This window comes from Sinohyriopsis cumingii, chromosome 4, assembly GCF_028554795.1.
Source record: "Sinohyriopsis cumingii isolate HCF-2022 chromosome 4, ASM2855479v2, whole genome shotgun sequence".
Classification (NCBI taxonomy): domain Eukaryota; kingdom Metazoa; phylum Mollusca; class Bivalvia; order Unionida; family Unionidae; genus Sinohyriopsis; species Sinohyriopsis cumingii.
In genome coordinates this window covers 95,355,607-95,815,001 of record NC_142964.1, presented here as the reverse complement: position 1 = coordinate 95,815,001, position 459,395 = coordinate 95,355,607, and the positions used below count along the sequence as shown (strand labels likewise).

The window sequence follows — 459,395 nt, the reverse complement described above, 5'->3', positions numbered from 1 at the left end:
TCTTAAGAGTCTAAAAACACATATACTTCTATACTTCTTGATAAGTCAAGCCGTATTGTAAATGACATAGACCCTGATCTACCATTGCATAATGCACTAGCACATCAGGGTCTGTGTCTTTTGTTCTACTGATTACTCCTAACAAACTGCACAGACTCAGATCTGCCAGCACTTTATGTGATGGTAGATCTAGGTCTTTGTAGTTTGCAGTTGGACTAAACTTATAAGCAAGTGTACACAGTATTAATAGAAACTGTAGTATTTTATCTTTCAGTGTGTAATCTTATAGTAAACAGAAATTATAATATTTCCAGTATATACTCAAAAATCTATGATATTATTAGTGACATTTTTATATTTGAATGTTTCTAAACTGTACATGTATTGTGTCACTCTTTTTCAGGGTTACCAAATTTACAGATATAACAAATCTTTCTTGACATGCCAGCAAGTGAACCTGAAATGGCAGGGTTTTTTTTTTTTGTAACAGGTTCTTTGTCTTAATTTTGTTTCCCTTCTTTTCCTACCATTATTTCTTTCACAGGGGATAAAGCAACCACACTGTGGTAAAGTTATTTACTCTTTATTTTAATTTTCAAGCTTGTGTCAATGTACAGATTGAAAAAATAATGTGATGCAGTTGAATACGAGGTAGATTTTCAATGCCCTTGTTGTTTTTTTCTTCATTTAGTTATTTTTAAAATGTACTTTTTTCTTTCTTGCTAACATTTTAACTCCACTCTGCAAGTTAGCTTATATTTGATCTGCTTTGCAGATAATTAGGCACATCAATATATAACAACTGTTTTGGAGTGATTTTAATAAGCACTTTAGCAAAAGAACCAGTGTTTTTTTTAATTTGAAATGTATGTTAGAAATATAAATGTTATAGACAATGACTTCAATGTTTCTTGACTCTGCTGGCTGTAGACTTAAAAGAGCTTTATGTGATATCCTGTTATCCATTATTCATCCATCCATCTACAGAACAAGCTTGTTGTTGATACTCCTCCTAAACCACTTAAAGGGTTGCCATGAAACTTTACACACACATTCATCCCATGGTCATGTTAGACCTAAATGATAACATTGCTGCTTAGATATCCAATATGGCCACCAAAGTGACCATCTTGAAAATCACATTAACACTACTCCAGAATGGATGATCTTATCTACATGTAGCTTTCACCATCTCATTGTTTTAATTGAAAATGGTGCCAAACTAGAAAATCGTATTATTCCTCCTGCACAAAAGACCATGTTGATATAGGGTTTTCACTAAAAGACATCCTATGATGTCTATTTGGTCCATAAGGAAAATGGGGGCCCAGGGGTAGCCAAGTGGTCTAAGACATTTGCCGTAACAAAGCATGGACATCCCATCTCAGTCTGAGTGTGTTTGAGTCTTGCACTCGGCCAGCGTGGGTAAATGAGAAAGCTTCCCATGGGTTGTGGTTCTACCAGGGTTTTTCCTGTACCAAATATACTGGCTGTCATCAATATCATGTGTTGAAAAACCATAACAACAAGAACAACTAAATGAAGATGGTACCAGTATTACATCCGAGCAAAAGTTACATTGGTGCAAAACAGGAAGTGTATTATCCAGTCATAGTATCTACACACTGGCAGTTCTTTTGGTCTTTGACAAACACACATGCACAGTTGTTTTTGCAGCTGTTGAGAGATTAATATAAACCACTCTGGTGGTCTAGTGGTTAGAGCATCTGACTCGGATGCGGGAGGTCATGGGTTCAATACCCAGCCAAGTCATACCAAAGACCCATTAAGAAAATGGTACTAACATATGCCTCATTAGGCGCTCAGCATTAAGGTTAGTATTAGGACTGGTCGGACTGGTGTCAGGGGAATGTGGCTGGGTGGGACATCATGCTACATGTCTGTTCATGATGCCCTAGTGCTAGACATCACTATAAACTGCCTCACTGCAGACATCGTAGTGATATGGCTGACAAATTGTTAAAGCTAGATTAAAATTCCATATAACACATACACAGAGATTAAAATAAGGAATAAATGTTTCCTTATATCAGGCATTTGTTGTTTCCATGGCATTTGAACTTTTGATTTATAAAACTTGAGGTTTACATGATGGGCAGATATTTAATGTTAGAATATAGTGTAAAGACTAAGATGCTGCCAATTACCATGTATAATTGCTTCTTAGTTGAATCTAACAGTAAACTGCACAGCTCCAACCTGCATTTGCATAATGTGCCAGACTGTCTGGGTCTGTACAGTTTGTTAGGAGCATTCCATAGAACAAACAGCATTAACCCTGATCTACCTGTACATTATTTGATGGCAGATCAGGGTCTGTGTAGGTTACTGTCGGGCTTGACATACGAGTGAGTATACAGATATGGTAATTTTGGCCAAAGGGATAGGGAGTGTTTGAGATATTTTGGGGCTAGAAATTTATTTGCCTGCAGGGAATTTTTTCCAAATGATATCTGGTACAAAATGAAGAGACAGCCATAGCACAGTCTTTTTAGGCACAAAGGAGAGTCAATAATTTATCTGTTTCTAAAGAAAACTCACTTCTCACCACTACAATGAATGGTGTTCGCCTAGGTGCTTGCTTTTCTTATGTTGACATGTAAAGTTTTGTTTAAAGATATCGTTACCTTGCCAATAAGCTATAGTGATTCTGTTGAGACATTAACTTCGGTGGTTTGAATTATGGAAAAATATTTTGCTAAACTCAAGGCAAGACATGAGCATCACTTTTCAGATGATGATATGTTAAGAAATGGCGAGCATGCATTTTAGTTCAGTAACGTATTTCTTGTCAAAGGTAGCCAAGCTAGGTTCGTATTACATCAATCAAGACACTCTGTATCACAGAATATTTGTTGTAAACAGAATTTTTGTGAATTTACAATCATCTCAATGTTAATTAGTGTGAGATTGTAGTCTGTGATTGTCAATTTGGAAATAAAGTTTTCCAGAAATGATCATATTTTTCTTATCCATGTAACTGAGAAATCTTAGACAAATTAATTGAGGATAAATAAATTGTTATATTTGATCATACTTGTCTCACTATGTGTACAGTAGTTGTCTATTTTCTAATCATTAGTAATACCTTTGTCATCTTATGTCACGTGTTTAGGCTTGAATAAACAGTAACACAAGAAAGCGTGAAAACAACAAGCTTTGAAAAATACAATAATTTTCTTCCCTGGAAAAATTCTGTAAAAATGAAAAAATATGAACTTAGTTTTATAGAATCAAATCAAGAAAAATCCAAGAATAAAATTTTTGAAGTCCTAATAACAAACAGTTCTAATGATTTCAAGTTTGAATCCCGACAAAGAATCCAAGATGGAAGACAATGACGTATTCTGCAATCTGTAGTGTTGAAGTCTACAGTTCCTTGTAGAAACAAAAATTATCACTCTGGTTTTGGAAATCAAAATAAATTTCTTATAAGAACTGCCTTTGATTAAGAATCTCACATGAGCACACATATTTTCCAAAAAAATAACAGAATTAATCCTTTTGAATCCAAGCAATTTGAAATAACTCCAAACAGCACAACATACAGCTTCCAGTTTAACAGCCCAGCTTCTACTGAGAATAATTTCCAAAATACGGGTTATATGGTCTTCAAAAACATAAACAAGGGGTAACGTGATCATCTTCTCAAAGCTTATAGAAAATAAGTACTTGTTAAAGATCACGTCTACCCAGTGTGACCCTGACATTTTACTCTAAGAAATAAAAAATAAAAAATTGTTTACATCTTAAAGATGAAGTCCCATCATGACCTTGACAACAACCAATCATTTTAAACTACGATAGAACTTGTTTACGCAGTTGCCACATCAGGATTTAGATCAACACCGGTTGTTTATAAACTAACAGTCAAGGTCAAATTATTTTCTGAAAAAAGTATCATCTCTAAAGAATAAATTTACATTAAAATAGCCTGTAATAAAAAATAAAAAATTAAAACTGACTAACAATTAAATTGAAATAAATATATATTAAATCAGATACAAGTAAATCAAATATACATAACAGTTAATTTAGTCAATTTATTGTGTTTATATACCTTTAGTAACATGTTTGTAAAACTCCTTACTATTATCCAAGCATTAGTGCTGCTTTAATCTAAAAACAATTATAATCATTTTCCAAGTATCATAAATGTTTTAAAAATTAAAGAAGAGGCACAGGAGCGATTGATATTGCTCATCTGTCTTACATAACTGAATAGTTGATAATGTCACAAAGTTGGTTTTTGTGGTGTCATAAGAATAGAACCCTACAGAAACTATCTCCCATCCTTCTATTATCATGTTGGTTCTCCATTTAATCAATTCCCAGATCACATTGATGTTAGGAAGATGCTCCACTACCTCTTGAATCCAGCAGTCACAGAAAGAGGACAAAATTTGTCTTTCCCATCTATATTCCATATAGATCAAAGGAAGAAACTCTTCCGAAACCTCCTTACCACTGCTAGGTAGACGTGGTTGTTTACCAGTTTTTTGTTTTCACAGATAGGAGTCACATTGTATGTACAAAAAGTTTAAATCAGTCTTGCGGATTGTACACCATCTGTTGACAAATTTGGTTGAATATTGACAGTAGCAAATGTTGAAATCATTAAAAAAATTAATTTACGGATATTTATGTGAATTTATCACAGTTGTGGACTTTTAAAATAAAGACATCATGCTCCAACACAGTATAGTTAGCACCTGTTGTTGGTAGTTTTATATTTATTTGCTTATTTAATAATAAACTTTGCTTCTTTATGTAAGTAACAAAATTTGGGTTCTTATTTCTCATATTTTTTTTTGTTCTTGTCTTTCAGAAAATTTACCAAGATCTTGACAAAATGTTCAGTTTGCAACAAGGTCAATGAAGACATGCATGTAACTGGTCTTGCATGTCTAAATATTTTTCCATGACTACATGCAGTGTCTGCAAGGTATGGTTAGAAAACGAGCTATGGTATTAATATGAAATCTTAAGATTAAAGAGAGATTAAGACCTGCAAAACCATCCAAAAACATCATTACTAGCCAGCATTGTAGGGGATACATTGATGGTACCACCCCTCCCAAAATATTGTGTACAATAGCTACTGTGACATCGGGGAAACTGGAAGAACAAGTTGTTTTGGTCTTATCTCTGCAGGCTTTGTTGGAGTTGCAGATGAGGTGACTAATACAAGAGACAATGACATAGTTGCTGACCACAAATGAATTAGTTCCATCTCACTCTTATATTTCCAACTCTGAGTTGTAATTTATGGAGATTGTCCTCCCTTTTCTAACCTTCCCATTGGGCGTAAGTCCTCCTACATATCAGAGCCTGGCCCTAGGGCCTCTGAGTCATGGCATGTAGGATATTTGCTGGATGTGGATGAGCTGTATGGCCACCAGTCTGTATAAGGAGATTCTGGCTGCTATTCAGCCAGTCCAGCAGCCATGCCGGCCTGCTTCAACAATCAGTGAGCAAAAATCAATCAACACAGGGATTAGTCAATCCATTTCACCAAATGAATCAACAAGGCATTTACTCAACTGGCTGTCCAGGCAAATACCAAACCGACCATCCAGCAAAGAGCCATGTCAACTGCCCAGCTGATAACATGGCCAGCCATCTAGCTTTACTAACTGGTCATCATGATAACCAGCATTTCATACTGGCAAGACAAATCCTGGCACTTGCCCCATTGCCAATGCATCCCCCAAATGAATTTTTATAGTTTGTCTTGGGAAGAGATGAAACTGTACAAGGATGTTGGTAAAGCCATGGCCTTGCACCCTGGAATGTTTTATTCTGATACTGTTCAAATACCTGATAAGGACCACCCCACAGTGAGTGCTGGGATAACCTTGAAGAGTCAAAAGTATGATGATGCTACAATGGAGTGTGCAGAATACAGCCAATTTCCAAGTGTCCAGCCCCATCAGTTGTAAGTCAAGCCTAAAGGTCAAGACTTCAGTCTATCTGGAAGATGAGGAGGAGCAGTCAACCTTCTGTCTTCTTCCACAGTCAGCAAGTGTGAAAGATATTTCAAACTACCTCACTGATAAAATACAAGACCCAGGCAATTCAAAGGCTTTCATTAGAGAAAGTCAACTATCAGCATCATTCTCACTATGCTGGTATCACATTCACTGACATTCAACACTGAGCTGCCATACTTGGATATATAAAAAAATGCTGAGGTTCATATGACCAACTCTTTGTTTTTAAAAGATGGATAAAAATTACTGCATGCTACCTCCAAGGTGATGAGAAGCATGATCACTACCTCTTCTGTGCTAGAGTTGTCCAATCTTGCTTTTTTCAACTGGTATCAAAAATGGGGAGCAATCATGTGTGGGAAACCATGTCCACATTGCCAAGGTAATTAATACAGCTGCAGATCACACAGTGGCAAATGCCATGACAGAGTCAGCTAATCTCAGTTTTGTGCCTTAAGCCACATCACACTTTTGGCATTTGTGTTTGGTACCTTTTTGCATGCTGTTTCTGTTTACTAGTAAAACTGAGGAAGTATGGAAGCAACCATCTTAAGAATGGCTGTTTCAACTCACCTTGCCCCTGCTCCTGTGTTTAGACAGAATCAGTTTCAGCCACAGTATAAATATGATTGATGGCTCTAGGATAAGAGATTGAATAACTCTCAAAGGCAACAGTTTTGTCCTTAATCCAATTTCAGGTAGCAATAAAATCCTCAATTCAAACAGTAGTGTGGCAGAGGGGGAAGGAAACAAAGTTTATCCTTACCCAGGCCTCCAAACAGATGATGTTCCCTCAGAGAGCATTCCTGTGAGTGCCAGACGTCTTCGTTTGTGAACCAAACAGATCAATCTGTTAGGTGAATGGGTGATCCAAGTTGTTTTGGAGGGGCTTTGGATGTTGTTTATCCAACCTCTTCCCTTTCCATGATGGATTTGCTATCTGATCGAGAGATGGCAGCATTGTTATATGAGATCTGGTCACCACTTGAAAGTAGTTCCCAAAAGAAAATCACTGGGGTTTTACTACAAGCTGTTTCTAGTGCCCATGACCAACAGTAATCTCAAACCAGTCATAGATCTCAGCCATCTCAGCACATACATAGCCACACAAAGGTTCAAGATGGGGACAGCAATCAGATTTTCCTTGAAAAAAGACAAGTTTGTGGTCAGTTTAGGCCTGACTAACACATACTTTCACATGACTATGAATGTATCCTTGCACAAGTTTCTTCAGTTTAGTTTCCAAGGAACCATTTATCAATTCTGTGCTTGCCCATTTAGCCAAATTTCTACATTTCAGTTTCCAAGGAACCATTTATCAATTTCATGCTCTCCCATTTGGCCGCAAGGGCTTTCTCCAAGATCCTAACTGTGTCATCTCCTCTTCTGGTCAGTCTTGTCAGTATTAACAGCAGCTTATCTCAGTGATATCCTCCTCTGTCTGCGTAGGTTCGAGTCTCGGATTCGGCCAATGTGGGTATGTGAGAAAGCTTGCCAGTAGCTTCTCGAGGGTCGGTGGTTCTTTCCATGGATTTCTCGGGTTCTTCCTCCACCATTAATACTGGCCGCCATGTATAGCCTATCGTGTGCTGAAAAATGGCGTTAAACCCTACAACAACAACAACAACAGTGATATCCTCCAAAAACACAAGGCAAGTTTATTTCTTGTCAAGGACAGAAATGATCTTTCCCTTTCGAGTCAGAGGGTCTCTGATTAATTAGTACAAATCAAATCTTATTCCATCCTAGCATTTCGTCCACCTAGGCAAGGAATTCTTTACAAGCTTAAATTGTTTTTGCCTTCATCAATTGCACATGACACTGGTCATTGAGCTTACAATGGAGTGGATCATGGTCTCCTCAGACTACTCATAAATAGTGGCAGACTTGACTCTCCTTGGCATTGATTTTAATGTTCCCTCTGCAAATGGCCCAGCTAGCCCAATCATACATCTTTTCAGAGCATCTGGTTTACAAAATCTTGAGCTCCAACAAAGTAGCATTTCCTGCTTGTTCAGCTTGGACAGTGGCAAATGGGACTGCAAGAGTTTTCTCCCCACATCAACATCCCAGAAATTGAGGTCATAATAAGTGTATTTCATTTCTGGAAAAACCAAATATATTGAAGGGTAGTCCTCGATATGTCAGACAATTCTGTGATGGTGGCCTACATCCTCAAAATAAAGGGGGTGTTAAATCATCAAATCTGTGCATACTGGTTTTGGAATTTATCCACTTGTGCACCTAGAAGAATTTAACTGTCCAAATTATTTGTATTCCAAGTAGGATTAGTGTCCTGTCTAATTCATTGTCAAGAAATGGCCAGACAGTTCAATGCAATGGTCCTACCACACAGAAACTTTAAACATATTTTTCAACTTTGGGACCACCCAATGAAAGAAATCTTTTTGATGAGGTGGAATCACAAACTGCCCAACTTTGTCTGAGCAGTCTAAGACCCCAAGGCATGGACTGTGATTTGCACTATCAACCAACTGGGGGTGGGGTGGGACTATGCCTACCCCCCTACCCATGGTCATGGTACTGAAAAGTAAAGGGTAAAAAATACAGCAATCCTGGAAGCCACTCTAAGGTTGGACAAGTCTTAGATGAATGATCTGCTCAATCTAGCAATTGTTTCAGAAAAATAACCCTGAGACTCAAACTGCTCATGGTTGCAAGTTCTTCATCCATGCCCAGATGGACTATTCCTTCACACATGGCTCTTGTCAGCAGAGCCTTGCAAAACAAACTGTTTCAATCTTCTGTTGTGGAGAGAATCTCACAAGGTAGAAGGCCCTCTGCTTTGAAGGTGTATGAGAGGAAATATGGCAGGTTTTCAGGAACTAGTGCAGTAGCAAGTGTTGTCCCTTTGAGTGCCTTAGTCCAGGAATTGGCAAATTTTTCCTCTGGCTCTTATGATTAAAGGCTGCTGCCCCAGTCTCTCATACATATTCCGACAGTGTCTATAGGTCATGATAAGGTTTTTTCATATCTGCTAATTTTGAATTTAATAGACCAAAATATCTTGGTCAAAGTATCTTGTCCTGTTCCCAAGAGAAATTTATCTTAGGTAGTGACATGGCTCAATTCAAATCAGTCTGAGTCCATAGCCAATACCTCCTTGAAGCTGCTATCATATAAAACATGTTTGCTAGTCCTAGCTTCATTGTGCAGGGTCATTGAGTTGCATGTCCTTTCATTGGACCTGAACTATCTATGCTGCAGACCAGCTTCACAGCAATGAACAGGCTGCCACCAATGGGCAGTCAGACACTAGCCATCTGCTCCCTAAGTAGGCAGTGAGATAGGACCTGGTCTGTGCTCATAAACACTAAGATAAGCACACAGATAAGTGCTGGGAGGGGGAAGCAACAACACCTTTTTCTTCTGGTCAAGACATGGAAAGAATATATTCACCAGAGCATTTTGGCTGAAGTGGGTAATATGCTTGGCATACTCTGTGATCTCAAGAGATCAAGTACACCATGAAAATTACAACTCATGAAATAGGAGCTATCTCTTCAAGCCTCACGTTTAAATGGAATGTGGCTATCTGAGACACAATATAGGCTGACAGTTTTGCAGGTACACACAGTCAACCTTGTCAAACTTCCATCTGTGTGATCTGGCTTTAGAGAGGCAAGAACTGAATCTGGTAGGTCTGGTAGCTGCAGACTGGTCTAAAGTAAGCAGTTTTATCATGGGCATGAAAGGGTGCTTTCACTGGATTTGCTTGGTGATTTACTTGGTAAGAAAAAAGTCCATGCTTTCCTCCTTACTAGACCATCAGTCATTTTTGGAGTGTAGTTTACCCTCATACAGGGTAGATTTCCTCCAGGGTAACCATAGTAGAGCTCAGCACTGCCACGTCCTCTTATATGTTTTCCTAATTTCAATGTGATTGGGGAATGTATTCAAAGGAGAATAATAGTAAATTGTTTCTCCAAATATACTGAGCCAATCACATTACTAATAAACCCTCCCACCGCTCCCTGCAAATGTCAGCATTTTCATCCAAGTTTCATTTAAGTAAAACTGGTGAATAACTAAAGCCAATTAGCGGTGGTATGTGGAAGGATTGGGAACAGTTTCTTCTCTTTGATTGGAATATAGATGGCAAGTCAAATTTTATCTTTGTCATTGGTGGATTTGAGAGGTAGCAGAATACCTTTCTAATGTTAATGTGATAGGGAAATATTCTGACAGAGAAACAATTCACTCTAAAAGTTTTTTTAAAATACCTATTTTACTATAGTCCAGTAAAATTTATTTCCAAAAATAAATGTATAATGTACAGCACTTGCTCACAGAGTTGTCCTTGATCTTGGTGATATAAATCTATTTACCACATTTTAACAAAACTGAATGAGAATATAGTCTCTAAAGAAGTAACAAGCTCAGCCAATCGGATGCAAGATCAGTTCATTAGAATGGGCAGATCTCTCTTGTTATGGAATCTTTTTAAAACCACGATTGTATAGGGTTATTTACTCATATTGAGCAGAGTCCAATTCAAATTTGGTCTTCAGAGAGGTAACACGCTCAGGCTATCATATACAAGATTAACTCAAATATGAATTTGCTCATAATCAGATTTATACCATGTCTTGATTATAGGTGATTTTTTAACTTGTACGAATATCTTGATAAAAAAATTGAGTTACTAGAGTTTTGACAAGTTCAATTAGCTGTAAGATCATGTCAGTAATATGCATGGATCTGGTGCATAATTGTGATTATTTTAAACCATGACGATATATGCCCATTTACCAGGTTTGTCCCAGCAGGTTTGGGGATGCAGAATAGGCTTGATGTGCCCTTCAGCATGTCGCAAGAGATGATTACTGTAAGCAACCTCTTTGCCCTGTGATGTGTCCTGTGTTGATATTCCAGCTAAGAACATTTGAACTTTTTAAAAGAGTGCAGTTTTTATGAAAGATTTGCAATGGATTCAGGTTCATACCATAAGCTCAAAGTTTGGTCCAGGTTTGCGATGTAGGAATAATGTCATTTAGCTGAAGCCTTTTTTTTTTCTTCAGTCAGTGACATTCACCTTTGAATTGTTAATGACAAAATCAATAAGCTTCTTCCTTACCCTAGTATAAGCCATCAACAAAGTTTGATAAAGGGAGATCAAGTAAAACTTAGTTACTGTGCTACTGAGAAAAGTAACAGCCGGATGGACAATGTCGTAACAATATATACTGCTGTTTTGACTCAAAGCTGTTAGGTCACAGTTCAAGGTCAAACAACACATTTTTCACAGTTAAGAAAAAAATCCACATTTACCAAATAATTTTATTCAAAGAACTTGTTCCAGGTTTCCCTAATAAATATAAATCTGGCATAATGAAAATAGATAATACATTGTTCCCATCCTCAATGTGCTTGGTCAAATTTGGATCAAAGATATTACCATAAAAACAGTCTTTGGGCCAAATGACCAATTATTTCTGAGGAAATATAAAACCAGAGTGTATACTTGAAAATATTGTTTTATTAGTATGGAACTGACTCTTGGACTCGTTTATCATAATCAGAATTAAAAATCAGAATTTATTTTTCGGCTTTCATTACAATTTTTCTTGTAGAAACGTTTACCATATTTTACTATATCTGTGTTAAAATAACATGCTATTATAAAACTTCAGTCATGTCAATTTTGTGAAAAGCAATTTTCAGTATTGTTTTTAGTTAACAGCTGAGTGACTCCTGTATAAGCATGAACCACAATGTAGAATACACCTACAAAAACTAAAAGAATTGCATAAATGAAATCTATTTTTTGATGTTGCTCTTAATTCTCAAATTCCAGTGAAAACAGAATGACCTTATTTTTCCCAGTACAATTGGTAAATTTTATCTGACGAGTCATGAATTCTATTTTTTTTTTACTCAAGCTTTTATGGTAGTGCATAAAGTACAGAAGGTTCTGTATGCGGTTAAAATAACAAACTTCAAACTGCTAATAAAATGAATGTTTTGTCCCTGTTGTGAGACAGAATGATAAATTACATAATGAAATTAGTGTGAACTGCACATTATATGCCCGCCCACTGTTTAACAGTCCTTATTATCATGTCTCAATGACCATGACATCTGAACCAATAATCTACAGGTTTCTTCATCTACCCAAAATGCAATCCATCCACAAACATTGGTCAAAGTACAGAGCTAAGAACTGAAGTTATTATGCAAAATCTCTAATAAAGATGGTCAATAACTTAAATTCTTGTGCAGAAAGCATTTTTCTTCTTTTAATTGCAGTAACCTTCACCATTGACTCCAATATTAACAGACTTCTTCCTTTCCCCAAGTGCAAGCTATCCTGTGTTTGTTCCAGGTCTATGATGCAGAACTGATGTTACAGTACAGAAACCATATTCTTCTTTCAATCACACTAATCCTGACCTTTGACCTTTTGGGTCTAAAAATCATTAGGTTCCTTTCTTATCACATGTACGAGCCATCCACATGATCTGGTAACAATACTGCAGAACAAGTTATTGTGCAGAAACCATTTTTTCTTTCAGTCAGAAACCTAGACCTTTTTCATCGTAAAATTGACAGGTTTCTTCTTTACTTTGTGCACAAGCCATCCACAAAGTTTGGTATGTTTAGACAGTGGAAAACTAGAGTTGTTCAGAAACAAAATAAAGGACTGCTTGACAGACAGGATCATAACATAATACACTATGCCTTAAGGCTGGCACATATGAATTATTCACCACGGAGCAGATTGTGTGTTATCTTTGATCCCTTAAACTAGAATTTAAATTTATATTTTTGTTGAATATATTGTTATACATGAAATATGAAATTAATATTCTCACACACATCTATTTCATTGCAGTCTGGGTCCATTATAAACTAAATCGGTACATCAGCAGGAAAGTAATCAAAGACGCACTACATTGAAAACAATTACTACATGTATGTCATGTTTAAATACATTAAGCTGGTGCAATTTGGAATTATATGTGTATAAACCAACCTGCATTTATATATCGTTATATATACCCATCCCAGTAAATAGGCTGCAACCCTATGGTGTGGATTTAAGTGTTCCATATATTTACATGATACTAAAACAAAAACTGTTCATACATAACTATTTGGACATTTTATTCATCCAGATTTCTGGAGTTTCTTCTGAACCCACCATTTCTTTGGTAAATGAAAGTCATGAATTGCAATAATTGTCATTAATTGCATTATTGTAATAATCAAATATCTGAATAAGGTTCACCTCTTTTAAAAAGTGCACATAAAGAACATTTTACTGTGTCAAGAACAACCAATATGTATGTTATACAATATTCATTAGTGTACTGGTAATTCACTTGTATTCACTGTGTAGAATTTCAAGGACTGCTTGGTTGCTTCAAAGAACAAATTTTGTGACCCAATAAAACGGTTTTAGGTCTTTAAAGAATTCATATGTCCAGACTAGGCAGATCCACAGGAATGAGGTTCCAATAAGTTGTTTGATTGGAATTTTGACCTACAATGCCACCTCTCCACCCTCCACACTTGTGGGCTTTCCTATGCCACTGGTGCCTTTGCAAAAATTATAGATCTTGAAAAAGACATCTGTATATTTTACTGAATGAAAATTAAGAAGAAATTTTAATGTACAAGCAGTAATATTTCCACTGGTAAATGATGAAAACTATGTGTCTCTTCCCAAAAGTGTTGGCTATGCCTAGCTGGAGAATTGAGTTCAATTCAAATACCATGATATATGAAAACAAAGAATTTTTATACTGCCTACTCCATTCCTCACAGAAAGCTGCTCTAAACTAAGTGGTCAAATCCTGAAAAACTGTAAATTATCAGTTAAAAATTAAAAAATATGCCAAATAAAAATAAATATCCCCATTTCCTGACAGGAAATTATTAAATAAAAATGTGTAAAGAAGAATGGACTTTTTTGTTAAAATATTTATTGTACATTTCATGATGTGCTTTACAATATATATATATATATATATATATATATATATATATATATATATATATATATATATATATATATATACATACATAAGGTGTGCAAGCTAATGTCATGGCTGATGAAGTGATCCCTCAAAAATAAAATAATTGTTGCTTTATGCTGATGAAGATATGCTGCCGAAATCTTTTAAAACTTTCAAGGTTTCTAAGACAAGTGTAAAGCCTAAAAATAAAATTTGATATTCTGAGCATTAGTTTTCCAGCAGAAAAAAATGAATGAATACAAAAATGTATAATATGATTATCAATGCCAGTATGATTACATCAAGGCCTTATTTATCCCAACTCTACTTGAGTTCACCGGAAACATTATTACATATAATAATAAAAATAATTCTATTTAACATGGCTATTTGTTTCAACCAAAAACATTAATTTTTATTGGCTACACTTTTGCCACAAAGCTGAAGAAAGATACTATGCTTAATGATACTAGAAACAACCAACTGGCACAGATTTGAACCTGCATCCCACTGGCTGCAAGTCAAATGCTTTACTGATTCAGCCATCTATTCCCTGAAAGTTCAGTTGTACCAGTTCAGGTCAAATCTGTACATACTGGTACACAAGCATGTGGCCTGGATAAGACAATAATGTAAATAATTGGTCTGGATTAGCTGATAATCCAGGTGAAAAATGGATTTAGATAAGCCAATAATCTGAGTAAAGAAGCAAGTAATCTGGTTAGGCCAATATTAATCCATGTATGCAAATTTTGCAAACACAATTCTACTGTAGTTTAAATCATTTATTTATTATGAAAACAACAATGAAGAGAGATGAATCTGAGCATAATATCAAGACGTCTTATTAAATACAAATCAAATGATATGTTGTATCAAATTAGGACTAAATTTATCATGATATTTGAAGCCAATGTGTGAGGCTTCATTTACTATTCTATATAACTTTTCTTCCTTTAATGCCTGGAAGCAAATACATGTTTAAGATTAAAAGAAAAACAAACTTATTAAATATCCAACAAACAAAAAGTTGTAAACTCCAAGGGTTTATATACAAATAGCTTTCTGAAATCTCTGAGAAAACCCAGTATAAACCCCAACATTTTTAATTTGCCAAAAGTCAAAGTATTAAAAATGTAATACTTCACAAGAAATGCCTTGAGAAGTTTTAAAATATATACATACATGTGACAGAAAAGGCAAATCAGGTCAGGACATATCAGGAGATTCCCAAATTTGGTCATGAATTTTGACCTCAAATGATGGAGGAATTTTGTTGGCCCACTTGTTAGCATAAACATGGACAAAAATTACAACCATTACATTTTTTAAACATTAAAATATGCAATCATCTCATCAAGTCAATCCTTTCACAGAAATTTTTTGCCATTCATCCTCTTCTTATATATACCACAATTTTTTTAAAAAGTATTTCTTAGATCATTGATGGATTATACTTGTGGCCGTCCTCATGAATGTTGATCTTAACATTTACATGATGTACTGTTACTGGATTCAGTTTCCTCTAGTCAGTCTGAATTTTGCTCAGAAGGCAACGTCAATACAACTTTACAGATTTCACCAACCAAGAAGTTAAAATGATTTCCTGCCTGTGGGTAGAATCGGGTTGCTTTTGTGCAACTTTTGAGTCAGGGAACATTATTTTGACTACACCTGAAAAATGACATGCTACCAGAAATGGGAGATTACGCTCAGCTATAAAGTTGGTAGATAGTGTCTTAGCATGTGTAACTTGATCCACATTTGGTACCGATTCCATAAACATGGATTTCAGTGGTGGTGTATCTGTTGTCGCATTTAATATATTTTTATGAGATGGAATTTTTGCATGACATGTGATGCCAGTCTTGCACTTTAGCAGACTTTAAAATCACCATTACTGCAAGAGCAGAATACAAATTCATGTCCTTCTGAACTTTACTGCATCCTCTGAAATTCCTGTTCCCAACAATCATTGAATTTCATGTGATATTTCTTTCAGTTGCTTGGAATTTTATATTTTGGCACTGGCATGCATGCTTAGACACCTTGACAAACTTTAAACACCAATGTCAAACTGACCCAGTTTCAAGCCACCTCAGCTCTTGTGTAATCCAACCATAATTAACATCTTTGTTTCTGTGCAAATTACTATCCATCATACTTAGTAGAGACTCTAATCCAACTTGAAAATTTTAAGCACTAAAACAACATACCTTGCGGGGAGAATCATAGTAAAGTTTATTGTTTTGTGCTGATTGAGCTCTTTATTAATCCAACCATATTCCATCAACATCTTTAATCCTGAAATTAGCAAATACATTGCCTTGCCCTGTTCAAGCCAGTTCAGTCAGATGGTCATGGGCAGTATTAACGTAAATACACTATACTGAAGCCAAAATATCATGGAAAAAAAGAAAAAAAGAAATTTTTCATAATAATTTTGTGTAAGGAGATTTCAGTGAGTGACCAGAGGGACAGTGAACACCCCTAACTTCCATGGGGGAGGTGCACATGTATATGGATGAAAAGTTTGCAATCAATACAGTACCTCAGCTGGATTTAACCTTGGCTTAAAATTTGTAACCATTTGCATTGTGAGGCATTGACTGGTCCATGCTTTACTACATCTTACATGAAAACAAAAGCTCATAAAAATATTTCACATTAACATTTGATGCCCTACATACCATTCTTCTTAGATGTTGCTGCTGCAGGGTTGACTATAAGCTGTGGAAATTCATAGTAATGTTACTGTAAATATAGACAATAACAGATCTGTTGTTTATTTTAAGGTTGCTGATACCGCTGGTTCCTTCAGTATCACTTCACCTTGCTGCATCGACATTTTAAGAAAGTTGGTATGCAAGGTGTGATATTTGTACAAGACATGGTCATTTAATATATACTTCATAATTAAAACTTTAGTGCCAATGTCAGCTACTTACAGAAACATACAGGTGCAGAAACCATAACAGAACTGTAACAAAAATCTGAATTCAGCATGATGTATGGTACATGTAGGTGACAATGACCTCAGTTTGAGAATTTAACCATATGCTTTAATTCCTGTTCTTATTCCTGCTGTTATGGGTTAAATACCATTTTTCAGCAAACGACAGCAATACACTGCAAACTAAGGACTCATGGGACTCTACTGGCAAGCTTTCTCACATACCCATGGACAAACCCATGACTCAAACCCACATGGACAGAGATGAGATGTCAGTGATCTGTAAAGATGAGTGCCTTAGACCACTCAGCCACCCAGGGCCTCCATTAATTCCAGTAGTATATTTGATCACCAAGCATCACTGATTTTGACAAGCATATGTTTCAAATGAAATATTAACCTTCAAACAAAAGGAAATCATGCAACCCTACATCTTAAACATAAGTAAATTCAACTCCTAAGGCTGTCTTCATTTAATTTTAAAGTCAGATTAATAACTTCTGTATATACAATACAATCCTGAAATTATATAATTATCCTTGCCAATATCTAAAAATAGCTGCATTTATAAAATAAAAACTACAAGTATTTCAGTGAAAAGCCTTGACAACAACAAACATGTTAATGGACTTCTTCACTGCTGAGCCATGAACATCAAAGTTACAAAAACAGACTGCGATCAATAATGATTAAATTTTGTTCAATATATACACGAATAAAGTATCACATACAGCTACAAGATAAGTAATTACAGCTGTCCTTTTAAAATAACAATGATGCAACAGAATTTTAAATTAATAGTGACAAATCCAACACTGCATTGTCAGGACAGATCAGTCTGCCATTTTGCACCAGGAATCATACAAAAACCAATACATTTTTAAAAATCTATCAGGAAGGAAAAACTAAATCTGGATGATTAATGAAATGATTTCCACAAGATTTTGTTAATACCCTGCATACTTCATAAATAAATGAAATTTAATATCAATGAAGATCACTGAAGCTTAACAAATAATTATCATCATCTTTCACTTCTGGAAAAGATATGGTTATCTGATAAATATTACCAATGGACTTCTTTTATTTCATATCCTGTTTTGTTTCAGATTATAACTGGCCCCAATTTTACAGACATGTGATTCTATCAGTGGCAAGACAATAATGCCATTCTAAACGCTGTCTACTGCACATTTCATAGTTAAAATCTACTGATTTTAAAAATAAAAAGACTATTTATTACATAAAAAAACATGTTTAAACAAAAAGCTATTTTTACATGTTTTATCCACACAGAAGTTAAACCAGCAGGAACCAGTCCACTGGGGACTGACACTGTTATAACCATACAATGACTAGTTCAATGCTAAGCTGTTGGGCAATTAGTTTAAGAAGGCAAACATGTGTACACAACAAGTTAATTGATTGCCTTATTGTTGTGATCTGGAGCGTTTGAAGCCAAATACATATTTTTTTACTTGTTTTTCAAAGTCATAAAGTGATCAAAGGTGGTCCATGATAACTCTGGAGTCCGTGATTAAAAATCAGCTGACCTTGAGTGGAGATGATAAAAAGGGGTAACAGACCAAAAATTATTTCAGCAAAAACCTATTAGTAAGAATTTTCCTTATTATTTTGGTCATGTTTAGTTGTTACTGTGTTCAAGATGTTCAAGGGCAGCTCTTATATTTCTTGTTAAATCCATGTAAAAATGCATAACATGGTGTTTTCACCCAATACTAAAAAAAACCTACTGGCTAAGAAAGACAAGTCTCAGGAATACATCCTAAATCCAACTCAGGAACTTCCTCCTCTGAGTGAATGTATCTTGGAGGAGTACTGGAGAGCAGTCATCAGCCTTAAAACACCCATTATAGGAAAATGTATGTATAAACTTCTTTGCTGCCTGAGTGTGGTTGTTTTGTCATTACAACATTCTAATGCTTATCCAGAAGTGACATTTTCCATTCTTTGCAAATACAAAGTTATTCAAGATGAAATCAGGACCAGAAAACAGGGTGAAACTTATTAATTACAATGAATGTGTTCAGTGGTCACCAGTCATTGACCTTGTGACAGAAATAAAAAATGCTTTTGATTTTATCAAAAACATATCTGCAGTGAATAATGATGAGATCTAAAACTAGTCTTTTTCCCTTTAGCTGACAATAAACTGACTTGTATTAATTATTATTGTAACATTCTTTTATCATAATTATATTCATGTTCAAGTCTGCTAATTATTATAACCTGGACAAAATACACGTCAAAAAATGTGTTTGTTTTGTTTACAATCCACTTAAAACACATGAATATGTAAATAAAAAAAGCTACTGGTTTAGAAGCCAATCTACCTCTCAAAATGGGTAAATCTACTGGTTTGATGTCCTGATTCTGCAATATGACATAATTGTTTAATAACCACGTACAAGGCTGCAATATCCAGCCGGACTCCAATGAATTCTAAACTCTTAATATTCATATGCAGACATCTGAGAAGGCATTTATTACTCATTTTCTAAATACATTCCAGGGTGGGGGAAAATGTCTTGATCAGTGCAGTTTCATGAAACTCGTTCTCAGGGTTTATTACAACTATGCGAGTACTTTTAAGTACATAGGTAGGTATATAGGAAGATAGCATCTTCACTATAAGAGGTTCTGATGTGTTTAACCCTATCTACACCTCGGTACATAGTACATAGGAAGGTATACAGGAAGATAGCATCTTCACTGTAAGAGGTTCTGATGTGTTTAACCCTATCTACACCTCAGTACATCAATCAGATAATTCAGTGCTTCGGATCTGTGAATTTTTCTGTATGCGGCAGAAAGCCAACACATCCAAACAAAATTAAAAGGGGAGCACACAACTGGAATGGACTGATAAATGAGCAATTTTCCAATGCTGGTCTGTGTTTGTACAAATACACCCTTTCAACTTGGCTCCTCTCTGGTACTTAATCCTACTTTTGATGTTAAACTTACAAAGTATTCTGCTGAAGTCAATTGCCCCCACCATTTTCAGCATATTACAAGGTAAGAATGCACTGCTGTAACATGCTATTGGTTATGTGGCATTGCATACTAAGGGAGACAACTCATGGAATCCAATAGATGTGGCTATAACAAAGCGCTGAAATATCTGATCAATCTCTCAAGGTGTACATAGGGTTAATACATCAGAACCTTGACTAGTGGAGATGGGAAGTTAGGTACACAAGAAAGCAAGCATATTTTTTTGTTAAGCCCAAGATAGACTGCTTTGACACAACAGACCATTCATTTCCACAAATTAGCAAATTCAGCAATATGTTTTGGGCAATTAATACAGTGCCTAACAGCCATCTTTGTAATAACTATGATTAACATATATGCTCACTTATAAGTCGAGTTCAATGGCAAACTGCATAGATCCAGATCTGCCACTGCATAATGCACCAGCAGATCTGGGTCTATGCAGTTTGTTAGGAGTAATCTGAAAGAACAACATAGGCCCTAATCTGCAAGCCCATTATGCAATGACAGATCAGGAGTCTACATTGTTTGTAGTTGGTCTTGATTTATAAGCAAGTATATATGGTAAATCAAAGTGTATTGACTATTTAGATAAATGTGCAACATCAAACAGTCAAGGCAACAATTTCAGCTTGCCTGAAAGATAAGGATTTGGATGGCTTTTAATTCTTCGGAAATTGTGTCTCAATTTTAAAATAGATTTCTTCCAATGGTACACTGATGATGTTATATTCTTATAAAATATTTAAAGAAGTAATGTTTTAGCAAATCTCTGAAGACTAATACGATTATCTGAGGTTAAATTTTCTGACATAAATTGGTTATAATTTTTGGTTGTCAGACCCACAAAGTTATTTTTACAAGTGAATACTCTTTGGCAGATAGGCAGGTAGTTGGACACGTTAGTAAACCAATAGGAAGGATTTTTATTTATGTTTTTGCCCCAGAAGAACACATTTTTACATAATCAAGATGGCATAAAGTTTTTCCAATCTTCCACAGGAATGTGATATAGTTTAACATGAGGAATGGAGTAATAATGAACTTTAATAATTGTCCTGTGTAAATATGTGGCCCGTTTCATAATATCTATTATGTCATATCTGCATCAGAAGGGTATTGTATTAAATGCACTTATAGCCCTTTTACAAATATCTTTGTGGCTTTGGTCAATTTAATGTTTTGAATACACAATACAGGATGTTTTAATAACATCCATATCTTTAAAAAAAATTATTTACAAAGATCAGCATTAAAACATGTATATTTAAATAGGAAAATAATATCTCAGTTGTGTAATGGAAAGTATACTGGTGTATATGTAATTTGTTTGGCCTACAAAGTAATCCAGTGCATGAAAAAGCTCTAACATTTCAACCTCAAGATTGTTTCTTCAAGTTTTATATGCAAAAAAATAATTTTTGCTATGTAAACTAATCCCAGTCATCAAGCTGTACACAAATGCTGCAACACAGAACCTGACAAGTGACCTAAATACCATACACGCTCGCTTACTAGTTGAATCCAACTGCAAACTACACTTTGAACCAGATAGGTTGCTACATAATGTTCAGGCAGATCTGGGTCTATGCAAGTTTGTTAAGTGTAATTGGCAGAACGAACAACACAGGCCCTGATCTACTAGCATATTATGCAATGGCAGATCTTGGTCTGAAGTGTTTGCAGTTAGATTAAACTTACAAACAATTATATATGTCATTAATCTAAACCTAAGACATTGCTGTATACTGCATTATAAAGCCATGAATTTGACTAGACTGAACTGTATGAAACTCATAACATTATGCCTAAAAAAAACCAACACATAATATTAGGTAGGCCAACTAAAAACACAATTACTGAGAGAACGAGCCAGCAATCTGTCTCTTTCAATCGATCAAAATTATCAAATCATTCATAACAAAAACAATAAAACAACAAAAGAATACCAAAAGAAATAATCATCAATGTAATGGTTTCAGTCATACTAGAATATAAGGACTATAACACTGTACCAACAGAACATGTTAATACGTTTTTGTTTCTTAGCTCTTCATGGTGAATATAAATATATATAACATTAAAAGACTAATTACAAAAATACACTTTACATAAATACATACATACATACATACATATACATAGATACATAGTTTAAATTTTTTTAAATAAATATCAAATCTTATGTTTTTTTAAATAAAAAGAACACTGTGAAAATGGTATTGCTTGCTAGTTACAAAATGTGAATATGGTAAAACCTGTGAAAGATGTAACAATTAAAAATTATTGTTCCACTAAAATTTGCAGAACTAAACTTTTAGGATACTTTTGATGTTCTGTTTTTTTATTTTGGGAAATGAGCACACTGCAATCATTGAAGAAATGAATTGTTCCCAATAGCAGGAGTAAAAAATTACAATAACAGTGGTAATGAGTGTCATCGGCTTACTGCTCATTTTGATGTTCCGAAGTATGCTTGCTTTTTTCCAACCTAGTATAGTTGAAATAAAGGATTATCCCAGCTTTATATGAGGAATAATTTAGATTGTTGTGTTCTCTACTAAACATTGTTCAAGACACTGAAATTTAATAAAATACAAAGTGCTGTAACAGAAGGCACATGTAAGTCAAGTTTTCCTGGACAAAATAATGGTTAGTACTACCAAGCTACCATATCTGACAAAATGAAGTCTGCTATCCCCCTTTAGTTTTTACCCACATTTTAGTTAAACAGGCATTGTCATGTAGTTATGTTTTAACCAATCATACATATAGACACTCCATCACATCTCTCCCCTTACCCCCTTGTGTTTTGAGCTGAAACTATGGATTTTATAGTAAAATAACTATATATATAGTTGTAGCCATTATAGTTGCAGCATTTAAAATTAGGACATCAATTTGTTGATGCACTGATATAGTGATATACTTGTGAAGAGAACTATGCAATACTGATAGGTTTCATTTTTTTTCTTTTTTTCTGTGTGGCTGCTCACGAAACATCCTCATCTAACAACCTGTACGGTTTTTGTATAGTTTTGGGGAAACCAAATTATTGCACTAGAAGATTTGTCGTTTAGCCTACACAAATAGATGTACTTCACTGCAATCTCTCTCTCTCTCATGAATTATATTTCAAAGTTTTATCTGGCCATAAGTTGCTAGTAAAGGTTTAAGTTCATGATATTCTGTTTTCAGGATAATGATACCAGCCATAATTTTGAATACTTATAATTCATTTTTTCTTCCTCTCTGCTGTTGAAGAGATTGAACTTTTCTATTTTTGTTCACAGATAATTTAAACTATCGAACATTATATTGATTTTTGATGTATCTCAGTGTCCTACAATGCAGTTATCAAGGACTGCTTACACGTTCTTTTTCTCTGGCAATTAAATAACAAACTTATAACTATATGTGTTGTACAATAAACAATGTTTCCATCCGATGCCATTCTCAGCAATGCCACATTCAATATGACATCCTTTAAAATTTAATATTTGTAATAAACTTAGTTTTATTATCTAAAACATAAAAAATTCTGAATACTGTGGCAAATATTAAAATGTTTTTAAATTCCGACTCATGAGAAACAGCATTAGTTTTAATACTGCAGGAAAAACAATTTTGCGGGCCAAGAACTGTAAGTTTTAATTTTTACATAAAATATCAATTTTCTTTTAGGTTTTACCATATTGTTCTTTAACTCAAGGTAAAATTAATGGAGAAGAAGATATTCTAGGAGTCATGGGTTGAATATATTATGTCATGAGGTAATGGGATATTCTGTGGAGATTATATAAATATCACGTGAGCAACCTTCAATAGTAAGAAACGGATCTTCAGAAAGATGAAATCACAGAAATTTAGCAGCCAAATTTATATACCAGTAAAAAAAAATCCAGTAAATCACAATTTTTCTGAATATATGATTTGTTCTTCACTTGGCAATTTGCTTTTTAATGGTGTTGGGGAAACAGCCCTTTTCTTACCACTAGAAGCACCGTCCAACTTCTTAACTTTGGTTAGTATGACTGGAGTTTTCATATCGTTTGAACGTGCCCTTTCTCTCATATTTATTCCACTAGTAATAAGCTCACCAAAACCAGACTGGTGAGAAAATGCATATCCTGAGCGCAATGATCGAGTGCTTCTGCGAAGAGTTGATTGTCTACGAACAGGCAGATCAGCTTTGGACCTAGATTTAGTCAACCTCTGCTTCATTCTTATTCTGTCTGATAAGGATGTTCTGATGTTGGTTATGTAAAACTTGTATGCAACAATAGGAAGGATAAGAATGACATTGGTGACAAGCAAACAAAGCCAGTAGTTGGCTGAGGCAAACACAGCATATGCAACACCAATGTATTGGTAATACCAGATAACACCTGTGGCATACATCAGGAGGAAGAAACAGAAGTAGTAGATAATGCTTCCCCATATCACAACATGGTTGAATGGAGTCCAGTATGCAGTCTCCAATGCACACTGAAAAGAGGGAGACAGAAATGAGGTACTTCAAAGAGTTTATACACATTTTAACTAAATAATGTTAAAAATGTAATGAAACACAAAATAACATAAGAATATATCCAATATAATACTGAAATTTTTTTGCTAAACCTGACACTGTTGGGACCAAAATATTTGGCTATTTTATAGAACTGAACGGTATCAACAACTTTAATTAGTATCAGAAACACCTTAAAGGGACCAAAATATCTGTCCAAACTTGGAAGGAAGACAGTTATAAAAAGGTCTGGTTTTGTAAAAAGTTTGAGCCAACGTTACAGCACACGGGGGAGTAAAGAGTTGACCATTTAAAGTCAGAAGTTTTATCTTGCCAAGTCAATAGATTACAACACACAAGTCATCAAGACTCAGCCATGTTAAGTTGTTACAACACCCAAGACATCAAGACTTAGTCATGTTAAGTTGTTACACACCTGAGGCATGAAGACTAAGCCATGTTAAGCTGTAACAACATCCAAGTCATCAGACTGAGCCATGTTAAGTTGTTACAACGTTTAAGGCATCAATATTGAGTGATGTTAAATTGATACAACACCAAAGTCATGAAGACTAAGCCATGTTAAGTTGTTACAACATCCAAGTCATCAAGATTAAGCCTTGTTAAGTTGTTACAACACCCAATTCATCAAGACTAAGCCATGTTAAGCTGTTACAACACCCAAACTATCAAGACTGAGCCATGTTACAACACCCAAGTCATCAAGACTGAGCCATGTTAAGTTGTTACAACACCCAAGTCATCAAGATTAAGCCATAAGTTGTTACAACATCCAAGTCATCAAGACTGAGCCATGTTAAGCTGTTACAACACCCAAGTCATCAAGACTAAGCCATGTTAAGTTGTTACAACACCCAAGTCATCAAGACTAAGCCATGTTAAGTTGTTACACACCTCAGGCATGAAGACTAAGCCATGTTAAGTTGTAACAACATCCAAGTCATCAGACTGAGCCATGTTAAGTTGTTACAATGTTTAAGGCATCAATACTGAGTGATGTTAAATTGTTACAACACCCAAATCATGAAGACTAAGCCATGTTAAGTTGTTATGTCCAAGTCATCAAGATTAAGCCATGTTAAGTTGTTACAACATCCAAGTCATCAAGATTAAGCCATATTAAGTTGTTACAACACCCAAGTCATCAAGACTGAGCCATATTAAGTTGTTACAACACCCAAGTCATCAAGACTAAGCCATGTTAAACTGTTACAACACCCAAGTCATCAAGACTGAGCCATGTTAAGTTGTTACAACACCAAACCATCAAGATTAAGCCATGCTAAGTTGTTACAACACCCAAGTCATCAAGACTGAGCCATGTTAAGTTGTTACAACACCCAAATCAAGATTAAGCCATGTTAAGCTGTTACAACACCCAAGTCATCAAGACTAAGCCATGTTAAGTTGTTACAAACCTGAGGCATGAAGACTAAGCCATGTTAAGTTGTAACAACATCCAAGTCCTTAAGACTGAGCCATGTTAAGTTGTTACAACGTTTAAGGAATCAATACTGAGTGATGTTAAATTGTTACAACACCCAAGTCATGAAGACTAAGCCATGTTAAGTTGTTACAACACCCAAGTCATGAAGACTGAGCCATGTTAAGTTGTTACAACACCCAAGTCATCAAGATTAAGCCATGTTAAGTTGTTACAACACCCAAGTCATCAAGACTAAGCCATGATAAGTTGTTACAACACCCAAGTCATCAAGACTAAGCCATGTTAAGCTGTTACAACTTGCTGAGCAATCAGCATAAATCAAGTTTAAAATTAAGATAAGCGTGACTTAATGCACAATATTCACTTTTAAGTCAAGTCCAACTGCAAAATGCACAGACCCAGATCTGCCTTTGCATACTATGCCAGCTGATCTGGGTATATGTAGTTTGTTAGCAGTTATCCAAAGAACAAACAACAAAGACCCTGACCTGCTGGCACTTTATGTGACAGCTCATCAAAGTCTATGTTGCTTGCAGTTGGACTCCACTTATAAGCAAGTATATAATGTAAGCACGTAAAATCTGCATTTTGTAAAGTACAGAGGAATGTTTACAAGCATTCCAATACAGAGGATGGTAACAGAAGCTCTCATCACATCAGTGAGATCATGGGTTCAGTTCTTCATATCAAGTGGTGCAAAAGGATTATAAATGCTCATCCATGGCCACTGTTTCCTGTGCAGGTAGCAATTTTTCCTAAAATACAATCTGGCCCAGTGATTTTCACTCTGAATCCAGATTGGGAGTGTGAAAGTTGCTCTGGTCCAACACAGTTATTGCTGTTGTTGGGTCAATCAATCAGAAAATTAACCTACATGCAACTGCCCCTGTCAATCCAGCTGCAAACAGGTACTAGAGATGCAAATACCTGCATCCCCGTCCACCCACCACCACTTTTTTGCCCTGTTTAGTAGAATCTCAGTTACTGGAATACCCAAGAAACTAGTAGTCCAAGTCCATGAGGTTCAATATATATATGGGCATAAGGCCCAAACTGAAACACATTTGATCCAATGTGTTTGATCCAGCCATGTTAGAGAGAATGAGATCTTACTATATTTGTGCAATCTACCTCAGTAAACCACCATTACAGAACATTTTCCAACCTTCCTGATACTCACCCTCAAGTTCACAGCAACAACAAGACAGCTTGAAACAACAGTTGCAAAGGACTGTTGGTCGGCAAGATCTGCTCCCCATGGACTGACTGCCCAGTAAAAGGCCCCATATGGTATGAAGAACAAAACAATGGACGTAAGAATCCCCTCTACTGCGCTAAAAATAAACACCCACTTGTTGAACAGGAGATTCACCAAACCAGGATGGTACAACTTGGGATAGCGTAACGAATAGTACTCGTCAACATCCTGAAATGACAATGACATTGGTAAGCTGTTAGAAATCACAAAAGTTTTAACAAGCATCAATTCTTTTAAAACTCTGAATGACAACTAAATTAATGAAATTTGTAGGTTTAGTATTTGGTTTATGTCTGGTGAGAAAATGACAAAATATGCCAGTGGTGCTAAATTTGCAGAGAATTAATTACAGTAGGCCTAAGAATTATGATGCTTTACAGTTACTGGCTGTAACTGAGTTTCCATTTATACAAACCCAACAGACTGTAATTGTATTTTTACAGGTTTTAATATATTTACTACCATATACTGTATTTCTTATATGTCAAGGTATCTGCTGTTTCAAATTGTACTCAACATATAAGCAGATATATATGGTATATCACAGTGCAATTTAAATAAATGCATTCTTAGTTGACACAAAATAAAATAATTTTTTTTAAAAACAAGAGTCCCCCAAAGGGACTGGTATTCTACTGGGAAAAAAGAATTTCCAGGAACCCATGACATGTCCACTTATTTCCTTTTACCATATATACTCGCTTATATGTAAACATTTTTTACAAACAATTTTATAATGCAGAGCAGGAGTTGTCTTACAAGTACAACATTAAAATGTTTTTTTTTAAAATTCTGACCTTAATCCCTTAGCTTGTAAAGGTTTTGTTTTCCTCGTTCACAATGCCTTGATTGAGCAGCTAATGTGATAAATCAGACCTTAATCCCTCAGCATGTAAAAGCAGCACTGTTACGTTTTGCCACTGGACAATCCCTTGATTGTGCCTTGAACCTGATACTTGTTCAATCCCATGATGAGTCCCTTTGATCATGCCACACAACTGACACCTGTTCAGTTGCGATGTTCCTTTGACGTGATTTTAAAGAATGGTCTAAATTTATGAAATGTCAGTGTTCTGTCAGTTACTGCATACTTTGTGACTTAGTTTACATACATCATGAATTGCTAAACTTCGTTACATTCACCAACATGGGGGCAAAAAACATAATGCCTACACAAGCCATTCAGGGCAATATAAAAGGCTTGATGTACTCATTATAGTAATATTTCTTTTAATTTCCATACTTTCCAAAAAAACTTTGATCAAATTATTAAAAGCAGTATACAGATAAAACACTATGAGTCCCATCTTAACCCAAATGCATAAGACAATAATGTAAGACTGTTGTTATTTATTGCATTCCTCCTATAAATAAATCAGATTTGAGACAAGTTTTTATCAAGTTGACAGGATATTTAAAATTAAACTTAATGACAGCTCTTTCAGAGTCATGTGGAAATAATAATTTTTGAGAACTGAAAGTGACAGTTAAGATTACAAATTAAAACTATAGGAGATTATAAATGAATGCCATATTATTTATAATGGACACGTATGACCAAATTACACACATGAATCATACACCAAAATAAAGGGAATTACAAGTTATATACACAAGGTATTTTTTAAATAGTCAGGATAGCCAGTAAGGAAAACATGGGAAATTCATTTTCTTTAAAAATAAACCCTTATGCAAATTATGAAGCTGTAAAATAGAACCTAACAAATATGTTTATGGCAAGCACCCAAATGATCTATATTGTAAGTGTACCTCAACTGACCCAAGAGATGTCCATCCTCTGAAAATTCTGGAAAGAACTCAATAAATATAACTCACAATCACTTCAATTAAAAACCAATTAACATATTTGTCTGTCATCAAGTGGTGGCTGAAAATTCCTGAAAATTCTTCGTTTTTACCAGACTCTGATCAATATTTGCAAAATTAAAGGGCTTTTCCTGGTCGGGAATAAACCATTCTTTCACCTGCTGCTAGATTTCCGGCAGCATGAGGACCTGACCTGATACATGGTTCATACAATTTCCTGATTATCAGTAGCATGAGGACCCTGGTTAATACACGGTTTATACAAAAATCTCAGAACCATACCAAGCGCTTTTTCAAAGGCTTGTTATAATATTTTCAAGGGCTTGCATAAATTAACTTATCACTTTAAAAGTAATTCTGAAAACTCTTATACTGTATTTGTGTGGAGTCCATTTTCCAAATTTTAAAATAAAGTGTAAAAAGTGTAAAAAGCTTTTGTCTTAAAACATCGACATATATATAATAATGGCATTATCAACTAAAGTGACTTCTATCTGCCATATGCACTTTTGTCAACTCGTATTCTAAGTTGTGCCCAATCTGTACAAGTATATACCTGAGCAATGCATGTAACCAACATTTAACTCTGGTGTGGTTATTATGTTGTGATTCAGTGACCCATAGCAATAAAAAAATCTCTAATGCAGCAGCCAGGAGCTTATTACAAGTTTTCCTGGGATGCTAAAATTTTAACTTTGCATCCTTATTACTCATCATAAAATATGAAGTGAAAACATGGATATTTGTACAAAGTTATTAAAATAAATATAAATCCAGGAGATTTTTTTGCTTATTTTTATAAACTTGTTACCTTATTTTTATAGACTTGTTTCCTTTACTAAAATACCAACACTAATCAAAATATTTGTATTGCCATCTAAGTCTTACCTGATCGAAGATCCCCAATGCTAGGATAGGTAATGAGGAGAAGAACAGGTTGTAAAATGATATGAAGTATGGGTCAAACAATGTCTGAAATGAGAAAAAAAATATGAATTTGCTGTGACTACATTTGAACTTTTTTTTTTACTTACTTCACTGGAATATATCAAACTAAAATGGTGCACATAAAACTGGCATGGTAATAAATACTGGTAAAACTAAAATATTACTTATCTCAACACAGCAAAGAAGGACAATTCTTGATAGTGATGAACTATGTCTGACAAGGAAGGATAAAAATATGCAAATGGTCTGTCATGATAGACTACTTGGTGTTCTGGAAGATAATAACCTATCATGGACTGAACATATCAAACATATCAGTAAAAAAGTCAATTCAAGTTTATGGCTTCTCAGTAGGATAAGACATTTTATCCCTGAAAGGCACATAAAACTATTTTATAACAGTTACATACAACCCTATTTAGACTACTGTAATACAGCATGGGGTAATTCAAATGATAAAAACATAGCAAAGCTGGAACATCTTCAAAAAAGAGCATTTGGGCTAATATCAATCCAGAAAGAAAGCAAGGAAAATTTGCTGGTAGGTTAAAAATATTACCTATTAAAGACCAAATCTGATTGAGAAAAGTCAAATTAATGTACAGGATATCTCATAACAGTGCCCCTGAATATTTACAATCACTATTCCAGTATAGGCTACCTGGTAATACTCCCCACCTGCGATCCATGTCTACCAAACAGTATAAAATTCCCAAACCAAATAAGGAGTTATTTAAAAAAATGTTTCCAATACTCTGGAACTCTGCTCTGGAATAGTATGCCAGTTGAGATTAGAAATGCCCACTCTATTTCCTTCTTCCAAACCCAATATATCCAGTGGCTTCAGAGATGCAGCTAAAATAAATAAATTCCTTTCTATGAGGGCTTCAAGGTAGATTAGTTTTTAGCTAATTGTGTTACCATCTTTAAATAAGGTCATTATTATTATTATTATTATTATTATTATTATTATCATTATAACAACAAGCACTTGTGATTGCTCACATACTGTGTAATTGGGCCTTGGAAACATAGAAGCCAGAGAACCTTCAGGAAAGTAATTTTGTTATACTAACGCATGTTTCTGAGAGTATACTTACTGAATAACAATAACGTTAAGGAAACAGACTTCAATATCTCTTGATTACAAAAAAATTACATCATTCTTATCTAAATAACATACAGACAATGGGAAGAAACCCTTCCAGATTACCTCCCCTTTCCATTGATAGGTGGCTATTCATATACTCAATATTCATCAGTTTAAGCTTGAGTGAAACATTAATGAAAATACTCATATTGTGGAGAGGTGTGGGAGTGATTATTAGTAATGTGATCAAGAAAGTATTTTTGAAGAAATGTAATTTTCATAACAATTTCTCCACTGAATATGCTGACCAATCAAATTATTGTTATGTGAATAGGTATAGGAGGAAGCATGACATGAGCATCCAACATCTTCTGCTGGCAATGTCTAGATTAGAACCAATGATCTAGCTATTCCACTTGATGGTGCTGATCTTTCACCTGACAGTCTTAGCCTAACACCCTGTTAACATTTACCTTCACTACCTGACACTCTGAATTTAACTTTGGTCTGACTTGATGATAGCATGGAATTAGTATTTTTAATGAAAATTTCCATTGGCATATTAAAGAATTTGTTCAAGTCCACTATTGTCACATACTACTTTATGTTAAAATGCTTCAAATGAAGTAAACCTTTCTTTATCTGATGTGATGTGATGTGATATGATGTGATGTGATGTGATGTGATTTGGATTTTTAACGTAGCTTTAACAATTTTTCAGTCATATCGCTACGATGTCTGCAATGCGGCAGCTTATAGTGATATCTAGCACTGAGGCATCATGCCGCAGACATGTAGCATGATGTCCCACCCAGTCACATTATTCTGACACCAGGCCAACCAGTCCTAACACTAACCTCTTAATGCTGAGCGCCAAGCGAGGCAGCTGTTAGTACCATTTTTGTAAGTCTTTGGTTTGACTCGGGCAGGGATCGGACACTCTAACCACTAGGCCACCAGAACGGTTTCTTTGTTGGAAACAACTGATGCAAAAAACTTTGATGGAAAGTTATAATATTCACAAGGTTCTAAAATATTCCAACATGTAGATCAATGTGACTTTTACTGGCAAGTTTTCAAAGGTGTTATACAGTTCTAAACAAAATATGTACTGATACAGCTTATGTTGTTATATGTTATTATGGCTATTTCCTTTTAGTAGTGGTATCCAAGCACATTCTTAATTTTAATTTATGAAATATCCGACAACATGAGCTTTCAAGTGGCCTGGTTGGGTTGGGGTGCCACACCAGAAAGTTAAGACATGAAGATAAGTGCAAGCAAACTAAAGAACATATCATTATTAGCTTTGAAAACACACAAATATTCTACTTCTCTTGCATTTTTCTTTCCAGTTTTGTATTCTTTGCTCAGCAATATCTTGTGAAGTACAGGAAAATTTAGAAATGTTGGAAAAAATATAGGAAGATGTAGTGTTGCCATAAAAATATATGAGAATGTAGGAAGATACAGGACACTTGTTGCAAGACCTTTTAATATTGAGACTAATGGAATATGAAAAATGTTCCTTGATATGCATATCAAAGGAACTCAAGTCAAGTTGGATGGATAGGGATATGAAAGTATGCATATGTCTGATCAAGAGAGCTCAATAATTTAACCCTTTTGATGGAAAATCATAATGACCATGATGGTTTCATCTTGAACTTTGATGTGGCTATATAACTGTGGAGCCTGCTGAGATCTATCAATGGTCCAAGTTAGCTGTTGCTTTTAGCATTAAAAATAGGCCTTGAATAAAATCCTGGAGAGTTTGTTTTGTAATTTGTTTTGACCACCTGCTTCAAGACTTGTTTTGTAAACTCTATAACCGTTTCCTTTGAGAATTTGTTTTGTAAACTCTCTTGACAGCCTGCCCTGAGTTCACTTTGTAAACTCTCTTGACCACCAGCACTGAGAGTTTGTTTTGTAATCTCTCTTGACCAACTGCTTCGAGAGCTTGTTTTGTAAACTCTCTTGGCCATCGGCTTCAGGAATTTGTTTTATAAACTCTCTTGACCAACTGCTTCAAGAGTTTGTCTTGCAAACTCTCTTGACCACAGCTTCAGGAGTGTGTTTTGTAAACTCTCTTGACCACCAGCTTCAAGAGTTTGTTTTATAAACTCTCTTGACCACCTGTTTCAACAGCAGTGCTAAAAAAATCTGATACCCTGATGCCCAGGGCCATTCTAATTTTAAATCAGGTCCATCATGTATTCTAAATCAGGTGCTCAATGGTCTTGTCAAAAAAAAAATTAATTTGCTTGACAAAACTTTGATCAAGCTGAAGAAATGTGTAAACGTATTTTCAAGATGCTGACATACCTGCCATAATACGGAGCAATCTAAATCAGATCGCCACTGTCCTATGTGAAACTGAAATCTGATTTTAATCAAATTTAATCTTGGCGTGTCATGCTAAAAATATGATTTTGTACTCCAAAACCCCCTGACACAGTTTGTTTTGAGAAAACAATTTTCAGTAATCTCCACCAAAAAAAAGCACCATTTTCAGTATATGCACATTACATATTGCATGAATAAATGATAAACAGTTGTGATTGGAGCTGATGTAAACTATCCCCTGTGCAGTTTAAATAGCAGCAATTAAAAGCAATTAAAGGCAACGAGGTCAGGTATAAACCACTATTTTACATATTAATGAATTGACTGACAACAGCTAGTGAGATGTGTTTGAAGGCTGCAGTGGGTGAGCCCATTGTGCTAATCTGCAATAACAAGATTTGCAATATATTTTGTTTAGGATCAACTGGACATCAGAGAAACCCCACAAAATATGACCAGTAATACAGAACAAGTAGCATCAATAGTAGCCATCTTGGATGCCAGATCAGCATCATTTTTCATTTAGGACCAACCAGATTCTCAAGATGGCCTCTGTGTGGCCATATTGTATTTCAGAGTGAAATCATTTTCATTGAGGACCAACTAGACATCATAAGAAGACTGGTAAAAAGCTCATGTACAAGATTTTCTGTTCAGATCAAAGAGTGACAACAAGATTGGCAAGATTGCCTGCTCTGGTGGCCATACCAGATGTCTGATCAGCACCAATTTAATTCAGTGTCTACTAGATATCACAAAAAGTCTTTCTGTGAAAACACCATGTTGATGTGACCATCCATTCAGAAGGAGTGGTGATAAGATTTTCAAGATGACTATTGTGGAATCTTGGGATGAATGTGCGTGTAAAGTTTCATGGCAATCCTCTAAATTAGTTTAGGAGTGGCGATAACAAACTTGTGCAAATGGAAAGATGAATGATAGATGATAGACAATGGACAACAGGCCATCCCATAAGCTCTTGTGGTCTACAACCAGTAGAGCTATATAAAAATGCTTAACAATAAAATTCTTACCTGTGCTGAAAATCCACAGAAAAAGGCAAACCAAAAATGACACAGTGTGAATGCAAAGTTCTTGTAGAAAAAGTACTTGAGAAATTTACACATCCTGAGATAGGACCAGCGACCATGAACAAGAAGAAGCTTCTCCAAATATCGAAATTGACTGATGGAGAAGTCACTTGCTAGAACTGCTTGCATCCCCTCCTGGCCACTGATGCCAACACCAATGTGAGCAGCTAATAAAAAAGCAAAACATGCAAGATAAACAATCATAACAATTCATCTCAATCTTGCCTAGATGTATGTTCAATGACTTTCATAAATTTTACACAATATCTTCACCATGCTGATAATGAGGCTGCTGATGCCTACATCGTCAGAAAAGAGACAAGACATGCCCATTATGTGTCAAACCTGGTAAGACAATTAAATCAATAATTAAAATTTAATCGAACATTAACTCATATTGTCATCATTTATAATACACTGAGAACAAAATAAGAACTCTAAAAGAGATTCTTATTTCAACAGAAAAATACCTGTTTTCAATCTTGCAAATTTTTCAATATTTCTCTTACCTTGGAATACTAGAGCATTATTTTAAATTACAACATTGAAAAAAAGTACATAATATCTATGTAAATAGATACATCCTTTCAAGTCAATATATCTTAAATACAAATGGTTGGCAGAATAATCATGCACTGTCTCAGATGTTGACTTCATCATGCAATGGAATAAAAAAAATGTCTTCCTTTCGTACAAAATAGGTCACATGTAACATTAAGTCTAAAAATCCTAATCTTCCCCTGAACATATTACTGAAAGCTTTTTTTTTAAAACAACTGTTATAAGCTTATCAATCAAAAAAGGGTTAAACAGAAAGCAGTGTCTAACCTGCAACCATGGATGTACCTGAATCTTACGTTCAACAAGTTCAGTTGATGCAGCTGACATTGGCATCTTAAAAGTGATACTTGCCATGCCATGACATTGGCTAATGCAAATGACAGAAATAAGTTTTGGCATACAATTCAGGAGTTAGTTTTAGCTTGGGCATGCTATATTTTAAGAGATTTATTTATTATTGCAAAATCAACTGAATATCTTCTTAATAAAAAAACACTGCAATTTCATCTTAGATTAGAATCTTAAAAACGGATCGGTTTTATTAAAAAGTAAGCATGGAATTTAAATCTTGTACTGTCAGATTAAACCATTTACCCAAAATATGCAAGTGTCACTTGCAGTAAATGTCTTTAGATTGTCCTATTCAGTGTTTTAAAAAAATACTCAAATAATTTACATGCTTAAATTTCTCACATTAACGTATGTTAATATTGAATCTAAGTAAATAAGTAAAAATTAGAAGAAAAAATGTGCTCATCAAACATGGATGCCCCACCACAGTACCTGAAATGTCCTAAATGCAATAAATTCACCAACATGTAAAGTATGGACATACCACCGGACATGAGTAACAATGAATATATGTACTCCTTCCACTAATATGATATGGCATAAAGAACAACTGGTGATTTGTGTATGGAACTAATGTGATGGTAGGGCATTTTTAAAAAAACAGAGGATGGGGGTGTGGGATGCAGAGAGAGAGATGATCAAACTAGTTTTATTACATGTACTATGGGTTTTACATAGGTTTTACCCTGAATCAGACATTTTCAAAATCTGAGCTACTTCCTACATCCTGAGTTTTTAAACTCTTTACTGAGAAAACAGAATTGTAGCAGGTATTCAAACACATACTGTATATACTTGCTTATTATTTGACTCCAACTGCAAACAACAGAGACAATGATCTGCCATTGCATAAGGCACAGGCAAATCTGATCTTATTAGTTTGTTCAACTGATTCCTCCTAACAAACTGCAGATACCCAGATCTGCCAGCAAACTGTGTGATGGCAGATCTGACTGAACTTGACTTATAAGCAAGTACATATGATAAGAAAAGGTGACTGAGTTTACATTAAACCTACAGGAACAATACACTGGACACATTACAAGTATATTTGAATTAGCAGAGCTACCCTGATGTAGGTCAGAATATTCTCACAAGTGTCATGTGACCCTGGATGTCACTTTATTGCTGAGGCCCATATGGACCCTAACGCTATTATTTTTTTTATTATTGCCTATTATGTCATTTGCAAAGTTACTGCTAGGCAGTCTAATGCCTTTTTACATTGTTTTAGAACCTTCAAATAATAAAGACCAATAACTGTATTGGAAAAATATTTTTAGGTCATCTCCCTGCAAGCCTTTTGCATTTCTGAACATAAACCAGCAAAAGCAACTTGCATCAATCGCATTACATACAGGTAGCAACATTTTTTTGTGTTTGTTGACAAGCTTAGCTTGGTTTATTAAGGCCATTTCATGTTCTGACTTTACTTATTTACCTTACAATCAAGCTAAAGGACATGTAAATATTTAATGCATTCATGTGCTCCTGTATTTCATTATTTAAGTGAAAAAAAGTGTTTTCCATTTTATTCATAGTTATTTACGAGTATTCTTCTACCTTCTATTCACTGCTAAAATAAGACTAAACTCTGAAATAGGACTTTTCTTATTGCTGTCAAGCAATTTAATGTTTATCAAGCTTTACTTACTCTTTATCATGCTAACATCATTGGCACCATCACCAATTGCAAGTGTAATGGACTTCTTGTTTCTTTTTATTAAATCAACGACAAGTGCCTTTTGGAGGGGAGTTACCCGACAACAAATAACAGCTTTACATGAGCAACCCAACTCCAGCAAAAGAAACTCCAAGTCTGGTGTCAGACAATGAACCTGAAAAAAATCACAAAAAATAAAAGTCAACATCCAAATACAACATAACATAAAGGATGAGATATCAAAATGGAAAAGATCACCTTATAGTGTGGTCAAGAGTTTTCTGTACTGCTTAACACAATTAACCATCCCTGATTAGTGTTTTATTTGCTAAACATGCACATCAATTTGTCTTTGATATTTACTATGTTTCAACAAGATTCTAATTGTATATTAACTTGTTACTGGAGTATGATTTTGATATTTAATTACATCAATGCCTTCTCAAAGCAAATGTTGTCTTCCACCCAAGCTTACCATATCCATGAAGGATGCCTAAAGCTTGCAAGGACAGTATTAAACCTGGTGAGGCTCATTTCTTAGACTAGTTAAAAATGACCTAACTTAATGTGCAGAATATTAAAACAAGAGTCCCTTGAAGGAACTAATGCTCTACTGCACAAAAAGAATTTCCCTGAATTCAAGATAAGTCTATTTCTTTCTTTTCACTGCTGAGTGCTGAAATCATAACTGATATTCTTCAGTGATAACAAGATTTTCATTAACTGGAAAGGTGAACATATATGATCCATGTTGGCACCAGTTTTATTTAGGAGAAAGTATACATTATTAGAAGTTTGGGATTTGGATTTTTTAAAACTTAGATTTAATGAATTTCTGGCATAAAAACTCCAGTATTAGCTGACAAGATGAAGCTGTGTATGAGTGTGTGAGTGTGATTTGGATTTTTAATGTAGCTTTAACAATTTTTCAGTCATATCCCTATAGTGTCTGCAGTGTGACAGTTTTAAAGTGATGTCTAGGACTGGGGCATCATGCCACATACATGTAGCATCATGTCCCACCCAGTCACATGATCCTGACATCAGGTCGACCAGTCCTAGCACTAACCTCTTAATGCTGAATGCCAAGTGAGGCAGCTGTGAGTACCATTTTTATATGCCTTTGGTATGACTAAACCAGGGTTAGAACCTGCACCCTCCTGCATCTGAGGTGGATGCTCTAACCACTAGGCCACCAGATCGGTCTGCATCATGAGAAGTCTTTTGGTCAAAAACCCATGTCATAATGATTATGCAGAGACAACAAGATTTTCACAATGGCCATCATGGCAGCCATATTGGATGTACAACTGGCCCCATTGTCATTTAGGACCAACTAGGTATCATAAGAAGTGTACTGGTGAAAATCCCATGACGATATAGCCACCCATTTTGGGGTAGAGATAACAATATTTTCAAGATGGCCACCATCGTGGCCATATTGCAGGTTAGTCGTTTTCATTTAGGACCAAGTAAACTTCACAAGAACTCTTCTGATGACAACCCCATGATGATATGATCATTCATTCTGAAGTAATAATAAGATTTTCAAGTTGGCCACTGTGGCAGCCATATCAGACCCAGATCAGCACCATCTTCATTTCGGACCAAGCAGATACGATAAAAAGTCTTCTGGTAAAAACCCATGTCAATTTTTTATATGGATTTCCGTTTAGGAGAAGTAGTGATGAAAAGATTTTCTAGATGGCTGCTGTGGCATATTGGATGTCAGATCAGCAACATTATATTTAGGATCAAGTGTTAATCTTACTGAAGTATTTTACACAAAACCTCATGCTGATCCATTAAGGAGGAGTAGCTATAAACAAGATTTTCCATAATGGATGTACGATTGGCCCCATTATCATTAGGACCAAGCAGATGATCACAAGTCATTTAGTCAACACCACATGCTGATACATTAATCCATTAAGGAGAAGCCGTAATAACAAGATTTTCAAGATGGCCACTGTGTGGCGGCCAACATCAATGTCTTTTGGTAAAACTCACGTCAATGTAACTTTCTGTTTAGAAGTTGCAATAAAAAGAATTTCAGATCGGCACTATGGTAATATTACTATCCATGTTGTATGTTATTTATGAGACCAAAAATGTCTGCCCATTTTTATAAGTGAAGATAAAATAATACAAAACAGAGTGAGAGATGTCGGAAGAGAAGAAAGAGGGAAAGAACAAGAGACCCCGTAATTCTAGATACTAACCAAACTGTGTCCATTGATGACTAGTGCAAAAGTTTCCTGACCTCCTTCAAGGCTGACATTATCATTCTCTTTGGAGAATGTGACTGACCCATTAGCGACATGGACCCCTGCCTCTTGATGATTCACTGTCTTCTTGGACTCGTTGATCTGCTTTACAGCATTCTTCATCTGGATCTCAACATCCTTAAATTCCTCTGCATCAATGATAAACACTTCCTCCATATCATCTGTCAGAAGCTGGCAAGAGTAGCCAATGTTGACGGCCGTCTCTGAATGGAGAGAACATTTGTTTTCAATAAATCTTCCTTGGTTGAAATTTATTGTACAACAAAAAGTTCTAGGAACATACAGTAAGCGCTCCTGAAGGCACAGGTTACAAGGAGGTACCTGAAGTAGTCAACTAAAGTACCCAAAGAAAACCACTGCCCTTGGATGAGTAGTCATGTGACCACAAAGCTGTATTGGAAATTGAAACTGAACTGCATAGGTGCAAAGCAAGTGTATTAGCAATGCTCTATCCATGTCCAAAATTTCTGCTTCTTCTTTTATTTGCTTCATTTTTTTAACTTTTATTCTTAATATTTACCTTGCCTAGGCACTTTTGGACACCACTATGGCATTTCAATATTAGTGCATATACAGGCCACAATACATTCTGCATATGTGTGCATTTGGAAGCTTGTGCACATTCTTTATAGACTAACGTTTCAATGCCTACAGTGAAGATTGGCCATTTTGAACTATTTTTCACAGCACCACCTTCAGGAAATAGCACCTAATAAAAACTATAGGCATTGAAGAAAATGACCATAATGTCACATCATATGATTGCTATTCAAGATAAAGTTGCAATCTGTCTGAAAATAGTAACAGTATCAGGTTTTCCTGTATCAAAAATAAAGGCCATAAGAAGACAGAAGCATGCTGCAGCTAGCAACATAAAGCTTCCCCAATTCCATAAATTGGATAACTATAATTTATAATTATATCATACTCAAGTAATTCATCAAATTATTTTATAATGAATGGTCACATGATGCTTAGATCAGCAGCTGAATATTATTTCTTAAAATCAGGAAATATCAAAGTTTTTGTAAACAGAGATATATTCGACAGAGATTGAATATTTGATGTTTGTTTTGGTACTTGCCTATCATGAAGTGCTGTTGTTGTCATTGTTGTTTTACGTTTAATGATATTTTTCCATGTATGATAGCCTATACATGGTCACCAATGTAACTGGTTGATGAAGAGTCAGGTAAATATCTGTAAGAACCACTGACACACGGGAAACTACCTTTAAGCTTTCTCATATACCCACACTGACTGAGCCCGAGACTTGAAACCCACAAAGACACAGGTCAGATGGCAGTGATTGGTAAAGGCAAGCAGTTTAGATCACTTGGCCACCCAGTTGTAATGATAATATAATGCCATACTCCTGTTTTCTATATGTAAATGGAATTTGCAATATTCTTTTTGTAATTTAAGTGTTTGTTAACTGTTGCTTATCTGTTTAGCCTTTGTATATTCTTTCTTTTTTCCACATGAGAGTGTAATATTTAATCTTTACAGGATGGAACACTGCGATTTAATTAGTATTCAAAAAATTAGGGTACTAAATATTCAGTCTATTATTAAAATTTCAGGGTTAAATTTAAATTCAAATAAAACATCAAACACTCTAAAACTATGTGTTTAGCATTTCCTTATACCTGTGAAAATTCCTGCTCCAAAACTAGGCAGTGTAGGCCACATTCTGTTACACAGACATAAACAACAAACAGGTAGATGTAGCAGCTGAAGAAGGTTACTATTGGTCACACAACTTAAGTGACATCACTGTGAACAAATTCTCTCCAGAAGTTAAAGTATAACAAAAATTCTTCTGGGTCTAAACTTTTTGTAGGCTAGTGAACATTCAATAGGAATCAAATACATAGTAAATTGTGATTTTCCTACTAATAATTACCCTGCTTGTCTCCAGTAAGAACCCATATTTTGATCCCAGCCAGAGCCAAGTTGGCAATAGTTTCTGGGACCCCATCTTGAAGCTTGTCCTCAATGGCAGTGGCTCCTATCAGATTCAAGTTCTTTTCTATCTCCTCATATAAAGCGCTTAATTTCTCATCTCGATTCTCCAGAGAGATGCTGAAATACAGTATATACTGCTAAATAGACAAAACTGCATGTGTGTTGTATTCTACATGGGGAAAAAACAAATTTGATATGGCATAGGAATGACCAGGCCATCAGGCTGAATTCTTTCCCCGGCTTGGAACTTACATGGTTTTATATTTATTACATATTGTCTTTTTATTCACATTCTTTTAAATTGCGTTAATGTATACTTTTAGAAAAATGAATTAGGCATTTGACATTTTATGAAAGATATTTTTCAACCCTCTGAAAAGCCCACGTAAGTATCTGCGGCTAGGCTAGATATATACTATGCAGTTGTGTCATTGGTCTGTCTATTGGAGATACGGTTATTTTCTCTTGAATTTTTAGAAATGTGGTTTGGGACATATTAATGGATTTAAACTGCAGTTATTTCTCAAATGGATTTTTTCCTTATTTCACAAATGGAAGACAGGTTTTGGACCAGTATGTGACCCTTGTTCTTACTTTGTTATGGAATACACACATGCTGCTTCCAGTGAATTTCTGGGCAAATTTCAAAGACTAACAGTAATTAAATACATTCAATTTTAAACAGAAAGCTGATTTATTTACAATACTTTCAAACGCTCTATTTCTTCATTTCCATTTAACACAAGAAATTATTGATGCATTCAACCTAAAGGTCATAATTTAGGCATATATTTTTAAGAAAACAAAGATTCTATCTTTTTGTAACATGTGGACTAGATTTTTAATATTCATTTGATATTTTTTGACAAGAAAATTCTAAACAATATTATTCTTTTTTCTTCTCTTCATTTTCTACTTTTGAACAGTTGCAAGAATGTAAAATGTAAGGAAATATACATTTCCTTGTTTATGCCTCAGTAATGTAAGGAAAGATACATTTCCCTGTGTATGCCCCAGCAATGTAAAGAAACACATTTCCCTGCGTATGCCCCAGTAATGTAACGAAACATACACTTCCCTGTGTATGCCCCAGTAATGTAAGGAAACATACTTTTCCCTGTGTATGCCCCAGTAATGTAAGGAAACATACATTTCCCTGTGTATGCCCCAGTAATGTAAGGAAACATAACTTCCCTGTGTATGCCCTGGTAATGTAAGGAAACATACTTTTCCCTGTGTATGTCCCAGTAATGTAAGGAAACATACATTTCCTGTGTATGCCCCAGTAATGAAAAAGTCTCAACAACACTGTAACAAGATGTAATTCTTCTAAATCTGCATCAATGTCAAAACAGCTGCTGCTCTGTGTGATATGTCTACCTTTAAGTTGCAATTGTTTGTCAGTTTTATTGTCAGAATACTAAACAAATTTAATTCCTCAGTAATATTAATAGACAACTTGAAAGTTCTTCCACTTAAACTTGCTCCTTAAAAAATATTTAGTATTCTGCAGACATTATTTTTGAAACTCTAAAGCTGAAATGGATTTTAGTTAAGTTTGGAATTTTAGATCATTTACATTCTGGAATGTCTCCTCTGTGTCATCTTTGCTGTTGCTAGGAATGAGATCCATGGGTTCACTACATTTTGTTCTATGATTTCTTATAACTTTTTGTTTAAGGTTATTGCACCCAGAATTCAAAACTTTATGACAATTAGCAAATTCATTTCAAATTCAAATGCTGCAGCTGCAATAAATGTCCCTTAATTATGTTTATCTTGACATGATTTCCTGCATCTTTCCAACTTTTTCTAGATTTTGAAAAATTCAATACAATACTTCACTAACAAAGTTTTCACCCTCTCTCTTATATTTGGTGTCACCATGTACACTATCTTCATCTCAAAACTTAACTGTCAAACATTCTTTCCAAACAAGTGTTGTTAGCTCAACTAACTCTAATTTCTTGGCGCTAGATTCCATAAAATGGCTCAAAACTGATCGCTACTATTTATACTACCATATTTGCTGCCCTATAAAACAATACATTTTTACCAGAAAATCTTAGCTTCGTCTTATGCTCCGAATCAACATGTATATGGATTTTGTCATCCAAATCACTTTATCATATGTCACGTAATTTTTTGTATAGAAAATATTCTCCAAAAGTACGAAAAATAATGTGTAAAAACATATTTCATTTTGGGGAAGAGATCATGTATGAAAAAATTTAGGTCCCCACAATGAGAAGGATTTTAAACAATTACATGACCATCAGTATTATAAATTAACTTCCATCGGATGTAATTGTGCTAAAGCAGCATGCATTAGTAATATACGTTGTTTGTAATATACATTGTTTAAATTTTATAAAGGTGTATTAGAATTGATGTCAGAAGACGAATAACCATGACAAAGACAGATATTCCATCACAATTTTCTTATTGCACCTCATGATCAAATAAAAATTATGCCCCATTATATGAGAGAGAGAGAGAGAGAGAGAGAGAGAGAGAGAGTCTTGACAATTGATAATTGTATGGTAATCTGTATTGTTCACTTACATGATGACTGTGATCATACTCATATACAAAAGTACCATATTCCATTATCAATTAATACCACTAGGTAAGCAATTTCTTCTAGTTTTAGTTATCACTTCCATTGTCCAAGAATAACCTGGCTTTGTAGAAATATTTACATGCTAATTAAATACTGTTACATATTCAGCTCTCATAAACAGTAACAAGAAAAATGTAAAGACAACAGGCTTTGTAAAATTTAACAAATAATGTCTTTCCCTAGAAAAACAAGTTAAAAATGAAGAAAAGAACTTACATTTTGAAGAATAAAATCCAAAAGTAATCCAAGAATAATACAAAAATTCAAAATTAGAAGTCCTAGTAATAAAATGTTCTAATAAATTTTAGTTCTAGTCCCAATGAAAATCCGAAATGGAAGGCAATGACATCTACTGTAGTCAGTATAGCACTGAAATGTCAACAGTTCTTTATTGAACCACAGAAAATAACGTTCTGGTGTTTGAATTCAGAATAAAATTTCAATAAATGTCTTTGTCCAAGAATTCTGTATGAGCACTTAAATATTCCCTGGGAAAAGAATTAATAATTCCATGAATTAGAATTTCAACTCAATCTGATCACAACAAAAGATACACCTTGATGTCTAAGTGTTAAAAGCCAGACTGACTTAATTCTCAATAGAAAAAGGTTATACACTAATTTAAGATGCAAAACAGATTCCCGTATGAGGGTCACGTGATCAATTTCCAGAACAAGATATAAGTTTTACTTGCTTAACACCATGTACTCCAAGTACAGCCTCGATTTCACTAATAAATCCAACACTAAAAATGAATATAAAAAAAAGACAAAAAAAAGTTGTTTACTGATTCTGAAGCAAGGTCAGGAAATAGGTCAGCATTAAGATACAGAGTTCTAATATTAGGTGTATATAAAAAAACAGTCAGGTCAAACTAATTTCTGGAAAATGTCAAATTCCAGTAAATCAAATTACATGTAATATAATAAATAAATAAAAATTAAAACAAACAAACAATTAAATTAAATCAAATATACATAAAAATATGCTACAGTTGTAGTCAGGTTTTCAAAAGCTAACACATTTTTAAGGTCAAGTTTAGGCAGACGAGATCGGATTAGTGCGGCAACCAATAGGGAAATGTGGCTAACCATAACTCAATAAATTTTCAGGTCAATGTAGCTAAAAGTACATAATACATTTAAAATACTTCATGTGAAACAAATTAGGTACTTTTAGTTTTAATGATCCAGACCTGAAAGGTTATTGAGTTACAGATAAGACAAAATTTGCGATGATGTGTGGAACAAAGTGAAAAAGACAAAGCCGAGGTATTGATCTGGTCTCATCTTATACTCAGCATCGACTTATATATGGATGAAGGTTGGAAAATGTACCAAATTTGCTCATTTAACTTATCCTCTGCAGTGATTTATAGGCCGCCAAATACAGTACTCCCCATTATCCCTAAAAGCAAAAGCAGCCATTTTTGGATTACTAGAGACACCGAAATACACTGAAAAACTGAAATACATCTGTATTTACATGTTCTTGGCATATATATTGATTTACACACATGAATTATGATTTGTTTTTGTTTGAATGATAATATAAAGCAAAAAAATTTTGATTTATTTGATATGGATATGAATTATTTACTTTTTTCCTAGCTAAATTTACGTAATGTCATCACTCGGTCGACATATACGATAAACATCAAATCGTAGTAATACATATACAGAATGAAAGTAAAAAGTATTCACCGACATCATATTATACATTTACTTTAACTTTTAATGATACAGTTTTTGACAATTAATGAGCATTTAATTCAACTGTTGTTTAAAAGGTTTCCTAATATTTGGCAATAGTGAAACATGTCCTTCTGTACTGCTTTTGTTGTTATGACAGTTGATTGTGTGGGTGTTAAAAAAGTCTTCTTGGAAATATGTGAACGGGAATATTCATAAAGGATTTGGAGTATACGAGTTCATTTAATAGCCAAAGAGACAAAATAAAGTAAACTGGTTTGAAGCTGAATGTTGGATTCATTAGACCAAATGTAAGATTCCCAAAAGACTATGATGCAGGCATTCTAATGAGAAAGGACAACACATTTTGTTTTGCATTTTAATAAGGAAAAAGTTTGCATGTTAAATAATAAGTCAACAGTTGTTCTGGAACGATCAGTCTTTATCATACTACCCCTGTTCCAGAATGGAATGATCAGCCATTTATGATACCTGTCCAATAAAGTATGACTGACTGATGAGTACTATAGCTAGGAAAGGAGTAAATAATTTAGTAACCTGCCATTTTCACCCAATATGATTGGATTACTTAAAATCACAAACAAGTCTTGGCATTTTTTAACAATTTAAAATGACTGGCAATAAATATTCCCAGTATATTATAAGTGGACTATTACTGAATATTTCAGATCCTAAAAGTAGTTCCAAGCTGGGCATGTGATAAAGAATCAGAGAACTGAACATCTGTATCATATGCCAGATCAGCCATGTATGTAATAAAATAAAGATCCAAATATATGTATGGCCATAAGTGTTGCTTTTATATGAATGGTTCTCCAACTCTTTGCAACTACATCCCACTTCCAAGTATTATATGTCTGGCTAATACATCACAAACAGCAAGACCACTAACTCGTGGTTTGAGAACCTATGCTTTACACTATGGTCATTTTCATTAAGAATATAATTTTAATTTGGTTTTTTTCCCATCTCTTTTAATAAGGATTTTCATTCAATGTGTTCATGTTCTCCTGCTCAATGTTTTCAACTAAATGCAACTTAATTTATAAAAAAAAATCTGAATATTAATCCAGGGAAAAATAACCTTTTCAGTGCCCAGAAAGCACAAGTGGTTAGAAAAAAACAAACTCTTCAGTGTCCAGAAAGCAAAAGTGGTTAGAAAATCAATCTTACTAATCACCACCAAGCAGGAAGCATGGAAACGGAAAATGTAAACCCATGCAAATTAAATATGTACAATTATTTAAGATGTGATGAAGCCAAAGCATATCTTCCAATAGCAGAAATATGAGTGACTATAAAAAAAACACTGATTCTGAGAAATGGTTTTCTCTAACTCTGTGATTTTGATTCATATCCTGACAATTAATACATCTCATTGCCTCTGCATTCATTAAAAGTCATAAGACACATACTTCCTCTGCATTCCTTAAAAAGCAATAGACCCATACTTCCATTTATATTTTATGGGAGAGAAAAATTATGGAATATACCTAGCCTCGTGGTGCTTAACCTGCCAAGCTTCCCATTCATTTTCAGCTATATCCTTAAAAGCAAGATTTAGGGTTCTCAATCCTTCCTGAGCAAACTCCTGAAAGAAATTTATCAAGAAATATTTTTGTCCTCATTTTCTGCTCCAACAGCATGAATTTACTGTTCAGATAATAGGTGATATAATGGAAATTCAAATGTAATCTATTAACTATATATATATATATATATATATATATATATATATATATATATATATATATATATATATATATATATATATATATATATATGCATACATGTTACTGCATTTGTTAGGGAAATATGAATGCATTTTTCTGAGTAATACTGCACGACCTTCAGATGCATATTAGTAAAAAAAAGAGTTCACATTTTCCCATATAAATGGAGTAACCTTTTATTATATACTAATTTTGTTTCTCTACCTAAGGCTTGATAATAAAGAGATCACACTACAAGAAACAAAGTAACTGAATTTATGCCATATTCCAAAATAAACACACAACCACAGATTAATCAATACACAATAACATAAATGTGCTGATAGCATTGCCCAGTGACCCTTGAACTTCATCACATAGATGACATTAGGTACAATTCTTGTTTTGGTCTATTTAAAATTCAAATTTTGAGTTATGTTGTGAACGAATACACACAAAACAAATTTTCTAGTTGGTCTGGAATGGATGGATTTTGTTTTACTTTTGATCCATCTCAATTTTACTTGTATGCTTGTGATGGATTGGATTTTTTTTTACAGCCGAGTTAGTTCTGTAGTAAATACATGTGATTTGAGCAGTGGACTTGCACTGAATCAAAAGCACATCTGTTTCTATTCTGTCACTGATGGTTTTGAATCATAATGTGTAAAACACATTAATCCTTTTAATTGAAACTTTAAAAAAGATGCTATGGAATAATGCATTCATTTCATTTTAAATGCAGTAAGGAGAATGTGATTTCAGTTGGAAATATATTCAAAATTACAGTACAACTCTGCAGTGTCTAAGTTCAAGATGCATACATTTAAGTATATTTGATTGCCATTCTTATTACCAGTTAAAGAAAACATATGTTTATGCCCTGTCATTTGCATGTCCTCCATTGGAGAAACCCCAGCTTAGTACATGACCTGTATGGCTTCTATTGCTAGCTTATTGGCTCTGATGCTCTTAGTTTCCTACCTAAAATTTTAGTTACATTTGTTCTTCAAATTTAGTGTTTTAACCGACTTGTAAAATGGCACATCTCTGATACAAATGTGACAGCCCTTGGCTTCAATATGCTTTCTACACCATTTTTAAAGACCCAAGAGAGCAATGGTTATAGTGTGAACCATTCTATTTGCAAAAAGTTATCTTTCTCCTAAATAACTGTATGAATGATCAGAATGGTATTTTCAATTACTGTGTCTCTCACGTTTGTTGATGACATTGCAAATATTACATTCATTCTTTGAACATTTTGTTTGTGACTCAGTGAACTCATCCACGTCATTAACTTCATCATCTTGTTTAATTCATTCACAAATCTAATCAACCAAAAGCTAAACGTCTACTACATGAGCGTACATGGTTTGTTTACAAAGTAGTTTGTAACACATGACACTATTTTTAGATGTGTGTCATGCAGTATGAATGTGTGTACTATGGAAAAATACTGCACAATTCTAACAATGTTAACTTAACAAAGTATATATATATATATATATATATATATATATATATATATATATATATATATATATATATATATATATATACTTAGTATATAATAATATATATATAACTGAATATATAGATAAGCAATAAAAGACTCCATGAAACTGATGGTGCAATTCATGTTAATGAATTATGTATGTCAATTTTCCAATTTAAAATTGAACAGTCACACATTCAGCATTTAGTCAACCTGTCAATAGCAGCCACCCATGGGAAAAGAAAACTGGCATTTTAACACAAGTGATCTCTGTATACAGGTTCACCTTTCAAAATTAGTTTATGTTCAATTACCATGCATCAAATAACATTAATAAGCTATTATTATTATTATTATTATTATTATTATTATATCAACAGCTCGTCATGTGTACTATTCAACAAAATCATTATATATATATATATATATATATATATATATATATATATATATATATATATATATATATATATATATATATATATATATATATATACATATATATATATGCTATTCTCTACCAAATTCATGATCCACACAAAAGTGCTTACTTTAATCCATTCTGTAAATTAAACTGTCAGAGTCTTAAAAAAAAATTACTGATCTCTTGAGCACCTTAACAAAACATTAATTTTCACTAACTGTCACCTTACACAGGACAATGAAAATGAGGGTGGACTTTTGTATACATCTGGCTTAGAAACAACTGTTCACACTTCAAGCAGTATCTGGATTAACCAGATGCTCAACTCACTCAGATCAAAAGCCTATTGGCTTGTGTGACAGTCCAGTGATGAATGGGACTTGAAAAAAGCTTTGTATGTCTACATATAAATCAAAACTTCAAGTGATTTTACAGAGAAGTATTTAAATACTGAATATGACTGTAATGAAAAGGATGTGACCTCTCCCTTGATACCTCCTGCACATCAGGGTAAAAACAAAAACAAACTGCAGTTACCTCTGAAAAATTAAGATGGGGATGCCATGCTGACTGGACAACGACAATGAAAAGTTTTTAACTTTTCTGGATAAATTATCTTTTTTATTCAAGATAACCAGCTTTTGAAAGAACATTCAAAACATTACTCCAAGCAGTTCCAACACCATTTATTACATCACTGCTTTTTGCATGTGAATCTTTAGATATTAAAGTTTTATTCTTGATTCAGAACAAAATAAGATTTCCTTTTTTTTAAATTGGGACACATTTAATTCTTGAAACAAGAATCATCAACAACAAAACCTTTGTAAAAACTGTTCTATACTGCAAAATACTGATGCTATGATTAAACTGCAAGTAATAGAGAAATTTCTGCTCATCACTGAGCAAATCTCAGATTGCCAATTCAGAAATTTTACGTTCACTACAAACTTTGGAACTCGTATCTCCTATGTTAACTGTCTCTGCAAAACAAAGCTTTTCATACACAGTTCTCCATTTGCTTACCTTGCTATTATTGATGATATTTGTGAAAAAGTAGGATAAACCACTTATTAATCTTAGACAATTTAATAACATTACATACACAGTAACATTTAAAGCAGTGTGGAATTAGTCACTTGAAATGAGTTGACCTGACAAACGACCATGCCTGCTAACTATAAAAAAAATGATCTAAATCAGAAACTACTCAAGGACATATCTGTGACAGTAGACTGACACTTTACATGTCTGAATACAAGAAGGCACAAATGCATTTATGATGATTACACTTAAACCAAATTAAAAGACAGAACTAAAACATGAATTTCACCTGATAAAACTTATCTAATTGGTATTTATTTCTTGAAGTGCTGCTATCAGAAGGTATTAATGATAATCTTATAAATGGAAACATTCTTGAATGCTGTTATTTACAGTTTGCTGGAAAAAATTTGTAAAGAAAACTTAACATAATATTTGACTTCTTAATACAAGTTTTGAATGTTTTTTGTTGAATTCAAATTTACTGGGCACTCACTGCGATTTTTGTTACATCCAAGTTTCATTTACAGTTTTTATGAAATTTTGTTCATGTTGAATAAATAAGGTCCAATTCTTTCTATTTTCTAGAAGAAGAAAAAAAGGTATACAAGTCCTACATTATAAGGAGATATGCGCAAGTTATCTAGGTACAAGTTATCGAGGGATAGGTGTAACTTGTATCTCTCCTCAAAGATGAACTTTCTCATCAGATATCTTTAAGGCAAACAGATAAAGCTATCAAACATGATCTGTCACACAAAAGGCAAGTTCTATTTCTGCTGCAGTAACATTATTTTCCCCACCAACCAGCAAATGAATTACTAAAAAAAAATGATCAGAAATGCCTCGCATTTTTTAAATCTGATATACTAACACCTTTGAATTACACTGACAATCAGACTGGAACATGGAAAGTAGAAGCAAGAGAAGAAAGTTTATTACTTCTGAACTTTCAAGACCCCATTTATGCAAGAGGTTCTTGTTCTTACATTCAGATGGTGATTGGTCAGTTCCTTGAGGTCAGCGCTGGAAGGGTGCAGCCTCTCATTGATAACAGTGTCAGCGCCTTTACACAGAAGCTGGATCTTACCATTTGGATCCCTTACAATTACCTGAATAACAGTGCAGGAATCAGGTCAGTTTTTTACATCAGTGCTATCCTAAAATTTATTTATACAATTCTTCATATTTACATTTCTAAAACTTGACTTTAATTGGCACCACATAGCCTTTATTGTACTGACATGCCATCAGATGCATGTCCATCCATCCATATCCATCCATCCATCCATCCACCCATACATATTTACATACACCAGTCCTCAACAATTAAAAACAATTAACAATGCCTTAAATACATATGGTTTATTAAATGAGTACTTATTAAAAATACACAAGAGGACAATGGAAATCATGCTCTAACAATTATGAATATTATACAGATCAATTTAAAATATTCCTTGCATAAGATTTATTGTCTGTACATTACGTATCAGAGTTCATTTTTACCATTCAAGCCTGGTGGAAAGTTTGACCCATTCTACAACAAAATTTCATGTACACCACAACAGAAATAAAGAATTTGTACAGAACTTACAGACATCCTTTTTCTGACATTGTCGAAGTCCAAAATACACAGCAATTCATACACCTGTGTATTTCCATGTATTTCTACAGTGATGGTTTTCGGCGTTCTGGACTAAAATGGAAAGCAATGCTGTTCTCACTAATAAGTCAGTACTCTTTTCTAACTTAGCTTGTCTACTCAATATTACTGATACTTCTTGTGACATATTAAGGGCAAGTGAAGCTACAACAGTTAGGTACTTAATAATATATATCTGTCATTAAAACACAGAAGTTTGGTTCCATAACCACTAACTGCATTAACACATTAACCCCTAGTGACAAGTTTAAGTGGCAGGACGTAGTAGCCTACTGCCGAGCTATCTAGCATCAAGGTCATGTATGATACTAAAATGGGTGGTATTACAGAAAGGTAGACAGATGTAGCTCTATAATGATGCCAAAAAGCCTGGAATTTTGAGTTGCACTAAGAAATACAGATGGAAAAACCTAATTTTTTGGACCCGATTTTTTTCTACCCAAAATTCGCCCATGGTCGGAATGAAATTTTGTGTCTGGATTTTAGACTTTTTGGTCTCAGATCTAAGGCAGACCAGTATGAACTACTAACAGACAGGTGAACTTTTGCAAAAAGTAGGATAAGATGGACATCTGGAAAAAAAGAGTGGTCTTGATATGAAAATAAGAGGTCTGTTAAGCGCACACCCAAAAAAAAAGAGAAAAAAAAGAACTCCAACTTTTACCCTTCTGCTCAGGTGCAAGCCAAATAGCCAATGAAAAACAACGTTTCTAACCCAACTAGGTAGTATGTTATTAGACGATCCAGGAAGTTGGTGTTTTAGGATTTATTCTGAAATAGCTTTCAAAATGTGCTTCCTACTTGAATTTCAGACGAAAACAACAAAAACCTTGAGGGGTTACACAGTATAGCAAGAATAAACAAAATTTGTCAAACAAAAATGTTCTGTTAAAAAAGGTACAATTTTATTTTTTATTCTTTCAATCCATATTGTCAAAAATGTGATAAACCAATTCAAAATTATTTATATTTGGTCAATAGATCAACAATGGTACAATGTTATATCCAGAACCATGTTATAGTGAAACATGGTTAAACTAGAGAGGGGTCTATTTGCTTTCTTTCTGTAACCAAGAACTAAATAATATAGGGAATGGAAACAACCAAAGAGCAAAAGTAATACACCCGTCTCAGGCAAGGTGCAAATTTTCACACCCGAGTTTCAAGGACAGCCACACACCTGTTGGGAAGAGCAGAACACCTGCCAGGTGGCATATACTCATGAGTAGGTGGTCATCTCCCTACTTACACCTCTCTTATCTGTACATTTTACTTTCACTCAATACAGATTTATGGTATTATATATTGTAATAACTTCAAAATGAGTAAAAAGAAATGTTAGTCTTCAATAAAAAATCATGCTAAAACAACACAAGTCAGAGATCCATCCTCCTGTTGTCTAAATACATTTTTACAAACTTGTCACACCTGTCAATATCAATTATTACAAACAAGTCACAGCTGTCTAAATCAATTTTTACAAAAACATCACGCCTGCCAAAATAATGTTTTTTTTACAAACATGTCAAAGCTGTCTAAATCAATTTTTTTCACACAGGTCTAAATAATTTTTTTTACATAAATGTCATACATGTCTAAACCAAATTCTTACAAACATGTCACACAAAAAACATCCTCAAGCCTTTTTCATAATACTCTGGCCAATGTATAATCTGAGACATATTCAATATAAAGATTCACCCACTTCTTTCCTATCAATGTGTGTGATTTGCATGTCTAACATAGCTTTACATTTTTTTAGTGATATCACTACAATGCCTACAGTGTGGCAGTTTATAGCGATGTCCAGCACTGGGGCATCATGTTGCAGACATGTAGGATCCTGTCCCACCCAGTCACATTATCCTGACCAGTCCTAACACTAACTTCTTAATGATGAGCAAAAAATAAGGCAACTGCAAGCATCATTTTTGTGAGTTTTTGGTATGGAGTTCGAACCCGCCACCTCCCACGACCAAGGTAGATGCTCTAACCACTTAGGCCACCAGAGCATCCCCTCCCCAGAAAAAGTAAGAAATGCAATACTAACAGATAATGTATTATTGCTATTAAATCACAAACTCAGTATGAAGGTATTCTGGCAATTATGTAAAGCCAGTTGATAAAGACATGGAGTATAGATTGTGGAAATGTTCTAACATCTGTATATAAAGTATTTTGTTATCATCAGACAGAGAAGTGATGATCATAAATTTCATGCTATGCATTTAAACTAAAATCTCTGTAAGGAATATGATAAACGTTTAACTGAGGTGGGTGATGAAAAGAAGAAAGTGATATATTCATCCAGGGTTTGCTTGAAGAAGAAGAAAAAATTCTGTACAGCAACAATCAGCACATAAGGATACAACTCTATCCGAGAATGATCTAACAAATTTATTTTAAATCGTTGAAATTTTTTAAACAGTCTTTAAACAAGTGCATCAAACTTTTTCATTTGAATTAATGAGTTTACACTATGGAGTTTTATAGTTGACCAAATAGTGAAGACAATTAAGCAACATCATCCTTACCAATATCTGTTTGGTGTAGTTGTCACCACAATGTGGTAAGATTTCCTGACAATTCAAATTTGTCTGTCAGTCCTTGACTTATAAACAGACTGATAGTTTACGAAATCTTTAACACTTAATTTGGTGCAAATCAAATTTGGATCAAATTAATGCTGCTGAAGATCAATGTAAACAGCTATCAATCATCAAGATGATGATGATAATAATAATAATACAAATATTAATAATATAATAATATTAATAATAATTTATTTATTTTAGAGGTTTTCTCATATAGTGAAAGACAATTCTTCCTTGAGGTCTTTATATGAAGAATAATAGTACAACTCTCCTACATTATATCACACCTCATTATAATGTGATTCCAGATATAATGCTGTACTATTTGTACCCCACACCAAAATCATACCAATGTATAACAACAAGAAAACAACGTGAAACAGTTTTATATTTTCATTTCTTTATGGTACCTGCTATATCATGGTTCTGTATATTACCCTGTTCTCAATATGTGGCAACTGCATATATATCATGGTTCCCATTATAATGCATTTCACAACAGAACATGGTCAGCGGTAATGGACCCAGCTACCATGTATAAACATGGAAGAGATGTAATTACTATTTATTTTTAAATGTTTTTAGTATTATAGATGCTAAGATGGTTGTGGTGGTGTTAAAATAAAGCACTGCCCTGCTTCTGATTGAGTGAGGGAGATCCTAGGGCTGTCTACCATAAAAAAATTGACTGTTGACTAATGCTTAATTTAAATATAATAAAACCTATGATTTTTAACGATTTTAAAAGCAAGTAAAATGGGAATTTAAAAGGTGTTTTTGGATTGTCTCTAAATGTGAGAATATTTTTGCCATGGGGACATTGGTCAGTTACTTCCCCATGATATTAAAGGTGGTGCTTTAGTCAAGTAGGTCCTTTGCAATTCTGGTTAACTTCGTCTATGTTCAACCAATACGCATGTCTTGAAAAGTGCTTGTTGTGCTTCAATAACAAAGGGAGTTACCTATATTATAGACATTTCCATTAAAAAGGGTGGTCAAATTAATCAGTTACAGTGCGACTGTAGTGCTTAAATTTGTTGAAATGACAATAGATGTCAATATAACAGCTTGCCTAGAGTTAATGTTCTTGTGTTCTAGGCTATGAATATTAAATAAAGTTTCTTGTACGTGCATTTTGGAATTTCAATGCACTTTGTATGCAAAGGGTTATACATAACAGAACTGTCAATTTATTTTCCTGTCAGCAACATGTTTCATGTATACATGCATCATATTAACCAGAATCACTTTAAATTAAAGATAATTACATGGGTAATTTGTAAATGTATTAATGTTTGTAGCAAAATACCTACCATCATGTTGACACTGAAAGTTACACCTAATAATTATTATTATTTTTATTATTATTATTATTATTGTTCTTGATGTGGTGGTGGTGGTTGTTGCTGATATTGTTGTTCCAGTACTTTTATTATCTTTTCAAATAATAATAATAATAATAATTACAATAATAATATTGTTACAAGCCAGGGGTCTTTGCTTGACTGAGTGGAGTCAAACCCTGACACGATTCCTGCTAGAAATTTACCCCAAATTTCCAAAAACTTCCATACAACTTCAGTTGTAAATTAGAAAGCCCAACGTGTCCATTCTATACATAAATTTTACTCTAATCAATGCAAGACCACAGATCTCACAACCAACCAAATATCTATCAACCGCATAACTGCATGGTTTCTCTTTGTTAGGGTTCCATACTGCCAGCAGTTCACGCCATAGAAACTATACAACTATCCTTTAACACAGGAAACTATTTTAACTATGCCACCTTAGGCCAGTCAATTCATGGTTTCCAGGCATATTTCGCCAGTACATCTGTATCACCTTTGCCACCATGGCGACATAAACTGTATCTGCAGAGTCCCTTCTTATTGATTTCGTTGTGTAATTTACCAGTTTCCTACCGTAAATACTGCCACTTCAGTCACACCACCAACGTACACCACTATATTTTAGTAGGGACTTTGTTATTCCAGGGATACTCATTCAGTTTGGACCTGAATTCACTACTAGTGAACCAAGGCATCATGGAAACTCACTTACACTTTACTCTGTTATGTTTGCTCCTAATAACTGGCTAATTATTTTGGGCAAAGGAATATTTCTATTGCACTGAATTCCAATAATCAGACAAGTAAGTAATCACAAAAATCTAAGAATTCCTTAAAATGGGGCACTATAACCAAATGTGCATGCTTCAAATTTATTACAATATTATTATTATTATCCTGGTATATTCTGTCAAAACTGCACAACGTTTATTTCTGCTATTGTTCTTCTTATTATTATTATTTATGGTCACTACTTCACGTTCATGATGATAACTGTTGTCAGAATGCAAATACCATGATTTAAAATAAATTATCATTAAAAATAAATAAAAAACTACCATGATAGGTTACAGTTTTACAGCTGTCTTTGGTAAAACGATGCTTGGAAACATAGCTAAATTTGTTTGGTATGACCAAGTTTTAAATCCTGCTCTGCCAGGCATTATGTTTGTATCCACCCATTCTGATGTTCATTTTTTTTGTAGGAAAGATATGCTCACCCTTCTGCAAACAGTTTGGCATGACACATGTTGTTTCAGGCATTAATTAATACTTTTCGTTATTAAAATGTCCTATGCTTACTGCACAATAACAGATCTATGATGTGAGCTCAAGTCAAAATTATTCTGGACAAGGGAACTACCTACCTGCAGCGCCATCTAAAAATATTGGAAGGGATGACAACTGGCCAATACCTCTCATTGGAAAAGTGAAAATATTTTAGATAAATGAGGTAGTAATAATATTCAGGTTCTTTCCAATATAGCTTTTGTTAAAGTTAAGTTTTATCCTGGATTCTGCCCTTAAATTTTAAATTAGCTCTTCAAAAATTCTGCAGTTGACAGAAACATTTATTCAGGGTTCAAATGATATAAACATGACTTAATTGCATAGCAAATAAAGAAATGCATAAACCAAAGCAACTGATTCAATAGCCATGTCAGGAAATGCATAAACCAAAGCAACTGCTTCAATAGTTTCAATAGCCATGTCAGAAAGTAGATTGGAGTTATTTCAACGATAGAATTTTTGTTTATGTTTAGACCCTAATAACTGTTCTTAAATCCGAAATGGACTTTTTCAAATGACATCTATTGAAAATTTATTTCGCTCTTAAAATGACAACAAATATGATAGGATTCAACAGAACATGAATGCATAAGATGGCAAATGATTTGTATATGACAGATGTGTTATGAAAGCAGTACAAGTTATTACAAAAGGCAGAACTATACACTCATGTTAAAGTTAAAATTTTATAACAGCTGTTAACAAAACATTTACCAAATACACCTTGATTTAAAAGAAGATGAAGAAATCCATTAAATTGAGCTACTGTATGAGTTGGACAGTTGTGAGCATCAGAAGTCTTGAAATAGTGGCTGTATACAACAGGTAATTTGTTACCAGGTCACCTGTTATACAGGTCTGACTCAATGTTTTCAGTATAACATTTTTAAGTCATCTTTTCTAACTATGATACACCATATCCAACATTTCAGGACTCAAGGTACTAATTTAGTTCCCATAGTAAACCTATGCAAACACCATGATATTAAAAATTCAATAACTTAAATTTCTGAGTGCTCATGATCAAACCTATATTTATCAGTTTCGAAGAACCCTGGATGACACCTTCTGTATACAGAGAAGGATATGAACCATGGCATTTTATGGATCTATGTGTGTTTGAAACAAGTGTTTTCAATTCCGCACCAAAGAGTCAGGTGTTAATTTCAGTAAAGAGTGTACCAAACTCAAGACTGTTAAAGAACTGAAATTCCATCAAGAAAACAATATCTCTATTTTTGTCAGTTACAACAAGGATAAGCTCTCAAAAGATTCTTTCTCCTACCAAATAACTTTCATTATTATCCAATCCTGGCCAGCCAAATCCATATATACTCTATTTTATGTTCACCCATTTCCAGACCATTCCCGTTTTTCCATAAAATTAGTACAGTGTCCTTCATCATCCACTCAACAGGATCAATCAACCATCAAAATACCTTAAAAACAAAACCAAAATTTCTTGTGGCAGACACAAGGGCACCCTCATCTGGAGACTGAGCTTGATACTCAAGGCCACCTAAAATAAAAAAAAATACATATTTTAGGTACTGTTTTCCTATTCTATTATTATATTTATAAAAAAAGGTTGAACAAGAGTCCAGGATTAACAATTACCAGATTATCAAGTTGGCTGCTGTGGCAGCTATACTGGATGTCTGAGCAGCAACGTTTTCATTTATGACTAACAAGACATTATAAGAAGTCTTTTAATGAAATTCTCATGATGGTATGACCATCAATTCAGGAGGAGAAGCATTAACAGGGTTTTCAAGAAGGTCACTGGTAACCATAAAGGAGACCAGATCGGCACCATTTTTATTTACAACCAAACATACATCATAAGAAGTCATTCAGTGAAAATCCTGTGTGAATATGACCATCCATTCAGGGGGAACAATAACCAATTATTGAAGATAGCTGCTGGATGTCTTAGCAGCACCATTTTCATTTAGGACCAACTAGACTTTGAGATGAATGTATACGGAAAGTTTCATGGCAATCCTTCATGTTGTTTAGGAGGAACAATCATAAACTTGTGCTAATGGATGTATGAATGATGGACAATAGGCCATCAAATACACTCTCCTGGTATTGGAAATAAATGCAATCAACAGTCTTTATTATTATGCATAGCCCTAAATGAGATATATTATACATTTCTGAACAAATTAATATAAATCATGGCAAAGCTACTTCTTCTGAACCAAAGGATATACTGACATTGGGTTTTCATTCAAACTTTTTATTATACCTAAATAACAGTAGCAGTGTCATAGATTGGTGCAAAGAATGTCACATGTCAGGGAACACTTCCCTTGTGTGATTTTGTCTCCCTCAACAAAGGCAAGACATTTGGAGGTTTGATCATCACCATTTTCAATTTTGACCAACTTTTGATATCATGGCAAGTCTTTTGGTGAAAACCCCCAGGACTAAATCATGATTTGAAAAGCAACAGCAGCTATAAATATGATTTCAAGATGAGTACCATGGTGGCTATAAATATGATTTCAAGATGAGTACCATGGTGGCTATATTGGATAATGAATCATCACCAATTTCATTTAGAATCAACTATGTATCATAAAAAGTCTTTCAATGAAAACCCCATGTTAATAAAATCATCAATTCAATGGCACCTATACTGAAAGTTTAAATGGCACCAATTTTATTATAGGATGTTAGTTTGGCACCACTGTCATTTAGGCAACCTGACACCATATGTAATCATTTTGTGAAAATTCCATGTTTCTACAGCCATCGGTTAAGAAGAATTAGCATCAACATGATTTTCAAGATGGCCACTCTATACTGGATGTCAATATGCATATATAGAATTTATCAGGATAATTTGGGTTATATGGTGCTGTTCCATGGCTGCCATGGTGCCCATAGTGATGTTAGATTGGCACAATTTTTATTTAGGAGAAATCAGACGTAAGAAGACCTTTGGTGAAAAAGCCATGTTGATACAACAATCCATTTAGTTGGAGTAGTGATGAAATGATTTTCAAGCTGGACCCTGTGAGGTACCATTTCATTTACAACCATCTAGACAGCTAAAAAGTCTTTTAGTGAAAACCCCATGTTGTCAAGATCAGTCATTCAGAAGGAGTTGCAGTAACAAGATTCTCCAGTTGGCCACTATTACAATCCATTCAAAAGATGAAGAAAAATAAATTTTCGAAAAGGTGGATATAATATGACCATTTTTGTTCAGGAATCAAACCTGTAACAAGACTTTTAAGATGGTCAACATAGTGGCCGTGTTAGGTATAAGTGGGGTATCATTTTCAATTAGGACCAACCAGACACTGGAATGAATGTGTGTGTAAACTTGTATTTATTTACTATCAGACAGAGGGACCACAACCTTAGATCTCTTGTGCCTGAAACTCAACAGGGTCACTCCTTGTTCCAAGAGCAAGCCAACCACAAAGTTTGGTAACCGTAGATGGTGGATAAGTACAATTATTTTGCAGAAACCAAACTGGAAACAGACTGACAATTGGTAGGTATAGTGGAAAATTTAATAAATGTAGAAGTGATATAATGGCATAGAGATCTAATCAAGTCATCTATATATTTCTATAAACATGCGGGCCAAATTTTAGTTCTCTATCTTAGATGGTGTTTGCAAAGAAGACAAGTACAGAAAGAGTACAGTGAACACCTGGCCAATGTTTAATAGGTGCCAGTTGGGCATGGTTGACTTTGAAGATTACTGACCAATGAATGCTGGTCAAGGTATGCAGTCTCAACTAAACTTACCATGCAGAAACAATTATTTTCTTATCAGAATGACTATGACTTTGATCTCTGACCTCTTTGACCTCAGGATCTATAAGTTTCTTTATTACTCTAAATGCAAACCACACAGAGTGCTTGGCCAAGGAACTAACTCCAAAATAGAAGTTATTCTGCAAAACCCATTTTTCTCTCAGCCACAATGATCCTGACTTCTGACTTTTGACTACTAAATCAACAGAACCCTTTCATACCCCAAGTGCAAACTCTTAAAAGAAACTCTGGTCATTATGCATGATGCAGAGCTAAAGTCAGTAAGCACAAGCAATTTTTCTTCTTTAAGTCACAATACCTTTGACTTTTGGCATTTTGACCTTAAAAACAACAAGCTCCTTTCCTACTAAATGTGTAATTCATCCATAAACTTTGGGGAGAATATAATTTGGCAAAAACTGCCCATAAAGTATTTTGTTTTTAATAAATTACAAAATGTTAAAAAATGTGCAAACAATGGAACAGACTACTGTAATGGTTTGAGAAATGAATAGTCATCTATATATGAAAACATATATACCTACAAAATTTCATTTGTCTACTTCAAGTGGATTTTGCTTAATCACACCAAACTAGTTTGGTGAAAAAGTCCAAATGTTCAAAACTGTGTTTAAAAAGATCTGAACAACTGCTATAATGGCCTGAAAATTGTATCACATCATATACCTATGACCATGATAAAGTGTGTACAATTTCTTGGCCTCATGTATAATGTATTTTGTGCTTCAAGCTAAAATGGATTATAGACAAATGAACAGACTTAAACATGTACATCACCAAAGCAATATGCCCCCTCATGCAATTTCCATAACATAAATATAAAATTCTTAACTTACTGGGTCAAACGTTATGTAAACTGCATTCTTAAAGATAAACCCTTAGCTTTTTACTAGTGGCTATCATAAAAAAGCTTATAAACTGATTTTAAATTTTTTTAACACTTGTCACAATGGGTAGAAGTCAATACAATCCGCCGGAATGTTTCTATTGTCAGCAGACAATAGCAGGGTATGTATTCTGGCTCCTTCTTCAGAAGGTATGCATGGATTTTGTATTTATGTATACTTCATGAGTGGCACAATACCACATCATCTCCAGGATATGTTCTATGTTTAATTTTCTGATTAGAGATCAAGTCAAATATGTTTTCCCACAGGTTGGTAAGGAAGTATCAATGCTTAAGAACAACCACCCCAATCCTGATTTAGATCAACCATATTCTAAGAAATATTCAAAACAAAGTTTGATTGAAACTGACTCAGCCATTCTAAAGAAGTCAAAAAAGAGTTTCCCCCGATTTCCAAGAAAACACACCATTTGATACAGACCAAGGAGAAGCTTACAGAGTCCAATGTCTGCAATATCATTGTTGACAGTTGGGAATTCAGGGCAACAGGTTGTTAGCATGTATGTTTTGCAGCACACTGTCAAAACTGAAGACAGTGGTGGATAAAGAATAGCTGTAGAAACCTGGGTGTTCAAATGGCATTTCAAAGCAACAAGCATATCATTAACTCAGTCAGACTGTGGTACAAGCCTGTCTGATGTCTGGGCTTTCTTTACTAGAGATCAACTCATGCCAGAACTGGTAAGAGGCCATAGTTAGCTTAAAATGTGTAGGCAGGAAGAATTCTTGAGGCAGAAGCATGAAAACCTTGTCAATTGATAAGCATAAGGCAGAGAATTTTCTGGGCATCATGAGATTAATAAGGGCAGATGGCTCTTAAATCTTCACAATGGAAGAGTGGGGTGATAGAAAAGCCTCATGTGAGAGTGCAATGACTGAGCATACAAAACAGGCCATGTGGGATGTTGGAATAAGTTTATCTCCTGCTGTTTGATGTATCAAAACCAATACCAAGCATCCAGGAATAGGGTGTTGCAAATCGGACCATATATTCAGAAGGAGTAACAATAACAAGATTTTCAAAATAACCTCATGGCTGCCATTTGGCTTTGAGACTGGCACAATTTTAATTTAGGAAATATTAGATATCACAATACATATTTTGGTAAAAGTCCATGTCAATATGGCCATCCATTTCTGAAAGTCTTAGAGTTGTGATAACATGATTGTCAAGATGGCCACCATGGTGGAAATGCTAGTTGTTATACTGACATTATTTTCATTTAGAATGAATCAGAAACCATAATAAGTCTTTTGGTGAAAACTCCATGCCAACAAGACTTTCCATCTAGAAGGAGAGGCAATATAAACTTAATATTGACTCATCTGAATTTTCATTTTGGATCAATTAGACATCATAAGTCATACTGAAAACCGAAAGTCAATATGATCATCGTTCTAAGAATAGTAATAATAGGATTTCATGATCTTTACCATGGTAGCCTTATTGGAGGTCAGATCAGTAATAAGTTCATTTAGGACCAACTAGACATCATAAGAAATCATCTGGAGAAGACACCGTATCAATGGGACTTTCTGTTTTGCATAAGTAGTGATAGCATTTCAAGAAATAAGGACGAAAAAGACATAATCAGAAGTCTTTTAGTGAAAACTGCATGTTGATATGACCATACTTTCACTAGTAGAAGTTATAATGAATCTTTAAAAGATGTCTGAGTTATGCCATTTTTGTTTAGTACCATCCAGAACTTAGAATGAATGTATGTACACTTTTATGCCAATCCAAGTAGCAGTAACATACTTGTGACCACAACAGTCTATCCCATGATGACCAATAAACCATGCACATGTTGACAAAATTCTAATAAATATTTTCTGGATAGTTTACAATTATCATGAATATCTTTCATATTAAAATCAGAGGAATTTAAAAGTGCTTTTGTTGTCACTAATTTCTTTTTGACAGCCCTAAAACATGCAAAAGTGTGACATCACAACCACAAATAATAATGTGATAACAAAATTATCAAATGTTGGATTGTTCTTCCCTAATTCAGCAATAAAGAAACTTTTTTCTTCCTCACCATCTTCCTTCTCTTCTGGCATAACTGTGTGGCATAGTGCCAACAATAAAAAGAACTGGTGCACTTTGGGATTTCCTCGTCTGACTTCATCCAGCAGTGTGTGATCAAAAAATTCAAAATTATTCTCAGAATAGGGATTTTCAGAGAAATCAACTTTCAAAGCCCCCTGAAAAAGAATAACATGAAATTGCACTTTTTTATTATCAAAAAAATAAATAAATTAGAACTACCAAGGAACAAAGATACCACATCAGCCTTCTTTTGTAACTTGAGTGCTGTACTTACCATGTCATATCAATGCATACAGTTAGATGACCCAGTATATGAAAGTACATGGGAAACTAAACTGAATGCAAAATGTAACCAGCATCACTTAAGAATGAAATGTATAGCACATTTATCAACTTCCAATAGGCTTGTTAAACCTCACCATGACACATCCACATATAAAGTTGTATGATCCTAAAATCTAAATTGCATGAGAAATTAACCAAAAGGAGTAAAACATCATTACCCGTACTTTATGTTCTTGCTATAAGTCAGGCTAAACTACAAACTACACAGACCATGATCTACCATCATATAATGCACATGTTTTTGTTGTTTGTTCTACTCCTAACAAACTGCATAGACCCATATCTCAGTCTATGCAGTCTGCGGTTGAATCTGATTTTTAAGCAAATATATATAGGAGGATGTGTTGGATGGATGAACAGATGAAAGATGGATGGAAGGAAGGACAAACAGAATAACAGATAGAAAAAAATGGGTAATGCCATATGTCTCTCCCATGTTCTTGACCAGGCAGAATAAATTCCATTTTAAAGATACTTTCATGCTATTATTTCAAACTTTAAATAAAATTATCATCTTGTTAATCTCATAACAACAAATATGATTTTAACAACCTGAGATAAACTTAAAATTCTGAATTAAAAAGGCCAAATCTTTAGAATTACTAATGACACATCTTTGGTTTTGGAGACATCAATATTTTAGAGATTGTGGTAGACAGAGTGAACAGTTTATCCTTTGTCCAATGATAGGAATTAATGTTTTGCTTTATCCTAACTAAATCTGTGTCCCAAAAACACACATGTTCGTATAACCAGAATAGAAATCACATTGAAAGTTTAAATAAAATGTTTTTTTGGGGGATTCAAAATATATTTACCTCATCTGGGACTGCAATAGGGTTTCCAAACTTATCTATAGGAGTCCCATATGACTTGCCATTAATTGAGCACTTCCTGAATTCCATTATGTTCTGTAATAAAATGCAAGAGGAAAAAATAAAACTATGAGGCAAGTGATAAATAAAAAGTTACATGAGTTCATCATAAATAAATTAAATCAAATAAGTTGAATAATTTTTATCTCTTGGATGTCTTGGCTAGATAAGGATTGCAATTATTCAACAAGCTTCAATAATTTCATTTAAAATTAGTAAAAACTGGGTTGCCATCAAAATTACATTAATTCTCTCAAATCATATCCATAATCAAACTAAAGATTGAGAGACCAATTAATTTGGTTCGTTTTCTCATTTCATATCGTTACTTACTAAGACCATGGGCAATCAAGATGTAAAACTCCTGTCAATGGAAATCAATTTTACATAGTAAAATATGTTTCTTCAAGAATACTTACTTTTGCTGGACTTGCAAGGTAGTAGTAGTTCCCCTAAGATATTATGAATGTATTTGAAGAAGAATCATGAAATTCTTGAAACCAAACTCTGTTAAGGTCTCATCAATATAAACCAGTATTCCAAATCTGGTTGAAATAAAGCAGTCTTTGGTAAAGTAAGATCGAGAAACAACATTAGGAGGACAAGCAATCAGGTAATAACCCTCTAGGTGATTAACTGGACGACTGAAAAACACATTATGTTGATGTCTGATCTGTATAGAGCTACTAAGCAGATCTAGTTAAAATCTAACTATTCCCAACAAAGTTATCTTGTGGAAACCAAATTTTGTTGAGCTGATAACTCTAATAAATAGACCTTTAAAATTTTCACTTTATGCAACCAACATTATATTAAAGCAGCAATTTTTGAGAAACTCTGACAAGAACTATAGCTATTATATTGACAAGAACTATAGCTATTAGCTACAGGAGCAGTGAAAAGAACTCTGCTTGCTACAATTTGCTCTCAGGACCTTAAACACAAGAATTTTGGGGGTACAAAAATACACCAATAACAAGAGTCCTTCAAAAGGACTAATGCTCTATTGGCAGAAAAGAATTTTCAGGAATTCAAGAAAAGACCACTTCTTCCTTTCAACTGCAAAGTGCTGAAACTATTTTTGATATTCTTGAGTCATAACAAGATTTTCAAACTAGGTGCTGTGGTGGACATACTGAATGTCAACTTGGCACCATTTTCATTTAGGACCATTAAGGCATCATAAGAAGTCTTCTGGTGGAAACTCCATGTTGAAATGACCAATGTTGGAGAAGAAACAATAAAAAAATATTTTCAAGATGAATGCCATGGTGGCCATATTCAATATCAAATTGGCATCATTTCTATTTACCACCAAGCAGACATCATAACATTTTTTTGGGTGAAAGCAAAATGCTGAAGTAGGGATGACAAAATTTTAAAGATAGCCATTGTGGCAGTCATATTATAAGTCAGGTTGGCACCATTTTCATTTATGACCAACTAGACTTAAGAAGTCCTTCAATGAAACTCCCATGCAAATATGACCATTCATACAGGTTTGCTATTCTGAAAAAATGCCAAGAACAGCATGGTTATTGCTATACACGGAACATACTGTACAAGTTCAACAATAAGGTCAATGTAACCTAGATAAAAATCAAATACAAATTTAATGAAAAGAGATAGGCCTAAGTATCTATATAAATTTCATCTGGATCTGCTTTTCATCAGGATCTGCATTATTCTTCATCTAAGTCACCATATCATGTCTTTACTATCATGGCTCTCAAGAGTATTTCAACCAAGCTGTCAGTTGAAAATATCCGAGTACAATAAAGGTTACAATAAGCTGTCAGCTTCAACTCATAAAAAACTTATTAGTCAACAGAGGTAATGAAGCTTCTGTATCGTGAAGTAGTATTTTTGTAAGCAATGTTGATTAAGCCCTGGACAACAGACATGGGCAAAAGTTTTGGTGCTTGATACATATTCATCCCAAGACTGAAGACCACTTTGTAACCTTGACAGCAAGAAATAAAAAAGTTACTGAACTGTAGCAAAGACAAATATGCTGAAGAAACCCTGGACAGTAGGTCATAGTGACACACTTTGGAAGTGTGACACTCCTTCATTCAAAGATGCACTCAAATTACAAGTTTGGTCCTAATAGCTGAATAAAAATAAAAGTTACAGACAGAACAAGGAGAATGGAGGCAATATCGATGGATGCCAAGATGCACAGACAGATGAATAAAGTGAACCATGTATAACACTTGCTCCTCAAAGCAGGCATACCATTATGTAAAGTTGGATTGTAATATTCGTTCCGGGTACCTTGTACTTGTTGGCTGGGTGAGACTGTAATATTCATTCAAGATATATTGTCCTCCTTACCTGGGTGAGAGTTCCAGTTTTATCTGAGAAGATATACTCTATTTGTCCCAGCTCCTCATTTAATGTTGTAGTCCGAGCTCTGGCAGGTGTGTCTTTCTTTTTGTAGTACATTTTATTGTCCCAATTTATCCACAGACTGTTGAAAAGACGGATTATCTCTACACTGTAAAGGAAAGGAAAATGTTGAGTTCATAACTGTTACCACCATTCACGTTACTGGTAAATCAATACAATTCATACTGTAAAGCAAATATCTTTAGCACTATTATATTGCTTTAATGTAGCTTTATAAAGTTTTAAATTTTTTTAGGGAGATCTAATTGTGACAGATTGTAAGATATTATTTTATATTTTGATAGGTTGTCCAGTTCACTTTTCAAGATTTCAATTTTAAATTTTATGTCATTTTAAAAATTCTTCCCTCAAAAAATACAGCCATTTATGATAACCTAGCATGCTCCTATTTAACTTAAATGTTCATTATAACTTGTTTTTGTCTTTAATAATTCTCCTCTATGTAATTCATCAGTTCCAACTGACAAGGCCAAAGGCCTGCATGTTGAGTCCACTATCAAAGCATTGCTGTAAAACATGGTAGACTGGCCCAAGGTCTAAAGGTTGAGAGCATGTCACAGAATGAATTGTCTTTGCTTCGAAATGCAGCTTCCCAAGTATGAAGAAAACCAATTAATGGAAACTGAAAAAGCTTAAACAAAAACCTTCATGTAAATTTTCTTTTACTGTAACCTTGACCCCAGAGTCCAAGGGGCAAGCACACATCACAGAATGAACTGTCAAAACATCATTATGATTCAGACCAAAGTATGAAGAAAATCCATGAAGTGGTTTGAAAATATAAGCCAGTAAAATAGAAATCAACCAAAACCGTAACACAAATTGTCTAAAACTACAACCTTGACTCCAAGGTCATAGAGGCAAGTAATCATGTCACATAATGAATCATCTTAGCATCATAAAGATTCAAACCAAGTATAATGAGAAACTAACATGGGATTTAGAGACACATGCAAATGAAAAACTTTAACCAAAACCTCAGCTGTTGATGATGATTAAAATAGCTCACAATGGGTTGACCCTAGTTGGTACAGATACAACTGAAGACTGAGGGGCAAAAGCACCATGCAGTATGGAATGGATAAATTCCATTGGGACAATGAATCCATTAGGACCAAAAGCCTGCCTAAAATGTGGCAGACCTGAATATGAATTTACAGACAAACACACCTCTTAAGAAAATCCAAAATGAAAGGCAGAGGTATGAGGACTTGCCTACTAAAGTAAATACTACCAGTCAAGGTGTATGAAACAATGAAAGTGCCCTATCAAGATAACATCTCCCACAGCAATTTAAAGGCATTTGCTATGGCCTTCAATTTCAGTTGAAAATACATGAAGCACTCCTATTGAGGCCAAACCCATTACAATTGAAAGGTGATCAGGAGCTAGACACTGCAGCCATCTCACTTGAAAAGAGCAGGAGGTGGGCCCTGTGGCCAGATCATGATTTCAACAGTTGTTCCTTCAGTCCGATACCCACTGAGTGCTGGGACAGATTCACCATTTTCATTTCCAACAGTTTTTCCTTCGATGAGATACCATCTATGTACTGGGGGAGGTCCACTATTTTGCTTAGACTAAACTTCATATAGTTTCAAACTCTGATCACTGGGTCAGGAAGGCAGGATATCAGTCATCAGTGATAAAAGAGGGTAATTCACGGGGGGGTGGGGGGGTGTCTCATCAATCAGCAGCATACATTGAAAAAGTTTGCAGCTACCATTATGAAGAGGCAAATAGATTACCAAGTCATGATTCAACCATCTAAGCTGAGGATGGACACCAATGAGAAGATCAAGGGGAAGTACTTTGGACGACTCAAGGAACTAATTAAACTATTCTGTTAAACATTTTGAAACACCATCTGAATTGGTGTGTGAGACATCCACAGTGGCAAAGATAACCAGATTTCCTCTAAATGGGAGAGGTGTTTGCCTGCAAAGATTCAGTCATTTGAAACTTGGCAAAAGAGGCAGTGTCGGTAGTGATACTAATGATGTCTACATCTTTAGGACTACATTTCTTGGCTCTCATAAGCTAGTGTCAATTAAATGGCTGTGACAGTCACCCATTTTTCCTTAGATCTTTGTGAGCACACATCACATGTTTGGTTGAACTGCACAACTAAAACAGCTGGATAATTATCCCAACTAAATGTAATGCTTGCACACTACACACTTAATCCTGCCTATTGTTGTTATTACCCATAAATTCGAGAACAATGACATATACAAGTGAAATTAAATCAAACATTATGCTTAAATATAATGTGGATACAATCAATCAAGATACATATCTGAGAAAATTAAGAAATTATCATATTACATTGAATAAATGGTCATTTATCTGACATTTATTTATGTAATTTACATGAAGCACAGAGTTTAATTGTTAGTGCTAAGACCATTTTACGATGAAGTCAGATAACTGAGTGCAAAATATTCATCTTGGATGAAGACAGAGTAACATTTGAAAAGAAAACAGAGTAAACTTTCCTGAGGTGAAAAAACTCCATGAAATGCATGAAAAGGCACAAAGCTGATTTATTAGATGTCATAAAGAGTATGATCAAGGAGCACAAACTGATATAGTCACAAACAACTGATGGGATTTGGCACCATAACCCTTAACCCATGTGGAGACAACTCTAATCCAACTTCTTCTTAGGCGAGCAGATGACCTTTCAGTACATCTGTTACTAAAACAGGGAACATCTTTAACTTTGGATGGTTGACTTCTTAAGTACTGGATGTACTACCATATTTGATGAAGACATTTTATCTCTTATATCATTCATACAACCCTGAAAATATGTTATGCTAGCTAAGTGAAAACCTGCATACAAAGCACATGTTCCTAAACTTTAAAAATGATATGTATTCTTAGACTTCTGATCATCATTGGCAATTCTGGTGACGTGCCAACCCCATGATTAACAGTCATCTACTCTGGCACGTGGTTAACTCAGAGATTACTGACCAATGTGCCCCAGTGACCTGGACCATTGGTCAAGGTATGCAGTCTTCAAGTAAATTTACTACATAGAAACCATTATTTTCTTACCAGCCATAAAAGATTTTCGATTTTGAATGTTTTTATATAGCATTAAGTACATATTGCAAGAAAGAAGCAGTGTATTTTTTATTTTTGTTTTTAAATGTTTGCATAGTTATCTGTTTAGGAGAAGCTACTGTTAGAAGATTTTTCAAATTTTGGGAGGACAAATTGCCATCATTTTCGCTTAGCATATAGTGAAAAGTGTTCTAAGTAAAATAAAGCATAAATGTGAATATCCCTTCAAGGAAAGTAGTAATAACAAGATTTCAAGATGGTCACCACTGATCAGTATTTTTATTCAGGATCAACAAGATATCATAAAATGTCTTTCTGTAAAAACCCAATGCTTAAAAAGCGTCTGTTCAGGATCTATTACAATAATGTAAATATGATTACCATGGCAGCCAAACTGTTGTTATGATCAGCGACCAACATTTAGAACCTTGTAGAAATTCATTAGAAGTCTTTTAGTGAAACCCCGAGTTGGTAAGGTCATCCATTCAAGCAAAAAGCAGTAATAATATTATTTTAAAGATGGCCACCATGGCCATGGAAATTGCCGTCTGATTATCACCGTCTGCTTAGGACTATGACCAACTAGACATCATAAAAAAATCTTACAGGATGACCCAGGGATAATATTTAGCATAAACTAAAGATCATAGAAAGTCTTTTTGTGAAAGCATCATTTCAGCAAGATTATCCATCCAGGAGGAGCAGCAATAACAACATTTTCAAGATGGCCACCATGTTGAGGTTATAAAGAATGTCAGATCAGCACCATTTTCATTTATGACCTACCATACATAAGAAATCCTGTCTGGGAAACCCTGGTATGACCAGCTGCTCTTTTGGAGTAGTAATAACAGGATTTTCAAGATGGTCACCCCAGTGGCTCACGCTGGCTCTTGAAGGGCACGGTTGTTCACAACTTCTAAACATCCTGGTAAGAACTCAATAAATTTAACTCAACATCTGTTCAGTTATGACTCAATTATGTATTGTTCCCCCGTCATCAAGTGGAGGCTGCAAATTTCCAGTTCTTCTCCGACTTTAATCAATATTTGCAAAATCAAAGGGCTTTTCATGGTTGGGAAGAAACCTATTCTTTCTTGAAACTTTTTCCAGGTTTTCAAAGTAGCACAGGAACCTGCATAATTGGGCATCTTATCAAGAATAAGAATCAAGTACATACTGCAAGAAAGAAGCAGTGTATGTATATTTCCATGGCCATATTCCAAGCTGTATAACAGGAGTAGTGATAACAATCTTGTGCTAGTGGAGAGATGACAGAATGATGACAGGCAACAGGCTTCACATCGGCTCTTCTAATCTATGACCAGTAGTGCTAAAAAACCTTTTTCCTCTATCAGACAAAGTGACACTGACTTTTGCCCCTTTGATAAAAAAAATCAAAAGCTTCTTTCTTCATTCTCACCCAAACTTGTATTCAAACTCTGGTGAAGGTAAATGGTTGAAAACTGAAATTCTGCAGAAACCATTTTTCTTCATTCATTCAATTAAACCCCAAATCAAAAGGCTTCTTTCTTACCCCAAGTGCAAGCCATCCAATAAAGTCTAGGTTTGTGATGCAAAACTAACGTTAGAGTGCAGAAACCATTCTTCATCTGTCAGTCAGTGACTCTGATCCTTAACCCCAAAACCCACTTTTTCCAGACCCCAAAGTACAAGCCTTCCACAAAATCTGGTAACTTTAGATATTGGAGAACTTAAAATTAGTGTGTGGAATTGCAAAAGGGAACTAACAGACAAATGGGCACCATAACATAATAAGCTCTGCCTTATGTTATACAAATAATATCAATCTAGAGATATTTTCCTTGGAATACACACCTGACATACAGTGAAATAGGCACTACAGTGTTCAGGATGATGATATATGAGAAAAACACCAGAAGTGAAATCACAGTGGCACCCTCTGCCATGGTTCCAGGTTTTGTTCCCTGACTGGTGTTAGGAACAAAGGATTCCCATGGGAGATAAACCTGGAATCTGTATCCTAGCAATGTCTCCCATATTCCACATGCAATTGTACACCCTAGGCCCATGGATAAAAGGAATATAAAAATCTGAAAGAGAGGACAAAAAATCATTTCAAGTACAGTTCTCATTTTCACCTAATGCTCTTTCACAAATGAATCTTTCTGCCAATAATATTTTCTACACAAATTATTTTGTTCCTCATCATTCCCCATTAATCTTGTTTCCACCTTACAATCTTTCATAAAATCCTCTTCATGAATCCTGTTAATTTGTTGGCTAGCAAAATCTGCATACAGTGGATAGATGAATATATTTTTTAAACCTTACAAATTATAAATAGATAACTAATGTAATAAACTAGATGATACATCATGTAAATCTCTTCAATAAGAAGGATACAAAAGTGGAAAACAGACGAAGAAAAACTCAAAAAATTTTAAAGTCTTAATGTTCATTCATTTAACAACAGGCAAGAAACTTTCTGTCCATCCAAGTAATGTAACAGACAACTCAATGATAATCAGGGGTTATGTGGATGCTTATATTGTCTGTGACTGACATTTTTAATAGCTTTCAGTTTACATATGCGTGACAGAAAGTATCAGCATATTTGGATATAAGCTTTATATTAGTATAATACACAAGTTATAGTTGAATACACTAATGTAGTACATTTAAGGCTTTCAAAACCTTAGACACAGACATTACTGCAAATGATAATGGAAAAACTGATACCTAGGTCTCAACATTTAGAGACAAAAAAGCAAACAAGAATTATTATCATGTGTAATTTTCATAGTGACTAATTTTGTTCAAAGACATTAAAGCACATGATATTAAATGAATCCAGGCCCTGTGTTCTTGAATCATTTGAATAAGAACCTCAAGCAAGCTCAAAATATCAAAATTGTATAGGATATATCTAGTAAGTTTACATAATCGAAATACTGTATACAAACAGAAGAACAAAGTTGAGAAGATTCTATAAGTTCCATGATTCTAAATTCATTCTAATCCCAGTGACAAAAAGGTAAGTTTCTCAACTCAAGCTGAATCATGTTTAAAAAGTTTCAAAACTGTAAGGCTGGAATGCCTGTCATACTAACCCCGATAATAAGTACATTCATCAATCTATCAATATTGGTCCTTTTAAAAACAGTCTTGCCACTGTTCATCATCAGCTTTGTGTCTTTGCCAGCAAATATCACAAGGCCATAGCACCATTTTGTGTTGCGAAGCACACAACCACGAAGTAATAATTTATCATTGTCCAGGGAGTACTGGTTATCCTTCCATTTCATCCTTCCCTCAAACTTGCTGAGACGGTTGTTTGGAGGCTCACACACAAGCTCAGCTGGAAATATAGATAGAATTTTTTTATCCTATTACAATGTATGTATTTTTGCAACAAAATAATGTGAATTCACTACTTTGGTGGGGTACTAATTTTCATGGATTTTATATTTGCATCAAATCATGAAGTTAATCCGGTGCAAACAAAAGAATCTCATCCCCATTCACTAATTTAATTACAGATAAAAATATCTTTTTTTCTCACCCCCCCCCCAATTAATAACTACAAAGATAAAGGAAGGACAGTATTTTACTTTATCCATGTCAAATTATCATCCAACTCCAGACATATTACACCAAAACCTGACCTCAAATTCAAACAACTTCCCATTTTGAGATTTTGTGTCAGAAATAAAAATGTCTTTATATTATGAATGACTTTTCTGAGTGGTTCTCAGTAAAAAATGCAAATCTCAAACTCAAGGTATGAGTTTTCTAATCTAAAGGTCAGCAGTGGTGATTTGTATATCATAAATAAAATGAATAATACAGACCCTGATATGACAACACACTATGCCACTGGAGATTCAAGCTAGGCTCTTTGCTGCTAAGTGTAACTTACAGTATATTCATATAAATGCAACATAAAAGTAATCGAAACTGACTTTAACTACTGCTTTTTTGTATAATACTGTATTTTCTTAAAACCTATTCATTTTTGTAGAATTGGTACCCTTAATACACCTCTCCCTTCATAACTTGTACACAGGGTCCAACAACACAGACCATGGCATAAGGGAAGAAATTACAGAGGGACCTCTGAAAAATTAAGGGAATGGACATCAGCAGAGTGAAGGGGTTAATACAGAAAATATGATTTTTACTAAAGGTTGCAAATTTCATATTGATGATGAAAATGTCTAGGGACTAAATGCCATTTTCAACTACAAAATGAACAACATATCAAAGTTTCATTAACTACTATTCACTTATAAGTCAAGTCAAACTAAGCGGTTGCTGTCAGATCTTCACGTAGGAAAGTGGAGATCTGATTTTAATCAGATTGAGATGCACAAGTAGGTCTGAGATCATTCACCTGGCTGATAAATGCCTAATAACCTAATGCAAAAGCCACATCTCGGTCAGTAAGATGCTTTCTGCAGAAATTTCTTCCAATGCTTATGCCTACGTAAGTTATGAAAACAACAATTTTTTCAAGATTTCTCTAGTTCTCACTTCATCCATACTTGATGGAAGACCAACATCATTTGTCCAATACTGAAAGGTCCCTATGCTTGGATGCTATGCCTGGATGCTTGATGACAAAACTGGACAAATCCTGTTCAGCTTTATTTTAAAGCTAAAGTTGTGCAAATGTGTTTCTACTTTCAGTGATGGATTGGTATCATATGTACAAACTTGAAAGTCAATGCCACAATGCTTTCTGTCATATATTTTTGGTCAAATTCAATTGAGTGGTTTTGAGAAATCATTTAAATATTTTTCTACTTTTAGTAATGTCTGAAGCCTCATTTCCCTACTGACAGCCTCACTCTGTGGGCCTCTTGCACTCCATTACAGTCATGACTAGAATTAACTGGAAAGTGGTTTCAGCAAAATTTCTAAGTCTATTAACTAGCATATAACTACTCTGCTTTTGGAATGTTGTGATGGTAGTCTTCATAATTAAAACAGGATTTAATTCTTTATATACACACTTGTACACAATGAATATAACTGTGATAAAAATTAATTAAGATTACAACTGCCATGAAACTTTCCCCTCTCTATCTTGCTCTCCACTGCTAACATAACAACTCACAAAAGCTACACAAAAATACCACTCGGAATGCACACAATCTTATGCACCAAGATATTATTATTTCATCCAAGGCATATATGCAGGCAAACATACATGTGCACACATACACATACTCAAACACAAAAGCATGCATGCATTTGCATATACACACATGTATATTCACATACATAAATTAATTTATAACAACAGAAGTCATTCTAAGTTCTTTTAATGCATTAATGTAAGCATCTGAATTTCTTTAATTGCACTGTCAACTCAGCAATGAAAATAATAGTGCAGACTCAGCAATGAAATAATAGTGCGGCATCTAAATTTGAATACTTATAGTTTCATGAGTCTTAAGGGCACTTTTAAGACATTACTGGCTATACCCTGCAGAGAAAATGGAAGCCAAGCGCCCTTCCCCAAGGACACAATGAGGCAGCAGAACCAGGCTGACCTGGACAGGTATTAAACTCATGACCACTAGAAATACGAGTCAAAACACTCTACCAACTGAAATAACATGGCTATGGTATCTAGACAGATGTTTTCATGCTTCTCAAACCAACCTTTGAATTTTCCAATGAGATCTTCATTATCGCCCATTGCAGCTGTGTCCATTAAGGCTTGGCGTACTTTGAGATTTGTTTCCCTGGAAAGAAAAAAATGAAGACATTTTTTTCATGCTGTTCATTAGCTTGATTTGCATAAGAAATAACTACAACCATCATGATTACTTGTATTGGTATAACAATTTCATTAAGTATATAATTTTTTGCTTTGTAATGGTTTTTTTGGGGAGGTGGTAAACTATTTTTATTATCTAATACTTTCCTACTTACTTGCATTGCTATATATTTTCCTGGCATAAGTCCTCAGTTTTAGGAGATTATTCCTTCCTACAATTAGTAACTGGAGGTCTAGCATAAAAAACATTATCACAGTCTGATACCTTAGTCAAGGTGGCATTTATAATATCAGCCAAATTAGAATTATTAAAAAACGTCAAAGATGTAGCAATAACCCTGACCTCATGGGTTTTAAATTTCATGAAAGAAATGTCTCCAATGGTGAAAGCTTGATAAGTTCTTTTAATAATCCAAACAATCCACCTTGAAACAGTGGCTGCAGAAATATCTGAGGTACCTTTGAGAAAGAAAAAGATGCTTACAACCTTTTCTTTTCTGATTTAAATAGATAGAAACATAAAGCTCTAACTGAACAAAGGAGTCTCTCTTGACCATTCCCTGCATAGATACCTCTGAGAATCCGATTTAAAAAAGAACAGGAGATACTGAAGACAGCTGATAAGAGCTTGGTACCACAACAAAAATTTTTGTATCTCAATATCTCTGAATGTTTAGTGATATACAGTAGTCCCCCTCTTGAATGGCCCCCCCCCCCGACCAGCGGCCACCCACTCCTTATGGCCAGAATCCGTTGGCACCGACGAGTTTGTGTTCAAAAGTACCCCTTGCGAAAGGCCACCCGGCTAACGCAACCAGCATATTAGTGCAATAATATAAAATTTACCCCTCACAAGTGGCCGCATTTTATTTGAATAAGTATCCAGAACCAGTATTTTATTCATAACGTGTGTTAAGTAACCCGATTTCTGTTTCCCGATGTCAGGTTTTCATTACTGAAAGAAGTGTTTTGTAAAGAACATGTACCACTAAGGCTAATATTATATCATTTACGCCTCACGAGAAGCCAAATTTATTCCATAAAAACTGAGAAAGACTCAAATTTTAATCCATACAAAAGGGCAAGTACATGTAATCCAATTAGCCTAATTGCTGTGTTATCATAAGATGTCCAGTTTAGTCACTCTGCTAATTGTTAAGATTACAATTATTGAACAGTAGTAACAGCTGAGAAGTGGCAGTATCGATGTACAATACCCAATTCTGCAGGAAAATGGTTTGATAGCCTTTATAGCTTCCCTTAGTAAGATGTTGAGCTTGTTCACTTTGATAATTAGTGGCTATTACTACTGACAATAATTGTCAAAATTACGAATCCTAGCGGCCGCGAGGTCAAATCTGCGTGATGTTAATGGTACATATCGAAGCCGTTTTGGCTTCTCTCACTTAGTGTAAAGAAATGTATAAAAACAATAGGGTACCAGACTGCGACTAATGAATCATGTGACAAGATCACTTCCTTTAAAAACACACGGCAATTTGTTTAGATGCATACAAAATTGTTTATCAGTATTGTAGTTGGCAACACGAATTACTTACTGTAAAAAGATCAACATGTCATCGAGGAAAAGAAAAATTCTCAGTTTAGAAGAGAAAGTGAAAGTAATTCAACTGAATGGGGGGGGGGTTTGAGGATCCTTGCAGAAAACTAATGTCGGAAAGACTCAGATAAACAATATCATGAAAGATAATGAAACAATTCCTGATTTGAATGACAAGAAGAAGCAACAATTTTGTCAGTTGAATTGGGATATGACGACTTTACCGCAAGTAACAGATGGTTGCACAGATTTCAAGTGCAACACAATATTAAGTGTTCTGTCCTTAGTGGAGAATCAGCTGATGTTAATAATGAAGTTGTTGAAAACTGGAACAAAAGACTAAACAATATATGCAGGGGATATGACAGCAAGGATATTTTTAATTGTGACGAGTGGTTTGTTTTTTAGACTGTTACCAACAAAGTGACAGATGATGTGATCTGTAACATAATTATAAAGACAGTTTTAAAACTATATCAATGGTTATTCATAGCATTCTTTTGAAAATGATTACAGTTTGTTTTACATTTATTTCACAACATGCATGTGATTTTTTAATGAAAATATTAAATGTTTTAAAATTAAATGTACTTGTGACTTTCTTTATATGTATTTACTATTCGGATTTGTCATCCCCCTCTAGAAAGGCCACCCTCATTATAAGGCCACTTCCAAGCTGCATTAGGGGTGGCCTTATAAGAGGGGGACTACTGTACTGCATTTATATTATAGACCAACAATTCAATGTTTTGGGACAGGGGTCTGACATGTTTGTGTTTTAATTTCCATCTGTTAATAGCTAAAAAATACCATGCCCAGATTTACAGCAAAAACAAAACTATATTATATACTGTGTTATATCTACGATTGTTGACATGAAGAGAAGATTCTTCCTTAGACCACAGGCCCTGCAGGACTACTACCTCAGGCTCTAGGTGAGTTCTTTGGCCTAAATCTAGGAAGGAGTGAGGTAACTCGGAATCACTGATCTATCCTGATTTTTGGATCAGGGAGATCTGAATAGAGTGAGTGGGTATCGTTGTGAAAAGTCACTAGTTTGACAGAAACATGAACTGGGGAGGCCACATAGAAGCCATCCTAGGGGAAATCTGTCTGCTGCCACATTAAGAATCCAAATTAGGGATGGGTGAAGACATACAGACAACCAAGTCTTCTCATCCAGTCTTGCTTTGAGAACAAGTATTTGTGAGAGTCTGTTGGGAAGAACATGGATTAATTTGCATTTAAATTCTGAGAAGCATAAAAGTTTCATGCTTTAATCTCAAATGGCTCAAAAATTACACAGCAGTAAGAAAAGTGCAATGAAAGTAGGAAAATATCAAGACATGACCTTCAGCTTACAGACATTACCCCAAATGTGGCATGCAACACACCTTCTAGTCATGCAAAAGTATAAAAAACTTCATCCTTTGTCATGCATAATTAATTTATATTATGTACCTGACTTTTATCATGTCTGTGACTGGTGATTGTGAAAATGGATTTTTGCTTACCTGATTTTTGTTATGATTCTAAGAAGTAAAGAAGTGATTTACATAAATTTGAATTTAAGGTCTAACCTTGTTTATGAGCTTAGAAGGTTCTGGAAGCAAACTTGTTTATAGTTTGGTGTAATTTTCCATTATGATGACTGGATTTTTCCAGACCACTCTATTGCTACAAGGGCCAAACTAAATATGTATATAAAGGATTTGGTAAAGAAAATAATTAATGTTTTATGATCAGTCTGTGGACTCACTTATAGTTGTGTTTAGATTTAATCTGAGAGGAATTATTCAAATTATTCATTGGAATTACAAAGTGCTCATTGACCTTTTGGACCAAATCACTACTTTGTGATTATTGAGAAGTCATTCAAAGACATTCTGGATTACATCATTGTGGTACATCAAGATATTCAAGGTAATTGGAATTCATTCAGAATATTATATATTTTAGCACTCTATATCTCAAACTTCTTAAAAAGTTAGAGCAGAAGGGAAAGAGTGATAGAAAACATTTCAGCTGTGACCTTGACCGTGAAAATAGTACCTCATTATGGTACTCAATATAAATCTGCTGATGAATATTAATACCAAGTCTCAAACAGCTTTAAAGTTAAAGAACAGAGGGGAAAGTGTGACTGAAAGCAAACAACTTAGCTGTGAAGTGGGACCTGAATACTCACCCCAATATTGTACATGACACACCTACTAATTATGATTTAAATGTATAGAGCAGAAGGGAGTATAGAGCAGAAGGGAAAGTGATAGACACATTAAATAATGAGCCATGACCATGACAACACACCATCTAGTCATGGTGTATTGGTTATTCAAGTTTCATCCCTTGATCTCAAATGGCTACAAAGTAAAACAACAGAAGGGAAAATGTGACTGACAGAGGGATCGGCAGATGGAAGCATGTTCACCACTTTTCTTTAAAAAGGCATTTGACAAAAGATAATGATATACAAATTCTGAAGTATTATTTCCATCCACTATATCACCATCCCTTAATAAAATCTCAAAAGTAAACAGCATTATAAGAAATTAGTTATGTCTAAATTTAAAGTTAGAAGTTTCAAAGAGTTCTTTGTTATACCTGGGCCAGTTATAAATGCACTGTGTGTGTATGCGTGTGTGTTTCTTACAGAGTTGATTTTTTCAAGGACTTCAAGCAGTATCCAAGGATTTCCAATGTTTTCAAGATGTAATTTTTCTTATGGAAACTAAATTTATTCTTATGTAACTTTATGACTGGATACTGTATAAAAACATACAAAAAGTAAAAAAAAACACATCTTATAAGCATGATACTATAGCCAAGGGACACTACTCATTTGTCAATTAAACCTTTCAATTTTATCTAATCTTATTTATTTATTCATTGATTATTTATGGAAAATATATATTAAAGGAAATTCTACATTTTAACAATGATATTTTCAGTCTTAATAGTTTGCACTTCCCCAGATAAATTCAAGCAGTTTTAGGAAAAAAGTTCAAGGATATTTTCAACAAATTCAAGGCCTTTTCAAGGATGGGGTAACCATGTGCGTTTTTCATGTCCAATACCTACCCATCTAGCTCAGCCGTCTCTATGTAACACAAGCTGTTTGGTTCACTGGTGGAGAGAAGTAGCAAGTCAGCCTGAAATTAAATGATACACTAATGAGAACTTCAAAGCTGACAGAGAGAGGACTGAACATTTAATGTATTCAATGCAGTAATAAACAATCACTAAAATACTTGTGACCAGAAAAATTAAAATCTTGCAACAGAATGCTAACAACCAAAGCAGATTTTAATATTTTTGTAATTTTATTCTTCTGAACTAGCATTATATCAGTTGTAAGGGGCAAACATATTTCATTTTCTCACATGGGTGACACTGACCTAACAGCTAAATTCAATAGCAGTTGGCCAAGTAATGTGGATTAGTTTCCTGCCTTCTTTTCGGTTGTCATATTTTCTTCGGCACTCTTTCAGAACAAGTTTTTTTTAAACAGATTATAGTGTATGTAATAACAGCCTTACTGTATCCATATCATTTACATACTTTCTATCATGTACTGAAGAAATTCTGTTAAGGCCTTGAAGTAACAGCAGACATAGTCAATGACAAGAAAATTCTGTCAAGTGTATTTTAGAAAGAAGTCATGTAAACATTTTTCTACTGTTAGTAACAATGGCCATTTCATGTCATTTATACAAACTTGAACAGCCTTGATGCAATGATCTTCTCCAACAAATTAAGTCAGTACTTTGAAATGGTATTTGAGAAGTTATTTACTGATTTTTAATTATTCTGGTCCTAAAAAAAATTGGTACAAATCTTACATCAAATATGTCAACCACAGCAGCTAATTTAATCAATTGCAGAAGAATATCCAAAGTGGTTTAAACACTCAGCAGTTAAAAGGAAGAATGGTCTTATCTTGAATTCCTGGAAATCCTTTTTGCCCAGTGAAGTTTCAGTCCCTTTTGGGAATCCAGTTATATTTTTATAACTGCTCCGGTGGCCTAAGAGGTTAGAGCATCTTCCTCAGATGTGAAAGACTGCAGGTTTGAACCCTGGCTGAGTTATACCAAAGACTTATAAAAATGGTACCAGCAGATGCTTCACTTGGCACTCAGCATTAAGAGGTTAGTGTTAGACCTGGTTGGCCTGGTGTCAGGATAGTGTGACTGGGTGGAGCATCATGCTACATATCTGCAGCATGATGCCCACAGTGCTAGACATCACTATAAACTGACACACTGCAGACATCGTAGCGATATGACAAAACTTGTTAAAAATCCAAAAGCACATACACTTATATTTTTATAACAATGGTCATATTTGATGAAAGATTAGCATTTTTATTCCATAATGCTTTCTGTCATGATGTAAGAATGTTTCTTGTTAAACCTGGTTTCAATTGGTCAAGCTGTTTTAGAAAGGCATTTCAAAATAATAAATGCTGATACCACACCAAGTTCAATATCAATATGCAATGGTTTTGTTTAACTCTTTATCTTGCCTGCACAAAGTACAATTTGTGATTGCAATGATGCATCAGATCTTTGCAAAATGGTTTAACGCTAAATTTTGAACATATTGAATCATAATATGCTACCACCAGTGGAAAGTAAAAATCGCCCCATTTGTTAATAAAGGCAATTAAATAAAAGAACAAGTCCTTCATTAATAATAATAATAATAATAATAATAATAATAATAATATTAATAATAATAAAGACTTTATTTAATTATGGTAACTCAATCAATTAGAAAACAGAACTAATCTACCCCGAGGCCCTCCAAAATGATGTACAGATATATACAGAGTGCAATCAATCACTATCCATCTCACACATATATGCTCACATACATTAGTGTTATAAATAGATATTAGAGACTCAGACTAGTTAACTATAAACACACTGACACATGAAGTTACTATCAGCATTCACTAGTCAAAGTAAATTCTTGCATAACACATACCAACATATACACAAAAATGTAGCTGTGAAGGTGGTTAATCGATGTTGTATCAATTAAGATTTAGATTTCATCCATTCAATATACCTGTGGTGAAAAGCTGATGTGGTAAAAGATTTTTTGATTTCTTTTGGGATATTATTAGAGTCGAGTCTTCTAAATTCCACATTCGTTTATATACCGCTTTCCCCTGCCACGATGTTGTGATTGAGGACTATAACTGCCAACCACGTAATCACAGCAAACCAAGAATGACCAATTTGATCAATATGTTCACGTGAGTCGGGGGGATTGTCAAACTTTTGACAATAATTTTAGTTGGGTAAATTAATTATATTTTTACTTCATGGTATTTGTGTATTTAATTCCACCAAATAATAATTTTGTAAAAAGAAATAAACATACAGTACTAAGCTTCATACATCAGTTAAGTTTGATATATTTACTATCAGAAAATAATTTTAAAAAAGTAAATTCTTGTCATCAGACTACTGACCAAATTGGACGGTTTAGTTTCAGTCAAGTAATGGGGCTAATGATTATTTTGAAACACATGGGTCAAGTGGAGTGGAAACCATTTCTAATGACTTCTAAAAATTATTTTAAAAATATTATGAAGTATTGAAATAAGTCCAAATATATATATATATATATATATATATATATATATATATATATATATATATATATATATATATATATATATATATATATATATATATATATATATATATTGCACAGTGAAGCAATCTTGATTGCTAGATCATGTCAAGTTGTCAGCATCAGAACATCTGGATCACAATGAGATGCAAAACATCGAGCCATGAACCAGATTTCTTATGTTGACAAGACCTGATGTAGCAATCAAGACAGAATTGTTATGATTATATACCTATCAATAATCTGATGATTTTTAAAAAAAATCACTATACTTAACTAAAAAACAAAATAAAAAGCTTAATATTTATAATTTTTACCACAAACTTTGTTCTAAATCATAAACCAAATTACACACTGATCAGATGATATGCACATTAATACTGCAGTTTATGAATGAAGCATGTGAAACAACAGTCACTCATATTCACTACAATGGCTCTTAATAACTTAAATAAAAACTTGATAATAAACTATATTGGGGGGCGCGAGAGACCAAGTGGTTCACAGCACTCACCTTTACAGTTGTTGTTGTTGTTGTTGTTGTTGTAGGGTTTAATGCCGTTTTTCAGCACACGAAAGGCTGTACATGGTGGCCAGTATTAATGGTGGAGAAAAAACCCAGGAAAACCCTGGAAAGAACCACCGACCCACAAGAAGCTACTGGCAAGCTTTCTCATATACCCACATTGGCTGAATCCGAGACTCGAACCCACGCAGACAGAGGTGAGATGGCAGTGATCCGTAATGGAGAGCGCTTTAGACCACTCAGCCACTTGGGGCCCCCACCTTTACAGAACAATGCCATCTCACCTCAGTACATGTGGGTTTGAGTCTCTGAATTGGCCAACATGGGTATGTGAGAAAGCTTACCAATAGCTTCTAGTGGGTCAGTGATTCTTCCCAGGGTTCTCCCAGGTTCTTACTGCACCAAATATACTGGCCACCATGTATAGTCTACTGTGTACTGTGTACTAAAAACTGATGTTAAACCCAAAACAGTAACAATAACAATAATACTGTTTTAGAGAGTTGTAAAAGTGTTCTGTGCAAGTTAGGTCACCCTACACCAAGGTACAGGTCTCTCACTGAGAGCTGGGGGCTAGGGATTTCACCTGACAACTTAACACTCAACTACTGGCTGCTCTAGCTATGGGTGTTCCATCTCAAATGCAATTTTAAAATATTCAACAGGAAAATGAAACAAAAGACACATGTGGGTACAATTGTTATGTATAAGAATGAAAATTCTTTGTTTATATTTGGCAATCGATGGAATATTTTGCAGTCCTGGTATTTGTGAAAAAGCAAATATTTTGAGTTAATTATGTTTTTTCTAGAATACTTACCCAATCACATCAACGTTCAGAATATAAGCTGTACTTTGTCCTGAATCCAGCCCTCCTAAAGACAAAATCAGTCTGTCTATAATAAATAAAGGGCAATAATTCTTGCCCATTATATCCCCTTGCCACCTACAGTTGGTACTAGTTTAAGCTAGGCAGAATATTGTGTAGTGGGATGCCCACATTTTGGGGAGGATGGGATGGTAGTAATGTGATTTGGTAAATATTCTAGAGAAACATAATTTACTAAAATATTTGATTTCTCCTTCAAATATTTTGACCAATCACATTAACATTAGGAGAATCGGTAATTGGCAAAAGAAATGTTGAGCATCCAATCGAGACTGCAGGTAACTTAAGAGGGGAGAATACTAGATTCCCGATACAAAGGTTAACCCACTTTCCTAACTGTGAGCAGCACAAATGGAGACAATGTGGTTTAGGTCTGGAAAGAAGAAATAATGAGATCTTCTTACCACATAAAATCTAAATCCAGCAAAAGCTTTTGTGCTGGTGTCAACTGGGTCTTGTAGCCATTTGTGCAACTGAGTCTACTACATCCAGAGTTTGTCACTGTGGAGCCAAATGTCATTGATAAAACTCAAGAAGGTTGACTATGCATGCCAACCAATGACCTCAATGATATTTTTGACAGATACATGTACATAATAGTCAAGACAAGACTCACAGGGATTACTATTATCTCATGACCAAAGATCTTCATGAGGTGATTCTATTCTAGTGACAAGCCATTATACCATGCTTCTAGTGACAAGCCATTATGCCATGCATATTGCACACTTCAACCTCTGTAAGAGGGCTTGAGGGGCTATGTCCTCTTTCCCAGGTTTAACTAGGGAAAAACAGGCATCTTTGAGCTCCAGAAACTGGTTCAGACTGCTTCAGATATAGTCTGAGTAAATATATCAAGAAACAGGCATCTTTGAGCTCCACAAACTGGTTCAGACTGCTTCAGATATAGTCTGAGTAAATATATCAGGTCCTGCTTGATAGTCTCTTGGGTTGTGTCAGTACAGGAGGTCATATGATTAACTTTTTGAACGACCACAGATGGCAACTGATTCCTGGCAATTAACCCAGTGCATCATAAGGACCACTGAGCCATCTGATCAAAACTAAAGGTATGCTGGGTCAACAGAGAGGGCATGTAACTCACTGATTCTTCAAGTTGAAGCAAGCACCATCACAAAACAGGTTTTGTATGAAAGAAGCTTCAGCAAGGTCCCCAATATAGGTATATTTGTTTGAATTCAGCCAAGTCAGAACCCAGGAAAGATGCCAATTCAGAAAACAATTTGAGTAATTTAGGCCTTATGAATTCCAAGTTGAACAACAAGTCTGAGAGGTCTTTATTGTGACTGAGATCCTTCCTACCATAATGAGTGGATGTGCCCTTAATAGTAATCGAGCCAAAATTTTCTCCTTGAACAGGCAAAGAAGAAAGATATCTACCATATTTAATGTATTTTTCATACCCTTTAATTTTTAGTACACAAACCAGTTATCAAAATACTTACTTAAATATATCATATTTTTTCGCACATATCACTTTGTATATTTTGAAAAATAAATTATTTACGCTTGCAAAAGAGATTGAAAATACCATGTTGCCATTTTGTTTTTACAAAAACTAATAATTATTTGTTGGTGATAAAATAAAATGATTGATGCATAAGCTTACTGTCATTACAATATCTACTGGTGTTTTTAAACAAATGTTCAAAGGCATTCACGGAATGTATCTTTAAATATTATCGTTCATTAGTTCTCTTTATTAAATCCATCACCGTAACAAAACACCAAGTGCATTTTAAAATGAGTCTGGAAGCCCTTTGATGTTTTCTTATCCAACAAAAATTATATCTTGGTACATGCTAAAGTGAAGACCACAGACAACAAATCTTATTGTTTCATTACAGTCATAGAAAAATAAATATAAAAAATAAATATAAAAACCTTATCATTTTCTATAGTAAATTTGAAAGTCAGGGACTCCATTAAATCAATTTGTATATATATATACATATACTATCTTCTAAGTGCTTGCACTGTTTTTACTTGGATATAATTAACATTTTATTGCAAATCTCTTCTTCGATATAGCCCTTTATTGTTATCTTTATTGGTGAGTTCAAATAGCAAGTAATGCATATGATCGCTTGTCCTTATAACATCTGCTTATGGACAATGGTTTCAATAGCACATCGACAAATTTTCATTTCCCTAAAGAGAGTCTCATTTCCCTACTGGCAGCCTTGCTGATTTCACCTCTTTTGTCAATTATAGCATTCTATCTGGTTTCAACTTGAATAATCAAAGCACTAAGCATGTTTAATTACCATGTAAATAACACTGCACAGCCATGTGGTTGTTGCGACAATGTACATGTATATCGTAATTAAAACAAGAATGAATACTTGATTTCGAGGTGTTAATTGATAATGGAATATAGTAGGGTCCTAATACATGAGGATTATCACAATCGTCAGGTAACTGAAAATAGTCTCTTTTTTTTTCTCTTTACAAAAGCTAGAAATAAAAACCGCCCTGAATAAATACAGTCTTGTACATTGACTGCAGCATAATCTTGTATAAGACATCAAAATGGATCTTTTACCAGCAAGAATGCTAAAGAATGCTGGGGGTTGACTCTTAAATATTAGGCTTTGGAACTGCCTGGGTCTCAGAGTTTTTACTGACTATGGGGAAAGATGGAAGGGAGATATGTCTTCCTGATTGTCAAAACTAACTGAGGTCTTGTCCTGTATGCCGGTATAAAAGGGGTGGTGGTAGACAAATTGAGTTTGGCAACACCCTGTAAATTCCTCTAATGCAGCCTTAAAGCTATACTCAGTGAACTCTATAGTGGGATCTGAGCAGGAACTATCACAAGGTTTGTCCCCACACTAAGCATGCAAGCCATCCTGGATGGGAACAAGGTCAATATCCTGATAGTGCATTCCCGATGGCATAAAAGAGGCATGGCTTTTGTCTCTAGAACTGTCACAGTATTGTCCATGAGGGAAAACCTCAAATAAATGGCTAGCCATAACCACAAGATGTAGTCATCAAATCTGTACAGATGACTTCTCAAAATCAAAACATCTGGTATGGGTTTACAGACAGCAATGTACATGGCTCTACTGCCAAAGTAATGGTGATGTTAGATGAATGGATCTATCAATCTCATCCCAGGCAATGTGACTGTTCCATGGCTCTACTTGACAAGGCACAGGACAAAATGTGACAGAAATCATGTGATCAATGAACCAATGAACAATATGGATCAAGAGCCATACAGTCGAATGGTAGGGTCAGCAGCCAATATGGCATCAAAACTAAAGTGCAGCTAGACAGTATGGATCAAGATATGGTTGGCAGCAGAAACAGTATCAAAACTGAGATGCAGCTAGGCTGTTGTTGTTGTTGTTGTTGTGGGGTTTAACGCCATTTTTCAGCACACGATAGGCTATACATGGCGGCCAGTATTAATGGTGGAGGAAGAACCCGGAAAACCCCAGAAAGAACCACTGACCCACGAGAAGCTACTGGCAAGCTTTCTCACATGCCCACATTAGCTGAATCTTAGACTCGAACCGCTGCAGACAGAGGTGAGATGGCAGTGATCCGTAACGAAGAGCTAGGCTGTATGAACTGAGAGTCAGACAACAGGATGGTATGGTCGGCAGCAGAGATGGCATCAAAACTGAGGTGCAGCTAGATGGCATGGCTCATTCATGTCAGTATAAACCCCATAAACCCAGAGTTACAGGCCCAATGGCCATGCCTGGACATGTGCGGGTCATTTATGCCATCTGGGCTGCCTAGAACTGGATGGAAACTACCTCAAAGTACAAAAATTCTCAGTATGAAACAGTGTCCCCAAAAAGTGTGGCAAAATACATCAGTAGTCTCAGTTCTTTGAATTTGCATGTTCAAAACATCAGTACTCTCTTGATCCATTGATTTCCACATCATTCCTTGTTTCTTGCAGTTTTCCTATGCACTGTCAACTATGTCTTCTCCAACCAACTTGCACTTATGCTGCATGTAGCCAATGATGTACACTTTGTATATGTCAAACACAAGTCATGAAATTTCTCACTGGCTTGCATTCTTCATTTAATATACTTAGTTGCCATGGTTGATTCTGAAACGATAAAGAAAGAAAGAGAAAACAAAAAAGAAATGCATACATTCATCTGTCATAAATACCTTCAAAATTAAAATCCCAAAATCAGATTTAGTTGGGGTTTTTATTTCTTCTTTTAATACAATGGTAAAAAGCTCAGTAGAGCTTATGTTGAATTGCTGTTCTAAATCATGCCAATGTTAACAAATCTTATAGTTAACTGGGTTAAAAATGTCAGAGACACCTGCTTTACTAGGACTGATAAATAAATAGTGTGCACAAACATGAACTTCAACATGTTTTAATACAATGAAGCCATATAGAGCCATGTCAGAGAATGCAGAAACTAATCCTGCATAAGGGAAATGATTCATATAACTGTGGTCAAAATCTTTAAAAATAATGTATACTACATGTAGACTAATCCTTAACACATCCAAAAGTAACAAAATTCTCAAAGGATCTTAAGATAATAGCGCAAATATCCATTTGGTTTCGGGAGGCCAAGTGAATGATGTTTGTCAGTTCATACACTGAAAGTTTCAATGGATAACACCTGTAGGTGGCAAGGGAGGTAATGATCAAGAGTTCTTGCACTCTATATATTACATGTACTGAATAAAGACTAATTTTGTCTTTGGGAGGGATGAGTTCAGGAGGAAGTAGTGCTTATATTCCTAAAGTTAATCTGATGGGGAAATGTATTCGAAGGAGAAAAGTGTTAACTGGCAAATCAAGAACTTTTGTGACTGCTTAAATGACATTGACCATATTATGTCATTTGGAAGCTATACAGGGAAATTTATAATACAAGCAGAATGTAAATACTTCATTGACATGGACTCCAAGATGTATTTTGCATCCTCCAACATGCAGAAATCATGTGAATAAAGACATTTTGAAAGAAACAGGGTAAATAGGACATTTTACAACAAAATCTGGATTGCTTTTCTGAGTAACTTACAGGTTAGAATTGACAGTTCTGAGTAAATTACTGGTAAGGATGGATAGTTCTGAGTAAATTAAAGGTAAGGAATGCACGTTCAGAGTTCATTACAGGAAAGGATTGACAGTTATGAGTTCATTATGGGTAAGGATTGATAAAGAGCTTAAAATACTGCCTGCATTTAATTATACAGTAATGCTCTGCACTTGACCTATACCTTATGTATGCATGTGGCTAGTGTATGTGATAATGAAGTCTTTATTTTTTTTTTCATATTGTGGGATCAAAAGAGAAAGATTAGATATTATCTTAAATCATTTAGTGATAATAAATTGGGGATTATAGGGGCAGATATTTTATTTCTGTAGAAATGCAAGGAATTTAAGTTAGGCAGCAAATACAATATAAAACTGAATTCAGAGTGAACTTGGAGGAAACTTGATTGATTGATATATATCAGCTCCAAATTATCTTCATGATATATGGGACAATTCAGACATTATTCAATGGTATTCACCAACATGTCTATTAATAATATATGGGACAATTCAGACATTATCCAATGGTATTCACCAACATGTCTATTAATAATATATGGGACAATTCATACATTATTCAATGGTATTCACCAACATGTCTATTAATAATATATGGGACAATTCAGACATTATTAAATGGTATTCACCAACATGTCTATTAATAATATATGGGACAATTCATACATTATTCAATGGTATTCACCAACATGTCTATTAATAATATATGGGACAACTCAGACATTATCCAATGGTATTCACCAACATGTCTATTAATAATATATGGGACAATTCATACATTATCCAATGGTATTCACCAACATGTCTATTAATAATATATGGGACAATTCAGACATTAATAAATGGTATTCACCAACATGTCTATTAATAATATATGGGACAATTCATACATTATTCAATGGTATTCACCAACATGTCTATTAATAATATATGGGACAATTCATACATTATTAAATGGTATTCACCAAGATGTCTATTAATGATATATGGGACAATTCTGACATTAATAAATGAGATTATTAAATGGTATTCTGTCTATTAATGATACATGGGACACTTTGGAAATTACTAAATGGTATTCACCCAGATGTCTATTAATGATATATAGGACAATGAAGACATTACTAAATGACATTACGAAATAGTATTCACCAAGATGACTATTAATGACAACTGGGACAATTCAGACATTATTAAAAGGATGTTCATGATATATGGGACAATTCTGACATTATTAACTGCTATTCACCAGGTTATCCAATGAAGATATATGGGACAATTCTCATGTTATTAAATAGTATTCACCAAGATGTCTATTAATGACAATTGGGACAATTCAGACATTATTAAAAGGATGTTCATGATATATGGGACAATTCAGACATTATTAAATGCTATTCACCAGGTTACCCAATGAAGATATATGGGACAATTCTGATGTTATTAAATAGTATTCACCAAGATGTCTATTAATGACAATTGGGACAATTCAGACATTATTAAAAGGATGTTCATGATATATGGGACAATTCAGACATTATTAAATGCTATTCACCAGGTTATCCAATGAAGATATATGGGACAATTCTGATGTTATTAAATGGTATTCAGCAAGATGTTTATTAAGGGAAAAAATAATTACTGTTTAAACTCCTGTTTCAATTTTTGTCTGAAAATATAACAATTTAGTCTAACATTTTTTTAAAAAGACCTAAATATAATGTCATATTCAGAGAAGTAAATCAATATCTGAACATTTTACTTGAGTATGGAATTAATGTTAATACCTTGCCCTATGTTCATGAAACTCGCCTTGTGTACAAAAACTTAAATTTTGATAATACAGATCACAAAAATGAAATTAAAATCTATACTTGCACATAAGTCAGGAACTACAAACTGCATAGACCCAAATATATCATCAGATGCACTAGCAGATCAGCATCTATACAGCTTGTTAAAAGTAATCAGTAGAACAAACAACACAGACCCTGATCTGCTGATACATTATGACATGGCAGATCAGGGTCTATGTTGTTTGTAGTTAAACTTGACCTATAAGTGTGCATATACAATACTTGCAACTTCAAAATGTCAAAATATTCATAAATATTTGTTAAATGTGTAGAGTTTGTTTGATGACAATGTCACAAATATATTACATATGACAAAAGAAATTGGAGTTTGAGTGTTGTTATGACTCTATGGTCTTAAAATAAGTAACAAGAATGAGCAAAACCAAGTTTTGTAGAACTGGAAATATAATTTACTTCCCTAAAATACAAAGTAAAAGAATTAAAAATAACTTACATTATGGTAACCAAATTCCTAAAGTCCTAAATGTTTTATCAATTCCAAATGTTTCAAGCAATCACAAACAAGTACCAAAGGTATTCCACAACACAGTCTGTATTATAATGATCTATTAACAATACAGAAGATTCATTATGTTATAATCCAAAAATGTCTTTAAATGAATTCACAGTAATTCTGTACAACTTATATCGAAATAGCCTTTAAATAATCATTAGAGCACTGTAATTCCAACAAATGATTAAAATAAATAAATGAATCAATCCTCTCAATGTAACTCTTCCAAGACTGACAGTACTAATAAGAATTCCTAATTCTATGAATTTCTATTATATAGAATGCTAATATACAAGTCTTTGAACGAATCATTTTGGCACTTTGAAATCACTTTACAAGTAGACAAGGTCACATGGTTTACACTAGCTAATTAAAAATTTGGTTAGTCTGCCCTTTCAGAACTCATGTCCTGAAATTAGATCATGTGATGTTTACCTGAACTATAGTATATCTCAACCTTGGAACTTTATGAATTAATTGATGAACTTGATATATGATTAATCTTACAGTGCAAACCTCCTATTGATAAGAAATTTAGTATTTGAAATATTGTTAACCAAATAACCCTTACAAACTATCATTATGAGTGATAATGTACATAATATAGGTATACATAATAGTGTGCATTCAAGCCGAGATGCTTTGTGAATTTGGGGCCTCAAAATATAGTCTAGGATTGACCATGTCCTATAACTGCTCTTGTATTATGCAAGTGGCAGTGCATGTTCTAGGAAGGCACTTTCTTTGTGGGGGCTGTCACAAAATTATAAATTGCATCAATGTGTATCATTGTCATATAAACTATCTGAGTATTCCAAGTACACTGTCATATAATTTTTAAAAACTGTCATCATTAGGTTTTAAATGGAACAGCACTGATACAACTGTGACCATAAGAACAATTACGATCTTTCTGGCATCCTGAAGGTCAAACAAAATGACTGAGAAGTGACTGATAAGAATTAAAGAAATGCAAACACTTTCTACTAGCCTTTATTTAATATACAATCAAATAATGAAAACACGAAGCTTTTAATTGGGGAAAACTTGCCAAAAATAATCTTCATCAAGTCCCCCTCAGTCCCCCAACAGGGATGCTGCCCAGTGCCGGATTACCAAATAAGCAGAATAGGCAACAGCCTATGGGCCCCATGCCTTTTAGGGGCCCAGCAACAATGGATCAAAATAATACTGATTTTATCTTAAGAGAAAATTACAATCAAGCTTTCTTAAACTGTTTCCAAAAGATAGAAAAAAAGAAATATTGTTTAATAATATTTAATAATTTTTGTCTAATAACATAAAATGTTAATTTGTTTAATAACATTAAAAATTGTTAATATTTGTTTTTGTGATAAAATCGGTTTATTAAAATTGTTGGTTGGTAAAATTAAAAACATATTAGGAGATAATTTGCGAGGGGGGTCCCAAGACTTTGACTGCCTAAGGGCCTCCACAGGGTTTAATCTGGCACTGATGCTGCCCCCTGTACCTGTGCTAAGAAAGTACACCCAGATACCCCTTTCTAATTTTCATTGTAACTAAGTACCTCAAACCTTGTCGTGGAGGTTAGTTCAATATTAAAACAATTATAATCCAGAAAATTGAACAAATCACGATCTGTGTTATATGAGGGACTACACAATGCTGAAGTATGTTATAGAGTGAAGCCACTATAGTTTCTTCTGCTTGTAGTGGAATGTTTGTGACATCTTTTCCATGCTCCCTAGTGATTCATGATAAACATGCAAACGAAAATACCTCACTGTCCTAAGCAAATACTTTACCTTCATGTTCTAAAATTTAAGATAAAGTTCAACATACAGCAACAAATTGATTGTTCTCCATCTTGATAATATCTCCAACGATAACCTTGTGCCACCTCTCTTGCACCAGCTTTCCATTGCGTAGTACACTTGACTCCCGATTATTGACCTGAGCATCACTAACGTGTCGTCTCTAAGAAAAAAAATATGTAAAAAATAAACAATTTAATCCATTTATTACATTTTTAACTGTGTAAATACTTCTTATTTCAAATACAACAGTTAGGAGAGATTTTACACTGATATTTTTTAGTCTTAATTTGACTTAACAATTTCCATTTTATAAAGATGGTTTTAATGTTAAATGATACATCTCATAACTTATTGAAAATTGCAAGCTTGATATAGATGGTATGGGTCACCTGCAGGCAAGTTTTAAACAAAGTCATCTTGCCAAACTGGAACACCAAAAACTGGCCACAATATAAATAGTGCAAAATGTATATTTTTCTACACATTATGGGGATATATTAATATTAGACTGAATTAACAGTAACAAAAATATATGTAACATTTTGTTTGCATTTTTGTGTTTGTTTTCCAGTGGTGTCATCATCCTTGACAGAATGACCAGACTCTTTAAATTGCTACATAATAAATGCTTTGTCATGTTTATTTCCTACATAATTTTTCTTTGACAAAAATGACCCAATGCATTTCCAAAAATTTTATACATGTTTGATGTGTGGAAGAAGAGTGTGTGTGTGTGTTATATATATATATATATATATATATATATATATATATATATATATATATATATATATATATATATATATATATATATATATATATATTTTCCAAGTGCACTGGGTCATTTCAGGTGGGTTTATTTCAAATGCTCCTGCTGCAAACACAATTTAACAAACAATATGACTCGGTAGAGCATTTTGGGGATGTTCTTATTTTTTAAGTAGAAGAGTACTTACTTTGCTGGACTGTCTTCCTAATCCTTACACAAAATGATACAATGTCATAACTAATACCATACCCATCATACACCTGTAACTTGAATAGAACAGCCTACAGATATAGAATAACTCATCCCCAGAGTGTAAAACAACTGGATTCCCTTCAGCTTTCATTGCCAAATACGAACTGCTGAGCAAGCACAGCAATGCATCAAGTGAACTGAGGTTGGCAATGGATGCAGTTTAGATAGATACAAGTTCTTCTTAATCTTTCCCTTTAAATATGTATAAATTATTCAATATTATCAATTTAACAATAAAAATATTAAATAATCTTATACTCAGAACTTTTCATACATACCTGACAGCATCCTAATGGTAAATTCAATTTTTCCTTCAACAGATGCTCCATTTGAAACCTATTTTGAATTATGCCCCTTTGTACAATTATTGTACCAAGTTTTTAACATTGTAAAATTTTATGTCAAATTTCAAAATTAGGAATTATTTTAATAAATAAAATAGTTCAAAACCAGGAAAATTATCAGGATCATACATTTTTACATTTTTATATCACACAATACTTTTGTATCAATATTTTTGTCAGTCTTCAACAAATAATAAATATAATTTAAAACTTTCAGTTCCATTGGTCAAGAAATTTATATATATATATATATATATATATATATATATATATATATATATATATATATATATATATATATATATATATTGTGGATACAGATTTGTATCTTTTATCTATCATACTCCTCTTTCAGTGATTATAAAACTTTTCTGTCCTATACCAAACAGTGCCATGACTTCATAGACAAAATAATATATTTAAAATGTATACAAAAATACCTTTGAAAACAAACTATGTAACAAAAAATTCTATGCAAGAAACAAAGTTCCTTCTTTTTCTCACATTTCATGCACATTAACTTCAGTTATAACTTTATTACATCACTCTTGCATCCTCTCTAGGTACTTTTCCCAATTACCAATCTTATTTTTGTACACTGTCTGTACTTGACATTTGAAGACTTTATTGAACTTAACAAAGAAACTTATAAATAACTCTCCACAATATATTCTCACTCAAACTTCAATATTCTCATAATTGATTTTTTTAAAAATACCATTAGCGATTTTATTGAGGAGAAAGTAAAACTACTTCTGCTTAGAAAATGAACAATTATGACCATAAAGTTCAATATTTTGTGGCATCTAAAAAGGTAAAATGCTTGTAAAACTGATTCAGTAATTGGTATTAGTCTGACAACGGCCATAAAACAGTGATTTAAATAATTGGCACTTTTCTGAAAATACCTACAAAACAGTGATTTCAATAATAGATATTAGTCAGACACTGCCCATAAAACAGTAATTCCAGTAATAGATAAAAGTCTGACAATAACTATAAAACAGTAATTCCAGTAATAGACACTAGTCTGACAATACCTATAAAATAGTTATTTTAGTAATATGCACTAGTCTGACCTATATAACAGTGATTTCAACAACAGGTACAAATCTGAAAATACCTGTAAAAGTGATTTCAATAACAGGCACTAATCTGACAATACCTATAAAACAGTGATTTCAGTAAGAAGCACTAGTCTGACAATACCTAAATAACTATATAAGAAGCACTAGTCTGACAATACCTATATAACAGTGATTTCAATAACAGGTCCTAGTCTGACAATACCTATAAAAATGATTTCAATAACAGGCACTAGTCTGAAAATACCTATATAACAGTGATTTCAGTAAGAAGCACTAGTCTGACAATACCTATATAACTGATATAAGAAGCACTAGTCTGAAAATACCTATATAACAGTGATTTCAATAACAGGCACTAGTCTGAAAATACCCATATAACAGTGATTTCAATAACAGGCACTAGTCTGACAATACCTATAAAACAGTGATTTCAGTAAGAAGCACTAGTCTGAAAATACCTATATAACAGTGATTTCAATAACAGGCACTAGTCTGAAAATACCCATATAACAGTGATTTCAGTAAGAAGCACTAGTCTGACAATACCTATATAACTGATATAAGAAGCACTAGTCTGACAATACCTATATAACAGTGATTTCAATAACAGGCACTAGTCTGACAATACCTATAAAACAGTGATTTCAGTAAGAAGCACAAGTCTGACAATACCTATATAACAGTGATTTCAATAACAGGTACTAGTCTGGCATTGCCCATAAAAACACTGATTTTAGTGATTTTGGAAATTTCTTAGAAATTGTCAAGGAATGGCTATTTTTGTAATTTATGTGCAATACTGATGCACAAATGATGAAATAAATAAGATCAAACAGATAAGAAATATCAGATTTGGTGATGTCACCAAAATTCACCTACTAACAATGTTTTTGGAAATTTCTTGTAAATTGTCAAGGAATGGCTATTTTTGTAATTTATGTGCAATATTGAGGCACAAATGATCAAATAGATAAGGAATATCAGGTTTGGTTTGTCACCAAAATTCACCTATTAACAATGTTTCAGGAAATTTCTTAGAAATTGTAAAGGAATGGCTATTTTTGTGATTTATATGCAATACTGATGCACAAATGATCAAATAGATAAGGAATATTTAGATTTGGTGATGTCACCAAAATCCACCCATTAAATCACAGCTCAAGACCAAGTGCAAACTGCAAAGATTTAGATCTGCCACTGCAAAATGCACTGACAGACCTGGGTCTATGCAGTTTGTATATAATAATTAGTTGAACAAACAACACAGACCCTCATCATCTGCCACCAAATTATGTGAAAGCAGCGCAGGGTCTATACTGTTTGCCAATGGATTTGACTTATAAGCAAGTATATACATTCTATTGTGTGTTCACTAGCAGACTGCCATGTGTATTAAAACAGTAAGTGTCTTTATGACCAATTGATTTTGTCTAACATTTCTCAGTCCTTGAAAACTCATTAATTCTCATAGTTGTGTCATATGGGATTATATATTCTACAGCAGCACTGTCCTCAGAAAATATTAAGTTTCAATTCATGTATGCACAATCTCCGACTACATCTGCATCTATACTCAATACCAAATGAAATATCTTCAACAGAAGATTGGAGTTTTCCTCAAAACCACCTTTGGCCTGAAAAGTGTCATAGTGGTTATCAAGTGTCCACACTAACAGGGTCAAAATGACATGTGAACAATTATTGAACCTTCCCTACATATTAGCCACTGTCACAACAAATCTATGGAGAAAATGTACAAGTAGCACTCCATCAACAAGCTCTGAATATGCTATTCCAATGGATACATGTTGTTGTTGTTCTTGTTGTAGGGTTTAACGCCATTTTTCAGCACAAGATAGGCTATACATGGCGGCCAGTATAATTGGTGGAGGAAGAACCCTGGAAAACCCCAGGAAGAACCACCAACCCACAAGAAGCTACTGGCAGGCTTTCTCACATACCAACATTAGCCAAGCCTGAGACTCGAACTCACGCAGACAGAGGTGAGATGGCAGTGATCTGTAATGGTGAACGCTTTAGACCACTCTGCCACTCGTGGCCCCAGGATACATGTTGTACCATTACAAGCCTTCTTCTCATCTGGATTAAATTAAGACCACAAGATCTCAAATTTCCATTAAAACAAAATAAAAGAATTTATGTGTGTAAAACACATGTGCCCTACTGCCCACTGCTGAACAAAAATACCGTCTTAAGAGTTCATATTTTTTATGAATGGGACAAATTACTTTAGTGACATGAAAATTCAATTTTCACCCCTATATTATAAATTGAAGCATGCCTACTAAATTGCTTTGTTTATCTCAAGTACCACTTGTTTAATCATGATTTTTTTGGATATAATAAAAGTAAACAATTTTAACATGTGTAACATGAGAATCTAATTAGATTTATCTACATATGAATACAAATATTCCTCTAAATTTTATTTGTCAATGTTGAGTGATGTCTTGCTAACATGCCTCTTGGCATGGACTGATGGGTGGGTGGGTGGATGGACAGACTGATGAATGAATAGCATCAGCAGGGGCATCAAAAGAAACAATAAGCTGGGATAAAAGTTAATCATAAAGTGATATTTTGATTTGTTTGCAGAATGACATCAGTCTCGATGATCATAAGAAAGAGCTTCTGGATTACGTCTGCCAGTCAAGAAGGGATGAACATTTGAAATGTGGCTTTTGATTGACTGGGATTGAAAACTAGTTCAACGTCAAAATGAAACTCCAAGTTGTACAATATCCTGGGCAGAATATATAAATTACATGTATTTCTCATATACTGCAGCTATGTCATAAAATAACATCACTGAGCAATGCAAAAGGCATGCAGTTAAAAGACAAACCAATAACAAATATAAACAAATGCATGCAGTTGTATGATAAACTAATAACAAATATCATACTCAAGTCCATTAGATGTCAAGAAAAAAAAGCTTGCTGAATACAAAAATGCATCATAAAATTCTTCAACTCTTTCCAAGATTTTCAAATCCTCTATTTTTTCAATATCTGTTTCAAATCTAAGTTGTATGGATCTTCATGATCATAATATAAGAAGAGTATCTCAAATTGGGAGTTTGAGTTAATGTCAGAATTACCCCCAAAAATGCACACACCCCTCTTATCTATGTATCTATTCCGTTAAAATTAGTGTCTTTTCAATGTGGGAGTCTGATTTAATCCCCAATTTATAAAAAAAAATTTAACTAGTTTATCTATTCTTTTAAAATCAGTGTTTTTCTTTTTGAAAAATATTTCAAATGAACCACATGCAAAATGCAATAAAGCTGTAAAAGTCTCATAAATATGAGACCAAAACGTATAAACTTATTAAGATTTAAATTGCATATTTCATGTATATATGGGAAAACACTTGTCTTACTCACTCTTGTCTTACTGAGACAACACATCTAGTAAGAAGTGTTTACAGACTGATTCACACCTAGCTTGCAAACAGATAACTGGTATATAAAATCAATCTGTGGGTTGATCAATGGTGGTCATTTTATCTTAAAAAGGTAATTCCATGATAGGGTGGTGCCATTTTCTGTGTTGACATGCAATTTGTATTTCCAGTATGCAGATTACAAACACAATGACTTACAATATGATCTATTCATAAGCCATTCTCATTCTTGACAAGATAAAAAAGATACAGACTACCTGTTATGTGTCAATGATTTTTTTCAACCTTTTGGGCTATATCGTTTGGCTCCGCTTGCTGATTCTGTGTTAATGTTGTTTTAATCCCATCTGCACTTTCAGTTGCTGATACATATATCAGCAAAAAACGAGACATCAAAAACTTGTTCCTTATGTATGATTTAAGTACTTTAAAGATCATTTAACAGCCACTTTTTATGTAAAGTTTGTCTGTTGCTTTGTATCTATTTGGATTGAGTTTAGATGCCAATACTTCTGGTGTCATGCAGTGAATATGCTACAGTTGGTTCTGATTGGTGGTTATTGCTTTACCTTGGACATGAACAAACTATCAATCAGAACTGAAAGTAACATATTTCACTGCATGACACACTGGAAGTATAGCCTTCACTGGAAGTATAGCCTTCAAATTCAACTCAAGAATACAAGATGCTAAAAGCTCAAGAAACTTCACGTAAAAGTGGTTATTAAAATAATCACTTAAGTACTTAAATCATACTCTGGGAACAAATCTGGAATGTCTTCCTTAAGATGTATGTTATCAGTGATGGTTTACAAGTTAAAGTAATTAGTATGGAATTGGGGGGTTAGATTTTAAACCACATGAATTAATCACCTTGTGTCAATTTGTAAACAGAAATGACAGCATGTGCCTGCTACAGCTGTCTGAGATGAATTCTCAATTTAAAGAATATGAAGGTATACAACTAGTAATTTTCCACAACTGCTGAAAATTAAGTAACGTGTTAAGGTATCATTTTGTATCAATTCGTCGTCTCTTCAATCAATGTGGGTATTGATATGGAAAATGTATAGATATACTAATCAATAATTTCACCCCTACAAGGAGAATCTCCTAATAGCACACTGTAAGCAAGGACTACTTAAGATGGAAAATAGTTTGACAATTTTTCTCAATGGATTTACTGAAGTTGATAAATAAACATTTCATGTCTACCTTCGGACATATTTTATCGAAACTTAATGTTGAAACTATATGCAATTCATATACTGAATAACAGCTATAACTGGTGGTAAGTTTGTGGAACAAAACAAAGATTTAATCTCTTGTTACCTGTTTAACAATAACTATTTTCCAACTGCTTCAAAGCATTTTTGTTGAAATTTTTCATGTCACACTTTCAATGTATGAATGCATCCCCTAAAAATGCTTTTTCTTTTCATTGTCCCCAAGAATATTCTTATAATGGGGGAGAACTGTACCATTATTATTTGGCTAAACGTTAAATTACAATCTGATGCAAATAAAGAGACACAATCATTAAATACAATTAAGATACAAAATAGATGACATATGACAAGAAAAATTAGACTATAATCTCTTTTCACAATAAAATTATGTTCTAGTACAAAATGTTTTAATGATTAAAACTTTATGAACTTTAATGCAAAAGTACATGCAAGAATTCACACTACCATATATACTAATTTTAAAGTTGTGCCAAACTGCAATCAACATAGACCCTTTTCTGCAATTGCATAATACACCAGAAGATCAGGGTCTATGTTGCTTTATTCAACTTATTAATCCTAACAAACAGCACTGACCCAGATGTGCCAGCACAACATGTTACATTAAATATGGAATTAAGAAGTTTGTAGTTGGACTCAATTTACACACCAGTATATACAGCAACATGTCCTTTATTTAACAGTAATGGGAAATCACAATTATTCTGAATATTTACCTGTCCAAAAACTAAATGCACACAGTATTATTTGACCAGAAAGAAAGGGTCACAGACACTTCTGAATATATTTGACCTTACATCCATTCTGGTCATGATATAATGACAAGCCTGCAATTTACCTTTTCAATACTTGCTCCCAGATCCGACTGATATTCCTTGATATTTAGAACACAGGAGATTTATACCATGCATTTTTTAAAGCCAAAACAGTGACAATCATTATCTTGTGCATCTCTTTCTTTGTTGGCTATATTAACTTCTACATCAAAATCCAAGAGCTCTGTTACCATGAACAAATTCACACAAAGTAGCATCTACAGGTATTTGTATCTTTCTGTTTAGCGCTAGACTGTAAAGTAGTACTAGCAACAAGCAAGCAAGCAAGCAAACAACAAATACAGAAGAAAAAAACAATCCAAGATATACCACATGGAAAAAAAACAAGAAAGGTGAGTTAACACATAATTTCACAGATGGACTTGAATACAGTATTTATCCAATGATAAGACCAGTGGTAAGCCTAGTAACTGTTAAAAAGACAGAGGTGGATGTATTATCAGGTAAGGGCTTTACACCATGATACCTAAATCCATCTCTATGTGATGATGTCCATCACCAATTTTTGTATGCTGAAGACTTCTAATATGATAATGATACTGGAGGAATTGAAGGGTCTGGATTTGGGGATTCTGCAAGCTTTGCAACATTGGGATAGACAATAATAAGATATGTGGAATCATAGTGCCAGCAGAACGGATGTGTAAAATTGTTGCTGGGTGATGAAGAGCATAGAAAACTCATAAAAGATTAACATTTTATTTCAAGGAAATCAAAACTGTACAATTAAATATTTTACAGATACTGTATCATTTACACAAGTCCACTGAGTTGGCAGTTTTATACCCTGTGGAACTGCAGTAACTTTTCAGGGGATAGGCTTATATTTGAGCATGGTCTTATAATTAGAGAAATATGGGTAAAAGTATGCATATGGACATTCTGAGCTTATCAACATCCAAGAAAACATTCAAATGCAATAAAATTAAAATGATGGGACACTCACAACATCATCTACAAGATCCTTGATTGATGACACAGCGAGCACTACCACCAGAGGAATGATTGTTGATAATGGAGTCAGCGAAGAAATGGGTGGTATCAACTATGAAGTATGACAGAAAGGGGTGGATAAATAAGATAAAAGCATTTTTTTTGCTGGAAATTAAACTAATGTAGCTTCCACCTGCAAACAGGCCAGAACCTTGTGATGTCCACTGTACCAAAATGCTATATAGGCAATGTTCTCCAGTCTTCAAATATCACACAACTGGTTTAAATTTGTAATCTTCTAGTAGCATTAACAAGAAAACCAGATCTTTTTTTTATAAATCTTTATCTTTATTTTCATGAGTTGATGCCATTAGTATATACTGGTTTGTTCCTGAAAAAGGACACAAAGAATTTTCACATTTAAAGATTGGTAACTGAACTAAGCACATTTCTCAGTTCATCTTGAGTAGGTCAAGTCCGTGGAAGGGAAACAATCTTACTAAGCCTGCAGAGGAAAATTATTAGAACATGAAAAATGAGCGGGACGAAAAGTAGAAGAAAAACAATGTCAAGCTAACTGAAATAAAAGGAATACATTGACAAATAATTCAAACAATAGTACTATGTATGTTCCCTTAAAAATCAAGTCCAACTGCAAACTGCACAGACCAAGGTCTGCCATCACATAATCTGCCTGTACATTTGTGTCAATGCAGTTTGTTAGTGGTGATCAGTAGAAGAAACAACACAGACCCTGATCTGCTAGCACATTATGTAGTCATTGTTGTTTACAGTTGGTCTCAACTTATAAGCATATATGTCAGAGGTTTCTAATGTACAATTAATTATTAAGTACTGTGAGCTTTAAACCCAAGTCAAAAGAAAAACAACCAAGATATCAGTTTTACAGAGCATGAATGCCTCACCAGTGCCTGAACAAAGCCAAACCTGGACATACAGACATGCCTCTGTTGTGGCTCCGCAAAAATAAAAACAACTAAAATAGTTATCAAAATCTCCCTGCACATTGGAAGTGGGTTAAACAAAGAAAAGATATAAAAAGCATCACTGCAAGGATTGTCAGTGGTCTGTAGCAACCACAAAATGCACAAAACATCAGTACCTGATGACAAATTTTGGAATTTAAGCTACATACTAGATTATGAATAAATGTTGCAAATACCAAAGGCTAGTTGAACATATGAAAATATTATCTTTCTTGTATTTGATAAACATGCATTATACCTTATGCATCATGTACACTACCCTGAGGATGAGTGTAGATTAATTAGTCATTGTTCAAATATTCTCACATACAGACACTAGCAGCTCATTTTTTTCATTAAACAGTAACATCATACTACACTGCTTCACACTGCACAAAACATCTAAAAATAGATTAACACATTAGAACTATTTTTTATTGTAAACAAACAATGTACGCTCATGTAGTAGACCCTCCAAATTTAATACTCTTTTATGAAGTTTATTTAAATTCTTGTGCAAAAAATACCATTTTTTTGTTTCAGTCAGTGACCTTCATGCTTATTCTTTGACTTCAAAATTAAAAGGGTCCTTATCAAACGTGTAAGTTGCCCACAAACTCTGGCAGCAGTAGATTGTGGAAGATTTGTTATGCTTGTGTCACTCACAATGACATTGATCTTCGACCTTTTAACCCAAAATCAATAAGGTTCTCACCACAACTGCAATCTATCCATAAAGTCTGGTACTGTGGATGATGGACAACTAGAGTTATTGTGTGGAAACCTTTTTTTCTCTCCATCACAGCAACACTGATCTTTGAGATTCTGACTGCAAACATGATAGAGGTCTTCCTTACCCCAAGTGCAAGCCATCCAAAAAAAGTCTTGTAATTAGATGGTAGACAACTATTGTGCAGAAAAATGAAATTCTAACAAATGGATGGATGGACAACATAACATAATGCACACAGCATTATGCAAGCATATCAAAACAGCAGGCATGAGCAGCAGACTTTTCAATGACTGAAATTGGTAACTGTGATAAGGAATCCTACTTGACAATGATGATCACTCACTTGCTCTTGCAACATCAGGGGATGAATTTTAAGGCCTCATTGTAGAAAGTAATGCAAGTGAAATTACTGAAGGCTCTTCAGCAGATTTTGTGGCAGAACTGTTCAGGTCTATGAACTCCATGAGCATATGGGACATGCAATTTCTGATGAACTGGCAAGTGTAATGAATTTTTGGCATACAAACGCCAGTATTAGCTGACAAGATGAAGCTGTGTATGAGTGTGAGTGTGATTTAGGTTTTTAATGTAGCTTTAACAATTTTTCAGTCATATCGTAACGATATTTGCAGTGTGGCAGTTTATAGTGATGTCTAGCAGTGGGGCATCATGCCTCAGACATGTAGCATGATGTCCCACCCAGTCACATTATCCTGACACCAAACCGACCAGTCCTAACACTAACCTCTTAATGCTGAGGACCAAGCGAGGCAGCTGTTAGTACCTATTTTGTAAGACTTTGGTATGACTCGGCAAGGAATCGAACCCACGACCTTCCACATCTGAGGCGGACGCTCTAACCACTAGGCCACTGGATGAAGCTGTTATCAGAGCAGTACTTACAGCCAAAGAAGTGAAAGAATTTAGCAGTGATGAAGGTAAATCTGGATATTCGGTTGTCTGATTATAAATGGCATGCTGATATCTCTCATGCACAAAAAGGACAAGATGCCCCCAGAGAGTCAAAATCTGATACATTAGCATGTGACTTTCAGCTTTCTCATTAAAAGTTCCTGCACAGTTAGTTCAGGAAAGATTTTATAAAGACTGAACTGAACATAAGTTATCTCAAAACTTCATTCAAGTAACAGTCCAGTGACAAAATAAATGTATTCAGAGATGACCAAGTAACACAGCTAAGTTATTAATATGGCCTAAATACTTGGCTAAAATGTGTCAGAAAGTCTTATTCAAAGAGATTTTTCCAGAACTCTATATACATCACGCTGTGATAACAAGCCTTTTAAAGGCGGATCAGTTCAGTTTGGCTCCAATAATCATGGCAACCACTACAACATAAAAGTACCACGATGAAGAAAAAGCAGACCGAATAGGGCCATTCATCTTGACAATGAGAAAATGCCACCATGTGTGGTACCTCCATTCTTATGCCTCCCAGCAAAATGAGGACTTTCTAGTGTGATTACCATTCCTGGCAATTTCAATACAGGCAAAACATTTTCTAGAACTGGACAAAACTGACTTCAAACACCTGGATTTTAAAGACTTTACAAGCAACTTAAATTTAACTCATTTCAGGCTTAAACATTTCAACCAAAAAATAATTTTATTGGCAATTAAAACCAGTTAAAAAAACTGATCTGCTGCTTTTACAAAAGTTATCAAATAAGTATCCAAACTGACATAAAAATTTCTCTCTGGTTTATTTTCAAGACTCAAGACACACAGACCAACATTGTTCAAAAATGAAAACTTCACATTTTGCCATCAATCTAATGAAGAACAACTGATGGCATAGCTATGTTTATTTATACTACTGTTTTTCCCATTCATGGGCCCTAGGTGGCACAGTGGAATAAGGCACTCACCTTAATGGATGACTCACACATCTACCTCATCTATGTCTGGGTGAGTGTGAGTCTTGGATTGACCAGTATGGGTTATGGGTATGTGAGAAAGCCTGTCAGCAGCTTTCCATGGGTTGGTGGTTCTTCCTGCATTCTATCTCTACCATGTATTCTAGTTGTCATGTGTTGAAAATGGTGATAATTAAACCCCACAAAACTAAACCAAACTATTCCCATTAATGCTTTGCACAGACCATAGTTAAGACTTTGCTGGAATAACAGTCTGCGAACTTCACCTTACTAGAATGGATTGTCCTCTCACCCCTTATGTATTCATGAAGTTATTTAAGCCAAGTTTTATATATCTACAATGTTGTGAACTTTGATGGTAGCATATTAAAAGCATAAAATTATAGTGCCAGAAATGTACAAGACTGTAATTTTTGAAGACACCTAAGATTCACTATTAACCCAGAAAATCTGTAGGTTTTTTCCCCAACATGTTATATAGGCTTCTTCCCTAATTCTGTTGACGTGACCGTGAAAAAAGACTAACAGACTGCATAGTGACAACCGACTGTTGCAAAGGTGACTTTCATTTTGCATTTGGGATTTGCCAGGTTAATTGGGAAAATGGTAGCCACTGAACCTGAAGTGCCATATATGCACGCTTATACACCAAAACCATTAAGACTGAGAAAGACTACTGACTGAAATTATAAAGAGGTGATTCTGCCAGTCAGAGTGGCAATGGATGCACATTTGTTTAATGGCGGATTCAAAACATGCATTTGCCATTTTGCCCTGCTTCACAACATAACACAGTTCTTAGTAGTAACAGCACTAATAAGGGTGGGGTGGATATTTTGGCACAATTCTAACTTATTAGCAAAGGGCACCATTGGTGGAGCTCTACAGTTTTGTATCTTGCACAGGGTTAGAATTTTAAAGAGAAAGCATTTTCCTGGCTTTCCTCACTGGTTATACTGGCTATTTAAAAAAGATCTTGTATATCTTAGGTATAATTCAAAGAACCTTTAATTCCCCTTATTTTGATGTATGACTGATTGATGGGTGTAATATGGGTTTTAGAGTATACAGCTTGGCCTTACTCCAGATGTGCACCTTTCAAAAAAGTGCTAGCTCTACTTGGTCATTTTCACTTCCTGAACTTCAAAGGTAAATTGCATAAAAAAGAGCCGATAACATTTTTTACATTTTATATATGTTTGGTAATTCATTCATTGCATTTTCAGAAGCTGGTATTGTCTAGTCTGGCAAAATTCATTTTCCCTATTTTAATAGCTGATATGGATAGTGTACTTTAGACTAATTCAGGCTGATTTTTTAGCACAAGGGAGCAGTCATTTTAGTTAGCAGTGTGCTTAAATCATGTGCAATTTCCAAAAGCACAATATCCAAAGAAATATCATCCACATTACATTAATGTATCATAGAGGTATGCCAACATCCTCTTCATCATGCATGTTTTAAATGCGAAGAACTTCACCTTATATACGTCAGTCTCTCAAAAGTACATAACTGGTGAGCACCCCAATTAGGGATCACATACCCACTCAACTTATCCCCATCTCTCTCATCTTGTATACTCTAATTTAGCTAAAGACTGACTAGTGATGTGACCTATGCATCATCTACTGGCAATACACATTCAGTGAATCATCATTTAATCTTCAACTCAGTATGTACTGTTTAATGTTCCCAATTCAAAGAAAAAACAACTGAGATTGATTAACTGCTGGCTTAAGCACACATGATGTAAAACATTAGTAACTGCTTCTATTACTGCATTATATAGAATAATATTCCACCAAAAATCAAAGAATCTTCAAGCATATCTTTTTACCATAAGTATATTAAGCTGATAAAATTTAAGTCTTAATTAATACCACAAGGCCTATCCACCTCCTCTAGCTACTTCAATGCATATAAATATATGCTGGTATGTGTTATGCGCAAGTTTAACTTTAACTTAAGCATACCTGTCATAACACGACATCACACCAGAAACACAATTTTTCATTCCCAAAACCACTCGAAACACAGTCGTGTTTAGAAAACACAATCTTCAGTTTGAAAAATGAAGAAAAGAGCCCACTTGAACAAAATGCCTCTGGCATGTATAAAAAGGTAGACGGCCCTGCTTTTAGCTCATGTAAAACTATCCTTATGGCAGCTTACACAGCAAACTGTCATAAAGGAAATTAAAAGGCAAACAGGTCAGGTATAAACAACCACCATTTCACATATTACTTAACTGGATGACAATTGCTAAGGTGATGTGTTAAGTCTTTTAAAGACGACTGTGTGGTAGCCCATTGTGCTAACTTGCATTAATATATTTAACGAAGTAGAATAATCCAATTAGTTTAAGTAAATCAATGAGATGTATTGAAGAACAATTTTTTTTACACATCAATGCCTTAAATGAGAATGTTTAACCCATTTTTTGTATTCATATTGGCAAGTTTGTGAATAGCAGCATTTCATTGAAGCCAGATTTTACTCTATATATAAAATGCAAAGCATTATTATTTTGGCTGTCAGAATAATGTTCAAGCGTGATTACTATTTTAAAGGTGATTCAGGAAGTAATAAGCTATCAGCACAGCAAGCAAAGCCCAGCAAAAATAAAATTTCAGAGCTCCTGGATGACAGAGTTTTGCTTTGTGAGGCACAGCAGTAATCGAGAGCATATGATTCTTCGCACATACTGCAAACAACCAAACAACATACTGATGTTAAGTCAATATGGAGCATCACCTGAAACATATTTGACACACTGAATTTTACATTAAGATTAATTCACTTTTATTATTATTTGTTATCTTAATCTTTTTAAATACTATTAATTGACCCTTATTTTTCAGGTCATTTTAGCCATTAACTCATTAACCCCTAGAGGTTTTCGCCATTTTCGCCTGAAATGTGAGTAGGAAACAAATTTTGGGGGCTATTTCTGAATACATCCTAATACATCGACTCCCAAGAGATTTCCTGTTAACCTAATGCCTAGTTGTGTTAAAAACATCGTTTTTCATTATCGTTTTCACTTGTGCATGAGCAGAAGGGTAAAAGTTGGAGTTCTTTTCTCCTTTTTAAGGCTAAATGGACCAATCATTTTCAAATTGAGACCACACTTTATTCTGATTTGCCGATCTTACCTACTTATTGCAAAGGTTCACCTGTCTGTATGCAGTTCAGACTGGTCTACCTTAGATCTGAGGCCTAAAAGTCTAAAATCCAGACATAAAATGAAATTCTGACCATAGGCAAATTTTTAGTGGAAAAAAATTGGGTAAAATTTTTTAGGTTTTTCCCTCTGTATTTTGTAGTGCAACTAGAACGTCCAAATTATTGGGTATCATTGTAGAGCTACATCTATCTATCTTTCTATACTACCACCCACTTTAGTGTATCATACATGACCTTGATGCTACAGAGCTTGGCTGTAGGCTACTACCTCCTGACACGTAAACACGGCGCCAGGGGTTAATGAGTTAAATAGATTGACTGAAAGACAATAATAAGCACATGCTTGTGTTTGCACAGTTGATTTGTGCTGATAAAGTCTTAATACCTATACTGGACAGAGATATTTTTTCCTGTTGCATTACCAGTAAAGCCACCATCAAACTTGAAATATCATCACACCCTTCCCCCAATGCAATGGTCAGCCCCAACTGTGCTGTATGTTCATTTTTCTATAGAGAGAAGCATCAGTGGTCAAACTGTATCAGATACAATTCTGACAATCCTAACATTATGGTCATTAAGAATAGACCAGTACTGATCAGGCTTCACTCTCAAAATTCAGCAGGGAATATTGAACAACCATACCATCTAGTCTCTAGTGAGTACAAAGATGAGCACTAATGACACTTGCATTACCCTCAAAACTTCTACTGAGCTTTTATGAGCTGCAAAGACTGCATCTACTGGTAATTAAGCATATATTATGCCATCTAATGTATTTCAAAAACGGAAACTTAATGTTTTTATTTATTGTCAGTATAGTTGTGATAATATGATTGTCTACACACGTGTATATGTATGGCGATGATGCAATGTTTTATGCAGCTGATACACTTATTTAATGGCAGAGAGATCCTGTTGGGAGGAACCTGAACTATCCCTTGGCAGGTGAGAAAATTTAATGACATGTAAACAAAGTTATGAGAAAGGATCTGATCCAACTTCACCTCGTTGGGGGTTAAGTCCAGAGTCACTCTCTTCCAAAGGAGGACATTTACATCAGCCTGCCATTGAAATAATGAATGATATGGACCCCTAAAGACCTCAGTTGAGCAGCTAGTACAACCACCACCCAGGTAATGGATCTATACATGGATATGTGGGCCAATGGAAGAGCCCAAAACTGAAAGATCTCCAAAGAAAACTGCAGTATTTCATGTGGGACAGGAATATCAGAATGCCAAGGCAGGAATCCAGAAGATCTAGAGAGACTCTCCAATCAATCAACCTTATGGCATTTCTGACTGCGATGGATGTCTTCATCTTGAAATGCTCTTACAGAAGAAACTTGTTTCATGGTGAAAGACTGATAATGAGTCAAAACTTTCCCCCATTTTTAAAACCAGGAAATCCCAGAATAAAATCCTAGACTCTGCATATATGTAACCCTCTCTACTGCAATCTTCCTTTAGATGGGTGTACACCTCTTCCTTTTGGAATACCTGCTAAAAATAGTGGAACCAAATGGGGATCCTTGAAAGAAGTGGTGGGTCCTGGAAGTGAAACCAGTAACCCTCCTTTGCTATGGAAAGGACCAGATCCAACTTCATCTCCATGATGTCTGATCAAAACTGGACCTCCTGGAAGAGGATAACTTGGCAGGAGAAGGTGCGACTCCCTAGGGTCAACTACCTACATTTTTTAATTGTAACTTCCATACTCAACATCATGTGTTTTACCAGCAATCTGACAAGGAATCAAATTTTGGCAACCATGATCATACAATATTTTACTTGTTCACTTAAATACACCTTTTACAGAACTTTAACATCTTTGACTCCTATCTTTTGTCTTGCCGTCTAGGGCCCTGAGGTTACTGAGTGTTCTAAGGTACTCATTTCTCAGTGCAAAATAGGCTATATATGGCGGCCAGTATAACTGGTGAAAGAAGAACCCGAGAAAAGTGCATTAAGAATCACTGAGCAATAGGAAGCTACCAGCAGCTTTCTCACATACCCACATTGGCTGAGCCTAACACTCAGACTCACTCAGACTGAGATGAAATGGCAATGACCAGTAAAGACATGCCCTTTAGACCACTCAACCACCTGGGCCCCTACCTAGATTTTGAAGCATGGGGATATGAGCGTGACTACTTGAGACACTGTCAAATCAGGATATATAAAATGATAAAGTTTTTACTAAATATCTTCATTTCTTAAAAAGTTATACATGGCCAGAGCTCACAGATTTCTATTTTCCCTTTCCAGAATGCGACCTTGAAGCAGGGAAAGTGGCTAAAGTATGTGACAAATTGTCTAGTCATGATATATAACTGATTCATGTTTCATTAAAGCATCTCATGTTCTCTGAAGTGCTTATACTCAATACTAGGATACAAGTCACAAAATTCCATTTTTCCATGCCATGACCTTGACCTGTGGCACTGGACATGGCTATGGTATGTAACACACCATCTATACATGATATATAATTGGCTAAAGGATTAAAATGTCTTCAGCTGTTCCAAAGTAATGTTCTTGGCAAGGATAAAAGTCTTAGAATTACATTTTCACTTGTTGTGCTGTGACCTTGATCATGAGAAAGGGTGTCTGGATATGGCTGTCAACACGTCATTTAGTTATGAGATAAACTTGGTCAAAGTTTCATGAAAATCTCTCCAACCACTGCAACGTCATGGGTTAGACAAGAAAAAGTGTTAACAGATGAAGGTACAAATAAATGCATGGACTACAACACAGCATAATACAACTGACTTATGACTGGTGTATAAAGGGAAAAATAATGCATTAATCATTAGAGCAAAAATGTTATATGCGTATATATGATAATTAAGTCAAGCAATCAAACGCTTAGTGATTTCTGCTGATAATTAATACTTCTCAAAATTGCATGTGAGAAAAAGTGTATTTGGTCAATGTCACCCAAGGCAAAATTTGCAAAAGAAATTTGATCTGTGGCAAATTGATAACTCTTTTTATAAAATACAAACATTCTAAATTTTAAATTTTATCAAAGAGAGGTATACTGATATCATAATTATTAATATGCTATAAAAACGACCATAATATTCATTATAGTAACAAAGTGTCTTTTCAAAAATGAAAATATCATTGGTGGATTTTTAAAATCTCATTCACCTGTCTTAAATCTTTTTTTTTTCAATGATCCAAATATTAAATTAAATATATGAATAAATAATGAATAGCTCCACTTATAACACTATTAAAAAAATATAAATAATCGATACACTCTACAGGAGATGTACTTGCCATCACTGAAATTTACTACACCCATTTCACTGCCAAATATTACAGTTACTGACATTGATCAGGAGAAATAATGTTTGTATGGCAAAAACAATTACAAATTCTGCCTTTATGTGACATCTCACAAAGAAAAACAGAAATATGCAGAAATACAAAACAGTAGTGTGGTAAGAGACAGGACTGGAATCTATATAAAGACTGAAAGTTAAAGGTCATTAAAGCCACAGGTGTCCCCATATATGATGACATCATCAATCGACAGGTGATTCACTTACAACATCATCAATAGCATCCTTGGTGGCACTCATCGTCAGCACAATCACAAGGGGGACTACAGTTGAATAATATGGAAGGGAGCTAATCTGTGGAATAAGCTATATAAAACAAAAGTAGGTTTTAAATGATCAACATTCAATACATTTTATAATGTGATACTGAAATAATAAAGAATATGGAATATGAAGAACTTCATGCATATTAATCATGTAAACAATTATGCAAAAAAAGGTGAACATTATACATCATAATATTTCGTGTTGTGTCACATATATGATTATATATAATAATTATATTCTGAAAAGAATACTAAAGTGAGAAGTGAACACCACTGGTCTAAATAATCCTATATCATCTGCTTTGTATACTGGTAGGTCATTAACTGTAAACCAACTAACTTCTGCAACCAAAACATTTTCATGAATCTCAAGTCAAAACAGGTTCACTTCGATCAACATTAAAATTTATAGGAACCAGCCATTTTTTGATGGCCACATGAAAAGTTCAAACAAATTCAAAGAATATTTTCTTTTTGACAAGACAATTGGTTTACAGCATTCTTACCTAACAATCCCTTTAACTGAATAAAAAATAAATATAGTATAAGTTTAATAATTTCCATATGAAATAAGTACAGTATAAGTTTAATAATTTCATTATGAGATAAGTACAGTATAAGTTTAATAATTTCATTATGAGATAAGCACAGTATAAGTTTAATAATTTCATTATGAGATAAGTACAGTATAAGTTTAATAATTTCATTATGAGATAAGTACAGTATAAGTTTAATAATTTCAATATGAAATAAATAAAGTATAAGTTTAATAATTTCAATATGAAATAATACAGTATAAGTTTAATAATTTCAATATGAGATAAGTACAGTATAATTTTAATAATTTCATTATGAGATAAGTACAGTATAAGTTTAATAATTTCATTATGAGGTAAGTACAGTATAAGTTTAATAATTTCATTATGAAATAAATAAAGTATAAGTTTCATAATTTCAATATGAAATAAATACAGTATAAGTTTAATAATTTCAATATGAAATAAGTACAGTATAAGTTTAATAATTTCATTATGAGATAAACTGGCTCAAAACCTTGAGCAGAATCTGAATTTAGATATTAATAATCTTTGCTCCTTTTTGTTTTCTACATGAGCTGGAAACGTGTTCATGGACAACAGAATCCACAAAATAATTCAGACATACAGACAAGGGTAACAGTATAGGATCTGCACCTGCTGACACATGGAAACAGTTCCTACACAACCCATAATGAATGGTATATTCTGTGTCTGCAACTAAAAAAAGTACCTTATAGAATTTAGAATAATTAAGAACTGTGCAATAGCTGGTCCCTTGTGGCAACACTGTGTGCCACTACCACTCCTCTGGTGGAGAATAAAATGCACTGATTGGATTTAGGAATATTTTATTGCTATTCGCTTTATATCAATTACAATGAAAGTGGTATTTTATCACTCTGAATTTAAAGATTGGAATAAAGTGCCTTGTTGAACAATACTTGATGGTAGCCACCTGGGTTGATCTGATGGCAGGATTCAAAGCTGCACTTGTTTGGTTATGAGTCTGGAACATTAACCAATGTGTTACCATAGCTTTTATGTTCTTTAGTGGTCTCTTGTAACAGATTACATATCTGATACACCACTGGGAGAATTTATTCTATATTTACCCATGCATGTACACCCAAACGTATACAGCACAGATGTGGGAGCCAAAATAGCTTTGTTCATAGAGTGTTGGGCTCATATTCCAAAGTTTGTGGGTTCAACACCTACCCAAAAAAGCATGAGTTGGCAGCTTTGGTGAATCCTAGGGAAAAATACTTAGTGCACATATTTTCTACATGGTATCGACAAGAACTGTCAAAATAGCCATTGAAACCAACAAAAGATACAACACAGACCCAGATCTGTCATCAAATTATGTGCCAACAGATCTAGTCCTGCCCAGATTGCTTGAAATGGTAAGCAGAACAAAAAGTATAGACCCTAATATGCAGGAACATAACTGAATGAGATACAAGAAGGAAGTTCCCCAAAACACAACACCGTAACCAATATCATGCTTTTGTATTATGTAATGTGCAGGGTTGAGAATGACTTTTACGTATAACAAATTGAAACTACATGTATCATTAAGTCATTAAACAAAATGGTCGGGGCCTATATATGAGGCACACGATCAAAGCATGATGAAAAACATTAACTAAACCATGAAAAAGTATTGATGATGTTGGTGACAGCATCAAAAAAGTGATAGCTATGTCTCTCTCCACAAAAAGGTGGGAGTTGTGATGGCTCTGATTAAGGCATTTGACTCAAGACCAGAAGGACCAACCTACCATGGTGTTTCCTTGGGCAAGTCACTTTACTTACCATAGCATGATATAACTCAAAATTATCATAAAAACCAAACCAAATCAATCCATCCCAAAATCAGAAATTGGTCAAAAACAACTGGAAATTCTCAACCCTGGTCCAAAAGCAAATGGAGCAGACCCAATTCCATTTCCACTATTGAATAATAAGCTGTCATATTAGGATTTGTCTGCACTCTTTGCCTGAATAAGAACAGGAATGAACAACAGCAATGATCCTGATGACCTGACCAGTATACAACAGCAGGTTAAGGTCTATTTTGTTTGTAGTTGGGTGCCAATGACATATGTAAAAAAATAAATTACAGGTTCTGTATTCTAGTTCTTGTTTCTTATTCATGTGCTCACTCCACTTGCTAAAATAGGTTCCTTTAAAGGGAAAGTCCATGTTGTCATTTATTAGTCACAAACAGTATGTTGGACTCGTATAATATTCACACCTAAATTTTATATATATATAGATAGATATATATACACACACACACATATATATGTGATTACATTACTTTCATGCCAAACATAAGAAACTATTCAAGTCAGACATTCCTTGGTGTTGATGCTAAAAGAAGAAGCCAAGTTTTTAATATCTGGCCCTGATAAAGATTGAGTTTTCTTTTTCAGCTGTGGTTCAATTATCACAAAATTGATTTTCTACTGTCATTTGGGTTGAAAATCATCACAAACCTTAAGTCCTTGTTGGCAAAACCAAAGCCATATTGAATTATAAGGAAAAATAACTTGAGGTAAAGCACGGTTAAATTTCTGATTGCATGAAAATATTTCACTTGAGCAATATTCTTTGCTAAAGTATAACCTAGCATTAATTGCATTTAACACATACCTGCCTCATAATGAAAGAACACAGAGGGTATCCTCTAATGTTTCATATCATTCACTCATTTATCCTTTGTAATATGGCAGTACTGAACATGCAGCAGTGTGTTTTCTCTAGAACATGCAAATGTGCAATTACCTGCTAACCTGAATGAAACACCCTTAAAAATGAACAAGCATTCAAAAATCATATTCATTTTGTCTGGAGTTATTAAACCATTAATATTTTTTTAAAAATTCATATAAAACTTTATTAATATTTTTTAAAAAAACCTCTCAATCACATCATGTAAGTGCTTTCTTTTATATTTACAACACTCAATCACATCATATAAATTCTTCCATTAATATTAACAACACTCAATCACATCATATAAATGCTTTCATTAATATTAACAAAACTCAATCACATCATATAAACGCTTTCATTAATATTAACAAAACTCAATTACATGATATAAATGCTTTCATTAATATTAACGAAACTCAATCACATCATATAAATGCTTTCATTAATATTAACAAAACTCAATCACATCATGTAAGTGCTTAACTTTAAGATCCACAGTCATAATCCAGAGCATACTAACTGACCTTTTGCAAATGAGCAATGAAGCTGCTATCCAGTTATTCAAAGTGTTTAATAAACTGCACTTGGCAAGGTTGCACACTGGATGACAAGTATCTGCTATTACATGCCATTTTTAGTATTTGGCAGTAAGGTCTCTGCAGTTACAGTTATAATGTATATGACAGTGCAATTGTCACAACACACAACTGATGCTACTTTACCAAAAAAGAAGACAAACTGCAACTTTTGAATTTATTTAGGTTATTTATCACTCACATGCTTGTTGAAACATACAATATACATGTGTGTGTGTGTGTGTGTGTGTGTGTGTGTATATATATATATATATATATATATATATATATATATATATATATATATATATATATATATATATATATATATATGATTTAATTTATATTTGGTTTAATTTAATTGCTTGTTTGTTAGTTTAAAATTTTTATTATTCCATTACATGTTATAGTAATGTAATTTTGTTTACTGGAATTTGACATTTTCCAGAAATTAGTTTGACCTGACTTTTTTCGTAAAAACCTACTTTTAGAACTTTGCATCTTAATGCTGACCCAGTTCCTGACCTTGAAACAGAATTAGTAAGAGTTGAAGTAAACAACTCTTTTTAATTTTTTTATTCATTCTTAGTGTGGATTTATAGGGTGAAATCAAGGCTGTACTCGGTGTATGTGACTTTACACATGTGAATAGCCTCTATTTTGAAATTCTGGTTTTAACAGAATTGCACAGTAGTCAGATATAATAGTGATGTTTTGAGAAATAATTTTAGCTGGGCTTTTAAACAATTCGACGTCAAGGTGGTGTTTTTTTTGTGTTGTGACCAGTTGGAGTAAAATTTTAATTTTTCTTCAAATCAGTTGTATTCTAAGAGATTAATTCTTTTCCCTGTGAATATTTAAGTGCTCATACAGAATTCTTAAACAAAGACATTTATTGAAATTTTATTCGGAATTAACACACCTGAATATTATTTTCTACGGTACAACAAAGAACTGTTGACTTGTCAATACTATACTGACTACAGTATACATCATCATTTTTCATTTTGGATTTTCATCGGGACTTGAACTCGAATTCATTAGATCATTTTATTACTAGGACTTCTAATTTTTAATTCTTGGATTATTCTTGGATTGTTTTTTGGATTTGATTCTTAAAACAGTACTTTCTTTTCCTCATTTTTACCTTGTTTTTCAAGCGAAAAAAATTATTTGTAAAATTTACAAAGCTTGATGACTTCACTTTTTCTTGTTGCTGCTTGAGAGCCTAAACATGGTATATGTATGTGTGTGTGTGTATATATATATATATATATATATATATATATATATATATATATATATATATATATATATATATATATATATATATATATATATATATATATATATACACACACTGTTCACACATAAGAACTGCATACACCCATTCCTCCTAAGAAATATGAAAGTCTCTGCAAACAAATATATGAAAACAAGAAAGTGTTGGCAGATACATCATTTTTTCTGAAGTTAAAATAAAATATTTCCATAATAAAGTATTAAACTTTTCATGGACTTTCCCTTAATAAAAATGATTTGATGAAATCATACATGCCATAATTTCATATCATAAATAATTCCAGTATAACCCCACAAACAGTTTGATTAGGGTTCCATATATGCGCACTTATAAACTGAGTCAACTGAAAACTTCACAGACCTAGATCTGCTATTGAATACTGTCCCAGCAGATCAGGGTCTGTGCAGTCTGTCAGAAGTAATCAGAAGAATAACACAGACTGTAACCTGCAGGCGCATTATGCTAAGTCAATCTGGATCACTGCTGTTTGCAGTCTGACTGGACTTTAAGCAAGTATATGATGTATAATGATACATATGTTACAGAATGAATATATATTTGTCATCATGACTAGCAATGAGGAATCATAGTCAGAAGCATCCCTTTATTTGAAAAGGCAACAGCACAGGAAAAAGCTATCCAATAATAAATCTTGTTTACAAACAAGCAAAGAATTGATAGCATCTTCATCTCAATGGTTATTTTCAATGTTGCATTTTTTTAAAAAAAATTTGCACGGTCAGATTTTATATTGTGACTAGTTGTATTTGATCCCAATAACATTTTTGCTTCCTGTTCAAATACAAGTTATTTATACAATTTTGACATGAGAATTTTATCAGGACCCCTGATAATAAAAGCAGATATTTTATATTGCACAGAGAATTTTTACTTATTGATTAATGATTTTTTAAATTGTAATAAATGGCACAATTTTTACCAAGATTTCAAAACTATTTTTGGGTTAAGACTATCCTAGTATAATTATCTTCATTATGAATTATTTAAATGGGTTTACTGTTTAGATATTATGTTCATACATGTCCAAAATTATTAAGATAATTTGTATACATGTACTGTTTTTCTTAGCATAGAATATATTTTGATTCAACTCTGAATAAAAAAGACATTGTTTTCATTGATACATGCACTATGAGTCATAAAAAAAAATTTAAAATTTGTTCTGGCAAACAATAAACTCAGGAAGCAAATATTGAGACCAGGTTTTTCCTATGCTCCACCCATCAGAAAGATAACTATGATCCCTCATTAGATGAACTGAAAGATCGACTACAAAATTCAATTAGAAATAATTTTATGCATATATAGATTGAATTATTAACTATTGTTAAGTAGAGTTTAAAATTGAATGCCAAGAGCTATGGACCCCACAAACTATAATTTGCATAAACAAAGGAATTTGTGATGGGGAAGTAAGTTAGGAGAATGAGCATTCAGGGGAAATAACTTCTCCAAATGATGTCAAATGCTGTAAATCCACCTCATTCAAAGCTTCATCAGGATAAAGCATGCAAAATGGATAAATCCATCAATCTTTAGTGCAGCGGAACTGCAGAAACCAATGTCAGAATGACCAGATATCAGAGCCATAACTCTCCTAAATGATACCTGTGGAATGCTGGAAATGTAAGTTTTTTTTCAAGATCTCATCAAAATAAATCTACATGCCAAAAGCAATGCTATAGACACCAAAAGTCATGAGTACTGACAATGGAAATCATAACTCCTGCATATTTCTTAGAATTGCTATAAATAAAAAGCATTTAAGGCCTCACCGATATAAAGACACATGTAATATTTGGTTTATGCTGCAGAAACCAAAATTAGGATAGAAAATCTGGGATCAGAAATCCTCTAAATGATGTTGTGGAATGCTGAAAATGAAACCCATTCAAGATCTCATTAATATAAAGGTACATGCCAAATTTGGTTTAAATGATACGATTCATGCTAAATGTAATGCTGCAGAAAGCAAATTCAGGGGAAAATGCAATCTGATGCTAAACTTGTTCAAGGTCTTGTCAACATAAAGTCACAAACCATATTTCATTGAAATCCAACAATCCTTAGTAAAATCATGCTGTGGAAACCAGAAGTCAGAAGAATGGGCGATCAGAGGGTATAACGACTGTAAATGATGGAATACTGAAAATCTAACACGTTCAAGATCTCATTTATATATAGCTGCATGGAAAATTTGGTTGAAATCCAACAAACTTTGGTAAAGATTCAATGTGGAAATCAAAGTCAGAAGTTTGACAACCAGGGGCATAACTCTTGTACATAATTGTCTAGAATGCTAGAAATTAAACTAATTCAAGGTTTCATCAACATAAGAGTTCCATAATATGTTTGGTTGAAATTAAATCATCCCTGATAAAGTTACATTATGGAAAAAGTAGTTAGGAGAATGTGCTATAAAGGACTATAGCATACCTCAATAATGATGACATAGTTGGAAATCGAACTCTTTGTGGTCTCATTAATATAAAGCTACATACAAAATTTGGTAAAAATCTAATAATTCCAAATAAAGCTATCTTGGAGTGACCAAATTCTTGACTGATGGATGCCTGGGGATTGATGGATCAAGTGATTACCATAAGCTTCTGCTGGTTTCATTTAGCAGTGCCCAGATCATCCAAGCTCATTGATGACAATACCCTTCATTATAACACAGTTCCTGTTATACAGCAGCATTATTCTGTTGTTGAATTTTAGCTATTAGGAACTATATTATAAGGCTGTCTTGCTTTAAGGCAGCATACTTTATGTTACCTGGCTCAGTGTTATGATGAAGGAGTACTGCATTCATGATGGTGGAAGATTAATATAACTCAAAGAAATTTACTTCTCTTTTCCATCCAAAACAACAGTCTATACAAAAACAACTCATAAATAGATATAAGTAAAATTAATAGGAGACATTACCTGTAAAATCAATAAACATAAAAAATAGGCATTGGCGATCCTCTGGAATTGTTCAAACAGGTTCTTTGGTAAGAATGTGGCGATGTTGTACTTTGATGTACAAATATAATTGTCCTGAAAAAAGAGGATGAGTAATATAAATGTGTATAGTCATTAATGAGCAACCAAAAATTTATTTAACTTAAGTATCACCATAAAATCTATCTAATTTCTTTAAATGACTTTTATTCATGGTTGACCTAAGTCAAAAAGGGGGATCATGGAACATGGTGTCTCACCTGCAACCCATGCACTGATGTATCCCACTGTTATCTTCTTGTAAAATCTTTATAATTACTTTAACATAAATCAAAATAATGAAGCTGATGCTGCTATGAACACTGAAACAAGATGCCCTCGAAATTCAAAATGGCTAAAGGACATAGGGTTGTTTTATTCCATGTGGAATTTCAAGTCAACAAAGATAAAATCGGAGCCAGAAATATTCTATATGTACTGCTAAATAGACCCTTCACCTTTTGGTAGTTAATAGATACTAGAAATATTAATAAGTGTCTAAAATGTACATCAGTGTGTTGTGGACAGGTCAGTCTGCACAAATTCCTTGATTTTATGAATAGGTGTCATCAACCATCAAACTGTCCATCAGTATCAACGCAGGTTTGGAGATTGATTTATCAGAGTAATGACAGAGGTGATATTGTAAGTCATTGCCTCTGCTGATTTATCTGACTAGTGTTTTACAAGCATAGATCCCATACATTATTAAACAAAAGATCTTGATCAGATAAGCCCACAATCAAAGTTTGATCAATATCAGATTAAAATATATGGCTTCCATAATGGTAACAAGCTCCGACCATCAGATCAGAATAATATGAATAGAACTTGCTCATTACATCAATAACCTCTCCAAGATACTGGATAAAAGGCCAAATTCTGAGTTTGATCAAAATTATAGCTTCCAAATGACAAGAATCCAATGCAAGCTCACCTCATTAATGTTTGTATCATGCTCATTACTGAGTTTGTTCAAGATCTTGATGATGTATGTCCAAGTCAGATCAAAATCAGATCAGATTACCTTATTAGTATGCAAGGAATGTAACTGGTTGATGAATTTGTCCAACATCTTAATGACACAAGCTTAAATTCCAAATCTGATCAAAAGTGAGTCTGAAATATAATCTCCAAAATGGTATCATGGTCAGCCAATCAGATACAACATCATTTTGTTAATATGCTAGGAGCATTCTCTTTTACTGAACTCATTTGAGAATCTGATGATAAAAACAGGATGCTTATATCCCATGTTTGATCAAAATCGGATCAAATCTATCCATTTCAGAGTCAGGGTACTGAATACATGTAAACTGTAAATAATGATTACAAACCCTACGTTTGATTTGTTCGATTCGGTAAATAATCTGATGGACATTATTTGGTCCATCTTGGTGTGCTTAAAAATCATGAGAATTTGATGTATAAACTAATACTCATCTCCACTCATGAGAAAATGTCACACTGACTATTAAGTACAGCTAGTGACTCAGGATAAGGTATTTGGCTATATTCAGATGAACATGTTTGATGTCTAACTGGCAAATACATCAACTGCTGCATTTAATTTCTGGCAATGTAACATACCATGAACTAGCATCAGCTTAATTCTGGCAATGTAACATACCATGAACTAGCATCAGCTTAATTCTGGCAATGTAACATACCATGAACTAGCATCAGCTTAATTCTGGCAATGTAACACACCATGAACTAGCATCAGCTTAATTCTGGCAATGTAACACACCATGAACTAGCATCAGCTTAATTCTGGCAATGTAACATACCATGAACTAGCATCAGCTTAATTCTGGCAATGTAACACACCATGAACTAGCATCAGCTTAATTCTGGCAATGTAACACACCATGAACTAGCATCAGCTTAACGGTGCACACAAGGATTAAGGCAGATATCTTGAATTAACCTCAACATAAGCAATCAAAAAACATGCTCCTAAAAGAAAAATTACATGTTTTTCAAGCTTTTTCTGGGGCCATAGGTGGCGAGTAACCAATCATTCTCATTTCACTGTTCTTAAGATCTTCCCCCATTGGTTTATATGCCATGTATGCTTATGTGCTTAAAAATTGCATTACGCCCACATCAACATTATCAAATGAGGTATCTAACAATTGACCCAGTAGGTCAAGAAGCAGGAACTTCTTCCAAACTACAGGTATTCTGCCCAATTCCCAATGGCATGTACTGTCCAGTTAAATTTCAGATTTAACTAAGACTCATAAGCTTTGGCTTGAACTAATTCCCATTCAATAATAGGTCTATACATTTATGATGTTTTACAGCTTAACTTTCTGCTGAATCCCTCCTTATTTAAAAAATCGTCTATATTTTCAATGGGGGCAGGGACTTTCCATAAATTTTCAGTTCTAGAGTAGACCTTACTAACAAGTTAACAACTGTTCATGAATGGACAGATGACAGATGATGCACAACAGACAGATGGTCACATTATAACCTAAAGATGGAATCTAAAAATGGTACAGATCACGCACTGCATTTTTTGGAAAATCCACATTCCCACAGCGGACCTTAATACTCTTCATGATGTGTCCATCACGGACATGACATCACGGTCATCTGGATTGCCCAGTGGACAGATTGTATTATTGCCCCAGCTATAAGCCACAGCAATTGTAATTATGTAATCATGGACATCCACTATAGCACATGAAACTTACCTATTGGCTCAGCTGCTTTACATAGTGCAGGTTGCTCTTTTTAAGTTGTACACAAGGCCGTTTAATATTCAAAGACTCACCCATTAAAATGCCTTTCCATGTGTGTATTGCAAGAGATCAAAGATTTCTGAGCAAAAACTGCTGAGACAATTTAGGTGTTTCACAAAATATACAAGCTTTAATTATAGTAATTTTAATATTAAAACGGAGGGGATTCTGCTTGTAAACAAAAAAAAAGCGAAAAGAAATCACATGTAAGTATTAGGTTTTATTATTCTGCCAGTCACTTTTAAATTGTTCGCTTAACATGTTCCCACACAATAAAATATACACAGCACTATCCAATATGCAACTACTGCTAGGCCAGCCTGTTTATAATTTGCACACCAAAAACATGTCCATGCAACACATTTCTCAGGACTAGACACATGTTTGCTTTTACCATTAGCCTACTATTTTTATGCAGGCTCTACCACCCACGTGAAGCTGCATTCCATACCCAACAGCTTAATGCATATATTTAGAATTGCTGGTAGGGACATCTGATGAGTTTACATGTAATATTACAGTATGGATGTGTGAAAGTGATGAATAAGTGAAATAATTATTATTTTTAGGTAATGCAGATGAAAATCTGACACATTACATTCTTTCAATCTACATAACAATTACTCCAGTGCATACATGTACATTGTATCATCATCTTTTGCAATTCAACGGCAATGAATAGTATTATGCAAACTTAGCTGTGAAATGGATATCTATGAGAGATACAACTGTATTTACAGTACAACAAATATCATCCAGATTTTGTAAGGGTTTTTTAAAACCTTTTTCAGGTTGAAATTTCTTCTTGTTCATACCTCTTTTCCCCTTTCTTTAACTTGTAGAGCTGAACAAATATCTATCAATAATGCCTTGTAAATTGCCCAAAATGGCAAAATCACATGTTTGCTAAGGCTATAAAATCTATCACTAATTGTTATTAATATGGCTTCTTACTTTTCACTGCTTTAAACATGTATCCTTTGTAAAACTTTGTTCACTCTGTACTGGAGGTGAAAGAGGTTTTGGCTTCCAAGGTTGTAAATCCCTGTTATTTCCTGTCTATCTTAAACCATTCAGAGGTCATTGCAAATGTTATTGCAGTAATGTTTACTCATTCAACTTTCTGTCTATTAAAATTCAGAAACACTAAAATCCTACAGGTTAATTATAGATTCAAGAATACATAAAAAGAAAATAAGAAAAGGACACTAATACATGCAAATATCACCACTGAACCAAATTGTGTGTCACATGAACAACATCTGGACTAGTACAACTAAAAAAAAGCAATAATAAACAAAGGTAAAAAGGGTGGGGCCAGTTATTATGTGCTTAAGTGGAAAACAAGAATTGTTGCAGCAACAGTTAATTTCTCCATACATCCTTTATATCATCATCTTTTTCAATTCAGCAGAAATGCCCACTATTATGAAAATTTAGTTGTGAAATGGGTATCTGTGGTAGATATGACTCTATCTGATGTACAATTAAAAATAATGCCCATTTTTGTATGTCTGTTTTGGTTTGTCTAAGTGGAATTTCTTTTTCTCCTCCATACTTCTTGCCCCGCCACCTTCCACCCCAATGTTTAACTTGTATGGTAATAGGCATTAGCTGAACACATATCCATCACCAATGTCCAGTAGGCTGTAGATTGCCTGAATGGCAAAGCAATGTGTTTGCCAAGGCATTAAAATCTATCTCTAATTGCACTGATTGCTATTAAAATGAGGCTTATTTTTCATGGCTTTTTAATTAAACAGATATCCCTGGTAGAACTTTGTTAACTACAAGTACTCCAAACTGGAGAAGGATGAGGTTTGGCTTAAAAGGCTGTAACTCTCCATCATTTCCTGTTTATCTTTAACAAGTTCATATGTATTCTAAGGTAGTTGTGTCAATGTATTTGCTTTAAGTAGTGTACTAATGATCATTCATCTTTCAATCTATTCTGGAGCTCAAAGTCTGAACATGTATATTATTACCAGATCTGACAATAGATAAAAAGAAAATAAGAATAGGACACTAAAATCACAAATGAATCACACTGCATTTCTCAGTCCATATTATAAGTTCAAAATTCGTTTTTACACAGTCAACATATAACATCTGCATTCCGAAGTTAATGTTTATTTTGAAATATCAGTGCTGAAAAAAACAACATCGAGGCTCAACACCTTCTTTATTAGCCATTGTTAACAAGTGTAGCGGCAAACTTCAGAGTAAAAATGTAGCTTCTTGGCTGGTGCTTGGAGATAGATTAATGAAAAAGTGACAAAGACAGTTACCTTTTTCATAAAAAATCACTTCATTTATTGCATGAATGACCACTGATAGAGAGCATACTTCAATACTGTGAGGATGAATTGGACGCATTTAAAAATGACCTTACTCTCAAATAATCAGCCATTTTCTAAATCGACTGATAAAGGTATTTGTATTGGGTGTTCATCAAGGCTATTAGACCTTTCTTTCTAAATTTAATTTAAGGCTAGTCTCTAATTGGGAAAATTAACAACCATTATATTCAGGAAAAGGGCTCTGACTCTCTTCAAAAAGGCAACAAAGCAAAAGTGTACGTGTCTATTTACTCAAAGTATGCATAATACCCAAGAAACATGTGCAAGAATAAAATGAGGGTCAAGTTTCAAGTGACAATGCATTTGTGTGTGTGTGCTTTTTTTATAGTTGGAGAGGGGTGTGTGTACACACACACGCACACATGCAAGGATGTGTGCATTCCAGCCCTGATATTTAGTTTTTTATATATCACAAGAGACCAGTTTTATGCGATAATATGAGAACTTAATATCAAATGCATTCCTCAATCCAAATACTTTTTTACAAACTAACATCTGCTTAGTTTTAAGGTGTGTGGTTTTGTGATATTTTATTTCAACAGTTAAATTACATCTTTAAACTTCGAAGCGCGACATTAAACAGTAACTTGTACATGTGCAAACTGTCCTGACTGACTGCTGTTGACTGGATGCAGGTAGCCACAGTAATAAGTATAAAAGAAAAAAGTTAAAACAGAAATAACTTGTTATTCTTCAATGAAATCACTTTGTTTTATAATATGAATGGCCACTGACAGCCAATACAGTGTACACAATTTCCTGCCTTTGAAATAAATGCCATGCTCTCTCATAATCAATGTTATCTGCAAAGTTTAAGGGTAACAGTGCAGTGCAGCTCTTGTTTCTCTTTTATTTTATTATACAATGTCATGACATTCCTGTAGAACAAACTTTGAAAAGAATTATGATATGCATGGTATAATGTCCCAGTGTTCTTGTTCATACATGTCAAATATAAACAGTTTGTAATCTCTTATTGAATTTTATATGTATTAGTGCATTCATTAATTTCTTCAGAGGGTACTGGAAATATTATGAAGAAAAAGGGAAATTATGATAAATTATTAACCAGCACAAAAAGTACATTTATGAAATAATAATAATAATAATAATAATAATAATGATGATGATGATGATAATAATAATAATAATAGTAGTAATAATAATAATAATAATAATAATAATAATAATAATATCACTTTTTGAACATGACCATTGAAGTTACCACTTGATGCAGAACAGCATTTAAATTTAAACCATAGCTAAGAAAATTCTTGTGATATATGCTGCATAATGGACAGGGTTGGAAGATATCAATGAAATTTAAAACATTGTTTTCTATGTTATGCGCATTCCTCTTTATGTATTGCTAGCTAGGCCACTGATAGATATCACAAGAAATGTTACCACTGCAGAGTTTTTGTACAAGTAAAGGTATAAAAAAGACATCTGCCATGGTTGAGTTGTGCTGTCAGGGTTTCTCCCATCTGCTGAGTGTGGATAGCAGAGAGAATACAACAGAATTAGTGCAGGGTGCCATAAAATCTCACAACAGCTGTAAAAAATAAAATCCATGATGGACTTCTTCCACTAGATTGAGTAGATTTCCACTAGCATGGGTGGCAAATCCACCAGACTGAGTGGACTTCCACTACTCATAGTGGGTACTTAATCCTCCACCTCTCTGTCCATGTCCACTGGACAGAGTGGGCGATCCATTAAACATGTTGTGTACTGTACCTATATCTGTCACAGTTGAGACAAAATGTGTTTTCTTGCCATAGACTTTTTCTTGGTATATCAGATGCTTCCATATCTGACTACACATGTCCCCAGATAGTGTGTGTGTTACAATTATTTTTAAGTCAGATAATTAAAATCTTAATATCTGACATTTTCCAAGACCTTTTTCTACAAATTAAATTTTCACCAATATGTGACTTGTTTATCACTGTGTAAAGGGGTACAAAAGTAGAAGAAAAAACAAAAATAATTTGTGAACCACTAAAGCAAACAAATGCTACTCCTTCTGGTAACTACTTTTGTCATGTGTTATTTCATTCACCCAATTTTATCCCATTTTACATGTACTATACATTAAAAACATTCTAAATGTGATGAATTTATTCCTTTTTAATATCTGGCATTCCCTAAAATAAAGTCAAGGAGTTTGTCAAGAAATTCAAGAACTTTTCAAGAATAAAACCAACTTTTACAAAATTCAAAGAATTTTCAAGGTAAATCTTCAAATTCAAGGATTTTTCAAGGTTAAACAAGACACAAAATTTGTCATCATCATAATAATAATCATGCTTGCAATCATAATTAGCTTCAGCAGTTGATATTATGCTATTATTATTATTATTATACATACCGCATATTCAAACTGTGCATTGTATTCATGGTCATTAGCCTTGATCCTTCTCTCTAATTCTGAAAACAGAATAAAACAATAAACAAAATTAGCTTACTTTTATTTATGGCCAACATTTTAAACAGTCAATATGACTGTTTCCAAAAATGCTTGTCAGTCATCCATACTAAAACTTGCGATAATAATATGTGGACAAGTGTTCTGCAGAACCTACTGTCTTGATAATGACAAAAGTAATGTGGACATGTTCTCTGCAGAACATACTGTCTTGATAAGAAAAGTACTGTGGACAAGTGTTCTGCACAACCCAATGTCTTGATAATGACAAGCACTGTGGACAAGTTTTCTGCACAACGGACTGTCACACCTGCATCTGTGCATTAATGTATCACCTCATGCTTCCTGCATATGAGACTTATAAAAATTTCAACAAGTGACAAGAGTTACATGGTATTTTAGCAGGGTGGATGGGAATTGCAACCTGTCCAATTCTGTTTCAATCTCACTTCCAGCTCAGTCTGAGCACATTATAATGATTTTATCCCCATTCAAAAAAACAAAAACAAATTGACACAAACAATACACATTAAAAGACATTAATGATATTGTTGGAGATGCAAGCCTCAAGATGTAAAATCGATACATGCAAACAAAAACAGAAATCAGTTACAACAGCAAGGTTTCGCTAATGAGTGCAGATGCTGATTTAAGCACTTCTCAATTAAAAACAATTTATGGTTTGAAAGTCATTTTATATTTATGAAGTGTGCATGTGACTGAAACCACAGAGTCATTCATTGCCACTTATTTCAGGAATGCTAGCTACTGGCAAGAGAAATTGTGCAGCTGCCAGTGGCTGCTGGACTGGCTGACACACTGAAATTCATGATTCGGGATTCTGGGAGAGTCCTAAGCACCAAAATTAATCATATAAACTGAGCTTTGTATCCAGACAGAAAAATTAATCCCTCTTCGATCAACAGATTGCATCATATTTTCTAAATAAGAGAACCTTGAACAGACTGATGCTCTACTGTCCAAAACAAATTTCTATTAAGTCAAGATAAGACCATTTCTTCTACAATATTTACAAGCAACTGTTTAGTGTTGAAACCATCTCTGATATTCTTATAAGATTTTTAAATTAACCACTGTGGCAGCCAAATTGAATGAAAGAATGGCACCGTTTCATTTATGGCAAACCAGATGCCAATGTAAGACTTCTGGTGAAAATTCCACTTAGGAGAATTAATGGCAATCCTTTCAATACAAAAATTGTCATCTGAAGACAGATCACTATTTCTAGTCAGGACCATAATTAGACTTCTTGTGGAATCCCCTGTTCATATGATATTTAGAGGGAGTAGTAATTTAAAAAATCTCAATATAACTGCCATGGTGACAACATGGGATGTCAGATAAACATCATTTTTATTTAGTACCAACTTACCAGCATATGAAGCCTTCTGATGAATTTAAGTGTTGATATGACCCTATCAAGGAGGAATATTTTTAAGATGACCTCTGTGGTGGAAATAAAGGATGTCTTTTGTTAAGACCAATCAGACACCAAGTCATCCCATTAAAACCCCACGTTAATATGACTTTTCCATTCAGAAGGAGAAGCCATAACAAGAGAGAATTAACATTAGATCAGAACCATTTTTATTCAGGACCAACTAATCATCATTACAAGTCTTTTAATGAAACCCCATGTTGATATCATCATCCATTCAAAAGCTGTAGCAATAGCAAGATTTTCAAGATCACTGTCACCGTCATATTGGATGTCCAAGAAGAACCATTTTCATTTAGGACCAGCTATACATCATAAGGAATCTTCTGTGAAAAATCGATGCTGATACAACTTTCCCTCATTGAGGAGTAGTAATATGATTTTGAGATGGCCACTATTGCTGCCATATTGGAAATGAATATCAGATCAGCACCGTTTTTATTTAAAACCAACTAGACAACATAAGAAGTCTTCTCATGCAAACCCCATGCTGATATATGGCTCTCCATTCAGGAGGAGTATCTGCTGAATTAGTGATGAGAATCTGTCAAAATTTCATAACTGATAATTGGTTCTGCTTAATTAACTAATAATCAATTATAATCAGTTACTAAGAGCAAATTTTAAAATTTTGTTTGTTCTACAGTTATATCTTTGCTCAAGGGTTCAAAATGTTAATAAATCTACAGGAGAAATCTCTTTAAATGACATTTATACTTAAACATGATAAAGATACTACAATTATTTCAACTGTGTTATATTTGTTGTACAACTTTGTTGAATAAAAGCAATATTTTATGGCTTATCAGTCTTATGTAACTGAAATACTGTTGCAATCCCCCAAAACCCTTTTATTCATATGTGATGTATCTACAGTTTAAAGAATAGAAAGGCATTGTTTTCTTCTTTGTCATTATTTACAAATACTACAAAGGATTGTACATTTAAATTGAAACCACTCATCAAATTTTCTTCAAATTTATTAACTCAACAATTTAACAGCTTAATCATGTAATCATGACTATGTTCCTAATTATGAAATTTTACACCTATGGAATATATTTTGTTTTATTTTTGTTTACTAAGTTGTGAGGGAAATAAATAATTCAGATCAACTTTAGTGGATTGGAAGCCCTATTCAGCTTACGATTTACACAGGAGTTTTACCAACCTTTGTGTTCTGCATGCAACTAAAAAGTAGTAGTCTCCCTTTACACACAATCACTTATGGAGTTTCACAATGATTATCTTATTGATTCACTCAACCAACTAATGATTGATTATAATTGATAAAAGGCGCAACACTAGTAGCAATAACAAGATTTTGAAGATGGTTGATGTGATAGCCATATTGGAGGACAGATCAGCACCATTTTCATTGTAGACCAACTAGATATATCCTAAGAAGTCTTTTAGGTGTAGCAGTAACAACAAATATTTTAAGATGGCCACTGTAGTAAACATACAGGGTGTCCAGATGGCACAGTGTCTATTCAGGACCAACTAAACATCATAGGAAGTCTTTTGGTGAAAACCCCATGTGATACGACTATCTATTCAGATAAATTAGTGTAAAGTGTCGAATTTTGAATAAATAGTGAACCTTGAAGTTGAATGCATTGAGCATTAAAACTGTATCACATTTATGCCACAAAAGTCTTTGTGAATGGTTACTTTGGCCTTTCATTTCTCCCCCTCCCCCAATGTCAGTGTTAAACTTGAAAGGTTAGCATCTATGACTCACTGAGATTTGACCAGGGCATTGCAACACTTTTCTGAGTAAGTAAACATTTGAGCTACCAACTATAACCACTTGATAGGAACTCATGTCAAATTATCATTTTCAAAGGGAAATTGACATGCAATGTAGTTCAGAGATTCTAGGCTGTCCAAAATCTGACAAAAGAAATGATTATCTTGGGATAATTTAGGAACCGCTGCTTATGATTAGTCAGAGTAAATTAAGGCATACACTTTGGAAATAATGTGAATTCAAAGTGACGACCTTGGTCAAAATTACTTAGTCCAAAATTCCTGAGAAAGGAGAAGTTTGGCAGCGAGGAAACCTAAAAAGAATAGTGCTTTCCTCGTTAAACAAGAAAAGGGACCAGGTGGCTGTCTTGTAAGAAAAGACAGGATGCACAATTTCTGAAAGAGAACAGCATTAAGGTACGCAATTTTAATTTTTCACATAATTTTCTATTTTTGATTGTTTTGTGCAAATATGTTTGACATGACTAGGATCCATATTATGTATCATTTATTCAATTTCATTGAAATCTGTTGATGCTACAGTTGTTATGCAATTTATCTCTTTAAGTTTATAGTTACTAGTTCATTGATAGAATTGACAATTGCATCTGTTGAAAGCCGATGTATTACGATGTATTCAGAAATAGCCAAATGTCTTTCCTATGTGCATTTCAGGCAAAAACAACAAAAACCTCTGGGGCCGAATGAGTTAAGGAAACAGCTTTCTGGGAGAGACAGGACAGTCCAAAGACATAAGTCGGAAGACTGGAAATAGATGACTAGAAGGTCCAGGAACACATGAAGCGTTCAGAATAGGAATAATAGAGAATACGAAGACGTGATACATGAGTCACGAGAGGAAGGTGATGCAATCGTTCATGGACACTGTGCTCTTTTCACCACTTGTTATTATGATGAAATAAATCCAAATTAGACACTGCTATTAAATTCTGCTGACATAACTTAGAACGAATTGGAGTTACAGCTGTTAATTGTTACTGATTAAATTTTGTTATTTTTCTTGTCTACGGGGGTTCGAGTTGCATTATTTCTTCCCAATAGTCTTGCTCAGTTCTATGTTGATATTCCATCCATCCACTCCCACCGGGCTATAAAATCGAGGAAGGTCATCCCCTAGATAATGCCAGCCAAATCCAAATAACCACCCCTCTTACTAAGAGGGTGACGTTACTTGTAGCAATAATGAGATTTTTCATTTAGGACCAACAAGATATCAAAAGAAGTCATCTGATGAAAACCCCATGTTGATATTATGTTCCATTCAGGTGGAGTAGTGATGATTTTCAAGATGGCTGCTGTAGTGGCACTGTAGGTCATCAAACCAGCACCATTTTCATTCAGAACCAACTAGATACCATAAGAAATCGTTTTGTGAAAACTACATGTAGCCATATAAAATGTTTAAAGATGGCTGATATTGCAGCCATATTAGATGTTTGAGCAGCACCGTTTTCATTTAGGACCAAATTGGGATGAATGTGTCTTTAATTACAGTTGTCTAAGTAGTTTAGGAGGATTAGCGATGACAAACCTGTGCTAACAGACAACAAACAAATGGCAACAGATGATAGAAAATATGCAATCAGATGCATGACCAATAGAGCTAAAACTACTGAGACTGATGACTTTACATTTGACTTTGCATTTTACAAAATGAAAAGTTATATTCCCATGTAACTAGGATGAATGCTATATTCCTCTTATGTGCTTAATATGAGATTACTAAATGTGATCAAATATGTAACATTTATGGCTTCCTTTATCTTGTTTAGAATTGTTGCCTTTGGCTTCACAAGAACATTATGACACAAAATGGTCCAGTATTATATGTCTAGTTTTTCATTTCTGATACTTTGTTAATAATTTTATAGTCAAAAGATGTAAACATTTGACTTTGTTCTCATTATATGTACATGTTACGTGCTCCAAGCCTATTTAAGAAACAAACTCAAACAACAAAAGATGCATGTTATCACTTATTATTTACAACATCTAATGCTGTTCATTAAAGTAGGACAATGGCTTTACTGTTGTGCATGGACATATTTTCATTTCCCTAAGGATAGTCTCCTTTTCCAACTGACAGATTCAGTAATTTTATCTGTGGGAATCTGGCCTCATCAAGTTTTGACTAGACTGTAATCTGCCATTTAATAACTCTGCATAGCCATGTCTTCTTGACATATTCAGAGGTGTAAATTGACAATGAAAAATTAGTGGTGTCCTTGTATACAAGAAAGATCGCAATCATTAGGTAAATGAACAATGAAGATTACAAAAGATACAAAGAAATACTGCTTTAACTCTATTTAAGAAATGCACATACCAAATCTATTTTCTATCTCTGATTTTAAACATGTTTTTTATTGTACACGTGGATACCATCTCTGTTTCAATCACTGGTAGGGTTCAATTTGTAACACTCAATTACTCACAAAGTGCAAGTTAACTTGGAAAAATTTAAGCTGAGATTTGAAGATGTTACATCTTTCTGCAAGTGCTAAATTTTCCACTGAATGATATCCAGCAAGTCATTAGCAAACCTCCTTAAAAGATGTAAATTCAGCAAAATACACAACATAATTCCTAAACATAGAATGTGGTTTGCTTTGACATTGTTTCCTTAACCATGAGATGAACTTTTTAGCATACTGCATAATAATGAGGCTACCCATTACCCCACTGATGATGTTCCATGGACTAGACAGAACTAGAGGTGTGCAGTATTACAAGCATTCTGGTTTACCACTTTTTCCAGTGGCACATGCAATGGTACATTTCACTGTCCAAGTACTATGGTGGTTTTCATCAGTAAAAAAATGTGTGAAAATTCCTAAGGAATCTTGTTATGAATTTTATGATTTTCAAAGCATGTTTTCATATTTCAAAACTAAATAATTTGCAAAAAGTATTACATTTATATATAAAAAAAAACAGTTGTATTACAAATATTTTCAAGAGTGCAGTTGTTTTGTTTGAATTTTATGGAATTTCTATAGCAAATAATTTATTGTTTCTTGAGTCTGTTTATTTTATGTTTACTGGCCTTCTCTGATAAATATCTTGCCTGGATATCAGCATTCCACCTAAAGTCTCTCTTGCCAATTATATCAATAGTGTAGCTAGTAAACTGTAAACTTTAGCATCAATACTTCTTTTTATCAACAGTGTCTCTAATGGCACAATGTCTTTCACAGTTATAGTACAAGCTTAATCACCCTGGGGTTTTTTGAGGACAACTTTTAACAACAATTTAACATACATGTAGCATATTTATCTACTACAAGGTACTGATCATTTTTTTCGAGGGCAGCTGCAATTTTCTTTCAAGCCGAGATATTTTATTTTAACTCAATTAATTCATCTTAAATAATATAATGGATATATTACGATTTGGTTTTATAATGAATCAGAGTGAGATGTTTTGTCAGCTATTTGCGAGCCAGAATTTTTTTTTACAAAAATATCTCAGCTTCTGTCCCAAAAATTAAATCATTAGTCCCTGCTATAATCGTGGTATATCAAGGTATGTTCAGAAATAGTGCAGAACTAAACTTTTCATGATACTCAGCTACAGACATAACAATATAATTTTGATGGGAAGCAGGATTTTTCATGGCCAACCATTTCTCTCACAAAAATGAAAATATTTCTCTAATATTATCTTCATTTACATAAAATCTGTTACATAGTCTCTTGTTAAGATTTATGCTGCTAGTATTTGTTTATAGGATGACCAATTGCAGATGATTTGCGTTAAATATTATCCTGTCTATCCCCTAAAAGTGAGTTGCTTGTCCCTAATTAGTTATATGTTTTTATTTAGTCTAGAGAGGCTGACTGACCACCTCCCATGGTACGAAATAAAAATTTATACAAGTATGATCTTAAATAGTTTGGTGCTGCATCATAATGACATTAATAAACTACATAGCATTAAAGAAATGTTTCAGCCAAATTTTCCATTTTTAACAAAATGTATCAATTGGTTTTACAAAGATTCTACAGCTGTGAAAAGAAAAAATAATATCATTAAACATAGGGTTTTGCAATTTGATATTTTCACCAAGCATGACAGAAAGCAGGTAGTAATAAATCTGATATTCTAGCCCTGACTAGAGTCCAATGAAAGAATGTCAAATTTGCTCTTTACATGTATCTTCAGACAAAAGTAACTGAGAAATATTATTCATATGGATAATACATCATGCCAGTGGATGTATTTCTTAAAATAAGTTCTTGAAAGATGCATGACCTACACAATTAATTGTTTAACTTTATTAAGCTTGTTTTAGTATTTAAAGATGATTTTTACATTTTGTTATCATGTTTAATTAACTAGTGGTAGTAGTCTTTAAATGGCTGTATATGTCCTTGGGAACTTTTCAAAATTGCGTTGCTGGGTCCTACTATTTTTAAATTTTTAGCACAAACTATTTGTGTATTTTATGTTGTAAATAAGTGTTAGTTCTTAATACTAATTTACCTTTATTATATACATGTAACAGTAAATATATACATCAAGATGTGGTAGCCCTAGAGTAATCACTTTTTCTATCTGCCTCACCATCAATACATCTGTCTGTCCATTCAGGCTTCCTATAACCATTTTGGATAGAGTTATGGCCCTTGAACATTAACTTATTATCACTGCATAAGATGTTGCTTGTAGCCAGCACACTCAACATATACTGATGTAATTTGCAGAGCTCAATAGATAAGAATTTAATCAATCTGCTATTACACTTTCAGGTTCGAATAAACTGTTTTTAAAATCTGATGGGAACACTGAAAAAAAAAAAACAAATTAACAAACCTAGACTAAATTTTAATCATCCAGACATTAATCATGCCTTTCAGAATATATCAGGAAACCTACTGACAAGTACAATTCAATATTCATTTGATATAGAGGATCTAATTCAGTGGGTGTTCTCATATCTATCAAGTACTATAATTTGAAATGAGTGCAACAGATCCAACTTGATTAGAGAGCACAGTTTATACTTTTTTAATGAGCCATCATAAAGCATGAACTGCAATAATGGTAGGAGCAACACACTAACAACTGTGAATTAAATTTTAAATAACATGCTGCTAGTATAGAACTCTGAATTTGGTATGAACTTTGTTTCAGAGACTTACACTATCTTACATGGGTTAAATTTCAGTTAGAAGAGTTATGACCCCTTGATTGATTGTTGTCCTGACACTGGTTTCTGCAAGATCACTTTGCCAAAATTGGCATGTGGCTACATTGCCCTGCTCTCAACACTTTGCTGTGCAGAGTCTTAAGCTAAAGAACTTACCTTGGGAAACAAAAGCCTGGAGAAAATGGATATTGAGGGTCTATCCCTCTTCTTAATAATGATGTGGAATGTTGGAAATCCAAATCATTCAGGGTCTTATCAATACAAAAAGCTTGGTCTGAAATGCAATATTCCTACGTATAGGGGGTGCTCACCAGTTATTATGTACCTTTGAGAGAGTGACATAAGTAAGGTGAAGCTGTTTGCATTTAAAACATGCACAGTGGAGAGAATGGTGGCATACCTCTATGCTACATTAATGTAATGTGGATGATATTTCTTTGGATATTGTACTTTTGCAAACTGTACATGATTTAAGCACACTGCTAACTAAAATGTCTGCTCCCTTGTACTAAAAAATAAGCCTGAATTAGTCTAAAGTACACTATCCATAGCAGCTATTAAAATAGGGAAAATGAATTTTGCCAGACTAGACAATACCAGCTTCTGAAAGTGCAATGAATGAATTACCAAATATATAAAATGTAAAAAAAGTTCTCATCTCTTTTTTATACAATTTACCTCTGAAGTTCAGGAAGTGAAAATGACCAAGTAGAGCTAGCACTTTTTTGAAAGGTGCACATCTGGAGTAAGGCCAAGCTGTATACTCTATAACCCATATTACACCCATCAATCATACATCAAAATAAAGGGAATTAAATGTTCTTTGAATTATACCTAAGATATACAAGGTCTTTTTGAAATAGCCAGTATAACCAGTGAGGAAAGCCGGGGAAATTCTTTTTCTTTAAAATCCTAACCCTATGTAAAATATGAAACTGTAGAGCGCCACCATAGTTATGCTGCAGAAAAAACAAAGATAAGAAGAAGGGGTAATTGGGGGCCATAACTCTTCCAAATGATACTGTAGAAACTCAACCAAGATTTCATCAATATAAAGCTGCAGGCAAAATTTGGATGAAATTGACCAGAACTTAGTAAAGTTATGCTGCACTGACTAAAGGGGATAGGTAATCTGAGGCTCCACCTACTGTAAACAACATGCCACAGTTGGCAGAAAATCAACAAATTTTAGCAAGGTTATCTTGCAGAAACCAACTTAATGAGAACAAACAATCAAAGGCCAATAACTCTGATAAATGAAACTAAACTCATCCAACAGGCTTGCAAATCTATAAGACAATGTTCCAACCTAAGTGCCTCAGAATATGCTCCACAGTTTATGAGCTATGTTGGTTACAAGCAACATTTATTGAATATCTGAAGCTAAGTGTTATTGGCCATAACACAATCCAAAAGAAGAACTGACAAGACAAAACCAATAAAAGATACATCGAGGTCCTTTTGACAATCTACAAACCAAACTACAACAGAATATATTGAATCGTTCCTGTGCCATGCAGTTTACAAGGATCTGCTTTTGTGGAGATCTATATTTAAAAGATACATCAAGCAAAACTTGTAAAAGTACATAAGCATGTAACAGGCAATTAACCTACCAAATTGCATCCAATTACTTGGAAAGGTTACAGAGCTATGCTGGTTATGTTCCACTCAACAAATGTTAAGTACTTCTGAAAGTGGGAAAGATACAGAGTGAAGTGAAATGGAGAAAATGCAGGCATAAGCTACTTTCATGTGGCATGACAAACATTTCTTTATGTTGTGTCAGGGAAACAACAAAGTGTCTAAAGCAGACAGCTGATCAAAATGGCTGTTCCTACATGATCAAGAAATGAAACTGAACTAGTCCCATGTACACTAATTTTAGCAGTTACTAACATAGGCAAAAAGAATTTTGCCAGCTAGACAACACTAACTTAAAAAAAGAGCTATGAATGAATAATAAATATATTTTTTTAAAACACTAAAAAAGTTAGTTTCTTTTTCTAATTTACATCTGAATCAAAGATGTGAAAATGAATGAGGAGAGCTAGCAGTCTGTTGAAATGTCTGCCAAGTTGTATACTCTATAACCCAAATTACACCCATCAACCATACACCAAAATAAAGGGAATTAAACTTATTTTAACAATACCTATGATAGACAAGGTCTGTTTTAAACAGACATGATATCAAACAAACAGAACCTGGGAAATTCCTGTTTAAAAAAATTAAACCCTGTGCAAAGTATGATATTGTTAAGTGGAACATGACAAGTAACATCCCGTGTAAGGTACAAGTGAATTGTTAAGGGCAATAACTGTTACCAAAATAGAGATGAGATAAAATTGCATAAAAGGCACATCTACAGTTAAGAGAAATGTACACATTATATTGCAACAGACTATGCTGAATGGTTCAAAGCCATGCTGGTTACCAGTATATGTTGCAGAAGAGATTTAATATTCATGGAAAGAAGGCATTAATTCCATCAAAATCAGACCTGAAAAGATCAGACCTTTAAGAGGTAAATATACCACATAAAGCTAGAGACATTAGGCTCATGTACAGTAGTTTTTCAAAAGTGCTGGACATTCTGACAAGCAGTAGTGTTTGTTGAATTTGGACACTAACCATATCTAAAACAATGGCAACCTGTTTCTAATTTACCCACTTGTCATACTACAAATATTTTCTCCCTTAGCAACCAACTATTGTAAACAATGGAAATCATTCCATCTGGTTTGTAAATGCTGCACTGTTGACTGAGACATATGAAGAACTATTTGCAATATTCGAGACAGGCTGCATGTTTCTGGGCCAGCTAAATGGTATCTAGCTACCTTATTATATCTGCATATGCAGAATGCATGCCAAACTACTTACAGGCTAGACCAGGGGTATCCAACTTTCTCCAAGGAGGGGTCACATTGCATTTTTTTTCTCTCACTCACAGGGTCATTTATAAACATGATCTAGGTTTTTCACTACCAGCCAACACAAGTTATGAAAGGTTGGCAGGCCAGATAGAAACCACTGGCAGACAGATTCCTACCCAGAGGCCAAATATTTGACAAACCTGGGCTATACCCACGCTTGCCACTCTATAATGCACTTGAAGATCAAGGTCATCTCTGTTCAACATATAATTTCAAGCGAACAGCATACAGACCTTTTTCTGCAATACATATGTGATGGCAGACCTGATTCCATAAATGGGTGCGCATTACATACAAATACATGTACATGGTCAAAAACATCCTGGAACTGAGGTACCTACCCTTTCCAGAATCATGGACTTTCCCTCTTTTGCAGCAGTGTCCACACTTTGGCATGTTGTAATGTCAAATCACTGAAATTCCTTGGTTCTTGTGTACTGGTAAATATGAAATGTGCTCATGATCATTATGCCTATAAAACTAAAGCCACTATAGGGTTCGATACAAGATTTCAAAGTTAAGATCTTTAGTGGAACCATCCCATCAATGTGATGATAATGCTAATAATGTCAAAAGCCAAGTATTATGATCAAAATGTGGTACTAAATACACACACATGCACACACACATACACACCATCCACTCCCTGTCTTACTCTTTAAAAATAAAGTAAAAAGGTTGGCAAATCTGATAGACTGAGAAGAGGGAGCTGGCATGCCAGCCCCAACTCCCTTAAAATTTATGAAAACAGATATGGGTTATTGGGCCAGCAATGGAACTTGATATGTGAACAGCCCTAAACTCAGGTTGTTTAGACTCAACCCTATCTTTTTAAATTGTGTTCATATCATTAGGTTGGGTAATGAAAGGAGGGAACAACACCTAAACAAAAACTGTTAGATCTAAATCAGACATGAAAAATCCCTAATTAAATCAAGAACAGATCCTGACCTCACCTCTTTAAAGGTAAGAACAACCTGAGAAGTAACAAACTCCACAGTCAAAGTAACCTGTGCAATACATTTACAACTATGAAATCAAGATGGTAAGAAAAGGAGAAAATGTTTGCAGTTTCCCTGGCAGCCATGTACGATGAAATCATCTTCATAGGAACTATGTTCACACATATTACTGAGAGATACAATCAACTCCATCAAATAATGAAAAATACTCAACAAAGAACGTGCATTAAAGGGAATGCAAGTCACCTTAAACAACAAAAAATTCCAACTTAAGCATTCTGGAACAATTTTCTGAGTTACATCATTACCAACATGTTGGGGCTCAGAGTGGCCGAGTGGTCTAAAGTGCTCACCATTATGGATCATTGCCATCTCACCTCTGTCTGCGTGGGTTCAAGTCTCAGGTTTGGCCAATATGGATATGTGAGAAGGCTTGCCAGTAGCTTCTCATGAGTTGGTGGTTCTATCCCGGGTATTACCGGGTTCTTCCTCCACCATTTATACTGGCAGCCATGTATAGCCTATCTTGTGCTGAAAAATGGCGTTAAGCCCTACAACAACAACCATGTCATTTATCCTAACAAAACAAAACCTTTAAAATCCAGATATCTGATACACCTCAGATGAAAATATAAATTATGCAACTGTACAACTGATATATTCTATGTTCATACAATCCAGATATAAGTACAGTATTTTAAACTATAATGCAAAATTGTTTGACAATATACTGCATCGAAGGGATCCACCAAGCAAGGAAAAGTCTTTATCTGCTTGCATGGATCAAATTATATATTATTAAGATTATTATTGACAGCTTGTAGGGCAATGCAATAGGAAATCTGTTCGCAAAGTCTGGAATGAATGTGTGAAAAAGAAATGCCCAATCCATACTATTTATCTTCCTACTTCTTTTCATCTGTTACTGTGTTATGTTTGCATTTATCACAATTCTAGGCCCAGTACGTATCCTAATAACCATACTCAATAAGCACACTAATCGATATATTTCCACAATAGTTTCTATGCTTATTATTTATTCATAATCAATACTAATGAAATACATACATGTTTGGTTCTCATGTTCAGAGTATTTTTGCTTATGTTAATGGTTGTTTTTCAAATTACATGTACTTAATAAATTCTCAAGAAAACACAGGCAGGAGCAAATATGTGATGTGTCCAATACTTAAGCCAATCAGTTTCCTTGTACAAGACATCTAAAAACAATTTTGGTGTTGGGGAGTTGGCCATATAACAGCAGAGCAACACTCTCAGCTATGCAGTTAATTCTAACAATGTCACATGTTATGATGGTAGAACATGTAGACTCACCAAGTCAGCTACGCAGTTAATTCTAACAATGTCACATGTTATGATGGCAGAACATGTAGACTCGCCCAGTCAATTATGAATTTAATTCTAACAATGCCATCACACATTATGCTAGCAGACCATGCACACTCACCCAGTATGCTATACTGTCCTCTCTAACAATGCTGTCACATGTTGTGCTGGCAGAACATGCAGACTCGTTTGGGCAGCTATATTGTTCACTCTAGCAATGCTGTTACATGTTTGCAGACTCACCCAGTCATCTACAGTACAATGTTAATTCAATTTTGTTATATGTTGTCCCTTGCCTTAAAAGGCAAATGGGCTGTAACAGGACACCTTCGATCAACGACTGGTCAAATTCGATTCATTTTTGGAGAATGCCATTTGAAGGTTTTTCTGTGATTAATAATGGTGACCGTATCTGATGGTGGACTGGCATCATTTGAAGTAAAAAAAAACCACAACAATATACCTTTATGCAAGGATGCTTTCCATCACATCTGGTACAAATCCCCGTTAATTAGTTTTTGAGAAGTCAAAAAATTGTTTTTCTATTATTTGGTAATGGTGGCCATATTTGATGGAAAATCATCATCATTTTACCAAATTTTGAAAGACCTTTATGAAATGATAGATTTTTTTTACAAATTTGGTCACATTATGTTGAGCAGATTTTTGAGAAGTCATGTAAGGTTTTTCTAAATAAGGCTGTAACTCTTAAGAACAATGTAATGTAAATACTCTAAAAAGCATAACTTTTATATATTTAGCACTGGGTTTGAAATGAATTCAGAAATAAGCATAAAAAAAGTTAAACTGACTAGGTTCCTATGGACCAAACATTCTGACTAGGACATCATATTCTGTAAAGCCTTGGGCTTCACATGTATATATAACACGTAATTCTGTCATTGGAGCAATCAGAGCACTCTTGGTCTTATCCATCAAGAAAGAAACCCCATATGTAATTCATGCCATTGAGAACTATATTCTGAATTACTTTCGTTCACATGAAACAATGTGGAGGTGGTAAGAGGCCAAGTCACAATCAGAATATTCTCTGCATTTACTTTACTAACATGTGCTACATGTACTCTCCACCTGAGACGATTCACCATACACATCAATCTGATTGATGTGTATTCCTGCAACTTCTTCCGAGGTTATTTCATGACCTGACAGAAATGGCCAAGCGATGCTCTGATCATCACTGGAGGAAACAGGCTCTCTTCAAAGAGAAGGTAAATACTGTACACATCACATGACGTAACATATATAAACTGGACACCTGAACCATGTGTTTCATAGTTATTCTGGAACTGCAACTTACTGGTAAGATATTTATTTGGTAAGTGCTCGATTTGGCACTAAGGTGTTGGAGTAGCCAACCTAGCACATAGTCCAAGTTACAGTTGTTACTCATGGTTGATCAAAAGTATTTTCTTTTCATTTACAATGGCTACAGACAAGGTCTCAGTAGTCCCAATTACCAACCTGAAGGCCAAATAAAAAAAATCTTGGGATTGGGTCCAAAAGATAAAGCTGTTTTTTTGTGAAGTTGCAGCAACTTCCTCTAAGGTGAGATAAGTTAAAAAGCAAAAGAAATGTTAAAATCCACAGACGCTGAGGTTGAAAATGAATGGTCTTGTAGAAACAATCATATCACCCCTGCAGAGGCTGATCAAAGACCACTTAAGAAAATTTCTTTAAGTGGCAAGATAAATGGGCATTGATTGAAGGCTTTGGACCAAAAAACTGTAGTCTTTGTACAAGCAATGTTAATAGCATATGCCAACAACTGAAAGCTCCTCTAAAAGGAGCCCATCTCCAAATCTTTGACAGAGCTGATTAATGCAGTATGCACTTCTCAGTGTGCAACTGACAAGACTATATAGAAAAACAAGATCCCAAAAACCTGGAAAGTGCCCCCCCGCCACTTGTCAATCAAGAAACCAGGAATGATATAAGTATAAGAGTTCACTCTTATAACAAAGCCTTTAGGGATATAGAGCACATTATTGCTGCAGGTCATATGCCTATTGGTGAATTAACAGACTTACTAAAGTCACAAATCGCCAAAAAGTTACAGCAAAAAGTTTGATTTTAGATGTTGTTTCTCTCATGGGATAGAACAAAACCATTTATCTCTTACAAGCAGGTATAGATATGTCCAAACTTAAAAGGTAAAAATTTTCTACTCTTTGTGATATGAATACCCCTGTATCATCTATGCTTTTTTGGGAATAATGTTACTCAAGTTAAAAGATGTGAACTGGTTTACTTTAGCAAAAGAAAATTAGATTTACTAGGGTTTCGGAGGAGGCCATCATGCTATTGGCAATAGGTCCATGAGATATTAAGATTCCAACCAGAGAGCAAGATATCGGTCTCATCCCTACAAGTCACAAAGCACTTATAGGTACCAAGTACCAATACCAAAATGCCAATAGGGTAGAAAAGTTGCTCATGCCAGAGCATCAAACAAGATTTCAAATTATCACCCTCAGATGCAAGTTCTCTGGGGAAGATAAAGCAACGTATTACTATATGGAAGAGTTTCAGTGTTCCATAGATTTCACAGACAGTCTAAGGTGTAAAATAAAAGACTGAATCCACGTCTTTCGAGTCATACTTTCAAATAGAAATGTCTCTTTCTGATTGAGAAATAACCATTGTTAACAATGAAATAAAGAACGTCATCCCAAAAGTGATATAATTCCATCTATATGGGAGAAAGATCACTTTGTTTCAACAATTTGCATTGTAACCAAAACAAATGGAAAACTCCAACCAATTATCAACCTGTAACAGCTCAATAAAATTGCTCATTATGAACATTTCATTCACAAAAATTAAACAGTTTTAGATCTCATCCACAAAAATGATTTCTTCTCAGCTATTGATCTGAATCTGAAGAATGCTTATATTAATATTCCAATAAACAAAGCTTTTGCAAAGTTGAGTTTATTTGAAATGGGGAAAATTGGTCAATTTGTTTGCTTACCCCTTGGGATTTCTCTGCTACAAAGTTGTTTACAAAGATCCTTAAATCCATTTATGCATTGGTTCAGACAAAAATGCTTTCTGTGTTCCTACTATAATGATGATCCATTAAATTTGGATAGAGTTCACAAATGCATTAATTACAACTGAAACGCTTAAGTCTTTAGGTCTGAAAATAAATGTGGAGAAATTGGTGCTCATATCTTCTCAAATAATTGTCTTTTCATCTGTGCTGGACTCTGTGCAGTTTAGTTTCTTTTCCTTTTGAGAAAGTGGAAAAATTTAATAATCTTGCCAAGAAACATTCTGATAGAAAGTATTTTATAGTACGAGAACTGACAGCCTATATTAGTATTCACACAGATCCCTTTATACAGTTCTGGAAGCCCCAATGCACTAAAATTAACCAACAGGAAGCGACTGGCAAGCTTTCTAACATACCCACATTGGCAGAGTCCGAGACTCAAACTCATGTGGACTGAGGTAAGATGGCAGCGATCGTTAAAGGCAAGTGCTTTAGACCACTCGGCCACCCAAGGCCCCTAGTAGATTGACAAAAGGCAGGACCAACTTTTAATCAAATACCAAACGTTATACGTAATTTATTGTGTGTCTGAAGCTTTTTATTCAGACCATTAAGAAGATAAATGTGGAATTCAATCTGGTGATATACATGCTATTTAATATGCTAATGATATGGGTGGAATGCCATCTCTCAGATAGCTAGGCAGATGTGGGAAAGGTTGTTTTAGGATATATTCATATCAGTGGTTTACATTGCTGGAAAACATAATATCCAATGAGATATTTTTTCCCACTGAGATAATTTTTCCCTAGAAACTTTTCAGACCTCACAAAATGGATGCTGAAGGAAGAAATCTTTCAGTGACTGTGAAAACAATATTTTTTATTTCTGATATTGATAAATTTTTGCATCCTGATTAAACCATCAAGCAGTTCATATCATGGTTTCCAGAACCAGGTGCATTCTCATGGCTTTGGGCAATCCCACATCCTCCTCCCCTTTTAATATCTTGGGAAAATATTAAATAAAATAATTGCTGATGTTAGTAAAGCACTTTTAATTGTTCCACATCATTAGGCATCACAGTCTTAATTTACTCCAGTTATGTCATGTCTGGTTTCTTTTCCAATTAGACTTCAGCAAGAAAACCTACTGCCACTTCCACACAAGTATCAACCTCATCCTCGGGGGGGGGGGGGGGAGTGGCCAAGTGGTCTAAAGCGCTCTCCATAAGGATCACTGCCATCTCACCTCTGTCTGCGTGGGATTGAGTCTAGGATTTGGCCAATGTAGGTATGTGAGAAAGCTTGCCAGTAGCTTCTCGTGGGTTGGTGGTTCTTCCAGGGATTTTCCCAGGCTCTTCCTCCACCATTTAATACTGGCCGCCATGCGTAGCCTATCGTGTGCTGAAAAATGGCGTTAAACCCCACAACAACAACAACATCTTCTAGGGAAAATCCTCTCTTTTGTTGCAGTGACTGATCAGCAATTCCTGGAACAGCTGTTGAGGCCAGTACCAATTCATGGAGATGGGGAACAAATATGCAGCATAATCTGGCATGGAAAACATGGCTGGGTGTGAAACAGGCATGGGCATCAACCTCCAGGGGGCAGGCTGGATAAAAAAATGTAAAGCCACACCCATGATGTAAATTAAAGGATAAAACCCAGTCATGAGCCAGATATGACCTGCACACTGTGTTTTGCCCACCCCTGGTTTTAGATCTTGGAAATTAACCCCTTTTGTGTCCCTCAAGTTACGGTAATTTCAAACTTAGATTTTTGGGTAAATAAAGTGAAGTCTTATATTGTCATCAACACTTCGAAGGCAATATTGCTTCAAACACAGACTGTCTGGTTGAACTCAGTGCATTGTTCTTTAGTAGATACATAGAGAGGTTGTACAAGAGTCCACCTAAACCACAATACATGTACACTTGGAATGTAAGCCCAGTCTTGAAATACCTGTGTACTCATTTCCCTCTGAAAAGTATATCTCTGAGGTTGTTAAGAATGAGACTGGTTGTTCTCAATTCTTTATATACAACTCCTAGAGCACAGACTTTAATATCTTTGAATTTATGTAATATAACTTGTATGACAGATTAAGTAGTGTTTTATGATTTTCTAATTATTTTTTTAAAACTTCAAAACAAGGTTCAAGCTTCCAGTTAGAGCTGATTCAATATAATAATGTCAAATTGCATGCTTATAATAATGACAAGTTGTGTGCAACACTTAATTTGTTATATTATACTGTCAGGACAATGATATTGATAAATCAACTCATGTTTTTGCAACTTATTATTCATTTACAGCAGTGAGAACTAGTACTACATAAATAATGAGTTTTAGAACAATCCGAGACTGATACTTTTAAGTTCAAAGCTCATTCTGCTGCATCAAATGTTAAAACAGCAGCAGAACATCAGAAAAGAATTCACACAAGTTTTTAACTGAGGGATATTCATGTCAGTAATAATGGTTTGCAGAGGCAATTATTACTTTACAATAAATAATTTAGAATTTGTTGTGTCTTCACCAATTAATGTAAATGATGAAGGAATTAATGATACCAGTAAGTAACGGTATTATTTGTTCTGATTCTGCTTTACATGTTAGTCAATGTTTAGCAATTCTGAATTTATTTCCCTTTTTGATGATTGACTCGTTTTACTGTCATTCTTTAAAGATGCTATGTATACATGTGAGGGTAAAGGCATTACATAAATAATGGTCCCATTATCTAAGCATTTGTGAAGGATAAGGGAATTACTGGAGTAAAGTTTGAGGCTGAGCATGTAAACACCCACCTAACCTTTGTTGGAAGTTAAGGTTTAACCACAAAGGGGTTCTTCCCTCCCTTAATTTATCTCAACAAACGTTGGCTTAATCTGGTTCAGGTGTCTAGTTTATATACGATAAATATGACTTGTACAAAATTTACCTTCTCTTTGAAGTGTTCCTGTCTTCTCCCATGACAGAATAACAGGTACGTAAAGTAAGCCTCCAGCTATACTGGTACTCTAATACTGACCCTCATCTTTCACAAAAGCTTGGACAAGCGGACCATTTTTCAGGACCACATTTCTTCAGCACAATAGTGATCATTTACACAGTCTTGCATTCTGAATCAACCTGAATAATTTGTCTAAATTTCTAGATCTTTACTTTTCTTCATCAGCAGCTTCACCTCCCACAACAGTTATCTTTTCTGAATACCATTATTTCACATCTTACTAGGTTCTAAATTTTCTTTTACTACAATTTAAACAAATTTTACCTCACCTGAACAGACATCTCCCTTAAATCACCTACTTGTAAATATACTTGTACATGCAAATCTAGAACATCAGAAGGGTCCAATCCCTTGAAGACCTGAATGGACCTATTTCATATTATCCAATCGCATCCCTCAAATTTGCTCTGTTCAATAGAATCCTAAAGAAGCCAAGAAAATAAAAACCAAACTTCAGGAAAAGACACTTACATCAGAATATAATGCAAATACAGACATTCATCAAAACTACTCAACTGACCTGCATGAAAGTTCTGTTCAAGTCAAAACTTCATTCAAAGAAGGTAATCAAGCAGTGAGAAAATACTTTTTTGTTTTAAAAATATAGAAAAATCCAAGACATCCAATAAGGAAATTGCACAAGTTCATCATCAACATTTACAAACCTGTGACTGGAATAAAACAAGTAACCCTATATCCACAAAGATTTGAAAGTCAAATATGATGGTGGACTGAATTCAGTTGAACAACAATGATTCAATGATGAACTGAATTCAGATGAACAAGAATGAAAAGACGTACATTGAGATTGTCCAGGTAATATCACATTCTAGTGAGGCAATTATAAACACATATATTAATCACAAAAAAGTTACACTTGGGTGAGAAAATATTACATATTTCATAGTAATCTTCCTCTAATGTATGAATGACCAAGAGAAAGTTCAGTGAAACTGGACAGAGCAGGAAACACGGGGAGCCTTCAGAGATAGTTAAAATAAACCACACAGTGAAAGAGGTAAATATCACAAATGCTGAATTCATTCTAATAATGAAACACCTTTAAAAAATTCATTGCAGTTCTTACTTACTACAGGAAATAAATCAATATACATGAATAATTAAATTCAATGAAGTCAAAAATTATTGATTTACTGAGGGACCTAACAAATGCAGTTATTTATGGTCATAAGAAAACATAAAACAGCATACACAGCGCATCAAAACCCTGTTGCAGCTCTACCTCATGATGTGTGTCCTACAGAGACTCACAATAACGGTTACACGTATATGGCAAAATGACAACCTGTCTCGAACATACAATACAGCACATGTATGTTTGTCACACAATGACTGGTTGATAACAGAAAGTAACATTTTAGTAAAAAAATCTTTGGAGATCTTACCTAATTTGTTACTGAAAAAATTAAGACAAAATTCTATTGATGCAATTTCAGTTGTTTCACAGAGATGACTTTGAATTGCTAGCTACTCGATTCTTAAGAGGGGGTGGAAACATGTTTCATACATTTAAAAAAAAAGCCTTTTCTCATACATTTTTCTCCCCACAAGTCTCCATTGGAAGTGATTTCAAAGTTATGAGCCCAAGACCAGGAACAAAATAAATACTGGTACATGTACAATTTATAACCAAGTTTTATAATAAATAGTGTTGCTCCATGGCTTTGTCATCTTTCCATGTACTCAAAGTGATATAGCTTTGACAGAGAACACTGATGGCATCTAGGCAATCCTCTTAAGGTCTGATCATCAATTGCTTAATCGATTGCTATTGCTGCATTGCTCAAGCTGGATCATATTTTTACCTGTACCATCCTTTTCTAAAAGCTTGAATAATTCTTGTTGTTTCAGGATTCCTTCTCATATAACATGACCATACCTGCCATCTTTCTAAACAGCAGCAATGGTGATTTCTCTGACTTTTTAAGAGAGAGATAGGGTTGCAAAAAGGGGGTCATTGTGGTTGGTTTATTTAAGTGTAGCTTGCCTTACTGACACGTCATAACATATTTAAAATCATCTAATTAATATTATTATTTTTTAGTCTCCATTAGTATTCTCTTTATTTAACAGCAATTTAAATGTAGAGGGAAGTACTGGTCAAATCGTAACGATTGATACACTGTGCAACAAGTGTACTGTGAATAGCACACAGCCACGTACTGTAACAGAATAGAAACCGAGTGGGTTTTGGTTTAAATGAATAAAGCAAACACAATGTGATGGATAATGGAAATTTATAAAATGAATTAATAAAGAAAAATATATATATGGTGTATAAATACAATGATTCTCTCATGCTCTCAACATACGATTGATCCAATCACTCTACACAAACATTCACAAATTGAAAAATGAAAATATGATTCATATAATCTTATGTATGGACAGTGAGATTCAAATAACCTCATGGACTGCAAATACGTTTCAAATAATATTAAGCAATATAAGAGAGATTCACATAATCTGATATTATTCAATGTAAGCGAGATTTCAAATAATCTCCTATAATACAAATATGATTCAACATAATCTCATGCAATCCAAAATGTACTAAATTGAAACATTAATTGGAACAAACATATGCCTCTTGACTCTTGTACAGTCGTATGATTCATAAACTGATGAACCACACAGTTTCACTGAGTCCTTGGGTTGGCCCACACTTTTATCGGCCACTCACACCCTTCACGGATCCACCACATGTACAGACATACATATACACATACATACAGACAGCATACAGCACCCTTGTATTGGCTACATCTACATTCATGGCTCCACCATGTGTACAGACACACATATACACATATGTATAGACAGCAGACAGCACTAAACAGCTACAGTCAGCCCTACACAGCTACCGTCATCCCTAAACTGCCCTGAACAACTTCAGACAGCTCTACACAGCCTTGAACAGCTACAATAAAACCAAACTGGTCATAATAATGGGTTCTGAAAAATCTTTAGATATATGCTAATAAATTAAACTCTAATAGCAACTTGTAATTCAAAGTTCACGATGTTTCAAATCTGCATAGTAGTAAATGCATCATTACACGATATGACATTAATACCTGAATAAGCTTCACATATCAAATAAAATATGAATTTAACACTTACCCCTATGGCTGGAGAACACAATGGAGAACATTCACTCCTTGACAAGATCCAAAACGACCAGTGTCGGTTAGAAATGGAATCTACCTTAAATCCATAGGAGAGTGAGTAATAGTCAGGATAAAATACCCATGCATATCGTGGCTTTAATGTCTCTCGTCACAAGTAATTTTCGACGAGATACATGCTAGTACAGTCGCTTACCTGGAAAAACAATTATTCACCCTAGGTAATGTTGTACACATGTACAACGAAAGATGGTCAAATCGTTTTAAGGCAAAACCAAGTTAATTCTTGCATTATTCTGTGACAGCCACCTTGTGTTCAATTGTGCCATATGTTGGCACTGACAGGCATGGTTTATTCAAACCTCTTCATGTGCAAACCCTTACAAACTTTGGTCAACGTACATGGTATCAGGACTAATTTATGTAAAACACCATTTTGTTTGTTTTAAAGTACAAGTTATATAGGTAATGAAGGCATTCGGCAAGGACTATTTTAAGTAATGGGTGTAATTCTGTTGAATTTGATCACATACACTGGTATATTTAAATGGCAATTATTCACTTTATTTCAATCCTCACAATCCACATCCAAGAAATACAGCAAAATCAACATTAGAGACTTTTTTGACTAGGTCAACCTAAAGGTGTTATCCAGTATAAACTTGATTGAATGCTGCAGACTGATCTGCCACAACCAAAAAGCTACACGTGTTGAAAAAATGTGTACAACCCTACTATTTGTCATAATCAGACCAGACATCCTTTTTTCTTGACTTGGTTTAGTACCCGGCAACCACTGTAAATGTTCCAAAGCGATCAATAATTTTCATTTGGAATTTTTTTTAATGATATTTAAGGTGCAGAGCATTCAACAATCAGGCCTGATTAGATTTGGGTTTAAATTTTTTTTTAGCAGGATCAGATAAGGTAGCATTTTATATATTATTCATGTCCTAATTAATTAGAATTAGATACTTTTATCATTTTATATAGTACATGTATTCATTTGTATATGTTGTTTCAATAAAGTCACCAGTTGCAATTATTGTGTTGTTTGTTCTGCACACAATTTAGTCAATTAGGCTATCTTGAGCCAGAATTACATGTTCCAGTTCCTTTTGTTTTCCCTCTGGGCAATTAGGCTACCCTGATTACTGGCAATACTTGATCTTGTTGACAACTCGGAATATTTTAGGAAGGGTCTCACCCACATCCTGGTACTGCTATTGTGTCATAGCTTTTTATATTAATGTTGTTTACTTCAAAATTATTAATTCCAACCTTAACATTTGAAGAAGTGTGTGTGTGTGTCTCTGTGTGTGAGAGAGAGAGATTTGGATTTTTACCACAGCTTCAAAACTTTTCAGTGATATTGCTACAATGTCTGCAGTGTGGTTGTTTATAGTGATGTCTAGCAGTCTGGGGCATCATAACGCAGACATGTAGAATCATGTCCCATCCAGTCACATTATCCTGACCAGTCCAACCAGTTCTGACACTAACCTCAATGCTGAACACCATGCAAGGCAGCTACTAGTGAAAAATTTATAAGTCTTTGGTATGACTTGGCCGGGGTTTGAACCTGTGACCTCCTGCATCTGAGGCTAATGCTCTAACCTCTTAGGCCACATGCAGTCAACATCTGAAGCAAAATCAGTCTTATTCTTGTGCTGAGTTTGTATTTGAGAGGATTTATTTATTGAAATTATTCAATGGAATTACAAAAGTGCTCAAAAATATTTCAGACTAAATCATTATTTTAGGATTACTGTGAATTCATTCAAGGACATTTTAGATTATGTCATTGTGATACATTGTGACTGTTAACTCATTAATACATTCAAGGCTATTGGCTAGTCAGCACATTTATAATTGGAATTAATTCAGAACACCACTGTGGAATTCATTTGGAACTCTATAATTTGGGATTTGTGATAGAACTTTCAGAACTATTTGTTATTTAATTCACAATATTTTTTAAACTTTCACACTGTATTCAGGGGAAATAAATTATCTGTTGAATTTTACAAAACTTGCTGGTTTTTGCTCTTTCTGTTACTTACAGTTTAAGACCATAGCATCATAACAAGTTATAAAATGTTAGGGATGAAATGTATAAACATTTTAAATTGCTACTTGTGATATTTTGGTGATATTGCTCACTATAGGGTAGGTACATGTGGAAAAGTTTATTTAATAAGACAGAATGTAAATAAACATATTTTACATAATTGATTAAATCTGACATGTATTTGTGCAGTACAATAGTAGTGGGAAAATGCCTTTTCTTCCCTATAGTTGATCACTCTTTCAATTTCCATGTCCTTGACTTGCAAGTGAACATGTATATGAAGACCAAATGTATTTTGATGTATGATAATTGTTATTTCAAATTTCTTTGCACTCCCAGATGAGTGTGTGTCTCCCAGATGAGTGTGTGTTTTTGGAATTTTAACATAGCTTTAACAATTTTGAGTCATATTGCTACGATGCCTGCAGTGTGGCAGTTTATAGTGATGTCTGGTACTGGGGCATCATGCTGTAGACATCATGTCCCACCCAGTCACATTATCCTAACACCAGCCCCAACACTAACCTCTTAATGCTGAGCACCAAGTGAGGCAGCTGCAAGTACCATTTTTATAAGTGTCTGGTATGACTCTGCCAGGGTTTGAACACATGACCTCTCACATCTGAGGCAGACACTCTAACCACTTAGGCCACAGGTGCAGTCAATTCCCATATGAAAGTTTGGTGATTTATTTGAAGGTGCTACATCTCTCCATCTCTCTCTCTCTCTCTCTCTCTCTCTCTCTCTCTCTCTCTCTCTCTCTACCACAGTGTTTGATTTTACACCTGTAATTTTTATCTCTACCTTTGCATATTTCCTTTCGTTCTTAATTATTATCTCTGTATATGGATAATTAATGAACATGAGAGATACTGTCATTATTGATTGCACTGGCAAATGGATTTACATGTACAGGTAAAAAAACAATCGGCTGATAAAAGTATTGTGATGTGTATTTGTATTAAATGTATTGTGTTTGTATTTTGAGGATTGAAATAATGTCCTCATTTATAATACATTCTGCACAAACTGCTGCACAATAAACCTATTTTTAACCAGTGGATTGATTTGCCTGTATTTTCATTAACCCATGATTAGTCTAGTAACAGATGTATTCAAACAGATGAGATTTTTAGCACAAAAAGAAAACAGCTGTGCAACAGCTGCAGGTATGATATTACCACTATGAAAGTCACAGTGATTCAAATTTTTTTTAGCAATAACAGCAATATAAGAAACCTGTGTGTTTGTGTGTGTGATTTGGATTTTCAACATAGCTTTAACAATTTTTCAGTCATATCACAACAATGTCTGCAGTAATGTCTAGCACTGGGGCATCGTACTACAGACATGTAGCATGATGTCCCACCCAGTTATATTATCTTGACACCAGGCTGACCAGTCCCAACACTAATCTCTTAATGCTGAGCACCTAGTGAGGCAGCTGTTAGTAGCATCTTTATTAGTCTCTGGTATGACTCAGCTGGGGTTCAAACCCACGACCTCCCACATCCAAGGCAGATGCTCTAACCACTGGGCTACTGGAGCAGTGACAAGTAAGAAGTAGCATGTGGCTATGAAAACTGAACAATTTACACAATTTCTTTTATTCCAAGGTTTCAAGAATTACATTAAAAATTAGAAGGATGTATTTCACTGGTGGTGAAATATGACATGTTATTTTTTTTACACCTATCTTTCATTATGAGGATCAATGCTTTTATATCTGCATGTAGCTGATTATTGGTCTGCCAAAAATTTAACAATTTGGAAAGTACATGTATCACTATTACTTCTAAGTCTCTTTCAGACAGTCAAAATTATTCAACTCACACTGGAATGAGACAAGGATATTACTTCACATGACATAAACCTTTGATTGTCATTTGTTAACTCATTAACCCCTGGCACCGCATTTAGGCATCAGGAGGTAGTAGCCTACTGCCAAGCTCTGTAGCGTCAAGGTCATGTATGATACAATAAAGTGGGTGGTAGTATAGAAAGGTAGACAGATGAAACACTACAATTACACCAAAAAATCTGGACATTCAGTTGTACTACAAAATACAGAGGGAAAAACCTAATCTTTTGGACCCGATTTGCCAATGAAAAATGGTCTCTAACACAATTATGCCTTACGTTAACAGGAAATCTTTTCTAAGTTGATGTATTAGGATGTGTTCAGAAACAGCCCCCAAAATGTGTTTCCTACTCGCATTTCAGGTGAAAATGACAAAAACCTCCAGGGGTTAATGAGTTAATATATAATGGGTTACTTCCCTTGCTTTCCAAAAGTGAGAAAACTGGAATCTTACTGTTCTTGAGCAACTACAGTTTCAAATTAGTCACTTTGCCAGTCATACTGGATGCATGATCAGTACCATTTTCATTTATGACAAACTGGACACCGTGGAAAGACTTGATGAAAATCCCATGTTACTATGACTATCCATTCAGGTGAATTAGTGATGAGATTTTCAATATGTCCATTGTGGTAGCCATACTTGAGGTCAGATGAGCAGCAACTTTGTTCAGGTCCAATTTGATACTAATATATCCTTTGATGTCAGTAAGACTTTCCATTTAGAAGAAGCAGCATTAACATGATTTTCACAATGGCTGCCATTGTGGCCATACTGAATCATAAATCTTTTGGTGAAAACCCAATGTTGATATGACTTTCCATGAAGGAGGTGTAGTGATTTCGAAGATTGCCACTGATATAACATGACCACAGAAATACTCTGGATAATGGACAAATTTAGGATTCATCAAGATTGAAACCTTCTGGCATGTCAGAAGTTAAGAAAGCTGTACAAACCAGCAATCATCTGGTTTGGATAAAGAGATCAGATACTGTACTGGCCAAAGCAAGAACTAATTGTCATATTGATTGCATTGGGTCAATAACTTTACAGTCATGTCAGCATACCCCTAAATGGTTCAACAATGCAGGGGAAGAAGATTTAATTGCTGTCTGCTGTCATTAAATCTATACAATATCTCCTGTATGGCCATTAATGCCCACGATTAGCAGATTTTGAGAAGGTAAACACTCAGTATTAGTGACACTAATGTCCTGGTACCTAATTCAATACCACCATTTAAATGCTCATCACTGGTGATTAATTTTCCTCCTAATGGTTTTAAAATGCATTTACACAAGAAAATAAAACCTCAGACTTCAACAATTACATGTTGCTAATCATATATTCAATATAATTATAATGTACGGCATGCAAAAATATTTCAAAGTTTTTTATATTTATAATAAGCAGTTGCAAAAATATGATTAAAAACATCATCATTAATTGGCAATTTCAGCTGATGATAACATAATCAGACACCTGTTACCCAAGGATTATAGTTATTGCAACTGAGGATACATCAAATGTCTCAATATTCTGCCACAATGTGTTCCTTTGGGTGCAATAGCATGTAAATGAAAGTCACACAATAGGCTCTATTTTCGAGTTTTCAAGGAAAGAAGATTGAAAAAAACTTTTGGACTTGCTACTGTAAATGAAGCACTCCCTTTGCAGAGTCCATTTTTTCAAAACAGCATTATGTGTAGCATTCAGAGGAAACAACCGCCTCAAATACTCTAACACAATAATGACAACCAAAAAGGATGCTGTGCTGATACTTCACTCCAAAAGCACTCAGAATGCTGGGAACAGATTGTGTTTTGTTAACATTAATGAATGTTACAGGTTTTATTACACTCATTGAAAATCAGTTTTGCAATTTTTGCATGTTTGCTCACAAATAAATTGGGGATTCATGAAAATATTGTGTAATTTGTCCCAGTATACATCCTGGAGAAAAAAAGAGTGATAGCTATATGTTAATATAAAAGCCATTCATAATTTATTGTCACTGTAGGAATCTCTATTTTTATTAACTGGTGCCATTACTGATGGCAGATCAGCATAATCTAAACTAGCTTCATGCCAGGATGCCTTCTTTTAAACTTGGTCCAATTCTGTTTAGTGATTTTGGAGAAAATGTTGTGATGGAAGAACTGATGTGTGATGCACAAAACTTGTGTGTGATGTAAAACATATCATGGACAATGGGCCATACCATAAAAGATTTATTTAATATCAGCATGATTTAAAGCAGTTCAATAATAGCACAGTACATATATACAATTGGACCAAACACACAGCGCATAACTTGAAACATGAACAATGTACTTTTAAAGGGCAGTGATTACAACTGAATATAGGATTGGGATAAATTAAAAACTGACATTTAGAATAATTTCAACAACAAAAATACCTACTGGTAAAAACTGAAATTGGAGAGGATACATGCATGTAGGATTGTCAGTTTGTTAAGTCTAGTTAGCTTATAATCAATACTTTTTAGTACATTAACCCCTTGAGGTTTTTGTCATTTTCGCCTGAAATTTGAGTAGGAAAACATTTTGAAAGCAGAAGGGTAAAAGTTGGAGTTCTTTTATTTTTTTACTTTTTCGCTTAACAGACCCATTATTTTCATATCGAGACCACTCTTTATTCCAAATGCCTATCTTATACTACTTTTTGCAAAGGTTCATCTGTCTGTTTGCAGTTCATACTGGTCTGCCTTAGATGTGAGGCCAAAAAGTCTAAAATCCGGACACAAAATCAGATTCCGACCACGGGCAAATTTTGGGTGGAAAAAAATCGGGTCCAAAAACTGAGGTTTCTCCCTCTGTATTTTGTAGTGCAACTAGAACAGATTATTTAGTATCATTGTAGAGCTACATCTGTCTACCTTTCTATAATACCACCCACTTTAGTGTAACATACATGACCTTGACGCTACAGAGCTCAGCAGTCGGCTACTAACTCCTGCCACGTAAACTCGTCACCAGGGGTTAATGTGTTAAGATAGATAGTTGCCTTGTAGCTTTCAAACAGAGATTTGTTACATGTGAATCAAATTGCAATTGACAGTCAATGTCAGTTCCAAGCAGTTTAGCAATTTCTTCACAGTTTATGACAGCAAAGCTTATGTTTAGTACAGGATTCATACTGAATGTCTTTTTACCCACAGCTAGAGCTTGAAACTTTTCAAGGTTGGCTTGGTTCTTGTTTCAGTGAACCAGTCAATCAGGATGCTGGACTCTGCTTCAAGTGTGTTAATCTGAGTGTCAAAATCTGATGAGGAAAATGACATGCTTTAGGATAAATTGAACTAAGAAGGGCTTATCTGATGCCACCTACTTTTTAAGATGTACCTTAAATACATTCGTTGAGGAAAACATAAATTGTACTATTTTTTCAGTCTTTCTATAGGCAATATAGTCTACAAACTTTAAGAACTATCCTGCTTTTAAGGGATTCAAACAATATCTAATATAATCAAATCTCATTGCATTCTCCAATAAGCCATTTCACACAGTATGTATTATCATCACTTAACAGATCATTGGGATCATTGCCTAGATGACTGAATAACCTCTTTTTATAAAAGCTGAAGGAATGTCAATTCTCTAATGCAAGCAAATACTGTTTAACCTTTTCAAATTAATATTTTGATAGCATGCACACTTATACAAAACTGTATGCTATTTCAAATTATTTTCATTTATTCTCCACCGCCCTTTATATCATTCACATCTTTTGCTTCCCAATAAGCTAGTGCTTTAATGTTATCTTAGCCAACTGCAAAAGGCCTAACTGCAGCAATCTATGGCCAACTGCAAAAGGCCTAATTGCAGCAATCTGTGGCCAACTGCAAAAGGCCTAATTGCAGCAATCTGTGGTGGTAGTGCACATTATGTACTTGACTTATAAGCAAGTACAGATGGTTAAAAGTAAAGGATTGTATTTTTGAGTGAGTAAAACTTTACAAACCTTTAATTTTGAATACTGATTAGTGGTTAGTCATTGAACAGGACATAAAATGTATGTAAGAATTACACAGACTTGTTTTGTATTTTAAAGTCACAGGTGCCTGAACAGCTGGGTGAGCTAAAAATGGCTTATCTACACTGTGTATTGACTACTGAATAGGATGTTTCAGAGAATCACCTATTTCTGAGTACATGTATGTACGTTAAGTACATCAGGTTTAAAGCAAGCCAGAAATTGCAAAAACAACAAAAACCAAATATACACCAAGTTTCTATGTAAAATATCCACTGGACAGGGAATCAAGTCTTAACAAGCTGCAGTCTTTCATGCCCTGAATAGTTCAGTGCAGGGTTTTAATGGTGACACAAGTCATGCCATGAATAGTTCAGTGCTGTGTTTTAATGGTGACACAAGTGTCTTTGGAGTTCAACTTGACACTCAGATATTATTAAAATTTTCTCAGTACAGAAAATATGATCTTCCTGCATATACACTGATGTGAGGGGATGTCAAACAATCAACGGCCACACTAGTTAAAATGTTTAAAGACACCAGTTACTTAGGGGAGTGAGATCTGCATTTATGCATTTTCCTGATGTTGGGTGGTGTTACCAAGCAGAAAAATATCATACACTCAATATCACATCAATATGGTGTTTGCAGTATGTGCAAAAACCAAAATGTACCCCCTTCACAATGTCAAACATCACCAACCTAGAGTTCATAAATTGTGTTTCCAGGACTCTGCTCACTTTGCCGATACATCAGCCTTCCCTGAATCACAGCTGTGTTTTGACAGTTTGCTTTCAAAAATGGTTCACATTTCAACGCTATACCAACAATTTCAATAATCTTGTTTTGTATGCTTTATATGGAGTAAAACCCAACTTGAGAAGGAATGTTTCTGCTGATCACTATTAGGCAATAATATTTAATAAAGATGACTGAAACATCATCATTCTGGGCAACAAATCATAATAACCTTTTGTTTCTTCAACATCAACCTCTTTCATTTACATAATTTAAATGATCTGGGGTTGTTCCATGTCACATAATTTACCTATTCACATCAGGCAAATGGGTTCTAGCTTTTTGTTTCTTCAACATCAACCTCTTCCTTTTACATAATTTAAATGATCTGGGGTTGTTCTATGTCACATAATTTACCTATTCACATCAGGCAAATGGGTTCTCCGTCAGCAGCATTTAAAGGATTCTTAACATATCAGCAAAGCAGTGAAGTAGTCTGTGCAATGGTAGTTGTTTACCTCTGACTGCCTTACATTTGAATCACCTCTATGAAACTCACCTGTATAAAATGCCACAATATTTCCATAAGCATCAAACAGCACTGTTTACTGTTTATAAGGACCACATGTTACCTGTATCTGCATAAATCACTGTACAAAGAATGATTTCTCTCCTCTTTTTTTAACCCAAAGATTACAGAAAATTGCATTTTTTTAAACACGACCAAGTGAGGTGGTTTAAAGGTAAAAACTTATTTATCGCATTACACATTGAGTTCAGACAGATATGTTAAGGCTGTACAGTCAATAATCTCTCAGAACTGGTTTCTTTGAGGACATAAAGATAAGCTGAAAATCAAATCCCACTATGTGTATGTTCTCCAATCAAATTTGATTTAATTTTCTGGGGTTTAACACCATGCAGCACATGATAGGTTGTACATGGTGGCCACTATATCTGGCGGACAAAGAACCCAACGACCCTGGGAAGAACCACCAACCCACAGGAAGCTAAATGCAAGCTTTTTCACATATCCATGTCGGTCAAGCTGAGACTCAAACTCATGGTCAGAGGTGAGATGTGTGAGTGATCTGTAAAGGCAAGCATCTAAGACCACTCAACCACCCAGGGTCCCCAATCCCTAATCGGCCTTTTCTCACACTGTGTACTCTGATGACTTAAGTTAACTGGTCATTTGATCATAATTTGGATAGCAGAATATCAAGAATAGATGTTGACCAGGAAAAAATTAGCTTATTTTTTATCCAAATCATTATGTCTGTCAGTTTTCTAATGCATACAAATGCTTCTTAAGCTTTCTATTTGACACTATGATAGAAAATATGCAAAACTTCACCCGTGTTCAAAGTTATCTGATTTCTTCTCTCCTACTTTCATATCTTTTGACAGCCACCAAGCTTGCTGCTGTTGTCTCAATATCTTTTGCCTGCTTTGTTCAAGTATTGATGATTCAAAGAAGATCAAGACAATTACACAACTATACATGATTCTCCTTCACAAAGTACATGTAATGTTTATAGTGAATGGTCAAAACTGAGTGTCACAGACACTGTCAAAATGTTGTGAATTTCTAAACACAAATTTCAGAAGTTATGGTTTCGCAGAAAGCTGCACTGGGCTGTTATTAGGCTCTGGCATATAAATATCTAATACAGTAGAACCTGTCTTGAAGACTTCCCCATCTGCAAAAAAACATGGTCTGTCATCTATTCCTCGAATTCGGTGCAAGTATTACCAGTCAAACTTACTACAGTAAAACCAGTCTTGTGAGATAACTGCTTTAGCTATCAAAATGTCTTCTCCCAAGATAGGTGGTCTCATAACAGGTCTGTGCATGAGTGCCAGTTTTCAAGGTCAAAATTCAACTGGATTTAGGAAAAATATCCACAAGGATTTTTTATGTATTTTATTCTTATTTTACCTCTTGTTAAGTATTATAAGCATTCATCTCAAAATATTTTACAAAACAAAAACAATATACACCTATCATAGAACATTCACATTCTTATTTTTATGTAAATGTTAACAGTTCAAAGAGAGCTCAAATATCGACCATAGTGGTTCTGATCAAGCCTTCCATAAATATGGAATATGCATGTACCAAACAAATCAAATTATCTCACCAAATACAAAAGAAAAAATCTATTCAGAGACAAAATTCAGTGGCTAAAATCACTAATGACATAAGTGGGTTAACTTATCAACAAATGACATAACTGATGTCCAATGGTGAATAGATGTTGAGATTTTATAATGGTGTTCCTTTCGGCATAGTGTTGTGCTTTGATAACTGTAACATCAACAAAGCAACGAACAACAGCAACCTTTACAATGACTATGGAAAGACAAGTAACATATTAAGAGACAAAGACTTCATTCACATAAAGGACCAACTAGACATGATACAAAGTCTTCTAGTGAAACTCCCATGTTAATATGACTTTCCATTTAGGACCAACTAGACATGATACAAAGTCTTCTAGTGAAACTCCCATGTTAATATGACTTTCCATTTAGGACCAACTAGACATGATACAAAGTCTTCTAGTGAAACTCCCATGTTAATATGACTTTCCATTCAGGACCAACTAGACATGATACAAAGTCTTCTAGTGAAACTCCCATGTTAATATGACTTTCCATTCAGGACCAACCAGACATGATACAAAGTCTTCTAGTGAAACTCCCATGTCAATATGACTTTCCATTCAGGACCAACTAGACATGATACAAAGTCTTCTAGTCAAATCCCATGTTAATATGACTTTCCATTCAGAAGTAGTCATAACAAGAATTTTAAGATCACTCCCATGACAGCCATAATGGATGTAAGATTGTTACCTTGCTCCTTTAGGAATAACTATACATCGTAAGAAGTCTTTTAGTTACATTCTATGCTTCACATGACTATTTGTTTAGAAGTAGCCATAATGAGATTTTTAAAGTGGTCGCTGTGGTGACCATATTGGCTGTCCGAGCAGCAGCATTTTCATTAAAACCACAAAGATCCTGCGATGAATGGCAATCTACCAGGTTAGTTTAGGAGGAGCAACAATAAAAAACTTTGACAAATCAACAGACAACAGGCAACAGGCCATCCTCAAGATCTTTTTTGGTCTATGACCAAATGTGATAAAAACAAATTGTAAATGTAGACCGAGAAGGCAATCCATTGGTCCAGATGCGTGAAAAATCTTGATAAACAGTTTACAAATAAACAACATTTTACTGTATTATAATAACAGTGAAATTTCTTTACAGTGGGTATCTATATTTGTTTCCAGGTATAGTTTGTTCAGTCATCCCTAATGCTGTGACTAATGGTACTTCCTTTCTGAGATTTTGGTCAATAATAATAATAATAATAATAATAACAAGTTTATTGTACTAGGGTAACTTAATTACAATATAATATTCTCCCTTGAGGCCATCAGGATGAACAAACTACATGTACTGTAAATCAATAGGAAAATTACATTTTTTCTCTGAAATTGCATGTATTACAAGTTGTTGCTTATTTAATCTGCTGACAGTCAAGACAAAACAACAGCATTGGTGAAATGTGACCTGGTACTCACCATTTGCATTTCTAGTGATATGACTACATAAATCTCGCAACTTACATGTACATGACATCAAAGATCCAATAGTCAGATATCAACAATAAACCTCCTTTCCAATGCTGATGTATAACAAAATGAAAATATCAAATTAACATCTCATACTATTTGTAAAAGAATGAAATAACACATATTATTCAGAGAACAATGACCAGAAACCTGTTGCTGTCACAGCAACTTGGATAGAGTCAGATTCTTCAAGAACAGAACATGTGTCAACAATGTTTTTCTTGTAACACGCGACTACCATGTTCACAAATGCTCTCAGCTTAATGAATCTGACACTGTTGGAAACCTTTTAGTTTCAATTACAATTGAAATATGAAACATGTAAACATTGATTCTGGTAATATACCTTTCTATATACCTTGCCTTGCTCATCAAACAAAAGATTATTTTGCATACTTGGAGTGGTCGATGCTAATATGCTCTAGTGACAGCTCAAAGCAGGGTAAAACCATTGCTGGGTTAAGAAATACCTGGCCACTGCTGGCTGTGCATGATTACATGACATTTAAATAACAAATTTACCAGGGGGAAATTAAAATGGTTCTTGAGACCAGGTGACCACTAACTCAATGACCATTAGGATAGGTTTAACTGTAGTATGATTAGTATCTAGATCAGTTTTTCAATGTTGTACAAATACAAGGGCAAGTCACTTATAAACAATATGAATAATACAAGCCCTAAAATAGATCCCTGTGAAACTCTTTTGTTGATGAACATCTGCTCTGATTTAATGTTACCAATAACAGTTTGTTGGCTTCTGTCAAATAGGTATGATCTGTCCATCAGCTTGATAAGTGAGAATATTTGTACTTTTCAAGTTTCCATACAAGTATGGTCAACTAAGTCAAAAGCCTTCTTAAAATCGAGGTACAATGTATATAGTTCCAACCTTTACATGAATTTTATCACAACCAACATCTCCAAAACTTCATCATCGGGAACTTTGATAGTTCAAATGAAAGAGCTTCAGTCTTGTAATCCCAAGGGCCGCTGATTCAGTACTTGGCTGGAAAAACCCATGTCAACTCATTGGGTGTGCCCTTGACAAAGGTATTTACCTCCTGTTTCCTTGACATCATATAGCCAAAGAAAATGCTGTCAAAATAAACAACCAAAAAAGCAATGAAACTTTCTTTTGCAAAACCTCCAAATAATGCCTGCTCATAAAGACCAGTAATTACAGATACATGTACCTTGTCAGAATCTCGTGGATCGGTGGTTCTTCCCTGGGTTTTCCAGGGTCCTTCCTCCACCAGTTATACTGGCCGACATGTATAGCCTATCTTGTGCTGAAAAATGGCGTTAAACCCTAGATCAACAACAACAACAACCTTGTCAGAAGTTTACTTGCAAATTTGAATACAGGTCACATGTCGATAAAGGCCTATATATTTGTTCCCTCTAAAGTCCTTCATACACATGTTTCACAGTAACTATATATAACTATAATCCTTGTCAAATTATTTTTTATTCTGCAAAATGTATCTCCTAGCTGCTGCAAGACCATTAGGCAAGGCACACCTATTGTGAAATGGAGATAATTTCAGCAAACTATCAGAGTTAGATATATGGTTACCCAACTTTAAATCTGAATTAAACCCTCTTCTACATTTAAAATCTATAAATAATTCCTTTTCTTGTCATTTCTAACAACCAACAAGACTACATGAACAGCACATTATATACCTGCCCCATGTTTAATAGTCCTCTACAATATGTAGATAACTTAGATTTTTGTGCTGAAACCTCTTTTTTTCCTTCAGTCAGTGACCATGACATTTGAATGCAAAAATCAATAGGTTTTATCACCACCCTAAGTGCAAGTCATCTACAAAGTTTGGTATGGTATGTACTACAGAACTAAAGTTTCTGTCCAAACAACATTTTTATTCATTCAGCTGTAGTGACTTTGACCATGACCATTTGACCCCAAAATCAACAGACTTCTTCCTTTCAACAACTTCAAACAATCCAAACACATAACAACAGATGATAGAGAACTCAAGCTACTAAGCTAATACCATTTTTCATCTTTAAGTTACAGTGACCTTCACCATTCAACTCTTAAACATTATATTGATAGGTCTCTTAAATACCCTAAGTGCAAGGTATCCACAAAATTTGGGAATTCAGACTGGTGATGCAGAAGTAATGTTATTGCAGAGAATTTTTTTTTTCTTTTAACCACACCAACCTTAATTTTTTACCTTTTGACCCCAAAACATTATGGCAGCTTCTTTACCATATGTAGAAACCATCCACAATGTTTAGTCAGATATGTGCAAAACAAAATTTTATTCTTTCAGTCTCAGTGATCTTCGACACTAACCCAAAAATCAACAGGTTTCTTCCTTATGCTGACTGCAAGCAATTCATAAAAATGATGGATAACTGGAGTTATTGTGCAGCAACCATTTTTCTTCTTTCAGTCAAAGTGACTTTTACCCATAACTGTTTAAACCTGAAATCAATAGGGTTCTTCCTTTTCCCAAGTGCAAGCCACCTGCAAACTTTTGGCAACTGTAGATGGTGGAGAACTCATTATTGTGTGGAAACTTTTGTTTTATTTACTGTCTCAGTTACCTTGACCTTTGATTTTTTTTACCTTGAAATCAACAGGGCTCTTCCATACCCCAAGTGAATGCCACCCAAATATTTTGGTAATTGTTGATGGGTGGAGGACAAACTGCTGTGCAAAAATCAATTTTCTTATTTCAGTCACACTCATTCAACTTGACCTTTAACATTTTGACCCCAAAGTAAATATGCCTCTGCTTTGCTCAACTATAAGCCATTCAAAAAGTTTTGTAACTGCTGATGGCGGCCAACCCAAGTTCATGTCCAGAAACAAAATTGATAACAGTCAGACACAGACAGATGTACATTCCAACAGATGGGCATTAGATAATATGCTCTGATTTACAGCAGGTATATGAAGACTATTAATATGTTGGATTCAGCCAATGTGGGTATGTGAGAAAGCTTGCCAGTAGCTTCTCGAGGGTCGGTGGTTCTTTCCGGGGATTTCCCGGGTTCTTCCTCCACTATTAATACTGGCTGCCATATATAGCCTATCGTATGCTGAAAAATGGCATTAAACCCTACAACAACAACTACAACAACAACTATTAATATGCTTCACACCATGGATAGGAGGATATTTGCTAAAACCTACCTGGAGGCTTTGCCTCTTTCCAGCATGCCCTCATTGTCTACTGCTGTCCTGAAATATTAAAAATTCAAGTTAATTCTCAATACCTGTACCTGCATCTTATCAAAAACTAGCTATCTTGCTACAGGTATATATCTACAGTGCATGTATAAGTGCAGACCAATGGTTTGGAAAAATTGTGAACTACAGCTAAAAATTCCAACATGTGCGATAGTTGCATTCACATGAGTGGTTATGTAACTCAAAATTGTGGTTTAACTACTTTTAATTTTCATTTTAAAAATATGCAATTTAGTTAACTTTAACACCATTCATTTTGGCAATTTACAAATCCAATTATTTTTTGGGACAAATAATTTCATTATCATTTAGTCTTCACTGAAAAATTAAAATAGAACAAAGTTAATATGAAACTGAATTAAACTGAAACTTTGGCAAATACTTGCTTGATATTTTTTCTGTCAGAGGCATGCCCCCCCTTCAATCAGCACCATTTTCATTGAGGACCAACTAGTCACCATAAGTCTTTTCAGTGACAACCCCATGTTGATATGACCATCAATTTAGAAGGAGTACCAATAACAAGATGTTCAAAATGGTTGCCATCGTGGTCATATTGGATGTCTGATCAAGATCATATTGGATGTCCAAGTAAAAACCATTTTCATTTACAACCAACTATATCATGAAAAAATTTCTTTTTAAGTTTCATGGTAAAGTTCCAAATAGGTGTAGCAATTACAAAACTTGGGCTAATGGACAGATGGACGATGGACAACAGATCATTTCATAAGCTCTTCTGGCCTATGATCAGTAGAGCTAAAACCAAGAGCCTGTCAAAAGGAATGATGCAATACTGCCTGAAGGGAATTTCAAGAGAATTTTAGATAAAACCATTTCTTCTTTTTTAACTGCCGAGTGTTGATACCAGCTCGATATTTTTCAGTCACAATTGTTAGGTTTATTTAATTTGCATTGCTTGTTAGTTTTTTTTATTTATTATATATAATGGATAATTGTATTTTGGACTTGACCTTGTAAGTAATCAAGATCATTTTCTACCTGACCTGAAACATTGATTTGTTTTAAAATTCTATAAACAACTAATACATAGCTAATATTTTCTCTCTTAGTATGGGTTAACTATTAGGATTATTATCTTTGCACTGTGACGACCATGTTCTTTATTATAATTTTTGTAACATACTTCCAATTACAGTATAACTAAGATTTTATCCTGTAAATATTTGAAACCTTCCAGAATGAAAAGGTAATTGTCTTTTTTAGAAAATATTAATGTGACCTGGAGGCCAAGTACAGGACTATATACTGTAATCTTGCTCCTCGTGAAATCATTTATTCATGCTGTAAGATCTGAGCAGAATCAATTGTATTATTGTTGTGCCCAGTATTTTATCTGGGGTAAAATTTATTCATTCTTCAAGTTATTTAATTCAAGGTATTCTTCTCTGCAAATACGAAGTGCTCAAAAACTTGGTTTTATAGTGAAATTCAAATAAAGACATATTCTTGGATTGCATTATTGTTATTCAACAAAAGATTCTGGCACATCAATATGACACAGGCCACATCACAGGCACATCAACACTTCCAGCATTGGATTTATTTTAGAATACCACTAAAGTTTGTTCAGAAATTTAATCATTAGAACTTGTGTTTGAAATTCTAGGATTATTTGGAATTTATTGTGCAATACCATAAGTTCTTTCTACATTTTTCACTTTGTATTCTACAGAAAAAAATTATTTGCTGAGTTCTAGTTCTCACTCTTTTGTATTACATATTTTAAGACCAAAGAGTGTTAATATAATATTTTCAAAGTAGCCACTCTTGCAGCCATACTGAATGTAACATTAGCACCATTTACATTCAGAACTAAAGTGACACCAGTAGAAGACTTCTGCTGAGAACCCCATGTTGATGTGACCATCCATTTAAGAATAATATTGGCAAGATTTTCAAGATGTTCACTATGGCAGCCATATATGAGGTCAGCTCTGCACCATTTTCATTCAGGACCAACAAAATATCATAATTGGTGAAAAACCTATGTCAGTATAACTTTACATCCTGAAGGAGTAGCAATAAGAAGATTTTCAAGACGGCTGTCATGATGGTTATATTGGATGTCAGATCACCACCATTTTAATTTGAGATTAACTAGATGTCATTAGAAGTCTTATTGAAAACCCCATGTTGATATGACCATCCATTCTGAAGGAGTAGCAATAACAAGATTTTCAAGATGGCTACCATGGTGGCCATACAGGACTTCAGATTGGCACCATTTTCTTTTATTAACAAACAAATATCAGGTCTTTTAGTGAAAACCCTATGTTGATATATTACCACTCTGGAGTAGTAGTCTGCTTCATTGGCCACAATGGATGTCTGAGCAGCACCATTTTCATTTAGTAAAGGCTAGACCTTGACATGATTTGATTGTAAAGTTTTATGGCAATCCTCCATGCAGTTTAGGAGTAATGATGATAAACTTCTGCTAACAGAATGATAGACATAAGACAACAGATAAAAGATGACAGACAACTGTCCATCCTTTAAACTCTTCTGATGTATTAACAGAGAAGCTAAAAGTCAATCACTCAACTGTATATGTAACATTTGACATAACTGTCCTGTAGCTAGCTAGTCACTAACTTTAGAACATAATCACTGACAATGAACTTGGGTTTGCAATTCCAAGAAAACTTTATACTCCATGCTTTACATTAAGAACAAAGCAATGGTTATCATCCAATATTATAATTTAAATTGGGACTAGTTCACCTTTCTGGACAGATGACATGACTGTTTATTGGGGAATTGTCTTTAAGAGGATCAAAAATCATAATATGCTTCATTTGCCCTTACAAATAATTATTCACACCACTAAGCCTTGCCTATATAACCTCAACTACCTCATCTTTTGTTATTTACTGCACTAAACATTGCCTAAATAACCACAACTACCTCATCTTTTGTAATTTACTGCACTCAACCTTGCCTAAATAACCACAACTACCTCATCTTTCGACCTTCTGACATGGCATCTTCTAATTCAGAAAAATGGCATAAATATTTTTGTCTTTCTTACTGATGGAGGTTACAATCACTAGTGAGAATGTACAAGTTACAAAGCTTTTTTTAGTAACTGACCAAAAGTTAAACCAGCACCTCATTTACATTCAATCTAGGAAACAATCCCCGCTGTATTTATTCCATTATATACTCTGGAAAAGGATGGAATACAATGGAAAACCCTGGAAAACTATGGAAAAATGAAATATTCTGCAGAATTTAGCATGGAAACCCTGGATATTTGCATGGAAAATGCTGGACATGCCTGGAAAATGCTGGACATTTTGGACTTTGAAATTTTTCAGCATGGAAAACCCTGGAAAATGCTGGACATTTTGGACTTTGATTTTTTTCAGCATGGAAAACCCTGGAAAAGCATGGACAGTTTGGACTTAGAATTTTTGGGATAAATTTAAGCATGGAAAACCCTGGAAAAGAACTTAGTCAATTTTCAAGATTGGTACTTAGAATTATTTTTAATTACCTAAAGAAAGAGCAATCATGACTAAACTATGCTGTAACAGATTTTTCAACTTGAAACTACCAGTAAACTATTATTTCAAACCTATTATAAATATATACTGAGAAACAGAGGACACAAGTCAAATAAACAAACGAAACCACACACTCACACAAACCCACTTGACCCCTGCTTTAAAAAGACAAACCACAAGTGTTAAAGTAGTACATCATTTGTTGTAAGTACCACATATGTAATTAAATGTTCATGATCAAAAGAACATCACTATACAAAAATGTTGGTGTAACACAAACTATACATGTATGAAAAGATATCCTGAAAAATTAGTTAAATCCTGACCAGAAAATATCTGGTGCATATAAAATCATAAATATGTCCAAATCTGTTCACCACATGAGCTTAACACTACAGTGTATAAGTATGAAATTCTGCTGTGCAATGGTGAGAGCCATTTTAGTCCTTTTCATGCTGATTGCAGAGAATAGCACCATAAATGTCATTTCCAATTTCAACGACAATAATAGGTTCTCGAAGACACTTGATCCTAGCTACTTTTGATGACGAAAGGAAGTCTTCTTTCTTGTCAGAGCCAACTTCATTCCAAAGAGATGTTTGCTCATAATTATTAGTTGCACCTGTACAGCCCCCAGTTTCACACATTTCTTCTTTATCTGAGTAGTTTTTTGCAGATCTCACAAGAAAAATCGTATTTGAGATACTCCTTATTGAATTCACATTTTTCCTTCAAATCTTTGACAATTGTCAATCCTGTGTTTGCTGAAGGAAGATGCAACTGAATTAAGTCCAACAAGTCACCTATTTAGCATTTGACAAATTATGTCTTGTTGGCAAAGCCCCAAGGGCAATAACATGTTCAGACTTTGTGATTTCACTACAATATATATCTTGTTATGGGGCTATGACATAAAGTGGGGGATCTGTGACATGGAATGGGTAAGACCGAGTTGCTTCGTTCACCTGACGATACTGTTCATTGTCTGAACTTGATTCAAACTCTATACTTTCTTCTGACTGAGATGAAAAACTCATGTCACTGTCACCATATCTAGTTGGTTTATCTGTTGATATTCTCATTATATTTAAAGAGTTAGTATTACTTGCACTCGTACAGTCACCAATTTCATAATCACCAAGACCAACAGAACTGGATTCACCTAGGTCAACATCACTGTAATGAGAAATACAAATTTTAGTGAACACGTTTAATTAATATTAAAATCTTGACGTTAAAACATTATTGTTTTGTTGTGGGAATTGAATATGTACTGTTAATATTACACTGTTACAGTAGTTTAGTTCGACAAATACAATGTTAATGCATGCATCATTTAAACATGGGTAATGCAAACATGATACACAATGAATGCATGTAAATGACAAGTAGCTGATACACAATAATATACTCAATCATACAAAGTACATGTGATACAACATACACTTCATAAATTTATGTGATGTTTTCAGAATAACATCTCAAGTTTCATAACGTTTTAGGGTGTTATAAGAACAATGAAAGGAAAAAATTACATTTAACATTTTAAATAATTAAAAACTGAAGTATGATTAAATGACAATGCATAACAATAAATTATTATATTTTGTTCTGCAAGAATCAATACTGATCAGAGCTGGTTGTATATGGTGTACATTGTGCATATATTGTGTATGGTGTGTTGGATAAACCATACAGAGTGAATGTTCTGTTCAAACATGCACATTGAATATTCTGTCTGTAAATAATGAATGATTTCACCATATACTCAGATTTTGTTGAACTCTGAAAAGTCCATTTAGTATTGTATATTGAAATTTGTTTATTCCTTAAATTAGTGATATGGCAATGACACTGTGTTTAATATATGAACCATGTTAAGCTGTGAATGTACTAGGCGAGAACAAATGTATAAAGGATAATGCTAATCAACACACAAATAAATAATGGTGTGGGAGACAGATGCAGACATTCTTTAAAATGTAAAAAAAACTCTATACTACTCCTGGAATTACCATTGCTTTCTCTTCTTCCAGTACATGGTGCTTTTATGAATGGACTTTGTACTTTGTGGAATTAACTTCATACTGCTTACATATTTTGTACTGAACGCCAGTACCTGTAATACACAAACAGCATTAAAACATTTACAGACTGTATAGTCAGACTGATTAAAACACTAACATATCGTTCAAAAATCATCTTCATGGTAAAACTTAGGTAAATTTTAATCTTGTTAAGATTAATGTGAAATTTTTCAAAATTTCTTTTTTTGATTTTACTTATAAATGTAGCAGTCTGAAAATTTAGCAGTAAAGACCTTTTTGGATTAGACCTACAAATACTCAAGAAATTCACAACTTTATCATAATACCAGAGCAGTCCCTGTTTGGGCTTACATGTATCACTGGAGTTAACATTTCCAAGACTGACAATTACAAGGTTATGGCTGTTAAAATAAAATTGCACAAATTTGGTTGCTTTGAAATTTGTGTGTGTGTGTGTATATATATATATATATATATATATATATATATATATATATATATATATATATATATATATATATATATATATATATATATATATATATGTGTGTGTGTGTGTGTGTGTGTGTTTTGAAAAACAAAAATACCTACTCTAATTTTAAAACTGGTGCAAGAGGAAACATTGTTTTTGGCCTTATATAACTTCTCACATTTATAGAAATTAAATCAGTCAATTCTTTTAACAACTATTTTGTATTACATTTATATAATGAATTTCAACTGTGCAGCTTCTAACACATTTGTCAATTTATACCAATACCAGGATTAAATAATTAGTGCCAAAAGCCGGTGCTAACCAATGACTATGCTTGTATCATGTGGGCTCCTATACTTGCTTACAATTTAATTACCAGTCATACATGTAATATAGTATATGTATCACTGATAGTTAAATTGTAAGCACAGATACCACTACGAGTACGAGCCCCTGTGGCCTGTCCAGGAGAATAAATTGAAGATCAGTCTTGAAACCAATGAATTATATAGTGTTGGCCGGTGCATCATATAGTCAGTTTATACTTGGGCAAACAAGATAAATCTGAGACTCTGTTTATTTCATACTCACCTATAATATTTGTGTGTCCAATTTGTGTTGTCTTTCCATTTGTGTTCCACACCTCATCACGATATTGCCTCTTGGTCGTAAACTTCGTCTTCTAAAACCACTTTATTGTAAACCGATCATTCCCCAAAATATCCAAATCACGGCGTTGGTATCCGATGTATAAATATTAACTCTTTAGATAAATCATAAATCAGAAGAGAACAAAATGTCTGATTTTTCTGTGATGTATTCTTCTTCATGTATCGGAGTCACGTTTTTGTCACGCAGAAATAGCCGAGGTTATTCCGTATGATGATGGCTGATGAAGCTGACTATGATGGGATATAAAATTATGAACTTATTTTTTTTAACCAATGACTACATTGAAAAAGCCGGCATATTTCAATTTCATGCATTAGAACAAAATTGTCTGCAAAAAAAAATAATACAAAATTGTTTCTGTAAATTTTGGTTCCAAATTTGGCACCGTAAAAGACTTTGGATAACCAGTCTAGAATTTGGGTGCAATTTTCAATTAAAGTGTCACTGAAATTGTACGATATAAAATATCCCAGGATTTTTAGATGACCACTGAACCAGAAATAGCCATGGTGAATGATCATCCCATTCAGGGAGGCTTAATTTGTATGGCTGATGTTTACTTGCCATGAAAAGAAATGAAGAAATATCACACGGGAGAGAAAGTGATGGCGGTTTGTCGTGGATTCAAGGGATACTATGAGTGTATTATTGCAAAAATTGCAGGTAAGTCATTACTCAGTCCAAATGTAACAGATGTAGCAAAATTATTTGCACGGCTGCCGAGTACCTTAGCTGCGAAAGACTTCACGTGATGTAAATTTACGGAAAGCTATTACGAAATATATCCTATGGAACAATTTCTTTTTTTATGCTGTTTGAAACAGATAAATTAAACGCCAAACCTGTAAGGATACTGAAAGGTATATGTTATGCTTTAAGCTTTGTTTACATAATTGGCAATATTTTTTACTTATCCCTAATGCACAATGACCAGTCATCTCATGGCTGTCTTTCTAAAAGTTGGTACATGCCGGCTTACAAATATACATTTCCAAATTGTAAATTTCACTTTAAATTTTATTCACCCATGATTTTATTAATGATCTGACTGGTATTTGTATTTTTGATCTTTTTGTTATTATTTTCCAGACATTGTACTATTTGTAGCAATAAGTTATATTTGTTTTAATTAATTTCAGACTGTCGGAAATATACAGGTAGATCTCTTTTTCAACCAATGAATCTTCGATTCAGATTATGGCTTGTTTCTGTCTATCCAATTTATATTCAGCCATTTCAGTAATATTTAATAGTAACTTATTGTATAATTAATAAGAATGTACAGCTGTAAACTGTTGCAAATGATTATCAATTTTCCTCACCAAAAATACTTGATTAGTTTGTGTCCTTTAATTTCAGAAAAAAAGTTGCAAGGCACAGTTATGTAAAAAACTTGATGGTGACAGCTTCATTGAAGTTCTTTGATCTTTTAATTTGTATCAAGAAAGCAAGAGGTAATACCACATTCGTTTCAAATTCAAATGTCTTGAACATTAGCTGTAACCTGGAGTTGTGTATGTAGATAAGTAAATATATCAGAAACTTAGTGCATATGATGGTGAAAATTTTAATTTCAAATTTTTTTCACACCAAGCATGAGGCAGAAATATGTGGAATTTTGAATTTTAGCAAAGCTGCTAAATCAATATTCAGAATACTGTACAGATCTGGTGAATATATTGGCAAGACGCTAACTGGGGCAAGAGCCAATAATAAGTACATAACAAGGCCACCTCTCCAAGACCAGTCCAGAATTCAAATAATTTATGGTATATTTTAAATTATTAACCATGCGTTTTAAACTTTGTTAACCTATGACAAAATATATGCCAAATTGTAACAAAAATTTTTTATGAACTAAGACTGGAACATTATTGTGAAATTTAAACATATACACAACTACTGCTTGAAACATTATAGTGTAGACAGGCAATATTGAAATGGACAATGTAAATCTACTTTCAGTTTAAATGGTATGATCACAAGTGTATGTATATGGTAGCCAGACTGTGTGTGGAGTAAGAGTACATATTTCTAGAAACGTGGATGATGTAAAGAGCCAGTAATCTGGATATTATGACACACCAGTAGAAGTGTAACGACATTTATGAAAACCTTAAGCCAAGTTATCTACTGAATACTAGTGCACAACCTATTAAGCTACCAGTCACAAGTATAGTTTTTAATTTTTGTTTCCTTATTCAAAAGTTACTAAACACCTCAGTCCATATAAGGAGTTGGTTAGGGTAATTTGGATCATGTTCTTCTTGAAATTATCATCAAATAAAAGTTGCATCGCTGTTAAAATCTCATTTTCATTTTTACAAAATCAACAATTTTCAGCTAAATTTCAGTGTTGTCCAGGGTTTTCCAGCCTACCCTGGATAAAGACTGGAATATTAGTCCAAATACTCCAGCATTTTCCATGCTAGAATTGTCCAGGGTTTTCCAGCATTTTCCATGCAAGAACTGTCCAGGGTTTTCCAGCCTACTCTGGACATAGCCTGGAATGTAGTCCAAATAATCCAGCGTTTTCCATGCTAGAATTATGCAGAGTTTTCCAGCCTACCCTGGACAGAGGCTGGAATATTAGTCCAAATACTCCAGCGTTTTCCATGCTAGAATTGTCCAGGGTTTTGCAGCCTACCCAGGACAGAGGCTGGGATATTAGTCCAAATACTCCAGCGTTTTCCATGCTAGAATTTTCCAGTGTTTTTCATGGAATATGATGGAAAATCTACAGCCGGGATATTAACAATGGCCCACTCAAATATGAAAGCTGCATCAACAGAGCCAAGTGTCATAAAGAAAAAAAATTGCTGGTTTTAAATTTAGTTGATGAAGTGATGTGCATTACACAGATAAATGTCAGATAGACTTATAGTTTAGCTAGACTGGTACACTGCCTTATGTCAACAACTTAACAAAGACTTATGACTTAACTAGACTGGCTACACTGTCTTATGTCAATAAATTCATACATGTAGCAATAAATGATAACCACTGAAACACATGTAGACAGACATCTCCATGAGGTGATTCATGAACACGTTAACAATTTTTATAGATATCACCAAAAATAAATAAATCAAAATGATACTATCCAAATTAAATGTCCAAGCCAATCCACCACTAAACTGAAAAAGGACCTTTTGAAAGAAATCTGAGTAATAATAAAGTCAACATGTAAGAATGTTGTGAAAGTGAATAATTTAATCATAAAGATCATGCAACAATGTAAAGGTAACCTTAAAAGTTTCACTATACACAGAGCTGATATCCTATGGGATTCTTATTTACAAATCATTAGATGTTTGCTTTGTAAAATGGAATCCAGTTTTAATTTAAACTCTTGGTACAAGTAAGCAGCAGTGAGTAATAGCTGCAACATGCTAACTGACACAAGAGTAAACTACAATGCATAAAATAAATATCTGAGAATCTTTTTGACTTTTCTACAAGAAGCCTAACTATCTATCACAGGCAATCCATCATAAACACGTGTGTCTGTATGATTTGGATTTTTAACGTAGCTTTAACAATTTTTCAGTCATATCACTATGATGTCTGCAGTATGACAGTTTATAGTGATGTCTAGTACCGGGGCATCATGATGCAGACATGTAGCATGGTGTCTCATCCAGTCACATAATCAGACACCAGGCCGACCAGTCCTAACACTAACCTCTTAATTCATGAACACATAATGTTGCTGTGCTTTAACAGCAAATGGTGGGTAGTTAAGTTCCTTTTGCTGAATATGGGATGAGTGCACATAGATAAACAAAGATCTAATTAGGAAAGAATTTTAAAAGTTGATCAATTTGCATTCAATATTATGAATTGTGAAATTAATTTTTTAAAAAGGTATATTCTTCACATTTAAAAAAAACAACAAACACCATCTGGAATACTTACCCAATAAATCTAACATGACTCGTTCAGGAAATATAAACAGGAAAATTGATCCAATGTCTTTGAATCATAGACTGAACTTGACCTCGTACTGAATTGTATACAGACCCAAAATATATAAAAAATGAGTAAATAAAACATAAAAGCACAACTACTGTAATCACACTGCTTATCAACTAATACATTTTAGATCTGGGGGTGTGCAAAGTTGAAATATTAAGGTTGCTTACCTTATCTATCCTGGAGATGGCTGTAACTTAACCAAAACATCGGTGGAACCTAGTAGTTTTCAGCACATCCTAGAAAAGAAAATATTTTAGTTCATCTACCTTGTACTGTTTGACTTTCTTGTACATAAATGTTGTATGCTCAGTCCTCCTGGACCTTAAAATATACACATGACATGAATGTATGCATGGCATTATCTTTACAAACTTAAAGGGAAAACCCTCTTTCAAGCCCATCCTTATATATATGTAATGCAATCAACATATGTTCTTAAAGTCAAAGGAATGGCCTCTCATGTGTGGAGTAAAACCATACAAACATACCAATCTGATATCCAATAAAGAACCAGCCCCAAAAATAGTTTAAAATAATATTTGTGCTCAAATTTTTAGATAAAAAAGATCTAATAGATCCATTATATTAATTGAATCTTGAGTTGAAAGAAAAATAATATTCTGGTTTGAACAAAAAATACAGCCCCACCCACCACTCATCCCCACCCTGAACAGTGCAGAACAGAACTTACAAAACCAAAGCCACTGATACACGAAATGTACAAACACCCTGTGCATATCACTGAGTTGTGCACATGTATTTTATTATTTCTTCAAAGCGCATCTCCCTAACCAACAACATAAAATTAACATGTAGTGGGGGGTGGGTATGTAATGCTTACCTACCAGCATTACCTTGCTTACCTTTCTGTAATGCCAAGTCCCATGTCCAAGCTAGAGATTTATACATGATCACATGTGATAACTTCCTCATAGTTATAAATCTTTTTACTACCTGGTCACAGTCTGATACCTGCACCACAGCCCAAATCTGTTTACTTCCACTTTACTTGGATCCAAAGGTCAGGTCATCAGAGCAGGGTGAGAGGAGGGAAATTTTGTAAAAGTGGTAGGTAATTACAGTATTACCTTATTAAAATTAGTTTGATCTGCCTGCCAAAAAAATACATTTTAATAGCAGTAATTCCGCATCAAAACCTATTACACTTCTGAATCTGAAAGTCAGGCTGAAGGATAATGGATTCAGAAAACTAGTATAAGAAACACCAGCCCTTATGGTACGAGTCTTCACTACCAAAAGCTGCAGCAATGTTGAGCCACAATGTGCAATTACATTCAGGATTAATCCACACAAAAAATGACATCACTCTGGTGTATAGAAGACTGAAGGTACAATAAGGATAAAGTAGTGTGAGACATCCAGAAGGGACTCTCATCACATCCTCCAATGATGAAGATTCAGACAACTTCCAGAGCCTCATAAAAAGGTCTCTTTCAGCAAGGGACTACCTATGAAGCCCTATCTGAGCAAGGAGTCTATATTGAGTATACCCATGACAGATATGACTGAGAATGAGATTCTCAACAGGAAGTGGAGCTACTAAAGGTAGCTGATTCTTATCTAGAAACCCAGTCTGGCAAAATTGCTTCCAGTCAGCAATTTTGGGAAGGACAAGTAAAGATTTGGCAGTACCTGTCAATTTCTCAATCTAGTAGTCCTTCTGACTGCAAAGAAAGTTATGTTCAATTCTAGGTTGACATAATTAACAATCAATCTGAAGGTAGCAAGGCAAACCACAAGTTCCACTCTAACTGAAGACATCTACTTCTCAGGCTCTCTGATCTGGGGCTGTGGAGGCACACCATGGAAGCTTGCTGTTCTATCTTATCATAAACAAGTCCATCAGAAGTCTCCCGCACCACTGGAAAAGTGACACTAACTACTTCCTGGTACAGAGACCATTCCGTAACATCATAACAGACAGATAGACTGTCTGCCAAGATATTCCTCTTGCTGGCAATATGGATTTGTTAAGATATGCATCTTGAACCTCCATGGAGAAATCACACACCAATTCACAGAATCTAACAGCATTCCTGGCCAAAGTGGTAGTCTTCATTTTTTTAACTGTTCTTCCAGAAAAGATTGTTCAAGGTAGAAACTGGTCTTCTTTTCTTGACACCTGAAGAAAATTCAGGAATAGAACAGCTTGGACTGGTGAAAGATGACAGTCTGAGACAGTGAAGGATGTTCCATGAACAAAAGTCATCAGCACTCTTTTAAGGACCCATGCATCGGACGTGATGCTCATTAGAAGTTGCAATCATGTCATTTTACATCCTTTCTGTCCAAGAGAACTGCTGACGTCAAATTGTTTTGATCACATCATTATGAGCTGTACAGTCAACATTAATTCCATAAAAGTGGACTACCTTAAGCTGTTCTTGTATTCTTCTGAATTCAAGTGAACAGCAAAAACAAAGCTCTTACGGTGCATTATGTGACAACAGATTTGGACATACCATATGTAGTCGCTTACAAGTCGAGTCAACATGCAAACAACAAAGATCCTGATCTGCCATAGCATAATGGGCATGCTGATCAGGTCTATGTTGTTTGTTCTATTGATTACTCCTAACAAACTGCACAGACCCAGATCTGCAATCACATGTGAAGGCAGCTCTGGGTCTGTGAAGTTTGTAGTTGGACTCATAAGTGCATATATATAGCACATGTATGCTGGTCACAATATACAATGGAAACAGGATATATAACATTATGCAATATATATGTATACTCTACATTTAAAAAATTAAGTGCTTGCATGCAGAACATATTGTGCATATACAGGTTAATAATAACTGTACTTATCAAATTCATAGCTGAAAATTGACAACGCATACCATATTATTACAATATAAAGTCCTGCAGCAAAAAGATATATATATATTATTTTTTTATCATCTGATGCAAAAAAAACGTTGAGAAGGTATATATGTATTTGTTGTTGTTGTTCTTGTAGGGTTTAATGCCATTTTTCAGCACAAGATAGGCTATACATGGCGGCCAGTACTAATGGTAGAGGAAGAACCCAGGAACCCCGGAAAGAACCACTGACCCACGAGAAGCTCATGGCAGGCTTTCTCACATACCCACATTGGCTGAATCCGAGACTAAAACCCATGCAGACAGAGGTGAGATGGCAGTGATCCATAACAGAGAGCGCTTTAGACCACTCTGCCACTCAGGGCCCCCGGTACATATGTATGAACTAAGATCCATCTCAAATGACAATTTAAATTTATACAACAATATTCAGTTTTATAAGTAGGGATTTGCTTTTTTCTGGAGCCAATCTATGGGCATCCAAGCCACTCTATATAGTGTCACCTGACTCATCCCATATTTTTTAAAAAGCTTCTCATGGAATATTGGCCAATTGACCAAACGAGCTTCTTCTTTAAAAAAAACAATCTATTAAGTCAGAGTCAGATCTACCAGTTCATTGTATGATGGCTTGTCCAAGTCTACACTATTGCAGCTGAGACTGAGTAGGCACTATTTATATGAGAAAATAAGTTAGCAGGATGTACAGTATTGGACAATTTAAATTTTAATATGAAAAAAGACAACTAAAACAGAAAATCTGATTATTACTTCTCCTTTTATCTGTAGCAATAATTGTTTAAACAACCTGATGAGGTTAAAATGGATGCTAAAAGTATGTTTTGGAAACTACAAATAAAATAAAATTGTTCCAGTGGCAACTGACTACAAATAATTACCTATATGTAATCACAATAATGTGCTCTATATACTTCTCTCAGTAAGGATTAGTCACAATGTATAGTTTCTTCCTGCTGATCATAAATCCCACAGCCAAAATAGATGGTACAGTATAACAACTAATAGATGACATAAACATTAAACATAACAACCGAAGTCCTTCCTTGGATCTATCATGAGTCAGTATGGTGTGATCCACCCACATAACCATATAATACCTTATTGACCAAGATATTGAACCTAGTACATGACCAACCTAATGCATTTAATACAGCTGTGGGTATACAATTACCAAGTGCATGTATTCATAGAGTACAGGTATATATTGCTAAAAATTGTACATGCATGTACTAATTTGGAAAACACTTAAAAAACTGTGCTATAGCAGTACACGCAGGTCACCTGTGTTGAGAAATATAGGGCAGATTTTGCATCTGGGCACAGGGGTACATTACAAATGAAATTAAGAGTATTGGTCAATGGATAGAGGGCTGGGAGGTCCACACCTATGAGAATATAACTGGATCCCTTCCCATCCACTGACTGATACTCTTAATTCCATTTTTAGTAAGCCCTGTGCAACTGGGTATTCTGAAGTGATCAGTGAAGGCTCTTTTATCATTACAGGACATTCTTTTACCTCACTGACTACATTATACATTTAAACAATATTTTAAAGGTGTTAGTAAGGGTATTTTCTTCACAAGAATCACCGCTCCGGCGGCCTAGTGGTTAGAGCATCTGCCTCAGATGTGGAAGGTCATGGGTTCAATCCCTGGCCAAGTCATACCAAACACTTACAAAAATGGTACTAACATCTGCCTCGCTTGGCACTCAGCATTAAGAGGTAGTGTTAGGACTGGTTAGCCTGGTGTCAGGATATTGTGACTGGGTGGGACATCATGCTACATGTCTGATGTTGTTGTTGTTGTTGTGGGGTTTAACGCCATTTTTCAGCACATGATAGGCTATGTATGGCGGCCAGTATTTATGGTGAAGGAAGGACCCGGGAAAACCCCAGGAAGAACCACCGACCCACGAGAGGCTACTGGCAAGCTTTCTCACATACTCACATTGGCCGAATCCTAGACTTGAACCCATGCAGACAGGTGAGATGGCAGTGATCCATAACAAAGAGTGCTTTAGACCACTCGGCTATGGGCCCCACTACATGTCTGAGGCATGATGCCCCAGTGCTAGACATCACTATAAACTGTCGCACTGTAGACATCATAGCGATATGACTGAAAAATTGTTAAAGCTACGCTAAAAATCCAAATCACACACACACACACACATTCTTCACATGAATAAAAAAAAGCTCATGGAAGAGAACTGATAAGTTCAATTTTTCATATGTGTACTTGTAACAACCATGTTTTTCACTGCATCAAATAAAGCAGTCCTCGTAAGGAACACAACAAACAATAACTCCCTAAACGTACTTCATGAAAACCTAGCCATATACTTTATGACTTGTCCTAATCAACTTAATTTTCAAGATCCCCACATCTTAGCAACCAGAATCACAGAAAATAACCTGTATTAGTCAATCACCTGGCTTATGTGACTACTGTTTCTCTAAATCATCCACTATTTGAAAGTACTTATCAACTAAGGCAACTTCAATGGCTCACCATACTAAATCATCCTCCTTTATTTGGCATCCACAGGAGTGTTGGGGGGGGGGAGCCAAAATTAAAAGGGACATTTATATACCACACTATGAATTTTATAAAAAATGGGAGAGGGGGGCAACTGCCCACCTTACCCCCTCCCTGCAGATGCCCTTGAGCCTTTCTACTGCATAGTTTAACTACTTCCCATACCCACCCAACCACCCCTGTGCTTGCCCATCACACCACAGTGAGACAGACAGCAAGCCCTGGGATCAGGATTCAACATCAAAAATGTATATGATGCATCTTTCTGGCATTACTGCATATATAAAGTAGAGTGAGATAATATCTAAAAATGTCATTTTTATGGAAATTTTTGAAAATCTGAACTTTGACCAACCTTTCCAAGGACAAGAGAGCTTGGGAGTCTGGATGCCACCCCTCTTGCAGATGGTTACCCCGGGGGATCATAAAGTTTCATAAAATTTCACCTAGTGGTTCAGAAGATGTTGAAGACAATGAGTAACAACATCCCCAACAATTTTATGGAAGTCTGATGATGCAAGCACAAAGTCAGTGCAAAATAAATACACAATACTTCAAAATTATCACAAAAACATTTTTATAATTAGCTTCAAACTTCTTTCATGGACCTACATACAAAAAAATACTAAGTGTCACATTAAACAAGCAACATTTAAATAAAGCAAAGCACCTAATTTTAGCATTTACAAGGTTTCCATAGCATCCAGCAAAGATTTTTTTTTGTGTTGGTTTATATCAAGCTTAGTAAATGGGAGCTACTAGTAAGTGCCTTTCCCAAGGACACATCTCAAAGTAGGAAACCCATAGTTGCCTGGTAGAACTTGAATTTCATCTACAGTGGTTACTTTTCAGCACGAGGTGCCTCAGCATACCCAGTGTGTGTGTTTATATATATATATATATATATATATATATATATATATATATATATATATATATATATATATAAATATAATCTGCCATTACATAATGTACCAGCTGATATGAGTCTATTCAGTTTGTTCTACTGATAAGTACTAACAAACTGTAAAGACCCTAATCTGAGTATGCATTTTGCAATTCAAGTTCAAATGAGTATATATGGTACTACTGTACCCTCCTTTAACACGGGTGTGGTCATAAATCCCATGAAACTTGTATTTGAATTATTTATTTTTTCACTGCTGCTAGAATTATCTCGCTAATTTTCTTCCTGGCTAATGAGAACAAAATATGATACGATTTCAAATCATAAATACCCTGTATATGTGTTCCAATGCAATTTTATGACACATATAAATGTATATTACCATGACATGATGAGTCATCTGACTTTATCAACACTATCATCACCAATGAATGTATAAAGGTGTACATCAATTTATAGCATTAAAGGCAAGTGCTACCTCAAAGGCTTACCTATTTGCTTTCTTCATTTATAAAATGAAATTCAAAATCCATATATTACACACTTTAGAAACAAACACAAAAAGCAGTTTTTAAAATGGAGATAAGAATATCATTTTGTACCAAAATGGGAGAGGGGGTGTTAGAAATTTTGATGAATAAATAGAATACATCTGCTTTAGCTGGTAAGAAGTAAAACTAGAGGCAAATATAAAATAAATTATATGCCTTCACAATATAATCATATAAAAAAGAATTTGACATATACAAAGAGAAATTAAATATTCACGAAGTTTTGAAACATACATGTACATGTACAAATAAGAAAAATAAATGAACTAATACAATATTTAGTCAACTTTACATTTCTCCATTAACATCAGAAGCATCTTTCAAAGGAAAAGTATACCAATTATTCAAGTTAATGTTGTTGATTCTGCTTTCAACATCAAGCAGCCAGTATAATATAGATTTGAAGAAGAAAAAAAAAAACAGCATAACACTCTTCATAACATGCATAAATAGGCCCCATCTATTGATTTAAAAAAATGAAAATAGAATAAACTTGCCACCTGTTACAGCCCTAATCCAATTGTGTACCTCTTTTCATTACATACTTTTCTTTAATGGTTTTATTGGTTTAAATGTTAATATTTAAACATAAACTTGAACGTGGATAAACACAATAACCCTGCATGAAAAAGATGATGCATTATCTCTATCAGTCTTTTGTGTAACTTTTTATAATTTCTAAAAGATGGTACTGTAGCATTAAATTCTGATGATTTTGCAGACAAACAAATGGACACCAGCATTCTGTGTTTATAAAACATCAATCTCCATTTTGACCTAAAAACAAAAAGTCTGACCTTCTTGGGTAGGTCCCTCTGGGGAAAGGACTGCTCCTGTGGCAAATGTCAGATGAGTATGTGCATTTGACAATTACAAGGGGTATTTAAAACATTCTGAATATTGTTTCAATATTAGTGAATAGTAACATCAGTGCTTCCCAATATACTACTCAAAATGAATCTCTACAAACTTTCTCAGTCTGATTATCCAATTAAATTACTAAATGCTACTTTGTAATTCACTTTTGTTATTTGTTCATACATTGGAAAATACACTTCCAGTAGCACAGTGGCTTTCAAATTGTCTGAACCTCAGCACATTTCATCCAAAAATCACTTGGAGCTAAATTAGGACTGTATGGAGAATGTTGCCAAGTTTGGACATCGTACACCTTCTGGAAGTTTCCAAATTGGCAGATTTATGCACTAGCACACTGCCATGGAGTAGAGGGATACCTCGGGTAACAATCTCATTCAAACATCTCTGGTCAATCTTTTCATTTCTGGCAAGTAGATGTTTCATGATTTCAACCAGAATCTGTTTCTGATCTGCCATCAACAAATGCTGGACACATCTTGTGCAAACCTTTCTGACCTTAAAATGGTTCTTCATTATAAAAAAAATGCTGAATTAATGTTCATGATAATATAATCTTCCACTCTATAACCATCATCTTCATCAGCTGCACCCTTCACAGCATCCACTTCTGCTGACCAACTGCAAACAAGTCTTCCAGGATGTGGGTCATTTTCCACCAACTGGTGACCATCTTAAACACCATGAAACCACCTCAAAATTTTAGGTTATGTCAGAGAACTGCATCTGAAAACTTGATCAAAGTCTGCCACAACAGTCAGCAAACACCATAAAAGCACTGATTTTACCGTATGGTCTTTGCTCAGTAATAGACTTGTTCTCCTTCTCTGACATTTTCAGAACAGCCAATTACCTATGCAACATTATGCACATATATCTGCAGATGTGGAACTGCAGACTATTTTACAGACTGTTTTGTCCATCAATTTGGCATAAAACTTATTGACAGGTTCAAAGAAACAAAAAAAGTTAAAACACATTACATGTATTCAGAACATTTCAAATACCCTCATATGAACACATGGGCTGGATTGGTACACAGATAAAATGATTTACATGTGATGCTCAACTTAAAGCCAATTTGATTTATTCATTTTCATTTTAATGCCATTTATAATTCAGAAATAAAATTCAAATTGTATCACTATGCTTTTTTATATACCATCACTGATGCCATGTGCTGTGACTCACGCACAGCTAATGTACATGCATTTACATTCCTTTTGCGGCCAATGTGGGTATGTGAGAAAGCTTGCCAGTAGCTTCTTGAGGGTCGGTGGTTCTTTCTGGGGTTTTCCCGGGTTCTTCCTCCACCATTAATACTGGCCGCCATGTATAGCCTATCATGTGCTGAAAAATGGCGTTAAACCCTACAACAACAACAACAACATTCCTTTTGATTTATGCCATAAACTCAGGAACACATCTATGGTATAAATCAAGAATCACCTGTAGACATATTAAACACTGACAAAATGACCAATAATCATTATTAACTAATGGTTCAATAAGAAACTTATTAATTCATATGAAAACCAGTACCTTCATATCAAGCCCATGATCAAAACATTGCTGCAAAACTTGAACCAAATCCTAAACAAACTGCTGACTATGCTGCTGCCCGCAAAAAAGTTATTGCTATATCTCAGTTTTAGTTTTATCTATCTGCACAACTAATGGTGCAGCTAGTGTGTTCCCATATCCTTAGTAAATGGAACATTCCAGTGTAATAGTGCTTCCCTATCCTTAGTAAATGGAACATTTCAGTGTAATATAGTTCCCATTCCTTAGTAAATGGAACATTTCATTGTAATAGTGTTCCCATATCTTTAGTAAATGAACATTTCAGTGTAATATTGTTTCCAAGTCCTTAGTAAATGGATCATTGCAGTGTAATAGTGTTCCCATATCTTTAGTCAATGGAACATTTTAGTGCAATAGTTAATCCCTATCTTTAGTAATCTTAACATTTCAGTGTAATAGTGTTCCCCTATCTGTAGTAAATGGATCATTTCAGTGCAATACTGTTCCCCTACTCTTAGTAAATGGAACATTTCAGTGTAATAGTGTTCCCCATCTCTTAGTAAATGGAACATTTCAGTGTAATAGTGTTCCCCTATCGGTAGCAAATGGTACATTTCAGTGTAATACTGTAACCCTATTCTTAGTGAAAGAACATATCTGTGCAATAGTGTTCCCCTACTCTTAGTAAATGGAACATTTAAATGTAATAGTGTTCCTATATCATTAGTAAATGTAACATTTCATTGTAATAGTGTTCCCATATCCTTAGTAAATGGAAAATTTCAGTGTAACATGGCTTAAGCTGAAGTTAGGCAAACACAAACAAATTTACTAGTAAATGCATTTAAAATGTCTACTGTCAATATACATCATACTGTTAATAGTCATACATTCAAATCAGCTGCAAACTGCTGATACCCAGCACTGATTTACATTATGATAAGGTGCAGATTTCTTTTAGCTTTAATGCTACAATCCATGGGTTCAAGGCCCTTGGTGTAAGGATGGAGCCCAAGGAGAATTTCAGTCACATGTTTAAATGTATTTTTTCATACCCAGTGTCTACATGGTCACAGGATGGGGTTCTCAATAGTTTTAAAGTTATGCATCGGGGCAGTCTATAGGGGGAGGGATGGACCCTAGAGTCAAATTCAACTGCATGTAGAATTTTATTTTCCATGCTAATTATGTGCAAATAATATGTGAATATATGGCAAGGATCTCAGAAGACTGCTAGTTTTGCCACTGGGACTAAGTCTCTGGGTGGGGATCTCAATAGTTTCTATGTTATGACCTAGTAGCTAAGTTCATGAGGGCAGGGATCAACCCAGGGATATTGACCATGGATTCCAGTCTGACGTGTTGACATGCTTGGTCATTGATCTGTTATCACTCCCTGGCCTTAAACTAAGGAACAAAAAAGAGTGAAAAGGAATAAGTTTTGTAAAATTCAACCAATAATTTATTTCCCTAGAATAAAAAGTAAATATTTATAAAGAACTTACAGTGCTGAGAATGAAAACCCAAATACTGTAGTTCTAAAAGTTTTATCACAAGCCTAAATGTATGTCATTCCAACTAAATTCCAAAGAAGTTCCACTACTGAATGTGGTAATGTGCCAGTTGCCTGCAGTGTGATGATGTACTACCAGTAAGTCTTTTGATATATCAAAATAATACAGTCCAATAACATCCTTGTCTGAATTCACTATAATTCCAAATTAATGTTTCTGTCCAAGAATATTACTGATGAGCACTCTGTATCTCCAGTGAATAATAATTTGAATAAATAATTCCACCCGAAAGAAAAACTGAACACAACAATAAGACTGATTCTACTTCATGTTAAGGCAAGAATAAGTAATTTCTCAAGTACACAACATTATATAGAAAGCTAAGACAGAAAAATAAAACCAGAATGTGGGTTAAAAGTTCATTACAATCTAAGTTTTGAACAAGATAAAGTCTATTACAAAATTATAATAAAGAACATGGCAAACATCAGGCACACCAGGTTTTTACTTGGGGAAGTACCAATGTCCTAGATTCAGATCAAGATAAATATGTTTATCTCCATTGATAATGATCCTAATAATTAATCTATACTCACACATTTGTGATTTATGCCACTTGGGAAAATGAAAAACTACCTAATGGTTTTCATGCCTTACACAGTATCCAGACCAGAGAGAGAGAGAAAGAGAGAAAGAGATTTTTAAAAATCTAAGAAATAAAGAATTAGGAAGTCATGTGAAGATTCAAGGAACCATGTTTGGAAAAAACTCTGCCTCATGTTTTTCAATTCCCTAGAGACATTCCAGTGTAAATCATCTAAAGTACCAACCAAACCTAACTAAAATACATTTCAGCCTCAGAGTTACAAACATGTCATCTGTGGAATTTTTATTTTTAAGGAGCAAGTTTAGGTGGAGGAACTTTATTAAAATTACCTTAGAATCGAATTTGTTTAGGAAATATGACTGATGAACATTTGCAACATAAAGGTAGACGTAGCACAGAGCAGCTGTTTTGATTGTGAGAAGAATTACATCCTGTTATAATTGTTGGTTAGACCTTTTCAACACTGGGGCACACAAGTATTTTTAATTTTAAATTCTTGTGACTGTTCAAGTAGAAAATAAACTCTAGAACACAGCACGAAAATGCAATATTGTTTAGAATTTTCCTTGTTAAAATATATCTAAATAGATATTAAAAATCTAGTCTGCATTGTGGGAAGGGCAAAAATGTTTGATTTCTTAAAACTATATGCTTAAATTATCACTTAAAGTTCAATACATCAATATTTTCTTCTAGTAAATGAAAACGTAAAAATAGAAAACTTTAATGTACTGTAAATTAATGAGCTTTCTGCATAAACTGAATGCATTTAATTACTGTTAGACTATGAAATTTGCCCTGAAATTTGCTTGGAAGCAATGTCTATTCAGTGAGTGGAGTGTAAATAAATGTGTCACTTACTGGTAAAAAATCTATGTTCCATTTGAAAAGTAACGAAAAATATCCACTTGCTTGTCTCTGCAGATTAAATCCATTCATATATCCCATACAACATTTTTAAAAATTCAAAGCTAAATACTAAATCTATATCTGCAATGCCGAATGACTGATGACGCAACTGTACAATGTATATCTAAAGGCCTACATACATGTTGAGGATTGTAAAATACTTTCAAAGTATACAATTTAAAAAAATTACAAGAACGTGTGATTAAAAAAGGATATCTAATAAATACAAAACCACGCAAGTGTTTTGTTACAAATTGGATGGTAGAACTTGTTTGATACAGTGTAAGAACATATGTCTTGACCTGATGGCCTCAACATTCCTTAGCTGTATCAAACCTGCACTTTCCCGCCCACTCAGACCAAAACAAATCATAGTTTTGTCTACGTACCATGCTTCTTTGACAGCACAGCAATTCTAATGCACCAGTTTTGACAGTTACTAAATAAAATGTGTATATGAATAAAAGTCATACTTGGGGACCTAGATTTTTCATCAGATACATGCTTACTTTAAAGATCTTAAGGAAGCTGGAAATTTAATTCTACAAAAGCCAAATCTGAAGAGTTCACAAGCAGCTTCATGTATCAGCTTCAAATATTTCTGGAAGTGACTTGCAGAAAAGTACATACTGATAGAAGCTTATCTGCACACAGACCTTGAATAATCAACTGTTTTTACACCATTCTCATAATTTACAGGAAAACCAAAATAATCTCAAACAGATAACCTGATAGTTGTCTGTGATTCTAATTCAACATTTTGGCCTTTCCAAACTGCACTGCACATTCAAATACAGGACTTATCCTAGTAACCATGCTTGTGTTTCAGTACATAAAGAAATGTCTAAGTGACTCAGATTATTTAGCAACCATAATTATTACTATCACCAGTACAGCACCTATGCATCTATACCAGTCCAAGAAAAACTTGTTTACTTGAATGTAATGTTTGATCTTTTTTTATTATATACTATTACAAATTTCAAATTTTTCTTATTAATTAAAGGTATTATGCTATTATCTAAACAAAACGGTCAAGTGGGTCTATACAACTCACCTGACTGAATGGAAATAATACCAGGCTGCTCAACTAGCTTATGCATTATTTGTAGGAACACAACCTATGTAATCCATCTCTCAAATTTTATATCATGTCAGTTTTACCTATTTTACCACAGACTGATACCAATTACAGCTGTTATGTATATTTGATTTAATTTATATTTGATTTGATTTAATTGTTAGTTTAAATTTTTTTATACCATTATATGTTATAGTATATGTAATTTTGTCTACTGGAATTTGACATTTTCCAGAAATTAGTTTGACCTGACTGTTTTTTCGTAAACACCTAATAATAGAACATTGTATCTAAAAGGTGACATAGTTCCTGACCTTCATACAGAATTAGTAAGAGTTGGGCTTTTAAACACTTCGATGTCAAGGTGGTGTTTTTTTCTATTGTGACCAGTTGGAGTTTAATATTTTTTCTTCAAATTATTTGGATTCTAAGATATTAATTCTTTTCCCTGGGAATATTTAAGTGCTCATACAGAATTCTTGTATAAATGCATTTTTTTAAATTTATTCGGATTTCAAATAATGGAATATTATCGATCAACAAAGAACTGTTGACACTTCAATATGTGTACTGTTTACAGTATACATCATTGCCTTCCATTTTGGATTTTTCACTTTTTTCTGTGTTACTGTTTATGAGAGCCTAAACACATAACACTACCAACGATATAGACGTAATTACCATGCATAGTCTATTTGCTCACATTCAAAGTCATTTAAAATCTTTAAATGCTTAGAGACAAAGCTTTAATTCAGTGTACATAGTGACATGGCTTCCACATGAATTAAAATTATAACATTTTCATAAGGACTTTGTTTCACTGCTCTTGGCAATTAAATCTGGAAGTGTTTCAGGCAAAATAGAAAAGTTGGGATATTTTTTTAAAATTAAAAGGCAGAAGTACATAATTTCAAATAATTTGTGAATAATGGCTAAGAATATATAAAATGCCATTAAACAATGCACATTACATGCGATCACATAAATGACAGATGTTTCAGGCAATTTAACATCGGCAAATAAATTTATACATTAAACTAGGTTTTTACATAAATATAATATTACTGGAGCAAAATGAACATTAGAATTACTTGCAAACATATATCTCTAATTGTGTAAGAAAATTCTGATACTTAATTACAAAAATGCACCTAGTTTACGCTAGTATGCATCTGTACAGTTTCTACAATGACCGTCTTATACTTTTTCTTCTGGTATATTACCATCTCCTCAATTTAATTGATAAGTGTATTATTTTGCAATTTTTTACAAACTGTTTTATTGAAATTAACGCATCTTGTAAACTGATTTGTGTATTTATGCAGGGGAATGAAACCTGTGTAAACTCAAACCTGTAATTTTCTATAGTCAGTATCATGGGTTACTTCCTAGGCAGAAAAGACAGGGATGAAGATAAAACAAAGTTCCTCCCCTGGGACTGAGGTTCTACTGTCCAAAAATCAATTTCCAGCAATTCAAGATAAAAGAGTTTCTTCTTTTTAACTTCTGAAGGTCTAAACTATCTCTGATATTCCTGAGCTAGAAGATATTCAAATTTGCTGCTGTGGCAGCTATATTGGCCACAGGATCCATACCATTTTAATTTGGAACAATCTAGACACCATTGGAAGATTTTTGGTGCAAAACTCGTACCAATATAACTATCCAATGCAGAGAATTCGAGACAAGATTTTAATAAGTACATTGTGGCAGCTATCTAATCTTCAATTGGCACATTTTTCACTTCTAAAAAAAAATACATGCTGATATCAACATCCATTTAGAAGAGTAGCAACAGCAAGATCTTCAAGATGGCTGCTATGATAGCCATATTGGATGTCTCAGCAAAACTATTTTCATTTTGGAACAACTAGAGCTTATGATGAATGTGTTTCCAGTTTCATGGCAATCCTCCAAATTGTTCAGGATGAGTAGCAACAACAATCTTGTACTAATGGTACGAATGACAACATGCAATGGGCCATCTCATAACCTCATTTGGCCTATTCCCTGCAAAACTCAACACTGATTAAACAGCACACAAATCAAAATCTACTTCTAACTGCTCTGAATCTCATTAATATTCATACAGCTTTCTCATAGTATAACTCACTGGATATCTTCATGATAAAAGCCAAATTAAAAAGTTTCATACAAATCAAATAAAACAGTCACTAAAGTGTTGACATACTCAACCAATCATATACCGAAACACTGTATCAATATATGATCTTGCTCAATACTGAACCAATCTAAGAGTTTGGAAATCTATTTATCACTGTAATAAGCTAAGAAAGTAAATTGCAAGATCACCTCACATATGGATGGTTTTCAATCATTATTGAACTCACCCAAAATGTTGAAGATATAAGCTTATATCTCAAATGTTAAAAACTGGATGAGCTCAATAATATGATATAATCTTGCTCATATTCATATAATACACACTCATGTATATCATACCCACTTGCATTCCATGTTTGATCAAAATCTAAACAATAGCTTCCTGAGTGGTAATAAGCAACTGCTTATGGGTGGGCAACAGACAATTCACAGCTTACTGATGATGAACACAAGAGCCAAATCATAAGTTCATGTGGCCTTACAGTCTGGTGACAAAAGGAATAATGTAATTTCTTCATGTCAGAACTATTTAGAACTGATCCAAGTAGGGATCCAGAAATGACTAAAAATGAATCCCCATCACTGTATTTCCTACAAATATAGAACAAATCATTCATAGCACCCAATATTAAAAGTAAATGTTATAAGGCAACTATTGCTTTGTACGAATTCTCTACCCTTTGTATAAGAGAGTATCAAACCACCAAATGAATCTTCTTTCATTTCAATTAAAATTCATACTCTTCTTTCATTCCAATTAAAATTCATACTCTCCTTTCAATCCAATTAAAATTCATACTCATAGGTACTGTATATACTGTATTGGCAGTGTTTAATACCAACACCGTGCATCCATCTAAAATTCATTTAGGTACAGTTCCAAAGGTCAACACTCATTCAAATAAGTGCACACTGACGTCATCAAGAATGTCCCATTTATGTGTATACATGTACCGAAAGAGTTAGCTCCTTCAATGTCTGTTGGAAACTCATCTTTGAGGCTTTATTTTTCTGCTCAATAAAAGACATGTATGCATCATTTAACCCACAAAGCTTAGTGGTAATGCTACACATGTATGCATGATTTAACCCACAAAGCTTAGTGGTAACGTTACACAGGTATGCATGGTGGTAGGTTCAAAGAAAATCGTGATGTTCTTGGTGTATTTTTAACAGCTGTCTCCTTCCCAAAAGGAATGATTAAACTGAGAAGTGGTTATTTCAATGCATGTTTCAACAAAAAACTGGTGTGCTCTTCTTAGGTATGTACTGGTTGGTATACCATGAACAATATATATATATATATATATATATATATATATATATATATATATATATATATATATATATATATATATATATATATATATATATATATAGTAGAAAAGGTCACCTGGGAGAATACCTCTGTGGTATAATAGTTATATTCAGCCATATCTGCTTGACAACTGTAATGTAATTTGGGATAATACCTCTAATTCAAACATAACAACACTTTTAAGACTCCAAAAGAGGGCTTGCCATTTAATTCTAGATCAATGTATAGACAATTTTCAGAATGCAATGAATAATCTAAAGGTTTTAACAATCATCATCATCATCATCAGTCTCATGACCTAGTGTGGTCATTGAGGCACTGTGCTGCTGAACATCTGACCAGTTCCCTCCACTTGTCTCGATCATGTGCCAATGCCTGTGTCTCTGCAAAACTTTTGCTGGTCCATTCTGTGATGTTGTCAGTCCACTTTTTTCTCTGTCTACCTCTCCTTCTGCCACCCTGGACGCTGCCCTGCAGGACTGTTGTGGATAGACTGTTGGCTCTAGTGACACGGCCATACCATTTCAGCTTTCTCTTTTTGACAGTGGTGAGGAGGTCCTCATATTGGCCTACTTCGCGCCTGATGGTGTTACGCACTTCTTCATTTGTGATGTGGTCCATGTAAGAGATGCCAAGGACAGTTCTGTAGCATCTCATTTCAAGTGACTGGATTCTTCGTTGTAATTCTGCTGTCAGGGTCCATGCCTCACATGAGTACAAAAAGACTGAGATGACTAGAGCTTGCAATAGTCTGATTTTAGTTTTCAGACAGATATTCTTGTCTCTCCAGATGGGTCTTAGCTTTGACATAGCTGCCATTGTTTGTGCTGCTCTTGACAAAATTTCTGCCCTTGATCCCTTTCAGTGATTATGGAACCAAGATATTTGAACTGGCTCACTGTGGACCTTCTTGCATTGAGCTTACCAATGAAAGAGGGGGACAGCTGCTCGAGTTCGCAAGCTACAACAACTTGGTACTAGCCAACACCCTGGGACAACACAAAGCTTCACGATGCTGGACATGGCACTCACCAAATGGAACCCATCACAACCAGACTGACTACATACTGGTTCAAAACCATTACCGATCTGGTATCAATAGAGCAAAAACAAGGACATTCCCAAGTGCTGATGTTGGGAGTGATCACGACCTCGTGATTATGAACTTCCGAGCAAGGCTGAAGAAAATTAACAAGCCAAAGAACATCAGGCTCAAATTCAACCTTGAACAACTGAAGGACCCTAACATCTGCAAGTCATTCCAAGCCACAATTGGAGGAAAATTTGCTCCACTCCTTGTGATGGATGGTGATGTCAATGAGATGACAGACACCTTCAACACAGTCATGACAGCAGCTGCCAAGGACATCATTGGTCTCCATCGCCCGAAGAAAAAACCCTGGGTTACAGAAGAGATTCTGAAGTTGTGTGATTCCCGAAGAGAACTAAAAAACACCAGACACACAACAGGGGCATTTAAGTACCGAGAAATAAACAAGTATATCAGAAAAAACTTGAGCAAAGCAAAAGAAAATTGGATTGGACAAAAGTGCACAGAAATGGAGAACAGTCTGATAAAGAATAACAGCAAAAAGGCATTCCAAATTGTGAAAGACCTCACCAGACAGAAACAACCAAGAGTCAGTACCATTCAAGACAAAAATGGAAAATGCCTCACAGAAGCGAGTGACATTGCAGAAAGATGGACTGAGTATTGCAAAGAACTCTACAACCATCAGTCCACAGGAGACCCAGAGGTGCTTGAAGTTCCAAACTCCTCAAATGATGATGACTTCCCCATTCTCAAAGAAGAGGTGGAGTCAGCAATAACAGCACTGAAGAATGGGAAGGCAGCTGGAGTAGACAACATCCCAGCTGAACTTATCAAGAATGGGGGAGAATCAGTGAAAGAGCTACTAACAAAAATCTGCAACAAGATCTGGCAGACAGGTGAATGGCCAACACAATGGACCCAGTCACTGATTATAACACTTCCCAAAAAAGGCAATCTCCAGCTGTGCCAAAGTTACAGAACTATCAGTTTGATCAGCCATGCTAGTAAGGTAATGCTGAAGATCATCTTGAACAGACTGAAACCACAAGCAGAAGAAATAATTGCTGAAGAACAGGCCGGGTTCCAGAGTGGAAGAAGCACAACAGAAAAAATATTCAATCTCAGGGTTCTGTGTGAAAAGTACTCGCAACACCAACAAGACATCTATCATGTGTTCATAGATTTCAAAAAGGCCTTTGACAGAGTGTGGCATGAGGCATTGTGGGCCACAATGAAGAACTATAACATGGGTCAAAAGTTAACCAATACCATCAAGCAGCTGTACGCCAAGGCTACCAGTGCAGTAATTGCCCAAGGTGCTGTGCAGGACTGGTTCCAGACAACAGTGGGAGTGCGTCAAGGCTGTCTCCTGTCACCCATGCTTTTCAACATCTACTTAGAGCGCATCATGAGCGAAGCCCTGGAAAATCACTGTGGGACAGTCAGCATTGGAGGGTGTAACATCACCAACCTTCGCTTTGCAGACGACATTGATGGGCTGGAAGGCAGTGAAGACGAGCTAGCCACCTTAGTGAAGAACCTGGATGAAACATCTTCCAGATTTGACATGGAGATAAGCACTGAGAAGACAAAACTGATGACAAATAGTGGCAAACAGATCTCAGCCAAGATTAAAGTCAGAGGTTTTAACAATATAAGGAAAAATATTTCGCAGAAAGGCCAAATTGATGTATAAAGTATCCAGAAAAGACATTCCTGTCTATCTACATGTATAATCAATATCTTATACCAAAGAGATGCTGATGGTACTCCAAATTTAAGGTCCACAAGAAGTAAAAATTACATTATACTGAGGCCAAAGAAGGAATTGTTTAAAAAAGTTTTCAATATACTGGTCCACTGGTATGGAACAACATTCCGAGTGACATAAGGCAGGCTCCTAGCATTTGTTCTTTTCATAATCAATCTTAAATGGATGAAATCTTTAGAAAATTGAACAGTTCTAGAACAAAAAAATACTGCCTGCTTTTCTGTAATTTTGCATTATTTTCATAGTTGAATTTTTCAATGCAGGATGATATTTTATGTTTAATAGATGTTTATGTTTTCACAGATGCCTGTGCATGTGTTCCAGGCTTGATACTTTGAATTTTAAAATTACTTAATTATTTAGTGTCAAGTCAGATTCTTCACATCATGATGTATATACTGAATATATTGTACATAACATATAAAGTTCTCAAGGTAGATTAGTTCTGTAAATAAGTCACCTTCTCTAAATAAAGTCTTTATTACTATTATTAGTATTACTACCCATTTTTTCACTTAAGTCTGTGCAGTATCCACTGAAGTAGCACATAAGACAGTGCAATGTTCACAATTTACAGGTAGAGTCCTGGGCTGCAGTGTGCAGCTGAATAATAAACTTAAATGATTTACTACCCATGATGCAGCTGGTCTTTTATGGCCATAAATAAAGAGGCAATCCACAAACTAGATGTAGCTAGGCAGAATCCACTTTTGAAGTTGCAATGAGTTACAGTTAAACCTAGTGTAGATGTACAGCTAGAGACAAAAGATTTCACAGGTATGGTTCACTGAACTACACTTAACTGTAACTTCAACAAGCAAGCGTGAAATACTGTCACTACCCTTAGTGTGAACTGTACATAGTACCAGCATGTAAATTATTTAGTGACATTACACATATGTTAATATCATGTACAGCTGGCATAAATATACAAAAAGCACATACCAAGATTTGCCTGTGACAACAAATCAGACACTATTCACATGAAATCATACATATATGTAGAACAAACAAAACTGACCCTGATATGCAAGTGCATAATGGGATGGCAGATTTGGCCCCCGATTTTACTATAATGTTAAGAATGTCTACTCAAATGAGGTGAGCCAAGCTCTGCCAGTAGAGCATTAGACTCTTTATCTAAACGTCGCATGTTTAATACCAGCCCAGGAAGCAAATAATATGTTGACAGTGCTGTTAAAAAACCAACACCTACTAAAATAAGAATGTTTTACCATCATGTTTGGGTTACATTTGGAAATAATGGGGTTTTTTTTAGTTAAAGAAATATTTACATATAAAAAAGATGAAAATCAATTCCTCAATTTGAAATTGTACACATTTGTGTCATTTTATTCTTTGAAACAAGAGTTGAGGAAATCCCTAAATTTTATTCAGTTTTCAACAGATTATTGGGCATTATTATTGTTTTAATCTTTGATGCACAGTCAATGTCATGCAGTTAATTTATTGATTTAAATCAAGAAATAAGAAAATACCATAAAATCTCAAGCAGAGTGTGAAAATCTGAGATGTTCAGCGAAACTGAGCTCTAAGTATACCTTGTTTGTAGTGGGAACAGCATAATTCACAAAACCAATACTGTATTTTCAAATTAAACCTCCTTATCCAAACATCAAGAGACTGGTAGATCTTACCTTTTTAATGGGAACCATTTGCAACCCAATTAATAAAACCAGACTGTATTTACTGCCCATGATGATTTGTGATCCATTTTATCAAATGATAAAATGCACTGTACACCATGGCTTAGCTAAAATCAATATTCTCTTAAACCATACAGCAAATCATATGAAATGGCAACTGTCCTTATTCTTAGTTGCCTGATTAAATATTCTCTAATTTTAACTATGTTCTCTGGACATTGTTTTGAATTCACACGCATGACTCAATGCCCACAAGATTTCCAGCCAGAATACTTGTTCTGTTCAAAGCAATGAATATACATGCTTTAAATCAACCATCATTGGTAAAAACATTTTTTTCAGTACACTTCTCTCAAACCTAGCATGCAAAATATTCCTTAACAACAACAATAATAATAATAATAATAATGATGACTTTATTTAAAGAGGATGAAACAATTAGTTGCATGGAACTATTACTGCATGTACATATTTACATTTACAGTGTATGTACATAGTTACACACACACACACAAACACATTGATAATAAGCTATATATATATATATATATATATATATATATATATATATATATATATATATATATATATATATATATATATATATATATGGACATAATAAACATAAAATTTGAATGAACATGTTCCAGTTAGGTACAATGCGTATATACAGTATAAAAATAGTGAAACAACAAAGTAAAAGATCAGTGAATTTATACTTTAAGTTGTAATGTATTTGTCACATTAAATAGGATCTTTCATCCATTAAACCAGACGATAATTAAATGCATTTACATTTGCACTTTCTTTATTTTCCTTTACGATTCTGTTCCAAATTAGTGATCCTGAATACTGAAAACGTTTCTGAAAGAGTTCTTTATTTGGTTTTGGTGTAGTTGTGCCTACTGGTAATCTGATGTAACTGTACCAAGAGGAATTGGTACTAGAATTTTTTCTTTTCCACATTTAATGTAACCCAAATGTTACCAGTTCTACTTGTTTACTCCCTGCACTATGTTTGACCCTAGCTTGTTAACAATCCTAGCAAACTTCTGTGAAAGTATTACCTCATGACCTTTTCCAGAAACTAAATTTAGTTTGATTGGGTTAACTGCAGACTCTTTATCCAACCCTAGTTTACATACCAAAAATATGGAAAATTTATCCTTATGAGATAATTAATTCCAAATTAAACTCTAACTATTTAACTCTATTTTAAGCACTTTACATCTACTAATAAGAACTAATTTTACAACAAATGGTCACTACCAGCATAGTACATGTACTGGTAATTTGACTGTTTGACTAATAAGGAAAATTTGCAATTGCTGACTTATTTTAATGGCTTCTTAATTTCCCTGACCTGTCAGACTGAACTGTAACATGAGCCCCACATGGGGCTGAGTTTCTAAAGACACAGGAGCTTGAGGCAAGCTTAATGTTGAAATAAAGTAGTAAGGAAGGAAAAAAATCATACTGAGTGACAAAATTACCACAGATTATCAGGACCTGTTCAGACATAGGACCCTGTCTATCATACTATAAAAGAGAAAAAGAGTCTCTTTTATAGTATGATAGACATGGCCCTATGCCAGAACAGGATATGGGGGTAATCTGAGAGAGTTTTCTCAATCTGTATGATTTTTTCCTTCAGATTATTGCTATCAACATCAAGCTCGTGAGAAGCACCTTTGGCTAAAGACAGCACTAAATTTAACAGGAATCAAAGCCACTAAATTTAACTGTGAATAAAGATGTACTCCTTTATCACAGACATGTGATTATTAAATTTATCAAGAGAATTTAGAAAATTATATATACAAAGGTATCTTAACTTCTAAAACCATGATAAATACCATACTACTTTAACTAAATATAGCCTATAATATTGGGATGGAAAGGTGGCTAGCTGATCTTAAAGTGGGAGTATTGCCTTGTTTTCTGGTTCACTGCAATAAATTGGAACCATTTTGTTTGAAACTTTGTGCACAAGTCTAGCCTTTCTCAAAAATATTCATTCACTTATTGTTAACATTTTAAAAAGATTCATTGCTTCTGTGTTAAATCAGCCTTTTAAAAAAAGGGATCTTACAAGTACTTACCGTGTTTGAGCTTCACTTTTTCCAACAAATGTTAAGTGACATCTTGATCATGATCATGGGGACACTGACTGCTCATTTTGGTCAACCAAAACAGAACAATGATGCATTCATTTTATCCCACAGAGTAATGACTGGGTGATTCTCCAGAACATTGTGTAAAACAATTATAGAGGGTCATTAGCTGCTGATTTACTGACAAAACTAGTTCCAGAGACACTAGTACCAAACTGGGATTTGTTTGATGGAAACTTCATAGGTACTTCCAGGGTCAAGCATGGAGTGAGTGCAGATTTTTGCCCCAAAATTTGTAGAAACAAAGCTGCACTCCTGATAAATCTTGTTGGTGTTGATATAAAAGACTTTGATCTCATGCCAGCAGTCAGGAAGTGAAAGGAATCAAAACAAACATCTGTACATGTACAAAACACATGAAAGAAAATGTTTTCAACAAACATGTGACGTTTGCACGCATTGGGGTGGGGTTCTTCCAATATATTTTAATTAAGTTATGATGGAAGTTCCACCCTGGCTCGTGAGGTTAGAAAGTTATATTAGTGACGAGGTAGATTTACAGCTCTGAGCCCCCAGTCAGCAATGCCGACGGCTAAATTATAGAGAACACAAAGATGAAATTCAATCAATAACAATTTAATAAATTTGATAATTTAAAAACGATAACTTTCAATCACCAGTCTTTCCCTCGACCAAGTGACAGCCTAATTCATCCGGTGATTTACAGTGTGAGTTCGATTTCCCCCCTGTCCTTGCATCTACTCATCTCTTTCTTTCCTGCTAATTCCTTCCTTCTTTCCATTCCTCTAACTCCTCCTTCGACTCCGTTTCCCTCTCTACAATCTCCTCCTCCAATTTCGCTCCCAGACTTCAACTTCTCCTGACTTCTCTCCTTTCTTCTCCTTTCCTCTGTCTCTCTATCTGAGACTACAGGACCAAACTGTAACTGGTCTGTCCCTCAAAGCTTCCTGTGAAAAACCACAAGGCATTAACATCTGCTTTATCGAATCTCACCTCACACTAGATCAACAATTAATCATCAGATAAGGCTATCACGGTTTCTGTCACGCATGCATACACATCGAAATTCCCACACACTTCTTGCAGGGTAAACAATGGCGTAATAACACGGTATCAGCGAACTGTCATACAGACATCAATATGTTGCGTCACGTCAGTATATACACATATATATTTAATCTCATTGTACTACAATCTGACAACAATCAGACGCATGTCTGTACATTACACAAATATTCAACAATGGCAAAATCTATAATCACATGAACACATGTGTTAGTCTACTATAAAATACCCACATAGCGAATTACAATATTAACTCTTACGACGGCTAGCAAGCTATATAATTCTTTACAAATATCAACTCATTTCTTCAAAGTATGCAAACATATTAACAAAACAAAGTAATTTTTCGTACTATGATTCTAGTAATAATAAAGTATACATACGACCTACAATTAAAATGCAGTCACATTCCGCAAAGACTGAACAAATAGCTCACTGACCTTATCTGAAGCTCTCTGTACTTAGAATTTCCTGTTCTAAGATTTTCCCGCCAATAACGAATGGCTATTCGGAGTTATGCTAACCTCCTCTGCGTAATTTCTCTTAGCGAACTAATTCTTGCCGGAAGACGCGGATATATCATTCTACCCAAATCAGGGTCTCTCCCCTATCTCGATTCTGATTGGGTGGCGCTGTGACCCTGTCCAATCGTCTTAGTGGCCAGTTCAACCTGTCTGTCTGTCTGCAGGGAAAAGAAGTTAAGACACTCCCACTTCTTCAGGCAACTTCTTTTGATCTGGACAAACATTTCCACAACTAGGTGATAATTGGCTATCGGGCGGCTTCGCAACTCCTAGGTCCGGCTCTCCACTTCTAGCCACGGCAATCTTACATAATGGATTAGTGGTAGCCTGCGGCAATGTTTAACATCAAACAATGGCTTGTCAGAATTACTTTGATAATACATGTTTCAAACTTGGGCTACTCTGGATCGGGGTAAACATGACAAAACAGATGAACTTAAAGTGGATTTACCACTGTACAAATGTGGCAAAATTATGATTGTTGACAAAAATACTTTGCAAATATGTTTTGCTAAAAAAAAATTGAACAGAAATTTGTAGCAAAGCATTCAGATAAAGGGTACACTGCTGCCCCTTGATGACACCTATGAAGTCCATCAATGATATCTGGTTGATCTTGGAGGGAGGTACATACACACAAAATCTGTTGGTTTCTTGGGTTTTTTTTTTCAAGAAATAGCTTTTTCTAAATAAAGTTCTTCACTTTTCTGCACAAATTACCTTTACTTACAATATATCCAATGTCTTAAAGATTGCTTAAAACATTACTTTTTGCCATGTGAATGTGGATACATTCTAATGCTAGTGAAGATTCAATATAAAACAATATTCTTTATCTAAACAAAGTGTCATTTATTTAAATAAAAAATGCAATTTTTTTTAATATTTTAATTATTGATGCTGGGATTTCATTGCAAGTTACAGCAAAAATTTCTATTCATCCTTGAACAAACAGGTGATTGCCAATTTGGGAATTTTAAGCTCACTTTACTGTAAATTACGTAACTTGCATAATGAATCCCATCTGTGAAACAGCTTTTCATGCACTTTGTACCTTTCACTTGGTCCCTTTCCTATCACAATCACGTTTTTGTTAAATGAGTATGATAAATCACTGATTAAAGTTTGATTCATGAACTTAAATAGGTTACATGTACTTGCAATGCTGAAGCACATGTAGTCAACTGATATGAATTGACTTAACACATAACCATGACCACTGGCTCTTACATGTACATACATGCTGGTAGGATTTGCATAATTTTTAAGTAAACCTTTATTTACTTTGATATAAAAGGCTAGTTGATGTGACAATATAATGCAGGTCAACTTTTAACTGATTGCAACCATGAACCAACACTTCCACTAAATCAGATATTAAAACACAGCAGGTACCTATTCAGATTCTAGATGGCATATCACATTCATGATTACACTAAAAATATATTTTCCAAGAAAACGTACTAAAATGTGATTTCTCATTACAACTTAGCAAATACATAAATGCCGAATCAAAATATCCAGCCAATAACCATTTTCAATGATAAAATGGCCAATATATCAAGGTTTCATTTACCCAATTTTGATTGTGGACTTCTTTATGTTCAACAAATAGGAACCAATTCTTTTGATATTTTTTGACCACTCTGGTGGCCTAGTGGTTAGAGCATCTGACTTGGATGCAGTAGGTCACAGGTTTGAACCCAGGCAGAGTCATATCAAAAACTTATAGACATCACAGTAATATGACTTAAAAATTGTTAAAGCTACATTAAAAATCCAAATCACACACACACACACACTTTTGATACTTCTATATAAAAAAATGGAATCCATGACTGACCCTGTGTTATAAGCAAATAAAGAAGTCATCAGGGTGCTAGTTATTGATATTTGGGTCATCTTATGACCAATGTCTGCCTGCTCAGAGTACGTGCCAGTCGAAACCTCTGAAATGGATGTCATGTCAACCAAATACAGGAATTTCAGGAAGCCTGGTATGTATGAATAAAAATGCTTAAAGAAACTATTTTTTGGGACACAGGCTTTGATCAAATGGCTTTAGAAAAATCACATGCCCTGATTCAAAATCCAAACTCACCTGCACAATTGGGCCATACTACTGTATATACTCACTTATAAGTTGAGTCAAACTACAAACATCGAAGATTCAGATCTGTTGGAGCATAATGTGTATGCATATAAGGGTCTATCTTGTTTGTTCTGATTTCTTTTAACAAACTGCACAGACCCAGATCTGCTGGCACATTATGCGATGGTAGATCTGGGTTTGTGCAGCTTGCAGTTGGAGTCATCTTATAAGTAAGTATATACAGTATTCTACTATCATTTTGACACAACACTGAAACTGTTATACTTAAAACCAAAAACTTCAAAACTGCTTAAATTTAAATAATTTTCAGTGTGCTTTTCCTTGCAAGATAGTGTATCTAAGAAAGAACTGCACAACTTTGTCTACTAAAATTATGATTTGATCTCATTAAAAGCAACGTTTTTTCCCAGTCCTTATGTAGACTTGTAATCAGAAGTTTCATTTTTTTAACATTGCAAATATGTTCACATTTCATTTGAATTTTATTGTATACTGTACAGTATGTAGAAAAATAGTGCCAAGATTTTGGAGATCTATTTTCATCAGATGAATGCAAACTTGACTGTCAATCATCATAAATTGCCATATAATAATAATCTAAACTTTTGTTTTTAAGTGAATATCAAACATGTACTTTTCCAAAGACAATTTTACATAATTTCTTTGGTGCCAAGCGAAAAAATAAAGATAAATGTGATTCTCAAGAGACAGGCTGACAGACATTAGTAGATACATATTGTTTTGAACAAAAAATTGGAACACCAAAGAAACAGAGATTCATGGAATGAATCATGGAATAGGGCATTCCAGGGGTTAAAAAACCCAGGTAAATTATTAGTCTTACGCACATGATGTCATGACTTTTGAAGAACGGAGGTTGACAAAAAAAGGTCCGGAATTTAAGATTTTTGGAGAAATTTGTTGAAGTTTATTTAAGAAAACGTGAATACGGCAAGCTGTGTTACTTAAAGATGAAATGCATAAAAGTAAAATAACATGATCATTTTGTTTCTTCACCAAGTGTCTTGAAAAATATAGTAATCCCAAATTAAGTTAATTAAATAAATTAATATAGAAAGAAAGAAGTACATTTAGCTGCACACAAAATTAAAAAATGGTATGATAAAGGCACTGAGTTATTAAAGTTGCAAAATTACAAACAAACACAATTATCACGGTTATAAACTGCCTTAACTTTTTCATTTATTATAATACTAAATATTTCATAATGAATAAGCATCAGCTGTCTGATGATGTATATATGACATAAATATACACTCACAATGTTTCAAATTATTGCATGGGGAATAAAGTATCACTATTGGAACAGTTTTAATGCTGGGACTGCAATTTTTCCATGAAGCAGTCCTGGATTGAAGCTTTCAAAATCCTGTGCAGAACCCTGTATTATATAATCTTTAACATCAGATAACACTGTTTCTTCAATAAAGTATTATATGTATTCGTATTGTTTGCTAGTTTTTTAACTACATGATTAATATGTTATGTATAACTGTATTTTGGACTTGACCTTGTCCAAAATCATGTTCACTGTATACCTCACTAGGGACACTGATATTGTTTTTATTTTGTAAACAAATAAAACGTGTGTGTGTGTGTGTGTGTGTGTGTGATTTGGATTTTGGATTGGATTTTAATGTACATGTAGCTTTAACATTTCTTCAGTCATATCACTACAATGTCTGCAGTGTGGCAGTTTAAAGTGATGTCTAGCACTGAGACATCATGCCGCAGACATGTAGCATGATGCCCCACCCACACTGTCCTGACACCAGGTCGACCAGTCCTAACACTAACCTTTTAATGCTGAGTGCCTAGCAAGGCAGCTGTTAGTACCATTATCATAAGTCTATGGTATGACTCAGTCAAGGTTTGAGCCCACGACCTACCACATCCAAGGCGGACGCTCTAAATACTAGGCCACCAGAGTGGTCAAATAATACATAGTTCTAAGAGTGTAGGCAAATACATGTATTAGGATCATTATCAATGAAGATAAACATGTTTATTTTAGTCTAGAATACTTATAATCCCCCATGAAGAACCTGTTGTACCTAAGTTTCCTATGTTCTTTATTATAATTTAGTAACAGATTTTATCCGTCTACAACTTAGAATTTTCTAGAAATGAACTTTGGACCTACATCCTGGCTCTACTTTTGAATCTTAGTTAATTTTTTTTATCATCTTCTCTACTTGAAAAATTATTCTTGCAATCGCATCAAAAGCAGAATAATCTGCATTGTTGTGTTTAGTTTTTGATATGAGTAGAATTATTTATTCAAATTACTATTCTGTGGAATTACAAAGAGCTCCACAAAATTCTAGGACAGACATTTTCAATTTGTAGTTACTGTGAATTCAGACAAGGCCATCTTGGATTATATTATTGTGATTAATTGGAGGACTGTAAGCACATCATAGCAGTTTAGGCCACTGGTACATTCAAGACTACATACACATTAGCACCTTCTGCACTGGATCTTATTTTAAACACCACTGGAATTGAATTGGAACTTATATTTGTAGTGATGATACAAGTTTTGGACTATTTGGAATTTAATTCACAATACTGTAAGTTCTTTTTAAATTTTCAGCATGTATTCTTGGGAAAATGTTTTTGAATTTTCTATTAGTTTAACACAACAGAGTCATAACAGAAGAAAAATATAATTTTAATTGTAATTTTATAATAAGCGTTCTTTCATGAAACACCTACCACAACCATCATCATCATCCCCTGGAAATGAGCAAAAAAGACGCTTTTTATGCCCAACAGTTTAATTTTCAATCTATCTGTTTTCTCATGATTTCAAACTACACCAATAGTAAATGGGAAACGATCTGAATGAAAGATCAGTGACTGGTCCATGGCCTTTCTACTCGAATTACTTCTGATAGAATGGGTCAATATTCTAATGCAGAAAACTGACCAATGGTCATTTACTGTGAACTTTCTACACGGATATTTCTTTGTACTGGCTGTCCGTATTATGCTAGTAGGATTGGTCATGTGCCTTGCATGCACAACCAGCCAAGAAAATCTGTCAACAACCATAATCAAAAACAATCCAGAGACACTGAACTCGGTTAGGTAAAGATGCCCAACCCTATAAATTTGTGTTCCAAATTTTGAGTTCATTATGCACAATGATTTCAGGTTCAAAAACCTGAGCTTAAAGGTGAACAACTCATGTATAGCATACATGCATTTAAGGAGACTGGTCACACTGGGCAGCCATTAGTCTCATCGTTTTAAGTCCTGCAATATCAACTTCACTGCAAGCTGACCAGACTTTGTTAACTTATTCAAGAGTGGAGACAGTCCTGTGAAAACAAGGTAAACTTCATTTTCAAACAGGTCATACAGTTCCAAGTCATTTTTCCTTTGCCTTTGGAATTCATTAATTTATTGATTATATTGGTAACACATTTTTAATTATTCATTTATTTATTTATCCATTTATTGCTCTTTAACTAGTATGTAATTTTGATCTTTTCTTAACCTGTTCATATGAAAATTCAATCTAGACTACAATTTTGCAGCAAAGGCACAGAATATCATTGACAGCCCAAATGTAAGATTTCATTATTTGTCTACGTACTTGGTGTAATACTAGGCACTGGTTTTTGCTTTGCTGTTTTGTTTGGGTGTTTTTTTTTCTTCGTATTTTCACAAAAATGAGTAAACTCAAAGTACAACCTTGACCTTACAACATCTAATTCCACAAAACAGCATTGTCCCATGTATTTATAACCTACATAATTACATTTTAAAGCTAAATCTTTAACAACGTAATATTTAGACTCTGCCTTCTATGAATCGTGTATTCTCCTGAATATATCTGCCCAAAGAATGGTACTTCCCAGAACAGAGATGTCTGCCATTATTTCCCCACAACAGGTTCACTTACGGTTCCAAACTGATTTTTCTCAAGAAAATAATGTACACTCAGTAGTTAAAATATTCATGTTACCAACTCTATTCTTAAAACTAAAATTACTATTTACAGAAGTCTAAGTTTTGAAACACAAGTTTGTTGGGTTTTTTTCATTAGAGGATAACAACTTGCATAAATCGGGCAGTAACAGTTGATAACTTACTCAGGAAATGGTTAATGGTCAATCAGCTATCAAAATATATGCCTGTGAATGTGCAAGAATTTGTTGGCGTAATTGATATCAACACTAACTATTTGATGATTTGAAGATTACACTTTGCCTTGAGCTACATATAACACTGGCTAAGTCAAGGTACATTCAATATTCCTGTAAAAAATCACAGGGCGAAGCTGGTTTCGCTTTCCTAACAGAAGAAGGCAAAGTTTACATTTTTTTGGCAACTTAGTCACCTACTTCGCCTGGTAGCATGACCCTTGATACTTCTTTAATGAAATAAATACAAATATATTAATACTGAAGTATTCAGATAGCTTCGTTTCATTCAAGATTCTTATCCTTTAAACCAATTTAAGTACTCCTGGCATCCATCGCATTCCAGCCAATTGATATATAGGCCAAAAGAACTTGAAAACATGTCTATTTTGTTTGAGTGGGAACTAGATTGCATTAGGAAAAAGACATCAGAGTACGTACCGTCTGACTAAAACAATAATTTAATTTGTAGAAAAATGCCAATATGGGCAACCAAGTGTGTTAGTCCGACAACATAAGACACATTAGGGCATAACCGACTTTTGATCCGGAAATCGGATTCCACCGGATAGTATGAACTTCTGATTAATCGGAGTCGGACAAGGCAGGAACGACCGATTCGGATAATAAAAATAATAAAGTTGAATTTCTATAGCACCGTGTCTAACACTGCGTGTCATTCGATAGTGCGTTAATAAAGTTAAATAAGAAGTCAGAAAAGTCCAATATGGTCAACACAACGGGGTGAAATGATAATACTTGAGTTAGACCGAAAGATTTAAATTTATTAAAATATATAATACAGTCCTACCCGTTTATGTCAACATCCTCAATAATGAAGGCATAATATTGAATACATTGACACATGCTAATGAGGTATTAAAAGAAAATGATTCCGCAAGAGGCCAACTTTATAGGACCAAACAAAAGCCTGTTTTATTTTTATTTGACCGCGACATTAAAGCATGGCGGCAAGATCAACTAATTGTTGAATAAAGTACAGGATGGAACTGGCCGCTTGCCGACATAAATGATTAAGGCGGGAAAATAAAAGCCTGGCGGCAAGATCAACTAATTGTTGAACAAAGAATGGGTCGGAACTGGCAAAAAAATAAAAAATTTCATGGATTCTTTGTGGCTTTGAACTTCGTTGCATTTTGCTACAGTCCTGCCATATCCTTCCCCTTGTGACATCGGTGTGATATGCAAAACGTGTGTAACACGGTTTAAAAAGTTAATTTGAAAAACCTTTTAATTTAGCATTTCCGATTAATTGAATCGTATCCGGAATCGGAAAAATTTCATGCCCAAAATCCGGAATCGGAAATCAGTAGAAAAATGCTAATCGGTTATGCCCTAAGACACATCACCCGATATTTTTGTTCTGGGGGTGATGGGTCTTACTGCCTAACTAATGGCACTGTGTAGCATGTTTTGATGTTGACTAACAGTTTAACGAAAGTCAAATTTTCAGAAATATCATACACAACTGGCAACCAATAACTACACTTTTCTACAAAGTAAAATTATAATGTTTTTGTCAGCTTTACTCACCCAGATGTCTTTTCTCTAATAAATTCAAATTCTCATAAAGGAAAACATGGACATGTTTTCAAGCTTCGTTGACCTACATTTCTGTTTGCTGGAAAGCGATGAAAGCCAGGAATGCCAAAATTGGGTTAAGATGAAATACAATTCTTTAATGAAATGAATAAAAATATATTATGCCTACTGGAAATGTAAACAACATTTTGTTTTGTTCAAGAAACATATCCCCCACATGAACCTACTTAAACATACTTCGGGATACCTCGACTACCATCACATTGTAACAAATTCAAATGTATGTCAATGGAACATGAAAATGCGTCCATTTGCTAGTGTCATATTTTCATTCTGCCAGGATAAAGACAGTGCAGAAAGTATATTAATTACACATAAATTAGTGGAAGAGTGTCGATATAGGCTGCAAAGTGTGTGAGATATTTTGAAAGTTTGACTATTCATTCCAATGTCAACCGACATCGGAACACGTTATACAAGGCCATTATTTGGGTAGTAAGACATAGCAAGTGTGTGAGATATTCGTGACAATTTTACCTATCATTCTGATGATAATCAACATCAGAACACACAACATAGCACCGTTATATAGGCAGTAAGACCTCAGCGTCCAAAACATAAATATCATGGTCCAGGTCTTACGTTGTAGGACTAACAGTACTGGTACTTGTTGGTCTAAAAGGTCCATGTTATGAACTGCTTGTAAGAAACACTGTGTTGACAGGGAGATGTGGAGTTGACATTATCAATAGTTTTCACATTTAGTGACAGAAACAAGTGCCTGTCATCTCTCCGCACAAAATCACGGCGTGCAGCGGTGCTAAGGCGTAACATGTAACAATGGATCGAAAACTGGATCATCCCGAAATTAGGTACCTAACAAACTAAAGTTTGGTTCATCAGCGTATCGAAATACTCTCAACATTAAGTAAACTGTGTTGCTTTTGCTGAAGACCAAATGTCTAAATATTGAGTAATGTACTTGGCTACAAAATCAAAGCATAATTACCCGTGAATAATTACGTGGTAAGTGTTAGGCGACAAACGCCGTGGCGTAGGACTTCACACAACGTAAACATAAGCCTAAGGAAAAACATTATTTTCTTAACTACTTTTTGTTCTGCATTGACTTTTCATAGTATACAGTGTAACGTAGCACACGTCTCTTTGTTTGTATTCACTTACCGCTAATCCCACGAAACAATAAGTCTCAACGTCACAACCATAGAGATAAAATCCACATCAACAAGTGTCAAATATTTTGCTTTATACGAATGGCGGAAACAGCTTAACGATTTTTCTCTTGGGAGAAATTATTGTGAGACACAAATTCTTTTAAGTTCATAATCGTACTTATTATTCTATCACAAAGTCTCTCAGCTATTACCTAATATTCTATCAGGAAAACTGAAGCTGAAGGATGTTCGAAACACACCCTAATTCCATATCATAACTAGTATCGCTAGACCTTCACTGTATAGTAACAACTCTGTTAATAGTCCCTGAAGATACAGACTGGTACTACTAATCAAAATTTTATGAAGATAAGTTTTGATAAATTTGTACCTTAGAAACGATGATGATGAACCAACAAACAGAAACGGGGATTCAGCCATAACCAATATATAATAAACAAAATTTTATTTACAGTCGGTATGTATATGCATAATACAATGGATCATTGGAGCTATTTTACCGACAATAAACAATGCAATAGCTAGTGACTCATACATACATACATACATACATACATACGTAATTAGTTGTATGTTAAAAATATATAACCATCCACTTCCAACCACCCACAACATGCACAATTTCTATTTAAATATTCCATGCAGAGAAGTCAATTTAAAATAATTGATTATAATCTACAATTATCCGCGTTGCTAAAATATAGCGACAAATACGCGCTTATGATACCGTTTTACATGCATAAAACTGTTAAATATACGAGGACAAGGAGTTGGATAGAACTATGTACATAAGTAGAAAGCATTGCCGCGGACAGGGTAGGACAACTAGGGCAAAACGCCGGGGGGCCAACACCAGTCAGGAGGTCACAGCCGTCACAATTTGTAATTCATAAAGGCCTACTTGAGAATTCTTCCTCGGGCCCACAAATACTATCCGCGGCCATGGTATTTAGTGAGCACATATACATTTTGGCATAATGCACTGGACATAATTTGTGGTATGAAGGGATGAAAACGTACACTGATACTCTTTTACTTATTTATGTCTTCCCTATCATTACTCTTCTGATTTTTCTATTACTTTTGTATTTACTTTAATTTTGACCACGCATCACCCGTTGATTAGTAGTCAAGTTTGACGCGTCGACGTATTTATAGATAGATACAGACTCATTTATATCACAAAACGGGTCAGTCAATTAAATAGCAATTAACAGCGTCTACAGGAAAATAAATGAAAATAGTACACAGGAATTTCACGGAACAGAACGCTAGTCAAGCAAAACATTGAGACTATAACCCAAAAGCAAGACGAGAACTAAAAGATAAAAACACTCCATATGCCGAAGAGATGACGTAAGAAAAATGCAATTAATGTGGTGAGGAAAATCATTATAAATCTTAGTTCAATTAACATAAGCCACAATCACGTGTCTGCAGTAAAACACACTACGTTTCCACAGAGAGAGAGACAGACAGACAGACAAACACAGACAGAGAGAGAGTCTTTATATCTGGAATATCCAAAGTGTTTTCATACCAGCCAGTGTAAGAAGAACTCTTCTCATAAGAAACAGACATTTTAAATATGTTGGACATATTCTTGTTAAAGTTATGCAAAAAAATTTCAAGTGCCTTGGTCCCCATCTTTTTAATGTGGAGAGTTGATACATCTGCGAAATGCAAGAAACCAGAGTAAAGCTTTTAAATATTATTAAAGACAACTCACATAGCTCTCTTGTGGAGTTTTTCAGGTGTGTGCATATTAGCGTGACTGCAGGAATGGATAGTTTCGAGACAATAGCTGTATTAAACTAGTTTATAATCCGTCCAATTATATCTAATTGCATCTTCGTTAGCCCAAGGTTCCGATGTGTAAACCCTATCTACACCTTGGCGGATTGTACAGATATCTCAGAGCTTTGTCCTAGTGACATCTATTGGATTTCATTAGTTGCCTCCCATAGTATGTAATGCCAACTGACCAATAGTGTGTAACAACGGTGTGATGTACGTCGGCTGAAAATGGTGGAGGCGATTGACTTCAAAAGGATACTTTGTAAGTTTAACATTGAAACAACGATTGTATATCCGCGAAGGTGTAGATAGAGTTGACACATCGGAACCTTGTCTAGCGAAGATGATCTAATAGTTTATATGCTTTGTGATAAAGTCTCAGTGATTTTCTGATTAAAGTTTAGCATAACGTCCAAAGGAACTCAGCAGTTTTACTGAATCTTGGCATTAAATCCAAATTGACTCTAAGTTGTTTTAATGTAGCTTGGCATGAAGTCCAAACTGTATCAGGGCTGTATCAATTTCGTTATACATTGCAATTTCTTTATATCTCTCTTTTTACATAAAAAAACCAAAATTACTTTAAATAGGGGATTGATATCAGAAAACTAATTCTAATCCAGTACGTTTAAAGGAAAAGATTAGAATATTCGCTAAATATTATTTACATGTATATCCAACCATGCGCAAGTAAATATTGAACAAATGTCCAGTTATAGCATTAAAGAATCAGCAAAATGACAATTTCTTCCCAGTTTGACTAGATGTTTTGGGAATTTAGAGCACTACGAATACAGAATACTTTTAAAGATAAAATTACATTTTGTTTATATTAGCAACGATGAGATGAGATGGCGATTTTGAGCCTTATAAAGGTCTCACTGGACAATTTATCTGGTGAATTGTCATCCGACAATTACCTATTGCAGAACAATGAGAATAATTTTACACTGAAGGTAGAAATAAAAATAAACTAATAATTATTGTAGAAAGCATGCATGTGATATTTTGACTGCGGCAATCAGGTTAATTCCTGATACAACTGGTGGCTTTTATACTAAACCAATACTGCCACCAACCCCTCTTTTTTACATTCATTTTTGACAGCAAAGAGCTATTTTTAATATTTTCCTGTGTCAAGGCAGCTAAAAGAATCAGTATGAGCCTTATGCATGAGTAAAGTTCACTAGTACCATAACAAATTAGCATACTTTTCTTCACCCCTCAACCATCTCCATTTTTAGATATTTACCTCTGTAGCAGACATATGTAAATACGTAAGCCAAGTTGGCTGTTCATTTGCAGCCTGAGTTACGCATTTGATCTCCAGTGCTAGTCTAACTGTGACGGTCAGTCACCAAGCACGTGTCAAAATACGAAACTATCCAGTGAGACCAAAGAAAAAGAAGGTTTAAATATATGGAGTAAAAGTTTAGTAATTTATTGTCTAATGGAATCTCTCTCTCTCTCTCTCTCTCTCTCTCTCTCTCTCTCTCTCTCTCTCATACGACTTTCCAGATCGCTTACGGTTATTCATTATGAAAAGTCAATATTTATTTCTTAGCAATTTGTATCGTCTTTATCTTCGCTAGTTTGACATTTTATGTGGTTCCAAGATATAAGACAAATCTAATTCATAACAATCACTCACGGAAATGACATCATACTGATAAAATATTGCTTGATCTGTCGGATAAATCGACTAGAGGTGCTAAATATTTGTATTCAATTATATTTGTGTGCTTTTGTTTGTATTTTACATGGTATGGATAATAATGATTGTATAGTCCGACTTTTAAGAACAGATGTTATGTTCTTCTAGAGAGTGTGAAGATGCGATTTCACACACGGTAATAGTATACAAGATGAGAATACTGGACTAATCATTTTTTATTTCATTTTTACTTTTTCTTTTTATGTGGGAGGAGAGTATATTACCTGTCAGAGGTGGAGGATGTGTGATCTCCCACTCTTTATGGTGCTTTGGTTATCGTTATCAAGAATACGATCGACCACAGTGTTAGCGATCTGAGAAGAGATATAGAATAGAAGAAAACGAGCACCCGCATGCAAAATATAACATATTCATGAATTACATAAACAAAATGAAATTGAACATGCATTTTAATTATTCACTTTCTCTCAGAAATAGAGTTTAAAAATTTATGCGAAATTCAAGTAACCATTCTGTTACACCAATAAAACAAACGTTCATCACATAATCGAGTGTATGATCGAACTTAAATTGCCGGCATGTCACCATCACATGGTTCCTTCCGGTTTTTCCCAAATTACTCTTGGTTGTAGGTCGGCTTTGGCGTATTTCTTTTTCCTTCTCTCTGTCTTTCTCTATCCTTTTCGGGTCATCGACCATCTTGGTTGTAAACTGTGCTCTTTTCCATGGTACAGTTATGGTGATATTATTCCTTGAAATAAAATGTCATACCCAACCTAAATACTAATAAATTCAACAAATAATTACAACTTACATCAATGCCTATTGCATGTGATTGAGACAATACTTTTGTGCCTTTTCCGAACCTCGCTACCCTTTTTATGAAGAAGAATCTGTTTCTGGTTCCGGGTCTCTCAAATTCTTCCTGGCCCACATTCCTTGAACGATTTATTTAAGGTGAGAAGAGAGAAACTACTTATTAATTTTCTTCGGAGTTAAATTCTGGCTTCCCACAAAAACTTAGACTGAATAATTTCTCGAGTGATATATATATATATATATATATATATATATATATATATATATATATATATATATATATATATATATATATATATATATATATATATATATATATATATATATATACACACATACATACATACATCCATCCATCCATCCATCCATATATATATATATATATATATATATATATATATATATATATATATATATATATATATATATATATATATATATATATATATCGGGCATCGTTTCGAAAGCGGGCACATTATCGCATGATACCAAAATTATCGTTTTTACATTAAACTCATGAAATGCTTACCTCTGTGAAAACTTTTCAATTCAATACAGTGTAGCATTGTGTCCAAATTTTTATTTATTTGCTGAGGAACAAAATATGAAGTATCGTTGTTGGCAGAGGATTTGTCTTAATGGCCTGTTGATGACAATCTCTCTCTCTCTCTCTCTCTCTCTCTCTCTCGGAAGTGGAAGGGTCAAGATCTGCTGTTATATTAGCTGTTTATAAAACTGAAATATAACGTTGTAGCATACACAGTGTTGCATACTGAAGAACGGTCTCTTCAGATGAAATTACGTCTGTGGCAGACAGCGATGAACTGCAGATTGGACTTTGTTCTTTCTGAAAAATTGCAGCGGACTCACTAACCAATGTTCTTCAAAGTTAAATCAAAGCGTCAGGTCGTTTAGCATCGTAGATGCACATGTACATAAAAAATAGTATCAGAAACTATTAAAAAGTTAATGGAGCTATTAACTGTACGAGAACATGGTTATGACACAGATGAGAATATTTTGGCAAAATTTCAAAAATACATAGTTAAAAGACACAAAAAAGCACCAGTACTACGACTGACGATCCAAACGTTCTCGAACAAATGCAGTATTTTCTAAACTAAGTAACCCAATGTCACAACAATTCGCTCATCTATGGTTGATAACAACGTAGGACGTGTCGTCATTCAAAGCTGATGTTGTCACAGGCTTAGTGAGGTTACCTGTCTCTACGTTATATATTTCGCGGTGGCAAAATGGCACACGAGTCCGTTTGTGAACAGCGTGTGATCATACAAGTTATGCAAAGTTAGGACACTCCTTTACACGTATAAAGGCTGACTTGGGTGCTTGTTTATGGACCGAACGTGTGTGTGTGTGTGTATGTGTGTGATTTGGATTTTTAACGTAGCTTTAACAACTTTTCATTAATACTGCTACGATGTCTGCAGTGTGACAGTTTATAGTGATGTCTAGCGAGCATCATGCCGCAGACATGTAGCATGATGTCCCACCCAGTCACATTATCCTGACAGCAGGCCGACCAGTCCTAACACGAACCTCTTAATGCTGAGCGCCAAGCGAGGCAGCTGTTAGTACCATTTTTGTAAGTCTTTGGTATGACTCGACCGGGGATCGAACCCACGATCTCCCGCGTCTTTAATATGACTCGATCAGGGATCGAACCCACGACCTCCCGCATCCGAGGCGGACGCTCTAACTACTAGGCCACCGGAGCGGTATATGGACCGAACGCACTTAATAAATCTGAAATCAGTGGATGAATGCACCGTTTGAGTGATGGTAGGGGGGCTCTTAAAGATGATTTAAAAAACGGTAGATGAATACATCTCTTTCCAAATAAATAATTAATTCTCTGGAAGCGTGCATGAAAGAAGGCAGTAGTGCTACTGTCCAAGAGGTAACAGACAGTTTTGATATTTCATATGGAAGATGAAACTATGAGCAAGAAATTGGGAATGCACACGGTTTAAGTCCACTTGGTGTCCAAGAATTGCTTGGTCAAGAACAGAGAGGATTAAGAGTAGAGATCTGCAAGGAATCGTTATACAGGTACAAATTAAGAGGTTATTATTATCATTACATGCGATGAAACTTGGATAAACTACGTTGAAACAACCCACACCCCCGCACAACTAAGGCACTGAGCAATGTACTGAAGCAAAGAAATATGAAGTCGCCATCAAAATCATGTAGTTCTAAATCGGTTAGAAAAGTTACTTATATAATGATCTTCAACTCACAATATTTCTGAGGTACACATGACTAGAAAAGAACACGATGAAGGGGCAGTACTACACCACAGCAATCAGATATAGTTACCGTGAGGCTATTAGCAAATAGTGTCAAGATCTACTGACCGGTGACCTCATTTTGCACTTGGATAACGTCTGACTCACACGTGTAAGATTGTAACACGGGCCTGGAGTTGAATCCCCAAATTACCTACCACATAGCCCGGACTGAACTCTTTGTGACCCGTGACGTTCTCCGAAATTGAACGAGTTTTGAAAGGGAAACCGTTACAAAAGCAGAAATAACTAATGGATGCAATCACATGGTCGCTACGAATGTCGTAAAGTGCCGGACTACTGCACGTGTTCAGGACATGACTCACAAATGGGATATGAACATTAAGTGGAAAGAAAGTTACCTGGAGAAGGAATACTAAAAGTAATGCAAATAGTTAAGTAACTTTTTTCGTTACAGCATTTGTTGTGGAATGTTTTTATTAACCCTCGTATTTTTTTCTGATTGTAACTATCTTTATGTTACCAAGTGACATGGTCATGACAGAGGGTAGAGTTGCTGGATACAACAATCATTTTTCGAAACCCAAAGACTGCTTTAAATTTGGATCAAACTCTATCATCACTACCAAAACTGTATAAATTCACCTAGCTCAAGCAAACTATATTATTTGATTGGTGGCATAGCTGTTTTTTTTTTTTTTTTTTTTGTTTTTTTTTTTTGTAAAGGTGATGGAATTACAAAGCATACACAAAGCATTTCGTTAGAGACATTTAAAATCAATATATCTAAAAAAAACAGCGGCAAAAAAATAATAATGCTATACCACATATATTGTTTTTATATTTAGCTAGATAAATGATAATTCGTCAACTGAAACGAGAAACACAATTTACCAGGCAACGTTAATTTCAACTCTCGCTGTAGGTCGATATATCAGCTCCACACCTATACGATATTGACTGGCGGTTTAGGGACTGATATCGCATATTTCATTAAAACCTGCAAAAAGCAGCTGACAATTTTTTTCTGCACACATCGGTGTACATTTTATAAACTTACTGGTATTTCTCGCGGCCGCTGAGCTAAGAATTCTTTTGAATACATGTGCATAACATTTCAGGATCAAATCCTATGTTTGGCGACTTGTAAATCCACTCTGAATATAGGAACCCTCTGACATGTGGCAGTTTTAAATTTAGCGATCTATATGGTTAGTACCAAATACCGGTATTATCTAAACTGTATGTAGGCGTGATCTCGAAAGATTTGCAAGCTGCAGAATTGCAGAGTTTAATAAACAGCTGACATCAGACCCACATATCGTATCAACACGGGCGGGTGGGTAGCGGACTACTCTTACCGTTGCCTACAGCATTCTTATAACAACGCTTCTGATACTTAGAACTGGTCCAGCAGCAACCAGGGACATCGAGAAAGTTGAAAAACTAAATTATCCCAGACTTTTGGTAGTTTACAATCGACTATGTAAGTGCACATGGAAATTTGTCTGACAAAATTGTGACTCCGCAATCAATTGCAGATGCAAATGTTTTTAACCAGGTAAACAGAAGAGTGTTTACACAAAGATGAATAGATCAGGACCAAACGATATTTATTTTAGGTTTTTAATAAACATTAAAACACATGTACAAAAGGCACAATAAAAATATTTTTACAAACTCTTAGGGTTGCATTAAGGTGAACCTCGCTTAGACGGCGAAAACAACGTATACCAAAATACAGAAGTATAATAACCCTTAGCATCTACAGAGGTTAACTACCGGTTACCATCTCAAAGTCTACGCTCTTACACATCCACAAAGAAAGAGACATGAGCGAAAAGGTAGCAAATACTCCACAGTTTTATTATAAGCTACATATATACAAGAATGGTCATTATTTTAGTTTTCAAAAAATCAACGAGATTAAAAATAATCTGGAAATTTAGTTTGAATACTAGTAAGGTGTGGGAAGGAAATTCAAAATAGCAAAGTTCTGAATCAGGCTGAGTCAGGGAAGGAACGGTTTCAGCTGATGGTAGTGTTTCTGCAGCTGGATATGGTTCAGCGGGAATACTTATGGCCGTATATCATCCTAGCATTAGGACAGCGACGAAAGGCATTACCATAAAGATCTAAAAGAACAACATGTATACTATAAAACTTTAAAACCGGATGAAATAGTATCGTTCGCAGTAATAACGTTCAGCAGTATCGATAAGCAAAGCGATCGGTGGCAATGAAATAAACTATGAACGAATCCAACCATGAAGATTTTAAACTTATATTTTAAAGATATGTATTATATATATATATATATATATATATATATATATATATATATATATATATATATATATATATATATATATATATATATATATATATATATATATATATATATATATATATATATATATATATATATTGAACGAAGTTGTAACATGGTTACCTTTTGTTGTTTGTCTTATTCTAATACATGTTTCAAGTCTGAGATGGATGGATTTTGTTTTTCTATTGATCCAACTAAATTCCGCTTTCCTGCTTATGATGGGTTAGATTAATTAGGTCAATCCAGTGCAGTATGGAGAATGTTATTTCAGTTGGAAATATATTTAAAATTACAGAATAATTTTGGTGTGTATCAGGTTTTCCATTATATGGGTAATGTCATTCGTATTTGGAGAACCAAGCAAGAAAGTATATTTTGAGGAAATTCAAGATACATAAATGTATGTATATATATTACCATTCTTTTAACCAGCTTAAGAAAACCTATGTTTATGCCCTGTCATCTGCATGCTCTCTGTTGGAGGGACCCCATCTATTACCTGTATAATACAGATTATGTCTTCTATCGATAGCCTAACATTGTATCAAAATAGTTAAAAGAGGAAAATTGAGCAGCAGCTGTTGAATGATAGTCCATTTAGCCAGATAAAATAATACTTTTTCGTCGTCTTCGCTTGTTGGCTCTGAGGCTCTTAGTTTCCTACCAAAACCTTCGTTTGCATTTTTTCTCTCTCGAACTGAGTGTTTTGACTGACTTGCGAAATGGTGTGTCTCTGATAGATATGCGAAAGTCCTTGGCCTCAATTGGCTATTATGACTTAAAGACCTTAGAAAGCACCGGTTATAGTCTAAACCTTTCATTTTGCAAAAAGTTACAAATATTTCTTCTAAATATCTGTTTCAATGATCAGAATGGTATTTTCAGTTACTGCGTATCTCACGCTTGTTGTTGACATTGTGAATATCACGTTCATTCTTTTGCTTGTTTGAAAGTTTCGTTTGTGACTCAGTGAACCCGTACGTATCGTTAACTTTATCATCTCTACATTTAAATGGACGAAACAGCTCGTTTAGTTCATTCACAAACAAGTCAAGTCAACCAATTTGAGAAATGTCTAATACATGAGTGTACTTGGTTTGTTTACAAAGTAGTTCCTAATACACTATTCTATTTTTAGGCGCACGTGTCATGCAATATGAAGCCCTGTAGTATCTAAAACTACTGAATGATTCTGACAATGTAAAGTTAAAGGAGAAAGAAAAATGAGCATATACGAAATGTCAGTATTCAGACTAAAATCAAACCATTAATGTTTTCTTCCTTCAAAAGACCCATGCTGTTTTCAGTGCAATAAAAGAATGCAGCACGAGTAGTTACTGGAGGAACAATAGCTTACGGTCTATCGTTCAAAAGAATTAAACATATGTTGAAACTGACGAAAAAAGAAACACTCCAAACCCATAAAAGAATTACACAAAAAACCTGCAGAATTCAGCGAAAAGAGACAAAATACGCTGGACTACTTCAATAAAACATGAACAAGGTTTGATGAGATGGACTTTAAACACCCTGTATGTTGCTTTTACTCTATACGCTTGTCAGCCAGGCAAAATTTAAAACTTGAAAAGCCAAGCCAACCAAACCTGATGATTTTAATAAGTAAGAATATATTCATAGCACTTGTTTTGTTAACGTGCATGTTGCTTGCAGTATTTTTATTGAGATAGCAGATCTTTTGATGTACTGTAAATACATAGCTTTTAACAAACAACAAAAGATACCATAAGAAGTAAAAATACCAGTCAAGCACATGATTGTATAGTCCGATAAATCAACCCCACAAATCTGTATTGATACTGATGGATGATGTTGCGGGTCTGATGGCACCTGTTCATTAAGATATGCAATTTTGCTGCATGCAAATCATTCCGGAACAAACTCGCGTACACTTTTGACACATACCGGTAATTGGTAACAGTCGTATCAAGCGCAAAATTCAAAATGGCCACAGAACAGATGGTTGTGCTAATCCAGGTGGATTTATAAGTCACCAAACATATGATTTGCTCAGGAAGTATAATCTACATGTCACCAAAAGAACCCTTCAGCCGACGGTAGCTGCACAGCCACGAGAAATACCGGTAAGTGTATAAAATATACATCGATGTCTGCAGCCAACTTTGGATGCAAATAATTGTAGCTTTTAATGAATAGGTGATATCAGCCCCTCACTCGAAAATCAATATCACCACGGGTGAAGTGCTCATTTATCGGCCTAATGATTGTATTACACACTCCACTAGTGAAATTGGACCTTAACGAACTATACCAAAGCGAAGCACAAATATAATTATTATTCCAGGTATTTTTTTTCGTGTCATTTAATATGAAAATATAAATGAGTTGCATAACTATACTCAAACGAAATCACGATATTTCAAGTGACTGACTACAGCATCTTCACGACATAAAATAATTTTTCATAACCTGTTAGGATAAGCAGAATCGAACAAGGTACCGGGATTGATAGACCGAGCCAATTACGATCAGAAGCAGATATTACTGGTTATAATGCTAAACATTTTTAGGTATGTTAATAAGTTTAGAATATCTCTTGACTTTCATATTCTACCAGATCATTACACACACTCTAATGTTGAGCTCATGTGCATGTTTTGAGATTTAGGCGGAAACCAGACTAGAAAATATTTGCTTACGGTACGATACGATTAATTCGGAATCAATTGTGCAATCGATAAATAATAAATGGATACGCTTTCTTCTACGTCTGCATTACGAGAAAGAGAGAACCACAGACACAGCGGCCAGGAAAACCAAACCATTTTCACGATTTCTGCAAGAATGAGGTTCAAGAGTGGTTTGATACTGTATACAGAAAGATGGAGAAGGTGATCCACAACCGATTTACAACTCGGCAACAGAAAAAAAAGAACCAGTCAGTATAGTTGTTTCTCGACTAAAGTTTATTCACATTGTTTTCAATTGATAAAACAGTTTACAGAAATCATAAATTATTTATTTGAACATCAAAAAAGCACACATATGTTGTTAATTAATTATGACCATTGTATGAACTTGATTAGAGAAGTACACATGATAAAATTGCATGAAATGTCCTTATATTCGCTAACGTTTTACTTCATATTAATTTTAGATCAACAAAAAATGCACTGCTCAAAAAATGCATTCTTGTATGTATGTGTCTGCTTAGATAAACATGCCGCTGCGTATAATGAACGCTTTGCCTCCAGTGATAAAGGCAACGTCTGTTGGGGGTTGGGGTTGTTATTTTGCACAGTACATGTATTTAAAAGAGTTTCATGACATGATAATCTGTGGAGTGACTACTTGTGGAAAGACTATGTTTGCACTGCATTCATAGAGATTGAACACAATAGCTCATTTGACTACTAGACTGTCATTAACTGTCTAGCATTTGTTTACAACAAAGCTTAGAAAATGAGGTGTTTTTTTCACGGATATAAATGTGATAGTAATATATACTGTGGTCTGGTTCCCAGCTTGGCGTGGTCACCGAGTTACACCCAACCATATAGCGAAATGCAACGTACAGAGTATGCGAAGAACTATTTATATACTAGGGATCACTTACACAAGTGGTTACTGATTTTTGTAAATTAATAATGGAGTTGGGTACCAATAAACATTTGGTACCGCGACATTTCTGAACATATCGAGATACGTACCACGGTATTCCGCAATTATCTTACCGGCCTACAATTTCATTTTATTTGGCGCAAGGGCCTGAGACGTCTTCTTTAGTTTTCAGTGGTCACATAGCTGAAAAATATCTTGCTATGATTTATAGCTAGATAAGACCGTGTTATATCCATTACGTTATTTTTAAATAATTAAATATCTTGAGATTTAAAAAAATATTCGGCTCTAAAATAACAAGGTCAGTATCTTTTACAAAACAAAGTTGTCACGTATATGTTAATTGTTTCTAAAGACTGTAACTAAATTGGGATGATTTTATTTACACTATAGCTGACGTCCTGTTAAACATATTGACATTATAGGGGTTGTTGATAAAAATAGGAAGTATCGACAGTGAGCTGGATGTAATCACCCGGTTAAGACATTAATCAGGGAGGGCCAATAAACACACTGGCTCAACAAGCTATCAAATATTTAGTGGACTAGACAAATTACGTAAAATTCAAACAGAAAAGAACTGGTCTCCTGAAAATCTTAAATTATTTTCAGTCCTAGAAAGCAATACAGGTGCTTGAGACATTAACATAAAGTAAACAACAACTTCAAATAGACATTTTTTTCTCATTTTTTTAATCCGAAAAGTTTCCAAAAGTTAGATTTGTCCTGAATATCTATCATAACATCACATTCGGCCTAACTGATGGCATACGTGACACGTATCATGTATGTGATTCAAGATTTATAAAAATAAATGTACTTGTTATAGTCTAAAATCATTTGTGACAAGCACAGCGATTTTGTTAGAAAAAAGGCCATTAATAATTTCTGGAATTATTTTTCCATGAAAAATAAAAAGGTATATAAACTATCATTAAAAATTCGTAACAATTTGGATTTTTTTAAAACCTAGCTTTAAGACTTTTTCAGTCATATCGCTACGATGTCTGCAGTGTGACATTTTATAGTGATGTCTAGCACTGGGGCATCATGCTGCAGACATGTAGCATGATGTCCCACCCAGTCACATTATCCTGACACCAGGCCGACCAGTCCTGAAACTAACCTCTTAATGCTGAGCGCCAAGCGAGGCAACTGTTAGTACCATTTTCATAAGTCTTTGGTATGACTCGACCGGGGATTGAACCCACGACCTCCCGCATCCGAGGCGGACACTCTAACCACTAGGCCACCGGAGCGGTAAATTCGTGACAAGCTAATTCGTGAACTTCCATACATTCCTTATTGTTGGAAACTAATGAGAAACCAAAACAGTGAAAGTTCTGTGGTACGCACCACTGCGAAAAAATATCGTGGTAAATACCGGTAATACTGCGCTCTTCTTTCTAATAATGTACAAATATTTTCTATTATTTATGACTGAGGCAGATTTACGATTAAGAAAGGAAACAAGCGTATCCAACTAAAAACCAGTTTCCAACTGTAGACATTTTCAAACCTCATATCAGATGATATGCAATGAAGCATGTAGATAAGCTTAAACAAAATAAAAAGAAACTTTTGATGCGTCTCGTCTTATGTTACGTGTTTAGGCTCGATAAAACAGCAACACAAGAAGGAGTGAAAACAACAAGCTTTGAGAAATATAACAAATTATTTATTTCCCTGGAAAAATACTGTAAAAATGAAGAAGAAAAAAAAGAACTTACGGTTTTAAGAATCAAATTCAAAAATAATCCAAGAATAATCCACGAATACAATTTTAGAAGTCCTAATATTGAAATGTTCTAATGATCTCAAGTTCGAGCCCCGATGAAGAATCCAAAATGGAAAGCAAAGCTGTATGCTGTATCTTGTATTGTTTTGTGGTCTACAGTTCCTTGTAGAAACACAAGAAGTAATCGGGTGTTTGAAATCCTAATAATGTTTTTAAAGAAATGTCTTTGTTCAAGAATTCTGTATGAGCACATACATATTTCCAGAGAAGCAAATTAATCTGTTAGGATCCAAATAATCTGAAGATAAAATTAACATATAACTCGAAACTGGTTACAACAGAAGGAAACAACTTGACATCAAGCGTTTTTAAGCCCAGACTGTGAGATTTCTCTCTAGGCATCACTATTAAAACTAAGTAATGCACAAATATGGAAATGCCTAATTGCGAAATAGAGGATCACAAGATCATGTTTACATATAAAAAGTCACGTAGCCCCAGTATGTCCTTGATAAGAACAGAACCAATCATTTTACTCCGAGAATAAAAGTTGTTTACTTCACTAAAAACTATTTACAAGTTGAGGGTCACGTATCCAACACAGCCTCGATCTCAACCTTATTATTCCCACACAAATGTTGTTTTATATATATATATATATATATATATATATATATATATATATATATATATATATATATATATATATATATATATATATATATATATATATATATATATATATATATATATATATATATATATATATATATATATATATATATAAACCTGACGCGACTGTTACTAAATTTTAATTAAGGTCGGGAACCAGGTCAGCCTTATGTGTTTACTAAAATGAATAGTCAAGGTCAAAACTATTTTCTGGAAAAAAGTACGAGTTCCTAGTAAATAGAACTACACTATTTTGACATATAATGAAATTAACAAATACATTTTTTAAACCTACAAACAATTAAATCAGATATAAATTAAATAATATATAAATAACACTCGAATTTCCCTTCTACTATAGAGTCGTACAGTATGCAGAGTGTACCGTATGTACAATGCTCACGTGTCCATGAAGTAATTATATACGTTGTCAACCAAAATACGCTTGCCGTTATACACAGAGAATGCTACATTTTGTTCTCGATTTGACCCTATTCATCTTGTGTATAATTCGTATAGTGATAATTTTTCTTGTGATTAAATAAGCAATCTTTCTACATCTCCATTTTTAATTTTGTGTGATTGCATAATGCTTTATTCCAATTCAGATATTAATTTTCATTTTTATCAGTCCTGAATGAATAATTTTTGATATTAACCCACAAAGCCCTATGACTAGAACACCATTAACTTTATCCTTGAAAATCACAAGAACGTTCTTACTGTTTTGTGGTAAACAATACACGCTGTCCTTAGGGTAGACCCTAGTGTCATAAAAATTACGTTATCCTTCACGTAATGGTAAATAGCCTTCTGTCTCAACATGAAAGTTCTGTAACTTTAATCAGTCGTCGGTTCTTAACCACTTTCCCATGAATCTAAATCCCTCTACAAACCTAATTGTCTTTTTAACATTTACTTGACTTTACTCTCGCAAACCTATCAACTATGAAATGTTTGCTGAATTACATTGATTTCTTGTCGTTATTGGGTATGATCTTTTACTCTGCATCTGGATCATTTTTAATCAATGTCTTCATGAACATATCAATGTCATAAACTGACAAGTAACGAACGAATAACGAGTGGGATGTATTTTCAATATTTATAATTTGAACTGCATTTATCATCAGCTGGACTAATGTTTTCCAATTTTGTGATTTTGGCCTAGAATGTTTTATTCTTTTATTACCACAAACATGAAACATATTTGTTGAATCAAAATATTGTTCGTCATACTCAGTGCAGCATAAGCAATGCTTTTCACGCTCTTGATTCTTCAGATATGTGTGCAATCTTACCGAACACATCGTTAAATGCTTTAATGCAATCAAGAACTATTAGTTGACACATCTTATGTATTGATTTTAAGTACAGACAGATAATGAGATATGTTTAGCCATTTTATTGTCCAGGTGTCAGTGTGTCGAATGCATACTGCTAGCACAAATTATATTTGCCACGACAATGTATTGAGGTTGGCATTGAAACAAAAGAGTACTTTGCATCTGACACGAATCCAGACATACAGTAGTGCGTCTTTTGCTTTTACACTTTGCATCTGACACTGTCATACTTTCCAATAGTAATTTAAAAAAATATCCAGAGGTTTTTCATACAGTTATTGATTGTTCTTCAATATTACAACAGAACCCTCTTCCTGCATTTTATCCATTGAGTTATCTACATTATATCATAGTTTTATTGTTTACTGATTATTTGTCTGGTGTATTTGTCAGGCATTTCATCTACATGTGTCTATTTATCTATGAAGAGAGAAATTCTGCATCATTTATTCCAACGTAATGGCCACTTTCAGATTTGAAATCAAAATGCCTAACGCACTGAATTGTAATTTAAAATACTGTCACGTTTTTGTTTTTCTATTTCATTTATTAAAACAGGTATTTTGTAATCGTTCTCCGCTCTGCTGTATGCCCCTTTCTAATATTTCATACCCAGTTTCATTATCAATATTTTTTTACATCCTCAATTGTCACTGGACATCTGTCAAACTAATATTATCTAAATTGTATTTTGATGACATATCTGCATTGTAACTTTGTTTATTTTATACTTTCGCTATTGCAATAAACACTTACAGTCTTTACTTGTCTACGTTGAGACACTCATGTTTGTTCTGAAACCATTCAGGAAAATCTGTTAGGGAGCTGCTCCTGAATGGCTTATATCTATCCATGTTAAACATTCAGTCACGTCAAGCATACATTTTATATTTTCTCTCCACATTTGGCACTTAAGATTTAAAATAAATGTTCAATGACACTATCTTTTTCATATCTTTTCAATATATTTCCCAATCTTCGAGTACAATATATACTCAACTCACTCCACCACCTGGATGGTTCGTTTCATAGTTTAATCCTTAAGTCTAACAGAGCTTTGAAAGAACCAAGTTGTACATTTTTCTGCTGATGATCTTCAAATATTTTTCAGTGTCATCAAAAATTCATACAAGTTTTGATTGTTACCTTCGTAAAATCTGTACTACTTTTAAATTGTTTTAAATGAATCTCCAAGTCTTTTCGTTGTTTATGTTTAATCATGTAGTCATTGAAAATTCGTGTAGATGTTGTATTTACTTGTCCATTGGTGTAGTAATTCAAATGATTTAGAAAGCAAACATGATTGGTCCAGAAATGTTGTCCAGTCACACACTACACCCGATGATCATACACAAAACCATAACATTGGTTTTGCACATCAATAACTAAGAGAGTTCCAATCTATATACTACTCTACAGTGTCGTAAGAGTAGTATTGCATTAGATTTATTTTAATTTTGTTTTCCTCTTAATTAAATATGCGTGATTCTGCATATCAGCGTTTAAGACAGGGCCGATGTATAATACAATCTTATGACATCGTGGTGTTTCAAATAAAATATTAATTGCTCAGGCATGTCTCGTATACTAATACGATATCTAAAATTGCAACCCCAAAAAATGCGATTTGTCCATCATTCAGTTTTTATACTGATCACGGTACCTAGTTTGAACTGCTGCTTGTCATTAACTGGGATACTGTGATAATTCCCCCTCCAGAGCTGGGAGATAATATCGCATATATCTAAATATTATATTCCTGGTAATTTTCTCGGTCCAAAATAGTTTACTAAATGCCAACTCGGTTCAGGACAAGCAGATTTTGCCATACACATTATTTCTCCATTTTGTCTCCACGTTGAAGCTCTACTGGTCAAAGATCATTGCGATGGGACCACATCCGTCGTCCATTGAGTTTCATCTCGAGATCTGCGTAGTCCAAAATAAAAATGGTACACCTCAGATTACAATTATGAACACCATGAACTGACACCTAGAGAACACTGTTCGCGCTACTTCTGAATGTATGGTCTCATCGACAAAATGTTTTCACTAAATGGATTGTCATGTCTTGAAGATCTGACATCCAACATGGCCGCCCTGGCGACCATCTTGAAAGCTACTCATACTGAACGGATGTTCATGTTTGTATGGAATTTTTCTGAGATACTTCTTATCATTGGTATAAGGTAATAAATGAAGATGTCGCCAATCTGATATCCAACATGGCCGTCCATCATGACGGCCATTTAAAAAACTGTGCTATCACTACTCCCCTAAACTGATGGTCATATCTTTTGTGGTCACTAAAAGACGTGCCTTGCAGATACTGCTGATATGACATTCGGCATGACCGCCGTCTTAAAAATCTTGTTATCGCTTCTCCTCCTGAACGGATGATCACATCGATAATGACTTTCACCGAAAAAACTTTTTATGATCTTCACAAAATTGTGCCAATTGGACAGCTTTAAAATTATATGTTGCCAAATGTCGTCGCGAACTTCCCATGGGAATACACTGGATACTGTCAATCAGAGCTGCAACAGTCCTTCCGGTTATAAACAGCTATGTCGTAACGGCAGGGATCTTCGATTTCATTAATCAAACACGCACCAATCACGTAAGGTAATACTACGTAACTGTGTATGTAAAACCAAAGTATTTATTCATACACGTGACCTGTTATTTAGTTCATATACATTCAGACACAGATCGTAGGCTGCCTTCTACTCGTCTGCTCGTGAATTTTGTGATGTTTGGGGGTTCCACACATAAAAATATGGAAATGAATTCGCCTTACGCATGCGATCTTTTTGTTTTGCTTCCATCAAACGGCTGAGGTTGCTCAAGTTGTGGTGCGGCAGGAAAAACGGAGCATCCTCGGCATTGTCCATCATTTCGAGAAAGAAATATCAGATTTCATTTGGCGCCATTGAGATGCATATTCTAAGCTACTTTTGTTTACGCGGCAAAATATGTTGTCGGACGGAGACAAAGTCAGAACTGGAACGTTGTTGGTCTTTATCTGTCCCAACAGCTGCTGTATGTACAGTCAACTAGATGGGCTTCTCCAAACTCATCAGATGTATGTGTATTCCTAAAAACGAAGTAATTTATAGACTTCACGGAAATAGGTCAGCGACGTTCTGAATGACTGTGGGGAATATACAAAGATCGTTTGTAAATTGAACTGTGTCAGAAAATCTAGTACCACTTGCGCGGCACTCCAGGCTGCCAAATTAATACAATTTTGAAATACAAATGCTTTTTGATATATTTTCTTGAATATGGTAACGCTTTATTGAATAACAGAACATACATCAATCACACGGACATCCATATTTTCACGAATTAAAAATTTGTAGATATTTGTTTTAGTACACTTAAACATTCAATGTCTTTATGAGGTTTAGCATAGACAATCGGTTGATATTTGTACAGTCATTCTGCTTAAACTCGTTTTATACATTCAGAAGAATGAAGCCAACATTTTAATTTTTATTATTAGGTGAATTAAAAAAGTGTTATGTAGATGCTTTAGTTATAATAGTTCATTTTCATGAGTTATTTACTCTTAGAACTATTGGTGTACGAAGTAGATTCTTTGTCGACTACAGGTGTTGACTTATGCAAGATTACAGTCATATCAAGCACGGTCGCATTCGATGTCTAACGACCACTTAACAATAATCTAAACGTGTGTGTGTGTGTGTGTTTTGGCATCTTCATTTTTATCTATTTTTGATATTCATAAAAAAAAGTAGAGCAGTTTAGTGGCATATTTAAGAAACTTGTAACATGATAATCCGGGATGGATTTAGATTATAGCAAAGACACTGAAATCAATTTCATGAATGAGAGGTTTATTTATAATGAGATTGAAAAATTATTTTAAAAAATCTGCCACCAAATTCGTGCGCATAAAACACAATGATGGATTTAGCAAAATGATACGCACAGAGCCAAACAACTGACACAACGCAATGATAACCGGAAGTAATCCGGATATGGAACTTAAACGAGTGTACAAAACCTGACTGAGACCTACGACTCTGCATCTAAGATATCAATTCTACGAGCGAAATCATACAAAAAATCACACTCTAATTCACACAGATGAAAATATAACGACTAGGTCAAGGATAAATGCAATGATACATGCTACGCCTGTGCGCACGTGAAGTTATTTGTTACATAATAAATTGTTTCATCAAAACTACGGTACAATAGTAGTAGTAGGAGGAGGTTCGAACATGAAACTGTATCCAACAAGAATATTCATACAGAATAAAGAACTCCCAACGTTTTCGCATTCCGAGATGCATGCAACAAATTATATGGTGTTAAGTGACATTGGTCTGACAATCAGTAAAATTAGAATAAATATTGGAACATCTGATGTATCAAACAATTCTATCCCATAATACGGATAGCTAAAGAGAATGCAAGTTTATATTGCACATAACTCTGCAGCTGAAGATAGCTGCCGTAAAGGTTATTGGTGTATATATTTCTCAACGCACGAACAACACGTGGTTTGATTGGGCAGAGAACGCTGTCAGGTATTTTGCCTTACAGGCTTTTTTTTTGGTCAGGACTCCGTACGTAAGGTGGACAGCTTGCTGACAAAACTTGTGCTGCGATATTCCTGTTTGACCCGTCTCAATAAGTACCCTGTTTATGGCGCTATCCACAGCCATAGAGCTCAAGGTATCAAGGTAATCGGTTTTCTCGCTGCAAGTACTTTGCTCGTGCAGCACTTGTGAACCAACTCAGTATTTTGAAGAAGAAATAAAAAGTAAGACCTAAAGAAACCACTCTTGAGTATTGCTGTACGCGTAAACTAAACCCGAGCACATTTTAGTTCAGGTATAATGTTTAAACATTGCGAACACAAAATTCCGTGACACTTGTATCAATATCGCGAATCAAACTTTTGCCTTGCTTTGCTTAAACTCGAATATAACGCTGTCTTAAAAACCCCAAGTCTACAGTTTTAAAAAGTAATGTTGGAGTGCTAGTTTAATTACTTATTTACTGATTCATTTATTTCTTGACTCGTTTAAACTTAAAATATTAGTATTGCATTTATCATCATCATCATCATCATCATCATCATCATCATCATCAACAACAACAACAACACAATTGCTGCTAACGACAGTAGCTAAGAAGTTAAGTACAGCTGGAAATAAAGTTGTTGTTTCTTTTGATACATTGATTAACACTTATTTAACATACAATGACAAATCATAAAAATTGAATTCAATTATGATAATTCATCAATTATTAATTATGGTGGCTATAAAAATTAAAATTTCAAATTTGTGTATTTTCTTAAATTCTTTTCATTTGCTATAATAGAAACAGAAAGGATACAATTAAAAAAAGATCGAGATTGACATAGCAAAATAAAAGGTCTTTATACGTGAAAATAAAGCAACAGACACACGGGCAAACATACATATATACGTAGTGCTATTTTATTAAACCTCTGTGACTTCAAATATAAAGAATCACTAAATGTTCAGACCATAAATATAAAATAAATCGAACAAATACCATTACTTTAAGTATAATAGTAAGATCTAGCCATACAAATGAAAACGTTACCGATCGTATTTATCCATGATCTCCAGCACACGTGGATCTACTTTATAATGTTTGCAATTGTGCTTGCTTTACACAAGAGTTACGTTATTTCCGTTGATTTTCTTACAGTCATCAGAATGCTTGTTACGAAGGGACTCGCTGCAGTGTTGGGCGTACTAGTGGTATGGCGCGAAAGCAGTGTCCTTGTCAATGGCCAGGGTATTTCAAAAATCAATGAACCTCAGACATTTCCCGGACTAGAGCTGGAGGATGACCTGACTGGCCAGAAATTGGACGCTTTAGTGAAGGTAAAATGGGTAAACTTCATTCTCCATTTATCCATCACATCGTTCATCTGTCAATATTTCTTTCTTTTTGTACACCTATCTACGCACATATACTTACCAAGTTTTCAGCCAGCCAGCCTACCTACCTACCTACCTACCTACCTATGAAACTACCTACTTTGGTACCATATCTGTTTGTATGAAAGCCCAAGAAACTCATGTACGATCCATCATTACTAAGCAATCACTTTGTATTTTGACTTTATACCAGTATAAATAGTTGTGCTTTAGGGATCAAAGGATGTTGTGTAACTCTTCAAAGACTTATGAATTATGAACTAGAGTTTGATTGTCAAAAATTTAAAACATCGAACCGGGATGTCAATGTTTTTCATAAGATAAAGTTTTGTCGAGAGCGGAAATAGTTCGTTCACAGGATGATGATGACGATGATGATGATGATTGATTTCGTATTATTGAATTCTCTCATTCTTATTAGAAGCTGAAATAGTAGTAGCAATGTCGTCCTTGTTGCTTTTTTTTTTGAACATCCAGAGAGGCAGTCATCTTCATTTTCTAAAGGATTATTGACATGAGCATAAAACATTAGATGAGGCTTGGCACGATTTCACATATAATAAAATTTGGCTTCTTTCTGTATGACGACTTAAAGCCTGAGCTTTGACAAGATTTAAAGTGTTTAGATCTTTCATACATACATACATACATACATACATACATACATTATTATGTTGGAAACAAGATGGCCACTATCGCTTAACCGGCTTGATGCAGCTGTTCCTTTTTTTTTTTTTTTTTTTTTTGTTTTGGTGCCGTTTTCATGATAGTCGTGCTTGTTGCCTGTCTTCGTCTACATTTTTGTGTTCATTATGTATTGGCTGTTCAGTTCGTATGTGTTTCTTCATCTCCATGTTTTGGAAACGAGAACAATTAGACTTTTTCTCAGCTGTCTTGCTCCACTGCTACAACTTCCATTTGAACAAACCGCCATCACGTGATACTCGCCAGTCAACCTGTTTATGCTATAGTGGACCCTCATTAATTGCTTTAAATGACCACTCCTTGGCTCTCCACACTACATTGTACTCTAGACTAAACGAACTGGTACTACATTCATCATTACCTAAATGTAAACAGAAGCGAAAAAAGAACCGTTGTTTCAAAGCTGGCCGGCGTAGAACAGGTAGAAGAATTCCAGTTATCTCCCTTATGCCCTTTCCGGCTCGACAGTTTAAAAATTCGACCGTTAATTTAGATAACCAACTTCAAATCCCTAATAATTTAGTCAACCTTCGTGTCAACTATCCAAGAAATCCCTCTGCGTATTGCATTATTCAATGCCCAATAAATATGACCACCGGAAAAGCGCACACAAATAGTTAATTGTATCAACGACCAGAATATTGACGTCTTTTTTCTAACAGAAACATGGCTAAAAGCATGAGCCCAAGTGTGCGGATCTAACACCCACTGGTTACTCCATCAAGTCGTTCCCCCGTAACTCTCGCGGAGGTGGAATTGCTGTCATTACAAAGAACTCCGTGATCAAACGTCTTAACCACACCACAACATTCAATTTCGACCACACATCGTTTGAACTAGTCCAAACCACACTCACAATGAAGCAAAGGGCACTCCATTTTTTCTGCCTTTACCGCCCTCCTCCAAGTAAAAAAAAACAAGATGACTGAATCTCTCTTTTTGGAGCAGTTTCCGAATCTCCTGGAGTATGGAAATTCGATAGGTGGCAACCTGAGTATTCTTGGAGATTTCAACTTTCACTTTCACTGTTACTGAAACCCAAACACATCAAAACTCATAGATTCCATTAATGTTTTCAACATCAAACAGTCAGTTAACCAACCCACCCATAAACATGGTCACATTTTAGATTGGATTCTTCATAGACCTGATGATAACATTCTACGGTCCTCCCTGGTATCCAATGAACTTGCATCAGATCACCTCTGCATTATATGCCATCTTGACGTATCAGTCCCTAACCCTCCACCTTTATCTGCTACTAAGAGAAACCTCTGTATAATAAATAGAACCAAACTAATGCATGACATCCAAGCACACCTAACAACTTGCTTACCTCCTACAGCAGAACAACTCGATAACTGCCTACGTTCATTGCTCGAGAAACATGCCCCAGCTACCAAGTGCAGAGTATCAATTCAAAATTGTTCTCCATGGTATAGCAGTGTTAGGGACCAGCTCCGCACTGCTAAAAGAGACCGCCGTAAAGCTGCAAGGCTTTGGCTTTCCACCAGACTAGCAATTCATAAGCAAATCTATGAAGCCGCTAAGAAGAATGTCACAAATATAGTCCATGCAGCGAAATCATCCCACTACACTACTAAAATCATGGAAAGTTCCAGCTGGAAAGAGCTCTTCGAGATTACTAACAAGCTAATGTCAAGGAACAAATCTACACCACTTCCAACAACCTTCTCTCCAGTCGACCTTCCGGACATGTTTTCAAATTTCTTCCGTGACTAAAGTACAAACCATTAGATATAAGCTTGACACCACAATTTCAACTGACTCGTCGTCACCATACAGTTGGCATACAGAATTTGAGCGGCAACCATTAGCAGCATTTGAACCTGTCTCTACGGATTTCTTACGTACAATCCTGATGAAGAGTGCACCAAAGTCATGTGAACTTGATCCAATTCCAACATCACTGCTGCTTGAGTGCTTAGATTCAGTATTGCCTTCACTAATTGATGTTATTAATACCTCTCATCAGGGGAATTCCCATCATTTTTCAAAACTGCCATCGTAAAGCCTCTGCTGAAGAAACCAACACTAGACCATAACGATTTAAAGAACTACCGCCCAGTTTCTAATCTCCCATTCAAGGTTGTTCTGTCCCAGGTTGTATCTCATCTGAATTCAAACAGTCTTTTTAGCAATGTACAATCTGCATATCGCCCTTGCCACAATACTGAAACTACTCTTCTAAAAGTAGTTAATGACATTCTCTCTGCTTTGGATAGCGGAAAGATTACAGTCCTCACCCTCCTTGATTTGTCTGCAGCATTTGACACAATAGACCATGATATATTACTTCACCGTCTCCAGCATGTACTTGTCATTCATGATACAGCCTAACTGTAGTTCAAGTCCTACTTGGTCAACAGGACACAAATTATGTCTGCAAATGGAATACACTCCAGCCCAGTTGATCTATGGTTGTGGTGTTCCACAAGGGTCTGTTCTTGGACCTGTTCTCTTCATTCTGTACACTCAGCCGCTCTCAAGTGTCATAGATCATCATCCAGTGTCTCACCAATTGTACGCTGATGACACCCAAATATACAAATCTAGCCACCCAGCTGAAGTTGATGCTACCATCCAAGGTGTAGAGAGGTGCATTTCTGATGTGAAATCATGGATGACATGTAACAAGCTGCAGATGAATGATGATAAAACTGAGGCCATACTGATTACAACATAAAGACTTTCTCATTCACGTGCTTTACCTCAAACAAAAATATCAGCAACACCAACATTAAATTCACACAATCAGTACGAAACCTAGGTGTTACTCTGGACAGTACTCTCACATTGCACCAACATGTCATGAATATATGCAAGGCTGCATATCTTGAGCTGAGACGCATCAGCTCCATTCGAAAATATCTTTCAGTTGATGCCACTAAAACACTTGTGTGTTCATTAATACTTTCAAGACTGGACTATTGTAACTCAATTCTGTCTGGTTCATCTCAATATCTACTCCAGAAACTTCAAAAAGTTCAAAACACAGCTGCTCGGATCATACTTAGAGTACCACGATCAGAGCACTCCTCCCCGCTGCTCTGTACCCTGCACTGGCTATCCATTCGATCCAGAATCAAACATATAATTTGTTCTCTATGCTACGTTTCACTGACGGATTCCAGTCCAACATACCTATCCGACCTCATCCATGTGTACACACCAGCAAGATATTTACTCTCCTCTTCTGACAATCGTATACTCATTATTCCCACTATGAAAACAAAGTCATATGGACAGCGTTCTTTTGCATACCAGGGCCCAGCAACGTGGAATGAATTGCCCACTGAACTCAGACACAAAGACACAGTGATCACATTCAAGAGTGCTCTCAAAACTCACTTATTTCGACTGCAGGAACAAACTTAAAGACCAAATAACGTTTCCTACCTTAAATATTCTAAGCATGTTTTTTATGTTTTCTAATTTCATAGTGTTTGTGTTTGTAATCATATAATTATATATGGTTTTTTTTTATCTGATAAGTTTTGTCTAATGTTGTAAAACGCTTAGAGCTTATAAGAATTAGGCGCTATACAAAGTCATTATTATTATTATTATTATTATTATTATTATCATACATACATACATACATACATACATACATACATACATACATACATACATACATACATACATACAAGTACTAATATTAGTACCCCTACTCCTACCTCCTGAACGGTGTACTGACATGAGCATATATCTGTCAATGGAGCAAGCTCTTTTAGCCTAATATCAACAATTTGAACATAGTCCTTGCATATAATACAATAAATTGAGTAGTCCTCTTATTTAATACCGTAAGTATCGCAAATCATTGTAGAAATAGTTGTAATATCTCGTTTACCTTTTTTAGCCGATATTTACGTTTAGATCGTCCGCCATATTAGTTCAAACAATGATTACTTCCGTTCTCAGCTTCGTTTGTTTGTGTGCCATATAAGGACATTTAGGCCTTATTTGGAAACGTAAACAAATCGAAGTAAAAATATTGCACCTTTGAGTCAGAAATTCTGCGCATTAAAAGTAAATATGGTTTATCGGGCAACTTTGAAATTCTATCAAGAAGCCATAGCGCAGAATATCCAAATACGGTCTGGCAAGCCTTAAATAGAAAAAGGGTCACGGCGAGAATCTCGCGTTATCTGTCATGGCGGACATGGTGAGGTTAGTCTAACCATGCCAATTTATTTTATCGTGTATGGGCTTAAACCGTGTAGAATTGAGAGATAATAGTCCAGATATGACACGTATGCGAGACTTCGAATTATGTGTGGTCATGTCTCTCATCAGTTATCTGTAATCTTCATGTGACTTTCGCATCAAAATGAAAGTGCTTTGCACCTATCAAAGAGATCGTAATCCGTCTGACATTTATTTTGAAACTTTGTGCCTACTATTTTCTGCATATGTATGTTATGCCACTCCATGACAATTCAAACACGGATAATAAAAAAAAAAAAAACATCGGAATTTTTCTAACTTCTCACTGTTGATTATTCGTCTTGTCATTGCTTTCGAAATTTTAAAACCTTATTTTTTTCACTATTGTTGTTCAAATCGCTCTTGAAGTTATTAATACCGTCAACATGTACTACGTGACTGGGAAGAGCATTCCATGAATTCAAAACACGAACAGAGAATCTGTTTCCACTTAACTATGTTTTTGAAAACCTGTCTATAATTTATGTTGACGTCAGCTTGTCTTGGTAGTATTCACTTTCTGTAAAGACTTCATATGCCTAATATCATATCTACTCATGATTCCAAACATTTGAATCGTTATCAGCTCTTTTTTTACCCTTCCTAACGGAGAGCTGGGAGTCCTAACTGCAGTAGACATTGTTTATAAATATATTGTGGAGTCTATCTTTGTTACCCGATGTCGAACAATTTTTACAGCAATAATCTTTCCTTATGACAGGTGACCTAATGACTGTAACATGACCTAAATGCTGGCTATGAATTCTTGTTTGCCATTGACCCTTCTAATATTTCAAGATCTCCAATGCCAGATTTTGTTTTGTTCCGAATATAACGTCAGAACAAAATGTCTGTTCTGGCTTAGCCTTAATTCTTTTTTGCACCTCTACATTGTTTGGTTTCAGCATTCCAATTTTTTGCGAATTTTAAAAAAAAATTACCACTGTTTTACGGTGTATATAATTTCTTGTAGAATGCCCTTCGCTACGGACCAATCCATTTCTTGTAGAATGTTCTTCATGTAGCTTCTTCGACGAAGATGATAAATGTCCGTAACTATTTGGTTCATGCAGTAAACTCAGATTTGATGATAATGACATTCTGAGACACTACTAGAAAGACTAATGATTTGTATCAAAAGTAGGTGACGTAACTTATTAAGCTTACATAAATGAAGCAATGCTTTTGCACAGTTTGTAAATAACCATATTTTAGACTTTGAAGAATTATTGTGAAAATTTTCTTTTCTATGCAGATACGAGCTTCGAGCAGTGAGAATACTAAATTAACATCTGTTTTGGGAAAATTATATACATATAAATTTATCTATTATAGAAAGTCAGAAAAAGGTACTATATCATAGCTGTAGATAATGTTGCTTTTAAGAAAGCATTGTAGACTTTTTATATGCTTTCTTACATCAGCTACGAATTTTGCATACAATGTGTGAATATATTAAATAGGAATAAATTTCAGAGACCAGAGATTCTAACTTAAGGAATTCTGATATTTTAGGTACAATCAGGGTAATTTAATTTGTAACTTTTTTTTTCCAGAGCAAAAGAAGCAACAGTGTGAATGAACATCTCCATCGTCAGAAAAGATCATCGGAAACAATTACCCCAAATGTAACTGCTAAAGCAACTCGTAAGTACATACAATTGACTTTCACTTAAAATAGGTTGAATGCAAGAGGATAAAGCATATAGGTCTGGTAATAGATACCTCCATATGTATCCAGATTCAAATAAAATGTACGCTAGTCAAAAGTATTTCCCTGTGCATGCTTACAGTTAATTTCTTGCGATAGGTTTTCCGACATTTTTTAAAAGACTGAACAGCAAACAAAGCGATGTGCCATGGGTTACAGAGTTTACTTCTGGGACAGCATAACTTCCTGGTTATTCACTGTGTAATTTCACAAAATTACATTCAGACAATCATACCATAATTGTCATATTCTAAAAAAATAAACAGTTTCCTTTAGATCAGTACCAGTGATGTATACATACATCCAAACTATGGATAACCACCAAATACAGAGTAAAAAAAAATACTGTAAGACTACATAAAGGCTACACTCGTGGACCTGACCTGCAAAATTGCGTTCTTTACCAAGGGTAGCTATTTAACACTGGCCTAATTAGATATACCCACATGGATATATTGAAGCTCTATCATGTATGTATGTATGTGTGTGTGTGTGTGTGTGTGTGTGTGTGTGTGTGTGTGTGCGTGCTTGCGTGCGTGCGTGCGTGTGTGTGTGGTTTATCGTCTTTGCTAATCTCAATAATTCCTTAAATTTTGGAGCCACATCTATTTGAACACATGTACATTTCAAGAAAACCATTCACCAATCTTCAGGAAAAAGAACATGTTAATGAGTAAAATTTTCCCATTTTGTGATGGTCATTTTATTGGGCATAGAGTTCTTTCATCATTTCCCAATTTATTGATGGGACACTCTCAGATCGAGAGACAGACAGACAGACAGACACACACACACACATCGTTCTGGCCTACTGATAATGGTGGTGGCACTCTAGCAACGTAGTGTTACATTGTGAATATGGGCGAAGAAGTACTGGGATCGAACTGGAAAACAAAGACAGTCAGAGATCTAAGTCTGCGACACAGTAATTCTTTATTAACATTAAACAAAACTACACTCGATATAGAAGAAAAATTACACATAACTCATTTAAAATATATAATAAAATGTTATATTTAGAGATAACCAACTTCACTTAATTCTATAATTTCTGTATTTTAGAATTAAATGCCAAATAAATTACCAATGATTGAAACATGCTTACAATCAAATATTACAAATTAATACCAAAGTTATTTTTAATGAAAGCATTTTATTAAATGTTCATTCTAAAAATCTATAATATTACTTCCCGTGATTTCAAAGGCAATTTGTTTCTCAATAAATTATTTTGTAGCATGAAGTTGGAAGCAAACCATTTCTACAAAAATCAAACTTAATAGTATACATTAATACAAATTCCAAATAAATTTAAACAATCAGAAACACACTATATTTAAAATTTTATATTGCATAATAATAATAATAATAATAATAATAATAGCATGTTGCAAGCTTTTTAGAGGTAGGCGGAATAATTTCTAAATATGTCATTTCTTAATGCATTAGACACCTAAGAAAAATCTCGAACTAAAACCAGTTACATTCCTCGTACTCGGTAAAAAGGAAGTCAGATATCTAAGTCTGCGGCACAGCAATTCTTGACCAAATCGTGAGAGCGGGCATGTATATAATGGTCCCTATTATGGGAGACGTTAGCTTTGCCCATAATAGGGCAAAACTTTACAACCCTCAGCCTCACTTACGTTTTCTTGGAACACACTCGACCCTCTTGATTCAAGAATCACGAACCCATATTCTGTTCCAGTAATACCTTGCTTCGCCAAAAATTGCTTCAGCGCGCAACTTAGATCTCATCTAGTTTTAGTGATGTCTGAAAATTGCCTGCGTGAGAAAGCCTCTACTGAAGATTTGTGTTACAAGATCCAGCTGTTAACACTGATAGACTCTGTTAAAGTCACCGCAGTAGAACCGTATAGTACAATTATTAGAATCGCACAATATAAAAATTCTAACAATGATCATCTTCGTTAAAATTTAATTAATTTAAATTACAATTCCGAAAGTCATACTTTCTAAAAATTCCTAAAAATTTACATCGTAACATGTACAAGAGTTCTTCCTTTTTATTTGTTCAGTTTGCTTTAAAAATATTAAAATTAGATACTGCAAATATTGGACGCAGTCGACAGTTTTTACTGAATGGGTTGTTCTCGAAACTAAAAAAGGACAGTTCGAAGTATGTCAGCTTGTTTAGATTGAGAGATTCCATTTGCTTTGAAACATAAATAAGTTGACAGTGTTTGGGACCCTCTGGCAATGAATGAATGAAATGACTTTGGCGCATTTTTGTATACCCTTGATGCTTTTCGTTTTTAAAATCAGTAAGGAGGTACAAACAAACGGGATTGTGTGCGAAACTATTAGAAACGTTCCGGATGTGTAGCGCTCATTATATAGAGATTTTGAAAGGAAGGGCGCCGGCTCCCAAACCCCCCCCCCCTTAAATTGTTTGCACAGGCATGGCCATATTTTCAAGCAATAATAGAACAGTATCAAGGTCTCAATATAATGGGTTAAAAAGAAACGAGAACAAAAATTCTATTTTGCTCCATAACTAACAATCAGTTGCTTACACGTTTCTCGTTCTCCTCGTCATTATGTATAGTCCAGGGGCCCCGAGTGGCCGAGTGGTCTAAAGCGCTTTCCGTTACGGATAACTGCCATCTCACCTTTGTCTGCGTGGGTTTGAGTCTCGGATTCGGCCAATGTGGGTATGTGAGAAAGCTTGCCAGTAGCTTCTCGAGGGTCGGTGGTTCTTTCTGGGGATTTCCCAGGTTCTTCCTCCACCGTTAATACTGGCCGCCATGTATAGCCTATCGTGTGCTGAAAAATGGCGTTAAACAACAACAACAACAACATGTATAGTCCAAATTATCTTGAACGTTTGCTTGTTGCAAAAGGGGGTGGCTGAGTTTGAAGGGAAACAACTCTATTATAACTGAAGGACTTACAATTGTGGCTATTTACCTTGTTTTAGTGAACGTATATCCCAGAACTATTGCAAGGACACTCCCAATCATTTCCATGAATAATAGATTTAATTCGGTAATGGATTATCACAACAGTTTTCCAAACCTAAACAATCTGCTTTTCAATGAGAGTAACAACTTAGACGTTTATTCAGATAAGACTTTTGGACATAACAATGACCACTTTTAAATTGTGATTCCGTGAAACTGTAGGTAGCCTCCCTTTGCGGAAATCCACAATATTTGCTTTAATCCACACAATCACTATGTATGTATGTGTGTGTGTGTGTGTGTGTGTGTGTGTGTGTGTGTGTGTGTGTGTGTGTGGATGGATGGATTGATGCATATATTGATGCATGTATGTATACTCAACATCATCATTCTGTGATTTGTGGTAATGCGACTTTAAACCAGTAAAAACGCTGTGTGTACTTTATGAAGGATCTGTGCCCATTGCCATTTTTTCCTGCAAAATAATTGTTCTCACAAATTTTCTGAACCTTTATCAAAACAACATATGCGTCAGATTGCTTCTTAGAGTCCTCTTCCTGTCGTCAGCTGGAGTCTGCATAAAGAAAATAGCTAACACTTCCATGGATGTGATTGTGTGTATAAATCTGCGTACGAGGTATGAGTTACTTGAATCAAGTCATCGAAAATAAGAATCGAGTTGGTGGCAGTGGTTGACAGAGGATTGTAGTAGAAACATTTAATCATCTACCCCAAGATGGTTTGAAATTATTGCCTTTATGACATTCAGTTAAAAGTACGTTGCTAATGTGAAACGTGTACATAATATACCAGTTAATATTAGTCTCCATACACTTTCTGGTACTTCCTTTAGAAATTAATTATGATGGATAGATATGAAAATTGTGACGTCATTCATTTTTATGCAGTGACAATATTGCAGTACATCCTATTGGTTAACGATAATAATAATTTAACAGTGGTTACAATGCGTTCATAAACAGGAACTTAACTTTTTAACTTTTTTTTTATCAAGTACAGTGATCTTTACTGTGAATTTGTTTTTACCAGTATACAAACAGCAGTTGAACATATCACTCTATTGTATCAAAAGCTCAATGATTTCCATCAAATAATCCAGCTTTATTCAAATTCAGTTTGGTGGATAAATGATTATGAAAATTCTTATATATATATATATATATATATATATATATATATATATATATATATATATATATATATATATATAACCCCACTCTCTCTCCTTCCTCCTCTCTCCCCGCCGTACGGTTAGCTACTTTTTTTATTTTCGAAACGCGAATTTAGTTTGATACACACAGTGGTCCTTGAGAAATCCTGTCGCCATACATCTGTACAGGTTAGCATTCCAAATGAGAAGTAACTTAGTTGTTTTTTCGTTGATCAAGTCAGGTTTAGAATTTATATTAGAAGACAATTTTTTTCGGCCATGAAGTTTACAATAAACGTGCACAAACCCCGAAGACACTAGTTCTTAACACATCATGGGCCGTAACCATGAAAGCGTACCTATGCGTACCTATATAAATAAAAACGTAAATGGTAAAAAGTTGCATATTTCGAGCATGAGTGAATATATAATTCACATAATGTTGCATTAAAAAAATGACACAACAAGACACATGTCGATATAAACAGGTGAGTATATGTCCTCTTTGATACGCGTGACATTTGGCGGCTGAGTTATAAGAGCTAGCATGTTGCCAATTACGGTATCCGGAAAGAAGTATATTCTTGAGACGGCCATGATAGATTGATGCATATATTCCAAATGATGACAGATAGTGAATGTCGTTATACTGTTATATCACTACAATATCTGATGTTCATAACTTCGGTGTTGTAGATTTGCTTGGGCGCAATACAAGACAACTGGAAATGGGTCCCGATCACACCAGTGACCCCATCACTAATGTTTTGCAAGGTTTGTCAATAGATAAATCCAGAATAACGTCATCAGCGGCCATATTTGTGTTATGCTGGCAGATTTACCGTTGAGTGTTTATATGGTGTTTGGAAGTTGAAATAAATTCGCTGAATCTCAAGATACCGTTATAAAACAGACATACTTGAACAAAATGCAACTCAGGTTTTCATTTAGTATCTATATTTGTAATTTATAAGTTAATTTTGCTACAATGTGCGTTGTTCAAAACGGTCGGTTTTGTAGGTCGCATGTAGTAGAAACTATCGTCGAGGTAAAATGGGCATATACCCAGAGTAACACGAAAACATTGACTCTCTAAATCATCGGAAATATTCTGCTCGAAATTACGTGAGTATGTAAACATAACGTTTAATTTAATGCGATACGTAAAGTCCATATCACCTAATCTGTAGATTTCAAATGCAGCGTGAAATCCGTGACAGTCGCAACAGTCTGTGTTAACTATGAACAGACAGCAGGCAAAAAAAAAAAAAAAGCCCGGATATATCCATTACTACGACGTACGTCTCGTTTCCTGTTATTAGTTTACCGAGTGTGTGTGGGTGGGGTGGGGTGAGGTTGGTTGTTTTTTTATTTAAATATAAGTTATCAGGTTTTACATTGTCCCCTACATCACCACCTGACCTGGTGTATGGGGCATTATCTTAAATAGTTTTGCATTCTGATCTTTTACATATCTACGATTACTTAGACAACACACACACACACGCGCGCGCGCGCGCGCGTAAACAAAGACACGTTTGTGTTGGTTTTTTTAAAGCTAAATAATATTGTTTTCTTTGTTTAGGAAACCCCCGAGTAATGAAAATAAAAACTGAAAAGAGCTTAAAAATACATTTAAAAATCACGTATCGTACCATAAGTTGAAATTGGTATCCACGTCGTCTTAAACTCTTAAGTTCTACTATTGCCTTTGGTTACATATTTTTCCAGCGTTTTACATGATTTAAAAAAAAACAATAGGAGAGATTTGGGATTTTTATGTACAACATGAACTGTATATGACGTACTGTGTACTAGTGGTTAGAGCGTCCGCCTCAAATGCGGGAGGTCGCGGGTTCGAACCCCGGAAGAGTCATACCAAAGACTTATCAAAATGGTACAAACAGCTGCTTCGTTAGGCGCTCAGCATTAAGAGGTAAGTGTTAGGACTGGTCGGCCTGGTGTGAGGATATGACTGGGTGGGACATCATGCTAAATGTCTGCAGTATGATGTCCCAGTGCTAGAATCACTATAAGCTGTCACACTGTAGACAGTGTAGCGATATGACTTAAAAATTGTTAAAGCTACGTTAAAAATCCCAGTCACACACACACACACACACACATCGCAAGCAAAATTAGGAAGTAAACAAGATCGTCAAAGTTGTTATTTTCTATAAAGACATCTTTTCCTGTAATAAAATTAATGGATCATAAGTTTGGATCTATGAAACAAATGAGTAACACAAGCGTTCAGTAACTGAACAGTCATGTAATAAGTGCTCAATATTTTGTACCCTCCTTACAAAAGTTGCATTTATCATCATTCCTTAAATTGATACTGTTCCATAACAGGCCTTGGGCTCATTCATTCTGTGTTAAATTTCTCGAATGTTGTAATTGCGCAATTTCTCATACATACAGGAAGGATAGACACTATCACTGACATGCAATTTATGAGAAATTTCAATCTTCAATAAATAATACGGTATAGAAAAACAGCTTTATCATTAAAGTAAAAATACTTCCATAATAAAATCAATAAATCATCATTTCAAATAATCAGGTTAATCGAAATATCGGCTTCTGACTGTTGGAATATAAGCAATGGCGAAATTGTAAAATTATGGAAGAACCCAAATGATAAAGGCCACACGGTCACTACTGCCCAGACAGTTATGTGGGATATGAATCTGCGTGCGCAAGGTGAGGTCGTTCCCTAACGTCAGGGAGCTACATAATTATTAATCGGGGGAAACATATTCCAGAAGGATCTGTAATTTAGTGTTCAAGAGAATACCTCTTTACTCGCTAATCGTGTCCAGTCATCGTTGTGACTGACTGATAAGTGTTGTAAACAATACCGGGTTTTTGACAAAGACGTTAGTGGATGGATATCAAACTGTCCCCAGCTTCAATACAATAATCCAAATATCTTATTATCTTGCACATGAAGCTCTTTAATAGTTTGTATTGTTGCCAGTGGTCACATTTCGAAGAATATACACATTTATACTCTTAAGATAGCGAGAAGACATTTTATTTTTAGTAAAGGAAAGATATACGGATTTTTCCCCGTATTTAAAATCTTCATTTTCTTACACATATTAATACGATTCTTTTAACGTTTTAAGTTGGAAAGACTATTTTTTTAGTCTTACACGTTTTCTTTTCAGATCTCTTCTTGAAAAATAAAACCTTTGAACTCGAATTTAATATATCTTTATATTTTTTTAATCCTTGAAACCTGTCGATTCCAATATCAATTTCATCTCAATTTTGGCATTAATATTTAAATATGCAAAAAAAAAAAAGCACGAAATTTGTCATCAATCACTTTATAGTTATTTTAAAAAAATCACAAGCACCGATTAATCAGTTGTGATATTCATGCGCATAATCAAATACAGATATATACACGAACTTGTGCTTGGTCTTGCCTGATATTGATGTATAGTGCATCTCTAAACACCCTGCCCGGGTCGGCTGCCTCGGTGTGTCCTTGTGGAGGCACATAGCCACAGTTGCCTTGGTATTATAAAGCTAACTAAAATGCTGAAAGTACAGCAAAAAACACTCAACACCTAAACATAATGTCACCACTATAAATATCTTTGCTATATGCGTACATGTACCGTTATTTGACGCCCTACTCGTTCAGTGTGCCTATTTTGCATTTTTCTGTATGTGTTTGGTGATAAAGTCAAAGCCCTCCCGAGTTCGCTCGAGCTTATTACGCCCTTCATGGCTTAAAGAGATTGAGAATGCCTGGATCCCTCCTGAATAGAGAACGAGTCCAAAATAGGTTACCTCACCACCCATCTCCACCCCACCCCACCCCGTGAGTAACTGAACCGATTTACAGATGGATCAAACTGTGTCATTGTTAAGTTAAGGGCCTTTCTCAATAGTTAAATACCACTGATCGTATAGGGACTTTATCTCGTTCCCTTTTAAGTCCGAGTCCATTACTCTATTTAGCTTTGATTCAACCTCCAATATGGACCGCTCCGGTGGCCTATTGGCTAGAGCGTCCGCCTCGGATGCGGGAGGTCGTGGGTTCGATCCCCAGCCGAATCATACCAAATACTTATAGCAATGGTACTAACAGCTGCCTCGCTTGGCGTTCAGCATTGAGAGGTTAGTGTTAAGACTGGTCGGCCTGGTGTCAGGATAATGTGAGAGGGTGGGAGATCATGCTGCATGTCTGCGACATGATGTCCCAGTGCTAGACATCACTATAAACTGCCACACTGCAGACACTGTAGCGGTATGACTGAATTTTTGTTAAAGCTACGTTAAAAATCCAAATCACACACACACATCTCCAATATGAGTGAAATCGAGTTCTCCATCTTGGCGAGAACTGGAATACACCAACTAAGTCTTATGTTACGGTGACGTTTAGTTCGATGTGAGCTCGTGTTTAGTTCCTATCCGATAAAAGATTTTGTGTTCGAAGAATAATCGTTAGCAAGATCTTCTGAATGACGTTTCTCACTTTCAGACACATGAAAGGAGTATTTTGACTGCTAAGTTAACAGAACATGACTTCTTATCGGTTCACATCAGACTGACTTGGCAAGATAAGTTCTCGAAAGTAATCACAATGAGTAGAGTTTTTTTGTATCGTCTCTAAATTTATTATTTTCAGCGGAAAATTCTGATATGTATATGCTACGTTACTTAGAAAGTCATATGGCATAACTTTTGTATCGTTTTTGTGTTACCAAACAAGCTTTTACAAAAGCATAAGCAGTTATCAGTCCTTGATTAGAGACATTGACTAGTAGTAGATAGTACCAACCCAACCCAATTCGGCTACTTCAGTAATTATAAAAACAGCGAGAGCGGGCTGAAGCGAGCTCTTTTGATAACGCGTATCGCCTGCACAGTGGTTCATCTGAAAAACCATGGTTTCAGGTTTCGTATGTCCGTTTTTGCTGTTCATTATTTAGTCTACACGAGTACTTAAGCGGATAATGCAAAATTCGAAGCCCAAATTGCAAAGTAATTATTCAACTAATACAAATTCATAACTCAAAACATATTTTTGAGTTGTGTTGAAAAAAATTAATGATCCACGCAAGGGGAAAACACTTCCTTGATGAGGCAAAGAGCGCACGTGTGCCATATGCAAACATTTCGATGACGTCACGCAATAACAACTGCAAGGACTATGGCTCTTTCATGTCATGAGTAATATCACTAGTCAAAACCTAAGCACTGGGACATTAATCATCTCTTAATACTTCTGAATGAACTACTGGATGAATACTTTATAGTGCTAACAATAAAGTCATGCGACCAACTAACGGAAATAAACAGATATAGAATGGTGGTCCTCGTGGTTTGTGAATCCGAAACCGTAAATTCATCTTTTTGTATGTAACTGAAATCAGTCAAATTAAAAATTTGTGTTTACACGCTAGAACTACTCTCCGTTCAGTAGATTGTACTGAAGGTATACTTTGGATATAGACAATCCATGCTCCTTTTCGAAATCGGAATAGGTCTTTCACATTTTTGCTAACCCGGTACTAAAGGACAGTCAGTGCAGTCTCAATTAAACCTCTCCAGGTCACCACGTATCGAGATATCATTTCGGTATCATTACTAACGGAGTGTGTGTGTGTGTGTGGTTTTGTTGTCCCCGCGCAATCCTCGACATTATGGTAAAGCACCCAGTCGGTAGACGCAATACAGGTTTTGCTTAGTATGTATTAACCTGATATGTTACAAGTGTGGTGATATGTGTAAATTTGTCACATATTTTGTCTACCCAAAGACCACTACTTGCCTGACTCGGATAGATCTACGCCAAGGGAGAGTCCAGTAAGGGCCTGCAAAATTTATTGTTTCTAAAGAGCGTCACTCATTTCTTCTATCTTTTGTTCTGCCCTAAAAATACATCATCAAACCACTTCGAGGGCCGCATGAGGGTATTTTCGTTGACCCAAGGACCACACCACCTTTGTTATCTCTCATGGCACCTTGTGACGCCAATCGCTTTGCGGGCCACGTGTTTGAGAACCCCTGATCTACCACTAGCCCCATTATGTGCATGAGCGATAAATGAAACATAGCTATACTATATTTTAGAGGGTGTAGAATGAACTGGTGCACAAGTGGGCAATTCGTGCCCCTTTCATGTATTTGTAAGTGAGTGTCACAGCTCGACGATTTCGTGCAGAAGCGAGCAGCCTCTATTAACAGCATATATTTTATGCCATCGGGCCAAAAAATTTGAGAAATAGTTGACTGTTTTGGCGCAAAAGTGGGCAATGCGTGTCAGTTTAAGGTATTTTGAGAGTGTCACGGCCTGACGATTTGTAAGATTTTCGTGCAGGAACGGAACGCCTCTGTTTCTTGTATATATTGTATACTGTCGGTCCAAAACATAAACGAACATAATAGGAAAGTTATGCAATTTTGTAATCTTCAGTATTGATACACAGAATTGTCTAGTCTATCAACCAGTTAGGGTAGGCTTCGTTTTGAGCGTTATAATAGTTTACATGTACCGTTACCAGACTTTCTTATGGCAAAGATATGGGAGAACCACATGAGAGGTCAGGTAGAGTGAAGCTATTGTAGATGGGAGGTGGGATTTTTTCGGTATTTAAGAAGCCCAGAAAGTTGAGATTGGAGATATTCCTTTATATTGTCGATATTTTTTTAAATATTTCCTCTTTGAACATGCAACATCATTGCTTATCAGACTCTTCGTTATTGTTATTCGTCGATTAATCCATGAAATATGATTTTGCTTCTATGTCCATACGCCAGAACAAGCGCATGAAGGTCAATATTTCTTTTTATTATATGATTATATGAAATATGCGCTTGTGAAATAGTGTGTACGCACATGTGTCAACATGTCACTTTGACCGACTAGGATTATTGCCACAGTGACTGGTATCCATCAAAGATGTCACATGCAGATGATGAAATTGCTGGGCCAATATAAGGAAATTTCATACTGTTTGGTCCGCAACTTTGCCCTTAAGTACACGGTATGTCTCAGAACTTTAACGTTAAATACTGAGGATGGCATTAGGACTTCGTGTCCTCGAACCCTCTCGAGCGCAAAACTCGAACTCGATATCTCAAAATTATAAGTGTTACCAGACGTACTTTTAAACCATTACAATTCATTCATAAGAAGAAGAAAAACACATTACAGATTCCGAGGGCCTTTGCTTATCACATCATTCCAAATAAAATTACAAAATGGCGACATTGCTTGACTACATTTTATTCCAAATTCGATTTGTACACTATATGATGGGCATTCTAACGTTTACACGAATAAATCTGCCTGTCTACTAGTAAATGGTTAAACATCAAAATCTGCGACATTAAAATCCCTACATACTGCCGGAAACAAACAAACAAAAAAAAAGTGCTATCCAATGGCGTATGCAATAAGTTTGACCCCAGGGCCAACATCGTTTTCAGCTTTCAATTAAGTCATTTTTGCGTTACATTTTGGCAACAACAACAAAAGAGATGAAAAATTAACAATAATATAATTCAAGCCTTGCAGACCCAAGGCATAAAACTGATAAAGTCTCCGTTGTGGTAGTGTTAAGATGACATCGTCTCGTTAAGGTATTTCAGTAGCATGCGTGATTACGGCGACAAAACGAGTTATCGATTGCACTGAGCTGACACGATTTTGAAGAGATGACGATACATTTACATGCTTATTCTGTTTACATGTAGCAATGTGTCTATTAGACAAGACAGATGTATTACTTTAGTACGATGTCTACATATTCATGTCAACATATTGTAACTAGTAACTCGCCTCGTTGACACAATAAAAATGTCGTCTTGATCACTTTTTCCACAACACGTATCTCGTTATGTTTCCATTATCCATTTTTTGCGAATTTCTTTATAAAGGGCTAAACAAGAGCAGGCGTTTCCGCATAAAACTTTATAGATCAATTTTGTGGTGCCAGTGGTGTCGAAAGAACCTTTTGCTGGAAGTAGGGTACAATTTGCTTGGACAGTTACGTCATTGTGTGTGTGTGTATAGCACTGGGGCATTATGCCGCAGACAAGTAGCATGATGTCCCACCGTCACATTATCCTCACACCAGGCCGACCAGTCCTAATACTCACCTCTTAATGCTGAGCGCCAAGCGAGGTAGCTGTTAGTATCATTTTTATAAGTCTTTGGTATGACTCGGCCGGGGATCGAACCCACGACCTCCCGCATCAGAGGCGGACGCTCTAACCACTAGGCCACCGGAGCGGTCGACGTCATTATTATTTCATGGCATAATTTGCAACTTAAAGTTACATAGTATAACTATGTTACCAATTTTTGCGCATGATTATCTAAAAGTGTCCGAACTGGAATAAAAATTATGTCATTAATGGTGGCTTACTGTGAGCTTGCCCATACACTCTATTTGCACCAGTAAAACTACAATAAAGTTCTCAAATACACAAACGTTACTGTTTTTATGGCTTTATTTTGTATCGAAATATATTATAGTGAATCTTTTCCTTACAAAATTTCATGTTCACATGGCTGCTATAAACATCATGACATACAGTGTGTGTGTGTGTGTGTGTATGTATGTATGTGTGTGTGTGTGTGTGTGTGAGAGAGAGAGAGAGAGAGAGAGAGAGAGAGAGAGAGAGAGAACAAAATATATTCAAACAGGTTAAAAAGCTATCATTTGTTCCGAGCAGAAATGTGATACACACTCACGAGTAACGGCACCCATCGCCCATCTCTCATGCATCAGGGATGCAACACATACTGCCATGTGGTCATCGCCAGACAATGATGGAACAATGTCTTTGCTAACGGCATGAGATGCATGAAAACTCGCTAGACAAACGGAATTTAAGACTCGGCTACATGCACCAACCAACTGGAATTTTATTTAGTAATGCTATGTATATAATTCCATGTATCTGCTATAATACTTCAAACCATACAAATAATATTTTTTTGAGAACAATATAGCCAGGAAGGAAAGAATTTTTAAAAAATATAATCACAAGCTTTCAAATTTAAAAAATTCTCACTGAAGTGGTGCAGGGACACTCCCTCCTTTTGATACAATGTAGAATTCCTAGAAGCAAATGTTTCCCTGATCACTTTTAAATATCGTGTCAAATGTTATAAAGATTCAGATGAAACAATAGGTCGTAAGTGGAAAATATTTGTTTCAAGTCTCAGATTTGGTGCGGAGTCAACACAAGCATGTAGACACATTATTATTTTCAACACTAAATATTTTTTTTAGACCTAATGATAAAATTTTTCAAAATATCTATCAACACAAAAAGGATTTAGATTGGAGAAAACAACTAATTAAACCTGGTCTAGATAGAGCTGTCCTTACACAATAAAGGTACATGGACAACACAACACTCACACTATCACAACACAAGGGTGGGTTGGTGGTTCTTTCTGGGGTTTTCCCGGGTTCTTCCTCCACCATTAATACTGGCCGCCATGTATAGCCTGTCGTGTGCTGAAAAATGGCGTTAAACCCTACAACAACAACAACATCACAACACAAGGACATACGAATCTGGCAGTCACTAATTAAAGAAACAGTTAAACACTGGGATCAAAGGAATGGCGTCCAACCCTGATACTTGATAGACTCCAGGGAAAGTAGTACAATCCTAAGTTCTAAGCATAGGAAGATAGAAACCAGACCCACTGCCAGCCGAGGCAAAGGGAAGGTAAGTACATCAAACAAATTTCATATTGGGATAAAAAGACTTAGATATTTGATGAACAAAACAAAGAGCAACCCTGACCAAATTACACATATTTATTTTCATTATTATTTTGAACAAAGAAACTCACAACAAAGACTGGAAGGACAATGGAAACCCACACCTAAACACACTTTTAAAAAACCAGGGCGTCACTTTTAAGTTCTAATCAGCAAGACATGCTGGGACGGAGCTAAGGAGTGTCAACAGTAAGAATATTGGATTATACTGGTTTAGATTTAACTAATTGGTTTTATATTTATGGTGTGTTTATTTAAGCAATGTATGAAATATTAGTCCCCCAGACAAGCAAGAACGCATGAACTTGAGTAAACATAATTAAATTGTAGCAAAGAGACTTAAGTTCACAGGAACGTGTCTTGCATTTATTTCGGAAAACTTTGTTTCCTGCTGAAATTATATCTCATGTATAACAGCAAGCCTTCTGTTGGTGAAAGATTTGTGCAAAAGTATATATCAGCGTGAGAATTATTTATAATAAAAAAAAAAAACACTTTAGCCACCAGCTCCACTTCTATGTCAATGTTTTTCTTTTATTAGTTTAAATCAGAAGTCCTAATGTAAGTAAACTGACTCATTCGATTATTACGCTTACTTCACATACATTAAGAAAACTATTAAAAGTAGAGCAAATAGTTTTCATGTTAAAATAATAGCACATAGTGATCTCAGGATGGTTCGTCACAAATTCTATCCAGATGACTACCACCCCAGTACAGAGGCCAACATGGTTTGAGCCCATACAATTTTGCCTCCAAGGCAGTTGTCTACTGAGATATCCTAGATAAAGTAATGACATATTTACCGACGTTTTCTATGGTCCCAATATGGAGATGAGCAAATTGTTGTCTTAAACTTTGTTATATGAGCAACGTCAATTAATACACTTGACAGACATGGACGTGCATACATTAAACCGCTATACATACAGCTTAACACCGTTGGAATAAAACCCTTGAAATACATGCATTCTGTCAAATTTTCATACGGAAATCACATCGATAAACTAGACTCTTTTTGGTCTTTGACCCTCCCTCATTGTTATGAAAGTATACTTTGACTTTTATGTGAATGCGTATGCAAAACACTTCTCAAACAGATCGCTTCCCTTAGCAGACGATGTTTTGCCAACTACATGCATATTACAGGGGCAATTTGATACTGTTCCGATGGCTTCATAAGAGATGTGTCTTGCACATAGGGCAATCCTTCGAAATGACTGATATTTTTAACACGTTTCATAACTCTGTATTTTTGTTTTCGTTCATTTTCGTATCGGGTCTGTGGTTGGCATAAACACATAAACGTCAAAATAAATGATTGTTTCGTTTAAGAATTTAACAACGTAGAAAGCTCTGCCGAGTTTGAATAGTGACCTTAAAATACGTGTTGCTGATTAGGTACTGCATTATTCGAGTCAATACAGGTACATGACGATCATTCATATAGAACAGAGAGATGTATTGGTACTCAAAAAGTCTGCTTTAGCATCAGTTTTCATCGAATTATGAGTAAACCTCATAACTGCACAGCACGAGCGCCCGCATATAAGGCAAAAATGACTGCCCCCCCCCCCATTTCACCTCTAAGCATGTTTTGGCCTACATCCGTAAAACTTAATAGCTGACCACTACACGTCTGCCTCCCCCCTCCCCAACAAATTTTGCGGGTGCTCCTGCTGTACGTTGTATACCCCCTAAAATTAAGTAAGTTCGTACTTCGATAATATTGTCTTTAAAAATGTGAGACAGGAACTCTACCATTCAGATAATTATTTTCAGTGCTTCACGATGCAGCACATAAATCTTAAATATTTGGAATATATTTTTTAAACTACTTTAATACATTTTAGCTGAAAGTAAAGTGTCAACAGTAACAATAATGTAACTATTATCTTACATTTCTACTTAGGGAGTAACGATACTGAACACAATAACTTACGTGTATACTTCGGGAGTAACGATACTGTACATAATGTCTTACTTGTATACATGGAGAGTGTTGATTCTGTACACGATACCTTACACGTCAGGATTATAGATATGTTATGCTTTGTGTCGATGAAATGTGATGATCCCGAAACTGATCTCTACTACAGGGTTTTAATCCACCGTGTCCTGCCTGTTGATAAAGAAGCTTGTGATAACCACTTGAAAACAGTCATTTAGCGGTGCCTTCGTGGATACAAACAGTAAACGCTTGTGTATTGCTCAGTTTGACGGCATGTAATGACAAGTGGTTTTACTATGTCTGCACTTTCTTCTGCGTTCGTTTTATTTAATTTTTTTCAAAGCAGTTGTATTGATATATTTTATACTTCGCAGACTTAATATGCCCATTTAATTTTTGTGGCTGTTCCTTCTGTATTTTATTTGCCTTTTTTATATTTTTTTTAAAAACTATATATATGTCAGCTTGACAGACCATATAGGATGAAACGTAATGTGATGTTTTAAACACAAACTCGATTAACCTTTCACATGACATTACTTACGTCACTAGTTCATGGGAAAAAAATTCAGCACACATGTGTCCTTCTTAGAAATGGTGTTTCGAAGAAATAGTTTCGGATACGGCAACTAATTCCTGCATAGAAAAACTGTCATGTACGTTTACATTACAGTTATAATTATTCTACTCACGTTGCACATCATTTTAACCTATGGTTATATTATATATTGTAGATAGATCCGAAGTAAAACGTATCGATACTTAGACGACCGTGACCACTCGCTATAAACAGATAATTTAGACTGCCATACGATTAGACATTATTGGCAATATAACGTCCAAAAATATGGACTCAGATGTAGTTTCAATATTGAAGTAAGCTCTTTTATGACGTACATATTTTATGTAAGATCAAAATAATGCATACATTTTTGTGCATTATACGAACTGCTAAACATGTTTGAATTTACATCAAACAATACATGTGGCCACATATATATATATATATATATATGACATTAACAAACCTTAAGTTACCATATATAAAAATATGTCATGTCAAACAGATGATAAATCATTTTAAGTAGAACATACTGAGTTGGGTTTTACATATAAACAAAATGTAAACAGCAGGGTTTTCCAAGTCATAGCTGTCACATTTGAATGCAATTATGATGAACATATCTGAAACATACGTGAAATTTTTACATATATATTTTTTATATGTGTGGATCCCGTTGCTGACGTATGTATAACATATGCTATACGTATGTGGGAACTTAACCCTTGTGCACAATTTGGTAAGCAAGCAGTTTCTAAGGCAACATCCCTGATTTGGCAAGCACATTCTCAACGTATCATGCTCGTCGGAAATCCACATTTAGTCCATGTTCCGTCAACGAAGAACACGCAGCTTTTAGAAAACGGCAAGAATGCACATTATAACAAAAGATGTAATTACGATATTAATACGGATTCGGCTAATATGGTTATGTGAGATAGCTTGCAAGTAGCTTCTCGTGGGTCGGTGGTTCTTTCCGGGGTTTTTCCGGGTTCTTCCTCCACCATTAATACTGGCCGCCATGTATCTTGTGCTGAAAATGGCGTTAAACCCTACGACAACAACAACAACAACAACAACGATATTAATAAGGGTCCGAGTGGCCCAGTGGTCTAAAGCGCTCAAAGTTACGGATCACTGCCATCTCACCTCTGTCTGCGTTGGTTCGAGTCTCGGGTTCGGCCATTGTGAGAAAACTTTCCAGTAGCTTCTCGTGGGTCTGTGGTTCTTTCCAGGGTTTTCCCTGGGTTATCCTGCACCAGTTATACTATCTTGTGCTGAAAAATAGCGTTAAACCCTACAACAACAACAATATTAATAAGTAAATTGGATGGGTGTTTGATTTGGATTTTTAACGTAGCTTTCAGTCATATCGCTACGAAACCATTTTTATAAGTTTTTGGTATGACTCTTCCGGGGTTCAAAACCGCGACCTCCCGCAATAGGCCACCGGTCAAAATTGGATGGTAACAAGAAAACTTAAATTTTGCATAGTTTGAGTTGACTTATACATCTGTTAGCGAAACATCACTTATGACTCAGAATATTTCATTGATATTTAGGTTTTGAATATTCCATTTTAATGCACGAAACACAAACACATTAGTTGAATTAATTTATAAACACACACAAACACATTAGTTGAATTAATTTATAAACATTCTTAAAGTTCCACTTTCAATCATAGGCAAAACGTAGTTTATATCGATAAAAATTCCAAGCACCTTAAATTATTGAGCATTATTGAAAGCAAAACTGTAGCTTGGAGACGTATTTTAAAGTGGAGAAAACCGGAAAACTACGAATACTATAACTTGATAAAGGCGACCACTGCCGCATGCCAATCACTCAAAATCATAGCCTGGAGAGGTGGTTGTATAGTCAAGACTCGTGTTAAAGAAGCTGTTCGATGCAGGGTTTTATAAATTCTTGAAGTGGATTCTCATATAGAACCAAAACGGAAAGAAATTTGTTTATGGTACTGAAAAAGTGACAAAATAGAACCAGTTTTGTAACTCCATTTTTTATATAAATGCTAAGAAAATATCTTCGTTGACGTTCAGTTGTAACATAACATATCCCAATATTAGGTACCAAATAAAAAACAAATTTTCTTGTTTTTTGTAGTGACCTGGCATGCAAATTCAAGTAAAACTTTCCATAATAAATGCAGATGGCTCTGTTGACATCTGGGGCACTGTCAGAATTATTAATTACTTTGATGTTGACCGGATCAAAATTATTAAATCAAACACGTGTGTCAAAAAAATATAATATAGAAGAATGTTAGAATGATTATCACAACCGCTGCGGCGGCATCAAAATGTCATACATTTTGCCATTTTTCACGATATACTGCGACAGTTAAATTCTTACTATCATGGGAAATAATGTTAGTTGCGATGGTTATGTTCTTCTTTGCATACGCAACCCTTGTAATTGTGTATATGCGTGTGTGTGTTTTAAAGAATTTCCAGGACGTGTTGAACAAAAACCATTTTTCAAACATATATGCCAGAACAACGTGTTGATACACTTATTAATGGCAGTCTGATTAGAAAAGCTGATATTCGATAAGGAAAAATGTATTGTTTTTATTGACTAAATGCAAGCGTTTTAGAAGCACTATTACTATTAGTAATGAACATCCACTAATCTGTAAATAAAGGCTTCGCTACTGTATTTCATTAAAAATATATCATCCACAGAACATATTGTTACGTGATCACCCGGGTTTAATTTCCAGCGCAAGCTCACTTGCATTAAGAGAGTTACTTCCTTTTTTCAGGACTTAAGCAATCAGTAAAATTGAAACCTTGAATTGGTTGCAATATCCTGATGTGTTACATAGAAAGTCTGGTGATAACAGACGAAATCCCTGTAGAAATCATGGATTTTATTTTATCAACTTATAATTCAAGAAACTATATATCTGACAAAATAAATTCTGAATGAGAAAATAAAGGTATTATTCAAGTCTTTTAAAATGTTATATTTGTCAATAATTAAATTAACATAACTGAATTTACGTGTTCTCTCTCTTATTGTATTTCCTCCATATCATAACGTTATAACTCTGTGTGTGTGTGTGTGTGTGTGTGTGTGATTTGGATTTTTAACGTAGCTTTAAAAAAAATATCAGTCATATCGCTACGATGTCTGCAGTGTGGCAGTTTATAGTGATGTCTAGCACTGGGGCATCAAGCCGCAGACGTGCAGCACGTTGTCCCGACCGGTTACATTATCCTGACCGGTTACATTATTCTGACACCAGGCCAACCAGTCTCAACACTAACCTCTTTGCTGTTAGTACCATTTTTATGTCTTCGGTATGACTCGGTTGGGGTTCGAACCCGCGAACTCCCACATCCAAGGCGGACGCTCTAACCACTAGGCCACCAGAGCGGTTACATTGAAACTAACAGTCTCAATAACTTGCATTAAATAACAACCGTGATCACAAAGATTTTACTAATAAAATTTAAGAATAATCACAGGAGAAACGTTAAAGTAACAATAAGAAATATAATTAAAATATATATAATTATCATGTGAAATGGGTGACCACTGATTTAAAAATTATTAAGCCATACATATGTACTGAAATGGGAGAAATTGTATGAGGGCCCACTATCTCTACATTTAAGTACTCCGAGCAATAATATCTTTCGTTTTGATTGTCTTTAAGTAATGAAATTTACTAAATATTTTTTTGCTGCAGAACTGAATGTAAATTTAAAAGATGATTAATTTTTAAATGAATTTGTTTAGAGAATGGAAACACTCTATATTTTAATTTCGCACGAACCTGATGCCGGTCGGAGAAAAAAAATGACTGCTGTGTACGAGACCCGTATTTATAACTCTCGGCACTGCACTAGGTAACACTCCGCCAAAATAGTGCATATTGCTAAGATGTTTTTAAGACAATAAATATTAACTACCGTTAAAATTATGTGATTCAAGGCAGATATTGATTACTACTTATATTTTTCACTTTTGTTCACAAATATATGACCAAACACTAAAATGATTGTTGAAGACGTATACTTGTAAATATTTTTAAAGATGGCTGATTTAAAATTTAATTTGTTCAGAGAATAGAAACACACTCTATTTTAATTTTGCACGAACCCGATGCCGGTCGGAAAGAAAAATGACTTGTGTGTACGTTACTCCTATTTATAATTTTCGGTTGTACTTAACTGTGTAACACTCAACCAAAATAGTGCATATTGCTAACGGGAATTTAAGACACAATAAATATTAACTACCGTTAAAATTATGATTCAGGGCAAACGTTGAATGCTAATTATATTATTCACTTTTGTTTACAAATATGACCAAACACTAAAACCATCGTGTAAGATGTATACCTGTAAGCATTGGCCTCCAACTAAGGTTGGTGGTGCACGAAAGTTAGGACATGAACAATGCGGGTGTAAGTCGGTTATTTATTTTATTTTTTTGTTACGCAGAACTTATTCTACGTAAAAAAATACGCTTGCACAAACAGCACAATGAAAACTGAAGGTGCCTTCAATACAAAATTGCCTCCAAAACAAAGATGGTGAACATCGTAAAATACATGAGTGACATCGAACGTTGCACAAAATAAAAACATTTGTCAATCATACAGTACCTTCTTTGACAAAACATCGTACTGAAAATATTCTCAAAATACCCATCTGTACATTAATTAGTCAAAATAAATATTATGTGTAATTTACTGCATACAAAGTAAACAAACGATTTGAAAAATGATTTTCATGTTTTTCATATATGGAAGCGACAGTACAATATATATATATATATATATATATATATATATATATATATATATATATATATATATATATATATATATATATATATATATATATATATATATATATATATATATATATATATATATATATATATATATATATATATATATATATCATTAAATCACAAAAAAATCTCTCCCAAACGTAAATAGTTTGAATTCTTGTAAAATATTTAACCATGTATACAAACTTGTTCTCACGATAAATGCAATACAATTAAATTCGAATGCTTTTCTCTTGATGAAAGATTGAAAATACGGTGTTTCTCTTGGCAAATCGATAAATATTTTTGAAAAACCTTCTTAAATTTTTCCCACGCTAAAGTTACTTTCTTTTATTATCGTTTCATTTATAAATTTATCAGTAAATGATTAAATCTATACATTATTGTTCGGATTATTTATACCTATTTGTCCCTGTTTTTAAACCGTTGCTTCGCTATGTCAAATCTGCATATCTACAGGAAACCACTACTGTGAATTGTAGCAATACAATTTTTGTCACCTTAAGCTCAAATACTGAAATATTGTATCGTTTTAACCACGGTCACAACAAACTTGTCACATGACTTATATGTGACGTCACGAATCGATGAAAACGTCAGTATGTTCCAACTTGACAGTAGTTTTGATTTTAACAAATGGAGTGCGGTGGAACTTGCTGAGTTAGAATATGAAAACATAAAATTCAAGTGATCTTTACGCGAGGACAGTTATTATTCTATACCACATGACACCGTCTGGTCATAGTTTATGATAATTGCACCTTCTCAGTCATAAAACCACAGAGCCCTGCTAATGCGAAATTTTTAATTAAGATATTCTTTCATCAAAATCTCTATCTAGATGGGCCAGCCGAGAACATTTTTAGTAAATTTTGTTCGGAAACAGAAGTTAAAGACAAGATGCTTAAAGTCGGAAACATAAATAAACATTTTGCCAGCATATAGTTAGGATTCTTTAATAACAAGCATATATTTTCACAGAACGCCTCACGTATATTTTAGAACATAATAAACTCAATATTCTAAACCATGTTTTGAGATTTGTAAAAGGTATTAATTTACATATTATTCAATCTTCCACATTTCAGAGAATGCTAGATGAATCAGCACTATCTGATTTGCTTATAATAGCTGCATATACTTAAAGAAGAACTTTTTGCGGTGAAACTACAATTTGTTTATACAATATCTATGTATGCTTTAAGAAGAAGTTATTTTAAGGTCGTCCTTTGCATGGAAATTGACTTTTATGTCATATCTCCTGACAATAGGTACCCAAACAGTTTGCGGGTCTTTGCATGGAAATTGACTTTTATGTCATATTTCCTGACAATAGGTACCAAACAGTTTGCGGATTTTTATATTCCTGCTCAATATCTTGTGCCATGCCCAGATTTCAGTGAAAGTCTGTCAAGTGGACTTCGAGTCAGTTCACATCTGAAGACAATTTCGTTTGTATATTGACAGTAACGAGTTACAATGTACAGCATACTTACGTCCATAGAAAAGGTCTAGAAAGAGTATTAACCAACGATTGTATTGCATATCCATATTATCTTACTGGTCTTACAGATGTTCAATCAATATTTGTGTTTCACCAAATCGAACTTTAATAAATTACAATCTGCTTTGAATTCAATTGGCACTGTATTGTGAAAGATATATGGAAAGTACAAAAAGAAGGTATTAACAACAAACAAAACCATTTAAGTGTTTTGTTCTAAGTCTGGAAAAATAACTCGTTTGGTATGGCATATAAATAACTCTTGACATAAACGCAATTATTAATCTTTTAACATGAAATTACTTTTTATCTTATGCCCACACAATCGGACAAAACATTTTTTTCTATAAACAATAACTAGTGTTTGGATGATACCTAATTCCTTTATTTAGGTAAATAGATCAATCGTACAGTGCTATTTCAGATTCTTTGGTAAGTTTAGCTCTCAATAATATATGGACTTGATACTCTGATTACTAATTTACATTTTAAGGAAACCCCTTAGAAAAATGGGGACCTAATGTGGACACTTCAATATATAATTGTAAGGTAGCACAAATTTTCTTCAGTCACCCCGTAGAGACTTTAGAACTAGGAAAGTGCAGGTTTATGAAAACCACATGGATATTCCAATCAAAATGTAATCCATGCCATTTATGTATTAATCAACCGGACATTAACAAATTTCAGAACATGGAAGAAAACGCATATTGTAAGCACCAGGAAAACAACCGATTCGTCATCATGCATAATTAAACGAAATCAATCATAATTTACATATTAAATCACACAGATAACAAGAGAAAATAATCAGCAATTTTTTTCGGATGAATTACCTTCATTAACATATAATTGTCAATATATTTTTTTATGTTTGCTCTGAGTTTTCAAAAGAAACAAAATTACTTCGCCTATGCTGCTCTGTGCGATCATCCATCATCGATCATCCATCATCCATCATCGATAAAAGTTTGTTATTCTAAAATTTAAGTAAATACACTTCAGTGCCAATAATTTTTCATGCAATCCCTTAATAACACATGATTCGATGTAAATAATATGGATCCTTGAAATTAGTTTTTTAAGTTCTTGAAACTTAAATTTAAAGAATTTGACATGGTAATATTAGTGAGGTAAGAAGGTGTTTTTCTTTTGGAATGTTTATTCATGAATCCTTTTGGGAGAAACGTTCTTTCGTTTCGAGAGGTCGGAATAAGCGAAAAACATAAAAAGTAAGCTTGGTCGCCAGCAAGTGGACTTTTAATGACTCAGATCATAGATTATGCTATTTTATATTTTAACATTTTGTTGTTTGCTTTTTATTACAAACTTTTGTGTTTTGTGAAAAAGGAACTTGTTACAGTAGGACTTTTATCTGTGTCAGTACAAAGAAGGCTATCATGCAGCGCTGGATAACCCATTAAACACACTTAAGCACGTGCTTAGGGCACCAGCTCAACAGGGGCACGAGAAAAAAATCAAATTAATTGTTAATGATAAACTTGAATGAATTATGTATAACCATTTCGATCTGCACGTACGAGTATATTGATTTGGAATGATGGAAACTCTGATATTTTCCCACCATTTTAGCTGTTAATATTGAGTTTTTTATTTTCACATTTTGCAGTGGGTGGGGCACCTAAATATTTTCAGTGCTTAGAGCCCTGGAAGGCCATAATCCGATTCTTATATCATAATAATATGAGCCCACTATTTGTACTGTTGTGCATCTAGAGGTAAATTGTACGCTTTTCCAGGTTTTTGAGTTAACATATATGGGGCGTTTCCCATAAAATAACAAAAGACATAATATATTTCTTTTCTAATTCAGTATATTGCAATTTTTGTCTCGTCACCTATTTTCCCATGACATTTCATAACACCTGCACATGCCGCCTGCTCACAAACGGGGCAAAGTTCTCAAAAGGGCACACATATTAACTGTTTCCTTGAACAAGATTATCAAATTAAACAGAGATATGTCAAATGAAAAGAACACGAACGATTTGTTCGGGCACAGATTCACCAGTTGTAGTCGGGACCGGCCTGACCATACAGGCAAACAAGGTGGTCGCCTAGGGCGCCAGGCTTTAGAAGGCGCCAAATTAGACGGAATTTTTTTGGGGGGGTGGGTGGGTGGGGCACAAAAGTCATGGTTCAACTAAGGCGCTAAAAACCAATGGGCCAGCCTTGATTGCTGTATTCGCCAAAACTTGACGCATATTTAAATACTTGGCACTGATTAACAGTGAGTATATTTTATCACCTCTGTGAAAATACACGTGACTCGGACAGGAGATATGCGGACAAGAAAGGCAAAAATGTATTATGTATGTTGACGCACATCAGATAAGTTATAAACTTTAAACAGAATCGTTCTAAATTCATTTAAAAATTTTGAAGAAACAGAATATTATGAAATATATTTCAGATGTAATGTCGAAAAGTCCTTTATTATTATGGTCCTCCTAATTAATAAACTTTATTGTCTGAAATGCACCAAAAAGTATTTTTATATTTTATATCGACTAGAGAAATCATTCTGCATACATGTGGCATAAACGAGAACCCAGTATAGCTGGTTGCTGACGTGATATTACATATGTAAAACTAACCGCCGGAGAAGAAAAATAAAAATGATGTAATTATCAATATTTCTTAAACATCCTGAAAGTATTCCGAGATATCATAAGTACATTGCTGTTTAACAATATTATTTAGCCCTGAATTTATGTTTGAGTGTAGCAATATAGAGATGATGATTACTGCTTTTTTCTCCGTGTTGAAGTAATCTATCAGAAATACAAGATGAAATAGTTTTAGTACTTAAATACATCTGACACCGAAATAGGTTGCCATAGTAATTGTTTACTGAGGGTTTCGTTACATGAAGTAAAGTTACACATGATTCAGAACACCGACGAATGCTATGATTAAATTCCATACTTATATAGAAAAGACGAACATTACATATTTTCCATTATCATTTTATTCAAATATCTTTAATTTTTGCTGATTTTAGCTTCTAGATATTGTACAGTTTGTCATCCATGAAAAGAATAATTTGGCCTAAAAAGCGTTGAAAGTATTTTAATAAACATAGGGTATATGCTTTTGGTACGTACCCGTGTATAGCATTGTGTAAATATAGGGTATGTGCTATTGGTACGTACCCGTGTATAGCATTGTGTAAATATAGGGTATGTGCTATTGGTACGTACCCGTGTATAGCGCTGTGTACAGCTTTGTTAGATTTTAGTGATTATTTATCTGATTATGGAGGCGGTGCTTGGAAGATATTTCTCACTCAATGTATTTAGCCAATTCCTAGAAGTAGACGTCATAATGTGTATTATTCACGAGACTTTGACAGCGTGGATTAGTTTGGTAAATGAACCTCCCCAATTTCTAAAAATAGGGAATTATCTGTATATGTAACGTGTTCAGTTATTTAAGATAAGAATAATGCATTGTATTGGGTGTTTGGGTTCTTTGGGGGGAGGTTATTGCATGGCGTGAAGTAGCAATATTTGGCTTGGAAAGGCTTACATGTGAATCATACAAATGGGAAAGAAGGAAAATATATGCAAGTGTGAAATTGTTAGAGTTTCGCGATGCGTAGTCTTTAGGTGATTAGAGGCAATTATTTATAGTGTTTGTGCGTTTTAGAACCTTTCAGATGACAACGACTGTTGTATCGAGGTCCTTGGAAATAGAAAATATGGACTCTAAAACCTATACTCACGCAGAAATTGTTCGATTCCTTCTGTAGCGAGTTTAGCATTATTAATTAACTGATTTGTTCTTTATTGGGATAGACGCTATTTATACTCAAGACTTTTTAAAAGTAAACGTCATTTTCTCTTTTGAATGCAACCAGTACCTTAATAAATGACAAACTATATCTGCCTTAGATATATTCAGTGGAAACTATTTGTATCTATAAATAACTTCAAGGTCACGTATCGTGTGTTGTTTCAATTTATGCCTTCTTAGTTCTTCTAGGCTTTTTTCGTCTCTGTCGATGAGAAATAATTTGTTTTTAATATTCCTGTGACAAAGTTCTTGTTAACACGAGAAACTTTATCCTAAAACATAATGTAACGTCTAAATCAAAGACATAAAATATACTATCCATACCCTGCAATGAATGTTTTCCGAGACGCAGTATCAAGTGAAATTTCAATTGTCAACCACGAGCATGAACTTAATGCTTAATCAAGCAAGCAGTGTTCAAAGTAACGCGTCAAATGTTCCCGTCAAAATTTAATGGAGTGGTGGCCTTTGTGTTTACTTAGAACCGCGCCTTTTAATTGCATCATACTGACCGGGCCTATGTGGCATGTGGACACGTTTCTATTTATTCTATTTATTATTTTAACATTTCTTTTGTATGGGGGGGGGGGTACTGTAACTTATACTTTTAACACGAAACTTCCTTAGTCCCTTTTAGTACGACTAGTTAACGAATTTTTGCACATTCGTGGGTTCAAAATAGAGTCTCTCAAGTAAAAATAATGACATGTTTGCAAAATTTCCAGTTACCAATCGATGCATAGATTTGACAAAACTTTTCATGATTGCCGGGTAATAGCATCATACGTCGGATCAACGTTTCTCGTGTCATCACACCGATTCGTACTTCAGAATTCTACTAGGTCCAAAACAGTTAACCTTAAAGACACATTTCAAAGGACAGTACAAAGGACGTTTCTAAACAGCTATATACGTATATGCCAGCATAACACACACAGCTTTAAGAGCACCGAACACATTGACTAAACACATGCGTGTACATGTTCGCCATAAACATGGAACTCACGGACTACACACAAAGCATGTCAACATTTGCCACATAAGAACATAGAACGCACGGACTAAACACAAAAGCGTGTCAAGATTTGCAATATGAGAACATGGAACGCACGAACTAAGCACGAAGCGTGTCAAGATTTGCCATATAAGAACATAGAACGCACGACTAAACACAACGCGTGTCAATACTGGCCCTATAGGACTCTTAAAGCTCTCAGTCAAAAATATGTCAAGCTAAATCGGGTATAAATATTACTGATTCTGTGCTTGCTTATGAATCTCTTCCAGTTCACATACGCGCATATCAGTGACAGAGAGACAGAGACAGAGAGCGAGTGAGATTAGTGATATTTCGTATGATCGTCTCACTACGACTATTGAAGTAATTGGTCTTTACGCGCCCTGACGAAATATTTGATGTTTAAAATATTCTGTTTTTGATACCATCGTGGGTTAGAAGATAAAATCTGTCCAACAAAATAGTTTTACGTCTATTGGTAAAATGTTTTACTTTCCAATTCGTTTTGTGTATGTGTCGCTTTTGTATGGCGTTTCCGACAAGCACTCTCAAACAGAAGGCCAAATATGTTCAACACTGATGAAGTATTTAACGTAGTAAGTCATCTTCCAGTTAAGTTGCATGACAGGTGCATCCGGGTTCTGTCCATACCAGAGTAAATTATTTACAGCTCACAACTAAAAGTCACTTTGATGTCAATTTGGCAACGTTCTTAACTCAAAAGCATGTATGCATAATTTATTCGCCTCAAGTGCGAGAGGTCGTGGGTTCGATCCCCGGTCGAGTCATATCAAAGACGTATAAAAATTGTATTAACAGGTGCCTCGCTAGGCGCTCAGCATTAAGAGATTAGTGTTAGGACTGGTCGGCCTGGTGTCAGGATAATGTAACCGGGCGGGACATTGTGCTTCATGTCTACGGCTTGATGCCCCAGTGTTTGACTTCACTATAAATTGCCACACTGCAGACATCGTAGCGATATGACTGGAAAATTGTTAAAGCTACGTTACAAATCCAAATCACACGTGCTTAATTTATTTTTTAGAAAATGGAAAAGTGATCAATCTTTCCACTGCAATAAAAATAAATTTATTCTTTTTACACATTCTGACATATTTGGCAAAGGTTTATGGTATTTTAAGAATTCTAGACCAGCATTTCCTCCACGAATGAAGCTGGATATTTTAGAGCGATGGATCAGGTCGATTTTTTTAACTTCATTTGTCTATTTACACACAGGTAGGGTTTGAGAAAATTATATCTATGAAAATGTTAATATTTCGAAAGAATTCCTCTTCATTATTGAAGAAAAGTCAGATATAACAACAAAATCAGTTGCAGGAGGACATTATTAAAATTTTGTAATCACAGTTAAATGCACAAATTCCATAATATTTTACTGACTTTGTCATTCTGTGTTCAAAATTGAAAAGATTCCCGTTTTTTACATATTTACTTGGAAAGTATATTTTATCTCAATAACTGCTGCTATCGCAAACGTTATTTTCTCTGACTATCTGTAAATACGTATAATCTTTGAATGCGCCTTTATTAAATTATCCCAAAATAAATCTTCCCTACTTAAAGTATCATTGTATTTATTTAGTTTTCTGTCTGGTGTTAGTGATTTTGTTTTGTTCTTCTTGGTTTCGTCTTACTTACCTGTGTTTTTCTAAAGCTATCTACAGTGAACCACTGATGTCAAATTGTGACAAACGACTCTTGTCATCTTGACAAACCTGTATCCTGAACATAATAAAGTGTCTAAATGATAGCCACAGATAACATGTCATAGGGATTCATCATTGACGTCAATGAGCACAAAAGAATTTCTTAGAGCACAACATTATCATCCAAGCGATGTTTACTTGAATGCAGTAATAATTCTCTTAACATCTAAGTGCGTTATGTCACATAATAACAGATTATTGGTTGGACAGTTCAACGGAAAAATATTGCCGATCTCCAAATTGCCCCGACTCTTTACTCACGCAGAATCATACATTATTAAAGGATTAATTAACATACAGCATACATATTCAGGCTGAATCATACATACTTTCAGGGTTATTTAACATACATAAATTACTTTCAGGTAGACGTAATCCTAGATACACGCTCATTTAACATGCCATGGAACCTTTAGGTAGACTTAATCCCAGATACAAGGTTATTTAACATATCATGAAACCTTTAGGTAGACTTAATCCTAAATACAAGGTCATTTAACATGTAATGAAACCTTTATGTGACTTATTCCTTGATACAAGGTCATTTGACATGTCATGAAACATTCACGTAGATTTAATCCTAAATACAAGCTCATTTAACATGACAGGAAACATTTAGGTAGACTTAATACTAAATACAAGGTCATTTAACATGTCATGAAACCTTTATGTAGACTTATTCCTTGATACAAACTCATTTAACATGACAGGAAACATTCAGGTAGACTTAATCCTAGATACAAGGTTATTTAACATATCATGAAACCTTTAGGTAGACTTAATCCTAAATACAAGGTCATTTAACATGTCATGAAACCTTTAGGTAGACTTATTCCTAGATACAATCTCATTTAACATGGCATTAAACCTTTAGGTAGACTTAATCCTAGACACAATCTAATTTAACATGACTGGAAACCTTAATGTAGACTTAATCCTAGATACAAGCTCATTTAACATGACAGAAAATCATTAGGTAGACTTATTCCCAGATACAAAGCTCGTTTAACACGACAGTAAACCTTTATGTAGACTGAAACCCAGATTCATACTCATTTAGCATGTCGTGAAACCTTTATGTCGACTTAATCCTTGATACACGCTAATTTAATATGTTCGGTAAACGTAATCCGAAATGCATGCTTATTTAAAATGTAAAACGCCTTTTTCAGATTTAACCATAGATGCATAATTAATTAACATATCAAATCAAATTTTCTTGAGATTAAATCCGAGACACTGGTTATTTAACATGTCAAATAAAATTGTCTGTAGATCTAATCAGAGACACTGGGATATTTAACATGTCAAGTAAATCCTTCTGTGAAATTTGTTTTAATTAAAGATTTAAACAACAACGTCACGGTAGATAAGTGAAGTTTACCTGGATATAATCTAACTAGTCACAATTGAACAAAGGGGAAATTGTATGAAATCGCAGGCTTTACTTTTGTAAAACATTGGAAAGGTTATACATTCAAATTTAACTCAAGCAATTCCATCTTTGTAGACATTCTCTTCTTCACTGTACGGAAAATAGAAGTGAACAATACATTTTGCATTTATTTTTTATGTAGGGCACGGAACAATGTAATTTACGTTGATTTTTAATGTAGGACACGGAGCAATGTACTTTAGATTGATTTTTAATGTTGGACACGGAACAATATATTTTAGATTGATTTTTAATGTCGGATACGGAATAATGTCAATTACTTGGACTTTTAATGTCAGACACTGATCAATATACTTTACGCTTATTATTGATGTCGGACACGGAATAATGTAATTTACTTTGATTTTTAATGTCGAACGTGTAGCAATGTACTTTTACAATGACTTTTAATGTCGGGCATTGAATAATGTACTTTACGTTAATTTTTAATGTCGGATACGGAATAATGTGTATGCTGTCTCGAAACTTTCCAAATATGCTTAAACTGCAAAATCTAGTTAACTACATAAGATGACAGAAGAATTATGAATTCTGCCGGCAAGGATAATTTATTACAACCAAATTACAGTGGTTAAATAGTTGTAAACTTGTGGATTTGATTCCATGGAAATATAGTACAGATGTATAATAATCAGACGGTTGCATTATACTTAGGAAGTTCCATAGCTCTCTAAAATGAATTAAATACGACAATGTTTTCGCTTACTTAAAGACGTTCACAGCATTAATGATATTCAGATTTCTCTTCATGTTTTTCAAAATTTTAAATATTTAAACATGAATGGAATTGTTTTTTCGCCAAACACACGCAACATCAACTTGTTCAAAATCTTAAGATTTGGTTAAAAGAATACGACTACAGAGTTTATTTTTTCTACATTGATGAAAAGATTTAAATCGTAATTCTATTCAAAGCACAGTTAATCATCTCTTATCAAACTGAGAAAAGATCATATGTACCTAGATCATACAGTATCTCGTTCAATTGTTTTGTTTGCTTTTCATGATAAATTTAAGTCCATACAGGACCTGTCATCTTGAAAAACCTTATAACATCAAACGCTAAATTGTGTTTTACCACAACCTCAATGAACTTGTCACGTGACTTACTGCAGACGTACGAGTCGGAGAAGAAACTCGATAAGGTCCTGGTTCCAGTTGCCACACTCTAATATTAATGTTTTTGTTGTTGTTGTTTACCCTTGTGGGTTTTTTAAGAGAAAATATGTGTCATGTGAGATTCACGCTCTCTCAAGTCCTGCTTCTGATATAAAGGGTTTATTGACTGTGAAGTGTCGAATTTTGAATTGTATTGAACCTTAAAGTTGAATGAATTGAGCATAAAATTTTTATCGCATTTAAGCCAGATAAGTCTTTGTGAAGAGTCACTTCGAACTTTCTTCTTTTCTCCCCCCACCCCTGTCAGTGTTAAAACTTGAAAGGCTAAAATTTATGACTGAGTCAGATTTGACCAGGGGCATTGCTACACTGTCCTGAGAATGTAAACATTTGAGCTATCAACCATAACCACTTGATAAGAACCCATGTCAAATTATCATTTTCAAAGGGAAATTGATGTACCCCGTAGTTCACAGATTCTATGCTGTCTAAATCTGACGGAAGAAATTATTATCCTGGGGAAAATTTAGGAAACGCTGCCTACGATTGGGCAGAATAAATTAAGGCGTACATTTTAGAAGCAATGTGAATTTAAAGTGACGACCTTAGTCGGAATTCTTTAGTCTTAATTTCCTGAGAGGAGTAGTTTTTGCTCAGAGGGAAGCCTAAAGAGAATAGTGCTTTCCTCGTTAAACAAGAAAGGGACCAGGTGGCCGTCTTGTGAGAAAAGACACGGTTTAGTGCTAGGACGCACAAGTTCTGAAAGGGAACAGCATTAAGCTTTCTGAGAGAGAGAGAGACGGGACAGTACGAAGACGGAAGTCCGAGAAAAAAAGAAGGACGAGGTCAAAAAAAGACTAGGAAGTCCAGGAAGTTACTTGATTGGAGAATAGGAAGTCGAGGAATTAGGAAGACGCAGATACACGGTCAAAGGAGGACGGTGATGCAAATCAGTCGTGGACATTGCGCTCTTTTCACCACTCGTTATTATGATGAAATAAATCCAAACTGGACACTGCTATTAAATTCTGTTGACACAGTTTAGATTAAATTGGAATTGCCGCATTTAATTTGTGTGATTAAATATGTTATTTTTCTTGTCTAAGGGGGCTCGTATTGCTTTATTTCTTCCCAGTATTCTTGCTCAGTTCTCTGTTGAAATTCTATTATTTTCACTCCCACCGGGCTATCACGTCGAGGGAGGTCATCCTCTAGATAATTCCAGCCATATATTCCACGAATTATTTATATAGTTTTCACGATCGCCGATACTATCGTAGTTGTTAGAAATTTTGCTCTCTCTCTAATGTGTATATTTTGACCTCAGTACAAACTATGATGCACGTCGTCAATTAAATTTTTTTTTAATGTTTAAATTAGACAGGAGTTATTTAACGTTAAGTCGTGTTTGCTGCTTGAGCGCAACGTCACAATCTGAATACATGTAGTAAGCATTCTCGAAAGCGGTGTTTATTGTTTCCTCATAAGCAACTACTCTTTCAAAGCTAAATGCTTACCGACATTCAAACGATGATTATTAAGTATGAACAGATTCAAAATAATTCATTATATGAAGAGTTTCAAAATAATTCATTATAGGCTTTTAGGCTAGTTCAACACACAAGGTCTGTCACATGTAGGAAACATAACTGTACAAAAAGTCAATTGATCAGATTATTATAGGATTAAATGATCATGGTTGACTATTTATCGATGTGTAAAGTTTCCCTAATTACTCACAAAAATAAAGTCAGAAGGAAACAGGAAACCAAAATTAATTAGTCTGCAGAATTTACCCATGTGTAAAACAAAATCCAGATCAGTATCACTTGACCGTTTACATCCAATCAAATTGTGGAAACCGCGGTCAGCTAATAACAAATGTAAATATTCAGCAATACACGTATATAAAGGGCCAGATTAAGGCTCTGGGGGTCCCGGGGCACTTAAGATGGCGGAGGGATCTTTAAAGATAAACAAATACTCACTGTGCTTTATATTTGTATAATTATTATAGCTATATTAGGATACGTATTCAACGGAATAGACATATAAAAATATAAGGTTTAATTAAACACATTAAATTTTATTAGGGCAACCATGGAAAACACAATGACGGGGGGGGGGGGGCGGGGACGGGGTACGTTGAAAGTAATTCTGCACATAAGATATTATTATATTACATATATGTAACTCATGGTGGGGGGACATAAGACATGAAACACTCGTCTGAGTATGTCAGTAGACATCACTTTAAAAATATGTTTGTTCATGATGATTCATCAAAAGCTGTTATATAAGTAACACGCCAGAATTACCATGCCTAAATGTATGCACTCAACACTAAATGGGCATAACTCTCTGAGAAAGATTTGGTGATGAACAACGGAAGGCGCATTTATACCTGATGTCTGCAAAGTTTTGGTATAATTAATTAATGCTAGAGTAGTTTTTCCATTCATGTTGACCTTATGTTGCATATATCACTTTATATTAATTCAGTTTTTGTGGGTATACAATTTTTGATGGTTTTGCAACAACAACAAAATATTTCCTTTGCTGAGATATCCCTAGTGGTATTGTGATGTAGCTTGCCAGTCTCACAATAACTGCAACATTCTGCTCTCATATGGATTTGTGAGAGGGAGGTCTCTGTGAGTGTTAATTTTTGGCGCAAGGCAGATTTCATCTACAGGTGGCTAACGCAATGAATTTTCACCAGGTGAGACAATTACGCCGTGCTAAATAAAGTTTGATTGTACTTAGAGAATATGCAGGCCTGTGCAGCTCTATGAAATATTTCTTCACCAATTTGAGAAACATACGGATGCAAATTAAACCTGTACTTGCAACTGACTCGAATCAAGTCTCAAAATCCTATTTCATGGATGAATCACTACATGTCCGCAACAGTTTACTCGTCTGCAGCAGTCCACAAGTTCCATATGAACACTTCATTATTAACCTCCTAATTAAAGAGCTACTTCTAGGGACACAAGTTATCGGCAAATGCTGATTGGCTCAACAGTTATTACAACAACAACAAAAATGTTTGCAATACATGCCATTTCGATATTTAGCAAATAAGTTAAACAATAAATCTATCAATTTTTTTTTTTTTGGGGGGGGTTGTAAAAAAAATGTACGTCGTTTCGTTTGAGCCAAAAAGCTATCGCCCTTTTTGTAGCGATGTGGAACGGACTAAACGGAAGTCACTAAAATTGTGTCTTACCCAAACTAATTAAAATCAGATTTCCACTGTCCTACGTGTAGATCTGACAGCGACCGTTTATAGGTCATGTTCTGGAGAACGGGGGAATTTGCCCATAAAAATGCAGCTGTCAGAAATCTGAAAGTGAATGAAATCGTTGGGCACAATTTTATGCTCTTCAGCCATACTGCCCAGTCACCCACGTGCGACGATATAAGTTTCATCTGATAGGCCGATAAAGTGAGAAGCTACTGGCAAGCTTTCTCACATACCCACATTGGCCGAATCCTAGACTCGAACCCACGCAGACAGAGGTGAGATGGCAGTGATCCGTAACGGAGAGTGCTTTAGACCACTCTGCCACTCGGGGCCCCGGAGGACAGTGGAGATCTTATTTTAATCAGATTAGTGTCAGAGGTTCGCATCAGTAATCTGAGGAACATTTGTCACTCAGTATGATTTGTATCTTTTCTTAATGTTATTAGGTTTATTTTGGTATATTTTGTTTGCTTTGCGGGGGGGGGGGGGTCGAAGGGTTGTTCCATCCTTAAGCTTTCTTTACTGCGGGATCGCGCCATGGGCTGATTATCGTCGAGGGATGATGCTTTCTACATTTTGCAGAGACTTTATCAGTTCTGTAAACTTCTACATAAATTCTGTCAGCGAAGTGTTACTATTTCGAGTTTTCCCAACAGGTTAAGGTTACACTCTGCCTTCCAGATTACATCATATCCTGGACAGATACTATAAATGTACATCATAACATGGTCAGATACAGTGCATGTACTTCATATTCCGGTAAGATATAGTGAGTGTATATCACATGCATCCCAGATATATGTGTACATCATATCACGGTCAGATACAGTGGGCGTACATCATATTACAGTTAAAATACAGTTGATGTATATCACATCACAGTTAGGTACAGTAGGTGTACATCACATCAGACACAGTGGGTGTACATCACATCAGCCAGATACAGTGGATGTACATCCCATCGGTCAGATACAGTGGGTGTACATCCCATCGGTCAGATACAGTGGATGTACATCGCATCAGTCAGATACAGTGGGTGTACATCCCATCGGTCAGATACAGTGGGTGTACATCCCATCGGTCAAATACAATGGGTGTACATCCCATCGGTCAGATACAGTGGGTGTACATCTCATCGGTCAGATACAGTGGGTGTACATCCCATGGGTCAGATACAGTGGGTGTACATCTCATCGGTCAGATACAGTGGGTGTACATCCCATCAGTCAGATACAGTGGATGTACATCCCACTAGTCAGATACAGTGGGTGAAAAACACATCAGTCAGATACAGTGGTTGTACATTATATCAAGGTCGTAGTCAAGAAACCGCTACTCGTTATTGTACAAGGATCCAGGATAAAAATCCTCCAATAAATACAGTAATGTAAATACTACTACTACTACTACTACTACTACTACTACTAATAATAATAATAATAATAATAACAAGAACTTTTGTCCTGAGGCTTGGCTTTTACTTGGCATTTCTCAGAATGGCATCAAATATGGAGCACAATTTAAATAATTGTTCAGTATCTTGTGCCAGTAACCTAGTAAGCAAATTGTCTGTGAAATTCCATAACAAACGGCACTTTGAGTCTATTTAACAAATGGAACCCAATTCTTTAAAGGTCACACATACTAATTACTCTGTTGTTTTAAGGCCAAAGTTAATAAATTAAATACAAGTGTGCCAGTGGGACGAAAATTGTATGCGACAGTAGTAACATGACTAAAACACCGACTTCAGCAGAAACAACAAGTTCTACTCATTTTGGACTCAACTCGCACTGAATAATAGTGACAGACATATTTTGGACCTTAATTTTTAGTTCAGCCTAACAAAAATCTCAACAAAAAAAAAGACCATAGTTGAAAAAGTTATGTCCATTATTTTTAATGCAAGAGCACATGATATTTGAATTTGATCGGCTGAATTATTGAATATTTCAAACATACCTCTTAGAGTTTGGGAAATATACATTCTCATGAATAACAACGTACAGTGCTCTATCTTTCTGCTGGTTTTTCATACTAATGCGGACACAACAGTCTGACACAAAAAAAATTACGATCGTTTATGGTCAAAAAAGCTACTTGGCGTATTTGCGAAGTAAAAACTGTATCTCGTGTCTACTAAACATTTACATGCTATGTTTGGGGGGGGGGTGTCTGAAAAAACGTCAAAAACAAATTCATAACATATTTTATTTATTGTTCCAAACCCCAAACGTTACGACTTAAAGTGGCATTTAGTAGATCCAGTAAAACCCCACAACAATTATCTATTGTAACAGCGGTCAAATTTACAAGTTTAATGCAAGTAAGCCATGTTTATAGGTCACTATATTAAAGTAGTCAAAATTGTGGTTTGTTTCTAAACCGAAAGCCCCTAATGGACGATTAGATTGAGTTTTGTTGATAAGGCAATCATTTCAATTGTTAGTATATAGCAAATTATATTTTTTATCTTTCTCATTTCAAAATTCAATCTTAGAGGGAATGCAGCATTCAATATTGATGTAGACATGCCTCTATTGTGAAGACAGATATAATATAATTAATATAATATATATTTCTAGTCTCTGCATTGAACCTCATCTGGTGTGCTGAGGATATATATATATATATATATATATATATATATATATATATATATATATATATATATATATATATATATATATATATATATATATATATATATATATATATATACATGTTGCTGTGTGTGTGTGTGTGTGTGTTTCAAATTTTTATCGTAGCTTTAACAAATTTTTTTTGTCATTCGTTGCGATGTCTGAAGTGTGGCAGTTTATAGTGATGTCTAGCACGGGGGCGTCTTGCCGTAGACATGTAGCATTATGTTTCACCTAGTCACACTATCCTGACACCAGGCCGACCAATCATAACACTAACCTTTTAATGCTGGTCGCCTAGCGAGACAGCTGCTGTGCCATTTTTATAAGTCTTTGATATGCCTCCGCCGGATTCGAACCCGCGACTTCTCGTATCCAAGGCAGACGTTCTAACTATTTAGGCCACCGGAGCGGTCACCTGATACTTGGGAAAGATATAATATATAGCTCAATGATCTGCATTCGACCTCATATGGTGCTGAAGAAGGATATAATATAGGCATTTCTAGTCACAACATTCAAGCTCTTCTGGTGCTGACAAAGGATATAATATATATCTCTAGTCACTGCACCTCATCTGGTGCTGTCGAAAGATATGATATTATATCTCTAGTCACAGCATTCAACCTCATCTGGTGCTGAAGAAGGATATAATATATACATCTAGTCACTGCATTCAACCTCATCTGGTGCTGAAGAAGGATATAATATATACATCTAGTCACTGCATACAACCTCCTGTGGTGTTGAAGGATATAATATAAACATCTAGTCACAGCATTCGACCTCATCTGGTGCTGAAGAAGGATATAATATAAACATCTAGTCACTGCATTCAACCTCATCTGGTGCTGAAGAAGGATATAATAATATACATCTAGTCACTGCATTCAACCTCATCTGGTGCTGAAGAAGGATATAATAATATACATCTAGTCACTGCATTCAACCTCATCTGGTGCTGAAGAAGGATATAATAATATACATCTAGTCACTGCATTCAACCTCATCTGGTGCTGAAGAAGGATATAATAATATACATCTAGTCACTGCATACAACCTCATCTGGTGCTGAAGAAGGATATACTAGCCATAGTGTTTATAACAAGAAGCAATCAGAATAAAGGTATACACTGTCGGTGAACTGTCGGATGGATTCGGCAAATAAATAATACATAGATGTGAGGATATAGATGTGGATTACTCTGCTAATTCGTTTTGACCATTCCTTAAAAACAAACAATCAAACAAACAATCAAACAAACAAACAAACAAACCAACAAACAATCATACGACTCCCACCCCAAATAAAAAAAAACCAACAACAACAAACAAACATAACATTTTTGTCGAATCATATCACGGAATGATACGTGGTCAGTTTAATATTGGTATTGTATTTTCTTGTCTATGCAGTATTGATTCTGTCTGATCGCATTTCATTACACGAATGTCTTGACCCATTGTGTTTGTTTTGGTTCTTGTACAATTCCTTCCGAACTGCCAAATGCGTTCAAACTTGCTCGATGTACTAACAGACATTTTTTTTCTGAAAATAATCGGCCATTGGTGAATATAGTCCACCAGTACTTTTATGTTTAATGTGTGCAGTCAATCAATGGTTTAAATTCTTACAGATATTATAGGTTCTTTTAGTGTATGCACAATGCATTTCGTTTGCCTTTTAGATGACACATCGTTGACGGCCATAGCCAGCTAAGTGGTGCGATTATCATGTTCTATTTTTTTCCTCTCCTGCATCTTTCAACGGTAGGAATATGAGAATTCGCTGGTTGATTTGCGATTTTTCTAGAGTGTTTCTATGTCAGTAAAATTTTACATTGCTTCACGCTGTTTTGATTATATAGCGTTTACTGTTCGAAAGATAATCGTATTTTTTTGTGTCACATTGGAATAAATTGTCTATTTTATATATATAGCAAATGACGAGAGCGGTTTCTATGTCATGAAATCCCGTATAATAATAGATTTAGATATATACTTATTTTTGTACCCACTCTTATACTACATGATACTTATGCATGTGTGCAATATATGTGAATAACGAACTAGACATTTCACTACTTCTGACTATACAGGTACTGCCTATAAAACGTCACCGTAGAAAAGTATATTTGTTTAGCAAAGGATACTTTGATGCAATATGATCCGAAGCAAAGGGCCTTGTCTTTTTAAGTGATCATGAAACAGGAAGGATACAGTAGAACAATCTAAAATTATAAAATCATTTTTTACTGCTACAAATGTTTTTCTCAAAACCGAGCAAATCATTTGCCTCCATGCCTTGGGTTATAAATCAAATTAGAAACTTACTTACTTCATAGAAGGAACAAAATTCACACTAAAGCCAAATGTACGGAAGTGAAAGGTGGAGAACACAATCAAAACGGTTAAGAGCAGAAATTAAAGAAGCGAAAAGTTCACATAACGACCATGTCAACAATATAATTGGTAACCTAAATGAAGTTCAAACCATTTTGGACATACCAACAATAACAAAAAAGATTCGGATTGTAACCCAACCCAATCCCCCCATTTAAAACAATACCGAATTAGCAGAAACAGATACAGAGAAAGACTAAATGTTCAATTGTTATTTTGCATATTTCCAAAGGATCAAACATGAGTATGCACAGTGTTATGGTTTTGAAAGTTTGAACATTGCTGCATGATTTTTGCCCTTCAAATAATTATGGTCCTGCTGTAATACAGCGCAAAACATTTATAATTTGTTTCAGAAATAACTCCAGTACGTGCCCGTCTTTTGCAACAATGTCTTAACAGATACACAATTCAGAAATGCTGGTCTTTGGAAAATATATGTCCGCTGCTGAGCAAAGGCGATTGGACAAATCACCATTGTTCACTGTGAAATTCTTGAACATATTACTTTCCCCACGCCACGGATCACTCAGAAAGTTTTCATCTAGAGAATCTGACAAACAACATACCTTCCGAACATTTAACAGTTGTTCTGTTATTGATAACTGGAATAAACAATTAGATGAAGGCCAAATATTTAGTTTCGTACTGGACTCAAACAAAAAGCTGTTAATACTGTTCTCTGATAAATTATTTCGTTGCTCAACTGCAGTCAAAACTCCACGATGGATATAATTTTTTATTATTCTTCCAAGAACGATGTGTTGTGGTAGCCAATGCTTCCAACTCTGGTTGGTCTGAAGAAAGTTCTTGAATACCCTAGATGACGTTAACTCGTCCAGTCCTTTTTTTCCCTCTTATACACCATTGACCTAATAATTGGAACTGATTCAGAAAATCGTCTCCTTCTGGATGACTTTGTATGCCACAGATCATTTTGAACAATGCAGGATATAGATGCTTCCCGATGAGATCACCAGCAGACGATATTCTGCCTATATTACCTGAACGACAGGCAACCTGGCAGTTTCTCATATATGCGATTACCAAAATTTACCATTTTTAACAAGGCACACTGAAGCAAGGTCAACTTATAAATCACAAATATAGGTACTAACAGAAAGCCTGATTTGCGTTATGTTTATGTATGTAAATTTCGTAAAAGTATCTAGAGATTCAATGAATTTATTTCAACTTCCAAACACCATATAAAGTCAACGGTCAATCTGCCAAATGACCATAAATATGGCGGCTGGTGATGTCATTCGTGAACTGTGTATTAAAAACTTATAAAAGGAAAATATGAATTAGGGCAATGGGCACGAAAATAATGTATGCTATTACAACCCCCAAAATGATATATTATGCAAATGCCCCCATCTAATAAATTTAGTATGTTATATTCCTTGAGAGGAACGTCTATGAAAAAATCTCAAGAAAATGCCTTATTTAGGCATAATTATGAGCGATCTACAATGAATCATTCACATTCAAGACACATCCACAGAGGCAAATCGTGCATCAGGCCTATTAAGATGTAACTTATCACACTGCCCACAAGAAGTTAAAGAAGTAACTTTCAAATCAGTAGCTATACCTATTGTATAAGATGCATGTACAGTTTGGGACTCCCTCTATCAAGTAATACATAATTAACTAGAAAGCAGCCCGATTTGCATTATCCAATTATGACTTTACATCATGAAGTACGGCCTCATATCGAATACGTTGTCTTCGAAGACCTTATATGAATTTAGATTGGAAAACAATTTTACAAAGGCTTGAAAAATGGAGCAAAAATTCCCTGCAACAGTTTGTCCAGATCAGAAAGATCGAGTGGAAATCGTGATGATTATACCTTTAAAGATACTGCATGCTCGTACTGGCTGTAAACACCCCCTCCCCCGCTCCCGAACAATCAACGATAGGACTTCGTTTACCTGAGCTATTATTCACAGCTGCTAGATATTATAAAAACCAACTTTATATGGTCTTAAAATTACTAGACCGCTCCAATGGCCTAGTGGTTAGAGCGTCCGCCTCGGAAGCGGGAGGTCGTGGGTTCGAATCCTGGCCAAGTCATACCAAAGACTTACAAAAATGGTACTAACAGATTCCTCGCTTGGCGCACAGCATTAAGAGTTAGTGTTAGGACTGGTCGGCCTGGTGTCAGGATAATGGGACTGGGTGGGACATCATGCTACGTGTCTGTGGCATGATGCCCCAGTGCTAGACATCACTATAAACTGCCATACTGCAGACATCGTTGCGAAACGATTGAAAAATTGTTAACAGCTACGTTAAAAATCTTAATCTCTCTCTCTCTCTCTCTCTCTCTCTCTCTCACACACACACACACACACACACACACACACTTGAAATTAAAATTACTAGGGTAATTTTGTTAAAATCGTTTTTTATTGTTGAGGCTGCGTTAGGGACATTGTGGTTTAGTATCAAACTCATCAAGATCAAAATCAAGCTTCAAGCTTAACATGAATGGTAATACTACTGTTAAACCGAGAGGATTCGATGCTATGTTTGATCCAAATCAGCATTACTGTGGTTTGACAATCGTACTCCATTAATCGAGCGGTAGATTTACTCATGACATCCGTCTGATAGCGATTGGGATTCGGTTGAAAATTAGCCTGTATGGAGACTAGAAGAAACCATGCCCACATTGAAGTGTGAATTTAGCGTGATCTAAATAAGGCAATATGCAGCCTGTGTTTTAATAGGACATATTCTGCTACCTGTTCTTTGAATAGGACATAGTCTGCGACCTGCTGTTTGAATAGGACATTGTCTGCAACATGCTGTTTGAATTAGACATAGTCTGTAACATGTTCTTTGAACAGGACATAGTCTGCAACCTGCTGTTTGAATAGGACATTGTCTGCAACATGCTGTTTGAATAAAACATTTTCTGCTACATGCTCTTTGAATAGGACATAGTCTGCAACATGTTCTTTGAATAGGGCATATTCTGCTACCTGTTGTTTCAGTAAGATATAGTCTGCAATATGTTGTTTGAATAAGTTGTAGCATGCAACTTATTTGAATAAGGCATATTCTGCAACCTGTTGTTTGAATAAGACATAGTCTGCAACTTGTTTGAATAAGGCATATTCTACAACCTGTTGTTCCCCGAGTGGCCGAGTGGTCTAAAGCGCTCACCATTATGGATCACTGCCATCTCACCTCTGTCTGCGTGGGTTCGAGTCTCGGGTTCGGCCTATGTGGGTATGTGAGAAAGCTTACCAGTTGCTTCTCGTGGGTCGGTGGTTCTTTCCGGGGGTTTCCCGGGTTCTTCCTCCACCATTAATACTGGCCGCCATGTATAGCCTATCTTGTGCTGAAAAATGGCATTAAACCCCACAACAAACAACCTGTTGTTGAATAAGATATAGCCTGCAACTTGTTTGAGTAGGACACATTCTGCAACCTGTTTGAATAAGATATAGCCTGCAGCTTGTTTGAATAGGGCATATTCTGCAACCTGTTGTTTGGATAACATATAGCCTGCAGTTTGTCTGAATAAGGCATATTCTGCAATATGATGTTTCAATAGGACATAGTCTGCAACCTGTTGTTTGAATAGGACAGATTCTGCAACCTGTTATTTGAACGTGAAAATATTTGCAACCTATATCTGAAAAATAGGAACTGTTCGTTTGAACGATTATTATCCGAAAAAGAAAATCTAATTTTACTGAGAATTATTCATTTTATTGTTTGCAAAATAAATCGTTTCTAAACAAAGTAAGTTTTAGCCTTCTTCAGGATAGTTCGATACTCAAAAACAACATAATTTTGTTTTAGTACAACCAATGGAAGATTATAACCCAGTCGACAGATATTCATTGGGTTCATTTGGAGTTTCATTGCACAGAGTAACCCCACATCCAGTGTACACGAGAGTTAATATTGTACACGAGAGTTAATGTTGTACACGAGAGTTAATATCGTCTACTTCATTGGAGATAAACAGCAGGACTTGAGAATGAATGAAATGGCAGTAGTGGCGGGTACACATTAAATTCTTAGTACACAATACAAAGAGTCAGATTTTTTTGTAAATTTTTCTTCTGAAAACATGAACTTTTAGAACGAGTAATAACTCGCACATCAAAACAATTAAACCGTACAATATTTCAGTATAAAATTGATAATCCTGGTACTACAAGTCCATTTACTAAAATTTAGAACTTGACAGAAAAAAAAACAATATGGAATAACATTTGTAAAAACAAATTACCAAAAATTAATACAGGGGTGTGTATTTTTCTTTTATTCTGATAGTGTTAATCATGTTCTTGTACGTGTTATAATAATGTTTAATATTTATATGAGGAAAAATACAAAAAGTCGTTTTCAAACATTTTTACTTTGGTAACGGCCAGTATAAATTCTTTACTTCCGTTTATCATTATAGGATCTACTAATTAATGGCACTGCTTGTTATTTCTGCATCGTGATAAATAACGATTCTCTTTAAAGTCAAATTATTTCGTTCCAAGACTGAAACAGAGTGATTATCAGTGTTATCATTGTCTGTAAATATTCTACCAGTGTGGTTTGCATTGAGATTCCGGAGCATGTCAGAGAAAGATGTGATATCATAGGTTTGCATTTTCTCCTGATTTTTCCTTTTTTATACTTAAATTTTACTGTTTAATATCTGGCCTTCGACTCACGTCGGTCCATCCATATGACAAGTCCTATGTGTGAACAGATTTGCATGTTGGTCTTGTACATTTTCTTTTCCTTTTAAAATTTGGTATCGTCGGGACATTATTTTAATTTTTTATTCTAAATTTCAAAGGACTACATGAATTTACCAGTGTATAATTTGTAATTTGTATGATATTCTTAGAATGTAGTGAAGCAAAAAGAAAGTTCGAAGTCACATGCTTTTATTTTATAATATTAAGGACAACTGATAATCCAAATTCATACCCGTTTATTTGGTCGTCTCTGAAATATTTATTACAGATGATTTAAAAATATGCAATTGATCTTCTTTATATTTATCAAGTGTCTGCCTCTAAATGTCATATACCATTTTACGCAACAATGGCTTACTGATGGTCGCAGTTAAGATGACAAACGGACGCAGCGAATGGTGATAAAGTACCGCCTTGTTATTCGTCACTGACAAACGACTTGGGTTTGCCCCAGCAATAAATTTTCATGTTCTTGACGGCGTATTGTAAGTTTTACCTTCTCCAGAGTTTTGAGGCTACCTGTCTAGGAAGGCAACTACTTCAAGATGTCGATACATCGTCTAGTTGTAAAAAGACACTGAACTGTCTAATTACACTAATCAGAAAGAAATTGCTGCCATATCTTAAGAAAACTCCTGTTATTTCTGGTCGTCGGACTTTTGCTGATTTTGCAACAGATGGGGACAGTGTACTATATTCTGTAAGGAACCGGCTTGGATATACAAAATAACACGTTGATACGTGATTTGTAATTTTCTCTCCCTCATTAGAGGGATAATTTCTTCGTCTTCGGATACTGTGTACTTTTGATTTTATTGAAATCGTAGTTGAAGAGTCACAAAAGAAAGTATGGCAGTCTTGGTTCTACTTCCTGCATGTTTGGTGTTCTTTGTGCAAGTCTTCCATATGACATATGCCCAAGGTAAGTTATTCCGTCGGCCTTTGGCATGTCTGTAATCAACTGTTGTTGTTTTTTCTCTCTCTTAAATACATGCATCAAATTCATATGTATTACATCGTAGCTGTTTAAGGATTGAGAACGTTATCTCTTTTGCACAGAATAATATACATCTTTATCGTCGTGCACCGCATTTATCGTCGTACATCTCATTTTCTCATAAACTGCTCTACATTAATCCGTTTTCTTTAGTTTTAGTTTCCCCCCGTCCATCAGGGGTATTAGTAACCAAAACCGGTGACTGATTTTAATCTTAGCAGCTAGAGTTTTGATTGGATGAGAAATTTCTTCTCAGGAGAATATTTTGATTGAAAAATTCACAAAGCCCATAAAAACTTAATGGCCTTTTTACAGTGACTAAATAAAGGAATTGGAAATCTCCTTATTTGAAAATCCATGTCTATGGTTCGCGGAATGATCAGAGACGTCTACCTTGTGGAAATAAGAAGTAAAAGTGAACAAAAATGGCATTTGTTTAAAGTTTGTCAAAACATTCTCTTGCACCGCTGAACTTTGGATTCTTTTACATGTAAGATGGTCATTCAATACAAACTGACTTTAAAAAATCCATTTTATTCCGCCCCTGATTCCATTATGCTTACATAATGATACTAAATAATGCAAAACCATTTATACCTTAATGTCTTATATTCTGGTCAGACGATTAATTACTTTTCAAGAGATATTCGTTTGATAAATTTGTGTGTGTGTGTTAGTGGTTCAAAATTGTGAATATGAATTTGTTTTTTTGTATCTCTGTTGCTACGAGTTGCATATGTTCCACAACACAGTGCCTAAACAACGCTTATATGATAGAGTATAAAGAAATGTAGAAAATATAAATTTTCTATAATTGTTACAATTCTGTCATTAGCGAAGAGATTAGTTAAGCAATAATAATAATAATAATAATAATAATAATATTATTATTATTATTATTATTATTATTATTATTATAAAAACAACTATGCATGGTAAAACATAAGAGTTTATGAGTGAGAGTCATCTAAATTCACTCGCTTCTTGTAATACTCTTTACCGATAGCATATGACGAAGTGTTAGTCTAAGCACCAAGCAAGAAAACCCCAGCAAAAAGAAGAAGAATTATTTGCACAAGCACTTGCATACAAATGTTAGGATAACACTTAAAGTAATTTTTCAGCGTATCAATGTATAATGTATATAAACTTTGAGCAGCCAGTGTTTGTTATGTGTTTTGCAAGATTCCTCACTCAGTCGTAAATACGTGCCTTAAAATGCATTTAATTGACAATCTCTGTTAACTAAAAATCTTTATTACAGACAGTCTCATTGGTCTGCTATTATTTTTGTCTTTACTGTATTTATTACTTATCACAATATATACTATGAATTAGTCTTCATTGTATTATCCTGGGTAACTGCCTATTATGCTCAGAGCATCCTGAACCATTTGTATTCAACTTGGAGTATACAAAACAAATAACCAAATTTTGGCTTTAAGAATATCAGTTGCAATGCATATGATAAATTGCATTGGTCATCACAATCTTCACATTCATCCTAAAATACTACTTGTAAAACATGGAAAAAGGAGAGTTACAACCCTGTTCCCCACCCCACCCCTAAGACAAACATCAGTACGTGCATGTATATATGTATTCGTCAAACCCTCAAGCCATTCGTTTGTATTTAGACATATTGTTCTTGAAGCGCCTTCATACATGTAGCACTAATCAATCATAGGTAACTTATGCATGAACTTAAAGTAATGTGTTTAAACTATAGATATACTTAACGGATCGGTGGTAACAGCCAGCCATGATTTTGTGCCATAATGATCCAGAGCAAATGAATGAAGACAGGAAAGCAAACAAAAAAATTATGTTCGGAGGTTCTTTATTCAATAACAGGTTAAGCATCAGCCCGCAACTGGACACATTATTTGAGCTCCAAGTAATAAGTTAACATGTAAAATTGACCTCTAAACAAACAACATCATGAAACCGGGTCTAAACCATCAATTTTGGATAGGCGACCATGTGGCCTTGCATATAGCAGAACCTGGGATCGCTGATGTATACAGCGAATGCGTGACCGCTGCGCTATCCAGGTCCCATATTCTCGAAACCTTTGAGCACGAAAGTCAAGTTCACATTCAAAATTTGAATGTTTGACAAACTGTTGCTTACATTCGAAATTTTCAGAACTCCCAGAATTTTCTTGACTTTTGGCATTCCACCAGAACATTAATTTCAGTGATACAGATGCACTCAGACCATCGTATCTAATTTGGGAATTTTCACTTTTAGCTTCAGTTTCGAGCTCAAAACGTGTTGAGAATATAGATCCAGGACTCATAAAATCTCAGGGTAACACCAAACATAAAGCAGTACTGAAAGAGACAAATACTGTTGAAACGTGAATGTCATGGATTAAGTGAGTGACGTAGAGAGTAAGCGGAACATTCATCAGAGTTCATGACGTCCAAGGTTATCTTTATCTTTCTGATATATCGATTGATAGATCATTTCTTTTTTATTGGATAAAGGCAGAATTAGTCATTTTCCTTTTGCTTGCCAGTTACATCAGCCTGATGGAGAAGCAAAGACTGGACATCTTGCTCGTCTAGAGATTTTTGCCGATAATAATATCATTCATTAATTAAGATTACTGGTAGAGTCATGCCTTATTTCCCCATCCAACCGCAGGAATGTTTATCAACGTTTTATTCTGATACCTTAAAATGCATGACATTCAAAAGTTCAAGTGTTATATAAGAGTTATATTAAAAGTTCAAGTGTTATATAAGTGTTATAGTGTACAAAAAATGATTACAGTGGGATTATCTCGTATTGTTTATAAATTAAAAAAAATTAATTAAAAAAACTTCTCATCACATAATTTAATTTTTTCCTAAAGCTTGAAGTGAGAGTAAAGCCTTTATGTCAATGCACGGCCAAGTTTAAAACATCATCCATTATTTTAAACCTGTCTATAGCGGTTTTCCATTTATCCAGAAAAGAAAGCGCGTGCATCATTTAAAACCTATCACCTAACAGTGTCATGATGGAGCCTCTAAATGGAGCTAATATTACCATGTTAAAAATTCGTTTGACATTGTAGTTTCGAAAACTTTATGTTCCTAAACAAATGTTGGTCTGTTAACAAGGTAACAATCTGATTTTTGGGGCTCGCGTTACGTAGCCATGCTGATAAGCATGGCTATTTTAGAAGTGACAGTAATGACTTGTTAATCGGGAACATCATATTGCCTCAAGCTGCGTGTCCATAAGTAGTTTCATATAGCCTAGTCAGATGTCGCTAGAGGGGAACTTATGGATGCCACTTAACCTTGCCGTCCATCATACTAAATATATCTACTTAGGTTAATTAAACTTCAGTTAGGAATCCCATGCACGTTGACAAATATTAAATAGATTTATTTTTCTAATTTTTTTTTATATTTATGTTTTTATTTATTGGGTTTCTTACTTGCTCCTTTGTCCTGATTTATTTATTTCATTTCTATAATTTTATTTTATGTACACATATGGACCCTGAATCTATTTATCTATCTGCCTGCCTGTCTGTTTGTCTGTCTTCCTTATTACTCATCAGTTATTTTATAAAATGTAAAGAAAACACTTTAAAGTCTAATAAAAATGGCCCACGATGGTATACACATACCTTCTACCTGCTGACACTCAAACTCTTGAGAATCAAATGATCTTGTTTTCTTCTGCTACTTATGGCTCTTGGAACTCGTATTTGCTCACCGTTACGGATCAATGAATCTCACCTCTGTGTGGGTTCGAGTCTCGGGTTCGACCAATGTGGGTATGTGAGAAAGCTTGCCAGTAGCTTCTCGTGGATCGGTGGTTCTTTCCGGGGTTTTCCCGGGTTCTTCCTCCACCATTTATACTGGCCGCCATGTATAGCCTATCTTGTGCTGAAAAATGGCGTTAAACCCTACAACTTGTATTTGATTTTAAAAGACAGTATCTTACACGCGCGCACACACACACACACGCACGCACATGCGGACATCTGTCAGGATAATGTGACTGGGTGGGTCGTGATGCTACATGTCTGCAGCATGATCTTGTTTTGGGACGAAAAGATCTCCCGTATGAAAATCATTGTGGTAGATATTACTAATATACATTTTTTGAAGGCAGGTTAAAGAAAAAAATCTCTTTTGGAAAAGCTGCTTTCTCTTACAATTTTGGACATAAAGATTTTGTGCAAGTCTCGTATGGACACACTTCGCTCGAATATGCAACAATCTAAAATATGTATCTGCTGCAAGAGATACTGTCCATTTTCCGTTCCAGACACAGCCCTTTTTGCTCTCTTTACACACCCATATATGATATGTTTGTTCAGGTAACCAGTCTTAATAAATTATTTACCTGCTGGCTTAGCGGAAATTGAATATTGAATACGCAAGAGGCAGTTCAAAATACAATGGAAATGACCTCATCAAGTCAAAATTTTGACAGGCATCTTCATTTGCGCAACAGCAATAACGCGACTTGGCAGTTATAGAAAGAATTTTAGCAATACTTGAAGATATATAAATGTGAATGCAAGGTTGATTATTGTTTTCTTTACAACTCAAAGATCCCACTGTCCGGTGGCGTCGCTAGGGGGGTGCGGGGGGTGCGGACCGCACCGGGTGACACCATCTCAGAGGGGTGACACCAAAATGAAAAATTGCAAATTTTACAGAGCACACACTGCTCGGTCTAGTCGGATTTCATAAGCGGATAACCGATCATAGTTAAATACATGACTAGCAGGCACGGCAGTGGCGTCGCTAGGGGGATACGGGGGGGGGGGGGGGGGCGGGGGTGCGGACTGCACCGGGTGACACCATTAGAGGGGGTGACACCAAAATGACATTACTAAGGATTCTGTATGGTCTGTTACGGAAGGAGGACCATGGGGATGACACCATGAGCTACCGCACTGGGTGACACCAACCCGAGTGACGCCACTGCCACTGTCTCCTAAAACGAGCCTGACTGTCACTTAGTATCGTTTGCCATCCATATCTCTTTGTTTACCGCACGAACGTGGGGAAGACGAAAAAGTTAATCATGTGCTTAACGTCAGATAGATTTCACAGACTCGCTCCCATGATAGCAAATGGCCTCGGTCTAGCAGGTTAATGGTTTGATGCACTACTATGTTGTCGCCATAGCTAGCTAACACTTTGTAGATAGTGTCTATGTTTATGATTACGTTTATGGACCGGTCTGTCACAGAAAATATGGTTATTCATACAAATGAAGGAATGCGCTGTCCTGGCAAATGTTGCTCAGGGGTTTGTTTTTCAGCCCTTTTAAAGTAGCTACACAAACTGCCACTGACACAGAATAATGAAAATACGTTTACATCAAAGAAGACTGTTTTCAATCGTGACACACTTTATCTCTTTACATGTTGAAAGTAGTACAGTCCCTAAAGCTCCTGCTAAAGATTGCTGGACTGATATAGACATTTACACGTATTTATTTTAACTGTAATTCAGAATGATATTTTCTGGTCGAAATCAGTAGGCAGCTATCTTTTCATCACGTGATCTCGGAGGCAATGACTCCATTCCGTGTTTTTTGAAGTGAAGTCCAGCTTAAATAGAACTGTCCAATGTATATCCTCAAATGTAACCGTCCAATGTACATCCTCAGATGAACTCCATTTCAAAGGAATCCCCAGATGTAATATTCAAATGAACTCCAGTTCAAATGGAACTCTCCAATGTCCATCTTGAAATGAATTTCAGTTCAAACGGAAACTCCCAATATACATCTTCTAAAAGTGCTACTTATTATTTATCGTTCTACGTCTACAAAGGAAACATGTTAAGCATACAAATATAATTTATCAAGTACTGGTACGAAAGTTGCCCTTTGATGAACACAATTTGAGACATCGAATAAACAAAGAAACGGGAAAATCGTGTTTTCCTTAAAGGTAGAGTTTTAAAGCGACAGAAGTTTTAGAAAGGAGATGTATCATATGTCATGAAGGAGCGGTGTTTGGTCAAGCAGGCTGAATGTTTTATCATTTCAAACAAGGCGTGAAAAACCAATACCTATTATTTTTATATCTTGATGCACCGAGATGCGGGACCATTACCCATCAGCATCCACCCAGCTCACACGCGCCACACACGTACACAACACAGTCATTGACAGATGATATATCAGGTGAGACGCTTCCCTCAGTACTCACTGCGTTAAGCGGAAATACAGCTCTAACGGGCAGTCAACTACTGGTAATGAGCATCTTTAATCGATGGAAACAAAATTCACACGGAACCTCTGTGAAGTCTTTCTCCCTGGGGGCGCTCACCAGTTAATATGTACTTTTGAGAGAGTGACGTATGTAAGGTGAAGTAGTTCGCATTTAAAACGTGCACAATGGAGAGAATGTTGGCATACCTCTATGCTACATTAATGTAATGTGGATGATATTTCTTTGGATATTGTACTTTTGGAAATTTTACATGATTTAAGCACACTGCTAACTAAAATGACTGCTCCCTTGTGTTAAAAGATCAGCCTGAATTAGTCTAAAGTACACTATACATAGCAGCTATTAAAATAGGGAAAATGAATTTTGCCAGACTAGACAATACCAGCTTCTGAAAGTGCAATGAATGAATTACCAAATATATAAAATGTAAAAAAAAGTTTTCGGCTCTTTTTTTTATACAATTTACCTCTGAAGTTCAGGAAGTGAAAATGACCAAGTAGAGCTAGCACTTTTTTGAAAGATGCACATCTGAAGTAAGGCCAAGCTGTATACTCTATAACCCATAGTACACCCATCAATCATACACCAAAATAAAGGGAATTAAACGTTCTTTGAATTATACCTAAGATATACAAGGTCTTTTTTAAATAGCCAGTATAACCAGTGAGGAAAGAAGGGGAAATTTTTTTTCCTTTAAAATCCTAACCCTATATGAAAAATACGAAACTGTAGAGCGCCACCTTAGAGCGCGCTCTCTGCCGTTAGAGATCTTGATAGTTTGTGTAGTTTTACAGATCCTCCGAAAAAGTTATGTATTTGTTATCATGCTCCATATAAAACCACATGCATGACTAAATGTTACCAGTTCTAGTTGAGATCTCTGTACATATTGCTTAGTTTATGACCATAATAAATACATGTTTATTTGAATAATTCGAGCATAAATTTATATTTAAAGTCTGAGCTGATTATGCATGAAAAATTTAGTTGTTTTATAATAAGGGTTGCATCAAGTTTTATACCGTTAAAAACAATCGTTTGTTATCTGGCACAAGCTGTAACCTCGCCTTCAGGCTAAAGAAAACATTTGAAAGGTTCTTTCTTCTGACAGTGTGATACGTTGAAGTACGCCTCATGATAAAACCTTACGTAATGTTACATACATGCGTGCTTATAAGGTCATATTTTGCTAAAGGAAGATCATGCGATGTGTCAGTGACTCACGCATATTGCATTTAAATTTATATTAAATTCATTCAAATCTATTTGCGTGATTTGACATTATAACAAGAAAGAAGTATCACTGTTTTTGAAGACAGAGCTCGAGTAAAGATCTGAAATTCATCCAGTCATAAGTTTATGAACTTGCCAAATAATATCGACAAATATCAAAGAGACAAAGCATGTCAGTTAGTTTATAAATGGCAGAAGAACAGTTGCTTTCCTCTTTTGATGATAAATCAGTCATTCTAATATCAGGGTAATGTTTAAATCAGTCATTCTAATATCAGGGTAGTGTTTAAGTCAGTCATTCTAATATCAGGGTAATGTTTAAATCAGTCATTCTAATATCAGGGTAATGTTTAAATCAGTCATTCTAATATCAGGGTAATGTTTAAATCAGTCATTCTAATATCAGGGTAATGTTTAAATCAGTCATTCTAATATCAGTGTAATGTTTAAGTCAGTCATTCTAATATCAGGGTAATGTTTAAATCAGTCATTCTAATATCAGGGTAATGTTTAAATCAGTCATTATAATATCACGGTAATGTTTAAGTCAGTCATTATAATATCACGGTAATGTTTAAATCAGTCATTCTAATATCACGGTAATGTTTAAATCAGTCATTCTAATATCAGGGTAATGTTTAAGTCAGTCATTCTAATATCAGGGTAATGTTTAAGTCAGTCATTCTAGGCTTTCGTCAGCAGTAGATCGTAATCCGTTTGTAATGTCATAGGCAGTACTTTGGAGATTTTGTTTTGTACAACCTGACAGGCAAATATCTCACCACTGAGTCATAATTAATTATGCATGCGACTATGCACGAAATGCATTTTTTTTCTCAATAAAAATATAAAGTTATCAGTCGCTTATACATCATATGCATGATAACAATCAAGTGTGTGGTTTTGGCGCTGTGACCAAAGGTCATGTTGCGATAGGAACAAAGATAGCGACCTTTTGCCCCCATCTTGCTTCAGTTCATATACTGCGATTAATTATGTCCTTTCCCCACCCACACCTTGCTTTCGCCGTTGCCAATTTAATCCAAGGTTGCGTTCAAACCTCCTCCATATGACACTGGTAAACATCACCGCACAGACCAGTTTACAACAGGGTCAGCCTCGATTTGAGTTTTCGCTGAAATCTTTTGTGCATCGAAATTTGATAAATTTAATTTTAAATTGTAAGATTTGTTTGTTCAAACCTTAACAGATTTTCATTTTATAAATACATGAAAGTTGTGAAATATGACTCTTGATGTCCAACCCGATATATAATTGCGAACTCTTGTGGTCCAATCTAATATAATGCGAACGTTTATGGTCCAACCCAGTATAATGCGAGTTATTATGGTCCAACCCAATATAATGCGAATTCGTATGTTCAACCCAATATAATGCGAACTCTTATGGTTCAGCTCAGTATAACGTGAAATCTTAAGATCAATCACAATATAATGTAAATTCTTGTTGTCCAGCCCAATATAATGTGAACCCAAGCCATTTATAAAGGCTCGCTGGTCCATCGGTGAACCGACAAATCCCCAAAATGACGGTTTAAAAGTTTATATAAGAAATTTCAATTTTTGTAAATTAATGTCCTTCTCCTGCCATATAATGTGTAATTTGTTTGCTCCTTGAAATTCATTATTACAAGCTACATTGTGAGCTCCAAGCGCCGCCCATTATTTCTTTTTTTGTACATGACAATCATTATATATCATGCAAAATGTATTCTTTAGGTTACTTTGTGTGACCTTGTTTGTGTACGCTCTATACTTTAGGTTACTTTGTGTGACCTTGTTTGTGTACGCTCTATACTTTAGGTTACTTTGTATGACCCTGTCTGTGTATGTTCTGTACCTTAGGTTACTTTGTAGGACCCTGTCTGTGTATGTTCTATACCTTAGGTTACTTTATATGACACTGTCTGTGTATGTTCTATACCTTAGGTTACTTTGTATGACCCTGTCTGTGTATGTTCTATACCTTAGCTTACTTTATATGACCCTGTCTGTATATGTTCTATACCTTAGGTTACTTTCTAGGACCCTGTCTGTATATGTTCTATACCTTATGTTACTTTATATGACCCTGTCTGTGTATGTTCTATACCTTAGGTTACTTTATATGACCCTGTCTGTATATGTTCTATACCTTAGGTTACTTTGTATGACCCTGTCTGTGTATGTTCTATACCTTAGGTTACTTTCTAGGACCCTATCTGTGTATGTTCTGTAACTTAGGTTACTTTGTATGACCCTGTCTGTGTATGTTCTATACCTTAGGTTACTTTGTAGGACCCTGTCTGTGTATGTTCTATACCTTAGGTTACTTTGTGGGATTTTACCTGTGTATCTGTATGCTCCCATACACACAACAATGTAGTGAAACGGAGAAATCAGTTATGCCAGGGGGAAAAAAGAAACAAAACAACTGATTTTATTCCCGATTAGGAAGTAAATATTAATTTCAAGATCGAAAACTGTCTGCAAATAAAATGCAAAATATCCAGCGATCATGAAGGGAAATATATTTCTTATAGGGTAGGTCATATTTTCTTTTCATTTTCTCGTGTTTTAAATCCTAGTATAGAAAGTTTATGTTAATTACGCAGAAAGTTATCAAGTGCACTTGGTAATAACTGCATGACAAAAGTCCCATTTTTAACATCTCTGAAAAAACAAGGAAACAATAATAACGAAAGGTGAAACTTGCGTGCACTAGGGATGAAATATTCTGATGACGCGTGTCTGCACAATATATATATGGGTCTCGTGTACATGCCGAACATCGTGAGCAGACTAGTTGTACCAAGGAACTGCGGTCGAGACATGACGTAAATGTACAATTCAAACGAAAAGCAGATTTGTTTGACACTTTCATTTGCTTATCATGATGCACTGACATTTTGATTAGTTTTACATTGTTTCAAATGATCAGTTTTACATTGTTTCAAATGATTAGTTTTACATTGTTTCAAATGATTAGTTTTACATTTTGTTTTAAATTATTAGTTTTACGTTTTGTTTCAAACGATTAGTTTTACATTATTTCAAATGATTAGTTTAACAGTTTATTTTAAATTATTAGTTTTACATTGTTTTTCAAATAACTAATTTTACATTTTGTTTAAAATTATGAGTTTGACATTTTTGTTTTAGACGATTAGTTTAATATTATTTTTTAAGCGATTAGTTCTACATTGTGTTTTAAGCGATTAGTTCTACATTTTGTTTTAAGCGATTAGTTCTACATTTTGTTTTAAGCGATTAGTTCTACATTGTGTTTTAAGCGATTAGTTTTACATTGTGTTTTAAGCGATTAGTTCTACATTGTGTTTTAAACGATTAGTTCTACATTGTGTTTTAAGCGATTAGTTCTACATTTTGTTTTAAGCGATTAGTTCTACATTGTGTTTTAAGCGATTAGTTCTACATTTTGTTTTAAACGATTAGTTCTACATTTTGTTTTAAACGATTAGTTCTACATTTTGTTCTAAGCGATTAGTTCTACATTTTGTTTTAAGCGATTAGTTCTACATTGTGTTTTACACGATTAGTTCTACATTGTGTTTTAAACGATTAGTTCTACATTTTGTTTTAAGCGATTAGTTCTACATTGTGTTTTAAGCGATTAGTTCTACATTGTGTTTTAAACGATTAGTTCTACATTTTGTTTTAAGCGATTAGTTCTACATTTTGTTTTAAGCGATTAGTTCTACATTGTGTTTTAAGCGATTAGTTCTACATTTTGTTTTAAGCGATTAGTTCTACATTGTGTTTTAAGCGATTAGTTCTACATTTTGTTTTAAACGATTAGTTCTACATTTTGTTTTAAGCGATTAGTTCTACATTGTGTTTAAAACGATTACTTTTACATTATGTTTTAAACGATTACTTTTACATTGTTTCAAACGATTAGTTGAACATTTTGTCTTAAATGATTACTTTCGCTTTTTTATATTAAAAATGATTAGTTTTAAATTTTGTTTAACTGATTAGTTTTACATTATGTTTCAAATGAAACATGCCATTTTAGGAATATAAAACGTCTATACGATAAATATTTATGTTAGGGAAAATGTACTGCAAATGATAATCGGTTTCATCATACATTTCTGTTATAACATTTGTTTAACACGAGCGCCAATTTCTGTTACTGAGCTCATGTTTATTCACCTTACAGTTTAAATTTTATATCGTAACATAGTTTCAACAAAAGAGCACGCGCTAACTTAATCCTGGGAAAAGCTCAATTGTGGGAGAACCCCGGACTAGTAATCCCAGGGTCGAGGTTTTGATACCCGCCCAGCCCAGCCCTGATCAACTGCCTTTGTGTGTCGTTCGTAAAGACAGTTAGCTCCCATTTCCTAGGCATGTTATAGCCTGTAATGTGTTGACAGTGCCGTTAAAACCATCCAAATATACAAAACTTACATGCAATCCTACCTCTTCATACCCACCTTCATACATGACATACATGGATACATACACACGTATGTATGTATAAACACACACAGATTTTATATATATATATATATATATATATATATATATATATATATATATATATATATATATATATATATATATATATATATATATGCTGACCTAAGTAGATCCGTGCAGGTATCATGTCTAAGGTAGTTGACGCGTGTTTTAACATTTGGAATTTCCTAATGTAAAAGAAAGGTACTTCGTGTGCTCATGTTATTACTTGTTTACTTCAGTTGCATATTAAATAAAAGCGGAATCATTGAGGCAGAGAAGAGACTTTTTAATTGCATAATACCTTCGGTTAATTTTTTTCGTTTCATCAACTTGTGTAATATGTTGTTGTTATTGTTGTCGATGGTGGTGTTTGTTGTGTTTTTTGACAGCACTTTCAACAATTCATTTGGTTAGAATCTTGCAGAGGAAATGAGTCACACCCAGGCAGCTAACCCAGGCTGTCCTGTGTGGATATCTAACCCGCGACGCTCCACAAACTAAACTACCGCGGCTCCCTGAGATTGTATAATGGTAATCAACATGCTATTTTTTCACCGACTGATTTTGATAATTGCGCAGAGACTGTAAGGAATAGTTACCAACCAATCCCACCCTTCACCCACGTGTTTTTCCTCTTTACGATTACTTCCGCCACCACCCATTTTACCCTGAATATCACATGTGTCCGACAAATTCGTATGTACTCGACGCGAACCTCTTAACTGCATACTAGGTATTTGGGGTGCGTATTGTTTCTATATTCATTTGTGGCAACAAAATAGGTCCTACTTTATGTGGTATAGTTACTTACATACCTACTTAAATGCATACATACATACATACATACATACATACATACATACATACATACATACATACATACATACATATATACAATGTTCTGGATTTAATTTGTTATATGTAGAAAACACATAAATATAGAAAGTACTTAATTCGTAAAGTAATACCTCAACTTCCGGACTTGTTATTTGTAACGTGTGCTCGTCCGTCATTGTGCTTAGAGCACTGTTTAATATCAAATAGGTATTTTGCAGGTTACATGTATACCGCGTTATGTAAACGTGGCTACGGTCGACTGTAAATATATTTAGGTAAACACTTTCGATGATCTGGCTTTCAAATGTGACATTATGGCTTGTCTCGTACGTGTGACAACTACTATTCGTTAAATATTTTGGTACAAAAGCATTGCCAAACAACACGCTTTTGAGACATGTAAATACGATAGAACAACGGTAAATTCACGTCTGAAATGAAGCAAAATCAATACATGTATTACAATCAACCTGTACTTTCTCAATCTGGATAAGTGAATTATCTGTCTTTTTCTCCTTCCACACCCCCACCTTCTTTCTTTAATAAAAAAAGTGTAATTACGTGTGAAAATATTAACTTCAACTTTATCTGCACATCAGAGAGTTCATTGGTCTGTGTTCGTGTTCTATTATTTTTTCATCCGTTGCTTACTTACAATTTACACCTTACTATTGTCATTCGTTGTATCTTTTATATTGCACGTACACGGATACGGGTGTTGTATACAACGTTCCCTCTAAGCTGCGCGCGCGCGCGCAGCCGCCCAGCTGCTCAGACATCCCCGCGCAGTTGAATTGTTCTCCACGCAGCAGATCAAAATTACCAAATATTCAATCCTACATAAATGCTAAAATCACCGTAATGCTTGCACAATGCATCGCGCATAACGCGCACATCTACCATTCGCTTAGGGGGAACGCTGGTTGTATATCTTTCGACGACACATCAGTCTTTGTGCATACCCATTTGAATGTGGTTCCAGAAGATTATTTCCATTATATTAACGATACTCATATCAACAGTAATTAATAACAATCATCGTTACACGTAGCAGAGTCTTTCATCGCAAAGTAAGCCCCATGTGTCCCACTTCAGTTAGGTCTTGTTTGACCATGGTAACCACCATCTTCGGGCATAGCGTGTCCATGGCGATAAGATTGTCGAAGAATCAGCTTCCATTAGAAGGGATGGACAAATGCTAATAGCTCAAACATTCCGTTTTATCCGAAGAAGATATTACTGGACATCGTTTCTGCTTCTACCAAAACATACTCTGGGGAACTGTATCACGTGCTCAAGATTACGAGCAGCTTTAATATATTTTCAAGAGTAGCCATGCGTCTATCGGTAACTGCTCGATGTTCAGAAGATTAATTTGTCTAGTGTTTACAAGTCCGAACTATGTACAAGAACTCTATTTTCCGAGCATTTTAGCCCAAAGTTTCAATTGTTCATACGGTACGCAGGTTCGAAGAAGGGGTCAATAGTCCGAAGGGACATTGCTCCGAGGGTTCGTAACTTCGAAGGAAAAGGTTCAAAAGATAGTTCAAAGGTTTGTTAGTTCGAAGGTTTTTGGCAACAAAAGGTCCGTTGGTCCGAATGGTCATTAGTCCGAAAATACTGAAAACAAGTGTTTACAAGTCCAAAGGTTTTTTGGGCTGAATGCATTTGAAAATGTGTTCATTGGTTCGAACATTTAATATTTCGAATATATTATTTTTCCTGACTGACGTTCCTTCGGACCACTGAACCTTCCGACTATTGAACACTTCTTTTGGCTCAATGTAGCTTCGGATTAATGCACCTTCGGACCACTGAACCTTCGGAAAATTGAACCCTTCTTTCGGACCAATAATCCCTTGGATTAACGCGCACCTTTTATTCAGTGAACCTTAGAGCAATTTAACCACTTTTTCGGACTGATCACCATTCAGATCAATTAGCCTTCGAAACAGTAAGCTTTTCTTTCGTACATCAGAACCCTCGAATGAATCTTCGGACTATCGAAATGTAACTACCTCTATCAGTATGACGCGCAGGATATCAATGAATTACATTTCCTAAACTGACCGAAACTCCAATGGCGCAATGATGCTGCTTATTTTGTACACATCGTAGAAATTCAACAATAGCCCTAACAAACTTCTTGAGACGGACAGATGTGCAGATGGACATATTCAAATCACAACGACACACTGCAATTTAATTATCGCAGGACCGTGCAATGTTGGCTTTTATCTAGGTGCTCGAGACCAACTGAAATAACGCCCTTTATATTACTCTGAGACTACAATGGCATCTCACTGATATTGGTTGGATGTACAATAATTTCATATAAGTCTGTATCTCTCAGTTTGGTTCTGTATTAACGTGTTTTACAGAATGTCTGTGCATGTATGTTTATTAAGATGGATATTTAATAAAAATATACATTTTTACATAAGGGATACTACAATGTTTTGAGTGTTAAATCGGTTCGTCATTACTCAAAAACAAAAAAAAAAAAAAAGACCGGGAGAGAACGAAGATCCTATTAATATCGGCGATAGGAAAACAAATCAAAATATTTAGAGAAACATAAGTTCATTAATACAATAATAATATATCAGTAATATATAATGCTACAGTTCTTGCCTTTTGTTTAAAGATGTGTAGACCAAAAAGCAACGATATTAAACCTTGTTTCATCAACCGGCATGGTTAGAGCGTTATGTCTTTCAAAGAATATGCTAAACTTTATGTTACGATCATTTGACATTATGAAATACATATATTAAAATAATGTGGATACAATTCGTTAATTGATTAAGCCATATTTGTTATAAGAGAAAATATGTTTAAGCGAAAGCATAGCACTGAAAATGCAGCTGGACGATTTACTCGCATTTATGAATTAGTATACATATATGCTTGCTCTCTCTCTCTCTCTCTCGATCGATCGATCGATACAGCCCTATCATGGTAAATAAAAGCAAGTTATTTTCCTTTAATTCGGTGTATCATTGATTTGGGCTAAAGAGTATACAGCTTGGAGACCTTTCTAAAAACTGCTTCATTCGCTATGTCTTTTGCACTACCTGCACTTCAAAGGTAATTAAGAAAAGCAGAATTTAGTGTTGTCTACTCTGGTAAAATTAAATTACTCTGTTTTAATAACTGCTAAAATTAGTGTACTTAGACTTGTTTAAATTCATTTCCCGTGTACATGGGAGCAGTCGTTTCTATCATCTGTCTGATTCAGACAGCACGTTGTTTTCGTAACAACATATATAAAGTAACACGGTATCTATCCCGCTTTCACAAGTACATAATAATTCTAGAGCGAAAACTAGTATCGCGTGGAAATGCGCTTGACTGGGCGATACTAAAAATCAAATGCAAGAAAATCAAATATATTAATTTGATGAGAAAATTGAATTGAAACCTGGGGTTTAATGGTTACTGGCAGGGTTGTTTTAAGCACTTTACAAATGTAATAAACCTTTTAGCTTACAATATTTATTTTCAGTCTTGTCGCATATGATATATGTACGCATTGAATTTCAAATTTCAGTACAAAACTTGATGATTGCTGTTTGAATAAAGCCCGAAATAACCTTTTACCTAAGTCAAGTGGTGATGTAGTATTTCAAAGTAAACGGATGTAAAAGTCGATCCTATAAGATCGACATCTTCCAACATTTGAAGTGATGGAGTGTTTCGTGATTTGTTTATGTGTTGTTGTTTTTTTGTTGTTGGGAGTGAGTGTTTGTTTGCTTTTTTTGTTTTGCCTTATTTTGTCTGTTTGTTGTTGTTTTTTTCGATTTTGTTTTCACGTTTTTTATTGTGTCTGTTTTATTCCCCGCATAATTTTAATTGTTCATGGAAATTATTTGGCTGAAATATATTTTGTATATTGACGCTTTGTAATATTTTCCGTCCCATATGTAAACTATCTAATATGCACTGCTCCCAAAAAAATTCAGTCCGCAAATAATACAAGTATAGGCTCGCTAAAGCGGGAGCTTTCTTTTTTTGGGGGTGGGGGTGGTTGTAGGCTAATTGCCGTTGGTCAAATTAGGCATCCAAAGCTTCGCTGGCAATAGTTTTTCACACTTCCCGTGCTTGTGAAAGAAGGGACTAGCATCGTTCGTCCATTTCAGTGAAAGTAGTTTTGTCCCCATTAGTTTAATTCCCCGTATAGTATGCGCTATGCTACACACTGCGCTACACGATTATCTAATAGGGAGATACGTATTCTTCTAGGCACGAGTCTATCGGTTAATACATATAAACTATTTTTCAAGTTCTTGTTTGAGGTGAATTTTTTCCCGTTTCATTTCATTGGGGTGGGATGGGTGGGTTGCTTTTAAAGACCAACACTTTGGATTACGTACCATCACACAGTGGAATGGAGTTTTATTCTTTTATCTGCATAAGATCTCGTTTTTACGTGGATCAAAAATGTATTGCTTCTGATTGGACTATAATCAGTTTACTTAAACAGCCAGTACGTGTAGTGTATATTACAATTTCGAAGAAAGTGTGCTTCCTTAATTCTCAGAAAAGGATATTGGAGCTTGTGAATTAGTCTGTATTTCTAGATATCATAATCTGTATGAATTCTATCAAGATTATGGATATATATATATATATATATATATATATATATATATATATATATATATATATATATATATATATATATATATATATATATATATATAACAATTAATGAGTACCTAAAAGCAACCCGGACGTGAACACTGTCTTGTGGGAACGAACACTGGCAACAGGATATGTCATATCCTCAAACCGAGATCTGTCATTATCTTGCGGATGCTTTAGATATCAACTATTCTTATCAGCGGTGGAGATGGTGAAATGGAGGCCAAAACAAATTGTTTCCTTTTAAAATTTTAAACAGGACACCTTTTTACTCTTGATAAAATAGTCGAGAACTTCCTCAAATTTTACGATATGAGGATTCCCCAAAAGAGAAGGCAAGACTCACTTTTAAAAACCGATATTTTATTTATGTACTTAATTCCTGGGGCCAGATGAATGTTCTGTGTACAAAATCTTTGCTACTAACCCGACAATAAGACAGAATATTTTAAATGTCTATTTGAGGACGAAAATTTTAAATGTTTGGTATAAATGGGTTCTTAACGTTATTTAGTAATATCATACAGGAAGAAAGCCTAAACAATCGATATAGCGTACTCTCGCTTTAATAGCATCAAGGAGGATAAGCTAAGCAATCGATATAACGTACTCTCGCTTTAATAGCATCAAGGAGGATAACCTAAACAATCGAAATAGCGTACAGTCCCTTTAGTATTGTAACGTAATGGAGTTTTCCAAGATTTAGGTGCTCTGTACATTTACCGCATCAAAGATGAACAACAGTTTACTTGACCGACTTGTCAATAAATAAGAATAGCCATAGAATTTGGCAAAACTGCTGCCAAAACAATATTTAAAAAACACACCTGAAAGCATTCAATTTTAACTGGAGACCTAATTTTCTTTCGACAACAATGAACAATTTTCTTTCGACAACAATGAACTACTTGCACAGCACCCATTAACTGACATAAATTTCAGCATGAAAATTGCATTATAAATGGTCACAACTTTTTGTATTATAAAATAAATGTGTACAATTTTAAAATTGTACGTATAAATGATAAATGAAAGCAACTTCGTCTAATAAATCTTGTCTTATATATATAATTTAATTTTGTCTGGAACGCTTTGCAAATGAAGATAATGACTAGTTCATAAAAATGAAGTGAGACAATTGGTCCATCACCGACATGTAAAAAAACCCATAATGAAATATAGTAATCGAATATCATATGTGGGGTACAGACTTTTCACTCTTTACATAGGAACGTTGTTGTTGTTGTTCTAGGGTTTAACGCCATTTTTTCAGCACAAGATAGGCTATACATGGCGGCCAGTATAACTGGTGGAGGAAGAACCCTGGAAAACCCAGGGAAGAACCACCGACCCACGAGAAGCTACTGGCAGGCTTTCCCACGTACCCACGCTAGCCGAGCCTTGGACTCGAACTCACGCAGATAGAGGTGAGATGGCAGTGATCCGGAACGGTGAGCGCTTTAGACCACTCGGCCACTCGTGGCCCCACATAGGAACGTAACACAATTACTAGTTCATACTGTGAAGTGGACATGTGCAAAAATGTGTAGTCTCGTTGAACATAACTTTCTCGTGGCTGCTTGTAATCTGCGACATACGTTCGCAAACTACGAAGAGTGTCGTGTTTCTATTTATCATTAAATCCTAGCGATTGAGTTTACACTTTGAATTGATGTCCACCATTGAGAGAAACCATTTAGTTATTATTGTGCTGTCGTGTCATTAAACGTTAACAGTCAATACAGATTATACATGCATTTATGGAAGGGACGGGCTAATTGTATACAGTACAGTAAATGTTATTCTTATCATTCCTGCTTTGATCTTAATTACGTAAACTTTCAAATGGTATGTATTTCGCGTTTGCTCAGTTTGTTGATTGAGATCGTTTTATTTTCATTTTAATGTGTTTCCGACTTAGACACTCTGATCAGTATATGACGTGTTTCAGCAAGCCTTGCATCTCATTTCATTTAATACCGTTTCTCCAAATTTTACGAGTGGAATCTTTTTATTACTAAACTGTATTTGAAGAAACTGAATTTAACAAAATGGTACATACGCCAATTATGGTTTCTTTTATTCCGCACAGCGTGTGACTAAATTGGGATTCTCTTGTTTTGCTTTTTTCTTCTCAAGATATCCTTTAGAAATTTTGCACAACTGCAAAATAAACCCCAACAACCATGTCAACAACCAATGTGCAGAGTACATTACACATGTACTCCCACCTTACACACAGGATGTGACTCTTAACAATCTTGTTCAATTCTGATTTTGTACTTCCTTATTTAAAATTCCTCTCTGTTATCCGTGGTGAACACATGGAACGAGTTACCACTACCCGCACGAAACTGCGCTACTATCAGGAAAATAGTATAACAAAAACATAGTGTTCCAGTACTCTCCTACGTAACCCATAAAGATCGTACACCTCTGTTTTACTAGCAAGATGGCAATGTAAATACAGTATTCATAGTTATGACCGTCTTATAGAGGGCGTTCCAGAGAAAATGACTGCCGTTTCATTTTTAAGCGTAGACAGTGTGATAATTAAGGACATGTATTGTTTCAGAAACTCGTTATATTAAATTTTGATATTGTTATAGCCACTCTTTGATTTGGAAATGAATGGATTCAAGGTCAGAAGACTACTTAGGTATGGACGATTTGTTTACTTTAGCGGCGAACCAATTAATAAATTATACAGTACACATATCATAGCAAGCAAATAATATGTTGTCACTTTTCTCAAAGGTGCTCGGAACAATTTGAAATTGTTTCTAATTTGTATCTAAAGGATAAATATGGAACAAAAAATGTCATTGGAAAAGAAAAGAAAACACTTCTGCCGGTATAGAAAGAAGAGATGTTAACATAGATAACAGTATTACCACCATACCAACAACATAGAAAGAAAAATGTCAACAAAAAAATCCTATTGTTACCCTATGGTATAAAGACGAATAATTTGAGCAATCCCTTCCGTATAAAAACATAAATATGTCAAGCGGTGTGCTCAGTGACCTTGACAAATTCATCTTACTATTCCTTTAAAATATATGATAATGTAGCCTTGTAAAAATTTAATATAAAACAATTAAAATTACTTACGCTCTTATGCGTTATCCGTTATTTTTCAAATGAAATGACAACTCTTTCAACTTTTGAATGCCGACGTAAAGAGTTATCTACCTTTAAATTCCAGTGAACGTAAACTTGATAAATAAAGGCTGTCGACAGCAGGACTCAGGTCACAATTATTCTTACTATATATTCTCTACATTTGTTTCTCAGTACTAAACATTACATTGTGTCCAAATGATATTAAATCATATTTTATTCTAAACTACCTTCAAATATGAACTCACGGTGAAGTTCTTGTCATAGGTTCTCCAGCATTTGTTTTTGAGAGGCTGGACTATAAACAAAGCACTGTGCATTGTTCACAATAGGATCATCACAAATCGGGATTTCATTTTTAAAAAAAAACATATAAAGCTTAAACTATTTTAAGCTTAAACTAAAAAACTCACACGGAAAATGTAATTTGTGGAAATCTGTACTATTTGTGATGTTGTGGCAGTATTAGTTCATGGGCGCCTTTCCCAAAGTAAATGTACTGCTGTGTCTTGCAGTGTTGTCAGTACCAGGCAGTACTCTTATAATAATATTTTCTTTGGTGTACTCTGATGAGGTTCTATCATGGTTCTAAGATAATACGTTTCCCGATCCATCTCGAATCAGAGTAAAAGACTGTGTGCCAGATTAAGACACCCATCTTTCCTGACGAGTTTGACATACAAAAAAATAATCTTTCCGAAAAGGATACTTCTTAAAAAGTGAAAGTTTGAAGGCTTCCTTGGAAGTCTCTCTATGAATAATTAAAAATAATATTTTGTCAATATAATTTATTTCAGTGCTTCATGTGCGTCTTGCGGGCGGAGACGGGCGGACCACAGGGAGGGTGGAGGTGTCACAGAATGGATCGGTCTGGGGGACAGTCTGCGATGACCTGTGGACAGATAAAGAAGCTCAAGTTGTCTGCAGGATGCTGCACTTCAAGTTCGGATTAGTAAGTAATACTGCTAATTGTGTTTCCAGTGCCCCATTCATACTTTTACCCAACCCAAATCCAAAAAAAAAGTGTAACCACCATTACATAAGTACTTTAAATATCTCCTTTTGGATTACAGTACAAATATAAAAATACAATTAAATTTTTATATCGGTACATAATATTCATTACATTCGTGTGGACAACAAACATAATTTCCCTTAAATTTATCTTTCAAATTCAAAAGCTGTTCCAGTGGTATTCACCCAACCAGTCTAGTGGAATTGGTCCAATCTATCTAGTGGTCTGGGCCCAATTAATCTAGTGGTCTTGGCCCATCTATCTTTTGGTCTTGGCCCAATCAATCTAGTGGTATTGGTCCAATCTATCTAGTGGTCTGGGCCCAATTAATCTAGTGGTCTTGGCCCATCTATCTTTTGGTCTTGGCCCAATCTATCTAGTGGTCTTAAACCAATCAATCTAGTGGTCTGTGCCCAATCTAGTGGTCTTGGCCCAATCTGTCTAGTGATCTGTGCCCAATTAATCTAGTGTTCTTGGCCCAATTAATCTAGTGTTCTTGGCCCAATCTATCTGGTGGTCTTAGCCCAATCAATCTAGTGGTCTTAGCCCAATCAGTCTAGTGGTCTTAAACTAATCAATCTTGGTCTTGGACCATTCAGTCTAAAATATTCCTTTGCATTTGTGATTCATACAAATAATATTTAACAAGATGATAACTTGTGTCATGCACATTTAGAAAAGAAAACGTATCCTGTATACTATTCGGAATACATACACCCAGCCTGTGAATTGTCTTGAATCAATAGGCTTATTATTTTTTAAGGATAATTTGTCACCTTGGTACCTTGGTCATTTCGGAAAAACCGATGGTTTAAAGCCGTGTCCTATTTTCTAAGAAAACTAATTTACAACCATAGCAATAATCATGACAGAGTATTTAAGCTAGACATCGTTGCTACGCTTCAATTTAAATACCATATAGTGATGTCTAGCAATGGGATCATGCGACAGGCACCCATTCGACCGGCGGTCTCTTTTTTGTTGTTTTTTTGTGTGTCTTATCTTACGCAAGAGAGAAAAGTTTCCAAGACGTCAACACCCATGTTGCTAATTTACAGTTTACATCTATCTTTAAAAAAATCATCTAATTTGTATTATTACAATCTTATTTGTATTGTTGAATATACGGTTGCGTTTATTTTTTATTTATTTGTTAAGTACTGGGAAACACGTTCGGCCTTTCCTTTATATGTTTTGTTCAATATTTGGTCTTAACGCTGTTTACAACGAGACTGTCTTTCTTGTAAGTGTCGACAGACTAAAAACGACGCTTTGCATTTAATATTGGACATTTTTACATTTACCTTTTGCATATAGCAATTTCTATCGAAAGCATATAAAAAGCAATAACGGTAAAACAATGGCATATCGACAACTAAAACTATGCCACGCTGCGTTCCATTAGAAGGCAACAGTTTAGAACCGATTGCGGGATCGCAAGGAAGTATTGCATGTACAACGTATGTAAGCGAGTTATAACAATATTCAATATACTTAAGTAAAATGTCACGCTCTGTCTGCCATATTTTCTTCTAACACGGAATAATACGTGTATTGGCATACTGTTTTAAATCGCCCATGATATATCACTGGGGACAATTAATGTGTGCGGGGTGGGGGGGGGGAGACAGAAACAGACAGACACAGAGACAGAGAAAGAGAAAGAGAGATAGACATACAGAGAGAGATAAAGAGTGAGAGATAGAGATAGAGAGAGAGTTCACCTCTTGTGAATGTAATTAAAGTGTCACTTTGGTAATGTATACATCAGTTACTGGAATATTCGGCATCAGTCGAATGACGTGCTCTGTCCAGATGTAATATAAAGGAGTTATCGAAATTACACATCTGGCGAATAACAGTTCTATCAGACCGCTACGGTAACCTATTGGTTTGAGCGTCCGCCTCGGATGCGGGAGGTCGCGGGTTCGAAGCCCGGCCGAGTCATACCAAAGACCAATTGTACTAGCTGCTGCCTCGCTTGGTATTTAGCATTAAGAGGTTAGTGCTAGGACTGGTCGGCCTGGTATTAGGACAATATTACATCATGCTACATGTCTGCGGCATGATTTCCCAGTGCTAGACATCACTATACACTGTCACACTGCAGACATCGTAGCGATATGACTGAAAAATTGTTAAAGAAACGTTAAAAATCCAAATCACACACACACACACACACACACACACACACACGCGCACGCACACCGCACACACACAACACACACACACACGGTTCTTTCAACTGCACTGGTTCGAACACAAGGGGTCGTGTGGGCAACGGATAAGTGCAGCAAACTGAGAACAAACAGTACCAAGCTAGTTTTTTTTTTTTTTTTTACCAGCCTATGCGCTTTTGAGTCTCAATTTTGGCACTTTTGGCAAAGGCAATTATAAAACAGAGACAAATAATGCAAACAATAAACACAAAATAAAGTGTTGAATTTACACAATATTACATGAATATGTATAATAAAAGTATTGTTTGAACATTTTCGTACCAAATTGATTTGAACTTCTATGATTGAAAAAATATAAAAATATATAACTTTAAATATAACTTAAATGTTCATCGAAGAAGTTTATATTCCACGCAACGCAGATACACCACCTATGCACTGGCTAAGTACGCAAAAAAAAAATATTCACATGATGTCATGCAATATTGTTGTTATCTTGTTTTAGCGTGTTCCTCCTCTTCAAGCTTGAGAAGCGCTTAGTTCGTATATTAGTTGTATTATAATTCGCGTAGAAAATTTGCATACATCAATCTGGGTAAACGTAGTAATAACTACGCCGCCTCGAGGAATGATTGCATCAAACGGATACGTTTGATATATCCGTTTAGCGAGTGTCGGCGTCATCGAGATTACGACGTCATAATGAGCGCGACGTCAAACAGGACGTTCAGCAAAAACGCAAAGAACTTGATCTTATTATATGTTCATTGTTTTTCTCCGTTAACTTTACCTTGTCAGAATCGTGCAGTATTTTACGATATTGCACTCATGTGTACTTCATATTGCACTCAGGTGCAATACACGTTTGCTCAATAGTGTATTAGTAACTACTTTGTAAACAAATCATGTACACTCGCGTAGTAGATGCTTTACGTTTTGGTTGAGTAAATTTGTTTCTGAATGAACTAAAGCAGATGTTTCTTGGACTGCCACATACCAGCTGCTTTGCTACATTCCGCGTAAATTTTTTAATACGATGTTTCGGATTTAGGCTAGCAATAGACGGGGGAAAATAACAACACCTTCTCCTACTGCCAATTAAAAAAATAACTAACGCTCAAGGTTCACAAACTGACCCATCGATGACTCCGTTCTAATTTTCTTATACTATCTGAGCATGCAGTCACATATAACATAAACCACCGTAAAGAATACATTTTAAACTGAACCTCATCTACCAGTTAAATACCTTACTGATTCTTTTACTGATTTTTAATGGCCACTTTCACGCGAATTTTATCCGTTGCTTCATGTCTTGACCAATTTTCATTATAATAGGCTGACCAGTCATGTGAATAACAATTGGTCTAGCATTATTCTCATCCGTTACATCATTGTTTCTATTTTCGAATCTCTGAAAGAGACTTGTAGGTAATCGTAGTAATACTTCCTTAATTAATACACTTCTTGGCGGACGATCATTGGGTTTAGATGCGATAAGAACGGATTCTTGGCATTTTGGTCCACCTCAGCTATTTTTGTGAGACAAAAATATGCCTCGGATTTACATGTATGTCAGAGCAGTAATGTACAGAAAAACAATACATTTTGTTTGCCTGCAACTTCTTTGTTTAAAAAAAAAGAACAGACACCGTAATCTGTTCGGACCACATCGAATACTTCTGCGACTGGATGGACGTACGATTGACCGAGGAGTTTGAAATGACAACGCGCCCCCCCCCCCAAAAAAAAACGCCCTAACCCTCCACAAAATATAGAACAACATTTAAAAGCATTTGCGACGTTTCCGTCAATCATTGTTTCGCGAACGGCAACTCATGGTAGCTCTCGGCGTACGCCAAACTTCATAAAATCCGATCTTTATTTGAAAACCGATCACTTCTATATAGACATTCTAGGACCGCGGACTCCATCCAATATAAACTTCACTGCAGATACCGAAGATCCTAACAACTTATAGCAGGGGCTCTTACTTAGCGACGATGATGCACAATCGAGAGGATTGGCCTGGAAGCTGCCAATGAGAGTTTTCACAGCATACGATGGAAAAGCCCGAGAATGCTCCATTTGGTGTGATTCTTTGCAGAGCAGATACATCATAACGTCACGTCATGAATCAGTCATTGTTTGGATTTCTAACATTGAGGTTGCGCTCCCCGTGTCATTGAATTTCTTAAATATTGCATGCTTTAAAATTCATGACTTTTATCACAGGATATTGAGGTTGTGTTCATTACCATTGTCGGTGATATATTTTTTCAGGCAATATAAATTTAAGGTGCCTAGTTGTTTTTTTTTTTTTTTTTGTTTTTTTTTTCTTCATTTGGGCGGTGGTGGTGGTGTTCCCAGGACCTGATTTTGCTTTTCATTGTATGTATGTATGTATGTATGTATGTATGTATGTATGTATGTATGGATGGATGGATGGATGGATGGATGTATAGCAATGAAAACCAAAGCTGGCCGGTGACCCACACAATAATAACCTGTGATGGAGTGACGCCGCATTATGAAGTAATAATGCAGTCTTAACCTTTTCATGCGCCGTGGAAACAGCAATTAACCCGTCGACATTTGCTAGACTGTTAAAACCATTAAACACCATGCACAGTTCGAATCCAAACAAAACAAAAACAACCTGATAGAAATGCACACACAGTACTTCGTGAAAGTGCATGAATATTGATATAATGTATAAGTGGTCCATATGAAGTAAAACAAAATATATTTGCTGGGAAAAATTCACCCAATATAGATTTTGTTACGGTTATGTTATTAAAATGACTTAGTGTATTAGCACAACATATAAAGTATCTCGTTTTAATGTTTCATGAATCTGCAAGAATTAAAAAGAACTATTTACATATGTGAAATATTTATATCTCACCATATCAACGATGACATAATTGACATAAAATTCGTGAAATTATTTTTTTTCAAAGAATGTTCCTATGTGAATAGCACCCAAAATCGATGAAGCTAAAGCGCTAGAAAAAGAGTGTATGTATGTATGTATGTATGTATGTATGTATGTATGTATGTATGTATGTATGCATGCATGCATGCATGTATGTATATATGTATGTATGTATGTATGTATGTATGTATGTATGTATGTATCCAACTAGGTGAATGGGTGTGTCCTTGATAGTTTATATCGTATTATATATGTAAGACTGATATAAGCAGACTAAATTATTGTTTACTGCCAACAGTCAAAAAAATGTTGCCCAGAGCGAGGCTATGCTGAAGACATTTGTCAGGCCTCTGTCATTTTATTCATACATCCATTTTGGTCGAGCTCCGCATGATGTGTTATTCCCGTTGAACCATAAACAAATGGATTAAAAACTTGAGGATGTTAACAACTTTCATTGACTAAATTGAATCTTGACAATTAGGCATGCTGATATTTCTATTGTCCCTAATTTGTGCTCAGGTAAGCAATGTTGCAGTTTAATTTCCGTATTTAGGACGTTTTGTCAAAATGTACACTTCTTCGATAGCGTCATCAGCTTTATGTCTGTAGCTACTAAACTGTGTCGTTGAACTCTACATCGGCTGAGGAAACTACGAAGTTAGCTAATTAACATGTTTTCAGGTCCTTTTTTGTCACGTGAGCTTGTGTTGACAAAAATACATTGTCATTCTTGTCTGAAGTAATGCTAACATCGAATTCGAAAGACACGTGTCAAAATGATCCTACGTTAAATATTAAAAACGTCTGTGATGTATGCAAAAGGCACTTGCTAGGATTATAATTGTATGAAACGTGTCTACAGGCTCCTACTTGAATCAAATGTTTCTAACATATGCCCAGTGGAGCTAGCGAGATTTGGTTTCTTTGAAATGTGTCAAAATACTCTTGTTTTGATTATATTTTTCTGACATATGCCCAAACGCTCGTGCTAAGATTAGAATTACGAAAATATTTGCAAGCACTATTGCCTTCAATCATAATTATGTGACAGCGGTGTAAATGCTTAAAACTGTCTTGTGACATGTCCAATTGATATTGCTTAGATTATAATTATCTGGAATATGCCCCTAATATTATGATTAGATTAGTTCAATGGATCTATCATAAATGATGTTCATTAGGTTACAGTTTTCTGTCACATGTACAAATCCTTGTATTTGTTTTGAATTATATGACGTGTCCTTTCTTAGATTAGAATTCTATGACATATGATTTAGTTCAAATTATGTGATACATAGAATTCTATGAGACATTCTAAACGATTTTACTTCGACTATACAAGGGGTGCGTAGACATTATTTCAGGCCTCTTCGTCAAATTTGATGCATATGACTTAGACACTAAAGATATGTGTCTAAAAGTTCTTGCTTGTTTTAAAATTGGGTGGCTACCTTGGTTTGGATTCTGTGACATTGAATCCTGCAAAATGTGTCTATGTGCCTTGATTTTGGATTATGTGACATTGAATCCTGCAACATGCGTCTATGTGCCTTGGTTTGGATTATGTGACATTGAATCCTGCAACATGCGTCTATGTGCCTTGGTTTGGATTCTGTGACATTGAATCCTGCAACATGCGTCCATGTGCCTTGGTTTGGATTCTGTGACATATAATTATGTTACAAATGACCATGTGCATTGGTTTGGATACTGTGACAAATAATTACGTGACAAATGACCACGTGCCTTGGTTTGGATTCTGAGACATATAATTATATGACAAATGTCCTTGTGTCTTGATTTGGATTCTGTGACATAATTATGTGAAAAATGTCCTTGTGCTTATTGTTGGATTAGAATTCATTGTGATATATTGTACTGCCAAAGATACAGTTATTGCAGTGGCATTGGACTGCTAACTATGACATGTCTACGTGCTTCGGCTTGGATTAGAATCCATTGACACATATAATTATGTGGCACATGCTCTTCCATGAAAAGAACTGTACGGCATGTATAACTCAATGACACGTGTCCACGTGCGTTCGTTTGGTATAGAAGTCTGTGACACCTGCTCACAGTATTATGACTGGAATAAAATTATTTAATATTTGCCGTTCTGCTATACACATTCCGAGTTAGGATTTTGTACTCAGGATTCTGGTCAAAGCACTAGCAGATGGACATGTAACGCATAATACTATATGACATCTAATCAAAGCAAGCTCACATGTTCTCATGTTCCTTGGTTCTAATTGCTACAATATTCCAATTCACTCAGATTTTATAAAAATGCAAGATCCTCAAACAATTGTAATGTGTTTAAATATTTAACAAAATTGATGGTCGCAACATCCAAAGACACAAACACACACCAGAAAAAAAAAAAAAAAAAAAAAACAAAACAAGAAAACGGACGAGCTATAAATGACCTTGTTTTAGTGTCATGTGTGTTTGGTGGGATCAAAATCCTAATTTTCGCAAAATATCGGCTGAGTTTGAAAGCTAATGTAGACACGTCTAATGTGATCTCAAATATCGTTATGGGATGATGGTGAAATTATGGCCAGTCATACCACAAAATATATGTTTCTCATTTAAAGTTAACATTGTCTTTTGCCAGTTCACGCGAACCTATCCAAGTAGTAACTAATTAATAAGTTATTTTTCCACGGGTGATCTTTCATGACATACAAAGCAACAATGTGAAGAAAGATTTTGATCTAAATACAGAAAAGGACATGAACATATTTCAGCTGTATTCAAATTAGAGCCAGTCCTTTAGGTGAAACAAATCATGCGTAGAGATTCGTCTAAAAACAGTGATTACTGCTTACATCAGGTTAGTCTTTTTATGTTTCTTGTTGGCATCAATTGATGCAGATAGAAACAACTTAAACTTGTCATTCTTCCACAGACGGAAGACGTCTAGTATAACAGAATGGCAGTTCAGGCGCATTTAGTTTTATTGTTAATTGAAATTTCCTTTTTTTTTTTAAGATATGAAATTTCTTAAATGTAACTTATTGGGCTACGTAGCATGCGGTTCGGTGCACTATGACTCGGCCCCTACGCCTGAGTCCATTTAATAAATTGTTGTTATTACAATATTTTAGGGGTTCGAGTCTCGGGCTCGGTCAATGTGGGTATGTGGGAAAGGTTGCCGGTAGCTTCTCGTGGGTCGGTGGTTCTTTTCGTGGTTTTCCCAGGTTTTTCATACACTATCGGTACTGGTCACCATGTATAGCCTATCTTGTGCTGAAGAAGGGCGTTAAACCATACAGCAACAACAACAACAACAACAAAATTTGAGTAAATCGTAATGAGAGAAAATAAATTACTTGTTTAATCAAGTGCGGCAGTAACCCTTGTAGTCGATACCACCATAAACGAAAGAAAATTCAAACAGTCCTGAAACAAATTATCAATAACTAGATTATTTCAATATATTTATTAAATATTTATGTTGAAGGAGACCATGAGGCACATAATAAATGGTTATAAATCTTGTTCAGATAATGTTGATTTATTTTTGTATATGTCTTGTTTGATATGCTATTGACTCTTTTTGCAGTGTCTCTTGTCTGTTGATTCTTGTGGACTTTGTTAGTATAGTGTATTATTAGTTTATGTTTAACAATGTTTTTGATTGACTGGGTTTATTCATTTCCTCTGTTGTCTCCGCAACTCTAATTCATTATCCGCGTCTTCTGTTGAGACTAGCAATGCTTTAACTAATATAACGAAGTCATGAAATAATAAGGTTTTAACTGTGTACCAGGTGTCGCTGTTCTAACAGTGAAGTATGTATGTATGTATGCTGATTCTAGTTGACTTGTTCATATTGTTTACTTCAAGTAACACGAGCACATTTTTTCTAGAGGTCACGGAATGGCGCCCCAATCATTGGATTTACGTTTTAAAATTTCTCTTTATGTTTTCATGTTATTTCCTCAATATGATCATAAAATGTATTGTTAATTTCTACAAAAGTTTTAGTCTAACTCCACCCCCGCCCCATTTGTCTAATAACTAGAACATAAGTCTTAATTTTCTCATTTTTAGAAGACGCCATTTCATGAACAAATTATGTTAATATATATTCATTAACTTCTGTTTTCTTTTTCTTCTCCCATAATCAGTAGCCCGTGCAATGCGCTACAGTGTGTAATGTATGACGTATTGTCATCTTTTATTTCCTTGTGTTTGGAGAGATTAATTAACACTGTCATTTATTACTGTATTTTCTCTTATGAAATGTTGTGGAAGATGCATCTGTACTCGTGTGTTTCACTGATGCAGCGCTCTTTTTATTTCATGTCAGCAGTGTTCAGTACGAATTTGTGATGATGATGCAACGGGTATTGCCCTAAACCAAGTATATATTTCTAAAGTCGCAAAATTTAAAGCGTAAACAAAACCTGTTTGTTGTTGTTTTATTTTCATAAGTGATGCAAATATGCGATAATGTGGCACTGAATTCTGTGGAATTATTATCGACATAATGATCAGAGATGAGTTTTACCCCCCCCCCTTTTTTTTTGAGGAATAATGTATCTTTTAGGCGAATCTAACTGAACCAAGTGACTTTGAAAGCTATGAAAACCTCTGTCGGGCGATTTTGTAATGTAATTTTTTAATATTCCAAATATCAATTATATTTTCGAGTTGAAACTAATTGTCATAATTTAATTATGCTTTGACTTGGACTGCTCCGGTGGCCTATTGGTTAGAGCGTCCGCCTCGGAAGCGGGAGGTCGCGGGTTCGATCCCCGAGCGAGTCATACCAAAGACTTACAAAAATGGTACTAACAGCTGCCTCGCTTGGCACTCAGCATTAAGAGGTTGAGTGCCGAGGAAATTGGAGCACAGTGACTTGCCCAAGAACACACTACACGAGCCGATCCAGTCTGATGCGATGACAGGATTCAAAGTGGCGCCTTTTCGGTCGCATGACCAGGAAGCTAACCATTGAGTCATACAGTTAACCTCACAGTGACTATATCTATCTATATCTATATATATATATATATATATATATATATATATATATATATATATATATATATATATATATATATATATATATATATATATTTTTGTTTTTTTTTCTCTCCGAAAGGGTATATGGAATTTACCCTATTATTTGTAATGACAGTAATAGATGTGCATTTATGGACCCACAATCTCATAACATTTACTGATTTATGTGCCATTTGTGATGACAGTAGTAGAACATGTACACTCAAAGACCCACAATCTCATACAATTACTGCTGAATATTTGCGCTCAGTGACCCACAATCTCATACAATTACTGCTGAATATTTGCGCTCAGTGACCCACAACCTCATACCATTTACTACTTTATTTGCTATTTATACTGCTGTGGACTATATTTTACTCATTTATTAATTTCAGTGGGTTTTTTTTTTCTTCATCTGCGATTCGTATGGAATTACACTTTTTTCTGATGAACTGTTCCCATATTATTTATAAGGATTCTTCCTTAATTGTTTTTAAATACCCTGATGGGTGGTGCAAAATTCTCATGGGCTTGAACAGTAAGTCGCGGCTGTTAGGGACGGATCCGATGGAGGGTGAGGGGCAATTCCTTTCCCCGCCCCTTCAAAATGAGCGCGAAACAAACTGAACGTTTTACAGAGTCAGCTTACTTTACAGTTCGACGGTTAAAAGTATGCTCATCCTCGGCCGAGTCATACAAAAATGGTACTAACAGCTGCCTCGCTTGGCGCTCAGTATTGAGTAGTACTAATATTAGTACCCTTACTCGTACCTCGTGGACAGGGTACTAACGTGAGCATATACGTGTTAATGGAGCAAGCCGGGTGTGATTCACACCCGCCGCTCTCTTAGCCTAATAATAACACTTTAAACATATTCCTTGCATATAATACAATAAATTTAGTAGCCCTCTTATTTAATACCGGAAATATCGAAAATCATTGTAGAAATAGTTGAAAAATCTCGTTTACCTTTTTTAGCCGATATTTTCGTTTGATCGTCCTCCATATTATTTCAAATAATGATTACTTCCGTTCTCAGCCTCGTTTGTTTGTGTGCCATATAAGGACATTGACGCCTTATTTGGAAATGTAAACAAATTGTAGTAAAAATTTGGCGCCGTTTGGGTCAGAAATTCTGCGCATTAAAAGTAAATACGGTTTATCGGCAACTTTGAAATTCACCAAGAAGCGATTATTCGCACTTGATTGATAATAATATAGCGTAGAATATCCAAAATATGGTCTGGCAAGCCTTACGTAGAAAAGGGGTCACAGCGAGAGTCTGGCGTTATCTGTCATGGCGTACAGTATAAGGTTAGAGTAACCATGCCAATTTATTTTATGGTGTAAGGGCTTAATAAATTCAAAATAAGCCAAACTTCTTTCACAGCATGATTATACTTATGTAGTTGATTTCTATACTGTTTGTTTTTCTGACTTTAGTGATGATATTTTTTGCTCCATTACCTGATATGGGATCAGTTCGTAGCCTCAACCACAACAAAATCAAGTTGAGGCTACGACATCGTAGCTAAGTATTGAGAGGTTAGTGTTAGGACTGGTCGGCCTGGTGTGAGGATAATGTGACTGGGTGGGACATCGTGCTACATGTCTGCGGCATGATGTCCCATTGCTGGACATCACTATAAACTGCCACACTGCAGACATCGTAGCAATATGACTGAAAAATTGTTAAAGCTACGTTAAAAATCCAAAATCACACACGCACACGCACACACACACACACGTATGCTCAGGAAACGTCTAAAATTCATTAGCTTTCGGGGGTTCCGTCCCACAGAATTCTCGCGTACTTGTTTTCGCCCAACGGGATTTACACAAAGAGTAGCTTGGACTTCGACTCGAGAAAATATTCCCTTATTGTCTGATTTTCACTGGAATGTGGATCCTATTTTGTATATGACTGATTATATGCGGTATAACCTTGACTGAACCTTTGCTTACGACTTAGGCAGTCTACATAAACGCATTCAGTACGCATCACCAGCATTCCAAGATCTGTTATAGTTGTAATGGATATCAGGAGATCAATATTTAAAATTTTACACACGTTCCCCATTTTTTTTTCCAGTGGTGTTCTGGTGTGTATTTAATATCAGTCTTTCCCCTATCAGTTATGGCGTGTTTAGTCCCCCTTTGTGATGGATACTAAATGCCTTTAAACTGAAGTCAAATTATCACTTATGCATTCTGATTACGTCATTATGCAACCGTACTATGATAAAAATAAAAAAAAGACACTATGACCTTGTATAATCAAGTCAAGTTTCATAGTCACCCCTCTGCAGCATACGATTGTCAGTGCGGCAGAAAACTATTGATATCACCGATGCTATAGCCGTATCATTATGGCTGTAATTGCGATGATTTTGTTAACTTGGCATAAATGTTTTCTTTTGTCTGTCACAATATAAAGGTATCAGTTTTGACGAATCCATAACCGACAAATAGATGGACGGATGGATTAATGGATGAACGATGTTTATTTTTTATTTTCAGTACTTGTCCAGAATGTTTCAGCTAATATCTGTTATGAATCAAATATAAGGTTAAGGTTTTTATATTGTACTGTTTGTATTGTCGTTTTAAATACAACATATGCACATGCCGGTGTGCAATATTCTCGTCAGTAAGTTTAACAGCAAAGATTTGTTACGTTCTCTTGTAGGCCCATTTAAGCGCTGCCTTTGGCGAGGGGTTGGGCGACATTTTCCTGGATAACGTACAGTGTACAGGCACCGAGGAATCTCTTGCACAATGCCAGCATAATGGATGGGGAGTACACAACTGCAGACATTATGAAGATGCCGGCGTGTCATGCTTCAACAATTCAGGTTGGCAAGTTGAATTTATAACATATGAATTGTAGGCGTATCACTCTACCTTTTCTTGGAATGGCGAGCAGAACAAGAAACTTATTTCATCATGTGTCATTAATGTATAATAATAATAATAATAATAATAAAGCCGGAGCCGAAATGGAATAAACAATATACACCGAAACAATGTGTATAGTGATGTTCTGGCACACTGAGTGTGGCTTAAGAGGAAAAAAACTATATATATATTTGTGGAGAGAATATGTACATTAGTATATCGTATTGTGTAACTATGGTAATATGTCTTTTCTAATATTAAAGTTATGACCTTTAATGGAAAGAAGAATAGGTCGAGTAAATGATTCATAAAAATAAACTGCCCCCCCCCCCAAAAAACCCCCAATAAGAACGATACTCATAACAAAGAAGCAAAGAAAGCCTGCATTTCTGTATAAATACTGTAGGAATATTATACGTTTATTACCTTTTATTAGTGGGAGATGCTCGGATGTGTTCATCCAAGGCATGTCATGTTCCACTAGTGTTTTCGAGTTCGTGGGACATGATTTATCGCAGGTGAACAAATCTTTGCATCTCCTCAGAGTAAGGTGAATAAAATGATTACTATACCAAATCAAACAAGACGGGGACACACGATCTGTTCATGACACGTGACGTTTTGCATGCCAATCACTGGCGCTGTTACTTTTATGAGGTATGATACTATAAAATATTTCCCACACATACAGGCATAAAATTTACCTAGTATGTATATACAGATGAAAATTGTGAATATGACTATAATTGAAGTTTTGTATGCATATCGTACATATCTGTGGGAAATTGACTATTTAAATTTACTTTAATCATTACATGCCAGTTCGGTCATAAGCTTTTGTTTAACAATTAATTGTTTTAAGTTGCAATACAGGAAAAACTTAATTAACAGATACTAGCGTATACTAGGGGCGAGTGGGCCCAAGGAAGTGGATACAGCCTTAATGGTGGCCGTGAATTTTATGTTTGAGTTCATGTTAGTCTGTCGAAATTCTCTGATCAAATATTAAGGCGTACATTCTTGGCCGTCTGTAATTTCTGAAACGGAAGGTGTCAGTCTAGTTTAGCATCCTTCTGATTTTTCCGATCTAGTTTTAGATCACTAGACAGTTATGTTGGGTTGTCTGGTAGAAAGTATTCCCTAAGGAAAGCATGCTCCTTACCTAAACCACATGATAGCGAGGTGGAGTAGTCGCTTTAACTAGGAGTTAGCGAAATTTAAGCAACATCTGATTGAATACTACATACCTGATATCGATAAGTATAATATTTATCTTATCTTCTCAGACTCAGCAGTTGACACAGAAATTGTTGTTGTTGTGGGTTTAACGCCATTTTTCAGCGCACGATATGCTATACATGGCGGCCAGTATTAATGGTGGAGGAAGAACCCGGGAAATCCCCGGAAAGAACCACTGACCCTCGAGAAGCTACTGGCAAGCTTTCTCACATACCCACATTGGCTGAATCCAAGACTCAAGCCCACGCAGACAGAGGTGAGATGGCAGTGATCTGTAACGGAGAGCACTTTAGACCACTCGGCCACCCCACATAAATTGTAAATTTTATAAGCCGACAAGAGAGCGATTATCCATTATTTACAAAGGGTCTGCTTTTTTTCTCCAAGCGAAGTTGCTTAGTCTGAGGATAGTTGAATCTCGTGGCATCAGAATTCGATCGTAGTCGACCGGTTGTCAGTATTACGTCATCTTTGACCATTCCGATCAAGAGAAACATAGGCCGACATATTTCGACCAATGACCATGCAATGTCCAGTTTACGGACATTATTACTTTGACTGGTGCGTCGACTTATTAAAGAGACGAAATATTTTGAACTAGAAGATAAATATTTCTGCTTATCGATACCAGGCAGGAAGAATTCGAGCGATGTCGCATAAGTTTGCTAACCTCTGTTTATAGCGACCACCTATGCCGGTACGAAACTGTCCAAATATCAACACAAGGTTGGAAAAGGACCAGTAAAATTCAGACTCATGTCAGCCTTAATTTGCTGAAACCAGTTATCAACATGGCATATGAGCTACAGAATCTTGAGTCTCACAACATCGGGAATATATGACATTTTGTTTTCCAGCAAGTGTTTAGCATTTTTTTTTAATGCCGTATGCGTGGTATACGCGTACTGTAAAAGAGACAAAAGATCAAATGTCCGCCGTGATATCACTATTTCTAGATTTAGTAAAAACGTTAGGTATTGACAACTCGGTGCTTCATTTTATGAACTGGAAAGAGAAAGCAGATGGAAATGATCACGTCTACAACTTGTGTGTGTCTATATATATATATATATATATATATATATATATATATATATATATATATATATATATATATATATATATATATATATATATATATATATATATACATATTCAAACATGCACCATCAGTATGGCGCCAGTTTGCATTAAAATGATATATTGTAGTTAACATTCGTGCTGTCTCGCACACTGATATCAACAGGTTATGAAGACACATCCTGAGCAAACACAACACTGAGTTGAATATTTTACAAAGCATAAATAATAGCTCAGTTTATATTATTTTAAATTCAGTAGTCTTCAGGACACACGGTACTGATGATACCGAAAAATGGGAACCAGCCTGGAAATGGGTGAACATAAAATAGAGTATATATGAGTTTGGCTGACCAGGATTGGTTAATAATATAAGTTATGTGTTAGGAGAAAGAATCTTTTGAGAGCTTATCCTAGTTGTAAGTGAAAAAAATCGACATTGTTTAATTGATGGAATTTCAGTCCTTTAACAGTTTTGAGTTTGGAACACTCATTTCTAAATTAGCACCTAAATCTTTGGTTCGGAATTGAAAGCATATGTTTCAAACACATGCAGGTACAGAAAATGCAGCGGCTCATATCGTTTCCTCTTCACAGAAGCTGGCATCCAGGTTTTATCTATACTGATAAATATAGGTTTGATCATGAGCACTCAAAACGTTTAAGTTATTGAATTTTTAATATCATGGTGATTGCATAGGTTTACTATGGGAACTGAAATAGTACCGTGAATCCTTCAGAGACTTAACGTATTAATATATGTGTCAAGAAATAACGATGTATTTATTTGCAATTTTAAATGGGATAGAAGTACGGTCAAGGCAACTTGTGTCACAACATAGCATACAAGAGGATACAAATGTTGAATTTCAATTGTTGATTTCAAACAATCAAAATATATACCGCAATGTTCTGGGAAGATGGTAATTTACTGATTACAGCGTGTGTGTGTGTGTGTGTGTGTGTGATTTGGATTTGTAACGTAACTTGAAATTATTTTTAGTCATATTGCAACGATGTCTGCAGTATGACAGTTTATAGTGTTGTCTTGTAATGGAGCTGAGCGCCTAGCGAGACAACTTTTATAAGTCTTTGGTATGACTCGGTCGGGGTTCGAATCCGCGACCTCCCGCAGCCCAGGTTGACGCTCTAACCACTGAGCCACTGGAGCGGTCCATATGACATTGAACATTGCAGACAAAGTGAAATTGTGCCCAATGCAGTATGTATAGGAAATACAACCACTTGTATAATGTTACAAATTTAACCAACTAAAAACAGATATTGAAAATGGAGAAACGAATTACATAATGCCAGAGACGAAAAAAGCTTGCGTAACAGGAATGAGGTTAAAATGATATTACAGCAGAGGAAATGGTGAGAGAGAGAGAGAGAGAGAGAGAGAGAGAGAGAGAGAGAGAGAGAGAGAGAGATATTACATGTGAATTGTGAAAAATCAGTAACCTGGGTCATTTTGTATTTCTACAAGAAAATCCAGTTTCACATTATCTGTTTAAATTGTGGCATAGGCACATGTGTGTTTTGCATGATCTAAATGGCGTACTTTAGATTGTCTTTTAAACAAAATGGTTTAGTGTCATATTATTGTCCTACGATACAATTCAATGGTAAAATGGGTAGCCATGTAAACATATAGCAATATATAAATGTACCACATTGAAACCCAATTTTCATTTGCAGGCCATTAAATATTTTGGATAACTTGACTTTAAATATTTCAATGATGACTCTTTGAAACGACACTGATTGCAGTGTGACATGAAATTTTGGTAAATTCTTTAAAACTGGTCCGTGTGGATCGCAACATCTTGTTGTGGAATTTACACGTAGCATTTAGTAGACAACAATGTAACAGAAGTAGTCCGATCAATACGAATTTCATGTTTATTTCTAGATACGAACACTGCTATCTGTGTATGTGTGTGTGTGTGTGTGTGTGTGTGTGTGTGTGTATGTGTGTGATTTGGATTTTTAACGTAGCTTTAAAAAAAAAATAATCAGTCATATGGCTACGATGTCTGCAGTGTGACAGTTTACAGTGATGTTAGACACTGGGGAATCATGCCGCAGACATGTAGCACGATGTCCCACCCAGTCACATTATCCTGACACCAGGCCGACCAGTCCTAACACTAACCTCTTAATGCTGAGTGCCCAGCAGGCAGCTGTTTGTACCATTTTTTAAAGTCTTTGGTATGACTCGGCCGAGGATGAGCATACTTTTAACCGTCGAACTGTAAAGTAAGCTGACTCTGTAAAACGTTCAGTTTGTTTCGCGCTCATTATGAAGGGGCGGGGAAAGGAATTGTCCCTCACCCTCCATGTAGCATGATGTCCCACCCAGTCACATTATCTTTTATCCTGACACCAGGCCGACCAGTCCTAACACTAACCTCTTTATGCTGAGCGCCTAGCAGGTAGCTGTTAGTACCATTTCTATAAGTTTTTTGTGTGACTCGTCCGGGGATAGAACCCGCGACCTCCCGCATCCGAGGCGGACGCTCTAACCACTAGGCCACCTGAGCGGTCAAAACTATTATCTGAATGTAAATTGCCTTAACCTTATACGATGCATTCAACTCAAATGACAATAGCATAGATATGAAACAATTTAATTTAATCTGCATCAGTTGTAAAACTCCACCACAGCATGACCGGAGATACCTCAAGGGAAAAACAACAACTTGATCGATAATAGGCCAGAAGATAAAACTGTACTCCAATGTTTTCGGGAGCCTACAGAAGCTGTTGTGTTATTTGCTTACATTAGGTACTTTTAAATACTGGAGAACATTCACAGCCGATGAAATTAATTTTATAACTGATAAAAAATAATATGTAGGCTGTATTTAGTTCGCTCTGCAAGATAGCAACGAACCCATAAATGGGGGTGGGGGGTGGGGGTACGGGAGGAATGTCGGGTAGCCAAGTGGTCTAAAGCGCCCGTCCTTACCAAATACTGCCATCTCACTCATGTTCGGCTGGGTTCGAGTCTCGGTCTCGGCCAATATTGGTATGTGAGAAAGCTTGCCAGTAGCTTCCACTGGATCGCTTATTCCTCTAGCAGTTACAATTGCCACCATATATAGTCTATCTTGCGCTGAGAACTGACAAGAACTTCTAAAGTAGGACTATAAGTGTGTTTACAGAAGAAACATCATCATGCTGATAGTTCTACTGTCAGGTTATCGGACTCGGCAGAGCACGATTATATATTTAGACGTTCAAATTACTCCAAGCGGACACTAAGCACGGACAATGTCCAATGTAGAAAATCTACTAATTTTAACGTTCGTATTATAAGTCATGGTCACGACTTCGAGTCCTGGCGCATACTTTAAAGCAGTTACATGTAGTGGCAAAGCTTTGTGCATGTATAATTAAGCCGTGTCGCACACCAAGGTCAAAGTCGCAATAAAGGTTAGTTAATTTTCATGTCCAGCTCCCAGTTTCATTCTCAAATTTCCTTCCTCAGTTTGAGCTTTTGGTATCTTTCTTATCATTTGGTTGAGGCAGATTTTTCACCGAATAATCCCACACCGTAGGAATTACTCGGTTTGCTTATTATTCAAGAATTAAACCACTTCAAATTGTAAAATTTGTAAATTTAAACCATTGTATCCGTTCTAAAAACCTGTACATCTTACTCAAATTCCGAAATTGTACGAAGATAGTATTCCAACAGATAAATTAATTTTAATCATAGAAAAATGTTGTGGTTATTGGGACAGATTGTTGCTGTGAAACCAATTAAAATGTTGCTCACTTACATAATATCACTAGAGTGTATGTCTGTTACTAATGATTCCTAAGAGGCACTAGCAATATCCCACCTTCGAGGTCAAGCTGACGTCTGCCTTTCGCTGTTTATTTTCAGGGAAAGCATTATTTTATGAGCATCTAATTACTGACTCAGGACTAACTTATCTCTAGATTATGCAATGATTTTAAAATTTCTGTTTTTCTCTATAATAGTTCGTTTGAAATCCAGAGGTAGAACCGATGTTGGAACTGTGGAGATTCTAAGCGAGGCAGACAACGAATGGCTGGAAGTATGTGACGATAATTGGGATCAAGAGGATGCACGTGTTTTGTGTAAAGAAATGGGCTTTTTGGACGGGCTAAAGCAGTGTTGCTCGACTCTTGGAGAAATTCAATCCACGATGGGTCCGAGTAAATCGCTCACTAACTTTCAGTGTATAGGAACGGAGCAGAGTTTATTCAACTGTTCATACCAGAAAAGGTCTTCAAGGTGTGATCCAGATCACAGAGCGTCAGCTATATGTTACAATGCATCCATCAGTAAAGTCAATCAAAGTGAGTATATCTAAGATAGTGCCGAATAAGTTATAAGTCACCGAATATGGTCATCGCTACTAAAATAGGCAGGCTTTACAATCTGAGTAAAACCATATCTCTGCTATACTACTTGAATATCTGAAAGCTACCGCTTAGGGATCATGTTCTGGTGACCTTTGAATTAGCCAAAGAAAATGCAGCTTCCAGAAATCTGAAAGTGAATCAAATCGTTCGGCATTGGTGTTTCTCAGCCATACTACTCGGTCTCTCAGATGCAAAGATATAAGACTTTGTCTGATTGGCTGATAAAATTAGCGATTAATGCAATAACATTGGTTACCAGAACATGACCCTTAAGCGGTCGATGTCAGATCTTCATGTAGGCCAGTGGAGATCTGATTTTAATCAGATTGCTTTCTCTCATAAACTGTTTTCCATATTATTATTTCTTTGCGTTTAACGCCATATCTAGCATATGATAAGCAATACGTGGCGGCCTGTATCTTTGGTGAAAAAAGAACCCGGGAAGAACCACCGACCCACAGGAAGTTACTGATAAGTTTTCCCCTACACCCGTGTAGGCTCAGCGGAGGCTCGAACCACACTGTCAGAAGTAAGATGTGTGTGTTCTGTAAAGGTGAGCGCCTTAGACCACTCGGCTACCCGGAGCCCTGCTTGTCAGAATTTGACCAAATTCGAAAGAACGCATTCCGGGGTTCCAAATTTCTTTAAAAGATTCTGATCCGCCGTCAGTTAAGGTTGTTGTTTAAATAAATAAAAAACTAAACTTAAAATAAAATTTTAAGACAAACTCTACATAAAAAGTCTTATAAAACCCCAGCTCAGAATATTTTAATCAAACTTCATGAAAGGTGCATTAGTGTGAACGCCTTTCAGATTTATAGAAAAAACGCCGACATATCATCAGATATGACTGCCATTATTAAAAATAGAATATTTACCCAAATTTATCTCAAAAAACTGTTACACAGAATTTGGCCAACTTTGACAGAAAGGATCCTGAAACTGAATGTACGTTAAGCAGCTCCGTCTCCGATAAATAATATTGATTTAACAATGCATTTCATCGTTGACGACTACATTTTGTCAGATTGCAAACACTTTAGTGGACGGAGCAAGGTCTGGTTGGAAATTTTAAATGTTTGAGGGTAGCATATATATCAAGTGCATTGTCGACCACCGACACGTGACCCCCTCGTTTTCCTAAACAATACTTTTCTAAACGGAGATTTCTTTTTTCAGATTTTTAGATAGTTTTTGGTTTATGGACCAGTCGTTAGAGCATTGTGAAAAAATCTATTCATCTGGAGAAACAAAATTCAATATCAGAACTTATTTGGTAACTATAGCCATGAAGTGAAAATATCTAAGAAAATACATCCATCCAAATGAAAATATGGATATATTAAAAAAAATTAAAACTGACTGAACTACGTAAAAATGTTTTAAAAAATTAAACTCTTACAGGATGAGGAGTTAGGAAAGATCATCAATATGTAAAAGATGTTACTAAACAAAATGTTTAATTAAAATAATTAAAAAAAATTCGGAGGAATTTAAAGTGGTATGTTTGAATAATTACAAATTTGACGCAGCACATTATTTGATACTTCCGTGCTATCTCATAACGCTAGTTTAAAACGAACTGGTGTATAATTAGAGGTAATGACAGCAACTGATCGAAACTATTGAGCATATATATATATATATATATATATATATATATATATATATATATATATATATATATATATATATATATATATATATATATATATATATATATGCTGCGAAATTGAACTGAACTGTTGCTTCATTTTAAACCCTTGTGAATAAAACAAGTTTGTTAAACCTTCTAGAGTAATCATGATAGTATATATTGCTGAACTGAAATAGGTTTCATGGTTAGCATCTCTGTCTTTTCCGCAGTGTATCAACACTCCATAGAGACTCTTTCTTGGCGAATCAAGTATAACATTTGATAAGATTGCATTATCATTTGCATCAATAATTCTCTGTCCTTGAATGTTGTTATAAAAAAAGTCCATTTCTATACCAACTATGTATCAGAGGTCTAGGTAATCAAACTGAAGACAAATATTCTCTAATTAATAATCACAGGTATCAGCATCTTAAACTTTGGATCTTTTCTGCAATTTAATTGTTTTTATTGAGTCCCGATGCAACACAAAAGCATACGATAAACAATAATATGTTTGTATATGTAAAATTAAGTTGAATTCTAATATTTTTTTACACGTACATTCAACTTAATAGCGTTACTAGCAGTGTTCTTTTCTTTATCCACTCCTGATCTTAAGTTTCTTTTTTCCGTTGATCATACCTTGCTCTATTCCTTGTTCTCGTAGATGTGAGTTACCACAAATCTTTAAAATCATCAAAAAATTGTAATTTAAAACTATCATCACTATCGTAGGAAATTGTTAGATCTCAAACAAGCAGTCTTCGTAAATTGTTTGACTTTCATATCGAAGGAAGAAAAACCCCCAGATTCGATAGTTATATTAGGTCTTGATCTGTTTATTACCACCTGTAAGTACAGTTCGAGTTTCAAACTATTCGGATTGTATTTAAATAGAGTGATACGCATGATGAAGATGCTTTACACGTTGTGATGTTTCTTCCTTTTTTATAAGGAGCAATATTTTCCATATATTTCCATTTATTTAGCTAGGTAATGGTTAGTAGGTGAGAGCATTGTGAGCTAGTGAGTAAAGCAAACAATTCTCTCATATATATTTATACCCAATAGAAACATGGTTCCCATTAAAATTGCGATAAATAAATACTCATAAGTCATCTGTTTATCAGAAGACTGGTAGAAGTCAAATAATATCTAAAACAGCACCATAAAGAGTAAAAATATCATCCAAATTATTTATATTGTCTACCTCTCAAGTTATATCATGTTATACAGCTTTTGATGTGCGACTTGGAGACGGCACCAGAACGCCATACTGGGGAGAGGTCAATGTTCGATACCAAGGGGTATGGGGTCAGGTGTGTTCCGGTAGCACCAACTGGGATGACAATGCGGCAAATGTCACGTGCAGACAGCTTGGATTCAAGGGAGGTGTGGCTTATGGCAGTGTCAGTGAGACTTTCATGCCTGTTTGGATTACAAGTCTGAATTGCACCGGAACGGAAACGTCTCTTGAAAAATGCGTATTAGGAAACTGGGGACGCCCTGTCAGAGCTTGCAAACCAGCTTATGCACTGTGTTTCCGTCAAGGTAAATAAAATACACAGACAAAAGTTCAGAATAAAACGGCACACACATACACAAACAATTACACTCAAATTTTTTTTTTATAATTATAAATATTATTTACTTAACCACTTTTTTTGTCTTGTCTATACAAGCAGATAGCTTGACAAAGAGATAACTTGTCCCTGGACGGTATGGGTGATAGCTTCGATGGGTGTTGGCGTTGTCTTCAGCGTAAACAATACTAAGATTTGTATGTGTATGTCTTGAAAGTCATACATCATAGAAGGTTCGCAGGCGACAGTGTCCTTCGGAACCTTTCATTTATTTTTTAATTTTTTTTAATTTTTAAAAGAATAAAATTAGCTTCTTTAAAACATCCCGACATAGGCGTATTGAGATAAATAACAACTAACCATAGCATGAAGTTACATATGCGTTGTTAGTACTTTACGAAATCTAAGGATCTAAGGGATTCTGAGAGATAGTTTAACTCTATTGCACCTCTAGTTCAGAAAGTTAGACTGTTTGCATTGAAGGTGTTTTTCCATTAGGATATTTTGTCATTTTCACAACATGCATATAAATTAGCACATGACCAGGGAGCGAAAACATGAGCACTAAATAACGATAGCAGTTTTGAGAATAAGTTTTCTTTACGGTTAGAAGTTAAAATTATGTCATGAAAACACTTTAAAGTAAATGAGATTTCAGGCGTCTCGTCCACTGCCTTTTACCCCTTCTAGGGTTTCCACCGTCCCCTTGCCTACTTATTTCCTCTCCTTCCCCCAACGATATTTTTGGTTTTGTCCCTGACATTGCACAGCTGTACGATGCAAAATTGCATGTATTTTAATGACCAAAATTTATGTTGTTAAACTGGCAACTTTTGTCGATATCGTCTGCTCAATGTTCTTTTGTCGATATCGTCTGCTTAATGTTCTTTTTCGAATGTCAGTTGTGCTGAAAAGAATTACAGCTGTATGAATTACACAAAATACCATAAAAACATGAACATTTCCTTTTATTTGTGTCACTTCACCGACTGCCAGTAGCCTTTATAATTTCCTTGATAACATTAAGACAATACTCGTTTTCGAGAACTTATTCAGAGCTGAAATTCTGAATGAAAACTGTATTCCATTGTAGTTCTACTGGGATATGCGAGAGAGAGAGAGAGAGAGAGACAGAGAGATCGAGATCTGCAGACGTGTTATCTGTATATGTTTTCTTAACAATAGCAACAACAAACAACTACAAAAAGAAATATATAAAGCGATGTAATACAGTAGTGTTCTTGGTAAAATGGTGGTTCTAAAATAAACTATCCCCGATGCTTTTCTGGTTTCTTTACCTCAGAAAGTAGGCTATACTATTAGCATACCTTCTTGTCTGTTTGTACACCCTCTACAGATTTTAAAAACAGAACGTATCAAGGTTGAAAATATGCTTAAAACTTTCTCATTTCATTCATCAATTTATAATTTCTAACCCGATTGTCACCAGGGCGTCCCAAACGCTGTCAGCTTGTTGGAATGTCGTATCCAACAGGAGTTTCTTTAGTAAGGTTGTCCTCATATTTGAATGGGCAAGTCTATGTTTACAAGCAACAGATGTGATGTAGTTAACCGAATTTAATAATCTCAATAATTTCGTAAATTTTGTAATTACATCTCTTTGAACACATATACAAATGTGCCTCCTGTTTATTTATTTAACTATACACTTCAAATACTGAGCGCAGACGACATATTTTCTTGTCTGAAATGGAAAGTTTAAGAAGCCAGAAAAGGACAGTGAGCAGTCTGTCTGCTTGTTGACATCGAGAGCTTCTGTTTGATTTGAAATGCCAAAAGTTTGACAGTGTTAGGGACCAGCTGGTATCAGTCTCATTAAAAGGACAGTGAGCAGTCTGTCTGCTTGTTGACATCGAGAGCTCCTGTTTGATTTTTATTTATGCTTAGTGCATTCTGTTTTCAAAATCGGCAGGGGTGAGATACAAAGAAATGACAGGGCATGAATAGTATGCATCAGATACTGTAGTACTTAAGAATTATATATATATATATATATATATATATATATATATATATATATATATATATATATATATATATATATATATATATATATATATATATATCCATTTTTGTAACTCATGTTAGGTGAAAATGGTACAATGTTAAGCTTTAAGCATTCATTTGGTATAGCAATGCAAATTAAAGAAGACCTATTACCGGTTATATTCCATAATCCACTGTAGAAGTTGGCATCAATGACTTGTAAAAAATGGGTGGTTATACAGGAATTTTCGTGTTTATCATGGAGTGTTTGGTTTTGACGCAAGTGAACACACGCTTTCAACAATTCTGAGAAATATAATACTCTTATAATGATGCCGTTCATTTCTTTTGAAACGCGGTTTTAGCAACGTATGCATACCAAAATGACAATCATATATTCCCTTACGGACTCAGGTCACAACTTTTTTTCCTACATAGTCTCTACATTTGATTCTTAGTACTGAACTTTCCACTGTGTCCAACTCCTAATAAAGCATATTTTAATCTAAAACACCTTCAAAGATGAACACAATGTGAAGTTCTCATCATAGGTTATCCGGCATGTTTTGTGTGTGAGGCTGGGCTGTAAACAAAGTACCATGCAATTGGTCACATATTTCACTTCTGGATCAGCATCAATGCCTCATTACTCACCGTGTATTGTAGCCGACTACGCACAGAAAACCACACCCTAACGCTCGAATTCTGAACAATAAACAATTACTTTTAAACCGTTTCCAGAAACGCCTAAATCTAACTCTTGTATCAGCACCAAAATGAGAGAGGAAAAAAATACTGAAAAATAGACTTGGACTACATTCATACTACAACGGAAGTAGTAATTGTGACCTGAGTCCTTATAGTGTTCAACCAGACGACCGCAGCGTCGGAAAGTTCGTGTACTACATTACTTGTTTTTGAGGCACTGAACAGAGTCTACTTGTGTCTGTGACACTGTTGTACTTAAGTTCCTGTAAAATAAAAATACGTTACACAGCAACATAAAATAACAAACAGAAAAAGAAATTTATTGGGAAAATGATATAACGATACTTAGTTATTATTTCTTAAGCTTTTCGTATATTTATCATAATTTTCGTTTGCGACCCACGAGAAGCTACTGGCAAGTTTTCTCACATACCCACATTGGCCGAATCCGAGACTCGAACCTACGTAGACAGAGGTGAGATGGCAGTGATCCCGTAACGGAGAGCGCTTTAGACCACTCGGCCACTCGGGGTCCTCGTTTGCGGTTGGATTTTGGTCTCAAGCCTATAAAAATCAAAATGAGAAAACCGATGATGGTATTAAAATAAAATTGTTTATATGTAAGTAAAGAATATTAGATTCACTTACGACGTTTTTTAAAATTTAGGCAGTGTGTTTATGCAGAACATCTTACCTTCATAACTCATTTCTCATAATGTGCAAATAAATAGGGACAGAAAACAAATTTTCGGGAGAATGTTTTATTTCAAATCATGATCATTCTTATCATTATCTTCAAAGTTAAGAAAGTTATAGTATAGGTCAAAATAAATGTAATGTTTTCATTAAGGATGACTGAAAATTTACTCTTAAATTAAAATTGCTTGTCATCAGATATAAAATTGTAATACTTTGACATAAATATGAATAATGATGAGGATGCTAATTTGATTATGAAAGATTTCGTAAAAGTATGTGTTTTTTTTGGGGGGGTGTAAATATGAACAAATACTAAATAATAAGGAACGACAGCTCCACATGAAACTTTTTGACGCATTTCAGTATTGTCAACAGTCACGTTGCTATCACTCGCTCAGTAGCTGACTGGCTGACCTTTATGGCGGGAAGTTAATAGTAAGATTTTTTTTTTACAAATTGAAAAAAAGAGAATTAGTGAAATGGTTTTACTTTGTTTTTACATGTATTTAAAGATGAATGGATTTTCGTCAGATTTTCCGCCTGAGGATGGGTGGGTCGGTCGGTAGGAAACGTATTTTCGGTACTTGGTTCTGAAATTCCAAGCATCTCTTTCCGAGATATTTTATATAAGCCCTCGCGCATGTGCACAAAGGTAAAAATATACTCGTTTCTGTATCTATTTCGTATTGGGACCAGCGATTTTCATATCCTGCAATTAATCCAAATCTAAAATTATTATTGGGCAAAAAAGAATTACTCTCTGTAGGCTTTAGAAAATAACTGCAATAAAAATTCTACGGGGAAGTTTTTAAGAAAACTAGGTGCTGGTCAGCGTTTCACAAAGCCATCCAAAATCCAACAACTTTGCCAGATGAGGATGTTTAAGCAAATGCATTGAACAGTCTTTGTCAGCATAGGCTCCAGAATTAAGGAACCCATTGTAAACTGTAATCACAATGAACTAAGAAATTTCGGTTCAGAAAAAATTCTTCTCGACGCCATTTTTTAAAAATCCCTGTAATACCAAATGAAAAGGTTTTGAAGCTTTTGCAAAATAATGCAACAAGGAAATCAATAGGGCTAGATAATAAATGGACCCCGTCTCCTGAGATCTGCAGCAGGTATAATATCTGACAGCATAGCTTACATATGTAATTGAAGCATATCTTCTTCAGTGACATGGATGACTAGCAAAAGTTACCCCCATTCACAAGTCGTATTTATCTTACCAACTCTGTCTCGACTACTTGAAATACATGCTCACTTTTTTTTTTAATATACCTATCAAAACTCAATGATTGATTGGTTTACATAATATCTAACAATAAGAAACCTCTCAAAATAAATGGCAGTTTTTCTAAAAAAGAAACAATTACATGTGGAGTACCATAGGGGGCAGTCCTTGGCCCAGTTCTCTTTCTCATTTTCATAAATGATCTGCCACTGAAAGCAGGCAGCTGTATCTCATCTATCGACTTATATGCAAGTGAAACCACTATCAGATTTCAAACAGCTAAAATCAGACCTAGAGGTCTCCATTCAAATAGCTTTCTTAGAATATATACCCATTGTTTGGAAAAGGACATGAAACTAAATGCAGACAAGACCAAAGTATTAATGATTACTACCAAAACAAACAAAAGAGAACAAACTTGGACAGTAACAATTTGAATTTCATGTTGAATGAAATTTGCCTACAAATGATTACCCATGGCAAATCCTTGGGTGATGTTTGACAACAATTTTGTGTTGGAATAAATATATTCAAGTCTTATGTCATAAAGTCTGTTCATGTCTGATTATTTATCAAGATAAGGCCATATTGATAACATAGGTTAGTATACTACAAATACTATGTACAACCATGCCTATACTACTGTAATGTTGAACTCTGGGAAACACTTAATAACAAGACAAGAAAGAACTTGCAGACTCATCTTAGATAACACTGAAAGCATCCCAAATGCAGTGAATGATATTAAAATGTTAACAGTAAGTGAACAAATGTTTTTGAGAAAGGCTAGACTTGTGCACAAATTTCAAATAGTATTGACCCATTATGTTGTAATGAACGATTTCATACTAGCAAACAAAGCAACACTCCCAATTTAAGATCAATTTCTTATAATCACCTTTCCATCCCAAAACCAAATAAAGAACTCTAAGAAAAGTTGTCAGTAATCAGGATTACTAATTTTTAAACAGAATACCAAAAGAAATAAGAGAAAGTATAAATTGAAATGCATTTAATTATAATTCAATGGATGAAAAGTAGAACCTGTTCCATTTGACAAATACATTACAACTTAAAGTATAAATCAGTAACCTTCCACATTGTTGTCTCACTACTTTTGTACTGTACATACACAGTGTACCTAGTTGGAGTATGTTCATTTTAATTTTCTGTTGATTATGTCCACATAAATGTAGATTATTATCAATGCTTGTGTGTGTGTGTGTGTGGTCACAGTGATCTTGTTTGGATGTAAGGTTGTAGTACTAACAGAGATGCATTAAGTTCTTAGATTTTATGATTCAGATTAAAACAGCACCTAATAAATGAATTTTGAGCAAACAATTTCAGAACAGTCACTGAACATGAAATACAGATCACAGTGACCTATTTTTGCAGTGGTGCTGTAGAATTTATGATGCAACACTACATGAAGTTCCGTGTTTCTAGGTTGGATAGTATGCGTATAGCATGTTGTTAACTCACTGTTATGTGCTAAATGCAGATACTTCAAAAGAGCCAGTAAAAGATGAAATACAGATCAACATGAACAACTTTTGTTTTAATGGTGTCATACTGGCAGAAATATATATGATCTTCACTTTCATGATTCTAGCATCATTAGTACTTGAGGAAAAAAACATGAAAAACAAAATGTAGCTGAAGTCGGTAAAGTGTGAAATATGGATCAGAGTGATCTTTTGAGATGATCTAGTACTCATAATGATGCATCTGCTCACCAAATGTAATGAATTTGCAAGGTACTTTCCTGTGGGCAAGTCCAAAAGTTGAGAAGGGGAGAGAGTGGATGGGATTGCCTTCACTTTGATTTGCTTTATAATCAGCAACTTTTATACTGTGCAGTTTTGCTACAGATTATATATCAGCACATTATATATATATATATATAAGATGAGTTGTCTTTAGACAACAAATGCTGTTAAAAGACACTAGACAGTTAACTGCTACAAAAAAATATGCACAAAGCTTCAAGGATGAGTACATACAGAATTCATACAAATAGTAGTATACAGGTTTCATACAAATAGTAGTATACAGGATTCATAAAATAGTAGTATACAGGATTCATAAAAATAGGACACAGGATTCATAAAAATAGTATACAGGATTCATACAAGAAGTATACAGGATTTATACCAATAGTATACAGGAATCATAAAAATCAGTATACAGGATTCATACAAATAGTAATAGTGAACATGTGTAAAACATAGATGAGTACATGATAATAATGTACTAAAATGTAGTAGTACTGAATTGAACAAAATCATATAAATGATTGTTTCTGTAGATGTTGATTAAGAAGCTATTTGAAAATTTGGCATGTGTCAGCTGGCTTTATATAAGGTGGTATGGAATTCCATAGTTTGGCTCCATAAAAAGCAAACTCTTATATAACTCTGAATTTGGTTTAGGTAAATATAACTTGTTGTTTGAGATGGATCTTAGTACATGTATACATTTTTAACAACTTTAAAATTACATGTAAGAAAATCAGGAGCTAAACCATGTAAGGATTTATAGACTAGTAAACCCTTCTGAAATTGAGTTCTTTTCTGAAATGGAAGCTACTTTAGGGTTTTAAAAAGATTTGTAGATGGTGTATCTAAATCAGCATCAAGAATAACTCTTAGCTGCTCTTTTTTGAAATTTCAGTAATCTTTCCTCATTTTCTATACCACTATTACCCAGACAGAACAATGATATTCCTTGTGTGGCATGATATATGCATTGTAGAATATCTGTCTCTCTTTTTGAGTGAGATAAGATTTTATTCTTTTCAAGAAATAAAGCAGTGAATTAACTTTATCAGCTTGTATTTTTAAGCACAAGATATGGTCTATCATAATGCCATGTGGTTTCTTATTTTCAGACTGTTACATAGCCATTTCTTTTATCTTTACTTTGAAATAATTTTTCTCAGCTTGTACTCTTGCTCAACTACCTAAGATCATGGCTTTTGTTTTGGCTGCATTTATCTTCATATCACTGTGTTCACACCAGTTATTTATTATTACCAGGTCATTATTTAATCTCTTGGCCTATTGATCCAGTGTTATATAATGTCGTATTATCTGTGACCATACTGTTGGTGGATAGCTCAGTGTGATATGGTAAATCATTGATGTACAGTGGAAAGAGTAATGGTCCAAGAACTGATCCTTGTGGAACATCTGACTTTATCAGTTTCTTATCTGAAAGTTTATTTAAAATAGAAAGTTGCTGTTATCTGCCTTCAAGATAGGATTGAAACCAAGTTAAGCTTTCATGGTTAACTTGATGTAATCTGAGCTTTTCCAGCAGGATTGTGTGATTTACAAGGTCAAAAGCCTTTGAAAGGTCAAGAAACAATGTGATTACAAGGTTGCCTTGATCTGTTGTTAACTAATCATCCACCATTCTAGTTAATGTAGTCTGGCATGAATGTCATTTGCAGAAGCCTGATTGTCATGAATGTGGCAAATTTAATGATTCCAGGTAGTTTTTAAATTCATTACAAACATGTCTTTTTAATATCTTTGAAAGTGATGAGAAAACTGATAGTTATTAATATCAGAAAGATCTCCTTTCTTATGTATTGGAGTTACTTTTGCCAGATTTAGCCTGTTTGGAAAAATACCTGTGGAAATACTTAGATTAAAGATATACACAAGTGAAGGTGCAATCACTTGAGATGAGAATTTTAGGAATTTAGCACTTATATTATCAAGACCTGTTGCTGTTGTGACATCAAGTTGGTCAAATTATTTAAAATGAATTCAATGCTTATTTTAGGGATTTTGAAGCACTCTTCTTTGCTAAGGTTTGAAGAAATATTTTCATTTAAGTCATCACTGGAAATTTTTCTAGGAGTTGTGATATCCAAATTTTTCATTTACATTCACAAATAATCATTGAGTGCATTTGCAATTTCAAGAGGTTCTTGCTTAATATCACCATTGGCATCACTAATACATATAAATGGCAGGTTATTGACAGATTTACCTGTCAAGTCATTTAAGGTTTTCCAGAGTTTTCTAGGATTCTTTTTTGTAAAACTCTGATATTTCAGTGGAATAATAAGTTTTCTTTGCCTTTTGAATCATTGACTTGACTCTGTTTCTCCATAATCTGTAGTTGTCAGTATTTTTAATTTATGAAATCTGTCTGTTGTCTTAATAGCATTCAGTATATCAGCTGTAATCTAATTTGGTTGATTTTGTTGTTTGACTCTCTTGAAATGAGTGCCCAGGGTGTCAGTAAACATATCAATCCAGATGTCAAGAGCATCTGATGGGTCATCAAAACATTCAGTTACTGACCAAGGGATATTTTCCAGTACTTTGATGAATATTTGTGAATTTAATTTTTTTCATTATCTGATACTTGATATATTTGTGACGATAAGTTTTACTTTTTTTACTTAATTTTCGTGTATAGCATATAGGATAGTGATTGCTTATGGAATATTGGGGAACTACAGTTTCTATAAGATGTCAGCTTTGTTAGTATAAATATGATTAATTAGTGTTTCAGATACCTCAGTTATCCTAGTGGTACATGAACTAATTGTGGATAATTCAGGGAATTCATGGTTTTAATCCAGCTTTGATTGGTATCATAAAGTAAATTGTAATTGAAGTCACCATATGCAACCTAGTTGTCACTCTTGACAGACTACTCTCTTATTAAACCAACATGTCAAAGTTAGTTATATCCACCTTGTGGCCATTGTCAAGGTCAGTTGTACAGTATTTCGTGCAAGTATCATGATAGGAATATTTGATATTTTAACTTGGCAGTTACATTTTAGTCATAATATTTGTACATGTATAGGATTTGCAGACATTCAAATCCAAACCTAGCCAGAGGCGATTTGTGAGTTCTGATATGATCTGACCTTGCCAACTCTGAAAATTGGCTTGTCAGTGATTTTTGTGATGGATGTAGTCGATAACACAAGATTACTCTGAAGGTCTATTTGGAAATGTAATTCATCTCTAATGAATAGCCACATGGATTTCACTTAAGCATGATTGATTTACCAAAATCTGTGCACTCGCAAGCATTGTTTATCATTTGCTGTTAGTGTGATAGTATATTAGAGCTGCATACCGTGGAGAATGTTTTGTACCACGGTATACCGCAATTATATTGTTTATCAACAATTAAAATCTCTGAGGCAAGGGCTAAAGATTCAGAAATAAAATTTTGATGTAAAGATTGCTGGAATAAATATCTTGCACTGTTCTATAGCAAAGTAACTCCATATTGTATCCATTATATTATCTGAAACAAATTGTCTTGATTTAAAAGAAAAGAAAATATCTTGGTTAGAAAAAAAAAGTTGCTGCCCCCCCCCAAAAAAAAACTTTGAGTGGGATGCTAACATCCAAGCAAGATATTTGTCAGTGGGGACCAGTAACATACAGCACACTTAACTCAAAATGCAAGAAAATATTTGTTGGAGGAGAGAAATTACATCAACTTCAACAGAAAGCAACTGCTGATTTGCAGTCTTAAAATAGAATACATTTACTTAACCCATTAACATACTCTTATAAATAAAAATAATTTTTGTTGTTGTTGCAAAATGTTTCCAAAAGATGGATTTGACCCGAATATCTTACACAACATTTCATTTGGCTGCATTGTTGGTATATGTGGAATATTTAATTGAGGAATTGATTTTACCATCTTTTTTTACTGGATGGTTTCTTAAATCTGCATGATCAGTTGAAAACAGATGATATATTAAAATATGATTAAAATTATGTTAATACAGATCAAGATCTTTTACCTTAACCTTCTCTCTCTTGAAATTCCAGCAGTTTCCAAAACCCTTATCTATGTATCCATTTATGTCTCTATATACATGTATGTACCTTTTTATGCTATTTTAACTACATGTATATTTGCACTCTGACCCTTCCTTTTTTTCTCATCTACATATTTATCTACATGTACTATTTACATATATCTTTGATAACATCAGTTATCAGCATATGGTGTTACGTTTCAAACAGATATAAAGAAAACAAAGTTCTTTATTTGTGTTATGAAAATATAATGCAGTTTCCTGAAAACATCCCATATTTTATTTCAGTGTGCCTTTTAAACATTAGTTGTGATATTATCAAAATTTGTGACAAGCTTAGATCTTTCAAGTTCAGTGTAAGAGTCAGCTTGCCCTGATTTTTATAAAAGGTGTAAAGTCCTAATTCATGTATAGATCACATTGATCTATTCTTCTCTTTCTGTACTGTATGCACCATTTTGTACATTCATTTTATACAGAACCATCGATCTTCAAAGGAAAGTTTGGACAAAATGAAATGATGCAAACTGACTCAGTATGGCCACCATGCAGGATATCTTGAAAATATTATCTCTACTCCTCCAAAGTGATTAGCTATATCAACTTGACATTAAGTTTTTTCTAAGAGACTTATAATGATGTCTACTTGGCTCTAACTGAAAATGTTGCCACTCTGATATCCAATAGGTCCAGTACAGCAGCTTATTTGAAAATCTGGTGTCAACGCTCATCAGAAATGGTTTGATCTTGAATTCCAGGGAATTCTTTTTGGTCATTACAGTGTCAGTCCTTTCAAGAGATTCTTGTTTCCTTTGTGAAACATATTTGCAATTTTTTTGTTGAGGGGAAATATAGAACAATTAGTTTGAATATAATTTGATACCCTTCTGGGTTACCTTGATTCACCATACGGTAGCATGCAGACTCGTTATTTCCTTTGTCCCTGAACTTCATCAGCAAGCTATATAGGACCCTGTTTGATCCACAAATCGAGTGATGACAACTATGAAACTGGGGAAGGAATCATTAAGCATGACAGGCATTGTGATATTAATGTCAAGCTGCAGAATTTCTATTATAAAATTTAATTAATTGCAATTTTCTTTTTTTAATTAATGTCATACAGGTGTGTCTGTGAGATTGGCAGGTGGTGGAAATTATTACGGACGTGTTGAGGTTCACCATGATGGCCATGTTGGTACAATATGTGATACAGCCTGGTCCAGCAGTGATGCAAGGGTTGTATGTAAACAGCTTGGCTTTGCTGATGGGGACCCTGTTACCGCATCATATTACGGTGGAGGAAATGGAAGCATCATGATGAATGGCCTGGGTTGTTATGGTTATGAAACTTCTGTTTTGCAGTGCCGAAACAAGGGATGGATGTCATATAACAATACAGAGTGTTCCAGTCATAACAATGATGCCTCAGTTGTGTGCTACAAGAACGGTAAACATTTGCAAAAGCCAGCTTAGCCATTGTAAATAAAACTAAAACTATTATACAACTTTTTTCAAATAACTGCTTGAAAGTGTTGAACCAAATTTTGCGGAATGCATCCAGGCATCAAGGACATATACTTTTGTTTTCTCCCATTAAACCTGCTAGAAAGTTACCTTGTACATAATTTTTCTTTCATTGTCTGATTCTTTTTCAAGTGTGTGTGTGTATGTATATGTATATGTGTGAATATATATATATATATATATATATATATATATATATATATATATATATATATATATATATATATATATATATAATGTTAATGCCTTCAAGTCTTTTTCATAAACAGAGAGAATTTTTTTTAATCAAAATAAACAAACCTAAAAGTGTATTTGATTTCCTATATTATTTTCAGTTCGTCTGTCAAGGGGAGATCACTCTTATGGTGTTGTCCAGATAATGGAAGACAGCTGGTCAGTTTTATGTGGGGAAGGATTCACTGACATTGATGCTAGAGTTGTCTGCAGGCAGCTAGGATTTTCCAATGGAACTGCCCTTACAATGGGTTCTTTTGGAACATTCTATGGGAGATATGTTAGACCAAATATTTCCTGTTCTGGCCAGGAGAAATCCATTTTGGACTGCAGTTATGATGAATTTCGTGGTTGCGGGAGAGAATCTTTCCTGGGATATGCAGTTGTGTCTTGTTTCAATGGGACACTTAATGAAGGTATGAAGGTTAAGATGATATCCTTTTAATGTTTCTGCTTGTGGTTCAAGTCTTTCTGCATAGGTCGGCTTGTGACATTGTGTGAACGTGCTACAGTTGTTTTTTCTCTCAGCAAGTTGTAGTTTTTTTTAATGTTTTATTGCAAGGACACAATTGCATGTTTAAAAAAGAAATCCAACAGAATGCTCAGAAAGTGACCATGCCATGACAGAATCCAATAGAATGTCCAGAAAGTGACCACTCAACTGCTTGATTTACAGCACCTTGGAAATAAGTGGCTATCTATCGGAATAATCTTTCTAAATGCCTATGAAGTATTCAGCATAGATGATTTTCCCATAAATATCCAAAGCCTTCAACAGAATTGTAATTATGTTTCAATTGATACTGGCTTTTTAGCAAGGAAAGAATGAAATTGTAGTTACATAATTTTTGGGGGTAATTAATTACTCACTATAATAGGTACATAAACATCTTGCCACCTCACAGCAAGGAGAGTTTCGAAATAGCCATGCATTTCCATTTACATTTTGATGATCACCAAAAGTATCGTGGATGCCATACTCACACAAATGAAAAATCACAGCTTTACAAAAACATACTATCATTCTGACAACTTGTAGTTTCAACAAACCTTATTCTTGTTTCCATTGTTATTCAGATAAAAGATATTGCCCTATTCCCTTGGTTGTGACACATGTCCTACCACAGCTAAGATCCCACATGGAAGTAAATGCTGGTACTTATTTACAGCTATGTGAAATGATGTTTTAGTGAGGGACTGTATATAGCATTACATGGTTATAATTAGGGATGGTGTTAGAGTAAGGGACAGTGCTCAGCTGAGGCACATTACAGTGAGGGTCCTATTTATGGTAGTCAACTTGTGTTAGATGGATTTTTCAGCACGAATTAATTTATTTGCATCATAATAAAGCTAGTAATAAACAGATGTAGGTTGGTTGGTTTTGATGGCATTATTTACACATTTATGGCAATATTGTGCCTAGGAAATGGGCGCTAAGCACCTTTCCCAAGAATATACCAAGGTAGCTAGCTGGAGCTAGACTAATTGTAGCCTAAATAGGTCACAGTAATCCAGCATTCTCAGATAAAAATATATCTTCATGTATAATATGCACACAAAGAAGAGCATAGATGCAGATCTGTTCAGATCAATGAACTAAGCACTCCACTTGAAATCTTAAGTACAGTGAATGGTCTGTGTTTCTCTTTGACCCCATAAAGTCTGAGTGAATAAGTCTCAGAAATATCTTTGGGATTCCCCATATTTGCAAAAGTTCCATAAAAATAAAACAGGGACTGTTGATTGGACTGCATCTCAGTGCTAAAATCACAAGAAAAACATGCAAAGCATTCATTTTTGCAAGGTGTTTGTTGATATGAAGTATTCTGTGTAAATCTTGTATGAGTTCCATTGTAAACATTTCTTTCATTGCATGTTGTGACAGGCTTTGGGGCTACTTCATTGACCATGCATGGATATAATTTAGCTCTACTGGTCTCTGACCAGAAGAACTTAGTGGATGATTTATCAGCTGTCATCAGTCCATTACAACAGATTTGTTCTTAATACTTCTACAGCTATCTTGAAAATCTTGTTATTGTTACTCCTCCTGAATTGATTGTCATCTCAGAATGGGGTTTTAACTGTAAGATTTATTGTGATGTCTAGTAGGTGATTCAGACCTGACTTCAGTGTGGCCACCATGTCAGCCATCTTCAAAATCTCTCCTCCACCTCCTGAATGGGAAGTCATACTGATATGGATTTTCACTAGAATTCGCATGACGTCTGTTTGGTCCTGAATAAAAATGGAGCTGATCTAATGTCTAATATGGATGTCACAGCAGTCATCTTGAAAATCTTGTTTTCGCTTCTTCTCCTGAATAGATAACTTTATCAACATGGGGGTTTAAATGAAAACTTGTTATGATGTCTACTTGGTTCTAAATGAAAATGGTGCCAATCCAAAATCCAGTCCTGGTGCATTATATTTTACCTTGAATGTTGTATGTGGTAAATACGTGCAATTTCGCTTGCCGACAAATTGCCATTGTTTCAGGTTTTAAAGCTTATTTTGGAATTTCAGTTGTATTTTGATCAGATGTTTGTCCTTGCTAAAACTGAGTGTCAATTGAGCATGCTTAGTAGATTTTCTTTTTACCTCTTACAAATCAAGCAGTGGTATAATAAATTGTGTTCCAGTGATAGGGCAAGTATTGCCCACCCTTTTTTTTGTTTCATGTGTCTCATTTTTGCAAATACATTTATTTTTCAGAGTATAATGTTGCAAGGTCATGATATGGTGTGGGCATAAGAAGCTTAGTATTTGGAGAGATGAAACGTGGGACTTTGCAGAAAGTTTCTGCACATATAAAGAAAGGAAGAAAGGCCCTTTCTTCTTCCTTATCTTCTTTGGACTATGCTTCATGGTGGAATAATAATAATGATGATGATGATGATGGTGATGAGACTTTCATGGTTATAAGACCCAAAGATCCCATATGCTTGATCTGATTTCAGTTTTGAGGTTGGATTCACCACAGGTCCCTCCTAAGAGAGGAATAAATACCAGAGAATAACTTTCTTCCTGTTTGGAAAGAGAGAACACTGAAGGTCAGTGACCTGGTAAAGGTGAAGAGAGAATCGCATCTTCCTGAGAAGGTAGTGCACTGATTTCAATGAAATAGTTTTGGTCCTCAGTCAGATCATTGTCACCAGACTGGTCTTTGTTTGGTTTCTGGTTACTGCTCTGGTATTCAAGCATCAGTCATCAGTCAGTGGAGTTACGTTATCAGTCTGGGGTCAGAGATCAGGTTGATAACCCTCTAGATTCTAAGCAGTTCCAGTGAAGATAGAGAATTGTCATGTACTCTTCTAGTAGGGAAGGGGATCATATTGACATCTTCTCTATGTTTGCTTTTATCCGTCAGGATGTAAAGAAACCCTTTCCTTGGCTTCAAGGTAAGACAGATATTTCAGGTTGTGGACATGCCTCATCTTCTTTGGCCAGGGTAAACATACAGGAGAGGGCAATTATCCTTTCTCTAGATGATATAGAAAGGATGATAAGCGCTCTCATTCATCTATAAGGTCTTCTAGTAAGGACAAGAATGTCCATATCCCCATGTCTCCCTTTCAGCAGAGAGACAAAATTAGGGAAGGTCCTGCTTCCCCACAGGAGTGAGTGCAGGACAACAACGTTCTTTTTTTATTTATAGTCTCCCCATACTCTTCACTTATAAAAATGGTACTAACAGCTGCCTCACTAGGCGCTCAGCATTAAGAGGTTAATATTAGGACTGGTTGGTCTGGTGTCAGAATAATGTGACTGGGTGGGACGTCAAGCTACATGTTTGTGGCATCATGCCTCAGTGCTAGACATCTATAAACTGTCACACTGCAGATATGGTAACAGTATGACTGAATGTTTTTTAAAGCTACATGAAAAATTCAAATCTCACACACACACACAAATTCTCAGCCTACACATCTGACTTGTCTCAAATGGGCAGTCTCACAGACCAGTTGTCAAACAAGGTTGCCAACTGTATTGTCCAGGCTAGAAAGTGATCAGCTTCCAAGGTCAGTGGTGCAGAGTGGAGAATCTCTTATGGTAAATGCAGTGGGAAATGTGTTCATCTAGCTGTGGCCAATTTGATCACAATGACAGACTTTCTTCTCTTCCTTTTGAAGGAGAGAGAATTTTCACTGTCTACCATTAAAGGCTAAAGGGCAGCCCTGTCTGATATGTATAAGTGTTCAGTTGTGTTGAGCACTCATGTTTCAGATCTGATCCAGTCTCTCACTTCCTAATGCCCAGGTGGGATCATTTGTGCATTTTGTGGGCATCATTAAAAACCCCTCATGAAACCGTTGAGTAAAACTTGATAAAGCTTACCCGTATGACTGTTTTTTCTGCTCTCCTCAGCATCTGTAAGGAGATGGACTGAGCTTCATGGCTTATCTGTGGAAAAGGGTTCTTTACAGTGAAATGGTAATTATGACTTGGTTTCTTTTCTTTGCTAGCTTGGTGTTATGACCAGGAACCAGCTCCCTTCAGTAGTTTCATTTCCTGTATCTGTGTTGATGATGATCAAGACAGGTTTTTTTGCCCAGTAAAAGCTTTAAGGTTCTGTTCAGTTGCTTCTAAATGGAGATGACAGGGTCAGAAGTGTATCTTCTGGCTCTGCCAGTATTTTGGCATCCACCATTTCCAGTTGTACTGACCTTACTATCAAGAAATCTGATCAGTCCCTAACCAAGAGAAACGTTTCTTTCATGAAAGTTAAAGCCTCTGAAGGGAGGGTTATTGCCACTTCTTGGTGCCTATCTAATTTACTCCTCCATGGAGGTTGTTATGACAGTCACCTTCTGACAGTTTCACACTACCCTCTCCTTTCACCATGGAACTTTAGCACACCAGAGCAACAACATTTTGTTGTTGGTGCTAATAGGAACAGTAGCTAAAATGCCCCAACCCTCTACCAGCTTACAGTAGTGAACACTGTAAGCGTAAGAATAATATTTTTGTACCAGTTTTCTAAAGCCACCAGCTTCCCACATTATCACAAATTCAGCAGTGCAATAATGGCAGGTAATGTTTTACTGCTATTAAATTGTATTGGTGTTAGGGTGGGTGAGTGTATAGCTAATTTGAATTATTGCAAGGCTTCCTTTGTCTCTCTCTGGTCTGATGTCCTAAGAATAATTTAGGTCAAGGTCAAAGAGGATTTGTTGTTGTTGTGGGGTTTAACGCCATATTTCAGCACACGATAGGCTATGCATGGCAGCCAGTATTAATGGTGGAGGAAGAACCCGGAAAAACCTTGGGAAGAACCACCGACCCACAAGAAGCTACTGGCAAGCTTTCTCACATACCCACGTCAGCCGAATCCTAGACTCGAACCTACGCAGACAGAGGTGAGATGGCAGTGATCCGTAACGGAGAGCGCTTTAGACCACTCGGCCACTCGGGGTCCCTGGTCAAAGAGGAAGAATATGCTATCAAGGCCAAGATGTAGGAATCAGGTTGGGACTTTCATCTGTGTTTCCAAAATATTCCGTACTAATGAGAGAAAGATTTTTGTTAGCATGGACTGGGGGACTTGTGTCCCAGAAAAGTCAAGCAGTGCATTAGAGGTGGGTAAGTATTGCATAATTAACATTAGTTTACCCACCCACCCCAAGAAAAGTACATATTTCTTTATGCCAAAAATACTAAATATATGGTTTAGTCCTGTAAAAAGATTGATTTATGCTTAAGTCTGCATGTTTTAATTAAGTATTTCACCTTTGCAGAGAAGATCGTAAAGCTTGATGGTGGTGCTTCAGGATTTGACAATGAGTCTGGTAGGGTCATGGTGAAACAGCATGGAATCTGGGGTAGAGTTTGTCCAAATGACTGGGATGATAAGGATGCTACTGTAGTCTGCAGAATGCTGGGATATGCAGGAGGTGTAGCCTACAAATACACATCAACAGGCTCAGGTCCATATACAATGGGGAAAGTTGGTTGTTTTGACAATGAGACTTCACTGTTTGCTTGTCCAGTTAGTAGTGATCTGTGTGATGCACATTTTTCTTCTGGAGATGCTGGGGTTCTTTGTCACAGAACACGAAGTAAGTTACTTTTATCTTATAACAGTGAATTTACATAAAATTAATGTCCCATAATAGTATTTAGAAATTCATTGCAAATGAAACTGGCTTTCAAGAATGATTCTTATGTCAGTCCATCTTGTTTGCAAAAAACCATTATTGAGGCCAAAGTTTATTTGAAGCCATTTTCTAACCAGTCCAGCTGGTCCAAGCCTTTTAGCCCAGTTTATTTCATTTTTTAAGTCTTGGGACATATGACCTAGTTGGAAAAAGTTTCGCCATAAGTTTTGGGGCAGGAATTTTGTTTTATCCTGTCCCAATATATATGTTAAATATAGTATAGTGTGACTGATATATTTTATGCCCCTCCCCCCCCCCCCCGACTTTGGCAGTGGCATATAGTCTGTCCTTCTATCCATCTATCATAACCTTGGTTTGGTTTTCAATTTGGGCAGTTTTAGGCACAGTGGTGGAGCAGCTGTGGTTCATAAACACATTTATAGTTGTTTAAATTTTCTTCCAGAGGCAGAGGTTCGACTTGTGGGGTCTCACAATTCTGGTCGTCTGGAGGTGATAATAGATAGGACTGTAGGTACAATATGTGATGTCGGCTGGTCCAGATACGATGCTAGTGTTGCATGCAAACAGCTTGGATTTATAGACGGGGAACCACGCAGGTAATTTAATGATTGTATTGCAGGGCTGAAATGATTCATCAGTACATAGAGGCATACATGCCATGACCCCAGGCAGTGTTGTGGGGTTTTTGAGACTCCAAAAGTGTGTTTTGAGGTCCCAAGTGGGGGGTCATTGTACATGATGCCCCCCCTCAAAAACATCATCAAAATGAGAGTAAACTATAGTTTCATATCATGCTATAGCAAATGACTGGAACTTCAAATCTGAATAAAAAGCAAATACCATCTGCTTTCTCTGAAGCATTTGATATACTTGCAAACAAAACATGGTAGATTTAGCATTGTCAAATAACATCACCACACAGATATGTGCACATGGTCACAGCCCAACGACATTAATTAAAAATAACTACACCAGGTTACTGTCTTTAAAATCCATTGGATAGTTATTTTCAGTAGTTCAGTAGGTAGCTTGAAAGTAAAGTGTCATATTCATGATCATCTTTGCACTATTAAGGATTGGATGGTGCTGGTCAAATGTCCCCTAAGATCATGTTGAATTTTTCTTAGCGTGGAGAATGTCCTTTCAGCATCTTCATTGCTGTGAGAGAGTGTCAAACATGCAATGGCCACTTGAGTCAGATTATCAAAAACCATTGGCAATTTCCCATATCGGCCCAGAATTGGCTCAGGTATGTTGTTTCCTTGTCAAATTGTGGTAGCTCCTGAAGTATTGTAAGTATGTAGTCTTTAGTCTGCCACCTTAAAGTACTCCAAACATAACAGACAGGTCTCCCGCCAAAAAGCTTGTTTGCCACCTTGAAGTACTCCAAACATAACAGACAGGTCTACAACTGAAAGATGTTAATGAGAAAGCTACTGTGATCTTCACAGTGAAAAGCAGATTAATTGATTTGGTAAAAATGTAATTATACACAGAAAGTATGCAATTTCCGTGATGTAACTCAACCACATCTAAACATTAAAGACCTATAATTTGTTTGTTTGCATTTTGAAAAATGCTTTTTAATGTATATATCCAATATATTAAGTTTAAATATTTCTTTTTACATTTCTGGGTAGTGGGAAATAGTGGGGCAGTAAAACTAAACTTGTCTGTAAACATGAACATGTCCCTATTATTGCCTTAAACTGATCAATCAGTTTCATGACTATAATCATACTAAAGCCTGGGGTAACTAAAAGTTGGTAGTTTAACAAGACTAAGAAAATGAATAATAACTAGAACAAACCTGAATGTTGCATTTAGTGTGTTGAATATATTTTGACTCATCCCAATGTTATATACAGGTAGTCGGAAAACTTTGTAATTGTACAAACTTTCTTCATGGCATGGTCATATACCATGATCAAAATGGCAATAGTCTTTACACCTCCTTTGTCATTAGATTCATCAGTTAGGACTGAACTTTTTTTTTTATTTGGCATAACTCTGTTACTTGTTTGCTCATCATTAGTGCAATTGCATTAGTTATATTTGCTGTTTTTGTCCTTTTTCAATTAAATTTCTTCGGATATGACTCAATTCCCAGATCACAACTACATTTCAACATTTTGCTTTCAAGAATGAATAACACTTGTACACAGTTCCAACTACTGTATTTTCCGACCTATAAGTTGATACTTTTTTACTTGAAAGTCAGGTCTTCATCTTATACTCCAGATTGACTTATATATGGAATATGTCATTGAAATTGCATCAACTTATATATATTGATTACAATACCCAGTATACAATTAAAATTGCACTATAATCAACATAATCAAAAACAGATCACTTAGAAGTACAAATTCTTGTTAAATTACTATGTCAATAAATTGTTTTAAACTAATATGACTGCATTTATATTTATAAGTCTTGTCACTGTTTGGTTTGCATTCTACATGTATTTTCTTATTTCTCAAACATGAAATAAAAGAAAACAATTACCAGTAAAAAATTCACCAGGCCGCAGAGCACACTTACGGTCTACACTCTATAATGTACTGTACTAATTCAAAGCATATTGTTTGTTCCTAAAAAAAGATATGAAATAATTTCGTTTTTAACTGTACCTTATTCTTCCTGATCACATTTTAGTATATTGATTTTCCAGTATACTGTTGGGCACATGCGAGCGATTACGGTATAGCTTATTCATTGATCTAATTGATCCTACAAAGGGATGTAATCCATATTAACTCAAGTATTCTATGATTATTTATAAAATACCGTAGATTATGCTTTCTACTGAACCCCTTAAATCATATGTTTATAATCGTATTTGACAAAGTTTCTCAAATAAATATGGTTTAAACTAAGGTAACGTATTTCATGTAATTTTTCATACACAACAAAATAATTATCAATTTCGGTGTATGAAAAATTATATGTAAAATAAATAATTATCATTTTGTGGTTCTGACCATGTACAAAAAAATAAAGGGATTGTACCTGAACAAATTCTAAGGAACTCACGCTACTAGAAAAACCTAACATTACAATCGTACAAAGTAAACTTATATTTTCTGTCTCATTCTGCTCTAAATTCAAGAATCTAATTACTATAAAGATTAAAGTACTCAAAAACATTTTTGTTGTTATTAATGAACAAGAGAGAGAGAGAGAGAGGATTATCTAACAGTGTGTAAGCTCATCTGCATTTAGAGTATATGTAGCTGTTATTATGTGTAATGTCTTTGATATACTTAAGAATAATTTAGCTTGGTCTACTTTGTGTCACTTGCCTATGCAAACTAGATAATTGGGCTTTCCCACAGCAGAATTTGAAATGACATATCACCAGAGCTATTGCTAGCCAAATAGGTAGTCTCTATAAAGCCATTGTTGATTATAACTGTGTGTGTGTGTGTGTGAGATTCGGATTTTTAACGTAGCTTTAACAATTTTTCAGTTATATAGCTACGATGTCTGTAGAGTGGCAGTTTATAGTGATGTCTAGCACTGGGGCATCATGCCACAGACATGTAGCATGATGTCCCAGCCAGTCACATTATTCTGAGCCAACCAGCTCTAACACTAACCTCTTAATGCTGAGTGCCTAGTGAGGAGCTGTTGGTACCATCTTTTTAAGTCTTTGATATGACTCGGCTGGGGTCAAGCCCACGACCTCCTGCATCCAAGGCGGACACTCTAATCACTAGGCAACTGGAGCGATCAAGAAATTTACTTGTTTTTTTTTTTTTTTATTGAAAAAAAATGGGGTTAGATATTGGGAAAATCATGCTTTTTGAAACACGACCATGTCTGGGTTTGGGAGTCCAAAATGGTATTTTTCATGTGACACGATGTGTTATGGCTTGTATGTAGATGTATATACATTTTTTGGTAACTAAAATACGAATATCAGGATTGAAGCTAGAGAACTGATACAAGATTGTTTACATCAGACCATCTTAAGATGTAACATTAATTATATATATTTTGACCCTAATAAAATCGGTCAGATTTAAAATAATCATTGAATACCACAATTATTGATAATTTATTTGACTGAAAATGTAATATGATCAAAATAACAGTATAACAATTTGTATGCATGGATATGGATTATTAGATATTGTTACACATGTCAATACACTGCAGTTTTATACTTTTATGACTGTTCCACTTTTAAAATATTTGCATCTGTAATGTGCATCTGATTAATGAAGCATCAGAACTTCCAGCTACAAAATTCCAAACTTTGCTAGATACTGATTCTATTATTTTGTTTTGATGCTCTGTGTGATGTACGGAGTTAAATGTTTCATAATTTCTTTTAAAAAAGGTTACTTTTATCCAGGAGATAGAAACAAAAATTGCTAATGTTTCTTGAAGAAAAGGTATATCTTGTAAAATAGAAATCTTGATGTTTTGGTTGACTTTGGTTATTCCCAAACATCGATAATTACTGAATGAATTCATACAATTCCTACTGAAGTTCTTTGCTTGGGAAATTTGTAATTTGAATGTGCATGGTTTGAAGAATGAAGATTTCTTGCTCAGTTGGATGCGTTATCTTCTGTAAGGTAAACATAGTTGGACTTCATAAATCAGTTATAATAACTGTCTACCACATGCACTGTTGTGCAAGTCATGAAGTAATATGTTATCAATAGCAAAGAAGTGATCCCCCAAAAATCATTGCCAAAATAAGAAATTATGTATTTCCTATACAGTACTATGAAATTACCTGTAATGTATCGCATCTCATAATCCTTACTGTATGCCATTGTGTTTGGAAATACACTCCCAGAAAGAAAGTTAGGAGGGTATATTTGAATGTGTGTGTGTGTGTGATTTAGATTTTTAATGTAGCTTTAACAGTTTTTCAGTCATATTGCTACAATGTCTGCAGTGAAAACTATATCAAGGTAAATACCGTTTTCAAAATGGAAGGCAGATAATCATAATCAGTGTAATCATAATCAAAATTGGAGTGAAACGTGAAAAGCTTTTTAATAACAACAACAATGACAACAACAATGACAATACAAAACTTTGTTAAAATAATAATAATAATAATAATAGTACTATTATTATTATTATTTATAATTTATATATAAAGAATTTTTTCTTGCATGTAATTCCTTCTCAGTCAGTTATAATCAAATTAACCTTGAAAGAACTAAAGTGAAATGGTTATGCAATAAAAGCTGAAAAATGGTATCTTTTGTTAAGGTTTGCAGTATATGTGAGAGGCCTGGCTTGTTTAGGAAAGTATAGTCAGCCTGTTTGACTAGAAAAACTCGGTCTTTCTCATGAATACGTTAGTAATAGGTCAGTTGTCAAATTAATTTTGTGTTTATTACATGTAGGTTTTGGACATTTATGTTTAAAAGCAATGCCATTCAGAAATAGTATTTATTTGTATTCTGCTTCAACATGTTTACAGTTTGATGATCTACCTTAATGCTTACAGTGTTAGGTGATAGAATGGTGTTCTTGACTGCCCTATCCCAGCTACAGCTGTCTGAATGGGATCTCACCCAATTTTTATCTCAGTACTGTAATATGATGATGATTTTGTCTCAGTCAGTTTTCATCTCAGTGCTGTAATATGATTTTACTTCAGTCAGTTTTCATCATAGTACTGTAATATGACGGTTTTATCTAAGTCAGTTTTCATCTCATTGATATAATATGATTTTACTTCAGTTAATTTTCATTGCAGTACTGTAATATGATGATGATTTTATCTCAGTTTTTATCTCAATGCTTTTCAATGATTTTACCTCAATTTTCATCTCAGTACCCTTTCATGATGATTTCATCTCAATTTTCATCTCAGTACTGTAGTATGATAATGATTTTATCTCCATTTTCATCTCTTTATTGTAATATGATGATGATTCAATCTGTCAATTTTCATCTCAGTGCTGTAATATGATAATGATATTATCTCAGTTTTCATTTCTGTGTTGTAATATGAGGATGATTTTATTTCATTAAATTTTCATCTGAGTGCTGTATGATGATAATGATTTTATCTATCTGAAGCTGATATTAATTTCTTTCAGTCAAGTTACATCTTTGACTGGAGCCCCTGTTGTTATGTACTCCATGGGATGCTATGGAGGAGAGAGTTCCTTATTCATGTGCCGAAACCCAGGTTGGAGAAAGAACATAGATGACAGATGCTATGAGGAAAACAAAAATGCTGGAGTATTCTGCTATAATAATGGTAGTTTTTAGTAGTATGTTTGTTAATCCATGTCTCTGATGTCACTTTGCCGGTGGTATCTAATCATATGATTGCTTGTGATGTCAAGGCTACCATATGTGTGGTGGCAGAATTTCAACATTTCTTCTTCAGATACATTTCTCAATGATAGTATGTTAAGAGCACATCAGCTACTTTGCAAATCCTGCCCTCCCAGTCATTTTTCATTATGGGCACATCCATCCACTACCTTGCACATCCTGCCCTCCCAGTCATTTTTCATTATGGGCACATTCATTATGGGCACATCCTTCCACTACCTTGCACATCCTGACCTTCCAGTCATTGTACATTATGAGTGCATCCACTACCTTCCCAAACATTATACATTAGAACATCCTCTACCTTGCAAATCCTCCCAATTATTATGCATTAGAAGTACATCCACTATCTTGGAAATCTTACTTTCCAAATCATTGTACAATTTAGGAGTACATCCACTAACTTGGAAATCCTGCTTTCCAAATCAGTGTACATTAGGAGTAAATCCACTACCTTGGAAATCCTACTTTCCAAATCATTGTACAATTTAGGGGTACATCCACTACCTTGGAAATCCTACTTTCCAAATCACTGCACATTAGGAGTACATCCACAACCTTGGAAATCCTGCTTTCCAAATCATTGTACATTAGGAGTACAACCACTACCTTGGAAATCCTGCTTTCCCAATCATTGTACTTTAGGAATACATCCACTACCATGGAAATTCTACACTCCAAATCATTGTACTTTAGGAGTACATCTACCAGCCTAACTAATCATTATTCGTTAGGCATACATTAACTATTTGTGAATCCTTCTTTCCAAAGTATAAAAGGATGTTCACGATGGTTTTTTTATTGTTTTGGAAGCAGTAGTCATAAAAACGTTATTTTCTTGCCAAGATGGAAGTCAGACTGAAGTGGTCTCTCTTTGAAGAGAGAAATTAATGCTAATTTCCATCAGTTGTCGGTTACTTTCACTTGTGTCTGGTCAGCATGCTTTTTCAAAAGGCCACACAGATATTATCTACTTGTTTCTTTTCACAGAAATGTGTGATCCTTCAATCTCCTCAAGGAAGTATTATTTGTTTTTACTCAGTCTTGCTGCTTTATTGTTATTATTGCTCCTAAATCATGTAACTTTGTTGTACAATATAGTTAAAAAGCCATCTGTATTGCTTAGTTATGGTTCTTACAACTCCAATCACTATCCAACATTATAAGCTTTATTTAGTAATTGATCAGTGATTTCAAGTCAAAATAGTATCATTTGTCACATTGTCTGGCATTGGTCTGAACTTGTTGCATCCACTTCAGCACCCAGCACCTGGGCATCCAGTGTGACCAGTACTGGATTCATTGAATCAGTCTCCCACAGTATCTAGTACCTGATTCACTGCAGCATCATAACTAGTCTCTGCTTTTATCATGACTCAGTAGTGACTGCAGCGAGACCTGCTACCTATCTTGGACTTTTGATGACACCTGAAAGTCGCTGTGTTCCAAACTTGTTCATTGTTAACTTTCACTCAGTTCACCATTTTGGTTGTCACCAGCATTGCAGAAGGATTGATTCCTGCCACTCTTCTAACTTCAAAGACACATTCTTGAGCACTATTTTGTTTCTCAATCCAATAATGTCCAGGAAAAATGTAATTTTCTGTGCATCTTTTGAAGAAATCTTCCAGCTTCTTCCTCGGTGTTCTGTCTGTTTACTCCTACTCCATTATTGGCATCTTGACATAATTCATGCATCCATCAATTTCTTATGCAAGACCTTCCTTCTTTCAACATTTTCCAATCAGGTTTACTAGCTGATATTTTACAGTTTCAAAAGGCAACTTGACCTAAACATCAAAAGGCTGTTCTGATGGTAATAATGACCCCCATCAAACTTTTAAAAAAATGGCATTCTACAAGACACTCTTGCTATTCTTCCACACTGAAGTCACAGCTTTCAACAGAAACATCATTGGCCAAAGAATGTTTAAATCAAATGCAATGCACAGGAACTGAAAGCCTTTCTCAACATGCAACAACTGGTGTAGAACAAGATAGTGATTGGCTCCATATTTTAGAAGTCTGATCATAACCTGGACCCTTTCATCGAGAACCCTGATAACAGGCACACCTGGCAGCAAGTCTTGTGTATAGGTCATGCACTCAATAGGACAGTGTAACAGTCTTTTCTCCAGTGTCAAAGCTGCTTCCTTTAATCTCTCAGCATCCCACACCAGAAGGCAGAAGCCTGGAGACATGGTTGTACCTTTGCCTTCAGATGTAAGTGATGACAGTCAAGTTGTCAGACAAAATGGAAATATTGTCTACTTGTTTTCTTCTGAGACAGCTGTGCTTGCAGGTTTTCAGTTTGAACCCATAGTGTATGAACCTGCAAAATTGGCTAGATCAAACAAGCCATCAGAAGAAATAAAACTCTGGACAAGTGGTGGATATAGAGTTACATGGGCAAGAAAGCCCAGCACTTTGAATGTTTATGAATGAAAATGAAGTTTTGTCCCAGTGGTGTATACAGAGCCGCATCTGTGCCATACAAGCTCTAATGAGATGAGAAATAGTTCTGAACCCATTCAGGAGCTATCAGTCCACATTTCACCATCATGGAAGGGAGGAGGAGGACATAGGCCACAACAAAGATCTCTCCAACTTTCTAACCAATTTTGACTTGTTTCAACTGAAGGTCTTGGCCTGCAAGCAAGCAATGAAACCTGCTTTGGGTTCTGATGTGGTTGAGCTATGCACCCTTCAGACCTCTGTTGAAAGCTTCACTGACTCACCTCTCTGACAAGACCTATTTCCTAGTTGCTTTATTCAAAGCAATGCTTTATCTGTAAGATTCATGCCTTATTGGTGAACCTGTACTATTGCAGTTCCACCATGATTGCTCAGTTTTTCTAATGACTGTCCCATCTGTCATTGCTAAGAATGAGCTTCCTCTCTTAGTTGGACCCTTTTTTGCTAGGGTATCTGCAAATCTCTTTTAGGGCACCAAAATGGGACCTGAAGTGGACTGAATTGATCAGAAGAGGGAGATTTCAATCAAAGAAAAGACTGTACCACTCTGGTTGTTTTGTCCTGGATCCATTGGGTTATGCAATTTAGCATACAAAGAACTAACCTAAGGCCAGATAGGTTTCTTATGCATGACGGATCAGAAATTTAGGTCTGTTATCACTGGGATAGCATTCAGACATAACTGTTCCCCATCTGATGTCATCCAAGCTGTAGGATGGCTCTCATAGGCAACATTTTCTTGCTTTTCATTCCAAAGAATTTGGTTCGATTGGTGGGACCTGTTCCAAAAGCACAACAGACTATCTTTCCAGGCCACTTTTTGAAGCTTAATTTGTAATAACAGTGGTTACTTTGCTTATGCTGGATTTGAAAGAACAAAATAAATTCTCTAAACTTCATTGATTGTTTGACCATGTGACTAATGATAACCCTTATCACACTTGCAGATCCTTCAAATGTTAGGATATGGGAGACAGGGCCAATTCCAAGGCAAGGGGATGTAACTCCTTCCACCACCATACTTAATACTCCTAATGTATCATGATATGGGTTACATATTTAATGAAGAAAAAAAAACAATGTTTGGAGTAAAATATGTTTCTTCAATAATACTTCATGTATCATAATATGGGCAGGCCAGATCAAGCCCTTATGCATTTGCTTCCTTGCATCGGAATGTTGGAATTGAGTTCATTTATGAGCAAGAGCTATGCATATTTATGAAGCAACCTTGTATCGATTGACTGAACTAGTCAACACTCTGGAGACAGAATTTCAGTTGGATTTGCTCCAACTTGGTAATTGGCATTGTCTTTTTTTTTTTTTTGGATAAGTGCGATTTTCATATATTATGGAGATAATCTTGCATCTGATTGGCTGAGCATATTACCACTCAAGGTATAGAGACAGTTATATGTCTTTTCCATTTTCTTTAAAACTTTATATCATCAGGATGTGCCTTTCTTAGGAATATTTTAAAATCAGGATATCAATTTGTGAAAAGGTTTAAATAGGGTTGTGTTGGTATAATACTCTATGAGTCTGATTAATGACATGGTCAACTGTTATGTAAGGTAGATGAGCAAAATAATTCCAAATTGGGCCTTACATTTTCTTATGCTTCTTCTTGACCCGTAATCTTTCTCATGAGAAATAACTGTGAATTTATTTGTATTGGGGCTCATGGGGAAATCTGTAAGTTTGATGGGGTGGGAGGGGAATTTTTTGGAGCATTGATTTTATTGCCTAGCTTGCCCAGCCTTTTATATTTTTCACTAAATAAAAATAATAAAAGTCAGATATTTTAACTGTAAAATGGGGTTTGATAGTATCAGTTGCCTAGAGATTATTTTAAAGTTTTGTATGGTTTTATGTTTGACTAGTAAAAAGAAACAAACTTAAATTTACTATATTCTATATGATTGTGATGCTCTTAAAAGATACTAATGGGGTAATTTCAAACTTCCTCTTTGTGTAAACCTTAATGTTTATGGGATATTTTTACTTAAATTTTTCAGTTAGAGTGACAGGAGGAAATAGCAATGATAACACAACAGCTGGTAAAGTTGAGGCTTATTTCCATGGCAACTGGATTACTGTGTGTGGTGATGGTTTTGATGCAATGGATGCCCAAGTCGTATGCCGTGAACTGGGCTACCCCAATTACAAAGCTTTGGTGCCTGGTGCCTTTGGAAGGAAATATTTCTCTGATTTCCTGACCAGTTTCAACTGCACAGGAACTGAGGCTACCCTAGTCAATTGCTCTTTCGACAGCAAAGGTGGTTTGTGTGGAGATCGTTCATCAAATTATGCCAGTGTTCTGTGTTCCAAATACCCAATGGATGAGCACAGTGAGAATATTTTCTAGCATAAATCTTGACTTTTATTTCATATAAAAACACATGGCAGTATTAGTGGTCTTTCATGCCCATGATATGTCTTTTCATTGAAAAAACTCCCAAGTTAATTATCTTAATGCTCTTGAGTAAAATACATGTCTGATGGTTTGTAATTCATTTTGGTACATTGAAGATCAGAAGATACTAATATATAGGTTGAAGATATAAGTTCCAGCTAAGAATGAATAGGGAAAATTTCGTAACACTTGTAACCTGCCTTCTTCTGCTTATATTAAAATTGGTTGCTCATTTGTAACCTGACTACCTTTGCCTACTGGCCACATAGTAATATGTCAAAAAGGATGACGAAATTTCTGTATATGGACTACTTCTTTAATTCTGTGTTAATATTTAATTTCTGACAGTGTCTGACTTTGGCAGGCTGTTGTGTAATTATCCACATGGGTAAATTTTATGCTTGTTTTAAAACCACTGAGAATGATGCAAATTATTTCCTGATCGCTATTACTGTTTGACAAAGTTACACATCAGATATGAGTTGCAATTTCACTTTATGCTGTTAAAATAGAAGTATTTAACACTGAAAATAATGCAAGAGATTTCTAGTTTTTGAAGCTTTCATACTGAATCAGATACATGTGTCCAGAACTAGAACAAAAAATTAATTGCATCCATAGTATTATTATTCAAGGTTATGTTTATTGAATTCAGTTAGACATAGTGAGAAATGGTAACTTTTTGAATCAGATGTGAATGGTAAGTGATGGTGATGAGTATCAGTTCAGTTATATTAGTTTTGAATGTATTTATTATTCCAGGTATAAGAGTTGTTCCAGTAACCTCATTCCCAGCAACAGTTATTGTGGAGAAGCATGGGGTTAATGGTACTGTTTGTGGCAGTGGCTGGGGTAATAACGAGGCCTTGGTTGTATGCCGACAGTTAGGCTACAGTGGAGGTGTAGCATTTGGGCCACAGTACTCGTTATCTAGTTCTCCCATCTGGATGACTTCGGTGTCATGTACGGGACGAGAAATGAGCCTTGCCGATTGTGATTATCAGGAAACGCCAACATCAGAATGCTTGTCCAACCATATGGCAGCTAATGTTTACTGTTATGAGGGACAAGGTTTGTTTAAATGAAAGAATGAATAAATGAATGACTGAATGAAGGGGCAAGTGATGAAGAGTGAATTATTCATTGATTGATTGAATGAATTAAAATAAACCATCAGGAAAATTAAAAAATTTCAGGTTTAGCATCCATTTAGAAAACAGACCCTAAAATGGCAATATTTGCCAGACATGACTGATAAATCAGATCAAATGACTTTGCTAATTTGACGTGTCTGACGTTGAATATATGATGTCCATATTATCCCATGCAATTGTTTGGTCATTATATTTTCCAAGTTGTTTAAACACTCTGTAGTTACCAACCACAAGACAGAAGAAGCAAGAATGCTTATCTCCTGGACTTATCAAAACCTTATGACTGAACAATTGCCATACAGTCTGCACCATAAACTTGGACTAACATATATGTGATATACACAGACCTGCCAACTCTCACAATTTTGGCATGAATTTCACCTTTCTCGAAAGCAGTTCACAGATTCATGCTGCATGCAAAAAATAATGAATTCCCGAATTCTCAATTGACTTAAATCATGAATAAAATAAATTTTATCACGATAAGTGTCAAAATAGCAGCAGTCGTCACCGATACCCATAACGGTCCTGTATTACTAGTTGCAGTGTTAGTAGAACTATATCCAGTTGTTACAGTTTGCCCTGTAGCAAGCATTGTAAAGTATATCATCTATATTTAGAACAGAAGTTTTACAATTACACCTGAAGAAAACTGGTGCTGAACTGATTTTTAAAAAATGGCACATGTACATACTCTTAGCAACTGTAATTTTTTTTAAATATACCCCAAATGAAGACAGTTTTTTTGAGTGTAGGAATTGTTCAGATATTGAAGGATTAGCATATATTGTAATTTGCTTGAGTTCATATTTTTCCATGCATGTGCCACCCCACTTATTGTTAATTGTTTGATGTTTCATCCTATGGATTAACACCATTTTATAATTAAGCTACACAACAGTTATAATGTTTTCACCTACATGGAAAAAGATTTGTATTCCACAAAAAAGTTAGCAAACGATTGGAATACAACAAAAATTGGTCTTGCATTCTGCCATTGGTGTACATTATGCTTTTTGTACAGTAGTATGCCGCGGGACCGCTCTGGTGGCCTAGTGGTTAGAGCATCCACCTTGGATGCGAGAGGTCATTAGTTCAATCCCTGGCTGAGTCATACCAAAGACTTGCAAAAATGGTACTAACATCTGCCATGCTTGGTGCTCAGCATTAAGAGGTTAGTGTTAGGACTGGTCAGCCTGGTGTCAAGGTAATGTGACTGGGTGGGACATCATGTTTGCGGCATTATGCCTCAGTGCTAGACATCGCTATAAACTGCCACAATGCAGACATCATAGTGATATGACTGAAATTTTTTTAAAGCTACGTTAAAAATCCAAATCACACACACACTATGCCACGAATTTAGATTAGACTTGGAAATGTGCACAGAGGCTCATAACATTGCTTATAATTTACCTGACATACATATAATAAAATTATTTTATTGTACCTGTATGACATATAAAATGTAAGCAACGATATGAGCCCTTTGGGCATGTAGCAGAACAATGTGAGAAAGAACACAGCTTGTAAAAGGCACATAGATATTGGAAAAATGAAGAGTACCAAGCAAATTTCAGCTCTGGGGTACTTTAAGCCACCTACTTAAGTCCTGCAAGCTACCAATGTTGAAGCATTGTTTGTGAGTTTTCTTGTTGAATATAATTTGCCTTTCTCAGAGATCAGCAACAGTGAGAGTGAAAGAGTATTTGCTATGGTAAGGAAAAATAGCCATTATATGATGTACACATTGGCTGATTTGAGATACTTTAGCCATGATATGATGTACACATTGGCTGATTTGAGACTCTTTAGCCATTATATGATGTACACATTGGCTGATTTAAGACACTTGAGCCATTATATGATGTACACATTGGCTGATTTTAGACACTTTAGCCATGATATGATGTACACACTGGCTGATTTGAGACACTTTAGCCATGATATGATGTACACATTGACTGATTTGAGACTCTTTAGCCATTATATGGTGTACACATTGGCTGATTTGAGACACTTTAGTCATGATATGATGTACACATTGGCTGATTTGAGACTCTTTAGCCATTATATGGTGTACCCATTGGCTGATTTGAGACACTTCAATCATGATATGATGTACACATTGGCTGATTTGAGACTCTTTAGCCATGATATGATGTACACATTAGCTGATTTGAGACTCTTTAGCCATTATATGGTGTACACATTGGCTGATTTGAGACACTTTATCCATGATATGGTGTACACATTGGCTGATTTGAGACACTTTATCCATGATATGGTGTACACATTGGCTGATTTGAGATACTTTAGCCATGATATGATGTACACATTGGCTGATTTGAGACTCTTTAGCCATTATATGATGTACACATTGGCTGATTTGAGACACTTTAGCCATTATATGATGTACACATTGGCTGATTTAAGACACTTTAGCCATGATATGATGTACACATTGGCTGATTTGAGACTCTTTAGTCATCATATGATGTACACATTGGCTGATTAGAGACTCTTTAGCCATTATATGGTGTACACATTGGCTGATTTGAGACACTTTAGCCATGATATGATGTACGCATTGGCTGATTTGAGACACTTTAGTCATGATATGATGTACACATTGGCTGATTTGAGACTCTTTAGCCATTATATGGTGTACCCATTGGCTGATTTGAGACACTTCAGTCATGATATGATGTACACATTGGCTGATTTGAGACTCTTTAGCCATGATATGATGTACACATTGGCTGATTTGAGACTCTTTAGCCATTATATGGTGTACACATTGGCTGATTTGAGACACTTTAGCCATTATATGATGTACACATTGGCTGATTTAAGACACTTTATCCATGATATGGTGTACACATTGGCTGATTTGAGACACTTTATCCATGATATGGTGTACACATTGGCTGATTTAAGATACTTTAGCCATGATATGATGTACACATTGGCTGATTTGAGACTCTTTAGCCATTATATGATGTACACATTGGCTGATTTAAGACACTTTAGCCATGATATGATGTACACATTGGCTGATTTAAGACACTTTAGCCATGATATGATGTACACATTGGCTGATTTGAGACTCTTTAGCCATTATATGATGTACACATTGGCTGATTTAGGACACTTTAGCCATGATATGATGTACACATTGGCTGATTTAAGACACTTTAGCCATGATATGATGTATACATTGGCTGATCTGAGACACTTTAGCCATGATATGATATATACATTGGCTGATTTGAGACTCTTTAGCCATTATATGGTGTACACATTGGCTGATTTGAGACACTTTAGCCATGATATGGTGTACACATTGGCTGATCTGAGACTCTTTAGCCATTATATGATGTACACATTGGCTGATTTAAGACACTTTAGCCATGATATGATGTACACATTGGCTGATTTAAGACACTTTAGCCATGATATGATGTACACATTGGCTGATTTAAGACACTTTAGCCACGATATGATGTATACATTGGCTGATTTGAGACACTTTAGCCATGATATGATATATACATTGGCTGATTTGAGACTCTTTAGCCATTATATGGTGTACACATTGGCTGATTTGAGACACTTTAGCCATGATATGATGTACACATTGGCTGATTTGAGACTATTTAGCCATTATATGGTGTACACATTGTCTGATTTGAGACTCTTTAGCCATCATATGATGTACACATTGGCTGATTTGAGACTCTTTAGCCATCATATAATGTACACATTGGCTGATTTGAGACTCTTTAGCCATGATATGATATCCACGTTGGCTGACCTGAGACACTTTAGCCATTATAATCTGCATGTTGGTTAATTTGAATGCTGTAACATTTATAGTTTTTTTTCACATATAGGCTTCCAGGTGCGACTAGCAGGAACTGGATCACCATCCTTTGGCCGTGTAGAGGTTGCATTCAATGGTGTATGGGGCACCATTTGTGACTCTTACTGGTCTGTCAATGATGCTCGAGTCATTTGCAGACAGCTTGGATTTCTGGATGGAGGGGCACAACCCAGTTCCTTCTATGGATCTGGATCAGGACCAGCCTGGTTGTACTATGTTCGTTGTGATGGGAACGAGAAATCAGTTTGGTCGTGTGTTAATAGCGGTTTTAATGTCAGCCATTCCTCTTGCAGGAATCATAAATATGATGCCAGCGTCTATTGCACAGACACAGGTAGGATCTTTTTTGAAAAAGAAATTTAATAGAAGAATGGTTGTAATTTTTAAAAAATTTGGTTGCTTGCATTAATCGGGATTAATATATTACCATGAGTGATTTTTAAATGAACCAAATTTAGGAACTTATATGTTGTATGAGCCAGTAAAAACCTAACGTCTTGCTTACATCTTCTATAACGATACCTGTTGTGTGATGAAGTAAAAACCTAAAGGCTTGTTTACATCCTGTGTAAAGATAATGTTAAGTTATTTCTTTTTCTGGCTTTTCATTTGTTGTGGCTTTACAACACACCTAAAAATTGCATTTTTGATGGTGCTTAAATTAATGGCTTGGGGAAAGGGGATGGGGATCCCATAATTTCCTTAAAAGGATGATTGTTCATTGCATCTTTAAATGCATGGTTTGTAGCAACCACAAACACACAAAAAAATGTTCATCCCATGAATAATAGTGAATTCAGTGTCTGTGGTCACTTTCATATTGTGTTAGTGAAATCAGCTTACAACACCACACTTGGCTTGCTGGGCTGTATGAATAGACCATATGATAAGATTTTCCCTTTTAAAAATAGATTTAGCTAAGCAGGATGACGATGCATGAAGGCAGGCAGAGGGAGTTTCTTCCATCTGCTGTGGTGGTGGACTGTTCACCTCAGGTACATGACAAGTTTTGTTAGTGCAATATCTCATTGGAGAGAATTAATTGGGTGATGATGCAATGGTTTATCATCTCAATGTTTAGCTCAGTGCACTGGCTTTTCAAATGTCATGCAAGAAGCTTTTATTTTCTGACTCATATCTAGCCTTGTTTTAATTCCAGTGAGACTTGAACCCAATATTACATATGGAGCTGTTGAGATTTATAAACAAGAGAAATACCAGCTTGTGTGTGCTGATGGGTTTAATGATATTGATGCCAAGGTCACCTGTAAAACACTGGGCTATACAAATGGAGTCAGCGTGTGTTGCTCAGCTTTTGGCAAAATGGACTATAATATTGGTTATGGACATGTGCGTTGTACTGGGAATGAGGCGAGCATTCTGGATTGTGCAATGGATTTTGGATCAGATGTCTGTCCAAGTCAATCCTATGCTGCTGTGGCATGTTCCAATGTTCATGCAAGTGGCGGTAAGAAAATAGACTTTTTATTTTTTGTGGTTTCCACTCATGTTTGTTTTTGTTGAAAATTATATTTTCATTAATATCAAAATTGATGATAGTTCCACTGAGGGAGGAGAAGTCATTCTTTCTTCATTGGGTCTTTCAGATCCATCATTTCTGGTAACCTTAGTGAAATACCTTTAATATTTTTGTTGTTGTATTTTTAACATCTTAAAATTACATATAATTATCTTGCATAGGAAAAAATTCATATTTTCCCATGAATCGGTGCAAGCTAGACTTTAATGTGCATGAGAACAGTTCTAAATAGAATAAAGAACAGTATTTCTTATACCAGACAGAGGAGAGGTCGTTGTTGTTGTTGTTATGGGTTTAACACCATTTTTCAGCACATAATAGACTATATATGGCAGCCAGTATATTTGGTTGAGGAAGAATCTGTGAAAACCCTGGGAAGAACCACTGATCCGTGGGAAGCTACTGGCAAGCTTTCTCACATACAAAATGGTCTTTTAAATTTTGGATCATGTAAAAGCATGTTATTTTCAAACCAGTATGTTGTGGTCACTGGGGGGACCAAAAAGTGGTCTTTATAGATATATGTCCTTGATATAGAGGTTTGTCTAACTAGGCAACCTGAGAGGCAGAGGATAGAAGGGGAGCAGGTATTTGCATGAGAAAGCTTATTCTGAACTTTTTAGACAAGTTGTGTGTTTTTTATGCCCCACCATGAATATGGGAGGACATAAAGTGTTAAGTAGAAGTGCAACAATTTATCAATCCATCTCAGCAGTGCAATATTTCTGCAGTGATAATACTGCATCGATATCTAAACCACATCCAGAACAATGCAATACATATTGCAGTGTTGCACACAGAACCTGGGCTCATGAGTTTGCAGCATCCACCATTGTCGCTGCTGTTGTTGTTGTTGTTGTTGATGTTGTAGGGTTTAATGCCATTTTTCAGCACAAGATAGGCCATAAATGGCGGCCAGTATAATTGGTGGAGGAAGAACCCTGGAAAACCCCAGGAAGAACCACCGACCTACGAGAAGCTACTGGCAGGCTTTCTCATGTACCAATGTTAGCCGAGGCTGAGACTCAAACTCACGCAGACAGAGGTGAGATGGCAGTGATCCGTAACAGTGAGCGTTTTAGACCACTCGGCCACTCGGGGCCCCTTCTTTGCTGTCACTTTCAGTGTCCTTAGTCACACAATGTGATAAAATTGTAAGATGGCAATGAATATTCATTGGCTATTTGGCTTGCGCATGAGCAGAAGGGTAAAAGTTTGATTTTTTAAATTTATTTTTTGCTTAACAGACCCATTATTTTCATGTCGAGACCACTCTTTATTCCAAATGCCCATCTTATCCTACTTTTTGCAAAGGTTCATCTGTCTGTTTGTAGTTCATACCGGTCTGCCTTAGATCTGAGACCAAAAAGTCTAAAATCCATACACAAAATCGGATTCCGACCACAGGCGAATTTTGGGTGGAAAACAATTGGGTCCAAAAAATGAGGATTTTCCCTTTGTATTTTGTAGTGCAACTAGAAATGGTATCATTGTAGAGCTACATCTGTCTCCCTTTCTATAATACCACCCACTTTAGTGTATCATACATGACCTTGACGCTACAGGGCTCGGCAGTAGGCTACTACCTCCTGCCATGTAAACTCGTCACCAGGGGTTAGTGTGTTAATATTTTTCATAATCATTATTTTTCTTGCAGAGTATGAATTTAAACTAGAGAATGAAAATCGTGGCAAAGTCCAAGTGCGACATTTTGACATCTGGGGTCACATTTGTCCCAATGGGTTTGATGACAATGATGCCATGGTGATTTGTCGTGAATTAGGCTTCCTTGGAGGATTTTCTTTTTATCAACTTGCATACCAATCAACAGTCTTGGAACTGCCTTGGCTTTCCAATATCAACTGTAGTGGAAGTGAAAGCTACCTTAGTCGATGTGGGAACATACGCTGGGGAGAAGTGCCAGCATGTCAGACAGACAGGGAAGCAGCTGTCTACTGCTACAGTAATGAAAGTAGGTATCTCTGCAAAATATGCATGCAACCTTTCAGCATAAATGTACATTGTAACTGAGTTATTATGTCGGTCAGAATCATAATTACTGCATTTTGGAAGTTTCGTCAAATAACATACTTTAAGATGCATTTAATGTAAATAATCTGCAGCAAGTAAACTCTTCATCATGTTATTCAACCTGTTTATTCCTAAATTAATGAATTCTGTTCAAATTACATACATCAGGAAATGTATTATGTTGAAATAAATTGAAGATTAAACCATAGTAAGTTTATAAAATAATTAACCAAGGGGTGGGAGGTATCAAACCAGTTTCTGAACTGTGGATATCATTGTAATATGATCTTCTTGCATGGATTTGACCCAAAATTAAATGACCAGGCTGATATGTATTTTAAATGACAACAGCTTTTAAAAAACCAAATAAAATGTCCCATGCTTGAAACAAACCTACCGTGATCAGCATTTCTTTATGTGGTATGTCAGTAAACATGAAATGAAAGTTACAGAAGAAACAAGATTCATGTAGGAATAATTTGAAAAATTTCATTGGGGTCATGTGACTGGAAGAACTGGTATATTTTGAAAATGAATCAGTTTAATTAAAGATTTTAAAAAAGCTTTCCTGAATATGATTGTATAGAGAAAGCTTTTTATGTCAGAATCTCATGCTGGTCAGAAATTCAAACTCAAATTAGACCATTTTACGATATGTCATTAAATTACTTAGATGAAAATTCAATTTAAGATTAATACTATTCAAGTTATTAATGTGTGGCTGTATATAATTGTTTTTGTTATAAGTGAAAGCTTAAAAGGTATTTTTGTTCATTTTATTGATGTCAAAACTTGTAAGCTGTCATGAGCACATTATTATTTAAAGTGTGCACTCATGTTGAGGAATTTGAACACTTTACCTCATAGAGTGTATGGCTTTGTAGGCAGTTGGTATACATGTACCAAAGTTACACAGTGCAGTGCACTATAAATAGAACATCTGTTACCTGTTGGACTACATACACATAGGCCAGCCTGTTAACTGTTATAGCAGTGCAGTATATGTTACATTCAACATCAATTTGAACCATTTTACTTTTTTGGTACACATCTATTATGAATAAAAAGATTTAAGAGTAAAATCTGGTCGTTATAGCTGTATAATTATTTTTCACAGAAGAATTTTTTGATGTGCTTTAAAATCTTGAGAAAACTTGTTCACTGTCAAGCCAGTGAAATTGTATGCCCAACTATAGCTACCATGTCTCGTACTCCAAATTTACCAGTTCCTTGTCATCGTCTACATAACTAAATCATCTGAATTTGATAAATTATAAAACTCACTGTTCCCTACATCAGTATTAGAGCCTTTACCCAAGTAATTGCAGCTTTCATAGTACATGTAGTTATTTTAATTGTGCAGACTCCTAAAGTACTAAACAAAATCCGCAGCCTCCATTTTGGAGAGTGAAGAATCCGACCTAGTTACTTTAAATAGCAGATTACGACTAGAGTATAAGCAGCCACCATGTGATCTGACATAATTGTCATTCATATCAATGAATGAAGTATCTAAATGGGGGTTTTCCCGAAGGTGGTGCTATGAAAACCATCTCAAAAGGGGTGATACTTACAGCAGACATCGAATGATGCTTCCATAAGAATGGTGTAGAGGCATGCAAACGTGCTTCCATGTGAATCTGGTAGAGGTGTCCAAAAGACGCTTCCATGAGAATGGAGTAGAGGCGTCCAAAAGCACTTATATGAGGTAAAGGGTTAATGATTCTGAGCTAGTCCTCTTAGCGTAAAAACCCTTAAGTACATGTGTGCTGGCTCACATATGGAGTGACCTCTCCAAAGTGATAAATATTTTCCAAAATATTCGCATATCTTTCTCAGCGTGTAGGATGTATTTGTGCTGTATTATTAATATTGCAACTTCTCCTGTTTGATATTTTCATGTCAAGGAAACCTGTTTATTAAAGTCAGTATCTACAAGCCCTGTCAATAAAGGATACAATTAAAAGTCTCTTGTGTCTTTTACAGACAGTTCAAATGTAGAAGGAAAAGATTTAAGACTTATATTATTTCAGAAACTTAAACACATTTCAAAGTGGCACTTGACACAACATTAGAATCAAACGCAGCCTGATTTGGTTTGATTTCTTTTTTAGCTTACAAGTTCAGACTAACAAATGGTACCAGTCCACTATCTGGGCGTGTTGAAATGTCAATTGATGGAGAATGGGGCACAGTCTGTGGTTTGACAAACTTTGATGATAAGGCTGCCAATGTTCTTTGTCGGCATATGAAATTCACAGGAGGCAGGGCACTTCCAATGGGACATTTTGGCCAAGGGACAGGAAATATATTTATCCATAATATTCGCTGTGAGGGAAATGAGAGTTCCATACTTCACTGTCCAATTCAAATTGATCCCAGAAATGTGCAGAGTCCAAGAGCGAGATATTACTCCAGACAATATTCCTGTTGGTCACATGAAACTGATGCAGCAGTCCAGTGTTATGACTCAGGTAATTTTACAAGTCATGATTAATTATCATATCTTTGCACTTTTTCTTTTTGTTCTTTTCATGGCCATACAGCAGTATAAATGCTACTGTCAAATGTCAGCCAACAGGTTATCATAGTATTGCATCTGATTGGCTGATTTTATAATGGATGTCATCTTTTTGATCCAAACAAAAATGACTTCTTTTGTTACCACTCTGGATGTCATATTTCTGATCTGATCAAAAATAACTTATCTTGTTACCACTCTGGATGTCATTTCTGATCTGATCAAAAATGACTTTTCTTGTTACCACTCTGGATGTCATATTTCTGATCAAATCAAAATTGACTTCTTGTGTTACCACTCTGGATGTCATATTCCTGATCCAATCAAAAATGACTTCTCTTGTTACCACTGTGGATGTCGTATTTCTGATCTGATAAAAAATGACTGATCTTATTACCACTCTGGATGTCATATTTCTGATCCGATCAAAAATGGCTAATCATGTTATCACCAGAATATCCAATAATAGTGCTCCTGAATATTTACAATCACTATTCCAGTATAGGCTACCTGGCAATATTCCTGACATGTGATTCATGTCTACCAAACAGTATAAAATTACTATTTTATTAAAATTATAAGGAATTATTTTTTAAAAGTTTCCAATATTCTGGGACTTTGCTCAGGAATATTATTCCAGTTGAGATTAGAAATGCCCACTCTATTTCCTCCTTTTAAGCCCAATACATCGATTAGCTTCAGAGATGCAGCTAAAATAAATAAATTGCTTTGTATGAAGGCTTCAAGGTAGATTAGTTCTTAGCTAATTGTGTTACCCTCTTTTAATAAAGTCATTATTATTATTATTATTATTATTTTTATTATTATTATTGCTGTCATATTTCTGATCAGTTAAAAAATGGCTGATCTTGTAACCACTCTAGATGTCATATTTCTGATCCAGTTTTGATCATACTTGGAATATAAGCTTATATAATCAAGATCTGACATGAGTTACCAATGTTTTCCATATTTATGATTTAATTTGATTAAACTATGTAAATAGACAAGATCTTAAATCAGTTCAATTATGAGCAAAATCCATGGATTTTTTATGAGGTGTCATTTTGCATCTGGCTGTCGTGAATTTGACAGCACATTAGAAACTTTCAGATCAGATCAAGATATCTGTTGTATTATAAGTGAGATCTTTGCAACCTGTACAGGATTAACTATTCAGTTCCCTGCTGTAGTTCCATTTGTGGGTCTCACACCCTCTGGAAGATTATCTCAAAATTTGTATATAATGCTATAAACTTTGTTTAGAAAGTGAAGCATGTAAATTGAAAATAGGACTATTTCAGTTTATTGCATTCTAATAGTTATAAATAATTTTTGCCCACTTATCCTTCAAGAGTTTTATTGAATTATTTGTGTGTTTGATGTCACTTGCTCACGCTAACAGTGTAATGTATCATTAGTTAATCTTATTAAAGCGATTGTTTGACAATTAAAATAAGGAAGGGAATTACCAATTTATCAAGACATTTTTTTTCTCACCTTTAATGAAAAGTGGTCACAATTTTAATCCATTAGTTGCTAGCTAGTGGTATAAAACAAGAATATCTTCCAGATTGTGAAAATAGTTCTGATTGAAATAAATAATATATAAATATTTATTTAAGTAAAACGGAACCAGAATTAAAGGGAATGAAGTCAAAGGTAATTGTTGCTAAACAGTAAAGCATAGATTATTTGGATACTAAGTCCTTGCTGATACCTCTAGAAAATACTACTTCACAATAAAATGGAATAATTTTTTTTCACTAAACAGTCACATAATATTTGCTGAAGTATGCTGTAATGTATGAATTACTTTGTGAGACAAATAAACATAGGAAGTATGAGTAACAACGCAAGTGTAATTTAGATCAGGGCATGTGATTTTAAAGCTACTTGCTATTGTCCTGTGTTTGAAAAAAGGTGTTTTTTTTTAATCCCTGGCCTGTTTAGTGAGATGATCAGCTGTTAAGATACAGTTGAGTTTTCTCAGTCCCACTTTGGCTTTTTGTTTTGCCAAACAGAACCTATTGGTTATGGATTAGTTTTCTAGTTATAAGAACACACCAGACTTACAATTATTTATTTCACAGTGATAAGATTAAGATATTTTGTATAGACATTCATCATATCTGTTTCAGTGAGGCTAGTTGGATCATCAGATCTGAATTACGGTCGTCTGGAAGTGGAAAGAAATAATGCATGGACAGCAGTTTGTGATAAAGATTTTGATGATACGGACGCTAAAGTTGTGTGCAGTCAGCTGGGTTATCAGGATGGCAAGAAACAATGTTGTTCTGCCCTGGGACCTTTAACTCCTAATGATAATGTAAAAATAGCAATTACAAATGTTGACTGTAATGGCAGGGAAGAATCTCTGAAAGAGTGTACTTATCGTGTGGGAACTTGTGAATCTGGACAGTATGTGTCAGTCTACTGCAATGAGTCTACAATAACTGAAAACGGTATGTATGTTTTATAATTCTCATATACTGAAACTCATAAGCATTATTAAATTTTTACTAATTTATTATAAGCAGCATAATTAGATATTAAAACTTCTGTCATTAATAATGGAGGAAACTCTTGCAAATAGCTTCATTGTTATTTTCATAAGCAGCTTTGCCAATTCAGTTTCCTTGCATAATTCACAATAATAATAAAAAAACATTTGTGCTTGTAAAACTTTTATTTAACTCATTTTAATTCATTTTTTTAACTTATTATTTTTAAAATAAACTGAAGCAAAAATGAGATAATATTCATGTTGCTTTAACAATGGATATCTTAAGATGTTCTCCCTTATAACATGCTCCCATAAAATGAATTCAGAAGGATTTGTTGTAGGTTTTATTACTTATGATAGAAGCCAGGCATGATGCCACTAAAGTTCAGGAGTTACCTACCTTGTTTTAATTGCCAAGTGCCTCATCTTAACTTTCTTCCTTTTGTTTTTCTGTATTCATGTTGAATATATGTACCTACCTGTATTATTTAAATTTGCTTAAATGTATTACACCATGCATTTTCTTTTACATTAAATAATTTTATGAAATTAGAACAGTGAAATATTGTATTTTGGCATAAGTGAACTTCTGAAATCAAATAAGTAGCCTAAGATAATAAATGCATGCTTTATCATTAAATGAAAAGGCAGAGTTTATCATAATAATAATAATAATAATAATAATAATAAAGTATTTTTTTTTTCAGCCATTAAGGTGCATATAGCAGAAAACAAATATTATGGTTCTTTGGAAGCCAACCTTTATGGATTCTGGGGCCCTCTTTGTCCTCTGGGATGGGATGATAATGATGCCCGAGTGGCTTGTAAACAGGTGAGTGAACCCTTTAGGTTCCTTGTATTCATTTTTGTAGATGATAGACAGTTGGCAATTCATTTTACATTATACATGAATCTGGTGTATAAATTTGAAAATGATGTTTGTTGAATATTTTGCATGAGTGCTCATTAGAGACAAGATTAAAAAAATGGTGGAATTACTACATGTTAGTAGTGGTTTTTGAGATACCATCCATAGATTCCCATGCTGTCAGGAAATAAAGGAAAAAGTTGGGAGAAAGAATAGATGTGTTCCAAACTGGGAAAAGCCCTTCATTTTTATATATATTGATCAAGTGAGAGGAAAATTTGAATTTGTAACTGCAACAAAAAATTACATAATTGAGTAATAACTGAATCGATAGTTCAATTTATGGAGTTCTAACCAGAATTTTGGAGGTTGCAGAACTCTTTATTTATTTAAGATACAATTAGTGTGAGGTCATTTGGGTGCTTGTTCATAAAATATTTGTATAATCAATCCACGTGCTCCAGAGAGTGGATTGTCAATTAGACTTGTTACTTTTTAGTCTACATCATATTGGTATCTTTTAAAATACATAGTTTTATGGTTTCTATCCTCCCTTCCCTCATTAGTTCAGATGACTCTTTCGTAGCAGTTTTAAAAATGTCTTATTTTAAGGGTTTGTGTTTAGTGTATGCCAGAATTAGTTATATAATTTTGTCTTTACTTTCTAGATATCCTGCTGTCTTCATTACTGGTGTTTGAAATTGATGTTGTTGCATTCTTGGTATAAAAAAACAGTTTGTCTTAAAACAAGTCCTTATCTATTTATTCATCTAACTATAATGTAAATTTAGGCAACATTAATTTTGTTTGTTACTTACAGGTGTTGCTGGAGGTGTCTTTTGATCATATAGCACTGCTTTTTACATCAAATTAAAATTCTCTTTTCTAAAGGATAGGAATCATTGCAGCATATTCACCAAGCAGATACAATTCAACAAAAAGAAACCTGCACACTAGTAAAATCTATATTCCCATTTACATTGCAAAAAGCATAAAATAGAATGTCATAAAAAAACATGATTTGGTTCATCATAAGTAAAGTAATTGGAAAAATTAATTTAGTGCTTAATGCTTGACCATGTGACTCCAAGCAGATCTTGGTAAATGTATCTCAGGTTATGTGTTGAATTTAAGTAATTCTAAATACAAAATTTGTGTCAGTCATTACAAACATGTACTGTCTACTTCCCAAACATCTAATCAAAAATATTTTTATAATTAAGGAAGGAACATGGGTTGTTTACAATGAAAATATAGGAGCTCTCTCCTCACAGCTTTTTTCAGTGGATATATGTTGCAGAATCTGTGGGTGATTTGGGTGAAATAGTTATCTTTGAATCTGTTGTCTCACCAAACCAGGACCCAAAAGCTCAGTTCACTTCACCTAGCATTGATTTCACAACATGCCCCTCACCCCTTTTGTTTTAGTACAGTGAATTATAATCTACAGAATTCCATTTTTAAAAAACCCCACATGATTCATGAAAAACAAGTAAAATTTTTAATTTGTTTAGTATTGGAAGGAAATTATAACACAGCGGACATGTATCCTAGTCCATTGCTAATAGTAATGAGTTTATGGTATGGACATGAATTCATCCTGCTTTTTATGTCATTTTGTTACGTGTTCATTAGCAGTTGTTTATTACCACTCTGGAGACCATATTTCTGATCTGATTTCAATGAAACTGAGACTATTTCACATTATCCATGCATATTAATAAGGTAATCTTGCACTTGATTGGTTAACCTTGTTACTACTTTGGCAGCAGAATATCTGATCTGGTTTTGATCCAGCCTGGAATATTTGTGTATATCATTAAGATCATGGATGAGTTCAATAATAAACAAGATTAATGCAGGCTACTTGGAATCTTGCATTGGATTGGCTAATCTTGTTATCATACTGGAAGTCATATTTCCTGTTCAGAGTTTGATGAAATTTGTAATGTCTGCTTATATCATTAAGGTCTTGGTTGATTTTAATAAGGAGCAAGATCAACACATATTAATGAGTTGATCTTGCATCTGATTAGCTGAGCTTGTTCTGATCCACTTTTGATCAGACTTGAAATATGGGCTTCATCAAGGTCTTGGATGGATTTGATAATGAGCAGGATCCTTGGATATTAATAAAAATAATAATAATTGGATGTCCTTCTTATCACTCTGGATGCCAGATTTCGGTTTTGTTTGCCCTAATTTTCACTCTGGATGCCAGATTTCTGATTGGCTGTCCTTGTTTTCACTCTGGATGCCAGATTTCTGATTTGCTGGCCCTGTTATCACTCTGAATGCCAGATTTCTGATGATTTGCTTTCTTTGTTATCACTCTGGATGCCAGGTTTCTGATTGGCTAACCTTATTACTTTTGGATGCCAGTTTTCTGATTGGCTAACCTTGTTATCACTTTGGATGCCAGATGTTTGATGATTTGCTGTCTTTGCTGTCACTCTGGATGCCAGATTTCTGATTGGCTGACCTTATAACATTTGCATGCCAGATGTCTGACCTTGTTATCACTTTGGATGCCATATTTCTGATCTGATTTTGATCAGACTTGGAATATATCCTTATATCTTCAAGCTATCACAGAGTTCCATAATAAGTGAGATCCAAGCATACCAATGAGGTAGGTGATCATGCATCAGATTGGCTGAGGTTTTTACCAATGAAGATTATATTTCTGATCCAGTTTACATCAGACTTGGAATATATGCTTATATCATCAAGTTGGCTGAGCTTGTTGCTACAAGTCATATTTCTGATTCAGTTTTTATCAAATTTGAAATTTGGGTTTATATGTCAGGATGACAAATCATTTGGATAATGGGCAAGATAAAGTAAAATAGGTTAAGATCAACAGGATAAAGAGTTTGGGGAGAATAGTTTACATAGGCTTATGATAATACTGTGTGTACTCATTTAGAAGTTTAGTTAAATGTAAACAATAAGCATCATTATCTTCTGTAGCATAATGCACCTGCAGATCAGGGTCTGTGCTGTTTGTTCTACTGATTACTACTAACAAGCTGCACAGACCCAGATCTGCCAATGCATTATGAGAAGGCAGATCTGGCTCTGTGCAGTTTGCAGTTGGTCTCTGTTTAAAATTGAGCATATGCTATACAAAATTCTGCTTTTAAGTAAAAACAGCTCTGGTGGCCTAGTGGTTAGAGCATCTGCCTCTGATGCGGAAGGTCGTGGGTTTGATCCACGGCCATGTCATACCAAAGACTTACAAAAATGGTACTAACAGCTGCCTCGCTAGGCGCTCAGCATTAAGAGGTTAGTGTTAGGACTGGTTGGCTTGGTCTCAGGATAATGTGACTGGGTGGGACATCATGCTACATGTCTGTGGCATAATGCACCAGTGCTAGACATCACTATAAACTGCCACTAGCTGCAGATATCATAGCGATTTGACTGAAAAATTGTTAAAGATATGTTATAAATCTAAATCACACACACACACAGTAAAAATGATGAACTGTTAAATTATGCGAGCCAAGTGAGTGATTTGCAACTCACATAGGAATCTTGTTTTAGAGTCAAACTTTTTTGACAAGAACCTTGTAAGCATGATTTAAAAAGGAGTGTAAATACAAGGTATTTATAATGCCAGGATGCAACACAGTTGCAGACACTAGGTAATCCAGTATCATTGGAGAAAAATACTGTAATGTGGTAGGTTGCATTCAGAAATTGGCTCAAAATACTTTCCAGTCTGACACATAATAATCTGTGGACCTCTAGTTGGTATTAAATGAAAATTGTGTTAATCTGACATTCAGTGTGTCCACCATGGCAGCCATCTTGAAAATCTTGTTATTGCTACATTTTTAAAATGGAAGGTCATATTTACATAGGTAGATTAATGGTGATATCTAGTTGGTCATGAATGAAATTAATGTCAATCTGATTTCAAATATGGTTGTCAGAATGAACTTATTGAATGTCTTGTCAGTAAAATTCTCTTAAGTGAATGGTCATGGGCTGTCACCCAAAAAGTCTTCTGATGGTGTCTGGTTCATCCTAAATCCAGTATAGCCATGACAGTGGCTTATTTGAAAATCTTATCACTCAGGAGTATCAGAGATGGTTTCGACACTCAGCAGTTAAGAAGAAGCGGTTTTGAAATGACTTGGAACTTCTTTTTGTACAGTAGAGCATCAGTCCGTTCTAGAGTGTTTTGTTATGGTTTTGTAAAAAGATTACATATTTTGTTTGGAGTTAAATGTATGGATTGGGAAAGGAGTCCTGTTGTTTTTACAGGAAGATAATTTCATCACTTTTTAAAACTTGTGGTTTGCAACAAAAAAATCTATAAAAATGGGTACCCTAAAAAAAATAGTGAATTTACAGTATTGCTTACCATATGTGAAAAAAGGTGTTTATTACTTAGTTACCAATATTAATCGCTTCAGATGGGGTATGAGGGAGGAGTGGCCTTTAATGGCTCTACCAGACTGCACACCCCATATGCAGTAGGAAATTTCTCATGCATTGGGTCAGAGCGGAACTTACGAGACTGTCCATACAAGGATTTTAGTGGAGACCAGGGCTGCCAGTACCCTATCCAAGGCATCTATACTAGACCTACTGCAGGAGTTCTCTGTTACAGAGACAAAGGTTAGTGCTTCAGAATTTAAATGATAGTAGTAATTTATTACACATAACCATATTTGCATATTTGCAATAACTTCACTCATAGCACCATTTAAAGAATTTTTGTTAAATTGTACAAAGTATGCAAAACTATAATTTGAGGCATTAGTTCAAAGTTGTCAGTATGTGTCATCTGCACAGTCAGTTTTTTTATTATTGCACATTCCATCAATGAAAACTATCCAAACAGGACAAGTTCTGGGTGTTCCATACATGTTTAAAACAATAGTACTTAATTAGTGTAAGAACACTTGTCAAACAGAAGCATATAATCAAGTGCATCCTGATGCTTGGTCACTTAGCCACTGGACACATTCTTAAAGACATGCTAAACCTCTTCATGTCTAGGACTTAGTCTGGTTCTTGTGTTGTAGTGTTCACAGAATATCTTATTGAAATTTGACAAATTTGTTATAATTTAGAGAGTAAAGATTCATTAAAATCATATCTCAAGCTCTGTTGAGCTTAAAGGTGTTTTCATCATAAATATTCTCTCTTTGTATGAAATCTTTGGACTGTAAATATGGTGTGATTTATTAAATGGTAGAGCTGTACTTTACTCATTGCTGAATTGAGTGTTTTTGCTTAATTCTTTCTGTTGAACATGCTTGATGTTCTTGATGCCAAAAGGAAATATTTTACTGCAATCTGGTATTTCTGTAAGAGCGATCAGTATGCTCCATTGTGTAACACGGAATTGTTCAAGTAAACAAGTAACTTTTTTAAGCAGCAACTTTGTGGTCTAAATGATTCTTTATTACTTTTTTTGAAAAAATTATCTTTTTGGGTTTCACCTATTTAGTTTCAATAAAATGGGAGAATTAATATCTTACCTCATGTCAATCTTACAAAAAACGTTTGAAAAAAAGCTTTTCCCTATTCGTTGGACAGCATGACTCCTCATAAAGAAATGTTGCAAAGACTGCTGTTTTTACTATGTCACTAACTGCTTGTGTAGATCATAGGAAAGTTTGGGGAGATATGTCATCATTAAAGTGAACATACACTGCTGAAGAATATTCATCTTGTTAGAACAACAAATCTTATATTGATCATTTTAGAGAAAATAAAATGAATGAATTTGTCAAGAAATTTTGTGGTGTGCTAAAGGGTCTTGGCTACCTTTAAAGAAATTTATTATTCTTTTTGTTAGAAATTCTCTTTTTTTGTGAAAAACCATTTTTATTTGGAGAAGGAGAAAACTTTAGAGACAGACTTATGTTATTTTCTCATTGACATAAAGCATAGTTAGGATAAACATTGTTTATTGGAGAGAGAGAGATAGAGACAGAGGGAGGCATTAATGCAAAATCAGTCTTAAAAAATACAGCATGAGATTCGCTAATTCCTTGAGCATAATTTTTCGTAAAAAATTCTTCGCAATTCTTTTTGTTTACATGAAGGAAGTATCAGTTTCAATTTCACTGTATGCCAATAAATTACTTACCACTATAATATTTTAATATGATGATTTTTTGATGCAAAGGGCAAGAAATTAGATTAATGTGACTTTCACTAGGGCATCCATTTTTTCTGTTTTGAGGTGTTTTTGCTTTATTAGATTTAACTGTTTTCACCTAAGAATGAGATGTAAGTGTCCTCTCACAAATAAATAATTGCTTACATGTTTTAACAAAATATTAATAGCCTGTCAGCTCTCAGAATAAATTCATTTATCTGTAATAATTAGGATTTCATTGCGTTTTGACACATTTTAAAGTTTTTTATGTTTTTTTTTGTGGATTTTATCTTTGTAGTTATTTAAAAGAATTTACGATTATCTTAACAGTAAATTATTTTATTTTAAGTAGTATATGTTTATTATTATTCAGAAGGATTTTTCTTCCTAAATTGTTTTACCTTTACTTTGTTTAATACATAACACTTGCTGCTATACAACAGGATTGTTTTTGTGCATACATACATACATACATACATACACATATACATACATACATACATGCATACATACATACATACATATATACATAAATAAATACATACATACATACATACATACATACATACATACATATATACATACATACATATGCACATGCACGCACACACACACACACACACACACATACACATACATACATACAGACAGATGTACATGCATGTTTCACTGTTGTATTTTATTACATGCTGTATGACTTTGGGCTATTAAAGGATGATTGGCTTGCTATAATGTGATTTAAACTTTCAATATTTAGAGTTCAATTGAATAAATACTGACTTTTGGGACTGAGGGTTTCTTAACGGTTTTAACTGTCTGGCATTTCAGTTTGCAGAATTGTTGAAATTAAAGAAAAATTGTGACCCAAAATAATTTCAGGGTAATTTCAGTTGACTGATGCTTATGTTTCACTATATATAATGCCATTAATGTCATTTACAAAACCTTGTTTTCAAACACTTTGTTGGTAATTTTGAAAGAGGGAAAGCTATCATAGATTCTGTTGAGTTTTTAAGATTCACATTTGACACTAAAATAGGTGACCAGTTGCAAATAGTAATATTACAGCACAATTTTATAATTCTTCCTGCAGAAGGAGTACAGTTCCGCATTGTTGGAAGTCAGACAAGAGGAGTGGTGCAGATGATGTTTGATGGTGAGTGGGGTAGAGTCTGCAACAATAGCTGGAGAGATGTGGATGCAGGTGTTTTCTGTCGACAACAGGGTTTTATTGATGGTATTGCATATGATGCCAACAGTGAGCGGAAGACTGGTACTGTTTGGATTAACTACATTGACTGCAGTGGGCATGAGAAATCTATTTTGGAATGTACAGGTAGTTGGAACCCTGGATATTCCAATTGTGACGATGCTGCAGTAATCTGTTATGATTCAGGTAGGTACAAAGAATTATCTGTTTTGATAACAATGTCTTTTATTCCTCAGCCTTATCACTATTCTGGGCATTGATAAATTGAAAAATGTTTGTAGATACAATTTTATAAGAAAGAGATTTTATTTTGCGGTACTGAAATGTAAATAAGTATAGTCTTGTACTTCTTAAAATTTGGATACCATCATTACCCAAATATTCAGTCACAAAAAATAATTTACTCTTCTCTCTGTCTGGATAATATTTCTTCAGATGAAAATGATAAATGTTCGTGATTATTGTCAGAAACATTAACATCTTTATTGTCATAGTCATGCATCAGTGCATGCAGCAAGTACAGTCTATTAAACAGTTTACAATGCATAAGTTAGTGAGAATAGAAATTAATGTACATGACTGTGCTTAGTCTTCCTTTGTATGCTCTCCAGTAGTAACAGGAAAGAAGCCCACATTGACATGTCAGTTTGATGTAATGCTGATGGTTACCATTGGTTACCAAAGTGGTTCATTCATTAATTCTGCTAACTGAATCAACATGAAAGATTGTTTTTCCTTTATCACTGCTTTTAACAAGCTCACAGCTCACTTTTGGAACTGCTAGATCATGAGGTGTGAATCATATTAGCAGTTTTTATTTCTGTCTATTGACTCCATCCATGTGATGGAGTATTCAGAGCAGTTTCCAACAGTTTGGATTTATTGTAGTAGTTGGTTGAAAAAGATTCTATGATTTATATTTTTTTGACATACATTTTGTCCCAGCTCATTCTTCAGATATGGGCATATGAATGTCATTGTTTCAATGACACAGTACATTAAAATTGTGTATTCTTTAGTGTTGTAGAGAATCCTTGGATAATATTTATGGGGTTGGATTGAGTGGATTTTTCCTTAACAAGCAACCCTGAATTAAAGTCTAACCTTAGCAAGTCAAGTTAGATATGCAAATATTTAAGACCTGTTCTTCTTCTTCCAGTTCGTTTAACCAATGGGGACAACCTATCCCATGGTGCTGTGCAGGTGAATATGAATGGTAACTGGGGAGCTGTTTGTAATCATCAGTGGGACCTAAAAGATGCCAGTAAGTTATCAAACCACATGTCATACATGCATTCTATTTCATCTTTTCTCCTTTTGTTTTGTTCAATGAATTCTTGTATGGATCCAGGATTTATTTTGATGAGTTTTAAATTAAATAGGGGTGGTTCATTTTGCATAAAATGGCCCAACTTCATTCTTTAAGTAAAGGTGCATTAGTTTTGTTGCATATACAGTTGACTGACCCACCCCCACCACCCCAGTCCCTCTAAATCTGTATTTAGTACTGATTTCATTTAGTTCCTTTTGACAAATCAGTTTTAATTAGTAATTCCAACACATTGGAAATGTAATGTGGTATCTGGTTGTTATGATGTCAGAACTTGGTATGGAGGAATGATAGACAGCAAGGAAATTTGCATCTTTGTTATGCCTGATCTAAATTGTATCCATGACAATTACCTTTTCCATACTTTCTCAATGAGATTTTCTTAGATTTGCTAAACTTTGGAAAACATTCTTATAGTTTAAGATTGTAGGATTTTATTAGTGATGTCACTGTTATTTGTAAAGGCAATAGAATTTGACAGTAACATCCACTATGACATTGTCATAATCCATCGTATGATGACCATTTACTTCAAAATATAGCTCTAAATGCAGTTAGAATTAGTACCACTGTGTATGAATAAGGAAATCTATGTTGGGGTTTACACTTAAAAAAAACAAGGAAATCCCAATCAAAGGGTTACATTCTTTGCCTCCCCACTTGGCTGTAATGAGTGGGGAGACAAATAATGTAGATCTCCTTTAATGTCTTACTACAAATATCAACATTGATTATTTTTCTCACCCAATTTTTTCCAATTAAACTAAAATAACCCTGCATTTTTGCAATTTTGTTAACATATTTCAAAAAAATATTATTCATCACGTACTATCATTGCTCTCACTCCATATAAAGGTCATCAGGTTTTATACTCTTTTGAAAATCTGAATAATTATCTAAGTAGAATCTAGCTATTTATGTCGCTCTTAGAAAAGGGGAAACAAAATCAAGAAAAATGTTACAATTGTTAGGTGTTGAAGTATTGTGCAGCGAGCATCTCTAGCCATGTGCTGTTGTTGTTTAGATTACAGTACTGTGCATTTACATGACTGTTAATGAGGGCAATGGGGCGATCTGTCAACCCTAAGTAAACAAGTTCTATGCATGAGAAAATAGAAATATAAAACCATTTGATATTATTACTGTATTATCACATTTAATCAATGGGTGTCATATGGAAATAGCAATACATAATTCATATCATTTATACGAAAATAAATTTTAACTTTCATCAGTTCTAATTTGGAAAACATTCTATGGTAGGCAGCAGTACGATTCATTACAATACTGGGTACAGACTTCTGTACAGTTCTGACTAAGTATGTAGTGATGGAGAAGATTTCAAATTCCTGATATTCTTGGAAATTAATATTTTCTTTCATGGAAATATGGCAAGTATTTCTGTTGCTAGTGCAAATGATGGAAATCTTGTGGAATAGCATTTGGACTAATGATTGAACCACTCAGATTGTTAAGTGCGAGAATTTTCATTTGTTTACAATGTTTGATTCAATTGGATGCTGTCTGGGTGTGTTTGATACAGTTTGAAAAATGCAGGTCTGATATAACACATTTCTAGTTGTTGTGGTCTTTGTGGTAGATCTTGAGAAAGTTTGGATTTTTCATGTTTATAGTTGTGATGTGTATAGTCTGTGTGTCTGGAACAGTGTTTTCTGTCATAGTTTGTTCCACACAGCATTGCAGAATTTATCCTATCTGTAGCTCAGTAAATTTTCAGGTCAGTGTCATTAAATTTGGGTAACAGTATATAATTCATTTCACTTTTATTGAAGAATTTAAAACCAATTGGGCACTTTTAGCTAGATTTAATGACACTGAGTTAGGCTTACAGATAGGATCAAATTCACCATGCTGTGTGGAACAAATTATAGTTTCTAGCATAATACCAAATAGGTTGACTTTGTGTGTATATGTGTTAATATATGTGACGTATTGTGTAGATTATATGAGACATTGATACATATATATAATCATTGCATATTGTTTCCAGTGGTGACATGTGGACAGCTACACTTTGAAAAAGGTCTGCCCCTCTGCTGTGCACCCTATGGCTATACAACAACAATGGGCTTCATGGACAATATGCAGTGTACAGGAAGTGAGAAGAAGCTGGTGGACTGTCATCATGGCCCACCTTATGGACAGTCATGTATGATGGACTATGCATCTGTTGTCTGCTATAATGGGGAATTACCTACATGTGAGTCATTTTCTTGAACATTTGTTGAGGAGAAGTGAAAATAGATGTGTGATCATGCTTTGTTCATGTTCTGGGATATAACTCTCCAACATTTTAGTACACCTGGACAACTCATGAACCCACTTATAATGCAGGGGCAGCTGTAGGTTCAATTTTTCTCCCAAAAAGTACCCCCAAAGTAGACCTCTATTTACTAAACTTGAATAAAATCACAATCAGTTGTTTAATTGTTTGTGGTTTGTTTAATTATTTTAAAAAATGCAGCTGATGCCTAGAAATTTGAATCAACATCATGAATTTCACAACTTTTGATAAAAAGTCTTCTATTGTGTTAAATTTTCTTTTAAGACAAAAGTTCAGTACACTATAAATAACTATACATGATGAAATGTTAATCATTGGAAATGTGAGTAATGCCTGCTGGTGGCAACACTTTAAGAAATAAATACCACTTAAATAAGTCTTCTCAAGTGAAAATTTTCTTTCAGTTTTCTTTTAATTCCTTTCCTTGTAATCATCATCAATGCTGTGTGCCATCTTGTATCTAAAAGTAAAAACCGACCATCACAGCAATGCCCGTGAGGATTTCTGTGAGAACCTAATTAAGTGCTGACTTTGACTTAAGAACTAGCAGTCATGGTTGTGTGTTGGGTCAATTCATTTCAGTTGAGCAATGGAACACTTTTACTAAAAGAACAATAAACAAATCAAGTTTCGATGTTGTTGTTACTTGAAATAAACTGTCATTCTTCAAAGAATAAGAATTTTGTTTTGTTCTGAGTCAGCCATAGCTATAGGGTACCCATTTTCACATCCACAAAAGCAGTGATGTAATACACAATGTTTTCACTGGTACACATATGTGTATTGAAACCACTTGGAATAATGCTTTTAACAATCTTTCAGAAATTGGTTATTTTGAAAATAAAGGTAATTTATATGGAAAGCTAATGAAAAAAAATGCTATTTATTGATAACTATTCCCAGCACAATTATACAAGAAGTATTCATTTATTGAACTTGCCCACCACCCTCCCTTTTCACTATTGATGTCTATCTCTTTCTTGAATTTTCAGAGGTCTCTGAGTAACTTTCACCCTTATGTTGCAGTCTGTTTTTGGAACCCATTGTTCACTAGTTGTCAAGAGAGAGTTGTATATACATCTATATCATCTATATTCTGCACAGTGTAATTTCTTCATCACTAGGGTTGTTAAATAAATCCATTGGAGTATACTTTGATTTTTTTTGTGGTGAGGTGCAGAGGAAGGAAAATCAGCTATGATGATAAAAAGGATACTGACCACGACAGATAATGCCTATAAGAATTGAAGACAGAGATGAAAGATGATTTTTCACCATTTTTCATTATGCCATTCTGACTAAATTATTATCCTCGCCCTATTGGGTAATTTTCTTATTGTACCCCATAGATTGTATTGTACACATTCTAAAGATGACTGTTTAAAAAAAAGTTATATTTATCATTTTTCAGCATACACTTTGACATTGAGTGGACCAAACAATTCCACAGGAGCTGTTGAAGTAAAATTCCTGAACATAACTGGTAGAATTTGTGCAGACAATTGGGATGATGTGGATGCCACTGTTATATGCAAGGAAATGGGTTTCAGCAGAGGTATTTAAATCACTTCAGTTTTGGAGTATAAACACACACACACACACATATAGTGACTTATTGTCTTAGTTTATGTCTAAATTTCAAAAATACTTTTGGAAAGGACATTCTCCCTCTCCTGTAAAAATCATGTTTAATATTGTTTCATAAAATGATGCAGTCAATTTATGGAAAAAAATTAATTTCAGTGCTCAACAGAAGTGAAGAATGTGCTGCAGATTCACTCCAATTTTGGTGGATTTTGTTTATTCTGCTATTTTTCTTTTTATTCATTGGGTACCTGGAGTTTTGGTGGATTTTGTGGATTCTGCAAATTCCCTTTTTTCATTGGGTACCAATTTTGGTAGATTTGTAGTTAAGCTTCTGGTAAAGATGGACACATATGGAAGTCTTAGTTAAAAAGCATGGCAACTCCTAAGTTCATTTGACCAATAGGGAACTTTAATGATGGCTTAAGGTCATAATCAATCAATCAGTGAATGTCAGAATGTAAAGTCAGAACCACAGTATACAGGATGAGTAGTCAGTTTGTCAGTTGTTTTGCATAGTCAGCAAGTTCAGATTGGAATAGTTGTTGACATCAGTTCAATAGAGTGATAACAATGAACAAAGACTTCATTTTTCAGTCATTCTAATTCATAACCTGGTTCTTTTGTGAGAAAACCTTGCAGTCACTAGTCAACCAGTAATGACTGATTTGTCTAGGAAAGCAAAGATGCAGGACACTGAATGTGCCCTCTAGTCAACCAGTAATGACTGATTTGTCTAGGAAAGCAAAGATGCAGGACACTGCTGTGCCCTCTAGTTAACCAGTAATGACTGATTTGTTTAGGAAAGCAAAGATGCAGGACACTGCATGTGCCCTCTAGTCAACCAGTAATGACTGATTTGTCAAGGAAAGCAAAGATGCAGGACACTGCATGTGCCCTCTAGTCAACCATTAATGACTGATTTGTCTAGGAAAGCAAAAATGCAGGACACTGCATGTGCCCTCTAGTCAACCAGTAATGACTGATTTGTCTAGGAAAGCAAAGATGCAGGACACTGCATGTGCCCTCTAGTCAACCAGTAATGACTGATTTGTCAAGGAAAGCAAAGATGCAGGACACTGCATGTGCCCTCTAGTCAACCATTAATGACTGATTTGTCTAGGAAAGCAAAAATGCAGGACACTGCATGTGCCCTCTAGTCAACCAGTAATGACTGATTTGTCTAGGAAAGCAAAGATGCAGGACACTGCATGTGCCCTCTAGTCAACCAGTAATGACTGATTTGTCAAGGAAAGCAAAGATGCAGGACACTGCATGTGCCCTCTAGTCAACCATTAATGACTGATTTGTCTAGGAAAGCAAAGATGCAGGACACTGCATGTGCCCTCTAGTCAACCAGTAATGACTGATTTGTCTAGAAAAGCAAAGATGCAGGACATTGCATGTGCCCTCTAGTCAACCAGTAATGACTGATTTGTCAAGGAAAGCAAAGATGCAGGACACTGCACGTGCCCTCTAGTCAACCAGTAATGATTGATTTGTCTAGTAAAGCAAAGATGCAGGACACTGCATGTACCCTCAGATGCTACTTAATATGCACAGACGAATATTCTTATCAGCTATGAAGGCAGGAATAAAAGACATGACAAGAACAGGCTGCTTTGCTAAAGGGAGTCATTAAATCAGTGTATTCTTAACTCTCACAGGACCATATACACTAATGAATGTTTCAGTTAAAAAAATATGAGAGACTTCCATCTGCCTGGCCTTGACTGTAGTGTCTCAATTCAGGACATAGAAGAGTTTGCAGACTATCAGGTCCAATCTACCTTCTCTAGCTTCCATTTGCATGAATTGACCTTGCTAAGGAAGGAACTGAATTTTGGTGTTCTAGTGGTAGCTGCACATACAGTTACTACTCCCCATTCACGAAGCACAACGCAGACACTTTCGCTTGGAAATGTTTTATGGTGAGACAATAATCAAGTGTTGAATCCCAAATGAATCTCTCGTGCATGTGTATAAACACAACAGAAGGAACCTTTAAGGTGTTGCTCAAGTAAAAGACGTTTTAAACCAATGGTAGCCACTTAGCAGGATGAAACGGGAGTTAATCTATAAGTGTATGATTTGGATTTTAAATGTAGCTTTAAAATATTTTCAGCCATATCACTATGATGTCTGCAATGTGGCAGTTTATAGTGATGTCTAGCACTGGGGCATCATGATGCAGACATGTAGCATGATGTCCTACTCAGTCACATTATCCTGACACCAGGCCAACCAATCCTAACACTAACCTCTTAATGCTGAGCACCAAGCAAAGGAGCTGTTAGTACCATTTTTATAAGTCTTGTGTCAAGTTAACAACTCTAACCTGTCTGAAACAAGATTTTATAATGTCATGGACTACAGTGCAAATGTCAAACCTGCAGCTAAAAAAGTCAGAGATCTATGTTTAGCACTGTTACGGCCTATGTAGCTAGTGATGATAATGAGTGTTGTTATCGATTCTTTGTGATAATGAATTTTAATTAATAAGTGCAGTTGTATATTTCAGATAAACAAGACTAATCTGTAACATTTGATTCTATAGGTGAAGCCTACACACATTACAAATGGAGCACAGGACGGGGTGAAAATGCTCCTTTCTGGACATCCCGTCTAAATTGTACAGCCAAGGACAGAAATTTGGGCAGTTGTGAGAAAGTTCCTTTTGGTTACGTTGATAGTTGTGTGTCAAGACATTATGCAGGAGTACTTTGTTATTATGATCATGGTAAGACAACATTTCTTTATATAACCTTTCCATCCTGATATAACTTACTACATGTAAATATATTGTATTTTCCAGATTCAGTTCTCCTCTATTATACCATGCCTTGTTAAATTGCAATTCCAGATGTAAAGGTTGAAAGAAAACAAGGTGAAACTTAGTCTTTTAGCTTAATTTTACTTTTCAGAGCACCATTATTTAACAGATCACCTTTTATCGGTTTAGAGAAGCCACTAATTAAACAATCTTCATTAATTTAAAGTAAAATTGTTTTTGTAGGTCTGAGTTTCCGACTAGGTGGTGGTAATCATAACCATGGACGTGTGGAGGTTGCAGTGGATGGACAATGGGGAACTATCTGCAATAGATATTTTGATATCAATGATGCATCTGTTTTCTGCAAATATCTGGGATATGTCACAGGATTTCCCAGTTATACAAAGGACTTTGACAAAGCAACTGGACCTGTCTATGAGCCAAACCTTCACTGTAATGGATCTGAGAGTTCTCTGAAGGACTGCCCATTGGAAGGATGGAAAAAAATAACAGGCTCTCATGCTTGTGCAGATCATGAAATGGATGCTGCTGTCTATTGTTACAGTTCAGGTACATGTTCAGTGTTTGTACTAACTCCTTCAACATAAACTCATTCAGATTCATGATTTCATAAATGAAACCTGATGATACAGTTTGCAAGACTCGTTTGTCACAACAGAGTTTCAAGAAAATTTGAAAAATTGCATGACTGTTACTGTAAATTGCTTTGATACAAAATTGGGGATAAAATCTTGTTTGGGAGTAAATTTGGATGACTTTGTAAGGATACAATTTTGGGGGCTTTAAAGATTACCTGAACATCAAATACTGCTCTTTGTGGTGGATTTCATTTTTGTGGATATTTGTTACCCACAAAATAAATAAAATGAAATTCTCTATGAATGTTTCTCTTGTTCGAGTAGTACTTCATGATGATACGGCCATAGTTTTCGAGTCTGCTGTTGTCAGAATTTTATCAAACATTTTTATGATAGACAAGACTTAATTACAGTTTCCCCTCTCTTTAAAGCACCTCAGTATAGTGGCCTCTTTATACAAGTTGCCATAGTATAATAGATTCCACAATATAACATTGGTATTGTTAGGGATCATATTCTGGTCAAGGGAGTTTAATTTTTACTTACAATGTACCCCATATATACTGCCCTTATTCTATATCATGGTACACTTTTATAGCTTATCGTATACTCACATATAAGTTGAGTCTAACTGTAGACAGCATAAACCCTGATCTGCCATTGCACAGGGCACTGGCAGATCAAGGTGTGTTGTTCTTTTCTAATGATTTTTCTGAACAAAATGCATAGACATAGATCTGCTGGCATATTTCGCAATGGTACATCTAGGTCTGTACACTTTGTGTTAGGACTCGATGTATAAACAAGTACACATGGTACTTGAGCAGTATTGTTGTGTGTGATCACAATATCTGAACTTTTATTATCTGAATTATTCTTTTGTTCCCCAATAAGTTTGGATAATTTAGGTTTACTGTATATCCCAAACTTTTCTTGATCAAAGTGGTTTCTATTGTTTTGAATTTTCCTTCTTTAACAATCAGTATTTCTAATCTGATGACCTTTAGAATGTATGTATTAATCACTTTCAAGAGGGAGACCTCTGTACATTAAAGTGCTAAAAATTTCACAGACTTTTTTATAAATGCATAAAAAGGCTTATGTTAAATATGGAGTAAGCTAATGATCATCTTTTTTACAGTGAAACTTGGAACTGGAGTGGGAAAAAGTGTCAACCATGGTTCAGTCCAGTACTATAACAGGGAAAAGAAAGTATGGGAGACCATCTGTGCCAACAATTTTGATGACAACAGTGCTAAAGTTGTGTGCCGAGAGCTTGGCTTTATGACAGGAAAGTCCATCTGCTGTTCTGCATATGGCAAAACATATGAGGATATACTACTCAACAAGACCATGCAGTGCACAGGACAGGAAAATTTGGTTGATGAATGTCTCAAGCAGGGCGCCTGCAACAGTACAGATTTCTATGCCTCTGTTATGTGCTTTAATGAGAGTGAATTTCTGCATGGAATATCTGAAGGTTAGACACATACAAATTGTGCATCTTTCATAGCACTATTTCCATCTCTCTCTCCCTTTCTTTCTACTGGATGACCACACTTGCTGCTGTTACGTAGATTGTGGTAATTTAACCTAGGATTGTTACCTTTTCACAGTGAGCTGTGGTAGCTCAGTCGGCAGAGTAGAAGACAAACACAATCCAATGGTCATTGGTTCACTTGTCACCCAGCCCTGCCCTTGATCAGCTGCCTCAATGTGTCTTTAACACATTAACCCCTGGAGCTTTTTGTCATTTTTACCTGAAAATCAAGTAGGAAACACATTTTGAAAGCTATTTCTGAAAAGACTCGAAAACACCAAATCCCCGGTCATCTTTCAATAACATAATGCCTAGTTGTGTTAGAAACATCGTTTTTCATTGGCTATTTGACTCGCGCATGAGCAGAAGGGTAAAAGTTGGATTTTTTTTGGGGGGGGGGTTGGGTTTTTTTTTGCTAAATGAAGCCATTATCTTTGTATGGAGACCACTCTTTATTCCAAATGCCCATCTTATCCTACTTTTTGCAAAGGCTCATCTGTCAGTTTGCAGTTTATACCAGTTTGCCTTAGATCTGAGACCAAAAAGTCTAAAATCCAAACACAAAATCGGATTCTGACCACGGGCGAATTTTGGGTAGAAAAAAATTGGGCCCAAAAAATGAGTTTTTTTTTATCTGTATTTTGTAGTGCAACTTGATATTCCAGATTATTTGGTATCATTGTAGAGCTACATCTGTCTACCTTTCTATAATTCCACCCACTTTAGTGTATCATGCATGACCATGACGCTACAGAGCTCGGCAGTAGGCTACTACCTCCTGCCCTGTTAAGTCGTCGCTAGGGGTTAATGTGTTAAGGAAGACACATAGCTCTCATTTTCTTGGCCTGATATATCTAATTAATAAAAGATGGAGTTGTAATTTTTAACCATTATTTGTGTATAATCCTATTTGTAAGCTTACACATGGAAACTTGGGAAACTGCATTAATTATTAAAAAGCAATTCTTGTCATCACACACACACACACACACACAAGATCCTGAAATTTTAATTTCTTTTCAAAAACGTTTTCCTCCAGGAATTATATAGTTCTCAATTTTGGAGGGAAATTTAATATAAAAACATTCAAAGAAAGTATCAAATGTTGTGACAAAAGAGAAAACACTTGTATACATAATTATTAAATGTACTGGAAAATGTGTAATTTTTGGATCAAGATTTGTCTGCTGCTTTATTGTTAGTATTATCCTTCCATTATTTATTGGTTTCCTCTCTAATTGTTTGTAAAACTCATTTTTTCATTGAGAAAGCTACACTGTATGATTTAACTCAACAGATAGTAAATTGTCACTTAGTTGGAACATCAGGAATTAAATACATAACATTGAAACTTAAAGACTTGCCATGGAAATTGGTCAGTGTTTTTAGTCACAAGGTATGATTTCCATATATGCTTGTATCCATTTGGGTAAATTTAAAATTAACTTTGAAGTTGTTGCCAAAGGAAATAGAGCTAGAAAATGTTATTTTGTCAATCAGGTGTAAAAATATCATGAAACTCTTAGTAGAGTAGCTTCTAAAAAGTAGATTCTTATTGGCATAAGTTGTATGTATTTTATTTTAAAGTAATTGACAATAAAACAAGTGCATGTTTTGCTGTAAGTCCTACTGTAATAAAACAGTAAGTTTTGCTGTAAGACCTACTGTAATAAAACAGCAAGTTTTGCTGTAAGTAAGTCCTACTGTAATAAAACAGCAAGTTTTGCTCTAAGTTCTACTATAATAAAACAACAAGTTTTGCTGTAAGTTCTACTATAATAAAACAGCAAGTTTTGCTGTAAGTCCTACTGTAATAAAACAGCAAGTTTTGCTGTAAGTCCTAGTATAATAAAACAGTAAGTTTTGCTGTAAGTCCTACTATAACAAAACAGCAAGTTTTGCTCTAAGTTCTACTATAATAAAACAACAAGTTTTGCTGTAAGTTCTACTATAATAAAACAGCAAGTTTTGCTGTAAGTCCTACTGTAATAAAACAGCAAGTTTTGCTGTAAGTCCTAGTATAATAAAACAGTAAGTTTTGCTGTAAGTCCTACTATAACAAAACAGCAAGTTTTGCTGTAAGTTCTACTATAATAAAACAGCAAGTTTTGCTGTAAGTCCTACTGTAATAAAACAGCAAGTTTTGCTGTAAGTCCTAGTATAATAAAACAGTAAGTTTTGCTGTAAGTCCTACTATAACAAAACAGCAAGTTTTGCTGTAAGTCCTACTATAACAAAACAGCAAGTTTTGCTGTAAGTCCTACTGTAATAAAACAGCAAGTTTTGCTGTAAGTCCTACTATAATAAAATGGCAAGTTTTGAAAGAGAATCTGATGGAAAATGTTGCAAAAATAATTAATTAATATGAATCATTGTCAGACAATGAAATGAAAAAGGAAGAGTTGTATATATCATAGATCATTGCAAGGTCTTTTTAAATATAAAATCCACAAGCATTTTTAGTTTCCTTAACAAGATCACTTACTGACGACCACTGATGACATTGTGATTATTAAGTTTTACACTTAACAGGCTCTTGATAGGATCTGATCTAGATCCCCGCCCCCCGTACTACTTGATATTGCATGTTAGCCTTCATAAACTGATAACTCAGCAAGGCCTCATTGCACAGATATAACATTCCCAGTCCCCAGTAGACTGGTATAACATTCCCAGTCCCCAGTAGACTGGTATAACATTCCCAGTCCCCAGTACACTGGCTCCACTGGTTTCTATAATTTTGAATAGAATGCACAAAATAGCCGTTCTTTTGTTTTTAAAAAATTCTTTCATTTTTCAAAAGCAGTAGATTCAACCATAAAACAGTATGTGTGTTAGATGACCTTTAAAACAGTATTTTTGTCCTAGGGCCATGGATTTATGTGCATATAAGTTTGTACATGCTTTCCACATCATGTTTATTTACTGGAAACTTAGTCTAAATCAACTGTAAGTTTGATGTAGCAGGACAACAACTGCAGAGACTTTTATTTTACATTGTACACAGGATTACCATCCTTACACATTGACTAAAGCAATGCACAGAAATATTTTACATGCTAGCTAGTTGTTCTCCAGAATGTACAATATTGATCTCATCTATGTTGCATTAAATCCAATTGCCATTAAGCCGATAACCAGTGTTAAATAGTCAGATGAAAAAAATGTCTAATAAGATGTCTACAGGTGGTATCACACTTGATATCATTAGTAAATGGGCAGGTACAGAAATGATGCCAGTTTCTACATTCATAAATACAGTTACGTACTGCATATTAAGCTGATTCCACTCATGAATCATGATCAGATGACTGTCAGCTGCTTTGGCAGACATCTCCTAACTGGTATACATTAACAGTGGAGACAGATCTGTGTGTGCAGTTGCTTAATTACCTCCTTCTAGGGTGGAATAAGACTTAATATAATATGTATTTGCAGATACTTTAAATGCCCTGAATGTATTCACACTAAATAGATACTGTTGAGAACTTGACACTGGAAATAAATGTGAGGTGTTCTTTTTCTTTTGTCTGGCAGTCCAGATTTCTTACTGGACACAAGTTGTAAATTTGATGTACTTGACCAGTAATTTTGACATGGTTGGAGCCTCTTTTATATGGAAAAATCTTTCCAAGAGGATATTATTTAATTGTATATTTGTTTCTTTCTTGAAAAATACAGCTTCTAATCTAATTCTCATGATATTGGCACCCATTTTGCTATGTTCACATCTTACTTTCTTTGGAACAGCCTTCCATAATTGATGTAACAGTGATTATTCTAGACAAAAAAAAGTAATTTACTGGAATTTTCATTTTCAGAGTATAGATTTTCAATTCAAGGAACTGAGTCAGGAAATTACAGTGGCCAGATTGTGGTATCGCATTACGGCGTGGAAGGAAGAATTTGTAGTGAGGGCTGGGATGACATTGATGCCATGGTGCTCTGTAGGCAGCAGGGCTATAGCAGTGGCTTAGCATACCACCATGCTGACAGTGAATTTGCCCCCTTATCAGGTCGTGGACCCTACTGGATGTCGAATGTTGACTGCAAGGGATCAGAGCAAAGCATCAATAATTGCACCTTTGCGGACAGACTGAACCTTGGGAACTGTAGTCTGAAGAGTAGTGCAGCTGTACTTTGTTATAATGATGATGGTAAATATTTTGTACCCTGTATGTTCAGTTTTATTGTCAAAATTTTAAAACTATTTCTATCGTTTAAAAAGACCCTAAATTATTTCTGCTGTTGTATAAGAAAGTAAATATACACTTTGTTCCTAGATTGCTTCATCTTCCTTTTGTACAGATTGGTTACAACAAAATTTATGAAGCATAGACCCATCCTAGACACAATAATTAACATGGCAAAAATTAAATTGAAAGGAAGTGTATGTGTGTGTGGTGAGTATTCAAGTAAATGTTCATCAGTGTCAGTTACAAACTTGGGTTAAGAGACAAACATATTTGTTCATGTAAAATATATTGTAATTAAATAAACATTTCCTAAAGAAATTTGATTGTTATTGTTCCAATGGTAGAATAAATTAAGGAGGAAATTTGTAAGTATGGAATTATAGCATCTTTAGGCATGCATAAGGGCCTCCTCCAATAATTTGATTTGTGTTATTTTGTTTTGTTTCATATTGTGTCATTTAACCCTTTACATCATAGCATCTGGTGTTGTTTAAGCTGCTGCTTTACATATGCTAAAATCTCAATGATTCTGTTGTTGTTGTTCTTGCTGTGGGGTTTAACGCCATTTTTTGGCGCACGATAGGCTATGCGTGGCGGCCAGTATTAATGGTGGAAAACCCTGGGAAGAACCACCGACCCATGAGAAGCTACTGGCACAATGATTCTGTGCAAATAGGACTACCTGGATAATTTTTTACAGCTCTGTATATGTTAAGTTCAAACTAAATTTTAAACATTATACCTTTTTTGTACATATTTGTTATCTGTAGAGAGGTTTATTAGTAAAATTAGAAGTTTTATACATGTAGCTGTAAAATTATTTAAAATTGGAGAATTATTGTTATGCTTTAAAATTTAGAGAAAATTCATTTACCTTCACATCATTGTGTGATTGACTTTAGATGTTTTGCAACCTCTAAATCCATGTCACTTTCACGGAATCATCCAGATCTGATAAATTGTCAAAATCAGTGCTGCCTTGATCAATATTGAAAGCTATTTTTTTCCTTTTTGAAGTCTTTATTGTCAGAATTCTAACCATCCAAACTCTAGAATGTGTAGGACAAAGTCTGCATTCTCCATTTTGGATAAGGAAGAATTCAACACAGTTAAATTTTCTAAATAGATTATATCATTATCTTAAATAGCAACTGAAAGTTGTGACATTGTTGTCAATTTCTTCAGTACCTATAGTTTGTAATAGGGGGTATTGTCAGGAGATGACACCATGTAAACCATCTATAATAGGATGATGTATATTGCAGTGATCAAAATGTGTTTCTGCACAGATAGTGCACTGGCATCCAAATACGGCTGTGTGCAAATTGGATCAATGCACCAAAATGCATTTCCACTTAAATAGGGTAAGGCGAGGTAAATGGGTTAAGTTGACTGTGTATCCTATTTAATTTGAAGTCTTGTTTTAAAACAATTTTCTCTCTATTACATTACTTTAAATTTATCTGATCCACAGGAATAAAGTACAGATTTGTCAATGGCAGTAAAAATTATGGCCGTGTTGAAATGTCAGTGAATGATGTATGGGGTACAATATGTGATGCCTCATGGGATGATGCAGATGCCACTGTTTTGTGTCGACAAGAAGGCTTCAGTGGGGGCTATGCTCTGAAGGAGGCATATTATGGGCAGGGTTCTGGGCCAGTGTGGCTAAGTCACCTCCAGTGTAATGGAAATGAAACGAAGCTACATCAGTGTTTGCATCGTGGCTTTAGTAGCCAGATTGTCGATGGATCGATTGGATGGTGGAAGTGTCGATCTCATCGGGATGATGCTGGTGTCTACTGTGTTAAAAACTGTAAGTACTTTCAGTTTTATCATGTGGATCACAGTATGGTATTGTAAACTTTTTAAAAAAGGATATAAACAGAGATGGAGACCATTTTGAAATAAGGAAAAAAATTTAAAATATTAGTGAAAATAATGTACTCTAAAATCAATTGACAGAATTCTGAGAAACTATATTGTGGAGTAACAGAAATGGCCAGGCTTTAAAAAATATGCAGCACAATGATTCCCATTAAAAACTGTTACCTATTTCTTTAAATTATTGAGTTGCAAAATGTCCCAAATGGAAGTATGGCCCACAGATTTGAGTACATCAACATTAAAAGTAGATATCTACTGGCACACAAAACCCAACAGTTTGAATCATATCGCTGCGATGTCTGCAGTGTGGCAGTTTAGTGATGTCTAGCACTACGGCATGATGCCACGGACATGTAGCATCATGTCCCACCCGTCACATTATCCTGACACCAGTCCTAACACTAACCTCTTAATGCTGAGTGCCAAGCAAGGCAACTGCTAGTACCATTTTTATAAGTCTTTGGTATGACTTGGCTTGGATTATAACCCACAGTCTCCCGCATCTGAGGCAGACATTCTAACCACTTAGGCCACTGGAGTGGTCCATTAGATTATTGGCAGCCAAAAAATGGCATCAGAAACATAGAGGGAAGAAAATTGCAGAAAAATCTGTGATGATAACCTACATTTATGACCATTATTAAGGGCATTTATTGGAGTTTCATTTTAAGGAAATAATCTTAGTAAAGTGTACAAATACTTTCAAAGCTCTTCTCAAGTTCTCTTTTTTATCATTTTTTAAATACTTTTTATGAATTGATTTGAATTAATATGAATAATTATTAAAAGTAAAAATATTGAATGTACCTAAACTTTAAAAAATTTGTACAAGAAAAGAAACAACTCTGACTTTATGGAATAATGGTAAATGAAAAATTAGAGCCATTATGGTCATATTTTCCTTCCACAGTACGTCTGAGCCAGGGTTTCAATGCAGCAATGGGAGCTGTGCAGATCTATGATGGTAATCAGTGGCTTGCAGTGTGTGATGATTCCTTTGACAAGAGGCATGCACAGGTAAGTGTTTACTCAATTCTGTTTACAGAAAAGTCCAATAAAATTTTATCTTTCTATTATTAGACAGATATTGGCTTTATAAATAAAGTAATTGTAATGGAAGTACAGAAAAACTCATGCTTAGGGAAATATCTGAGTTTGAACTTTGAAAATGCAATGCATTTACCATGTGCTTTGTATTGTGGACGTAAAATGTCTAACTGATACGATAGCATCAGAGGATCCCAGTTGGTTTATTGCATGATGAGGTCAGTTTGTGTTCACTATAGTGCTATAAACACTACACCAAGAATTTTTATCAAGTAAAATATTTTCATAAAATAAAACAATGTTTACACATTAAACCTTGAGCTGTGTTTGCTTTACTTCAACTGTGCCTTTTTTGTTGCCAATGAGGTCTTAGGTATTTGTTAGGCTAGCCTAGCAGTTGAGAAAGCAAGCAAACTTCATAGCACTTACAGTTATTTGTTTTTTAATTATTTATTAATTTTAACTTTTTCATTATTTTAATTTTATTTAGAAACAAAATCAAAGTATAATTTATCCAATTTTTAATAAATCTAGTCACTATCAAATGTATTTTTTGCCGTTTGGTGGCAATGTCTCTTCTGTTACATATAGCTCTAATGTATGTGACAATGCTATGGTCATAGTAAACAGTCATTCCATTGTGCCAGTAATGCAGGTAAACAACTGCAGGTGTAAGCTTTATTGATTAAAAACTATTTATCACACAAATTTGTTTAAACATATATACCTATATGCAGTTCTCATAAAAACTGCCCTCTCACCTCCTTAAAAATTGATAATATATCAAGATGGATGTGACATTGAAGTTGTGGCCGTAAATGAAGAAACATGTGATTATTTGATCAGAGGGACAGGAGGTTACATTGTCAAGTGCACAGTAGCAGTTGTTGTAGATGTTCATTTTTCCGAAGTGCTTCAGCAAACATTGTCACACAACAAGGCATGCACGTTTATTGTATTAAAATGAACTTAAATAACAGTTTATTTTCATTCCTCTTCAGTACACATTGGTGATCTTGGGGAAAAAAATCAGATCGCATAGAATTTACAAAAATCTCTGAGAATATGTTTGCAAATCCCATGGTATCAGAAATTATGGCATTACGATAATAAAAGTCTGAAAGTATGGCACTAGATTAGTGGAATTCTGAAAGTAATGGCATTTGATTAATTTGATTTGGAAAATAATGGCATTAGATTAAGGGCATTCTGAAAGTAATGGCATTAGATTAATGGAACTGTAAAGAAAGAGTTGTGTTATATAAATAGACAGTCTCAGGAAAACATGTCAGAGAGCAATGTTATGTCCTAGATCTGTTTTTCTTCCACACATAAAAATGCTATAAATTTTCACTTCATGTAAACCTAAAGTCATATATAAAGGTATTTAAATGGTTTTGAACATTAGTGCACTGTGCAATGAAGTTCTTTATTGGTGAGTACCCCCATGCATCTCTTCACACTTTCCCATTTTGATGATTCAGTTATTAAATGCCATTTTATATTCAAGTTATTAAATGCCATTTTATATTCACTTTTGGATATATTGTTCATACATGAATAACTTCGTAACGCATGACGGATTTCAAGTCCTCTACTCTCAGTGAATCTTTGGTAATGACAGTTTGACTACTTAAATTGATTTGTGGTCGCTGTCAATTTTGTTCATTCCAGACTTTATTATTTTCTCTTGAGTCAGGTTTAGAAAGGTAAATCTTTGTTTTCTTACCTGTAAGTCTTGTTCAAATGTCTCTGGTAATTCTTTTCATATCTGGCAATTATCTGTTTTTGGTGATTTTAACAGGAGTCTGTTTTTTATTTTATTTTTAGCCATCAACATGTGGGACCCATCTTGCACAAACCTTTCTTAGCTTCAGATGATTCTTCTTGAATTAATTCCTGTAAATAATAGAAATACTGTGCATGGACCATCTTTACCAGCTTGCCACATCTCAGTGGCCACTTTCTGTTCACCAGTCACAGTCATTGGTTTATTTAAATGTGGTTTGTCTTCCATGGATTCATGATTGTCTTTAAGATAATGGAACCACCTCAAAATTGTACATTAAAAAACTTTATCCAAGTCTACCTTGGTACTAGAACCCTTTGATCACTCTGATTTTACATTATGGCTTTTGCTTAGCTGAAAAATTGCTCACTTGCTCCTGCATTTTTAGGTTACTGGCATTTACCTATGTCATGCCAGACACAATATCTGCAGGTTTCCAGTATGCGAGAGATCATTGTAAAGAACGTTATTTTGTCTATTGATTCGTTTGTAATTGTGTAATTTATTGACAGGTTCAAAGAACAAAAAAGTTTCTGAACTTTTCAAATACCTGTTATTCTTAATATATAATTACCTTCAAATTTACACTTATTTTCCAGTTTTACAATATACTTTACATGTATAAGGAAAATGGCATAATGAAAAACTAGACACTTGTTGGACATGAGCAATGGCTTATGACAGGAGGTATCCTGAAGCCATTTTTCAAGGCTGAACTGCATATGTTGTTTTGTTGGGGTTTTGGGTTTTTTCTTCAGAAAAGACATCAATACTTAGAAAAATTATGGTACAAATATTTAGGAAATGTATATGGGTCATCAGGTTCTCTTTCTCAATCAGAATTATTCCAGATTAAGCAGAATTTTCTGTCCAAAGAGTTTACTCATGAAATTAATATATAATGGGGTCTAATTTTTTCCAAAATATCTCTGATTGGCCCACCTGCAATACATAAAGTGAAAATTTCAAGATAGAAACTTCGTCAACTGAAATCTCCATAAAACTAAAATAATTTTCCAGTTTCATTTCTCTATTTTAATAAAATTATCTTATGAAACCTGAAATTCTCAAAACAGATATGCTAAATTCACTATCTTTTGTAGGGTTCCAGTTTTTATGGATTTTGTTGTTACTGTGAAATTACAAATTGGTGGCAAATAAATGTAACTTCCATAGAAACCCTCCCAAATCCATGAATTTAAGTAAACAAAGAGCATATGATTTTTTTTGTAAAAGCACAAAGTTGATTTAAAAAAGCTATGAATTTGCTGTGGCTTGTAGTGGTCCTGTTCTGGTTTTGACATCTTAACATTCTAATTTTTATCATTCCTTGATGATTGTCAGGTTGTATGCAGAACACTAGGTTTTCATGATGGTACCATAATTAGTGGATCAGTGTTTGGAGATCTATCCAGTCCAATTGGAATAAACAACATTACTTGTAAAGGAGATGAGGCAGATTTCTCTCAGTGTGACCGTAAACACCAGACAAAAACGTGTAAGAAGGGAACATATGCCTCAGTCTTCTGCAGCAATCAAAGCATCAGTGATCAAGGTATGTACACAGTATGAACATACAGTGGAATAATTCTCGTTGATCAAGGTTTTGATACATAATATGACAATAGCAGGACAATTCTTATTTATCAAAGTATGGATGCCATGCACAATATGAACTAAGTAGATAATTATCACCAATCATGGTATGGATGCCATGCACAATATGAACTAAGTAGATAATTATCACCAATCATGGTATGGATGCCATACACAATATGAACTAAGTAGATAATTATCACCAATCATGGTATGTATGCCATACACAATATGAACTAAGTAGATAATTATCACTAATCATGGTATGGATGTCATACACAATATGAACTAAGTAGATACTTATCACTAATCATGGTATGGATGCCATACACAATATGAACTAAGTAGATACTTATCACCAATCATGGTATGGATGCCATACACAATATGAACTAAGCATATAATTATCACCAATCATGGTATGGATGCCATACACAATATGAACTAAGTAGATAATTATCACTAATGATGGTATGGATGCCATGCACAATATGAACTAAGTAGATAATTATCACTATTCATGGTATGGATGCCATACACAATATGAACTAAGTAGATAATTATCACTATTCATGGTATGGATGTACAATAGTACATCAGGGTATGGATATACAATATGACAATACTGGGTTCATTCTCAGTAATCAAGGTATGGATGCACAATATAGCAATAATGGGATACTTCAAGGTATGGATACAAAATATAAAAATACTGGGATAATTATCAGTAATCAGTTTATGGATACACAGTATTAAAATACTGTGATAATTATGAGTAATCAAGATATAGATACACAACATGACAATACTTGGATATTTATGAGTAATCAAGGTATTGTTACACACTATGATAATAATGGGATAATTATGAGTAATCAAGCTACAGATACACTATATGACAATACTGGGATAATTATCAGTAAATCAGTTTATGGATATACAGTATGACATTACTGGGATAATTATGAGTAATCAAGGTATGGATATATAATATGACAGTACGGGGATAATTATCAGTAATCAGTTTATGGATACACAGTATTAAAATACTGGGATAATTATGAGTAATCAAGGTATAGATACACAACATGACTACTTGGATATTTATGAGTAATCAAGGTATTATTACACTGTGATAATAATGGGATAATTATGAGTAATCAAGCTACAGATACACAATATGACAATACTGAGATGATTATCAGTAATCAGTTTATGGATACACAGTATGACAATACCCAGTATTGTCCTAGATAATCATGAGTAATCAAAGTATGGATACACAATATGACAATACTGAGATGTTTATCAGTAATCAGTTTATGGATACAATATGACAATACTGAGATAATTATCAGTAATCACAGTATGGATCCACAATAATACAATACTGAGATAATTATCAGTAATCACAGTATGGATACACAATAATACAATACTGAGATAATTATCAGTAATCACAGCATGAATAAACGATATGACAATACTGGGATAATTATCAGCAGTCAAGGTATATTTACACAATATGACAATACTGGGTTCATTGTCAGTAATCGAGGTTGGGATTCACAGTATGACAATTGTAAGATAATTTTCACAAAGGAAGATGAATTTAAAAATGTTTAGCTAGAGTTTTCTATTTTGTTGGTGGGGATTACAAATTTTTAGACTATTACAATAATTCTGTCTGAGATTAAAATGATTGAGTCTTTCTCATTATAAGGAAGGTATGACTATAATAATACATGGCAGTCCTCTTTAATTGCAAGAAAAAATATTATTAGATTCTTACAACTGGAGAAAAAAACCTGCACCTGCCATATAATATACTGACTGATAACAGATAATTAATTTTGATTTATTTGGGTTTTTTTTGTGTGCATTGGTTTTAATGGTACTTTCATTTTTAACACATTTTTTGATATCTCATGCCAAGTAAATAGGAGCTAAGTGCCATTCCCAAGCAACACTAAAGCAGCTGACCTGGGCAGGCCTTGATGGGTATCGCACATGTGATCCTTGGATTATGAATCTGACACTCTGCCAGCTGACCTGGGCAGGCCTTGATGGGTATAGCACATGTGATCCTTGGATTATGAGTCTGACACTCTGCCAGCTGACCTACTGTGGGTCCCTTTCATAGATAAATAAATAATGATATCAATATTACATAATATAAACATTCAAGATAAATTAAAAAATAAGTGCAGTATAGATGAGGGAAAAAAGAGACAAACTGGAGATGGGTTTTTTGTGACTGTTTTTAGTTGTATATGCTGGATAAGTACATATTTAATTTACGATTCGTGTAAAATACTTTAGGAAGGGTATGCAGACTCGTGTAAATTAGTAGTAGAAAAACTAATTTAGGGTGTTTTTATTTTAGGTTTCAAAGTTCGGATACATCCTGACAATGACAGAACAGATGTCAACTACCATGGCCATGTTGAGGTGCAATTACAGGGAGTGTGGGGTAGTGTCTGCATGTCAGGTTGGGATAAAATGGCTGCAGATGTCACCTGCCGACAACTTGGGTTTTTAGGAGGGATGCCTTATCGTCCACCAAATAATTTTTCTAAGCCAATCATGATTGGTGGTGCAAAATGCAATGGGAGAGAGGCTTCTTTGGACCGATGTGAGCTGCATCATTGGAATGTTTCAGAGGATTGTAGCTTCTATGAGGATAGAGCTGGTGTTTTCTGCTTCAAGTCTCGTAAGTTGATGCTTTCATGATCATGACACTTTTATTCCTTTAAGGACACTTACCATCTGTTCTCTCTTATAAGTTGAGTCAGACTGCAAACTGCACAGATCCAGATCTGCTGTTGCATAATGTGCTGGCAGATCTGGGTCTGTGTAGTTTGTTAAAACTAATCAGTAGAACAAACAGCATAGACTGCTAGTGCATTATCTAATAGCAGATCAGGGTCCATGTTGTTTGCAGTTAGACTCAACTTGTATGCAAGTAAATACAGTATAATATAGGGCTTAAAAATCAATTGTCTGTCAACCCTGTACGAGTTGCTGATTTTCTTAGGTAAATGAAATATTGTGTCACTTATCTAGTCTCAGTAGCACAAATTATAAATACAAAATCTAGATTTTCATGCACTGCCTAATGACTGTCGACTGTAGGTAAGCAGAATCTTTATAACTTGTCCAGTCGTGTTTCTGATTTTCTTTCATTCACAATTGTCACAGCGGGTTCCTTTGACTATAATAGCTTCTACAGAGAAAACCAGCATCCTAGATAGGGATAATAAGCAGTCTGAACCATTTGACCTATGACTGGTCATGTGACCCAGTCTTTTTTGCAGACAAAATAGATGTTGTGTCTTCTGCATGCTAATTGTTTAGAAATATCCATCAATGTCTTATTTTGAGATTAGGATTCCTCAACTTTTAGGACTAGTATTCATGAAGTATTTACACATGTCCATCAGTGTCTCATTTTGAGATTACCTAAGATCCTTCAGCTTTTAGGACTAATATTCATGAAGTGTTTAGACATGTCCATCAGTGTTTCATTTTGAGATTCAGATCTTTCAGCCTTGAGGACTAGTATTCATAAAGTGTTTTGTATTGAAAAATTGGCTTAAATGAAGAAAAGGTGTAACCAAAAACAAAAAATCTAATTTTCTTTGTGATTCACATAAATTATAAATGGAGATGCAGAAATAAAGACAGTAAAATATAATGCAGGTCTTTGCCGGTAAATCTCTTGTAAACAGCAAAAATTAATTCTATTTTATGTGCTTTGGCCTAAATTGTTTGCAGAATTGCTCATGAGCAAATGAAGACACACATGATCACCAAGCATATTTTATAGAGACATTTTTATCATGCTGTTGAGTATATGAATGATTTTTAGGTAAGTATTGTGTCGTGTATTTCCAGCCATTGCTTTGTTTGTTTGGAGTGTAGACACAGCTGAGAGAACGAGTTCTGTTGCTGTTTATATGACCAAGGCTAAGCAAGACACAGCCTTGAAAGCGTATGCATTGCTTTGGAAAGCACTACCCAAACCACTTTAAGTTAATTGTTAACTATTATAGTCTAAATATTTCTTACAATTCTCCTATACAGCTATGGAATTCAGACTAGCTGGAGAGGTGGCCAATCGTGGTCGTGTGGAAATCCAGATCAACGGCATATGGGGTGGAATCTGTGACTGGTTATGGGATTCACGGGATGCACGAGTTTTTTGTAAAAGTCTTAATGAGAATTATGAAGATGGCCTCGAGATTGTCGGAGCTCGTTACGGACATTCTAATGGTCCACTATGGTTTACACGAATGAGCTGTAAAGGGCATGAATCAAGTGTTCTCCTCTGTCAGCATACAGGATTTAACAGTTCTGACCCAATGGAGGGGGTTTATGCTGGTCTCTGTAGGACGAGGTCACATGATGCAGCAGTGGAGTGTTTTGAAAAAAAACTAGGTATGTAACAATGAACATATTAGACATTTTAAATTAATTAATTTTTGGACCTGGTCTATGTTCAGTAAGGCTAGCATTAGGTGGGAGTAGGCTAGTGTTTGACATTCATGTACATTCATATTATACAGGCTGCCGGAGAACAATAGTAGGTGACAGAAGTTAACGGTCAGGAAAGGTAACTCACTATGAGCAGTGTATGCAACTTTTGTTTCTCACACACACGAGCTTGTCAACTGAGACACATAAACAAAATCGCTTGGAAAACATTAGATGCATGATTCTATGACCTAGAATATCTTACACCTGATGTGAATTTAGTTCACTATAGTTTACAAAATAAATATAATGTTTATTTGTTAATCTTTATACTACAGGATCAGGGAAAGTATTACAAAATTGAAATGCTATGCCAGCTTGATGTCAGAACTTGCCCTTCCTTTTAAAACTTCCCACAAATGGACAGACTATTCTCTGTAGAGTCATACTGCATTACATGTAAATAGTGCCTAATGCATTTCTTATTGAATTCAGCCCAGCAGTATACATGTTTGATGCTACTCTTGTTTAAGCTTATGTATTGTGCATGCAAACCAGCAAACAGTATGCTGCTGTAGCATCAATTTATCACATGTCGAACAGCATACACTGTGATCTGCTGTAGTATAATGTACTGGCAGTCAGTTTATCACAGGTCAAACATTATACACTCTGATCTGCTATAGCATAATGTACTGGCAGTCAGTTTATCACACATCAAACAAGCTACACTCTGATCTACTGTAGTATAAAGTAGTGTCAGCCAATTTATCACACATCAGACATTATACACTCTGATCTGCTATAGTATAATGTACAAGGGAGTCAATTTGTCACACATCAAACAGCAAACACCTGGAGCTGCTGAGCACAATGTGCAGGCAGCCAGTTTATCACATGCCAAGCAGCATACACTTCGATCTGCTGTAGTACTAGTAGTCAGTTTATCACACATCAAACATCATACACTCTGATCTGCCGTAGTATAATGTACTTGGCAGTCAATTTGTCACACATCAAACAGCAAACAACTGGAACTGCTAAGCATGATGTACTGGCAGTCAGTTTATCACACACCAAACTGCATACATTTCGATCTGCTGTAGTATAATGTACTAACAGTCAGTTTATCACACACCAAACTGCATACATTTCGATCTGCTGTAGTATAATGTACTAGCAGTCAGTTTATCACACACCAAACTGCATACATTTCGATCTGCTGTAGTATAATGTACTAGCAGTCAGTTTATCACACATCAAGCAACATATACTTGGATCTGCTGCGCATAATGTATTGACAGTCCATCTATCATACACTCAACAGCAAAACAGTGAACAATTTGATTTTCTGTTGTATAATGTACTGGCATTCTATCTGTTACACTCCTAACAGTAATCATATTGCACTCAGATCTGCTGGAACAGAATGTGCTGGCAGTCTGTCTGTTACATGCCTAAGAGTAAACAGCATACACTATGATCTTCTGTAACATAATGTATTGTTGTGCTGTCAAACAAATAGCATAAATTATAGTAAAACAGTGTAGTCAGATCTGCTGTAGTACATTATAATGTACTGGCAGTCTGTCTATTACATGCCCAACAGTGAACAAGTTGCATTCAGATCTGAAAGTTATAGCATCATAAACTCAGATCTGCAATCCGTAATCTGATGTCAGAACTTGGTCCATATTGCCATTGTTTACAGTTGTGTGCAAATTATGTATAATAGGTAAATATGGCATTAATGTGAATTTTCTCTGAATTATATGTTTCTATGAATTTGTAAATAATTCATCTGTATGTCATTTTGGTGATTTACAGTTTCAGTATTAGAATTCCTGCCATACTTGGTATAATTTGACAAGAATTTACCTTTTTCATGTTGCATAATCTAAAAACATAGATCCAATGTCCTTTTATTATTAAGATTATAATATTTTAACTTTTTTGTAACTATCCTCGACCATGCTGTGCAAAGTGTTGCGGTATTCTGGGAAAATAGATGTTATAAATATAAATAATTAAGTAATACATCGACTCCTTGCAGCATGGACAAACTTCAGATCCTTGTTAAGGTCTGTTAAAATAAAGGAAAATGTTTTTATAAATGTCCTTTTGGTTTCTAGGTTAATATTTGGTAAATCCAAACTTGAAACTGAGGTTTTCTACCTAACAATCACAATATATTAGTTTTACTTAATGTTAATTTGTCTACAACTTGCAGCCATAACAAACATTCAGCTGGTTGATGGATTCAACAACCAGTCAGGGCGTGTTGAGGTATTTTTGGCTGGGCCAGACCAGTGGGGAACAGTGTGTGATGACTATTGGGATGATATTGACGCCACTGTTGTTTGCAACCAACTGGGATTTGCCACAGGCAAGGCTCTAAAAGGTAAGTACACCTGGGATGACCTTAATGGTTAGTTTGGTAAGAAGGGATGAAGATGTGAATTGATCTGTAGAATCATTTGAACTTCCCAGTTTGTGATTTTTAGTGTTTCACGGTACAGCAACTCTTTGAAGGTTACATTGTGCCAAAGTAAGTAAAATGCTGTACTCTAGGTAACACAATGATAGCTGATTTGGGATAGTCTGATGGTGGGAATTGAACCCTTATTCCTGTTGACAAGTCCATCATCTTGACCACTCAGCAATGTAGGTTCTCTTTCCTTTAGTTTGTAATATCTCACCATGATGCTAAGGAAAACTCTTGCAGTCTGACTCACTGAATTCAATTTCTTACAGAATAATAATTTCTTCTGATTAGATGTTTCCCTTCAACCCATCCCCATCATGTCCTGTCAAGTTCACCACAAATTCCATTTTTGCTCAAAGACTTGATAAAAGTTTAATTTTCGTGGTTTTTTTCCCAAATTTTATGGAGTTATGGCCCCTGTTTGACTTGGCACATTGCCCTCCAATTGCATTAGAATTTTATTTGCCACTTGCCAACGTTTGATGAACTTCTTGGATTGAAACCAAATTTGGTATAAATCTGGCTAGAAGACCTGGGCCACATTTACTTTTGACTGTTTTCTGGCACAGTTTAGGAACTTTTGACACATTCTTTGTTTTGAGACCTCTACCTTTTTAAACACCCATGTATCATTTGTCTGTTACCAGTTTTCTTCTTGCACAATAACTTGATTTTTCTGCATCTACAATTACCAAAACATTGCACATGGAGTAAGGAAGAACGCTATTGATTTCTGGATCAGAAGGTTAAAAATCAAGGTTACTGTAACATAGAAACCATGAATTTTGCATAATAACCCAAGTTGTCCACTATCTGCAGTTGCCAAACTTTGTGGATAGCTTGCACTCAGAGTAAGGAAGAACTCCATCAATTTTGGGGTTAAAGGTTAGGGCCACAGTGATCTCAAGAAGACAAATAGTTTCAGCACATTAGCATTAGTTCTACATCACAGACCTAAACCAAACTTTATGGATAGCTTGCACATGAGAAACTAAGAAGTCTGTTGAATTGGGAGTGAAAAGGTGAAAGGTCACTTTGACAGAAAAAAAGGATAGTTTCTGCACTGCAACATTATTTCTACAACACAGACCTGGACCAAACTTTTTAGATGGCTTGAATTTGGTTAAGGAAGAACCAGATATATTTTTAGATCAATGGTCAGGGTCACTGTGACTGATAGAAGACTGGTTTATGTACAAACACTTCAACTATTGATCAAGTTCCTTCAGCAAAATTTTTGTATGACTTAGATATTTTGGTAAGAAATATGTCTGAGGTCGAAAGATCAAGGTCACTTTGAAGGAAGATTGGTGGGGGAGATAATGACTTCAGTACCATGACCAAAAATTGTGGAGGACGTGCACTTAAGGTGTGGAAGAGACCTATTGAATTTGGGCTCAAAATATCAAGGATTCAGAACATTATAACATGATAAAGATTTGTTGCTGTTAATTAGCCTAATTACCTTTCCTAGTTCAGTCTTGTTTTTCTTTTCACATTTGTACGACCACCATTTAAAAGATGCTTTAGAGTTTACTTTGTCAGTGTCACCACCCTTTATCACAGGCATTTGGATCACCTGATACTTTTCCACATTAATTTAAAATCTCAGGCAATGGAAACAATTGGTCAGAGTGTCATAATTAATCAGAGCCATCCTTAAAAATTTGCTGCTCTTTTGTGTCCATTATGTGCTGTATCATTTGCCCAAAAAATTATTTGCTTATAGAAAATTTAGAGGCAAATATTAAAAAGTTTTTGAAGATGGTGGCATCCAATTCAAAGCAAGCTTTTGGCAGTAATTTTACTGTAAGCACTCTTTCAAAATAAGGATGCAGCAAAAGACACTGGGGTAAAAGCTATTTACCTCAGCTAATTTTCTTGTCTGATTGACTGATTTGTTAAACATTGGCTTCTGTCAGTTATTGTAATTTTTGGCTGGCACATAAAGCCACTGTCATAAAGCCCAAAGCAATCTTTATATATGAGATGTAGCATGGTGAGATCGATTTTTTATGGGGTACCAATTTTCTTAGTTTTCATGGTTGTTACTAGGTCTGATACAAATAGCTCAGAATACTTTTTCTTGAGCATTCAGAAAGAAAGTTATTTGAATATTCATTTATCTATCATGTGACTTTACTGCTCCAGTGGCTTAAATGGTTAGGGCATTTCCCTTGAATGTTGGAGGTCGTAGGTTGAACCCTGGTCAAGTCTTACCAAAGACTTATAAAAATGGTGCAAACAGCGGCCTTGCTTGGTGCTTAGCATTAAGAGGTTAGTGTTAGGACTGATTGACCTGGTGTCAGAATAATGTGACTTGGTGGGACATCATGCTACATGTGTGCGGCATGATGCACCAGTGCTAGACATCACTATAAACTGCCACACTGCAGACATAGCGATACAACTAAAATTGTTTAAAGCTATGTTAAAAATAAAAAACACATAGATTTTCTTAATGAAAACTAATATTTTCAACACTTACCAAAGTTTTGTGCCACTCATTTCCACCAACAAGTACATATAAGCCTCAGGAATCAATGTCACATATTCATAATAAAAATATACCTCAAGATATGTGTTGTGTTTATAATGTATATTAGACTACTTTTCTCACCATAATTTTGCACAAGTGGAATATTTCTTTGGGAAAAAACTGTAAAAAGAAATCTATCTCCCTTGCATTTCATCTAAATTAAATGTTGGCCCTGAATCTACTGTAAAGTTGTCCGCACGTAACAATCTCACATGTTCCAACCAGAAAAGATCATTGTATGTTTCATCCTCAGATTCAGGTAAATCTGAAATGTCAGGTGTGAAAACAGGACTTACACTAATGTCCCATCCTTTGTCTTTAGTTGGATCATTTAAGGCAATGTCATTTGCAATGTCATCAATTTCGGTTCCTTCAAAACTTTATTGGAATCATCGTGAGAATACATGAATGCTGCCATTTTGTTTCACTTTGACAATTGACCTCATTTTCAAAGGAAATTCCTGCTTATTTGCTGTCAACCTACTAACAGAACACTTCAGCATTTAATGTAAGGACTATATTATTGACAAAATATTGTTAAAAAGACTGGATGTTTTCAATTTCATGCAATGAAAAGCTTTAATACGAAACCTTCATATGCGTCTCTGGGGTTTCCCATCCCTTGGCTGGAGCCAGGAGCCAGCCGGGACAGAGAGAGCATTATTAGCTGTATGTATATGTGTCTCTGGGGTTACAAGGCTATTTTTAGCATCACATATATGGGTTAACAGAAGGTAAAGAGTCGATTCTTCAGACAGACAGTTGATATTTGAATATTCATTAATCTGTTGTGTAACTTTAGCAGCATTTTGTAGCTGAAACACAAAGCAATATTTAAACCACCAGTATGCAACTCTGAATCAGTTAACAATCGAACAACCTCAAACCTGTCTAATAAACTGAAATTTAAACACCCATTCATAAGATAATGCAAGGTAAGGTGGGTGGGTGGGGCAATAAATACCAAAACAGGCATAAAAAATGAAGAAAACAAGATGAATTTGTTACCTTTATTAACTCTGATGAATACACAAATTCTTCCCAAGTACATTCAATCAATATTTGATTAGGAAAATTTGGTATTCATTCTAACTGTTGTTGCTACAGACCATGAATTTAAAATCCAAGTGAACAATGATCTTTCAAAAGAAAGACAAAAATATTTTTTCCAACCACAAGTTTAAGTACAGACAAAAGTATAATTTGTCATAATACCTTAAAAAGTGGTACTTACAAAATTAAAAATGAATTCACAATAGTTGAAAAACAGATAGTAATTTGTTTAATGGTATGTTCAACAGGTGCAATATTTGGACGAGGCACAGGGCCAATATGGCTGGATAATATTGGTTGCTATGGAAACGAGTCACAGCTCCAGGATTGTGATCATAATGGATTTTCAGTGCAAAACTGTAACCATGGTGAAGATGCAGGAGTTATTTGTGATGGTAAACTTAACACTTTTTATAATTTGGACTACATGCATGCATACCTACCTACACACACATATGCACATGTGTGTGCACCCCCCTACACATTTTATATCTAGTGGGTTGTCATCTTGCTCATCTCATCTATGATTATCAATGTAATCTTACTTTACCATAATGGTTAATTTATGACTCTCAGTTATAGTCTTTACCATAATGGTTAATTTATGACTCTCGATTATAATTTTTACCATAATGGTTAATTTATGACTCAATTATAATCTTTACCATGATGGTTAATTTATGACTCGAGATTATAATCTTTACCATAATGGTTAATTTATGACTCAATTATAATCTTTACCATAATGGTTAATTTAGGACTCTCAGTATATAATCTTTACCATAATGGTTAATTTATGACTCTCAATTATAATCTTTACCATAATGGTTAAGTTATGACTCTCAGTGTATAATCTTTACCATAATGGTTAATTTATGACTCTCAATTATAATCTTTACCATAATGGTTAATTTATAACTCAATTATAATCTTTACCATAATGGTTAATTTATGACTCTCAATTATAATCTTTACCATAATGATTAATTTATGACTCTCGATTATAATCTTTACCATAATCATTAATTTATGACTCAATTATAATCTTTACCATAATGGTTAATTTATGACTCTCAATTATAATCTTTACCATAATGATTAATTTATGACTCTCAATTATAATCTTTACCATAATGATTAATTTATGACTCTAAATTATAATCTTTACCATAATGGTTAATTTATGACTCTCAATTATAATCTTTACCATAATGGTTAATTTATAACTCTCAATTATAATCTTTCAAACTTATCCATATATAGAGTACATGTTCATCACCAATATTGTTATATACCTGCCATACTGCAGAATATTATGTTATGATGATATTTGTCAATCCATCCATATGTCTGTTACTAATTTTGTTTTCACACAAAACTCCAGTTGTCTATGATCTTCAGGTACCAAATTTTGTGACGACTTGCACATGGGGAAGGGAAGAATCCAATTGATTTTAGTGTCAAAAACTCAACATTCAAAGTCACTGACTGAATAAAAAAAAAATTTTTTGGCACAGTCACTTAAGTTTTTATGATCTACAGCTACCAAATTCGTGAGTGACTTCCACTGGGAGAGAACAAAAAGTCAAAGGTCAAAATTAATGTGACTTGGACCAAAATTTGTGGATGACTTACACTTGAGATAAGGAAGAACTCCATTAATTTTGGGGTCAGAGGTCAAGATCATGTAACTGAAAGAAGAATAGTGGTTTGTGCACAAAAATTTAAGTTATATACACTTGAGATACAGAAATTTTCAGACATTTCTACCATGTATCCATCAATCTTAATGGTTACCCTTGTACCCAATCAAATGAAATTGTATTAAATGTGAACCTGAACTGCTTGTTTTAGGTTTACACATGCCAACACACAAGAGATGTAAAAGCATAATTTATTGTTAATATAAGTGACAAAAAGCATAATCTGAGCATAAAAAGAGCAATCTATATATTACATGCCATAATTACAGAATACTGTGTGAAAAACATACATATTTATTTTATTTAACATACATTTATTTTTGCTACTTACCTGGATCTGTATTTAATTTTTTTACCACAAATCAGCTAAATCCATGTGGATTAGTAGTTCATACAAGAGTACAGACACAAAAGAAATGGATAAATTATTTATGAATAACACTCACTACAGTAACTTTCACAAATAGTCGTAAAGTCCACAAATGATGACTGTTGTAGTATCCTCGACCTGCCATGGTTCATCCCTTAACGACAGTCTGGTGTAATATGTTTTAAAGTTTAACAAAATCCCTCTCCTCTAACATTTTTCAGTCATATAACATCCAACAGCCACATTGATACAGCCCATTTATTTAATGATATCTGACGCCATTTATTTTCAGTTTAGACTGGTCCGCTATATATGTAGTATCAAAATAGAATGAATCTGTGACAAGTGGTTTCACACTCAAGAATCCCATCTGTTTTCTTGGAACTGTTTCAAGTAAAATGAATGCAAAAATTACCATATTTTCCCCCACGTGATCAATTTTTATTTGTTTTTTCATATCAGTGTTATTAAATAACAAAGATTTCCCTTATATTTAAATATTTCAATCTTTATAGTCCATTTTGTTCATTTTTTCCTAACATGGTATAAGAAGTGCATGTTATGGTAACCAAGTTTTTGTGCTGCCTTTGCAGTGACAAAAATATCTGGTTTCCCACTAATAAAAAAAGTCAGTAAACATGTGAACAGCGGCTATGATTTGAACAGCTAATACTTGCTCCAGGACCACGAACTTGAAGCAAGAATGGCATTAGTTAAACTGGATATTTATATTGTGCTTTCTTTTATTTGAATTGTAGTACGTATTTAAATTTTATTTCATCGAATATTTCTTAATAGTACTTACTATCAACAACAGGATCTCAAAACAAGCATTTTTAAGTCCTGAGAAAAATGGCACACAAACCATGGACAGGCATGAAATTAGGACAGTCTAGCTTTAAATATCAGCATTGATTCTTAAATAGGTCATATGAGAAAGGAGAGAAGTGTTCTCCCTTGTATTATTATATAGTACATGTATGACAAGTAAATTATAAGCAGCCATACAAGCCCCTGTGATGAGGAGTAAATGCGTACATGACACGAGCCTCAAACTGTAATCACTATTCTTTGTTTCTATCTGAACTTGGAATAATTTGTTTTAATGGGTACCTGTTTCTTCATTTTATTACCGGGTTATTATTAATAGGCAGGTACCCTTTGGGATCTTTAATCTACATATAAGACTATGAAACATGAGACAGGTATATAATGTGTCATTCACATACTGTTATTGTTACTTTCTAGAGAGTGCTCAATATAAATAGATTAAAGGCATTTACCAGATAGTATTACATTTGTATGATGCCTGCTGTAGATAAATAAAACATTTTACATTGTTACTGTTAAATTTACTATACAGTTTGTACACTTTAAAACTTGATACTTCATGTAAAAAATAGAGAAGACTGAAAATTTTGGATAATTAACACATGAGCTTGACACTTGATCTAATATTTAGAATCTATTCTGAATGAAAAATTGGATACAGATGAATCCAGATGAATGTTGGTCCCAGAATGGTACTGTGTTAACAATCAAATTGCTTTGTTTCAGGTATATATGGAAAACCTACATCTCCAGGAATTGTCCCAACTCATGTACCAGAGCAGCTGCAAAGTCATGAAAATATTGTTATAGCAGTAACCGTCCCAATTATTGTACTGCTGATTACAGCATTTGCTATTGTTTTTTTCTTATTCTGGCACAAAATGCGTCCAAAGGGAGAAATAAAGAAAGTTCTTATACACAATGACATGAATGACCCTTCAACAACATCTAGTGCAGCAGCGTCCACTGATGGACGAGTAACTCTATCAAAATTAAAGGCACACTTTTCCAAGTCAAAGCCCACTCAGAATGGAAAAGAAAATGAGGGTTCATCAACCATCAGTAATCCTGTCTATGAAAACTTTGGAAAACCAGTCATGGATGATATAAGAATAGAACAACCTGGGACCAGTCCAGATACGGAAGTGTAGAGAGTAGGATCTGTTTGTATAGCAGCCCAATGTTTTTCATGTAAAATATGATTTATTGCTTCAGTTTGCTTTTTCTATATGAATTATGATCTATATGTTTGTCAGTCTTTACATATCAATGAAATATGAACTTTGCTGAAATAGTTGAAAAGGTTTATTACTAAATGTGTCAAAAGTTGCATTTACTCTTTTCAGTGATGTATGCAGTTCTGGGCAGTTCATGGGGCTTCATCAGATTTTCTCTTTTTTAACATAAAAAAAGCAAGTTCTAGATAAAAAAAACCATATATTAATATTTTGAAGATAATGATTATTTTTCATCCTGGAATCCATCTTGTTGGTGTGTTTTTTAAGTTTTTAGCTCATCTGTCTGTAAGGCCAAATGAGTGGACAGTATGACCTTGCATCTATCATGCTTCAACAATTGTGTGTTACCATGCTGGAGTCCATATTTCTGTTGTGATCAAACTTGGAATGTAGGTTTATATCAAAATCTCAGTTGAGGTTGATAATGAGTGAGAGTCATTTCTGATCTGGTTTTGAGATCATTGACATTTCAGATGAGTCTTATAATGAGCAAGTTTAAATCATGCTAATAAGAAGATCTTTAACAGATTGGCTGACCTGGTTACCACTCTGGAGGTTATATATCAGACTTTAAAATATATGCTTATATAATTAAGATTTTCTATGAGTTTGAAAATGAGCAGGATCATTGCATACTGTTTAGGTGATCTTGCTTCTGAATGGCTGAGAATGTTACCATTATGGAGCTCATATTTCTGGTCTGATTTTGATGCTTATATCATTGAGGTCTTGGATGAGTGTGATAATGAGATATCCACATGTACTAATTAGACGATCTGCCATCTGTTTGGGTGAGTGTGTTACCCGTCTGGAAGCCACATTCAGATCTGTTTTGATCGAACTTGAAATATGGGCTTGAGCTTGTATCATTGAGGTCTTGAGTGAGAGAGGTCCATACATATTAATGAGGCAATTTTCTTCTGGATTAGCTGAGATTGTGCCCAAAACTGGTAGCCATATTTCTGATCGGATTTTGATCAAACGTGGAATATAGGCTTTTTTCATCAAGATCTTGGACAGTTTTGATATGGAGCAAGATCCATGCATATTTAATGAGGTGATCTTGTATCTAATTGATTGAGTTTGCTACCACTCCAAAAGTCATAATTCTAATCCAGTTGTGAACACAATTGGAACAGTTGTTTATACCATCAAGAGCTTAGATCCAATCTTATTAACAAGGTGATCTTGTGTCTGTTTGGCTGTGCTTGTTGTCTGTCCAGATATAGAGACTATATTACTCATCCAGTTTCTGAAAACTTCAATAAATGGAGTTATATCCTCATGAACTTGAATAACTTCAAATATGAGCTTGAGACTTGTTATATTGATTATGACATTTTGTTAAAACAAAGTTTTAGCAGGATATAGTAAAAATCAAAATGAAAAAAGTTTGGTAGATAGTTTACACAGGTTATGTAAGCACGCTTAGTGAAATGGTCAGCTGACAAGTTAAGCTTGCTGTTGGGCTCCTTGTTTTAAAAAATGCACTTTTTATATAATTGTAGACTCGTAAACTGTTTTAATCACCATCAGTTTTGTGCAAACACTGGATTAACCTCAGTATTTTTATGTGGTCAGTTTCTCAGGTACAGTTGTCCACATAGTCATATTATTACCTACAAAGTCAGTTGACAGAAATCTAGGTGGAAGGTTCTAAATGCAGGCCTGATGGACAGCTTCTTGTTTTACTAAAAGTCAATCTGCTTGCAAATAAATATATTTGTCACACATTCCACAGCATTTTTGTATATACTTTCTACATCATGATTGGCACAATTTTACGTTCTATTTTTTGCAGAATAAATTAAGTATGATCAATATTTTTCATCATGCAAAACTGTATCAATCTGACGACTTAGTTTGACGGTAATGCATCATTTCCTGTTGATCACAATATCATTCATGTTTTGTTGTCATTTTGTTAAATTCTAATGTATTTAACACTTACCAAACCAAAGTTCTATAAAGTTTATGGAAATGTTTCAGTTTATACAACATGATGGATAATGCTACATGGAATTATTTTTTTTAAGCCCCCCCCCCACCATCATTAACAACTATACTACTTTCAGAGTAAGGATAATTGTATTCATTACACTTCCTCTTTGAATATATTAAACATATATACTTTATCTGCATGTTTAAACAATCATCAATTTGTTGAATTTAAAAATCTACAAATATTTGAGATTTTTTATGTCTAATCCCCATTATATGCCTACTTGTGGGGGTAAATTTGACATTTGTTACACTAATGTAATGGCTGTATTAAAGGAAGGTCATCAAAGAGGGGTACTTATGAACACAACCTCATTGTTGCCAAAGGATTCTGGCTATAAAAAGCAGGTGGCCGCTGGTTGTTGATGGGGCATTCAAGAAGGGGACCTCTATACACATTTTTAACGTTTATACTTTTCTTAGTATAACTTTTTGGGGCTTTAGATGGGGATTTGCATATTTTTAAAAAAAATAATTTATCATTTACTTTAATGCTGCATCCATTTTTGACACAAAAATAATGTAACTTTGTTTACAGTGAATAAACAGTTTCAAATTTATACTCATTTTTTACATTCAAGGTGTCTCATGAAACATGTTGTAAATTCTGAGTGTGTGGTGCATATGTAATAAATACATGCACAATAATAAGTGCACACTTCTTTTGTTTTTGCAACAAATATAATTTCATATTTATGTATATGGGTTAAAGATGTGAAAAATGCTGTTCATGCCATTATTGTCACTATTTGGGTGATAAGTGCAGTTATTTTTATAACTAGTTAGGAGTCTTTATTTTCTTGTTATCTACTAGTTCTTTATTCAAACATCTGTGTGTAACGTACCATAAATTATTGTTAATAAGCAGAAATATTAAAACTCTGTAAACATTTCTCTTGTGGTATATTTCATTGATTGATGAGCACAGGTAAACAAAAAAAGTAGGTGCATAACATCTCCAACTTTTTTAAAAGTTATCATAAATGTTTTTTTTAATCCTATTTACAGTAATTTGCTTACAAAATCAAATTAAGCATACATGCTTTTATCCAGTTTACAATAATTTGCGTAAAAAGGCAAAGACTGGACCAGGCTTGAAGTTTGTTGTGAAATGTAAATGCAATTTAAACCTATAATGATCCTGACATCAGTGACACCAGTGCTAATTCTAAACTGCTATCATGATACTGACATCAGTAACACCAATGCCAGTCCAACCAGTGTCCTAATGCTGACATCAGTGACACCAATGCCAATTCCAACCTGCTATCATGCTACTGACATCAGTGACACCAATGCTAATTTCAACCTGCTTTCATGGTACAAAAGCTGTGGCAGGTTTTGTAATTTTCAAAGAAAATCTTTTATGCCAGTATTTTTCATGCAAATGTTAGGTAAAATTTCCTTTTCATGTGCATTGTTTTTTTCCCATCACATTACACATTTCTCTGATGTGTTACTGTTTATATGTAAATGGCTATTCTGATATGCATATGTACACAGATGAGACAACAGGTCATATATACACTGATAGACGCCAGCTTATACTGACACAGATGAGACATGTCATATATACATTGATAGACACCAGCTTATAGTGACGCTGATGAGACAACAGGTCATATATACATTGATAGACGCCAGCTTATATTGACACAGATGAGACAACATGTCATATATACATATATACATTGATAGATGCCAGCTTATATTGATGCAGATGAAGCAACAGGTCATATGTACATCAACAAACGCCAGCTTACATTGACACAGATGAGACAACAGGTCATATATACATTGATAAACGCGACCTTATATTGACACAGATGAGACAACAGGTTGTATGTACACGGATGAGACAAGAGGTTCTACATTCCACAGAATACATGTTTTTATAACAACTTGAAATAGAAACATTTGGATCTGAGAGTTATTACAAAGTTCAGAGAATTTTAACTAAGAGCTCAAATGTTTGACCACTTAAACAATTGTGTTGATTCTTTTTGTATTTACATGTTAGATTGCACCATCTTGTAGCTGGTAAATAGATTTGTGAAAAAGATTCTAAAAGAACTAATTTGTTTTTAAGTTAGAAACCTCCAGAAGGAGACAGTCTTTAAATAAAGAAACTTGAAGCAGTTATAAATAATGTCCAGGCAGAATTGATCAGTTCACAAACTCCACCAATCTACCTCCAGCTGTGAATCAACAAATTCTTTATTTGGCATTCTACAAAGACTGTAAAGCTGGTTTTGCACAATTCTGCTGGCACCAATAAGCTTCATGGACATTGCTGCCACTTGTTCACATGATGTTAGACAACCAGAACATTTTTGTTATTTAACATGTATAAATTTAAGTTATAACTTTTTCTTCCAGTTTTCATCACTTGAAGGTTATGCTTTATGGAGAAAAGAAAATGATCAATCTTTTCTGATGTTTACTATATATAGGCACTCCAATACTATTTAATTTTTGTGCATGTGATATATCTGTCTCTACTGTTATGTATATTCTGTAAATAAAACAATCAATAAGCATCTCTCAGATTTGTAAAGGAGGTAGTGAATATAATCTTCCAATCATTTAATTATTGTAGATACATGTTTAAAGCCCTGTATGAGTTGGATATTTTACTTTCTGGTTTGGAATTCACTTTTTTAATTTTTAACCATCTTAATTGGGTGTTTTGTGTACACCATACAATGCAACTTTTGATATTTAATATCAAGACATTTTTCATTCCTTTTGAGAATGTGTGAACTGTCATGGTTGCCAGGACTACTGTATGTAAGTCTGGGTCTGTGCAGGAGTTATCAGTAGAACAAACAACAGAGACCCTGATCAGCAGCTGCATTATGCGTGGATAGATCAATGTCTATGTTGTTTGTAGTTTGACTCAACTCAGAGGTGAGTATATTAACTCAAGTATAGTGCTTTGCTGAATGAATTCTCATTTTGATTGGGTGCTTTCTTTTCAACCATACAAGGAACATACAGAAGCTTGTCCTGATTGGATTAATGTATCTTCATAAAACATTGAACATGCTTACAGCAGGAGAAGCATGCTTACAGCAGGAGAAGCATGCTTACAGCAGGAGAAACATGCTTAAAGCTTCAGACCGGTTGCTAAATATTTAACTGTTTTGCTTTCTTTAAAGAATTAAGCATTTTTTATGCATTATTAGTGAATTTATTTGCATAAAATACACAGCAATACAGTTGATCCAGAACTCTGCACTGATTGCCGAGTAATCCTTTACAATAATGAATTAATGTTCTATGTTCTTGTCATATTATTTTGGCAGAGAAGTCCTTTACAACAACAAATTAATGTTTTGTGTTCTTGTCATTCATTTGTTTTGATGAGATGTTCATAATAGTTGAGTATTTGTATATACATCTGTGTTCTTAAGTAGGCAGTCTTTGAAGGTAAGTTCTGTATACCACTCTATATATGCTGTTCCAAATTATTGTGTTTTTTTCCAAATGGACTTCATGTTGATTAACTGCGGTTGTACCCTGTGTAAAAGTTGAATGAGCTCAGTATAAACGTGTGGTGTTTTGGTTTGGCTTTATTTGCATTTTCTGGCAATATAGCATGATACATTTATATGCACTTAACAGAACATAATAGCCAAGTTTATTTTAGTAAGGAATCACTCTTTTTGCAGCCACTATGTTTTTGTATGCATTTCTATTACAAATCTCGATGGTCAATTAATAAATATACATAGGTTACAAAAGGCATGAGCACTAAATCTGGAATTTTTGTTATATTTCAATAGGATGTTGGATATCCACAGAGCTTCACAAAACTAGTGATTGGACTTTGAATTTAGTTTATAAATGTCATTATGCCCCATTTGTGATAGTAGAAGGGACTTATTGTTTTGCAGCTGCCTGTCCATATGTCCATTCCAAAGATTCATTATAGCACTGTAGCATAAACCCTAATTAACTTTGAGCCCTAAAATTGTACTCGGTACATCACGTTCATAAGCTTGAAACTGGTTTGACATTGTATATTCTCTTTTAAGTCCAGTGCAACTGCAGACTGCACTGACCCAGATCTGCTGTCACATAATGCACTAGCATATCTAGGTCTATGCAGTTTGTTATGAGTTATCAGTAAAAACCAAGAACATAGAACTTGATCTGCCAGTGCATCATGCAATGGCAGATTAGGGTCAGTGTTGTTTGCAGCTGGATTTGGTACTCGGACCATTTAACAAAGATTTCACAATTTTTGCTGCTCATTTTAAAAACATTTTGAACCTCCATTTATTTGATGAAAACCTTTTTAGGACAATTAAGAAACAGAGACTTGTTATAGACAATTAAGTTTAATGGGCATAATTTTGCTTGTATGTAATGACCTATTTAATTTTCTTGCCTTTACAACAATTTTTGCAACTTTCTACATTTCATGGTTTTTATTAAATTTATGTTTATTATAAAAACATTGTTACCATGATTCAGCAAAACTATTCAAGGTACAGAGATGAACTTATTTAAATCTAGATGATCTGATTAGACTTTTGTAAGAAATTGTAAAAAATTATTTTTTAAAAATGTGTGAACTCTTTGGAATTGAAATTTATTTTGACAAAGACCTTGTTAGCAGGATCAAGCAAAGCCCATTTTAGACAAACAAATGAAATTTAATAGGAAAATTCTGTTTATAAGCAGATCAGTTGATTAGATTTTCAGGCAGTTACAGCAATGCTTCAATTCTTTTTTTTTAAAATCAATTTTGGAGCCTTTTTGACTTTTTTGTTGAAAAACTTTTCAGCATGATTGAGCTAAAACCATTTGAGGAATAGACATGAAATTTAGTAGGTATGTTTCTGTTTTTTTATCTAGATGGCCTGACAATTTTGTTCAGGTCATTAAAACATATTAGTTTAAGGTTTTTCAAAATGTTAGCATTTGTGGGTCTTAGACCGGTTTAGTTTTCAGAACAGTTTCACAGAATTACAGTAGTGGGGGCAAGAATTCTAGTTCCGTCTAGCAGATTGCATTTGATTCGTAAGATAAATGGAGTTTGGATGTAAATAAATTTTATTTGGAATGGTTTCTTGCTTTCAGAATTCAGTTTTAAAGACCTTCAGTTACCTCTGCAGTGTAGTCAGATCAGATAAGAGTTTTTTATATAAAGTATACCAAAACTGATAACTAGTAGAACAATATATTTTGCAATTTATATATTTTACAACAAGCTTATATGCCTTTCTTATGGTATTATCTTTTTTCATACTTTTTATATGGTTCATGGATGAAATGACAATAGAACAACCTGGGACCAGTCCAGATACGCAAGTGTAGAGTTTAGGTTTACCATTGTATGCTTTATTGAATAAAATAACTAGGTTTTTCTGTAAAGCATTTCTGCTATTGCTATTTGCATGTACATTTTAAAATATTCATTTTCCTACAAAAATATTATAATACCAGTATTTCAAGGTCTTTGTACATCAATGAATCAAATTCAATTCAGCACTTGAAAGTGATGGTTTTTTTTATGATTCCCCTATCATGGAGCATATTATGTTACAGCGTCATTTAATTGTAAAAAAAAATTTCCTTCTGTGTTATATGTTGATTTGTGCATATGTCCATTACACTTGATAGGGTGGTCATTCTATATGATGCAAAGTAGCCTTTAGATATGGATGCCCAAAGGCTCAAGTCCATGGACTGTATGAACCACTATAGTGAAATGGTTTCGTTGTGGTCATATTAGTAATGTCTAACATACTTTAATAAAAAATCAGTTATGTTCCCCTTGAGGTTATCAGGAATGAACATGTGGATGTAAAGATCAAAGGTCAAGGTCACTGATATGGGAAAATGAAGATAACTTCCATACATCATGAGTTCTACTCAACATGCCTTCACTAAACCCACAGATATGTTACCTGAATAAATACGCGGAAACCTGTTGATTTCAGGGTCTAATGGTAATAGGCCCAGGTCACTGGGACAGAGTAGAATGAAAAACTGAAAAATTTAGTTACAGAAAAAGACATCACCAAAACTTACAGATATATTGCCCTTTGGAAAACAAAGAAGCCCATTGATTTTGAGGTCTAGAATGGTCAATGGTCAAAGCTACCATGGTCAAAGCTACCATGGTCAAAGCTACCATGAACCTGTTTACACATTGTGTTTTACTGCCAATACCATGAACCTGTTTACACACTGTGTTTTACTGACAATACCATGAACCTGTTTACACACTGTGTTTTACTGCCAATACCTTCACCTAGCTTTAATGTAAGTGGGTTTCCTTAGTTTACAAAAGAAGTCAGCTGATTTCAGGATCAAAGGATCACGGTCAAAGTCATTATGACCCTAAAAAACCAGAAAGCATATGATTTGACCATTTGTGCTACTCTTGTCGTCTATAATTGCTTGCACAGGAATAAAATACCTACTTGGTGTACTGTTAAATCCATGTGATCTAATTTTGACTTTCAAGTGAATATTTTCTTGTTATTGACTTTGATCTAGCAATAAAATTTGTAAATATTTTCGTATCTACAAATGTTGATACACTGTTAACTTTGTGATTAATTGAGAATATCTTAAATAAAGTATCATTGTGCAGTTTTTAAAGTCTTCATTGCTTTCTTTTGTAAAAATAATGTTAAACCTTCATATCAGAGACCTTGCCAGGGCACATGATTCGTGTAAATTTTGTACGAATTCGCACATTTGGAAAGTGGTGATGCATTGTGGTTTCAAGTCAGACATATGAAAATGTATACTGTGCAGTATACAGTTTTATTCACCCTTAAAGTGTTTGTTGTAACAAAAGTCAAACTGTAGAAATATTGTAGAACTTGTTGCAATGTGTATTTTTGTGTAACATCTCACATCTGGTTTCTTCTGCTTCAAAAGGAAAAGGTTGTTAAATGAATTTTGATTCACACATTGGTCCCTGTAACAAGCACTCTGTCATAATTTGAACCTTGCATCAAGGAAGTTTTATAAATGTGCGTTTATAATATGGGGTATGTAGAAGATCCAAAATGGCTGATTCCCAGTATGGTTCATCTTTAGATGACAATCACGTTATGCAAATACTGGCTGATCACAGTGATGGAGTTAGTTTACTTTTAAAGTTTGGAAGTATATCAAATTATTGGAGCAGGGAAAGTGATAATGGAGATAACAGTGAATGATGTAGAATCTGACAAAAATGGTGTTAAATAAGAGTCCAACATACATGCTGGATGGACAAAAACAGATGGTATGATTGTCAACCCCTCATTTCTGTGGTATTTCAAAATTAAATTAGAAAAGGCAGACTTACAAGCCAAATTAAAATAAAAACAATTTAAGAGTACAGTGCACTTTTCATTTCTTTCCTAATGTGACAATTTAGCCCATTGGGATCAAGTGCAAAAAAAACCCATATAGCCCTAGCATAATGGTTGCAATAAATCTAATAAATAAGAATCTAAAAATGAAATTAAGATGTAAAGATATTTATTTGATCAAAATACTTCTTTGAACAAGTAGTTATGGCATTAATGGACTTAAAATCCTGATACAGCGTTTTGGAATATAAATCTGGCATAGTAGTTAAATGAGTGCTACAGATAATTCAAGGAAGCTAAACTTTGGCAAAGCTTACTGGTATGTTAGTGATAAATCTTATTTTGGAGCAAAAGTATCCAACCAACAATACCTGTGAGCTGTGGAAAATTGTACACAGCAACCATAAAGAACAGTGTACAAACTTGTTCCAGCCAGTGTACACAGCAACCATAAAGAACAGTGTACAAACTTGTTCCTGCCAGCATACACAACAACCCTAAAGAACAGTTTACAAACTTGTTCCAGCTTGCTAACTAGCCATGTCAATGCCCTTCAGAAAGCAGACTGAAAGGGCATTCTCAGTACAGAACAATGTTCACACACAGATCAGGAATAGATTAAGCTCAGAAACAATCAACAGATTAATGTTTATGAAACTAGAGGCAACGTCTTTTAAAGGTTTTGTTCTTAATTGGGTCTTACAAAGTGGATCAGGAAGATGGATACTGAAGTGTTATACAAATAATAAACTACGTCCATTTCTTTCAATCATTCTTTTTCTATTCCCCCTTTATTTTTGTGACAAGAGGGAAACTTCCTCCCCCCCCCCCCCTGATAAAATCCTGGGAGCATATCTGCATAATACAATGTCTTTGCTGATTTTTTCCTCAGCAGCCTGTGCCATAGTTATTATTGCTGCATCTTTTGTTGATGCACACAGGATTTTAGCTCTCACAGCCACAAGACTGAAGGAGCTTATAGTACTTCCCAGCATGCATCTTGCATCATTCGTCATTCAGCACTTGTTGTCCATATTCTGATATGATTTCAAGTACACTTGGAATATAGGTTATACCAAGATCCATTTACATGTATATTGATGAGATGATCTGGCATATGATTGGTTAACCTTGTTACCACTCAAGAGGCTATAATATTTCAGATCCAGATTTTGATCAGAATCGGAATACATGCTTATATCATTCAGGATAAATCTGATTATGTCAGAAAGAGCCATACATACTAATAAGATGATTTTGATCGAAGTTGGAAATATATGATAATATCAAAAGGATCTCAAATGAGTTAGAGATCCATACATAATAGTTACATGAAGTTGATCTTGCATCTTATTGGCTATGCTTGTTACCACAATGGAAGCCATATTTTTGGTCAAATTTTGATCAAAATATGAGTTTATATCATCAAAGATCATGGATGGTTTTGATAATGAGTGAGATCCATAAATATTAAGGACCTGGTAAATAGGCTATAAATATCATCATGATTTTGAATGATTTGTAATAGGCATATGAAACCTGTGCATCTGTTTGTGATGTGGTCTTGCATCTGATATAGAGATTAATTTTACCACTCAAGAGACTGTATTTGTATAGGACTTTTATCAATCTTGGTAAACTGATGGGAAACAATTGATGGCAGCCAAAGAAAATGGACTTATGAAAAGGTCAGTGGAGGCTTTGCAAGTATCTGAATATATTTGAACCATATACTTCAAATACTTGCAAACCTTCACAGACCCCAGTGTATTTGCACAGGTAGACAGTTGTTCTCTAAATTAAAAATTATCTGAAAGAGAACAATAATGATAACAATATTGTATTAATTTCACTTGTGTAAATCTGATGTACAACGTACTGTGTACACCCCAGTGTATTTGAACACTGATTCATGACGAGGAATTTTCATCTTCTCACTCTACTGTTTTCTTAATAAGGAAAACGTTCAGTTGTGAACCCTTATAGTTACATAGGAGCAGTGCAGACACACAATAACTGTATTATTGGCAATTCTATATTGGAGGATGTTTTCACATTGAATGGATGGGATTTTTCAACATGAATAAGAATAAGGTTGTTAGCTATTACTGCTATTAAACAATACATTTATGGTAAGTGTTCATTTTATCCTTGGAAACTAATTGACTGGCTGAGCATTTCTCTTATAAAGTCTGATTTCTGTAAAATAAATTATGCTTGTAACTTTTATTTTAAATTTTTAATAAATAAATAACAAAGCTGCTTGATAGGTACACTAAACTCACCATGTCCAAGTAGCAACTGCATCAGATCACGAACCAAATGTGGCTTCTCAATACTACTGCTAATATTTAATAAGTTGATAAAAAAAAAAAACTCTGAAGTGTTTGTACACATCAGGGTGATTTGGTGATTCGCCGCTGGCAGACTGCACAATATATGTTATGACAGAAAAGGCTGACGATATTCCAGTTGTGACTTTAACTCCTCCTACCACCATAGTAACAAAAGTAGTTCAGAATATAGTTCGCAATGGTGGTGAATTACAGCCAAGGTTTCTTTCGGGATCTACTTCACAGACAAAGTTGAGGAAGGTCAGAATGTAAATAGTGACTACAATTCCATTAACGTGTGTAGTGAGCAAAACCTAGTCACCTACTATCCAACACCACACTAGACCATCAAAACACCATTTATAGTGACCAATATCCCATAATCTACTAACCAACACACCACATATGCTATCCAATACACTGTGTGCAGTTACCAAAATTACTTCGTCTACTATCCAACACACCAAGTATACTATCCAACATGCCATGTGTAGTGACCAATACCCAGTCATCTACCATTCAATACCCTACACTGTACCAAACGTTGTTTACCATGTCTTTTGAACGTAACTTTGCCCATAAAAATTGCTTGAGATTACTTGACGCTGTTTGAAGCCACGTGATAGGGACAGTTAGGTACTAACATAAGCTAATGTATTTCATATGGCGATTATACGGGATGATATGAGACTATCATTTCACATTAGAACAAAGCAGAGATGAGGGACATTTCCACCCTATAAAATTAAGCCAACTTTGTATATAACACCAGTTTGTAGTAGCTCTGGCAAACACAATGAGCATTATCTTTAATCCAGAATATGACAATAACCTAGAACTCAATGGTTTAAGAGAAGTGATCCTAGTCTATTAAAAACGAAATGATGGAACACGAAGATCTTATGGAGATGGTCGATGGGGATGTTTAGATCCAGAATAAGAATAAGACAAAGAAGAAAAGTTGGAAGAGTATCTATGAGAGGCATGAACTTTAATTTCAGAAGACTTATCATTACCTGTGAAGAAAACAAAAAAGTGGATACCTGAAAACTTTATTACCTTCTGACTTACTGTTCGTACACAGCTTCTTGAGATCCTGTAATGTTTTCTAAAGATTAACTTTTGACATCGAAAACCAAAAGATGTTCAAGCCTATGTCATCAACACAGACAACGGTCATCGTCCAGAAAACTATTGGGTTGCCCGTCTACATTCCCAATAATCACAGTGTGGAATATTTTGATTCATATGGACCACCTCCTCAGGAAGACATCATTGACTTTATGAAAGAATTGTTGTATCATTTCAGTATTATGAGATTAAAAGATCTGTGTAAAATATTGTTTGCATTTTCTTCATAAACTTTGTCTTAGATTTTAATTAAAACACTGGATGACTTTTTTTGACTGTGAGTACTCTCAAAACGATGTTAAAATAAAAACTAAAAGAGGGTTTGTGAACATTGTGGTTACCTTTTTTATTTGGCACATAAACATATAAGATAATTGGAAGTCTGGTCTGACTCCACAATGTTGTAAATCTTGTAAATACACTAATTTTTATTGGGGTTGCTTTAGCATTTGTAAACGAAGAAGGAACGTACCCTAGTCCTCCCTCTTCATAGGTGATGCGTCAGTTAGCGAGTCTGATTTAAAAAAAAGTTAATTTATGAAAATATGCGGGCGCGTTTTATAGAGCAAAACAATATGTTGTGGATATACACATTCTCTCTGTCGACCTTTGAGTTTTTTTCTAAGACGGACTTTCACCCTGACATCCACGCTTCCGCTGAGATTTCATTAGTAAGCATGAGGTATTGGTCACTTGGTCACCCAAAAAAGCATGAAATTTAAAAAAAAATGTAATACACGATATTTAATATTTGAAAACTTTAAATTTTAAACTTTTGTTTTACATTTCTAAATTCCTTGCTAAATCAGTATAATTCTTTATTCTTTTAATAAATGTGTACATTTTTTCTCTTTTAAAGCTAATTTCTTTTAACAATTTGTATTAGTTCTCTTTACAGCTTTTTCATTTTGTGTGAATTTCTTTTTAATATTCGATAGATTCGATATTAGTTATAAATTTCAGTATTACCTTTGGTCTCGACTCCATGTTTAAAACTTTCCGGATTTTTTTTTTTCAGTCTGCGGGAACGTCTGCGTGAGTTCGAAATTTTGGGACTACTTTTATTCTAGCCCTACCTTTTCACATTTTTTTTCCTTTTTAGTCTAGGACATCATGAGGGCCTTCTATAGATAATATGAACTTCTGACAGAATGATAGGTGTAAGGTGGGTTGTTTACATTTGAAACATGCACAATGGAGAGAATGTTGGCATACCTCTATGTTACTTTCATGTATTGTGGCTGAAATTTATTTGGATATTGGACTTGTAGAAAATGTACATGATCCAATCAAACAGCTAACCAAAATTACTGTTCCCATGTGCTTTAAAAATCAGCCTCAATTAGTCTAAAATTAACTATCATTAGCAGTTATTGAAATAGGGAAAACAAATTTTCCCACGCTAGACAATACCAGCTTCTTTAAGTGCAATGAATGAATTACCAAATATATAAAATGTGAAAGGAATGCAAATTGACAGATCCAGGTCAAATTTCAGCAACGATGTACTTTCGTCTCGTCTGTCAGCGGATTAAAGACATAACGAATGCTATGCTCACAATTTTTGAGAAAATAAATCATATTCCTATCGATTTCATGCAAGTATATCTCGATGAAAGGTCGTTCAAGTTTGTTGGGCCGGCTAGTAAGCTGCTACCCCATGCCGACACAAAATGATGTTGGCGAATTCCATCTTTTCGATAGGGAATGGACTCTCACCCTACACCCCAACATAAATGTCCAAATATCAAAAATGGGGTGGCAAGGGTCAGAGGAAACTCGGACTAATCCACGCCCTACTCATTAGCATACAGAGTATATGTCCAAATTTGTTTCCTGAGATTAGCGTTGTTTTTTTTATACAAAAAAAATAATTGAGAAGCGTGAACATTATGGCAATTTAACTGACCCTTCCCCCAACGAAAAAGAAAAAAAACAAAAACAATCAGAAACAAAAAAAAAACAAAAAACAATGGAATGGATGAGCATAATATGCACGAGGTATCACTGATATCCATTAATAATGTCATGTCATGTATTATTAGATTCAGCTGCAATCATATCACAGAAATACCATGCACCCCCAATACAAAACAAAACAAGGGGAAAAAAATAAAATAAAAATTGTAACTTCTGAAACGTTTGCGAGTGCATTAGTCAAATTCACGTATATTGATGATGATGACCATCCTATGTACTAAGTTTCAAAACTGCAAGAGTTGTTGCATTCATAAGATTCGGTCATTTCTCGCTGGTTTCTCATTGTTTTATAGGTAATTTTTTAAAGCAATACCTGTTCTCGTAATTCATAATACTTACAGGTTGCGCATGCTTTTGATCTCTTGCATTTTAGACTGGACTTGCATAGAAGATTTTTCCTACACAACGTTCAAATATTTCGAAGTTAATTAGTATAAAAAGCGGTGTTTCTCACTTGTCTTTTTATATTTTCAAAAATGTCCTCTACTATAAGCATACTGGAAGAACGTATCAGATGTTTTTCTACCTGGTCTATTTAATGTAATATTATGCACACCTCTTTCATATCACTTTTCATTCTTCAGCACTGAAATGATTGCAGACCAAAGCGTCTTGATAGTACATATGCCTAATATTAATGAATCTTTTTTTTTTAGACGTTTTTCAGATAGTTAGCGTACCGTTTAGTTCTAATGCTCTAAATTGCTGACGCATGCTCTAAACGTATATTGTGTACTCAACTTTATCCGAAATCCTTGGCTCCATCGCACGTAAACATCAAGACTGGTATGATAAGAACTCCCATTCAGAGACTTGTGAATGAGAAACATTCGCTACAGAAGGCCTATCTAGACGATATCACTTCATCATCTAAGAACGCAACACCGAGAGGAATGTCCAACGCAGACTCATAGAGCTGCAAAAAAGGTGGCTGAGGAATAAGGTAGATTTTATTCAGTCCTATGCAGACAGGAATGGTATGAAAGAACTTCTATGAAGCTTTGAAAAAAATCGACGGTCAACATTCATCAGGAACATTTCCAACACTGAGTGCTGACAGTGCCACGCTGGTCAATGGAAAAGAAAAGTTACTTAAAGACGTGAAGAACACTTCAACAATATCTTCAATCAACATTCATATATCAGTGAAGAGGCAATTAATGGACTGCTCCAAGTGGAATTCAATATATCACTTGATGATCCTCCATAACTGACTGTAACTGTGGAAGCAATCCACCTGGTCTCAAATGGCAAAGCACCTGGAACATATGCTATACCAGCAGAAGGGAATAAAGCTGGAGGCTTGCATATGACACAGAAACTGACTGAACTCTTCCAGTCAATGTGGACTCATGGAACTTAACCCCAGAAGTACAAGGATGTATCCATCGTACACTTGTACTAGCAGAAAGGCAACATAAAATCATGTGGCTACCATCGGGGCATCTCCTTGCTAACAATAGCTGGCAAAATTCTTGCCAGGATTATGCTGAATTGCCTTGTTCAAGGGCTCCTGATAGAGAGGCAGTGTGGCTTCAGGAAAGGGCAAGGGAGAACAGACGCGGTGTTTGCAGCTCTTCAATTCCAGATGAAATGCCAAGAACAGATCTCGAATTTGTACACGACATTCATCGACCTGACAAAGGCCTTTAACACAGTCAGCCATGAAGGCCTTTGGAAGATCGTGACAGTATTTGGTTGCCCAGACAAATTCATTGATATGGTTCGGCAATTCCATAAAGCCATACAGTTGTTGTGGATGACGGTGAGTAATCTGAACCATTGTCAGTAGCCAATGGAGTCAAGCAAGGTTGTGTGTTGGCCCTAACGTTTTTCAGTATGATGTTCTCCGCCATGCTTACTGATGTCTTCCGTGACTATGGCACTGGGATCGATCTCAGATACCGGACTGATGGCAAGCTGTTCAATCTGAGAAGACTACAAGCAAAGACGAAGTCACAGGAGTGACTGTTCTTGAGCTTCTATTTCCTTATGACTGTTCCCTGAATGCCAAATATGAGTCTGACATGCAACACAGTATGGACCATTTCTTATCAGCTTGTGATAATTTTTGTCACACAGTTAGTACAAGAAAACAGAGGTGATACACAAAACTGACCCAGAAAAGCCTTATTGTAGATAAGGCCGAGCAACCATTGAGGTAGTGGACAGTTCACCTATCTCGGCAGGACAGGATTCCAAAGAGTGAGGTTCTCACACAAGCAGGCATTCCAAACATCACATTCTACTGATAAAATCACAGTTGAGATGGACAGGGCACGTCACAGGGCACGTCACTAGGATCTCAGAACGAAGGTCTTCCACGACGAACTAGTGGAGGAAAAACAATCTCAGTGTGATCAGAAGAAACGCTTCAAATATTCATTCAAGTCATCATTGCAACGCTTCAAAAATTACCCTGCGTCTATGGAATATCTCACAAAGGATCGCGCCACCTGGTGGAGACTCATCCATACTGGAGCTAGAGATTTTGAACGGAGAAAAACTGCAGAGGCAGTGCAGAAGCGTAAGCTGCATAAATATCTTAAAAAAATAAATCACATCCTCCATTGATCAGCCAAACACAAGCGGTATCTCCTGTCAAGTGTACCACAGACGGTTCAGAGCACAGATTGACCTGATAAATCACTCACGTACTCACAGAAACCAAACCAGTCAGCGATACCATGGTGATCTTCGAACTCGAAGGATGGATAACAACAACAAGTATACAAGAATAAGTATATATATATATATATATATATATATATATATATATATATATATATATATATATATATATATATATATATATATATATATATATATATATATATATATATATATATATATATATATATATATATATATATATATATATATATATATAAAGTAGTACTAAATTACCCTCAGGCAGGAGACATTGATGACAACCCCATTCTTCGTGACAACAAACCAGCAGAGCTCATTCAAGCAGAAGGAGAAGAGATAGTCACAGTCCTGACAACAATCTACAACAAGAAATCACAGACAGGAGAATGGTCCACCACATGGACTCAATCCTTGGTCATCGTGTTCCCCAAGAAAGGAAACCTACAGCTATGCCAAAACTACAGAACCATCAGTCTGATCAGTCACCCGAGCAAAATCATGCTAAAGATAATTCTCAACAGACTAAAGCCTCAAGCAGAGAAAATTATTGCTGAAGAACAAGAAGGCTTCCAAACAGGAAGGAGCGCCACAGAACAAATCTTCAATCTCAGACTTCTTTGCGAGAAATACCTTTAGCATCAGTAGAATCTACGCCACGTCTTTATAGATTTCAAAAAGACCTTTGATAGGGTATGTCATGCAGCATTATGGGCAACTATGAAGAAGTACAACATCAGGTCAAACCTGGTGCGGTTGTTGAGACAAAGCCACCAGTGCTGTCCTCATCAATGGCAGCAGATGAGATTGGTTTCGAACAAGAGTTAGAGTCAGACAGGGATATATACTGTCACCTACACTCTTAAACATTTTCCTGGAAAGGATCATAGAGGATGCCTTGCATGACCACAAGGGCACTGTAAGCATCGGAGGAAGAACAATCACCAACCTTCGCTTCGCAGATAATATTGATGGTTTAGCAGTTGATGAAAAAGAACTGGCTGACTTGGTTGAGCGCCTCGACACAACCTCCATAACATACGGTATGGAGATTAGCGCCGAAAAAAACAAACTAATGACAAACAACATCAACGGCATCAGTGAAAAAATAAAGGTCAGTGGACAGAAGCTGGAAAGAGTCACATGCTTCAATTACTAATGATCATGTATCACAGATGAGGGCTCCAAACCAGAACTACTTTGCAGGATTTCTCAGACAACAGCAGCAATAACAATGTTGAGACCAATATGGAAAGATAACAACATTGTTTTTGGTTCCAAAGGAAGGCTGATGCGCTCAATTGTCATATCCATCTTTCTGTTTGCTTGTGAAACATGGACGCTCACATCAGATCTACAAAGAAGGATTAAAACCTTCGAAATGAGATGTACCGCAGGATCTTGGGCATCTCATACATTTATCATGTAACCAAAGAAAAAATCCACAACCGGATCCAACGAGTCATCGGATCCTATGAAGACCTCATGACCACTGTAAAAAAAAAAAGCGTCAACTGAAGTGGAACGATCATGTCTCAAGATCATCTGGACTGGCAAAAACAATCTTGTAAGGCACAGTGTGAGGGCGCAGAAAAAGAGGCAGACAGAAAAAGAGGTTGGAAGACAACATTAAGGAGTTGACAGGCATGGGATTTGAAGATTCCCAAAAGGCAGTAGAAAACATGGAAAGATGGAGAGATTTGGTTGTAAAGTCAACTGTGGTGCCCCAACGACTTCTTGGGTTAAGGGATTGATGATGATGATGATGATTATTATTATGATGATGATGATGATGATGATGATGATGATGAATCAAATGCTCTGTGAATAGTCCCAACTATCATGTTCCTGTATGCATATTTGTGATATGATTATAATAATATGATTATAATAATTTCTTGTCTTCATAAAAAGTACTCCATGGTCTTTTTCTTCTTCTACATTGGTTATTTTAACTTTTGAACCTTCCAATAACAGGAATTAAGATATGGGTGTCACACTAGACTCTAATATCATAAATTTGCATGTGTTCATGTTGAAATAAAGTTGGTAGTAATCTGACCATTTGGGGATATTACTAAATTCTCTTTAAACCTTTGTACAAGAACAGTTGCCTAATTTTAGATTACATTACTTGTTGCTTTGTTTGGTCACTTTTTTAAGATGTACCTTAAAACACTTTTTTAAGCACTTTTCGATTTGGATTCTACTTTTTACCGAAAATATTTTTTATCGTGTTTTCCAAAATTATTAGCTGATATTTTAGCGTGTGACTAGCAACCACATTTGAAATCATTTTCATCCATTTTCGAACTTTCAGTGTTGAAATCAGAACTATTTTAATAAGTTGTAACTGGCAGCGGTCCAGTGTTTATATAACAAATTTAATAAAAATTCCCGTTCTTAGAATTGTATTAAAAAATCTTGGTCCACTGGTCTCCAAAATGTTACCAAAAAGTCTAGGACATATTATCGATTTTGTAAGATAAGGTTATGTCCTTAATCAACTTTCTTTAAGATAGTTTACAATTGAAGTATTTACCTCTCCTTTAACCGTTACATCGGCCGATAGAAACAAACTCTCGGGCAGAATTAAAACATTTTAACGTTTTGATCTTACAACTTGTAAGTGTTGCTCATGTTTTAAAGTATTTGGAGTGTGCGTTGTTGTTGTTGTTGTTGTTGTAGGGTTTAACGCCATTTTTCAGCACAAGATAGGCTATACATGGCGGCCAGTATAACTGGCGGAGGAAGAACCCTGGAAAACCCAGCGAAGAACCACCGACCCACGAGAAGCTACCGGCAGGCTTTCCACGTGCGTAATACATTGATGTGTCGGGTTAAGATCTTACCCTCCCCCCCGTTCATTTTTCTTTGTTTTCTTGTGAGGAGTTACATATTTTTTATAACGTACTCATCTATTGTTTTAGTGAAAATTTAAACATTATTTTAGAACTTAAGAAACTTGCTAGTTTCGCTCACTTTAATTTCTGAAAGAAATTTATAGCCATCATAAAAAATAACACCCAATACAACGGCAATAAAAATATATTCATAAGTTTTCTGTTTATCAGATTGTTGGTAGAAATCGCTAGCACCGATTTGACTGTTTTTTCTTCTTCTTCTAAAGTATCACAGTCGTCTGGATTATAAGAAGCACATAAATCAAATGGTGTAACCAAATTATTTAAATATAGACAAAAGAAATCTTGCTTCTGTAATGTTTAATTTATATAATCAAATACTTTGTTCTGCTTTCACTGAACACATTACTTGTTTGTGTCATACTTCAATTGATTTATCGTGTCTTTCTATATCCCTTCCTAATATATCGTATTTTAAGTCTTACAAAAATTAATACAAACCTGAATTATTTATTTTAATAGCATAATACTCTATGTAAGATTACAGACTGCCTCACTCACTGACCAAAATGAAAAGGAGAGCAGTCAAATCCATAAAAAAAGAAGATAGTGTTTGTGGTTATGTCGAAAGAGAACAGATCTGAGTAGGGGAAAAGGGGAGGTATGCCCCCACCCCGCCCCCATTTCCCCAGCTACAGAATTTAAAAAACATGGATCTAAATATATTTATAGTTTTGGGAATTTTTCATAAAATTTTGATATATATATATATATATATATATATATATATATATATATATATATATATATATATATATATATATATATATAGAGAGAGAGAGAGAGAGAGAGAGAGAGAGAGAGAGAGAGAGAGAGAGAGAGAGAGAGATATGCAACGAACAGTGCGAAACTAGTATCTGGCTACCCTGAGCGCTTTCGACTCTGTAATAAGTCTTTTTTCAAAGGCAAATACAAAACATAGACAAGACAAAAAAAATCTTATATCACGTGTTATGGCTCGAATAAACAGTAACACAAGAAAGAGTGAAAACAACAAGCTTTGAGAAAAATACAATAATTTATTTCCCTGGACAAATTCTGTAAAAATGAAAAAATACGAACTTACTGTATTATAGAATCAAATAAAAAATAATCCAAGAATAATCCAAGGACAAAATTTTAGTAGTCCTGATAACAAAATGTTCTACAGATTTCAAGTTCGAATCCCGACGAAGAATCCAAGATGGAAGACGATGACGTATGCTGCAATCTGTAGTGTTGAGGTCTACATTTCCTTGTAGAAACAAGAATTATCACTCCGGTTTTGGAAATAATAAAAAAATTCTTATCAGAACTGTCTTTGATTAAGAATCTCACATGAGCACATGTATTTTCCAGAAAAATACCCGAATTAATCCTTTTGAATAAGAGTAATTTGATATAATACTAAACAGCACAACATACAGCTTCCAGTTGAACAGCCCAGCTTCTACTGAGAATAACTCCAAAACAGAGGTTATATCATATCTTAAAACGTAAATAAGGGGTCACGTGATAATTTTCTCGAAGCTTCTAGAAACTAAGTACTTGTTAAAGGTCACATACACCCAGTGTGACCCTGACGAAAACTAAACATTTTACTCTAAGAAATAAAAAATAAAAATAATTGTTTACATCTTAAACACAAAGTCCCATCATAACCTCGACAACAACAAATCATTTTAAATAAAGATAGAACTTGTTTACTGGCTGCTACAAATTTTGAAACAAGGTCAGGATTTAGATCAACATCTGGTGTTTATAAAACAAACAGTCAAGGTCAAACTATTTTCTCTAGAGAATAAATTTACATTACAGTAGCATGTAATGAAAAATATTTTAGACAAAATTAAAACTGACAAACAATTAAATTGAAATAAATATATATTAAATCAGATATAATTAAATCAAATATAAATAACACAAATAAAACAGAAAAACGGTTATGTTTGCGAAACTTTACATGGCTGCTTTTACAGGAATTCAACCTTTTAACTTTATTATGTTTCGACTAGTTTATTTCAGCTTGATGCTGATACTGGAAAAATATTTGTATTGACCTAGAAATTGATGAGCCATAACGACATCTGTTATTTTATGTCAATTTATGTAAGTGCAAATTATATCCCGGATATTTCATTGATATAGTAGTCATAGGCTATTAAACAAATTTAGAGAAATATTTAAAAGAAAATATGTCGGAAGCAAAAGATAATTTTATTTGGTTGTCTTTTTCTAGTCTTCTTGGTTTAAACTGCTTGGTTTCAATGTTCTAAGGCGGTATATCCAGTAAGATTCCTTTTCTTTCCTGGTTTGGGGATTCCAGTTGGGGTTGTGAGCATTTGCAAAAAGCGTTATATCACTGAAAGTGTGGCCAGGGAGTAGAAGTGTTCTTCGACCGGGCTTCTGCACAGCTTCTCTGTCATCCAATCAGATCTATCGTGTGGAAGTGTCGCCAGAACAACAGCAAGTCTAAACCGTCACCATTGCCTCTGGACTCCAGTACAAGATCCAAGATGATGTCTTTTCAAGATCAACTGACTAAATATGTGTTCACTGGCAACGTCAGCAATACTGCCCTCAAACTAACTATTGATCGAAATCCTTTTCAGATAGAGGTCACCCGAAACGGTGAGACGTTGTGTACCAGACCGGTCTTATTTTACTCCGTTTGAAGCCATGGGATAATTAGGAACCAACAGTACCCACGAAATTTCGTAGCAAGGGTAGTATGCTTTGTGGAAACTTGATTTAACTTCAGTTTGCATTTGCCTTAAAGAACGCAGTGAACTTGATCTTGTATGTAGAATATGAGGATAATCCGGAAATCAACAGTTTGAGTGAAGAGAATCACGACAATTAAAACAATGCATGGAACACGTGGACATAGGCCAGGATGATATTTCCCATTCTGAACAGAAACTACTGCAGTCAGAGAAGAAGAGAAAAAGACAGTCATGATATCACCATGTCTCCTGTTATACTCGTTACTGGGCTGAAAGAATCGCACTCGTGACCAGAGAATATTGCTATGGTTGCCAAATCGATCGTCCTATCAAAGTGAAGTCTCCAAGAGACTTAAATTCCAAAACCAGACAAAATATTACTGTAGAAATATATGTGGGTACCCTCCCACATTAATATACATGACAACTAAAGGGTCGATAAAGAAGCCAGAAATAAACTGAGCGAACCCATTTTTCATCAACTGTGATTACAGCGTCCATAAATAAATGCAAAACTCCTAAAGGACACAGGTTTTACGACCTGCAAGGACAAGTCCGTAGTAATGTCCTCGCCCCAAACATGGTGAACCCACATGACACCAAAATCATAATTTGATTCAAAATGGCAAACCCTGTTAGCCAGCACCTTTGGAATGTTCCTGCTAGGTACTAAAGCAGCGGACATTAACTGACCACAATGCACTATCCACGAAACACTGGACCCCAGCTGGAATGTAAGTTTCAAACAAATCAAACAAAACTCATCCCCTCCATAAAGGACAGTCATTTCGCCTTGTCGAAGAGACTGACCTTGTGTCAAGCGATCTGGATGTCCCCAAATAATGACCCGCCAAGAAAAATGAAAAAGCACCCTCCCCCTTTCCGAAACATAAAAACTAATAACAAAAAACGCATCCACCTATCTATCCTGTGGAAGGGGATATGTATATCATTCCCACTAGGGGAAATGGTTAGAGATATGGGAAGGCCAATACACTCTCCCGGGCGGTAGAAAATCAGCTCCCACAAAATTGACAACAAGGGGTAAGCCACATAACCATCTAAGCATCCCATCCGTACTAAATTCTAAAGCCTCCTTTCTATACTCTACCGTTAACCACCAAATACTTCCTTTCTAACCTGCATATACTTTCTGTCTCTCTCTAAAACAAAATACTATCCAATCTCAGGTCTGTGATGGTATCGGTGAAAAGCCAGGAAGTAACAAAGGAACTATCTCATCCAGTAAATAACATTTAAAATCAATATGAGGTGGTCCTAATCCCCTGCTCTCAGGCCTTATAGCACAATGCGGCCATGCTTGGTTCACTAATAGTAATTTAGCCATAGGACCATTTAATCTGGCCATAATAATAGTTAAGATAATAAGGTGATCCTAAATCGAGACCGTCAAGGACTAACACACTATACAGTAACTGACTGTCCCCCCCCAAAAAAAAAAAACGCTCCGGTGGCCTAGTGGTTAGAGCGTCCACCTCGGATGCAGGAGGTCGTGGGTTCGATCCCCTGCCGAGTCATGCCAGAGACTTACAATAATGGTACTAACAGCTGCCTCGCTTGGCGTTCAGCATTAAGAGGTTAGTGTTAGGACTGGTCGGCCTGGTGTCAGGATTATGTGACTGGGTGGGACATCATGCTACATGTCTGCGGCATGATGCCCCAGTGCTAGACATCACTATAAACTGCCACATTGCAGACGTCGTAGCGATATGACTGAAATTTTTTTAAAGCTACGTTAAAATCAAAATCACATCACATCACATCACATCACTTCACACACACACACACACACACACACACACACACACACACACACACACACAAAACAACAATAACAACAACAAACAAAATGTAAGAGTGGGCACTGACGCTAAACGATTCGAAAGACAGCATTAATCCCATTTAAATTAGTGTAAGGTCATTAGCAAAAGGTACTATATGAAGTGAATTGTATCATTCAGGTCAGAAAAACAATTGATCAGAGAAAAGTGTGATGAGGACACAGATAATATCAAGAGGGTATAAGCAGAGGAGAAGAGGGCACAGGATTAGGAGAGGAGGGGGAAGGATTTATTAATTTTAGTGAAAAGTGGATGAGGGTATAAGAGATGTGGAACAATGGGAGAAATAAGCAAGGTGGGAGAAGCAACGGAAGCTGAAGCCAGAACTGTCCCTAGTTCCGTGGGTAGAGAACTGGAAGTTGGAGGCAAATTAGTCTAATATTGGACTCAATGTATCGGGCAGAAGATCAACGGACTGTAACCAAATGTGCCCTTTCTGTCGAGCCTGGATCGAAAGGCTTACTTGCCCTGGATAACAATAATATCAACGACCAAGGACAACACGCAAAGACCTCTTGCAGGACCACCCAGTTCTCTCATTGCAAACATATGTACTTTAATTTTTGTGTATGTCTGTCACTTAAACTCAAGTGTATAGATTGTGCGTGTATGTCTGTGTATGTTTGTGTGTGCGAGAGAGAGAGAACACTCACATTCTTTGTGTAAGTCTGTGTGTAAAAGAGAGAGCACTTCTGCTATGTGTGTGTGTGTGTGTGTGTGTATGAACACTCCTGCCTATTGTATGTGATAAAATAGAAGTATGTTTGTGGATATAGTGTGCGTGTGTATACGTGTGTTTCTACCCTTTCCTCTCCTTTGATTTCACTGATAGGGATATAAGGGTTATATGGGTGGTAGTGGGAATTAGTTGTATTTATAAGGGAGGGTAGTTCAGTTATAGGCGGGATGGGGGGGGGGGTATGTTTTGAGTATGAAGGGATAATAACAGTTAATTTTAATATTACTGTTCTCCTTGTCCTGGGTGTCAAATTCCATTTAAACCAATATACATTTTTAACATTTTATTTCCGTTAAAAGTCCGATATTGTTAACTAAATCAGTATAAAAATGATACCTTGGCCTCATAATGTTTATTGTCCATTGGGTCCAGAGTGTCATCATTTCAAGTTGGCGATTATAATGTTTTTTCCCGTTCAAGGTATAAAAAAAAGTAATTTTATACTCACCCACCCCAAAAAATTGAGGCCTAGTCACCCATAATTGCTACTTCACGTTCATAACGACCCATAAAAAAATCCTGTTGGAAAATTTGCGTGAACGAGATTATGTCAGTACTGTATTTATCAGCAAAACAAAAAGTTAATTGTTCTAAATAAAACTAATCCACTGTAATCTATGGGAATGCACATCTTCAAAATCTGGATCTTCTTCATAAAATAAATATGACGGATACCAATAAGAGGTCAAGTTTTAATGACCTATTGAATCACCAATCAAATTACAATTTTTACATTTATGAGAGCAAAATACTTCATTCGTAACAAAACGTTTCTAACCATAACTCTCTCTATCATGAAATTCAACACTGTTCGTTTATAACCATACCCCCCCCCCATCATGAAATTCAACACTGTTCGTTTATAACCATACCCCCTCCCCATCATGAAATTCAACACTGTTCGTTTATAACCATACCCCCCCCCCCAACATGAAATTCAACATTGTTCGTTTATAAACATAACCACCCATGATTAAATTCAACACTGTTTGTCTATAACCATATCCCCCCCAACATGAAATTCAACATTGTTCGTTTATAACCATACCCCCAACCCCATCATGAAATTCAACACTGTTCGTTTATAACCATACCCTCCCCCCAACATGAAATTCAACATTGTTCGTTTATAAACATAACCACCCATCATGAAATTCAACAATGTTTGTTTATAACCATACCCTCACCCCCAACATGAAATTCAACATTGTTCGTTTATAACCATACCCCAAATCATGAAATTCAACACTGTTCGTTTATAACCATGCCCTCCCACATGAACTTCAACACTGTTCGTTTATAAACATACCCCCCCCCCCATCACAAAATTCAACACTGTTCGTTTCTAACCATACCCTCCTACATGAACTCCAACACTTTATGTGAAACTAAAAACACGTGGAACCAGGAAATTCCAAAACATTAATCTTTACCGGTGTTCATCAGATATACTTATTGTAAACAGATCTCTATTTTAATCAGACTAACCTTGAAATGAAACAAATTTCATTGCGATTCTTTGAAACAACCGTCAGACTTGTTCGGTTCATACGATTCTACCATACGCTGGATTTATTTGCAAGTGAAAATGGGCAATAGCAGCAGGAGGGGCGAACCCGCCACTTTGTAGGAGCGTCCAAAACCAAAAAGAAACCCTTTTATCTTTATATTATATCTTAAGCAAGTATATTTGAAACAAAAATATTAACCAACTCGAGGAAGCCTCGAATTGGTTAAATATAATTTTATCCGTGTTGATAGCGATCATATTACAAAAAAAATCGACTCAACTTGAGGTCGCGCCCTTCCTGCTGCTATTCATCCAAATATTTTATCGAGACCCACACGATATCTTGTTCTAGGATCATGTAAATTTATTGTTATAAATCCGTGTGGAGTAGCTTGCGCTCGTGAGAAGAAATTTCTAAACATATTTACATCCATATCTCCGCTACACCAAGTTTGATGAATATTGCGCAACGTATGTGTGTCTACGCCATTAAACACAACTAAAATATTACAGTTGTCTCTAATTACCTTTGGTATTTGTGTGTATCGCTGAGTAACATAAATCACATCAGTATTTTTATGCCTACCTCGAGAAAATATTCTAGCTGGATTTGATTGTTTGTCCAGCATCACATCATTGTATACAACTAAATTATTAATAAATCCGTCTATGGAATCTACTGATGGTGCTTCATCAATATCGGTTATAAACTCGATAACATCGTTATCTTTATCCAATAATCTTGCGTTTTCATTAAAGCACACCATAACATCGTTGATCATCAACTGATGGTGCTACCAAATATAACTTATCCCATTTTAGCCACCTCATTATAAGATTAAGTAACAATTGTCTCTTTCCACTTCCAGATGGTCCTATTATTATCATCCTAATCGAGTTCGGTAACGCAGGATGATGTTTAACTGGCTCTCGTCGCCGAGTTGCTGAGAAATCAATTATATCCATATCATATAAATACATGAATCTATATTGTTTACGCTGTAGAACTAAAACCCCAACTAATGATCTATGTACGGTTGCAACAAAAAAATGCGAGAATAGCATATGGTGGAAGATGTGCAGTATGTAAGAGAAAAAAGTTTTCATTTTTACCTAAAAAAGATGGTGGTGATATTGCTAATCAAAGTTCCCAGGAACTCCGTGCGCTAAATACCAAGGAGAAAAGCATCTACCAGGATATAATTATTGCGGTCCTGGTACTCGACTTGATATCAGACTTGACAATCAGGATCAACCAAACCCAGGCGAGGAACCAATAAACGCTATTGATAAAGCGTGTCATGTTCATGATATAGCATATTAAAGCAAACATCTACAAGACAGACATATTGCAGATGTAAAAATTAATTCATGCGTTAAATTCTATAAAAAATAAAAATATAAGAGAATCATTAGCTAATTGGTTAATAAGATCCGCGATGAAAGGTAAATTAGCGCTAGGTGCTGGTAATGTATAAATGGAATCGATTTATTATTCCCCAAGAGGATACTGGAAAGGTAACGCAGCGATTAGTAAACTCGCCGAGGCAGCAAAAGTTACACGTGTTACTGCTAACGCGTGGTTATCCAAACAGGCAATATGGCAAACTTACCTACCACCACCGAAACAAATTCAGTACGCGTATTTCGATGTTAGTGTTCCTAATGAAGTTCATCAAGCTGATATTCTATTTTTACCACATGATACTGTACGCAGAAAAACGTACAAATACGCGTTAACCGTTGTCGATATTGCAAGCAGATATAAAGAAGCAGAACCATTATTGACGAAGACAGCTGCTGAAGTAGCTTCTGCGTTTAAACGAATTTATGAATGTGGACCCTTGCAATGGCCACAGCTGCTACAGGTTGATCCTGGCAAAGAATTTCTTGGTCCAGTATCATCGTTGATGGAGCGATATAATGTCAAAATACGACGAGGACATACAGTAATTCATCGTGATCAGGCAATTGTTGAACGATTTAATCGAACACTCGCTGAGCGGTTATTTGGATATCTATACGCGAAGGAATTTATTCAAGACAAGAAATCTCGTGAATGGGTTGCAAGATTACCAAGTGTGATAACTGCGTTAAATAATGAAGTAACTCGAACGACCAACATGAAACCTATTAATGCAATTACAAAAAAAACAAAAATATACCCGTACAACGACGTGATTTTTCAACGCAACCAGTACTGGGTAATGTTACTGTAAGGTATTTATATGAACCCGGTGAACTCGAAGGTGGTAAAAAAAAGAGCGACTGATCCTATTTGGAGTGTTACCATACATAAGATATCCACCGTGACAAGATCCTCAGGTAGACCCGCAATCTACAGATTAGATTCAACTGCTCCTCAACGTGGATTTACACGTGAACAATTACAAGTAATTTCTGAGGATACGCGATTACCACCGCGATCACTTAACTAGCACCCCTACGTCGATTACACTCAAGACAGGTCAACATTACATTTTCTCGTGTATGACCGCGACTGTTATCTTTTCTATCCACGGCAAATTGTCTTGGATTATTATTTGAATATCTCCATAACATCACACAATTACAACTTGTACAATGATTATTCTGTTGTTGTTTCAACGTGCTGACAAAATCAACGTCGAGATCAAAATCGCGTTTCTTTTTTTATCAGATTGTTTATAACCAGCTAATTTTTTCTTATTATATCATTGTCAATATCGTCACTAGTCACTGACTCGTCCAAGACAATTCTTCGCAACTGAGATATTCTTCTGACTCGAGACACTGCGAGATAAGCTAAGTTTGACCACTCGATACGATCATCTATAATCGAAACAACTGTATCAGAAATAGTTAATCCCTGAGATGAGTGAATTGTCATTGCATATCCTAGTGTCCACGGAGATTTGTTCAACGATAATGTATCTTCAACAGCGTTGATATCAACTGTGATAATATCATTTAATACTAAATTCTGTTTCTCTGTCTGTCCTGGTATATCAACATCAATATTCTGCCGCCGTGTATCAGCTGGTCGATAACATAACGGAACTGGGAATGTTGGAAATTTTTCTTTATGTAACTGAAACAATTCCCGTTGAAGTGTATCACGAACTATTTTTCTACTTGTAACTATCAGATCATTCGGTTTCCACGTCTGCAGAAAGTTGTTCATCGAAGTTTCTGGAATTATTCCACGCATTACTTCACGCTGAATTTTATTCGGCTGTAGTCTGATTAACTTTTTAAATTCTCTTAATTCTGCATCAAGCGCTCTATGATCATCATTTATTTCTTCGTAATAATCGACAAAGTTCTTTAGCCATCCATGTGAAGATAGTCCAACAAACGGTGGTGGTTGACCGTGATCGCCACACATTATTACAGCAGTATTTCTTGTTAACAACCAATCAAGAAAAGTTTTTAATGTTTCTAACGGCACCGTGCATATTTCATTCCATATTATAATCCTCGGAATATATTTTTCTCCCATTCGATCAGGAGTCCATGCATCACCCTTCCATCGGAAGAAGCTATGATAAGTACATGATTGTACTCCTCGTTGTTTCATCTCTCGCGCGAGTCTGTGTGTGGGTGTTAGCACGATCATATCTGAGTTCTGAAACAGTTCGATCGCTCGAGTGGTTTTACCAGAACCGCCAAATCCGTTTAGATAAACTTTTATTTCTAGTTATTGGATCGTACACCGATGGTGCAGATGATAATTGTAGTTTTTGACGTTTTTTACAATAAATATCTTTAACCGCAACATCGGCTGATTCGGAATAATCGAGTATATTTTCCTTTTTTATTCTCCACGAACCCCATGATGCACAAGTACCGATATGTAGTTGTTCTAGTAATCCTGAATATTTTTTATTGATATAAAACGAATCTGTAGCGACTCTGACAGCGAGTGTAGAAACTTTATTTATCATCGATAATAGATTTATTGAAACGTACGCGAGCATCGATGATCTTAAATGAGTATACTGATGTGACTCACCGTCCATATAACTTACAATTGTACCTAATTTAGTTCCATTTGACAAGAAAGCTATTTCTCGGCTTATAAACATATTTCTGTTCGTTGTATCAGCGATTATAAAATCTAACTCAGCATCATCCATAATCAATCTTGTACAATTTCGTTTGTGATCATATGCTCCTCCTTGGGTGAACTTGCCAATTATTTTTCTACCAAGATCTTTTGTAATTTTATTCTCGTAATCGGTTATATCGGGGTTTTCATCATCGGAATATTTCTTTTGTTGTGGTAACCAAACTTCGGTTTGTTTCCGATATGATATAATTGCTTCACTTACAATCAACAGTGTTAACATCGCACAATCGAGCATATACCGTAATAGTACTATTGGTGCCCACATTTTTTTCTGAAAAATGTTTTCCAAACCAGGTATAACAAATCGCATGGAGATCTTTAGACATTTCAAATGACTCGATACAAGCAAATCCAGTTAAGTCAAAATCCGGTAATGGTCCATTTATCGATACTCGTGTCATCTCGTGCGTCGGATGACCGAATCGCTCAAAGTACACAGAACAATCTCCGTATCCAAGAAAACTTCCAGGATAACATGCAACCATATCAACTGAAATAACATCTTTATAATTATACTCGGTATTCCACAATCCACCGTGTCCGTATTCGACACAGCTCAGTATTATATCCTTAAGAAAATCGGACCGAGTTGGTTTCCACTAATTTTTCTTTCTAGCAAAATGAGCCGCAACTGACGGAACAGTAAAACAGTTGCTCAATAATTCTTCAGTATCATCAGTATATTGCAGCGCAAGAGTTTTCATTTTTTCGTGGAGAAGATCTGTTCGATAAATAACGCCATTCGGTCTTACAAACTTATCAAATTATTTTTTTTCTTCCATATCTGATTCGTCGTTAGAACTCTGAAACAGCCATACTGACACAGGATCGTTTTTACTTATCTCGTTAATAAAATCAAACATATCTCCGCGATAGTATTTAACAGCTCGATTTCGTGGAAACACGGTTACTGCGCTAGTCCACGCGTGCGCGTTATGATCAATGATATTTATTGGAGCTCCTCCTTTTTTTTCTGATGTTTCGAATTATATAAAATCTCCCCTGTTATAGTTTTTACTATTATTGGGAATTTTAGTGTTTTTTCCAACTTAGCAACATCGTTTATTGTAGCTCCAGTATCCTTCACTAAATCAGCCCATTTGTTTATTTTTTCACGTCGTAAATTCGTCAGACCGTTTCCACTGGCCGCGTTTGTAAAATGTTCTATTACTCGTTCAGCCACACAATTTATTTTTGAAAATTTCATTGGCGCCAGTTTATTAATGCTGGGTTTTTCATTTATCACATAGATTCCATAAATAACTGCTGTTACAGGATATGCTCGTTCATAATACGGTTTGTCAATATCAGTCAGCGTTCCTGGTTTGGAATTTCTACTCAGTATGACAGTTTTTTTTTTTATTACTGTGGACAGGATCATATTTGTCACGGATAATCCAGTTATCTGTTTCTGTTAACACGACAAATTTTATTCTGAAAAGATAACTTCTATCATCGAGCTGCTCAATAATAGCTGCCGCTCGTTTGTCATTCATTGTAGCGTCGATGATATCTTTGTCGCGTATAATCTTGAACGTTGACCAGACATGAGATGCACCATCTGCATGAAATTCTTTCTTGGCGTCGTGAATTTTATTGATCAAACTTTTATTTTTCTTATCAACTAGATGTTTTATTGGTAAATCAGAAGATATCCTGTCGAGGTTGAATTTACTTGTTTTCCAAGGCTTGATTCTGGATAATCTCTCAAACTCATCCATATTATATTTCAGACAAGTATTTAAATAAAAAATATTGTATATACAATGTCTCAACAGAACAAGTGCAAATGATTGATGAACGGATCATTAACTCACTGTAATAAATCCTGCAGGAAGGAATTTTGTGGACAACACTTGCAGATCGTTCGTAAAGGTTGTTTAGGATCGATACTGTGTCTGCGATGTGGTGTTGGAGTACGAAGTAAAACAGAGTTATGTGCGCGTCGTGGTGGAAAAAATATCGCGAACTTAAAAGATATTATGATCAAAAAAATAATGTCAGTGACGGAGCTATAAAATCCGTAGAAGATTATCTAAATAAGTTTTCAGACAAATTATGATTTAAACAAATAATATTATTATATAAATGAGCTGAGAATTTGTCCCACATCCTATAATAACAAACTACGAATCAAATCTTGATGGTGTGATCAGAAATTGCAGGTTGAAGAGACCAGTTGGTACTGTTAATAATGCTGGTTATCTCCAATTTACTGTTGATGGAAAGAAAACTTATTTCTGTCACCGATTCACATACGAGTGTCACAAGGGGTTGATCAAAGATAGTTTTGTGATCGATCATATTGATGGAAATAAACTTAATAATAATTTATCCAATCTGAGAATTGTCACGCAAAGTCAGAATTGTAGAATTGGAAAACACCGGTTGTAATGATAAGTCTGCCAAAGCAGTCTTATCTATAAATTTAGAGACGGGTGAAGAGAGAGTATTTCAATCGATGTATGCAGCTGCAAATATTTTGATATTGAAAGGTTTTCAATAAGTTCTGTCGCGGAAAATATAAACAAATCCACTCTTTCCAAAAAATATAAACAAAGAATCATCTTCCAGTATTGTTAATGAGATAAATTATCATCACTATCAAGTAATTACACAGAATTATATTTATTAACTATTTTTTAATTATTTATCTTTTTTGTCAGAAATCCTCACTCTTATACTACTTATTTTTTCGACTTGAGCGAAAGGGAGATAATTCTGTAATATAGCTTTCTCTGTAGATTTCTGATTTTTATGGTCGTAATTAATCAATTAACCATCTACGTCGTAATTAATATCAATAATTATACTCGTAGAAAGATATTTATGGTTTTTTAGCCTACAAAATAGAAGAATGAACGTATTTTACATCGTACAATATAGCGAGTTATTTTTAAATCTGTTACGAGAAATCGAGGCAGAACTCGTTGTTAGTGCAGATATTTACAATCTGTTCAGAAACCGCTGTTATAATACAGAAATATTTAAACCGATCTGTAGGTAATAAAACGTTTGATGGTGCAGTGGTAGGTTATGTACATATATTTTATCAAGGCAGAACACACTGTTTGAGTGCAGATATTTACAATCTGTTACGAGAAATCGAGGCAGAACACGCTGTTACATTTATATATTTTACAGCGTGTTCAGAAACTGATCTGTAGGTAACTATAAAATATTTGATGGTGCAGTGAGTGAAAAATATTCAATTTTAGGATGCTTTCGCTATTATGATAAAAGACTCTATTTTTTCGAGGCAGAAACCGCTGTTTTATTATATCCATACAGAAATATATACAATCCACTCAGAAACCGCTGTTTTAATGCAGAAATATATACAATCCATTCAGAAACCGCTGTTTTATTATATCCACGCAGAAATATACACAATCTATTCAGAAACCGATATAATAATTTCTGAAACATACATTTGTCAGATGATTCCGTGGCCTATTGCATGCGTGTAGAATTACTGAACTCGAGGCCCGGCGATCGAGTCTCACGACTGACAAATATCGGTGGTTACGCATATTTGTGATTTTTATACTTTCCGCGACACCGTGGTCTGAAATCAAGATCAAACCAAGACTGGGCGAATATCCGATGTCTAACTCAGCATCGTCCATTGCGCTTCATTCTGAGGTCAATGGAAAATTACTGGCACTGATTACTATCCATTCTGAGGTCAATGGAAAATTACTGGCACTGATTAAGTCAATGGAAAATTACTGGCACTGATTACTATCCATTATAAAGTCAATGGAAAATTACTGGCACCGGTTATTACTCCATTCTGAGGTCAATGGAAGGTTACTGGCATCGGTTGAGAGAGTGTGTGTAAAAATCTGTTGTGAGAATACCCCCGTGTCGTCATTCACTAATCACACCCAATAAACACGGTGGTTTTTGCGGCTGTTTCATTGTTAAAAATTTGATTTAAATTTATATATACCGTATAATAATGAACTACGAAAATATTAATGATATTATTTCTGCTATTAAAAAATTTGAAAAAATGGAACTAATATATCTGATGAACTAAATCCTGAAAAAATAATTTCTGATTTTGAAATTGTACAAGAACGTAAGAACCAAGGAATACGCACACTATCATCTGAATACAGGTTCATAAAACGAATCCAGGCTGCGATGTTTCAGTCGCTAGCTACTATAGAAGATGATCAAGTGAAGGAATTCGTTCCTCTTTCTGCTGCAGTAGAAAAAATTAGATCGGAGTTATCCCACGAATACGAGGCAAAAAATATAATTAGTACTCGTATAAGACAATTAAGAAAAATTGTCAGATCGTGAAACGACCGAGCACGTGTAGTATTTTATTTTATCAGAAATATTTTATTTTATTTTTTCTAAAATATTTTTATTTTTTCTGAAATATTTTTTAAAAAATATTTTATTTTTTTCTGAAATATTTTTGTTTTATTTTTCTGAAATATTTTTTTATTTTTTCTGAAATATTTTATTTTTTCTGCAATATTTTATTTTATCAGAAATATTTTTATTTTTTCTGAAAATTTGATCATTTTACATAATTCTGAGTACAAACTACCCCATTAAAATTACGATTGATTGGTTTGCACAATTTTGAGTACCAACTACCCCATCAAAATTACGAAATTGATTGGTTTGCACTATTCTGAGTACAACTACCCCATCAATCTCAGAAAAAATAAAATATTTCAGAAAAAATAAAAATATTTCTGAAAAAATAAAATATTTCTGAAAAAATAAAATATTTGTGATCAAAGATCTATGATCAAAAATCATTACGATAAAAGTCTTTAAGACAGAAATCATTACGACAAAAGTCTTTAAGACTTTACATGTAGGTTCACAATCAATTCCTCTCCACGCAGGTCAATTAATCGTCCTATGTTGTCGGTGAGTTTGAAATTGATTCGTGACAATTACTCATTATGTGTACGTAGATAAACAGGATTGGTTGGCTCTTGCGCGATCAAACTCCCAGGAGATACTTGTGGTGTGAACGTGTATAAAATATATCCTTGTTGAGCCTGATTTGACTTTCCAAGATCGATTTGATAGCTGCCATCGATTACGTCACAAACAAGATTGACTGCGATCGTTGATGTTATATTAATGATTCCTGGTGAAACATGTCTACCACCTCCTTGTGCGTCGTTATTGTATCTAAGAACAGTTGCTGGTGGTATTATCTTTCTCCATGCCTCAACAATTTCATGAAAGCACTTGATAAGATCATTGAGAGATTTTTTTAGTTCATCCACGTTATATATGAGGAATTTATAATTCGGTAGATCAGCTTTATTTATCGAATACGCGTTTAAAAAATCTTGTTTGTCCTTGCTGGTGATATTAATTGTTGGCTGAATTACTCGCCGGTTGATATATTCCATGTCAGATACAAGTTGATTTAATACCTCCACGCGACCAATTATTTCTCTACATGAACTCGTTGCATCAAAGATACATTCTTGGAAATATTGCCGTAGTCGCTCTAGTTGTGTTTCGTATTCTCGGTTGATGTCTTCAAAATATTTAATGATATAAGTTAGGGGAAGAACACTACCCGTCATTCTCTCTCTCTTCTCCTCCCTTACACGTTTTTCAAATCTAAAATACCAGGATACATCACCTTCACCGTTGAATAAAATTAAGTCATCAAATATTGCGTCTTTTATACTAAGCAGAAATTGTTTGTATGATGGATTAATTTCATGATATGACTGCCTATCCGTGACATAATCAGACTTTTTCGGTTCTGGTGGTATCGGTGGTATCGGTGGTGGGATTTCAGGCCAACCTAGTACGGATCTCATCGATGATTGATAAATACCAACGGCGTAATCAGGTGAATGTATTTCAATCGTTGCTGATAAAGTTGGTTCATGAACTTTAATTGATATTTTTTATTCTTTTCCGGTTATTGATTTTATTCTACGTTGAAATTCTTCATCGATTTCCTCGGCCTCATAACTACCAGTGGGTATTCCAACAACGACCCAATCAGGTGTTCCATCTGGTTTGTTCTTGTTAGCAAATACAAGCGAATTATTTGCTGGTGTACCATTAAATGATTTTGATCTGATATTTGGCCAGCTGTAATATGCTCGTAATTGCGCTTGTGCAATTTAATTTGCACGAATCGCAGTTGGAAAATTAACACTAAATTCAGGATTAGTCGAGCTTATCGAGATCATTGTTGTTTTTGGTGGAGCTGTGTTTGTCACGATCTGCTGGAGTAGCTCCTGTGATGTCATTATTAATACTCGTACCTTTAACAGCACTGTTATATATTTTAATCATTTCTGAAAACTCAGAGTCAGAGATAATTCCATCACTGAGGCTTGCTGATAACAACGAAGATAACTTCGAGTATGCGGCCGTCGCTGTGTGTAATTTTATTATGTAATCGGATAATTTTTCATTCATGCAGGTGCATATTTTTTTTTGCTACGATATTAAGAACACCTGCAATTGTTGTTGTGGCTGAAATACAGATTGTTACGGGTACTGGTGCCATCATCGTCATTGTTGACAAAATAACGCCTGTTCCAGCAACAACAACAGCGGATACTGAATAAACAATCACGTCGACGATAACTAGTCGTCGACGATATCTTTTTACTTTTGCCGTATATTGTTCGATGATATCTTTCAACGCTGCTTGCCATTCACGTACGTGATTGTACCTGTATTGAGATGCATCGTCGATTGAGGTACTCATTATATTTTATGCAGTAACCAATTGAGGTGATTCAGCTACAAATTCCAAACACCACCAGTAAGATGTTGCGGTTAATTTCTTATCAGCTGCTTCCAGAATAAATATTTCTTCGGTTCCCATGTTTCATGTGATAGTTACAACTCCAGAAATCTTATCAGTTGAATGACACCATGGATACGTTGTAAATATCTCGAATTTTGCAGCACTGAACACAGATAGCCTGTACACGCCAGTGACTATTGCGGTATCTTTAATAGTTTTATTCTGCGTTGACCATGCTGCAAACTCCGATGATAACGTGTATACGATGTTGGTAATATGCCCGGGAGTTATTCCAGGTGGAATTTTAATCAAACTAATTTTGTTAACGATCTCAGGAATCCCCGCTACGATGTCTTCGAGTGTTCGTTTAATCGTGTCGATGTTAGTTTTGATATCAGATAGTTTTGCGTCAACGGTGGGCGGAGTACCAAAAAATTCCTCTGCGGTTTCGTTTTTTTTCTTCTAAAATTTCTACGGAGATTTGTGAGCGCGTTTACGTGAACATCATACTCTGTCGCCAACGTGGATAATTTACCATCTACGGTGTTATAGTTGACGAAGACGTATTTTTTCGTTGCTGCGTCTTCGTCGGATGTTGGATCCCTCAAAACTACTATCTTATTCCCGTTCATGCTGAGTTCTCCTGTCATTATGTCACCGGTATTTTTCACGCGATTAGCAACGCTTCTTGCAATTTCATTTCTGATGGTTGCAAACGACATACTTGAATCCCTGATTTTTCCGCTGTCAGTAAACACAGGGATGTTATCCGTGACCGCACCGAGTACTCGTCAAACTATGTCATTCCATTTGATGTTACTCGTTTTTAAAACAGCATATCGGTCCTGAAAAACAACAACTTCATCTCGGTCAACTCCAGCAAGATTCATAATGTCGGCAAGTTCATCTTTAGTCGCGTACTTTGACAGATCAATGTCATCGGATTTTTTCTTACTTTTCTTACTTGTAGAGGAAGATCTTCCGTAAATATCAACCATTATATAAGATCCTTGATCTGTTTAAAACACCTTGCGCTCAACGAAGAGGTTACTTGTATAATCATGCACAACTTTGTGTGGCGGTTTGGATGATTTTGATATGGCGTTAAGTACATTAATTGCTTCACGGCCGCATATTGGCGGATCTGTCATTGTTTGTGTTGGTAGCGTTGAATACCAAACTTTTTTATGAAGTGGCTCGACATCTTTGATAAATTAAACAGGTGGAGCTAACCCGTACCAATCAAAATAAACGATTCCACGTGGATCAATTGCGTATGATACCCAATGAGTACCGGGTCCTGTATTCGAGTCAAGATTAATAACACCCGTTTCGAGTTCATTCGGTTGTTTTGTTAATTGATCTCGCATGAAAACACCTCTAAAGGCAGATATTTTTAGTTGTTTAGCAGCATTAAATAAATCAAAATTTGATGCTGGAACGTCTAACAAAGTGATCCTGGAAGCCTCAGACCTCTTCCCCAACGAGATCCTGGCAATCTTAGACCGCGTCCCTTTTTTTGTATCCTTTTCCTGTTGCTTTCTTTAGAGCCATTCCAGCAACGGTTCCAACAGCACATAACGCGGATGCTTTTGCTACGCCTGGAGCAGCAGCAGCTATTAATGCCAGAATGGCCGCGAGAAGTGGAAAAATACCACCTGTTTTAACCATATCCTTGATGGCGCTCGGAGAAAGATGAAATTGAACTCCGGTTTTTGATTCTAGGGCTTTATTAAGATGTTTAATCTATTATTTGTCAACGATAATTTGTTTGGATCGCCACTAGAAATCTGATCTTCGCTTTAGTGATATTTTTGTTCCGCATTTGTTGGCGTTTTTTGATTGAAGTTTTTTCACCTGACCGGGAGTCAGAGTGACATTTACATGATTGTATGACATTTTTTTTATATAAATATCTTTTTCTAAATAACACGATTAAAGATTTTCCACCGGTGCATCAATGACTCTCATTCGACCACTACCACCTTCAAGTAACATCGCTTTGTCACTGAGTATAACCGCGATTACTCTATAATCAACACCACCACCTGTATTTGATGTTGCTTTGAGATGTATATCAACGACAGATTGTTTTGATAGATCAAGATGTTCCAGCGAAAAATAATAGATAGGATACAAAGTTCTGAAATCATGCTGTGATATTTGCAAACCGGTATCCACATTTTGATCACGTCCCATGAATGACATCAAACGATAATATACACGTCCTATATGATTTTGTCCATAATTAAGTTGTATATTCTCTGTTGGTTCTTGTTGTCCGTTTATCTGTAAAGAAATATCTGTGATACCTAGTTGGTCAAATATAATATGAGTACGTTCTTGATTATTTAATCGACCATATTCCTGAAACGCAATAAAAATATGCCGTGGTGCAGAAACACCTTGTTGTGGTGCTGTATACCATGTAAACTGACCGTTAGCGTCAGTTTGTATACTATCCGTGCTTGTTGTTAATCATGACAACAGGGATTTACCACCTGTGTCCATGAAAGAAAGTAATCGCTGTTCTTCTGCGATCGCTGGAGTCATCACCGGCATCCACAAGGAAAATTTTGTTAATACTACTTTACCAGCATCACCAGCAGGTTTCCACAGAGCATCGTTATCATCACCCTTTCTTACAAAAACAACCGTGTGTCTAGCTACAAAAATAACTTTTCTAACATTCCTACAAAATCCAAAAATATGCGATAGTGGAATTGTACATGAAAAATTTCTCTTGACTC

General features: G+C 35.0%; 2 protein-coding genes and 1 non-coding gene across 10 annotated transcripts; 1 reads left to right on the top strand and 2 right to left on the bottom strand.

Annotated features, from left to right (window-relative positions):
• Nucleotides 1-11,301: 11,301 nt before the first annotated feature.
• On the bottom strand, nucleotides 11,302-257,782 carry LOC149801712 (phospholipid-transporting ATPase ID-like). Of its 8 annotated transcripts, none has more exons than XM_089955994.1 (25): nucleotides 257,238-257,782; nucleotides 178,643-178,711; nucleotides 167,713-167,760; nucleotides 129,338-129,396; nucleotides 121,794-121,907; nucleotides 113,642-113,740; nucleotides 94,398-94,532; nucleotides 81,141-81,211; nucleotides 76,381-76,463; nucleotides 73,821-74,068; nucleotides 72,565-72,800; nucleotides 67,576-67,738; nucleotides 65,182-65,274; nucleotides 64,008-64,173; nucleotides 58,691-58,770; nucleotides 51,947-52,048; nucleotides 51,339-51,461; nucleotides 47,165-47,262; nucleotides 41,275-41,453; nucleotides 39,303-39,571; nucleotides 37,072-37,255; nucleotides 34,449-34,672; nucleotides 29,919-30,002; nucleotides 27,126-27,371; nucleotides 11,302-24,455 (listed from the first exon to the last, which is right to left on the bottom strand). In XM_089955994.1, the coding sequence occupies exons 3-25, from the start codon at nucleotides 167,744-167,746 to the stop codon at nucleotides 23,877-23,879; spliced, it is 3,669 nt and encodes a 1,222-aa protein (XP_089812120.1). In that variant the 5' UTR covers nucleotides 167,747-167,760; nucleotides 178,643-178,711; nucleotides 257,238-257,782; the 3' UTR covers nucleotides 11,302-23,876. The 8 variants fall into 8 exon arrangements, with proteins under 8 accessions (XP_089812120.1, XP_089812119.1, XP_089812123.1 ...); XM_089955993.1 differs by having other exon boundaries at nucleotides 257,280-257,782; XM_089955997.1 differs by having other exon boundaries at nucleotides 257,322-257,782.
• Nucleotides 253,710-253,786, bottom strand: Trnaq-cug (transfer RNA glutamine (anticodon CUG)). Its single transcript has one exon. It is a non-coding gene; the product is annotated as a tRNA-Gln (tRNA).
• A 28,983-nt stretch (nucleotides 257,783-286,765) lies between the features above and the next one.
• LOC149801711 (uncharacterized) lies at nucleotides 286,766-427,216 on the top strand. Its single transcript, XM_089955991.1, has 35 exons — nucleotides 286,766-287,234; nucleotides 308,645-308,799; nucleotides 321,699-321,864; nucleotides 328,223-328,564; nucleotides 331,506-331,820; nucleotides 343,445-343,768; nucleotides 344,181-344,495; nucleotides 349,821-350,141; nucleotides 350,644-350,797; nucleotides 356,282-356,445; nucleotides 361,019-361,351; nucleotides 362,179-362,487; nucleotides 366,467-366,790; nucleotides 367,616-367,924; nucleotides 369,654-369,968; nucleotides 372,142-372,501; nucleotides 374,690-375,013; nucleotides 375,762-375,886; nucleotides 380,350-380,554; nucleotides 383,143-383,445; nucleotides 384,419-384,523; nucleotides 386,601-386,810; nucleotides 388,306-388,449; nucleotides 391,036-391,218; nucleotides 391,495-391,821; nucleotides 392,992-393,330; nucleotides 397,212-397,547; nucleotides 399,061-399,402; nucleotides 400,384-400,490; nucleotides 403,654-403,864; nucleotides 406,292-406,618; nucleotides 407,992-408,345; nucleotides 410,612-410,782; nucleotides 414,707-414,853; nucleotides 418,089-427,216. Exons 1-35 carry the CDS (start codon nucleotides 287,162-287,164, stop codon nucleotides 418,511-418,513), a joined length of 8,964 nt encoding a protein of 2,987 aa, XP_089812117.1. The 5' UTR covers nucleotides 286,766-287,161; the 3' UTR covers nucleotides 418,514-427,216.
• The last annotated feature ends 32,179 nt before the right edge of the window (nucleotides 427,217-459,395 follow it).

Excerpts from the sequence above, each read along its gene's own strand:
- LOC149801712 (XM_089955994.1), bottom strand. The coding sequence starts at position 167,746 with ATGAGGGCATGCTGGAAAGAGGCAAAGCCTCCAG. Across the intron at positions 76,464-81,140 it reads GAGACGGCTGAGCTAGATGG|GGAAACAAATCTCAAAGTAC; the intron begins GTAGGTATTGGA and ends TTTTCTTTCCAG. Across the intron at positions 51,462-51,946 it reads ATGTCAGAAAAAGGATGTCT|GTAATTGTAAGGGATCCAAA; the intron begins GTAAGTTCTGTA and ends ACTGTTATTCAG.
- LOC149801711 (XM_089955991.1), top strand. The coding sequence starts at position 287,162 with ATGGCAGTCTTGGTTCTACTTCCTGCATGTTTGGTGTTCTTTGTGCAA. Across the intron at positions 331,821-343,444 it reads TGCACTGTGTTTCCGTCAAG|GTGTGTCTGTGAGATTGGCA; the intron begins GTAAATAAAATA and ends AATGTCATACAG. Across the intron at positions 399,403-400,383 it reads TGTCTACTGTGTTAAAAACT|TACGTCTGAGCCAGGGTTTC; the intron begins GTAAGTACTTTC and ends TTCCTTCCACAG.